A 537,114-nucleotide genomic window follows, 5' to 3' on the forward strand; every position below is an offset into this window, starting at 1 on the left:
ACTTCAGCCTCAGCTGTACTTTGTATTTAGTGCTGCTTGTTAGACTCTTGTTATACACTAAACAATTAATCAAGAAAATAATCAGCAGATGAATCGATAATTAAGTAAGCGGATCATTGTTGTGAAATAAACCCTGACAGGGTGATGCAGGTCTTGCATCGCCCTTAAGATGACCCGCTTGCTGTACATCATCCAGTTTATTACACGGCTACTAACTTAAGAAATCAATAATTTGACACAAAAATGGTCCCCCAGAGTCCGAGATCAGAACTGCGTCCATAGTAACGGTCTGTCATACATAGCAGCGGTCTGCTATAAAGAAATAACAGGCCGTAGAATGCCGTAATTGACCAATCAGAATCAAGTATTCAACAAAGCGGTGTAATAAAATATTGTTAGATGGAGCCCTAGCGCACGGGCTTGCAAAAATTGGAATATGGCCCCAGATTATTGCACCCCTCTTCTTTTTAAATATATTTAAATAGTTTCTACATGATCTGCGGTCTCTGCTATGTTCTGTTTATGCAACAATTACATGTTTGATTATGTATATTGAGTGTATGTTGACGTCAATACACCCACTACCCGATAGGCTCGAAACATTTCCTGTTTCAGTCCAATACTGATCAGGAGCTATAATCCAATGTATACTTCCTCCTTTTCCATTTATTGAATTTATTTGCTATTCTACACCTAGTCTAAATATGTGATGGGATTAGCACAAAACTACACTGCAGCCACGATTCACACACAGCCTCGTTCACCTACCCACAAAACACCATCGCTTGCAAATGTTCAACAAAGTTTTGAGGAACTTTTGGATTGCATCTACTCTCACCAACTCACATGCACATCTGGTGCGTACAGAAATACACAAAACACACCTGGCTTTGCAGTGAGCATACTGATACCAGAAAAAGAAAAATGTGGTGTCATTCTGGTGAACCTACGAAAACAAACAATCATGCATGGATCACAACAATGGAGCATGATATTCAGGAAAAGCCTGCACACAGTGTTGTAAATGTCATCCAAACACTATAATGCTGTGTGTGTGAGTACAAGATAAACCAGTTATAGACGTGCACCAACCCAGAAAACAGATTTATTCTGTGCACATTCACAAAAGGAGCAATATATACTGCCTTTACTGGTTTCATATCACATCCCATTAAATTTACACATGACACTTGGACAGAGGGTCACGAGGGATGTTAACCAATAAGTGTGTAGCATTAATGTATCATGACCTTCTCTACATTTCAGAGTATGTTAACCTACGCTTATGCAGTATGACGTGCAGAGTCAGAGCCCTGATGAAATATTCACTCAGGGCGTCCGACGGATCGAGTAGGTCCCCGCTGATTTAGAACATTGTCAGCTGGTTGATTTATGTGAATAAATGAATCCGGAAATACATCAGGGAGGTAATAAGGCATTTGGCCTCCTGTTCAGTGAGCAATCATTCACAGTCAGCAGAGTGGCAGAAATCACGGCTGCTGCTCCTCGCTGGTGGTCAAGGGTTACCATGGGGACAGAGGAGAGTGTCAGGAGCGAGGGGAGTCGACACCGTACCGGTTTGTGGTATTCTGATTGTCATTGCCATGAAGAGCGAGCTGCGGCCTCGGACGGATTATGAGACAACAGGCCTCTGGGCACAGACATGTAGAGGGGCCCGTCCTGTCAGTCTGTCAGTTTCCTCTCTTTGTGGTTGTTGTGTGTCTCTGTAGTTTTGTAGACACTGTGTAGTGGTTTTTGTTTTTGGTGCCTCTTTGTGGTCTTTTTTGTCTCTTTGTGGTTGTTTTGTGTCTCTTTGTCATTGTTTTGTGTCTCTGTGTGGTCATTTTGCATCTCATTGTAGTTGTTTTTCAGTTTTTTTTTGGAGTTTTGTTGGTTTTGCATCTCTTTGTGGTTGTTTTTTCCATCTCTTTGTAGTTATTTTCTGTCTCTTTGTCGTCATTTTGGATCTCTGTTATAATTTTCCATCTCTCTTGTGTCTCTTTGTAGTCATTTTTGTGTTTCTTTATAGTCACTGACAACAAAATGCTAATCATAAACAGAAGCTATCCAAGGGGTCAGGTGACCCCCAGGCCTCTGCCCAGTAGGCCTGTTGAGTAATCCATTCATGGCTGTGGCACTTTTTCAAATCAATGATTTAAGCTTCCGACGCATCAAAACTGTTCACTTGCCTCTCAAAGTGACAAATAGCCCACTGGCACTTTCTCACTTCTGTAAAGAGTCTGGATGCTCTGCTGCTCTGACAACACAATCCCTCACTGATAAAACCCTTCTCTGGCTATCATTTCCTCCACGATAACACCCACTGCACTTCACACCGCTGGCTTTATGAGACTTTCCGTTGTCTTGGGAGAACAGCTGATCTCATCCTTTTACATGGTGTGCTGCCACGACAGCAGATAACAATCCGGCTGCCGTGTGAAATGTGGGATAAATGTGGGGCTCGGCTCACACGGCGAACTTGTTCAGAAGAGTGGAGAGACAGAAAAGAAACTTGTAGTGATCAAGCCTGAATGGCACTCTCCGTCTGTATAATTGGTTGAAATGAGCGATGAGGACCACCTGCTGACTGTCATTCAGAGCTCCCCCAATGTCGCTCAGTGCAGCTGAGAAACAGACACAAAGAAGGAGCATGAGAATAACCATCAGGTCTCAAAATGTTAAACTCCTAGATGGAAATTAGACTTAAGTCTTAAGTGGTATTAAGAATAAACTTTGCTTTCAGTTTATCCAGCAATGTAAATACATTATGGAGCTTAATCCCCACAATAAAGATGTAAACTGGACATAAAGTTGGTAGCTATGCATAATATTGAAAACTTCAGTCTCTGTAATTAGTGTCTTGTGCAGCACTGCCAGTTTAAAGCTGCACTAATAAATATATATATATATATATTTCTTATTATCACACTGCAGTTCTTTTCAGCTCTACGGAGCGTTTTAGTGCCTTTCTGTTAATTTTTTTTTGCTTTTATGGCCCACAACTTTATTGTTTTGGTTCCCTCTCATCTCATAGTGTCATTTTCAGCTGCAGCAGGCAGCTTTTATCAGTGAAAAAGCTCTGATAAACTCACGATAAACTACCTGCTCAGCAGTTAGTGACTAGCTGGTGAACATATGCCGCATTTCCACTGCATAGTACGTCATGGCTCTAACTGGACTTGACTCACTCATTTTTGGTTAATCCATTAGCAAACATTGTGAATAGTACCTGGTACCACTTTGGTCAAGGTTCCAAGAGAGATGAGCCGATACTAAAACCAAAACACCGATTGGTCAGAGAGAATTGTCACTGGCGCGACACGGGACATCCTGCACAAACCCGCCAAGCTACCAAATAGCGGCCACAATTTTTTTATTTGCTCGACCCAGATTTTAAATAAAACTATCAGCCTGCAAAACTATTCCATACACTACGCCGTACAATTGACGTTCCTCTGTTTAGTTGCCGATGAAAGGATTCAGCGAGTGTCGCGTTGAAGATGATATCTAAAGCTAAAGAGACAAATACTTCCCTCAAGAGTTGGTGGAAACCTAAAACAGAACTAAAAGGAGAGTGAATATTGGACTTACATTTGCCAGGTGACCAGAAACACGAGTCCATGTGAATAATAATATAGTTTTCTCACACATTCGCCGCATCAACTATTAAGAAAAAGTGATTATGTGAATGTTTTGCCTACAGATTGTCCCACTGCGCCTAAGCTGCCAAAAAAAGCAATTAATCCTGCTTTAAGTTTATCTAACATAACAGTACAAGTGCATTTATGGAAATTAATTCCCACTATGACTTTGAAATAATAGAGTTTATACTATACTATGTTATGTTGATGTATTAAATCTAAGAGGTTATTTTCTTGACTCAGCATAGTTAAAAATAATGTCACGTGTGAGGTGGAAGGAGCAAACTAACCTGAACAGAATAGTTTCTTAAGAGAACGAATTAGCATATTTGTTCCTATAAGTATCCTACATTAATACTTTGCATGTGTGCATTCTGTAGATGATAGTCCAATCTATTGTGGATCTGTTAACATAAACCTTATGAGCTCTTACGTGCTCTAAAGGCACATATTGTTCACCTTCTCACACTCTTATTCACCTCCTTAACACACAGCTGTTAGATGCTTATTTATATTCTACCGGTAATTCATTGTGCTGTATCTCATCATTATTGCGATCACTTATGTTCCAATTTATCTTACAGTTGAAGGTCACAAGCTTGACAAATATATATCAAAATGAATAATCACTTGGAAATCTGGTTATCAAGACTTATTAGGAGCAATTTCACTCAACCTTCATTAAGAACAGCTTCAAAGGGGCCTAATTATCTACCAAGGGTAGATTTACTGAGCACGCTTTTATACGTTTTATATTTATACATCAGATACACATCACACAAGGAATGATTATTTTTGTAAGCTGCTGAACACCTCCACTGAGAGGGTTTCTGAGTAAAATACCAACAGCAGTTATCCAGGGAAAGGAGGAAAATCATTACTTCTATTTTTACTGGCTAATCTGGGGGATTGACTTTACAACCTTCTCCGCACCAGCTTGTGTCTACTGCCATCCACTTAAACCTTAAAATAAACATCTCGAGGTTACTGCTTGTTTAAGCTTTCACCTATTTCCCCCACAGGCATTAATAGACTTCCATCTTTCCCAACCCATTTTTATACTTTCCCAAGTATTTATGCAAAGCAGCGTCCACCTATTGATGACAGCAAATCCTCCAGCCTAGCTCTATATATGCGGTTAAGGTAACCCACAAGTGCGACAACAATCCTCATTGCTGTTCCCTAAATCTGTCACACTCTCTCCTCTCTGAGTCTGCCCCCCTGTCCCCCAAAGACATCCGCACGGTCTGGCAGTCAATTATATCTCCTCACCTTCAAAAAGCCTTCCTCCATCACTGCATGTGAGGCAGCAGAGACCTATATCTTTCCCTGATCTTTATCCTTTCCCAGCAGCGGGAAACAGTGGAGCTGTCAGCTCGAACCTTCAGTTAACCTCCCTGAAACCCACGAGAGACAACAACTGTCACATCTGCATGTTGAGAGCGGCGTGTTTTTTAATGTGACACACAACTTCATCATCGTACATGCTGGTTAGTCAGTGGGTTTGACAATGATATGAATTCAATCTACATGCGAAAGCTCATCCAACTGAAACATTAAAAATATTCATGGAGCACAAGAACACACGACAAATACTTGATGACAACAGATCAATAAAGTGTGAAATGACAAAAAGCCTCAAGGAAATCGTTTTAATGAATAACAAGAGAAAGTGGAATCTATTTTGGTCATTTGTACACCCCTCTAATAACTGGTCTATGCTGCTATGTCAATGAGTGCAGAGGATATTGGTCATCTGCTGACCTAATCAGACCACAACAGAAGGCGCACGAGGATTCAGTCATAGTCGATAGCACACCACCATCCATCCACACCTTCTCTGTTTATGTTAATTCCTCTCGACCTCCTATCCATCTCATTTCCCTCTTCAGCCACCTAACCCTGACTTCTCCTGGCTATCTACTCAGATCAATAGACAAGCCTAAGGGAGCAGTCCCAGCCTGGTGTGAAACCGGGACACAAACCCCAGGGACACACATCAAATGGTTGTCTTTACACGCTTTGTTGTCTTTTCATCCTCCTCTTTTAAATGTGCTTCTGAGACATGACACTAGTGACATATGGCGGGTCTCAAGATCCCTGCAGTAGTAAGACAGAGCTTTGATTGCGTCAGGCCAAGTCAGTCCAGTGATCCTTTAGAGGAAAAGCAGGATCAATCACTCTCCTATCATTCTGATTTATCAGTCTTAGTCCTGTCTGTCTGTCTGCCCACCTCTCTCCCTAAGTACCCGTCTCTTTAGGAGGTCCAGTTTATCGCTGGCCAGAGCTCCTCTCAGGGCGCCGAAGAAGGCATGATAGTGGGCTGTGTTGTGGATCATGAGCAGGACTCCAGCCAGCAGCTCATTGGTCACCAGCAGGTGGTGCAGGTACGCCCTCTGGTGGTTCTTACAACAGTAGCAGCCACACCCCTCCACCAGGGGCCTGAAGTCGTCCTGGTATCTAGATGGGAGTTCAAGGAAAGTTTAAGTTAGTACAGGCACTCTCAATGTAAATCAAGTGTTCTTGATTCTGCAAGCTTTGCTTCTCATGAAACCTGTTGGGGTTTTTATTATAGCTGCACACAAACCTCTTGTCTTTGAGATTGATCTCAAAGGATGTCATCTGCGTTTGATCATCAGGATTAAAATCTCCATTCTGTTGCGTCTCCCCTGCTGTGTCCCTTTCTTCATTCAGCTCCAACACTGCAAAGCATAATACATGCAACGCATTAATCCCAGCACACCACAAACTATTCCCACCATAACCTCCTCATTTAGCAGAAAATACATCCCTACGTACAGAAAGCCCGGCGGCGAAAATAAAATGGGAACACATACTGGAGCTTGACCCCTTTTTAAACACTGCTGTGTCCTATATTCTCTCTGCTATTATAATATAATTACTGGCTATGTTCTGACAACCAAAGTCTGTCTCCTACAGATGGGTGTTCTCTGCAAGGTGACTTCACTTCAATTTAATGAGAATGGAAAAGTAACCAGAGCTGATGAAGAGCCGTGTTTTATCAAGAGGGCTGTTGTTGTTCACAGGAGGGTACAATGCAGTTACAGACACAAGGGATGTAAAGAGGAAAGATGAAAACAACAGGGAGGAGGGGAAGAGAAAAAGGAAGAAAAGCGGTCCATAGCAATGCATATGATTAACGGCGGAGATTAAAAAGCAACAATAGAGCAAAATGGGTTTAGCGCAAACTGAAATGGGTGAAGCAGAGAGCAACAAAGTGGACAAACAAAGCATAAAAAGGAAATTAGCTTAAGGAGGGGGTGATAGGAGAATGAAAGGGACAAAATGAAGCTTGACCAAAGCTAACAAGATGTAAAGGAGGGAGAAGTAATTTGCGCGGAGGAGCAATTCTGCTTTACAAAGGCAGAGAGTGGTAAATACAGAAACAGGCTACTTAAAACAAACTGTGAAGCGGATAGCTGTAAACCTTAATTTTATGCATGCATACATCGTGGATGCTGCAGTTGATGTTTAGACATCTGAAAGGCTGCGGAGAAAACACACCCACAAATAAAATGTGTTCTTCATATTTCTTTTCGGTTTGAACAAACGAGCTAGCTTAATTAATCTTTAATTAAATACATTTAAATATGTCATTTTAAAAAAGGTGGATGGTCTGATAGATGGATAGATAGATAGATAGATAAACTTTATTGTCAGTCACAAAGCAACAGAAATTCTCCTTTGATAGGGCTCAACATCAAACAAGCAGTGCACAAAACACATTTACTGAGCCATGTCGGGAGTCGCTCTGACAAAGGTTTTTTGCAACCAGAAGTGACTCGAGAGGGTGGAGCTACGTACAACCAAACGCTGAATAAGACATTTTCAGGCGACCAAAATGTAAAAAAATTAACTTTCGTGAGCTGAAAACACACTGCGAAAGGGTTAAGTTGTAAGATGAATCACGCTTAAATCCCAGACCGAACAACGCCGTGGTTGCGACCTGTTAATCCCAAGGTAGCCACGCCCTAAAGTATAGCCTGCTTTATGGTCTATTTGACTCTAAACGGGACCATAATTTACTAAATGAACATCATGCTGTATTGAAGAAGACTTGAAACTAGCGACTGAGACCATAAACTCATGTTTACAATGTTTACTGAGGTAATAAATCAGGAGAGAAGTAGGCTCATTTTCTCATAGACTTCTATACAATCAGACTTCTTTTTGCAACCAGAGGAGTCGCCCCCTGCTGGCTGTTAGAAAGAACAAACATTTAAGACACTTCCGCATTGACTTCACTTTTCAGAACTGACGGTTTATATCACGGTAAAACGATTCTGGTCTTAACTCAATTTTGACCAAATATGCCCCTCAGTTACAGCGTTTTGGCTTTTTAGGGCAGAATAGCTGGAGGAAGTGCAGTAAAGGAAGAAAAGTAAGACTAGATGATGGAAACATAAAGTTCTAAAGACAAAGAGGAAAACTTCGAGAGGGGAGGGAGGGGGTGAAACAGCACATGGTCTGCCGTGTCAAAAAGGGTCTTAACTGGGAAGTTGCCCTTACGGGGTATTGTAATTGGCTGAGAAGGGAATTCAAATTTCTCCTCAGGTTTGACACCATCACCGCTCTCACCCCCACTGAACTCCATTACGCTCCCTGTGCAGAATCGATTAGTGCTGTCTGACACTAGATGCTGCCGGATACCGAACCTTACTCCGTCTGTCAGACGAGTTACACATAGCTTTTTAATGAAGCACAAAGTCGTCAGCCGGCCGAGTCGGTTCATTTCCCACGGCTCTTGTCATAACACTTCTTTAGCTTTTCACTTGGGACAGCAATCAGTACGATGGGCTCGCACTTAATTGTTACCTTACTGGAGCGCCTATGGGATGCACCATTGATTTCATTTCACCAGTTGAATTTCTTTCTACCCAATTACCTCAACTGACCTGGGGCTATAAAATACACACCAGGCACTACACACAAACAAAGAAACACATAACTTCAATAGCCATCAGATCCATCTCTGATTTTGATGTAAAATAAATCCCTCATCTGTAGGGAAACACGACTACCACATGCATACCACATGAAGTGCATGCCACACTTCTTTCCTATTCATTAAGTGAAAACCGGCTCAAACCGCCTCTTGTTCTCACCTAATTGAAATTAGATGAAGGGTTGTTCATTTACTGAAGACGCTGTTCAAGGTCTGTACACTGAACCATTACAGGCTGGTTAAAGATGGTGTAATTACAGAAAACTCTCTGTGCAGCCTCTACGCTGTGAGATGTATGGTCCTTTACATTTGTATAGGAACCGGGAACATCTGTAAGCTACTTCAACCCAACATCACAGCCTGCTCGGCTCATTATCGGGCATCTTTAATCCTGTCTGTACTAGGGCTGAACAATATGGGAAAATAATGGAATTGCAATTCTTTATGACCAATAATGCGATTGATATGTGATTTCTTTTCTTAACTTCCTTATCTTTGGTATTATTCACTATATAAAAGCAATAAATCATTCTATTGTGTGACCAATACAACACTGGGTTCAGTCAAACTGCTCTTTCATGTAGGCCAGGCCTACTTATTATGATAAATTGAGATTATATGATGCATGAATTGATAGCTTTAGCTATTAAATTGTAAAAATCACAGTAGAATATTGATAACTTCAAGTTCAGTGATCACGTCATATAATCATCATGGCTTCACTCAAATAAAATCTGAAAAAATAACAACGAAAAAGTGCAGAAGAACAGGCCTTGTGTGAACATTACTATATGAAAAATAAATATGAAAGTTGTTTTCTTCCACTCCCGTTCGCATATGTCTTGTGTAATGTAGGGCAGAGTTCTGGTAAGTTAGATTGTGTAGCATTTTTTTTTTTATTGCAGCTTGAATGATGATGAATGATTCGAAATTTGCATTCTATTAAATCGCGATGTCGGTTTGAATGCAAAATCATTCAGCCCTACTCTGTACCTTTAAAAACATCAAAGTGGTGCCCCTTCTGACATCCACACTTCTCTGTTCATGACATCTCTGCAAATTTACAACAAGAAATATGGCTTCATTGCTTTTTCCGCATCTCTTTTATGCACAGAAATGATGCTGAGTAAACTATCATGGTGAGAGAAATCATATTCTCCACCACAATCCCATTTCATTTATGTTTCACTCTAACCCAAATACACATCTAGCGAGAGAGAGAGACCCCCTACCCAAGCTCCCAAATTACATTGTGACATGTCAGTTTGCTCTAGGCATATATTGCAAGCTCTTGAATAAAACGCCAGTGTTTTAAATCTGTTTGGGGTAATTTCCTTCATCACACTTTAAAAAAGTCATTTTGTGGCTTTGGGCAAGGTTGTTTTACCCCGAAATGTCATTTGGATCGACAAAAGCAGACTTGTTCCCTCTTAAATTTGGAATTAAACCTCTGTGTGCTTTTCATTTAAATGCTAAATGTTTAATGTTTGCTAACGTCTAAAAACGCAGTGACGAGTTATATAAGTTACTGCCTGAGAAGAACAAGAAGGGCGTGCAGAGTATGAAACAATGCATTTGTAATGGGAAACCATAAAGCGGAGGTGGTTGATGTAACTTGAATGGGAATGTTAGAGCAGCTGAAAGTTAACAAGCTTCATCTGCTGATGTTTGATTCATGTTACAACATCAAAATGAAGCTTGAGTGAAGTACATGAGAAAGAGAATAAAAGTTAAATCATTAACAATAAAATAGGCTGTCACTAGATCAATATCTATCAGCGCACCGCAGCTGCCAATTAAGTTAGACTCTCTTTCATTACTTTGGTTAATCTTTGTCGGAGATATTGATTTACTCTCTAAATGATGAAAACAAAAAGTTGTTAAAAAGACCATTTCTATTCACCACACCTGCAGGGGGCGCTCTACCTGCGTGCTCCGGGTCCGGGGAGACGTCGAAGCTGAAGCAAAGAGCACAGCCGCGCTCCGTCACCTGGAAGGGGAAGAAACTCTCGAATAGGTCCACACCGGCCTCCACGCACGCCAGCACCTCATCAGGTCGTCCTACACCCTGCAGCAGTCTGAGAGTCACATACAAACAGCAGAACACAGTGAATTAAAAAATCCATAAATCATAAACATTAATGCATCTGCAACATATTACCCTCTAACAACATGTGCGCCCTTGTGTGTTTGGGCTCTTCATTGGCTTCCAGTTAGCTGGCTCCCTCTGACTCTCTGCCCTGCAGGCGTCAAGGTCAAGCCCAATTTAGCATTTGATAATGAGTAATGACTCCACTACACTTTCCAGTAGGAAGCAGCACCTCCTAACAGCCAGAACTACCAGCAGGGAAGGCGGTATCCCACCGCTCCTCTCCCTCAAACTCAGCGCCACTGCAAGAGCTCCTCCATCATTTAGGACAGTCTCCAGTGAAAAGCCTCTGAAAGGCTACAGGCTCATGTAGTTTGGAGAACCAGTAAGTGAAAGTCTAGTGAAAGTTTGGCCTTTAAAAAGAGATTGTTTGGTTGGAGACATTAGGGCTCTTTTTAACCATTAAAGACCCACATGGACACATTTTTGTCTGTTTTAGGGGGGGACTGGGCGTCTTTAGGGGGAGATAGCAGCTCAACAGTAGATGTCACAAGCTGGGAACCTAAAGATTAATTTGTTATGCCGATCAGCACTGTGTGTCAAGTTGTTCTAGTCATTAATCAGAAATAAACATTAATTAATTCATTAAAATAAAGTGTGAAAGTATATCAGGGTTTAGAACATTATGATGGAAGTATATGATGACCATTCCCATTCTCTATTATGTCCCATAAGTTGTTGCAGCAATTTTTGGGTTGATGCCATTTGTTACACAGATTTGGTGCAAAAAACTTTTTACCACTCGAGAATTGATAATAATGATCAATAATCCTTCCAAAATACCACATTAAGACACCAAGACCCTGAGGAACACCAAAGAAAAAGCCATGCCGTGATTTGGTATCAAAGACTTTTGACATTTGGAGATTTCCAAATTGCATTTTTCAGCAATTGTATGGCGAGCACTTCTGTTCTGGAAACTGCTCAGAAACCCCCTTCTTGTCAATTTACCTAGGAAAGTCATCCATCCTCTGAATGCTCTGGGTCTCTAGTTTGTGGCTGTAAAGTCTCATGAGGCTGTGATTATCCTAGAGGTCATCACAGGTCATTTTATACAGTGAGGTAAACATTTTTTAAAAATTCTCACTATGAAATAATGAAATGGCTACTATGGGGATTAACTTCATCACACATGAATACAACTGGGCTCATTGGATCCACAAGAGTCTCAGCTTTACAGTGATACCCAATTTATGCAATTCAAAGACTGTTTAGGGACCCCAGTATGTCGAAAGATTCAAACACACCATTTTTAGAATAGGCAAAAATAACTTAACTCTTAATCTAAGCTTATATTTAGGGCTATAACTAACACTCATTTTAATTAAATTAATGTGTCAATTATCTTAACAATTATGAGATTAGTTGTTTATATCAAATGTCAGACAAAAGGGAAGTGTCAACACAAGCTTCCGGAGCCCAAGGGGACGACTTCAAAATGACTTGTTTTGTCTGACAGTCCAAAACCCAAAGATATTACATTTGTAATGACTTAAAACAGAGAGAAGCAGCAAATCCTTACATCGAAGAAGCTGGAAAACAGAGAATGATTGGGAGTTTTTGCAGGAAAAATGACAAACGAGTAACTGAAGATCTTTTCAGCTATAATTCAGTTAAAAATGTAAAATGGAAGAAGGCAACCAACTCCACATATATGTCAGATTATTAGTAATTGGCAAAGCTAAACAATCTTTTTGTCAAAGTTTCTGTTTTAGCATTACATTCATGGGGGACACGGCAGAGCTGCTGGGTTTTCACATGTAATCAATCAAGCAGGATAATTAACTGAATGAGCGGGACCCACCAACTGGGCCCACTCAGTCTCTGAATCACACTACACTGCTGCAATGTTTTTTCTAAAAAGATAAGGAACCAAATTAATTAAAATTGTGTATCAGTTGCAAAGAATTAATGAATTTCAGAGTTGGTAACTGATTAACCGTTTTGCTCATTTGTAAAAAATAAAATAAAAGTATCTCATAGGGGAGGGAATCACCAGCGGCCCCATGATACGGTTATATCATGATACTTCGATTTTAAACATTTTAGTAGTATTGCAATTAGATATATTGCTACTTATATTGCAGTTCATTCAACTGCAAATTATGCAGTTTGTCAACATCTGTTTTATCTAATAAGAAACAGTTTTCACTCTGTTCATCTCAGAGTTTTCATTCACATATCTTGAGGTCAGAGGTCAAGGGACCCCTTTGAAAATGGCCACGACAGTTTTTCCTCAACAAAATTTAGCGTAACTTTGGAGTGTTATTTAACCTTCTTTCCAACAAGCATGGTTGGTACCAATCGACTCCTTAGATTTTCTAGTTTATTACGATACCAGTATCATCAACAACAAATCATTTAAGTTGGTTTTCAAGCAAAAAACTCCCAACATTCTCTGGTTTTAGCTTCTCCAACATGAGGGTTTGCTGCTTTTTCTGTTTAATATCATTGTAAATTGAACATATTAAGGCGCTGGGCAAAACACGACTTTTGGAGACGTCACTTTGGACATTTTCACCATGTTTTAGAACAACAATATAATCCAATATGAAAATAATCATTAGTTGCAGCCCTAAACTGGATACTTGAACAAGTAATCTATATCAAAACATCCCTTTAAATGGTCATGCACATTTTGTGCCAATCAACACATTCATCGATGAGTGAATGAAAATCATTAGTTGTAGTCCCTTTGGTGTTTTAATGTTTCTGTATGGATTTACTGTAGAGCATCTACAAGCTGTTCCTAAACTGGTGATTAACTACAAGGCATGCCTCTGTCTATTTAATGTCAAAATAACAAATAGCAGAGGGTACTGTTTGTCCACCCACCCTCTATGCCTCCTTTTGTTTGGTTACAGCTGATTTAATGTCTACAGTCACTTCTTTCCAATAAAACACTGGAGAAGAGTGTATGATTAATGGGGAAAAAATGTCCCCTTACAATTGTAATCAATAAACACAGTAACAAGCTGACCTGGGTTTGTCCTCAGGCAGCTCCTTGGTCACAGCAGTGATGAGCTGGGTCCTCAGGGTCTGGTCCATGGAGCCCGTCTGTAGGCCGTCCAGGCAGAAACCGGCAACTGGCCTCTTGGCTGTCTCCGTGGCAGAGCGCACCCTCTCTTCCAGGATGTCTCCTCCCTCCACCACCCCGAACACCTCCACCCCCTCCAGCTCCTGGCAGTGACAGACAGTTTGGTGATTAAACAGCTGACAGAAAGAGATCTCTGAAAGATAGAAAGAGCGAGAAATAGAAGGAGAAAGAGGAGAAATGTACACTGAAGCCTGACAGATATGCTTTTTCTACGTGGTGCATTAGGTATGCAGGCACAAAGTGAAGTTTTCCTCAAGTGCAAAAAAAAAAGAAATTAGTTTTATTCTTGCCAGAGCCCATCCAGGTTTTGATGACTCGACATGAATTTGTACATCACGAGGAGGAAAGACGATGGGGAGGTGGGGGAGCTCGGTAGCAATCAAGCAGCTCACTCAGTACAATGTTGATGTCAAGAATTACCTGCAGTACGCTGTCTGTTGTTTGGCTCTTTGTTCAACATCATTCTATAATTAAACATTTATTGTCCCGAGGAAAATTTGGTTTTCTAGCCAGGAAATAAAATAAACAGAAAACCCCACCTCAAAGAAGTACAGGCAGTGAAATGTACACATAATATAAAACACTTTTTTCAGGTTCCTGCAACGAAAAGCAATACAGTTTGAAAATACATTATCTCCTCCGAAGCATAACTGAGTTAAGGTGTCATGCGTATATCTATATACCATCTCCTGCACCTCTTGATGTGGATAAGCTTCACTCTGTTCTCTCTATCATGAAATGAGGTAGAGTTTCATTGCTTTTAAAAGAAGGAAGAGCAGTTGATTTCATTATTCATGCTTGATGCTGAGCCCCTACACACCTACTGATAATGTATTCCTCCTAATCTCGCAGCTGTACAGCGGCCCCCTGCGACAACAAAAACACCGAACATCAATCCTTGTCCCGTGTGCTTGTGCCGTGCATGACTGATTTACAAATGTAATAGAACAGCCGTGTGTGTTTTGACAGCTTTTTGTGTGTGTGTGTGTGTGTGTGTGTGTGTGTGTACCTGTGAGTTTTGATGAACCAGCAGACACTCATCCAAGTGAGCGAGAGTTCGATCAACCGACTTTCGAACCCTCTTGCGGGAGGTGTTGTTCTGCCACGTCTCCCCGTCGGCCATGCTCTGGTACCAGTCTGGCTGCACGGTCTTCTGGAGAGCCATGAACTTGGCCACGGTCAGCTCTATCCGCCCACCGCTGCCCCACACCGACACCGTCTAATAACAACCCACAGAAACGTAAAAAAAAAAAGACGCTTGAGATGAAACAAAAGCTTTGGTGACATAATACTCGCTTTAAATAGTTTGGCATTTCAGGAAAAGCATTTTATTTGTTTTCTTGCTAAGAGTTAGAGCCCGGACACATGCCACGTTTTTGGCGCCCTCAAATCCATTGTTGTCAAATTGCTGCTCCGTGACATAAATATAGTTCAACTTTTGGAACGTGCATGTTATGTGACGAGGAACAAGCTGGTAGATATCTTTCCTTTCTTCAGTGGTTTTCAAGTTTTCAATGTCACGGTCAAGTCACGATACCCCAGAATAATCAGGTTGGTGTTCGCATTCGATTTTTTTTCTCCATGACCACATGGCGACCCTCAGAAATCATGAGAACCATTGGCCTATGCTAAGAATGTATGCCTCAATGATACGGTTAGCTGGTTATGGTCACTTAACAACATCAGCCGCAACCTGCCTCCGTGTCCTTGAAAGTTGGCACCTGCCGTCCGGCAAACGCGCCTTGCGTTTTCCAGGCTGTTAAAGACGCGGCATGTGTCCTTGGCCTTAAATGAGAAGATCAATACCAATCTCACAGCAGCTGAGCTTTGCATAAAGACTGGAAATCAGAATCCTTTTTATTGCCAAGTAGGTTTTCACATACAAGGAATTTGCTTTGGTGTAAGAAATTTAGAGATATAATTACAATAAAAAATACTTAAAAATTAGATTTTAAATAAAAAAAATAAAAAATATATATATATATATTTAAAAATACTAAATTAGATTTTAAATTAAAAATGTAAAAAATATTTACAATGTTATGTTCCTATTGAAAAAGGAAAGAGCTAGGCAGGAATATGCACAAATATATTCTAAGGGATGTGCAAAGGTTCACAGTAGTAAGAATAAAAAGAATATGCAATGTACAGAGATAATAGTCCAAAAAGATGTGCGTTAATGTAACGTGCAGTGAAACTGGAGTACACAGCTAGCCTGGTAACCAAATCCACCTACCAGCAAAAAAGTGTGTTTTAATGAAGGGTTGTGTGTTATATGAGTATTTGTTGGGCGTAGTCTCCACTGGTCAAATTTCCCCACTTCGGGACTAATAAAGAAATATCTTATCTTATCTTATCTTATCTAACTGTAGGCATAAAAGGGAATATGTGGATCTATTCCTTTAAGCAGCAGCTTAACCTCACCTTGTTAGTGGTGTAACCTGTTGGGCAGCAGGTCGCCGGGTCGTGAAGCGAGCAGTACAACACAGTATCATGAAGACCTGCACAAAGCACAAAATCAATATGTATCACTCACAGGGAACAAAATCAGACAAAGGGTTAGAATCAGCAAAGACCGCGCAAGACGCGATGTGACGGGGTGAGACGCTTCATTACTGCACGTTAATGTGACGAGTCGGGAGAGAGGAATGAGGTGTGGGCTTATCAGCAAACCCAGCTGCAGCAGAAGATCAAAAAGGTGAGAAAACAAAAGGCTTAATAGCAGCAAATGCTGTTATTATTTCTAATTATTCAATCACTGCTCTTCCCTTCAGGGACTTAGAGACAGAACTGTAGTAATCCCCTGACTGTTTTACAACAAGTGACGCTACAGTGATTACATTTCTAATTTCCAATGTGGTTGCTTGAGGCAGAGAACCACAGCTACAGTTGTACAGCAAAGCTGAATGAGGTCACTCTTCTGGGGCATTTATAAATATTACTCAGAACGGCATCACTTTTTGGTCAGGCTCATGGAGCTAATCAGCTTTTCAATATTTAACTCAACATACTGTATATTTAGAAGCAATTTGTTCCAGTCTTTCCAATCTATCCGGTGGAAATAATGTTCACACACCCCAAGCTCTTCAGAGTTAATTTGTGCATCATGCATGCATGACATTTACATCAAATACACCAACTAGTCACAGCAGTACAGGATTTTGAGCCTGGCAGAGGTTCTTCTGATGTGGTTGCTATTTAAATTATGACAAATGCAGAGGGTTAATAACAATAACATCACAAGGTTGATTCAAAATAGTTCAACAAACACTCCCTTTCCTCCTCAACAGCCTCCTAATCTTTGACATAGAGATGATTTTACTTGTTGTTTTGACAATGTGAGAGACATATGTGTTTCTTCAGTCCAAGGACGGACAGGGTGTAAACACAGCACAGTTCAAAGGCCATGTTTTACAGCAGAGACATACTGACCGGTCTAGAGCTGCAACGATTAATCAATTAGTTGTCAACTATTAAATTAACCACCAACTACTTTGATGATTGATTAATCGGTTTGAGTAATTTAAAAAAAAAAAAAAAGTCTAAATTCTCTGATTCCAGCTCCTGAAATGTGAATATTTTCTGGTTTCTTTACTTGTCTATGACAGTAAACTGAATATTTATGAGTTGTAGACAAATCAAGACATTTGAGAACGTTATCTTGGGCTTTGGGAAACACTGACATTTTTCACCATTTTCTGACATTTTATAAACAAAACGACTAATCGATTAATCATGAAAATAATTGGCAGATTAATCGACAATGAAATGAATCGTTAATTGCAGCCCTAGACCATCATTAGTCCATTAAAGGGAAGGAAAATTTAAAAAAAAGATATTTAAACTCAACCTTTTTAAAGATGTGTAAATGTTCAGAAACACAATCATTTAAATTTAAGAATGTAATGTGTGTATCTGCTGATACAGATCCCAACCCAATGGTATTTTTCTCTCTTAAACACATAAAAAGATGTTGACAAAAACACTCCACAATGTCCAATCAGTAGCTGTTGTGGAGCTTTCAATTGTATCACACACACTTTACAGACTTCTCATCCATGTCGGCTTTAAAGTTGAGACTGAAGGAATAGAACAGTTACTGGGTGATTCATGTGGTGAGACTGTTTTTTCAAGTTTGAGAAGGAACTTCAAATATCAACATAAAAAGCTGTTCAAGGTACAGTGTGTAGGATTTGGTGGCATCTAGTGGTGTGGTTGCAGATTGCAACCAACCGAGTACCCCTCCACTCACTCCTCCCTTTCCAAGACTGCAGTAACATGAGCCGCCAAGTGCAAAACCGTGGTAACGCAGGTCGCCTCGCTCAAAGGTCATCCTTACCATAATAACACTACTTTAGGAGCAACGGAAGTCAGACAGTGGCTGCCGGTAACACAGTTTTACACTCTGCAGCAGTGCATTTCAGCCGTTTCACAAGCACGAAACATGGCGGAGCAGCATGGCAGACTCCGTGAAGAGGACTCGCTCCCTATGTAGATATGAAGGGCTCATTCTAAGCTAACAAAAACACAATGATTCTTAGTTTCAGGTGATTATACACTAATGAAAACATAGTTATGAATATCCATTTCTGCAAATAGAGCCACCAAATGTTACACACTGCTCCTTTAATAAACAATTTGTATAGTTTGTATGCTTTGCTTAAAATAGGATTTCGGCACCGACTGGCTACTGTTGGCATATGACATAATATGCTGCTACTATATTTTTTTCTAATATCTGATCCAATATAGAGTATCAGATCTGCACATTACTAACACCTGACCATGCTATTTTGCAGTTGACTGCCTTTACATACACATATTAAAGCAATTCCAACTATTTCATACAATACAAGAAAAGGTTTTAACGCTGCTGTTGAAGATGCCTGCTCAGTTTAGTGCCTTTACTTGTTGACTCAAACTCTACTGCACTAAATAAGTCTGAATACACTGGGTGTCATCATAATGTATGTCTAATAAATGCTTTTTCGATTTATCCTCTTCGCTCTTCTCCTGATAAGTGGTACTGAGGGGAGGAGTGAAGAAGAAAAATGTGATTGATTAAAAGTACCTGCAAACTTCCTGAATCCATCCTTAAACTCCTCCAACACTTCCTGGTGCTCTGCTCTTGAGAAAGGAAAAGAAGTTAGATTTCAGAAAGAGTTAAGTGTGTGTGATGATGATGATGATAAGATAAGATAAGATATTCCTTTATTAGTCCCTCAGTGGGGTAATTTGCAGTGTACAACAGCAAAGGGGATAGTGCAAAAAACAAGATGCATCAGCTAACACAGTAAAAAAGATCTAAACAAAGTGTAACAAAATATGAACCATTTAAATAGAATGAAGTATAAAATAGGAGCAGTATATACAGTATTGACAATAAACAGACTATTAACAAAATTGCACAAGTGGAAAATGATATTGCACAGTGAGAATGAATGAAATTCCACCTGAAAATATTGCACAGTATGAATTACACCTTAGTAGTAATAATGATAATGATATTGCACTCTGTCATTATACAGTATAGTGCAGTTATTGTCAGTATTTGGTGTGTAAGTGTAAGTGGTGTACTGGGAGCAGTGCTGGTTGTGGAGTCTGACAGCTGCAGATGATGATGTTAAGCTTACATATTGGACAGGGTGACCTGAGTGACAGAGGGCAGGTTGCTCAGGGTGTGCAGTGTGTCCTGGGTGAGATGTGGCACTGTGCCACAGTGTGTGTGCAGCACACAGCCAGGGACTTCCAGAGAGTGCTGTCCCATCCTGCCGAGCTCCTTCAAGACACCCAGCCGGCTTCTTCCCTGAACCACACGGGACAGCTCCAGCTTCATCCTGCTGCCAGCCATACGATACTACACTAACGCACACAACACCTACAGCACAACGAGTTTGAATGACAGTGATCCCAGTTAGCTAACAGTTAGCAAAACACACGTGAAAGTAACGTTAGCCACGTTGCTACACTAGCCCTAGCTGCTTAACGTGTTACAGGAACTACAAGTCGACCAAATATGACGTCATCAGAGTGCTCGGCGAGGAAAACGTCATTTTGGCCAAAAATAAAATAAAACTACAAATAGTACCGCTTCACTTTTCAGTGCCTTATACAAAATTTAAATAAGTAGAGTGACTGGATTTTTTTTTTTATTTTACTTTTGAGTATTATCGCATTTTTAATGGCTCATTTACAGGAAGTGAACACCGTTGCTATGGTTACCAAGAAGTACACCAAACATGACGTAATCATCGGTCGCAGCGGAAAACTACATTATAGCCAAAAAAGAAAAAAAAAAGAAAAACTACAAATAGCACCTCCCTTTTTAGTGCTTTATGCCAAATTTAAAATAAGTAAGAGTTAATGAATTTTTTTTTAATTTACTTTTAAGAATTATTGCATTTTTTTATGGCTCATTTACAGGAAGTGAACACCGTTGCTATGGTTACAAACAAAGTGTAATGGGAAACGTAGTCCTGAAATGCTTCGCTAACGCGACATTTAGCCTAGAAAAAATGACTCATTTACTACATTACCCAGAATCCTATGCGATCCAAATCGATGTCAGTTATGTTATAGTTCTTGGCGTTGTACGATGGGCTCTTTGTGGCGACTTCTGAACACTTTTTGTTGATAAATAGTTGTTTTTTGTGGCTGTTTGCAGAGGAAGACACTGCAATGATGGTTGGGATTATATTATAGTAGCTATCAGAGGTAAAGGTAACAGATTATGACATCCCCAGGTCACAATCCTCACCTGTTTAGGTGGAGGAGGCTCAGCAAGAGTACAACATCTGCAGACAAGGTAAATTTAATCTTTGGATTTATGTTAAATTGACATATATAGGGCTTCTTATTCTAATTAGAAGATAAATGAATTAAACTGTGGCTGCCTATTCTAGATAATAGCCTACATTCAAGCTCACCTCAGCACTTTCTCTTACATAAAATACACTTTTTATACCCTTTCCCTGCAGAGTTATCAAATCCCCTAGAGAGATAAAACATAATTGTAAAAAGGGTCCTATATTGGATTTATGAATGAAGGAGAAGCACATATGTATGAATTCATGGCTCATATCAGGGGATGGTTTAGAAATGTCATATAGATGGGTCCTTTCTCTGATGCTCAAATGCCTGCAGCCTCATATTTCTGCTGCCTGAGACAGAGATAGTAAAGCACCGACTTTTGGACGCCTGGGAAATGATTTTCTGAAGTAATCTGCTGATTTAAGGCAGTGGTTAAGCTTTCCTGTGAAATAATCCGCAGACATCAGGCACTGCCTCAGCCCTCAATTTGCATACTGTGCCCACATCTCAAGGTGTCTGTGAGCTTTGCTGGGCATTTTTAAGCAGGCAAAGGTGACCATGAGACCATCATTTTCATTGGGCCCTGTGGTATCTCTTGCAAACACTTATTTTTCTTTCAATGACAGATGCATGTGAAGAATGGTGATGTCGACCAGTGGAGAAAGGTGAGAAGAACTTATGTGCAATATGTGTATTTTGATAATGCATGTTTTTGTATCATTGCAAACTTTGTTTTTTGCGCTGTTTGTGGACAAAAAAAGCAATTTGAAGATGTCACCTTTGACTGATGGGCATAAACCAAGTAACTGAATAATCAATAATTAATTCATAATGAAAATAATCATTAGTGAGTCTATTTCTTTGTCCTCAGCGCGTGGAGGTGGCCTCTGAGTTTGCTGTATCTGAAGTCTTCTCCCACAAGAAACCTCGTTCAAGAACCAACAGCCAAGCTGTACCACTGCAAAGCTCTGACCAGTTAAGAGATCATGATGACGCTTACAGTGAAGGTAGGTCAGCACATAAAAAAAACTAATAGAGGTGTCTCCAGAGAAGTGTTACCTATATAATAGAGTTGAGCCTGTGCAGTATAGCTGCAGGCTGAACAATGATATTTGGGTGGTTTCTTGCAGCCCAGGCTCTCCTTGGGGATTGGCTGAACAGTAAGTTGCGGCTGGAGCTGGAAGTGGAGGAGGAAGATGACCTGATGTGCAGCGGAGACAGGAGAAGCACCACTGCACTGGCTAGTGCTCAGCCTGCCGCCCTCAACTACAGCAACTTTGATGGTACATGTAGTAAACAATTACCTATCCAACTAACTTGAAACACTTTATTTGAATTAATCAAGACCAGTTCAGGTTCCCTGCCATAATGGGAATGCTGAGGTTTACATTTGACTTCACAAGTCAAAATAAATAATGAGATTAATTAATTAAAGCTAGGGTTTGTAGTTAAATACTTGAAAGGTTGGTGCAGATCACATTTAAAGGAGTAGTTCACCACAAAGGAAGATTTAATCATTATCATGTAACCCTGACGACTACCAGCACACAGGGAATTAGACCCCGTAGGTCAGTCTCAGCCTTTTTCCACCTAAGGTGGAACTGAAACCAGCTGCTGTCTAAAGGGCAGCAAATCAATCTAAAAACTTACGGTCAGGAGTAATTTACATTACAAATGTTAATGAAATAAAACACATACAATCACTAGTACAATCCTTTTACTAACTCCTCAGTTGTGATATAATACTTCTTTTTCACTCTCACTTCTGCAAAGATCTGTACAACTGCCTGGTCGAGGAGGAGGAAAACAGTGCTGTTAACAGCTTCCTACAGGACCTGATGGAGCAAGAGGTGTTGGACTCTGGGGTGATGGAGGAACTGGCGCTGGATGTTGGGCAAACCAGGAAGAAGTTGAGAGATCCGATTGTCACCATGGAAGCAAGACATCTGCAGGTACAGTATGTGACCAAAGTGGTCTCAATTTCCTCAAGATAAGAGATGTGATGCTGTGGGTCGAGGAAACTGTCACTGTGAGTAGAATCAACTGGGAAGACGAGCAACCAGGTTGTGTTGTCACTCATACTAATTGCTACCGATTGCCACTGAAGGTGCGAGAGAACAGAGCCCTGCGGGAGGCTGAGAGGCAGAGGCAACAGGGAGAGAGGGATGCCCGACGGGGTACCAGAGAGGAGGCAAAGAGGAGGGAGCGAGAGGAGGAGACAAGAAAGAAGCAGCAGGCACGTAGACAGGAGGAGATGGTGCAACAGGAGATGGTGAGACTGCGACGGCAGATGGAGGAGAGGAGAGGCCTGGAACAGCTGGTTCGACAGAGGTACGGTATCCACAGCAACCAGATTGCATCACACATTGTGATATTGCCTGTATCACCTTCCTATGGTGGATTGAATGGATTAATGGTAACCTACTGAGAAGTAAGCCAGCTCCCTGACCAAAGCAACTAGTGCGTACCTGTGGAGGGCACATAAGCTCTGAGGCAGCATGATGAGACTGCTGTGCAATCTCTCACAAAGTCTGCCAGCCGAGGCTTTTCTTTATCGCAACTGTAAATATGTCCTAAGATAACTTTCATCATGAACGCCCTTTGTTAAAAGCAATAAATGGCTGTCACCATGCAGAAATAAAAATGCAGATGTAAATTTAGAAGGTTGAATGGTAAATTATTAGCTTTGTGCAAATGTATGTATATATTTATTATTGGAAATCAATTACCAACACAAAACAATGACAAATATTGTCCAGAAACCCTCACAGGTACTGCATTTAGCATAGAAAATATGCTCAAATTATTACATAACAAACTCAAGCCCAACAGGCAACAACAGCTGTCAGTGTGTCAGTGTGATGACTTGACTATGACTTGCCCCAAACTGCATGTGATTATCATAAAGTGGGCATGTCTGTAAAGGGGAGACTCGTGGGTACCCAGAGAACCCATTTTCATTCACATTATCTTGAGGTCAGAGGTCAAGGGACCCCTTTGAAAATGGCTATGCCAGGTTTCCTCGCCAAACTTTAGTGCAAGTTTGGAGCGTTATTTAATCTCATTTGCGACAAGCTAGTATGACATGGTTGGTACCAGTGGATTCCTCAGGTTTCCTAGTTTCATATGATGCCAGTATCTTCACTCTAGCTTTAAAACTACAACTACAATCTAAAAATCGCAAGTTGTGTTATTGCGTTAAAGAAATTAGTGGAGTTAAAATGAATTGTTTTAGGTTTGTATTTTACAGGGCATTAGTTTGTCATTAAGGTATTTCTATTGATAAATTATTATTTTTATTTGAACAGATGTTAGCAAAGAAAAATAACCAACTGGGTGTAGAATTATGGAAAACGTGAATATGTATTAGTTTTTTAGTATGTGTTTATACAAAAAAAAGTATTTATTTGGAACTTTAAACTGGTCTCATGGTCATCTTTATTTTGCAACTTTTGGGGATGACTGCTGTTCTTTATGGTGCCCTGGTCGACTGAGAAGTATATATGTGGTTATTCCACAGGGAAAGGGAAAGAGTGGAAGGGCAGAGGGCAACCAGAAGCCTCCAGTCAGCTCCACCACCTCCCACAAAACAGCAGCCGCAGGACACACACCAACTTTATACAGAACAGAAAATTCAATCCATGGTCCACATGGTTAATCTCAAGGTTAGTACCTGTAACTGTGGGTGTACTTGCAGATCGGTACAGCAAATGTATCGATGTAAGTCCTCTAACCCGTGGGCCTGCATATTTGCCTGCATTTTATGCGCATGTTTTAGTGTCTGCAGAAGCATTTCTCTGGATGGTATTCGGTGGTGTTGGACCGAAGGCTACGTTTAGGTAAAGCCAAGGCCCTCTGTGACTGGAAGCGGCAGCTGAGAGCGTGGCGAGCATGGCGGGCGGTAGCGTGGGCAGAACAGCAGAAGCGAGAGGTGACGAGAACAGAGGAGGATCTACGAGCTGAAAACAGGCAAGAACCTCAAAACGTTAAAGGGTATTATAACCCATCATTGTATAAATCCTGCCTTTTAATTACAACCTATTCAAAATTAGACTGTTAATTATGACAGTATTTCTAAAAGACACTCGCTGATCCCTGTTACCCTGACCAAGCAATAATTGAGGGGTAAAAATACATTCACATCTGTTCCCTCTTCCAGACAATGCCAGCTGGCTGTGGAGAGTGACCGGAGGCGGTTGCTACGGCGATGTCTGAATGAGTGGCAGCTATGGTGTCGGATGGAGAAGGAACAACGAGAGCTTTTGGCCCAGCAGCAGGAGACTCGGCGCAGGATGGCTGCCTTAATCAACGCTGCGTCAACAGGCAAAGTGAAGGCCACAGAAATCCAAACTTTTCAGCCAATTATGGCCCCACCTGAGGCAAATCCCCGAGCAAAGACCACAGAGAAGGTGAGGGGTGCACTCACAAATCAGCACTCTCATCATCAGCAACAATGCTCAGGAAATAATTGAAATATTTGTTGATGCTTCCTACTGAAAACTACCTGACAAATCACATTTTTGAGTGAAATCATGACTAAAACATCAGCCCTATCCTTGGCAAGTGATGCTAAAGGCTAAAATTACTGAGGCAATAAATAACTCAAATTGAATAAAAATTGTTTTCCAAGCCAAATCTTCTCTCTGCATGGGATGACCTGAACCTCTCGGTGAATCAGGGGAGAAAAACTTTTCCTCCTGAAATATTCACAACTCTGGAGATTGAGAGCAGGAAAGGAGCGGTGTAGATATAGGGGACGGGAAGGCATAGAGCAGATGGAAAGAGCAATAAGAGGTGTAGGATAGTGGAACAGAGCTCGAGGGAGGGAAGAAACAGAACAGGAGATGAAGTTGCTGGAGTTCATGGTGGAGGGGTCAATAAAGAGGCCAGGGCCCTGCTGCTTATATATCAGGATTCCTGGAACTCAGTAGAGATTAAATCGCACTGAGATACTGGATCTATGTTATCCCCTTAAGCTTTTTTGGGGGTATTTTTTCCACATATTATACCACCTTCATATCTGCTGTTTCCTTCTCTGTAGGAAGATCACCAGAGGTCAAACACTTCCGCCCCCGGCGCCTCTGCAGTACGTCAGAATAAGACTCCTGTGGGTGCTGTGGCCCAGCTCACTCAGCCATGGCAGGTGACCCGACGCCATGTAGCACCGACAGCCGCCGAGCTCCAGGAGGCACAGCACAAAGGTCAGGGCGGCGACTTTACCAGTTCAAAAAGAAACACAGTGTCGGGCAGCAGGTTTGAGAACAGACACGCCGTCCAGCAGCAGATCATCACGCAGCAGAGGAAGCTGCTGAAGGAGCAGCAGGAGCAGATCGCACACATGAAAGAGGAGCAGAGCATGACGGCGTTGGAGCTGGAAATTGAGAAAACCACACAGCTCACACAGCTCACACAGCTCATAAAGCCAGGAGGCTCCAGACCAAAGAGCCAAAACTCTGACCCAACAGAGCAGAGGTAGGCTCACTGCAAAATGTATGACACAAAAGCATCATATTTCACCACTCTCTCATTCATCACCCTTTATAAAGGTTTATAAGCTTTAACTAATGGCTTTATTAATGGTTAGTAAACCTTTTACTACTGCTTAATTGGTCAGTTGTAAACCACTAACAAGAACAACGTTTTACCAGTTAGGTAAAGGTTAGGTTAGATTACCAGTTTGAAGAAATCTCTGTGGCTGGAACTTAATAAATGTTTGGGAGTTTCTCACCTTCTGATAAGCCATCAATATAGCACAACATTAACATTATCTCTGTTGATCCAGTTCGTTAGCTTGCTTCCATGGCTGCAGAAGGCTGTGTTCGCATGCCAATTTGTTTCATATGTGGCAGCGGGGTGTCTAAATGGACAGTGGATGGGATCACACCCGCCAAAACTAAAACAGACGTCCCAGACCAAAATGGAAATTTCAATGGAGAACGTATTGGCTGTAGCATTGTTGTCGGAGAAGCCAGTATTTCAATTTAGCATATTTCCTTAATCTCTGATGACATATCATGGTCACTTTATGATTTTTTTTTTACAGTAAATATATTACATATTGGTCCTTTAAGGGTAATACACCAACAATTCTGCAGTTATACCTGTTAATATGTGATTATGGGTTTGCAAAGTAACCCATTAAAGGTGCAGTGTGTAGGATGCTGCGGCATCTAGCGGTGAAGCTGCAGATTGCAACCAACTGAAACTTCTACCATGTACCAAGCGTGTAGGAGAACTACAGTGGCCGATACAAAAACGCAAATGGTCCCATCTAGAGCCGTTTTGTATACAAAAAAAAGCCAAATAATGTAGTATCACATTACTTTTCATAGAATCTTTACTATCTGGTTAGAAGGTTAGAAAATAGAGTAGGAATATGAACAGAATATGGAGGTTTTATGCCTTTACTGGTGATTAAGATTGTTCAGTCCTGTGAATAAGTACACTACAGTATGTGTGTATATATTATTGGCCTGGCCTCCTATTCAATACTCTCACTGCAACCCCCTGGATAATTATATTGTAAGTAAGACTGTCTCCATACCTCCATGCCCCAAATGTACCGTTGGCTCTAAAATTCTCTTTAGATGAATGATCGCTTAGCTCGCTTCTCTTTCTACGGTGCAGACTAATGTTGGCGGCTCATTGTCTGTGTGCACCTCAGTGGTTAAACATGGGTTGAAAGGATTTTTATAGATATAATACCCTTTAAAACTACTATCTCAAATGTCTAGAATAGTACAGACACTTATTGTTATCAGGAGCAACACCGCGGTGAATCGGGGTAGAAGTCATTATCAGTTAATGACTTTCCTTATTACATACAAGTTACACAAGAGTAGATACAAAGAAACAGATCAGCTGCTGCAGGATTTTAAAGTTTAGAGAGAGCAGAGGATCAGGAGGTTGTGCAAAAGTCAATAGTTGTGTTAGGGAAAGTTAGGTTTCTTATAATTACGTATTTATATGATTGCAGACACTTTCCTAGACAACCTTGAACATTGTTTTCATAAGTAAAAGCAAAAAGTTCTGCCCTTCAGCTCAAACTGAAATTCATTTACAGATTCATGTACAGTCTGACGCATGTCGGATGAGTTTGCCTTAAGTCGATATCTGTCTGAATAAAATTTGCCCAGCAAGGATTAGGAAGATTTGAATGTGCAGACAGAGTTATGACGAGCTTTTGTTTCTGCGCTTTGAGCTGTGATTGTTACTGTTGCAGGGCACCGAGAGTTACCGGAGAACCTGACAGTCTCTGCGCACCTCCAAGGAAAGCTGTCACACGGCAGACATGCACCCATCCAATCATCACAGGTCAGTCTGCAAGGTCCTTCACTCAGAGAGCTTAAAAGCAGAGACCGACATACAATAACTCACATATACATATAGACACATATCAGAACGCTGTAACTCTTTTGTCAAGAAAATTGCATGACCCTGAATCACGCATATGGAGACGTAACATTTACATATATAAATGTCTGTCGTCCTCAACAGTTGCACTCATATTTTCCTTCCAGTTACGTGTTCAGAATATGAAGGGTGAATCATACATAAACATATATCCACTCCTGAGACTCTGTTGTACCACAGAGGAATACCGTGTGCTCAACTCAACCCTCTCCCTCTCTTTGAAGCCATGGAGGTCCGTGCACGTCAACGCGCAGCGCGAAGGAAGGAAGTCGAGGAACTCAAGATAAAGAAGGAAGAGGAAAAACTGGTAAGAGATTGACGAGTTGTTTTCTGGACAACCAAATTGTTTTGCAGGATGAGCAGCAAGTTGTAACTTAAACTTACAATCGTCATATACATACATACAGGTACATACATGAAATTTGACCTCTGCATTTAACCCAACCTAAGCATTTTAGGAGCAGTGGGCTGTACTTAAGCGCCCAGGGGGGAGCAACTAGGGGTTCAGTGTCTCGATCAGGGACACTACGACATGTCGTAATTATTTCAATTAATATTTAAAGAGGACCTATTATGCTTTTGAGATTTTTCCTTTTCCTTTACTGTGTTATATATTTTTTTTATAGTAAAAGATCTGCAGAGTTACAAAGCTCAAAGTCCATGCCAAAGGGCTATACTTTATAAGTATTGTATGTCAAAAAAGGTGATAGTATAGTATGATGAAAAAAGACATAAAAATGTCGAAGTATTGTATGTCAAAAAAAGTCAAAAAAATTCATAGTATAGTATGTTGTCAAGTATAATTTATCAAAAAATGTTTTAAAAAGTCTTAAGTCGAAAAAAGTAAAAAAAAAAAAATAGTATGGTATAGTAGCAGAGAAACACTGCTCCTGAACTGCCTGAAGTGCGACCTTTTCCTCCGTAGTAATACATTAGCATAATACCTCTTTAAAAAAAACTTTAATTTAACTTTTCAGGCTGAGATGAAAGCCGCGGAGGAGCAGAGGCAATGGGAGGAGGAGGAGGAGAAGCGCAAAGCAGCGGAAAGGAAGAGGGAGGAGAAAAGGCAGGAAAGAGAGGTGAGATTCATATTTCATGGACGTTCCCAAAAACATGAGTCAGAATACAGGAAGCTGAGCAACATGCAGCAGGACTGTGCTCTTGTGACATGCTGCAGAATATTAAAATGTCACTTCTTTCTGTCTGTGTGCAGAGGGAAGAGGAAAAGCAGAGGCAACTGAAAAGGCAACAGGAGCTCCTGAAGCTGGCCGATCAACACTACCACAGAAACTTGCTGCTACGGCGAGGCCTGGCGCCATGGAAATGCCTCATTCAGCTCAGACAAGCCAACATACAGGTGAATCACCTAGGAGGCTCTTGATTCTGGCCTTAACTTTGATTTTTTTTTAAATCCTATCTGAACTGGGAGCTGTGCAGGGAGCGCTTCAGGCTTTCCATTATCTCACATGCTCCTACAACAGAATTACAATAAGCAAAAGGACATTTTAACCTAGGAGGGTAAATCCAAGGCCAGGTACACGCCATGGATTGGAATAATAAAAAGCCTCCCTGGTTATAGAGTACATACAGTACTGCCTGTGCACCTGCTATCTGACTCGGAGGCGGTCGCTCAAAAGGCAATGTGTGTCTATGAAAGGCTTTTTATAATTCAACTCTTTACACTTGGCCGATGTTTTTTACAGCTCACGGACCATCAGTGGACATAAAGCATCCCAATTTTCTCACACTGAAAAGCTTTAGTTATTTTTCTCCATCTGGAGAAGATTATAAAGAATAATCTGTTTGAAATTTTAGAAATTCAAAGAGGATTATACAGATTTTGTGTTGTCTTGTCTGTCGCCTTAACTGAAGCTCAAACGTGTTCAAAACACAGCTTTTAACAAATGGCATAAATAACTTCTTAATAATGCCATAATGAGTGGAATATTTTGCTCTTCATCTATTTCTCCTTTTTTCTTGGCTCATTTATGTATTAATGTATTTATTATTCCTGTTGCTGGGAGGAATTTCCATTCCATTTTATTAGTATCTGTTCACTAGTACTGTATTTTTCCTAATTGTGAAGCTCTTTGATTTTCAGAAGTGCGATATAAAGCTTGATATAATTCTTTTTATTATTATAAAGTATCACAAACCACATGCTGAGTATCCACAGGGAACACATTTAATAAATTGAGCAATGGGCAAACTGCTGTGGTAAAAATACCACACTCAGCAGCTAAAATGAAATCCTAAGCCAAAGGCAAAGCTACAGGGACACACACACATAAAGCCCACACACACACTCAAAAAGGCAGAGGGAAAATATCCAAACAAAAGCATGTGACAACTTCATAGCTGCATTCCCTTGACATTATCATCATTTCATCTTCAAAATGCTCCCATCTTTGCTCGGCATGACACAAAAACTCTTGTGCATACAGTACATGTTTCGCAGCTAGATATAAACCCTCTTTGTTAAATGTGAGATGCGAATCAAAGACAGGCCCTTCATCATTTGATAGGGCTCCATTGTTTCAACCTGGCACGTATGATTGAGTTTGGATGCACTCATCAGCGTGCATCAACACTTTTCTTTTCAATCCCCGCCAGCTGGCCGAGCGTCATTACAATCTCTTCCTCCTGAGGCGGTGCACACTAGGCTGGCAGCAATCAGCAAGAGAGTCCCTGTCTGAGAAAGAAGCTTCTGTTGACCAACTGCACCAGCACTTTTTGCTTCGGAGGAGCTTAAGCTGCTGGAAAAGAGTGTGTATACACCCGCGCACACACACACAAACACATACTCAATCAGATCTGCAGTCTCCCCATCTTCTGCCAGAGACTAGAGCAAAATCTTTTCCTAATCTCGTCTTCTACCTGCACTCAATCATGTTTTCAGGTGTCCAGTCCTTAAAGGAAAACAGTTTTCTACTTCTTTTCTTGTTTAAGCCACCCTCCCCACTTCAACTTACTAACTTGCAGTTGTTTTGTTGTGGATTTTACTGCTAAAAATGCCCCCATCTCTGAGTGAGTGTTGTCTGTTTCAGCTAAAGGACTGGCGGATGATTCAAAGGGAGAGAGCTGAGCGTTTCTATCGCACTCGCACCCTGAGGAGGTTTCTGCTGGCGTTGCTGGACCATGTGACCCAGGAGAGGCTGGTGGCGTGGGACAGTCGGGAGCTGGCTCAGGAGCACAGTGACAGGTCTGCTACCCATGACTTTCCCATATGTTCACGGTGTGGATGCAGTGTACCAACAGGGTGTCTAATGAAATTTAGGAACTTGTTTAATTACAAGTGGAAATGTAATATCAGAGCATAGCCAAGAACAGGCAAACCTAACAGTGGCTCTAGATGGGGCCTTTCGCGTTTTTACTTCGGCCAGCGCATCTCTCCTACACATTTGGCACACCGGAGAATTTTCAGTTGGTTGCAATCTGCAACCTTGCCGCTAGTTGTCGCCGATCTTACACACTGTATCTTTAATTCATCAACAAACACTGCAGAATATGATAAAGGTTGCCCACTGGAACATGCGTCTTTGAGCAGAAGCAGTTGTTGAACATTTACCAATTAAATATGAGAGCTTTTGCGGTGCATTGTCTTTTCCACGGACACTGCCTATGCATTAGATCATAAACTAGACCATAAGTGTAGAGGATTTGGCGACGTAATACCCCTCCGCTCACTACTGCCATTCCAAGGCTGCGGTAACGTGAGCCGCCGAGTGCAAAACCGTGGTAACAGCGTTGGTCTCGCTCAGAGGCCATCCTTACCATAATAACTCTACTTTGATAACAACGGAAGACAGTCCGGTTTCACAAGCGTGTTGGAGAACTACGGTGGACTTCAGGTAACGTCAAAACGTGAAAGGTTCTCTCTAGAGCCAGTGTTTGTCCGTTCTGGGCTACTGTAGAAACATGGTGGAGCAACATGGTGGACTCGGTGAAGAGGACCTGCTCCCAATGTAGATATGAAGGGCTCATTCTAAGCTGACGAAAACACGATTCTTAGTTTCATGTGATTATACACTAATGAAAACATGTTTATGAATATTATATTCCATTTCTGTTAATAGATCCCCCGAAATGTTTCACACTGTTCCTTTAACTCCAGTGAAGTGCCTCAAATCTGCCATTAGCTGTAAATGTCTCTTCATATTATGATTAATGGTGTTATGGTGTTTTGCTGCTCAATTAGAAACTCTAATATGGCTAAACTAGTTGGCATAGCGTAGTGTTTATATAGCCTGACTGGTCTCTAGCACTGGGTAATTTAAAAGAATGTATTTTCCTCAATAATACTTTTTTTCCAGCCAATAGTTATGGAGACATTTTACCTTAAAACCACAAATAGCGCTAGAGGGTCATCAAAGTTATTAGGATTCATCCTCTTGGAACCATGAAAGTCAACCCCATAGTTCTCGAGATAGTTCAGTCTGAACCAAAGTGATGTACAGATGCCATCCCTAAAGCCACATCTCTAGCAAAAAAGTCAGTTTGAGAACTTTTCTAATTTGCATTTAAATAGATTTTGCAAGGTTGCTTCCCACAAATTATACATTTAAATCAGCAAACACATTTTGGTTTGAATTATGCTTAATAACAGCACTATTATGCGATCTTCTGTTCCCCATTGTGGACAATGTTAATGATTTCTGCAGCCCTGGTCTGACTTAATGATTTCACCGTCATCGACACAGAATGTGAGTGTTTATAAACTTCAGCTTCTCGGGTGAGGTCAGCTAAATGACCGCAGCCGGCAGGTGAATCCCCACCGGCTGCCCGGCTGCCACCGTCAATAAGCCCCCAGTGACACCATGTGAAAACTCATTAGGTGTTGTCAGCCCAGAGGTCCCTATAATTCAGTTTCTTATTGCTCACTTGCTCTGTTGCCGTCTGTCCCTCCATCTGCCTGCACTTCAGACGGGTGCTGCGGCGATGTTTGCTGGCCTGGAGGCAGCTTCCCTGTCTGCTGCGCAAGGAGAGAGTGAGGGAGGAGCGGCGGGAGAAGCTGGGACGGAGAGTGACGGAGGTTCTGCCTGATTTCTGCTCCCATCCACAGTAAAGCATCTGGGAGAAGCGGACATGGTGGGAGACAAACTGCACATCCACACAGAGGACACAAAAACATCTCCTGGAGAGGACACGCATCCAAACACAAAATTAATCTTTCTCACATTCATTTAATGAAAATAAATTACATTAATTTCATTCAAACACAAGCCAACTTTTGAAGGTGACATTAATGTGCATTGATTTATTTGCTTTGAATTCATTCAGGACTCAGTTTCAGCCAGCTTAAAGAGAATAAAAGCAATCTAATCATTCGTTTAATACAATGCTTAATACAATGACAAGACAGAACTTGAATTGCCTGAATATGTGGCTTGTGCCGAGATGTTTCATTCATCAGTGATAAATATCCGTGACGCATTTCAGAAGTCCAAGTGATGTCCCCTCCTTTGTGTTTGTGGAGGACAACGTGTGCATCCTTGAAAAGATGTTCAGCCCGTGTTTTGTGCAGGACTGTCCCTACGAGGACCAGAACTGATTACTCATGCTCACATTTTTCTTCTATTCCGACTCCCAGCAAGGCACTAGAATGTAGAGGAGACATAAAGACATTGTTCAAGTCCAGGGAAGACAGTCAGTGTGAAGGAAACTGTGATATTTTTGTTTGGCAGAGAGACTGACGAGAAGTGGACAGAAAGCGTGGATACAGCTGCATAGAGAAGACGCCAGTAGTGATTGACGTCAATGGCAGTGAATGTATCTATTGGGATTTACAGTTGTTATTGCTATGTGTCAAAGTCAGGGCAACTCAATAACTGCAGGGATAACAGTCCTGACAGCTCTCAGGTTGGCTGCAAGCAGCAGAAGAAGTGAAGTGAAAGGAGCCATGCTGCCATCCAGTGGACACAAGCAAGAACAGTAACCAGAAGCTCCAAAGTGTTAAAATCAGGGTTGGCAACAGTCTCTTACACCAGGTCTGTTGGGACGGGAGAGGGTGAATTCAGCTTTTCCCCCATGGTCATGAACTCGGCCCAGTTTCCACGGAAACCTCGAGAGTAGACGCCGGTGTCCACGACGAGTCCCCAGTAGGCGCTCCGAGCAGTTTTGTCCCGCAGGGCAGTGCGTGCCTCGCGCTCGGTCACGTTGTAGCTGACGTTGATGAGCTGCACCGCCAGCAGGTGGACCAGCCCGCAGGTCACGATGCTGCTGTACCACGCACAGGTGAAGCAAAGGGCAGCGCTGAAACACAGACAATGAGAAAATTACTGTATCTTTGGCATTTCTGTACTGCAATTTTCTTGTTACTTGTTTGCTGACGTGTACAATAACATCAATAAATCCGTGATACATGTATATTTACCAGTAATATTAGTATGAATTTATGGATCAGACTCTACTTGCTTGTATTAAAATAGTCCTATTATGCTTTTCCCCTTTCCTTTAGCGTGTTATAAGTTACCATGCCAAGGGAGTTAATGCTCCCCCACAGAAACACTGCTCCTGAACTGCCTGAAACACCTTGCTTGAAGTCACGCCTTTTCTTCTGTAACGTGGTGATGTCACCAAGTAACATATTTGCATAATACCTGCCTTTGGCACGCCCTCAAACAAAGCTAGTTAGAGCAGAGCTTGAGTGGAGTACAAAGAGTTTGGTTCACTCAAACTGAGTGTTTCAGACAGAGGGTGAAAAGAGGTGCTATAAAGCTTTTTTTAACATTAAAGCATGTAAGCATGTTCTAGTAGAAACCAAAATAAGCATAATAGGTCCTCTTTAAGACCCAATATAAATTTTACTTTATTTTTTTTTTATTTATTTTTTTCTCATCTTTACATTTATAGTTTCTACGTGTAGGATTTGAAAACATCAGATTTTCTGACTCAAACAACCTTCTGGTCTGGGAACAATAACAGTGAATGGGGTGAAAGCAAAGCATGGGCACACCAATTTTCACCAGGACTGTCTATTTTTGTGACAAACCTACACTGTATCACCAACAGTAACTTTAAGAGAATATAATGTACAAAGTGTACAAAGTGTACTCTCAGTACCTGTACTGGTTGTAGACCCCTGGGCAGTAGAGGAGAGCGATGAAGAGGTGTTGATTCGGGCAAACACTCTGCAGCACCAGGCTGATCCCGTACAGGGACGTCGACAGGAAGAGGACGAGCGTGAGCAGGAAGCTGCGGTGATTGGCCTGCCCGACACAGCTGTTTATCCTACCAGGGCACCGACAGAGGGGACGCACAAACACACAAGTACAAACACAGGCAACATGGTACTGAGACCCCAGGGTTACACTACACTACACACATGCAGGACCAAACATATAAGTTGGGAGCGGATGATAGCAAGTTCACTTGTAGCTGTAATTAATATGTGTGTGTGATGTTGACTCAACACAACATGCAAATATGGTTAATATAGACACAGGAGGTGTGAACAGGACAAACACTCATTCAGTCTGAGCTGAGCACGTATCCTGGAAAGAAAGTCACTTGTTTTGAAAAATTAAAAGGACTTTTTTTTAGATTTATTGAATAGTTTGTGTAGAAAAGACGAGCAGACGACAAACAAGACGACCTCAGTGTTTGAGACACGAGACAAAGTGGAAGAATCAGTGATGACAGGCCGAGTGAGAGACATTTTAATGGAACCCACCAGACACAGTGGTGGTCGAGTCGCAGCACGCAGACACCACAGATCCGACAATGTCCCGCCCTCGGGGGCCGCACCACCCTGCACACCGGACACCAGTTCCTTCGGCCGCTTTCCTTCAGCTCCACCCCCACATGCTCCGACGATCCCGCCCGGCTGGCTGCCGTCATCGTCACCTCCTGCCTCCCCCCGTTGACGGCAGGGTCTCTGTCTGCCAGAGGGCCGTGATACGTCACCGTGCTGTGGACGGCCTCTTGGTTTGGCCGCACAATGCCAGGCTCTCTCTTGGTGTGGACAAGGGCTACTAAGGTGAGTATGACCCCTACAGTGATCACCGCAAGCTGGATCAGGGCAACATCCCCGCGGGGAAGCACCTCAGTGATGAATAAAAAGTACATGTACCCCAGGGAGAAGAGGGCCAGGCTGAGGAAGAAGAGCGTTCGCCCCTTCTTGCGGTGGGTGAAATAGTAGTACCACAGCACCAGGCCGGGCAGAGCTATCAGAGACACCAAGCCGAGTAGGAAGTGGAGAGCAGCGAGGTGCAGCAGGACCGGGAGGAGAATAAGAGGAGGGATGATGGACAGTTCCACTTTACGGGCTCCGCCCCACAGCCAGGGCACACGAACCCGGTCTGTGAAGACTGCAGCCACACGAGACAGGGACTCAGGTTTCTGAGGCTCCCTCTTCAGAAATCTGAAAAAAAAAAAATCATTTTAACTTCAGGTTATCAATAACTCAAATATGAGGATTTCCTGTTTTCCGCTGTTTTATATCATTGTAAGTTGAACATGTACGGGTTTTGGGCTGTTGATTGGACAAAACAAGCAGTTTGAAGATGCCACTTTAGGCTTCGCGAAATTGTGATGGCCATATGTTCACTGTTTTCTGACAATTTATAGCCAATTAACCATTTCATTAAAAAAAAATAACCAATAGATCAATTAAAATAATCATTAGTTGCAGCCCCAGTCTCACCTGTCACAGGCGTCATCCAGGTCCTCACAGTCGCAGCAGCAGGCTCCCACATGGCTGCGCTCTCCGAGGCTGTTCACATACTCGCAGCAGCACAAGGTCCCCTCCTCCTCCGGCACTTTGTTGGCTCGCTTCTTCATGATGGACAGCCTTACAGCCTATCAGATTATTAAAAAAGTTTATTAGTACCATTATTAACATTTGTGTTATAGATAAAACGAGATGCAGAGACAAGAAAACTGGCAGAAAAGAGACAGGAAGTGAAACACAATAACTGTAAATACTCTAAAAGCCCACTTTGCACACAGCAGCTTACCAGTTATGTGCATGTGTTTCAGATGGTGGAGCAGCTTTAAACAGATTTCCACCACGCAACAGGCCCTGCTCATTTGACCCTACCCAGTCCACCTCCTGCCCTCACATCTGCCACACATCTGTCACGCTTTAATGATTTACAGGAACTGAACCACTGCAACCTGCTGGCTTGTTTAGATGGCAGAGATGACATGGTGTTTTATTATTATTATTCAGCAGCCTTTTATCAAACTAACATGATGAAAAGGACACCAAGCTCAGGAAAGGTCACCACCATCTAACTGCTGAGTCCTTCCAGGCAGCCTTGAAGCAAAGTAAGGGCCTAAGGGAAGACAGAAGGCTAAATGTACTGATTAATGGGTGTGTGGTAGCACCAACTGGCACATCTGCTCCCTGACCAAAAAAAACAACAAATAATGCTGCAAGGATTCATAGCATGACTGTGGTGCTCAGCAGTTTTATGTCCTGTTGTTACACTGAGGGATTTTTTGTCATATTCAGTGCTTTTGACTTTTTGCAATTGCCGCAGGACATTAAAAAAGCTTGTAGAATACGATGCAGGATGGCTGTAGCTCTTTATAAGATGTCTTTGTAGGTGAGATTAAAGGGGAACTTTGGTATTTTTCAACCTGGAAGAACGCTGTAACCGGCAGCGACAATGTAACGTCATGTTAGGTCCATTAAAAGTGCTTGTTTTTGCCACTGACACGCTCAAATTGTTATTAGACATGTCTGACAACATTATTGAAAGGACCCCACAGAGAAATAAAAAAAAAAATTTACGTTGTGCTTGATCCGGTCTGTTTGTTATTGTGTCCAAGTCCTGTTCAAGGAGAAGTCTCGTTGTGAAATCTGAATATCTGTGTACTCTGGCTCAAATAAATACAAGCGGCCATCGAATTCAAAGACCTCATCCACATTGTGGAAATCCTCTAAATATTCAGCCATGACATTGAAAATATTTTAGAAAACACTAAGCTATGCTCTCTGTACTACAATCAGAGCCTGTCATGGCAAAAACAAGCACTTTTAGTGGACGTACATGACGGTGCCAGCGTGCCCCAATAGCACCATGGTGCTGCCTGTGAGTGGCTCTCCCTCTACAGCGCTCTCCACCAATACTGGACAAATTTCAGGAATTGTTGTCCCTATTAGTCAGTTAGACACAAAACATGGGATAATAGGGTCCAAGTTGAAAAATACCAAAGTTACCCTTTAAAGGGACTGTTTGTAACTTCTTACACGTGTAAATCAATCCGGGTCGGTGTCCCATGCGCGCTCGTATGTGGCTACGCTGTTCAGACTCAGACTCCAACACAAACTACACGGAAGCACCAAAACCACAAAGTTATATCTAGTGAAGCCCGTCTGTTAAACAGTGTTGGCCGCAGTCGGATGACGCGGGGGAGACCGTAGCTTTGGTCTCCGGGACCGGAGTCTCTGCTCCTCTGCCTGCCTGCTTGCCTTCACTCACACAGCACGCTCGTTCTCGCCTCGCTCAGCTCGCACTCCGGCTGCGGTCGGGAGGCTGAAGCAGGAAAAGCCAACACTAGGATCAGCATTGATTCATGGAGAGACCTTCGTCTGGTCAGCTAACATTACTGCCAAGCAGGTGAAATATAGAGTGATATAGTGGTTTTAGCTGACGTGTGTCGTCCACACTGTGTTGAGCGATGCTCGTTCATGTCTATGTAGAGCGAGCACAAGCGCGAGGCCGACGCTGACCACAGGTGTCGCTGTTACAACCAAATTCTGATTCTTACAAACAGTCCCTTTAAGTCTAAGGTCTAACTCTACAAATTAAATCAATTTAGACAATATTTAGACACATTGTGTGGCTCAAAACTTGCTTGAACATCATCTGATAAAGGGATCAAGTTGAGGGAAAATATACTTTATTGTTTACTTTTTGCTTGCATAAGGTAGAAACTCCTCTTGGGTTTGCATGTGAAACAAATCTGCTATTAAAAAGGTTACATTAAAACACAACATATCACATCCAGATAAAACACATTTACATGAAAACACAAACAGATTAAATCAATATTTAGAAACACTGAGTGGCTCAAAACTTACTTGAACATCATATGATAAAGGGATGAAGTTGAGAGATGTGTTGTTAGTCATGTTTTGTGCAGAACAGCCTACAGTTTGTTTAATCTGACACTGAAATGTAAGAGTTGCTCATATTTAGTGAGTTATTGTCTGTTTAACGTCTCATGACAGCCGGTTAATCACCAACTACAGGTCACAGCTGATCCAGATTTTCACCTGTCATACCTGTCAACAACCCGCTGCGTCCAACACGAAGACAAAGACACACAACACGCGCTGAAACACAGCTTCAACATACCTGAACACTGAGCTGCTACATGCCGATGCTTCCGAGTAGCTGAGGATCGACTGAAACGGTTGTTTCCCCCAACTGGTGATAAACCAGTCTGGGTTCAAGTGTCCGGGGTTTGGTAGCAGGGGATCTTCTTCTTCTCACCGGGTTCGTCCCCCGCTTTGTCCGGGTTCGCTGGTGACGTCACGTGTAGTGATGTGTTGGTCGCGAACGAGTCGGTTCATTGAGCCGGCTCTTTTAAGTGAACGATAAGAGCCGGCTCTTTTAAGTGAACGATAAGAGCCGGCTCCCGTCTGAGAGCCGTTTTTCTTTTCTTTTTTCTTTACTTAATTCAAGGCCTCATACTGTCCGCTTGAATATACCTGTATTTACAGTCTGTCTGAAACGCTCCGTTTTAGTGCATTTCAATGGAATTGCGTTGCGAGGCAACAGCTTGGTTCCACGTTTACTTCCTGTCAGCTGATGTCATTTACATACACTGCAACAGGAAACAAACTGGGACACATTTAGAATGTTTATGTTTAAAACCGTGTGATGGTACGTGTCCACAGGCTCCGTGCTTTCCACGCTCCCCATTCATTGTCTATGCAAGCAGCCGCGCAATGCATTCCGGTAGCGTGGCGTCGCGATTCGAGAGACTAGGCGTGCAGGAAGCCCGCTCCTCATTTGCATAAAGTTGAAGTCCTGGCTACTTTATGCAAATCACGGGCGTCCGACGCGACTCGCCGCCTCTTGAAACTCCCGAAGATCTTTTAAAATAAATGTTGTCGATCCAAAATAAAGACATATTCAGCAACTGCATGGCTTATTTCTTGCCTCAAATGTTTTCAGAAACACATTTCGGTGAACTATTTTCGTGAAATAAGAGAAGAAAGTTTCCAAACGAGCCTCCATACTGGTTCCGGTTTGAAGCAGCAGCCAACAGCGGGAAAGCGTTCGTCCAATCAGGAGCCGAGTGCCTTGTTTCTAGGGACAGCCCACCAAGCGTCCAATGTTGGGAAGCGTCGCGTCGCCTCGCGATAAAAAACGCCCCTGTGGACACGTACCATAAGGATCTAAATATTGTATATTTGTGACCTCACAAATGGACAGAAATCCTAACGGCTTGTTTCAATCGCTCAATTTCTGAATATGGGCTGTGTGTATTTCCACATATATTGAGCGTTTTGATAGTTTAACAGTATTCCTAAAGCACTTAAACCTTTTTTATCATATAAAGGACATGAAAATTTCACTTTTTAAAATATGGGACTTTTAAGTAAAAGTAGTAACACCACAGCGTAAAAATTCTGTTACAAGTAACAAGTCCTGTATTCAAAATCTTACTTAAGTAAAGGTACAAAAGTAGTAGAATCAAAATATACTTAAACTATCAAAAGTAAAAGTACTCATTATGCAGAATGGCACATATCAGAATAATATATATTATATTATAATTATTGCTGCATTACTGTTTACATCATATTAATATTGCAGCTGGTTATGGTGTGGTAAATTTTAAATACTCTAGGCAGCTTAATCTACAATATTATATCATAATCTATTAATTGATTCAGATTATTAATACAAAATATTAATCTGTAAAGAAACTAAAGCTGTCAGATAAATGTAGAGCAGTAAAAGGTACAATATTTCCCTCTGAGATGTGGAGGAGTAGAAGTATACAATAGCATGTAATCCGAAATACTCAAGTAAAGTACCTCAAAATGTGTACTAGTACTTGAGAGTTAATGTACTTCCATCACTGATTACAAGTCGATATCAGTCATTTTAGTCTATAGCCTAAGTGAGTCGTAAATAGACTAAAATGACTTGATAAGACAGAACAAATGCATAATAATTTAAAAAGGTATTATGTTTTGTATGAATGATATTAATGTGTAAAGTAACTAAAACACTAAATGGAGTGGAAGTAGGATATAACATAATAAAGTACAAGTGCCTCAAAATTATATTATGTGAGTAAATGTACTTACTTTGCACCGCTGGATATTACGATAAAACTTTACTGAAGTCCTTATAGGGACAATACCATACAGTAGCCTATACAATAGGAGACAATGTAATCTCAATATAAACTAATCTTACTGCAGATATACTAATTGCCACTATCACATATCCTAAGGATACAATAGAAGCAATATATTATTTCCTCTAGGAGTAAATAAGGACAGACTACTGCTCAATAATTAACGACAGTCTCAATAGTCTTGTATTTCACCTGTGACAAAGGAGCAAAGACACATTTGGCTTTACCCCCATTTAGTTTCCCGCTTCTGTTTCCAGCAGCAGCGTACAGGACACAGTGTGCCGTTCCTACCAGCATCATCTATAACAACTAAAAACAAATCAGTAATCCTGATTCAACAGAATAAACTCTTGTACTCTTAAAGAAGAACAGTGTGGTTATTTCCCTTTGTTTTGAGGCAGTTCAGCTTTAAGAATAATTAACCGTTTTGGGTTGGCCGAACAAAACAAGACATTAAAATAAGTCAGCTGCTGTGATGGACATTTTCCACAATTTTATAGACATTGACAATATAGACAATAACAATTCATCAAGAAAATAATTGGCCAATTAATCACTCATGAAAATAATCATTTGCAGCTCTAACATATTGCATTTTAAAATGTTGGCAGAACAAGACATGATTTTATCAAGAAATCTTGTTTATTAAAATAGTTAATTGCAATATGGCTAAAAATGTACAAAACAGAAACCAGTTTTTAACAAGTGGTCGCTTGCAGCTGAACAAATGTATGCACACAGACAAGGATGATGGCAACACTGTAAACATCAAACAAGGCTCAATGCAATTGTAGTAGCGTGTCACCAACAATTCGTTAAAAAAAAATGACGATAGTGTTCATGTCAATTTGGAAATCACAGAACAAACTTAGTGCTGACAGAGTGAGAGCATAGTGCCGAGATAACCTGAGATAGTCTCACCGAACCTACACCTAGTATTTCAAGTTACACCAAATCATAGTTTTTTTACTTGGTTCAGCGTAAAAAACAGCAAAGCAAAAAGAAAGTACATAAAACTGATTTCACATGTACAAGTAAAAAAGGCACACCATCAGCAGTATCTTCTGTAGACATGATTTGGCTCATATACAGTATTACAAAATTCAAGATATTTTCCTATTTGCAATTTGTAAATGTTATGTTGCAACCACTCCTGCGGTTTACATATACAAAAAGTTGAATTATCATGATTACAAAAGAGAGGACAACCTTTCAAATGAGTCACTGATTCTACAATTTTTATTGGAAAAAAATAAAAAATCCCAAAAGATATCTAAAACACGGCCTCTACAAGGCACTTGTGCAAAAAATGATAAAATGTGCAAAAAATGTAAATAAAGAAAATAGCCGTTTTAAATAATATTGATTCACTTCCCTGGAATAAAACAAAAATAAAACTAGTTCACTTGATGTGGCTCATCAGAACATAGGAAGGCGTTTTCTGAAATCTAATGCCACTATTTAAAGGAAAGAGTGAAAAAGAAGCCAGCTAATGGATCCAACAATAGCACCCGACAGAAATCTAAACCCATTGCTTCATGTGCGGCCGACTCTGATGCAACTTTGTCCTCGCAGCAGTCAGTCCGCAGCTTTAAAAACATCCTGGCACCTGATGCCCCGCCACAGGCTTTGGGACGCGTAACCGCTGGCAACACATGGCATGTCAGGGGTCTGGGGACGTCTACATGGGGACGTCTACATGGCAACGTCACTGGATACCAGAGATTTCCTCAGAGGCAGTTCACTACTGTCGTCCTTTTATTCCCTCCACAGGGCCGGGGATAGGCACGCTGTAGTCGCCAGGTGATGGAGTATCACTGTGGTGCTGCCGTGCGATTGGCCAAAGCAAAGTTCTGCTGCAGCACCACCAGAGAGCTGCGGAGCTGTGAGGAGAAGAAGAAACTGACTCAGCAGCTACAACACCTGCTTTAGCTTTTTTTAAATGACAGCTGCATGTCTCTGCTTTCTAACTGAGTCTATGATGAACTGCACTATTTTGCACAAAGCAGTGCAGAATCTCCACAATCATGGCCACATTGGAGCTACAATCAGACTTTTTATTCATGTAGTGCAGCTATTTTCAACCACTGGTGGGCCTCAGAGCGCCACCTAGTGGGCCTTGGAGGTAAAATGGTTAGATTAACCTCTTCAAAGTCCGACGGTATGGTATCATATGAAACTAGAAAATCTAAGGAATAAATTGGTACCAACCATGTCATACTAGCTTGTCGGGAAGGAGGCTAAATAACACTCCAAAGTAAAGCTAAATTTTGGCAAGGAAAAACTGGCATGGCATTTTTCAAAGGGATACGTTGACCTCTGATCTCAAGATATGTGGATGAAAATGAGTGCTATGGGTACCCACGAGTCTCCCCTTTACAGACATACATGTCTCGGATGCAGTGACACAAAATGAAGCGGTTTTTGAAACGAAAAACTGATGTTGGAGACAACTCTGCACTAGTAAAAGCTCCATAGCCTGTGGTGAGGAAATATGACCCTGAATACTTTGGATTCATAATGGCAGACACTGATGGGTGAGGGTAAGCTGAATATTTATGGGGGTCATTACAGCGTACAGTGGCATAACACATATTTATAGCCCAGTTTGACATTTATGTGGGATGGTGGTCCTCGGAAAGTTTTAACCAGATACAAAAGGTTGAGAACCCCTGATGTAGTGTATTCCCAGCTTGTCCTACCTGTTCTAAAAGGTTGATGGAGTCCTGCAGCACAGTTTTTAGCAGCTGCGCATCCTCTATGGTCCGATACCCTGGTCCCTGTCTGGGCGCATATTCAGGGGCCAAGCTGCACAAACAACAGAAATTCCTCTTATGTGCAAAAATATGATATTATTCACATTTGCTACATAAAAAGGCAGCAGAAGACAAAAACAGTGGCAGTAACAAAGTGAAGGACGTGTAAGAAGAAGAGGGCTAAGAGCGAAAGAGCACAGATGCAAAACGATGTCACTTGCGTAACCACGGTTACTGAGGCAGATTTAACATTGTGAGTCATTAGAACAAGAGCTCTCTTGTAAGTGGGCTGCTTAAACGACACAGACAGAAAAAAGTGGAGGAAGAATAACCTCTTACCCCCTCTCCACCCACACCAAGACTTCTGCTTTCTGAGTGGCAACTACTAATATAGTTACCATCTATGACAGATGACTAATCAAGGGGGAAGATGCAAAGAAATATGCATACTGCAAAAGAACAAAAAGTTATCTGACCTGGCCTCACTCCTCTCCCTCAGCCGATGCTTTGTGCTCAGGTACATGCGGTTGGCGACGTCCTCCATGGCCCACAACTTGAAGAACAGACCCAGATTCATCACAGTCAGAATCAGCAAACTGAAAGAGACGGAAAGCACAGAGTTTAATCCACTGGATCCCACATCCCACATTGTTTCCCAGGTGTGTTTCCAGGTAGTTAACTTACATCACACTCATCCCAGCCACTAATGTCGTGGTGTTCCATCGGTGCATGCCGTTCATTTCCATGGGGCCTGAAAGAAGCAGAACAGATCAATGAATTATAGATTTACATGCTGGATGTGTGAAAAACAAAACCTGGGTTGCAGTCAATATGAGAAAGTTTTGCACAGGTTTGCAACATTTTTCTGGTTAGAAGATATTTCCTCCCAACGGCGTGCAACATTTTGCAACGGCCTGAGATATAAATATTGCACTTTTGTGGGCGTGTCAAAGGTGCAACCCAATAAGACCGTAACATAACTCCACTCATCTATATACTGTCGCAGTGGCTGTTGTCTGGCACACAGTTTGCACAATAAACATTTGCTTTCAAGGCTTTGTCACAGTTGCTGCTACCGCAGCAAGAAAATGTCAAAGTGCAGAGCAGCTGGATGTTTGACGTTGACACTTTTTGAAAGTGCTGAAGGCCTCACATGTTCATAGTTTACTTCAGTCAGATTAAGGAAATTTGTTCCAAGGTTTTAAATGTACGTGCTTGCTCATTCAAACACTTTTGGCATCACTAAAATACAAAAAAAAATATTTTTAGTAATCTCAACCAAGCAGCCTTAAAGGTATAGTTTGACATTTTAGTTCAAAATTCACATACGAAAGTTAAATGAGAACATCGATATACTCTTACAGTATTTGTTGATTAAATATAAAGCTGGAGCCAGGAGTCGATTAGCTTAGCTTAGCATAAAGACTGGAAGCAGGGGGAATAGTTAGCCTGGCCTACCAGCACCAGTTCACTAATGGTACATGATCCACAGCCTCTGTCCTTTCTACGCTTCCCATTCATTGTCTATGTAAGCAGCCGTGCAATGCATTCTGGTAGCGTGGCGGCGTGATTCAAGAGATGGGATGTCACGTTGGCAGCTCCTCATTTGCATAAAGTTGAGGTCCGGGCTACTTTATGCAAATCAGGGGCATCCAGCGCAACTCGCTGCCTCTGGAAAATCTCGAGAAACTTCTAAATTAAGCGTTGTCGATCCAAAATAAAGACAGATTCAGCACCTGCATGGCTTATTTCTTGCATAAAATATTTTCATAAACACATTTCGGTGAACTATTTCTGTAATATACGAGAAAAACGTTTCCAAACAAGCCGCCATGTTGGTTCCGGTTTGAAAGCTGGAGCAGCAGCCAACGAGGGAAAGCGTTCGTCCAATCAGGTGCACCATTTCTTGGCTGGGCACGGTGACTTTGAGCACATACAAACAAGTTACAACATGTTAATTAGTGACCTTTAGTGATGCTGGTAGCCAGGCTAACCATTTCCCCCTGCTACCAAGCTTTATGCTGAGCTAACTGTCTCCATCCATCCATCCATCCATAGTGGTATTGAGCCTCTCGACAAACCTATTCCTTTAAAGCCATTATATACAGTATAACGTCATGTACCCATGTTGCCATCTCTGTGCTGGTCAGGGTCTTGCCCGTACTGCTTGTTGGGCTTCATGTGCTCTGGCATAGTCCGGCTATAAGTCCGCCTCCTCCTCCGAAGCCCGCCCATCTTCCCAGAGTCTCCACCTCCTTGATTCAGCTCCGCTTCCTCCTCCAGCAGTTCTGCCTCTGTAAGGTGTCATCACAGGGCCACAAAGAGTCAAACATGGAGCAGAGTGAGAAGGGTTAAGACAATTTAGACACTGATTGATTGCAGCGGAAAAAAAATGTCTGCTTAAAAAGGAACAGTATGTAGCATTTAGGGGGATCTATTAGCAGAAATGGAATATAATGTTAATAAGTATGTTTTCTTTAGTGTATAATCACCTGTAAATAAGAATTGTTATGTTTTCGTTAGCTTAGAATGAGCCGTCGGTATCTACATAGGGAGTGGATCCCCTTCACTGAGCCGGCTGCCATGTTTCTACAGTAGCCCAGAACGGACAAACCAGACACTGGCTCTATAGAGGGCCATTCGCGTTTTAACGTTTTCGCTTTGGCAACTGTAATTCTACACGCTTATCACACAGGAGCAGTTTTAGTTGGTTGCAATCTGCAACCTCACCGATATATGCCGCCAAATCCTACAAACTGCACCTTTAACAAGTAACTAAAAAACCTTTTCAGAAAATTTACATAATTCAGGAAGGTTTTTCCTGCTCAAGCTCAGAGCACTTAAAATGTCTGAGGCAGGCTGGATTGCCAATTATACTCCTTTCCTCCCTCCTTGCAAATGCAGCTCTAAAATGATTAACCGCTGCACAGCCTGATTTGTGTTGGAGGAAACAGCTCATATCAGATCAGAGATAAAATAAACCACAAGCTAAGGAATGAAGACAGGGAAGTGTCCTCGTCTGCCTCCACACTGTGCGAACACAGCTCTCTACTCACCGAGCTGTCGGAAATTCTCTTCAATGCCGCTCCAGGAGTTTTTGGTGATGAAGGACTTGACCAGGCCCCATGGCTGCTTCTTGTATTTCACATCTGTATACACCCTGGCAGCACAACATAACGACATTTTTAAAAGGAAATCACTTACAAAATATTTTATAAACCAACATAATCGTAATATCTTACCTTAGTCGACACTTCCGCTTCGAGTTACTCATTATGTAGTACCGATTTTGAGTGTAGAAGTAATCGTGATAGGGAACGTCGTGAGTGTATACCTCCGAGTCCAGGAGGTAATACTGACCATCCCTGGATTCTTTGTACAACGTCTGAGAGATAATTGGAGTACAAATACATGTTTAGTCATCCAGTCATGCTACACACACACACACACACACACACACACACCATTCACATGGATGTAAACACACCTGGTACTCCGTAGCGGTGGAGAACTTGCCAATCAGAGGGTTGCTAATGGTTATTGTGTAGGTCAGAGTCCTCTTCATGTTTCCGGCGGCGTCTTTTTGCCAAGCAGTAGAGCTGGCGTCTGATAACACAAAAGGACAACTTGAATATTTATGCTTTTTTTTTTTTATTAACTAGAACTGGTGGATGAATTAGTTTCAGGAATGGCTGAAAATCATTTATCTAACAGGGATCATACAGATAATCATTGTTTAGATTTAAATTAAAATAGGTTTAAGACGTACTGGTTGTTTTCCTGATGTCCATGAACCTGCGGAGGAAGCTGGAGTCGCTGAAGAGCAGGTCAAACATCTTTTGTGCGCTAATGTGGAACACTTTGTTTAGATAAAGTCGACCTGCCGGCACCTGGGTCAAACCCACTCGCTCCTCCACTGATGAAGCAAAAAAAAGTTCAGAGAAAGAGGAAATTATGAAACCACAAAAATTCAAAACATGAGCTCAAGCTTCCTCCGGTGCCTCCACTTACTACCATCCTCGATGCTTTCTGAACCGCTCTGCTCGGACGCGTCGTTCTCGTTGGCGTTGAGGTCGAGAGAAAGTGAGGAGTGCTTGGAATCCCGGTCCGTGGCGAGGCGGAGCAGCGAGGGAACGGGGCTGCGCCGCGGAGTCGAGGGGCTGCGAGAGTCGTCCTGCAATGGCAAAAACAATGAGGTGTGAGAACATTTAGACATGCACGATCACGCAATAAAAGGAAAAAAAAAATGTAATACCACGTTGGGAAGGTTCAGTAAGCCGAGAGGAGACGGCGGGTCCTCCCCTTGAGGACTTGAGGTCTCTAAAGGCGAATGCTCCATCCCAGGGAGGCGAAGGGTCGGGGGGCGCTCCAGCCTCCCCTCCTCACCACCAGGCCTCGGTGACAGGCTGCAAACACAGACAGGTGGTGTCAAATTACAGCGCATTTTGATTGTGTGCAAGCAGGTTTTGAACGTGCATACCTGGTCTGCATGCTCGATTCTGCTGATATCTGTAAGTTCTCCATCTCTTCATGGCTCAGGCCCAGGTCATGCCCATAATGCTGTTTAACCATCTGCCACAACTCCAAGCAGGTCATAGGCTGAAAGAAAGAGAGGTCATGGAAACATCAACCACAAAAAGTTGTAATATTACGAGAATAAAGTCATAACTTTACGAGAAAAAAGTTTTAATATTACGAGAATAAAGTCATAACTTTATGAGAAAAAAGTTGTTATATTACGAGAATAAAGTCATAACTTTACGAGAAAAAAGTGGTAATATTACAAGAATAAAGTCATAACTTTAAGAGAAACAAAGTCAACTTTACGATAAAAAAAAGTTGTAATATTACGAGAATAATGTCATAACTTTACGAGAGAAAAAGTTGTAATATTGCAAGAATAAAATTATAACTATGAGAAAAAAGTTGTAATATTACGAGAATGAGTTCATAACTTTACGAGAGAAAAAAGTTGTAATATTACGAGAATAAAGTCATAACTTTACGAGAAAAAAGTTGTAATATTACAAGAATAAAGTCATAACTTTACGAGAAAAAAGTTCTAATATTACGAGAATAAAGTCATAACTTTTTTAACAGCTTGCTCCTGTTGATATCTCTCTCCTCTTGCACAATAAGGACTCTGCTTTGAAAGATATAAATCATAATATGAACAATAAACTTAATAGGTGAGTCAGGGTTCGAAGTATTGCAGGTAACCTGGAAACCTCCACACAGTATAATGTACAGTCTTATCTCCATGTTGTGACAAACACACCTTATTGTCTCTCTAGATATTAATCTGACATGTTTCTGTTGACAAGCAAGAGAAGCTCAATGTTACAAAATTGCAAAAACAAGATGCACTGTGCCATATGGCGTTTGTTTTATTGTAAACCTTTTTAATCCGACCTGATTTTTTTGTCATATGGAGACACATAAAGTGTTGTGGCTCATCTAAAACCGAGAGAAAGTTTAAGAACCACTCACACAGGCTTTTACTTACTTGTCAGAGGACATGTTCCCTGCAGCTGTGAGCTTCAACTGGCTGTCAAACAGAGTGATCTGTATAACCTGGACGCACATTCAGGAAGTCCTGGCTATGAGCGAGTCCAATGGGCGTAATGACGCGCACCGCCCAGATTTACACCGTGATAAAATGTAAATAAACACTATCTACCTGTGGGAATGTCCGGTCCACCTGTAGTTCAACACAAACTCCTCAGTTTCGATGTGCTTCCGTTAATAGTTTCAGCTGTGACACAATAAGCGGAGCGTCAAGTGGAGCGCTCTGTGCGGCTGCAGGCGGAATGTGAACCAGCAGCCTCTGACAGAGAGAGGTCAATGAACTCTAGATGTGATGTTTTTATATACAGGTGTTTGTGCTCCGGGGTCCCAGCGGGCTCATACCCCCGTGGGTAGGCTGCCATAGTGCCTGTCTATAATAACAGTCCTGCTGCATCGTTTCTCCTCTTAAAAACAAGATATTATAATGTGCACATATTGCCTGCACCAGGGGTATATAGGGCTCTCTAGCTCCTCTCCAGTGGCTCCCTGTGGATTTTTTAGAATGGAAATGAATAACTGTTTTTTGTTTACATTTTCATTTTTATTTCTCATTGTTGTAGGTCTATGGTAGGATGGAGGATTAGGGCCACATTCAGGAAAAAAATAAATCTGAGATTTCGAGAATAAAGTCATAATATTATATTATTTTCTTTTTTTCTCGTAAAGTTATGATTTTATTTTCGTAATATTACGACTTTTTCTTGTAATATTGTGACTTTTTTCTCGTAAAGATCTGACTTTTTTCTCTTAATATTGTGACTTTTTTTTCCGTTAAATTATGACTTTATTCTCGTAATATTGTGACTTTTTTCTCGTAAAGATCTGACTTTTTTCTCTTAATATTGTGACTTTTTTTTTTCGTTAAGTTATGACTTTATTCTCGTAATATTACAACTTTTTTCTCGTAATATTGTGACTTTTTTTCTCGTTAACTTATGACTTTATTCTCGTAATATTACAACTTTTTTCTCGTAATGTTGTGACTTTTTTTCTCGTTAAGTTATGACTTTATTCTCGTAATATTACGACTTATTCTCGTAATATTGCGACTTTATTCTCGTAAAGTTAGGACTTTATTCTCGTACTGTTGTGTCTTTAATCTCGTAATATTATGACTTTATTTTCGTAATATTGTGATTTTATTCTCGTAATATTACGACTTTATTCTCGCAGTATTACGACTTTTTTCTCGTAATATATTATGACTTTATTCTCGTAATATTGTGACTTTTTTCTCGTAATATTGTGACTTTTTTCTTGTAAAGTTATGACTTTATTCTCGTAATGTGGTGACTTAATTCTTGTAATGTTACTACTTTTTTCTCGTAATATTGAGACTTTATTCTCGTAATATTACGACTTTATTCTCGTAATATTACAACTTTATTCTCGTAATATTGCAACTTTTTTCTCGTAATATTATGACTTTATTCCGGTATTATTGTGACTTTTTTCTCGCAAAGTTATGACTTTATTCTCGTAATATTACAACTTTTTTCTCGTAATATTCTGACTTTTTCTCGTAAAGTTATGGCTTTATTCTCGTAATATTGTGACTTTTTTCTCGTAAAGTTATGACTTTATTCTCGTAATGTTACTACTTTTTTCTCGTAATACTACGACTTTATTCTCGTAATATTGCGACTTTTTTCTCATAATGTTATGACTTTTTTCTCGTAATATTATGACTTTATTCTCGCAATATTACGACTTTTTTTCCCTGTATGTGGCCCTTATACTCCGTAATACATTTGCACTTTGCATTAGACTTATATACTAAGACTATAAACTGTGTAAACTGTATAAGCTGTATAATGTTTTGCGGCTCAGGGCAGATTTTTTTTTTTTTTTTGCCTAAAATGGCTCTTTTGATAGTAAAGGTTGCTGACCCCTGGCCTATACTCTACATTAATTTTCATATTATCTATTAATTTAATATCTTCTACTCCTCCAAAAAAGGATGGCTAAACTGAGCGGGTGCTTTCATTTTTAACTATCCCTGACATACTGGAGGTAAATTATTCCAGCGTAACATCTCTGCCACTTCAGTGAAATGTCCATGTCTTAAAGGTCCCATATCGTGCTCATTTTCTGGATCATGTTTGTATTTTGGGTTTCTACTAGAACATATTTACATGCTTTAATGTTAAAAAAAAACACATTATTTTTCTCATACTGTCTGTCTGAATATGCCTGTATTCATGCTCTGTCTGAAACACTCATTTCAACAGAATGGCAACGGAATTGCGTTGCTAGGCAACAGCTTGGGTCCATGTGTACTTCCTGTCAGCTGATGTCATTCACATACACAGCATCAGGAAATAAACTGGGGCATATTTAGTATGTTTACGTTTCAAACTGTGAAATGGTCTAAATATTGTAGATTTGTGACATCACAAATGGACAGAAATCCAAACGGCTTGTTTCAAACACATAGTTTCTGAATATGGTCCGTGTGTATTTCTCCATGGATTGAGTGTTTTGATACTTTCACAGTATTTATATATCACTTTAACCTGCTTTATGATATAAAAGACATGAAAATCTCACTTTTTACAATATGGGACCTTTAACCTACTCTTCAACTGCTTTCGCCTCTACACATCAACTGACACTTTTAACTAATTTTTAAGAGTTGTAATCTTCAAGATGTTCATGAAATCAAACTATGGTTTAGAATAGTAGTTATGGTCACAACAGCAATAGCCATTATTACCTCTCAAAATCGTAGTTTTCAGTGTTGGTGGCGGGGTCCGCCATTCCCAGACTGGAAAGCAATACAATGGCCCATGGTGCTTAAAATTGCAACTACCTTATCGAAGGTTTTCAGCAATTACACTTCAACAGAAGCTTCAAATCCATTTAAGTGCTTAAAAGTCAACTCTGGCATAACATTTTTTTTTTTTTTTTTTTAAAGATATGTAAACCGGTTTACATTATTTGTGCCTGCCATCTTTAAACCAGCTTTTCAAGTTTATTGTTTATTATGAGTTTTTTTTTCTTTTACAGTGCAAAGAGCTGGGTGAACTCAAATAAAGGTGGCTGAGCTGTAGTGGGTTTACTTTTAACTATATTCCTGACATACTACAGGTAAATTATTCCAAATACACAGCACCTCAGTATGTGGAACAGTAAACAAAAGCTTGTGTCTGTTGGACTCCCGCGCAAACTGTGCTGTGTGCAGATCTTTACCCTACATGCATCAGCAGAGCAGCACTGATAACCTCAAAGGAAGACATATGACAGTATGATACCTACTCTGGACGGATTAGGTAAGTGCTGCAAAATGGGGTAAAGTCACAGAGCTGCTGGTGCTCTGATTGGGAGGCATTTAGTCACCGCAGTCAAGTTATTGCATAACAGCAAAGTCTGTTTGTGATACATGTGACTGGAGGTATGGAACAGTGACTATTGTTGACCTGCATGTGGTTACATGTGGTTACTCCCACATGGAATACGTACATTGTCTGTAGTAGGAGACTGTATAAGGTAAGAGCAGCTAAGTGGAGGAGAGTTGTACCTTGTCCAACAGTGTGTTTTGCCACATGCGGAAAACACTCTGGTAACTTTTCTCTCTTGCCGAGAAGGATGTGAAGAAGAACTGCAGGTGAAGATATAAAGAGATAATCATATGTTTATCAAATGTGAAATCAACAGTGCTCTCTTCTAACACAATATACCTTGTCTGTGCTTGTGCAGATCTGGATTGCATTGGGAATCAGACGAGCGGTTTTCTCTCTGGTCATAGCCATGATGTCTTTAAGAGTCAGTACAATCTAAAAAAAAAAGAAAAAGTGTAAGGTTACAGCAGTTCGTAAACACATGCTTAACAAAGAAAGAAAGAAAAAAACACCCTTGGGTACGTTGTCAGATAGATCCTCCTCCACTCTGGAGTTACATTGTGATGAAATGACTTTCAGTAACTCACAAGAAGAGGCGTGAACTTACTGTTCACCGCAGCATTGTTGCATTATCATACGGTAAACTGACGCAATCGTGCAATTACAGAGCATCTTCCTGGTTATTTTTTTACAGTTGTAGTGTGGTTGTTGTTCATCTGTTGCACATGCAAACTACAGTTTCTTGCGGTTTATTTTTGAGGAACTGACACAAAAATATATTTATGGTTTCAATTTTGTATCACTGATAACATTTAAAATGTCCATTTATCTATAGTTTTCACCTTTATGACAGCAACAAACCAACAGAAAGGGGCTCAGAACTGAAAGGTTTTGTTTTATTATAAATGTTTTAATCTAGTGTTTTATGGTGGGTTTTTCCTTTAAAATGATGCACACTCTTCATTTGATTCTAATACAGTTTTCTCCCGCTTTTAAAAAGACTAAACCATCATTATCCAAATGTACATTAAGGAGGAAGAATGCAAATGGTTAGCAATATATGAAAATATAATCTTGCACTATATTTTGTTGCCTTGTCCACACATTTGCGGTTACATTAACGTGAACACAGCGTGCTTCTAGACATCCTCCTCCACTAGACTCTTATTACCTTCGTACCACGAAACACATTGCTGTAGAAACAGAGCCAGTTCTCTGCGAGGTAGAGGCGTCCCTGAAGGAGGATGTCCCGCTGGAGGGCACACGGGTAGTCTGAGGAAAAAAAAGATAAATATATATATATGAAAAACATGGTGCCTTATCTCCAATGAATCACTAAAAGGCGCAGGTACAGAGTGTGATACTGTGTGATAACGTGTACCTGGTTAAAAAATTGGCCAGTGACTTTATCACTGATCATGTAATTGCATTAAACATTATATAATTGTACATTTCATCTTTTTTGCAAATTGTTGTCTCCCATGTTAAAGAGCTGCTCACCCTGCAGGGATGTCCTTCTAGTTTTGCGTTATTTGTTAGTCTAAGTACTTTCTCAGGCATTTCCACTTTGGCAAACAAAACAATTAAATTAAACAAGGACTATTTTGTATTTTTATTGCATCCAAATTGTTGCGCAAATTCAAAAAGTGTGCAAAATTCAATTGAAATACTGGATCTCAGTAAAGAATATCATCAATTTAAATAATAAAATCAATATCATCATTAGTATGAGAAGCAGTAACTCACCCACTATGAGTCTCTCTGACTCCGGCAGCTCTTTGAACAGCTTCTTAAATTCATCAAACCTCTGTTTGTAGTTGGGCAGAGGAGTCTGAGGTGCCGCGAGACACGGCCCCTGAGGGTCGGAGCCCTGGGGGAGCACATGTGAACGCCACTGATACTGAGACATCAATGAGGCACAACATATTTGTTCGGTCTTTATACACAAGTACAAATGATATGCTGTTTATAAAGGTTAAAAGGTTATAAAGCTTAACAGACAGACATAATAAGATTGAGAAACCAGTAAGAAGCATCTCCTGTGAGTTTGAGCAGATGGTAAACAGCATTATTAGCCTTTTGGGCTTTGCATCAGAGAGGCAACAGCAATCCCACTTGTGCGAGGTGTTACATGGTGTAATGAGTCTGACCCACTAGAGGACAGTCAAAGATTTTCCATGTCAAACTTTATTATAAATTCTACAACAACTGCATGATTTAAGTGAATTATATGAAGGAGACAAATGTCATATACAAGCAGCAGTATGTTAACTGGGTTAACAGTGTTGTGTAAGGAGTTTTTTTACCTCTTCCTCATCAGAGCTCCACCTGACATCCACCATAGATGTTGACTCATCTGTAATATAATCACTGCCCACTCCTGACCGGTTGGATCCCTGGTCCATCTGCTCTGCTGCTCTGCTCAAATGAATAAAGATGATGAAAAGTGTGATGTTACACACATCTCAATCTCTCCAGTGGTGTCATAAAAGGAGATTAAAATAACTTGTAGGTCTTTTGTGAGTTGAACTAGAATATGATCTGAAGCTAAAGGTCATGAAACAAGGATATGCAGCAGCAACATCACCACAGGGGAGTCATTATCACTGTCTGCAACAGAACTGGTTTAACTAGGAGGGAAGAAGTCTTGTCATGCCACTGAACTGAAACCTTTGAAAAGTTGAAAGTCTTCCTGCAGCCGTCAGACTCCACAACCAGCACTGCTCCCAGTAGACCACTTACACACCAAAAAACTGACAATAACCTGGTATTTTCAGGTGGAATTTCATTCATTCATACATTTCATTCTCACTATTCAATAATTTCCACTTGTGCAATTTTGGTAATAGTGTGTTAATTGTCAGTACTGTACATACTGCTCCTATTTTTATACTTCCTTCTTTTAAAATGGTTCATACTTTGTTACACTTTGTTTAGCTCTTTTTTTTTTACTGTGTTAGCTGATGCATCTTGTTTTTTGCATTATCCCCTTTGCTGTTGTACACTGCAAATTCCCCCACTGTGGGACTAATAAAGGAATATCTTATCTTATCTTATTTTGTGTTAATATTCCTAATAGGTCCTTCCTTCCTCCAGCTGTCAGACTCTACAACCAGCACTGCTCCCAGTAGACCACTTACACACCAAAACACTGACAATAACCTGATATTTTCAGGTGCAATTTCATTTAACACTTGTGCAATTTTGTTAATAGTCTGTTTATTGTCAATACTGTATATACTTCCTTCTATTTAAAATGGTTCATATTTTGTTAAACTTTGTTTAGCTCTTTTTTTTTTTACTGTGTTAGCTGATGCATCTTGTTTTTTTGCACTATCCCCTTTGCTGCTCTACACTGCAAATTCCCCCACTGTGGGACTTATAAAGGAATATCTTATCTTATGACTCTTTTGTTAAATGGAAAAGTCTCGTTAGAAGAATGGATTTATGTCTCAAAGTCAAGAAACTTGCACATAATGACAGCGACCTTATGCCACCATATCATACACTTCCAAACTCTCTCTCAGATTGTGTCAGCTGACAGGAACCATCACAACTATCCATGTCAAAGAGATAAAATGTGACTATCAGCTCTGTAAAGTCGTCAAAACGCGCAAAGCAAATACTTTTACGCACAGCACCACGAGGCGTGCTAAAACCTCCAACATGTCTCCACTTGATGGTTACCTAAACGGTTGTTGTCAGTCACATACCTGACTCGGAGTGGACCCAGGGTTTCTGTTGTCTCCAGGTGCAATCGAGTTAAAAAAAGAAGTCAAGAAAACGTCCCAAACAGCTGTGAAGCTCTGCTGATGCGTTGTTTGCCTTTGTTGCACGTGCATCTCACCTTTCCATGCATGGGAACATACCTGAAGGGAGTTGTCATGTCATCGGTGGCTCTCATTGGTCTTCAAACAACTAGTTAATGGCTCCAAAATGACATGTGCCTTTAATTCATTCAGGTGTTGATTCCACCTGTAGCAGCCAGGTACTCAGGTGAGCAAGCTACTGCAGTGTTTTATTTCATCAAGTTAAAGATTTTTAACATTTACACAATGTTTTTTTTAAATCCCAATAGTTCATTTCGACTTCTAATTGGAATCATTAAAATTAAGCTCTGTGCTTTTCAAAAAAAAATAATTAAAGTAGTTAGAATTATCTGTGAACAAAGCATCCCCAGGGGAGGGTGCATGAGAGAATGAGTGATATGCAGAGAGACCAGTTGAGCAGCTCTGACAGCATCATCAGAAACTAGCAGGTCAAACAGGCAAACAACACATTGTTCTTTTTTTTCCCCATGTTTTAATTCTTTGGGAGTCACATGAAAGTATTGGACAGCAGAGCGTCGACTCACATTCACACAGTAAAAGTACAAGACACAGCACGGCGTGAAACACAACCATAAAAACCAAAAACATAAAGAAAAAGGAACGACAAAAGCCTTCACGTCAAAATGCTGCTGGCAATAAATAGGCTGATCTTATTAAATTTATATTCAATAATCTTCTGTACAGATGGTCTATGAATTACAATACATCAACCGAACAATCAGGAAGAGCAACACGGATACATAAAAAGAAATCATGTAAACAGAGAAAGGAAGAGATTCCTCTTTCGTACACACATTTCACGCACACACGATCAACGACCATGCAGAGGATCCAGAGTGCGCCTATATGAGGCAACAAATAATAATGAATACAGTACATCTTTCTCTTTTTCCCTCCACATGAAATGGCACACACACATTCATACAATCACTCACAAAAAAAAAAAAAAGGAGCACAGGGGGAGCACGTGGGGTTTTTGGGGATACGAGGAATGTGATTCTGCAGTGGAGGGGTCAGAGATGAAAACTGGAGAGGGTCTTGAGAGGTGGAGGCCTACTCTTCCAGCGTGCGGAAGCTATTCTGCATGTCCTCCAATAGCTGAGCGTACTCGGCCTTGATCTTAACCTCGCCTTCCTTCACCGGGTCCTGTGCAACAAAGAAATACAGTCTTACATCGTGAACACAAAACAGCAGACTCTGTGCATGATCTGTGGTGCTTGAGCTATGGACGTCATCCTCATGGTGTCCTATAAGTGTCATTAAAAATACAATTATCATATTAAATACGCTGTCCCTTCCTCCTGGAACAATGTACAGACTTGAAACTGTCAGAGCTTTTGGTTAATTAAATGTATTCATGCATCTTAACTGGATATCATCTACACACTGTCTTTGCCTGTTTATGTTGTGTGCATTTATTGTTGTAACGATGTTTTCATGCCACCCTCTTGGCCAGTTTCTCTTGAAAAATGACAAAAGAAAACTAGATGGGAATATGCGGCGTTACTTTGTTTTTGTGTCCATGTGTGTCAGGTGAGGCCCAGTCTCAAGGCGGTTTTCTTTTGTGATGATTAATTGCCTGTTAATTTGTATTAATGGCAATCAAGTTAAAAAAAAAGAAAAGAAAACCCGATGGGTGGAGGTCATTGCATAAGATGTAGTTAAAACAATTCAACTTTCCAGTTCCTTATGTGATTGTCTCAACTCTGAAATGTGTCGCAGCAAACAATATGTCAACAAGCTGAAAATAAATCAGCACTAAGAGACTCTTCGTCTGATGTAAAGGCAGACTTCCTGCCGCACATTACAAACCAAGAATACTGTATGTTCATAAAGCATAAGTCAAATTTGGCAAACATTTAAAACAGTGGTTCTCCACCATTTACCTTGTGTCCTCTGCAGAATGCTTTAAATATAAATAATTTTCTACATTAGCTGGCACTGCTAAATATCAAACAACTCATGTATTTATTTATCTTTTAATTCCTTCCTTATTAATACCATCTAGTTATTTTGTTTTCAAAAACTGTATTATTGTCTTTTTTTATTTTTTATTTATTTAAGATGTTGTTACTAAAATTATTATGACTATTATTTCATCCTTTTTTTGGTTTGTTATGTATCATGTGAAGCTCTGTATGTCAACTTGTTTCTTAGTCTTTTCTTGGGTATTTCTCCTTTTTTATTGGTGCAAAAACAAAACAGCAGATGTACCAATAAAAATAAATAAATAATAAAAGAAATTACAGAGAATATTATTTTCCCTTTGATTTCTTTTGGTTATGAGTCTTATATCTTGAAAAATATTCCATACTTTTACAAGAAATAAAGCAAAAAGTCAAAAGTTTAAAAAAAATCTGATATGTTAGGGTAGGAAGAACAAATTCCTGCTTTTTTGCTATCCATGAAATTAAAATCACAAATGGCAGAGGAGACATATACAAGCTTTTGCAGGCATATACATACACACACCTTGAATTTCATTGAGCTGAGCCTGTAGAGGATTTCTCCCATGTGCTCCTTGATCATGGCCCAAGTGATCTTGTTGTCGCTCTGAGCCGTGGTCTCCACTGCGTGCCGCGCCATGTCGTAGAAAGAGATCGTGTTGGAGAGGATGCCCACTGTCTTGTAGAAGGGACAGAACCTGAGGAGATGGACACAGAGCAGTCAGACATTTTGGATCCAATACCTAACAGTCAAGTTTCACTTTTTCTCCAGGGGGAGATAGTCCTACATCTATTTGAACTCTGTGTGACTAAAAGTGAGCGAGCACATGCTGTGTTGTGTATGATGTTACCTGTCATAAGGAGTGTAACCGTTCTGCTGCAGGAAGTCATCTTTGAGCAGTTTGGCGACCTCCAGGGTGATTTTATCCGTTTCTGCCAGTGACGCCTGTTAAAAAGATAATTTAAATGGAAAAAAAAATGTGTTGGAGCGAGCAGATATGGGATAAATGTGTGATTTTTTTTTCGATGCGTGTCTGACTTTGAAGCTTCATACAGGAAAAGTAGAAAATCAGTTCAAAGTTCATCCAAAAATGAAACCGCTGCAGCCGACTTTCTCCTGAATTACCTTTCCGACGAGCTGCACGATCTCAGCCAGGTCCTCCTCCTCCTGCAGGATCTCCTTGGTCTTGGTACGCAGGGGCACAAACTCGGGGAAGTGCTTGTCGTAATACTCATCAAGAGCGCGACTGTATTTGCTGTAGCTGATCAGCCAGTTCACTGAAGGGAAGTGCTTCCTCTGAGCCAGCTTCTTATCCAGACCCCAGAACACCTGAGAGAGGAAATAACCCCAACATAATAAAGCAAAGACCGGAGCACCTTTAATCAACAAAGCTTGATTAGAATCTGAATTTGTTAATTTACCTGTACAATACCGAGGGTGGCTGAAGTGACAGGGTCAGAGAAGTCACCACCAGGAGGCGATACACTGAGAAAGGTTCAAACAGGGAACTTAGTTACAGTCCATACAACATGTGCAGAGTAATGTCTCCCTCTAGTGGGACAAAGCTGTACTCACGCTCCTACAATACTGACGCTGCCCTCCCTCTCAGGGTTACCCAGACACTTCACCCTTCCAGCACGCTCATAGAAGGAGGCGAGACGGGCGCCCAGGTAGGCAGGATAACCACTGTCTGTGGGCAGATACACAAAATACGGTTTGTTCAGAGGTCACTGGTGACATACAAAAGAGGTTAGAGAGTTGCACCACAAAACAAAGAAGCACTCCAACTACTGTAGAGGGGAATTTAAGGATTAGAAATGTTAACTAACACTGATGGTGCATTCAGCTCAAAGATTGTCTTCACATTTGTGCACCAGTTCACATACTTTTACGATTTAGAGGAAGGCAAAAAAGCATCATTGACCCTGATCATTAAATGAAGTTGTGATTTTAACCTCAGACACTAAGAATTGTGTGTTTCAATAAACACTTTATTGTACTGCAACTAAAGCCCAGATGGAAGTAGGGCTGCAAACAACACTTATTTCAATCATTAATTAATCCATACATTTCCTTTATTAATGGTTTAAGCTATAAATTGCAAAAACGTATGTAGGGCTGCCCCCTCTTAATCGACTAATCGGTCCTTTTGGTCTGATTTCTTTAGTTGATTAGTCATTTTTTATGCATTTTTCATGTTGAATGACTTATTTCCAAACTTATGAGCACATCTCTGGTAAACACAAGATTTTTTCTTTGTGGAGAAACTCAGTTTTACAGATTAAATTTTTCCAATTCAATTTATTTTTATATAGCGTCAAATCATAACAGAAGCTATCTCGAGACGCAGATCTGTCGATTAAATCAACAAATCTAATAGAAGAGTGTTAGTTGACTACGAATATCTTTAGTCGAGGACATCACAAGTAGGGCTGCATGATTTTGAAAAAATATCTAATTACAATCATTTTGACTGGTATTGCAGTTGTGATATGATTTGTGATGTTAGAGGGAATGATCATTTTTCCATCATTATTCTCATTTTCATTGAAAAACATATTAAAATGATTCTGGTGTGATTTTTGCAGGGATCTGTACCAAACAAAGATGTTTTCTAAAGTCTGTAGAATATGATGTGTAGGCCAGGACATCTCTGCAGCACAACAATATTTAATTTAAAATGGTATTTTGACACAAATTTTGCCTTTAACAAATATTGCATTTCCTGCGATTTGAAAATTGCAATAGGCCATACTGCAATTTCGATAAAACTTTGATTAATTATGCAGCCCTACTTCAAATGAGTTGTTTTGTATGACCAGCAGTCCAAAAAAAAAACAAATATACTCAGTTCACCATCAAAGAAGACAGAAAAAATGCAAATATTCACATTTAAGAACCTGGAACCATTGAATTTTTGGCATTTTTGCTGCATTTAAATTAGTCAATCAACTAACCATCTAATCGTTTAAACAGTAGTTGGAATGAATCTAATGCCTCCAGCTCTCATTATAATCTCTAGGAGACTCTAAACTTACCGGCAGGCATCTCCGCCAGACGGCCAGAAATCTCTCTGAGAGCTTCGGCCCAACGGGAGGTGGAGTCGGCCATCATGCTCACGTTGTATCCCATGTCTCTGAAGTACTCAGACAGCGTGATTCCTGCCAAAACAAACTGAGTTAGCATGCACCACTAATGTGTGTTAATCTACATGCAATCAGAGAGAGAGAGCGAATGAGACTTTTTATTTACCTGTGTAGATGGAGGCTTCTCTGGCAGCTACAGGCATGTTGGAGGTGTTGGCCACCAGGGCTGTTCTCTTCATGATGCTCTCCGTCTTCCCGTCCACTTCCATGGTCAGCTCAGGGAAGTCTCTCAGTACTTCTGACATCTCGTTACCACGCTCCCCGCAGCCTACGTAGACGATGACGTCACTGTTGGAGTACTTGGACAGGGACTGAGAGATGACGGTCTTTCCGCAGCCGAAGGCTCCTGGGATGGCTGTGGTTCCTCCCTGCACACATCTTCAGACACACAAGAGAGGAGAGTTCAGGGTGGGGAAACCATTTTCAATATGACTGTCTTAAAAGGGTTAAAAGTAGGATGTGAGACTTACGGGAAAAGGGCGTCCAGCACTCTCTGTCCGGTCAGCAGCGGGTGATTAGCTGGCAGCTTCTCTGTGACGGGTCGTATTTGTCTGACAGGCCACACCTGCACCATGGTGAACTTCTCCTTCACCCCCTCAAACTCCAGCTCCATCACCACATCCTGACACAGAAACACACACACCATCAACACAAAGCAACATCTAACAGTCCCAGCTGCGGCCGCAGGTGCGGTGAACTCACAGAGACGTCGTAGTTTCCAGGTGGAGCCACGTAGGTTACGGTGCCTCTGTTCCTGGGAGGCAGCATGATCTTGTGCTTGATGAGGGAGTTCTCGAACACCGTGCCGTAGATGTCTCCTCCTGTGATGTGACTGCCAACCTAACGGCGATTAAAAAAAAAATAAGTTAACATGAATAATTTAATAAACATGTCCAGCTGAAGGTTTGGAGTCGGAACAGACACTCACCCGCACGCTCTTGCCGGGAGTAAACTCCCACTTGATGTCTCGGTTGAGGGCTCCGATGTTTACACCTCTGGGGATGTAGATGCTCTGCGTGATGTCATTGATGTCCTTTAGTGGTCGCTGGATACCATCAAAGATGGACCCCATGATTCCTGGACCCAACTCAACAGAGAGAGGTTTCCCCGTCCGCAGCACAGGATCTCCAACAGACACACCGGCTGCATCGAAGCTCAGGAAAAATGCCGGACTATATCTATATATTAACTTTTACATAGGCAAGATATTACGATGCATCAGAGTGTAACAGTCTGGATGAATGAAGTAATGATGTACATTTCATTTTTCATTAAAAGGGCAGGAAGGTAAGTTCTATAAGATATGATTACCTTTTATTTGTTTTAGGGCTGAAACTAACGATTATTGTCATTGTCGATTAATCGGTCGATTGTGTTCTCGATTAGTTGTTTGGTTTATAAAATGTCAGAAAATGGTGAAAAATATCGATCAGTGTTTCCCAAAGCTCGAGATGACGTCCTCAAATGTCTCGTTTTGTCCACAGCTCAAAGATCATCAGTTTACTGTCTAAAGAAACCAGAAAATATTCACAAGAATGGAATCAGAGAATTTTGACTTTTTTTTCTTAAAATATTATTATAACTGATTAATCGATTATCAAAATAGTTGCTGATTAATTTAATAGTCAACTAATCGATTAATCGTTGCAGCTCTAATTTGTTTACCTCTTCCCAGTTTATTGGAAGGAAATTTGCTGACCATATCTTAGCATTATTTACGTCCACTTTTGCTTTCCCTTTCTTCTTCCTTCTCGCTTTAGAATGAAGACATTTGCTTAATTATGTACTTAGATTTTTTTTTTTAAATCTTTGTTGTATGGGTTAAAAAAAATTATCTGTTGGGTTTAATGTAGGTCTGTCGCAATATGATTTATGATATTATTATCGTGGCCAAAAGAATTCATGATAACGATATTATCGCGATATCTATAAAAATAAAAAAAATCTGTAAATAATGCTATCAGTCAAATTCATCTTTGACTTTGTTTATTGTGCGTTTTGTCTCTTTTTTGGGAAATTAATTACACTCAAAATACGAGTATAGGGAGGTGCAGAGAGAGTCTGTAACCATAACTGTATATATAAAATGATTTAAGAGGCGCTGGATTATTTACACAATATTATCATAAGTGTATTATTAACATGATATCAATATTTAATTTTTAAATATCACAGTTATTGTCAATACCTGTGTCACGATATACCCTAGTTTAAAGGTATATATTGTCTATTAAATTATTGTATTTTGTATTGTATGATTCTTATACAGCTATTAATAAATACTATATTTCAGAATATAGGTCAGAATTCTTTAAAAACAGGTATTCAGCAGCGTTGTATCACTTTTCTCTCTCTCTTTTGTCATTTTTGGCCTGACTGACTCAAACAGATGGCTTAAAAGCAGCCGTACAATGGATCAATATGAAAGCTGTGGCATCGAGTAAAGACAGAGAATGGACGGTCACATGGTCAAAAGGATACACGTCTCCTCGTAGACCTGGATGGTGGCCATGTCTCCCTCCAGCCTGATGATCTCTCCCACCAGCTCACTGTGGCCGACACGGACCAGCTCATACATGGCTGCTCCTGCCATGGCTGTAGCTGTCACCACTACGAAAACAAACAAGTGTATAAATGATCAGATTGAATATAGGTTAAACAAACAAACCCCAGGAAGCTAGAGAGCAGAAGCTGAACAAGTCTGTCCTCTTTTATTTCCTGTTTCAGCTCAAATACTGTCGTAGAGCGTGCAGCCTGCGTCTGTTTTTAAATGCTTCTGCAGTAATTCTGTTGTGCTATAAGTGCAAAGTGGAGAAAGAGTTTGATAGCGTTGATGTGTGTGTGGTAGCCAACCTGGTCCGGAGACTCCATGGACGTATCCAAACTCGCTCTCCCTCTCCTCATCCCTGATCTTGGGCAGCTTGGACATGTCCATCTTCACCGGTTTATTAGTCGAACTGGAAGGAGAGCAGAGAGGAGAGGGATAATGTGAGGGAGACATCAAGCAACAGAGAACTACAGGAAAAGGGAAAATGAGCCAGAGCAGGAGGGGCCATCCTCTCCTCAGCAATACCACAACATAACCTCTGCGTCTACATTTTAATTATTGAGATCTTTTATTAGCAGTCATAAAGCAGCTGTGGTTAGGAGCGCTTTGATAACTGCTGTTACAGTTCTTTTCATATCAGACCACACAGTGCTACCAATCTGTTTAAGCACTGAGCCAACTGGTTAATATGAAAGAATTAAATCTTTATATGGCCACACAGGATAATCACTCCCTTTTTCTGACTTTAAACACTGACGCCAACACAAACTAGGGATGCACAGATACGATTCTGGATCGGATATCGGTGACAATGGGACAGATCTATTCAATTTGTGTAAGATTTATTATTTTAATAATAAAGAACAATTAAATTAATTTATATCTATGTATTTATTGGTCACATTTTGTTAGTCAAAAAAGTCGTATGGGTGCATCCCTAACAAACATAAAACATTTTGTTAATACATATAATACATTTCTTCTTCTGCATCATTCCCGGCATGATGTTTTAACACAAAATCGCTTTTCACAACTGATTAATTTAGACCGTACCAAATTAATTTTCACATTATAAAAACGTAGAAACAATAGGAATTGTATTCAAAGGTATTATTGAAAGAATCCACATATTCAGAGGTAAATATTTGCGTGGCACCGTGCTGGTACCTTGGTAGTGCCACATCACACTGTAACTATGGAAACCGACAGGAAAATACGGCAACATCACTGCTCACGACTCTGCATATCTCAGCATTACGGTGCATAATCTAGGCCATCCTCATCTCTTTCTCCTCCTTGGCTGCTTCAGGTGCAGTAGTAGTCAGCATGACGCGTTAGGCGGCCAACATTAGAGGGAAATCCCACAGAGCAGCATGTTCCTCGGTTTTCCCTTCACATTCACATTGCACTTGTGTAAATGCTCTTTTTCCATACAGACTGACAGATGTCTCCCATCTGCATCTTTGCATCTTCTGTCTCCTCTTATTTATATTTCTGTCGTTTTCACATCATCATATCTGCTAGATACTACCGTGACTCACTTTGGCTGCATGCAGGAGTAACACAAATACAAGCTGTCATCAGTCGTGACACAAGCCCATCCCCTCAGCACTGCAGATGCTGTGCACACATTACAGAGCAGCTTCATCTGCAAAATACTGTGTGCATTCCACACACTGCAGATCACACTACTTAAATGTGGTGTTTCTCATCCACTATCTGTCAATTATATCACACATACAGTACTCAACATGCATGCCCTTTTCTTGTCCTTCCCACTCAGATCTTCCTGTTTACGCTACGCCGCTTCTTAACCCATCTGTGCAGGAACAAAGCAGCTCCACCAATGGGTCGATGCAGGAATTACAAGAATGACACCTTCACTCTGATCTTCCTGCACATCATTTATATGAAAAAAAGACCAAAAACAAACAAAATCCCAGTACTTTCAGTTGGTAATTATGTGTTTCTCATTTCAAAGACAAACTGAGCACACCGTAAACATGTACAGGTATACCTAAAAGTTTAAGAGCCTCCAAAATGCAGCATACAGTTGGAAGATAAGGCCTATTGTCCTGATGATGAATTCACATAATATCACATCTCTCTACCTGCTTGAATAGCTTGAATTCAACAAACTGCATGTACATGTTGAAAAAAAAGCCTTTTATGACAATAATATCACACAGTATTTGTCACAAGCCTTTTTACAAGCAGTTAAGGTTACATCCTCTTGTTATAATCCTGGCAGTTAACAACAGTCATCACACTTCTGTGTGATCATATGATCCTGGCACATGACTGACTGGCTGGTCTGGTCTGTATGAGTCTCTTTAAGGAAGTGGAAAACTAGCATGGTGAAAAACTGGGAAGTACAAGTTATGACTGTGTGTGTGGACACACTGGAGATATTCTCCCACCCCTGACTACAATCCTCCACAGAAAATGGGCATGGGGCATACTAAAGATGATTTACCCTGCTTTATTAAACTGCTGCTGACCTTTTGATGTTATGTTGGCTTAATTTGTGATGGATAGTAGGCTAAAGAAAGGTGGGAATGGTCAACTGTTGACAACGGATGTCAAATTAAAAGTGAAACAAAGCTTGTAAACTAGGCAGGGCCTAAAATTATTTTTTTTCCTCACATGCCACTGTGGCAGGTCACTGAACATTTTTTACGAGCCACACAATTTTTTAGTCTGCCACTTCTAAAATATATGTAGAACGCTTTAGAATCGTAAACACTAGGATTGTGTTTTGGCAAGAATCTGGCGATACTATAGCCTACATATCATGATACAGGGGTTACAATTCAATATATTGCGACTTTTTAAAAATCAAATTTTAGGAAAACTGTCATAGTATAAAGAACACACCGCTATATGCATACATCGATTCTCAAAAAACGTGTATTGCTTTCTAATTAATAGTTTACAAGCAAAGATTAACTCAGTCAATACTTTATTTTACTTACAAAGAGATGCATCCTCTGTTATAAAAGCAAATCCTACTATTCTGATTGCATAAAATGTGCCATGGTGGCAGGTGACCTAAAATTCTTACCTGCCACAGCCAACATTTACCCTGTATTTGGCAGCTGGCAGGTGCTAATTTCATTCCCTGAAACCAGGCAGAGACTAGTTTACTGTACCTGTTTTTTTTTTCTCTTATTGAGGGCTGAAAGCAGACTTTTAGTTTATCATTACTGGACATTTGGGCTAAAGGAAAAGTTAACAACACTGAGAAGAACATGCATAGGCTATGAAGGTATTGCTGCAGAAAATAAGCTCAGAAATGTCACATGTAGGTGACAAAAACATCCTGACACATTGATGTTAATTGCAAAAACTCCTTGAATGCAGGTATAGCTGCTGCTCGCATGAAATTAATTGTTTTAGTGGAGAAAAAAAAACATAACAATAGTACATATTTAATGGCCATTTATACTATGTAATATGATGAATTTTAAATGAATGCTATTCTAAAATAAAAATAAAAATAAAAAAGTAGTTACAGGTGCCACTTGCATAGGCGGTGACCTACAATTTCTTCAACTTCATAGTCAAAAACATATAATACAAATAAATAATAAATATTTTTCATAATAAGATATTCTCATATTTTGTGTATATACTTTTATTAATGCTCTTATAAATGGAGGATATTTTTTTACTTAGTTTATATAGGAAAAAATAGTAAAGACTTACTTTCATCATCCCTCTCTGGCCATTTTATTCTGCTTTCTAAATTGTATTTTACCCCCAGATGTTTCTTGTTTTTATGATCCCTCTGTTGATTGTATTTTATTCTTTGCTGATTTATTATTTTTGAATGCAGGTATAGCTGCTTGCATGAAACTAATTGTTTTAGTGGAGAGAAAAACCCATAAGATTAGTACATATTTAATGGCATAAAAATGACATAATATGCTTTGAAACTGGCCTCAATGCAGGATTTTCAGTTTGACAGCAAGCTTGCAAGGTGAGGCTAAAATCAGGCGGATAAATCATGAATTAACATGTCAAATAATTCCACTTTTTACTAGAAAACCTCGTCATCTAGCTCCGTATGTACTCAGTGTTATGGAAAGCAAGACTGGTCTCTTGGCCTGGATGACACATTGCTAGATCTACCATTTTGGCGCAACGTCAGCTACATTATTTCATAAACAACAATACAACACAAGCCAATGTCTGACTATAATATCATAGTTATATTAAAGATATGTAATAGTTACCTTTGTGGTAGTGAAGTGGTGGTTTACTGTCTTGCCTCGACACCGAGAGAGAGAGGAACGATGGGTGCTGCGGTGCGTGACAGCAGACTGAAGATCAGCTGACTTCATTCACTCTGCTGCTGTTGCTCCGTTTTACTGCTGGAGCCCTGCAACTGACGCCATTTTGGATCCGCCCACGGAGCCACTGCCGCAAAGAGTTTTACAACGTTGGTGATCGACTGCTCTAGATGGATATTCGTCTACAGCATGAGCAAGAGTACATTGTCCTATTTTTTTTCCTATATAAACTAAGTCAAAAATACCTCCATTTATAAGACCATCAATAAAAGTATATACACAAAAATATGAGATTATTTTATTATGAAATATATTTATTATTTATTAATATTATATTATATTATATTATATTATAAATAAAAAATATTTATACTATGTAATATGATGCATTTTAAATGAATGCTATTCTAAAATTAAAATAAAAATAATAAAGTAGTGACAGGAGCCACTTGCATAGAGTGATAGACATAGAGATATAGACTACATATATGTTTTTAAGACATGCATGCATACTTAATTTTACAGTACAGGAAGGAGTCTATCTCTTACGTGCTGAATATCTTTACAGCAACGTTTGAGCCAAAATGGAGGCGCTATCACACATCTCTGTGATTAATTATTTTCTCCATCTAAGTATCTCTTTCTTACAAATAAACATCACATAATATAAAATGTCTAAAATGTTAAAGAAAATAAATGTTACATGTCAAAGAATTGTGTTTATATCTATCTAAAGTGGTCTGGTAATGTATGTAAGGGCAGGGTTTATGATTTTAATTTTGTTTTTCGTGACAGTGTATCAAAAAGCATTTTAGCTTTTTTTTAATTTAATTTAGCAAAACAACAGAAACAGCTTAAAAAAAAATTAAAGTACTTATAATAAGCATAAATGTGAGGGTGATTTTGCCCTGAGGAAGCCTCACAGGCTGTGCCTCGCTCGCTATGATTGTCAGATCTTAATCCCAATCATGGCCCCAGCAAACTCTAACCTTCTCTTCTCAAATTTGACGACACCATATATTTTTATAGCACAAGAAATATGGTTATTAAAAGTATCTAACGTGGCTATTTTAAAAATGCTGTAATGTAACCAAACACTTTCAGTGCAACAACACATAATAGATGTAACTCACATTTTGCCTTTTATTTACTCCTCTACTTCATGTTTGTTTGTTTTTTTGTTTTTTTACATTTATCCTTTGATATTGCAATATATTGTTATTAATTGTTTTTATTTGTTTGTTTGTTTTTTATTGACACAACAAACATCAATTACTTCTTTATTATTTTCTTCCATTTACATGCATGTTTTTTTTAAATATCTATATATTGTAATTTTACTTATATACTATATGCTTCAACTATAAATTGTGTTACCTTCATCACAATGCTCAAATGTTTTTTTTGCCTAAAATGGCTCTTTTGATAGTAAAGGTTGCTGAACCCTGCTCTACAGCATGAGCAAGAGTACATTTTTACTATTTTTTTACTATATAAACTAAGTCCAAAATACCCTTCACTTATAAAACCATCAATAAAGGTATATAAACAAAAATATGAGAATATTTTATTATGAAAAATATAAATAGGACTGTAGATGTTGACTATGAAGTTGAAGAAATTGTAGGTCACCACCTATGCAAGTGGCTCCTGTCACTACTTTTTTTTATTTATTTTTTGGCATTTTGGCTCAAACGTTGCTGTAAAGATATTCAGCACGTAAGAGATAGACTCCTTCCTGTACTGTAAAATTAAGTATGCATGCATGTCTAAAAAATATATATGTAGTCTATATCTCTATGTCTATCACTCTATGCAAGTGGCTCCTGTCACTACTTTATTGTTTTTATTTTTATTTTAGAATAGCATTCATTTAAAATGCATAATATTACATAGTATAAATATTACTGCAAGTAAATTCCAAATACAATTATGCATACTTAAAACAAAAAAAATTGCAGTACGTTTGATAACAATTTTACAGCCTGGCTCTTCCAAAGGTGTTCTTTTATGTCATTAAATTTAATTATTTACAATTGAACATGGGAAGCTTTCACCTTAGATATTGCACAAAAAAAGCAAAGAAATGATAAAAAAAGCGAGCTTCAATCCCTGAATACAACGAAACACTTTCAGTAGATATCCTGAGAGACAAAACTCAGGGGTTCGGAAAACACACACCAAGCATGCGCAACAGTGTTACTGCGCATGCGCGGTGGAGGTCAGAGGTTGACAGTCTCCACACAGGCGTGGAAGGAGTGAGGCTAAGCTAAGCTAAGCTAACTGCTACCACCGCTAGCTAGCTACATGTGGAGGGTAAACCGGGAGGCATCCCCGACCCTAACTCTGTCCAGATTACTCCTTCACACCTTAAACAACTCCAAAGTTCAGCCTCGTCGAACATAAGGGATATTATCTGTTTACAATGAAAGGGTGAGTGTGAGCTTTTGAGTCATGAATAAGTAGCTTAGCCACGAGTAAAGTTTCTTCTTCTTCTACAAGGTGGAGGAGACGGAGCGAGGCTAGCTAGCTGAGCTAAGCTACTTTCATATTTCAGGTGTTTAGGAACAAAACAGCACTGCTAACAGAGACAGGTGTGTCACCTGTATTCTCTTTAACTTGAGGGTTGGTTTAAGGTAGATAACAACAAGCTAACTAGCTAGCTGCTAACTGTGAAGCTGAGTCAGTAAACCCACTTTAAGCTAACTAAGCTAAGCAAGACAGACTCTGGAGCAGCTCAGTGTAATAGATAGATAACTAGATAGATAGATGATAACTGTATTGATCCTGAGGGGAATTCAAGTTTCCAGCATCACAGTTCCATAGTGCAAAACATGTTAGTAAAAAAAGTTAGTAGTACAAAGTACAAAAAAAATATACCAGATATAAAAATACAAGGAGATGACTGTTAAAACTCAATATAGTGCAGGGTAACAGCTGTGATACAGGACTATTAAAAAAGTGAATATAGTGCAGAAGAGACTGTTAAAAAATGAGTATAGTGCATTATTATTATCTAGTGTCTTATTTATCCTAAAGATTGTGGGAGATTTTGACTAAGGGATGTTTTTTGCTACTGTTGATGTCCTGGTTTCCTTTTCAAATCAACTTTTTTAAAGGAATTTCCCTAAATTGAGAAATGTCATAAGTGATCTGGCTATAATCAGATGTTCTTACCTGTATTTCATGGGCACAGTTCTTCAAAAATGTGTGACATTACCTCCTTTTCAGTCTCTCATAAGTTATTATAATAATAATATAATAACTTATGATAGATAGATAGATAGATAGATAGTAACTTTATTGATCCCAAGGGAAATTCAAGTTTCCAGCATCACAGTTCCATAGTGCAAAAAATGATAATAAAAAGGCAGCAAAAAGGTTAGTAGTGCAAAGTACAAAGAAGTATACCACATATAAACATACAAGAAGATGACTGTTAAAAGTGAATATAGTGCAGGGCAACAGCTGTGATACACGACTATTAAAAAAAGTGAATATAGTGCAGAAGAGACTGTTAAAAATGAGTATAGTGCAGGGTAACTCCAGTAGCTTAGTCTATAAAAGTGCACTGTGTGCATTATTATCTGTCCTGCAATGTGTGTTAGCTGCTCAACAGCTCAACTGAACTGCAGCCAAGTCAGTTCACAAAGTTACTAAAGAAGTTAGTGAGCTTATGTTGGTAATATATAACGTTACACCAACTCTCAAGAGTGTGTTCCAGCTTGCTCAGTGTAACTTGACATGGGGGAGTATAACATATTAGCAGTGATGTTGTAACACTTTCCTTTTTTGGTCTTGATTCTCCAATAACATGAGGGCGATTTAACTATGTTAAAATGTTCAGATAGGATTACACAGACTTTACTGTTTGAAGTTTGGATGCATGCCGGTATATCTTGATCAACAACACACGTGACCAACAGCTGTGGATGTGTAGTCTCTCCTATAAATACCACAGTGAACCCCTCAACCACAAGCTGGTGAGTTGTGTTTGGGTCACTTAACTAAGATAACCAGGGAATGAAATTAGCACCTGCCATATAACAGGGTAAATGTTGGCTGTGGCAGGTATACATTTCAGGTCACCTGCCACCATGGCAGAAAAATATTATTTTCCAAAACAATTCCTAAATTAAAAATAGTCAGTGATTAAGGTTACATGATCCATATTTCTACTGTCTGTTACCGCTGACTCAGTGTTTACTAGGGGTGTAAGAAAATATAAAAAATATGGAGTATTACAATATTATGTTTTGTGATACTATATCGATTCTCAAAAACCCTGTATTGATATCTAAGTTAGTTAATTAGTTTACAAGCAAATATTAACTCAGTCAATACTTTATTTTATTTGCAATGAGAAATGCAAATGCAGATCCTACTATTCTGATAGCATAAAAAAGTTAGTTTAGTTTACTCAGATTTTATACATGTGGCAGTGTGTTTTTTATACTATGACCATTTTCCTAAATTAGATTTAAAAAAAATCAATATATTGCCTTGCTTACAGTACTGCAATATGTCACGATATATTGAATCGTAACCCCTGTATCATGATACGTATCATATCGCCAGATTATTGCTAATACACAGTCCTAGTGTTTACAATTCTGAAGCGTTCTACATCGATTTCAGAAGTGGCAGACAAAAAAATTGTGTGGCTAGTAGAAATGTTCAGTGACCTGCCACAGTGGCAGGTGAGGAAAAAACTTAATTTCAGACCCTGACTATAACACACATATTCCCAGGTTATGTTGACTATTGATTCTAGCAGGTGCCCTGTCCAGTTCTTAGTAAATATAAGGCAAGGATATCAAAATGATAAGTTGTGTATTAGGTATTTATGATTTGTTGAAAGAGCGATTTTAGGTGGATTGTGTCTGGCACCAGTGTGGCACCCCATTGTGCTGTGTGACATTTGTATGTCAGTGGCATAGCTTCCACCACATCTAATCATTTGATGTTACTTTGGAGATTAATTTCACCCAGAGGCTGCAGCTATACAAGTTTAAAAATTGACAAATATTCTGATGATTACTCATCTGAAGCTCGATATTGTTCAGAAAAAAAATTCTGTTGATTAACTAAAGTAATCGTTTCAGATTTAGCATTAATTATTAAGTAAATAAAACAATTGCATTCAAGTGGTTGGTTTAGAAAAAATATTTCCAGTACTCAACAGTTTTTAAGCTAGATCTCAAAGTTACCAATTGCATTTGAGTCAAATTATGCTGAATCGTCATTTGACCGTTTTGCTCTTGTTCCAGTAGCCGGATCGAGCTGGGGGATGTTACGCCCCACAACATTAAGCAGCTGAAACGCCTGAACCAGGTCATCTTCCCTGTCAGCTACAATGACAAGTTTTACAAAGATGTACTGGAAGTTGGAGAGCTTGCAAAGCTAGGTAAGAAACATCACTCACAATGTAACTTACTCCCAAATAACTTCAACATTTTTTTTAAAAAGCATGAAGCTCAAGCTTTTCTGGTAACAGTGAGATATTCGAACGGGGATTTCCAACATTTCCATGTCTTACATCTTCTTTGTCTTGCAGCATACTTCAATGACATTGCAGTGGGCGCTGTGTGCTGCAGAGTGGACCACTCTCAGAACCAGAAGAGACTGTACATCATGACGCTCGGTTGTCTAGCACCCTACCGTAGACTTGGAATTGGTAAGGAGCTCTGCATCTCTAGAAGACGCTGCAGCGCACCTTGTGATCTTGTGTTTTGTTTCTCCAACTTTGCCTTTGTTTATTTCTCCAGGTACAAAGATGCTGAATCATGTGCTAAACATCTGTGAGAAGGATGGCACTTTTGACAACATTTACCTGTGAGTGTCTAGAAGGTGTATGAGGAGTTACCGCATATTTTCAGTGTAGATTAATTAGATCTTTTTTACTGAAACAGATCAGCCGTAGCGTAAAGAAATCAATTAATTCCGTTGCTACTTGTTGATCAATTCTTCAAACTGTTCTACTACTAACTAAATTTCTCCTTTCCCTCTCCACAGTCATGTGCAGATCAGCAATGAGTCAGCCATTCACTTTTACCAGAAGTTTGGCTTTGAGATCATCGAAACAAAAAAGAATTACTACAAGAGGATAGAGCCCGCAGATGCCCATGTGTTGCAGAAGAGTCTGCGCAGCCCATGTGCACCGCCCACCGGAGAGCTTCAGAAGGCAGAGTAGGGGCACAGCGTTTGGAAAGAGCACAGATGTGCCCGCCTCCACAGAAACAGAACTGTGACAAATGCCCCAGGGTCGACACATTCAACACTTTCTTCAAAGGACGCTAAAAAGAGAAAACAAATTTAAAGTACAAAAAATGCTGCATTTATTTTGCAAAGGGGTCCCCTTTGATTTTTTTGCATATTTTATTGCTCCCCTTTCTTCATACAGATAATTGAAAATGACAAAAAGCTCAGTATTCAAAAGTGCTCCGATTGACAAAGTTGCCAACTTCAGACAGTTTTAGACTTGGTGAAGAGGGAGGGTGTGGTGTTTGAAAATCATACTGTATGTGTTTGAGTTGTTTTTATGCGGTTATAAATTTAATGGGGACATATCTATACTGTTGAGCAAAAGAAAAACAGTTGGTTTGAAGCTGTAAAAGTGTTTGAAAGACCATCACTGACAGACACAAGTCCCAGCTGGTTAGCTTTGAGTTGTTACGTGGAACAGTCACAACTCTATTCCCTCACCACCCAAACCTTGGGGCTTATGGGAAATGAGTCTGACCAGCTTCACGTCCAGAGGGGAAAAGCAGAAATGTATCCCCTCGGTTCGGGCGTAAAGAAGGCTGAACGGTTTTGAGATGGTGGGAGGACGTGTTCACCACTCATCATTTCTAAATAACTTTATTTTCCAGCCTGTTAATTTAATTCCCCTTCAACTGTTATTTTTTATTTTTTACAATGAAACGGCAAATGGTTCAGAGGTTCTCCTGGGTTTACTACTAAGAGTGAAAACATTAAAGAATGAGAGAAACATACTAAATAATGTATTGAATGTGTTTCTGAGACGGGTCGCTCCACATCTTCCTGTGAGGGATGTTTGAAAAACAACAGATTGTCTGGTTGGGATTGGATTTGGGCATTATTTTCAGCAGTATAATGAAGGTGTGTAAGGATGTGTGTCTCTAAACACATGGAAGTGTTTTGAGACATCTTACCTTAAACACCTTTGGCACCTTATGTAGCCACCTTTCAGAATTGGTCTTCTCAAACTACCTGCCTCAGTCAGCTTCTGTTGTTCTGATAAGTTTGGAAGTTCAGCTGATAGTTTGAAAAGTTTCGGTATGGTCTCTTGGAACAGTGTTTTAACCCAGAGGAAGCTCTGTCCCCTCTGCATGCAAAGGAGAGTTGTGTCCTCTCCACTTGTAGTATAAGCATGTTTTTTCCTTTCTTTGAAGAATTTTATCTTTTCTGGAGCTCTATATTGTAAGACTTTTTAAACGTCTAAATAAAGGAATTACTATTTGCAGTAAATGTGTTTGCTAATTGTCTTATTCTGTTTCATAAACATTGTGAATTATTGGCTAAATGCACAAAATTAAACTGTACAACACCTCTCTAGGGAAGGGGGGGACAAAGGAGGACAGTCTGCAGGACAGATAATAACGCATACAGTGCACTTCTGTACTATTTTATTAGTCATGTATCACAGCTGTTACCCTGCACTATATTCACTTTTAACAGTTTTTCTTCATCTCCTTGTATTTTTATATCTGGTATATTGTTTTGTACTTTGCATTACTAACTTTTTTACTGCCTTTTTACTAACATGTATTTGCACTATGGAACTGTGATGCTGTAAACTTGAATTTCCGCGGGATCAATGAAGTTACTATCTATCTATATAAATACATTTATTATTATATTATTATTATAATAACTTATGAGAGACTGAAAAGGAGGTAATGTCACACATTTTTGAAGAACTGTGACCATGAAATACAGGTAAGAACATCTGATTATAGCCAGATCACTTATGACATTTCTCAATTTAGGGAAAAGTTGATTTGAAAAGGAAACCAGGACATCAACAGTAGCACAAAACATCCCTTAGTCAAAATCTCCCACAATCTTTAGGATAAAGACACTAGATAATAATGCACTACTAACTTTTTTACTAACATATTTTTGCACTATGGAACTGTGATGCTGGAAATTTGAATTTCCCTCAGGATCAATAAAGTTACTATCTATCTATCTATCTAAAATTAATCTAAAAACATTAACAAATGCATACATACATGTCTTAGGTGCATTCTCTGTATACCGCGTCGTGATTGGCTAACACGTCCCACATCTCGAATGCCATTGGCTGTCAGCTCCCCTAGAGCCCGCCCCCTCTCCAGCACAATGTTAGGTGTATCCAGATTGTTTTGAGAAATGAGTTGAGTTTAATGCTTCTGCTAGCCAACTGTTAGCCTCCAAACCTCACAGATCTCTCAGCAGACAGCCTCCAAACATGCTGAGACTAGAGGTTAGTGGACACTATTATCCAATAACAGGCTTTTATCCTCAGGAACGAGAAGAAATCCGCCTTTAATTTGCTTAATAATGATGTCGGAGACGGTAAAGTGAGCTATCTGTTAGCCTGTGAGCTAACAGAGAGCTAGCTGAAGAGGTACTGTAATTGCCCAGGTTGCTAGTGTCTTGTTGGTTGAGTGATAATAATCTGCTTGCTGTCAACCAGGACTCACAACTATGTGTGCTGTTGGTTTAAAGATGCTGTAATGAAGCTGTAATATGCAGGTAGATGAGTTTAGGTCATCTGTAAAGCTTAGGTTAATCAACACCAGCTGGTTAGCATCTAGTTGTAGAAGCTCAGTGCAGCTTAACAAGGTCTTTTAAATCCAACATTACTGCTGGATTATTGCATTTTAATGCAGAAAGGACAAAAACAAAGAATCTCACAATGCAGGTAAATAATCCAGCTTGTTAGCATCTAGTTGTAGTAACATTAGAGGTTCAGTGTAGCTTGACAAGGTCTTTTAAATCCAATATTACTGCTGGATTATTGCATTTTAATGCAGAAAGGACAAAAACAAAGAATCTCACAATGCAGGTAAATAATCCAGCTTGTTAGCATCTAGTTGTAGTAACATTAGAGGTTCAGTGTAGCTTGACAAGGTCTTTTAAATCCAATATTACTGCTGGATTATTGCATTTTAATGCAGAAAGGACAAAAACAAAGAATCTCACAATGCAGGTAAATAATCCAGCTTGTTAGCATCTAGTTGTAGTAACATTAGAGGTTCAGTGTAGCTTGACAAGGTCTTTTAAATCCAATATTACTGCTGGATTATTGCATTTTAATGCAGAAAGGACAAAAACAAAGAATCTCACAATGCAGGTAAATAATCCAGCTTGTTAGCATCTAGTTGTAGTAACATTAGAGGATCAGTGTTGCTTAACAAGGTCTTTAAATCCAACATTACTGCTGGATTATTGCATTTTAATGCAGAAAGAAGAAAAACAAAGAATCTCACAATGCAGGTAAATAATCCAGCTTGTTTGCATCTAGTTGTAGAAGATCAGTGTATCTTAACAAGGTCTTTTGACTCATATCTACAACATTACTGCTGGATAATTGCATTTTAATGCAGAAAGAAGAAAAACAAAGAATCTCACAATGCAGGTAAAATAATCCAGCTTGTTAGCATCTAGTTGTAGTAACATTAGAGGATCAGTGTTGCTTAACAAGGTCTATTAAATCCAACATTACTGCTGGATTATTGCATCTTAATGCATTTTTCTTTGGTGTTATGCAGTTGTCTGGTGTCATCATGCTTGTTTAAAATGCATACTCTGTGTCCTGGTGTTTTTATGTGTTCATATCTACAACATTACTGCTGGGTAATTGCATCTCAATGCATTTTTCTATGGTGTTATACAGTTGCCTGGTGTTATCATGCTTATTTAACATGCATACTCTTGTGTGTTTTTATGTGTTCATTGCAGGACGGGCACAGAAGGGATTTAAGGTCCAGCTGTTAAATGGTACCTTATCATCAAACAGGCAACTGTTAGGACAAGAATGCCAGAGATGACTGAAACTCAGACACCTGGTCGTAGTCCCAAGTAAGGATGGTTTGACATAATCTGCTCTTTATTGTTGCTTTAACCAAATTATCAATCAGAGGCACTTAAATATGTGCATAGTTGTAATAAACAATATATTTTTTTTTGCAGAAAGAAGAAAAACAAAGAATCTCACAATGCAGGTAAAATAATATCTCCTATTATGCTTCTATTCAAACCTTGCTGCTTAGTAAATACATGCATTTATTGTAGAGTATTATTCACTATAAATGTGACTGGACATTAAAGTTGACTCTCTTCTCTATATATAGTTGAGAGACACAGAAAAGAGAAAATTAATGCTGGGATTAACCGCATTGGTAGTCTTCTGCCCTGTTCCCAGGCACTTAAACAGGTAAGCTGGCATTACTGTTTAGCCTAATCGGTAACATGTTATATGGTCAAATTAGTGTCTGTACAGTGTCTTATTTTTTTAATATTAAACCTTTATACCCTAATCTATAGAGTAAGAACATGATCTTGGACCAGGCTTTTCGCTACATCACTGAAATGAAGAAACGAAATGACACGTTGCTTCTGGAAGGAGGAGATAAAGTCCAAGGTAAAGTTTAACAATTGTACACCTCACACATCGTTTTTGCAGTAGTGCACACCTAGATTATCTCATAGTTTAATTATACTTACGTCCGACTAAGTACACTTGATTGATAATATGTGTGCTTGGTCTCTGTGCAGCGGAGGAGATCCGTCGGCTGCGGCGTCAGATGGAGGAACTGAGGAGGGAGAGTGCTCACTACATCGAGCTCCTCAAAGCCCATGATATTGACATTTTAGAAGACCCCACAATCCACTGGAAGGGGAAACAGCGTTGCGCCAAGGTGGCAAAAGTGAACCCCACTCACCAACTCCCAAAGGGGATCATTGTCTATTCTAATGGCAAAGTAAAGTGCCCGGCAGGGAAGGAGAAGAGCCCAGCAAAACAGCCTTCTGAAACATTAATTCTTCAGTCACCTTCTGAGGTCGGTGCCAGGTTGAGGGTTAATGGAACTCTGCTGCAAGTTAATACCTCTTCTTCCACCCCTGCACTTCTCCCTGTGTCCACCGCCATCCAGTCTACACCAGGCCTGAGAATGATAGAGCAGTGTTTGGTCGATATGCCGGCTGCAGCCCCCGCTCTGCCACCCTCTGTGTCTTACATCACCCTCCAGATCCCTGCATCCGCCACAGCTTTGGCCCAACAACCGCAGCCTGCCGCCCCAGCTCCGACCCTCACCATAGCAGCCACTTCAGCCTCACAGCTTCCCACTGAAAGCCCTGCTCAGCCTGTGGCCAATCTCACCACGCTTACACAGGCTATAGCCGCAACCAGAGCAGCAGCCTCAGAGGTTTGCTCTTGGGTCACACAGGACTCTGCCATGAGGACTATAAGTTACACTGCTATCCCAAACAGCCAAGCCCTTCTTAGGGCTGGGGCGGCAGGCAGCACACAGACTACCTGGACAACGCTGCAGATGGCGGGGAACACAGTGCAGCCAGTCTGCCAGAGTGTCCCCGCCCCAGAGGTCATCAACACCACCCATACTGTCCAGCAGGTGACCGTGTGTCCGATGGGCAACAAACCTACTGTTCAGCCCATTCAAATACAGATGCAACCACATGTGCCTGTACAGCAAGCACCCATTACAGCCCACATTCAAGCACAGCCCTTTCAGAGACCACCGCAGCTACGGACAGCAATCCTGAACCAGGCACAGCCTCAGCCTGTTCTAGCCACCCAAGCACAGTGTGCTGTTCTCTCCCAGTCGGCCATCGTACCCCAGACAGGTGTGGTTGCCCACCCTGCTGTCGTGCCGTCGCAACCCCAGCCTGCTGTACTTCAACCAGCGTCATTGATTCCACATCCTCCGACAGCCCTCATACCTCAGCCAGCCCTGGTGCCCCAGCCACAGGCCACTGTGCTGCCCCTCCTGCAGACCATGCAGGTGCTGCAGGTCAACCCGTCTGGAGCGACAGCCTCAGGTGTAACAGCACCACAGAACACTAACAACCCAAGTGTGGTCATTCTGCAGCAGGCCAGTTCTTGCCAAACCCAGTCAGTTGTACGGGAGGAAATAACCAATCAGACACCGTGTCAACATATTGTAATCATCCAGGCACCCAATCAGGTTGCACCTGCCCCTCAGAATCCTCAGGTTGGCATGGTGCCGGCTGCTGTGCCCACTGCAGTACCTGTTGTGTCCACTCAAATACCCACGACCAGCAGCTCAACATCTGCCACGTCCTTGCAGAGTGTTGGGGGAAAGCAACTGGTGCACATTCTCCCACGCCCTGTTCAGCCTCAAATTAACCATCAACTTCAGGTCACTCAGGCCTCCTCCTCCCCACCGGTTCCTACAACCCCACAGACTATCACTGTGAACGGCCAGGTGTTTGCCCTGCAGCCCATGAAGACTTCTGACAAATCCAGCTCCAAGGCTGGCCAGAGTACGCTCCAGCTGGTCCAGCCAACAACCACAGAGGAACCAACTACTAATGTGGCCCTCAACAGTTTAGGTGCACTCAGCAGTCTCAATCAGAGCATCTCTCAGGGCCTTCCACTTACCATTTCTAGCCAGAACAACAGTCAGCCTCCAGCTGCTCCATCATTAGTAGTCCAGCAGAAGCAGCCTCCTGCTCCAGCATCCGTCCCTGGAGCCGCACTTGCTCTACCTGTCCGGCAGCTACAGGTCCCTTGTTTGAACGCAGTCAAATCAGGGCCGCTGGTCAATGCCTCTAAGACTCCAGCAAAGAGGCTTCGTACAACTTTGAATGCAAAGAGGGCAACAGCTAAAAGGACTAAACCAGCCAAGAAAAAAGAGCTCAGTCAGGCACCGCCTGCTGTTGCTGTTTCAGCCAAGCCAGCGGTTGCTGCAGGAGAAAATCAGACAGTTCAGGTTTCAGTATCTCCAGTTTTACAGTCCTCCACTGTAAAAGTCACAGACATTTCCCCCACTTGTACCACAGCTGTCACAACTGCACATTGTAGTGAAGCTGTAGGGAATGTCACCTCCACACAAAACACTCAGATAATGATTGTGTGTAGTTCATCGAGTGAGTCAACTGTATTTAGTCAATCCCAACCACAGAGCAAAAACTCTGTCGGTGCAACTCAGACTGATGTCAGTCATACTAACACTAGTAGTATGGCACCTGCGGTTACACCTGTCAATGCCACATCGGCCAAGCCAGCTGTCAGTGCAGCTGTGGCCATTGAGAGTAAACCAGTTTCTGGCAACAACTCAACTGTAACCAAACTCCCAGCTCCAGAGGTTAAACAGCCAACCACTAGTTCAGCAACTAGCTCAACACAAAATAAGTCAGCTGCCACCACTACTGTTTCTAAACAGAGCAAATCTGTGGTCAGCTCTGCAGGTGCCACCGAGACGCTGTACACTTCCACCACTGTTTCTGCTGCATGCCTGACTCCAGTCTGCACCAGCAGTATCCCAACAACTGCACCAGTATCTTTAAATCCGCCTACCCAACCAACTTCAGTATGTCGTCCCCAGGTATCTAATACCCAAGATCCTCTGCCCTGCAATAAACCTCAGCCCGTCACTTTACCCTTGGTGTCCACAACCGTGGCGCTCTCATCACCTGCGGCGACTTTTTCTGCAGCCCACAGCTCCGTTACAGCCCCCACAACAAGCTCAGAGTTTAGGAAAAGGGTCACTACCAGTAGAGCGCCAACACAGCAGACTGACGTAAATATGCCCAACCCTTCCCCTTGCCATCCCGCAGAAGTCAAACCACCCCAACCCTCTAGAAGAGACAGGGAGGCTCAGGTAGAGAGACACTCCACGGCAGCAGAGAAAGACGGCTTAGTGGCAGCGACTTCTGGCAGAAAGGATTTTGCCCTATCTCAACAGGTGTACACCAACCTTGACGATCAAACTATAGAGCACCCTATGACATCTAGCAGGCAGACAGATTCTCCCATGTCTTCAGGGGCTGGGGGAGGCCGAGGGTTCTCTGTGGCATCCATGCTTCCACAGGGCCACACTATTAGTGCGTCATCTGGCTCCTTTGGAACATTTACATTCACCTCCGAGCAGGCCGAAATGCTGGCCTTGGCCATGCTAGAACAGGACAGTCCAGGGAGGCGGAGTGGAAGCTGCTCTGGGAACACTGCTCCGACAAACGCCACATGGGAGCCCCCAAAGAACCCAGCAGTGTCAAACAGTAAAGAAAGGGGCTCAACTGGACAGCAGGCCAAAGTGACTAAACCCATGGACACAGTAACGGTTAAACCTGCTGTCCAGGTATCGGTCAGAGGACAGGCTGGGGAGGGGCCCAGTGCAAGCAGACATCCACAAAACATCTCGTACTCCCAGTCCCAGTCTCTCCCCCAGGTCCAGTCTCAGAGCGGCACCGTGGCTAGCCTCAGCGTCAACAACCTGATCCGGCCCAGCTCCAGTCAGCAACCCTACCCCGGCTCTCCCAGTCTCGCCGGCCAACAGGGCTCGGTTCCCTCACCTGTAGGGACGTCAGCCCACATATCCCAACCGCCAAACAACGCCCTCTCGCCCTGCTCAGGTGCGGCCCAACTGAACGAGTACACCCCCTTAAAGACTGCGCTAATGAGGGCTCAAGCTGGAGTCGGCGTAGGCGAGCGACAAGCGAAGATCATCTCCAAGCGGCAGGCCCAGGAGGAGGTGATGCTAAACACCGGGAAGCGGCCCAAGCCTTGCCCTCCATCAGCCAGCCACATGGATGTGAAAGCGCCAGACCACAGCCAGATGATGGTGGGACAGCTGCCCCCCACGTCCTCGGCTGTCATGACGAGGATTAATTCAGAAAGCGGAGGCCCGCTCTTCTCCACGAACTCTTTCATGAGCCCGGTAGTTCGGCCCCCGGACGGCCACTGTCCTCCTCAAGGACCTCCTGATTTAAACCAGCCAGGTGTGCTCCATCTGCCCCAGGGTCATCCCCAGCACGCCGCAACCCAGCCTGGCCAGCACCTGGGAGGAAACCTTTACATGAAACAGCAGCAGCAAGAGCAACAGAGACACCATCTGTACCATCTGCAACACCACCTGACACAGCCTGACCCCGCACAGCGCCACTCGCTACACCAGAGGGCGCTTCAGCAGCAGCAAGAGCAGCAGCAGCAGCAGCAGCAGCAGCAGCAGCATGTGCAGAAGAAGCGGGGGCTTGTCAGAGGCAGTCAGACTGGTTCACCTGCTGGCCTGCAACAGAAGCAGCACCACCTGGAGAAGTCTGGAGTTCAGCAGCAGCAGCACTCGCATCAACAACAACAGACGCAGCATCAACAGCACACACAGCAGCAGCAGCAGCAGTCGCAGCAGCATCAACAACAGTCGCACCAACAATCACAGCAGCATCAACAGCCAACGCAACACCAACAGTCTCATCCCCAACAGCACCAACAGCAAACACATCAACAGCAGACACAGACGCAGCATCAACAACACCAACAGCAGCAGCAGCAGCAGCTACAGCAGCAGCAGCAGAGCTCCCACTCCAGACACCAGCAGCATCTACAGCAGCAGATCCAGCAGCAACAACAGCAGCAGCACTTTAGACACCAGGAGAAGAGCTGTGAAGCCCAGGCAGCAGGATCCAGGGCCCACCACAGCAGCCACCTGGCCCAGCAGGAGCACCTCAAGGTGGGTTTCACATGGTAGATGATATGACTCATTTAATAAGGCTGGAAACAAAGTACAGAGGCACCTGTGGTACTTAGGTTGATCTTGACTATGTATCTTTTTATTAGGGCTGTCAAAGTTAACGCAATAACGCGATTTAGCCAGGCCTCTATTCGATCTTTCTGAGGTTATAGCGGGCTCAGCTAAATTAGAAAAACTAAGGATTGGTACCAACCATGTCATACTAGTTTGTCGCCAAGGAGGCTAAATAACGCTCCAAACTTGCACTAAATTTTGGTGAGGAAAAACTGGCATGGACATTTTCAAAGGGGTCCCTTGACCTCTGACCTCAAGATATGTGAATGAAAATGGGTTCTATGGGTACCCACGAGTCTCCCCTTTACAGACATGCCCACTTTAGGATAATCACATGCAGGCAAGTCATAGTCAAGTCAGCACACTGACACACTGACAGCTGTTGTTGCCTGTTGGGCTGCAGTTTGCCATGTTATGATTTGAGCATATTTTTTACTGTGAGGGTCTCTGGACAATAATTGTCATTGTTTTGTGTTAATTGATTTCCAATAATAAATATATACATACATTTGCATAAAGCAAGCATATTTACCAACTTCAATGTTGATAAGAGTAACAAATACTTGACAAATCTCCCTTTAAGGTACATTTTGAACAGATACAAAAATTGCGATTAATTTGCGATTAATCACGATTAAATATTTTAATTGATTGACAACCCTACTTGTTATTTAACTGTATTACTATATTTTCAGTGCAAAAATTATTTGTTGATAAATTTGGTAATTGTACAAGTAATTGTGGAACCAACTAATCAACACAAAGTACTTAATTGATTTTCATTTACTATTTAAATCATATCAAACATTGTCTGTTCACAACTTAATTGCAATAACTGAGTGTGTATATATACCAAATACCAAATACTAGGAGCTTACAAGTGAATACTATTTAAAAACCACACAAATAATCACTTCCTCTGGTGTGACATTTCTGTCAGTGCAGTCAAATGGGTTAAAATAAGTTAAAACTGGTACGCTGGTATTTTTTGGGACTGGTTGGTAAATTAGAAAGACCTAGCAGTTGTAGAAAACCACCGCAGCAGACCACATTTACACTGCCACAGCAAAAAGCATCCTGAAAACAAAGACAGAAATGCTTGCCTAGGAGCTTTTTTTCTGTCCTGGGTCTTGCAGTAAAAAAGCCCCCATAGCTGCAGTTAAGACAGAGGAATAAGAATTCATGATAGTAAGCAATGTCAAGTGAAACGCAATCTATAAATGTCTGGGAACTGTCAGGAAGAAATGTTGATGATGATATTGAATAATTAATAACACATTTTAACTTTCTCTCCATCAGCCTGGTCAAGACCACAACGCTATGCAGAGGATGATGAGCACGAGGACTCTGGAGCAGCAGCTCATCCCTCCTCCCAGCAACCCCGTGTCCCGGTCGTCTGACTTGGCCTGCGCTCCATCACGGCAGGAGCGCCACCGCGTTTCCAGCTATTCCGCGGAGGCGCTCATCGGCAAAAGTTCCACCAGTGGCGAGCAGCAGCAGCAGCGCATGGGCCTCCACCTTCAGCCTGGCCGCGGTGCCGCACAGGAGCAGCCAGACCTCCGCGGTTACCTGGACACGTCGCGAGGGAAGGCCAACATCGCACACAACCCACAGAATCGCCTGCCCTCTGACCATCCGGGATCTGCTGATGTTCAGCGGGTCTCGGAGTGTCCGCCATTCAAGGCCATGGGAGGAGGAGTGCATCAGCTTGGTGGGTTTGATGCCCCTAAGTCAGTGGCGTCCTCCCAGAGGGGCCCTCAGGGGCAACAGCAAGGCGGGTTCAGGATGGGCGTTGGCCCTCCACCAGACGGCAGGAACCGCTACAGCGCAGCTCACCCCGGCTCACAGGGAGTACAAGTCGGCCTCCCACGGGAGCAGGAGGGCTGTCACCAGAGTTTCATGCAAAGCCTCCTTTCCCCCCACCTGCCCGAGCAGAGCAACCACCAGCGAGCAGTGCAGTGCTGTCCGCCGGTCAGCATGGAGTACAGCTGTGTGCCCGGAAGCTCTTCAGGAGACATTCAGGCCAAAGCCTCCAGCCCCAGCGTGCCCCAGACACAGAAGGCCCCGGCTATGCGGCTCGGAGAGGGCAACAAGGGCCACATTTCTCAGGTCAGCAGTAATATGCACGGAGGCCCAGGCGTGCGCACGGGTCTCCCCCACCCTCCGACCCCACACGGCAGCTCTGAGCCAGGCCGCTCCTCGGCGCCCTCCAGACCGCCCACCGCCGTCAGCCAGCACTCTCGCCACATCGCCCGAGACACGCAGCCCACCAAGCTGAGACCCGGTGACCGGCCTCGATCGGGCGCTCTGAGACAGAGCAACCCTTTCGAGCCCGAGGTCCACCTGCCTCTGCCCTCGGGAGGAGGGGTGCTGCTGGGCAGGCCGCAGTCCGGAGGAGAGGCGCGACGCAGCACTATCGTTCGCTTTATGGCAGATAGCGCTCAGGTTCCCGGTGACAACAACCTGGTTCCAGACCAACACCTAACACAAAACTTTGGTTTCCCCTTTATTCCAGAGGGAGGGATGAATCCTCCTCCCATCAATCCCAACTCCACATTCATCCCTCCAGTCAGCCAGCCCAACGCCTCCCGCACACCATCCCTCCTGCCTGTAGAGCCCCAGAACACTTTACCCTCCTTCTACCCCTCTTATTCTCCAGCTGCTCACCCCAGCGACGTCACCCTCCAGTACTTTCCCAACCAAATGTTTACCAGCCCGAGTGCAGACAAGGGCAGCGCTCCTCAACTCAATAACCGCTTCGGCTCCATCCTCTCCCCTCCTCGCAGTTTCGGCCAGGCCAGCTTCCCTTTACTTCCAGACATGCCCCCTATGCCCATCACCAACTCGTCTGGAATCACCCCTCACATATCCAACTTCAGCCTCACCTCGCTATTCCCCGAGATCGCAACAGGCATGCCCACCGACGGTTCTGCCATGCCAATGTCTCCCCTGCTGTCTCTCTCCAACACCTCGGCCGCCGACTCCGGCAAGCAGCCCAACCGTCCCGCCCACAACATCAGCCACATTCTGGGCCACGACGGCAGCTCGGCCGTGTGAGGAAAGAACCCTGCTGCATTTTTGATGAACTGGTGTTCTGAAGTGAAGAGTTTAATTTTCAATTTGTTATTCTTTTTAAATGTTCAGAAAGCGGTAATGAAGCACCCGATGAACGTTTTTTTTTCTAGGTTGAAATGACACCAATGTCTGTCTGATTGTTTACAAGTTCAGTTTCAATCTCAAATTTGTTCCCTTTGTCAAATATATCATTTGTAATATTTAAAAAAAACTTTTGAATTTAAGGTTGGTCCTTTAAAGCTATTTCGTTTGTTGGTTAAACCGACTGTTTTCGTAGTAAAACAAAATTTAGGTTTAGAACTTGAATTCATGGGTCATCAAGAAACCTGCACAGTTACCTACCAATGTAATTTACTAACTTATATATCAGGTTGAACTGTACAGAATCTGTTTGTTTTTTTTCCAAGAGCTATTTTGTAAATACCAATGTTTCATATCAGAATTGTTAGATTATGTATGTATTTGTAAATACAAAATTGATTAATAAAGTTTATAAGGAGACATTTGTATTTGCTGCCAACTGAAGAACTGTGTGCGTTTCTTTTTTCTCCACTAGATGGCACTTTAAACTCAGTCACTAACTTTTGCTTTTTGTCGCTCGGGGGGAAGAAACAGTGAAAATTAGTGGTGGCAGTGGTGACTTTATTCCAACAAGAGTGGATTTTAAACTAAGTTGCCACATCTGTAGACGGAAATTACACAGCAAATTATTTGTTTTCACTGTAAAACACAGCAAAGCATAGAAAAAACATCACAGTGTGCAGACTGTAGTTACCACACACAAATGTCCAAAGTATGAAAAGATGCACCAAACACTTGTCAATTTCATAAGCTTTTATTTACATGCAATAGTGCTCCAGCATGTGCAACCACAGAACGGCTACACCGATAAAGGGGGAGTGTAGATTCAGGATCTCCTTCATTTTGATCGCAGATGTCTCTGGCAAAGACTAATACTTAATGCACCGACCTGTGAGGGAGGAATAATACTGACACACCTGTCACAGCGCCCTCACCTGGCGGTCATTTTGGTAACCAGCAAATGAGTAAACACAGAAGTGGTTGCCGTATAAAGTTCAGCTTATCAATGACTGAGTTTAAGATAGGTTGTTTTCCAGAATCTCTCCCATTCAGTGACTTAAAAAAATAACAAAATCAAAAAAATAAATAACTATACAATATATAATCTCTTGTACACTACTGAAACAGAATGATTTATGTTGCATACACGTGTTAATAGTTTGTTAATGATGAGCAATGCATAATACATTTGTGTTATTGCTATACAAAATGACAGTATTTTTTGAACGTGTGATAAAGCGAGAGAACTAAAACAGCACCTCAGTGATAATTACAGCACCAGACTGGTTCCAATGGTCCCTTTGTGTGTTGTACATAAAGCTAAAGTACATTTAGGATGTGAGGAATGACGTGAGGAGTGAGGAGGGTCTAGACGGGAAGTGCTGAACTGAGAGGAATCCCTGACTTGATCTTCGTCACACAAGGAATAACGTCTCAAACTTACTTCCCTCCTCCAGGAAATGCAGACAGCAAGAGTCTTTTTTTCAATGTGAAAATAACCTTATATACAGTATAATCAGACACGTATGTACAAAAGCATAAATATATAAATATCTGTGATACAAAAATAAATATTTTCTCTTGTTTTTCTTCTATTTGTTCAACAGTCTGTTATGCATCTGTCGTGTTGGCCGTCCCCTCGTCCTCAAGGGACGCTTCGTTTGGGAGGATGTTCACTTCCTGTATTGTTATGTCTTGGGACTGCGGTGTTGTGGCTGCTGAGGACGATGTGGTGAAAATCCCTTCGTCTTCTAGAGAGAGAAGAGGAAAGGACGCTGGCTCTGCAGAGAGGAGGAGGAGGGGAAGAGAGCAGGTCAGACAAATGTAAAGCTGATTTTTGTTAACATTAACCAACATCTTTGGACGTATGCATTACATATAAGAAAAGCTACGTTCCAAATGTGTTAGTTAAGAAAAAGACGGACAACCAACTTATTTCAGTCAACAAATGAAAGAATCATACTGTATGTGATGCCATCCTCGACTTTATCTCCACAATGGAAGTCGTCATCGCCTCCCAGTTCCTGTGAACCGAGGTGCTGATGGGAAGAGTCGAGGAGCTGAAGAGTGGAGTCATCAGGAGGAAGACAGCAGCTCTGCTCATGATGATGATCTGGACCGCTAAGGAAGACAAGAAAAAACAATTTATATTGGAGCTGTAACCTATGAGTATTTTCTAAGAACACTGAACAATGACTAGCACATTTCCAAGGTGACATTTTCAAATATTCTATTTTTTTACACGGCATGGTTTTGGTGTGTTTTTACGCTTCAAGTCTGCCAAAACCTGGGTGACCTACACTTAATACTGTGCCTGAACGCATCTCACGATCTGTATTCTATGTACAATGATATGAAGATACATTTCAAAACATATTATATGAAAATTATATTTAAAAAAGCAGGAACCAGCACGTTTGGCCTTTTTGCCTAATAAATTAACTTAGATGCTTTATCTGTTATCAAAAATAAACACATTTTCTGCTGGTTATGGGATTAATTGACACATTTTGAATTCAGTCAGTCGAAATTTTAATAAAATCAAATATGAAAATCATTTGAATGCAGATCAACAGTTTTAAAAAGAAATATCTTGAGCATTGGTTTCCCATTAGTTGATTATTTGTCATTGTCCCTCCAGTACATTACAGTGCACACTGTATATATGAGTGTTATTATGTAAACGTACCTGGTGGAGTAGTGGTAAACAGGTAGGTGTCCATTTGATACCGTCTGTGGCAACAACGTGTCACACTCCATATCATAGTTCACCTCATCCTGCAGAACGCAAGAGCGTATAGATCATATATTCAACACATAACACGGACAGATTATTACAGTTTCTTACAATAGCTAACAAACGATTACCTATACTTAAGATCAAGATTCACTGTGCTGAGTGTCAAAGGTGTGTATTTCTATAGGCTATAGGCTATCTAAAAGTGAATGTCGTCTGCATATTCAACATGTTTTACAGTTGTTTTTACCTGATGCAGCCCTGGCAGGCAGTGTGTGGGGTGGTGAGGTTTGCCGTTGGGAGTGTATTCTCCGTTAACAGGGTAGATGCCATGTGGCGCCGTCATGTGGCCGTCCAGCGGGCAGTGGCCGACCAGGGCGAGTCCCTGGAGGGGAACCATGGTGTACTGGCACGACGACACCGGGGTGGCCACGGTGGGAAAACACATGTCGGCCGTTTGCTCTGAAATAAGCACAAAAAGAGAATTACACAGATGTAGAGGCGAATACTTTAATGACTGCAAAGAGGAACTGTGAGGAGGACTCACTCTGTTTGGCCCACGCCCTCCAGAGGCAGAACGGGATGAAGGCGACAATGATGAAGACGAAGGCTCCCAGGACAATACCGACTATGAGGTAGGGGAGGTCGGCGGGCCGAGGCACGAGTCCGCCGGATGGTCCCAGCACGAGGTCCGGAGTCTCTGATGGATCAGGACGCTGGTTATTAGGACGAGCTGAGGAGACAAAACGTTGAAGTTAAAAAAAGAAAGCTCAGACTTGCAAAGGAGCAACTACGTATAGATCGATCAGGTCCGTCGCGGTGGCATAAAAATGACCTCACCTTTCGTCTCAAGGATCACCACGTTCCCAAATTCGCTCTCTCCCTTCTCGTTGAAGCTCTGCATCTTGATGTCGTAGGCGGTCTCCGGCTGCAGGTCAGTGATTGAATGCCAGTATCTGTCTCCCTCCACCACATCCTTCTTATAGTCACTGTCATTATCGCTGTCTGTAGGCCGGTAGTAGATGTAGAAACCGTAGATGGGAGTGTTGTTTACGGGAGTGTACTGTCGGGGAGGGAAATAAATCATGTTGCAATCACAATGAACTCAAAATACACACTGCAAAACACTTATTTGTATCCCGATTAATAATAATAATAATAATAATAATAATAATAATAATAATAACAATAACAACTCACCGTCCATTTGAGAATGATGGTCGTCTCGTTGATGGCTTCGTTGTAGGTGATGTAGGGTCCATCAACAGGGCGTTCATGGGTTCTCCCACCCACCACGGTGTATGCCTTCGAAGGGGCACTGGGAGGACTGGAACCGATTACGTTCACCGCCACAACACGAAACTTGTAGGACGTTCCTACAGGGAGAGGGACAACCATAACTAATGTGTCTCTGGGGGCTTCAAGCTGCCTACAGTGAAGCTCTATATTGTGTTGACTAATGATGTTTGTCTTCACATCACTTCATGTTTTCCTTTTGTGCGACTCGGTTATGGTTTTGATTGATGGCAGCAATTACTGAAATGACTGCAACAACACTCATTACGCTGATGAATTTACAGGCCGTGGGAATGTAATTATGCAGGACATCATCACTGTAATTATATGGTACGACATCCTACTTCTCCCCCAACTCCACCAAGTCGGATTAAACTGAATAATAACAGCACTGTATAAAAAGAAGATGGCCAACCTTTCTCCAGGCCCGTGATCTCCACAGAGAGCCTCGACGGCGGGATGTTTTCCACCGCCGTCACCCAGTCCTCTCCGGCCTTCTTCACCTTCTTGTACTCCACCCGAAATGACTGGATGGGGAAGCCGCGGTTACCGCGAGGAATCCAAGTCACGTACGCCGACGTTTCCGTTGCCGTGGAGACTGTGGGCTTGTCAGGGGCTTCGGGAGCTGCAGAGGAGGAGGAAAGGAGTCAGACAGAGGACATAAACTTCAAGACAACTTTCTGTAATTATGACAGTGAAGGAAAAACAAGTTACATTCCAGCACTTACTGAGAGCTCATCCTTCAGAGACGGAAAGGAAAAAGAGATTGGAGAAGTTTCGATGTTAGTGAATAGAAGAATGGTTAGAAGTTCAGGGTCAATATCACGTTACAGTTATTTTAGTAGTTTAGTTAGATTAGTATCGTTAATAGGAGGTAGCGTTTGCAAAGGGATTGGAGGGATACTTACGAGAGAGGCTTGGCGAAGGAACAGCAGGAGTTTTCGGTGGGTCAATTTGCCCGGGACCTCTGCGACCTGAAGGCAGAAAAACATCAATTAGTATTTTGCAGATACTTGAGTTTAAATTAAGGAAGCCTTTTTCCCCCACAATCTGTAAATTATTATTTTCCAAATACAATAAATAGACAACACAATAACATTTGGTCAATACAACAGTGATAAAGCAAAGTAGCAAGAGGTACGCAAGACAGAAATAATACAAAACCAAGACAAAACAATTCATTAATAATAAAATAACAATAAAAAACAAAATAATAACAATAATAATAATACATAAAAAAATATAAATACTAAAATAAAATAATAATAATATAAAAAGGAATGATACATATAATAAATATATATATAAATATGTGTAATGATAATAATAACATAAAATACTAAAACAAAGTAATAGTCACAATTTAATGTTGCTAAAATGTCAGATCAATCATTATTATATTATTGATTATTATATAATTTAAGGATATCTGGGATATCCAGCTAAAATGTTCTCAAGGAGCCTTTCATTATGCACCCAATTCTTTCTAGTTTGACATAATTAAGGAGCTGCCTTTTGAGCCACGTAAACTGAATTCTCCTCTAAGGCAGAAATAACATTTTAATGAGTCCACAGCCAGCTATACGCTAAGCCTGCTAACTTGCTCTAAATGACAATGCTAATATGAGAGTGTTTTACCTTTGCCAGTTCTGAAGGTCATCATAGCAGGTTGCCCCAAACCGGCACAGTTTTTGGCGGCCATCTCCACCTCATACAGGCTGTCTGGCTGCAGTTTAGCCAGAGTCAGCTTGTGGAGGGCGCCTGAGATGCTGCTGGAGGTCCAATCTGCTAGAGGGACTCCAACCTGATAGAGAGACAGAGGCGTAAGCTACTGACAAAGAACGTGTACTAAAAGAAAATATAATTTGTATTCATGTATTTTAACTGAGAATGCAGTGAACTGTTTGCAGTACCTTTCTGTATTTGACCATGTACTCCAGTACGGGGGTTCCTCGCTCATGCCGTGGAATCCAGGTGAGCTCGTAGTAGTCGGCCTTGCCTGTGCGTGGCTGGCTGAGGATGATGGGGGCATCTGCAGGCAGGATCTGTCCTGGCAGCTCGGAGCAGTCAAGAGGCAACATGGCGCCTGCGGCCCCGGGCCTCACAGGCGGCTGCTCCCTCAGCACCTTATCTGGGCTTAGCGGCCGATAGATTGCGGGCAGCTTCCCCCTGGATGAAATCCCTAGAAAGCAAAAAAAACATGAAATCTAAAGACTGTAACATAAAAGAATCACATTTCTAACACGTTTCCAACTATCTGACTTACCGGTTGATACTGTGATGAGGCGAGCGGAGGCCTGCGAGCTGCCCACGCCGTTTTCAGCCATGCATTGGTACAGCCCGTCGTCCTGAGGGCCCACGTTGGAGATGCGCAGCATCTGGGAGGTCCGAGAGGACAGGCGGTGGCGAGGAGACGGGGCGAGGGGGCGGGCGTTGTGGAGCCACATCACCGAGGGAGTGGGTTTACCGCGGGCCTGGCAGGAGAAGCGCACCGTCTCTCCGTACACGACCTCCTGCTGCTGCAGCTCCACCGTCACCTGAGGGGGCTCTACAGGAGGCGAAAACACAGTTAAGAGGCTGGTTCAAAACTTTATAAGTAGCCTGAATGTTCATGTGTGCATAGGTGTGACTGTGCAGAGCGTCCAGAGCTGCAACTGAGGATTATTTTCATTAGAGCCGAGGCGATTAATCACAAGAAAACTACTATTATTCTATAAATTACAACTATTTTTAAACTTAAGCTCCAACTATGTCACGTGTATGAGCACATGTGCGTGATTGAAATCACAATCATGCACTGGTGTGTGCGAGTGTGCGTGTAGGGCTGTATGACAGAGGGTGTATAGAGCCAGGCAGGCGGGGCCAGGCCAGCCAGTTGATGGTTGGCTGCTTGTGAATCAGGAAAAGACAGAGCTCATTACAGCTACAGCAGCTCTCTGGCTTTAATTAGAGCCAGCTGCAGAGAGACAAGCCCACAACACACACACACATACACACACAACACACACAACACACACAACACACACGCACACACACGCACAGAAAATCACTGTAAAAACAGTCATCCATAACCTAGACACACTCAATCAAGTCCTGCTGCAGAATAGAGAGCTCTGTCTCCACAAACTCTTTCTTACACAACACCGCCCAGGCTTACATGCTACTCACACACACAGAGCCCTGTCCTCTCTGTCCGCCAAACAGGAGTCAGTCTAATTATTAAATCCATGACACAGACAAAACTCTACTCATAGGAATAAAATCATTGCAGAGTCAAATGAACAAACTCCACTCACTATGAGAAGCTGCATTTAAAGGATGAGTTAAAGGTATTTATAAAAGACAATTATATAAAAGCCAACACACAACACGCTAAAACAACTTTCCTTTACTCACCGAACACTTGCACGTCATAAAGCACCGTCGCAGAGTTGTCCGAGCCGATGCCGTTGTCCGCTCGGCAAATGTAAGTACCCGAGTCGGCCTCGCCCACCGCGTCGATCAGCAGGTTGCTGAGCAGGAAGCGAGTGTTGTTATGCGAACGCAGGTCCTGCCCGTCTTTTGCCCATATGACCTGCGGTGTGGGGATGCCGCTGGCCACACACTCCAACACAAGCCGCTGGCCTTTGGTCACCATGATGGAGCGGGACGCCGGCGGGTAAATGATGCGAGCTGCTTCTGAGGTGGAGCCTGGAGAAGATGACGACAGTCAGGGTGTGAACACTTAGTCAATATGATCTCAATACATCTCTATTTCTTTAAACTGCTGGTATGCATGTTGTGGCTGAAATTATATCCAGAATACAAAGGATTTAAATCACAATATGACATCTAAACACTTTAACTCTGTCTTTGAAGATGCAAAAGCATGATTTGCGCATGTCGCCATCTATGACTAAAAGTGTCCTGGCGAGATCGGATGATAAAAGTCACACATGTGCACCACATGTGTCTACAGTCACAGTTAAAAGCTCTCTAGTAATGTCCTTTCTGATGTGGTTATTCATTAAATGACCTGTTAACATTTCAGTACCCATGACTTCTTCTTGCACATCTTTAAATTGTGTTTTTATTAGAACCAGTGATGCTAATAAAACACTTATGTCTCAACATCAGAGTGTTGGTTGATGATGACTCACGGCGTATCCGCAGGCGGTCAGTGGACGTGGACGTTTTGACCTCCTGGGTGATGGGGTTGTAGGCGGCACACTTGTACGGCCCCTCATCGTCCTGCGTGGCGTTGGCTATCTGCAGGTTCCCTGACGGCATGATGAGGTAGTTTCCTGCAGAAAAACAAAACAAAACACATGTCGTGGTCAGCTTCTGTAGGGGCAGTTACTGCTTTTGATTTAAAGGTTTTATTGGTCTCTTGCTTGTTACAATATGTGCAGAGAAATGCAGGGTTGCATCTTGAGGCTGTGCTAAAAAAGGTTAGTGTGCAATAAAGAATAATAATTACAATAAGAGTAAAATAAATTAAAAGGTAAAATGATGATGAGGTATGATTATATAGTATTAAAATGCTAAAATGCATCTCGGTCCGGTGTTGTGCCATTTTTCCAGAAGGTAAAAATGTCCATATGTCACAATTGTAGGGCTGCAACTAACGATTATTTTCATTGTTGGTTATTTTCTCGATTAATCGTTTAGTTGTTTGGTCTAAAAAATGGTGAAAAATGTGTATCAGCGTTTCCTAAAGTCCAAGATGAGGACCTCAAATGTCTTGTTTTGTCCACAACTCAAAGATATTCAGTTTAATGTCATAGAGGAGGAAAGAAACCAGAAAACATTCACATTTAAGAAGCTGGAATCAGAGATTTTGACTTAAAAAAAAAAAAAATTACTCAAACTGATTGGTTGATTATCAAAATAGTTGACAAGGAATTTAATAGTTAACAACTAATCAATTAATCAATTCATATTTGCAGCGCTAGATAATTGTAAAGAAAACTAGGCAATAACATTTTTACATTTGAGTGCAAGTATGCAGGGCGATGAAAAGGATTCACAGAGGACAATATTCTGGACAAGCAATACACTTACAGAAATAATATGAGATCATGTTTAACATACTTATTTTCAAACTTAAAAGCAAAGAAAATACAAGAATATGACCAAGGCAAAGAGGAACCGCAGTAAAGTCCATATTGTGAAACACTCTGTAATATGAGTACTATGTGCCATTCCAGCGCATGCTTGCACCGTCAGCCGAGACCACACGGTGGCGCCCCAGAGTCTGACCGACAGCGGTCAATGTGGTATTCATTTCCTCGCTGATAAGCTGCAGATATCAGTACCTACAGCTCCCAGGCATCATCAGCATACCAGCCACAAACCACTGGAGCTTTTCTTCTCTTCCAGGCAACTTAGAAGTTAAATAGTTTGAAAAATAAACAACTGCATTCCCATGTTTCAACATTCTCCAGATAATAGCCTTATCACCGGTTTCATAATGGGCCAGATAGCAGAATTATAGCATTCCGGTAAATTATGAAGATAGTATGAGAATTAGGAGGGAAGTAGGGAGAGATTAAGGGAGATCCTAATGAATTGAAGCAGCTCAGTACCTTTGGATGTCTCCAGCCACTCCTGCTTGACGCTGTAGCGGACCTGAGCCTTGGGCTGGCTTTCGGGGAGGTGACACTCAATAACAGCCGTGTTGCCTTCGTCGACCTCGATGTCCTGCTGGTCATCGGGCTCGAAATCCCGCAGCTCTGAAAAACACACAGGCGAGGGAAAAGTCAGTGCCGTCACATCGCTGCAACACAGTTTCTTTCATCGACTTAACACACAGCGTAAATAACATCTAACTGCACATGTATACAGTCAGTCCTCAGCTTTAGAAGTAGAAAACCACAATATTCAGAGCAATAATAAACTCTATAATAACTGTGCTGTTTCCATATTGGGTGTCCCCATTGTATCATAACCACATTCCCACAATGTGCCGTCTCTTTGAAAGAAAAACCTCCATTTAGTCGTTTCTTTGACTTCGCTTGTGTTAACATGATCTGCTTTAAGTCACAGAGATTTTATATTTCTGGCTAATTTTTCTGTTTTACTCAATAATGTCACTTTGGATAAGCCGAAAAGTGGTGTCTGTAACATTCGAGTAGGTGTCATTAATCCTGTCAAACATTATACTGGGACTGGAGCCGGTTCAGATTCTGTGGGAAATGGGTGGAGTGGGATTACTGGGGGCCATGTGCTGCGACTGTGTCCCGCAGACTCACAGTCTGCACAGCGCAGACACTCATGTGACCTCTGACCTCCTAAACCCAACCCCCGCTTGAGCGGCCCGGAGGCCTGGCCTCGGGGTCAGAGGTGAGAGGTGTCCATCCTATAGAGTTTCAAAGAAAGATATCCAGCTTGGGTTTGGGAAGGAAGCAGGAAAACTCTGCTCTTAAGAAGCCGAAAAGAAAAAAAAGAAGAACCCTGAAAAATCTTAGCGGGGGGGAATCTGCCATTTTATGGATTTGAAGCTAAAATGAGAAAAAGAGGGAACAGCACAGGAGGGGAAAAAAACGAAGTAACAACTGGAGAAATTTGTAATGAAGGAGTCGAGCAGTGGAATGAAAGATAAATAAAACTTCTCCGGGAACGTAATTAAACGTCTACCAGCCTTTGTTGATTTATTCTTAACAAACACAGCCTCTCTCCATTCTTTCCAGAGGTGCTATAACTGGTGTGTTTTTCTTGGACCAGGCGCTCTCTCTGGCAAGAAGACCTGGTATACAGTCAGCTGATGAAACGACTCTAATTCAATAAGTAAAGTTTGGTTAAGGTCAGGTATCTACTGATAGGGACGTCGCTGTGATTTACTCAAAGCACTGAACAAACACCTTCACTGCAGGCCAATGATTTATTTACCATGCATGTTGGATCTGTCTGTGTCCGGGGGAGCTTTAAAGGAAGACACACACATGCACTAAAACACATCTCCGACTCTGTTTCAACTCTTATTCTGAAAGATGAGAATCCCAGCCAGGACATGTCAAGCTAAGCGGTGTGTGTGTGTGTGTGTGTGTGTGTGTGTGTGTGTGTGTGTGTGTGTTGGGGGGGAAAAGCCTTAAAGAGGGACCGTGTGGTGCTCCATTTGCTAAATCAATCAGGTGCTGTTTTTACAGCCATCTCCTCCCCTCCCCTCCTACCTCTCCCTCATATCTACCCATCCCACCTTCCTCCTCCTGCCTGCTTCTACCAAATTCCTCCAGTTACACCTTTTAACCCCCCCCCAGCCACAACTCTTAACGCCCTACATTCTTACAGATGCGAGCCCAAAAATCAAAACAGTGAGCTTAAAGACACTAAAGAGTTGGGTGATAATTCTAAGACAGGGCAGCTCTAGATAATTATCTGTACATTTATAATAATTGATTATAACCTCTTTTAAGCAAAAATGCAAAACATTGGCTCAGCTCTAGCTTTTCACTCATTAATGTTCATGCAAATATCTTTGTTTTTGGACTGTTAGTCAGAGAAAACAAGCAATTTGAGGCTGTCACCGTGGACCGGGAAACAAAGACATTCTCAGTATTTTCGATATTGAAATCAATCCTGAGTTTCAGCCCTTCCTCCTCCTGTCTGCTTCCACCAAATTCCTCCAGTTACACCTTTTAACCCCCCCGCCACAACTCTTAACGCCCCACATTCTTCACAGGAAGAACCCCGCATAGGTGCCTCTCAGGTGTGCATGTGAGCAATGCATATCCTCCGAGAGAGTGTGTCTGTGTGTGTGTGTGTGTGTGTGTGTGTCTGTGTGTGTGTGTGTGTGCATCCTGCAGGGATGGAGGATTGATGGGATTCATAAAGTGAAGCAGACCTCCCGCACCAGGGCTGCTTGGCAAGGCAGCCTTAAATATTTCTAGAGAGACAGTGCATTCATCATCTTTATGTGTAGCAGTAGGAGGCCTCCGTGTGTGCGTGTCTGAATTAAAACATGTTTGTGCAACGTGTTGTGCGTTCACGTTGTGCAGTTACATGTCTCTGTTTTCTGCAGCAGAAAGAAAAAAGGGGAGGGCGATTGTCTGCGCAAGAATTCAAGCGAGGAGCTTTTAACTTGTGCCAAAAGAGCCCAGATTCTCCAGAGTTGGATAGCGAGGAGGGTCTGGAATCAACCTATCCTGATCACAAAAAACATGTGCATACAACTAAAGAGAGCTCACATGGAGAAGCAGGCACGTACACACTCCCCGTGGAGCAATTCCTTAGGCGGTTTGGGGGTGGCCGAGGAGAGACCGTTATTAAATTAGAAAAAGGCTTTTTGGGGGGGAAGCAGGGCGAACAGTCTGACTCCACATGTGGTTATCTCAACACGATTTATCCGCTATTGGAGCCATCAATAACTTTTAACTGCCTTTGTGCGTGCTCTGAAGAAAAAAGGGGGTACAAATTAAAAAAAAACATGAGGTGACAAAAGAGGAGGGAAAGTGGAAGATAATGAAAGGAGGCAAGAGGAACGAAAGTGACAGGGTGAAGAGTGAAAAATGTGCAAAGGAAGAGAAATGTGTGTGTGTGTCGGGTTACGGAGGCCTTCAAGGAGACAGAGAATGTGACATCACGTCTCATCTTGTGCGAGGATCTTGTCTCGACTGGCCTAAAACACCTCCAGTTTCTCCAGCTGTGGCAGCCTCATACATCACATCATTACATGTAAAACAATACAGTTAACAGCTCACTTTTTTGCACCTAATGGTGTGTTCTAGTGAGGCATATCCTCTATCCACCCCCTTATTTCGCCCCCCCCAGCCCTCTACCCAATTACGGGGCCATAATTTTTGGCGAGCCCTGCTGTCGGGCCCTGTGGAGAGGAATGTGGTGTTGTGTGGAGCAGAGGGGCCGATGGAAGCAGGGGGGCCCCCAGGCTGGAGTCCTCCTGGTCCCCTCTTCCCCGCTCTGACCGGCCCCCGGCCCCTGGGTCCCCTTCATTCCTCGGGCTCGAGTTACACAGCTTCAGGCCCCCCTCTCAGTCCCATGATGCATATCAAATATAACACCAGCACACTAAAAACGTCAGCAGTGAGAATAACTCACTTTAACTCCATTAGATCAATATGACACTCCATCAAAGCAGCTGTTGTATTTAACTACACAGACTATCTGGAGGTATTATGGGTAATCAATGATGTGCCACAGCTTCCCACCATGATCAGAACTGTAGTTGGTAAGGATTAGACTCAGCAGTGGAAAACTACAAGGTTTACAGTGTTGTATTGGTGCAGATTTTAAGCAAACAAATACCGCCTCTTCACTGTTTTTGTTTTACTTGAAGCGAATGAAGTCAAAGGCGTTCTTTGGATGGATCTGACAAACCAAAAAGAGGCCTGTGTGTTTGTGTTTACTTGTTTCAGCTGTGTGTGCGTGGGTGGCTACTCACTGGCAGCGGTGACGTTAGCGGGCACACTGGCCAGGGCTCCTGCGCCGGTGCTGACCACACACTGGTATCGGCCCACAGTCAGGTTGGAGAGCGTGGGGATGAACAGGCTGTTGGGACCCAGCACGACGCCCAAATGTCCATCCACCAGCTCCTGGCCGTTGAGGCGCCAGCTGATGTTGGCGGTGGCGGGTCGGGCGCTGCAGCGCAGATTCACGCTGCCTCCCAGCTTCTGCACCACGGACATGGGCTCTTCAGTGAACAACAGCATCTCATCTGAGGAGAAAAATTATACAACAAAGTCAGAAGAAATCTAGAGACACTTTTTTTTTTACTTCATACGAGTTGCATGTAAAGACATTTCCCACTGATTACATGTGGCCAGCAATGTGACACCTTTTGTTTTGGAGTTTCTTTTGACATACAATTAGTTAAGGCTGCAACTAACAATTATTTTCATTGTCGACAGAGCCGGTTCTAGCCCTTTTGGTGCCCTTGGTGAAATTCAGATTCAGAGGCCCCTTCACCACCACGCCACTCTGGGGTTAGGGTTCAACCCCCCAGAACCCTAACTCTCAATCACAATGGTTTTAAGACAAAAATTAAGATTTTTATTTTCTATAATAACTGCATTTATTATAATATAAATAAACAATTGGTCCCTGATATTGTTGGTGTAAAAGTTTTCAGTTAGTTTCACTACAATTTATACTTTTACTAACAAAGGCAGCAAATTCTCACTTTTGACAACCTTGAACCATCAAAATGTTTTATTTTTTTTGCTTTTAAATAATCAATTATCAAAACAGTTGTTGATTAATTTTCTTTCGATCTACTAATGGATTAATCGTTGCCGCTCTACAGACAGTACTTCTTTTCTTTTTCAGTTCACCCATGGTGGCTGGTACGGCTCATGTAAACTACCCACTTCTTCAACTCATTTCAAATAAACTGCTGTTGCTGCTGCCAAGATACGTAAAAAACACCTCGCTCCCTGTGACTGAGCCAGAATATTTTGTCCCTGGCAAGACTTCTCCTGCACCAGGTGTTTGGAAAAAACAACTTAAAGGCATTCATAAAGCGAGCATACATCAACTCAGTAATGTGCATTTTTAAACAGCGACAGAAAGCAAAGAAATTTGGAAACTTTTAAAGTTTTATTTCTGCAGACTGATGTTTTTTTTTTTCACCATCTCAGTACGTCTACTCACCGGGTAGAGAGGCGCCGCTCTGCAGGCAGCACAGTAGTACTGCGCCCAGAGCGCACAACACTGGAGCCCTTCTCTTTTTCATCCACGGAGTCCAGTCTCGCTTTCCAGACATCTTCCATACACTACCCCCTGAAACACACACAGAGAGGAAGGTCAGAGGGTCATTTACAGACTTGGTACACTCAAAACAAACCACTTTCTTTTGATTGAAACAAACACACACAGACAGAACTGCACAGGAAACAAAGCTACCAAAACTTACATCATCCATCTAAACAGGCAATCTTGATTCATACATAAGCTGCTCTCTATCTTACTTGTATACACACCCGTACACAAACAGGCCAGCCATTAACAAAACACAAGCCAGGCGAGGCGGTGCACTCTGCGGTACCCTCAGCAGCCAAACTCCAGACACAAATAAAGTCTTTCTTTTCTGTCAGCCCCCATCTCAGCACTGACCCCGTCTCCTCTGCCTGCACCCGCACCCATCCAGCCTGCGCTCATCAAAGGGGCGCCCTCATTCTGCGGGCCGTAACCCGACCCCTCCACCTTCCCGCTCAGGTGTAACCGATACAGGTAGAGGGTCCAGGAGGAGGGAGAGGAGAGGGGAAGGGAAAACACACAGGGTGCATTCAGGAGTCGGGACAAAGAACAACTAATGAGAGGCAGGACGGGGAGGGGGGGACGGGAAATATATATCAGGGCAGCGAGGAGTGTGTGTGAGACCGAGGAGAGGAGGGTTGTTGCAGTATGTATTGGGAGGAAAGCGGCGAAGAAGATAATGGTCAGTCTATTAACAGTTAATGTAGAGAGGGGAGCTTTTCTCTCTCCCTTGTCGCTTACTGCCAAGTTTCCCAAATTCTTTCCTGTCAGGTTAAACTAACAACTTCCCGTCAGGATGAGGAGGGTGGTCCTGCAAAACTGAATCTCTCCTTCACCCTCCCTCTCTCTCTAAAATACATGCATGTCGCTGATCACACTCAAGGGCATAAACTGTCCTGCGACGACGTAGTAAAAATGGAAGCGCACAACTTTCTCATACATATTTGTCCCGATCTTATTATGGCAAGGGGATGATTAATGAAGCTCAAAGAGACTAGGGACTACACACACACACACACACACTAGGGGCCAAAGCAGGACAGTAAGAGAATGGAAACTCTTACAGTGCACCTTCATCATCTAATGGCAGCAGTGAAAATGTTTAGCTGCCTGGCACAGTCATTGAAAATGAGCAAAGCAGCAGGCTGATGGAAAAACTGCTGTTAACTACGCCAACTGCCACACTATAGTACCACACATTACTCTGCTACACTTTAATTGCAGAGTATGAATGTGCGTAAACTATTTTTGATTGTTAATTCTCACGACATGAACAGCTTTGAGAACGCCAGTCCAACTTGCACAATGTAGAACTGTAATGATTAGTTTATTAATCCTGCAAAAACAGATTTTTCTTTGGCCACTTTGGGCAGCAGAAACAATCTGTACACACAACACTGACATCAACTTGTTCGCAAACAGTTGCTTATTTAAACATCCAGCATATGTGGAGCAACATTAGCATTCATTTAGACCCGTGTTTCTGACCATCTGATGAATGCAAGTCCAATGTTCACTCTCTTTTAGCTCTGTTTTGGTCTCCACCAACTCCTGAGGGAAATATCTGTCTCTTTAGGGGCTAACTTGTTCATTATGTTCACCAACAGGTCGCAAGATTGTCTGTCTGCTGTTTGGTGCTGCGGGTAGCAGTAGCTCAGTCCATAGGCCAGCCATAGGGACTTGGCTTGGGAACTAGAGGGTCGCCGCTTCAAGTCGCCGCATGGACCACGTAGAAATTGTTCTCCTGGGCTCTGCCGGGGTGCCCTTGAGCCACAAACCCCCAAACAAACATCCTAATACTAGGATGGGTTAAATGCAGAAAGTATATTTCACTGTGTGCTGTGCTGTATGTACAATGTTCCTTGTGACAATAAAAGCTGATTTACATTTAAATAGATATCGTAGAGTTGTTTTTTAGACGTATTTTGCAGAAAAAAGCTGATGAGAGCCATGAGAGTGAATCCAAACGGTACAGTTGTGGGCTCAAAAATCAAAACAATGAGGAAACAACGCTAAAGACTTGGATGATAATTCTAGGGCTGTCCTCGACCAAAGAAATTCTTAGTCGACTAACACAAAGAATCACACAAAAGCACCACTTTAAATCTAGTGTTTAGAGATATAGAGATGTGCTCATATGTTTCTTGGAAATAGGTCATTCAGCATGAAAAAAAAACATTAAAACGACTAATTGACTAAAGAAATCTTAGTCCACGACTGATTAGTCGACTAAGAGGGGGCAGCCCTAGATAATAATCTGTATTTATACAATAATTGATTATAACCTATGTAAGCAAAAATGCCAAACATTGGCTCTAACTTCTCAAATGTGCTGCTTTTCACTCATTCATGTTCATGCAAATTAAATATCTTTGTTTCTGGGCTGTTAGTCAGACAAAACAAACAATTTGAGGATGTCACCCTGGACTGGGAAACTGACAGGCATTCTCAGTATTTTCAATATTGCAAATAATCCCGAGTTGCAGCCCTACATACATGTACAGTTTAATTCCCTCAGAGAGGCCCATCAGTCGTGGGCTCACTCGGTAAACAAACAGCGAGCTGCTGCTGAACCAGGAAGCAAAGCTGAAGGTCTGTGGCTTCAGTGGCCGGTCGCTGTATGGACACAACCCGAGACAGCTGCCCATAAAAAACACACATCTGTATGGAGCACCTGTCCCAACTGTGAGAGTCACTAACCGTAAACCACACCAGTCAATCTGCCACAGCAGGACACACCACTTCGCCAATGAGACCTCTTACCTGACTAATAAGAGTGAGACAAGAGGAGAGACAGAAACAGAGATGGAGCTTTGTTATAATAGCGGTATGAGAAGGCCCCCTCGTACATCATCACTCCCTAAAAACAGCCATACTCCTCGGAGCCTGTCTGATTCATTAGTCAGCTGGGTTTTGTGTTTGCTTAGCGGATACCCTGCCTTAAGATGAAAAGTTGACCTGACATCTACGTCCAACTTTTTCCATCCATCCTTCCCAGAGAAGTCACAGACAGCGAGAGAGAGAAGAGCCTCCTACGCATCAGCGAGACTGATAAAAACCAGAGCATGCGGCGCAGGCAGCTCTCCTAAATTAAGAAGCGAGGGAATGTGTGCGCGTTAATGTGTTCCTGTGACTGTTTTGTTACAGCCTCACCAGCGAGGAACAACGCTGCGAGGCCAACACTTTCTTTGTGGGAGCTGCAGCTTTGTGGAATTAAAACATACTTCAGTGACAGTGCAGTGAGGAGAACTGTGTGAACTGCTCAAATCTAGTGCTGAAGTATGATTACAGGGGAGGGAAGCTATTTGTGTAATCATGTTGAGGACACTTGACTACTGTGAGATCTGACTTACTTGAGACTTGACTCCTAAAATACCCAAAAGGAAAAACTGTCTTACATTTTGGCTACTTGCTAAATTCCTGGATGATTAAAAAGTACATAAGACAACAGCAGGAAGGGCTCCAGGACGGGCTCGAACCTCAATGATAACCAATCTAAAATGTGTCCATTGCTGCGAAAAGTTGGCGTTTAATGTCTGGTCCGATTCATGGTTGTGTTTATTTCTTTTTTAATCAGGTACTTACTTATTCATATCATAGTTCCTTGTACAGCTGCTTTGACATTTAACATGAGAGAAGTTTTGCTTTTGTTGTTGAATGACAAAGAGGGGTTTTGTAGAAAAACTTGCTTATATTCCTGAAGTAAGGTGTTGAAAAAAGTATAATTTTGTTATCAGTACTGAAACTCAAATATTGTATTGCACTAGTAAAAGAATTGCCACTAGCAACAGGTGGGCCTTGCATAGTTACATGTTACGTATTCATTTATTAGATAGATGCATTGAAAAAACACTATTACTTAGGGATATCAGTGCAGATGCTGACCTCATAGAGTGCTGCAGGGATGACGTATTTTTGTAGGCCAACCAGGAAGTAAGCATCGCACTGGGTTCCCTCGACAAAAAGCCAATGGGATTTTTCCATTGGGTTTTGGATTATTGCAGAACATACGCTCTGTGGCAAACAAACGTTTACGGTAATTACACGTTTTGTTCAGCAAGATAATCTTCACAAATGAACACCACTTTTAAATGATTTTTGTGGTGTCAATGCAATCGCCAGAAGTAAACAGCTAACATTAGGCTGTAGAGGCAGACGATCTCATTTACACACTTTTTTAGCAACTGCATTTTATAAGACACATAAAAGCTTAAAAATTCATGAGATATCTAAAGATGTTTTTCATGTCATAGAACAAAACTTTAAAATCTCTTAAGCTTGTGTTAACCACAGACCTTATTTTCAGGCATCTAACTAAAAACCCATTCAAAAAAAACATTGACTTCCAGACGAAGGAACCAGAAGTGCTAAAATGCTAACTAATTTCCGGGATTTAGGACTCATTCCTGCAGTACTCTATTAAGTGGATCGGATATTGGCCATGATGTCACGGATCCACATTAAATACAGTTTTATAAAAATTCAGTGTTTCTGCTATCAGTTACCTTGAGCTGCCACAGCAAACCCTTTATATCAGTATCAGTATCAGGAAAGAAAAAGTTGGATTGGTGCATCCCTACCATTAACATGAAATGTGAATCTTGACTTGTGTTTTGATTATGAAGACTTGTGACTTGCCCTCAAGGACTTCAGACTTGACTTGACCTAACCTGTGACTTGTCTTGGACCCAACTCAAAAGACTTAAAGGTGTATATATAATCACAGATAGGACGGCCAGCAGAGAGCTACAGGTTGCGGCGATGATGGTGTGCAGGCATGCATCATGAGCGTAGGTATGCGAGTGCCTTATATGTCATTGTGGGAGAGAGTCACTTGACAGAAGTTCATTGTGAGCGTGCTAAGTAAAGACACCGGGGCCCCTGTTCTCCCGGGCCACTGCCAGTCCCATTGTCCCTCTGCCTCCGTGGATAAATTCATTTTGACAACCCTGCTAATTGGATAAAACCAGACTGGAGCCACCTCCCTGAGCTCTCACATTCCATCTGCTTTCTGGCATGGAGAGGACACACAGGAGGGGCGGCGGTGGTGGAGGGGCAGCAGGGTAGTAACTCCTTCTGAGGAGCTGAGCTGTTGAATATTTATCACCTCCCCAAACTGCCCTCCCTCCTCCTCCCCCAGTTTTACGTCTTTTTACACCCCGTGCCCCCCCCTTCCTCCCTCCTCCCTCGAGGTTCTCCAAACACCACAAAGCCCCCCCTTTAGATAAACACATGCGGTGTCAAGTGTGAGGAGTGCCGGGGGTTCAACTGCTCCGCTCGGGCCCGCGGCCCACAATGCCATGCCGCATAGCTGCCATGCGGGAGGCCGGTTGCCCCTGGCGACGCTAACAGGCAGAACGCACCTTAATAGAGTGGAGAGTCATTGTAAAGCAGTGAGCCGGTGCACGGACAAAGACCCCGCGGACCCCTGGAGAAAGGGGAGACGCTACTCTGAAGGGCCCGGGGAAGAGCTGATGGGCCCTGCTCAATGACCAAAGAGAAGGAGGGGGGGGGGGGCTCAATGACCAAGAGGGTTGAGAGTAGTGTGTAGAGAGTTTGGGGAGGCCGGGAGGAAAGAGGGGGGGCCTTTATGGATTGATGTGAGCTGGGTGAAGGGGGTTTATGGAGGCAGTAGGGAGGGGGTGGAGAGGTTGACTGAGAAAGCAGAACGGCGACTCAAATTAATAGAGAGGATGTCAACTGGCGGGCGAGCAGGAGGAGAGAGCAGGGCCTCGTCAATGAGAGGGTGTGTTTGAGAGCGTCGCTGAATGTCCCAACATATTTTCCCCTCACTCTGTCAATGCGGTTGCTGGTCTCTCGGGTTGGCCCGGGTTAGAGCGTGGAGGAGTGGAGGAGGACGAGGAGATTGCTTAACAAACCAACAACACGCCCGGTTCACCATCAGACCATCACACAGGGAAAAGAGCAACAAGACAGCAACAAAGAAGATTTTTAAGTAATCATAGACGGGGCTGCGACTACATTATTGACGAATCCGTCGGTGATAAATCCGTTTATTCTACAAATGATCAGAAAATAGTGAATACAGTACACAAATGTACGCAATTGGTAATCAATATGTCATTGCTTGTTATCGAGTTTTACAAGATGAATGGAGGATAAAAAGTTGAAAAGATGGGAAGAAACTGATCTGTCAGGTGCGATTGTGTCAAAAATAATAAAAATACATAGAAATCATGTTGCTGGATGTGGCTATCTCTTCTTCAAAGTATCACCGATAATGCAAACTGAAGGGGAGATCTTCTCTGTTGTGCTTCACACGAACAAAAACTTGGCAGAGAGCAAACTTTAAATCTATTCCCATCTATCTGTCGGACACAAGAGAACCTTCTGGAGTCTTATCTTGGCATGGAAACTCTGCCCAACAGGTGGAGAGGGGGCCAGTCCAAATCCTCCACTCGAGACATCACTCGTTCTCATGCCATAAAATTACACATCAAAAGCATCCCTAACGAGGTTGAGAATTTACCCCCTCCTCTTCCTTCATAATACTCACACACACACACACACACACACACATATGCACACGCTTCACAAAGTATTAACGAGCTATATGCCCGTCCAAACCCCTCCTTCGCCTCCCCGAACCGACACTAACGAGCTACAGAGCGTCTCGAGGATTAACGAGAGGGATCTGGACAGGCCCGCGATGTAGAAGAGGGGGGCGTTCTAATCAATTAGGCACCGCCGCATTTGCATAATTTAGATAACGAAGCTGAATTAACCACGGAGAGCTAATTACTGCGCCGCGGCGAACACACCCACCCCGCATTCCTCTGTTGCCTGGTGTGGGATGCCAGCGTGCCCACCAGGGCCATGGGAACGGGATGGGATCATCAGCACTGCCGGGGGAGTGTGAGCCGGATGGACGGACCAAACAGTGATGTAGGCAGCGTCAGCCAATCAGATCGGAGGGAGGGAGGGAGGGAGGAATGAAACATAGATGGATAGGAAAGACACCAAGATGGATAGAGGAGAGGAAAGAAGGAAGGATGAAAGGAAAGACGGATGATCAGATGGAAGGAAATAAAGATAGATGAGAGGAAAGAAGGAAAGGTGGAAGGAAGGATGAATGATTAGATGGAATGAAAGAAGCAATGATAGATGAATGGATGAAGGAAGAAAAAGATGGATGAATGAATGGATTGAAGAAAAGAAGGAAGGATAGATGGATATAAGGAGGGAAAGAAAGGATGATAGATGATAGAGGGGGAGCAGACAAGGAGATAGATAGATAGATAGATAGATAGATAGATAGATAGATAGATAGATAGATAGATAGATAGATAGATAGATAGATAGATAGATAGATACTAGGGCTGCAACTATTTCCAATGTCAGAAAATGGTGAATGAAGTTCCTTGTTTCATCTCATCATGTTATTGTTGGTGTACATTGGTATGTCACACATTGGGCTGTACCACATTGTTGTTGTTTTTTTCTTGACAGCTAAAGTTGTGGTAAGGATGCACAGGCAGACTTTGATTAGCGGAGGAAGAGGAAGCTGAGACAGTTCCGGAGGACGCAGCGTGTTGTGAGTGATGATTTTGCTAGATTCAAGGAGGAGAAAGAGTATTTACAATCCCTCTGGAGACACAGGAGCTTTTTCAATCAGTGTTTCCTAAAGCCCAAGATGACGTCCTCAGATGTCTTGTTTTGTCCACAACTCAAATATATTCAGTTTACTGACATAGAGGAGGAAAGAAACCAGAAAATATTCAAATTTAAGAAGCTGGAATCAGAATTTTGACGTTTTTTCCTTAAAAACATTACTCAAACCGATTAATCGATTAATCAAAATAGTTGGTGATTAATCTAATAGTTGACAACTAATTGATTCATCTTTGCAGCTCCAATATAAGCCATAGCTAGCTAGTAGTGACATAAAAAACTTGAATAAGGCTGAACTAAAAACTTTGACCACACTAACTGTATTAAAGACACACTGTCATCATGATGAATAAATTCATCTTTATTTAATCAGGAAGAAATACCAAACATTCTCCGATTACAGCTTCTCAAATAAGACTGAATATCAAAACAAGATGTATTAAAAAAAATCACTATGCAAAAAATATACTGTATGTGTGTGTGTGTGTGTGTGTGTTCTTTAAGGACACACACATCTTTCTGAGAAGCTTTAAGCGAGCATCAAGAGTCTCAGTACACACATAATCATTCCCATACAGGACTGGGAAAACTAACTAATACCCAGGATTTCACAGTGCTCATCACACAAACACACACACACACACGCGCTCATTCAGCTACATATTTCATTTCGCCACAACCATTCTTTCCTTGCACACACACACAATTGATGACACATAAGCAAGCAATCACACAAACTCCTATTACATGGTAAAAGTATACTCACAGAGGCACATAAATATGCAGACCTCAGGAAGTTTTTCCAACAACCAAATGTCAACACGCAAAAAAACAGACTACCACTTCTCCCCGGCCCGAGAGATAAACTATATGCACGCCACGGCATTCGTGCATGCTAATATAGACTTTCATAGCTGTACATATCTGCAGCCTGCGCCCTGTGTGTTCCTGCATCGTAGGGAGGGAAGGAGGGAGGGAGGGAGGGGGGATGTGAGGGGGTGAAAGGGGCCCCAAACTCCTTTGGCAGCTCATGCATCAGAGTGAATGGAACCAATTATAAATCAAGAGCAATTTCTCCCCATTATTCAGCAGGAACCAGGAGGGGGAAAAAGAGAGAGAGAGACTGGCCCTACAACTCTCAGTGGGAGACGAAGGAAGGAAGAGAAAAGCAGAGCGAGTGAAATATTATATGAAAAACAGATATTAGGAAATTGAGATAAGGCAGAGAGAGAGAGAGAGAGACGGAAAGAGAGATGAGGGAATGGAGAAAGGCCGTAAAGTTATATGGAACGACTGAAGGGGAACGTTATAGGGAAAACAGATATGAGGGAGGAATTAGAAAATGGAGAAGAGGCAGGAAATTAAACAGAAAGCGAGGGTTGTGTGGGGCGTCAACTGTGTTGGAGATGGTGCAACCGACTTTGACTGCTTTTTGCGCCACGGTTATAAAGTGAAAGCTGCTGCTCTGAAAGAGGAGAAACAGCTGGAGGAGGTTTCAAAGAGAGTGTCAGAAGCTGGATTTGTGTGCATGGTATAGCAGAGCTACCACTTGTCCTGTCACTCAGAGCCACGGATGTGCATTATCCTACAGCTCTGAAATATAAAATAAAACCTCACACACACACACATTTGGACAAGAGAGAGAGAGAGAAAGAGAGAGAGGATCGCTGTCGATGGAAAATTCCACTTGCGATAACCTCAGGGGCCCAATAACTAACTAATCTGGTGCCCAGTGATTTATTCTGTTGAATCATGTCTTCTCCTGCCAGTTTGACATTCTTCAATGATGAGTTCTTTCTCTCTGGGGCAACACTTTAAATCTGATTATTGGTTAAAGCCCTGGAACAGACTCCTTTGACGTTTTTTTGGTGCCTTTATTGTTTCGTTCGCACATGCTCCAGACGGTTAATATTACAGCGTATAAAAAGGAGTCACATCTTGTCAGACCTTGAGCGAAGTCTAATAACCAAAATGACGCAAATTTTAAAAAAATGTGTGCAGTTGAGACAGAAAGAGGAAAAAGAGCGAGTCTTACACTGAACAGCCCCAGTCAGAGAGCAATCTCGTGCCTGTGTGTGAATGATCTATTAGAGCGTCTGGGTTGCTTTTGGCTCGTAATAACACCCCCTAATCTTTGTCCAAATATCTGCTTTGCACACACAGGGCTATTTGTCTACACACACACACTGAGTCTGGAGTTGATCAATGATCTAACAGCACTCACTCCAGACTCACAATGTGTGTGTTTGTGTGTAAGAGAGAGAGTGAGAGTATGGCTTGGGTAACTTCATTATCCAATCAAGAGCTTCTTAACGTTACCTTAAGTAGTGGAACAAATCAACTCAGCTGGTTTAAAGGCTTTGGGTAATCCCTGTTAGGCTGTTAAGACAACAAATGAGTATTTATGATACAGATGTAAACTGGACGGGCATCAATATGCAGTTTCCGATGATTTAAAACTTTAAAAAAGGATGTTCTGCTTTGGAAAAGTTGCACACCAATCTCTCCAGCTTTCTTTCTCCTATCTCTCGTCCAATCTATCTTCATCCCTGCCTCAATAATCTCACTCTGTTTGATCGTAGCCTGTTTAATTAGCCGCTCCAACTCTCTGTCAGGACTTTCTCCTTCACTATTCCCCTCACATTCCTCCTCCTCCTCCTCCTCCTCTCTCTCTGTCTGTGGTCCTGGCCGGCAGGGAGGATCAGGAGGAGAGAGGTATGCAACCCCAGGGGAGGGGCCTGGACCCCGGCCACCTGCCGGTCCAGGTGTCCCTCTCTGGTTATCCGATGTCTGACTGGACACAGAAACCCTCCCGGGGCCACGAGGCCCGAGCCTCCAGTCTGTCAGCGCCGGAGGACTAATGCACCGTATGTCAACAGGCCAATAACTTCCAGCTCTGGGAAATGAAGCAGCCTTATTTGGCGTTGAGTGTTCTTGCTAGTTTATGAAAATTACATCAACCCAGCTGAAATGATAAACGCTTTTCTTCTAATGCAGTAATCTCAAAACAACCTCGCAGGTGAGGCCGGCTGAGGACCACAATGACAAGCAATGCATTCCAGTGTAAAGAGATAATCCTGATTGGACAGGAACCATCACTCACACACACACACACACACACATGTGCAGCACAAGCCCTCAGTTTGGGCCTGCAGGCTGTTATGACTGCATGAGTGTACCCGCTGTCATAGAGATGAAAGCATGCCCTTAGGAAGGAGTTGTTTTTTTCTCCTTTGTCAATTAACGCCAATGTTACACCCTCTACAATAACAATGCTGCTTTCCAGCGCCACAGTCAGACCTCGGGAACTTTGGCTCACAAACACAGTGAGAGAACGAAGCAGCAACAGCAGTCCTGATGGAACCGCTGGCTGTTTGTAATCTCCAAATGCATCTTGAAATCCATCTCCATCTAAAGACTTTGATTCGCATCCAGATGTGAGAAACACAACAGGCGAGAGTCAAACAAGTTAAATCCTATCCTTGCACTCATATCTCACATCACAGTTCAATATGGCAGAGTAAATGTCGAAACCAAACTAAGATATGAGTGAGAGACTCTATTGCTATTGGCTGCACACCTAAATCCACACAGTAACTTTTCTTTACAAGCTGCAACACACGTGAAAACTCAGCTCCTATAGACTGCATGAAAAACTATCCACCAGCTTCTGGACAAATAGTGGAAAACTGGCAGCTTTTGTCTCCAGTGCTACATGTCTGTTTGGCAGGTAACCAAGATCAATCACATATAACTTCAAGTTTCATTGTAAAGGCCCAGCTGGTAACAGTAAGACAAAAAAAATGGCTCCTAAATTCTGACACATATCAGGCTCTGTATCCAAAAGACAATAACGTTAGTTTCCTGTCCTCTTTCGCCTAAAGGTATGCACGTTTCCAGTCCCAAAAATCAACAATGTGCAGTTTTTTTCTACTTCCGGGCAATAGCTTTGTTGTTTTGGCCTGAAACTGCAGCCTGAAAGCGTTTCATTCATCACAATGTCCAGTATAGAAGACACATGATATTATAATACTCCTATAGGGACTTGAAGTGTGCCTGTAGTATTCAATAACAGATTTGAGTGTACATCACTGAGGTAGGACTGTAACCGTTTGGTCTACAAAATGTCAGAAAATTGTGAAAAATGTCCATCTGGGTTCCTCTGTCTTTAAATGTCTTGTTTTATCAGCCCAAAACCCAAATATATTCACTTTAATATGATATAAAACAAAGAAAAGCAGGTACTCTCCATATTTGAGAGGCTGAAAACAGCATTTTCTGACATTTCTGCATGGAAAATTGCATTAACGATTAATCGATTATAAAAAAGGTTGGTGATTATTTGTTCTGTCGATGGACTAATCGGGTAGTCGACTTATCGTTGCAGCTCTAATTTCATCAATTAGTCTGCCGATATCTCCATTTCTCAGAGCCCAAGGGGACATCTTCACATTGCTTATTTGGTCCGAGCAATAGCCAAAAATCCAAAGATATTCAAGTTACAGTCAAAAAAGATAAAGAAAAGCATGAATCCTCACATTTGAGAAGCTAGAGGTTTAGCGAATATGCTAAAAAAATAACTTAAAAGGATTAATAGATTATCAAAATAGTTGCCGATTAACTTTCTGTTGCATTCGTGTATTAAAGGAAAATTACTGTACTTCCGGGCAGTCGTCATTTTGAGCATGAACTACACCCTGAAAGCTTTTCATTCACTATCCTCAATAAAAAACATTATGAAACTCCTTTAGGGATTTAAAGCGTGCCTGTTGTATTCAGTAATGAACTGGGTCTATTTTACTATAGTCTTTATTGTTTTATCCCCTAGTATGATTGCAGGATTTAAACTGGATTTATATCACAGTTTAAACTTACAATAGCTGCATGACGTTGAAATATTCTGTAATATTTGCATAATGTCTTGCAAGATTGATTATGAACTCCTATAATTGGGGTTTCCCAGGTTCCACATAAGTAATCAAAGGGGCCAAACAGTGTGAGAAACAGGCAGATAATCAGACTGGAAATCAATTAGTCCAACTTTGATCCACCGGTCTGCCAGAGATGATCAACAACAACAACGACAATCCCTGCTACCAAACAACAAGAGGCTCCTTTTTTTACTGAGACCAATTAATTCCCTCATAAGCTGTGCGCCTAATTGGAGGAGGCCAGGCCATTCGTTTCGACTTTTAATCCAAGTGACATTGATTCAGCGGGGAACAATCGGGCCCTCTTGTCTGATGCCATGTCTGTCACTGAGGGTTCCTCCATGTGAGGCAGCAGCGGAGGCTAAATGTAAGCCAAATAACAAAACGACACCTGGGGTTGGAAACTTGAGCCCCTGCGGCTGTTCCTGCAGGCCTTCCTCTATGTTGTCCGTGTATAACCCCCTTCCTCTGCCTCTCTACCAGAACCCCACGGTGACTGACACCCCGGGCCAAACACTCATTAGCAGCTCCTGGGATTAACACAAACATTTTCTCATTAAATCAAACCTGGATGAGAGGATGATATCAGTAGAGACTCTCAGGCATGGATGCTGCATTCCTGGCTGCACTGAGCAGCTGTCACTTTATAGGAGACTTTAAATTAGGTTATTCTGACACCAGGGTTTGGTTTAAGGGGGGAGATGCACTAAAGAAATGCACTCAGGTAGCTTTGTTATGGTTTTCTCAATGCCAACAATACCCAATTTGTGCATTAACAGGATGTATTTTCAAAATAAAGTTTTTCAGGGTGATAAATTTCAGTCTGTGGGGTGGATTTGTGGAATGGGTTAGGTGATGGGTTGAAGCAGAGCACAAATATGAATCACTTTAAAAAGCTATACAAAAAAGATGTTTTTGGGAGGTATATGGTTGAGGAATGGTTGTGATAAGGGTTGGTTTATATCTACTTTTTAACTCCGGATGGATATGTGGGTTGTAAATAAACTTGGGATGCTGTTCATATATTTAATTTGGGATGTAAATAAATCTGGGATAGTTTATATATTATATTATCATTCTATGATATATGAGTTATTAGGAGAAGTGAGAAAGGGAAATATAAGTTTTACTTCTACCTAATCCTTTTCGGACACTATTACTCTTGTTTTGTTTGTTATTATTTTGTATCTGTTTTTATTTATTTTGATGTTCGAAATAAAGTCTTTCATTCATTCATTCATAAATCTTTATAACATGCTGCTTTTCTGTGAACAATTCATGTATGTAGCTTTTGCCTCTGTTTCCCAGCATACCCCTACTACACTGCTGATGATGATATGGGGGTAAATCTGGCAGGGCTCTCCATGTCTGTTTTCTGTTACCCTATGGGAGCCACTATAGGCTGCGGCCTGCAAAAACGCAACACACATTTTTTACTAAAAAAAAACACAGCATGTCTAAAAAAAAAACAGCTATGAATTTCTGCAACGTGTCACACAAAGCTGAATCCACTCCACATACATGTATTGCACTTTAAAAGTCGGCGGATAATGAAGGAAAAGTTTGGGAAACTATGGACGCAAAGAGCTTCAACCAATCAACAACAGGCTAAGTCCGAAAGCAAAGTTAACGTTTCTTTATTAAAAGAAGCACTAAAACCGAGACAAAAAGCACACTTTCAACCAAATAAAGTATACGTGTGACACAGAAAGCTTGTAGCAACGTTTATGCGTAAAGATAAGCTAAAAAAACAAAAACAAATGTTGCTATTAAAAGTAGTCGCCAGCATGAAGTAGCTTAGTTCTAAATTCCAGAATTCTCTAGAAACAAAGTAACACATGAGTTGGTTTAAAGACGTTCCGTTCCGTTCAGCTGCAAACTCGCAACGAAAACTGCTACTTTTATGTTTAACAATGTAAAACATGTTGATACAAAGCGCAACACCGCAACAACATGGACCGCATGAAGGAGTAAAACTTACCCAAAACTGCTCTACTTGGTGCTCACGCGAGCAGATCTTCTCTTCGCGTCTCTTCTGTGTTGAGTTTTAGTCCCAGAATAAACGCAACAGTTCTTTTACTTCTCTTTCCCTCTCTAAAAGCCTCGCTGCTTTTGCTTTTTTTTGGTAATTTACTGCGATGCCACCGACATTTTCTTCGGCTCCCCAAGTTCTCACATTGAAAGGCTCGTTTTTGGATGACTGAGCTCTCAAACAATTCTCCCTTTTGCGACGCCTTTTCGGGTCCTCCCACTTCCCAAGCAGGAGGAGGGATCTGAACAATAGAGGACTGGCTCCCAAAAAAATCCCAGAGCTGTTTTACTGCACCACCGTTTCTCCTACACTACAGAGCTTTACACACAACACATGAGGACTTTACAGAGGGCTGTGCCTAAAACTAGAACCTGGATCACTATTATAAAGCACATATAGCATGTTTTAGAATAAAACAACTCATAGAAAGTTAATTTCTTAAGAACTACGGTGTCCTGGAAGAGAAAAGTGCGCCCCCTCCCCCTCCTCTTGCTCTGTTCCCCCTGATTTGGTATGCGTTAGTCCCCACAGAGTCTGTATTGACCCCCATCCATTGAGGCCTGCAGGCCCTCCAGTGCAGCTGTGCTGTGTTGTGTTGTTGTGAACTGGACAGGGCCCAGTCAGGACTGTGCAACACACACACACACACACACACACTCATAGCACAGTGCTCACACACACACACACGCACACACACACTCTCATAGCACAGTGATCACAGCTCGATCCCCCCCCCTGTGCACGCTCTCTGGAATTCTCTCCACTTCAATCAGCACACTTTGAATCGCCCGTTCCCGTCCAGTTCATTAATAGCTGGCTATTCCTGCAGATCACAGGGTTTTGATAGGGGGGAGTCTGACGGTGGCGTCTCGCCTCTGTGAACGCAGGAACTCCCACCATGATGTATGTACCTGAGGGGCTATAGGGTGACCAGGTGTCCCACTTTACGAGGGACTGCACAGCTCTTTTTGTCCCACGTCCCACATATTGAGTCGATATATATCACATTTTCATTGGCTTTAGTATTCAAAAGTCAAACAATTGCACTTTTAAAATCTGGCTTTTAACCAATGGCAATGAAGAAATGTCATCACGGGGCTGTGTTTGCTGTCAAACTGCGCATACGTGGTTCAAGTGCAGGTTAACATGTCACCGTCTTTGCTACGCTTTGCCCAACGGGGAAAATTGCACCGCAAAGTCGCAAACTATGCAGGTTTAGGCTAAATAGAATAGAAATGTTCATTATTTAAGTTAAATAGACATTATATCAAAAATGTAGACTACCACTTAGTCTTGGTAACGTGTCCCACATTGTCCCACACAAACATACTCTTTGTCCCACATTTGGTTTGTTGGGATCTGGTCACCCTAGTTATTGCAATCCAGCAGGGCTCCATCCCCTGCCAAAGTTGAGGCATTTTATGACACATGCTGCTCTTGTTCAGGTGTGGACATTTATTCAGCTTTTTCAATTAATTAAAAACCCCAGAATATCCACATCCCTTTGTACGTCATACCCAGCAGGAAGTTCCAGCTTCAAGATGTTTTCAAGGAGTCATTAATCGTGGGTGTTTTCCAGTGTTGTGCTGCCGTTTGCCAGCAAGCTCTGCCAATGTTTTGGTGTTGTTGCTACCGAGCGGAGCTCTGTTTGTAGGCTCCCTCACACACTAGCGCCACCCTGCACCGTGCTGCAGAGTAGAGAGGGGAAAAAACGGGGACTCCCAACCCCAAAAAAACCTCCATGGTGCCCCTCCCCCCTCCATCTCTCCACGCAGGGCTGGATGAATTAGCTCGGGACAAAAGGCTTTGTGGGGCGGCCATGAAAGGCCTATTAACCATACTGCATCCCCCAGAGGCCCTGCCCGCAGGACACCGCCTCCCAGAATGCCACTCTCTCAGCAGGCCGCAATCCCAGCATGCACCGCTTCCCTTCAGCGCTAACCCCTTGTCACCCCCGAGCCTCGCTATAGAGCCCCACACAGATTGTCATGTAGATGATTATAAATGTTGTTATGAAAGTAATGGAGAGCGAGAAGGAGAGACGGGGGGGTGTCAGCGCTGTGTGGCGTGATTTGTGCGTTTTTTTTTACCAACAAAGAAGAGTTAGATTGAGTGAGAGCGCGGGGTGAGTTTTGGGTGTTGGCTGTCAGGTGTGAACTCGTCCAGTGTGTCTCATCATTGTTCATCAGTGAGAGTGTGTGTAGAGTATGAGGTGATTTTTTCCTCAAGGGTTTCAACTGTGCGATGCTGCCTCCTCTACGACCTCCTCATTCCATTGTTTAGCTGGGCGCCATGACAACGACCCGCTCTCTCCGTCCCTCTCTGTATCCTGCTGACCTTAGCAGCTGTGTCATTTCCTCAGTGTGACAAAACCAGATTGAATCACACACACACACACTTGTGCTTTGTGGCGCATAGTAGTACTAAATCAGCACACTTTTGCTCTCATGTTCATAAAAGCGAAGACTGAAGAGGAATCTTGTACTCTATTGATTATTTTTGGACGTGTCGTTTAGCTACAGTTGCCAAGAAGAAATATTAAACAATATTTTCTGATTTTTATATGTACATTGAAAGGGTTATACATCACTGTAATCATTCATCCTGTCCATATTGGCCAAGAAGTGATCCCTTCCTAGTGAGACTTCAATGTAAAAATGCAGCTCCCTCATTCATTTCAATGGTGCCACTGCACATTGGTGTTACAAGTGTTACACGGTGTTCGGGCATACACCGATTATATTACTTGCCATACTTGGTTTTTTTTATAGAAATAAAACCCATTTAGGTTAGTTCATTTTCGTGTATCAGCGCCGTGTTATCAATACATAGTTGGACGACGGACGCAACAAACTGAAAGTGAAAGTGCAGGAGTCATATTTCACACACACGGGACGAGAGACAGTTGACAGACAAGGCGGTGGTGGAGGAAAGCACCTATTTGGCAATATTTCAGATTTAAACCCAATGCTATAAGGAGTTTATTAACCGGTGGGAAAATGTCCTCACCATGACATCCCTACAGTGGAGATGCTGATGCACCAAGGAGCTGAAACTGGCTCAACTTGCCACAACGCAACGTCATCCAGCAAGGTGCTGTGTTGGCCAATGAAATACGTGCAAGTGTTTTACCTGGCAATCGTCCCAACAGAGGATAAAATGATTGTCGCCATGACATAAAATCCTGTCTCATAGTGTGATATCTCACGGATCTGTTACTCAAACTGGACCTCCTGGATCGCATTGCATCGTCTTGCCATCGATGTAAGTGGGTATCCACCAAAGTTTCAGTCTTTTTTGTACAAAAGTCCATCTTGAAAAGTATTTCCCCGCCACTTAATTTGAATATCTCGGACTGCTGGAGTTTCTTATTAGCTTCAGCTGAGCTTGAAGGCCCTTATACACTGGATTCTGTGGTATGCGTCGAATGAGGGCCATGTTAAGAGCTTTAGAGACAAAAGACTAGAGCCAGATAAAGGTGTCGGTATGCTCAAAATGAAGCAGTTTGTACGACGCTGGAGGCACTCGAAGGTGGGGTGAAAAGCCAGGTGTCATACACAGAAGTGAGATGTGATAATTGTTAAATATGCGGATAATAACACACACTTTTGGACAATCTTTCCTCCAGGGTACAAAGGGACAAGCATCAGACAAGCATGCATATTGACACCTTAAATAAGCCAGATCAATACACGCTATATGCTGCTGCTGACATGAAATGATGCAGAATGGCCGACATGATCTTGTAAACCCCACTGTGAACGCCATTTAAATTACGTAAAAAAAAACAACAATGCCAGTGCTTATTGGCTAAAGCTTGTTTTGTTGTTTTGCTGCATTTCAGAACATGACAGCGGTGCAGGCAGATGATGCGGGTTGATGACGTGTCTCTACTTGCTATGTTTTTTTGCATCATACTACGTTTCACCGGGCCTTCACTGCATTCTCCCATACAATCTTACACAGATTGCGACCAAGACTTTATCAGACCTATCTCAAACAGCGTGACATAAACCTGCAAGATCGCTGCGACTGTGAAATTTATCCCCTATTTTTTACAGTGTACTAACGCTATGGTGTCCTCACCTCACAGCCAGTAAAGACTATAATGTATTAAGATAACACTGAAAGCAATCAAGACTCTTTTCTTTCAAGTGACAAACTGATTTTTTTTCAGTGAAAACAACAACAACCTAAATCTCTGTGGGAGTTTCAGGGTTCGTCTCCGCTGACTGGAGCAACGTGCTGCTGGTCGCTGCATAAACACCCTCAGTCATGGTTCAAATCATTACAATAACCCAGACATTCAAACAACAGGTGTTGCTACAGCAGCCCAGTGAAGGCCTTCCTCTCCACGACACATAACACCATTACAGTATCTGAATAAAGGATTCAATGAAGCATGATGGGCGGTTGAGTCAACAGCACAGTGGCAGGACTTCTACTTCCTGATGTTTTCTCAGGATATACACTTAAAAATAAACCCTCAAACGGCAGAGCACATGTCAGAGCTGTCCAACGAGGGATTCAAACCGGGAGTCGGCTGCTTTTTCCACAGCTTCCTCTTCTTTTATCTTTCTTTTCGGTGCTCCTAAATTAAAAAATAACTCACAGAAGGAGCTCATGGGAAACTGTCTTCATGAGAACTGAAGGATGGCGTTTTATGACCTCTGAACTGCAGCTTCATGTGCATGATTTATCTGAAATCCAGTGGAGGAGAAAGCACACAAATCCTTTACTTGAGAAAGAGTAAAAACATCGGTCCTGCATTCCAAATGGTACCAATTCATTTGAAATTGAAAAACTACCTTTAGTCATGTAAAAAAAGTGGAATTTACTCACTGATCTCAGATCATTGTAAGTGTTGAGCATCTGGAGCTACATAAGTTGTGTTTAATTTAAGCTATAAAAAGTAGAACTGTGAAAACTGTCAAGTCTGTAGATGATCCAGGATATTGCTTCTTTATAGAGACGTTGCACTTGAGATTCTCATATTGTCCCTGTCCTGTGAAAACATCTCCATAACATTAACTTTTCATGAGCTAAGAAAAGCAGCCCTGTTTTCAGCTTTGTAACACTTTTTAAATAATCAAAACAGTTAGTTTTGCACAAGAAAAAGAAGATTTTTCTCAACCCTAAGAGGAACGGTAAATTTGCTTTCTTGTTGAGAGTTAGATGAGAAGATTTATACCACTCTCATATCTGTATGGTAAATATGAGCTTTTAGCTTCACTTAGCATAGACTGGAAATTGGAGATACATCTGGCCTGGCTCTGTCCAAAGGTACTTTTGTACGGAATAAACAAAAAACATATAACATGTTCATTAGAGAGCTTTAGGAATGGTGGTAGGCAGATTTTATTTCCTTAGTTACCAAACTATTAGCAAGAAAGCGAATAAGCATTTTTCCCATAAATGTTGTCCATAGTTAATCGTGATTGATCACATATTTTTTATCTGTTCAAAATGTACATTAAAGGGATATTTGTCAAGTATTTAATGCTCTTATCAACATGGGAGTGGGCAAATATGCTTGCCTTATGCAAATATATGTATATATTTATTATTGGAAATCAATTAACAACACAAAACAATGACAAATATTGTCCAGAAACCCTCACAGGTACTGCATTTAACATAAATAAATATGCTCAAATCATAACATGGCAAACTGCAGCCCGACAGGCAACAACAGCTGTCAGTGTGTCAGTGGGCTGACTTGACTATGACCAAACTGCATGTGATTATCATAAAGTGGTTATGTCTGTAAAGGGGAGACTCGTGGGTACCCATAGATCCCATTATCATTCACATATCTTGAGGTTAGAGGTCAAGGGACCCCTGTGAAAATGGCCATGCCAGTTTTTCCTCGCCAAAATTTAGCGTAAGTTTGAAGCGTTTTTTAATCTCCTTCTCAACAAACTAGTATGACATGGTTGGTAGTTGGTTTTCAAGTTTCATATGATACCAGTATCTTCATTCTAGCTAACTCTAACCCATTATTATCGCATTAACTTTGACAACCCTAAATGATACGTTTATAAAAATGTTTTCACTTATAATTCTTACCTTTTTTGTGACCCCCTAAGTAAAATAAAGCATCGCACTACAATACTGAGTTTGTACTGGAAATGTACAATTAGTTCTTTAACGAAGAGATTCTTTAAAAAGGTTGTAAAACCTCTAATAATACATCACATTTTTAGTTTTGCACAAATCTCGATTGTGCAAAGTATACACGTTGGAAACTACAGCCATCAGATAAATGTAATGAAGTACAATAAAGAATATAATAAAGTACCCGCACGCTACTGTAATAAACATTCTTCACTATTTCGTAGCTTGCCTCAGTTTTACAGATACAGATAGACGTTGATAACTGTGCCTTTGGGCTTCACATCTAGACACACAACCAAAACTGTCAGTACGACTCGGGAGATTTATGGCATCTTTCTCTCTCAGATGTGCATACACACACTCAGACACACACACGAAGAGAGAGGATCTTGTACTTTAACTGTGCGTCGTTGCCTCGGGAGTTTTTCATATCCGGAGATTTTATTGTTCTTTTCCATTCTTACTGATGTAAAGCTTTCCGTGTGTGTGTGAGTGTGTTGGAGGGATATGGAGGGTAATTGGCTGTTATTGGTTCTCATTCCAGTGTGATTGTGCTGTTGAGACAGAGATCCAGCAGGCTCAGGTGGGGTCAGACCTCAGGCTGAGTTACTGTGTGTCATGATGTGGAATGTGCTGTGTGACTGCTCTGATTAGATGTTGTTTTTCTGCAGAGAGGCCGCCTCATATCTCCACTGAGACTCCGGGATGCAATTTACTGCAACTGTTTTCTATTGTGCAGCAGTGATGGCATCTGTTTGTTGACATTCATCTGATTTATTTTATTTACTGTGTTTACTTGTTTGTTCCAGATATTTTGCAACTTGATGTCTATCCAGTATGTCAACGCAGGTCATCGGCACAGCTTGAAGCTGAAATCTGTAACTTTCCGTTTCTCTTTGGATCCTTTTCTATCCGTTAGCTGTTTTCCACAGTGCAAAAAGCTTCTGATCCAATATTCATTCTCGTCTTTGAGCGATTTCCATCTGGCGTCTTTGCTACCTCACTAAGAAATCTGGTGCAGAAGACTCTGACGAAGCCTGACATTGATTTAAAACGTCATTATTAAAAAGGCCCGCTCTATGATGAAAACTACAAGAGATTCTTCAGATGCAAAAAAAGGGGGATCCATTTATTTCATATGCAAAATTAGTGAAAATGTGAATTAAAGGTGAACGTTTGCAATCATGCACAACTTACAGATTGGCTAGCAGACAATCAGGAGGACGGTGGTGTGAAGCAGAAGGTGTTTTCTATGAACTGATCAACTAGTTGGTTCTGGACCAAAAGCTGCTGCCTCACTTGGTCTGGTATTACCAGTAGCTGATGGTGGCTAGTGTTAAAGGGCGGGTCCATCTGCGTTCTGTTCTGTACGATCACTCAGCCATTGTAAAAAGCAGTGACGTAGGTTACCAAAGTAAGCTAATCAATGAGGTTATAATGTGAACGCTAGCACTAGCGGAGTCAAAGTTAGCTGTGCTAAGTTTGGAAATAACTGAAAGGGTTGGTTTGGATTTTTTGAAGTGCATGGGGTTGTGTGTATACTCCTGCGTTCTGCGAGGTAAAAATGATTGCTTTTGTGAATGTAGTCTGGCGGCTTTGAAGAGAGCTAAGCAACGGCTTCAGTTCCCCTTCCGAAAGGGCTGTCTGACGGCGAGGTAAACCGTCTGTGGATGAGAGCAGCAGAAAAATGTCGCTTAAAAAAATCTGTATCAGTTTATGTGTACGCTATTTTTAGAATATTTTCACTGCTTTACCTCACCATCGGAGAGCCCTTTCCAACAGGGAAGCTATCGCTCTCTTCAAAGCAAGCTACCAGACCAGACTCCATTCACGAAAACAGTAATTTTACCTTGCAGAACACGGGAGTTGCTGGTCTACCTCTGCATCGCTTGGTTAGTTTGGTTGTGTTATTGTGTGACTTTCGGATCTGAACTAATGTGGCGTCCACACAGCAGTACACGGCTTAGCTTCCGTGCTGGTACTCCTGTCTGCTTCTCCACCACCATCTAAGTTACTGTATTGTACTGTACTGCAACGTACATGAAACCTGCCTTGGCGGAGGTCTGCGCTCTCCGAGTGCACTTCTAGTTGTAACTTGTGGTCACTGTTGATATAAGTTGTTAAGGCTCAATTTAAAGGTATAGTTCACCATTTTGTGAAATATGCTTATTTGCATTAGATAAGAAGATTGATACCACTCATATTTGTATGTTAAATATGAAGGGTTAAACAGCTAGCCTGGCTCTGTCCAAATGATAAAAAAAGATAATTCCCTCCATAGAAAGTTTTTTTTTACATTTTGAGTGTTCAAATCTGGGCTTTTATTGGCTGCCTGACAAACACTGAATTTTGATTTTTTTATTAAAACAACAGAAAATATGCTAGAAAATCCTGGTTCCACATAAAAAGTTATATACATAAAAACAATAGAACCTTTCCGTGATCCATGTGTGTTTTTTCCATGAGTATAGAGAACATATCTTGAAGGCAAAACTCAGAGCATTGTTAGTTTAGAGATCTTGCAATTTTTCCAGTAATTGTTTGCCCTCAGCAAAAGCCTCAAACATAACTAGTATGTTGCAACATGGAAAAAATCCTCTTATTGACACAATCTGACAGCAGCACGCCAGCCTCACTCCATCTCATGCTGCCTTCTCCTCTTTCAGGTTTTTATCTGAAGCCATGTTATGACTCTGCTCTTTGTGGTATGAAGCTTAACTGGCCTGTAGTCGAAAAAGTTGTGACTTTATATCCCTATTGGAGCAAAGTGTGAGTTTTGACTGTTACTCTAACTGTGTCCAGATGCGGCAGACTGTCCTAATTGGACCTGGAGCCAGTTAAATCCAGGACCCGCTCAGCTCGGCTCAGCTCGCATAACTGCTTGGCCCTTACAGCGATTCACTTTTTAAACAACAAACATTAATATCTGTGCATGCAGTCTGCTGCGTAGCTACATCTGCATTCTTCTTGTCTTTGCTCTCGGGGGGAGTCAGATGAAGAACGACCCATCAGAGGAGGTGGACGGTACAAAAGGTTGGATAGTAAAGTTAAGTTATAGGCACAAGCTGGTGTTGCTGAAAGGGTCAAAAGGTTGAACGAAAGCCGAGGTCGAGGAGTGTAAGTTGTATATCAGAAGTCCGGGAGTGAACGCCAGGAGACGGAGCGGCGGAGGGGAGAGAAAACATTCAAAAAACCTGACGTGGCTTTAATGAAAAAAAAAAGATTTGACATTCCACCTTTTATCAAGCACCTGGTTTTATCATCCAAACCCTCCCTGCATATGGTTTTATTTGGATCTGTCTCTCCATCACTCCCTCATCCTTTCTTGGACTCCCCTTTCATAGTTTTCCCTCTTTTCCTCCCATCATCCATCTTGGCTTTCGCCTTCTCCTCCCTTATTTTGACTCGCTTTTTCACTCACCCCCCCCCTCCACCCTCTCCCTCCTATCATCTATCTACTCCCTCTTTCCATCTCTCCCTCTCTGACTTCCTGCTCTCCAGCCTGCCAGACGGTCATAATTAACGGGGAAAACGATAGTCCCCCTGGCCCTCGGGAGCCCTCTACACTCGCTGCCCTGGGAGAGAAAGTGTGTGTGTGTGTGTGTGTGCATACACAGATCCCTGTTTCCCCTGTACCTCCAGACTTAGCCTATGGTCCACACTCCACTCAATGACTCTTTATGTTCAGCGTCAGCAGCGAAGCATGATCTCACCCCCTCCAAAAAACACACCAAATGACTTACAGAGACTCCCAAACACAGGCCGCAAACACAGAACGGCCTACTATCCAAGAGCAACACACACACACACATACCCACACACACTATACAAGGCATCCACTGGCAGTAACTCTCATTATGACTAATTCTGTGGGGAAAGAAGGAGAAAGTAAAGGAGAAAAAATTCATGTCATAAAGCCGCCTTGGTTCTTTGGTTAAACATAAACTAGACTGTGTTGTTTCTCTGTCCTTACTCATTTATTGTGTCACATATGTTGGACATAAATAGTCATATAGATTAAAAAAAACAAAACAGAGTAACTCTACCAGTCCATATATGTGCATAACTGTGTGTCTTGTGTGCCCTCTTGCCTTGGCATGTCCCCCCTCATCACCCACCTCCTCCTCCTCCTCCTCCTCGCTGCAGTGCTGGGAGGCAGCTCCCAGATCAGAGGGCAGGGAGCTGATAAGGAGCTGAACTGATGCTATCTGTCAGTCACAGCCAGAGGGCGGGGCTCAGAGCCAGGAGGTCAGGACTCTCACGGTCCCTCGGCTCTCCCCTCCTTCCTTATCTAAACAAACAAGTCCTCGAGATGCTCTCACACACACACACACACACACACACACACACACACACATAGACTGAATATGAGCACAGCAGGGTGGACACAATAACATGAAGACCTTACAAAGGTACACAGTACAACGAAACCTCCAATTATATACTCAAAAATACCAGTAGGAGTGAATCAACGCCTTTGGCACTTGTTGATCAGGGTCACACCTGTTTAGAGCTGCAAACAATGAATATTTTGATTATAGATTCACTTGTCAATACTTTTTCAATTAATTGGCAAATAGTTTAGTCTACTAAATGTAAAGAAATAGTGGAAAATTCTATTTAGAAGGTCTTCCAGTTGCTTGTTTTGTCAGACTGAGTAAAAAAATTGTCTTTTGAAGTTCATATTTGCTATATCTTTATTTTTTTGTAATACAGAAGAGTAAAGCTCTGGTTATGCTTTCTGCATGGACGGTCACACGAACATGAGCTGACGTGGAATCGTGACGAGGAAACGTTGGGATCTTTAATACTCTGTGCGGGTTTCTCCTCACGTTAGTTCTTCATTTCCGCCACCCATCCACATAGTTAGAAACATTTGGATGTGCGAAAACCTGGTACACAGAACCCCTGCGGTGGGCCGTGCCTGATGGTGTGACGTCACTCCATGTGGACACAAATCACGCATAAATCACGCTTAATATGCACAAAGTGGTTTAGCTGTCTTTCTTAACTTTTGTCAAACCAACAGTCCAAAACCACCCAAATGTTTGGCCATCTTTGTTGCTGTTTAAAGAGTAACTTCATACATTTTTTTTGCACTTTTACTACTTTTACTTAACTGAAACATAAATAACCTAATAATAATTGCACTTGAATATGACATTTCAGTACTCTTTCCTACGCTAAATGTAGGCCCACACACGCATACTCAATTACACACATGCATCTCCACAATCTCTATTGTTTGTGCAACTAAGATTATGTTTTTAAATACTGTTTTCCCCCCCCAGCACCTGTTTCCCCTCTGTGATTGTGTATATGTACACTCGTCTCAGCGTTTTGCTCGCCCCTACATGTGTGCAGGTATATGTGCTGGCGGCGAGCGTGAGTGTGTCTCTATGTGGATGTGTGTCCAGCAGTGTAAATATTGTGTTGTGCTCTAGTAACAGCTCTTCCTCCGGCTCTGCAGTAGCAGCACGCTCGGCTGTTTATTTTCCTTCCTGACGGACGACTTCTTATCAAATAAGCAGACACTGCCTCCTAGCCCGCTGTCCAACCACACGCTCCCAGAGGATATCCCGCCCACTTTCCTCCGGGCTGTGGAGCCTCTGTTTGTTCATGGTGATTGACAGCTAAAGGAACCAGTCACACTACTCACAGATCCTGATTGACAACAAGTGCAATAATCTACAATATCTTCATCCCCTTTAATTCAATTATCCATGTGGATGTGCCTGATTTATAGTCTCCAGAGATGCCCTCACATTCAGAGCAGATGTGACACGGTGTTTCCTCTCTGTTGCCATGGCAGCCACCTCAGTTATGACAAAGAGATAAGGGGCCGATGGTGGCTCCCACAATGGAGGCTTTATGAGTCAACACATGAGTTAACGAGAGGTCCAGAGTGAAAGAATGAATGAATTTAAAATGTACTTCAGTCTTACACACAGTCACACAACCATCCATTCACTCCATGGGTACATTTCTTGTAGTTTTACTGCCTCTTGGTTTATTCTTTAACCTCTTGAACACTATTTTTTATCTATATTCTTGTTAAGCAACTTTATAAATCAGTAAATTATTTGTCCTAAGAGTGAAATAAGTGAAGTTCAAGGCTCATTTTTGACCTTGGAAACAGGAGTTGACAAAATCATCTCACCACAAGGTTCATTTTGTGACAGAAAATGTTCCATTGTATGTGACGGAGCAACAAATAAAAAAAAAGGGTGACAAATATTTTCACGACTGTAGCTGTTCTGGAGCATTCGATCACACCACATCTTCCAACCTGAGATCACGCAAAGAGTACACATCAAAGCATGTAATAGACCTGCCTGTCCACCAGAAGATAGCGTGTCAGTGTCACATTTTGCCTCGCCGCGGTGTGAATATTACACGCGTATATGAAGGTGCAGTACCAGCAGGGAGCAACAAAACCACTCACTTTGGTGTAGGAAAAAAACGTCATGGTTAGCCTTAAACTAATTACATAAACTAAGTGCAATATGCACGGAAAAATGTAACATAAGTACGGAAAACAGGTCACAAATATAACCTAGCTTACAAAACAAAACAGCGGTCTCGAACACCGGTCTCCCACCTGGTTGAAAGTCTAGTGTTTATTGGACCATAGCATATTTACGTGGATGCATTTACACTGCAGTTAGTGCAGACTTCATGGCGTAAAAATGACACGCTTAAAGCAAAAACGGCGTTTTTATTGCACGCTTTTGCCTTGCGCATTATCGTGTCATTCACACGCCTTTTCGTGCGACTGGGCTGGATCTTCATCAGCAGATAGAGTTTGGCCAGTTATCATGGAAATGTAGATGTTCAACTTTTTGGCAAACATGGACGAAAAGTCCTTTAAACATCTATTATTCAGTGACAACTGGTTGATGGAATTTGAAAGACGTCTGATAAAAGACACCAGGCTGGATTATGGGAAGTGTAGGATCCAGTGTTTTCAGAGCTTGACCCACACTACAGACCAAAAGTCAAGATATCTTGGCCTCTACTGCTTTGATTTGAACCTTTTTTATAAATTCCCCCCCAAATTTATGGAAGTGAAATACTGGAATAACCCTTTAAAAGCTTTAAAAATTTCTCTCAGAGTACTTCTGTATCACAAAAAGAGCCTTCTTGCCTGAATTTCTACTCTAGACTTTGCTGTGTACCACAATTTGATGTCACTTTACTGTAACACAGAACCACCCAAGTTGAATATCTTGGAAACTTACTTGGCCAAGAAAACTAATTCATTCTGTCTTTTTTCTATTATTTCATAATGTATGCTCTCAGGTGGAATACATCCTAACTAAAACCACCTGGCCATTACGAGCCCTCCTCGTCTCCATCACTCCTCCTCCTCCTCCCATCTGTGTGTGTGTGTGTGTGTGTGTGTGTGTGTGTGTCGGAGAGGAGAGGAGTGAGAAGCTGGACCATGCATGGTTGTGATTACATGTTTATGTCCATATTTGTAAGTCTGCTGGAAGGCGTCTGTGTGTATGTGTGTGTTTGTCTGCAGTGCTGATGACAAGAGTGTGTGTGTGTGTGTGTGTGTGTGTGTGAGAGAGAGTGAAAGTGTGTACACTGTGAGTTGTGAGAGTAAATAAACGCTGTGCAGCGGGGACTCACGTGGCGTTATTATCAGAGCTCAGAGAAAAGACAAACTGTTTTTTCACTCCGGTTTGATTCATCCCACCCTCTGCTGCCTCCTGCCTTTCTGTACGACCCACCGCAGTACAACACACACACGCACACACCACCTTACCCCCACCGCCCCAAATTCAACACATGGCTCCAATCAGGGGATTATTTTTAGCACTTTGTGTTTTCATGGAGGAATTCTAATCAGTTGTGTTGTGATTGTTCCGCACACTCTCAGTATGTGAATGAAGTTTTCAGCCTCGGCTCTGCAAACTGGCCCCGGCTAACACGAGCGTCACAGAGGCCAGTTTGGGAGCATTTTTGGCTTCTTTTGCAGACGCCTGCCGCTTGATTGCAATCGTATCCCGGCATCCTCGGGATCGGGGAATTCTTTAAAAGAAAAAAAAAACGGCCCAGATGCAACGAGAGAGCCAGCCTTCTGTGGAATCACTTACTTTGATGATCTCAGGAAAAAAAAAAAATCCACAAAATAAAGTTTGGTTTGGAAACCGCGGATCAAACACACACACACGCACACACACACTAGGGCTTGTACAGTATGCAAACTCACACACTCACAATTTGTGGTACACTGAGGCATTCTTTCTCCGTCGCACACATACGTACACACTAAGCTACACTCATTAATCTGGGCAGACTCAGGAAACCGCTCCAGTGAGCTGGCTAGAGGCCCTGGGAGGGGTGGAGGGGGTGGAGGGGGGAGAAGAAGAAGAAGAAGAAGAAGAAGAGGGGGGATCAAAGCGAGGACGAGAGCAGCAGACTCGCTGAAAAGAAACAGCAGAAGAGGGAAGAGAGGAGAAAAGAAAGTTTTCAGAGGGAAGAAAAGAGAAAGGAAAATTTCCTTTGCTCTTGAGTTCAGAGATTACAGGAAGACGATCTGAAACCCCTCGAATTAATGAACTGGGAGTGTGGAGTGTGTGTGACGGCGTGTGTGTGTGTGTGTGTGTGTCCATCCATACCTTTCAGGATGTGACAAGGGTGTGTGTGTGATTGTATGAAAGTCATGAATAAGTTGAGCGGAGAGAAAATAAAGTCAGTTTCTGCAAAGTTTCTGCACAAAAAGGAGAAACCGCGGAAAGAAAACACACACACATACTGTACACACATGCACACACAGAAATACACTCGTACTTGCACACGCTCACACACACACACACATGCTGTACACATATGCACACACTCTTACGTGCACACACACATGCTCACAAATGCACACACTCATACGTGCACACACACATGCATTTCTCTCCCAAAAAGCTCTGCAGGGAGGGTCGACAGTCCTTAAGAAAATATTCCCCAAAGCACTAATTAGAAAAACGATGGTGCTCGTTAATAGCCGCCCGGCCTCCACACACACACACACACACACACATTCCTCCTCCACCTAAACTCCACCCTCACCCCCCCAAAGTCTTGCAGAAGAAGAAGAAGAAGAAAAAACAAAAACAAAACAAAAAGATTCTGGCAGAGGGAGAAGAGAGCGTTCCACTGGCAGGCCTGGGTCAGGGCCCTATTTACCTACCGCAGCACTGCTCTCTTTCCTTTACAGCACCGAGCGCCTCCCCTCAGCGCCGAAACCTGACCCTCCGTCTCTCTCTCTCTAACACACACACACACACACACACACATGATGAACATGCATACATACACACAAACCAGCCAAGAAGAAGTGGCACATGGTATTGGTTAAAACGGTTCTTGGCTCCAAATGAAACCCAATCTCTCTCTCGTGGAGTTATTCCTCTCATTTTCTAAAAGCGTTCATTTCAGAAAATGCGAGAGAGGAGGAGTTATATTTTTTCCCCTTCTCAATCATTCCCCGCTTTCCTCCCGTCTTTCTCTCATCCTGATTAAGTTGCTCTGTAAAAAAAAAAAAAAAGAAAGAAAGAGGGAGAGTAAAACAGCCGGAGGATTTCTTGAGCCTTTATTATCTGGAGCCAGTTCAGGAAAACTGAGACAGAGGAACAATAGCTCAGACGTTTCTCACACAGATAGTGAAGTGGTTCAAAAGCTCGGAAACACAAACACACTTGAAAAACGCGGCAGCGAAGTTTCTTCACACAAGTCTCAATCAGAGCAGATGAGGTGGCAATTTCAGGGAATCAATTTGTTTTCTCTCTGCTCGCTTAGCTCTCTATCTGTTGCTGACATTTCCTCCCCGTACCATAGCCGAGCCCAACCGCCCATTACTACACCACACAGGCCCTTATTAAATGTATATATAGTCACGCTTCAGACCAGGAGACACTTTCTCACACAAAAGCCGAAGAGAGCGAACACGGGGTCGTACAACAAACTCCTCTTAAGAAAGAACACAGGGAGGGAAGCCGAAGCTTGACCAAGATCCAAAATGGCCTCAGCCTGTGTGGGTGGATGAATACAGTCGAATCCAACATGCCTGCGTCTTGTTTCACGGTGTCCTTCCTCCCCCTTTCCTCCCCCCTAAAATGTGTGCCTCTCTGTCACGCTCCTCTCCAGCCCTCATTAGAAACATCTCACTTAGGGTAACAGTGTTATTTCAGTGTTTGTAGCTCGTTATGGGAGTGTTTTTCCTGCGGCGTGGCCCTCGCAGCGAGTGTGTGTGAGGGAAAGGGATGAAGGGGGGGAGGTAGAAGAGGGTGGGCTTCTTAAACACGGGGTGAGAGCGTAGAACGTAAAGTGCGATTCCAGATGTGTTTTTTACTGCTCTGGCAGGGATGACAGGGCTGTAAAGAACCTCTCCGGAGTAGCCTGGAGGGAGAGAGAGAGAGAGAAAAGGGGGAGGAGGAGTTAAATGCTCGGCGGCTTAAGGCCCTCGGGGATGAAGTCAGAGAGGAGTTGGGGAACAGGAGAAGGGTTGGGGGACATGGTGGTGTTCAGGGGTTTGGGAGAAGTTAAGTACAGACGTTTTTAGGGCCTCAGGGAATGAAATTTAGGGAGGAGGACAGAGGGGGAGAAAGGGGGGGAGGGCAGAGACAGAATGAAATAGCTTTTCCTGGCATAAACGTTCCACTTTATTGGCTCAGGTGTGTCGGGCGGAGAGTCTGGGACTGTGAAACGGTGACTGGGGGATATTAGTGTGTGTCTTAGCAAAGAAGTGTGTGTATCCCTTGAGGACATGAGCGAAGAAAATGGAGAAGGACCAAGGAAAAGAGAGAGGAGAGAGAAACAAAATGAAGGAAGGAAAAGTAGAGAGCGGTAGACTTGAGTCAGGCTTAAAGTAATAGTTTGACACTTTTTTACTGAGAGTTAGATGAGAAGATTAATACCACTCTATGACATGTGTTTGTTAATTGTAAAGCTACAGTCAGTAGCCGGTAAGCTTGTCTTAGCATAAGTACTTGCACCAGGTGAAATAAGCTGGCATCGAACTCTGGTGCGGTTCAACCAACCAAATTCAGGCTGCCTGTGCAGACATTTGAGATGGACACAGGTAAACAACAGGTTAACATGTTTGCATGACATCTGAGCTGAATAGAACATACAGAACATGCTAAATAAAGTCCACAAAATCACAAAGTCTTGTTTATAACGTCATAAATTGGAGGAGAGGGAATCATGCGCAGTCGATCAGCGCTGATTCAAAGTGAAAAAACTTTGACAGCATTAAAATCGGTGATTCCCTGCAGAGAAGTGGCAGCTCTCCAGATGAAAAAGATGACTCTGCTTTTCGTACACACCCCTCAGCAACTTATCTATTTTTATTTTTGATTTGTGCACAATGAAACCGAACCACACTAAATAGAAAACAAACCAAAAGTATCAATTTAACTCTGATTTGGACTAACCAAACGGACTATGGCTTGTGAAATCGCCCTTAGAGGTGCTGGAAGGTGCATTTTGTCACATTTTTTTGGACGGAGCCAGGCTAGCCATTTTCCCCTGTCTCAAGTCACACATAGGAGAAGTTAGCCTTCGGGACTTTCTGCCAGAAAGGATCTTTTTTAACCCAAACCATGAACTTTTCCTAAACCAAGTAAGTTTTGTTGCCAAACCTAAGGAGATTTCTGGCAGAAAGGGCTAACTTCTCAATGCTGTATTGAAGAAGACTTGAAACTAGCGATTGAGACCATAAACTCACTGTTGTAGCCTCATATTTACCATACTGACCTGAGAGTGGTATCAGTCTTCTCGTCTAACTCTCAGCAAGAAAGCAAATAAGTTTATTCCCCAAAATGCTGAATTATTTAAGTAACGAAAGTGTAGATTTAAAACTAGACTATGTAACTTTAGCAGAACAGCAGCCGCTGTGGCCACAAGTGACAATTTTGTTTTTTATTTCTTATGAACTTTCACCTATAAGAGGAACATTGTGTTATTTCTTCTTTTAGAAGTAGTTACGCGGTCTCATATAGTTGAATAATCTCGCTTTAAAACTTGACCTGTGACTTGTGATAAAAAACAATCAAATCCCAAGTTTTGTCCAGAAATCTCAGAACAATAAAAGACACCAACAGGTACGTCTTATAGCCAAAACCTTGAATATTTATTCATTAGGACCCTGCATTGTAAAGACCATCTGTATTATTGGATATGATAACACTGCTGATTAACTGCTGATCTGGAACACAGCGACGTCGTCAAAAAGAAGTCAGTCAGGGCAGGAAACACAACAGTCAGATAACCAGATATACTGTATATGGAAGACAAGACAAAGGCAAACAGTGAGATTATGACCCACAATATCCAGCGTAACTGATTATTATCAGTCACAGTTTACAGACTTCCTGGATGAACTTTGACCTAATGTACTTGCTGTAGTTTTACCGTTAAATGAGGATTATTTTGGTGTTTACAACCGTCTGATCATCTGACCTTTCGTGTTTTTTTTGCAGACTTTGTTGTTGACTCAATGTTCTCAACAATTACTCATGGTGAGTGGCCTACAATCTTATCACAACCGAGAGAAACTGCGGCCAAAACTAGGCGACTAAAATAAGACCCAAGTTAAAGGGAACTGGAATTATCCTTTGACACAACTTTGAAAAGAAAAAAATCTAAAAGATATAAAAAAAAAACAGCTCTGGAGTATATCATGCATGAAATGTGTGTGGAAAATGGAGAAAAGCTGCAACTGAGAAAAAAAAAACATCATGAAGGGAGAGAAAGAAAACTATATCATGCAGAAGACATGATGTGTGTGTGTGTATGTGTGTGTGTGTGTGTGTGTGTGTGTGTGTGTGTGCGCACAGTGTGATCCGGCTCCGTGGGTCCTGCAGCTTGTTAGTCATGCTCGTTAATATGCGCCTGTTTTACGGGCTCTGTTCAAAGACTGACGTGGTGTTTCATCTCAACCTTACCTTCTCCACGCAGTCAGAGACGGAGGAGAGGAGGAAGAGGAAGAGGAGGAGGAAGAAGGGAGAATGGGGCCTATAGTGCGGAGGGGTTGTGGGATATTTTCACATGGTCGTGTGCCATATAGTAAACTGGCAAAAAGGCACGTTTCAAAAGCAAACAACACAAAAAGAAACTGAAGTCTTTAAAAGGTGAAGAGACAAAAGAAAAGCACTGGAAAGAAAGCATGAGGTAAGACAATGCTGTCATGAGAGGAGGAAGTCGGGAAAGAAGAAGGAGGCAGACACAAACTGGACAGAGAGGGAGAAGAAAATGCGTCTGCAAGTTTCATCAAGTTAAATAAAAGACTTTTAAAGATCCTTTTAATGCGTCATTTAATATCTCACTTCTCAATTTAAAAACAGAAATAGAAAGCAGATGTTGAACAGAAAATAGTCTTCATGACGTGCAGCAGGCGTGTCAAATGGTCACTCACTAGAAACTCATCCTGTGCAGCCAAATAAGAGCTGGATGATACAGAATAAACAGATACTGTCAGATAGTGTCTTATAAGATGATTTTAACAATCTTAAAACCACTTCATGGGGAATCAACTTTATATGAAAGGGTTAATCTGTCACACATTTTTAATGCAGTAGTTTGACATTTTTGGAAATATGTTTATTTGCTTTCTTGCCGAGAGTTTGATACTACTGAAGATGGATACCCTTAATATCTGTGCAGTAAGACATGTAGCTGGAGCCAGCAGCTGGTTAGCTTAGCTTAGCATAAAGACTGGAAACAGATGGAAACTGCTAGCCTGGTCCTACCATCACCTTCAAAGCTCACTAATTAACACATTCTATTTGCTTTGTTGAACCTGTACAAAGTGTAAATATGACTTTAATGACCAGCAGTGGCTTTAGGAAGGTAGCCTGTTGGTCCAGGCCAAGAAATAGTCTTGGACATAACCTCCCGTACCAATATGTCATTTTTAGACTTTGGTTTTCGTACAGCTTAAAGGGACTGTTTGTAAGAATCAGAAATTGGCTGTAACAGCGACACCTGTGGCCGTTAAGTCAACGGAAGTCAGCGTCCTGTTGCTCGCGCTTGCCCGTGTGCACGCGCTACCTGAATGTGAGCGAGCATCCGTCAAAACAGTGAGGCGACACACATCAGCTAAAACCCACAATATCACTCTATATTTCACCTGCTTGGCAGTAATGTTAGCTGACCACACGAAGGTCCCTCCATGAATCACTGCTGATCCTAGTGTTGGCTTTTCCTGCCTCAGCCTCCCGACACCGGCACCCGGTCGGAGACAATAACGTTTCTCGCTGCGGAGCCCCGCCACTTCACAAGACACGGTAAACCTCTGTTGATCTGGAGGAGCTGCAGCATTTATTTCTGCACAAACGTCCACTGTACATTCACTAGATATTCTCAGAGCTAAACTAACTCTTCTGCAGTGTGTAGTGTGCACACATGCACATGTAGAGGTGGAGCGAAATAGCGAGAACGCGAGCGGTGTGTGAGTGAAGGCAAGCAGGCAGAGGAGCAGAGTACAGCAGAGACTCCGGCCCTGGAGACCAAAGCTATGGTCTCCCCCGCGTCCTCCGACCGCGGCCAACACTTTTTTGCAAGACGGGCTTCACTAGATATAACTTTGCGGTTTTGGTGCTTCCGTGTAGTTTGTGTCGGAGTCTTGTCTGAACAGCGCAGCCAGATGCAAGCACGCATGAGACACCGACCCGGATTGATTTATACATGTAAGAAGTTGCAAACAGTCCCTTTAAAGGAACGAGACGTAACATGCTCATTTGTGAGTTTGATAGGTGCTAGTAGGCAGATTTAGTTACCTTTGGACAGAGCCAGGCTAGCTGTTTCCCCCTGCTTCCAGTCTTTATGCTAAGCTACGCTAACCAGCCCGCTGGCTGTGGCTTATTCAAGACCATTTATGGAATACATTATGTCCTATATTTGACGACTTTGATTATAACCTGCTTACGTTCTGAAAATGTAAGTGTAAAAGAGGCAGAAGTGGATGGAAGTGGAGGAGGAGGTGGCGGTAAAAACAGGCCACATCGCACCACATCGTACCCGACACATACTGTGTGCGTGTGACCGCTCACTCGCCCTCTCCTCTCCTCCCCTCCCTCTCTCCTTCGCCGTCCTCCACAGGCACGCCAGCACCTCCAGGTCCGGAGAGCAAGGCTTTCTGGGGGATCAGAAACAGATGTGCCTCTTGCCCCTCTTCTCTTAACTCGTACAAAAACACACACACGCTGTCTTGTACACACAAATGTACACACACGCTGGCGGCAATTCAGAACCGGCACCAGGTCCCAGCCGGAGTGACGAGGCAGCGTGACCCTGAGCTTGACCCCGGCCAGCAGCACCTCAGACAGGAAAGGGACGCAATTGGCTTCAGCTGTGACCCTCCGCCCCCTTCTCTCCCGCCCGGCCCCCCCTTCTCATTAAGACAAACTGTTTTTTAAGGCAAAGCAGCTTTCACTACCACTAAAGCCAACACCCTGGAGCACGGAGAGGGGCGGCGGCGGCGGCGGGGCAAGGGGAGGGGGGGGGGGATGGAGGGAAGGTAAAAGAACGAGAAACAAATAGAGCCGGAGCAACAGGGGTACAAAGGAGGTAATAAAAAAAAGAACAAAAGATCAAGGTGAAGGAAAAAGTAAGAGAGAAAAAGGGCAGAGTGTAAGAAAATCTAGACTAGAGCGGGAAAGTCAGGCATATCACTTGCAGCTGTTGCAGGCTCATGTTCCCAGAATCCATTGCAACTTCTTTTTTCTAATGAGAAAGGGCGGTGTCATGGTTACATTAATATCAAAACATCCAAAACAACAGCTTTGAATTGAAGAGAGCAGAGAGAGAAAGAGAGATGAAGTCACTTAATAGTAATGACAATAATTAAATGTGTGTAATTATAAACAGCAGTAAGACGCGTTTGTCTTGGAGACAGACTGCTGAGCGTACAAACAACATATTTGTTTGTTTAGGGATGTACAGCAAAGACATGTGGAAAGAATTGCACTTCTATAAAAGAAAAAAAAAAGACGCCACTTTTTATTTTTGCTTGCCTCTGCTTTTATCGTCCCTTCTAATCCATCAAACCCCTGAAACACCCACATTTCTCTTCCAATTTCTTCATAACAGCGAGCTCTGTCCAGACTCGGTGGAAACTGTGTGTATGCGTCTGTCTGTCAGGTTGCCTGTTCCAGGTCTGCAAAACTGCTGAAAACATTTGCATATTTCATGTTTGGCGACCTGCAACGGCCAAAAACTTAAAGTAAAGAAAACAAACTATACAGATCTATGTGTGTGTGAGTGTGTGAGTATGTGTGTGTGTGTGTGTGTGTAAGTGAGAGTGGCAGGGCATGCTGAGGTAGATTAATACCGCTGCTCAGAGGGGGGTTCCTCCATTCAGGGCTGACTGATGTGCGTCCCAAATTGATTTATGAAAACGGCCCTTAATCAATTATGTGTGGAGAAAGAGGGGGAGCGGTGGAAAGGAGAGAAGAAGAAAGAGAGGATCCGAGGGGGGTGGAGTGGGAAATAAAGAGGATAGAGAGGATGAAGCTGCGGAGGCGAATGTGTGTGAATGATGCTGCTCTGCGGAGGAATGCGTCTAATGGATGTCAGTTTATGCCACAGGTGTCCAACATGGTGGACGTGTGATGGTTTGTCAAGGAAACACAAAGCGCCGCAGCCCATCCTGATGTATGCAGCCAATTCTGTAGGGGCAACACACTGAGCGCGCCGCATCCATAACATCCATCAAAGAGTCTTGTGACATATAGATAGCTTTTATTTATCCAGACGGAGAGAGAGAGGGAGGGAGATGTTAGTAAAATGCACACAGTCTTAATAGCTGCTAGTAGAAGAATCTGTGCAGCAGTGTAATGTGTAGTTGTAGTAATAATGGCCCAGTTTTCAGGGGGGTGCAGCGGAGTAGAGTGAAGCTGCAGTTGTTTAAAAAGCCCTTCCCTTGCCTTGCCCATTGTGCCTGAGACAGGGGTGTGTGGGGGGGAAGTGGGGGGTCACGCTGAGAGCTCGTTTCTCCTGCCTGTCAGAACTCTATCTGGGATCCAGCCGGAACTAATCAACTCCAATAGGCCTCCCCGTTACCCAGGGTGCAATGGGCCACGGGCCGGGGGCTGGCCGGTGGGAAACAGAGAGGAGGAGAAGGGAGAGGAACCCCCCACACCTCCTCCCCTACTCCCTCACCTCACACACCACCACCACCACCTCCACCACCAGTACCACCACTATCCCTCCACAAACACTCCGTACTCCACCAGCCCGTGCAGCACACACACACACACACACACAACACTCCCACTGTTTCACACTGAAGCAATAATAAACACTTGCAATAATATTTTCACAGCAAGCAATAGCCTGCTTCAGATCAGAACCTCGCACAGCTGCGGAGTGCACGCCTCCTACGCACACGGGCACCGCTCACATGCACACTCGCACAGTTTCCTCGTCACGCACATGTCGCACCACGCTGAGTCTAAAAACTTGAGACATTTTAAAGGCACTTTTGCAGAATGAATCCACAAAATGGCTTCGCTACACATGACAACAAACTGCATCAAAACAAACTCACAGTATAAAAACTAAGATATGTTTATAATGTCCAAGTGGATCATGCGGTAAATAAACCACTGAGGTATCATAATCAGTCAATTTAATGTAGTTTATTTCAATGCCTCTTTGTGTTTGCAATTTCTATTTTAAAATTTGTGGAAATAGTGTACATCATCACTGACTGATGCTGTGATGTGATGCCACAAATACTATCTTTTATTTAAAATTTATATATATATACATTTTTATTTTTTGTGTTATTTGCAGAGTGGTTTTATTAAATTAATAATATATTATGAAAAAAAAGTTGGTTAAACAGTTCAACATGAAGTCCTCAAGACCCAAATATGAGCTATTGCAGTATATTAATATTGCCCTCTAGTGGCATGATAACCACACTGCAACATTTAAGGGAAATTAAAGAATACCTTTATAAATACATCTATAAACCTTTAAAAAAAAAACAAATACAGAGGTGTTGTTATTAGGATAGGTTATTTGGATTAATGGTCTTTGGCATAATTATTAAAAAAAAACTACTCAAGAAACACAAGTTCTACTGACTTTGAAACAAGATATATCCAAATATTTTAGTGAAAAATCTCATGATAGCTCAGAGAAAATTATGGTTAAAAACGCTAAAAAAACAGAAAATGAAGCAAGAATTATAAATGCTTTTCGCTTTCTAGAAATAAACTAGTTCCTGCTCAGGTCTCTGCGGAGTCTAGACTATCTGACAACGTCACTTTGGACACTATCAAAGGCAGTAGTATGAGCCAGTGTGAGAGTGTGTGCACAAGCTTTAGTGTGTGTGTTTTTCTGAGTGACTTCAGCCTCCTTCACTGAGGTGAAGTGGGGGCAGATTTAAATGAGTAAAGAAAACTACCGGGGGGGGGCAGCTACACCCCCACATCATTGTATGTGTGTGTGTGTGTGACTTTACTCCAGTCTCGTTGGGTGCACATTTTTTTTTATTCAAAACTGAAAAATTCCTAATTACCGATAATATCAATTGAGTTCTTTCCCTCCAGTATAAGTTGCATGTGTGAATATGTGTGTATGAGGAGTAAAGGAGGTGTGCTGAGGCCCAGATAAAGATGGTGGTGTTGGAGGGGGGAGCGTCACATGGGAACCGTCCCTAGGCTCTGTGGTGGAGGGTGGAGGGTTGAGGGGGGCATTGAGAGGCACTGGGGTGGGGTTAATCCCCATTCACCCCGTCCTTCACTCAGCCGGGCCGGGCACAATAAGCCCCGCCCGCCTCCCCCTGCGTCTCCGCGGCGACCTCTGACCCCACGTTTACGGCTGCTGTCCCCGGCCCCTTTATGCCTCCATCCTGTTATTATCTGCAATATTTACTCCTTTTGATTTCCCTGTTGGCCATTGTCGTGCCCACACAGCACTCCTGACCGACTGGAAAACTCAAGTGCTCTCCTTCCTCTACTCCAGCGTCACCCCCGAAACCTTAAAACCCTCAGCAAACACTACCTGAAGTGGAAATGAGTCCGCTTACGACCACTTATTTATGGCTTTTTGATTTAGGCCACAAGGAGCTGCACAGAGGGAGCAGCAGCCAATGAATGGGCCAAGTCACAGACGTCCTGTTACAGGGGCGACCTATGGTTAAGATGCATTACATGTAACCTCAACATCCTGGGTTAAATTCCAGCTGTTAAACACGTCTCTCCCTCTTTGTTTTCAGACTCTATCTTCACAATAAACTATCCAATAAAAGCGGAAAAGCTTTAAAAAGCTCACTCACTTTGAGGAGAAATACAGAGAAATACACACAGCCCGTATTCAGAAACTGAGCTTTTGAACCAAGCCGTCAGGATTTCTGTCCATTTGTGATGTCACTAATCTACAATATATTTATATAGACCATTTCACAGTTTTAAACGTAAACATTCTAAATGTGTCCCAGTTTATTTCCTGGTTGCAGTGTATGTGAATGACATAAGCTGACAGGAAGTAAACATGGACCCAAGCTGTTGCCTAGCAACGCAATTCTGTTGCAATTCCATTGAAATGTACTAAAACGGAGCGTTTCAGACAGAGGATAAATACAGGTATATTCAAGCAGACAGTTTGAGGAAAATAAAGTTGTTTTTTTAACATTAAAGCATGTAAACATGTTCTAGTAGAAACACAAAATACAAGTATGAACCTGAAAATGAGCATAATATGTCCCCTTTAAGTAAAGGCTCTGAATACTTCTTCCACCACTATGCTGGGGGCCATGAGTGTTGCTGCAATAAACCATCAACCAACACTGTTGTGTTGGCAACTTACAGACCATATGAAAAACTATGCTTAAGTTATGTTTAGAGAGATAATAATATCAACTAAATGTGTGGTTTAGCTAACTGATAATGTTACTGTGTTTGAAAGTACCACATTTACACTTAAGCTGTTTGAGCACTTGCCTTCACTGACGCTTCAGTTAGCTAACAATGTGGATTTCTTCAGTTTTCCTTGAGAACATTAGTTGTTCACAGTCTGGTCTATAGGTGATATGACCCAGAAGCTTCACTTGTTGTGACCATAGACTGTATAGAAAGATGAAGGACATGACAGCTCCCAAAAAGGAAGACAAAGGTCGCCCCCTGGTGGCTGATTGCAGTATAGGTCCAATATAGTCCAATACTGTGCAGATATTCTATCAGTTTCTTCATTTTAATCCAGTTATCCAGGTTGAGTAATGTATATAAATAAGAATATAATAATAAATATAATAAATAATATAAATATAACTATAAAATAAATATACATATTTTTATATATATATATATATATATATATATATAATGTAGCAAAAATAATATTAAAAATAAATGTAGCCTTTAATTAATTGATAAAATGTGACATAAATTGTCTGTTTTAATTTGCTTCTTTATTTATTTATCTTTCTATTAATTCTCTTATTTATTTACTCTACTGTTTACTTGTCCCTTTTATTTATTCATGCATTTATTTTAATACATTTTCTTATTTTTATGAATTTATTGTTTATTTTTATGAATTTTTATTTTATTTTATATGTAAATGTGTGTATTTATTTATTTATGTATTTATGCATGATTTCCACTTTGCATTTCACCCCTTATTTATTTCCCCAAATGTATTTATTTCTGTATTCTTTTCTTTATGCATTTCTGCCTCAATATGCAAATTAGAGGCTGCCACATATTTGACTACTATACTATACTATACTATACTTATAGCCTGATATATATTGTCAAAATGTGCATTGTGATTTCTTTCCCAACATTGACAAATTATAATAGTGATAATGTTTGTTATTAACTGTTACATGAAAGCAGCAATAATTGAATATATATATATAAATATATTCATGCAAATTGTCCAATCTCTGCTGCAATATTAATTGTGTTTTGTGACTTAGAGCTCAAATCTGAGAACAAAAGATTATGATTGGTGTTTGATGGAGGAGGAGTCATAAGGACATTGATGATGAAGAATTTATAGTGAAAGTTATATGGAGGTCTGCATACTTCCATACTGTACTCATCTGTACCCTGTAATAACACAATATAGGTATCCAGTAGTATAAAAAAGATCTGTTAGCCCCAGTAAAATATTATTTAAAAATAAATGTTATTTATTTTATAATATTTGGATGGTTTTGGTGCTTAGTATAGTAAAACAATATTTGACAAAGAAACGGATAGATTCATGCTTTAGTGTTCATATTTTAAAACAGTGTGTTTCACTTTTATAAAAGAAAATGGTTTGGGCTAAACTCTGATATGCTCTCTAGGCTTCCATGTTCAAATCCAAAACAGGTATTTTTCTTAAGAGTGAGGACAAAAAAACAGAAAGTTCATTTTAAAACACATTTAATTCAGTCATTTAAAATGCATAGATAAAATACTAAAAACATGTCCTTTAAATAATTACTCCTCTTGTCATCTCACATGAGACGACAAGGCAAACCACCCCTCTCTCTCTCTCCGTTTCTCCATCTGTTGTGCAAAAAGAAAAGATGTTATAGATCCAACAGTTTGGAGAAACCTGAGTGCTTCCAGGTAACCTATAGTTTGTGTGTACCTGTGTTTTGCCATCCCTCGTTTCGCCTCCAAGACTGTGAGAAGACACTTCACAACCATCAGATCTGCAGCACAGAAATATAATAATAATGTGTAAAGAAAATTGTTTTATAAGAAGTCTGTTAAACATCCATATCATCTAAAAGAGCGACTCACCGTCTGTCATCACCAGGCTGTGACAGGAGCTCCAGTGCAGGCAGCAGCATTGACTCCTCTGGACTTCCTCCTCCAGCTGAGAATGATATGATACATTATTTTTTTTACAGCGACAGGCCATTACACGGATGGACAGAGGCGTGTCAGGTTGAGCCACCATACCTGCTGAATGTGGGCTGAAGGCCGAAGGAGGGATGGGGGAACCAGAGGGAGAAACTTTGGCTCCAACACTTTGCTTCTGCTGCTCAATGAGCTCCAGCAGTCGACCCCTCGCCGCTGCACTCTGTCTGTTCAGCTCCAGGAGGCGCTGTTCCACACTGCTCACATGGAGGGTGTTGGGTGATGTTGCCTGAGCAAGAAGACGGAGAGAAACAAATCATTATCAGCTCAGATGACAGGGAGAATTCTTTGTTTCTGTGTTTCAAACTACATAATATAGAAAGGCTGAAAGACAAAAAATGATTACTGTGGATTTGGTTTAACAAAACACGAAGATAAATCTCTCCTCCCATTCACTTTTTAGCTTTAAGAAAACATTTTTTTTAACACATCTCAAAATATGAGAGAAAGCTTTACATTTCAGGTACATCAGGAAAATTAATTTTATGCTCTATGGCCCTTCAGATACATAAAGAGGATTGCTTCACATCTAAATTTCCACTAACTTTAGTTAGACTGTAATGGAACACTTGATGTAGACGTTCAAAAAGAGGAATTTAATTCTTAAAGGTGATATTGATAACATTGATAACATTCAGCCACTAAATGCCGCGTTCCCCCTCCCCCGTTCCATTGCATTTCACAACAAGTCGTTGCCAGGCACTTTCCACCAATCTCAGCCGTTTATCTGTTTTTTTTACACTAACTGATGACCCAGAGATACCACGTCCCGCGGGGAGAGCTATCTCCGGTCCTGAGGGGTATACGCTGAGGTATATTCTACGACCAACATGGTGAAGGGTATATGCTGAGGTATATTCCGGTCTCCTTATGAGACAAAATATAGTTTTCCTGTGGGGTTGAGTAGATATATTCCTGAAAGAATTTGCTAGAGTTACGAACTTTTTTAGATTTGCTAGATTTAGAGATACTCCCGTGTACTGAGGTATATTCCAGTCTCCTTAAGAGACAAAACATAGTTATAGAGAAACCCCTGTCTAGTAATACCTATCTTTTTCATTTTATTAATTTCATAATTTTTATCTTGCACTAGTTCTCTGTAACTTGCACTACGAATTTTATCCTGCACTATTTATATTTTACTATTTCTACTGTTCTAAAATGTTTTATTACTTTTATCATCATTTTGTTGACTCGATGCACTGCTCTTTCTGCTTGTTTTTTTATTGATTTTATGTAAAGCACTTTGAACTGCAACTCTTGTATGAAATGTGCTATATAAATCAAGTCTTACTTACTTACTTACGTCATACCAACGTTGTTTTACTATTGGCGCACAAGCCTTGTTAGAAGTGGGAACCAAATGTCAGATATCTTCCACAGAGATAAACAAAAAAATCATCTTGGACCCGCCAACGTTTTTTAAATGATTGATTCACAATCATAATTTTTTTCAGGAAAAGCCATACTTTTATTCGGCACCTTTCTAAAGGCTCTGTGGATGTATTATTTAAAAAAAACATTCGTCTACATAAAAATGTTATCAATAAGACCTTTAAAATCTTCAGAAAGGTGTGTGGAGGACACCTTGAGAGACTTAATCACACCTGATTAGTCAGCTGCTCTCCTTCAGCAGCCTGGACGTGCCTTCTCCCCGTGCTGCTGGAAACTGACGTCCTCCTCTCTCCGACACTTTGGGGTGTGACTCTCCCTGTGCTGCTGGACCTCGACCTCCTCTGCTCGTTGCCACTGTCAGGCGATCCTTCGACCTCTGACCCCAGGCCCCTAGCCTGGCTAAGTCGGGCCTTGATCAGCTCGTTCTGTCTGTTCAGCTGAGCGATCTCGGCCAGCATGGCCTCTGGAGAGAGCTCTGAGCTGAGGGGGTCGGAGGTCAGCGATAATGAGGAAGAGGAGGGTAGGCTGGTGAGAGGAAGGCTGGTGACGCTGCAGGATGAGCTGTAGGAGCGGACGTCCTCGCGGGAATGCAGGATGTCTACAGAAGGAAGCTCCTGGTGCAGCAGTACAGGATGGATCACTGAAGAAGAGGAGGAAAAAGCAAAATTAGGCTTCTTACAGCTGATTGAGTAAGATGGTATGAAGGCATACAGCTGTAATCAGATAACTCAAAAGACAGTGATACCAGGAATTTGTTGCCAGTTGTCTCTCTGTCGAGGGGGGGAGAGCAAGACGGCAGGAGAGACAGAGGCTTGTAGTTGTTCAGGATCTCGCTCAGCAACTGACTGACAAGCTGTTTACGACATGAGAACACCAATTATACACTATTTACAACGCAAATAGCCATGCACAGACAGACACACATAAACACAAGCTGTATGAACCTGCAGCTTTGACATCAGAGTCTCGGGGTGGGTCAACATGTTCCTCCAGTAGTCCAAGTCCCCCCATCACCAACACCACTGTGTCCAGCTTCTGCTCCAGCTCAGTTGTCCGCTGCTGCAACCCAGCCTGAGAGGAACCAAAAAGAACCAATTTAGGAGCACAGTTGGAATCGGGACAATAAAGTAGTGTCAGAACATGTGGTAAGCTCCGTCTCACCTGCAGGGCGGTGGCCTCTTCTCTCAAAGTCATCGTCTCAGCAGTGAGAGCATCTATCAGCCCACGGTGCTCTCTCAACTCGTCTTCCAGTCGTCTCCTCTCCCGAGCCTCTTCCTGAGCTTCCTCTTCCCTCTGAGGAATCATCATCACAATGTACAACCAGCTCGCGTTTAGGGTTCTCAAATGTGTGTAATTGTTGCATGGTAATGCAGATGTAGCAGAAGATTAAAGGGGTTAAAACACTGGTATGGTCTTTAACAACGGCTAGTCAAAGCCAATTACATTCCCATTATGTGTCCATGCATGTTGGATGTATGCGAGTGTCTAATGAAGACTTTATTGGATCAATTACAGTACCTGTTTGAGGAGGTGCACTAAACGTCCCAGAGTGGAGACCAAGGCGACAGAGAATCCAGTGAGGCCTTGAGTTCTGTGTTGTTTTGGACTCTGTGCTGAAGCTGGCACAGTGTCAGGACTCAGAGTATCCAAGTCTGCCTCCACCTGACCCAGCATGGCCTGCAGCAGGCCCAGACTGGACTGGTCCCCGCTGAGAGAGGCGACAGAGGAGCCATCCAGCTCTGAACTCTGAGAAACACATTTCCTGTTCCTGCTGGTGCGACTACTGATCCTGCCTGATAAATACATACAGAGAAACACAAAGAAGATACCACTAATTTCTTCTGTTTATTGCAGCGTTTAGCAGTTCATATGATGGCACATTGTCACAGAGTGACACATTATGAAGAAACAGATACCTTCCTGATATTACCTGACTGGTTGAGAGGCAGCTCAGGGTTCAGGACCTGAGAAACCAGGACTGACGGTTCCCCCTGGCCTTCCTCTGACTGGCTTTGTCTGGACCGAACACGCCTGACAACCACTGAGGCATTGAGAGCTGAAACAAGGTGAGATGAGTTTGAATTTGGAAAAGGATTTCACTGCATGAAATAAATACATTCTTACTTGTTCTCCTCATCTTTTCATCCTACCTGTTTGGGCCGGTGCTCTGCCTGATGTGCAGGGGGTTACAGGAACATTATCGCTGTCTGCCTGGTCAGAGTTGGGACGTTGGACTTTCCGTCGCTGTATCACTGTACTCCGAGAGTGTGCCTTCATTTTTCGTACATTGGCCCTGCAAAGAAAGGTATAACAAGCAATGTAGTGGTGTCAGTGTCATCTGAAACTTCAGTAGTAATCAGTAAATTATTTTAATCAGATTGCGTAATTTTTCGTAGGCATTATTACCTATGGATTACATGATATTCTGAACTCCCAGTAGGACAGGTATCTTCATCGCTGTGGTCTTCCTCTGAAGCTTCGAGTTCATTAAGAGCCTGGAAAGAACCATTTTACATATGCAAACATGTTAATACAGACCAAAATCTTTATGCAAGAAAGTAAAACTGGTGAAAACATTAAATAACAAACCACAAATGTATGACATTATCTTGGCACACCTGTTGGTCCATCATAGAATGGCTGAGCAGTGACAGCTGCGTTGGAGGATCTGGTCTTTGAAGCACAGGTAGCCTTGAGTCAGAGTCACAGTTTGGAGCCATCGTCACACTGGGGTGCCCTGCGGAAATACACAAACACTCTGTATACAACCCAAAAATCCTTAAAATCTCAGGAAGAAATAATAAAGACAAATACTAGTTTAGTAATTAACATCTAATCTTCTAGGAAAACCAGATATCTTAAAATGTGTTTGCGTACGTCTACAAGCAGGGAACAGTTGAACACGTGTTATCCATTTAGCACTGCATTCATGTACCTATAGCTACAACAAAAGAGTGAATGAGAAGATTTCTACCAGTCTGCCTGCGTGGAGCATCTCCAAACAAGTCTTTGACCACAGCCATGGCTCTGTCGGAGCGAGCCAGCACATCCTGCAGCAGCAGCTGGTCAGAGAACACCTGCAGCAGTAAAACACACCACCATCATCACCAGCAGCAAAAACCCTGTAAACTCAGCACCAGGGAGGTTTTTCAGTGGGATTTACATTTTAAATACATTGTTTGTGTATAACAAACAAAACTAGATTTGTTTTAAAAGAAACAAAAATTGAATTAGCAAAGAAGAAACTAACAGTAACATGGAAATCATCATCACACACACCTCCCTGATGATGCTGAGGCTGGCGTGGTCTAGAGGTGCAGGACTTCCAGGGTGTCTAAAACGACGCTGTAGGGCTTTCTCCCTCAGCTCCCACTGAGCCGCTGCCTTGTTGTGGGACTTGTGAATCTCGTGCCGATGGCTCTAAAACAGAAGTGGTCAATCAGACAAGCAAATATGGGCTGGAAATAATGGATTTAATTGTTTTAGTACTATCAGCTCACTAAAATGACGTTCAAGTGCTATTATAATGCATAGTATGAGATGAAACAGTATGAATTGCTTCTCACACAGTCAAACACCTTACCAGCTCTGCAGGTGACAGCTTGTGCACAGACAGGTCATTGACAGTGCTCTGAAACCAACAAGATAGGGCTGTAATTACTTAATTGTTTTCTAAATGTAGGAGGAGAGAGAGACGAGGAGGAGTGAGGAGGAGGAGGAGGAAGAGGAGGACGGGAGGAGGACAGGAGAAGAGAGAGAGAGAAGAGGAGCAGCAGTAAATATTGAGGCCTCTTCTCCTTCGGTGGTAACTGTAGGCTACTTCATCAAAACACCTACCTAAAAATGTACTAATACTGGCTTAAGAATGTATCCCAATAAAGTACAAGTACTTGACAAAAGTACATACTTTTCTAGTCAACAGGTGGAGCAGATGTCAGTACTCACCACCCAGTCTTTTTGGGGAGCTGCTGCCTTCTTGGGGCGAACAGGCCTTTTTCCTTTAGTGTGTTGTTGTGGACGCCCGACTCTCACAAACGACATCTGTTCACAGACAATATGAGTAGATTACTAATAGAGTAGTCCTATGGCTTCACAGTAGAAAGAATGTCTCTACACTGGCTCCCTGTCTCTCTCAGAGAATTGATTTCAAAATACTGCTGCTGGTTTACAAAGCACGAAATGGTTTAGGGGCCAAAATACATTTCTGCTCTTCTGCTATGTTATGAAGCATCCAGACCTCTCAGGACATCTGGATCAGGTCTGCTTAGTGTCACCAGAGTCACAACTAAACATGCAGAAGAAGCAGCGTTCAGTTTTTATGCACCAAACATCTGGAACAAGCTCCCAGAAACCTGCAGGACCAACTCCAACTCTGAGTTCTTTTAAATCAAAGCTTAAAACCTTCCTGTTTGCTGCTGCTGCCTTTTATTAAACCAGATAATGATCTTATACTGAACTAGAGCTTTTACTCTTGTGTGTTTTACTCTATTTTAGCTTCTATCCTAGCTTTTATTTTCTAATTTTCAATGTTTTTATAACTGTTTTAATTATGTCTTAATGTTCTTATTATTCTTGAATGTTTATGTAAAGCACTTTGATTGCCCTGTTGCTGAAATGTGCTATAAATAAAGCTGCCTTGCTTAAAGTTAGCTAGCTATCTGACAGCTTTTAGCTAAAGTCAGCTAAAATGTGACTTCATACAAAAGCTAGCCACATATTGAAATAACACTCACGTTTCACGTTACGAAGCCACGGTTAGTTACAAGAGAAGAGCGCTTCAGGTTGTCTATAACTTCTCCATCACAAGTTGAACAGCATCAAAGTCTCCTCTTCAGTTTGTTGTGTGGCAGTTTTTAAAACAGTTGCGCGTCACTTCCTGTGCTTGTTGCCACGGACACCGCTTCACCGTGGAGCATCATGGGAAATGAAGTACTGGAGGATCAGCAGGTTGAAGAGGAATCTGGTAAGTATCATGAATAAAAGTGTATAAATAGACCCTTTGGTGTTTTATTGTCAAGATAATAATATAATTGAATCATTATTACTGATGAACAGCGCTTTAAACATCAAAAATCTCCTCCTCAGTTTGTTGTGTGACAGTTTTTAAACAGTTGCTCGTCACCTCCTGTGCTTGTTGCCATGGACACCGCTTCACACTGGAGCATCATGGGAATTGAAGTACTGGAGGAGAGGAATCTGGAGAGGAATCTGGTAATTATCATCAATAAAAGTGTACATTATACAGTTAAATAGACCCTTTAGTTGTTTTATCGTCAATATTATAATATAATCATTCAAAACTAAGAAGTTTCATAAATGTTTCTTGTTTATTAACCTTATATTATTCCATGATTTATCCCTATCTGATTTATGGTAATATTGTTTGGGCAAATACATACCCCTCCAATCTTCATAAGCTTTATTCGTTGCAAGAACGATTTGTAAGATTGGCAACTTTGTCAAACTCTAAGGAGGCCTCTGTTCCATTGCATTTGTTCATTTCTAGTTTCTCTAGTGGTATTGCCAGATGTTCTTAAAGGAGCAAACATCTGGCTACACCACTAGATGGCATTGTCACCATGTAAATCCCTGTTGGTGTGCAGCAGAGGAGGGATGCTGCCCTGCAGGCTCAGAGCCAAGCTGACAGATCTCTCAGCTCCTTTTCACCAAGAGATAACTACATTAAACTCAACCTGGAAAAGTTTAACTGAACTTTGGGGCGGTAGCTTCTAGCAAATATCTGATGTAGAATGATGGGAGCAGCTGCGTCAAGCCCACAACAATATTCAACCGGAAATAAAGCAACTTGCAAAATAATAGCATGATGTAGTAAATATTTTATTAGTAGTTGATGTAGAAGTTAAGCTTGAGGAGGGCTTGTATTGACACTGACAAATGAAAGTGATTGACTGCAAATAGATTGATAATTGGTAGATAGTGTAGCCAATCAAATGTCTCTGAAGCAGATCTGAAAGGACAAAAGATAAAAAATGAATCAAGCTAAATTCTCTAAACGCTTGAGGTCTGGTCTGGAAAAAGATGGCATTTTTATTAATATATTTATTATATTTAAATTATTATATTATTATTATTATGATTTTTATCATTATTATCTAATTTTTAGATGTAAATAATTTGAATTATTTTTCATTATCGTCTATTTTTTATATAATAAATAATTTGAACTTTTTAAAAATGCATATATTTCATTTTTATATATATATAAATAATTTGAATTCTTTTTTAATTATCTTCTATTTTTTATATAACAAATAATACAAATTCTTTTTTTCAAATTATCTTCTAATCTGCAGGACACATAATAATGCACACAGTTCACTTTCATAGACTAAGCTACTGGAATTACCCTGCACTATATTCATTTTTAACAGTCTCTTCTGCACTATATATCTCTACTATTACTATATTAATAGTCGTGTATCACAGCTGTTACCCTGCACTATATTCAGTTTTAACAGTTTTTCTTCATCTCCTTGTATTTTTATATCTGGTATATTTCTTTGTACTTTGCACTACTAACTTTTTTACTGCCTTTTTACTAACATGTTTTGCACTATGGAACTGTGATGCTGGAAATTTGAATTTCCCTCAGGATCAATAAAGTTACTATCTATCTATCTATCTATCTATCTATCTATCTATCTATCTATATATATATCTATCTATCTATATATCTATCTAATTTCATAGTAGTGCATTTTATTCTGCTTTAGGCTTTTATTTTAAAGGTTTCACCCGGAAGTTGCATTTTACCCTTTGCATTATGACCACTAGTAGTTCCTTCCATAGGTCCCTACGGTTTATTACTTTAAGGATTAAGGAAGGAGGTTGTGTGTTTGCATCACGCCCCTCTCACTCTGGCGCACACTAGGACAGACTCTGCGCGCTTTGCTTCAATCAGGCTGCACAGATCCGGACCTGGTTGCACAACAATGCGGACCAAGCCACAAAAAAAAAGTTTGAAATCTTATCCTTTTTGCACACAGGTCTGTCGGTGAGGAGTCTCTGGAGTGAGTGACAGCGACATGGATCAGACTACAAGTGTTGGTTTCTCTGCATCCACTGTGGAAAGTCATTTGAAGAGTCATGGAGACATGAAGATCATTTAGTTTCTCCATACTGGATTAGTAGCAAGAACTCTGAAGGTTTACAGCTGGAGTATTAGTTAAGCTTCTGTTATTTTCAATAGCATCTAGTGTTTTGTTTTTTACAACTCTTGGATAATCACCCACAGTGTGGAGTCACTTTTGGAGACGTTTTTGGATCAGAATTACGCACTAGAGACGTTTTTTTGGATCCCAATTACGCACTAGAGACGTTTTTGGATCAGAATAACGCACTGGAAACGTTTTTGGATCAGAATTACGCACTTTTGGAGACGTTTTTGGATCACAATTACGCACTGGAGACGTTTTTGGATCAAAATTACGCACTAGAGACGTTTTTGGATCACAATTACGCACTGGAGACGTTTTTGGATGAGAATTACGCACGGGATTCCTCTAACAAATGACAGCTTTTAAGTGGTTTATTACTCCCTCACTTCATCCTCTCAGCTCCCTGCATCTCATAGATCCACCGTATCACTCCCCTCCTCACCAGGTTTAGACTTGGAGGAGTAAAAAGCCTCCTGGAGGATGTGGAGAGGAGGTTTCCAGATGTCCGCCACCGCGTTTGTGACTCTTCTCCTGGTTGTTATGGACGTGAAGGCCAGTGGAGAGTACTGCCACGGTTGGCACGACAACCAGGGTGCGTGGAAGGAAGGCTTCCAGTGTCCGGAGAAGATCGATGGAGTTGAATCGATCATCTGCTGCGGGAAGTGCGAGCTGCGCTACTGCTGCGGCAGCACCGAGGCGAGGCTGGACCAGGGCAGCTGCGATAACGACCGGCAGGCTCAGGATCCAGGCACAGCGAGCAAGGAGAACAAGGACTCAGCTGCAGGTATTAACCCAGAACTTCTACTGTTTCAGCAACTTATGATGTATGTTGATGTTCATCAATCAGTCTTCATTATAGATACTTAAAGAAAACATGTGCACCTACTGCAAAAGAGGGCAAAACAATGAAAAAAAGGATTAACATTGAAAATAAATGCATAAAAATATGTTAGTTTTATAGTAAAAACTCAATAATACTTGCACACATGTATGTTAATAATCATAATCAGTCTTCATTATAGATACTTAAAGAAAACATGTGAACCTATACTGCAAAATAGGGCAAAGACAATGAAAAAGGATTAACATACAAATAAATGCATAAAAATATGTTAGTTTTATAGTAAAAACTCAATAATACTTGCACAAATATAACCCTTATACACCAGTTTCCTTTGTGATTTATGTCAGAGAAAGACTGATACTAAAACTAATTGCCTAACCTTTGTTTTTTTTGGGGTTTTTTCCAAATTAATGTAATTAAAAGTGACTCATGAATGAATGCAATGCCCAAGGTGCATGCACAGGATGTCTTGAATTTGATATTGCAAATTGCAGACCCATTACAAGTTTCAGTTTCCCCTCATAAACCCAACAGTCCCACAGTGTCTCCCTGTTAAAAAGGCTCATCTGCTGCCTGTCCCCCCGGTTGGCAACGACAGCTGCACAGGAGACAGCAGCAGCAGCAGCAGCAGCAGACTCCTGCACTCACAAATGGTAAACTGTGTCGTGCTGCACTTATAAATAGCTGTGTTTGTTCTGGCCTGTAACAGTGCAAAGAGGGGCCGGGGGAGCTCAGATCACATTGTCCCCACGGGGATCAAGTTTGGACTTGACCGGATCTTGGACAGTGGCTCACCCGAAGGCGCTGACAGCTCTGCTCATAAAAAAGCACAAATCCTGTTATGTATCATTTCCTAGCAGACTCGTGGAGTCCCTCTCCTCCTGTAATCCCAGTCTCTCTGGTGTCTGTGGTGCTTTCAAGGGATCCACACTCAAACAACACACTCAAACTGCTTTTAAGAGAGGAATCATTACCAAAACTAAAGGCAAAATATAACCCAAATTATATGGTGGATTAGGTAACAATACAAACTGTTTCCCCTCATTCATCATTGCTTACATTCCCATAAATTAATCTACCATAAAGCCTCTTGAAGCTGCCTCATATCTTGAATAAAAGATCAACAAGTTGATAACTGCTCCAGGAAAATAGAGCAAATATTGGACATCAGAGAGAAAGGCAACACAGGCTTACTTCACGTTTCCCTGGAGGATATCGTGCCCTCTTTTGGACCTCCAGCTATAATCTGTCATTTGCTTGGACAATCATGCCTTATCGCTGCAGGAAGGGGTATATACATTTCATCCAGTGGCCTCCAGCCAACAGAACTTAAAGAAAAGCAGCTTTTCTCCTCACTCAGAAAAGAGGAAGTTCACTTTGGGCATTTCATTCATTTTTCATTCGCTTGCAGCCTATTAATCATCCGGGAAAGATACACACTGTAAACGTCAATGGATAACAGGCAGGAAATTATTAATGTGCTCGACATGAAGGAACATATGGTATTTAGGAACAGGAGAATGCCCGTGGGAGAGACGAGGGAGACGAGGGAGAGTCTAGCTGCAGAGATTGTGCCCAAAACAAGAGCTTAAGAGAGTCGGCTGCTGTTGCTGCGGCATGGCTGCCACAGCTCAACGGCAGCGACAGGTGTGGAGGAGTGACAGGGAACAATAGGAGGGTTTCAACCACCATGTGCACAAAATGGGAAAATATCCCCTTAGCAAGAGATGCAGAAATAAAGTGCTTTTTTAAAAGTTTTGCATTTGACAAAGCCAGAACAGTTTTCCAGATTTACAAGCTCAGCAGTGCAAAGTACATTTAGTCTACTTGAGTAGAGGTACTTGTACTTTACTTTCCATTTCCATGCTATTTTATACTTTTACTTCACCACAACTCAGAGGGAAATACCATTTTTTACTCAACAACATTTATCTGACAGCTGTAGTTACTAGTTACACATTAAGATTTTACATTAAAAGACATATTATAAAGTGCAATACATTACTAAATATTAAACCAGTAGTTCCAGTGTCTACTGTGAACCCTTTGTCGCGTTTCAGATGTCTATGAGTTGTTAGAAGTTCCCCAAAGAGAGATTTAAGAGGACCTATTATGCTCATTTTCAGGTGCATGCTTGTATTTGTATTAAAAGTATGTAAACATGTTCTAGTTACTAGAACATGTTTACATACTTTAATGTTCAAAAAGCGCTTTACTTTTCTCATACCGGCCGTGCCTCAGCACCTCTTTTCATCCTCTGTCTGAAACGCTCTGTTTGAGTCTGCTCTGATTGGTCAGCTGGCTCGCTGTTGTGATTGGTCAACCGAACCAAACTCTTCAGACTCCGCTCCAGCTCCACTCTAACTAGCTTTGTTTGAGGGTGTGCCAAACTAGCCGTTATGCAAATGTGTTACTTGGTGACATCACCATGTTGCAGAAGAAAAGGCGGGACTTCAAGCAAGGTGTTTCATGCAGTTCAGGAGCAGTGTTTCTGTGGCGAAGAGTAACTCCCTTTGGCGTGGACTTTGTAACTTTGCAGACCTTTTACATGCACAAAAAAACTATATAACACACTAAAGGAAAGGGGAAAAGCACAAAATCATAATAGGTCTTTTTTAAAAGTTTTGGTATTTTTACTTGCACAAGCATCTGAGAACTTCTTCCACCACTGCAGCCTATTTGCTGAACTTTAAGTGGTGTTTTTTTACCCCTTCCATCACTGATTTACAGTTTTGGAAAGCAGCTCTACAGTTGAAAGCAGGGATGAAGTAAAACAAGACGAACATTTCTGCAATTACTAATCCCCATCATCCATGCAGAAAAAGGGAGTGGAGGCTGAGATGTTCAGGTGGAGGCCATATAAGTGCAGGAAAACAGAAAGGCGCTATGGGATAATTCTGCTCTTGTAACTTATATATGTGTTGCCATAACACGAGTTCCTGTTAAAACCTGTTTACTGGAAGGTGTGTAGCTGTGAGGAGCACTAGCCTCTGAAGTCGACACCGCTTCTCGTCAAAGGGAAACGGGGTCGAGGTCCTAGTTGGTTTCATGTCACCGTGTCTCGGCCTCTTCTGCCGCTGGCCTGGGTCTTTTGTCACCTGGTCTTAACCGCCTCAGCCGATCAATGTCCCCTCAGCTCTTAACAGGTCTCATGCAGTAATCCCTTTAATACCCTGCCTACTTTTGATGAGCATTTTGAAAAAGTTTCTCAAGGCCGCGTGGATGCATTTCAAAGAGACAAAAGGAAACCGGAGCCGGCTGCCACCTCTCTCTCTTTGGCATACAGTTACACCTCATAACACATGGGCACATTCAGAGCGGAAAATAACTACACCCTGTGGGAACAATAAAACACAACCAATCACTTATACTGTAACATGCTCGTTATTGTGTTTGTAAGGTGTTTGTGCGAGCGAGCATGGGAATGAAGGAGAGGGGAAAACACCTCAGAAGTGACCTCATCTCGCCGGTCACCCCGTTTCTGCCAAAAAGAGTTCACTCGTTGAAATTAGAACAAAAAATTTAAGGAAAGTTATTGTTGATCGTGTTTCAAAGTTGTTGTTGGAGCCTCTCCCGCTCACTTAGCAAATTTACAGATGGAACTGAGATCTTAACATATAAAAATGTCAAGATTTGTTTAATAACGCCTCTGCTATATGACCCAGCGATTGGTGGAATAGTGAGAGTACTTTCTTACCAGTCTGATTTGCTGTTTTAAAGAAAAAGAAAAAAAAGGTCAGTGAGAAGAAATTGGCTTACTCCTTTTGATTTAAAGGCCTGAATGAGCTCCCATTCAGCTCCATTAAATCAGTCAACTTTTAATACCCTTCTTTAAGCAGAAGCCAAGTACTGTAGTTCAACTTGAGTAACTTAGTTTCAAAGGGTTGGTCATAAATAGCCGAGGAAAAAGAAGGGTCACAAATATCTGCTGGCAGCCGGGCTTAAGAATGTCACCCATGCAAACACACACACACACACACACACGCACACACACAGGTCTGCAGGGTCGAGGAGGCTGGGGACACAGCAGGGTGCTGAGGATTAAAACAGATCAAAACAAAGTTAATAACTGCTAATGAGAGCCCGGGGCTCCCTGGGGACTCGGTCCCAGTGCACCTCTCATTCTTCTAGCCGAGTCCAAACACTCCTCTCTGCTCATTCTTTTGTTTCACTGTCTCACCAAATCTCCACTCACATGTAGGAGCTTTGCTTGTGCAGGGAACCAAGACACGTGTGTGTGTGTGTGTGTGTGTGTGTGTGTGTGTGTGAGTGAGGCGGTACTGCTCTGAAGTCTAACTTAGAAGTTAATGTTTTGCCACAAAAGCTGTTTTTGAAAGTGTCTCTTCTTCTCTCTCTGCAGTTCCCATCTATGTGCCCTTCCTGATCGTGGGCTCGGTGTTTGTAGCGTTCATCCTGGTGGGCTCTGTGGTCGCCGTGTGCTGCTGCCGCTGCCTCCGGCCCAAGCAGGAGCTGTCGTCAGGAGGTGCGACAGGAGGAGGCGCCGGTGGCGGTCGCCTCCTTGAGACCATCCCTATGATGGCCAGCGTGGGGACCTCCAGGGGTTCCTCGTCCCGCCAGTCCAGCACGGCCACCTCGTCCAGCTCCTCCGCGCCGCCCGCCGCACCCCGCCAAGCTCCCCCTCAACTCATGCGGGCCCAGGCCTCCTGCTGCCTGCCCCCGGACGCCAGCGTCTTCGTCAACATGCCCACCAACTTCTCTGTGCTCAACTGCCAGCAGGCCACGCAAATCATGCCTCACCAGGGACAGTTTCTTCACCCGCAGTACATCGGCTACGCCCACCCTGCCACGACCTACCTGGACCCCACTCAGGGCGGGTACAGACCCCTCCAGTCACCCTGCCCTCCTCCAAATGTTGGGTGCAGTGTCTCCAATGACCAGAAATACCCCGCAGTGACTGTATGATGAACCCGCAGACCACTCTGCCACTTTGTTGAACCTGTGAGGACCGCGCCAGAGACCTTTAGGGGCCGCTGCCAGAGTGGAAAAAAAGAAAAGGCAGGGACTCACATGAAGGACTCATAAAGCCGTTGCTGGCTGCAGGGCCTGCCTTGCTATTGTGTGCGGTGTGCGTCTGTTTAGTGTGTCATATGATCTCTTGGCGAGTCGGAATGAGCTAAGCTCAACCTATGACGGACGCATAAACAATTTTCTGTCTTGATGCAAAGACGAAACTGCCTATAGGAGGGTTACACAGCCCAGATGGGCGATCATGCACAGCTCACTGCAGCTCAAATAAAGTCTGTGCGTGTGTTTGTGTTGCATGTGTGCGTATGCGAGAGTGAGAAAAAGATTTGTTGGCTTATTTGTGCTGGAGTGAGTGATGACTGGATGATTTATAGCAGTGAACTGTATGAAAAAAAAAAAAAAATTATGACCACATGCTGTGTTTATGCCATGTGCACATCTGCACTTGTGAATGGTTGTGAGTGGTTTATACAGTATGCGTTTGTTTGTGTTGAAAGCGTGAGGAGAGAAAGCATGTTTGTACTGTATGTGTGCGAGTCGGCACAGAGGAGGGATGTGGTTGCATGAGTTAACTGTGAGTGAACTGATGGGAAAGGCAGGTGGTGATCTCCCTGTAGACCATTTAAACTCTAATGAAGTGAACACAGGACATAGACTGTGACGCTCCACCCTACGATACAAACCCCCCTCCTGCCACCCAAAAAGAAAAAAACACAAAAAAACTGCCCTGAGCGGAAACACACTCACACCCACCAAAAAAAAAAGTAAATATTCAAGCAAGCCTGGCAGTTAATGTACCCGACAAGTGTGTGGCAGAGAAGGCAGCTCTTTGAAGATTGCCAAGTTAATTATACAGTGAAAACTGCCCCGTTCACTTCTCTCCTGTGAGATGTGTGTGTGTGTGTGTTTAACACTACCACAGTTCAGTGCGTTAGCAGAGGGCACGGGCAGCTCCAGGGCAGCTTTGACTCATTATTTCCCACTTAAGAACAGCACAGAAATGGTTGTTAATCTAAAAACAATGAGTCAAAGTTGCTTTTTTTTTTTTTCCCTGTTGTGCAGCTGGGTCACCGGTAACATGCAACTTGAGGAATGTGCTGCTCCACTGAGCGTGCAGCCCGAGATGTCCCAAAGAAACTGAAACTGGTATGTTTGTGTGTACCTCATCTGTACGCCGAGCACAATGTCTGTAATATGCGATAGGCAGCTTGTGTGTGTGACAAAATAAGAGCATCTGTAAAATGAAAATTGGTCCAATTTGATGCAGGAGTTTTTTCATATGAATTAAAAAAATAAATAAACAACTTTTAAACAGAAATCAGTGTCCAGTACATGTGTGTTTCAGTGTTTTATCACCTTCTACTGTCATAAACATATCAAGCTATGCTTTGTTGCCATTGCTCCTCTGCATAAGTGAGATTTACATGCTTGGAAACTTGGTAAGAAACAAATCTGAGGTGAATGGGTTTCACACAAACAACTGTCTCACATCTTAATCCCCTTGAAACACAAACACACTGATGGTTAAGCTATTAGAAACACTAATTACACACATTCACAGACAGCTCTACCACCCACAGTGGATAGACCCAATACCCGTCACATCACCCCGACTCACAGTAAACCGCAACAATGGGCAGTTTAAAAACTATGACGTGTGGTGTGGAGGTGTAGTCTTGGCAGAAACTACAGTAATGTGGAAAGCGGAGCGGGGCCGTTGAGGGAGTCACGGGGGAGGAGTTGAAAAGCATAAATGGCTCTTTGGCTCCTGCTCGGCTCGATGGATTCTCCATACTGGAGCAGCTGTAGTCGGTTTGGTCTGGGACACATCCAGGAAGGTGGGTGGGAAAGGCAGTTGGACTCCGTTGTCCAGGGGCTGGGGGGGTGTATTAATCCTCTAACGGCCTGTCTACACTGACTCTCTCCTGAGCTTCAAGAGGGAGCGTGGGACAGGTTTGATTCTGGTAATGTATGAAATCATCCATGCCTTTTGATCCATTTTAAGCACACAATGTAAACTCCTCCTACTACCCCGTAGCCACAGATTGAAAACACGAGTAGACAGTCAAGAGACGGAGACATTTAGTCAGGCCATGGATTGATTAGATTTAATGATTAGGACTCGGATGGACAACCCCTCCTCTCTCCCACCCTTTCACTCTTGCATTCCTGAACCAGAGTGTCCTCAACACAGAGCACACACACACACACTCACACACACAATGGACTCTACATTCAGACCAATCCCAGAGCCAGAATAACACAAGTGTCTCAATCAGATCCCTTCTGTTTGGATGCCTATTAGCGCTAGTTCAAGTAAAATATTCCCTCTAAGACGTGTGTCTCCACATATGAGTACAAAAACAGGCATTAATGAAAAGAGAAAAAAAATATATATAAACACAAACACTTTAATGATAATAAAAAAAAAAAAGAAAGAGTCCAGTTAAGAATGGAAATCCAAATAAACTGGAAGGAAGCTCTAATGCCGGGCTTCTGTGTCAGCTGACGATGCTCGGGAGGTGGCATCAGGAATCACAGGAGCGGTCAGAAACAACAGGAAACAAAGTGGGGTTTTAAAACTGGCCAAGACGAGGAGATGTGTGAGAGGAGGAGAGACGTGGAGGCTGCGGAGCGGCTAGGAGATGGAGAGATAGGAGGGAAGACATGAAGGAGAGATAAGCAAGAGGACGTCCCGGTGGGGTGGGCGGGGTGGGCGGGGTTGCAGCAGGGTGGTGGTCCAGTTTGGCGTGAGCGTTCTGCCTCAGTGGCATCTCTGTGGTGTTTGGCAGTGAGGCTTGGTGCTGCGATGGGACGGGGGGGGCCTGTAGCTGGGGTTCAGTGCTGCGGCGGTCCTCGCTCTTTGCTTTCCCTCCCTCCCTACTTCCCTTTTTTAAGGAATTCATCAGTGCGTGTGTGCGTGTGTTTATTTTGACGTCCCACTCCCCTCCCGCGTCGGCATGTGATGACAGACGAGCGAAACCCACCTCACGAGAGAGACGAGAGAGAACGTGGAAGCGAACGCACGCGGTGCCGACACACACATGCACACAAACACGGGAGCGCCGATGCGTGCAGACATACATGCACAGGCAGATACAGGCGCACGGGAATGCGCACATACACGCACACACACACACACACACACACACACAGATAAACACACAGTGGCATGAAGCAAACCCAGTCTGTGGGGTATACAGATATGAGCAGCAGTCTCTGAGTTTGACTCGTCATGTCTGTGCGTGAATATGATTGCTCATGCCTGTGCAGCTTGTTTGAGTTTGGAGAATGTTTTTTTTTTTCCTCATAAAGCCGGCCTGGTCCCTTCTCTCAAGTCAGTCCTCTATGCGCCAGCGACGGCCTCCACGCCCGACCGTGACCCCCCTCCCTCGGCGAGGGGTCAGGTCATAGTTCCAGTAAGGCCACAGCAGGGGTCGGTCACCCGGCGTGAGGGGGTGTCACGTTAAGTCTGTCTCCGCTGTCACCTTGATAACCATTGCTACGGTGAGCCGAAGCCTTGGTCAGGGGCGGGGCTAGAGGCTGGGGCGTTCGCGGGTGGTGTCGTAGGAGCGCACTACCTGGGATTGGGACACCACGCCGTGCTCCTCTTGAGAGAAGGCATAGCCATCTGCAGACAGAGACAAGAGGAGGGAGGACATGAATGTTGGGTTGTGATTGGAAAAACAGAAACACCTGTGTGATGTATTGCAGTGCAGTACGACAGCGCTGTACTCCAGTTTTTGTACTTAATGTGTTTGTGTGCAGACAAACCACTGCCTCAAAAATGACCATAAAGTTGAATCAAGTTTCACAAATGTGGTATTCATTATAGGACTGTTATATTGGATTGGCTAACTCAGTGTATGTTTTCCCAGCCAAATATTGTCGGAATACTGGGAATCGATTTACTCTCCTCATTTACTCTCTGCATTGTTTGCCAGATTTTCAAATGACACCCTTAATAAATACATAAGCAAATAAACAAATCAAACACACCAAACAAAATCGGACAGCCTCAAGTTTATATTGGCAGAATATGAAGCAAAATATGTGTTTTTAATAGGGCTATAGGGCTAATAATCGATACAAATATTTAATTGCGATTAATCGGATGATTGTCCATAGTTAATCGTGATTAATCACACATTTGTTATCTGCTCAAAATGTACCTTAAAGGGAGATTTGTCAAGTATTTAATACTCTTATCAACATGGGAGTGGGCAAATATGCTTGCTTTATGCCAATTTATGTATATATTTATTATTGGAAATCAATTAACAACACAAAACAATGACAAATATTGTCCAGAAACCCTCACAGGTACTGCATTTAGCATAAAAATATGCTCAATTCATAACATGGCAAACTCAAGCCCAACAGGCAACAACAGCTGTCAGTGTGCTGACTTGACTTTGACTTGCACCACACTGTATGCGATTATCATAAAGTGGGCATGTCTGTAAAGGGGAGACTCGTGGGTACCCATAGAACCCATTTTCATTCACATATGTTGAGGTCAGAGGTCAAGGGACCCCTTTGAATATGGCCATTACAGTTTCCTCGCCAAAATTTAGCACAAATTGAGATTCCAATGGATTCTTTAGGTTTTCTAGTTTCATATGATGCCAGTATCTTCACACTAGCTTTAAAACTGAGCCCGCTATGACCTAAAAATCACAAGTTGTGCTAATGCGTTAAAGAAATCAGTGCCGTTATTATGAAATTATAACGCGTTATTATCGCGTTAACTTTGACAGCCCTAGTTTTTAAGACTTTATTTCATGTAATGAGACTGAAACACAATTCTCTCTCATAAGGCCTGTAATGAAGCAGGACTTTGATAACGTTACAGTGTGTGTGTTTGGAAAGGACACTCACGTGACACAGTCTGCTGCACCGAGTTTGAGCGTCCCACGCTTGAAGGCGCTTTCCTAAAGACTCTTGTCAGCAGATGGGCCCGTTCGTTTAGACTGCAGAGAAAGGAAAGAGAGATCAGTTACTCCACAGTGACGGCACATAACCACTTAACAATCCGTAATTAAAAAGAGACTCTTCACTACTTGCACCACTGCACAACACCATCACTAGCTACTGGGAATGTACAGATTTCTCAATGCTTTTGTCATTTTTTTTGCTTTCAGTTATGAGCAGTGGCAGGTTTAGCTTCTTTTTGAGACATGTTGAAATATAATGTCTTAACTACCCACAGCTTTAAGGCAGCAGGATGATTAAAGACAGTCTTTCAACCTTCAACTGTCCTTGAGCAAAAGGATATAAGCCAAACGTACATATCTCCTTCACGGTTCAACAGAGAAACACACAGATCAACGAGCAAACAAAATCTAAGTGGATTTAAAACCAGAACGTTGGTACGAAGTGAATTGGATACTGACTGCTTCTGACATGCAATTTAGCTCCAACAGAAAGTCATAAACTTGCTGCAGGGTAACAGGACATCCACAGTAAACTATTCCTCGGCCCCCCCACTCCTCTCTCCTTCTCCCCCTTTCCAAGAAGAAGACTGGATCCTCTGTTCGTGGACCACACGCCGTCACGGCTCCTCTCCTCCTGTGACCAAAAATAACTAAGCCCTTTCCAGATATTGCACACAAATGCAGGCATGCACACAGATGCATGCACACACTTATTTAGTCCGATACCTCTCTCCACTCTCATCACCGGCATTACAGCCATTAAAGTCATTAGGCGGAGGCGCTGGATGGAAAATGCAAGGACACCACTCTCTGTGATTGCCACATCAAAAAGTCACTTTTTGCCAATTTCATTTGAAAGATTACATTTTTCTTCATGTTATCTGCCAATGGAGCATTAAATTCACACAAGAGGAGTTTCCCTGGCACTTGTGATGATCAACGGAGCAGCTATGGACTAGAGCCAGCCTTCCCAAGGTTTAGATTTGGATCAGGCAGTTAGGAAACTCTTAATACTGTATGTGACGGTTGGGAACCTTCACTAGAGTGTTTGTCAAAAAAAGAGAAAAAAAAAAAAAAACAGAGAGGCTCTGAAGTTTGCTCAATAAGTTTTTGGCCAAAAAAAATGAAAGTCTGTTAGATAGATGACCGCGCTGACTCAGTGATAAAAGACTACATGGTGGCTGGACAAATAAATGAAAGGCTCATGCATGAGTGCGCCTCAAGTTGTCCTTCTGTAATGTTTCTTTCTGGCTAACCTCTGATTCAAAAAGGCCCAAGGATGTGCTTCGTTTGAACTCCTCCCCGGAGACGCCCCTGTACTCTACCTTTCCACCCCCTTCCCATGCCTACCCCAGGACCTCCCCAGGAACTACAAACACAGATGTGCTCTTTTCCCTTTTGCTCCATTGCCTCTCAGCGCACTGCTACTTTACTTCTCTTATTCTAAACGGAGAAAGGACCCAGTCCTGTTTTTCTGGGTTTAAAGCAAGGTCAGTCCAGGACGGGGCCTTGCGTAGGGGTCAGGAGGAGCAGTTTAAGACATACCTCAGATGGCACCAAGCTGTTCTGAGAAAGCAGCTTGTCTTGGTGACTCACTCACATCTGACTCTTTATTACAGTTAGTCATATTAACCAGAATATTATACAACTCTTTGCAACCCTTACTTGCAAACAATGGTGGAAAAACTGCTATTAAAATAAAGGTATTAATATCACTGTGCAAAGATACTCTTTTACAAGTAATTCCTGCATTCAAAAATGTACTTAAAAGGGACCATATGTAAGTTTTTACACGTATATAGGTTTTTTATTGCCAATGTGTGAACAGGTTGTAACCTAACCTAAAAAATTAGACCTTCCGCGACTTCCTGAGTTCCTCCATCAACCTGTGGACTGTTTTTAATGTGAAGAATGCAGGTCTGTTTTTTCCAGGAAAAAACAATGGATGTGATGTCATACACAAACTCCATGGAAGCTCAAAAAACAAAGTTATATCTAGTGAAGCCCGTCTTGCAAAACAGGAATGTGACCGGCGTGGGGGGGGGGGGTAAAAACTAGGATCGACATCGGCCGGGCCTCTGATTCAAGGAGGGATCTTCGTTTGGTTTTGGGTATCAAAACAGACGCCGACCTGGCAAAATTCCTATTGGACAGGTGAGCTAACATTACTGCCAAGCATGTGAAATACATAGTGATACTGTGGTTTTAGCAGGCTTATGTTGCTAACGTTGATCAACATGATGCCGGTCAATCTCGCGTGTGTCGCCTCACTGTTTTGACCGATGCTCGCTCGGTTCTTCTTAGTGCGAGCACAAGCGCGAGCAACAGGACGCTGATGACGTTGACTTAATAGCCACAGGTGTTACTGCTAACAAGCAATTTCTGATTCTTACATCTATCCCTTTTAACTTAGAAAAGTAAAGGCACTCCTTACGCAGAATGGGAAATTCTTATATATATTGTATTATTTGATTGTTATTACTGACACATATACATATACAGCGCCTTTTACTGTTGTAACTGGTTGAGGTGGGGCTAATTTGAACTACTTGCTGTTGGGTAGTTGTTGTTTAGTATGTTTTGTATCTGAAATCTGAACCTGAAAGTTTAATAAAGCTGTCAAATAAATGTAGTGAAGTAAAAAAGAACAATGTTTCCCTCTGAAATGTTGTGAAATTGAAGTATAAAGCAGCATAAAAATGGAAATACTCAAGTAACGTACCCTAAGATTGTACTTTAGTAAATGTACTTTGTTACTTTCCACCACTGCTAGCAGTCAACCCTCAACAATCCTAAATTCATACTGTATCTATAACTTAGACAAATGTCCCCACAAGCTAAACAATACAGTTGTTTCTAACACAGCTCTAGTGACACCACACGACTAAATCACAGAGAGACAACTACAGATGAATTGAGAAGACACACCAGGTCTGTACAGCAGTTCAAATTGATCCACCTATGAAGCAATCCACAGATGGGAGGAATGAAAAAAATGGACATAAGGAGAGAAATGAAATTTAAAAATGATTCAAAGGGGAACGAGTGATTGAAAGATAAAACAGAGAGAGGTGTGACCTTAAGTTAATGGAAAACAAGCGAGGGTCACTCCAAAGTAGCTTGCAGTAGGTCACACAGGTCATTGGAGGTCACAGTTCACACAGCGGGACAGTGCAAACCCAGAAACTACCTCTGTGAGCACCATGTGACAGCTCTGGCTCTACGGGACCTCAGCCTTGGCTGCGGCCCTGTGGACGCTGCCACCGGGGAGTTGGAAATGCCATTTATTTTCACACATACAGAAACATACACTCCCTGGCCACTTTAATAGGTACACCTATACAATTTAATGCAACCCGATACAACAGCTCTGCCACATATTCTTCCTTTACGAAGCTCAGAATGACCAGTTTTTGTTCAAACCTTAGGAGATGATATTCAACAATATGTTTATTATTGAGGTTCGTAGTTGGTTGATACATATCATCTTTAAGATACGCTTTTATTTTGAAGTGGTTTTTGATATAAATGTAACTGATTAAATGTTAAATGGGCATATCATATACTGTCTCGTATCGATTGCAGGCCCCTGAATTGAATCAAATCAAAATCGTATCGTGGCAGATTTTGTGATATCGGCAAATATCGTATTGTTGTCCAAATAATTGATATAATACCTTGTGATGAAACTAGTGATTTACATCCCTAATAGTTTGTAAATGGATTGGGCAAAACATTAAAAACTCCTCTGAATATAATGCAGCCCAGTTCAACACCACTGCAAACTACAGCCTCAATAACAAACCTATGGTTAAATCAAATGAATACTTCTCTGACAGTGTCAATCAAAACTGAACATTATTATCTTTGTAAAGGTAGAGATTACGGCTGCACTGTTGTATTGAATCTACAGGTGTACCCAAAAAAGTGGCCTGTGAGAATATAACAGTTGTACAGTGAATCTGCACATGTACATAGAGTGTAAATATAAATAATAATGGATTGTTCTTGCATAAAATCATCATAAAAAAATCCTAAAACAAATGTAAAAGTAAAACAAATCAACAGAATGAACTGATTGATGGACAAATAAAACTCAATATGAATGTATGCAAGATCCCATGATGCTTTTTAGCATATTATATATACCTGCGGCCGCTGGCATCCCTTAGTACAGCTGCCCCTGGGTCTACGGCCCGAGCCTCCAACTCCTGCACCTCCTCTAGAAGAGACTTCCTCACAGAACGACGTGTGCTGCAAAGCAGAAATAAGCTCATCAGACCCATGAAGGAAAGTTTGAGTGTGTTTTACTTCGCAGACACATGTGATTCATAATATAAAATGTGCGTAAGTGTTGACATAGACTCAATGTGGGTTATGTAAACGCCTCGGCTAAGTTAAATAGTCTCTGTATGGATTTCCCATGTATTTATATTAAATGTGTTCTACTTACGAGGTCCAAGCGAAGTCTTTGAGTAAACACGCAGTAGGCACCAGGATCAGGCCCAACCAGAAGTGCCAGCACTGCATCACCTTGCCAGCCTGCAATGACAACACACAGGCTCCATTTATTTCGCTCGTATATTAATTCAAATTGAGTATTAAGTCATTTTTCTCTGCAACGAGCGCAGAGAAACACATGTGGAAAGGGCACAGAGGAGTGTGAGACAAAGCACATTGAAAGCCATTCACAGCAGTTGAATACCAGCAATGTTAGCCAAACATATTTAACAGCTTTCTCACACCAAGTATCTACACCACATTCCCACAACTTCAATACAGTTTTTCTATGATGCTAAAAGGTAAAAATGCTGGGGAGTAACCACAGATCCCCCCCTACTTGTCTCTGCAGTCCAGCTGCAAATAGCCTCATAGACCTTTGACCCTCATCCTCAGTCCGTCTCCAGGGATTAATCATGCATCTAACCACTGTCTCAATTTGTCCGTCTGTCTGTCTCTGTGCCTCTTACTCCTACACATCTCTTTCTCCTGTGGCTCCCTCCAATCTTACTCTTTCACAACTTTCTTTCATTATTAGTCTTTGTATCTTCTGCTGCCTGTCCTCGCCTGTTTCTGCAAATCCCTCAATTTTCCCCTTTATTACCCAATATCTCCTCCTCAAATTATCTGTAAGAGCTCTGTGGTGTTTCACAAGCTCCAAGTCTTTGTCTCTAGGTGATTCAGTCAACAGTCACAAACACTTTATGCGCCATAACATCCCTTAACTTCTACTACTTTATTGTCCATATCGTGTGTTTCCTGTGTCCTGTGTTTGGATCCAGAGATGTAGAGATAATTTGGTTCCCAGAGGGAGAGGAAACGGGGGAAAATGAATCGGACGACCATTAGGAAATACCCTCTGCAGCAGCTGGAAACACAACCAAGTCGTAGTTGATCCGACTGGACTCGCACATACTCTATATGTCTTTTCTGTGTGTGACAAACACCTACACACATTTTTACAGCACTGGACACACATTAGATCACATGGTCTTCATACACTCAGAGGATGGAGGGAACGCTAAATGATTTTCTCTGCTTTGTTATATCCATAGAAACAGACTGTTGGTCTCGACCGCTTTACAATCAACACAAATCACACATAGCTGGACACACATAGCACATTAACTCTCACATGCACTCCCGCAGTTATTCTGAGCAGAAAAATATACAGCTCTTTTCCATCCCCTGTCCCCCATGGACAGATGGAAATATAGATAGCGGGAGCAGGGGAAATAAGAGAGGTAATAGGGTAGTTAGGGGGGATGATGGAGGGTTGGGGGGGCGGTGGCTGAGTGTCTCTGACCATTCCCCAGTTAGACTGAGCAGCTGCACAGATATTCAACCGCATTCCTGATTTCTGACACAAATTGAATTAATGGGCTGAGGGGAGTTTAGACGGCCCTATTCCCTTCCCTTCCCCTCCCGAGACTCTCTACCCACTCAGTGGGGCACCTCACCTCACCCCCGCCTGATCCCCGAACTCTAAAATGAGTCTCTCAATCAAGGGGTCCCCGCGTACGCTCTCCTCACCCCCACTGGATCCGCATCACCACCAGCAGCAGCAGCCCACCCTCTTGAGTCAACACCTCTACAGAGGGCAGTAAAAAAACGGAGCTCGGGTGACACGCAGCAGGTGCAGGAAGCCTGGTGAGAGGGGCTGGCGAGGCATAAATCTCCCCGGGGGCTCCAGCAGTGCCGATGCAGAACACCCAAGAGGTGAGTCTCGTAGGCGCCATGTATTGGCAACCAAGAACAAGGGAGGGGCAGGTGATGGAGGTTGCAGGAAAGAGATGTAGAGGGAAGGGCTATTTTAACCCCCTGTTACTGAAATGAGTGACACGTGTTTATGGAGAGGGACTTGCCTGGCCCTGCATGTCGGGGGCGATGGGGATGGTGGGCCAGATGGCAGAGTAGACACCGAAGAAGACCATCCAGAGTAACATGCTTCCCCAAACCGCTAGGTGGGAAAACTAGAGAGAGAGAGACAGAAGACGGAGGAAGGCAAATAAAAAGAGGAGCCAATGGGATGGCGCGCAGCAGAGGATGGGGATTAAGAGACGGATAAGAAAGACAGCATGAGGTCAAATAGTTTACATACAGCTCATCCGAATATACACAACCTTTCCCTCACTCCTTCCCATATCTTCGTCCTACTCTCTGTGATCCGCTGAAACGGGACACTGTGTGAATTCCAGTGGGACCCTGCTTCATTACTGCCAGGCTGTTGTGTGGACAGCTGAACGGACAAAAGTGTCAGCGCCCTTCTGTCCATCCTGCCAATCTCTCTCTCTCTCTCCCTCTCTCCAACAGTAGAAAGGAGCCAAATCATGTCGCCTGAGCTACTGTTGTTCTAGTCTACATCCACCTCTGCTGACTTTGCTCCAAAAGATTTGAACCAAATACTCTGATTCTTGGTTTTGTTTAATTAATCTTTGATCAGATATTTCATTGTTTAAAACATAATTTTGTTAACTGTTTTACTGTATTTTACCGAGGCAAAGTTCATGTACACCAGTTCAAGTTTTGCCTGTACACACTGCAGTCATTTGATATTATTTGTTCACGTATGGCATATCAAGGTGCAAGGTTCTTCAATTCCACCAAAGCAGTAATTGGCAATGAAAATCTTTGGTATAAGGTTCCTTCAACTATGCTCATAACATATGTATATATAAAAGGGGAAATTTTACAAGTAAAGTAAAAGCAAAATGATAATCTCTGGCATAAAATAGTGCAGATAAAATATAGGGCTTAAATATACACATAAGTAAATATAAAATAGTAATGTAAATGTAAATTCGTAATTTTGTGGAAGACAGTATTTCAGATGGGAAAACTGAATGTAATGGACTGGATGTAGTATGTATATGAATGAGGAGAAGTAATATACTGTATGTACAAAGAGGTGTAAACAGGAATGTAGTATGTAATAATGAGAAGTACTAAAAATATATATACAGAGGTGTTAACAGGATTGTAGAATGTAATAATGAGGGGTACTAAAAATATATATACAGAGATGTAGACAGGAATGCAGTATGTAATAATAAAAATACTAAAAATATATATACAGAGGTGTAACAGTTTGTAAAACAATATGTAAAGTATATAAAGGTAAATAAAAGTGAAATGACAATGGTAAAGTGACGCATAGTGGCATATATCTAGTATCTAATGTATTTTGATAGTAAACAGCAGGAGTTTCATTCATGCTAACATTACTTGTGTGATTCCGGTGTCAGTGCTTTTAACCCAGACTGCCTGTTGGTGGTCTGGGACACAACACAGGTAATTTCTCATTAACTGCAAAAGCCATCTTAGTTACGTCTGTAACTCAGCGGATAATTTGTTTTGAGGTAAATCAACCTCCCAGTATGAAAACTTGAATAGCCCATATTTAAATTATTATGTCCTAAAAGTTGTAAAAGGCACTAAAAGCCGAATCCAGAGTTATTTTCCTTCCTCCGTTCATGTGAACGAGACCCAGACTGTGGCTGGACATATGGCTAGGAGGTGGAGTTAAAGGAAATGCTACTGCGCCTACTCTATGGGCCCAATAGATGCGGAAGACCGCCGGACGATCCGGGTACTTTGTCACTCGGCAGTCGAGCCATTTTGGCTCCATGCGCCAGTGAGCAAGTCTCATGAAGGAGGAATGAACGGGAGCCCGCCTCTAATGCTGTATCCAGTTCTCTTAATACATCCATGGATTGCATGCTTAAAGTTATCTAGCTAGAGATGGCAGTGTGTGGCGTGTAGTAACTACATTGTGGAAACATGAGGATGATATTTACCTTTAAAAAGTAATTCTACTGGTTTCCAGCAAGTTGCATGGATGTCAATACATAAGCTACCGTGACATTTTGGTGCCAGCATCCTTGATGTTTATAAGTGAGAAGCGTGTCCATAGAAAGTAGGGCCGGCAGTATGCCCTGAAAGTTATATGAAAAGTCTATACAGTTTGAACTTTTGACAGTAAACATATATGATAGATGAGTGTAAAAATGTATTTCTCATGACTTGAATAGAGAAGTCTTTGAAAGGAACGAGGACATCTGGGCTGCATGTTAACTATGTAAAATTCAATCTGTTTCGCTCTTATGTTTCTGTATTTACTCTTCTTCTAACAGATGGTAATCTCGCTGTTTTCTGCTCTGTTTTTCTCCTTTGCAAGTTTCATCTGTTAAAGCATATTAAAACAGTTTTTGCAGCTGCTTCCCAGTAAATGCCTTTGATTGCCTTGAATGGTTCGGAAGTCTTAATTTATTAACATTTGGACATTTTTAAGAGTTTTTTTTTTTTAAGTGGATAAGTTTGAAATATTGAACAGGAGCAATGGAAAGGAAATGCAGCCACAAGTGAGCTGGTCGGGTGGCGTAAGCAACTGCTGTTTAAGAAACCGCAAACCTCCACCACAAGATGAAGGTACACCACATCTTTTCCCATGTCTTTCCTGAATATGGAGCATTTAGACCGGGTTATATGAAATCCTCACAGAGTGGGCCTCCCCTCCTTTTTATTTATTAACGGTTGAGTAAAATACAGCACATGTGGTGTGGAGTTTTAGAGCGTTAATGTTCTTACCCTGGTCCAAGCGGTGGTCTCCATTCCAGCTTTCAGACATACTGTAACTACCACATACTACACACACACACACACACACACAAGGGGAGAGGGAGGGCAAATAAAAAAAAGCAGAAACAGGATTAGATCACTGGCGACTGTGGAGATAATAAACATTAATGTTATATAGTAAACTCAGCAATGTGTGTTAAAATGCTCCCTCACAGCCCTGTGTAGTCTACACACACACATAACACAACATATAAACACTGACATTCACATGGGACTGTAGGGAGTAAAATGATAGCGAGAGTGTGAGATGGAGGAGAAGTGAGTAGAGAGAAGAGATGGACGAGTGTGGAGGGGAGACAGGCTGGCTAGACGAAACTAGATTGACTGGAGACTCGTAACGGCTCTGAGGAAGCAGCACAGTGCTGGTGTGTACACAAATACTGAGCATGTGCAAAAAAAAAAGCCCAAATCTGCATGCCAAAAGACACAGAAATTAAAAACGGAATATACTCAAAAAGACGCATAAACACATAGAAAATACAAGTAAGATGCTTACTGTGTAGACCATATTTCCAACAAACAGGTAGTCATTTCCCTGACCGTCACTGAACGGAGAGTCTGTGGGGAAAACACACACACACACACACACACACACAAAGATGCCTCATGACAACGTGTTACCAGGTAGAATTATGAGAATGTAGGTGAGTTATTCGGGCATGTCACTTACCATGCTCTAACATTTTTAGTGGAAACCAAAAGAGAATAATTGAATGAATCAGTGCATTGATACAGGTACCCCAAAACACCTGAAAGACAGAAAGAGAGACAGAAAGAAAGAAAGAGAGAAAGAGGGGGAAACAAGTCAGTGAAGACTAATGCCAAAGCACATATATGCCCCCACACACATAAAAACAGCAATTCCTCACAGTAACACACAACTTCCACTGTGTTCTTGCCATCAAAAGTGCCCTCCTGTACTGTACACACACACACACTGACACACACTCCCACACATACAGTAGGTTGGGTTGCTAGTGTACCCTCTAAAATGAAAGACTTCCTTATTCTGGCCCTATGAATCTCATTAGAGGTTGCCGTGGAAACATCCCAGTCTCCTTGCCACTCTTGTTTACTCGCTGGCGTCCCAGACAAACAGCAGGCATCACTCGTCAATCCCACAGACGAGCCACAAGGCACGACAAGTCGAATGCAGAGCGCTTAGCTTATGCAGCACATGGTGTGTGTGTGTGTGTTTGTGTGTGTAGGTGCATGCAGACTGTAAATGTGTGTGTGCATGTACCTTGGTGTTGAAGCCCTCGGCATTCTGGGTGATTCGGTAGAGCTGTGGGAAACGCAGCATGTTCTGCTGGCTGCACGGCCGATCGAATATCCCCAGAGTGAACGGAGGCAGTGCAGTAAAGATCTGCGTCACACACAAGATACACATACAGCCATTAAATACATAATGACAGGGCAGCGTGTTTACATATACACATACACTTCAACTAGCTGGACAATCAGCGTTCACATCAGCAGCGGCATTAGAAGGAATTCCACAATGTTTTAAAAGTGGGGAGCCTGAAGGCAGCGGCAGTCAGACATATACTGTAAGTACACACAGCGGTCACCAAAACACATAGAAAAAAACTCTCACACACACATGCATACAAACGCTTCTGGCATTCAGAAAGAGCAGAGATAAGAAGACAATGTAGAGTGAGATTGATTGAGAGATAGGTAAAGAGCGAGAGTCGGCACTTAACGTGAACTTAGTAAAACAGGGAGGGGGTGAGACTGAGGGAGAGAAAGAGTGAGAAAGTTTGAGAGAGAGTGAGTGCGGTTACTCACCACGTTGTAGAGGCCTATACACCAGCGCTCAAAAAGGATCTGGCCAGAGAACCCGTTCACAAAGGCGAACCAGAGCTGCAGCACAAAGAGAGGGATGAGAGGGGATGAGAGGAACAATAGCGGAGGGTAAATCAGCCTTAGGGAGGTACTGATAGTGGAAACAGCAGAGAGAGATGGCCAAATGTGTGCCTCTGTTTACAAACTTATATGAACAAGACACGATAAAATAACTCCAGTGGAACATTTTGTACTTTATAGTGCCAGAGGAAACCTTAAATCCTGCACAGTGTCTGTCACTTTTACTCACTTTCGTTTTAGTCATGATGTTTCAGTTGATAGACCTTCATCAGGAAAGATTCAGGCATGTGGATGAAGGTCTATCACAGTTTAACTGGAGCAGAACTTATTTTAAAATCACTATATTGTACAAAATAGGAAGAGAGCAAATGTTCTTTTTTCTTCTTTTGTTTTTTAAATTTCCTCACGGGTGAATTTTTGTTGGTAAATTCAAGTCAAGGATCTAGAAAATAGTAAATGTGTCTGTTTTTAAATGTAGTGTTTCATCATTTTAGAAAGTTTTGGAAACTCATAACTGAATAACTGCACTATTTTGTAGTGTGTAATGGTTGTCTTAAGCTGTTTATGCTGTTTGTATTTATTGTGTTTTAATGCTTGTACCTGGTTAAACAAGGGAAACATGAAAAAAGGAATAAAACGAAATAAAAAGGCTAATAGAGAAATTGTTTTCAAATTGTTTTACCCTTCAGTTAACACCTTGAAGAAAATAAACCAATAATGACAGAGAGCAGTGGGGGTTCATGGGGATTGTGGTCATCATTTTTTAGAAACACATGAGCACAACAATACTGATGAAGTGAGAGGCAAAATAGATGGTGGTTGTTTACAATAATTACTCCAAAGCATAATGATTCATCTGGAATGTTGCATTGATTTTTAAATGTGACATATGCTAGTATAGTAGTTGCACTTCCTGTAGCCCCATTAAGTCTTCTGGCAAGAAGTTTTATAATGTATTCCTCATGCAGGTTGTAGCTGGCTCTGAAACCACTTTCTGATTTTATAGAAGTAAATTTACTGAAAACAGTGTCTATATATGACTCTCTGACCCAGGGGAAACCTTCATTAACGCCTTAACACACACACACACACACGCGCGCGCACACAAACACACACTCACAGAGCAGACGCAGGCTGATCTGAGGGTAGATAGAGAAAATGTTTGGGGCCGCTAGTGGGAGTTGTGGCATTCCTGGGGCGTACAGTGGAGCATACAGCCTAGAGGTGAGGTCAGATACGCAAAAACACACACTCAACCATCCCCCTTATTCTGTCTCCACTAAGTGGACGGAGACAGTCTCTAACCTTTGGCCTAGAGCGCCCTGCAGGGAGCCAATCATGTGAGATAATCATGGAAAGACACATACACAGATACACACACATACATGGGCACAGAGTGGTGGTGTGAGCGGGACAGTAGGCTCCCATGAGGACTTGCACCTGCTGGCATCCTTAATGTGGGACAGTGGGGTGGAGCACAGCTGACAAATACCCCTCATAACAGGCAGGCCAGGGCTGCGGTGTGCCCCTTCATCTCAATCACACACACACAAAGCCGTCGACCCTTGGACCCAAGGTCTCGTCACTGCTGATCTTAACACACGTTTTTTTTCTGTGCATGTGTGTGTATGTGTGCAAAAAGAGACAGAAAGCAGACACCAGAAGGGCACCTCGTCCATCACTGTCAGCCGTGTCGACAAACAGCTGCAGAACGTCTCTGTTAACGTTACTGTGTGTGTGTGTGTGTGTGTAAAACAGACAGGGTGTGGTGGTGAGGCTCCTACCTCTATAATGTACAGGACCACATTCTTATAGAAACAGTAGAGGATGCACTTGGTGACACGGTTGTAGCTCCACGCCCCATGGACCAATAGCAGCTTCTCTAGGTAGGAGAACTACCAAGAGAGGAGAGAGAGAGAGACTTGTTACTATAATTAGAAGAAAAAACAAAGAGTTAAAAAGAAAATTTGACATAGAAAGGGAACAGAGAGAATATTAAGAATGTGACTGGGAGGCAAAGAGGAGGTCCACTGATACAGATAAGTTGTGCAAGATGCCCAAAGGCTAAAAGATAAACAACTCAAACAGTGAAAGTGAGAGAATGCGTTTGTGTGAGATAGAAACAGAAAAGATAAGACTCCTCAGTAATTAGGAGAACCCCCCCGGTTCATTTTATCCCCTTCACGTTTTCATTGAGTTGTCATTATGGGTCACTTCGGATAATGGGAATTACGGTATATTTTACAATTAATCAATTATTTGTTTAGTTAGAAAATAGTGAAAAAATCACAATTTCCTGCAGCTTGTTTTGTCTGACCAATAGTGCAAAATCCTAAGATATTTAACTCACAAGAGAATGTTTGACATCCTTCATTAATAAATTACTTATAAATGATAAAACAACTATCAAAATTGTCAATTTATTTCCTGTCAATCAACAAATCAAATAATCAACGAATCTTCTCAGCACTAATGGGAGATATGAGCTGTCCTGTTTGACAATATATTTGTTTCAAAAACTTTGGGAATAAAGGATAATAATGCCTCGAGTAATTTAAAATTTAACATTAAATACATTTTAGCACTGAAAAATGACCATTTATTTAATAGTTTGTATAAAACTGCCCCTGAAAAGAAACTTTCCGACACCGCTACAGATGTTTTGATTTTCTTCTGGACTTCTTTATTTTACTGTAAGAATGTTAACACTTGCTATGAGCCGTTCGTTTGTCTTGATAACATGATCTACTTGAGTGACCCCGTAAGTAAATTCTCCTTTCGGTTGTCGCCCCTCCAGAGAGGTCAAAGGTCAGGATGAGCTGAAGAGTGAGCAGGGGTAAGGATTCAGTGTCTTGCCTTAAGACACTCGAGCAGGGTGGACAACCAAGCGTGAACCCATTATCTACGTTCATATAAAGCCTGTAACATATCTGTATGACCCTGACCGAGCATGAATGACTGTCTCCATGTTATGTCTGCATCCCACCTGCGCTATGGAGTAGTCAGAAGAGTTGGTGGCCTGCATTCCCTCGTTGCCACTGATCCCCACTCCGACGTGAGCCGTCTGAATCATGCCCACGTCGTTGGCGCCGTCGCCTATCGCCAGCGTGATGGCCTTCACGTGTTTCTTCACCATATCCACAATCTCAGACTTCTGCAGCGGAGAAACTCTGCGGAAACAATAAGAAGAAAAGAAGAATACTGTGAGAAAGAAAGAAAACAAGAAGTACATTTAGAAAACAACGATGCCAGCAATTAGGAAAGACGAATAAAGCCTGAAAAAATAAAGAGTGGGGAATAGATGAAAGGGAAAAAGAAAGATGGATGAGGCTGGCAGAAACACACACACACACACACACACACACACTGCAGGCCAGGGCTCTGTTAGCTGCTCTTCATCACGAATTAGGAAACAATGATTCACTGTTCTGCTAATAAGACTCTTGGTAGCCCCTGTTTGATGTATATATATATGTGTGTGTGCTTACAGCGGTGTGGGTTTATGCATGTCTACATACAGGGAGCTTCCAGCAGTACTCCACCCTCTTGACCTGTATCACTGATCCTCCTGTCCATAACCGGTTCTGTCTCTTCAGTGACAATGAAGGACCCAGGGAGGCTCGATTACAGACGTTTCCCTCGGGGGGCCACTGAGAGACGACAGTGAAGTGTTACGGTGCATTTACTTAAGTACTGTGAATATCCTTTTATATTTTATGGTACCATGTACCACCAACCGATGCCCTCTGTTGTATTGGTTTTCTGCTTGGCTTTACTAAAAAAGCTTTTGGAAGTGTTTTTTCCCACCAATCCCTAATTTCTTCCACCACCTGCCATGGAAAAAATTGTGAGGATTGGAGCTGATTGTATCACGTGGTCTTTCTTAGCAAAGGGAGTTTACCCAGTTGTCATGAAAATGATGTAATTCACATTTTTTTCCGAGCACTTTAAGAACTAAAGCCGCCCACACACATGATCGGCGGTAAAAATCGCTCTGCGCTGGCTGTGCCGTTGTTTTCCTTTGGAGAGAGCGGTGCCGGAAGCACTAACCTTGGCGTGGCGCACCGCTCAAAATTGCCACCAAAGTTCAAATTATTTCAACTTTGACCTCTGATACCGCTGACCTTTCAAAGTGCAGCCAATGAGATAACAGCTGCAACTGTTGTTGCCTAGAAACAGTGAATGGCATTTCTTGCGCGAATCACACCGTTCAATTTTTGAAGCAGTGACAGGAGAAGAGGCGTTTCTTTTTTGTCAAGCTACTAAGACATTTATATGATCCTGTTCTCACATGCATATGTGTACTATCCTTACTATTTGTATAGTTGAAAGTTCAGCTTTGAATCTTTTTTTAGAGAGATATAACAGGGAATTTGCCCTCATCTCTGATTTCAAAACATCAATGCTTTGTATGAGGAGGCGTTCCTACTGCCTGTCATTCACATGTCTATAACTTAAGTGAGTTCTTACTACCTGCAACCTGTACTGTGAAAACAATTACATCTACAAAAGGAGGAGACGTGGGAGAAAACTGATACTGGGACTGGGATTAAACTTGTATAACAAGACACGTTTTATTTCCCACAGTACGGGACTTGCAACTGTAGTGGCTTATGTGCAGATACAAACATATTACAGTACCTTAAAATGTGACATTTATTTGGCATAAATGCACATTTGGAGGTACAGTAGGCCAATTGCCTATTGGCTGCACTTCTAGAGATTAACTCAAATCCAGACATTAAATATTTACATTACATTTCCCTGATTATAGTAATTACCTGAGCCTCAGTGATGTATTAGGTGATAGTAATTTGAGTATCAACACTGGGCCATTGTGTGGACAATACTTCAAACTGTTCCTAGAAAGAGGAGGAGTCACTTTCCCATTGACTCTGTGTGTGTTAAGTACGGCTCTAACTCAGGCGTCTTCAATTCCCCACCGGGTTCGTCACTGCTCAGATAATGATACTACAAAATCAAATTATGTGCAGCTGCATGACCCATCACATGCAAACAGAATGCAGCATGATGCTTTGATAAAGACGACAAAATGAGATCATGAGCAGATGTATGACTCTTCACACACACACATACACACACACATCCGGCTGGAGCCCACAGGTCATAAAGACGGTCTATCTTCTATGAATATGTAGGAAGGATCATGTCCCGGTCAGACTGAAATCACAGAGCTGGGTGGTCTGCTTGGCATTCATACATAGGCGTGTGCAAAAACACACATTTACACACAAGCACAAACACACACACACACCACAGGGGAAAACCTCAGAGCGTCTTGGCCTCTGTAGACGTCGCAGAAGGATGGGATCAACCTCTGCTCTTTGTTTTCTCCAATTCTTCCGTCTGAAGTGTGTGTGAGTGCGTCTGCCTGTGCGTCTCTTGGCCTCTGACCACAAATCTCTCTTTATCTCTCTCTCTCTACCTTTCCTCTAAACACTGCTAACAGTGTCTGGGATTGTGTAAAGTGGCGTTGGGAGAGATGAAAGGCTCCCAGTGCTCTTCGCAGTGGAACTGAGCAGAAAATAAGCAGCCGCTAAGCCCTCCTGTAAACAAACGCGCAGTGAAGTCAGGAAGCCATGCGTACGAGTACGCACGCACGCACGCACGCACACATTCCCAAACTGTGAAACATCACACATATACAGTAGGTGAGATACTTGAGGGTCTTAAAAGTCAAAGCTACAGCTCATTACGTTCAGGCACCTTATTAACATGTAATGTGCCACAATCACAACATGAAGCACCTACAGCGGTGGTTCCCAACATGCAGGTCGGGACCTCCCACGGAATCTTGAAACTTTTCTCTAATATTTGTTTTTCAAATTTCTCGAGCTGTGGATCATTTTATCTCATCAGGCCTCTAATCAAACAAATTAAAGAGTCTGAGCAACAAAATGTTTGGGAACCACTGACCTACAGTGCAAAATAAAAATGTCTACCAGAGTCAATGTTTTTTCATAATTTCATACTTTGATAAATATGAACTTTTTTTTCTACAAATCCCTTTATGGAGCCAAATTTTTCAAATGTTAAATATTGTCTAAACACAAGCAGCTGTACAAGAACTAACTGCTCATATAAAGGCCCTGACACACCAAGCCAGTTTGGGGTCGTTGGCCAGCGTCTGTCGGCCTAGTTTTTGCGGTGTGTCCCATATAGTCGGCTCCAGTCTGCCCGTGTCTGAGGTTTTTCTGGCCGATTCAGCTTGTTGAATCTTACGCAGGCGCAGATCGTACTGTTCTTGCTAACTGGCCATCAGCTGTAGTCTTTACGGTGTGTTCAAATGCAACTTGTCAACCAAGACAAAGGCGGAGTGAGGCGACGCAACAGTCGGCCTTCATTGCTGCTAGTTCTTTGATGTCGGGTTGGTGTGTCTGGGCCTTTAAACGCAATCTAAAATCCCAAAAGACGTTTTGCTCAATGGGTAAATCTTGGGATGCATTCAACAAAGTAATGCTAGTGCTCCTGAAGAAAAAAGGGTTAAAAACTTTGAAAATCCTATAAACATGCAAAAGAGCAAACCTCACATACCACTACGCTCCTCTACACTTAAGTACCTGAAGTTTGGCTCTTTTGCACACGTCTAAAACTGGCAACATTTTGATTTATAACAAGAACTAACTATGAATCAGACATTTGATGTTCGATACCCAGCCCTAAGCAGAGTAGCCAGAGATATATGGAGTGGAGGGAGGGAGTGATGTGCACATAGAGAGCAGGATGGAGTGAAGGATCGAGGAAAAGGAAGCTGCAGGCTGTTTGCAAGGCCTGTGAGACCTGAGTCCGGATATGGCCTGGATATGCAAGGGAGAGTCAATTACTTCCCTCCTGGCTGCACACACATGCACACACACACAAAAGACGAGTGGAAACTCTTTTGTTAAACATCACAGCTGGTGCCCAGTGGAACATGACCAAAAAAGGGAAAGAGCAGTAAACATCGTATGAACAGAGTGCACTTTGTATGAATAGAAATGTATAACGGCAATGTCTGTGTCTGTGTGTGTGTCTGTGTGTGTGTGTGTGTGTGTGTGTGCGTGTGTTGGTGCCCATTCCTGGGGTGCCACCAGTGAGTCACGGCTTTGACATTTCCATGCAGCGTAGAGTATTACATTACTCCTGCTGTGCAGCGGGACCGGCTTTTATCATCATTTGCTGACCGTGTGCAACCGACAACCTTTACAAACCCGCACGCAGGTATACAGGCCTGCACATGCACACGCACGCTGATACTCTCTCTCTTTATCATGCACACAGCAGAGTGCGAATTAATCTGTATATGCTGGGATTCAATGGATCCTTTTCTGAAGCGTTTGTGTGCATTTTTTCTTTATAGGTGCTTCCAGTTGCTGATTGGCTTACTTTTGTCATTACAGCTCACACCCTCATCTTTACCTGAGGAAGACTATTTTGTGATCAAAACATTGTCATGTCAGTAGAATAAAAGACACCCCGGTAGAGAACAGTGTCGTCTTTTTTAAGTGTTTTAAGCAAAGAAAGTTAGATATCAAACCCCAGTTGGGTACAGGAGCGCGACAAAAAACAGCTAACAAATAAGGGTTTCCCTAACAAAGACATTGTAATTTGAAACGTTGCAATAAAAGATACTTTGGAGAGCATGCGGACAACCTCTTCTTTTTCTTTGTGCATAGAGGTTTTCCCAGAACAGTACAATGACCCTGTGTATCTCTTAATTATTTTCTAATAAAGGGTACTTGACCTATTGACAGATTAAAATTCCAGACTTTGTCTAGACTTCTTGCAGACTTCCTTGTTTCAGTTTTTTGGTCACAAGATGTAAACTTTGTCCATACTGTCATTTTTAATGCGGTTTGTGTGTTTTTGTAGGACTTTTAAATTTCATGCTCCTTTTATTTACAAAAATGTGGTACATAAATTCCATTATAGACAACCGAGACAAATTGTTCCTTTTTTTCATTGTTAATTACTTCATCAACTGAACTGATGACTAATTTTGATTCAGATCTTGCAACCATTTTCAAAGAAGATTTAAGCACAGACAAGGTAAAGCACTGAAGTTTCAATATTTTTGTCCAAACATTTCCAGGCTTCCCAGACCTATGCAGATATTTTGGAATAAAGCAAAGTTTGCTTATGTATGTGCATGTGATTGTGTCTGTGTGTATGTGTGTGATGAATGTATCTTCCCTACCGGCAGCAGATGACGGCCTTGCAGGACAACGCCAAGTCAAGGAAGGCCTGGCGGAGCTCGAAGGACAGTGCATATTTCAGCGTCTGACCATCAATGATCAGCGCCAGCTCATTCTCCTTCCCCAGAGAGTCTCCCAGGGACGAACAGTGAGCTGTCAGAGTGGCACGAGTAGCCTGCAAGGAGACAAAGACACAGAGAGTAGGGTTTGGGTATTTCTTAAATCTTTAAAAGGAAGATTGACAAGATATTCCCCCAAAACTAAGCTTCAGAGACCAGTTAGACAGTTTCACGCATCATCAACATACTTTTACTGATGTTTATCTCAAACATCTCTTCTACAGTTGGTTCAAATGAGCAACGTACACACAAACAAATCAGTGCTCATAGGATGTATCCGGAAATACTGTTGGTTTAGTGAAACCTTAACTTCCAACCCTGAACCTCACCACTAATTACCAACAATCTAGTATCCTAATCTGCACCCTAACCAGCACCCAAACCAATCATAACTCTAAATCTCACCCTGAAAGGAACTATTTTTTTGGTGCGATCTGACAGCGGCCCTTTCATTTTGCAGGTTTTATGTTTTTGTGGCGATGTTGTGGCCTCATAAAGTGGTGAAAATACAAATCACACACATCAAAACACACAGACAATCTGTTGAAAGGTCAAAAACACTGGCAGTAAATGGAAGACACATGCTCTGGTTGCACAGGCTGCTTTCATCTGGGGAAAGAATTTGCTTGTGTGTACACTAAACAATTAAGAATGCCAACATGAAGTTCACAGTTGTTATAGACATCACCACAACACGCTGATGCTACAAGGTCCTGGGGGCAAGTTGAACCATGACATCAACTCTGCAATCTTTACTTCACAAAGCAACAACACGCCACAGTGGGAGGAAATATGCAACAGACACACAACTAGAGGAAAAAGGGGAAAAAAGATAAATGAGCCGGTCTAATGGCGTGGCGGGGGTAAAATGCATCATTCATGTCTAAAAGCAAAGTGGAAGTGTATAAATGCCAGCTTTCCTGCAGGGCAGTAGTTTGGGGGCAGTTTTGATGGAGCTCTTGATAATAGAGGAACAGGGATTAATAGAGAAAATAAACATCCCACGGAGTTGTAATGAATTCCATGTGGAGGAGAAGGCACGCTACAAGCTACCAGTCAGGCCCACACACACACACACACACACACACACACACACACCTGAATTCTTCATTTCCATTGACTGAAATTATGATTTCCATGGGATGTTACGGAGCATTAAAATGGTTTAATATGTATCATATTTGCCTTGTGTGGTCCACCTGTGCCTTTTAAATGTGAAACAGAAGTTCTGTTGACTATCCAATAAGAAATAAAAAAGGAACAACTTTTAGCTTTCAATTATGAATTGTCATTAAAACATGTAAGAAAAGTGCAAAAATACGGTTGACAGGAATTAACGGTTCCAGCTCTGACTTAAAGATTCTAAGAGAACTTTTTATTAAGGAGATCATCAGGTGAATTCAGGTTAAAAGACTCTTCGAATCACTCCGCAGATGTTTTATCCATCAAGTGTTCTCCAATACCGTAGCAAATATTCCACTAACTGTCTATCCTGGGACCGTTTTGTACATGTGGAATTCAGCTTATACACATAATAAACAAGGAATGACGCAAAATGAAACGCCCCATAACAGGAACTGTTTGTGGAAACACGGGCAATCTAACTAAACACATGGCAATCAGATACCAACTCTAGACACAAAACATTTGAAAAATTTGGCGCCGTTAAGAATCTACACGGTCTCTCACAGCGGGTTGTTGGCGGCCATCAGACCTGAGAGAGTGCAGTGACCCGCAGAGAGATGACCCCTCTGTCCACCGGTCAGCATGTGCAAGAGACAACACAGCAAGCACACACACACACACACTCATATACATGCAACACAATCATAAGAACAATGCGGCCTCTCTTCTTCTTGCCAAATAGCGATGCACACAAGTGTCCCTCCTCCTCACAAAAAAATTCCCTGCTCTTGTTTTCTCAGCCTGAGGCTGTGTGTTTTTCTTTGTACGCCGGAATTCCTGTTTGCATTCACCTTTTTCCCCCAAACAGGGGAAAGGAAAACAAAAACATAATGAAAGGATTAAAGGAGATTACAGGTTGTCAGAGTCCTGAAACTCAAAGTGTCTATGTGTGTGTGTGTGATGTGCATGTGTTTTTATAGAGGAGTAAAACATGTGTCTGTTTGCATGTAAGTGCATAGGGGTTGTGTGTGTGTGTGTACATGTCGTGCATGTGTGAGAGAATCTGACAAAACCTCTTTTTCCCTGCTTGTCCTCACCTCATCACAGAGGAATGGACACAAAAAAAGCCTCAGCAGCATAATACAAAGTAAACAGCGCGCAAGTGAAAAATGATTGTATAAAAACACTGAACATGACACATATTTGGAGCGGTGGGTGTTGATGCTTCAAGTCTTGCACAACTTTCTGCATGGGGGCTTGATTGATGGGAGCGCTTTCCAACATGATATGAGCGAGTGTGTGAGGGGGACAGCTTCAAATGAAATTCACAATAGTTGGAAGCCATGTCATCATAAAAGGCACTAAGAGAGAGGATCACACACATGGGTTAATCCTCAAGTGAATGCAAACAGTTCACCAGCCTAGCAGTGAGTTGCTAATACAGCACAGCAACTTGTCACAGCAGGTCCAGTCAAAGCTTTAGCGGCGGCTAAGATAACCCGGGATAATAACCAGGCTAAATCTGCAGGGAGCTATAGAGGATTAAAAAGGTAACTAAGGTACAAACCAAGCCCAGAGGAGCAGCGCCGGGCTGTGAAGCGAATTTTCTTTATGGCCAAATGGCGGTACTACATTTTCCGTGTCCGTCACGTGATGCCATTGGGCCCAAAAATACTTTTTCCCATAGACTTACTTTGGGAAAGAGACATCTGTAGCTCAGCAGATAATTTTTTTTTAGGTAAATCAACTAACCAGTATGAACACTTGAATAGCCCTTATTTAAATCATGAGGTCCTAAAAGTTGTAAAATGCAGTAATAGCCGAATTCAGAGTTATTTCCCTTCCGGCGTTCATGTGAATGAGCCGGAGACCGCGGCTGGACCGAGGGTTGGGAGGCGGAGTTAAAGGAAACACTAGTGCGCCTGCTCTATGGGCCCAATGTATGCGGAAGATCGCTGGATGATCCGGGTTCTTTGTCCCTCGGCAGTCGAGCCATTTTGGCTTTAGGCGCCACTGGGCAACTTTCATAGGAATGAACGAAAGCCCACCTTCGACGCTGTAGCCACTTCTCTTTATACATCCATGGTTCAAACACTAGTTAGATCTTAAAGCTAACAGGCAACCATTTACTAAAGCGCAGCAAGTCCAGACCTAACTGTATCCTCCTGAGAAAGAACGGCGTCTTAACATGAAAAGAAACAGCTCACAAAAAGGTCCGCTATGATCTGTTAACACTTTCTCAAAGAGAACAAACATGAGACCAAAGAGAAATCCATTACGATGTAACTTTCCTCTTTCTCACGCTAAATTACCCGCTATTTCTGGAGGCCTTAGTGGAGAAATTCTTTGATTGCACCAGAGGCAATACGACAGATCTCATTAGCAGGGAGTTTTATGCTCCAAACTAAATGTTTACTTTTCATGTGCATCTGAGCTCAAAGAGGGCGGAAACACACACACACACACACACTTTGTAAACCATGTTCACAGGCCCTTCTGCGTGGAATTTTATCAGGTTTATATTTGGATCACAAAATGGGAAGGGCATGGAGGCAGTTTGAGATATCACAGGTCACCTTCTCTCATTGCATACTTTACCATAAAACACTCACACGCACACACACATACATCTATATATATATATAATATATATAAATGCACACAGTGAGGATGGGGAAAGCCAAATGTTGATCCATTCCAGGCCACCCTCTCCACTCAAACAGCGCTCAATCGCCAGTGCCATCATGACAAATGTACATAGGCAGAGTATAAAATATACAAAGAATGCACTAAGCAAGATAAATGGGAAAAGGTACAAAGAAAAGGAGAATGATGAAGGACACGGAGTGTGAACTAGACTCGGGGAAAAGGAAGAGAGAGCGAGAGAGAGCTGCGGAGTGAAAAAGAAGGCGGAGAAAGACATGCTCATATCTGAAGTGCAGATTCTGTCACCACCACTGAGATTTAATTTGCCGTTTAATTATCTGACTGTGCATCTGTGCAAACACCCACATCCTCTGCTGCCTGAGCCAGAAACACACAGACACTGCTAACTGAAAAAGAAATAGACACAGACACACATGTGGACTTTAACAGTGGGAGGCCTGATGTCTAAAACACTATTATAAATTGAAAAATGCCAGAACAATAGAGCATGTAAGTTGAGGCGCTACAAAATGTGAGTGTGCGAGTGTGTATAAAGATGATTAATGAGCAGAAGAGTGATGCTGTTTGTTTAAGAGTTGTACTGCGGGCAGCGTGACGGGGAGCGGGGGATTGTGGGAAAGCTGGATGTAATGTATATTCAGAACTATCAGGCCGATCAGGGTGATCTTGTGCCACTGCATCTTGGGTAAACAGAGTGTTTGTGTGTGTGAAGGAGACTTTACATTCGTATGCTTGTGTGTCCTTCAGTATTGACTAAACAGAAGGAGACAAGGCAAAGATTTGTGTCAGTCTGTGTGTGGCATGTGATCTGAAGGTGACAGATGGCGCTTGTCACAGCTTCAGCGGTCGCAAAACCGTTTACCCAGGAGGCATTGCTCACTGGGTTTGTTTTGATGAGGAGGAGCACCAAAAGGAGATCGCGTTACCACTCACTCATCGCCCCCACATGGTTCGGCCCCCCCTTTTCTTGCTCTGTCCAGATTGTCTGTCTCATACTTGAAGTACAATAAACACTCCCTCTGCTTTATTCACAAACACACTCCAGCGTTTCCACTAAGATAAACACACACATTTTGTCGCTTGTTCGTGCTCTTCCTCTGACTCTCCCTCTAACACACACACAGTCATTTTTCTTGTGTAGTCGCTTCCTGTGCATGGAGAGAGTGCTGACAGATGTGGAGGTAGTAGTGTGAAGGAGACATGGAGCGGAGAATGGGCTTGGTGGGGAAGCGGGAGATTGCATCTGCCGCCAAGACTGGCAAATGCAAGATCCACTGCAGCACATATCAGCCTTCACACTGATAACAGCAGAAAGAGGGTGCGATACAGAGAGAGTGAAAAGTTGGGACAAATTTTTTTTTTTTAAACGGGGGCAAGAGGTTGACCTCGAGGTGAGATTTTGATAAGCAGCTTCTGTTTTCGCTCACACTTTCAAACAGGCCCACAAGCATTAAGAAGCTGAGCCAGCGCGGGTTATTTTAAGTGTGAGATAAGAGAGACAGTGTTGCTTTCATCCACACCGACCACCAGAGCTCTCTGAAGTTGCCCTGATTGACAGGCGTGACTGTGACACTGCGTGCACAGTCACACACAAGCATGCTACATTCATACATGAGAGAGTTTCTTCTCTTACATCCATATGTCCAAATATAAATCTAGATTTGCGAATCGAGTTATTAATGTGATGTTTTTGAGGGAGAGGATATTGGATATCTGATCTGACAAATTGTCTGTGGGGCGCCATTGCTGTATTTTGCGTATAAAGGGATAAGATTCAGCATTAATTATTCCCATTTTTTATTGGGTTTTGTTGCAGCTGTTTGTATGTATGCCTAGATGTCCTACAAAGCGCACCAGGCTCTGAAGCATAGATCTTGAACTTGTCACATGAAAAATTCCACTCATGACCCATGGTTTATGTTTCATGTCAACCAGCTGTCTCTCTCAACTTTCCTGCCTCTGTGTGCCATATAGAAATGTGTTAGTGCAACTTTATTTTACAAAAGAACTCCCTTGAGTGATTGTAACCCTGAGCTGGTACAAATTCAAATACTTGCTCAAGGACGCATCAGCAGGGTGGACGTTTGCCATTTCTGTGTTTTGAGGCCAGGCTTTCCAGCTGAAAGATGGACTCCCTACTGCGCCAAGTTGTTTTGAGTTGCAGCTAAATGGAGTGTACTGAACGGAAAGCCTTCGTCTGCGTTTGGCATGAGGAAATTTTAAAACCGCATCACACAAAATCATATTGAGAATAATTCAGTGAGCGTGAAATCAAGTGAGTCATGTCATTATCAGAGAGACAGCTTTTATGTGACTTTTTCCTTAGTTCTAGTTGCCATTCACTTTCATTCAACTCCAGATGAAATGGTGGAATTTCTAGAGATTTTAGCTTGATCAGTTCAGCCACTTTGCTCACCATTCCCACCACTCTTTTTTTGTTTATACTGGATTCTTTTAGACATCAGCACCTCTCGGCAATAGCCTAAATCCTTCATTGCTAGCGTACATCTTGCCTCAGAATTTTTTTCCGCATGAAAATATTTCTAAGGGATTAGAAAGGTTTCTTTTCTGACGTGTAGATGCAAAAAATACGTGTTGACTTCATGATAACGAAAATCTCGTCTTGTGCTATTTGATCTACCTACATCTAGATGTAATCTCTGTAGAAGTGTTTCCCTAGGAAGACATAACATAACATTCCCTTTAGATGCAGTTAAAGCTCATAGACAAGAATTTCAAATATGTATAAGCAATAGCAGCAGGGCAAGACAATGAAAGAAACAACTTGTATTATGTTATCACTAGGGCTGTCAAAGTTAACGCGATAACACAAAATCGTTTTAACACCACTAATTTCTTTAACTCATTAAGGCAATCATTCTTTTGGAGATTGTAGTGTGCTCAGTTTTAAAGCTTGAGTGAAGATACTGGCATCATATGAAACTAGAAAACCTATGGAATCCACTGGTACCAACATCATACATGTCACATGTTATAAAGGTCATACTAGCTTGTCGCGAAGGAGGCTTAATAAGGCTCCAAACTTGTGCTAAATTTTGGCAAGGAAAAACTGTCATGGTTTTCAAAGGGGTCCCTTGACCTGAAAATAAAATGAAAATGTTGTTGCTTGTTGGGCTTGAGTTTGCCATGTTACAATTATTTTTTTATGCTAAATGCAGTACCTGTGAGGGTTTCTGGACAATAATTGTCATTCTTTTGTGTTGTTAATTGATTTCCAATAATAAATATATACATACATTTGCATAATGTCTCATCCTCCAACCCAGACTACAGTACATTGACCAGACAGCAATCCGACTTTGAACTGTTCACTGGAACAGTACAGTATGTGATAAAACATATAAGAGGCTGCTAACAAAATCTTCCAAACCATATTAACAATGATCCACTTACAGTGCTAACTGTATTAGCTTTCACCCTCTGCTAATTGCATAGGCAATTCTCAAGCTAAAGTACCTGTATTACCCTGACATTAAATGTTCACCCTGTCCAGCTCAGTTAACTCAGCGTGGAAAGTGGCCTTGCACGCTGTCTGGCTCGTGACCAGCCAGACACCACTTTGATGCGTGTGAATGTAAAATCACCACTATTTCCTTCACTAGAAGGTGGCATAATACAGGAAAGCTTCATAATTATAGGTGTGAATTTGTGCAATTCAATTTTAAATAATGACCAACGTTAAAGTCCTTTCACACAGGATTCCAATTGGATGAAATATCAACCACATAGAGGTCTCTAATTCCATGTTGATCATGTTACAGACAAATAAAATCCCTCTTTGGGCCCACAAACAAGCGCTCACACATAAACACCCATACACAAATACACACAAGTACACACACAGTTCCGACACTTAAAGTTTATGGAGGCATAATCTCCCCGGTCGCACATATAAACAAACTCCGTAAAAGTGAACACCCTGTGATTGTGTGTGTGTGTGTGTGTGTGTGTTTGAGTGTAAGCACTCATGTGGGAGTCAGGGAGAGCATGTGTGTGTGTGAAAGAGAGACAGACACAGAGACACATGACAGTAATCAAGCCATTTAGGTTAAGCAGTCACACATGAAACCTGAACGCAAAGAACACATAACAGGGGCATAAATCTAATTTAGACCTCAGATCTCACTCTAAATAGCAACAGGAACATACGTACATGTGTACATGTGAACACATACACAGTCTGTGCTGGCTTTTAGCTACAAATAGGTTAGATAAAGAGACACAAACAGTGTGAGAATACTGTGTGGTTGTTGAAAGCCGGGTACTGTGTTTGAATGTTGTGAAAGAGACATAGAGAGAAGGAAAGAAGTGATAGTTCACTACTTCTCTTTTCATCCCTTTCTCCAAAGGGACACCAGAGACTTTAATTACCTGCACCTGTGAGCACACAAAGAGCCCCACCCACCAATCTGGCTGTGGACCACACCCTAGTTCCCACGGTAACCTGCTTAAGACCCCCCCCAATCCCTCCTACACACACAGTCCCAATACTGTACAAAGTGTACACAGACGTGAATCAAGCAGGTCGGCAGGAGGAAGATAAGGGTCTACTCACATCCAGAGAGTCCTCATTGACGATGATGAGGGACATGCCGTGCGTCACCAGACGACAGGAGTAACCTGAGAAACAGAAACAGACAGTGGAAGGTCGAGAGTGGGGGATGGGAGAGAGATTAGATTTACGCAAACCCAAAACACAGGTGAAAAACTGGTCTCATGTACAACTGGATTTGCAAAATCCTGCTCCACTCTTTCACACAGACGCTATCTGACTCCATTCCCCTCCATCAGCCTCCGGCCATCATCATATCTCTATTGTGGTCTGTTATACAGTACATAGTTCAATTACATCATGCACCAATTAAACACAGCAAAACCACTCACTCACAATTACTCTGAATGCTGGTGTAGACAGCAGTTCGACCACAAAAGGTGTGTAAAAAAGTAAGAGACAATTTGCACAGTACAGTCTCAAATGGTGTCCAAACTTTTACACTAAATTTAGTTTTTATGTGTTGTCTTTCTGGACATCTGCCACAAACTTCCTCCACAACTGCCACAAGAAACCAAAAGCACTAATGTCATTGCTGTGCAACTTTAAGTTCCTTCCACCCTGCATACATTGGACACTAGAACATTTCACTGACAGACTGGGGACATGTCTGGCATTTCACCTCACACATAATGCCCCCTATTCTTCTAGCCATGATTTAATAAACTCCACACAATACATAGTAGTTTCCTACTCTGCTGCAAATCAGGCTGCAATGACAAAGGGACTTCCTCACCATCGCTGGATTTGCCTACATCCCTGGCACATACTCCACTAGAAGCACCCTCACAGCTGCTTGTGGCAGAACTGTCCTTCCTGTGACTTATTGAAGGGTGCATTCATAAGCCAACATTCAGTCCGTTTTAATCAGACTCTGATGCAGTTCAACCCCTGGTGCAGTTTGTATGGCCAGTTGTGAACGCAGTAATCGTACTCTGGTGTGGACCAAGTTTCCAAGCGTACCAAAATGCAGGCTGCCTGCGCGGGGATTTGTTGAGATGGACACAGGTAAATGACAGGTTAACATGAATGGGAGAGGACATACAGAATATGCTGAATAAAGTCCACGAAAATAGCGTCTATTAAGTCATTCAAGATGAAGTGAAGGAGAAGGGATTCGTGCACACAGCATCAATGCCGAGTCAAAGTGAAAAAACTCTGACAGCAATATTTCAAAAACCATGATTCCCTGCGTACACGTGGCAGCTCTCAAGACGAAAAAGATAAATTTGCTCCTTCGTACACGCCCCTCAGCAAATACATTTTTTATTTGGTCCGCTTTAATTTCTGCACTCTGAAACCAAATCAGACTAAATAGAAAATGAACCAAAAGTATCTATTTCACTCTGATTCGGACTAGCCAAACGGACTATGGTTTGAGAAAGCACCCTTAAAAATCACATTTTGGCCATAGTGTTAATTCCAATTGCCTTCCTCTCACTCTCACCTATGTTGATGGCAGTCTCCTGCTTGTCTCCAGTGAGGACCCAGATCTTGATGTCGGCCCTCATCAGAGTGGCGATGGTCTCTGGCACGCCAGCCTGCAGACGGTCCTCTATGGCTGTGGCGCCCAACAGTAGTAAGTTCTGTTGGTGGACAGATAAAGAGACAGAAATAAGACAGTGAGAACAAAATATGGCACAAAAGAGGAAAGTAGGTTAGAATAAATGATATTTGGGCAATTCAGCCAAACATCCCCCCTCTGTATGTGAGGCCTCTTTCTCTCCAGAGAGCATCATCCATATCTAGTTAGAGGCTGAGAACGATGCCAGCAAGTTCACTTCAGTTGGTACAGCAGCTCGTTTTAGACCTCTGTACCAACTCTGTGTCTTCGTGCCAAAAAGTAACCCATTACCTTTCCCCCCCTTGCTTTAATTTGTTCAGCATTTAAATGCATGTGTACCCTCATTAGACACACTCGGACGCTCACACAAACACTCGCACAGACACACAAGTTAACACTACTGTGTTGTTGACTCCAGTTTTATGGGGCTTTTGGCAGGCTGGTGAAGGTAATTGCCCTTGTGGTCTCCCAGTCTGAGCTCCCCTCCTCCTCCTGCTTCCTCTTTTTTTCCTTTTCACTTACTTTTCTCACCTAGACTCTCTACTCTAAATCCTTGGTTTTCTCACCTATTAGTTCAACTCTCTTCTGAATATCCTCTCATCTGAAATCTCTATCATTTTGTTCACTTATTCCCCATTCAGTGCCATCTTTCTAATCAACCAATACAACATTTCCTTTTAGAAAGGAGCAGGATCTGTCTTTACATTCTGCTAAAAGAAAAACACACACTTCTTAAAAAGGGAAACTTGATGGTGTATTGCAATTAACGGACATGATGAGTAATGAAGGAGCATTGCGTTTATTGCAGTGTGAGAGTCAATGGAGCCACTCTGCCACCTGCTGGCAAACATGAAGTGTGTGTTCGTGTGTGTGATTATGCATCAGGAAAAATTTGATGACATGAAGACTTTTCAGGACTCTGCTTTGATTTCAAGAAATCTCACATAAGGTTGGAAACCAACAATAGATATTACTACAAATAAAGAGATGGTGCGTTTACCTTTTCCAGTAGTTCAAAACACTCCTCTAGTTTCTGAGCACGGTCTTTGATCACAGTGCTGACACGATTGTATTCCTTGAGCCACTCCTGGTAGGCATCTTCCTCCAGGTCAACGTAGGCAAAACACAGAGTCCTCAGTCCTGGACAGATGGAAGGAGGATAACGATCAGTGTGATCATGGAGAACAGATTATGTTTCTAACTGGGAGTGAGTGGTTGGAACGCTGAGAAGCAGATAAAGTAGAATGGAGAAAACTCAGGAAAGATGGTTCTGAGGTGGGACCAAGTAATGTCAAGTCTTGACACTTAGACCCTCGGATCAGTCCCATGACAAGGCCAACTGGAGAACATCTTGCGATGGGATCACACCAGCCGCAACGCCAGATCGGGCCAGGGGCATAAAGTGGGGGGGTCAATGGCCCCTTCCCTATTTCCTAACCTCCTACTTCTGGCTCCCATGCTCGGACCAATGATCAGTAAGGAAGTCAACACAAAGATAAATGGATGTCCAGTTAAACAAACAAGTATCTTTTCCTTCTTACCTTCAGTAGCAAACTGTTCCAGATGAGCAATAGTTAAATCATTGTACTGGGACGCCTCAGTCAGACGCTCAAAAATGACATTATCCTGCAAAACAACAAAATGAGCATCAATGAAAAGTGTTCAAAGACATTTGGAGTTGTGAATTACAGCTTTAATGAGATAAACATACAGCTCCTTTGCAGTACAGCCGTAGCTTCCCGTGGGGAGTTCTGACCACCACAGACATGCGTTTGCGGTTACTGTGAAGGAAGCAGTGGGTTTAGTTTCAAAACACACTACAGTCTTATATTATTATTTACTGACTGAGAAGAACATTTATGGGAGTATTACCTGGAAAACTCCAGCACATTCAGAAGCTCATAGCTCATCTCTTTTCCTCTCTGAAATAAACATCAAAATGTCAGCTCCTAACTTCGCAAAAAGCACCTCTTACTGCGGTAAAAAACCCACAGATACACACTTACAGCTTCGATTATGACTGAATGCGGGGTTCTCGCGGTGAAGACAAAGCCGAGCCCTTTGGCCCCTTTGACCAGCGCTCCTTCATCTGGCGAAGAGGCCTGGTAAATTAGCTGGTTTTCCTCTTTCTCCGGGACCACCGTGTGGCACACTGCCATCATTGTCAGGAACTCACAGATCTGAGGTGATGTAGGCTGAACACATACATACATACAAACACAGTGGACATAGTTTTTAACAGCATCCTGTAGTCATTTTTAGGCAGAATAGGTTTGCTTCAAATAAAGAAATATGAGAAAAGCTTCAGAGACACCTACATGGTTCTCGATGTTTTCGACAAGAGTTGGGTCGTCAAACTCTGTAGAGTTATTGCTGCTGGACGGCAGATTGCTGTGAGATGAGAAAAATTATTTTTGACATTCAAATAGCATTGCAGGCTAAAATATGTGATTTTTTGTCAACTTGTTCTTCTGATTAAAGCATACACAGTACATTTATTTCTCAAAACATGCAGAGCCTAAAACGAAGAAAAGAATATCAGAAAGGGGAAGATAGATGAGAAGGTCAGAGGAGAAGGTCACTAACCTGAAGTCCTCCATTGATCGATCACATTCAAGATCAGGGAAGTGGCTGCAGTGATGAATGAGGTTGAATTGGAAAAGGAATTAATCAGTTGATGAGTTGGTTAGTTCATTTGATCAAGCATGCAAGAGTTCAATCAACTAAATTTATTAACAGCTCATTCTTTATTACAAGTTAGTCTGAAACATGAAGAGATTAAAAGGTTACTCAGCGCTAAAGTGCTAAGAGGCAAGAATGAATTTACAAAAAAAAAAAAAGAAGACTGACCCATATGTGATTCCCGCAATGGTACACTTCTTGAAGTGCATGACGTTACAGGTCAGAGTTCCTGTCTTGTCGGAAAAGAGATACTTCACCTGGAAAAGACAAGAGGTAATGAAAGGAAACACAGCACATTTTAACAGGCGCATATTGATTGAGTGTGCATGTAATGGTAACTTTTGGCGTTCCTACTTTCCAATCCTAAAGCCACTGATTATAAGGAGGGGGAAGAACTGACCTGGCCCAGCTCCTCATTAAGATTGGACGTCCGAGCCACGGCCGGTGTGTCTGTCTCTGCGTAGTACATCTCCATGTCCTGAGGGGAAAACAAAACAGGACTATTTGACTACTTGCAGTAAGTTCATTTGAAAACATGCATTATAAAACACACATGGACCATACCCAGTTGATGAAGAGGGCCTGTGTGAACTTGACCACCTCCAGAGTGACCAGCAGGCTGATGGGGATCAGGTTGTTGTACAGGATGATGAACGTCAGCAGGTTATATGCAAAGTTAGTGGAGATGTCACCTGCACAAACACACGATATTCACTTATTTACTGACCCTTAAATTGTGTATTAATCCCAATTCATTACTGTTAGGAGTTACAGGTTGTGTAATGTGTTATCTGTGTGTGTGTATTCTCACCAGCTCGGGACAGGTACCAGCAGGAATCTTCAGTATGTACTTTGTTCCAGATGGCAGCGCCCACAGAGCTGATCAGGGCCATGACCAGCAGGATGCCAAACAAGACCAGGATCTGCATGTTGGTCACCCGCTCCACATTAGAGCGCTTCAGTGGTGCCTTGGTGGAGTTCTGGCAGGTGGACAGGTCAATGAATACAACACAAAGACACTTGCATCAAGATGGTGCTGGATGAGGGCACAGTTTCATTGAGTTGCAATGGTTTCTCTGGGGAGAGGGCCACTCGCTGCAGCCTTTAAAACACTTTTCACTAATTTAATTTGTCACACATAATTACAAAATCATTTTTGGCAGAAGAATGTGTCCAAACACTTGGACTTGGATGTGCCCCCAGTTGTGAATGTATCACTCAGTTAAATGCTCTAAATTATTCATATGAAGTTCACAAGGAAGGAAGATTCTAATTATTAAAAACTATCAAAGGAAACTTGTTTTGAAACTAAGATTTACTGAATTCAGACAAGACACTGTTTACCTGCATCAGTTTGGAGTCATGGCCAGTGTAGACAATAATTCCCACAACCCACTGTGTGTTTCTCAGCTGGGCGCCGCGCAGCAACACCTGGTCTGGACCCAGGGGAGCTGGACTGAGGAGAACAAGGGAGGCAATCAGCAACAAAACATGATAAATGCATGCCGATTTAGGGTGACCTACATTTTTTTGGTTATTTGTGAGTAAAATTCAGCAGTGTTTTTTGCCGTCCATACTATCGGTGTAGCACTTCTCAAGCTTTACTTTTTTTGCCTCAAATTTTTTATTTATACAATCTTTTGTACATTTGAATTCATGAAGAATGAAAATTATTTTGACAGGCTTAACTTTCCAAGTTGACTTTTAAATTGTATCTCTTTTGTGCTGGATGAGGCTATAAAATCTATGATAAGTTTTATCCTACTGTCTTGGCAGTCTGTTTTATACAAATATACTATTTGAATACTATTGGCTTACAAGTTAAAAACAACAATAATAAAATTTAGCATATAACACTGGCAATACAGTTGCTAATGTAAATTAATAACTGGTGTATGGGTGTGTGTGTGTGTGTGTGTGTGTGTGTGTCTCACTTCAGGTTCTCCAGCCGCAGTGTGCCAGTGAAGTCATACAGGTGCCTGTTGGGGCCTTCGCACTCCAAACGACCAGACAGTGCAACCAAATCCTCCAAGCTCTGAAAAGCAGCCGTGAGCGAGAGACCCTGGAAAAAAAAGAAAACATGACAAGTCAAGTTTACCGAGTACATTACGGAAAAAGCAAGGTTCATACAACAAAACAGGTCAAACTCGGATAAGAACAGGAGATATAAAGAGAACAAGAACTACATTAAACATGACCAAATCATATGTGTGACCCAAGTGCAAATGTAAGGATAGTGAGGAAATAAGGTTTCATTTGATACAGAGTCCTGAAAGCCAATGACAACATTTTGCAACATCTTTTTTTAATTTGTTCATTTGCATTAGATGTTTCTAAAACAACACATACTACCTACAAACTTAGATGAGTGGAGAAGCTCCTCTCTGACCATGTGCAGAATCCAATGCACTGAGAAATCTGACAAACTGAGAGATTTGCCCCGGTGTCATACCTGTCTGATCTTCAGGTTGGTTTCTCCATCCAGGTTGGAGGTCTCAGTGTAACACATGGCCTGCGGCTCGCTGTGGAGAAGAGGCATCAGAACATTGTAGTGCTTAAAATGATTAATCCATCAATCAACAGGAAATCAGTCAATGACAATAATCGATTAAAGAATTATCTTTTTAATAATAACGTTATTATTATTGCACTTCTCAAATATGAATATTTGCCTCCTTTTACATGATTTCATACAATTTTTAATTTTAGCTTTCAACTGTTGATCAATTTTAAGACAGTACTTTAGGTTCCTGCAATTTAAGATTGGAATTAATCATCACATTTTATATAGTAAATGATTAATCAAAAGACTCGTCAACAGATTGATTGATAATGAAAATAATCATGAGTTGCAGCCCTAAAAAGTAGTATAACACACAAACAATTAGAACACATATTAACAGACAAATGCATAATGTGTGCTCACACACAAACACGCACAATCATACACACTTAAGTCTGACCTGGAGGACAGAATAACCATGTCAGCTGGAAGGTGCTGTCCATTGGTCACCTTCACTATGTCTCCTACTGCCACCTTGTGGCCAGGACGCAGCAGTGCGACAGCGTGAGAGATAAAAAAGGTGGGGAGAAAGAAAAAGAGGGGTGTTAAGGAAGAGAGAAAGGGGGAATAGGAGGGGTAAGGGAGGGAGACAGACCGAGGAAACAAGAGGCAGGTTAATTAGTGACCAACCGAGAGGCAGCCAATAGACAGAGGAAGACTTGAGATAAAGTGACAGTTAGCACAGCGGTGCATAGCTTTAACTCTTGATTTGGCTGCAACAGAGGCAGACCACAATAAGACACAAAGATTACAAGCATGTAGATAACAGAAAAGAGAAGAGAAAGCCATTCAGTATTAGCCTTACAAATCTGTAGCTTTTAAAAAAAAAAAAAAAAATGGGAAAACTTCTTATGACACAGAGTTCTCTCAATGAAAGGGAGAATTTCAGGGAAACTACTTGTCACCACCTCTCGTTAATATGAACATTATTGAGTTAGCAGGGCAGCTGGAACAAATTCCTTCACCTTTTCTGACCCTGAATAACAAGGGGCTACATTCCTGCTCTACACCACATAACAAGGACTCAAGTTTGATTTGATTTGACCTGCTGGAGCAAGACTGTACGCAGCTGGACTCAAGTTAATGACTACATTCAAGATTGCACTGGAAGAAAACGCTTTGTGTGATACAGACATAAGGTTCACTGGTTCAGATGAACTGCAAAAAAACGAATTATTCAACTAACAAGACTTTGTGGAATATTGGATAAATCACCCACTAACTCACTTGTTATCTGGCCCTAAAACATCAATACCAATTGAACGAGTATCTTTTTACTGTCAGGGATCAGAGACAGATCCTGACCAAACCCAGACTCAGTGACTACAGTCTAGCCATAAGAAGTATAACACGAGACATCCTGGAAACCAAAAGACGAGAAGATATGGAATAATTTCACAACAGGTGAGATTGAGACAGGTAAGTAGCTCCTTTGAGACAATTTAATAATAAAATAAGCCAATAAATCTGATAGTTAATCCCCAATTTTACATTTTTATTTTATTGCTGTTCCTGCTTTTGCAGTATTTTTTGACTAATTGCATTATCTTATACCTACATTATTATGTGAATGTTTTTGCTTTAGCTGATTTAGTTTTATTTGCTAATTTACCTAGTTTTTTTTTTCTATTTTTAGAAGAAATGTAGCTTCTTACAGTATTATTTTAAGCCATTCATGCCAATAAAACTGAATTGTAAAACCGAGTGAGGTAGAGAGAAAGGCAAAGCATAGGAGTGATGAGTGAGAGAGCAGCAAAGATGAGGTCTGTGATGATAGTGATACCTGTTTCCAGATGATCGTCTGCCAGGCTCCGCTCCGCAGCACTGAGAGACAAGGACAACACAGCCATCAGTCAGCCTATAGAGCGACACTCATACAGTATTCATAGCGACTAAACTTTTTGTCTGGGGCCTGCACTATAGTGAGTGACAGACAACAGCCATTCACTCAGCCATGAAAGGAAAACAAAACCCACACAAATAGACGCAAGCACACTCATGGAAAAGCGCACAGACGGTTGATGCACGTTGACAAGCACAGACACGCAGACGGTACCTGATGTCTTCTTATTGTTTACGGTGTTGTCTGCTTTGTGTCTATTCTGTAAAGACACAGATTAAGACGTATTAGCTTTTAAGATACTTTTAAGGTGTAACTTCTGCCCATATAGCAGGTGGTGCTGTGGTACTCACATAGTCCTCTATGATCTCTTTGATCCCGGCCACAGTGAGGATGAAGATAAGGGGGACCAGTGTGGTGTAGCGACCGGTTGGTGATACATCAGGGATTTGCTGATAAGAGTCAAAAGAGGCAACACTCAGAAATCATTGCTGACAGTGAGTGTTGAGTAGCTTAAAGCACCCATAATGGACCACCACAGTGATGGCACAGAAAACAATAAACAAGGCAGTGGAGTATAATGTGTGAACTGTATAATGACTCCTTGATGGGTGGGCAGAGCCATGTGAGCACAATGGAAGGCTGTGCAACTTTTCATGAGGCTAACACAGAGTAAAAAAAGTGCCCGTCTTCTCCTACCATCCATGGGGAAAACAATATTGTCAACCAATCAGGAAGCGACTACAGAGTGGGATTAGTGATTATCTTCTATGATCAAATTTCTTCCTTCAGTTTAGAAACAGTGTAAAAGTTGCCATAGGACTTCACATGTTGTGAGGAAAATGATTAATATAAACAACATGCAATATTAAATTTAGCAAATGATTAAATTAGTAATATGATCTAATAAATATGTATTGATTAGGGCTGTCTAAGTTAACGCGATAACGCATTGACACAAATTATTTTTAACGCCACTAATTCCTTTAACGCATTAACGCAACTTGTGGTTTTTAGGTTGTATTGGGGCTCAGTTTTAAAACTAGAGTGAAGATACTGGCATCATATGAAACTAGAAAACCAAAGGAAACCAACCATGTCATACTAGCTTGTCGTGAAGGAGGCTAAATAAAGTTGCGCTAAATTTAGGCGAGAAAAACTGGCATGGCTATTTTCAAAGGGGTCCCCTGACGTCTGACCTCAAGATATGTGAATGAAAATGGGTTCTATGGGTACCCGTGAGTCTCGCAGTACCTGTGAGGGTTTCTGGACAATATTTGTCATTGTTTTGTGTTGTTAATTGATATACAATAATAAATATATACAGACATTTGCATAAAGCAACCATATTTGCTTTATCCAATTTGCGATTTATCGTGATTAACTATGGACAATCACCCTAATCAATCAATCAACCCTAATATTGATAGATTTATTCTGACACAAGCCTATGATTTGACACATTTGTGTATATTTATCTATTATTCTGTTCCTTCTGGCTTTCAGAGGAAATGTACCAAATCTTAGAAAACAACTCTCAATAATCCATAACTCAAAAATAGCGGGGCCTGTGGGAATCCTGGAATGTTTTAAAGCAGACATTTCAGGATGTGTCATCTAAAACCTGTGTGGGCCACTAAATCAAACCAAACCCAAACAGCACACGGAGCCAACGGTGCTGATCACCATTGTTAGCGTTTTGTGTGTGGGATTTACCTGCATGAGTGCGATGAACAGGAAGAAGGCGTTGGCAGCCCGCCTGATCTGCTCATACAGGAACCGCGGCAGGAAGGTGAGAACCCCATACTTGGTGGTACTGCAGAAGAAGACAAGGAGAAAGGAGACTTTATACGTTGTTTACATTCAGACAGATGGAGGCTGAGAGCCAGATAGTCCATTAGCTAAAGTCGGAATTCATGCATAAATTGTGTGCTAATGATTTTTTTCACCTGACACGGTTAAACAGCAATACCTTAAAAGGTTGAATAACAGACTCTGTTTGTGTTTTAATATTGCAGCACTTGAAAATCTATTAGAAACACTCAATTGTGCTCAGAGAGACTAAACAGAGCCATTACGGGGTGCACACACATCACACCTATATATAGGCCGATACTTTAAATCCAGCAAACTAAATTTAGACCCAGAACCCCATAAAATAGGTGCAAGAAACCTTGGCAACCTCACCTTGTCTGTCAATCAACTGCATTGATCAGACAACAGTATTGATTAGCCTTGTTATAGCCAGGAGCTACCGTAAGAGCTTTTAGAGAAGTTAAAAATAAAAAAAGTCAACCTTCAAGTCAAGGCCTGCCTTGTTTTTCGTTTTTTTCCTGTGTGGCCTGAGTGAAAAGTAAGAGATTCTGCAATGGCATTCGTTTAATGGATAGTGTGTGTTTGTGTGCGTGAGGGCATTGAGTGCACGCACTGAATGGGAAAACACACCCCTCCATCACAGTTCACGATCTCCTAGGAGATGAACCCGTAACCGCTTTTTCCGTCTGCCTCACTCACACAGACACAAAACTACAAAGAGCAGGACATTACACACAAAACAGAGTAGCAACAGCTGTTAGTCTGTCACACACACACACTCAGTGGCCTGACCCTGATGCTCTGGATACCTCAGAGTTAGTGATACTACACCTATGATCCAGCAGATAAAGCTGCTTTAATCTAATCAAAGGCAAGTGATATCGGACTCCACACACACACACACACTTTTCAACTGGGCCAGGCAAAAAATAAAAAGGAGGAAAAAAGGCTAAAACATTGGGCTGTGTTATTTTTCATACTATAGATGTCCAACATGCTGGTGTGGTTAACAGCTGTTAGCTGCAGGGTAGATGCTCTCCTGCTGCTGTGTGGCTTTGTCATGTTTTTTTTTTCATAAACAAAAAGGTCAGTGTTCTTCATATATTATAGGCCAAAAGACAACACAGGGCTGAAGTCAGAGAGGAGTCATCCCTCAAAACACAATCAGGTACATTTGTTGAAAATACAAATGTTTGTAAAATAATTGTCAGTTTTAATTTCTGCCACAAGTTTGATTTAATTGTATAAGTGTCAATAGCATGAATGTGTGACTTAGTTAAACATTATTAACTTACATTATTTCATGTCTTTTCCTAAGAATAATCGAGCAGGTTACTTTGCTGCTGTTGTGCACAGGAGTGCAGCACTAATGGCCAGTTTGGATAAACAACTGCATACAATGAAATATGGATGTGGAGGACCTTGGGAATGGAGAGGAGGTGAGTTGAGTGTACAGATAAAAGCTACAAGGCTTTAATCTAAGAAAAATCAATAAGGCTATTGAACCTTTCAAACATAAACTAAAGAGTTACAGGAACACAGGGACATCAGAGGGCAACCCTCTGGAGCTGGAGTGCTCTTGACTCTCCAATCAGCATGCAGCGAGGGGCAGAGCACCACATGTGATCCAATCAGATGAGCCAGGGAGCTCTCGACTTAATCTTATTCGTAGAGTTGAAACAGGCTCTTTTAAAAGTGAATTAAATCTCCTGGCAGTAATGGCAGACCACTGAATGTCAACTGACTAATGACAAGCCTTCAACTCACAGAACATGAGCCCAGTGCTCCCTGTGGCGCCAGGCACAGTTAGTACATACAAATAGGAATAATAAAAGATAAAGTCCAGGGACAAATTAAATTGGCTTCTGTCTAATTCAAACTCTAATACAGTTTGCCTGACTGCGACTATTTATGACCACAACCGAGCCCATAGAATATGCAGACGACAGCTGGGATGATGCTTATGAAAACAGACTTGCAGTACGTGATATTTGGCCCTGCTCATGACCCTACCTATGACATATAACTACACACAAGAAGGAAATTCACTCAGATGTTCACTGTTGTATAGTGTTGCTTGTAAGTGTAGTAACTTTACTTTCATTGGCAGCCTTACATATTTATTAGGACATATTGATTAAGCAACACGGCCATGTTAAATTGTCAAGCCAAGCACTTTTTCCACTGAGATTCAGATCAGCCTCGTACGTCAGGGGCCGCTGCAGAGTTGCAACTTAATAGGTGAGTTATTAAACAGCCTTATCAATAGAGTTTCTCCTGTAAAAGTGTAGTAATTGTAAAACGAAAATGAAAACTAAACCTAAAAAAAACGTTTTATTTTAAGTTACTGTGATTTAAGGCAAAACTAAAAATTGGAAATGTTTCAGAGAGGAAAAAGCAAATTCTCAGAAGTCCAAAGTCTACTTGTCGCACGTGGCATGCCGGGAAGAAGAAAAAAACATACAAGCACATAGGCTGTCCTTCAACCTGACAACATGGGTGTAAAGCCCCTCTGAGCAAATATCCACACAATGCTGGAGTGTCCTTTAGCAAAGACACATGATCTCTTCAATCTGACCCTGCACTCTGACCTCAGGCAGGCAAACAACCTGTATTAAAGTGAATACAGTCAAGATGAGCCTCTGAATAAAACTCAAAATAAACAAAAGATATTGGATATGATGACCAGAGATTTCCATATGTCCAGTGATATGTAGCCTATACGTTGCAATGGCTGATTAAAACTTCTGGGAAACAATTTAAAACATTAAATTAGTTTTGATCTACTCTTTACTGGCTATAGGCTACTATTTGACTTCCAGTATACACCATAAAAATCAGTGCACACACAGCATGCATCATAGCAAAACGTGCAGTATAGGTAAAAAAGCCCAGAGTGACACCTACCTGACATGGTTGTCGCAGAACTTGGTAATCTGTGGCCGGTTGAGCAGCACCGTCCGCGCGGTGGCGTCTACGGGATCCGCCTGGGAAGTAGTCCCGGACATCTCATCATCTGCCTTGCGGTAACCGCCGGACGAGCAAGCAGGTCCTGCACCGTTGGATTGATGGGAGAGAGGCGAGGCTGAGTGAGTGGTGAGGCAAGTAAGACAGAGATAGAGGTAGAGAGAAAGAGAGAGAGAGATAGAGAGAGAGAGACAGAGACATAGACGGGAGACGGTTTACGGTTCAAAAGCGAAGGCGACCAATTAGTACTAGAGGCTACTGTATGCTGATGTATGCTGAAGCCGGCGGGGTCGATTCAATGACGTTTTATAACACCCCTCCCTTGTCTTTCAGTATTATTATGCAGGTACCGTCAATGCAACACACGCGACAACCCACGGGACCCCCCGCAGTATAATGGATGTGCTGAGGGATGCACAATGGCGAACAAACACACCCGAGTTTTGTCTGTTTTATCAGCACTTGTCTATATGTAACACAAGAGAGAAGACCTGGTGTACATTGCTGTCATTAACAGGCACAAATTAGCATTAAAAAAAAAAGTGACAGAAGAGGATGCAACACGCTTCTTCTCCTGCAGACTCTCTGCAGACTCCCTGCCTGGCTTTGTCGTCTCCAACCATTTTAACGCGTCGTGATCTCCGGGAGCGGGACATTTTTGCAACCTCGAGTGACGGGATAACATGTGCACTTCTGCAGCAGCGGGGACATTGTGGGGATAGTGAGAGAGCAATGCAAACAGGTCTGCCGTTTACTCAGCTGGTACAACAACGAACAGGCGAACCTGGGCGAGGACAGATGCAGCAGCAGCAGCAGCACGCCTCCCGTGTGTCCTCTCTCCTCCTTCGGCCTTGCTGAAGAGGAAACTCCCGGTGAAAGATACTGGCCCGCCGAGCTCCGCAGCCGTGTCATCTGGCCCACCTGCACGCCTCGGGAAAGTCTTTATATCGGGGAGCGATTTGAACGATCTCCTCTCCCTCCGATTTTGATGCTGAGCGGCTCACAACTGCCAAGCGCAGACAACAGAAGGAACCCATATGGAGCTCCTTCAGTGCTGCAAAGCCGGGGCTCTCCACTTTTAAAGGGCCAGAAGCCTGATATCGCTTGTGGTTAGGCAAGCTGGCTCAAATGACTTCCCTGAGGCAGGAACCATCCATCAGGAGATCACTTCACGTCACTTTCCCTCCACTGCGAACACCAGTGGTCACTCACTACAGGTTTCTCTCCACGTCTTTCTCATTCGTTTGCATAGATGCAGATAGTGTGTGTTACCCTGCATCTCCAGTAATTACATAAGAATATTATCTATAGTGCATTCATCTGGAAAGCCACAGGTAAGCCAATCCTGTCTTTATTCTGATATTATTCCCACAAGCCATCATAATGATGAGCTGTATGATGGGATTATTGTAATTCTTTGTTCGGTTGTATCATTTCTTGGGATCTGTACATTGTGTGTGTGTGCGTCTTTGCTGTGAGGCTGTAAGTTAAAACAACAGCAGCCTGATTGCATAAATAAATTAGAAACGAATAAACACTGCCAGGGTTTGGGAGATTGAATTTCCACAGTCCTGAAACTCTATTTCTGCAGCACTACAATCCTTCAATAGACGGGTCATTCTCTCCCCCTCATCAATAACCAAAATATCATTATATTCCACTCAGGCTTGTTGTTCTAGGTGAGGAATTGTAAGACGACCCACACAAAAGTCCGTCAGGCTTATCTGCGCTATTATCGCTGTTGACACATCAGACTTCCACTTTTTCATTGAAAGAGACATTAAGTTGAGTGTGTTTACAGGAAACGGCTACGATAATTACATTTTCTTGAGTGCAACTTTCAGTTTTTTATCGTAATATACTTAATTGCCATTCTACCATTGCAAAAGAAACCTGCTTGAGATTTTAAGAGCTCAAACACCGTTAAAAACTCCAACCTTAGTATAGTGCTTTACCACACCAGCCAACAGTGTCTGCACAAGGCAGAGAGCAAGGGTCAAAGTCTGTCCAAGCAAAATGGTAATAATCAGCCTATCCCTCATCTCTGTATCTCTGACTAGGCTGTTACCTCTGGACCTAACAGAGCTATAAGTCACAATCAGAGTTCAGCACTACACACTGCAAATGGCACTGAGGTCAATCAAGATAGCGAGTGATAGTGAGGAAATGAGTAAGGATGATACAAGGCTAAAGGTAGTGAAGGGCGATGCACATTGTTACCTTTATAATGTCATTTTCTCTTTCACAAAACAATTCTCTTTCCTTTTCATACCGTTCTCTCTTTATGCCTTGTTGCTTATTTCTGTTCTTGCAGAGCTACTTAATGTACTACTCAACACAGACCTGTACTCCTCCTCGCCCCCTTACCTTCACCTTTTAACCCGTCAAGACTCTACCTTTCCAAGCAGATCAATAACGGCTTTCTCAGCAGCCCACTTCAGCTCTGATTCATTTCTGAGGGGATCAATGTCTCAGTTACTCATCTCTGATGGAGTAGAGGCGTAGTCACCTCCGTAACTCATTACTGATGCAGCACGGATGAGTCAGCAGCAAACCCCAGCAGAGCACAGCCAGGTCAATTACACATGAAGCACCCAGGCTAGCCGGACAGGTATCCATAGGTCTGATAACCTGCACCCAGAACAGGTAAGACTAGACTGATCCGCCCTCAACAAACACTCGGATCTCATACCCTGCCAGCAAGATACTACAGCTACCCATTTGGTTGGCGAAGCTTAAATAAGACGTGTCCCCTTTCTTTAAAACAATCCTGTGCATTAATTAGTCAAACTTCCGTCCATTATGCAGTGAAGCTTAATAGCCCCTTTACTATCTCTCTAACGTGAATACCTGGAAGCCTAATAAACCAAACACATTTTACACAGTGGGCAGATGAAATCAGTAAGCATAACAGGGGTAGTGCAGTCTGAAAATGCAGACATTTAAATCCACCATGCGTGTCATTTGAAGAAGATGTCACTAATTCACAAGCTTCATAATATCTTAATATGGAGTATTAACTTTGTGTTTTGGACTGAACCCAAGCTGCTCTGGCTTTGGGCCAAAGTTTCACTGTTAAAATGCAGGCTAGGCTACTGAATAATGGATGGAGACAGGCTGCATAATTCATCTACATTTTCCAGTATGGCAGAGCATATTTCACCAGACGCTCTTCATTGGTGCTGTGCCCCCGTCTTCACTCAAGAAACGTCTCCCATGTCACCCACTATCACAGTGCCTCCCTCGGTGGCTGTGTCAATTAGCGTTGACTGCCAGAATTGTGTTTTTAAATGACACAAATGCGTCTCTTGGAGATGCTTACATGTTTAATTCAATCATGTTTAACAGAAATGCACTACACATCCTCCAAACACCCAGCCCAGAGCTGAAATGAGCCAGAAAAGAAATAGCTACTAATCATAACAGCAGTTATGGTAGAATAGTTACAATTATCCCCAGCTGTTGAAGCACTCCAACCCCCACAAGCCACACTGATACCGACAGATACTTTAGCTGTTTCCACATTTTTATTATCTGAAAAACTGTCAAAACATTTTAAATGCAATTGCACTTGTGCAGCTGAATGTGCGTGGCAAATCAGAGTATATTGCACCTACTTTGCATATTTTATCCTAGCATGTTTTGTTTTCCTCCACTTGGCAACGTGGACGCAAAGTTTTTGGAGTCATTGTCCCATAACTAATCTCTGTAAACAGATATTGCTAAGCAACGGGACAAGATTTTGGTATCGGAAGCGTTGTGGTTTCTGTTTGTAGTCCATTTGTAGTCTGAATAGTTTTGACCAATCACGTTTGAGCGGTCTTTGGTTGCATGCAGGTAAACAGTCCGTGTGGAGAGCAAAAATGCAATCTCGGAACCCATCGACTATCTTCTGACCACGCTTTCAATTTTTATTAGCTAAAAAATAAACTGTTAACCGAGTGTAAACTGGCTACTTGTGAAGCACTCTGGTCATAGACATCGTCTCTCAACTCCATACTTGAGTTTCAAGTTGCTAATCAGACTGTAAACACTGACCGGTGCACGAAAGAGGAAGTCTTGGCCTGGATACCCATTATCCAGATAGCTGCTGGCTAACACCAGAACCCAAGACATACTGGCTGTTGCCTCCAGAGGCTAAATCGTCAGCAGGCCGAAATTGCCGCGTAACAGCAAGGTCTTGCTGTGACAGCCAGAGGCCCCGTCAAAGTGCTCTTGAGCTAAACACTGAACCACAACCACCACACTTTAAATCACTTCAATTCAATTAAACAAAAACATATTAAAATATCTTCCCCCACATGCTTCTGTCTAGCCCATAACCCTGCTGTGTGGTCAGAAAAGCATTACCAACAGAGCATCGTCTGCCTGGGCGAGCCTTACGTCCCATGGCTGTCCTGGTGTCCTGGGTGAACCGCAGGCCCTATTTGCAGGTCCTGGTTGACCTAGCCTCAAGCATCCCCAGTGGGTCCATTTGCCACCGTAACGGAGTAGGAAAGTAAGGCAACAAAGCCTCTTATGAGCCAAGTGAACGCGCATGATAATCCCCTCTGTGTCTGCTCTGCAACTTCACCTGCTGCTAATCCATAACCTGATAATCCTACAGGTGAGACTGCAGCACACACACAAATACACATAATGTATGCATATGCACATACAGACACACACTGACTGTTTTATGGGTCACACACAGGTGAACATACATCTCTTAATGCCAGAAAACATGTAAGGCTGCATGCAGCTTCTCCCCTGCCCCCTCTCTAAATCCAGCTCAGGCACTTATGTGTCATACACACATGCAGCAGTGTTCATGTACATGCTCTATTCAGGCATGCCATGTCCACACATGCATGTGTTGTGTTCTACAGCATGCATATGTGTTCATATTAAAAGTTTTGCACAAGGACCCCGGTGCATATCGATCTGTCTTCATCAGCATGGTCTGACATGAGTGGCCAACCCGCTATCTACAAGCACATGCAGTGAAAGGGTTAATTCCTGTTCAGCATTCATCACTCCAGGCCCTGAGGAGCTACAGATTATTCAGGGTCCGCAGCAGTAATAGCTTGTCTTAACCTTTTCAGACAACAACCAGAAACACTCTAGTAACTAGGCATTGTAGCTCTTGAGGGCCGGGGGTTGAGAGACACCTGCTCCTAGCTGTTGCGCATGGCCACATGCACCGTGGGACTCCGGACACAAATGGGGCGTCATCCAGTCTAATTCGAGCAAACTCACTTTTGTCAAACCTGTCTGTGAGGCGGGCACGCATGGTAGCGCTGGCACCCTCGCCTGGGTCCTGCAGTTCAGAGGTCTCCTGCCTAATGGTGGTCAACACTAACTGCTCTGTGGGCGCCAGAGAGGCCGCGGCAGGAGAAAACAACACACACAAGACAGCAAGTCAATATACACATTCCGCACACAACACATCCATGTGTCAATAACTGAACTATAAATGTGTTTTTTGTGTGTGCCCGTCGATGGAGGCATTACTAGTGGGATGAGATTCATGCCTGCATATGAAAGATGTAGACCTGAAGAGTGGCACATAGAAATGGACTTGACCAAAACCTTGTAGCTTGAGCAGGAGTGCCCCCCTGTGTCCAACTTATGCAAATACATCATTGCTGCAATTTATTAGGCCTCTCTCTATCTCCCAAATGGCATCTTCTGTAGCTTGGCAGCCATGACGACCAGTCATTATCTTTCCAAAACAGATGTATTGTTGACAGTTGGCTGAGCTGCATGATTCGCATAAAAGACAATCTGCAAAAACTGTAAGACAAATTCATTACAGTTTGCTTAGCTTCATATTGTGAAATAATGCTAAAATACTTTTTTCTACAGTATAATGTGCTTTCTCAACCAATGTGTGAAGTGTTTTATGAGTTTTTGAGTACTCATGTATCAAAAGTGCAATTAGAAACATGACACTCAAATGTTGGTCAGAGTTTTTATCACCCACTATTTATGGTCTACTTAAATATAAACAAATACTATTATTATTCTGTGTGTGAATGTGTTTGAGAGTGTGTGAATAAATGTGACAGATTGGTAGCTGCAGACGTCATCACCAGGGATATGGCAGCTCGCTAATTGGAGCAAAGAATCAAGAGGTCAGCCACCAAGAGATTACAGTAAAGGCAGCAATGTGAATCCAGGAGGGAACATATGTACATACCGACCGACATACTACTGCTATGCTTTAAATATGGCAGTGGTAAACACTTTAATACAACTTTAAGATGACAGAACCAAAAAAAGGTCTCCACTATAGTTAGTGAAAGTCCCACATTAATTGTTCCGATACAAACAAGAAGAAAACTAGTGAATGTCATAACTGAATCTCTGCCGCACGGCTAGGTCAATATCGCATGATGACAGACATGTAAAACAAACAACTGACAACAGTGGTGTGACTCCTTTGTTAGGCCATCATATATTCTATTTATACAAAAAATCAAAATGACTCAAAGAGAGAGTTATGTACTTTTTTGTCTGTCAAAAATGTATGCTTCTACCTTTTGAAACTGGTGCTGAACGCCTTTAACCTTTGACCTGTCTTCTGGTTAAAAAAAATGTGCTGTCACAGTGTCAAAAGATCCAGTGGTGTATTCTTTTAACGACAAATAAATATCTGGGAAACTCTGGCCTGAAGACAGTGTGGCCCAGTTGGCGCTCATCTCTGCTCATAATTTGCCCTGCTTTCTATTTCTGGAAGCTGCATGAGGCATGCAGCCACACACATCATATACACACAAACACACACAACAGCAAAGCAGCCTGACAATATGCCCGTCACTATTAAAAGCCACTGGATGAGCCAAACACATGCTCCTCTCTTCCAGGACAATCCAATCCGGTGTCTGTTTGCCATGTGTGGAATCATCAGATGCAGCTTTGTGTTTAAACATCCCCATCCTCTCTCCAACTCCTACTCTGAGGAGAATATGCATATTTCTCCCCAAAAAGTGAGCCCTCACTATACAATTTGTCATGGGGGATTTATTTAAATTGACGGCTTGGTTCGCACAGCATCTCGCAGACACAGGCCCTATGTGCGCAACAGCCCGAAACACCTCTCTCCAACACATGACTGTGTCAAATGCTGTCAGGTAAACACAGGCTCTGGATGTGGATGGCCTTCAGGTCAGGTGCGATTCATCCCCCAGCATCTCTTTAGACAGTCACGTGGATTTGTTAAGTCGGCGAGGTAATAGGCTGTTCTTGGACTGATCTGTAGGAGCTTGGGTTTTTGACGTTTGAAATGCAACATAATTTATAATCTTTCTAATATTTAAATATGGAATAATCTAGGCGAATAAATCCATCAGAAAATACGATGGATAGGATGCAATGCAGGAGGTCTAGATAAAAGAAGCTGTTGCAACAAAATTATATAATACCATAATGATGCCATGGGAAAAAAACAGTACATTCCTTTAAGAGAGATAAGGTCACACAACAGACTCACATTCATCCTATCAGGAATAAATATATTGTTTGTGATGTCAATGCACAGCACGGATCACTTAACTTATCTATATAAAATTACCAATTTATGTAAAGGGCATAAATGACAGCTTGGTTTGCACAGCAGGCACCTGCAGTCTGCTTGCCCTTGCATCACCAACCTGTGCCAAAAAAAAATGAGCTTGACTGGAAGATAAACACCGGTAGGCTTACAGCAAGTCACCCCACATGCATGCCGCAGTCCCGGACAACACCGATCCGCGTTATTATGCCAAGCACATAACAAGATACGCACATATATACAGGCCGCTATATCCTCTGGAATTTTAGGCCTGTTATCAAGCGATTTTACAGTAAGATGTCACGAATTAAGCGGTGGGTGGAAGCTCAATCGAGCGAAGATTAAATAATGTTTGTTTTTTAGCTTACCTCCCTCGCTGTGTATCTTCTTGGGTCTCCGGTTGAAATACATCTTGCTGGTGGTGAACGAGTGTCAGTGAGGCTGGGACGAGGAGGCCGGAGCGGTGGCATGCTCATGGCTCACCGACCGAGCAGAGGAAAGCTGCTCCGGGCCCAGGCTGCTGCTGCTGCGGCCGCTGCTGCTGCTGCTGATCGGGGGTCATTATTTCTCGGTTGGACCGCGGAGGTAATGTTGTACAGTGCAGCTTACAGCACAGCGTTGATTCAGACGGAATAAAGAAGGTGCAACTTCCGGTGCCTGCTTTCAAAATAAATTACAATAAAGACAAGTGGAATGTGATCAATCTTCAGTGTAATTAATTAATATGTGATTTTTTTTTGTACCTGTCAAGATCCGTTTCGCAGTTTAATCATGTCATGATACAACTGTAGATAGGATTAGGTTTAGCCACATTAGCTAGATTCATTTTTAACAGTCTCTTCTGCACTATATTCACTTTTTTAATAGTCGTGTATCACAGCTGTTACCCTGCACTATATTCATTTTTAACAGTATCTTCTGCACTATATTCACTTTTTTAATAGTCCTGTATCACAGCTGCTACCCTGCACTATATTCAGTTTTAACAGTCTCTTCTGCACTATATTCACTTTTTTAATAGTCCTGTATCACAGCTGTTATCCCTGCACTATATTCAGTTTATATTGTGATATTACTACTTTAAATGTTAAAAAAATCTGAGTACATATTCCTCTAATGATGGCTGGATCACCTCAACACTTATGTTGTCATTTCAAAGTACACCAATTAAACTGATTTACATAGGAATATGCACCATGTGGGGCTGTTGGTTTCATGCATAAAAAGCCAAAATGACAATATGTACCACGATAAATGTGTTTTGGTCATATTTTACATATTGTTCATATGTTGCATTACTCCTTTTAATTCATCATAACTGGTTATCATCTACACAGTCTATGGTTATTATACCTGCACTATATTCATTTTTAACAGTCTCTTCTGCACTATATTCACTTTTTTAATAGTCCTGTATCACAGCTGTTACCCTGCACTATATTCACTTTTAACTGTTTTCTTCATCTCCTTGTATTTTTATATCTGGTATATTTTTTTTGTACTTTGTACTTTGTACTACTAACGTTTTTACCGCCATTTTACTAACATGTTTTGCACTATGGAACTGTGATGCTGGAAACTTGAATTTCCCTCAGGATCAATAAAGTTACTATCTATCTATCTATCTATCTATTACAGTTACAGGCTACTTTATTAAAACAAGACGGCTATTTTCTAGTAAAATCTGGTGACACAGTTTACTTATTTGAACATTTAATATTTTAACGCAACATTTACAACTGAACATGTTAGAGTAAACTGGTGCCACAGTTTACTGCAGATCTGAAGACATACACAAGCATCTAAATTGCCTTTGTGTCACATTTTAACAATTTTTTTTTCTTTTTCAAATAGCCCACATTACTCTTTTTGTGACACAATACGATTTATATTTTAAAGCAAAAGAAGCGTTTAAAAATACCGCATATCAAGAAGTATCTCCTTATGATCATCACACATCTTTGTATTTGTAGGATATCATGGAAGTTATACATTTAATTAGTTTAATACTATTTACTCCTTTTGATGTGTTCTATTTTGAGACACTGTTTTGTTCTTGGTCACATTAAACTAGAGCTGAATTAATCAGAAACAGAAAAATAATTAGCAACTATTTTGATATAAAAAATGCCAAACATTTCCTTGTTCCAGCCTATTAATTGTGAAGTTTTGTTGCTTTACTGTTGTTGTTCATTGCTATTGTTTTATACTATTGTAAATTAAATATCTTTTGGGTTTGTGGGACAAAAAAAGAAGAGGTTTAGGAAATTGTAAAGAGCATTTTTCAATATTCTCTGATTTTATAAACTAAATGATTCATTGATCAATTGAAAATATAAGTGGCAGATTAAAACAATTGCTAGTTTCAGCCCTGCATTTAATACGTGAGTATAATTTAAATGCTTATAAGGAATTATCTGTAAACATTTATTTTGAAGGACAACTGTCACACTTCCGCTTCTGTCCTGTGCGGGCTTTATCACTGTCACTTGTGCGCGTTCAGGTGAGCTGAGCCACGGGGGCGCGCATCGTATGATGAGATGAGTGCGCAAATTATCAATTATTATTTTATCAATATTTTGATATATATATATATATCAATATTTTGATATATACACATATATATATTTTGATATATATATTAATATATATATAGATATATATACATTTATATATATATTTTGATATATACACATATATATATATTTTGATATATATATATATTTTTTTTTTTTATATAATATATATATATATATATATATTATATTAAAAAAAAGCTTAATTTCCTATTGCAGTTTTTATGAAATACGGAAATATGTCTCCAACAGAAAATACAGTGTTGCAGTTGCTAAGCAACATCATTCGCTGGGTAATGTTAGCATTGGCTAGTTAGCAACCATAAGCTACTGGTCGGACTGTGTTGTCTATTTAACTGGGTTTTGTTTAGAAATTCAACTTGTGAGAAGTATAATGGGTTATTTCTTCTATTTCTAAAGTTTGCATTACATATAACTTCTAACGTTAACTGAGCGTCAAAGTAGCTAATGTATTAGCTAGCTAGCTAGTTAGCTAATATCGTTACGTTACTATGGTTACACATTCTGAGTATTTAGCTAACACTCACCCAAACAGCGAGTTTTACGACGATATAAAGTCATCAAAACGTGCGTATAAACGTTTAAAATGACTTTTGTAGCATAATCCACTTGTCTTTTTGTTAAAAGTACATATTTTCGCCACAATAAGGCTGAATATAAACAGCGTGTTGGTGGCTAGAGCGGTTAGTCGTTGGTTAGCCGTTGACATTGTCGCTCAAAACTACACGCGCACAGTGCAATCTATTTAAATCAATGGCGTGCACGCGCACAGAAACAGTATATATACCCATATAGACCAGATTTCCAGGCATAACAAAGCTGCATTTTATTCCAATGTTAAAGGAGCAGAGAAGAAAACCCATGTCTTCATTTTATTACATAGTAACATATTTATCTTAACTGTTTTACTCTCATCACATTGTAACATAATACATATTTCAAAAAGTTGATTTCCATCTTATTAAATAGGAACAGAATAAATATTCACTTCTGAACTCAGTGGCCACAATCCTCTCCAAAAGTCTCCTCTGGTGGACATAAGCTGAACAGAAGACTTCTCTGAGAACCAGGTTTACTGGGACCTTTTCCTTCAGCACCCACACAAATCTCACATGCACACACAATTAAACCATACAAACTTTACCCCACTCTCACACACTATACTGCATCATTCCTGCAGTTTTATTAGTGACATGTTAACTGCAGAGATGTAGTAGCTCCTGTGTACTGATGTTGTTGATGTACAAAGTGATCCACACCGACTAGGTGGTTCCGCTAAATAATTCACCTGTGCTACACTAGAAATGCCAACATCTGTGCATGTAATGTAAAGACAAACCATAAAGAGCGTACAGGAATATCATATTACGAACACTGCCTCATTCAAGTGTTGCACTGGAACTGAACTAGACTGCAACCATTGCACTGTGACATACCAGAATTAGAAAGAGATGCGTTGTTAACAGATTCTCAGAAAATTTAGTTTTGGAGCCACAGCTGCAGCAGATGCTCCAAACATCAACAATTTTCACCCATCTCATGAAGAAGGATTTTTGAGTTAGCTGGACAACTGTAAAAACTATAAAAAAAAAATTGTATTCTGTAATTCCATGCTCCAGTTTTTTTGCTCAGCAGATGCATCAGGCTAACTACTGAATGCAACTTCATGACACAGGTCCTAAGGGTGTCTGTCAGATATCAGGATCCGCAACAGCAACAGGAACCAAGAGGAAACATTGATTTCAGGGTAAACAAGACTTTGCTTTTAAGTGGAGATGATAATCAGGCATTACAATGTAAACAATGAACAACACAACAAACAATACTGTCTTTTCCTCTCCGTATTGCACAACTCATACTAAATTACATCTCTGAATTCCTGATTATCACATGCCTTCTGCATTTCATTTGAATTGTGCTGCTCATGTAATGATTTCAAAGTGGCTGATTTTAGCGGATGAATTCTGTATTGCAATCATATGGAAATGTATGTATGTGGAAAGAGCTTAAACAAATTACTAGACATACAGAATAAAACTTATTTCAAAATTAAATACATAGCTCATACACTTCCAAAAAAATCATACATTTCTTATCCAACTGTAAAGGGACACTTTAAAATGGATGTCGAAGCTTTAAAATGGTGAATGTTAAAAAAAAAAAAATTGAAAGTTTCCTGTTTCCATTTTAAACAGATGGCATGTGAGGAGCGGCTTGCTTCAAAAACCCTTAAATACAAGCAGTGGTGAGTTATTTACAGCTTATACTGAATAAATCAAATCTAGAAGTGATTTGTGTAGACCAGTTGTGACAAAGAGACGTCACATGTATCAGACATTAAAGAGTTAAAGTGAGACTAGTCAGCAGCGGCTACAGGAGCTCCTTAAGCATTAATGCCATCCATTGACATGGGCCTCTTAAGCTTTGTGACAGAGACCAGTGAAACAGGTCATAGGAAGAAGAAAAGAAAACAATAAGTTGCTGAAAACAAATAGTCTAAAAAAATAAAGTTTTGTTAATTCTCTGCATTTATAGTATCTTTTTTCCGCACTTTTGGTTCAACCTTCTTCAACTTCAACACAATGGATATTTTCAAAGAAATTAAACCATGAAAGCGCTATGTACATGCAAAGCCCACTTGGGTCTGCTCAGTTCAGCCAGCCAGGAACTTGATAGTTGTGTTTGTGAGCAAATAGGTCAGTCATGATGCACTGCGAGTATGGGCTGCCTGCAGATGGGGCAGGTGTTGTTTTCAGAGAGCCAGCGGTCGATGCAGTGGATGTGAAACTCATGGGAGCAGGGCAGGCGCCGCAGCTTGTTGCCCTGGGCATACTCATTGATGCAAACGCTGCACGCACGACCCATCTCCCCCTCCAGGCTGGCCTGACCATAGGTACGCGTGGATAGATTGTCAATCTGCTCTTTGGTCAGGCCCCTAGGGTGCTCGTCATCCTCCTCGTCGTTGAGCAAGAAGAAGTGTGCCAGCCGCAGGATGGGGAGAGTACCATTTTCTACCAGGTTGTTGGTGTCTCTGCTGGTGGCTCGTCCCTCTGTGGTGCTCACTACCCCTCCTCCGAGCCTGGGCTGCCCACCCTGCTCCTCCTCACTTCCCACCAGCCCCACCCTCTCCTGATCTACCCCACCCGTACCAACCTGGCCAGCTTCCGTCTCATGTGTATGTATATGTAGACGACTGGCTGGACTGGTGCTACTATTTGTAACACTAGCATCTGTGTTGCTAGGTGCGACAGTTTCAGAATCAGCCTCTGTCTCCATTAGGGAGCTCAGCTCCCCAAATCCGGTCATGATCTGGCGCAAGATGGAACGCAGGGCGGTGGAGTTGGGCTCCCCCAGGCCTGTCTCGCTGATGCGCCTCAGTGGAATCCGGATAGTGCTCACATAGGTGCGGATCCCAGCTCGCTCAGAGCGGGAGATGGTGCGTCTAAATCCACCACTGTCGCTTTCAAATGTGACAGTATTCTCAGCTACCCGGGCACGAGAACGCGTTCTGCTGGCGATGCTGTCCCGATCGCGGTTTTCACCAGGTCGAATCCTTCTCACCTGCAGATCCAACATGATGGTTGGGTGCCGCCGCACCGCTGCACTTCCTGCTCCTACTACATGCGATTCACTTTCACGTTCTCCTGTTTCTACAGCTGGCTCTGTTAGAGCTGCAGGTTCTGCCACAGCCTCCCCGGTCTCCATGGGAACAGAGCTTGTGCCACTGCCTGGCTCAACAGTGTGGACGCTAGAGCTGCTGACACCACTGCTTGATGGTGGAGTGGTACTGGCGACAGGTATTCTGTGCAAGGGGGAACGGCTGCGCCTTGACAAGCGGGATGAAACCCCACCCGCCGCTGCAGCCCTGCGTGCACGGCCACGTGATCGAGTCCTACTGCCACGCGATTCGTGTCCCACTACTGGGGCCTGAGATCCAGACTGCGGTGACACACGGGGACAGTCTATAGAAGCAGACATATCATCACTGCCCTGCTCTACTTCTGCATTCAGGGCTTGATGTTGCGAAGGTGTCGTTTGATCAAGAGGAGGGCTGGGAACAGTAGGAGGTGGTGCTAAAGAGTGCAAAGTGGCACTTCTCCTCTGAGCAGCAGCCGGGGCGGCCACTGGTGCAAGAAGTGCAGGGGGGCTCATAGAAAGAGTGGTAGTGCTGCTGCGTGTACGGCGCGTCTGCATCCTCCTACTGAGGGCTGGGCGGGGGGTGGGGTACGGGACTGGCCTTGGTGTGGTTGAAGGGCGAGGGTTGGAGAAAGAGGAAGCCGTGCGTATAGAGGGCGAAGTTATGTTTGGGGCAGTCACTGGCAGCTCTGCAGTGTCCACAGTATCATTATGCTCCCCCGGCTCTGGCTGATCATGGTTAATGTTGATCTCCAGGCTAAAGCGGAACTCTCCACTGTTAGGGTTGGTCCGGCTGACGGCACGCCATGTTTGGTTGCCACTCTGGCCACTGCGAGTAGCATTACCAGTACGTCTAAAAGTGTTCAGCCACTCCAGTAATGAGTCACCATTAGAAGTTTCTGCTCCGGGCTCTGTGCCCCCTGTAAACAAAACAAATATGGACTGTAAACTAACAATTAAAAAAATCTATTCTATTGTACATGTAAATACTGTAATTTGCTGGTGTCCATTTACAACACTGAAAGTTTTAGCCAGTCTGTTTCATATCTTACTCAAAGCCTGCACTTTCACTGTATTTACTGCCATGCTAAACCAGACTCACAGTTGAACAATTTGTGTTGTAACCTTTTGTAAACCTTGACCAAGATTATACTTAACTAAAGTAAAAGATTCATCAATATTTGTCCTAAATAGTGTATGAAAAATGTTTCAGGAGGACTCAGTTTCACAGAATCTATGATGAAATCATTTGTTTGGCTTCTTTGTTAATTAATAGTGACTTAACTCAAGCCATATTACATCAAGACTAGTGAAAGCCAGATTTGGAAAGATCAAATAAAGAATTTCTCCCTACCTGCTCCTCGTCTCCCTCCAGGCCCTCTCTCCTCTCCCTCGCCACTACTGCCCTGCTGCTCTCCAGAATCAGCAGTCTGCGAGCGCTGCTCAGTACGGGGCTGAGATGACATGCGCTCTTTTGCTCCATCAAGACGCTGCCGAAGCTCCTCAGCAGTCACCTCCCCTGTGAAACATATGAACATGCAGGGCGTTATGTGCCATCAACAGCAGTGGGTCAAGAAGAACTAACATTAACATAACAATGAATGTCCCTCCTCACCAGGGGTGCCAAGCAGGTTGCTGTCTCTCATTAGGCGGTACTCCTCTTCACTCAATTCATTAATGAAGTGATAGTATGCCTCCTCCCGACGAAGACGCTCTGCCTGCCTCCGCCGTTCGTCTCCCCCACCAGGAGGGTCCATCACCGAGAGAAGTGCTGGCAGACAGATGAGTGAGGGTGTCAGTCAGGGGTGGGATGTTATTTGAAGCTACCCACTATAGCTTTACATTTAGCATTTATAAAATAAATGCTAAATGTATAAAATAAATATGGACCAGAGGGGTCCATCACCGTGAGAAGTGCTGGCAGACAGATGAGAGAGGGTGTCGGTCAGGGGTGGGATGTTATTTGAAGCTACCCACTATAGCTTTACATTTAGCATTAATAAAATAAATGCTAAATTATAAAATAAATGCTAAATGTATAACATAAATATGGACCAGGAGGGTCCATCACCGTGAGAAGTGCTGGCAGACAGATGAGTGAGGGTGTCAGTCAGGGGGTGGGATGTTATTTGAAGCTACCCACTAAAGCTTTACATTTAGCATTTATAAAATAAATGCTGAATTATAAAATAAATGCTACAGTCACATGTTGAGCCTCTGCAACTCCTACTGTCCAAGTGCTCAATATGTGATTACAATATGTTGCTCAAGCTAATGGCTATTTGATTCTCTTTTGGAAAGATAAAAAACAACTCTCTTACTTCTGGTTGTATTAGATACTAGAGAAAAAAAATTGAATGCAAGTTAAAAGTTGTTTGATTACATTAAGCCTTACAATGACTAATCTCTAGCCAAGGACGACAGTTGAGACCCAGGGGTGGGATGTTATTTGAAGCTACCCACTATAGCTTTACATTTAACATTAATAAAATAAATGCTAAATTATAAAATAAATGCTACAGTCACATGTTGAGCCTCTGCAACTCCTACTGTTCCAAGTGCTAAATATGTGATGTTGCTCAAGCTAATGGCTATTTGATTGTCTTTTGGAGAGATAAAAACATCTTACTGTGGTTGTATTAGATACTAGAGCAAAAAAATGAAATGCAAGTTAGAGTTGTTCAATTACCTTAGCCTTACAATGACTAATCTCTAGCCAAGGACGACAGTTAAAGACAACGCCATCCATTTTCTATCCAGACTCCACCAGCAGCAAGAGACTGAGTAAAAAGACTACAGTAATCTTAATCTAACGTTGCTAAGCCCGAAGACTAGCATCTAATTTAGTGGATGAATGCTCAACTAATTTACTGTAACGCTAAGCCAATACAAGATCCTAATAACAACGTAGTGAGCTAATGTTAGCCAAGTTAAACCAGGAGCTAGGGAAGGCCATGTTGAAGGGAATAAAGCAACAAAACTGGCGTTGTCATCCTGGTTAGCCAACCAATCAGAGGCCTAGTTTAAATGACGGACAGGCCGAGCGTCCAATCAGCGCTCGACAAAGGCGGGCCACTATAAAACTAGTCTCCTCCATGTAAACGCAGGGCAAAGACAAAGAATCTTTGTCAGCTTTTATGACATAAATATATCATAAACATGTTAATGCTTACCTATGACTAACTGAGTTTACGCCCAACACGTAAACACTCAGTTTTGTGGCCCTTTCTCTGAAGCGAAGTGTCATTTCTAATGCGCACTTTTAGTTGCTAAGCGAGCACCTAGCTAATTAGCAGCTAGCTCATAGCAACGTAGTGCTAGCTGAGGTTAGCCGACATGCTAGCGAGCTGAGAGGCTGAATAACTCCTCAGATATTAATGTGACAAACTGTTTGTGAAGCAGTTAATGTACACAGAGGTTAACACTCAACCCTAGCATGGTTTTATAAGAGATGACAATGACATTAAAAAGATTTTACTACCTGACAAAGCAGCTGTAATATGGACGGTTTGCTTTGCTCTCTGCCTTCTTCTCTCTCAAGATGGGACCAGTGGTGTGCTTCACTAGAGTGTCCGACAAGAAACAACTCCCCCCCCCCCCCCGGCTGGATTAGTTCCCCTAATAACATAACATCATCTGCAAAACTCAATATATGTTGGACAAAAAATGGATACACTGATTTTTTTTTTAATCTGTGTAACTCTGAAATGGTAACATCCAATCACAACACTAATCGTGTTAAATGGAACATATGGCTTCAGAATCATCTACACAGTGAAGGGAACAAAGTGGTCCAACAATCGCACACTAATGTTTTTAACTCAGATCACAGTGAGTGAGAAAAGAAAAACATTCTTGTTAAATGTTTATCTGCTGTACTAAACTGAAATATTAGTATATAGTATTCAAGTTGCATTCAACAGAAGTAACAGATGTCACATCTTTTGAACTTGGTCCACAATATATTTTTTATTCTGGATGTGACAACAAAAACATGACTAAAACTTGGATTTTTAAATATGTGAATAGGAAAAAGGAAATAAAAGCTTGAATTAAAAGACTGTCCTACTAAAAAGAATTGTAATTTCGTATTGCAACAAAACCTTGCAGACATTAAATCTTTTCTGCATTTCATTTGTGGTGTCACATTTGTACACAAAAGAGAAATGGTGCTTGTTAGTATTAAGGCAAAGCATAAAACTCTGCTAAGGGAGGTTTACGGTGGTGTAGGAACAGGTCAAACGTGTGAATTCAAACGCACTACGGTCGTTGCTGTAAGAATGGCAGTGATGTAGTGATGAGTGCAACAAAATTACTATTCCCTTTGCGAAATTATACTACATTTTCTTTCTTTAATTTCCACACACAATATCAGCTGACATTACAAAATATGACACATGAATTTCCTCAATGCTTAGCAGGTGCAAATTAACTTGCCTCTTCTTATAAGTTGCCTATTTCTAATTAGTATCATACTTTTAGAATTAATGTATTTATTATGTTATGCGGAGCGAAATATAGTCTTCTTATACGCTTTAGGCAAGGCAAGGCAAGGCAGCTTTATTTGTATAGCACATTTCAACAACAGGGCAATTCAAAGTGCTTTACAGAAACATTCAAGAACATTGCGACAAAATGCAAAAGAACATTAAGAAATAATTAAAACAGTTATAAAAACATAAAAACATTAAAACATTAAAGATTAGAAAATAAAAACAAGCTAAAAATAAAAGCTAGGATAGAAGCTAAAATTGCATAAAACTCAAAAGAGTAAAAGTTATAGTGCAGTGTCAGAATAAAAGGCACCCGCAAACAGGAAAGTTTTAAGCTTTGTTTTAAAAAAGTGAGAGTTGGAGCGGTCCTGCAGGTTTCTGGGAGCTTGTTCCAGATATTTGGTGCATAAAAACTGAATGCTGCTTCTGCATGTTTATTTCTGACTCTGGGGACACTAAGCAGACCTGATCCAGATGACCTGAGAAGTCTGGATGGTTCATAACACAGCAGAAGATCAGAAATGTATTTTGGCCCTAAGCCATTTAGTGCTTTGTAAACCAGCAGCAGTTTTTTGAAATCAATTCTCTGAGAGACAGGGAGCCAGTGTAGAGACTTCATCCAAACTTAATCCAAAACAAATGGATTAATATAGCTATACTGGGGTAAAAGACATGCAGATTTCTCTTTATGCGCTTGTATTACAGCACTGAAATTCAAGATTCAAGATTCAAGATTCAAGAGATTTATTTGCCATTTGCACCTAAGTACATTGGAATTCTGAGCAGTTTACACCGAGTCAGCTTTAAGAAAAGAAAAAAGGTAGAAAAGGCACAAGGTAATTACAGTACAAAATAAGTAGCACATTCAACTCAACACAATAAATAAATAAATAAATTATCAAAATATAAAACGCCCTCAGTGTAGTCAATAAATAAACTAAACTACCCTCTGCATAGGAACGATACCCCCCAGAATACAAATATACAGTATATATATATGCTCCATGACCATGTCAAAATAACTTTGGTTTTGTTGGTGCAAATAAGCAGTATGATAACAAAAGAATAGATAAAAACGTTAGAATAAAATAAGAATAAACAACTTTAAATTCTATCAATATACAATATAAGCTATAAACAAAATTAAACATGATAGAAACAGATAGTGCAAATATTACAGCACCGAAATATGCCATAATATGGCAAAAAAACAACGGCTGTTATGATTGAATATACTTAAACATCATCTCTAATTATTATATGGAAATCCTTACTAATTAGAGATGATGTATAAGTATATTCAATCATAACAGCCATATGTTGAAATAAATGTATATCTATTTTTTTGCCATATTATGGAATATATCAGTGCTGTATTACAAGCGCATTAAGAGAAATCTGCATGTCTTTTACCTCAGTATAGCTGTTTTAATCCATTTGTTTTGAATTAAAGCGTATAAGAAGACTATATTGCTTGATGGGGCAAAGAAATGCACTAGAATAATATTTCAATATAGTGTAATTTAAATATAATTAAATTAAATGGGATAAGATAGAATAAAATGGATTGAAAGTGGCTAAAGTTGGGGCATGTGTAAAATCATCAGTTTTGTACTATCTGTTTATATCATGTTTATTTTTGTTTATAGCTTATATTGTCTATGGTAGAATTTAAATTTTTTTATTCTTATTTTATTCTAACGTTTTTATCTATTCTTTTGTTATTATACTGCTTATTTGCACCAACAAAACCAAAGTTCCTAGTGTCTAACCCATTTTTTCTTTAGGTCTCTTTCTCTGCTGCAGGGCTGTCTGTCTGTCTTCACGACGTTTTTACGACAGTGCCGTGCGCCAACCCGTCCGTCGTTACGGAGTTGAAGTGCGTCTCTCTGGGAGCAGATATACCGGCTGGGGAGAGAAACGCAGCAGCAACAACAGAAAGGAAAAACATCTCGGGCTCGTTTCCCACCTGGACTACCTCCGAGCACCGAGCATCTCTCTCAGTAACAAACAATTCAAGCAGAAAACTCGATGTGGAAGCTGGGCTGAAGAGAGAAAAGGGCCACGCTGGAGGTGGACGGCGACTAGCTGAATCTACCAAACCGAGCAGCTCGTTGGAGTAGCTTTAGTAGCTTTAGTTGCCTCCCAAAGCGACGCTTTAATAAAGGAAGGAGCAGGACACATTGAGAAGAAAATGGACTATGATTTTAAAGTGAAGCTGACCGGAGAAAGAGAGCGAGTCGAGGACCTGTTTGAGTACGAAGGATGCAAAGTGGGAAGAGGCACCTACGGTCATGTTTACAAGGCGAAGAGAAAAGATGGGTGAGTTGATGATCAGCACCAGCAAGGCCTCTATAAGCCAGTGAATCACTTCACCAGCCTCCTCTCTCTCTCACTGTAGTACATGCTAATTACTCTGTTTCTCCTCTGCAAGGCTGGCTGCAGATGAGGCATGCTGTTAGAGATTTATGTAGAGAAATAAAGGAGAAATTAGTGCAAAATGTACCTGCACTGCCAGGATGCTGATGAAGCTTCACTAACATATGGTTCACCATTGTGATCCTGGCTTCCCTTTTTGTGACACTTCTAAAGCATCTATTTTTTTTCCTGTGTTGTTGCTCAACAGTATTTTTATTTAGTAAAAAGTAAGAGCCTTTTGTAGGTGATGTTGGTGAATGTTATGCAGCAGGCAGGGAATGAAATTAGCACCTGCCACCTGCCAAATAGCAGAGTAAATGTTGGCTGTGACAGGTAGAAAATTCAGTTTGAGATTTATGTAGAGAAATAAAGGAGAAATTAGTGCAAATTTTACCAGGATGCAGATGAAGCTTCACCATTGTGATCCCTTTTTGTGACACTTCTAAAGCATCTATTTTTTTTCCTGTGTTGTTGCTCAACAGTATTTTTATTTAGTAAAAAGTAAAAGCCTTTTGCAGGTGATATTGGTGAATGCATGCAGCAGGTGCATGAGCAGGCACTTGGTAATGGTGTCAAGGGGGGGGTTGCTTTTATCATACTCAAGGTAAATGTCTTTACACCAACTTATAAGGCTTTGTGTGAATGATTAAAATTGTTAATTTGTAGAGGAATCTGGCGTAAGAGCTGATTTTTGGCTATTTTTAATATAGTCCTGTGTATGATAAAGTCTGTTCTCTAACATGCCTATATTTTCGTTGATTTCATGCTCTTTTGTTATCCTTATTACTCTTAACCTCAGCCCACATGCATTCCCTTTTTTGTGGCGTTAAAACACTTCTAAAGCATCTATTTTTTTTCCTGTGTTGTTGCTCAACAGTATTTTATTTAGTAAAAGCACACAATTTACCTGCACTGTCAGGATGCTGGTGAAGCTTCACTAACATATGCTTCACCATTGTGATCCCTTTTTGTGACACTTCTAAAGCATCTATTTTTCTTCCTGTGTTGTTGCTCAACAGTATTTTTATTTAGTAAAAAGTAAGAGCCTTTTGCAGGTGATGTTGGTGAATGTATGCAGTAGGCAGGGAATGAAATTGGCACCTGCCACCTGCCAAATACAGGCTAAATGTTGGCTGTGGCAGGTAAAAAATTCAGGTCAGCAAGGCCTCTATAAGCCAGTCTCACCAGCCTCCTCTCTCTCTCTCTCTCGCCCTAATACATGTTAATTACTCTGTTTCTCCTCTTCAAGGCTGGCTGCAGATGAGGCATGCGGGTAGAGATTTATGTAGAGAAATAAAGGAGAAATTAGTGCATTTACCTGCACTGTCAGGATGCTGATGAAGCTTCACTAACATATGGTTCACCAGTGTGATCCTGGCTTCCCTTTTTGTGACACTTCTAGAGCCTTTTGCAGGTGATGTGGTAAAAATGCATGCAGCAGGTGCATGAGCAGGCACTTGGTAATGGTGTCAGGGGGGGCGGGGGGCGAGGGGGGGGGGGTTGCTTTTATCATACTCAAGGTAAATATCTTTACACCAACTTATATGAATTGTGCCATCACCCAGAAGGCTGCTTAAAATTGTTAATTTGTAAAGGAATCTGGCATAAGAGCTGATTTTTGGCTATTTTTAATTTAGTCCTGTGTATGATCAAATCTGTTCTCTAACATGCCTACATTTTTATTGATTTCATGCTCTTTTTTTGTCTGTATTAATCCTAACCTAAGCCCACATTCATTCCCTTTTTGGTGGCTTTTTTGCCATGTCACGAAATAAGGGGAGGGAGACATGCAACAAAGGTCCCTGGCTGGACCCGAACTTTGTTTACTCTGTGGTTCATAGTCAGCACCTTAAACCCGAAGGACACTAGGGCGCCATCCACCTTCATTTCTAATCCTTTTATTTATTCCCCTTCTCCCTACTGTTTCTAATCCATGAAACTGTGTCTGGACCTGGGGAGTAGCTTGAGCTACCAGACCCCATACTAGGACATACTGGCAGCCAGAACCACACAAAAGATCCTTAAAGTGTTTAAAGAAGTTAGTGTTCACTTTAGGAGGCTCCTGTTTATGAGCTAATTTGTGCTGCAGCAGTTGGACGAGGCCTGAGGAAGCACAAAGCAAGAGTTTATGAGATGATTTAGGCCAGGGGGTAGGGAGGGGTTATAACCAATTCGTTCAAGTGCGAGCCAGTCCCTGTGCTCTGTTCTGTTTGTCCCTCGCCAGCTGCCAGACAGGGCCTACTTCCTCTCCCCATGTATTGTTTTGAGCCACAGAGGTGAGCTTGATTACACAAATCTGGAGGTAATGCAACTCGGCCTCTTCTCGGTGCCCCTGTGCCAGCTGCCAAGTGACCCCCCTTTATGTTTCTGTGCAGACAGCTATCAGGGGGCTCGCAGTCTGGTCTGGTGTGGTGTTGATGTTGCTCTGCCTCTCTCTGTTTTTAGGAAGGATGATAAGGACTACGCCCTCAAGCAGATTGAAGGCACTGGCATCTCCATGTCAGCCTGCAGAGAGATTGCAGTAAGAGCTACCTGGCTTACTTTGTCCCTTTTTGTTTGGTCTCTGTTCAACACCCTCATGACAGTCCTAGGTGGCTTATGTAATAACTGAATCACCTTCACGGAGTAACTTTTGTAAAGTACGCAACAGACATCAAACACAAGAGCTAGAGAGAATCACATAAGAAGAACATGTATATTAATGTAATGCATACAAAAGGGTAGAGATTAATATAAATTATGCTCTCAAACTTCATATGCTTCAAAAAATGAGTCCTTTGTATTGTATTGCATTCAGTTGTACAGGTGATATTGTGTTTGTATTATTTATGGTAATCAGTACAGTAATTTTCCCACTTTTAGCCTTTTAATAGCAGCGTTAACTAGTGCAAATTGGCTATTTGTCATCCGTGATTTCTGCCGTCAGTCCTCTGAGTGTGTTTGTGTATTGCAGCTGCTGCGGGAGCTGAAGCACCCCAACGTCATCTCACTGCAGAAGGTTTTCCTGTCACACGCAGACCGCAAAGTATGGCTGCTCTTCGACTACGCCGAACATGATCTCTGGGTAAAACGCACGCACACGCAACACACACTGGAGCTGCATGCCATGACCTATCAAACATACTGGAATATTGTCCTGTGAATATGCCAATATGAGCGGGGAATGCATGTTAGGGGTGTAAGAAAATATTGAAATTATCGAGTATCGTGATATTATGTTTTGCGATACTTTATCGATTCTCAAAAACATTATCAATTTTTAATTAATAGTTTACATGCAAAGATTAACTCAGTCAATACTTTTGCAAAGAGATGTGCCCTCTTAGTGCATGTTCCCTCTCAAAGTAGTGCTATGATGTTAGATGTTACAGGGACAGTGATAAATGCAAATGCAGATCCCACTGTTCTGATTGCATAAAAAAGTTTAATTTACTCTCATTTTATGTGGTGGTGTGTTCTTTATACTATGACAGTTTTCCTGAAATTAAATTAAAAAAATTACAATATATCACCTTCCTTACAGTATCACAAAATATTGAATCGTAACCCCGGTATCATGATACGTATCGTATCGCCAGATTAATGTAATTCATTTTGACCCATTTCTTTATTAGTTTAGACCAACGCACATGCACATACTGCAGGTTCCCACCCATTTATATGAGTTTATGTGGGTTATATATTTTTATGCCTCGTGCTGTTTTTTAAAATGAGGGACAAAGGCACAGATGCATAATTACTCACAATACTGATGCCTATATATACTCACATTCACCATCAGCCAGTTGTAAGGAAGGAAACTCAAAATGGTGCTAATTATGCATTGCTAAATCTCATTAAAACACACACACACACCAAGAAGTATTCAACATTTGGTAGTCACCCTCATTACACTTGGCAGGCTATCAGAACTGAGTTAAAATGCCATTTTCTGCCACAAAGCTGCAACACTCACATTCCCCTCCCAAGGAAGTGGAAACACACGCCACAAGCATCAGCCTTACTCATCTTGCCTGTAGCGTAAACTTACATTTGTGACCATATAAATGTGGCAAAAGCACAAAAAAGTATGGATTGTAGTCTATGTTCGCACACACACACCACAATTTACTATTATCTTGTCTTTCCGTAGCACATTATTAAATTCCACAGAGCGTCCAAGGCCAACAAGAAGCCACTTCAGCTGCCGAGAGGGATGGTCAAGTCTCTGCTCTACCAGATCCTGGATGGCATCCATTACCTCCACGCTAACTGGGTCCTCCACAGAGACCTTGTAAGAGGATTGGGGAGGAGAGGAGAGGAGAGGAGGGGGAGAGAGAAAATATTTTGGTAGAAGGGAAAACAAGGCAGCAGTTGACGAGAGATTGGAAGATTGTTATTGGCCAAAGGCATGTGAAGCTGCGTCAGTGTTGAGTTGTGGCTCATAACTTACTAGTTTCACATGCTGTAAATGTTTTTAGTGTGTAAATGAATAATGATTGTTAACAGGTTTAAGTCGACAAAGATTAGCATGCATTTTTCATATACACTTTTTCTACAATAGTCTATGTTATAGTTGCATTAGTGGACGGTTATTACATTAGCAGTTATTGTGTTCTGAAGGAAACTTACAAGCTTTGTTTCTAGTTTTGCATTTGGTTCTGTAAAATAAGAATTCAAAATAGTCTCAATTTAGTCTCAGGGTTTTAACAGATTTTACTTGTTTGACTGGGAGGCCAAATTATCTGCCATTTACATCCACTGATATGGAAATGGTTTCTCCAGTGGGATGCAGTGTGTATATTATGTCCACTAGAGGGCAGCAACATCGAGTTTTCATTACACACCGCATGCAGTAACCCACAGAGGATCTACAAGTCTTGAAATGACTGAAAAAGCATTGAATTCAGAAAATTAAATTGATTTAAAAAAGGCTTAAATATAATTTACAAAAGCCTATTTTCTCATGCCTGCTGTAGGCACAGTTTGTTTTATATAAAATGTTATAAAATGGTAAAAAAATGTCAATCAGTGTTTCCTAAAGTCCAAGATGATGTCCTCAAATGTCTTGTTTTGTCCACAACTCAAAGATATTCAGTTTGCTGTCATAGAGGAGTAAAGAAACCAGAAAATATTCACATTTAAGAAGCTGGTATCAGAGAATTTTAACTTTTTTTCTTTAAAAAAAATCACTCAAACCGATTAATCGATTATTTAAATAGTTGGCGATTAATTTAATAGTTGAAAACTAATTGATTAATTGTTTCACCTCTACTTGTAAACTAAAAGTGGTATTGTTATGACAATAGATTTTGTGTGCAGGAGGTTCAGCCAGCACCATCAGACCTGTAATAATTACTGCCACTAATGCTAAATACAGTAGCTACTAGGACGCTCATTGTCTCATAATAGCAAGTGTTTATTTTAGTAAAAATGTAAATGATTAATCATTTTTACTTGTTAATTTATCCAGCTTGCATTATATTGTAAAGAATTGTTATTATATACTGCTGGAAAGTACTGAGAATGTGATATAATTCTAGGCCTGATGTTCCCTACTGGTTACCCATCATACTTTGACTGGTATGACTGTGAAACGGGTATCAAATCACATTCTATGTGGTCTTAAAAAGTCTTGTGAACCCTGCAGAAATCATGGCCTCAACAACTGGGCCAAACAAAGCTGATTTAATCGCAGTGGTTTTGCTGTAATTTTGTCAAATGTTTGGATTGTGGAAGCATTTCAAAATCTGTCTCTTTTCCTCAGAAACCAGCTAACATTCTAGTGATGGGGGAAGGGCCGGAGAGGGGTAGAGTAAAGATTGGTATGTATAATATCTCCTTTTTAAATGTTCACAGTTATTGTTTAAGTTTGCCATTACGTTACTGACTGTGATGTCTATTCTGCAGCGGACATGGGGTTTGCCCGTCTCTTCAATTCACCGCTGAAGCCTTTAGCCGATCTCGACCCTGTGGTGGTCACCTTCTGGTACAGAGCACCTGAACTACTGCTGGGGGCTCGGCACTACACCAAAGCCATCGGTGAGAGCTGTGCATCACCATCTGTCTGTGCCACTTCCCACGTGTGTGATCAGCCAGTTCTTCTGACTTTAATGTGTGCTCTGCTTTTCCCCTTCAGACATCTGGGCGATTGGCTGCATCTTTGCGGAGCTGCTGACGTCTGAGCCCATATTCCACTGTCGCCAGGAGGACATCAAGACCAGTAACCCTTACCACCACGACCAACTGGACCGCATCTTTAACGTCATGGGCTTCCCTGCTGGTGAGAATCCACTGCCACCAGACTCAGAAAAATACTTAAATCATTCAATTTGTACAGTTTTTTTAATGGTATCTCCAAATTGCTTTGAAAGGGGATGTATTGCTTGTGACATCTATCTATCTATCCATTTATCCATCGATCTATCTATCATCTTTATCTTATCTCCGTTCTTCTTATGGCATTTTTTTCTCTCCAATTCTTGGGAATGTGCCAGAGTATTTGCACATGGCACAACACCTGCCCTTATATAGTGTTTTGGGGAATTATCATTATCTATGCTAATAATAAACAATCGGTCACACGCCTCCAATTTACGATCAAGTGGGATTCATCGTTCAGCACACCTGGGTAAGAGCAGATTTGGATGTTTAGGAAGGTTTGGTGCATCTGGAGTTGACTTCTCTTAACAGAAAATTAAGACAAAATATAAGAGAATATTACTGCATGAGGCCCAATGTGCCTCTATTAATGCTGTTCAGTTGCTATTATACCAAAGTGTCACAGTGTGCTGCGTTGCCTTTTCAATGGAAAAATGCCGTGGAAGGATAAGCATTTTTTCCGTTCCTAGCAGAGGCAGATTATTTGCCCGGTCTTTTCAAGCTCCTTTTTTCTCTCCAGGCGGTACTGTGGTCTGTTGGCTCTGAACACCAATCCACTGACACGATAGATGAAGCCAAGTCGCAAACATAGAAACTTTTACTTGCAGGGCTACATTTGGGCCTATATTTTCCAGTTCACTTAAGATGCTTCTGATCTTCTTTTTTTTTTCCTTCTACCATCTCTTCTGCTCTAGTTGTGTAACTCACCAGTCTGTCTGATGGATTTTTGTTTTGATTCTGCAAGACAATCAACCCTTGAAGCAAATGTAAATTGTATAAAAACTTTGCAGAAGTCATTTTCAGTTATGTTAAAAAAAAAAAAAACAGATCTTAAAGTGTAAGTCAAAACCAAAGCTCAATGTTATGTAACAAGAGGTTGTTGTGGGGAAATCATGCTTAAAAGACTGTAATCCAGACCCTACAACCCAAATAATCTGTTCTTGAAGGGGAGGGAGGTGAGACGTGGTGTAATCCTGCCTTTCCCTCATTTGACAGATAAAGACTGGGAGGACATCAAAAAGATGCCAGAACACTCCACGCTGATGAAAGACTTTAGAAGGAACACGTGAGTACCGCTGTCCTAGTTTTCTGAAAGATCAGAAACAAAGTTAAAGCGAAAAACAAAGTGCTATGTCTGCTGGCAAAAAATACATTTTTTGAGTGTTGTACACAATTCTTACTTAACCGTGTAATAACTCTGCATCTTCATGTTCGGGGTAATTGCACTGAAGGCGTGATATTAATATAATGCACTCCTTCTCCATCCCAGATACACAAACTGCAGCCTTATAAAGTACATGGAGAAACACAAAGTCAAACCAGACAGCAAAGCATTCCACTTGGTGAGTTAAAATGCCTCAGGAATAGGGCAACTGCATGTGATTTGCATAACTTAGACATTATAGCGCAATTATAATAGAAGCTATAGTTTTGTTCTCAGTGACAAATGAAGCATGCTTTGTCATTATGCCACTTCTATTAATGGTCTCTTGTTTGAGGCTAACATTGTGTGAAATTCATTAAAGCTGCAGAAGCTGTTGACCATGGACCCCATCCGTAGAATCACATCCGAGCAGGCCATGCAGGACCCCTACTTTCTGGAGGAGCCGCTGCCCACCTCTGAGTGAGTCACACACACACACACACACACATACCCATACCTACAGTTAATTTATCTTGTGCTACTCCTGGGCTACCGCGTTGAGCAGGTCCCTTGGCTTATTAGCTCCGAGTCAGGGGAATAAATGTCTAAAGTTGACAAGCCTCTTTGTGTTTTTTCCTCCAGTGTGTTTGCAGGCTGCCAGATTCCCTACCCCAAGAGGGAGTTCCTGACAGAGGAGGAGCCGGAGGACAAGGCAGACAAAGTAAGAAATGTGCGAAATTCTGTCTCACTACAGTCATACAGAAATGTAATTGCAAAGAGGTAGTAAATGTACACATACAGTCGATGTACACGTGTTCTTTTTGTTTTTTGCTATTAGAAAAACCAGCAGCAGCAACAGGGAAACAACCACACAAACGGGGCGGGGCACACTGGTAACCCTGACAACAGCCATGCCCAGGGCCCGCCTCTGAAGAAAGTGCGAGTTGTCCCGCCCACCACTACCTCAGGTGGCCTCATCATGACCTCAGACTACCAGGTAGGGTCTCTCCTCCCTCCCACAGTTGACTTTTTTGATGAAAATATAGCTCTCTCATGTTAGCTTGGCATGTCTGTGCCCAGAAGTCGGACCAAGTCATTGTTTTGCAAGTCCCAAGTCAAGACTGACAAGTCACAAGTCCCAAACTTTGAGTTTCGAGTCCTGAACAAGTCATAATGCACTCACCAAACTGAGTAACTGGCGCAACTTGATTGGTTCAAGCAAAGAGGATCCGGGGAATAAAGTGTAAGATAATCAAATGCAAGTCACAATAATATTCACCAAAAATAAAGAGTCTAGAGTTCAATAAAAAAAAAAAAAATTTCGGCGATTCAGCAATAATCAACCAAAGATAGAAATTCAGTTTGTTCAGATCCTCTTCGTAAAAAAAAAAATCAATAAAGGTTCTCTCAAAAAGTAAATAAACCCAACATCTCTGAAGCTGTCGGAGTTACCTCCGCTACCGGGCAGTTGATCGTCTTCGTGCACACACTTTTTAAATAACATACTTTTTAATCTTTGGGCTTCGGCAAAGGTATCAAGTATTTTCAAGTCAAAAGGCTCAAGTCCAAGTGAAGTCACAAATCACTGGTGTTAAAGTCCAAGTCGAGTCGCAAGTCCTTCTTTTATTTTTTGTCAAGTCTAAAGTCATTAAATTTGTGAGTCTGACTCGAGTCCACACCTCTGTCTGTGGCTAATGTCACAGCCTCCAAATTAACCTGTAAATCTTTAAACCAAGCCATCACAAAAAAAAAGTTGAGGCTGAACGGAAGTGTAGTTGATAATATTGTGGTTTTCTTCCTCCCTGCAGCGCTCCAATCCACATGCTGCCTACCAGAACCCTGGACCAAGCACATCACTGCCCCAAAGCAGCATGGGATACTCCTCTACCTCCCAACAGCCGCCCCAGTACTCTCACCAGACCCACCGCTACTGAGACACCCCTCCCACACAATCGTTCATACACTTATACTTACACACACACATATATATGCATATATATACGTATATATATGCATACACAGCCCTCACCATGCCCACGTGAACGAATGTACTGAGGGATGTGGGGATTTCCAAGGCAACAAACTAGCCACACCCCGCCCAACAGAGGGCACTTTCTCTGCAGCAGTCTACACTTCTTCAAGATAACACAACCCCAGTATTAGAGACACCGCTTTAGAGCAAAAACCTGATGGGTGAAACACGAGGCGGGTGGATGAGAAAAATGGATACTGTGGTCGAACCAGCCAGGAGAAGATGGCTTGGTTTGGGGGGGGACACGTGTTAATCTGCTGTGATGTCATCTCCTCCCCTCTTCTTCTCTACCTGTCTCCACACCCCCACCTACCCCAGCCAGTTACCCTCTTCCCGTTGAAGCTTGGATGAGACTGAAAGCTGCTATGTGACTGCCAGCGGTGACAGATTCCCTGTCCGACTGTCCTCCTGTCTGTCTCTGTCTGTCTGTTTATCCGTTTGTTTTGTGCCCTGCGAGGGCCTCAGCTGGGGACTGAACTGAGCTGCTGTGAAGCATGCTGGGAGGATGTGGAGCCCCCCCACAGCTGTGGTGTTGAGGGTTTTTATTCAGAAAGGACAACAAAAAAAGATGACAAAAAAAAAGATTTTAGTAGTTTCTAATTTAATTTGTTTTCATGGTTTTGTTTTCATGGCGAGTGTGGCAAAGCAGCTTGCGCAGGCTGCTGTGGGTAAGCCTTACAACATGATGACAAAACCAACCAATCGCATGGAGGATGGCAGACGGAACATGCATTGTACTGTATTGTATTGAAATATTTTACATGAAGCAAGTATCCTGACAATAAAAGTGAAAACATTGATATTGTTAATTGTGTGTATGTGCAAGCAGCTGATGACCGATGTAAACTGATTGTTCCCTTTTGCACATTTAACGACATCTTTTTTCTTTTCTTTTGCCATTTCTACTTCACAACTATTTCTCAAGAATTCAGATAAATCGCTTTAGCTGACAGGAAATGTGTATAAACTTGCTGGATGAATATTTAAAGGTGACATCAATCTTTGCACTTTTAACAAAACCCGGTATCACCCAAAGCTCACTACATTTTTCTATTTTTTTTAGACCTTGTAGTCCTTTACTTATGACTCTTTGACGTATGTTATTTTAAGACGGCTGCAAGAAACGATAATTTTTTATTACTGATTAATCTGACAATTTCTTGGTGAATAGATTATAATTTTGTCATTAAAACATGAAAATATTGTGGGGAAAAAAAGGCCATTACGATGTCCGATCAACAGTCGAAAACTTACAAATATTGAAATTACAATCAGAATCAAATCAGAATCTGAAACAAGAAAATGTTTATACATTTATAATATATTGTCAAAATTGTTGCAGATTAATTTTCTGTTGATTTATTAATTGTTTCAGCACTGATATTTATGAAATCTGCAAGATTTCTGTCACATGCACCGAATATAAAGTCCAAAGTATGCCAAGATAGTCAGTCTAAACTGCCCCACTTTGTAACATGGTCACATACTGTACACATGTGTGCTTTGGCATTCATACCTAAATCAATTATATATGTTAAACTGACAGCTGTATAACAAATGCAGGCTGTGGCTTCCCCCCTTGTCCAGGAATAGAAGTGCATTTTCAATAATGAAAGTCCCTTTCCCTTTCTAATGGACTAAACCAAGTCTACTCTCTGCTCCCTTTCCCTGCTTTGATGACTGTCATCTCCCTCAGACTGTTTTTTGTCTACAAACACACCTGGTAGAGTAAAGCACAGATCTAAGTATAGCCAGTCCTCTTATTGAACCTCTTCCTGCAGGATGCTGGCCTATTTCAGTGTGTTATACAATACTATATCCCAGCTCATTTCTCAGCATCACTGCCTCAAGCATGCTTCTAAGTCTAACCCCCTAAAAAATCTCTCTAGCTCACAATTGTTCTGCTATTACTCGTTATCTAAATAGGTCTCCAAGATTCAAGATTCACTTTATTGTCATTTCACTGAGTATTTGCATACACAGAAGGAAACAAAATATTGTTTCTCCCAGCTCCCGTCAGTGCATTAAAAAGGATAGAATAAATAAGTATTAAAATTAACATACCTAAAATATAACAATAAAAAAATAAAATAAGTAAATGTTTCAGACACAATTTCACACAAATTGCAGTCATACACCCAATTTGCAGTCATGTTTTAGCAGCAGAGAAGAGTGCATTTATGTCCATAGTAAAGTTTCAAGATTCAAGATTCAAAATGTTTATTGTCACGCCGGTTATACAGGTACAATCGTGTGAAATGCTTTTTGCTGGTAAGCTCCATTAAAATAATAAGATATACTACATTTACATTACAATTGCATTTACATTACAATTATAAAAGGAAATACTTTGTACAAGGACATATTAAGAACATATACAGGCATATTAAGAACATATACATTAAGAACATATACAGTATATACAGTATGAGATATATGTTACTGCTCCAAAATTGTCTTCATGTCTATATAAAAATCCCCACAGGGTCCCAAGTTGAATTTAAAGCCCTAATAATTTGGACAAGGAATGGGGAATTAAAAAAAAAGCTCTTCAGCAACGCCCAACCGAAGCCCCGCCCCCTCCATTCTCAACACCGCTCTAGAGCTGGGGAGTCTTCCCTGTCACTCATTCCGTTCGACAGATCTTATTGGTTGACGCGAACGCCCGTCATGTGTTAAATCCCCTTATTCGTGATCTGATTGGTTCATGTGGCTAAGGGGGCGTGTCCACGTCCTCAAAGGATTGTTCCCCGGAGTGTCCAGACGGGCGCAGGATGGAAGAGCTAATAGGAGTATCTAACGGGACATGCGGACGGGCTGATTTCTTCTAATATTTCAAGCTGCTGGTGAGGGTCTTATGGTACTTTATTACAACTAACGACAGCTTTTATCTAAATGGTGAAATGTGTGTGGTTATTTCTGTTGAGTGTAGTCTCATTATGTCCAAACTAAGTGGTCGACCACTGGACATTAAGCTAGCTGGTGCTGACCCTCATAATAAACCGTGGACGAAACCCCACTATAAATATTGCATATTTGGGGTAACTTTAGATTTTTTAACCAAATATTGGATATTGGTTGACAACCAATGTGTTAATCAGTTAGTTAGGCACCTAGGCAGAATTCGGCTAGGTTAAATGTAGAATTAAAATTAGCAGAAATTCACTGGAACCGAGGTAGGATGAACAGAAGCGGTCAGTATGTGCTGACCCTAATAATAAATGGACGTTCCGTGGCCGAACCCCACTATAAATAATGCATATTTTGGGTAACTTTATATATTTTTTGACCAAATATTTGATATTCGTTGTCAACCAATGTGTTAATCAGTTTGTTAAGAACCTAGACAGAAATCGGCTGGTTAAAATGTAGGATTAAAACAGGCAGAAATTCACGGGACCACTTCTGGTCAGTATGTGCTGACCCTCATAATAAACTGCCGAACCCCACTATAAATATTGCATATTTTAGGTAACTTTATATATTTTTTGACCAGATATTTGATATCGGTTGTCAACCAATGTGTTAATCAGTTTGTTAGGCACCTAGGCAGAATTCGGCTGGTTAAAATGCAGGATTAAAAAAGGCAGAAATTCACTGGAACCGAGGTAGGATGAACAGAAGTGGTCATTTGGTGCTGACCCTCATAATAAACGGACATTCCTTGGCCGAACCCCACCATAAATATTGCATATTTTAGGTAACTTTAGATTTTTTCAACCAAATATTTGATATTCGTTGTCAACCAATGTGTTAATCATTTTGTTAGGAACCTAGACAGAAATCGGCTGGTTAAAATGTAGGATTAAAACAGGCAGAAATTCACGGGACCACTTCTGGTCAGTATGTGCTGACCCTCATAATAAACTGCCGAACCCCACTATAAATATTGCATATTTTAGGTAACTTTATAGATTTTTTGACCAGATATTTGATATTGGTTGTCAACCAATGTGTTAATCAGTTTGTTAGGCACCTAGGCAGAATTCGGCTGGTTAAAATGCAGGATTAAAAAAGGCAGAAATTCACTGGAACCGAGGTAGGATGAACAGAAGTGGTCATTTGGTGCTGACCCTCATAATAAACGGACATTCCGTGGCCGAACCCCACCATAAATATTGCATATTTTAGGTAACTTTAGATTTTTTCAACCAGATATTTGATATTGATTGTCAACCAATGTGTTAATCAGTTTGTTAGGAAACTAGGCAGAAATCGGCTGGTTAAAATGTAGGATTAAAACCGGCAGAAATTCACTGGAACCACTTCTGGTCAGTATGTGCTGACCCTCATAATAAACGACCGAAACCCCACCATAAATATTGCATATTTTGGGTAACTTTATAGATTTTTTGACCAGATATTTGATATTGGTTGTCAACCAATGTGTTAATCAGGTTGTTAGGAACCTAGACAGAATTCGGCTGGTTAAAATGTAGGATTAAAACCTGCAGAAATTCATGGGAACCGAGGTAGAATGAACAGATGTGGGTCAGTCCATCAGTAACGGGAAGCGACGGTGCGGAACAGTGATTGATCGAGGTTGCTATTAGTACATGCATGTGTGTGTGTGTGTGTGTGTGTGTGTGTGTGTGTGTGTGAGCCTGTGGGGAGGACAGAAAGGGAGTGAGTGTGTGTGGATGAATTGGGCATTTTAAAGCATGAGACATCAAGATTATACAGTAAGATTAGTGATAAGAAACCCTCTGTTCAAGGCTGGTGTAAAGTCATATTTGAGATGGTCCCTTTGGGATATCTTACAAATATTCTACATGCCAAAGTAGATCAGTTACACAGTATTTTGCAGCCCTATCTGAATTATATTGGACCTGATCTCCTCCATTATCTCACAAGGAGTCTCTTGAACATGAACTCATATATCCTGTGACTTCCCTGCACTATGGATTATTTCCCATGACCTTCTATATACATTTTTTGATCTGAGCTGTACCAGTGTTTGTTTGTTTGTTGTTGTTGTTTTGTTGTTTTTTTATTCTTATTCTTATTGTGTTTGTGAAAATAAGAAAACCCAATAAACATATATATTATATATTATACATTATAATAACTTTTGCATGACATTCACGTGATAATATTTAGTGTTAGTCAACCTGAAATCCCAAATAAAGTGTAGATTAATGAAATATAAATGGTGGCAACTTCGTTTATAAATATTATAATGACATTTTTACCTTATATTCATAGCAAATATATCAGCAATATCTAGCTGCAACTATTCACTATTAAGCAATACATTTTACAACATTTTAGATTGATTGATTATTGAGTAATCTAATTATATAGAATGGCAAAATTAACACAAAACAAATGCAAAACTCAAATTGAGAAATGATTATACTCCCAACAGCTGAAATAACTTAATTTATTCCATTTTATGTCATCAGGTGAAAAGCAAACAATATTTGCAACTGTCAAGTTGAAAACCACCATTTACTGTTTTTAATAGTTGATTGATTATTATTACATTTTTAATCAATTAGCATACAAAATTAATCAGATGTTTAGCCCATTGTATCACCATTAGGATTATGAAAACTTGGGCTCATGTTTGCATTAAAAAGTCAGGTATTTGACTACTGCACGGGTTATAGTTGAATACATTGAACATTTTCAGATATTATTATACATCATTATATGGCAAAAGTATGCAAAATCACATATTAAAATGAAATGATGTTCAAAACAACCAACCAAACTCTTCTTAGATATAAAAATTTTGTTTCATTTTAGTTTGCTCTGAATCATTAACATGGATATACATTTGTATAATGACAGGTTAATAAGATTATATCATAATGTGACAATTTTGCTAAAAGTCAATAAAAGATATTATTGAATTATCGCCCAGCCCTAAAAGAGATTCTGTCTTTTTTAGCTGCAAAACAGAAGGTTAAAGTAATGGCCAAGCTCCCTGGCCTACTGTACACAGTGAGGATTCACTATTCAGTAGGTACCTTTTACCCAGAGTGTCTGGATGTTTCACCACGGCTGCCCCTGAGTGATATTGGGACGGGGAGGCGTTCCTGGAACAGGCGCAGTGTCACCACAGAAATTATTTCACGTCATATTTAGGGCAGTGTGACCTGACGTAATCCAGGCTGCATTATTCATAACATCAGAGCAAGCAAAACAGCCTGCAACACAAGAAGCTGTACTCGGCTCATAAATTGGTAATGACTTCCCTTTAATGGAGATCTCACATCTGTAGTAAATGTATCTTCTATCTCTGAGTGTGTTGGTGTAGAGATGTGGGCATCTTGCAGGAGTCACAGGGGAAGTGAATGCAGCCTGAAAGTCACCTCTCTCAGGATCAAAGACATTTTTTGCAGCGGATGAGACTGTTAACACGCTGCTAATGGGACATTTTTAGAGGCTACCTGCTGTGTTTGTACGTTTGTATGCCTGAATGCCTAACTGTGTATGTTGGGTTGTAATGAATTAAGCATCCAAACACATGACAAAAAGGAAGCGTGAGAAACACTAAAGCATGAGAGTGAGAATCGGTGTTTGAAAGCATAACATTCCTCTCTGGTGTCTCCGTTCAGGCTTTACTCTCCCTTCTGTGTCCCAGAGTGAGTGGAGGAGCGCTTCATTGCAAGAGTACAGGGGGCCTTAAAGAAGGTCGAAGAGGAGGAGGAGGAGGAGGGGGAGGAGGATGCATGGGAGAGCTAGAGCTGTTGCCGTGTGAACGGAGCTCTATTGTCCCGGGAACCTTTCAGTGGCTTCCCCGAGGTCCCTGTTCGTACCCCTCCCCCCACCCGATACACCCTTTCTCCCTCACACACACACACACAAACACACACACACTTACTCTGCTCACCTCTTAATGTTACACACACAACCTTGTCTCACACACTGTCTCATTCACTGTCTCAATCCTGTCACACACTCGTATCCCACTTTCTCCCATACACGCTTCTTCTTTGCCTCTACTTTCCCCTCATTTCTCACAAGCAGACAAGGCCGTCCCTCCTCCTTCCTCCTCCTCCTCCTCTTGCTCGCCCCCCAGTCGCTCATTATTTCGCCTCATTGATGTGATTGTCATGCCAGCCAGACAGTAAAAGCAAAAACATGCAATCTTCTCATTTGCATCACCTCCCTCCTTTCCTAATGCCACAAGAAGAAGAAGCACAGTGTTTCCAAAATGTGTATGCAGACTGCTAAATCCTGCTAAAAGAGCTCTTTTGCTCCAAAATCAGACCTTATTGACTGAATTCAGAGTCCTTTGTGGAAGCACATGGTGTAATTTTACCCTTTTGTTTTCTCTTATTGGCATGAGGCTGTTGGGGTTTGCAGGGGGTCGCTGGCTGAGAAAACGAGGCCAGATGAGGACTCGGCTGGTGGGAATTGGCCTCAGTGAACAGAAGTGTCTCTTTTCTGTCTTGGACAGCTGAAATGACACGATCTGTAATTACAGTAGTTTCCTGCTGAGAGACTGATAGCACAGCACTGCTTTGTTGGTGATTTGTTGTGTTGATGATGTAACCTCGCCTTTTTATTTGGTCTCTTATGAGACAAAGACGAAAAGATAAACATTTTAAGCCACTTAGAAGGCTTATATTTTGTAGTTGAGGTGGATTAAGAAGGATTTTAAGACTTACTTCCCATCAAATCTAATTTCTTGTGAACACAAATTAATACCTGCAAGGTCTAACAAACATGAGTGGTATTTCTAGTACCTGTTAGCTATTATTAGCTTTCTGTCACACTGCCACAGCTCCTGTGTTCCTCCAACCTGCTTTTCAGAGAACTGATTGTTTTTTCTTGGCGTCGCTGCACAGGGAAATAGTCTGGAACTGCAATTAGCAGTGAATCGTTTGATCAGCGAATCTAAAAATTGTGTGAGCATGTTTCCATCTGCCTCCCCGTCCGTCCTCTTGGTCGCTTCTTGAGCCGTGGCTGCATTGTTCTGGCCGAGTGTTTGGACAGGAAGGAGAGATGTGACACAGGGAGGACCAGGAAACAGGACTCAGGTTGAGGCCGCAAAAACAGGAAGCCGGAAGAAGCTCAGATAAGATGGCTGCTCTGATGCACCCTGACACTTCGCCTGCTTTGAGTAATTGTTTGTAGTCCTTTGAACTACAGCGAGTAAAGACCCAATGAGGGTTTCATCTAGACAGTCAAGTCGCTACAGAAAAAGGCAAATGTCTGTAAGTTTTCTGGAAAACGTTGTGAAGCTGTAGGTATCTGCAGGTGTTTTTGTCATTTATCTATATTCCCATTTGACTTTCCTGCTTTTTTGGTGTTTGCCTGGCCGTATCCATGAATCTCTGTTTGTGTCAGGATTCCAGCTGGGCCACTGACAAGCCGGCCTGGGATTAGCTGGCATGCTGTATCTTCCTATCCCTAATGCTTTAATCTCTCTGCTGCTCGCCAAAGTCTTCTGGCTTTGGGACACTGTTGGGCATCACTATCAGTTCTCTCTTTGTTTTTACATACAACGCACTGTATATATACAGAGGGTGGACAGAAAACTAGAAACACCTCACAATAAATAACTACAACAAAAGCAGCAGCAACGCAAACTACACCCACAAACATGTAATTCATTTACACAGAGGATTTCGATTTCAAATAGGGAAATAATGTTTATTGCATTTATGGTTACTGTCATTCACTTCAGTGTGAACTAGAACTGGGTGATGCTGACAAATCAAGTGTCAGTATTTTGACTAAGTATGCTGGAACGATAACTGTTTTCAGTATGAATATTGGTGCTTTTATACGAAATTTACTGTGAGTGTGTGACCTTGATGTGACCAAGCAGCCAACAGCTGTTATTTATTTAAAACAGTCAATCCTTTTAGAAAATGGGATGTTTTAACTGTATTTAAGCCTTTAAGAACAAGAAAAGATTACATTGACACTATTGCTGAAATGATTAGTCAATTAATCGTTTGACAGAAGATTAATTGATGACTATTTTAATAACTGCGAGTGTTGACACCTTTAAAAAACAGCAAAAGATTTACTTAGACACTTAGACAAACTGTTGGTGTTGTAAATGTGTTTTAACAGCTGTTTTTTTTTTTTTTTTTTACTGTTTTATGGTTTATTGTTCTTAATTTTTATTCTTCTAATGCACTTTGTGAACTGTGTTCTATGAAAAGTGCTATACTAAACTTATAGCTCTTTTATTGTTTAAGTATTTTTCAAGCAAAAATGACAAAAATTCACTGGTTCCAGCTTTTTAAATAGGCTGTTTGCTGCTCTAAAAAGGAAGATTGAATATATTTGAGTTTTGGTCGGAGTAAACAAGCAATTTCAATATTCATTCAACGATTCATCAGATTGAGAAAATAATCAGGGTATTAATTGATAATGAAAAAACATAGTTGCAGCTTTAATTTAAACTATATGATTGTATTATGATAATCAAAATAACACACAACATCTAGCCTCTTATCACAACGTCTGTTATATATGTTTCTCCTAGCTCTGTGGCAGATGTGTACAGCGGTGTTTGTCCACAGTCAGTGGGGGATGGCTGTTTCGCTCATCATGGACAGCAGACCGGATGCAGTTGGTTAGCATCTGCATGCTTGTTTCTCCATTACAGTCAGGGCACCGGTGTCTAAAACAGTGTGTGTGCTTGTTCCCCATGTCTCCCTTGCAGTTTGTGACGGCGCGAGGCCTTCGCCATGCCGCTGGTGAAGAGGAACATCGAGCCCCGTCACCTCTGCCGAGGGGAGCTCCCCGGGGGCATCGGCAGCGAGCTGGAGTGTGTGATGAACAACACGCTCTCTGCCATCATCCGTCAGCTCAGCAGCCTGAGTAAGACACACACTCGCATAGACAAACACATGCACGCAACGTGGTCTTTGCACAAAGATAACAGCTGTTAAAAAAGCGTCAAATAGAGGCTTTTGTGTAACATTAAAAACAGAAACTACAGCATCCTCAGGCTGTGACCCCACTAACTGAAGCGTGACGACTGTCTGCACTGTGTGTGTAGCCTCTTTGTAGCAGGATGAGATCACATGGTGTCACCGGTAATCCTGATGCTGTGATTGATTTGGGCGTTGTCATGGTTACACGGCCTGGGGTCACTGGGCTAGCCGCAGACTTACAGCGGTTTCACGCTGGAGCTTGGAGGGTTGAAATGTAATCCTTGATAGCTCTGCAAAACTTATCTGGACAGCTGTGTGCAGATAGACTGTGTGTGTGTGTGTGTGTGTGTGTTTCATTGTGCTCGTATGACTGGATGGTTGTGTGTTAACTGTGTTTGTGCTTTATATTGATTGTTATGCTCACTGTAAATGCATTAGACAGAGTTATTACCTCACCAAGGACATCGATCTCCCCATCCATCCTCCATCCTCATGTCCTTGTTTCATAAGCCGTTAACAGTGTGTTATGTGTTGTCAGCTACCCTTCACCCATTCATCCTCAGCTGCTGCCATTTCCCCTCTCTCATACTGACTTGAGAGTTGATTCTGAGCTTCAACATACATTTAAACCAGTTCCTTTTTGCTCTACATTTTGGCCCAGTCATATCCACTCTGTCTCTTATTGTGTCAAGTTCCTGCGTTGGGAGTGGACCGTTCAACAGCAGCTGTGGAGGTTATATATAAATGCACATGCAGGCTTGTATGTCTACATACATACATCAGTGTGCATGTCTGCTTGCACATGTATGTTTGTAAGTGAGCCATAAGGATCCTGCGGAGAGGTCAGAGTTGACCAGGCTCAGCATGCCGGATATGTGATTCTTCCTTCCTCTAAATATTTTTCCTGCAGCCCATCCTGTCAGCAGGAGGGACAGAAAAAGCCCTTAGCGTGTGCTTGGTTGCTGGCCATCCCACCTTTTTACACACAGTGTTCTATAATTAAACTAGTAGTAAATCACTCTGGCAGAGTTTTAACCTGTTGACATCAAGGAGAGACGTTTTTTTTTTTTACAGTCTTTCCTTTTCAGTACTGCTCAGCTTAGCAATATTTCCTTTTACACTCATTAGCTCTGGGCTAAGACCCCCAGTGTCTAGAGTTTATAGTTCCATAAACCCCGGGTTGCTTTTAACTTGGTTTACTTCCTCCCTTGGCCATTACTAAACCCCATTCCAGAGCAGGGTCGTCTCTACTTTTCAGGGTTATTCCCCAAAATACAGGGCACAATTGAGAATTGGGGTTAGAACCAAAGCAACAGAAAACTGTATTTTCAATCAAATGTCAAAAATTGCTGTGATCCATTCTGAAGATGTTAACCTCTGCTTTACAAACTGAATCTTCAGCCCCCCCATTCACACCATGTATTATAAGAACGGCAACCAGTGCTACAGGAATGAGTCCTAAAACCTGGAAATGAGTTAGCATTTTAGAACTTCCGGTTCCCTCGTCTGGAAGTCAATGGGTTTTTTGAATGGGCTTTTGGTTAGATGCCTGAAATAAGGTCTGAGGTTAACACAAGCTGAAGAGATTTTAACGTTTTGTTCTAAAATATAAAATATGTCAATATATACCCCACTTGTGAATTTAAAATTGGCTAACAAGTGGCTAAATGAGACTACTAAACGCCATCACGCCGACTTATCCGCTGCTACAGCCTCGTTGTGTATACTATCACTATTTGTGAAGATTATCTTGCTGAACAAAACGTGTAAGTATCATAAACGTTTGTTTGCCACAGAGCTTATTTTCTGCAATAATCCAAAAACCAATGGAAAAATCCTATTGGCTTTTGTTTTTGTCAAGGGAACCGGGTTGGCCTACAAAAATCTGTCATCCCTGCACCACTCACAATGTCAGGACCTAGGCTTATTGAAAGAGGCTGGGACACGGAGCGTGAGCTATGGGGTATGACACATGCACAGTGTAACTGGAGCCGGGTTGTGCGTTGCTATTGGCTCAATTTCGGCAAGTGCAGAACCAGATTTTACTGCGCATGTGTTGTACCCCCAATGATATGACGCGATGATGACACGTGACATCTGTCGGGACAGGGACCAGGACTGACTTGAGCACATACAGGACCTAGCCTGTCGCTTCTGTGAGTCTGTATGTCTGAACATCTGGAGGGTAGACATGTGTTAATAGATATTGTTCATTGTGTTAGTGTAAACAAGTTTAGGAGTGTGAAATGTACCAAATATTCTATTTCAAGTCACTAAACACCAAAAAAGGTTATTTTCTTCCCCTGGTAACATTTGTACAGATGGTTTAAGGCTTTGAACTGGCGACCTTGAGGTGATGAGTCTCTAGCAATAACAAGACAGCGATGAATAACTTTTAAAAAACAAGTGTAGCAGGATTTCTGTAGTCAGTGCAGTTTAATTTATTAATGAGGAATGCTGCTATATGGAGCTGTATGAGATGCCATTTCCTGCACAGACTCTCGAGATCCTGACCTCACATTGTGTCACATTACCGTTGTATTGATTGGACTTCAGTCTCTGTGGGGATTTGCTTGGCTCCAGATAATGATTACAAGTCTCCTTCTTTCTCTCAAATTTCCCGTCTTTCTGCTGTTCTTTTCCAGGTAAACATGCAGAGGATATATTCGGCGAGCTGTTCAAAGAGGCCAACACCTTCTATCTGCGTGCCAACTCTCTCCAGGACCGCATTGACCGGCTTGCCGTCAAGGTCACGCAGCTGGACTCCACCGTAGAAGAAGGTGGGTCAGAGGGGGAAAAGCGCAGGAAATCAAATCACACGTTGTCCCAAGTATTGTCAGTCATTTGACCACTTTTTATGTTTCTCAGTTTCCCTACAAGACATCAACATGAGGAAAGCCTTCAAGAGCTCCACCACTCAGGACCAGCAGGTGGTGTCCAAGAGCAGCACGCCCAATCCTGTCAAAGAGATATACAATACAAGTGACAAACCTCCGCCACTCAACATCCTCTCATCTTACAGGTTGGTGTTGTTGATGCGTACGCACTAACCAAACACCCTCCCTCTTACACTCTCGCAGCATAATCATAGGCATATTTTCTGAAATCAAGAGCTTTTTTTGCTTTTCCCCTGCATGTGTGGTCTTCAAACATGGACAAAATAATGTTAAAGTGAAATTATATCACAATCTTTAACAGTATGCGCAAACAAAGCATGTGTTTGTGACGTTTTACATTGTGAAATATTGGGTCAGGTCTATTAAAGGTACAGTGTGTAGGATTTGGCGGCATCTAGTGGTGTGGTTGCAGATTACAACCAACTGAGTACCCCTCCGCTCACTCCTCCCTTTCCAAGACTGCGGTAACGTGAGCCACAGAGTGCAAAACTGTGGTAACGCTGTTCCTTACCATAATAACACTATTTTAGGAGCAACGATAGTCAGACGTCGGCTGGCGGCAGCGGCAGATTAAGTGATTTTTGGGGTCCCAGGTGAATGATGTCTGGCATTACTTTTCACCCTTTTTCTAACGGGGAATGTTGGTATTGGCAGTGGTAGAAGAAGTAGGCTACTCAAAAGTTTATTTCTGAAGTAAAACTATTACCTATTAATAGTAAAACGTTTAATATCGCACAGTAAAAGTCCTGCATTCAAATGTTTACTTCAAGTACAGAGTAAAAGAGAGGCATTATCAGCACGATGTACTTAAATTTACTTAACGTCTGTTCAATGCATGTGGTGGAGAACTTTCAATTCTAATATGATGCTGGATAGTTTAATGAATAATAATGCATCGTATTTGAATTGTTATATTTTGTGAGTCAAATCTGAATCTGAAATGTAAGCAGTAACATTTCTCTGTCAGGAAATTGTAGCACTAATTTTTTCCTGTGAAGCAGAAGTACACAGTAAGTAGCATACAGTTGAGTTGCTTATTTTTAAGGGCTTTAGGGCCTTTTGTATTTTATTTCAGGGTATAATGAGTTAAAATAGTAACATTCAGTCACTCATCTAAACATCATAATACATCTATATCTGTTTGGGGCCCTTTTAGTTGAGGGCCTACTTTGGTAAAGTCTGCCCGGACTCCATGAAGAGGACCCGCTCCCTATGTAGATAAGAAGGGCTCATTCTAAGCTAATGAAAACACAACAATTCTTAGTTTCATGTGATTATACACTTATGAAAGCATAGTTATGAATATTTTATTCCATTTCTGCTAATAGATCCCCAAAAATGTTACACACTGTTCCTTTAAGTGGCTTAAATCTCAAGTTTTAAACCATGTGTTCTACTTTATAACTTTGATAGTGATACTTAAAGTCATCCACTGTTCTCGATTTGATTTTGGCTCCTTGTTTCTGACCTACATTCACTGTGAAACAGCAGATTTTGGTGCTATTTCCTACTGCTGCATTTATCCGCTGTGCTTTCCATTACTTTGGGTGCATTACATATTTAGCATGGCTGTCTCCAGTGGGAATCTAACTACTAACCCCTGACTACATAGCACACTTTTCTCTCTCTTTCTCCAGTCTTTATGTCTCTCTGCCTTTTCACTCTTTCATCCTGTCATTTCCAGTTAAGCTCATAATTGCCCCCATGTTCTCCCATCAGCCTCCTCCACTTCTGCAATATTCATAGCTTCACATGTTTTAGACTCAACTCAGTCTTCCCACAGAGAGACAAAAAATCTTGTCTATCGTGTCATTCTGCCTAAACAAAGACAGTGTATTGACTTTACTTCATACACGTTTCTATACAAAGACATTTGTGCACCTGTATAATTCTTGGTGTCTGTTTCCGTAGGGATGACCACAAGGAAGCACTTAAGTTTTACACCGATCCCTCCTACTTCTTCGACTTGTGGAAGGAAAAGATGCTACAGGACACCGAGGATAAGAGGAAAGAGAAGAGGAAGCAGAAGGTACAATTCGGCCTTTGATCTTTCCATTAATAGTTTGATTTTAACCAAAATAAAATAGCCTAAGTGCTCTCCTTCTGTCTCTTTCTCTCAGGAGCAGAGGCGTTGTGTGGATGGAACGTTACAGAGGGAGGTGAAGAAGGTCCGAAAGGCGAGGAACCGTCGGCAGGAGTGGAACATGATGGCTCTGGATAAAGAGCTCAGGCCGGACCATCGACATACCATACACCGAGACAGAGGGGCTTCCTCTGAGGGCTCCATGTCACCAGAGAACAGGTAGCTCAGTTAATTCTAAGAAGCATTATATATTTGCATAATTTCACCGCAGTAAGAAAAACTGACAGTTTGAAAAAAAGGTGCATTATCATTTGTACATTTTAATTTCACCTCTTCTGTCTCTATCAGGGGTCACGGTCCTGATCCGCACCACTTCCCCAACATGATGAACCACGCTGGCCACGCCCACACCTACTCCGGCCCGCCGCCCAGCGTCCTGGCCGCCCAGATGGCGGCAGGGCACGCCCCTCGTGGAGGAGGTGAACATGATGTCCGAGGCAGGACCATGATGGCCTATCAGGGGGGGACGCTGGGCCGTGTTCACCACCACCAGGTCCCGCTGCCTCCTCCACCCTCTGAGGCTATGAACGGGGGCTCCATGTCCCTACCACCAATGGACTACAGGTAAAACATACAAGACAGAGTCAATGGGACACTTTTCTAACAGGCTCTTAATGTTGTATTTCTCATATCTTATTCATATTTATATTCTATGTTTCTTTGTTGACAAGTTTAGGTGTTTTTTTTTATTTAACAATACATACCAACAAGTTGATTATTTGTCTTTATATGTGCCCAGAGTTTATTTTGTGTTCGAGCTAATGTTGCCACCTAGTGGTCAGTGTCCTTATGTTTCACTCTCAAACCCTGATGACTGTACTTGTGATAGCAAAGCAAAGTACAGACTGCTATAAGTTGTATTAACTCTCTACTGATTCTCCTTCGTCTCCTCTCTCCTGCAGTATGGATGGCTACGCCAACACTGGTCCTCCTCCTCCCCCTCCAGCCCCTCTCATCCCTTCTGCCCAAACTGCCTTCGCCTCACCTCCCGGAGGTCCGATGCCACTCGGGCCGATGGCCGGCGCCGGTGGCTTCGCTCTGCCTCCACCACCTATGGGTGGAGCCCAGGCAGCTCCGCCTCCCCCCGGTCCTCCACCTCCTCCCCTCGCAGCCGGTGCCTCCCACTTTACATCCCGCAAGATGTCTTCCTCTGCACCTGCTGAGACCTCAGCGGTCACTGACGCCCGCAGCGATCTGCTGGCTGCTATACGTATGGGTATGAGCTGTACTGTGTGCATGTGTGTGCCTGCATTTTTATTAACCTTCAAGAGAAGAACTAGTTGTTTAAAACAACCTACAATAGAAATAACTTATACAGTGTCTATAAAAGGTATTCACCCCATTAGAAATGTTCATGTTTTAGTGTTTTACATTTTATCAAAGGGGAATTAATGTGGCTTTGTTGACTATGATCAACAGAAAAGGACGCTTTAAATGCACAATGAGTAGGATTTGTCGGTTGAGTTTTGTAAACACAACATTCCAGTTGGCCTCTCCTCCCAGGCTCAACGAGGGTTATGGTGCTCGCAAACGGGTGAAAGCCAACCCCTGGATCACTCTCATTTTGGAACGAGCTTTGTCCACTTGCCTTGCTATATTCGCGTTTTTTCGGCGTCGTGTTCACCATTTTCGTAGCTTCCTCTTGGATGCGTGCTCACAATCTGGCCCCTGGTTGCTACGTTTTTATAGAGGTTGATGCTCAGAAACGTCCTGAACACAGCAAATGAAGTGATGATTCAGAGGGATTATTTTTGTACGAGTCTATACATCGTATTTTAGGAAAATCCTACTCATTGTGCCTTTAATGTCAAAGTGAAAACAGATCTCTACAATGTGATCTACATTAAGGGGGTGAATACTTTTTATAGGCATGGTATTAAAAAGAAAAACATTCTCAGTCAAAGGGTCTGAATATAGGTTTATTGCTTGATATTTAATTGTTGTTAAATCAAGCAACATAATTGTGAATCCATTGTAAATAAAGTAACACTGGGAAACATAGAGTGAGAAATAGCTTTAGCAAACGCGTGTGACCTACATTTTATTAGGACTTGTCTCGATATGACAGGAAATGGCCTAGATCTTGAGCACTATAATTAAATGGCTCAAGTGAACATTTAAAAATGTGTCTTGGCGTGTTCCACCAAAGACCAAAAACCTTTATATGTAAAGAAACATGTTGACTTTTTAGTACCATCACTGCATTCCTCCTGTATCTTTGGTATCTCAAACACATATGGATCGGACAGGTTTAAAACAAGTCCAATTTAAAACTGTTATGTAAGCCGCAAATGTTGAGGTACATACTAAAGAAGGAGTTTTCAATTGAAATTCAAAGAAAATGTCCTCATGCAAAGGTCCAGAACATCATAATGTCTATAACTTGTGTTATGATTCAGTGCGGATTTGAGTGTTTGCTCAAAAGATTCCTGCTGTGCCGGTTAAAATAGAAACGCTCTGTCAAAATGTAATAACTCTCAATAATGTATTAGTTATCCTTTTACCATTCTGCCTCCCTTTATTAGAGGTGTAGTGGTGGAGGACAGGGGATGTTCAGGGGTAGATAAAAAGTGCATTACATTATCTGAAAGCTGAAAATAACATATTTGTAATGCATGCAAAAAGGTCCATTGTTTTGCCCCAAACTGTATGTGATTATCATAAAGTGGGCATGTCTGTAAATGGGAGACTCGTGGGTACCCATAGAACCCATTTTCATTCACATATCTTGAAGTCAGAGGTCAAGAGACCCCTTTGAAAATGGCCATGATGGTTTTTCCTTGCCAAAATTTAGCTCAAGTTTGGAGCGTTATTTAGCGTTCTTTGCAGTATCTTCAATCTGAGACCGCTACAACCTCTGAAAGACAGAATAGTGGGCAGATTTTAGTGTTGTCTTTCAGTGACCTCTCTACTGAAGTGAAAATAACTGGATTGTACTCTCCCATTGCATTGCAAAACTTCATGTATTCAAACTTTGGTAGGACAAAGTAGACCGAGAAAGCAGCTTTGCAACGCAACGTTTATGCGGAAGTTCACAGACATCTCTCACTTAACTTATATCCATTACTTAGTTATATCTCATCAACTCTACTTGTAAGGTATTTACAATATATTCACAATTACCATACTTGATATTAAACAAAAATGCTAGAATAGTGTGTTTTTGATACTCAACTTTGTCAGAAATGCCTGTTTTTGCCTGTGATGAAGGAAATAACACTTAAATTAAGTTACTTTTGATGATCTTTACACTGCTCTGTCAGTTAAAACACGTCCCATGTTTCCGTGCAGGCATCCAGTTGAAGAAGGTGCAGGAGCAGCAGGAGCAGCAGGCCAAGAGGGAGCCTGTCGGAAACGACGTGGCCACCATCCTGTCGCGGCGCATCGCTGTGGAGTACTCCGACTCCGAGGATGACTCCGAGTTGGAGGAGAACGATTGGTCGGATTAACACACACACACACACACACAAATACCACTGAAGATACACAATCAGTCGATTTCACACTCGCTTGAACGAATGCCCACTGTACCACACTCACGGGTTGTCACACTTTGTTGCTGAAAACACACACACACACACACACTCCTACACACAATCACATGCTGTAGGTTGATATAAGCTGAATGGTCCAAAAACTGGAACTGTGGGGGTGTATTCAAGATGCATAAACACTGTAAAGACACTAGTAACATACTACTTACTGAAACATTAACACGTAGCTTGACAAATATATTTCAACGCATTGTGAATACACCCCAGTGGATGTTTCTCTACCTGTTATAACACTATAGACGCCCTGTGAAGGTGCTTATTTCATGTATAGTCGAAGCTTGAGAGCGTTAGAAGAATTAGAAACTTTTTCCTCTTGAGCTAACCAATGTACTTGTCTTTTTTTAATGTTTTTACTGAAACACTTGCTGTAGATCATGAGGCGAAGTTTTTAACATGTCAATAACTGGAAGTGAAGGAGTGAAGGAGTAATGAAGTCTGAGGGAGTGAATGGGGGAGAGCATTGTGGTAAAGATGGACGAGAGGGCGATATGTAATAAGTCTTATTGATCATAAACATGATAATTGATTGAGCCATCTGCGTCTGCAATCGATCACTGCTGTGTGGGAGGGCGAGGGAGGGATGGGAGGGTGGTGGGGGTCATGTATATGCTAGTATGAGCTCTGTAACCTGTGACCCAGAGAAAAATAAAAATGATGAATGAAGGATCGCGGCTGGGCTCGCCCCGTCTCTTGACTGTTCGTTCCACTGTCGTCATAGAGACGACACATACCTGGCTCCGAGACTTCAGTTTCCATGGTAACAGTATAGCTAAGAAGGGTGTTGCCAGGGAAACAGACTAGTGTGAGAAAGTGGGGGCACGGAGCCAGGGCGAGGATGAACAAATTAGTCGAGGCAGGAGTTTTTATGCACAGCACATGTTTGGTTTTTAATACAAAATTAACAAGATCCTCTCAATTGAGTGAGCTAACCAAAGCAATAAAAAGTACAACTAACACCTTGGAAAAATAGACACCACGTTCACACAAATGTTTCTTTTTTTTTTTTTTAACAATATCTCAGTTAAGTTAGTGCATGTTGATTATCCTTATACGTTTCATTTTGCAGATACTTAATTTGTTGTGCCGTTTTCATCCCACAAAATAAAGTGCATTTCACATTGAAAACTACGCATACGTCTACACAAGATGCTGTTAACTGTGGCGTCCTCCCATCTCCAACCCTCCCCCCCCACCCACAAAACACACACACACATTCACAGGCCCTTGAGTGTTTTGATATTTAGCTCTAGATTAGTAACCATCAGTAATCCTCCCGCTGGCTACACATTTTCTCAAAAACCCCAGTTGCTTTGTGTACTATTACACCGTGAAACAATTCAATAGATGAACAGGTGTGTGTATACAGAGAAGTATTACATCCAACATCACAGTCTTTTGCTATTCTTGGATACAAAGCCCTTGTTCACACCTGCTCAATCGTGAAAATCTCAACAACAAGAGAAAAACATTCACCAATCAGAGAAAGTCGTGTTTTCTCAAGCATCCCCCCCCCATCTGTGTAGCCAGTCAGTTATCCTTTAAACTGGTGCATATTGAAGCCTAACAAGAAATTCTACATTAACATCCGAGGTGGAGACGCGTCATTCAAAAGAAATGGTGCAACCCAATTCATCCCGTAGTTTGACTGGCTTTGGTAGCACCATGCACGGTGGTATAAAGCCCCTCCTCTCCAGCATGCCGTATTTACAGAAACAAATGAGTCCAGAGGAGGGGGGTATCAGTTAAACAATGTGATTATTACTACATTCAGAAAAAAAGGCTTTACAGCGCCGTTTATATCGAACAACATCAGAAAATCTGAAAGAATTCAGGCCAGACTAAAGTGGAAAAAAATAGAACTTTTCAATGAATATAACAAAATAGACTTTTTTTTCTCCAAAGGTAAAGGAATAAGAGTTTGTGATGGGTGGTGATGTGCCAGCCTGATCTGTTGGTGCTCATCGGAATAACGACAGGATTCAGTCTGACACTGTGCACAAGTTCACGTTCCAATGCTCGGAAAATACTATTCCTCTGCTTTCCTTACTCATCCCCCCTTTTATTTAACCCTTTGCATCTGATCGGAGGCCAGAAAGATGACGTTTGGGAGCTCTTCAAATGCCTCTTATCAGGGGACGCAGCAAGGAAGGAAAGAAGAAGAAGAAGCATTATCTTTGTATTTGGAAGTGACCATTTTTAGCTCATAGAATCATTCAGAGGTCACTTAGCGGACGCCTGCCTCAACCAGACTGGATTGATTTAAATATTAGTGATATAGAGGAGACAGAAAACACACAGCAGGACTAGGATCCCAGTTCGTTCAGAGTCCCTTTCACTTTGGCTTGAAGAGCTGGAGCTTCCACGTCCTCCTAGTCCCATCTCTCTCGTCAAAAAAGCTCTACAAACACGGAACGAGGCCACTTCTCTCAGAATTGACAGGAAGACTGGCAGCATTTATCCTCCTCTAAGGTCAGGGGGGGTCAACAGGACCTGTTTTACCCCCACCCCCATCACAAGGAGACAGATTATGGTCTGCTGAGCTGCTGGATCACACACACACACACACACACCCAGAGGCCATGCAACTCATACCGTACGCACGAAAACACCCAGATCACACACTGACACTTGAGGTTACGACACTCAGGACAGTTCATATGCTCACAAAAGGCAGAGGCAACAACAACAACAAAATCAATCTCATCCTGGTGTGACAGAGAATCAAAGCCCGATTTTGGGTTTTGGAAGAAAATAAATCATTGCGGAGGAATGAGGCAGTGGTGTCACCGTGACAAATGAGCCCAGGAGTGATTATCCCCCCACCTATTTGAAGATGAAGCATCACTTGTAGCCCACTGAGCCCATTCACTACAACACATCCCCACCCGAGCGGCCGTTATGGTGCTTCACGCTGCAGGAAGAAGGAAGTCGCGGTGGGACGTGGATGTTATTGCTGTCTGAGTATTGCTTCACATCTAAAAAAATTATAATAACTACCATTCAGAGGCTAGTTATTGCTGACAAGATATGAGGAATTAGCGTGCATGCTTTGTCGGGTTTGCAAACTCATTTTGAAATAATGGAGATCTAACTCAGAGCAGCTGGTAGGTGGTTGTGATTTGGGCTTTCCGTTGAATCACACTTAGCCTCTAAACTTCTCCGCACTAATACAGCAAATATATCTTTAAAAAATTCCACATTTTTCCAAAAAAGGGTGCAACTCTTGTGACCATCAAGTGATGATTGTAGCTCATTCAATGTGATACTCTGTGAGGTACACTGTGTACATAAACAAAACTATCAGGGTCATGATGACATCAGGGTACCATGACACATGGCCTGCAGTGGCCAGCGTGACCTACCACACTGAACTCGCACTGAGGGGAAAACAGGGCATCTGTGCTTGCTGCATGCAAATTACACCGAAGTCTAGCATGCAGATCAGATATGCGGTTGGTGTTAAGCCCATAAAAATATTAAATAAATGGAAATACATTCAGATTTCGCAGATTTCCACACAAAAATCATATCATTTTGGGGCTTTTCTCTACAGGTTTGTAGTGATCTGACCGTAGGCATGTTAATTTAATATCCTAATTAGGGATAATCCATTTGATATTTGTTAAAAAATTCAAATTATCATTCAAATTTGTGGGGTTTTCTCTATTAATTAATATTAACATTATATAACAATCTCCAGACATTCAAAAAGTCATAAGCAATCTCCATTCATAAAGTGAGAGAGGAGGGATTTAAGGTGGTTACATAATCCCATATTGGGTTTGGTGCTAAAAATTGGAGGAGGGTTTAATGATGGGGTCTCCTGGGGCTTTGTCTTGAGCCTCCCAGACGAACTAAGACACAGTCACGCACAATCCAGAGAGAAAAGAAGAAGACTGATAACATTTGGAGCGGCCAGGAGGAGAAGATGAAGAAACACAGGGCTTGGTTTCTTCCTCGGCGTCTGTGGAGGACGCAGGGCGCGGATCAGAGAGCTCCGGGTCTATTTTTAGCTCTCCGCGGCTGTTTAGCTTTCGACGCACGTTCAGAGTGCAGCAGCAGAGCGCCGGGATGCTGCTCCAGACGAGCTTTATGTGGAAATGCCTGTGTATATTGAGCCGCTCTCATCTCTCTCTCCTCTCCTCTACTCTCCTCTCCTCTCCTCACACACACATTAATCTGCTGTGCGCTTTTACGCACGGACGCACAGGGGCGCAATCTAATACTCCCTCCCTATTTGAAGAAAAAAAACAAGCACGTGTCAACCCAAAGCTCCAGTGCTGTTAAGGAGATGCACATTGTGTATAACATGTGATGCACTCTCTGCGGAACAGAGGAAGGGCGTGGCATGGGGTTGGACAGGAGGGATGCTGGGATGCTGCCTGAGCAGTGGCCACCTATAACTGGGGAAGACAGTGAGACACTTTACCCTATGGTGAGTGTAACAAAAAAAAGAAACGCCTTCCCTCCAGGTGGGCTGTGGATCACTAACAAAACTGCCTCCGCCAGTAGCATCTCCAGCCAGAGCTGAAGCCACAGGCCTCTGCCACGACCCCTGACCTCCCCTGCTGCTGCTCTCTTGGACACCAGTCACATCCGGCGAGGAGCAGAGCTGACTCAGGGCGCCTCTCTCTTCCCACCTGGGTCTGTTCGGGTCAGACGTCACTAGGGGTCCGTGCACGCTGGGCCACGCTGGCGGGCACGCAACCGCAGCACACCAGCCACAGCGCCTTCTGGATCTCCTGGTTCCTGAAGGCATAGATGACCGGGTTGATGACGGAGTTGTAGGTGGCGGGCACCAGCGTGGCGTAGGTGTAGAGCGGAGGGTAGGTGTAGTCGGCGATGAGGGAGTAAACGGTGAACGGCATCCAGCAGGCGGCGAAGGTGCCCAGGATGATGGCCAGCGTGGACACGCCCTTCCGCGTTGTGACGTAGTGGGGCGAGGCGGCAAGAAAGTGGTGCTGGAGGGCGATCTGGTGAGCGTGGCGCATCACGATCTTGCAGATCTGGACGTAGAGTTGCAGCATGAGGCCGAAGAGCAGCAGGAAGGAGACGGAGAGCACAGCGATGTTGTTCTTCGTGAGTGGCCGCACCACGCTGCACGTGGATTCCTCCGCCAGGCAGTTGACCCCGGTGACCGGCAGCAGGCCCAGACACAGGGAGAGGCCCCACAGCAGCACAAGCATGGTGTAGGTGAAGGCCGCTGTCCGCTCCGAGTTGTAGGTGAGGGCGTAGTACAGCGACAGGTAGCGGTCAATGGTGATGGCCAGCAGGCTGAAGACGGAGGCGGAGAAGGAGGCCACCACCAGGCCCACGGTCAGCAACTGGGCCGCGTCGGATTGAAGCAAGTAGGCACAGGTGAAGTGAAGCACGAGGCCGAGGCCGGCCAGCAGGTCGGCCAGCGCCAGGCTGCCGATCAGCAGGAACATGGGAGCTCGGAGCGCCGGATTCTGCCAGATCACCAGCACCACCAGGGCGTTCTCGCAGGCGATCAGAGTCCCCGACGAGCACAGCACAATGTCCCAGGGGTTTACCAGCAGGGGCAGCTGGCTGGGCGGGAGGGAGTCCGACGGAAACATCCCCAGGCCGGTGCTGTTGTCCATCGGTCCCCCGCCTCCACTGGCCCATGCTGTGGGGTCAGGGGTCAGCCAGCTGGGGGTGACCGCTGGCTCTTCACTCATTGTAGCCCCCGTCTGAAAGTGACACAAACAAACACACTGTTATCTTTTTGGCTTTACAGTTTCACGCTCTGAGGAGAAAAACAGTGTGTGAGTGAGGGCAGTGGGGGGGCTGTTTCCCTCCTGCCTTTCGGCCAACCTCCGTGCACGCCACTGGGCTTGTGTTGTTTTTAAAACATCATTCCACAACACAAACTAGTCCAGATTATATTCGTAGCCTGTGGTACTGTATGTAGTCCTTATAGGGTCACGGGGGTGCTGGAGCTGATCCAAGCTGACATTGGGCGAAGGCGGGGTCACCAGACTATCACAGGGCTGACACATAGAGACAGACAATCATTCACACTCACATTCACACCTACCTATGGGACATTTAGAGTCAGCAATTAACCTGAGTGTCTTTGGACTGTGGGAGGAAAACCGGAGAACCCGGAGAAAACCCACGCTAACACGGGGGAGAACATGCAAACTCCACACAAAAGGGCCCCAAGCCGGGTTCAAACCTGCGACCCCTCTTGCTGTGAGGCTGAATGCACATTGTGCAAAACCATGAGCTCAAAACTATAGTCTCTTTCATTCTGCTTCTCCATCTTTTTAATGATTAAAACGCTGTAGAGCAATATAGAAATGTACATTTAAGCCGGTCCAGACAGTTAACAGGTCATGTATTATCCTCTGGGGGATTAAACACAGTGACTTTTTAGGTTATTATAAGAGAGGAGGCCTATATGGTATACTACAGGTGAAGAGCTTTATTTATTCATAAGTCGAGAAGGGAAATGAAAGAGGATGATAAAAAAGCAAAGCAGATATTGCAGCAGATTTAAAGCCACATTTCCTAAGATACATATATCGATAACCGGTAACAAATCACGCAGAAGATACCCAGTCTGCACCCGTCATGGAAACATCCATCCTCTATATATACCGCCATACATGCATCTCACAGTGGTGGCCATATGGTGCTGCTGCTTTACCCTCTCTGCACCTTGCATCAGAGCTGCTCCACGTCAGCAGAAGGATGCTAGAGAGGGAAAAAAAAAACAGGCTGCTTTTTTTCTTTCATGCATGTCAAAGGGGGATGCTCAATAATCCCGTTTGGCAGCCTATCTACTTACCTTGACTCTGTGAGGTGACACTTCCACCGTCTAGATGGAAAAACAAAGACAGCCTTGTATTTCCATGTTATTGATAAGGATGGTGCAGCAGCGCCGGCGGACTGAGACGCAGCCCGGGGAGGAAGAAGAGGAGGAGGAGGAGGAGGAGGAGGGGATGCTGGTCCTCTCTGAAAGCTGGGGATGATGGAAGAAGAAGAAGAAAAGAGCGCGGAGTGGCTCTGCCGTTAACGGCGTTTAGCCGTGGACTGCGGCTGTGCAGAGAGCAGCGAGGAAGAGGAGGAGGTGTGGTGGAGGAGGAGGAGGAGGAGGAGGGGGTCGATGATGAAGGAGGAGTCCCAAATGAGCCAGACCACCAAAGACCGGTTGAACTCCTTTAAAGAGCTGAATGTCTGCTCCAGTGTCTCAAGGACAAACACAGGTGTGTGTGTGTCCAGGTAGAAAGCTATTTTCACAATAAAGCTTATTTCAGCTCACCTGAACAAACTGTGCTTCTGAGCTGCCTGACTCTCAGATGAAGATGCTGCATTCAGATCCTCTCTTTCCTCCTGCGACGCCCTGCTATTCTGGTCCTGTCTGTGCTATTAACAGCAACCCTGATGTGTGTCACCATCTTCCCTCCTCCTCCCTCCCTCCATCCTCTTCCTCCTCCCTGTCCTCCATCTTCTCTGCCTCATCCCCCCTTCCCTGCCACACGGATGCTGATGAGGAGCTGATTTGGGTGACTAGTTGATGAGGCATTATGTCTGCTTGTGTGCGTGGGCTGTTCTTTTTTTTCCAAAGCACCTGCCTTTTGAATGGATTTAAAAATAGCTCCTGTTGCAGTGGGAGAGCTGTGCTGCCATGTACCACCTCTAGGGGGCGATGCATAGCTCTTATGAGTCATCAGTGCGCACCTGTAGGACACAGAAAACAGAGAGCACACCCATGCCTCAATCTTAACTGGCTTTATTTCTTTTTCTTTAAAACAGAAAATGATCGCTTTACAACAGGCCTTTTTTTCAAGCAAACCCTCACATTAAAACTTGCCAACACCTACAAAACGGTATCAAAAGTGCACCATAGTGTTAATACATCTTTCTCAAGGTCTAACAATTTCCAATGATAATATTATCTTCTTGTAATATTTATACAAATACCATTCTGTACACTGTAGAAATACACAACCCAGCGTGCCCCCCACACCGTCCTCCTTTTCTGATCAAACACGTGATCCGCTCTCGGTAAATCCCAGTGCAGAATAACAGTGTGTGTGTGTGGGGGGGGTGAAGACACCGGGTCGATGTTACATCATATGAATTATTAAATACCCATTCAACCCCGCACCCAAAGAAAAACCTAACGACCAACCGATATCTGTACAACCCTCATTCAGCGTCTTTTGAAAAACAATCTTGACAGTTTTTTCATTCATTATCGTCTCATTGTTCCGGCGGCAGCAGCGGCGTCCGGCCAGAGTGAAGGGGATGAGGAGGGAGGAAGGACATGGAGGAAGGACATGGAGGGACATGGAGGGACAGCTGGTAAGTAAGGGGAGGGGTGTGTGGGGGGTGGGGAGGACTTCCACGGCTGAGCTGCAGCGCTGAGCGCGTAAAAAGCACAAGTATGATGAACTACAGCTGTTCGGGCAGGTGTGACACCATGCGGGCTGCTGTGGTGCGTTTATGGTCCGCTGCTCCCCGTAAAGAAGGAACAGAGCATTTCTCCGTGTTTCTGTGGTGAAACGCTCTGCTCCACGTTTAGTCCCTGGACTGGTAAAAGAGGATGTAGCCTGACTCAGAGTTCTTGGAGATTTCAGAAGTGAGACCGTAGAATTCTTCTATGGCCTGTGCATCAATTTTCTGCGAGAACAGAAAGACGACAAACAGCAGGGTTAGAACAAAAAATAAAAAATGTGACCGTGAAATCAAATGTATACACAGATTAACTCACTTACCTCTACAATATCATCATCAAACAGCAACCAGAAGTCATGACTTTTCACAATGGCAATGTAGTGACCCCTGTTTGGACCACTGAAAAGAAACAGAACAGTGTATTAGAGTAAACATTAACCTCCATTATCACATTACCCGGAATTTAAAGGCCCACCCACACAGGTGTTTCCACTTATTTTGCCTGATTAGACTGTAAGTGTGTAAACACTGTGATTGACTGACATCTCTGACCTTCCTTTTAAGTGGAAACACCTGTGTGGGTGTTTAATGAAACACAGATCTGTGCAGCTGTGAATAAAAACATTTTACATGGTGAGCATGGAATGATTAAATCAGACTGGACTGAGGCTGGTCTAGTGTTGGACTCACTGAATCAGACAGAGGTAACACTGGAGCTGGGTAAGGCTGGCAAAAGCTGTGATTAATATGCACTGAAAAGGTCATTAGTAATGTACAAGCATGAGACAAAACAATGCACCAATACAAACAATTAAAAATAATTAAACAAAACTCTAGGGTTTTCCTCGACCAAATAAAATCTTATTCGATTAACTAAATTAGTTGATTTAATCGACAGATCTGTCAAACTGAGTTTCTCCCCAAAGAATCACACAAAAGCACCACTTTAAATCTTGTGTTTACCAGAGATGTGCTCATAAGTTTCTTAGAAATAAGTCATTCAGCATGATTGAAAGCTTAAAAAACGACTTATCGAAATCTTCGTCGACTAAGACCAAAAGGACAGATTAGTCGGCAAATCGACTGAGAGGGGGCAGCCCAACAAATCTATGTATTGAGTATTAAATTAGCATATTTTATGACAATGCTGGCCCAGTAAAACAGGATCTTTGCATTGCTTACCTTCACTATGAGGTTAATCCCCCACACTTCAATAGGAATCTGCAATTCTACTCTTGTAAAACTGAGCTGCATACACAATAGTGGTTAAAAATTGTGAACTTCTGTATAAAACCTGAGCTTCACTCATAACTGCAACGTCTTAATCTGTGCTTTATATGAAATGTTATCATCAGCTCTCTTTAGTAGATTGAATAAAATCATATTGTACAGTATACAGTAGACACAAACAGGAAAAAAGGGGAGAAAAAAGGAATGACAAGCAAGAAATTAGTCGTCACTATAGCCCTTAAAGAAAAATAATTCAACACAAAGCAACAAAGTGAAATAAGCAATATGCTACTAATGCAGTGGTTTGCTTTTGAGATTAAAAAATACACTTTAAAGCTGACCGTCTGTTAAAATCTGTGTGAATACAGTATTCTGAAAAGTATAATATCCATATACATAGTATTACGGTCTATACTATACTGTCTTATGCCATGTTGCAAGGATATCTTGTGTTAATTTCACTCAGTTGAAGCTGCCTTCAATTAATTATTTAAGCACTATCATGACGTTATGATAACCGAAATCCCAGATGATATGTGGCCTAAAATCATGACATCAATTTCACGACGCATCTCTGAAAATAACCCGGCTAAAGGGAGCCGAAATGGGAGTAGAGCTCGAAGGGAGAAGAGAAGATTCAGACAGATAACTTGCATCTGGAGGATTCACTTGTTCAACTCTTATATAAGTTTAAGATACTTTCTTTAAAAGGGCTGGAGTCTGTTTCAGTGTGCGCTGTGTGAAAAGCAGGGAAACACCTTGTATAATCACAGACAGACAAACTCCCACTCGCACTGGGTCAAACCCGGCGCTAAAAACAGTACAGCACAGCTGAACAGTGGAGGATGTGGGTCTGTGTTTCCTCCTGCTAGATGTCATTTAGATTCTAATGCATTTTATTATTAGAACAATGGTTTGTCTGCCTGTCTCTGGTCGCTGTGGAGACGGTTATAAAAAGGTGTTGTATTCTGGCTGTGCGATCACCTACACACCTCCCACAATGCACCACCACGGCGACCAGGTCGTAGAGCCTCTCGGGATTGGTGGCGTCCCCGGAGGTGTTGAAGAGGCGGAGCTCCAGGGGGAAGACGACGCGATAGGACAGCTTGGTGTAGCGCTGCAGCTGCTCCATGTACTTAAAGCGCTTCAGGTGCAAAGCCAAGATCATCGGCAGCTTCTTAACACGCATCCTACGTCACAGATATCACAGAGTCAGACACAATATCTAAATATCCAACCGCACACCTAAAAAAGAACACATTAAGAATCAAGCTGTATACTGACCTCTTGTGTGCCTCCTGCTTGCTTCTACATTCTTCACAGTAGTATTTGTACTCACTGCACAGTGTCTCTGTGTTACTGAAACCTCTGAGAGGAGCCACAAAGACAGAATTAGTCAATGTACAATCTACAAAATGAATGACTGAATTTCAAAATACTGCATTCTCCTCATGTAGTCTGGTGAAGGACACAACACAGAGTCTATTTTTCATTACACTCATTAATAATCCAGCAGCCTCAAAGAAACATCACCTGGGAAAAGCACTTTATGCAGTCTTCTTTGAAACAAAATCTTTACCACAGATTGTAACTAGGGGTGTAACGATACATCATTATGAATCATTATATAGATTCAATGATCAATGATGCAATATCATCGATGCAATGTGAAAACATCGATGTATATCGTCATCTTTAAGATGCGCCTTTATTTTAAAATTCCCATTGCACGTCTGTCACCATTTCCGTCCAAGCGCACCTCCTTCCTAAACGTTCAAACATCCTTTAAACATGAAACATGTGGCACTTAATAATGAACAAAAGGAGGTCTATTTTTATTCTTTTTATTAAGAAAAAAAAAGGGTTTAAATTTTCATTTAAATGTGTGGAAGAGCCCAGTAATCAAATTGTCAAATCATGTTTTAGTTGCTTTTTGAGATGATATAAATCTAACGGATTGTGTTAAATGGGCATCATCTCATATCGATCACAGGCCTCTGAATTGAACTGAATCAAAATCGAATCGTTACAGACTTTGTGATATCAGCAAATATTGTATCGATGTCCAAATAATTGATATAATATCGTATCGTGATGAAACTTGTGATTTACACCCCTAATTGCAACCTCTAAAAAATGTCTCCTGAAATAAGTAAAAGCCTCAATGCCAATCAACAGTGACTAGCTCCGTAATGCTAGTAAACATTTGTCCTTTTTGGTATTATTTAAAAAGAGTGGCTACAACATTTTTGGAACTAAATTCTTAACCAGGGCTGCATTTTCATTATAGATTAATATAATTAAGATTATTTTCTTCTTGAATCAATTGTTTGGTCTTTTAAAACATCTAAAAATAGTGAAACATATCCATCACAATGTCCTGGAGCCCAAGGTGACATCTTGAAATAGCTGTCCATCTCTAAATAGCATCTTGAAATGTATCTAACCAACGGTCCAAAACCCAAAGAAATCTGGTTTATTATGTTAGACGAAGAAAGGAAGCACTTTTGAGAGGCTGGAACCATGAAATGTTTCGCATTTCTGCTTGAAAACCAATTTTCCTTAATTATCATAATAGTTGCCGATTAATTTTCTGTCAGTCAGTTACTAATCCTGCTTCAACATGCTGTTTACCTGAGGCAGTGTGTGATGGAGGTATTCTGTTCTACATCCACAGAAAGGTCCAGAAAGTCCTCATCTTTGCTGCTTATCTGAAGAGAAAAGGGACATCAAAATAAGTTAAAAGCAACTAAACTCAAATACCAGACAAATGTGTCATTGTATGCAGTTCTATTGTATTTTCCTAAAATATTGTTTGCACTTACACTGACAGAAACTAAAGCACAAACAACCTGAGCTTCTCTCTGACCTTGAGCCAAGAAGCTTCACCCGTGTAATGTTTACTACTCCCTGAAATCAGCAGCAGGACTGTTTGATGTGAATGAAACATGTTCAAACAAGACTCTGGTAGAAGATGTTTGGTGTAAAGCCACTTAAGCTTCCCCCCCTCCTATGAAAACAGCAGCGAGGCGTCTTACCGTTTCACAGGTGAGGCAGCGTGTCTCATTGGTCAGAGTGCCTTGGAAGATCTCGTGGACCCAGGTGGAAGCGGGCGTGGCGTTGCTGTTGTTGTTCTGAGAGTCCAAAGTGCCGTTGGCAAGGCGGCCGTTGGTCTTGTCCTGCTTTCTCTCCTCCTGAAGCAGATCCGCGATGGTGTTGAGCAGGTAGTTTAGGAACTCGTGAGCATCCTGCTGCATGTAATTGTCAAACAGCTCTGAGGAAGAAAGAGCAAGAGAGAGACTTTAGAGATCCAATTCTGCTTTTTCGGTATTCTGTAAGGAATTTTAAAGCATTTTTTTAAGTGATGATTTGAGTGATTCTGCTATAGCTTCTTGTGATCACACCAATCTCCCAGTTTCCTCTCACCATTCTCTTTGCGAAGCCGTGTGATGAACTTCTTGGGTGGTATGACGCCCACTTTCCTCTTCTGGTTGGCGATACTGTGAAATAGGTCGGCCAGGCAGGTGAGCAGGTTCTCCTTCCGCCGAGGCTGACTGCGGTAGGCCAAGATCTTCTCCCGAAACGGTCGGCAGAAGTACAGAGCCTGCAGCACCGAGTTGCAATAGCAGGTGTTTCCAAACTAAAAAATTCACATATGAAATGCAGTCGAATCAGTTCAGAGTACCAGTCAGGTGGATTGTATACAAAACACAGACATCATTCACTTACATTGACCAGGCCAAAGTAGTGCTCATTGACCGGAAACTGCTCAGATCCAATCTCTTTCTCCAGAGCAGAGGCATTGGCGCCCTGTAAAATGCACAGAAAGAAAAAACTTTTATAAAAGAAGACATATCTTGAGTTCAGATATTATCTTAAACAAAACGATGACAAAAACACACCAACTGAATCAGTTAGTAATGCCAAATTAGATTGGCATTTTCAAGGTTATTCGTTGCAGATAAACAAAAAAAACTAATGGGTGCTTAAAAACTCCAACACTAAGCATTTTCCCCATGTCACCTCCACTCTGCCTTTTTATGCCATTATAGCAAGAATACATTACTTAAGCAGCTGATCGATAGTCCAGTGTTGGTCATGTATGGTTGTGGAAGATGTGTATGAATGTGAAATTTATATATGTTTGGAAAATTTGAATTTTATTAGTGTAACACAAATATGATGTTGTATATAGTATGTATGTGATAAATGTAATGTACTTGATTTTAGGAACCCCAGGAAGACTAGCTGGTGCCATTGGTATCAGCTAATGGGGATCCTTTTTAAATAAATAAATAGCTAAAAGCATGCATCATTTTTAACTGACAGTAAAGCTGGGATGTCTCTGGACAAACACACATCAACTGAATCAGTAAGTAATGCCAAATTAGATTGGCATGTTCAAGGTTATTTGTTGCAGATAAACAAAAAACTAATGGTTGCTTAAAAACTCCAAGACTAAGCATTTTTATTCCATTATCACCTCCGCTCTGCCCTTTTATGCCATTATAGCGAAAAGCATCATCTTTAACTGACAGTAAAGTTGGGATGTCCTTGGCCAGAGCTTACACTCAACCGAAAAAAAAGGTTTTAAATGTAAAGCTCAGCTAAAAATGACTAAATTGCATGTGTCAGAATAGAAAATATGCATGATGCAATAAGTAGATAGCAACAAACTGCAGAGTGGACATGAAACCTGGAGGGCTGGACCACAACTGCGCAGCTAATGTTAAATCATGTCGTCATTTACTTTTTTATTTAACCTTTATTTAACCAGATTAGTCCCATTGAGATTAAGAACCTCTTTTCCAAGGGAGACCTGGCCAAGATGGTCAGCAGCAAGAACACAAAGATGCAGACACAGACACAAATAGAGATAAAATACAATTCACAAACACTAAAAGCACTAAAATTTGCATTAAAAGAGAACTATCTAAAGACAAATGGGGGGAGACCAAAATGAACTTTTGTGGGAGTCAGCTGAACAACAAGGGAAGCTAAAACCATTGGCATGCCTGAAAGTCTGCTTCTAAAGCCATCATTTTAGATTTAAAAATATTTAATGATACCAGCTCCTTGATTTTTAGGTCATTTTGGAGCAAATTCCAGGCTGAGGGTGCAGAATATGCAAAAGCCCTTTCACCAATTTTTGGGACAGTAAAGTTGGGATGTCCAGTGCTTACACTCATCCAAAAAAAAGGATTTTAAATGTAAAGCTCAGCTAAAATGACAAAATTGCATGTGTCGGAGTAGAATAATATTCATGATGCAATGATGTAGGTGGACATGAAACCTGGAGAGCTAAATGGTTGTGGAAGATGTGTATGAATGTGAAATGTATATATGTTTGGAAAATTTGAATGTTATTAGTGTAACACAAATATGATGTTGTATATATGCATGTATGTGATAAATGTAATGTACTTGATTTCAGACCCCAGGAAGACTACTAACCATTGGTATCAGCTAATGGAGATCCTTTTTAAATAAATAAATAGCTGAAAGCATGCACCATCTTTAACTGACAGTAAACTTGAGATGTCTCTGGACAAAAACACACCAACTGAATCAGTAAGTAATGCCAAATTAGACTGGCATTTTCAAGGTTATTTGTTGCAGATAAACAAAAACTAATGGTTGCTTAAAAACTCCATGACAAAGCATTTTTATTCCATTATCACCTCCACTCTGCCCTTTTATGCCATTATAGCTAAAAGCATCATCTTTAACTGATAGTAAAGTTGTGATGTCCCTGGCCTCTGCTTCCAAAAAAAAGGGTTTTAAATGTAAAGCTCGGCTAAAAATGACTAAATTGCATGCATCAGAATAGAAAATATGCATGATGCAATATTGTAGATAGCAACAAACTGCAGAGTGGACATGAAACCTGGAGAGCGGCTCCACAACTGCGCAGCTGATGTTAAATCATGTCGTCATTGCCTGCGTTATTAATGTCTGCTAGTAAAAGGCCAACACTTCAGGTTTTTTTCCTCCACAGTTTTCTTTACACCATGCTGCAGATTAATCAGTGTGAAGACATCCATTATCCAGCTGTGGTCCAGTTGTTGGTCGTGACGTAACACTGCTGTTAGCTCTAACGCTAGTTAGCTTGTTAGCTTGTTAGCTGTGTGAATCACAGAATTAACCGCTTTTCTTTATAACCACACGGTTTAAAAGCGGATCGCAGCGGAGCAACTGTTTCCCTAACACCTTGTAGTGTGAGTAATGTTAGTATGAGACTGCGCTGGACTCACCATGGTACAAAAAGAGGCAAATTTGGAGACAGTCATTAGGATTTCCATCCAGCTAGCGCCATCTTCAACCACCGCCGTCGCGCGCTGACAAGACTGGGCTGGTTCACCCTCGTGAGGCGATAACTGCTGAGAGCTCGCGACGGAACGGAAAGGTCCAACGGGTCCAAGAAAAACGAGAGCGTTCACTGCCGGGTGTTTCCGGGTTCGTTTTAATCACGCTCGGTAAAGCGGATAAAAGCTTCGTTTTGGGGTTAAAAGTGTCATATTAGGACGCTTTTAACCTTCTGAGGACATCTTAGTAGTCGGAAAGAATTTATATGATGTTAAAATCTTTGATGACGTAACTGTAGGCTACATATCGTCAAAAAATTAAAGGTTTGCCCTGCTGAAGTTTTGCGCATGCGTATTATCATGAATAGCTGTAAATGATATCGCACTTAGTTTAAAGCTGATCCAGTTGAAAGAATAAAATATCTGTTTTTTTCACAATATAATAATTGTATTTTAGCAGCCGCAGTCATATGTTTTCCCCTTCTTGCCATTTACATTAACTGTAAACACTAAAATCACGTTTGTACGAGTATTATATTATTGTACATTTTTATTCTTATTCTTATTTTATTCTAACGTTTTATTTAATTCTTGTTATTATACTATTTGTCTTGCACCAACAAAGCCAAAGAAAATTCCTCGTGTATGCCCCTTACACCTGGCAATAAACACCTTTCTGATTCTGATTCTGATTCTGATTCTGATTAGGGCCACATTGAGGGGAAAAAAAATCTGAGATTTCGTGAATAAAGTCTTAATATTACAAGAAAAAAATCGTAAAATGTTGAGAATAAAGTCGTAACTTTACGAGAAAAAAATCTTAAAATTACGCGAAAAATGACGTAAAATGACGAGAATGAAGTCATAACTTTACGAGAAAAAAGTCGTAAAATTACGAGAAAACAGTCGTAAAATTACGAGAAAGAAGTCGTAGAATTACGAGAATAAAGTCGTAACTTTACGAAAAAAAAGTCGTAATATTACAAGAATAAAGTCGTAACTTTACAAGGAAAAAAGTCATAATATAAGAAAAAAGTCGTAAAAAACGAGAATAAAATCATAACTTTACAAGAAAAAAAGTCGAAATATTACGAGAATGAAGTCATAATATTACGGGGAAAAAGTCGTATAATTACATTATTATTATTTATTATTTCCTTATTTGTGAAACCTAAACTAAAGTATAACATCACAAGATGCTCCACGTTCCTCATTATCACACTATTTCCCCTCTAAAATAACACGTAAAAGCTATGACTTTATTCTCGTAATATTACGAATTTTTTCTCTTAAAAGCTATGACTTTATTTTCATAATTTTACAACTTTTTTTCTCGTAAATTATCATTTAGTTCAGGCACTATCGCGGCCTGCCTCTGTTGTATCAGCGTCACATCTCATTTGGCTCAGGCGATATCTCGGCCTGCCTCTATCTGTATTTCACAAGGCGGAGTTTGGGGTCCTTCCATCTCTCTTTCCGCCGTACCCGCCATCTTGTAGAGACCGGCGGTAAGATCCTCTCCGTCTTAAATGCTATTTTCTTACTTTATTATCATATAATTCAAACACTATTACATCCATAAATGCACCACAGGTTTTCCTCTTACATCTCAGTGGGTTATTATAGTTTAAAAAGCGTTATATTGAGTGATATTCTCGGTTTAAAGTGAGCAGGAGCAGCAGCGTGGCTCTCTCCATGTGGGCCTGCGGAGCGTTTAGCAGCAGCAGCTTCTGTAGCACCGTGTTGGACCCGCTGTGATGCAGACACAAACACGGCGTTTGTCCTGGATATTAGGACGTTTTAACTAGACTGTAAAGCTGTGGATGCTGTGCTGCTTAACGTGACATCAGTGGTACCTGTGCTTGACATGTAGCTCGTTACTACCCTTTACATTAGCATATTGTCTCTTATTCAGACGGTGTAATCAGCAGCTTAGTAGTGTTAAATAACCTATTGATCAGAAATAATCACCATTATGTGCGTGTGATAGGGATGTACTTGACAATTGTTGTTGTCATTCACTTGGATCAGCTGTTTAAACACACTTTAACCTGTGTGGCAGCTAACTTGGTTGTTATATGGTGCCTTATGATAGTTTCCATTAGTGTGTGGTGCACTGAGGTGGAAACAATGTAGATTTTTACAATGATTATATATTGACATGTCATTTTCCATCTGTTTCCATATGTTTACAATGGCATAAAATCTTCATGCGCTATCATTTGCAGTATTTGTGTTGTTTACAACTTACATCGCACTTGAGTTGTAGGCTATATAGATATTTTATTTATTATTTTATTAAGTCATAAATGTCATTCGTGCTATTTATATAATATTTATGTAAACACCATTTTTTTTCACTACTCATGTACATAACAGTCCTGTCTATATTATTTACCTTTATTTGTCCAGCTTTGTTATCCTTGCTGTTAGTTCTATTTCTCTGCAAGTACATCAAGAAAAATCTGTCAAATTCATTGTATGTGCACACGTACTTGGATCTTCAAGCTCCATCATCATGACTAACTGAAGTGTATTTCCTCTCAGTAATCAGGCATCATGACGAACACCAGAGGCAAGAGGAGGGGTACCCGGTACATGTTCAGCAGGCCATTCCGCAAGCATGGTGAGTACACATTTAAAGGGTAGCATTTTATATCAGACCACACTTTGAGTGTATTTTTTAGTAATTGTGTATTAGGAAATGTGGCTTTTAGAGCCGCTTCTCAAATCTGTGCAAAATAACATGAATTAATTGGTTTGCGTTCACTTCACAGGCCCCATTCCCCTGTCCACGTACATGCGCATCTACAGGAAAGGAGACATCGTTGACATCAAGGTAGGGCACAGCAGATGTGTTGACGAGTATTCTTGTTTGGGTGATCAGTTGGCAAATTCAGGCCTTTTGTGTAAACAGAACTGAGTCACCTACTGGTAAACACTAGGGACGTCATGGTACCAGAAAGCTAGTAGTCGATACCAATACCAGTGAATTTTCACTGTTATCAATACCAATTCGATACCACGGTAAAAAAAACAATAAATCCCATGTAATTCAACACGCACTCCTTTTATTATAACATTTGAACGTAACAAAACAGAGGCATGTAGCCTTTAAGTAATAAAAAATAAAAAGAAACGTCTATTAACATTGCAGAACAGAACAGTGGCATGTAGTTTAAGTATTTAAAACAAACAATATCGTCTGGATGTCTGTCTTTGAGGTAATTTGCTAAATTGGAAGCATTTCCTCCTTTGGAAAGAAAAGTATGACGGCTCCGTTACTGCACCGCGTACTGTTTTTTGCGAATCTATTATTACTCCTTGTAAATCCGCCTCGAATGCAAAGTACTTCCATACCCGACTCTTGCTATTTGTTTTCTCAACGAGTTGAGGCGGAGGTAGCGGTAGCGCTGCAGCAGCTGCCATCTTTCACGTCTCGTGTTGTTTTTTTCCGTGCTGTTACGGCGTTCTTCTTCCTTCATTTCGCGGCAGATGAGAACACTTGTAAGCGTATACCCCCCATTAGATCCAGAAGAATCGCATCTCCAGTACCTCCGCTCCGGTACCAAATGACCATTACAGGCATCGTTCGGTACCAAAGAAAACGAGTACCGTCACATTTTTAGAATTTTGGTACTGAAGTATCTGTTCTCGTGACATCCCTAGTAAACACGCATACATAGAATAACATAACTCCACTCCAAAAAGACAACAATAATTACTTTAAAATTTGAAACACATTGCTTCCATGTTGTGGCGACTGATGGTAACAAGGTGACTTAGTTGTTGCTGAATAATACCTTGTTAACATGTGATATCTTTTCAGGGCACAGGTACCATTCAGAAAGGAATGCCTCACAAGTGCTACCATGGCAAAACAGGACGTGTCTACAACGTAACCCAACATGCTGTCGGCATTATTGTCAACAAGCAGGTCAAGTAAGTAGGAAGTGCATTTATTCTTAATGTTTACTTGTATATCTTCGAGCTGGCACACACCAAAGGATCTAAAACTTCAAACTAATAATCAATTATTTAAAGACGTTCCATTCTGGTAGTGCATACAGGATGGTAAAGAGGATCACAGACTGTGATTCGTTGACTAGTTCTCAGTTGTTATCCAGATACCAGTGGTGTCATCATCGTGAACCTGACGAGGGTTGCGCGGGCCAATCTGGTGTTTGCTTCTGTCTCAGGCCAGTTTAAGACGGATCACAAGAGTCTTTTTTTATCGAAGTCACATTTAATAAAAAGGTGGAGTGCACGTTCTTAACCATCCTTCAGATCCTCATTGTTATCTTGACATTTTTATTCTGTTACTTGTAAGTCCTGGCTTTAGTCTTTGGTGTGTACTTGCTCATACACTTCATCTAGAAGGAGAGATGTGACCCCCATCTTCACTTTGCCACCAGGATTGTTCATGTCCTCAGTGGTCATTCACATGGGGAAAAGTATTTCATCCTTAAGCACCCCAGTCTAACTCCTGTTTGACCCGGGGCTGTGTTGAGGAGACAGCAGAGAAAAGTGCAAATATTGAAACAGCGTTACTTTTAATTTTGAGCAAAAGATACCGGTCAAGTTGTTTTGATTTTATGTGTATAGATATGAGCTCATTTATGTGTTTGTTTCTCACAGGGGCAGAATCCTGGCCAAGAGGATTAACGTGCGTATTGAGCATGTGAAGCACTCAAAGAGCAGGGACAGCTTCCTGCAGCGTGTCAAGGAGAACGAGGCCAAGAAGATGGAGGCCAAGCAGAAGGGCAGCTGGGTGGAGCTGAAGCGACAGGTAGGAAATGATGCAGAATTACTTTGTTTAGTGTACATCAAATTGAAACAATTTTGAATTAAAATTTTAAATTCATTTTTAAATGGGATAGCAAAAGTCCCAATGGTATTTTGTGTTAATTAATCTTAGTAATCTAGAAATTTTAAGTTGTAACTGTATTTGCAACTGAAGCGGTCTGCTTGTTTTTGTAATATTTAACACATTTCTCTGTCAGTTTTCTTTGGAGTTTCTGTTGATATCATCTAAAACCACCCTTTTTCTTGTCTCTTCAGCCTGCTTCTCCCCGTGACGCTCACTTCGTCAGCACCAAGAAAAACGTGCCAGTGCTGCTGGAGCCCATCCCCTACGAGTTCATGGCATAAAAGTGCTCACCAAAATAAAAATATTTGTACACACGCCGCTCGTCATGTTGTCATCTGTTCACACATGTGAATTATGTTAATAGGTTGGTGTCATGATGTGCCGTCACTCAGTGATGATTCTCCTCCTTTGATTGATGATGAAATCAATTGCACTTTACATTTCACCGACGATCTGAGAGTGATTGGCACACATGTCACAAGCATTTTACATCCTCACACTTACACTTGTCCAATCCACAAGGTTTATCCCATCTGTCAACTGGCAACCTGGGCACCAATTAAATACCTCACAAATGGGTGTTTTCACTGAATTTCCTGATTAGGTCTTGCTGTTTTAGTGTGTATAGACAATGGATCTATTAAAGCAGAGCAACTTGAATCTTTATCAAGCCTTTTGATGCAAATGTTTTTACTTTGAAGATGTTTTGACATGATACATGAAAAGTTAGTTTAAGTAATAAACAGTTTCAGGGTCCAGATACTGTGCATGCTCACTTGCTGACATGTCATACTGGGACACTTGAATAGAACCGAGCCATCGTTAATGTGATCGGTAACACCTTTGCTTTTCCCTCTGAGTCCTACTAAGCCCTCACAGGTGTTCTCACTTAAACTTGCCGATTTTTAGTCCTCACTGTGGGTTTTTATTTCATTTTAAATTAAACTGGTTTTGAAAAGATGACAGACCTATTCAGTGTTTTTAGAGACATACAATTTCCCTTCAAATAAATATAATACAGTATATTTTGTATTATACATAAGGCTCACTGTGGGTATGTACAGGCCATGATCTCCTGTTCCTTCTGTTAAAATAAGACAACTTGCACCTTTATTGTTCAAGTGGGAATGATGCTTCAATCTGAGTAGAGCTCTGATCAGATGTAATTGAGAACACCTGTGTGGTTGTACGTGTCATTTGAAGTTGCCCAGTTAAGCTAATATAAGACAGTCATGATGGTGTCCACAGTTTCAGAGGGTAACTTGCAGTTAAACCTCTTCACCCCCTGACAGTGCAGAAGTCATTACAAACTCGTGCTGTTTAGCAAAACATTGCTGAAACCCACAGAGCTCTATACTGAACTCTATTGGAGATTCTGAAGTTTCTAAAGATGACGCACATCAGCCTGAATTATGGGGAAATGTATCAAATGATGCACAAGACAAATATAATATTATTGGTTATTGCAGCCATATAAAAACCCTCAGTATCACCATATATCACATAACCCTTAAACTAAGATTTGAAGCAAGCAGATACAGAAAATGTTTATGATGCTGTCTGACAGTAGAAGAAAAGGGCTTTTTTTTTCAACCATAAAACTACTTAAAGGGGAAATAAAATGGAACTGGGTACTAAGGAGTTAATTGTATATGGACTGGAGGCATCAGTATGCCACTGGATTGGTGGCTGTGAGTACCTCAAGCCAAGTTGAACATATCAGCCAAAGGAGATACTGTATGACAAATCATTCAGTCCCTTTCTTATAGTGGATGCCACAGGTAGAGTTTCTGCGGTACTAGAACAGTAGGTGGCAGTGGTCACCAGGATATGTGTCAAGCTTAGAATAAACATCAGGCTCCTTGCTGAATGAAAGCAACCTTACTGTAAAAAACTGAATTGGGATGTTATTAATGGAGTTAATGAGTGTCAAAATTGTGCTTTATTGGATTGTGAACCATATTTTGTCATACACTGTCAATAGCCCTCTAACACCAAAATATTCACTGCTGCTCTTATAGATTATCATTTTTAGTCTTATTAATGCACACATTTTTAAATATGTACATATCATCTGTCACTGTCAGTATAAATCCTAGAGACTACATACAGTATATAATCATCTTCACATCTGTACATAATCATCCAGTCCCTGTATATCCATTCAGTATTTATTTCTTTGCAGTATTTGTATTGTTTACAACTTACAGAATACTTGAGTTATAGGCTATATAGACGTTTTATTTCTTATTTTATTGTTAGTCATTGGTGCTTTTTATATAATATAATAATATTAAACACCATTTTTTCACTACTTGTCTTACATAACAGTCCCATCTATATTATTTACCTTTATTTGTCCAGCTTTCTTATCCTTGCTGGTATTTCTATTTCTCTGCAAGTACATCAACAAAAAACAGTCAAATTCCTTGTATGTGCACACGTACCTGGGAAAATAAAGACGGATATGTTATACATACGACTTGTCACAACTTTGGTTGACATATGTTTGGATTTTGGGCAAATCATGATATAGCCAGGGAGAATGGCACTTTTAATAAATTATCTGTGTCATCAGCTGCAATACACATTGCCTTTGTTAACCTTTTTTGTTGTCTTTTGTGAATGAGCGGGTAGAAGTTATAGTGGTTCATCTTTTAAGGTGACAAAATGGTGAAATTCTTCCCTTCTTCAAGAACATCTTTATATGTTTTTTTTTTTTTTTGTATTTTCCTCTGGATAAAACTAAAATCCATATGAGTCATACCCGTGTGTGTGTGTGTTTGTGTGTGAACTGCCTGTCACGGTGTGTGTGTATGGAGCACTTGATGTGTGCTGTTTAATCAGTGGAGGCTGAATGGCTGGCTGGTTATGTGACAAATAGGTTATCTCATCGCACCTCAGTACTTTACCCAATATTTACACGAATTAGGACGAGTTTACAGAGATAGGGAGCAGCTGACAGGATCAAGTGTGTGTGTGTGTGTGTGCGCGTGAGACCCGGAGGGAGAAGGCCAACAGTGAATCACTATATGAAGGATTATATTTAATTTCTGTGGATGCATTACTTGAATTTCTCGGAGTACAGGAGATATAGAAGAGATATAAGTCTATTCAAAAAGAGGAAAGACACTAATCCTGTCCTGGACAATGGTGTTGAGATAAACCTTTGTTCACCCTCATAACCCTGCAGGCCATGAGGTCAGGGAGCTCAGACACGGGTCTTATCAGGACAGAGTAATAAGTATCCAACAACCTGAGGAGAACCAGGAAAAAAACAGATGGAAAAATGAAATGCAATCAATCAATGAGCGGGTTGGCAGCCAAAGCCCTTGGTATTGATCTGGATTTAGCTCGTAGTATTTAGATAAGGCGAATGGTGCCTCTATGTTTTTGTAAATTCCCACAGCTTTTAGCAAGGAGCACTTAAATAGTGGATTGAAAATCATTCATCATGTATATACTGCTTCAATTTCTATTTTTTTTTTTCAATTTTAATGAATCGATACTGTTTTAGATTTCTCCTTATAGCATGATATGATGTCAACCCTGCCTATACATCTACAGTAAGTCCTTTGTGTGTGTTCTCACAGATACACCAGAGTGTCATGTGTGTGTGGCACTGACTCATGGGAGTTACTGATTGAAGGAAGACAAAGTAAACAGAGAAGGAGAGAGAGGGAGAGAAAGCAAGCGAGAGGGAGGAGGGCACAAAGACGAGGATGGTGGATAAAAGCCGTGGAGCACTATGAACTCCTTAATCACACATGTTTGACACACACAGATTGAGTCTGTCAGCTCAGCCAGCAGCCGTATCGACCCGCGGTGTTACATATTAACCACACACACACACACACACACACACACATAGTAGATAATTGGATATGGACACCGCTGATGCAAGAGGAGTTGTGTGTGGAAATGTTGCACGATATGAAATTTCACAATTGATCAGCCTCACCTGATCACACTTAATTTAAAGGGCGGGTTCACCCAAATTACAAAATGTTTTCTTACACTTGTTTCTAGTGTTCTCGAGCCACATGGATATTTTTGGGTCCAAAATAATTCACAATAACAATATTATCGTGGTATCTCTAGAAAATTTGAAAAAATATAAGTAATGCTATCAGTTAAATTAATCTTTCACTTTGTTTGTTGTGCATTTTTTCTATTTGTTGGCAAACGAATTACATTCAAAATACGAGTGTAGGGAGTTGGAGAAAGAGTCTGTAACCATAACTGTAAATATAAGTTTAAAGTTTAGTTTATTTGTAGAGCACATTTAAAAACAACAGAAGTCGACCAAAGTGCTGTACATTGGCAAAAGAACAATACTATATAAAAGAATCAATAAAACATAATAAAAACACAAGAGGGGAAAACTTAAATACAACCAGAAGTCAACCAAAGAAAACAGAACAGGAGGGTACAGTTCAAGGAATTAAGGTAGGTATTGAGTTGGGTTTTAAAAGAATATTTAAAATAATTTAATTATTATTTAATAATTTAAATTACACAAAATGTGTATTATTTACATGATATCACGGCTATTGTCAATTCCTCGATATCGTGACACTCCTATTTGGAGCTGCTGAAGAAATAGTCCCTATAACTGTTGGCAATGTGTTCTGAGGAATATGTAGAATAAAAGGGACTCTTAGTTTTTTGCTGTTTAAAAAAAACATTTGTCAAAAACTCTCTGTCTGGTCCTTTATTTGAGTCACAGTAAAAATATCAAAGTTTTTAATCTTGCATTCAAAATCATACTTAAGCGTAAGTACAAAAGTTTTGTCAGAAAAATGAGCTTGAAATATCAAAAATAAAAGTACATGTTATGCAGAATGGACCAAGTGTTCAAATATTATATGTATGATAATTAACATATATTATATTATATATATATAATAACGATTGTAAAGCCTCTTGAGGTAAATTTGTGATGTGTGATATTATATAAATATAGTTGATTTTACCAGATTTGAGTTGATTATTATTCTTATTGATGCATTCATGTGTCACTTTTTTATTTTAGTGGCAGGTTGAGGTTGAGCTAATTTGGAAAAATAGGAGTCTATAACATTCATCATCATATTTTATAAGCTCATCATACATTTGTACAAAAATCTTAATTTTTAAAAGTAATCATACTGTCATTAAAATGTATTTAATATTTAATTTAAAAGATAAATATAGTAGAGTAAATAATAAAATATTCCCTCTGAAATTAAGTGGACTTGAGGTAACATAAAATTAAATACTGAAGTAAAAATTCCACTATATGAAATTGTTTTGTATTGGGGTGAAGCCTTTAAACAAAAAAAATTAAACTCTGTTCTCCTTACCCCCCTCCCTCTCCAAAACCTCACCATCCCTCATACTCTCCTCCTCTTTGAAGAAAAGAGGCCCTCAGTGGTCTTGAGCGTAATATTTGTGACTGTGATGAAAGCGAGGGTGTGACTGTGTGTCCACATCATGTGTGTGTGTGTGTGTTTGGGAAAGGCCTGGAGCTTTGACAAAAGCTCAAGGAAATCCCACTGCAGGCCAAACAGAGTGTATCTCTGTTACGCTGATAGGTGAGGTGATAGAGCTTGTGTGGTTATCAGAGACTGGGGGAGGCATGGTCATATATGTGGATATTGGGCCAGCTGTATTGATCCTGGCCCTGACAGCAGAGGTGGGGGGGGGGCCGGATGAGAAGAGCAGGAGGCTGATAATGGTGTCAACTGACCCAGGCGTGCTCACCTGAAGCGTGGGAGGGCACCGAGGTAACGCCCAACAGGCTCTCAATAGGTCTTATTCACAAAAAGTCAGTCAAAGGTTTCACTATGAGAGCATGGCATGTGCTCAGAGGGTGATTGCTAATGTTTGGACAAGCAGATAGTGTTCTTGGATTGTCTCTGTCTTTTTTTATAACGCCTTAAAATGCTGTCTTTTTGTTATCTAAAGCAAGTCTACATAAGTTTTGAAAGAAAAAATAACCCTTACAAATGAAAAGTTAAATTCATAAACAAACGCACTCTTGCTCAATTCAATACACTCAGGGGGTTTGTTGTTACAGGCTTACTTAGGGTAGTGGCTAGAAGGGAGCCCGCAAACTGGGGAAACTCTTGCGAGATTGTTAAAGTATTGACCTCAAATAGCCTAGTTAAGGTTAGGCATTGACCTTGAGGTTAGGATAGGTTGTCAGGCAGCGAATCCAGAGTTTTTGCAAATTTTTGCAGATCTCAGGTCAGATTTCGCAATTTGCAGGCTCCCTTCTAGACACGACCCTGTATTAGCAGATATTACTAACTGTTTGTTTTGTTGACTTTATGACTCTTCTGTAGTTGTGCTATTGTTACCCAGAATGTTAACCAGTAATAAAGTTACATTGTCTCGCCTTAAGCAGTTTGGTATAATCTTTAATATTTGAATTTCTGCTTTAATTAAATGGCAGTTTTAGCATTTACATTGACTTAAAGGTCCAGTGTTTTGGATTTAGGGGGATATAATCACCTGAATTATGTTTTTGTGAGCTCAGAATGAGCCCTTCAGCCCTTCTACACAGAGTCCGCCATGTTGCACAACCATGTTTCTACAGTAGCCCAGAACGGACAAACCAAACACTGGCTCAAGAGAGGGCCTTTCATGTTTTTAAGTTACCTGAAGGCCACCGTAGACAAACTCGGAAAGGGTGTGGTGAGCGGAGTTGGTTGCAATCTGCAACCTCACCACAAGATGCCACTAATCCTACACACTGATCCTTTAAAGCAGTACCCCGCCACCCAAACTGGGAACCATTTGACAAAAATGGGGGGAAAGAGCATAGGGGAATGACATGCAGCAAATAGTCCTGCCAGCTGGGAATCAAACCTACGACTTGCCATTCAGGGCATTTGTGCCTATGTGGTATGCGCCCTAACCACTTGGCACATCAGGTTGCTCAACTATGTAACTTTTAAAAGAAGAAATAAATTGTCTTCTTCTCCATAAATAATGCTCTGCACTGGGGTAATAATAATAATATTCATTAATATTAATACTATTAATATAGTATTATATTATTATTATTATATTTATTATTATTATTTATTATTATTATTATTATTATTATTATTATATTATACTATATAATACTATTAATTAATAGTAATAATAATAATGCACTGGGGTTCCAAGTAAGGCTGTAGCAGCAAATCAGTGTATTGAATTGAGCGATCGTGGGTCTCTTTGCTGATGAATTATATGAATTATATTTTCAAAGAATGTGTCATTTCTTCTTTCTATAGTCCCATAGCGTAGCTCTAAAGGCTGAGAAAGGTTGATTTAGTTCAGGTTTATGGGTCACAAAGGATCTCAGTGAAGACTACTTTCTGACAACAATAAATCACACCTATCAGAAAACAATATTGGAGGGTTGATAAGATTAAGATTACGGCAGTAAATTCGGTGTGTGTGTGATTAATGGAGACAGACAGTCGCCTCTCTCCCTGCTTGCGCACCACGCACACACACAGCAGATCGGCAGATAGGAAGGCATACTGCAAGGAGCCTGGGTGACATTTTTAAAGCCTGAATCAATCAATGTGGAGGAAAGAGTCATGGACGTTTATAATGTTTGAGTATCACTGTTAAACTCAGGGGCCTAAATCATTTTCTAGCATCTTACATGTTGCATCACCTGTGCTACAGTCCTGCACAGCTGAGTAACTGCTGAACAAGAGGTTTTATAAATGTGTGTAAAAAAAGCATATCCATTTGTTGTAGTAAAAATGCTTAAATGTTAAATCTCTTGCATACTTTTCCACCTTCAGTGAGGTAGGACACCCCTCTTTTCCTGCTCTAATTGGTACATCCCAATAAGATAAATTGAGCACAGGTGAGCTGCTGGTTGCAGGTCAGTAAGTGTCGTGCCCCTTTATTACTAGTTTTGTCTGTAACCACAACACCACATCTGACATTGAAATTAAATTAAATTAAAGATGGGGGAGAGGTTGCAAAGTCAAAAAAGCTTTGTTTGCTCTTTTTTTGATTGTAAAGCTACGTTCAGTAAGTCATGGAAGCTAGAGGCTCATCTTTGCAAACACACAGGATTGGTAAGTGAACTGCTAAGACGCCACAAACCGAACAAATGACATGAGAGAAAGTGGACACATCATTACATAATAGTCGATATTGTGTTTGTTTGTTGGGATTATGTTTCCCTAACCTCAGAAACCGTTCTCCTGTGAGAACTGTGACAAGAGCTTTTGCACTCGTTACCAACTCACCAGACATGAGCTCAATCACAGTGGGGAAAAACCACACAAGTAAGCCTCTATATTCCCTATTTGAAATAACTAGGAGTAGTAAAATGTGACCTTTGGTGTGAACTGTTACCCGCTCTGGTCTCCAGGTGTCTGGCTGATGGATGCTCTGAGGCCTTTGTCACAAACACCAGCATGAAGAACCACATGGCTCGAGTTCACCAGCACCAGGAGAAGCGATATAAAGTGCAATAATCTTACAGTTTGCCTTTTCTTTTCTTACTTTGCCACAAGTAGGTGTTTACTGTGATGATGTACTGGCTTGCTTTTGTTCTCTTTCAGTGCGACCATCAGGGCTGTGGGAAGGATTTCAACAAGAGGAACCGACTGAAAGCACATACGTGTGAGCACCAACAGATTCTGCCATTTCAGTGAGTGACTATCTGATGCAAGAATAACTGTAATGTGTATCTGTCCTTGGCCATCTTCAAATCTTATTTATCTTTTGATTTAGTTGTACTTTCAGTGGTTGCACAAGAGAATTCCCTTCTCATGGAAAACTGAAGCATCATGAGAAACTGCATCAAGGTTGGTTGATAACTAGAAGGAATTGTATTTCCTTTTTAATTTGTGTGTTTAACAAATCTCTCTGCTTCCAGGTTACCCCTGTGAGAATGAAGCGTGTCCTTTTCAGGGAAAGACGTGGACCGAATATCTGAAGCACAGAAAAGAACATAAAGGTATGAATGTAATGCTGGGAACACTGTTTTAGTTGCATCCTATATCCTGCTACTCATGAGCTGTTTGAGTCACAAAGCAACTGTATTTTAAAGACTTCTCTTGTTCTCAGTCAAGGTGCCGTGTGGAGAGTGCAAAAAGCTGTTTAACAACGCCTGGTTCTTGCAGCAGCATGAGCTGCGTGTCCACTCCGGGGGGGAGAAGAGGAAGCTGTCGTGCCCCAGGAGAGGGTGTGCTAAAAAGTTCACTCGTCGCTTCAACTTGGAGAGTCACGTACTGGGAGACCATGAGGGCAAGAAGCCCTTTTGCTGTGTGTTTGCTGGCTGTGGGAAGAGCTTTGCCATGAAGGTAAATCTGCATTTCAATTTAATATTAAATGTTTGGTCCAAATCACAAACTACTTTCTTAAACTAGTGGTATCCAGTCACGCTGATAGTTTGGCTTTTACTTGACTTAATATGCACATTTGACATGTTGCTACAACCCCAACACAACAAGAGGTGAATGGAATTTAGTTGGTGGTGGTCAGAGTGGTGAAAAAAGTGTTTTTTTTTTCTTCTAAAAATATCATCATTTCTTTGCAGTGATGAAATCTAGACCTTACTGTATTAATTAGTTTCTCTTGAACTATTTTCTACAGAGGAAATGGTTACCAGTGTCACAGAAAAATGTTTTTGTCAAGATGCACTGCTTATTGAAATGTATTTTTCAGTGTTTTGAGCAGCACAAACTCAATTGCAGTTACCTTCATTACTTGTGTAGTGGCAGATATTTAAAAAAACAAAAAACTGAGCACATTAAAAACTGAAACTATATACATGGCTAGACCCACTACATGTGAGATGTTTTTTGAGATTTCTGGGTGATCTGTTGTTAAATGAAATCAAACAGTGTAGTTGGTAACTGGTCTCTCTGTTAATCAGGAAAGCCTGTGGCGACATGCAGTGGTGCATGACCCAGCAAAGAAAAAGCCGACGGTAATGTGTCCTTGTCAACTTTTTTTTTTTCTATAGTAAATATGACTTTTCTCCCCTCCATCTTGTCCTTATGTATTTTTTTTATATATATATATTTATATTTTTTTTGTTCCCCTTCCAGAAACTGCATCCTAAAAAGAACCAGCCCTGGCATCTGGCACAGAAGGTCAATCTGGCAGCTGCAGCCAATCAAGCGGAGACCAACAAGCTTACTGCGAAGCTGCGCAACACAACTTTAAAGGATAACAAATCTTGAGGCTGCATTATATTAAAAAAAAAAATGGCTTGTAAATGTTCATTAATGGTGAAGCAAATCACAATGTTTCTGTTGATATCCTTTGTTTATGCAAATAAGAAAATAAAGCCTCATTAATACAGCACTATACTCGCAATCTTTCTCGTTCCTGATAAACTGACCATTCCCACTAGCAAAGTGGGAAAATCATGCCGTAGAGCCGTCAATCCTTTGAAGGAAATGTTTATTAAACAAACAGAACACACATTCACACACATGTATAAAACTCCAGCTGATGGGACAGCTGGTTGTCATGGTGATGAGGCCTAAGGGCAGTTGAGCCCCCAGGGTGCGGCAGGTTTCTAATAAGGCCTGAGGCTTATTCAGCTGGATACAGCGCTGGTGTTGCAGAACATCTTCATTTTTAAAGTGATTACAGGTCATTATCCTAGATGACAAAGAGGATCACAGGCTACTTTATTAATTTTAATATTCTATCTCTACCTGCAACGATGCATCCACCTGAATACAGCCCTGGTTTCTACAACTGCCTGGTGAGGTGAACACGGCACACAGATCGCCTGTTAACAGTTGCAGTACCATTCCTCCCTGCGGGAGTGATGACAACATGACCATATGAACACAGCAGTGTGTTTGTGAGTGCAGTCTGTCGAGTGACGTGGCACGATCTGGATCAGTTCCCACCTGGTCAGGACAGGCTTGGTCCTGCTGGGTCTACTACAGTTCTGAATGCTTTTGGTCCTGGATTAAGCCCGGTATGGAGCGATGTACAGTAGCGTGTACCAGTTCACTTTGGCCAAGGTCGTTCCCGATATAGAACATTCTGGGTGGACTCGGTGTGGTGCGCAGCCTGCTCCTGATCTATACCAGGCTGCCGGGCCAGGAGACCACGGTGAGCGCCACCCGGCTGCGCTGCTCCTTCAGCATGGGCACCAGCGCGGAGTGGCTCATTCCCGCTGTCGACAGGCCGTTGACCGCCACGATCATGTCACCGCACCTAGGGCAACACCAAGAGACAGGTCAATATGGATTATAAACAGGACATGACAGCCATTCAAACAGCTCTACATTATGAAGACATTTGAGATGACAAACAATTGGTGTGGCAGGAAGCTTGAAAATACAGTTAAAGGATGAGGCTGTTTCTTTATCTGTTATTGTCAACAATTAATTAGAACTTGAGCTGAAATTATTAGTCAATTAATCGATCGATAATAAATTTATTGGCAACAAATCTGAGAATTGTTTAGGTACATTTTTAAGCAAAAATATCAAAAATGCATTGGTTCCAGCTAGGGGTGTCACAATATATTTAAAAATGAAATATTGATACACATATAATAATGTTGTGTAAATAATCCAGCGCCTCTTAAATCATTTTATATACAGTTATGATTACAGACTCGCTCTCCACCTCCTTACACTCGTATTTTGAGTATAATTAATTTGCCAAAAAAGAGACAAAATGCACAGAGCGGAGCGTTCACACTAATCAAACGAACTGGACTTTGGGGTCAAGTGTACTCGGATCTGGGCTCTGGGCCCGGGTCCCTGATGTGAAAGCCTCCTAAATGTTCCACCTCTACTTTTGAAAGGCAGAACAGGGTTTACCTAGCTTGTTTTTAACCTACAATAGCATAGCATTATGTTATGAAATATTCATATAATATGTGTACAAAGATGGGGTTTATTGGTAGCTGTTTGCAAAATTACAATAGATAAGATACTGATGACAGAGCAGAAAGGCCACGTCTATGAAGTTCAGTGGACCTTATTCAATAAGAGAGAAATATAAGAGTACAGTAAATATTTATATTTTCACGATTGATACACAAATGCAAGACCTTTAACTCAAATTCTCAAATAAACAGGTCTTCTGTCTTGAATTTTAATGATCATAATGTTGTTTAATATTAAAAGGTATACTTTTAAAATAAATAGTTAAGACAGAAAAAGACAGCGAACATAAAATGTTCCGTAGGCGTGGCCTATCATCACGCCACTCTTATCAACCACCAACTGGAGGTCACGGTTTATCTACCTGCCAATTCACCACCAGAAGCCACAGACAGTCACGTGACCAATAACTTATCACTCACTTGAGGCGGCCGTCGTAGTACGCAGGTGTGCCGAGGACGATGGTCTTGATAAAGAACGCCTGGTTGCCGTGACTTTCCTCGTATCCCCCGACGATGCTGAAGCCCCAGCTGCCCGGATGGCTCCTTCGCAGGACAATCTCATGACTACTGTGCAGGTAGCTGCAAGAAGACAGCAGAGTGAACAGGTAGTAGAGCCGGCTTTATCCTTCAAGGAGCAAAGATGCTGCTTCATCTCTAAAAAGAATTGTCTATTATGACTCTTAAAATCTATTAAAAGTAGAGGAAGATATCTACAAGTGGGGTAATTTCACCTCTTACAATTTGCAAATAATTATAAAATGACATCTAACCAGACATTCAAACAACCAATAAGCCCAGTCCAAAGCCTGAACATTTGAGTAATTAACATGGACAAACAATATCATACACTGATATATCAAAGAACATGTTACATTTATTATCATGACGGTAAATGTGACAATTTATTTTGATAATATATTTCAGTTCATACCGCCCAGACCCCAAGAAGAAGTGAAAAAGAGAGGAAGTACTCTCACCTGGGTAAGCCCAGCCACATGACCCATGAGGGGGACCAGTTGGCATCAAAGTCACTGTCATGCGTGTGAGGCAGCAGCTCGTCGTGGTCGGGCTCCTCCACCATGCTGACCTCCAGCACCCTCAGCTGGACCGAGGGCGAGGCGGCGCTGGCCTTCAGGGTGCCCACAGCCTCGCTGTGGCTCAGGTACGTCAAGTCCTGCCCGTTAATGCTCAGCAGGACGTCACCTGAAGGAGAAAGGAAGAAGATGCTGTAGTTTTCTGATGTAATGTTTTTGACCTGAATTGGCCCTGAGGGGGCGCTCACCTCGTTTGATTCGCCCGTCCCTCGACAAGCAGCCGTGTGGTTGGACGCTGGTCACGAAGATCGGCAGCTCTCCGCTCTTGCTGCCCCGCCCTCCTGCGACAGTCATGCCCAGAGACTCGAGGGGCTCCTTCTTCACAGTGATGTGTTTTTCTTTACAGGACACACACTGGGAAAGGTCCTGGGTAGAATCACACAGAGGCAACACATACACAAACACAGGTTCAGTCACCACAACAGAAAATGTGAACTTACTCTTTGTACATCATTGTTTTCAGTTTTTTACTCATTTGCACCAAAAATATATGTGTATGTTTATATTCTGAACTTAACCTGTTATTCCATATATAAAATAAATAGATAGTATGACAATAAACTATTTGACTTTAAACCCCCCTCCCCCTGAAAATAATGAGTCCTGATCACCCTATATCATTAGCTACGTTCCTCTGATCTACAGATGAATGTTAAAGAGGACCTATTATGCTCATTTTCAGGTGCATACTGTATTTTGGGTTTCTACTAGAACTTTTTTACATGCTTTAATGTTAAAAAAAATGCTTTATTTTTCTCATACCAGCTGTGCTGCAGCACCTCTTTTCACCCTCTGTCTGAAACGCTCTGTTTGAGCTCCGCCCCCTCCCGAAAAGCCCAGTCTGCTCTGATTGGTCAGTTAGCCCACTCTGTTGTGATTGATCAACCGATCCAAACTCTTCAGACTCTGCTCCAGCTGTGCTCTAACTAATTTTGTTTGAGGGCGTGCCAAACTAGCCGTCAGGCAGGTATTATGCAAATATATTACTTGGTGACATCACTACGTTACGGAAGAAAAGGCCCACGTGAAAAAACTCCCTTTGGCGTGGACTTTGGGCTTTGTAACTTTGCAGACCTTTTACATGCACAAAAAACTATACAACACACTAAAGGAAAGGGAAAAAGCACAAAAGCATAATAGGTCCTCTTTAAATTGCAACACTTGCATGTTGAGGTTACAAAGTCAAAATAACCCCAAACACACACACATAGATATATAACACATCTGCTCACTCTGTGAGTGCTGGTGCGGGAAAGGTGTATGGGCACGGGGCTTGGAGTGCAGCTGTGGTTAGGCAGGAAGTGATCAAGGCAGTAGAGGTCTCTGGTGGAGCTTGATTTTGGCGGTGGAGGAGGAGTTGGTTTGGTGGGTCGACCAATCAGCAGGTGGACTCGCTCTCCGCTCGCCTTTGAAGACAGAGTTAGTGTTTCAGGAACTTTGTTTCTCACTCATATTTCCTTATTTACCAAGAGAAATCAAATGCATCCTCACCTGTATGATCTGTGCAGCCTGCTCCGGGGTGCCGTGGCGTAGGTCCTGCTCGTTGACTGCCAACACGCGGTCGTTACTCCGCAGTCTGCCGTCCTTCGCTGCCAGGCCTCCCTCCAACAGATCCAACACAAACACTCCAGACTCATCCGTTCGCCGCACCAGCTTGATGCCGAGCTGCTCCGTTGAGTCCCGCTTGTGCAGGGTGATTCTCAGGGTGGCGGGGCTGGACGGGGCGCCCTCGGGGGTGGAGCAGGGGGCGTGGGGCACAGCCGGGGTGGAGGAGGAAGAGGAGGGAGGCGCCCTGGAGGCACAACGACGCTCCCTAAGCACAGTAAGCTGCAAAGTGGTGCAGGGGCGTGCCAATGTGGAGCGGGCAAAACTGTGGGGGACGTTACTGATGTCCACATTGTTCACCTTGGGAGAAAGAAAAGTCAAAGGAAATTTATGTTTAAATCTGCATTAATTGATTTTTTTGGTCATTGACATTCATTTGGAGTCTTCTGTTTCTGGCTATCTGACAAATGTAAATCCAACATTCACTCTCAGATTAGCTCTATTTTGGTCTCCACCAACTCATGAGGAAAATATTTGGCTCTTTAGCGGCAATATTTTTCAAGGTATAGGAAAGAAAAAGGTAGTAAATTACTAATATAATATACAATACTATATAGATACTACTGTAGTTCAAGTTAATCATTGAAAGCATGTAAACATTCTCTAGTAGAAACATAACATATATAATTAAGTACCTGAAAATGAGCATAATATGGGACATTTAAGCTCTGGCCAGAAGAATGCTTTGGAAGCCCCATTCTTGTATGAAAATGGGGTAAGGTGTTCGGTTTTACCTGCAGTATCTGATCCCCGGCCAGCAGCCTCCCGTCTCGTGCAATGACCCCGTCTCTGTACACTTCCTGAATCACGATGTTGATGAGCGGCGTCTCGTTTCCCCCCACCACGCTGATGCCCAGCTCGACATACGGGTTCGCCCGGTGCACCTCTATGGCAGTTATCTCTCCTTCAGGAAGCGAGGGCAGCTTCACGCAGCCTTTATGGACACACAAATCACATTACAGCGCTGCATTTCAGAATCTAATATCCACATCTCCCTAATGTTGCCTGAATGTGATTATCCTGTCATCTAGTCTGAGATTACAGCTCTTACAAGACGCTGCAGTGTCTCAGATCTCTATAGCATTCAGCCCTTTAGGAAGATGTTCAGTAAAGTGGAGGAAGCGATGTCATACCCTCTTCAGCAGAGAGAGGCGGAGACTCGGGGCAGTCCCAGCCAGATGAGGTGGAGCTGACAGAGCGGAGGAGGTGGATGCAGGGATTACTGAGGGGCCGCTTCACCCTGGGGACCACACACTCCAACCCTACCACACCTAAAGACAGAAGAGATGGATGCCAGAGTGTTTGTCTCAATCCAAACTGTATTAACGTCATTGAGTAAATCTAAAAAAGGCCAGCAGATCTACTCACTTTCTTCCTCCGTGCTCTCCTCAAAGGCGGGGTTGTCGAGGCCGGCGTCGTCTGTCCACACGGGCCCGTTGCCGCTGGTTTCATTGGGTCCGGATGGCGGAGAGGGTGTGCGGTCCCTCAGGTCTGTCGTTGGGGAGCGGGGCGACCTGGGAGGGCTGGTCACCATCGCTCGCTCGTCCCCGCTGTCGCACCGCGGGCCGTCCACGTTGGTCTGCTGACACCTCGTCCCGGGACACCTTTCACCAAGCAACAGGCGTCAGTTTGTTAGTCCATCTGACGTGTAAAGAAAATCAGGTTTCAGCATCAGTTAATTTAATGTGACGCCACTGATCCCATCAGGGAGAGACTCTTTATGTGTGTCCTCTCCTTAGAGAAGGTCAGAGGGCAAGGTCACGTGTAGCTGGGAGGGATTCAGTGGACAAAGTGAAGAAGTGATGTTGGAGACCCACTGATCTGTCACTGATTAGAGAGAAAATACCAAAGAACATTGCCGCATGTCTCGATTCTTTTCTATTCATTTGATGAACTAAAGATTATACAAGTATATCAGGGAATATTTGTAGATGCATGTTACCATGTGTATATTGTAGGGGTGGGGGAAATATCGATACAGCAAAGTATCGCGATATTTTGTGTGGTGTTATTGTATCGATACATGGACGATTGGTACCATGTAATTTTAGCTTGTCGGAAAGATGCTGAATATCGCTCCAAGGTTATGCAAAATTTTGGCGAGGAAAAACTGGCATGGCCATTTGCAAGATATGTGAATGAAAGATCAAACAGAGTGAAAAAACTTTTCATATTATTAGATGAAACACACGTTGACAAACTGCATAATTTGCAATAGAAAAAGGAAATAAATCACAGTATATCTTATCGCAACACTCAGCTTATTGCAAAATGTTTAAAATCGCAATAATATCGTATCGTGATAATATCGTATGGTGGGACCTCTGGTAATTCCAACCCCTAGTATATTGTGAAAATTGTGTATATCTGTATGCATTCCACATTAGACACGTTTATACATGTGCAGGCTGTGAAAACACAATTTCTATCAATTATTTACTTTATAAACAAGTAATTGAAACGACAAAATAGTGAAAAATGTCCATCACAATTTCTCAAACTCCACAAGTTTCTAAAACCTAAGGATAATCAAATAGATATAGCAAATACTCACATTTGAGACTGGTATAAGTTATAAGTTAAGCATATTTGCTCTATAAATGATTGGATAATGACATATAGGTCAGTCGCAAAAACGTTCAGCCACTCCGGGACGTTCTTTCCTTGAAAACAAACACAACAACTCTGGTGGAGACGGATGCATCAACTCTGTCCCACAAATAGAAAGTCTTCGCTGAGAGGCAATTAAAAATAAACACAGACAGACTCAAGGGATCAATGTGGTCTCACCCTTAATTGACTCTGAAGTATTTACTGTAAGTGGCGGCTACGAGCCGGTTGAATTATTTAAATGCTTAATTTCCTCCTCCTAAGATAAACAGGACCACGGAAAACAGATATTGCGGTCCCATGATACTTTGCTCTTTAAAACAATCACAACCGGTGTTGTAATGCCATTTGGCCTAATATAATTTCACCGTTTCTACCTTTGACCATTTCCATCAAGACCAAGAAGAAACAGTTTTGAGAGGAAACCAATAAGTAAAACTCGAATAGGTTGAGGTAGAGGCTTTAATTCGAGTACCTTGGTTCAGGAACAGTGAAAGTACTTCACACGTACACACCATCAGTAATAAGATCAACCAGACCACCTTGACCACGGTGGAACACTGTGGCCTGGCACTCTCGTCTTTTAATCTAATGTCAAGTGACCGATCCCTCTCTTGGCTCATGTTACTATCTTAGACCTAAGTCTGCAGGAGAAGCGTAGCGGCGAGCCCACGTGGGCCAAAGGTTTAATCTTTACTAAAGAATGTCACGTTAGCCCTCACAGTGACCTTGTTTGATCTCTCTCAAACTATCTTTCCTCTTGTCTTCTCGACACCGACGTGATGTGCTCAGCCTTCGCTGAGATGTTCCCTTCTGCTGATATGATTGATTTTTACAGGCCTGGACAAGGAGACTGTTGACAATAAAGTTTAAATGGGCTGCAGCTATGAAATGACACTATCAAAACTTTTCTTAAAGCGTGACTATGGGACTTTTGAAAGGTGAAATAAAACATTTTTCTTCTCACGAATGAAAAGTTGAATTTATAAGGATTAAAAACACAGCCTCGCTTTAATGCACCCGGGGATTTTGCTGACATAACTTGGTCTGGTGTGACCAGTGGCTTATAGCGGCCAATGTAAACTTTAGCTAAATTTAGACAGATATTGCTGTGTAACCCATGCTATTAACGGAGTAACTTTACTGCCTTTAAATGACTCTTCTCTACTCCTGCTACTGTTACACTATGTTTCACTAGACCCCATGGTCTGAAAAGTTAAGCCAATGTGGAAGTGTATAGAAGTCTATGAAAAATGAGCCTACTTCTCACTTGATTTATTACCTCAGTAAACATTGTAAACATGAGTTTATGGTCTCAATCGCTAGTTTCAAGTCTTCTTCAATACAGCATGATGTTCATTTAGTAAATTATGGTCCTATTTAGAGTCAAATAGACCATAAAGCAGGGTATGCTTTAGGGCGTGGCTACCTTGTGATTGACAGGTCGCTACCATGGCGTTGTCCGGTCTGGGAGTTGTCCGTGTTTTTGTCTTACAACTTTAACCCTTTCACGGTGTGTTTTCAGGTCATGAAAGTTAATTGTAACATTTTGGTCGACTAAAAATGTCTTATTCATCGTTCGGTTGTACTTAGCTCCACCCTCTCGTGTCACTTCTTCTTCTTTTCTTCTTTTTACACACTATGTTTACCATTTACTGTTTTCCTGTAATTATCACTCAGCAAAAGTTAGTCTAGCTTTAAAGATATGAAGTATAGGTCGAGTCTAGAAAGTAACATGGAAATTGAGAAACTCTCGTGAGATGGTTAAGGTCAGCCGTATGTACCAAGGCTGAGTCCTTACTGCAGCGGCCCGGAGTTTGAATATTATCCCCTCTCTCTCCCCCTTTCATAACTATCACTGTCACTATCGAATAAAGACAAAAAGACCCAAAAATTACCTTTAAAAAAATTTTTTTTAGGATAGGTCGTCGGGCAGCAAGTCTCTCAAGAGTATTCCTCAAGTTTTCGCAATTTGCAGGATACCATCTAGACACGATCCAAAGCATGTGTCAGGGATCTCCGGTAAAAACAGTTGACTCAGAAAAGCTTTAACACCTTGTTAGTGATAGCTTGTTAGTGTGAGCTTGTTAAGGAAAATCTCGTTGACTTAGGTGTTAGGTGGATATACAGTCAATAAGCAAGCGTCTAAACACCGATGCAATGCTCCTTAGCAACAGACAGAAATATTGAAGTATATAGAGGTTTGCTCCCCAAATCAATAACGCTGATTATGATATAACTATAGTTTTTACACATTCACAGCCTGTTCTCGCCAAAAGATTTGCACCAAGCAAAGTAAACTCGCTATATGCTGCATATATTCTCCAAGTACTGCTACATTTATTTTGAAATGCTCTCTTTACACTACTTCCATCCATATAAGAGCAACAACAGCATAACATGGGTTCCCTATGGCAACTCTGATGCAAATACACACACCGTCTTGGAACAGAGAAAACAGGAGAGAGAGAGAGAGAGAGAGAGCAAGAAAGAAATTTAATAGAAAGACACACAGAAGGACAGGTAGAGGAAACCAGTGAGAAAAAGGTGCCATCCCAAGTCAAGCCGTGTTTGACTCACCACAGGCCAGGGTTGCCTTTGGCTGTCTCACAGAAGAAATGGTTGAACAGATCTCTGGTGTTGAAGTTGCTCAGCATGATTGCAGAATGAGAACATGGAGCTCCTGGTCAGCCAACCCATGACTGCGGTAGGGAACCACTTTAATCCCTCCATCACATGACCTACCGCCCAATAATCCCCTCAGGGTCTCACAGCACCTGGTCCAATCGGGCCAAAAGCCAAAGTGTGAAACCCTTGAGGTTAAAGGATGCTGGGTAAGTCTAACCGCTCTGGACTAAGAGGTATGATATCTCTAAAAGTTCCTGCCATAAATGAATCACTCGTGAGGTTGGAGAGGTTTTGAATGCAACTTTTAAAAGTTGTAGAAAGTTAACTAAAGTTGTCTTCATTATAAGTTACTTTCTGCATTAATAGACGAATCGTTCGGTCTAGAATATGTCAAAAAATTGAGAAAAAAGTGCCCAAAGTGATGTCTTCAAATTGCTTGTTTCCTCTGACCAACCATCAAAACCCAAAAGTATTGAGTTTACTACCATAGAAGACTTAGAAAACCAGCAAATCACTCACTCATGAGAACCTAGAACCAATGAATTGTTGGTACTATAATGAGTAATCATTATAGAAACTGCTGCTGATTCATTGTCTGTCGATCCACTAATCGATTAACTGACTAATCCTTTCACCTAGAAAGGTCACACACTAGTAACTAGTGTCATGTTAATAGTCTGATTGATTCCAATATAGCTACATTACCTGTACCAGGCTGGTGAAATCATGATTGTCATGCATGCATACTGTCTGATCTGTGTTAGTGTTTGCACACAGCTCTCATGAAATCATGAATCTACGATGAAAGCTTTAATACCTGTGCTTGAGGTGTGCCTCCAGGTCACATCGCGGCATGTTGAGGGAGCAGACTGGGGCCAGAGGACAGGACACGGACAGCTTGTCCAGCAGCTTGTGCACCAGTATGCTGGACCTGCGGCACGCCTGCAGCTGCAGCCGCGTCCTGTCCAGCGGGCAGAAGTCCCTCTCCTGGAGGAAGCTTCGCAGGCAACGGGCGCAGAAGGTGTGTCCGCACGGCGTGTCCAGCGGCTGCACCAGCGGCTGCAGGCAGATGTGGCACACCAGGTCGTCGTCCACTTCCAGGCGGTAGTTGAAAAGGTGGTTCTCCCAGCTGCGGTGGATCTGGCCGCACTCGGGACACAGAGACTCCAGGACTGGCTCCACCGGACCCACCTCGCAGCCCGGGCTGCCCATCTCTGCTCCGTCGGCACAACTCAGCTTTGGCACAAATGACTCCAGTGGGGCTGCAGTGTTGGGAAAGGGGCACGCGCACTCCTATCCCATAAGCGTCACAGGATGAAGAAGCTGCAGAGAGGACAGATGCCCCCCAGTGGCTGATGGCACATCACCCTGCAGGTCAGAGGTCAAAGAAAGAGGGTTAAACAGCTGTTACGAAAAAACAACAAGTGTCTGATTATGTGCATTTATTCATGTGGCAAATGCTTTGTGCACGTGAGCCCACGTGTCTGCATGAGAGTGGCACTGTGTGTGTGTGTGTGTGTGTGTGTGTGTGTGTGTGTGTGTGTGTGTCAGTGAGTGTGCTGAGATTATGTATTGCTGCTCCTGTCCACTAATCTGGCAGTATAATCTCTCTTTTGCTCTCGCCTGCTGCAATCTTCCAATTCCACAGAGAGGGAATTATCTGGGATTGAGGCAGAGAGAGGACACAGATCAGAGGAAGTGGGATTGGGAAAGCAACAGAGGACGGGGGAGTGGGGGGGAAATAGTGCCAGCCAGGGGGTAAGAGAAGAGAGCGAGGAAGAAGAGAAGAAGATAAGAAGAGGGAGGCGAACGAGATTAATGGGATGTAAAAATCTGAAACGGGAAAATAAGACAGAAGAGAGGATGTGAAAGGAAGTCCATGAAAGAGATACACAAAAAAGGAAAACAATTCTTTACACATTCCCCACAGTGAACTTGATGTTTCTGGTTCAGGGCCGTGTTACAGTAGATGCACTCAGTCTCCTCTGTGCAACAGAAAGAGAACATGCCTAAAGCAAAGTCTTGAAATATAGCACTCCGCCGAGGAGAGTGCGTCCCCAGAGCTAATGCACTGTGTGCGCTGATCATTTCCACAGTGTTTCACATCCAAAGCCATTCAGACCTTCAGACGCTCTATTAGCCGAGCTCCCCCCACCGCCCCCCCGTGGGTCTGATGCAATCGGTGGACAGCAGAGGGCGTGCCTCAGCTCGCAGCGGGCCAGCCAAGCCACAGTGACTACCTGCCTCTGTTCCAGCTGGGGGTCTGCTCTTGTCTCCATGACGACCTGGAGCCTGTTCTGTTCAGTGGGGCTTGACATTCAGAGTGTAGCCGGAGAAGGATGCGGAGGAGACACACACACACACACACACACACAACAGATGCATCCCTCTCAGCTCAGCAGGATGCTCCTCCCTGGTACAGCCTTGTCAGACAATGATGAGATGGTTTGTTTTTTAGCTTTTTCTCGTCTCCGTGGCTACCCATCTCTGTGACAACCTGTCTCCTTGGCTACCGGACCGGTAGTTACTTAGTTCTCCTTTAAGTATACGTGCTCCTGTCTGTGTGTGACTGGCTGCTTCTGTCTCTATCCCGCAGCTGGACATGAATTAATCATGAGGACACAAGGCTTCTCTGTTCCTATAACAAAGCTGTGACATCACCACATCACACACACAGACTTGTAGACATGCAAGTATAAAAGTCTACACAAGCAAGTGTGCATCAAGAGCTTTACCAGGATCCTGCAAATAGTCTTTATCAATAAGTAAAAGTATTCAACTGTGGCAGCAGTTTTAGAGCCGCGGCCTTCAAAAGCACTTAAATCTATTTTAAACATAGCTGGACTCTGTAGCAACAGATTCTTTTACACACTAGCAAATGCTTGTGAAATATCTCTCTTTTTAATCCCACTGTGAGTGAGTGTGTGTGTGTGTGTGTGTGTGAGAGTCCAAGGCCATGCTGTTATTGTCATTGCAACTATACTGTTATATATTAATAAATAACAGTCCTGGAACCTGCACCTGTCTTTGCTGATTTTTCATTTTTCAGAGATGACAATCTAATCTTATAACAACAGGGCAGGCCATGAACAAGCTCGCCTGCAGGAATGACATTTGTCAGATAAGATGAGATGATGTTTTAGGCCACAGATTTAAAATCTCAGGTCCTATCAGGCTTACCCTACATTTTCATAAACCCTCCCATCATCTCATCGTCTCTTATCTTAAAATAAAATCTACAAAAAGGCTGATAGCCACTTGCAAGAACAGGCCTGCTGCTGCTGCTGCTCTGTTTGCAATAGGATGCTTTTTTTCACAACAGTCAGACATGCAATGATAACAACAAAAACTGACACTGATTTAATTGATATTTTGCATCATTTTTTTCCACTGTCACAGTCCTAATTTACCCAATGCACCAACTGAAGTGTCATGATCTATATGCAAACACACATTTGATTAGAGAAGAGCATTTTTTTTGTAATCATAGCCCCCCATCTGTCTGCCTCCATCCCTCCACAAGCTAGGACAGATGAAGCGACAATGGCAATATCAATGCACAGCCAGCCACACACTGACACCGCTCCTGCAGACACTGGATACAATCAGATAGATGTGATATTACCTAGTCCGGCTGCTCCTCCACGCCGTGCACTCCGGCCCCAGAAAGGGGCACGATTTGTTAGCCACGGGACCTCAATCACGCATTCACCGCAACGGCCCGTTCCGCAAACCCGCACGAAAACGCCCCCGTGCCTTTGGCGGCGCTGGCCCCGCCCACTGCTGTCTGTCAACCGGGCTGGGAGGGGCCTGCCAGGGTTGTCAATCCAGAGAGAGTCAGAGGGGTGACCAAACAAGCCTGCTCAATATAATAAGATAAAATGAAAATAAATAAAATAAATAAAATAAAATGAAATGAAATGAAATGAAATGAAATGAAATAAAATAAAATAAAATAAAATAAAATAAAATAAAATAAAATAAAATAATAAAATAAAATAAAATAAAATAAAATGAAATGAAATGAAATGAAATGAAATGAAATGAAATAAAATAAAATAAAATAAAATAAAATAAAATAATAAAATAAAATAAAATAAAATAAAATAAAATGAAATGAAATGAAATGAAATGAAATGAAATGAAATGAAATAAAATTAAATAAAATTAAATAAAATTAAATAATATAAAATTAAATAAAATAAATGTTTTTTTTGGACCCACACTCATCTCTTAAAGATTACTGTGATATAAAATTTGGAGTTTAATAAAGTATTCTACAAAAAAAGAAGCCTGCTCAATAAAATAAAATAAAATAAAATAAAATAAAATAAAATAAATAAATTAAATAAATAAAATTAAATAAAATTAAATTAAAATTTTGGACCTCTTAAAGATTACTGTAATGTAAAATTAGGAGTTTTAATAAAGTTGCAATATTCTACATGTTTCAGTGCAAATGAAATGTTTATGTCTGCAGGCATAAATACTTTTCAAACTGTATTAAGAAATCACATGTACAAATGTATATGCCGGCTTAATCACTCTGAGACTGACATAATCTTGCGGTTGTCCAACATCAGATTTAGCACTACACGGTACAAATCACAGCTGTGGAGGCACTGGTATAGTTCATATATGTAAGGCATTGATGTATGTATATATTTATGTTAATATTTATATTTTTAATATCTTTTAATCATGACTTTTTATAGTGCTTCCTGTATTGTAATGTATTATATGTAATGTATTGTTGTTGTTTTTTTTCTTTTCTTCTTATGTGGACCTTGAGTCTGCAATAAAGTTTGAATTTAATTGAATTGAATATGGGTTACAAATGTCGAGTTATCACCATTTTTTAAGTTACATATCTTACTATGTTGCATTTTTTTATACATTTAATATTGCTGATAATGTTTTTTTGTAATGTTGATGCTGTTTCAAGATGAATGGTTATATTGCACTGCCATAAACAATATGTATTGTATTTTATCACACTGATTCAATGTATTATCTCACACTGATGAACTTTTATGTATTGTGCTAATTTATGTAGTGTATTTGTTGTCATGTGGTTGTTTTTTGTAAAAAAAAATATGACAAAACTCAAACTAAAATAGCAAGGTATTAATCAGCATTTAAAGCATTTTTAGCCTATATTCGATTGATACAATAATACAGAAAGTCATACAGAAATATAAATGAATTACTGATATAATTATCCTTATCAAAATATAAATTTGTTAGGAATCCAGGATACCAATTCATTACTTATAATATAACTTAATCACAACACCAATTCATTACTTATAATATAACTTAATCACAATACCAATTCATTACTTATATTATAACTTAATCACAACACCAATTCATTACTTATAATATAACTTAATCACAACACCAATTAATTACTTATAATATAACTTAATCATAATACCAATTCATTACTTATAATATAACTTAATCACAATACCAATTCATTACTTATAATATAACTTAATCATAATACCAATTCATTACTTATAATATAACTTAATCACAATACCAATTCATTACTTATAATATAACTTAATCACAACACCAATTCATTACTTATAATATAACTTAATCACAACACCAATTCATTACTTATAATATAACTTAATCACAATACCAATTCATTACTTATAATATAACTTAATCACAATACCAATTCATTACTTATAATATAACTTAATCACAATACCAATTCATTACTTATAATATAACTTAATCACAATACCAATTCATTACTTATAATATAACTTAATCACAATACCAATTCATTACTTATAATATAACTTAATCACAATACCAATTCATTACTTATAATATAACTTAATCACAATACCAATTCATTACTTATAATATAACTTAATCACAACACCAATTAATTACTTATAATATAACTTAATCACAATACCAATTAATTACTTATGATATAACTTAATCACAACACCAATTCATTACTTATAATATAACTTTATCACAATACCAATTCATTACTTATAATATAACTTAATCACAACACCAATTAATTACTTATAATATAACTTAATCACAATACCAATTAATTACTTATGATATAACTTAATCACAACACCAATTCATTACTTATAATATAACTTAATCATAATACCAATTCATTACTTATAATATAACTTAATCACAACACCAATTCATTACTTATAATATAACTTAATCACAATACCAATTCATTACTTATAATATAACTTAATCACAATACCAATTCATTACTTATAATATAACTTAATCACAATACCAATTCATTACTTATAATATAACTTAATCACAATACCAATTCATTACTTATAATATAACTTAATCACAATACCAATTCATTACTTATAATATAACTTAATCACAATACCAATTCATTACTTATAATATAACTTAATCACAATACCAATTCATTACTTATAATATAACTTAATCACAATACCAATTCATTACTTATAATATAACTTAATCACAATACCAATTCATTACTTATAATATAACTTAATCACAATACCAATTCATTACTTATAATATAACTTAATCACAACACCAATTAATTACTTATAATATAACTTAATCACAATACCAATTAATTACTTATGATATAACTTAATCACAACACCAATTCATTACTTATAATATAACTTTATCACAATACCAATTCATTACTTATAATATAACTTAATCACAACACCAATTAATTACTTATAATATAACTTAATCACAATACCAATTAATTACTTATGATATAACTTAATCACAACACCAATTCATTACTTATAATATAACTTAATCATAATACCAATTCATTACTTATAATATAACTTAATCACAACACCAATTCATTACTTATAATATAACTTAATCACAATACCAATTCATTACTTATAATATAACTTAATCACAATACCAATTCATTACTTATAATATAACTTAATCACAATACCAATTCATTACTTATAATATAACTTAATCACAATACCAATTCATTACTTATAATATAACTTAATCACAATACCAATTCATTACTTATAATATAACTTAATCACAACACCAATTCATTACTTATAATATAACTTAATCACAATACCAATTAATTACTTATAATATAACTTAATCACAATACCAATTCATTACTTATAATATAACTTAATCACAATACCAATTCATTACTTATTATATAACTTAATCACAATACCAATTCATTACTTATAATATAACTTAATCACAATACCAATTCATTACTTATAATATAACTTAATCACAATACCAATTCATTACTTATAATATAACTTAATCACAACTCCAATTCATTACTTATAATATAACTTAATCACAACTCCAATTCATTACTTATAATATAACTTAATCACAACACCAATTCATTACTTATAATATAACTTAATCACAATACCAATTCATTACTTATAATATAACTTAATCATAATACCAATTAATTACTTATAATATAACTTAATCACAATACCAATTCATTACTTATAATATAACTTAATCACAATACCAATTCATTACTTATAATATAACTTAATCACAATACCAATTCATTACTTATAATATAACTTAATCACAATACCAATTCATTACTTATAATATAACTTAATCACAATACCAATTCATTACTTATAATATAACTTAATCACAATACCAATTCATTACTTATAATATAACTTAATCACAATACGAATTCATTACTTATAATATAACTTAATCACAATACCAATTCATTACTTATAATATAACTTAATCACAATACCAATTCATTACTTATAATATAACTTAATCACAATACCAATTCATTACTTATAATATAACTTAATCACAACACCAATTAATTACTTATAATATAACTTAATCACAATACCAATTAATTACTTATGATATAACTTAATCACAACACCAATTCATTACTTATAATATAACTTTATCACAATACCAATTCATTACTTATAATATAACTTAATCACAACACCAATTAATTACTTATAATATAACTTAATCACAATACCAATTCATTACTTATAATATAACTTAATCACAACACCAATTCATTACTTATAATATAACTTAATCACAATACCAATTCATTACTTATAATATAACTTAATCACAATACCAATTCATTACTTATAATATAACTTAATCACAATACCAATTCATTACTTATAATATAACTTAATCACAACACCAATTCATTACTTATAATATAACTTAATCACAATACCAATTAATTACTTATAATATAACTTAATCACAATACCAATTCATTACTTATAATATAACTTAATCACAATACCAATTAATTACTTATAATATAACTTAATCACAATACCAATTAATTACTTATAATATAACTTAATCACAACACCAATTCATTACTTATAATATAACTTAATCACAATACCAATTCATTACTTATAATATAACTTAATCACAATACCAATTCATTGCTTATAATATAACTTAATCACAATACCAATTAATTACTTATAATATAACTTAATCACAATACCAATTCATTGCTTATAATATAACTTAATCACAATACCAATTAATTACGTATAATATAACTTAATCACAATTCCAATTAATTACTTATAATATAACTTAATCACAATACCAATTCATTACTTATAATATAACTTAATCACAACACCAATTCATTACTTATAATATAACTTAATCACAATTCCAATTAATTACTTATAATATAACTTAATCACAATACCAATTCATTACTTATAATATAACTTAATCACAATACCAATTCATTACTTCTTCCACAACTGTTTGTCATTTGTTTGATTTAAACTGTACAAATTGACAAAAAAAATCTATCTAAAACAGCAAGGTATTAATCATCATTTAAAGCATTTTCAGCCTATATTTGATTGATAAAATAATTTAGCAAGTTACTTGTCAAGATTTTGTGTCACAAAAAGACTTGTTAGATTTCTATCAGGCATCATTAAGGACAGCTAAAATCCCAGGGTCCTTTGGCTGAAGGACCCCGCTGAGAAGTAAACAAAAGATGCATGCTAGCGTTAATTAACATAAAGTCATCGATTTTAGTCGAATTAACTTTGTGTCAACGTGTAATTTATTACCACGCGATGGCAGAAGATAATGAACTGGAGAAGTATGTAACTATTGTGTTGTTGTGTTGTTTTGTTGTCCATGTGTGTGGACATGGAGGGGTATTTCTGGTTGACAGCTGTTGTATTTAACTGAGTTTGTAAGACGAGTGTGTTGTTGTGGTTGTAAGGAAACCCTTCAGCTACCATGAGCTACCATGAGCTGTGTGGTTAAAGGTCGGCTAAATGAGTGAGTCTCCTCTGCTTGATACTCTGCTGATTCAGCAGCTCCTCGGGGGTCAAACCAGGACAGACTGTCCCTCATTCAAATGACTCACTTTCTCCTCTGCATCACTCTCTCACTTAATTAAATTATTCTCCCTTTGGCTCCCCCTCTGTGCTATGTTTGTCCTCAACTTCTGCCCATTTCCTCTCCTTCACATGACTCATTTGTGTCTGTGTTTATCTCTGTGTTAGGAGGGCAGTGGAGGAGCTCCTGAAGGAGACAGACAGAGCTCGGGTGAGAGCAGAGACTATGGGCCCTGCAGGATGGTGAGCACTGTGTTTGACATGCCATCTGTATATCAGCCTGCACACATTTAGTCATTTGTGCACATTTCACTGCTACTTATCTGCTTAGCTGTTCTTGCACAGGGGGCATTTTTTGCTCTTTGAGAATGAATGAATGAATAATTGATTTTCGTGTCTGGTTATTTATATAACCCATCCCTCATGTGATTATTCAGACACATTAACTAACAACAGATCAAACATTTTAAGAAGAAGAAGAAAGGTACTTTATTGATCTTTACAGATATTATTTTACATATTACATAGTAGGGGGGCTGCCCCTGACAGGCGTCCCGAGCAGTTGGGGTTTGGTGCCTTGCTCAAGGGCACCTCTGCAGTGCCCAAGAGGCAAACTGGCAACTCTCCAGCTACCAGTTCACACTCAGTACTTGGTCCATGCTGACTGAGCTTCTGCCGCCCCAATTTTGGCATGTTAACCCGCCATCATCTAACAGCACAATACACCAGCATCATCCAGACATAATCGTGAACATGAACCTCCCACAGATAATGCTAAAGGATATATCCCACAATGGAAATACAACAAATAAACAGTCACAGATATACAATCACAGCCCCTTAAGCACAAGACACATACACAACACACACATACTGAACATGAACTTTTTAAAATAATATTTGTCGTAATTCATGTGTCAACTATTTGTGTTGCGTTTAGGGATTTAGTGTGTGCACAATTTGTCTTGTTTCTATGCTATATCTTCAACTAGTTTGTTTGTTTATGCCTTCAATAGCTAGTGTGGTACACTGTACCTACTCTTCCCGGGATCCACATAAATGTGTTTATTAGGGGTGCAGCCCTAGTGTTCATAATACTACAATGAAAATGGTGCCTACTCACAGTAAGACTCAACAATACTGATGATAAGCACTCAGACAAAAACTACATTAAAACTCCAATAATAACAAAAGATAGCTCCTCCACATAATATGATATTATATCTTTTAGAAAACAGCATATTTATTTACAGTATTGTTCCAGCTGAGTGAAATTAACAAAATTATAGACAGTTTGCTAATAATGTTTAGTCAAAATTTTATCGTGTGTAATTGTTGGCCACCCCTCAAAATGTCTTCATAATGATACTGATAAATGTTGAGATATTTGATTTTGCCAGAATACACAGCTAAATGCATTGGTTACTTACCCCAGTTATTCATTTTGTCTCTGTGAATGTGTGATTTAAAATAATCAAACAAAGTTGAATGGATTGCTATTGTTTAGTTAAGTTGTATTTATTCAGGCAGTCTTCTTGTGATCAATGACATGCATACAACATCAAAACAAGACAATTCAGTCCCACCAAGCAGTCAACACACACACACACGCACACACACACACACACACACACACACATATTTTTTTTAAAAATATCAACAAGTAGAAATTTAGTAAAAGAAGTAGAAGTAGTAGAAGTCCCTCTGAGGAATGCGTGTCTCTTACTTCATTTAGTGTTGCAGTTCTTTCCAATGATACAGTGTTTAGTACTGGAAACCAGTCTTGTTCCTGTTCAGAGTTGGTATGAGCGAGATCATAGCCAGGATTCAACAGGATCATATTTTTTTTTATTCAGTTTAGTTTCTCAACATGAAATAACACAAAGACATGTCTAATTCAAAGCCTTAAATGAAATATAATTCTAGTGGGCATATACTGTATATATGAATCAGTTATGTAGTAGTCAACTTATAATATACTTAATAATGGAAGTAGTCTGTGAAATACCCATCATGTGCTATTTCTTTTTTAATCATGCAATGTAACTCCTGAGGACATGACCTCAGTGTCATCAGTGGTAGCTACAGCCCTGAGTATGAAGAACTTTTAAATGTTTGTGAGCTGGTTATTAGCTTTGAACTCAACTAAGGATGTTAAATATCTGTGTATCTTAGTCAGCATGAAAAGACATTGTGCCTTTTAGAAGCCAGTGATGACCATCCATGGGTCTCAGAGAAAAGTGCAACAGCTGTCAGAGTTTAAAAGTTTGTCTGTTCACTCCTCCGTCAGGTTGAAGTGTCCCCTGCGTAGCACCAACAAGCGCTTCCTCCTCAACACCCTGCGCTCCACCGGCCTTCAGCGGCGCTCCAGTGAGCCCAGAGACGGAAACTCCGCCACGAGAGGGCGCCTGAGGAGCGAGTCCCCGGACAGGAGCCGCGACCGCAGCAGAACGCCTCCCAGAGATCACAGGAGCAAAGGAGGCCACACAGACCATAAACACCATCACAGGGACAGCTGCAATAACAAAGATAAGAAGAAGGATAGAGACAAAGAGAGGAGGTACAGGCACAAAGACAACAGAGACCGACAGAGACATGGGAGGGATGGACAGGACAGAGACAAAGACAGACTTCATGAATAAAGACTTGGGTCCAGGGGAGGAACTCTGATTTTACAGAGGCCACTCCCTGAGGTGGACACTCCTGAAACTGATCTCTGACCAGTTGACACACCTCACAGAACTGCTAGCAGACTGAAATACCTGTCTTGTTCACTTGTCTGAGAAGACATTACTTTAATTTTGTATTCCTGCTGATGGAGTTTGTTCGTAGTTTACTAACTTTTTAAATTAACAACCATTTTGTAGTTGTTGAGGTTTATTTGATTCCACAAAATTTCTCATAAAGATTAAGTTATTTTTTCCCCTGATTTTCCACTTAAATTGGAGTGAATAAATCAAGTGGCCGTTATAGTCCAGGAGCTTTTTTTTAGCCAACGTTTTCTTGCCCTCCCCTCTCACATGACTCATGGTTTGGTGTAAATCTGTTTCACCTACAGTAGAGGAGGTTTGATTTCAATTATAATGTCATTACCATTATTCAACAGTCATAATGTTTACATAAGCCATGCTGCTGTCGCCACTGGGTAAGCACTTTTTATCGCGTGTCCAACTTTTTGGACATGTATACACCGGCTATCAGAAACGGTTTTGTTTGTCAAAGGAGAAAAAAAAATCTTGTTTTCCTGGCACTCCTACATGGCGAACAAGTTGTCTCCAGTGATGGATTAGTAGTAATTTAATAAGGCTGTAATAACAACAATAATACTTTAAACTATATACTATAATAATAACAATCTAGTGATTAAGTGTGGTATTTCTAGGTGTTTAGTGGGGTCACCAGGATTTCAGGACAACAGATGGACATGTGCTCAAGCGTTGAAAGGGTTGCTGTTTATATCTTTCCCATCCATTTGGCCTGTCTCCATGTGTGTAAGCTTACAGTCTTTTATTGTTCCACACCCACAGTGTTTTATAAGCGTGGCATTCTCTTTGGTCCTGATTACTCATAGATGTATTATATCTAAAAGATGCATTACTCCTCGCTTAAGCCATTACGCCAAACTCTGTGTCTGAAATGTGTTTAACGCCCCTCATGCTTCATAAATCCCGTTGTCCGTCTCCACTGCAGTGGAGAATAGCTCGGGGGTTAACTGTTTCCTTCCTCTTTGAAACAGTGATCAAATATAAACACCATTAAGCCGTGGTGCAGGGGGTGATTTGTATAGAATTGGTTTACTTGAACTTTATTGCGTCGCTGAGTGCCCCATTAAGATACCGTGGAAAGTGCTATAATTGCTTTTGAAGAACTCAGTGCAAATAGACTATTGATGCACACTATCAATGTAAAAGCCCCGTCGTCCTGTAGGCCTACAGTTTACATGAAAAATAGGTAAATCACTCTGAGGCTCAAAATGTTGCATAAACGCCCAGGTGAGCTTGTGGCTCCATGTGCACGTGGGTCAATGGCGGATTAAGGTGGTCAGGGGCCCCAATGCTAGTCTTTTAATGGGGCAACCTCACCTTTACTCATCATGCTTTAACTTTACCAGAAAAAGTAATTTTGTGACATGTATAAAAGCGTGCTAGGAATATTACACGGCCCACACGTACACACTCGGAGAGCACCGGCATGTACACACACACATTGAGACAGCCTTTAATCTCAGCCTTGAGTCAATTTAGGGATTTTCTCTAGTAGATCTTGGTCATGGTGTTCTTTCAGCCGTTGTGCTTTTTGTTTTTGTGCTCCGTGATCATATTTTCTTTCTGACATTTTGCCACTAGTCTGTCCAGTAGTGACGTATTATTTGAAAACCAAATTGACCTTATGAACCTGGTCACATCATGGGGCCAGGTTCATGAGGTCAGCATCAGCTGCTTAATTTCTTAATGTTTCTTATGGGCCAATAGGGGTAAAGTTTAAAAATAATCTGGCCAATCTGGGTCCCTTGCAAACATGAGCTGCCGCCTAGGCCAGCCTGTGCGTTAATCCACCCCAGACGCCGGTTAATTGAGTTCTGTTGCTCACTCCAACCTTAATTGGTTAACCACAAGAGCTGCTGTTTAATGGGGCGAACACACACACACATGCTGAAGGCTAATGGCCAGCAAACATGGCGAGAGTGCTGCGGCTCTGTGTTTGCCATCTCCGAGGGCCCTTCGTGCAGGGACCGTGCGGGGCCCACGCCTGCTAAATGGTGTTAAATGATGCATTTACAGAAGTGTAATGGGTACATTTTTAAAAGTCAGAAAGGTGTAGACAAATGAAGAAAAGGTGGTGGAAACAGACTGTGGTGTTTGAACTTTTCCCCCGAGTTTCCAAGACAACTCCAGGTCTCTTATCTGGCAGGTCAACCAATGTTTGCGCCCATACATATCGATTTATCAGCCCGCAGAGTGCAGGCCAGAAGAGATATATATCCATATAAAGTGTCGATGCCACATTGTTTGAGGACAATCCTGCATGTCCTACAAAGAGAATCGTGTTTCTCTCGTGCGCTCTAGACCATTAAAGGACCTCTTAAACCATTTTTCTGGAGGCAGGGTCTCAACAGATTCACCTGTCTGTTGCTGCTGCTGGTGGAGGCAAATACAGGTGTGTGCCAGGTAAACGTTGCGGTATTTACAGAGTGCCATTGATTTACGCGCTGTTCAATTTACTGAAAAAATCCCACAAGCTGCAGAATATCCTGGAAACTGTGCGGTCTATAGGTCTGCAAACAGTGAAACCAATGGCCTCGGTGCTGCAGAGTCACATGGTGGCAGAGTGACACACCTGTGTTGGAGCCGGGAGGGCCTCACAGTTGCGCCAGAGAGCAGAAGGTCCACGCCGAGGCAGGGCAGGGCGCAGGTATATACTCGTACATGTGCGGGTCCTCGGAGGAAGCCATGAATCGGGAAGATCATTATTACCCTTCTCAGGTTTTTAAGGACTCCTGTGCCTACCAGAGAGCTCAGGGGGAGGACTACAGCCACAGTCCGCCGCCCTGCCTCTACATGAGCAGGCAGGTCCACTCCGTCTACACGCCGTCGACCATGGGAGCCTTGGAGCAGGCCGGCCTACCTGACATTGCCCCCGCTTACAGTCTACCTGTGGATCCAGGTGTGCCGCAGCTGCACCACCACCACACTCAGGGGCTCCAGCAGCAGCAGCAGCCTCTCCAGCCCGCTGCAGGCTATGGAGACACGGGGGAGCAGCAGAGCAGATATCACCTCCCTTTCCCCTGGATGAAAACCACTAAATCTCACTCACACACCTGGAAGGGACAGTGGACAGGTAATTATTAATCCAGCTATAAATATCATGTGTTTAAGATCATAATAATAAAGTCAATCACTGAATGGAGTTTATATCAAATCAGCAAAGTTGTAATCACTCCTCAGCTTATATTTCAATGTTTACAGCACTACTCTGTAGTCATAGCACTAACAAAGTGTGACTCTTTCTGAAGCCCTTAGTGACATCATGCTCCCAACAATATGATCCTGGGTGTTTCAGTTTACCTTGTCAGTCAATTTGTAAAAGGCCCGGAAGGTCAGCGCCTGCTTTTATCAGGTCTTATCGTCACAAAAATGTGGGTTTTTTGTCTATACAAAACATATTCACAACTCACCGTATCTTAAACCATCAATAGGCTGTATAGGTTATATACTATAGAGTATAATAGGCCGTTATAGCACCCACGTCTACCACAATCGGTTTTGATATGACATGAAAAAAAAAAAACTTTTAAATGAACAGTGAATTGTTTGACTTTCACAAAATCTTACAATTAAATTACTGAGTCATTTAATTTATATTTTGATTAAACATAACTTTAATTATAGTCCTACCACCAAATTAAAGAATGTTCTGTGTATTTCTTCAGCTAAAATATACATAAGAAGTTTCTACGACTTTTCTCATATCAGAGAAAAGTTTCAGATCATTGAATATTTTATTTATTTTTTACTTCTTTTACTGATTTGATATTAAGTAATATTATATATATTTTTTTAATCATTGATTCATATACTCCGTGTACTACAAAGTCATCTCCTGTGACATTGTGGCCTACTCTTGGTTTATTTTGAGCACAAATTTGTTGTGATTGTTAATTATAGTGTAGCTTATTGAAGATATGTCAATGACTTTAATAAGTATTTTTTTAAATAACATAATTCAAGTAAATTTAACTTTTTGAAACGGACAAGATGACACAAAGAGGGCTTTCATTCTATAGAGACGGTAAAATGGCACTTTTTTTATGTGACATGCTAATGGAAAAATGGTTGAATTATACCTGTCTAACCTACCTATAATTATTTATATAGATCTATCTATATATATATATATATATATATATATATATATATATCTTACTGATCAGTAGTCTCAATTTACTTTCAATTTGAATCAATAAAAAAAGACATTTCTAGAGGAGAAATATATGATTTCATTGTCACATATGCAATTGTAACATTGTCCCGTCCTGATACAGCATTAGTACACTGGAAACTGCAGAATAGCTGAAATAGTTTATTGAGGTTATTTAGGTTTGTACAGGCAAAATAAAATGAATAAAGTGCACCATTTTAAAGCATAGTGAGGCATGACTACAAAATGTAGGCTAAGCTTACCTATATATTTATGTATACATATTTAATGTTTCTGGAATGAATATTTTTTTGGCATAACTGTCTTGAATTTGATATGTAATATGCTTTGGTGAAACGTATAGATCATCTGTAAGATACAGGTAATTCCTGAGCTGAGTCGATTCATCTAAGCGGTGGTCGTCATCAGGTGAACACCGGAAAATTAGGAATTTTGTGGCTTTATAGCCAGTAAAAAGTTTCTTGTTTCACTCTCAACATTGTGTGAAAGTCTCAGTGACTAAACCACATTAAAAGGATCTCAGATATCACAGACTAATCTATAAATATTTGTAATATCTGATCACTGGTATACTTAAATATGGTCGTGTACACAGCTGGGAAATATTATTTTTTGTCCACAGTAAGAGAAAATAACCTTTACACAACCATTCTTTAAAAACCTTAATCTCCAGATTAATTTACCACAATATCTTGAAAAAAAAAACAGTTTTAGCGTGTCCACATATCACCTGTTGCCTCCAAATGTCAACTCGGACTAAGGAATCAGGCTTATTTTTGGGTAAATCTCAAGTAATTGTTAATTCCTTGTAACTTTACAAGTGAATGAATGTTTATTTTACTATCAAAAGACAAATATGCACTGTGATTTCTGTAGGTGCCTGCTGGAGAGGTTGAAATCTAACCCATGCACTTCTAATAAGCCCTATAGGTATAGTGACTTAGTCATTTCCAGTAAAACATAATATCCTCCCTTTATGATAATTAATAAAATTAATTTACAATGACCAATGGCCTATACCATTTTTATTCTTGTTAAAATAGTTACGCTATTATTGAAAGAAAGAAGAAAAACGTCAATATAACAGGTTATTAGTGACTATAGTGGTAGTTGTATAGTTCAGTAGATATTCCCTGATCCAATTCCAATATATAACCTTATAATAACTTTCTATTTCTATTTTGAAGTTTTAAGAATAGCTTTGCTAAAGCATCACCTGTTAATTCCAGCTTGTTATAGGCTGCATTATTGTGCACTTGACACTGAAACGGAGACCTATTCATATTTAAATCTGCACACATTTTGATGCTTAAACTTCCAATTAATTTTACCAATGACTGGTGATTTATTCTATATTGTTATTGAACTGTTGCTCGGAGGGATCTTTGTCTCTTTTTGCCTTTTCAATTGCCAGTCTGGTTGAATAATTTTGCAGTGTTTTGTTCTCCATGTACACAAAATTACTTTTTGTGCAAACCCTTCATACAAAATAACTGTATAATAATTATAAAGAGGACTTTCTACAACCTAAATGCATGAAAGCCCTCTCAGAAATATAGAGTAGTCCTCTCAGCCCTCTGACTGTCAAACGTTTGAACGGCAGTGTAAGTCATTTATCAAAGGCATTTGAAGGTTTATTATTAGTTTTGTTGGGTCTTAATCTCAAACAATGTCATTGTAAATTAATTTTATTAATTATCATAAAAGGAGGATATTATGTTTTACTGGAAATGACTACAGTCTCTATACCTATAGGGCTTACTAGAAGTGCATGGGTTAGATTTCGATCTCTCCAGCAGGCACCTACAGAAACCACAGTGCATATTTGTCTTTTGATAGTAAAATAAACATTTATTCACTTGTAATGTTACAAGGAATTAACAATTACTTGAGATTTATCCAAAAATAAGCCTGATTCCTTAGTCCGAGTTGACATTTGGAAGCAACAGGTGATATGGGGACATGCTAAAGCTGTTTTTTTTCCCAAGATTTTGTGGTAAATTAATCTGGAGATTAAGATTTTTTAAAATGGTTGTGTATAGGTTATTTTCTCTTACTGTGGAGCTGTTGCTCAGAGGGATCTTTGTCTCTTTTCACCCTTTCAATTGCCAGTCTGGTTGAACCATAATACAGACATTTGGTGTCTGTATTTTATTCATGTTAAAATAGTTATTATTGAACGAAAGAAGAAAACATGTCAATGTAACCGGTGACTCCACACAGCAGTGTCTCATCTGTGAGGACACTAAAATCTCTGTTTGTCTCCAGGACAATACATGATGGCAGAATCAGAGGAAAACAAACGAACGAGGACGGCCTACACGCGCGCCCAGCTGCTGGAGCTCGAGAAGGAGTTCCTGTTCAACAGGTACATCTCGAGGCCTCGGCGCGTGGAGCTGGCACTGACCCTCAACCTCACCGAGCGCCACATCAAGATCTGGTTCCAGAACCGGCGCATGAAGTGGAAGAAGGAGGAGGACCGGAAGAGGGTGAGAGGGACCGACCCGGACCAGGACTCCTCTATCACCTCAGGGGACCATGAGGGGGAGGTCGCCGGAGGGGTCACCTCCACGAACGGACCTCACGCACCCTCCCCTCCCGTTTCCCCGCTGCACGGGCACACCCTCCCTGCACCGGGGGCCAGAGAGCCCGCATAGAGCCGCAGCAGACTCTCAAGACTGCATGTAAACTCATATTGCAGGGACCTTTTTTTTCTCAATGGAAACCCAGATAGAAACTTTAAATCCACATTTTAAGGCAGTCCCATTTGAGAGGATTTCCTAAGTTATGGCATTTAAAGAAAGTGCTCATTTACCCCCTTGGACTTTCGCAAGGATCACCTCAGCCCTCCTTACATGGATTTCATTTAATTTACTGGACTGAAGGGACATTTCTTCATCCCGTGCATGCTTTGAGGGAGTTTTTTGGGCATGCTGAGAATTCCAAATCATGCAAGGACCGCCTATTTGTCCCACTTTTAAAGGCAGCAACATGGATTATGTTGCACAAAACTGTTTTTGTCATATTTTACAGTAAGTGCATTGTTTTCCACCTCAGACATGTGAGTAGTGTACAATCATGTTTATGAATGTATATGCGTAATATGACTGTATTTTCTCAAGGATCACCGCAGCCCTCCTTACATGGATTTCATTTAATTTACTGGACTGAAGGGACATTTCTTCATCCCGTGCATGCTTTGAGGGAGTTTTTTGGGCATGCTGAGACATCCAAATCATGCAAGGACCACATACATTTCTCCCTCTTTTAGAGGCAGCAACATGGATTCTGTTGCACAAACTGTTTTTGTCATATTTTACAGTGAGTGTTTTCCACCTCAGACATGTGAGTAGTGTACAATCAAGTTCATGAATGTGTATATATATATATGCGTAATATGACTGTATTTATAGGCTATATCATGTAAATTGTTAAATTAGAATTATATTTTATTGTTTTGAATAATTCATTATGATGCATTAATAACACACATTTGGAATAAAGCAATACTCAATAGTACTTTTTACTCCACTACTTTTGTCTTACAACTTTGGTTACTTTTCAAATTACAATCTTTCATACCCTTCCTGTCCAGTGAAAAAACCCTATCATCTCCAGATATTTGTTTTCTGGAAGACTAAACTAATTGTGGGAATGCTGATTCAGCATTCCCAGTATTGTTCTTCTAAGGTTTATTCAACTTCTTCAACTATTTCTTCCGTACGTTTTTTGCTGTTTAACTAGTCCTGCATACTTTCAGCTACAGAAACCATTTAACTATCAAAATATTCAGCTCTTTAAGGACATTAGTGCTATGACTTTTCTTGTTTCAACTATTTATACTTTTTAAAATATTAAGCTTTTTCCACAATTTTTTTACAATGTAACTCAATGGAGAACATCTTCACATTGTCTTAAACCTACTATATTTTACAGTGAGTTTTTTCACCTCAGACATGTGAGTAGTGTACAATCAAGTTTATGAATGTATATATGCGTAATATGACTGTATTTATAGGCTATATATTATGTAAATTGTTAAATTAGAATAATATTTTAATTGTTGGAATAATTCATTATGATGCATTAATCACACACATTCGGAATAAAGCAAATATCACAGGAACAAATAGCAGCCTTTACTGGTTAAAGGTCCCATATTGTAAAAAAGTGAGATTTTCCTGTTTTTTTTATTATAAAGCAGGCTTAAGTCGTAAATACTGTGAAAGTATTGAAACGCTCAATCCACAGGGAAATACACACAGCCCGTATTCAGAAACTCTACATTTGAAACAAGCTGTCAGGATTTCTGTCCATTCGTGATGTCACGAATATACAATATTTAGACCATTTCACTGTTTTAAACGTAACATACTAAATGTGTCTCAGTTTATTTCTGGTTGCAGGGTAATGTGAATGACATCAGCTGACAGGAAATACACATTGCCTAGCAACGCAATTCTGTTGCAATTCCGTCAAACGGAGCGTTTCAGACAGAGGGTTAATACAGGCATATTCAGGCCAAAAGTATGAGGAAAATAAAGTTTTTTTTTTAATATTACAGCATGTAAACATGTTCTAGAAGAAACACAAAATACAAATATGTACCTGAAAATGAGCATAATATGGGACCTTTAAACTGGCACATGCAGGAGAAGAAATCCAATATTTAAACTCCAGTAATTTTGGTTCATAACTTGTTCGGAGCATCAGGGAGCACGAGACCTTGAAGACGCAGGTGACATATCTTCTTCACCTCCTGGATGCCGCGCGCCCTCTCCACCTGGCGCTCGTTCCTGCAGCGCTCGGAGAGCTGCAGTAAGATGTTGGCCTTGTCGTTCATCCGCGCGCAGATGACGAACGGAAAGCCGAAGCGCTCCTTGTAGTCCTCGTTGAGCCGAGCCATGCGAGCTGCTTCAGAGGAGTCCAGCAGGTCCATCCCGGCTCCAGACTGCTCCTCCTGGGACTCCCGGGTCAGTGTTCCGGTCTGCAGGTCTCTGCCTGCCAGGTCCGGGTGGCACCTGAGAATCCCCTCTTTACCTGCACACAAACAGGTATCTCATCAGTGACATTACAGGTGGAGTAAACCCAGTGACGGCCAGCCAATAGAGGGCAGTCACACACAAAAAAACATTACTACTAAAACTAAAAAACTACTACTACTACTACTACTACTACTAATAATAATAAAAATTATACAAATTGTCAATATTTGTGTGTTTTAAATATGGAATGCACCCAGTAATATGTGTAATTTGATTGTAATGTGATTATATTTTGTATTAATAATCTGAATCTGTAAAGTAACTAAAGTTGTCAGATAAATGTAGTGGAGTAGAAAGTGTAATATTTCCCTCTGAGATGTAGTTGAGTAGAAGTAGAAAGTAGCAGAACATGAAAATACTCAAGTAAAGTAGAAGTACCTCAAAATTGTATTTAAGTGCTTAGTTACATTCCACCACTGAGTACATTTTATACTGTTGTGTTTATCAAAGCATTATTTACTCCTCCTGTTGGAATAAAATAATTGTTAATTATTTAACTGAAAAGTAGTAATGTGTTTTTGATACCTTCACTTTTTTTGAATTAAATCAAACCGGGATGTTTGCAGAAATTGATTGGATGTGGCACAGCCCTACCTAGACAAATATCCACCAGCCACCACTGAGTAAATCACATTTCATGGACAAACAGAACAAGTTACCTCACCTGACTCTGGGAGAGCATCGATGAATTGGCAGATTTCAGCCTCCAAAGCAGTCAAGCTCACAAAGGGTCGCCTCGACCACACGGCAGCTGTTATAATAGGACATTTCTCCACCACGTTGCCCAAAATATTCACAAACTCCTCGTAAGGAAGAGCATTTACTGTGGCGATGTCCATGTTCCTGTGCTGTGCATGGGGACTCTCTGTTTACTGACCTTCAGACAAGACAAAGGTCAACGCACTGTTGGACACACACAGACCACTGCGCACCACAGCCAGTGTGGTTAATATTTCATCATTTCATGTTGAAAAGTTTGCTGAAGAGTTTAAAGGCAATATGTTTCTCCAACGACTAGTGCCCAGAGACAGAAACCGGAAGTTTATATCACACAGACAACTTCAAATGCCCTAAAGCAGGGGTAAGCAACCTGTGGCTCTTTAGCTCCTCTCCAGTGGCTCCCTGTGGACTTATAAAAAATTAGTGGAAATGAATAACTGTTTTTTTGTTTACATTTTCATTTTTATTTATCATTGTTGTAGGTCTATGGTATGACAGAGTATTAGGGCCACATTGAGGAAAACAAATAAATCTGAGATTTCGAGAATAAAGTCATATTATTAAGAGAATAAAGTCATAATATTAGGAGAATAAAGTCATAATATTACAGGAATAAAGTTATAATATTACGAGAATAAAGTCAGAAGTTTACAAGAAAAAAAATTATAGTATTATGAGAATAAAGGCATAATACCATAAAGTAGTAATTTTCCGTGTTATTTTCTTTTTTTCTCGTAAATTTCTGACTTTTTTCTCGTAATATTACGACTTTTTCTTTCTCGTAAAGTTATGCCTTTATTATCATAATATTCAAAAAAAATTCTCGTAATATTATGACTTTATTCTGTAAATCTCAGATGTTTTTTCCCTCAATGTGGCCCTAATACTCCGTAGTACATTTGCTCTTTGGCTCTCACTGCATTGGACTTATATACTATATACTTAGACTATAAACTGTGTTACCTTATTCACAATGATCAAATGTTTTGCAGCTCCAGACAGATTACAGATTATTATTCCAATGAAGGAAATGGTTTTCCAATTCACAAAAAGGAACATGTATAAACAGGTACAGGCTGTTATTCAAGGCAGTGACGCCCCTATAGGGAGGAGAACACCTATAAAACATTCATAACACTGAACAATCAGTAAGGCAGACTATACTTGTGATAACCTATCAAACTTATGAGCAACTTCATTTAACAGAGGAAACAATACTGCTAAATACATTATACATATACATAAGTGTTCTTTTATAAATATATTCATAAATGTTCTCACCGTTTTGCAACAGCAGCCTCTCCCAGGTAAACCGACGTAAACCAAAGAGTATAGAAACAAAAGAGATAAATCTCCAGTGTGTTTTTGACAGGTGTGTGTTGTATAAAGAAGATAACCTTGATGGTGAAACTACGCCCCCTGCTGTCCGAAGTCAATACCTACAACACCAATTTTATTTACAGGGGTTTTATTTCCTACAGTAGTGAAATGTAACTAAGTACAAATTCAAGGTACTTGTACTTTACTTGAGTATTTCAATTTTCTGCTACTTTATACTTCTACTCCATTACATCTCAGAGGCAAATATTGTACTTTTTACTCCACTATATTTATTGAATAACTTAAGTTAATTTTCAGATTCCGATTATTAATACAAATATTATCAACAAATAAATTATGATGTATTAAATTTTATAATAATGCAAAAAAAGCATGAGTACTTTTACTTTTGATACTTTAATACATTTTGCTGATAATATTTGCATATTTTTGCTTAGGTGTGGTTTTGAGTACAGGACTGGATTAGTTCCTTCCAACACAAAATATCTGAATACTTCTTCTACACTGATTTCCTGTACATATATATATTGTATATATTTATACTTTTATAATTATTTTCTGTAATATTTGCTCTTTTCTTGTGAAATTCTGAATAGTTAGTCTATTATTATTTAGTCTAAAACAATCTGAGAAACAAAAAATCACTGTTTTGTTGACAGATCAGACAGCTGACCTACACGTTTTTTTGTTTAATATGTTAAGTACATTTTATTGCAGGTATAATGATTAAAAAAACAATAATAAAACAAATCCACTGAAATATTTCAAATAGGCAAGCTTGTTTTGAAATATATATATAAATGTGTACAAAAATAATTGCTATTACCATCACATTTCACTGCATAATAATATATATATATGATGTGTATATGATAAACCAAACCTAAAACCAAAAGTTGATCAGTTGCTACAGTATGTAGGCCTAATGTAGAAAACAAGTTACAACTCCATATCTCACATGTCTATTGTCCTGAGAATATTTAGGATTATTTTATGAAACCTTTCATTTTTAGCTGCACGATAGAAAGTAGAAAACAAAAATACTGTATTTACATTCAGACCACATTTTCATAGTGAGAATATAATTGACTGAAATCCCACATACATCATTAAAATCTTGTTTTGTTATTATAAAAGAGAATATAAAGCAGATGCATTTTACTGTCACTCTATGAGAAAAACTTTAAACCATTTCAAAAAAATATATATATAGATGAAATGGTTTGAACATTTGTTGATCACTCCGTATCAGACGGCTTCTCAAGCTTCTCCTCAGCTGCCACAGTGTCTGAGTCGGACACTTCTGCTTTGCTTTCTTCGGTTGCGTGGGTTCGACAGTAGTCATTTACTGACTGTGTCTTGTTCTGCTTTGTCAAGGCGGAAATGTCCAAAACGGCCGGTGCGTTCTGATAGTCGCTGGGTGTCAGGTCGAGCATGTTATGGTAGAGCTGAAAGAGGAAGGATATAATTTACATGTTTGTCCAGCCGTGGAGGTTAATAGACTATTTCTAACAACAAAATGTTGCTCTGCAGATCTATACCTTCTCCTCTCTGTCTGTCAGCTGATCACACATGAAGGACAGCAGTTTGGAGAACGATGGCCGGTCGCAGGGATCCAGAGCCCAACACTGGCACATCATCCCGTACCTGGAGAACAAAGTTATTGAGAAAGGAAATGAAATAGTTTGCAATAGTTCCCGTATCTGGATTCTCAGTTACCAGTGATATCGAGAAGTCAAAGGTCGCTGCACTGCTGTGTTTGTTTTTTGAAGACAGTGGTGGAAGAATACTCAGATCCTTTACTTAAGTGAAAGTACCAATACAACAATTTAAAATACTCCATTAGAAGTAAAAGTTCTGCATTCAAAATAAGTAAAAGTACAGAAGTATTATCAGCAAAATGTACTTAAAGCATCAAAAGTACGGTTAAATGGCCCATTTCATAGTGTTATATATAGATTAGATTAGTGTATAATTGTTAATTCTGTATTAATGTGTAGTGTAAGAGGAATTTTACTGTTGTAGCTGGACGAGGTGGAGCTGGTTTAACTATTTTATATACAGTTCAATCTCTGACAGTAGAAATACCACAATGTTCTAAAGTGCTGGCTACAATTGGATCCAAACAAATCTTTCTTAAAACAAGTGTAAAGATCTGTTAGTGCAGTTAGTTCAACCAACTTAGTCGATTAATTCAACTAATCAGTCGTTTTGGTCTGAGTCGACTAACATTTCTTTAGTTTTTTAGTCGTTTTCTATGCTTTTTTTCATGCTGAATGACTTATTTCCAAGAAACTTATGAGCACAATTCTGGTAAACACAAGATTTAAAGTTGCGCTTTTTTGTGATTCTTCAGTTTTACAGATCTGTCGATTAAATCAACTAATCGGTAAGTCGACAAAATTGTATGAGTGTTGGTCGACAAAGAATTATTTTGGTCGAGGACAGCCCTAGTTCAACCTGTTTTTAATTCATATGAATCTGTCTACACAAAGAACTTTATCTCTTCTTACCGCACTGGTGGATTTTTTTGTATTAAAGTAACTAGTAATTAAAGTACTAAAATAACTAGTGAAGTAAAAAGGACAATACTCCCTTCTGAAATGTAGTGAAGTAGAAGCATAAAGTAGCAGAAAATAGTAACAGAAACACTCAAGTAAAGTACAAGTACCTCAAAATACACTTAGTTACTTTCCACCACTGCTTGCAGATGTTGCCACAAAAAATCTATATCAGCATGTATATTTATTATGCCGTCTCATACAGTTTTTAATGCTACTCTTCATTGTGATTATTGTGGTTAAAATATCAACTTCATCATGACAGTGTACAGAGGTGATTCTGAAACTGCTCAGTGTCTTAAATATAGAGAAACATAATGGTTGTATACAGACAGAGGACACGTACACAGACTCGTTGGCGTAGTATGGACACTCCATCTTAAATCCTCTCTCAATCATTGAGTAGAACGTGTGATCCACCTTCATGCCCGGGTACGGAGTAACACCTGAGAGTTACACACACACAGAGTTAGCAATAGGAACTGATTATATGCTCGTCTTTTAAATGTATTGCTCATGGAGAGTGATGGTTACCAAGTGAGAAGATCTCCCAGAGCAGAATGCCGTAAGCCCAGACGTCACTCTTCATGGTGTAGATCCCCTGAAAGGTGCTCTCAGGTGCCATCCACTTGACTGGCAAACGCACCTGCAACACCCACATAATGTGTGAGAAGTGATAAAAAAAAAAAGGTACAGAACTTAGCAACCAATGAATGCTGTAAAATATAACCCTCATACATTTCCTCTCACGACATAGTTGGAGTCGTTGTCGATGTCCCGGGCCAGTCCGAAGTCACCAATTTTCACCAGTCTGCCCTTTGTCACCAACACGTTTCGAGCTGCCAGGTCTCGATGGATACACTGCAGACAGACAGGACCGATCATCAGGAGGTTTACTTCAATCACTCAACAACACATAATCCACAAAGCATGTGGCTGCAGTTTGACATTCGAACATTTTGTTTTCTTGGTTGACAACAATTTTACATTTATGTTTTATAATGTCCATAAAGTTTGGCTAAAACATACCAGCAGTTGGAGATACAATAGGTATAGGTAGGTAGGTATAGGTAGGTGTCTGTGTCAAGAGTGTGGGCTTTACAGATTTAAATGCAAAGAGTTTCGACCTTCGTTTCTTACATTTTTGGAGGAGAGGAACTCCATCCCTTTGGCCACTTGGAAGGCAAAGCTGAGCAGGTCATCAAAGGTCAGTGATTGCAGGTCCTCTGTCTGATCGTGTGGATCTTCATACATTGCTGGGTCTGCAGATAAACTGGGATCGGTTAGGATGACCACGGCTTAGAGGGACCTGTTAGTCTCTGCTCGGACAACTGAAGTTGTTAATATGTCAGTCTATCTCTTTGACAACATGCATGTTCACCTTCAAAGCTGTCCATATCACCGGAGTTGATGGTGAGGAGGCCGATCTCCTCCTGCCCTCTCGCGGTAGAGCTGTGCATGGGCATGTAATTGTCCACTGCTGTGTCCAGCTCACTGAGGAAACACAAAAGTGTTCAGAGTCATTTTACAAATATGCCTGCACTTATATAGAATCTTGTCTTTATGTTTGATCTCCCCTTTGTTGCCCTCATTTCTCTTCCCACCCCTTGTTTCCCCATTGTTCCCACCCAGAGATCTTCCTCGGCTGCAGGTTGTGGTAAAGGTTGCTGAAACGGTCCTTGTTGAAGGCGTCGGTCACAGACTTGTGGTAGAGCTCTCTGTTTGTCTTCAGGTAGTTCAGTAGATCTCCATAACAGCAGTACTGGAAAATCAAGTATATGGGTCCTATATGGGGAAAACAAATAATTAAAGGGGTTAAGATGATCTGAAATCATGGCACTATAGATGTATCCCATCTGATAAAAGCCACACGCTTTTATCAGTTGGGTGTGTAATTAGCAGTGGTACCTGTCTCTGTGCACGCCCCAAGCAGGTTAACAACGTTGGCATGGTGACCGATGTGAGTCAGCATCTTGAGCTCCGACATCAGAGCCTCCTTCTCCACCGTCTGGTGTTTCTCTGCAGCGTCAAAAATGTCACATCAGCTGCTGAAATGACCTCCGTAACATTTTGCATTTTGCTCACAGAATAAATATTTGAAACACTGACCTTTAAGCATCTTGACGGCCACCTGCTGTGAGACTCCAGGCTTCTTAATGCCATAAGCTGTAGCCTGGACCACCATGCCAAAAGCCCCCGAGCCCAGTTCTTGACCTGAGGAGGACACGGAAACATTCAGCACACATAGCGACCTTACAGGCAAGTGTAACTTTATTGCCACATAGTAATGAGACTTCCAAACATAACATAAAAAAATCTGAAAATGATGGACATTACAGTACTCATGACTGTACTTCAGTACAGTTTTGAGGTATTTGTATTTTTCCATTTCATGCTACTTCTATTCTACGTTCTCCTTGTCGTTTTTCAGATGTCTATGAGTTGTTATTAGTTCCACTAAAGACTGATTTCCCTTTTAAACCTCTAAGATGGTTGAATTTAAATATTTGATTTGATGTTTATTATTATTGTGTCATGTATAAATAATATGCCCAGCCCAAGCGGGCTTACAAGACACCATTATTTAGAAAATAAAGAAAAGAAAATGGCAGAAACCAGAGTAGCAACATAAATTATAAATAATACTAAACAAATAAACCATCCTGGCGTGAGAAACAAAAGTAGCCAATTTATAATCAATAAAATTAAATAGCCATTCCATTCTGTCATCATCAGTGCACCAAAACATTTCTGGATTTTCAATTTCATTTAAAATAGATAAGCAACTAAATAACTGTTCGAGGCACAAAGAGGTAAAACGCTCCAAAAATTAACAAAAATGCAAAGATTAGAAAAAAACGTCTGAAAAATGAATCCAAATTTATGTAGCAGAATTTTCTTTTTTCTTTTTTCCTCTCCCATCAATCATCTTACAACCCCTCTGATTTATTTTGTGACCCTTTGAAGGGGCCCAGCCCCCAGGTTGGGAACCGCAGGAGTAAACTAGTACTTTTAGTTTTAATACGTAAATTTAGCTGATAATACATTTGTACTAAATAGGATTTAAAATACAGGTTTTTAAATTTACAATTTTTTTTACATTACTTGTAATGAAGTATTTGTGGTATCATGTGTAATGCTTGGTATACTGTAGTTCATACCCAGTTCCAGGTTCTCCCTGGGAAACTCCCATTTCAGGTCGTACCCAAAATCCTTGAAGTTTATGTAGATGTAATCGTTGTCATTGGGTCCAACCATCTGGATTATCTGAAGCTGTGGCTGATACTGGGGTTTCTATTGGAAACACAAAGGGGTTGGCACCATGTTCTTGTGTGTGTGTGTTTGTCTACTTGTCAATGTGTAATACGTACCTTCTTTTTGACAAAGTACATGAGCACCACAATAACTACTGCCAAAGCCAGGAGCAGAAGCATACTGCCCGCTCTCAGCACCATCAAGCTGCCGTCATCAGTATTCTGAGCACCTAAAAACAGGGATGAAGGACACTTTCTCATGACAGTCATAAAAAAATGTAGGATTTTGATGTGAAATCAATCTTGCTACCTTTGGAGGCCTCGGGGGTGGTGTGTAGTGGGTAGCATATTGAGTCTCTGGAGTGCCAGGAGCCAACTGAGTTTGTCAGGTGAAACCTTAAACGGTGTCCATCCACTAGATTTCTGCTCAGAGAGCTCTTGATTGTCTTCTCACACAAGACATCAGAGTCTGTTTGAAAGGCATCTGGGATCTCCTTCCAGGAAGACTCTGTTTCACAGCTGCTGTGAGACCAAAGAGCAGGAAACTTGAGCAAATCTGAGTGTGAGTGTGCAACAGGGCTACAATGCTTTGACAATCAGCATACCTGTCATTGGACAAAGAACAAGACATCCAGGTATAATTTGCAGGCACAAGGCTCGCAGTCTCAAAGGTGACGGTATTGGTGTTGTTGATCCTGAATTTGAACTTTGGTGTGTCTGAAACAAAGTCAGTGGACAATAAGCTTTGCACCATTTAAAATTGTTACGTTTTAAAAGTGATATAATTGTGCAGAAGTTAATACCAGACGTTTACCAGACGCACACAATACATCTCTCTTACCTACAACACACACTGATATAGTCCTTATTTCTTTTTGTCCTCCAGCCTCCAAGTGTAATTTATAATCTCCTGATTTGAGTACATCACATAGCTTCACAGTCCTGAGAAGACAACATTCATATGAAAACATCCAAATCTCGTACTACTTTAATAAAGAATCTCATATCATCAGCGTAGAAATGTACATGAACATTAATAGACAGCTATGCATCGTTTTTAGGAGTTCAGCTCAAGAAACATTGCTTCATGCATCTACCTGTGTTTTGTTACCCAGTTGTCTCTGATGCATTTAGTCATATTTTTATCAGGAGCTTCCCAGGAACAGTGCTGGAGCACAGGGTGGTAGGAAACACTGGCTTGCAAACAGGAGCGGTTCTGAGCTGGTACGATCTTGCTCTTATCCAGCTGGACAGAGATGAAACCCTCAGCTGAGGCAACACAAGAATGAATAAAAGGTATGAAATGAGACTAAACATTAGAAAGAACAGTTGAAATGACTACACATACAGAAAGAAAGAATAAAGTGAAATTTGTTCTACTAACCTTGGACATGAATGTGAACAGACTTTTTGTTGTTTTGAGTCCTGCAGGTATATGTGCCACTGTGGTTCACACTAACTGAGTCGATGAACAGGTAGGCCATCTGATTTTTTTTATGCGAGTCTCTTATACTGCAGATCTGGGAAAAAGATATAGTTATATAGTTGTTAGTTAGTGGTATTAGTATAGTTGTTATGATTTGAAAGATTAATGTAGTAGTTTGTGCTTTATCTCTTAGACTTTTAGAAGTATTACAATGTAAGTTTTAAGACATCCATAAAAAGAGAGAATTAAAATTTGTTCACATGAAAATCAGAAGAAAATCTCAATGGTGTCGGTGGGAATAACTGTACCTCCCCCTTGACTGTAGAAGGGCATGCAAATGTTGTGGGGTCCATTGTTTTGTTGCCATTCTCCCACACAAGTGACGGCCTCCCATACGCTTGTATGCGGCAGCGAAGAAGTAAAGACTCACCAGGGCTCACGGTCACATTAGAAACCTCATCATTTCTCAAGGAGTCACTATCTGGGTCTGAAACACACAGCAGGGCCTCAAGTCAATCACTTATTTTAATTGTACCTGAATAATTGTTTGCTATGATTAATTAACCTCAATTATTTTTTATTGAAGAACAAAACACTTTAACTTGCACACTTTGCTAACGGTAGTATGTTGTTGCACACTTGCTAGTGGGTTATTCTATGTTTATAATTTAGATTTTTTTTAGGCCAGTTGTAGTAGTCAGGTTTATTTATAGTGTATTGTCATATAGTGATATATTTCTTTAGTGTTGACATGTACATTTTATATACTGTTCCTGTGCATTGCTTGGATAGCCTGCTGCTGTAACACAATAACTTCCCAATTTGGGATCAATAAAGTACATCTATCTATCTATCTATCTATCTATTAGAGATAGTCCCAGCATGACTTTTTAAGATGGTTGAAATGAAAACTGAGCAAATTAGCTTCCGTCTGTGATCATTTATTATGGATGAATCATTTATAGGATGCATTTAATTAATTTGTTGAAATATTTAATTACCGTAGTCATAGACTTGGGAGCATTCTTGTCCTTCAGCGTTGGTGGCACAGCACATCACTCCACCATCAGCATATTCACTACTGGATATTGTGCTACCTGCCCTTTCACTGTTTGCATGAACATCTTTCCCAACTTTTTTTCTGTTCAAAAGGAGGATTATTCAGAAAATCGTACTATTTTAAGATGTTTTTTTTAATAAGGTTAGTGTCAGACATTGTTATCAGTTAAACATCTTACCGAGACCATTCAAGGGTGGGCTTTGGGCAGCCCTCAGAGGTGCACGTGAAAAGAGGGGAACGCCCTTTGACATTTACTTTGTCGAGCGTCAGCTTTGGTTTTGTGGGACGTTCTAGAAAACACAAACACATTTTTTTTTACATTTTAACAACATCAAACAGTCAGACTAGTAGAGAGGTGATGAGATATGAGAGAGCTGCTACTCACTCATCACTACCAGCAGAGACACATTCATGGAGGACCTGGTCCCGTCGCTAGTTTCACAGCTCAGCGTGTATTCCCCTGAATCTGCCTCAGAAAGTGGTGGCAGGATGATAGAGTGACTTCCATTTCTGGTGAGGTTTAAGAAGACGCCTCAGTTTAATCATAGGGGAAACACCTAAATACACACACACACACACACACACACACATAGACATTCACTTACGCTGTCAACATTGGGTCTGCTCCTCTGATCCAGTGGCAAACAGGGTATTCAGAGAAGTGCTCCAGGGAGATGATGAGTTTCTTACCAACGCACACTTCTACGCTGACAGAACCAGATGCATTCAGATAGTCGGCTGGCTCAAAACATGCCACCTGGAAGACAAAACTCACCATTAGATTATCCTGCATTAAGTAGCCTTCGGTGTGGTCCCTTAAAAAATAGAAATTTATTCAAGTGTGCTATTAGTATAATATAGTTGCAGTACAAAATACAACTTAGATGTAAAGTAGTTGTGTACTCAAAGTTGACTGTTCTTACACTTAAAAGTATACTTTTATGAACTAAAAAGTGGGCCAATTTAGTCCCAAGAAGTATTGAATTAGTTCACTGATATTAGTATACTAACCACAAAGTATACTTCAGGGAAATATACTTGAACTTTACTTAAGTATACTTCATAAAATAAACTTGAAGTATACTACTTTTTCGTAACAAGATTTTGTATTACTGTTGCAAACACATAAACAAAAAAGGCTGACGTTTATACCAGTAATGTGAGGCGCATAAGGCTATTTGATGTCTGTGGACCAGGTATACCAAGCTAAATGTAGTCATGCTTTACATGTCAAAGATAATAACTTGTCTTGTGTCTGCTTTTACAGGTGTCATCTTATATCTCAAGGTTATACATAAACGGACAGACTTCAAACTGATGAGCAGAAATAAAACGAGTAAATTTAGTCAAGTTTGTGCTGTTTCCCTCTCTGATGTTTCACAACCTCTTATTTGCTCGGCCGTTTAGTTTTTCTGTTTCCAAGTGAATCCATATCATGTACTCTAAAAGACAAAACATCTTTATTTTGTCTGTTAATATGGTTGCATGTATGGCTGTATGGCTCATGACAATAATGTATCCGCTGGTCAAACGCACTTTAAAAAGCAAACATTAAATAACATTATGATCTGTAAAACCTGCTGTCTAAATGTACAATATGTCCAAATTCACATTCCCTGTACATTCACAGGAGCTTACCAAGGAATAACAGTCTCCCTTAGCTCAATAATGACTGAAATATACAGTTGACTAGTACATATATGTACTAGAGTGGCACACAGTGGCATCTTTTTACCTGAGGACTTGGCACACAGGGCTGATTCTGTGCATCAGAGCAGTGAAGCTTGACAGCACACAGCAGAAAGACAGCTAAGACAGAAAAAAAATAACTTTATTCTAAATGTTTGTAAATGTTTTCTGAACAGCCTGAGGCAATTTAAAAAAGATGAAGGTATTTTCAAGAAACAGACATGAGAAATGCAATGATAAAAACAAGGAATAAACAATAATGTCATATAGATAAGTTAATTTCCTAGTTTCTGTCCTTTCAGTGGTTTATTACACTGTTTACACTGTATAGAATAAATATATTTTATACTGGACTCTGTATTCTTCTAAATAATTTTTAAAACCTCATTTCACTCATTTGGTTATTACAGGGACATACATACCATGGTTTTATAGTTGTGATATTACTTTATTCCAACAGAGCTTACTTTTTATGATGGATAAAGTGTCAGGTTATGATCTAAAAGGTTCCTCATACTACTGTACTGTTGAACTACAGCTGAATGTCGACATTGAACCAAAATGTTTTATAATTAAACATTTTATTCTGAGATATACTAGTTATTTAATCTGAAAAAAAATGCAATATGAAAGATATCCTAAAAATATTTTTGAAAATATTATTAAAAAACATTTATATTTATTTAATTCATAAACATCCTTAAATTCTGGGCATTTTTTTTTATAATTCACTTTGTCAACACTGCCAATAACAGAGACCTGAAGTGGTCTGACTCACCCGCAATCATATTTCTCTGCCTCCGCATTGATGCTTTCTCTCTATCAATGTGTCACATAACTCATCACAGGTCAGACAGCGAAACTTACTGTAGAAAACGTGTGCGAGTCCTTTTAAACAGAGGAAGTTTCACTGGAAGCCACGCCTGCATGGCTGCAAGAGCGCGAAACAGACGCAAGATAATCATCAATCAATGCGCAAGAAACTGATGATGTCATAATGAAATATGATGGAGTGGGATAAGGAAGTATACAGTAGGAGTGAGCTGTTTTTTAACCTTTTTGAGGACTTGCTTCAAAATATTTGTGATGATGGGAGCAAAAATACCATACAAATACAATTATGCACATTTAAGTCGTTTTAAAGTCGTAATTAAAGTCCTTTTGGAAAAACAAATAAGATTATAAGAAAATATGAAGTAGGAATTACTGTTTTTATCCTTTTCAGTAAAATATATGGGGTGGGATAAGAAAATATACAGTAGGAGTGAGCTGTTTTTTCTTTTTTTTTTCCTTTTGAGTTAAATTAGCTTAAAAATATTTGTGATGATGGGAGCAAGAATACCATACAAATATAATAATGCACATTGAAGTCGTTACAAAGTCGTATTTATAGTCTGTTTGGAGAAACAATATAAAATTATTTAATATTTCTTGCAGTATATTATGTCGCTTCTCAAATATATATATATATATATATATATATATATATATATATATATATATATGTGTGTTAATATGTTTTATTGATTTTCAAAGATTTTATCCCACGAAAATAACAGATACAAAACATGTATAAGTCAAACAAAATAGATATTCATCAGATCTGTTTACAAAGTTAAGTCAAAATTCCCTTCCCTATCCCCCTCGCTACCCACCCATCCATCCACCCATCCACCCATCCATAGGATCACAGGTTACAGAATACATTTAGGTGCATGAAGGAAAGATATACAATAAACAAAAGGCAGGGGGGAAACAAATATTTTATTTTATCTTTAAAATAATAAAAAATATATATTATTATATATTATATTATATATTTTATTATGTTATATTATATTTATTTTATTATTACTTATTATTATTTTTTGCCATTCCCTTAGTTTTGTCCTAATATTGTTTTTGTTATACATTTTTTCTGTGCAAACTGTACTGTAAGTTTCTATAAATTCAGTTATTAAATGTAGCAGTGGCAATAATTTAAGACACTGATTAAAAAACGAAAAGTGTGATTTTTAAAATATGATTCCAAATAAAATTATTTTACATTTTCTTACAGTATATTATTTCGCTTCTCAAATATTTTAATTGTTTTTTTTTAAATAATAATAATAAAAAATACTTCTCCTGTCTATTATATTTTTGCCATTCCCTTGGTTTTTTCCTAATATTGTTTTGTCACGCATTTTTTTCTGTGCAGACTGTACTGTATGTTTCTCATACACACACATACTTACATTATTGGTTTTGCATTCACAATATCAAGGTGCTGCAAACTCAATTTTGCAGCACATTTGCAGCAGGTAAACTCTGCCAAACGTTACCCACAATGCACCGCGATGCTAGCAGCTCCCTAGCAGAGCAGCCTGCAAAACAACAACAACAGGCTACTCTGTGAGGAAAGCTGCTGCTGCTGCATGAGTAAAACATACTTAAAATGTTTGTGATGGAATATGAAGGGAGCAAGAATACCATACAAATACAATAATGCACATTGAAGTCGTTACAAAGTCGTATTTATAGTCCGTTTGGAGAAACAATATAAGAACTGTACTGTTTTGATCCTTTTCAGTAAAATATGCTTAAACATATTTGTGATGTATGCAAGTAGGAGAAGACACTGATTAAAACGAAAAGTGTGATTTTTAAAATATGTATCCAAATAAAATTATTTTACATTTCTTGCAGTATTTTCAATTCAATTCAATTCAAACAAAGAAAAAAAGAAAACAACAACAATACATTACATATAATACATTACAATACAGGAAGCACTATAAAAAGTCATGATTAAAAGATATTAAAAATATTAATATTAATATAAATATATACATACATCAATGCCTTACATATAAATAACTATACCAGTGCCTCCACAGCTGTGATTGGTACCATGTAGCCTACATATTATTTTGCTTGATTGATTTTTAAAATAATAATAAAAAATACTTCTCGTCTATTATTTTTTTGCCATTCCCTTGGTTTTGTCCTAATATTGTTTTGTCATGCATTTTTTTCTGTGCAGACTGTACTGTAAGTTTCTAGATAAAGATAATGTTATTTTTTCATCATTTTGAGTAAAATATATTTAAAATATTTATGATGGAATATCATATATTATATATATATATATATATATATATATATAAATAATATATAATATTGCAGTATATTATTTGGCTTCTCAAATATTTTAATTGATTTTTAAAATAATAATAAAAAAATTCTTACTCCTCCTGTCTATTTTTTTTTTAATACTGTTTTGTCATGCATTTTTTTCTGTGCACTGTACTGTAAGTTTCTATACATTCAGTTATTAACAAACTGAAGAGCATTAATCCTGCAAAACTTTTGCTCACACACACATACCTACATTATTGCATTCACACTATCAAGGTGCTGCAAACTCAAATTTTGCAGCACATTTGCAGCAGGTAAAAACTCTGCCAAACGTTACCCAGAATCCCCCTCGATGCTAGCAGCTCGCTAGCAGAGCAGCCTGCAAAAAAAAACAACAACAGGCTACTCTGCGAGGAAGGAAAGCTGCAGCAGCTGCATGGATAGCAACCACAACAACTACCACCAGCACCAGCAGGATTTCATGCATGCAAAGATATTATTCTCTTAAACCCTTTAATGCATCTTAGCCTTATAATGTGAGTAGTGTTTTTTAAGTTGCTGAAGTGATATTATTATTATAAGAGGCTGGTGAACTTGTGTTTGCAAGTAGCTCCTCTGCAGTCTCCCTCTATGTGTGAGTGTCTTCCGGCAGCAGCGGTGGCGGCAGCGGCAGCAGCTCCAGCAGCAGCAGCGGCAGCAGCAGTGGTGGTGGTGGCGGTGCCATGAACAGTGGACTCCCAGCTCCAGCTGCTCCGCTTGGGGGTGCTGGGATAATAATACCCAATGTCAAGGTGAAGTTCTGCCGATATTACGCGAAGGACAAGACGTGCTTTTATGGAGAAGAGTGTCAGTTCCTGCATGAGGATCCGTCCATGGCAATGCTGCACGGTGGAGGTGGAGGTGTTGGAGGTGGTGGAGGTAGTCCAGTCCAGTTGTCTATGAATCCAGGAGGTGGTGGTGTTGGAGGGACTCCTGCAGGGTATTCCCTCGGTGGAGGTGTCCCCCCTTCTGCGGCTGTCTGCCCTGGAGCCTCGGGAACCAGTGTGTCCAAGAAGAGCAGTGAAACATGTGGGCCTGCAGAGCTGCTAACCAGTGAGTAGCAAACAAGGCCTCACACACTTCAAATGAGGCCTCCAAACACAACAACGTGGGTCACATTTAACCCGCTAAAAGCCTTTCATCATGCAGCTAGCAAACATTGTGCTGTTCATCTGCGTTGTGAACATCTTCAGGTAGTTATTAGTGATGTTTTTGTGGCACAACGTGGTAACATTATAGCCATGCTTGTTTGGAGGCCTGTGACAGCTGTGAGTGGGCAGAAATCTAGCTTAGCTTAGCTATTAGCATTAAATTAACCCTCTTTAACTCACTTTAATGGGGTTGGTTGTGCTTTCAGATAGCTTTTATCAACTTAAGTACTTGTGTTGATATTTTTTACTCCAGTTAAATGTAGTTAAGTGATCTGTAGTGTTGTTTGTTAAGATGTAGATGAATGTTTGCTAACGTTAGCTTAGCAATGCTAGCATTGGGTTAGCATTGTGTTGTGGTGTTTTCCCAATGTAAACAAACAAGCAAGTAATTAAAACTCACATGCAACTCAGAAGTTAACTAATGAAACAAGGTTTTGTTAAAAAAAAAGTGTTTTATTAAATGATACTGTGGTAGACTATAGTAGTGTCTCACTCTGTAGTTTACATGCATTTAAATTGTCTTTGTGAATGTATATGAATTTATTATTAAATTAAATTATTTTTAATATATAAAAAAAAGTTTAATGTTTGCTAACATTAGCCTAGCTGCTCACAGGGCATTGGTTTAGTGTTGTGGTGTTTTCCCAATGTAAACAAACATGCAAGTAACTAAAACTCACATGCAACTCAAAAACTAACTACTGAAACAAGTAATTGTAAAAAAAAGAAAGTGTGTTATTAAATGATACTGTGGTAGACTTTATTAGTGGCTCACTCTGTTGTTGTAGTAGTTGTTTACATGCATTTAAATTGGCTCTGTGAATGTATGTGAATTTATTATTAAATTAAATTAAATTAATTTAAATTATTTTTAAAATATTAAAAAAATTTCATAGCCATGCTAGCTGTTCACAAGGCATTGGTTTAGTGTTGTGGTGTTTTCCCAATGTAAACAAACATGCATGTAACTAAAACTCACATGCAACTCAAAAACTAACTACTGGAAAAAAGTGTTATTAAATTACACTGTGGTAGACTTTATTAGTGTCTCACTGTTGTTGTAGTAGTTGTGTTTACATGCATTTATATGCATGTGAATTTATTATTAAATTAAATTAAATTATTTTTAAAATATTAAAAAAGTTTCATGTTCACAGGGCATTGGTTTAGAGTTGTGGTGTTTTCTCAATGTAAACAAACATGCATGTAACTAAAACTCACATGCAACTCAAAAGCCCTCTTTAACTTGGAACCACTGAAACAAGTAATTGCTAAAAAAAAAAAAAGTGTGTTATTAAATGATACTGTGGTAGACTTTAGTAGTGGCTCACTCTGTAGTTGTAGTAGTTGTTTACATGCATTTAAATTGGCTCTGTGAATGTATATGAATTTATTATTAAATTAAATTAAATTAAATTATTTTTAATATATAAAAAAAAGTTTAATTTTTGCTAACATTAGCCTAGCTGCTCACAGGGCATTGGTTTAGTGTTGTGGTGTTTTCCCAATGTAAACAAACATGCAAGTGACTAAAACTCACATGCAACTCAAAAACTAACTACTGAAAAAAAGTGTTATTAAATTATACTGTGGTAGACTTTATTAGTGGCTCACTCTGTTGTTGTGTTTACATGCATTTACATGCATGTGAATGTATGTGAATTTATTATTAAATTAAATTATTTTTAAAATATTAAAAAAGTTTCATAGCCATGCTAGCTGTTCACAGGGCATTGGTTTAGAGTTGTGTTTTCTCAATGTAAACAAACATGCATGTAACTAAAACTCACATGCAACTCAAAAGCCCTCTTTAACTTGGAACCACTGAAACAAGTAATTGCTAAAAAAAAAAGTGTTATTAAATGATACCGTGGTAGACTTTAGTAGTGGCTCACTCTGTAGTTGTAGTAGTTGTTTATATGCATTTAAATTGGCTCTGTGAATGTATGTGAATTTATTTTTAAATTAAATGATTTTAAAAATAAGTTTTTTAAAATATATATATTTTTTCATTTATTGCAGAATATTATTAAATAATAATAAAAAAGTACCGACTTCTCCTGTCTATTTTATTATTATATTAATTATTTATTATTATTATGTCTATTATTTTTTTGCCATTCCCTTGGTTTTGTCCTAATATTGTTTTGTCATGCATTTCTTTCTGTGCAGACTGTACTGTAAGTTTCTATAAATTCAGTTATTAAATGTAGCAGTGGCAATAATTTAACCCATTTTTTTTTACGTCTGAAAGCTGTAATGATGTTTGTTAAGATGTAGTTTAAGTTTAATGTTTGCTAACATTAGCCTAGCCATACTAGCTGCTCACAGGGCATTGGTTTAGCATTGTGTGGTGTGGTGTTTTCCCAATGTAAACAAACAGACTTTAGTAGTGGCTCACTCTGTAGTTGTAGTAGTTGTTTACATGCATTTTAAATTGGCTCTGTGAATGTGGCTTTGCAAACATGTAGTAATAGTGCTGACATTTAACATGCATACTCTACTTTTAAACAGAATTATCTATCAATCTTGCTGCAGTCAGTGTTTGCTAAACTTTGGTTTCTGTCATCCACAGTCCCAGGGATGGAGGGAGCGACCCTGACCGATGCCAATCTCACCAATTCTTACTTCAGCAGCAGCTTTATTGGGGTCAATGGGTTTGGAAGCCCTGCAGAGTCTAAATATTCAATGATGCAGGTATAAAAAGGGAAGCTGTAGATATATATAATCAGTGTGAACATACAGTGTAACTAAAAAATGCTTTGAAATTTTGATGTCACTGTGGTCGCATTGCTGTTGCTTCCGTAAAGTGAAGAACTACATTAGGTATTGAAATGTTTTGCATGTAGTTATTTATTATATAGTTAGTTTAAAATGTTTTATTTGAATTCACACATTTCATCATAACACAATCATATATGTTGCTTATTGATAAACATATATGCACATAAGAGTTAAGGCTGCACAATGTTTTGTTTTTTTTTATCTTCATCGCAATGTCAACTTTATCATGAAAGACTGCGATATTGCACTCAGGGATTTTTTTGAGTTAGTTGAAAGAGAGTATCTGTAGAAGACTGCACTTTAAAATGTATTTATCATTCCTTTTTTATTGGTGCCTTTTGTGTTCAGTTCAATGGTCAATTTCTTTAAAGGATGTTAGAAATAATATCCTTTTATTTTGATTCAACAAGTAGGGCTGTCAAGCAATTCAAATATTTAATCTGGATTAATCCATTATTGTCCATAGATCAAGATTTATCGCACATTTTTTATCTGTTCAAAATTTACCTTAAAGGGAGATTTGTCAACTATTTGATACTCTTATCAACATGGGAGTGGGCAAATATGCTTGCTTTATGCAAATTTATGTATATATTTATTACAGGAAATCAATTAATAACACAAAACAATGACAAAAATTGTCCAGAAACCCTCACAGGTACTGCATTTAGCATAAAAAAAAAAAGCTCAAATCATAACATGGCAAACTCAACAGGCAACGACAGCTGTCCGTGTGCTGACTTGACTATGACTTGCCCGAACTGCATGTGATTATCATGAAGTGGGCATGTCTGTAAAGGGGAGACTCGTGGGTACCCATAGAACCCATTTTCTTTCCCATATATTGAGGTCAGAGGTCAAAGGACCCCTTTGAAAATGGCCATGCCAGTTTTTCCGCGCCAAAATTTAGCGTAAATTTGGAGCATGATTTAACCTCCTTCCCAACAAGCTAGCATGCCATGGTTTTCTAGTTTCATATGATGCCAGTATCTTCACTTTAGCTTTAAAACCCACTAGCCCACTACAACCCAAAAACCGCAAGTTGCGTCAAAGAAATTAGTGGTGTTAAAACCAATTTGCGTTAACGCGTTATCGCTTAAATTTAACAGCCCTATCAACAAGAAATTTGTTTTGAAAGCAGCAGAAAGGCAGAACTGAGTACACTTTAATATCTATTTTTTTATTGCAAGTAATATAGTTATCGCAAATTTGCGATATTCAACAACGTTCTCACATATTTTCCACATATCGTGCAGCCCTAATTAGTCTTCTGTAACACTTCTGTTCTTAATGCTGTTCTCTTTAGCGAATGACTACCAGCAGCAGTTCTCCCAGTCTCCTCAACGATGGTGCCAAGAACTTCAGCCACAGCACTCATGGTAAGACTCCTACAGTGCTCTGTGGAGTGTTCAGTACTCATCCATTGAATATTGAAAGGACCTCTACTCAACTCTTACACTCTTTGGTCTCCACAGATCCAGTGAGCTCCCCGACATCCTCACTGTTCAGTGATTTTGGTGCTCTTAGCATTTCCCAAAGGAGAAAGGTGAGCACACAAGTATCCCGTCCAACGACGGTGAAGTTATTTTAAAGTGCTTTTAAACTTCAGTACTCTACTGTTAACTAGGATAAATTTAACAGGAGTGGTAGATTTATTGTAACTCTTGCATGTTTTTTTATTGTGCCACCAGGCTCCTAACCCGACAGCAAGTGAGTTCATCCCTAAGGGAGCTCCACGTATGGCCACCATGCCTCAGTCCCCTGTCCAGGCCTTCCCCTCACCTCTCTTCCCACATCCTGGCCTCAGCAGCTCCACAGCTGCTGCTCTGGCTCCTGGTGAGGGTTTTTTTGGAGCATCACCAACAGAGAAATCACCTTGTTATATCTGCTTTGCTCTACTTTCTACTTGACTCAGTTTTGTTTTCCATCTTTAGCTCTGAAATTGTATAGTTCAGCAAGTTTGGGAATTCCCTCTTGTGTACAGCACCACATGTGCTACCGTTGAAACGCAGACTCTCTTTGTCTCCAATTTTTTAGGCATGTCTCTGTCTGCGGGATCTTCTCCTCTCCACTCCCCAAAAATTACACCGCACACCTCACCTGCTCCTCGTCGGCGCAGTCACACCCCGAACCCTGCCAACTACATGGTGCCCACCACTGCAGTGGACCCGGGTCCCCACATGATCCAGAAAGAGACTGTTGGGGGGACCACCTACTTCTACACAGACAACACCCCGGCACCAATGGCTGGGATGGTATGTGCTGCACAATGCGTCCTACTCTGTATTTTAGTTAGGAAATACTTGCAGACTACAGCTGGCAATACACTAGAATACTTTTAAACTCCTAACCAAACATACAAAGATGCATCACATGACGACATTTGTAGAAATGGAGTGTAAACAAGGAAACTGCATTTAAAACTTGATTCTTTTACATGAGGTTCTTTTGAGAGGCAAGAGCATCGACTCCTATATTCCTGCACATGACCCTACACTCCACTCTATCTGTGAGCTGCCCTTTTTTCGTGCAGAAACGCCACAATCTTAAAAAACACACTTATTACGCCCAACTAGGGGTTATAATTTGGCTTCAGAAGGCATTTTGTTACCTGCTTAACACTTCTTCAAAATCCTGTTAAGAGTTTCGTTCCATAACATTCATTTGCGTAGCTATGAGCTTATAGTTGGGGAAACAATTTACATGCATGATCACACTGGTTTTCATTTCTCAATAAATAGGAAGCTGTTTTTCTGGTTTCATTGCAGGTGTTTCCTACATACCATATCTATCCCCCCACTGCGCCCCATGTGGCTTACATGCAGCCGAAAGCTAACGCCCCGTCCTTCTTCATGGCTGATGAACTCCGACAGGTATTTTCCCACTCGTCCACCTTCCTTTTTCACTAAATATTCCCCTTGACTTCTTCTCTGGAGGTAATGTCTGATGTGATGCCCTCTTATTTGTCCTCCAGGAGTTGATAAACAGACATCTGATAACCATGGCCCAGATTGACCACTCAGAGAACACAGGTACAGGGTCTACTCTGTTGTCACAACAAAGGGTTATTGATTCAATAATTACCCTTGCAAAAAAAAAAAAAAAAACATTTTTGCAGTTCACAAAAAGTGTGCTTTGTATTGAACAAAAGACAATGTTGATGTCAAGTAAACAAACCTGCATTACTTGCTTGAACAAATGTGGAGTTGATTTCCTCATGTTGGTGTGGAAGGGTGTTGAAATATGTTTTTGTTGTTGTATATGTTCTTCCAGTTTTTTTGTCTGTGTCAGTTGCTAGGCACGCAACATTGGGCTCAAATTGTGAATTTTGTGAAAAATTACATCATGGTATATACAGTATGTGTAAAAACAAATCATATAGCAAATGTATGATCTAGTGCTGATTTAAATTTGGTCAAAACAAGTAGTTGTTCATATGGGCTGTGAGACATAGAGCCTATTTAAAGTTGTTGGTTTTTGATTGCGTGTTCGTGCATGTTATTTTTTTTTCCCCTTCTGAAACTACGTCTGGCTTTGGCAGATGTACCGTCTGAGGTGGACAGCTACCACAGCCTCTTCCCCCTCGAGGCCCTCCCTCCACCAAACCGCATGCAGAAGACCAGCAACTTCAGCTACATCACCTCCTGCTACAAGGCGGTCAACAGCAAGGACGACCTGCCTTACTGCCTGAGGAGGATACACGGTAATAAATATGTCCTCCAAAGAAGCATATCACAGATGTCGCACAACTTAAATAGCCAATGTAACAAATGATGTCATTGTGTATTAACTCTTAATGTAACTATTTAATAAGTAAAAAAACAGCTGTCAGAGATATTTATTTGCTTCCAAAACATACCAAAACATGTCAGAAATATAATTTTTAAAGGATGTTTTAGTGATTCTAGCAAAGTAATCTTTCTTTAATGATCCCTTTCCATCCAAATTGATGGGTATTTTCAGAAAATATAGCTGGAGCAACTAAAACTGCATTGGAAATAAGTACATTTATTTGCAAAATTGGAATAATAGCACATTTGTTTTGATAAAAGATTAGATAAGCCCACACCTTTCCTACTATTAGGAATAAATCAACATTAGCTTATCCCCTACAGGGAAAATAATGCATTGCTGTTGTGCAGAAAAAAAAGCTAACTTCATTAGAGCTGTTATTTGTCATTTTGACGATGAGCAGGGCAAGGTATGTGAGATTATTATTTCCATTAGATTAAACATGATTTGCATGTGTTGTGGGACACTGCTGTTATCATATCGAAAGGTGTCACAGGATGTTGTGATAGTGAAAGATATATTTCTATTTCTAATTGCCTACTATGTGTGTTGTGTATTTTTAAAATGTTTACAGGTTTCCGCCTTGTTAACACCAAGTGCATGATGCTGGTGGACATGTGGAAGAAAATTCAGCACTCAAACTCTGTGACACTGAGGGAGGTCTTCACCACAAAGGCCTTTGGAGACCACTGTGAGTGTGTATTGTGTGAAATAATTGTTTATGTACAGGACTTGTGTGTGAATTTAATTCCATTGTGTCTCCTGGACATTTATGACCCAGGCCTAAAGTTGACCTGCTCCACATTGTATGAATTGTTTTACATTTACCATTCTTGGTATTTAACCAAAATGCTAAAATATAAGGTGTATTGGTTTACTTGTTGCTGGAGTGCTGCATTCAAGCTCTATTTAATGGATATTTGTCACCAAAGTTTTGCTTTCTTGTCTCTCAAAAGTTAGTGAGAGCGATAAAGTACCCAGAAAATATTAAGCATTGTGATATTATGTTTTTTTTTTATAATATATTGATTCTCAAAAACACACTCTGTTGATTTTTAATTAGTAGTTCACATGCAAAGATAAACTCAAGTCAATACTTTATTTTATTTGTAAAGATATGTGCCCTCTAAAAGTAGTGCTATGATGTTGGATGTTGATGACATGGATTGTGATAAATGCAAATACAGATCCCACTGTTCTGATTGCATAAAAAGTAAACTTTTTTCACTCAGATTTTATGCATATGCCGGTGTGTTCTTTATACGATGACGGTTTTCCTTAAATTAGAATTAAAATATCGTAATATATTGAATCGTAACCCCTGTATCATGATAAGCATCGTATCACCAGATTCTTGCCAATACACAGCCCCAGTTAACTGATAGAAACTAGATTTTGTACTTAATTCTCCCATTTGATTGTCTCATGATGGGAAAGACAAACACGTTAGGGAGTACAGTGCATCACAAAGTGCCAAGAATTGGATGAATATAAGTATGTATAGATGTTAGCTCTGACTCTTGCTTGTTTGTCTCTTTTTGACCTAGCGTTGGTGTTCTCCTATGACTTCCACGCGGGTGCAGAAACCATGTTCAGCAGACACTTCAATGACCCAGCAGCAGACTCGTACTTTACCAAGAGGAAGTGGGGTGAGTTGGTCCTCCACCCTAACAATGAAATAAACCCAGCATCACCTCAGGCCCCCGTCCGCACCCTTCTGCTTCACACATTTTGAGTTTGTTTGCTAATAAGGTCATCAGCCTAGGTCTATTTGGGTGTGTGTGTTTACAGGTTTGCAGTGGCTACGGATGTGCTCACATCCGGCGTTTGAAGGCTTTAGACTGTAAACGTAAAACCACTCGGTTTACTTACTGTAACAGAAAGACACATTTCCCACGAAGTTTAAAAGGTCTAAAACTACTCTTGTGGATGTCTTGAGGCTTCAAGTGTTTGGAGTCTGAAGTGTCCTAGTTTGACAGTTAGAACGCATGTGTCTGTGCGAGAGAGACGTGGGGACTTGGAGGAAACTGTGGCTGAAACTGATCCTAGGGCAGGTGCTGTCAGGCCTACCTATAGGAATGCAGACAGAGGAAGCAAAACCATTCAGACCCTGGGCTTTGTCTAGTCTGTAGCAAACACTGATAACAAAACATACTGTATGAGTTGTATAGAATTGCATAAGGGAACATACTATACCTCAAAAGCACTGTGTCCTATAGTGCAAATTCATTTCTTTCTGGAATGGCCTTTAGGGAAACAAACATTTTGGCCATCTCAGCGTTCTCAGTGTGAATTTTGGTGTTTGTTAATGGGCAGAAATATGTGTCACTAGAAACTGAACTTGAATCATTTATATTTGAATTGCTCACCCTGAATAACCACATTGAAACACTGAATTTGAATCACATCATTTGAATTTGTATTGTTTAGCTTGAATAATTGCATTGAAAAACTGAATCATCCCCCGACATATGACCGCTACAGTAGCTTGGAAAATAGTGACATGAGGCACTGAATTTGATGAATTTACTCTTTATCAAACCACAAATGAGACAAGAGTTGGTGAGCTAGAGCACCCCGTAGTCCCTCAACTTCACTCCCCGCCGCTGGAGACTACTTCGCCGTGAGGAGAGTGGACGGCAGCTTTGGAGTAAGACCTTCAGTTAAGCCCACAACTCCCAGCCGGATCAGCAAATTCTGTGTTGCTGCCGTTACACAGTTTAGATCCAGCCCGCTGGCCACCAGTCTGCTATGATCCCCGGCGCTGGGGTTTGAACTGGCTGCTACAGCCGCTTACTGAATGTCCGTCTCTAGAGCTGCAGCCCGCTCTCCTCCCAGTCTCCAGCGGTGGGGAGTGAGGTAACAAGGGGCCGCGGGGAGCTCTAACTTGCTAATTCTTCTCATTTGTGGTCTGATAAGTGGTAAATTCATCCAATATTCAAGCTAAATAATACAGATTCAAATTATATGATTCAGTTTCTAGTGACACATATTTCTGCCCATATTTGTTGTGCAGTACACACCCTGACACTCGCCACTAGGGATGTCCCGAGAACCGTTACTGCGGTACCAAGTCGATGCCAAAATTCTAAAAACATGACGCTACTCGTTTTCTACAGTACCGATGGTACCGTACGATGCCTGCACGGTCCGAAATTAACACCCGGCAAGCGCCAAATGAGGCTGCTTCTGCCCTCTGCTATCTGCGGGAGATTAACACACACACACAACAGCGCCATGCAGCAGCGAGATGCACAGATCCTCTATGTTCGAGAAGAGGATTCACATATGGGGGAAAAAACTGAACTGAACTGAACAAACTGAATTTCTATCTTTTGTTGATTATTGCTAAATCTCTGAAAAGTGGTGTGTTTTTTTATTGAACTCTGGTCTCTTCATTTCCGGTGAATGTTATTGGGACTTGCATTTGATTATCTTACAATCAACTCCCCAGATCCAGTTAGTTTGAACCAACAGCATCAAATCAAGTGTCAGGAGAAAACCATGAAGAGCTTACGTTACGTTACTGAGCACCAGTTGGATCCAGTTACTCTGCTGTTAAAATGACGTTACATTTGGTGAAGAGCACATATGGATTGTTTAGGACTCGAGAACTGAGTTGGGACTTGACTTGAGACTTGGTCCCACCTCTGGTAGCTTATACCCAGTGAAATGTCACCATGTCAGTGAATTTAAACTACTGCTTGCAATCTGAGAATATACAGTATATAGACACATGTACACCATTACAGGGTTTTTTTTTTTTTTTTACCGTGGTATCGAGAATCGTGGAAATTCACTGGTATTGGTATCGACTACTAGATTTCTGGTACAGTGACATCCGTACTCGCCACATGTCGCCTGAGTAATATTACCCAGCAAGAGACTGAGCTGATAGTAAACATGATTTCTGGGAACAGTGAGCTGTATTTCCTCTAATTCTTTTGCTCATACTAGAATTTTAAACTATTAAGTGAATCGACAAAAAAAAATTAGTTAATAATCCATTAATTGTTTGTCAATTTTTAAGCAATGTCATACAGTCCTGAGATCCAGATTGTCAATTCTGAGGATTTCAGTTTAATACGTTGGTCTGTCTACGTTGGACGTCACCTTGGGGTTTTGATGGGTATTTTTCTGAAATTCTAGAAAATGATCAGCAGATTAAGTTAGTTATGATTTAGGTAAGAATAATTAGGTCAGATTGGCTGAAAATGACGCCTCTTACTGACATCACAACTGCGAGAGACAGTTTATCCTGAAGATAAGCTTGCCAAGGAAGTTGCTGACAGTTTGAGGTTTAGTTCATGAGCAATGTCTTAACCATTCAGGCTGCGTCTGTGTGATAAGCATGTCTCTGTGTGCAGGACAACATGAACCTCCCCCGCCACGGCAGCATGCAGGTCTGCTCCCCGAGTCGCTGATCTGGGCTTACATTGTCCAGCTCAGCTCGGCTCTGCGCACCATCCACACTGCCGGCCTGGCCTGCCGTGTCATGGACCCCAGCAAGATTCTTATTACTGGCAAGACCAGGTACACTCCAACGTAAATACTTCATCATTCAGCATGGGTTGATAAATGTTGTTGATTAGAGCCTGTCACTCATAGCCATAAATGGAGGTGTACGGAACAGTGTGAATTTCAATTTCCAGCTCAGAAGGTGTTGCTATGTTAACTGTAAAGTCATTAAAAGCGGAAGAGTATTTTCAGTTGATGCTTCCTTTTTTTCACAGCCATGTGGCTCTGCACAGTCAATACACTCAGACATGCAGATAAACTGTTGATGATAATGGTTTCTTGTCTCTGCAGGTTACGGGTAAACTGCGTTGGGGTGTTTGATGTCTTAACATTTGACAGCAGTCAGACCAATCATCTTGCCCTGATGCCACAGTACCAGGTACTATCTATCATGTGGTTTGCGGTCAATTTCACATGAATACACATTACAGAAGTGCTAATGGAGAGACACATATCTAATCTACTTAACTTCAGCATGTGTGGTTAAAGCACTTTTCAAAATGGGACTTTATTATCATTTATATTTATATTTCTGCAATGTGTGTTTGTTTTTGTTGTGTAGCAAGCAGACCTAGTGTCGCTGGGCAAGGTGGTGCTGGCGTTGGCATGTAACTCCCTGGCTGGTATTCAAAGGGAGAACCTGCAGAAGGCCATGGAGCTGGTTTCTATCAACTACTCTTCAGACCTCAAGAACCTCATTCTGTAAGAAAGGGCTGGGGTGCAGCAGCATGTGTTTATCTATTTCAGACACTGCCTGTACAATTTAGCATAGACCTATAGAATTATCCTGATTTTAAAGTTGGACTAAAAGGTTCATGGCCTTGTATATGTAGCTAACAGGAAAGGTTTGTTAACATCCCCACATCCACATGATGAAACACCACAAGCAACTTGCTTCATTTTCCTCAAAACCACAAGACGTAGTCCCATGTTTGCATGGCAGTCATGCTGTAACTTTGTCACAAATTATCCCCAGTTCCCATCACGTCAGCCCAGGATTTGATGTTTTGATAAACATGTAAGATGCGGTATCACCAGTTTTACAACTAATATTGCCATAAATCAACAGCATAAACCCTCAAATTAAAATTATAATCATGAGTTTTAAAGAATACTCTGGCTTAGGATACAAATATTATAGTATTCAATATATTTTCGGACACTTTTAGTGTCAACAGCAGTCAGATAGACTGTCTATGTAAATGCCAGCTGTAACAACATCAGACAAAGCTGGAATCTGGTTGGCCAGTAACATCTGCTCTTTGAAATGCAGTAGGCATATCTGCTAAGTTCAGGCTTTACTCCAACACTGCTGTTGACATATGTTTGAAAGTATTTTAGGTGTCAAACTTAGTCTATAGTCGGTCCATTAAAATTACTCTGAAACTGCCAATTGAAAATACAACCTGTAGGGTTTTACAAAGTTTACATTATCACCTTTTGTACATAAGTAGAGCAGAATGTGAATACTCATAAAAAGGCTGTTTTAAGACTTGAATGTTGGCATCATTATAATTATCACTATCACTTTTGGGCTTCGACGCTTCGGTGAGAAGTATTGGAAGCTTCTCGGTGCGGCGCAGCAGACTGACATGTTCTTCTGTCTGTCTGTCTGTCATCTGCCCCGCTGAATAATGAATAATGGGAGATTATGCCTTATTTCATGGGCTATTTGGGATTTATACTTTATTATTGCGTACTTGTATAAAAAAAAAACCCAAACAAAGCATTTTTTTTTACTAATTTGGTTTAATATAATTAGGTTGATTACATGGCAATGGTAGAAGCTTAAAAGCATTCGGGTCAGCCCTAATTGTCACTGACCAACTTGTGGAAGAGGTGGTATTGAGCCTTTCTATCTCACCTGAAGGCAAACTGACATTTTTGTGACCGTGCAGGTATCTGCTGACTGAACAGTCTCGCCTGCGCAGTGTCAATGACATCATGCCGATGATTGGAGCACGATTCTACACACAACTGGATGCATCGCAGATGAGGAATGATGTCATTGAGGAGGACCTGGCCAAGGTATGTGAAGGGCACTGCATGTTTGTTCAGGAATACTTTAAAAAAAACATATAAATTGAGAGTTTGTGTCTCACAAGGCACAGAGCAGAAAGCATGCACGAACATGCACGATTCAGTCGTGCAAGGCTGATATTCGTGGTGGCCGGAAATAGGTCATTGGTTTAGTGAGCAAAGAAGGAAGTTGTTTGCACACAGGATGTTGTATGGTATATTGTAGGCTTTGCAGTCTCATCTTGAATTTAGTCTCCCCGTGTTGGAGTGTGAATATGTGAAACAACCCTCTTTCTTCTCGTTCATGTCTCAACTTCCCCAATTTTGTTTGGTGGATGTGCAGCTCCTAACCGCATATGATTTCTGTTTCTGCCTTTGTTGGATGTCCAGCAGGTCTCACAATATGTGAGCAACATAAGTTCAGAGAACAACAACAAGGAAATACCCGGCTGTAGTAATAAAACTGGGATACAAAAATGTGGTAGATTTTCTGGCCAAACCTGCCTGTGATCTGCTGATATCTGTGCTGGTGGCAAGAGAGTAAGCATTTCCGGTCTATCAGGCCATCTCTGCATAATGTGTATCTGAACACAGGGAATAGAAGCAGTGTTGTTTATTTGCCTGGTGAGCCTTTTTGTTGACAAAACGTTGAAATCAGGAAACACTATTTTTTTAAAGACAAATCTGCATAAAGACCAAAAAGAACACATTATGTTTGTGTCATCCCTTAACAGTCCTGAGTTTAACTGGACCGTAGGGTCGGGTGGCGTAGGGTTTCATAAACATTATAGGGCTGACATGATGGCTGCATCATTGCAACACCAAGCAATGATGTTGTTGTATCAAGCTGCGGTCTGCCATTGGCATTGTTTCCATTTTTAAGGTTGTTATTCATTCTCAAGTTATGGTTTTCACTTTTTCAAACAAATACATTTGAGCAAGAATAATAAAAGACCTGCACCACATGCAAAGCTGTCATTGTTGTGCACATTTAAAAAATACATACACATGTGGACAAAATTGTTGGTACCCTTCCGTTAAAGAAAGAAAAACCCACAATGGTCACTGAAATAACTTGAAACTGACAAAAGTAATAATAAATAAAAATTTACTGAAAATTAACTAATGAAAATCAGATATTGTTTTTGAATTGTGGTTCAGCAGAATCATTTTAAAAAACAAACTAATGAAACTGGCCTGGACAAAAATATTGTGTTTTGCGCTCATTGTAATAACACAATTTATCACGAAGCTCTACTCTGAAATGTAAATGGATTAAATAAATTCAGGTGCAAGTAATTTCAAGGTAGGAGAGTTGCTGTGTGATTAAAAATACCTTATGTGCATTTAGTTTCTCCTTACTAAAATATTCAACTGTTTTGCAATGCAACAAACTCCAAGGGTTGGAGCCAATATGGAAGTGACTTAAGATGCAGTTGTAACGGCTCCAAAAAGACACCCATCTGTACTGAAAAGCAAGGTGATCTTAAATAGTTGTTAGAAGTCCAATATTGGTAAACTTGTCTCCACACAACAAGTAAGTCTAGAGCAATTTGTGTTGGAGGACACCAACATGATCGGTTGATTTGGTTTTCAATAATTTTCACTTTGTCCAACAGTGCAGAAAACGTTTGACAGGGTGAGACAGGCAGAGAGGAGGAGGAGGAGGAGAAAGGAGAGGCAGGAGTAAATTATATCTGCAGAGGTGAAAGGTGAGCCACAACTTGTTGACAGTAATCTGATGTGGAGTCAAAAACAGCATCTGTACAGTAGGTGCTCATATTTTACAATATTAAAGCAGCTAGACCTTTAAACACTCAAATAAGTTAGCTGTCGACTGTCTAGATTAGTTCACAGTTGGTTTTGATGTTTAGGAGCTTCATCAGTGATGTGGAAGTTGGTGTCTCGGATTTCCCGTAATTGATAATCTGAGAGAGAGTCAGAGAATCAAGAGACGGCACACAAAAATAGATGTATTTATAAGAAAATGCAGCTTCTTCTGTTTGACTTTCAGTAAGGAGGAAGTGTCTTCTGGAACCTGTGAGAAAACAGGGTCCGGCACCATGTATGGACAGAAAGTCGAGCGACAGAGGTTTCAGTTTCTGACACTGTTCCCCTCAGGGAGTGGTCTTGTTATTTGAAAGGGGTCCATTTATTGGAAGAATTGTCACATATGCCTCTGCCTTTCACATTAGAAATGTTCGTCCATTCTTCATTCATTAACATTAAAAACGTTCGTCCTTTCTTCATTCATTGAAGGTGCATTGTGAAAGATCAGGCCAGAATTTTAGTTTAAAACATTCAAAAGATGAACTAACATTATCAACAGAATATGAAGAGGTTACAGTGTTGACGTTTAGTCAGAGACGATTATTTATTGTGTTGCAGAGATATCTATTGAAATGAGCTTGCTAGCCAGCTAGCACTGGTCCGTCTTGTCTTGTAATACCACTTGTACCTCGAGCGGCGATGGTGAGTCACCGTAGCGTCCAGTCTGCCCTCAGTCCAACGTGATAGGACGAAGAATTATAGCTGCCCTGAGGGCTTGTCAGTCACGTTGCAGGTACAGGGTCTGTGTACATTTTGGTAGTTTGTTTATTGGATTAGATCGAAAGTGTAAAAAATGAGAAAAAGACTCATATTTTTGTTTTGTCCTTTTGTTAGTGGTTAGCTGTAGCGACTAGCTTTCAGACAACGCAAACCCCAGAGTAGGGAGTCTCAGCAGGCTGCGGCCAATGACAGCACTGGGTCTAACCTGTGTAACGGCAGCATAAGAAAGTTTGCTGATCCTGCGGGGAGTCGGGGCAATCCCCCAGGATCAAACCCCCGGGATCATACTCCCGGGATCATACTCCCGGGATCATACTCCCGGGATCATACTCCCGGGATCAGACTCCCAGCGCTGGGGTTTGCACTGGCTGAATTCGAGTTGCTGCAGCTCCAATAACTAAAAGTCCATCTCCCAGAGCTGCCACACGTACAGCCGTACAGCCTGTACGATTATAAGAAACAGTGTGACAGTCTGAGTCTTTCAGAGTTTCAGCAGTTTGGTCGAATTTTGCGTATTCCTGCCCTGCTGTCAGATAGATGTTTTTTTAAATTTAGATTGTATAAACCCAGTATTGGAGGTGGAATTCTGACCTATATTTGTTTGGAGCATTTGACCATATCTTACACATTACACCTTTAATCCCTTTATTTCCTCATGAATGTATTAATTGATTTGCTTGTTTGCGTATTTATGTATTTATATGTATCCTTCAACCTGCACTTCTCAGCATACAACATAGTGTTGCTTTCTCTTAACAACTGTAGTAGTGGAAAATCTAAATCACAATGGCCCCAAAGTGCTAAAATGAGCATGTATCAAAATCTAAATTGAATTTTGTTGGCTCCCGCTGCAGAGTATATTCGTCACTTGGGGCCAAATTCAGTTTGTTACTAATTTCAATTTTCAGTCTGTTAAGAAAGTGATATTCTTTTAACTTTAAAATCATGTTTTAAGTCTGATTCACCTTCACTAAATTTCACCAGTATCCCCTATGTGCAACTACTCAAAAAACTTCAGGGATGCGGAAGGTTCATTCTTCTGTTAATGTTTTGAATTGCTGGAGCACTCTGGTAGGCGAACGGTTACAGCACATGCCACATCACTGCAACGTCGGTCCCATTCTAGCTGGGTACATGTGTTGCATGTCATACCCTTTCTCTCTCCCCTTGTTTCCTGCCTACCGCTTCACTGCTGACTGTCCAAGAAACGCAAAAATGTAAAAATATATATATTAAAAAAAGGTTGGTGAATATAAATCATTTATTTGCAGGAGGTGCAAAACGGCCGTCTCTTCCGCCTGTTGGCCAAACTGGGCACCATCAACGAGCGGCCAGAGTAAGTAGCACTTGTATAAAGATCCACTCGTATGTGTGATTTGTGGTTCTGTTACTACTCTGTGACCTTGTGTCGTGTGATTCAGGTTTCAGAAGGACCCAACGTGGTCGGAGACGGGCGATCGCTACCTGCTGAAGCTTTTCCGGGATCATCTGTTTCACCAGGTGACAGAAGCTGGGACGCCCTGGATCGACCTCAGCCACATTGTCTCCTGCCTCAACAAAGTCAGTGAGCTTTCTTGTCTCCCTTTTTATGCAGACATTTGATAAGTTGTACATTGTAATAAACTATTTTTCAATGTGTATAAATTAGTCAAACTTGCAAAGTGATCTATTTTCATAACATTTGTTTATTCTTCATATGCCCTGATTAAAAACAAATGCACGCGATTGCCAACCGATTGCAGAACAGAGAGTAAAAATAGGTCTATAACTGGCCTACTTATCTCGGGGACACTTTGGTATTTGGTTAGCAGGTGGTCATGGACCAAAGCGGTGGTAATTTTAATCTCTCAGCGCTTTTAACTAGTTTGTTAGGTCAAACAAAAATATAGTTAAATACTGTGTGTTAAACGGCAGCATTTTCAAAACCAACAGAAACCAACATCCTAAAGCAACCCTAAAAAAATAAAGCATATTGACGAGAACTTAACTTTGTTGTAGATTTATCACAAGTTGTTGGTTTTTCTTTTCTCACTTCTGTTTTCACTGTTTAGGTCTGAAGCTGGTTAAAGTTATCTCTACACTCACTAATAAATCTATCATGCTTATCTCAGATTTATAAGACCATCTGGATATAAAGTAGTTACTTGCTTAAAATTAGGGCTCCGACTAACAATTATTTTTCATCATTGATTAATCTGCTGATTATTTTGTTGATTAATCATCTAAGAATGTCAGACAATACTGAAAAATCACAATTTCCTAAAGCCCATTGTGATGTCCAAAATTCCCAAATTAGTTTACTTTCCCATAAGATAAAGAGAATTAGATGTTAAATGACGTTAATTGATTCAATCAAAATAGTTACAGATGGATTTTTTTTGACGTTTGACTAATCGGTTAATCAACTAATGGCTGAAGCTGTACTTAAAATATTAAAATATTTTGTCAATATGTCACTTTACTCCCAAAATATGAGTGTATTTGACTGTATCTTCCTGTGTTGACACAGCTGGACGCGGGCGTTCCTGAGAAGATCAGCCTGGTGTCACGGGACGAGAAAAGCGTCCTGGTTGTGACCTACTCGGACCTGAAGCGCTGCTTCGACAGTACCTTCCAGGAGCTGCAGGCTGCAGCCTCCGGCTCTCTGTAGCGCCCTCTTCGGGCCCGGGATGGGACTGGCCGTACCTGGAGCACACTATTGCACTACAGCAGAGGACCAGGCTCATGGAGATGACATCAGCATGGCGAAGGCAGCGGGGCAGGGCTTCGTGAACCTCAGTCACATACACTGACCGTGTCCACCAGGAAGGCTTTTTTCTAAAGTGTATTTTTTTTAGTTTTCCTAAACCCCGCAGCTGAAAATCGTAAAAACAAACAGAAAAAAAACTTAAAGGACAAATACGGAAGCTGTGATGAACGAATATGACATTTTTTTAGATTTGGGGAACAAAACAAGAAACAAAGGTTTTCAACTTTTTTCCGGCTTTTATTGTTTCTTTCTACAGTTGGGGTTTATTTTTCTGAGGAGGATGCACTAAGATTTTAATTTTTTTGTTATTTTTTGTTATTTTTATCAACATGTGTGAGTGGCCTACAGGGTGTACAGAGAGCTAAAGTCACACACGGACATAAATACCAGAGCAGACTAAGAGTTAAAACAAACAACACAAAAAAAATCCAGCTTTCTATTGACTGCGTCTCTCTTCCGGCTGGAGACCACACCCCTTCATTCTGACGCACTAGGAGACGGGACACACCACTCGAGGCTTTCATTTGGGCGGGATGGCACCTGTTTCATGAAATGGGCCAGCCCACCTTTGCCTTTGTTGTTGGTTCCCCCTCAGAAAGGACAGACCACTTGGGTGGGTGAGAAGGTTTCTTAAAACTGGAAAACAATTGATGGATTTCTGTTCTGGAGATAGTGGAACATCAGGCTCATACGTGTGGGTGGGTGGGCTATCATGGACTGGGATTTGGGATTTCAGGGGTAAAATGTGGTTTTTGTTGGCACTGAGGAAGGGGTGTCGTCTCCTGATGCCGCCTACCAAGTGTTTGTCACATATGCAGCAACCACCTTTTGGTTAATGGACGCTATCGTGACATAAACTGCTCAAGGATGGGTCGTTTTGGTTTTGGCTGTCCAGCACTTGGTTGTAGCCCGTTGGTGGGGCTTCTGTTGAGGTGGAGCCACAGCTGCCTCTTTGTGGAATGTCCTTATTTTGTCCCCCGCCTGTCCTCCTGCCCCCAACGTCCCCTTTCTCGATCTCTCTCTTACTCTCCCCTCTTCTTCCTGCTTTTATCCCGATCTTCACTTCCCCTCAGGCCCCTCTACATTTGAGAAAAAGTGACACTTTTTGTGAATTTTCTAGCTGGTTTTTTCCTCTTTGCTCAGATATTGTGCAGGAATGCATGATGGGGAACTGGGAGGGCAATTTATTTTTGCCTCAATTCAACTTTATTATTCTGTGGACCAATTCCAGCAGGGGTTTAGGGAAACGGGGAAGGGATGGAGGGGTGAAGGAGAGAACAGGGGCACCAACCGTTTAGTTTTATTTGACTTTTAAAGATCATGAAATACAAATGTGCTGGAGACAAAGCGGCTCAGATGGCTTGGATTTCTCTCAGGATGACTAACAGCTGGAGGGGCCCAATGATTGAATGTGTTTGGCTGTCATTGGCCGCCCCCTGTCCAGTCAGATGGATGAGCTACAGTGGAGTGGGTGGCACGTCTTCATGTGGAGGGTTTTAGGACGTTAGTGGCACTGTGGAGATCATGCCGTGAGGAATTTCTTGTTGCCCTTAAGTACGGCTCATATTCTGTTGATGATTTGAATCAAATTGACTGAATGAATTTGGTGCAAACTTGCTTCACCCTGATAAATGGATCCATCCACGCTCTAACCACTGTTGATTTGTCTGCCTTATTCTAGTTCTCAGTAGCTTTTGATCAGTGTGACTGTAGAAAACACAGGGTCTCATGTACGAAGCACAGTGTCAGATAAGAGACAAATCAAGGTGAAATGCATAAACAAGAACAGCGTCATAGCTTTTACGTCAACTTTTCAAAGTTGTCATGGAAGTGGATGGTCTGTACTTGGGGGTAACAAACCTGCAGGGAGCTGGTTGTGTTAGATCATGTACAACTTCCTCTGTTTTAGTGAAATGAACGGAAAAAAACATACTTGGTGAATGTGGTGCTTTAGAAAACCCTCAAAAACACACACACACACACACACACACACACACGCCCCCCAACTCGGTCCACACAATGTCAGTGCTCATATCACCCTCTTCCACATCATAACACACACTCCAGTTAATATTAGTGATGACCTTCTTCCCCCCCCTATCAACACACCTACAATCACCATCTTAGTATGTTTTATGCCCCTCTTGTGTTCATTGTCTCAAATTTTGCAATATTTGTGTGTACAGCAGTATTTTAATAAAGAATACCAAAACTGATACATGCAGGATCTAGTCTTGTTTTGCAACATAAAAATGTCAACATATAAGTTTACTAAATTAATTATAATTACATTCTTCAATGATTAAGGGTATAATATGCAACATTTTCCTAAAAAATAATGTATTGACTCATACAATAATAATCCCTCTCAATCATCACTTATGAGCCACTAGAAGTGTCTACCTACAGAGACCCAGCCCTCTGCCTGTATTTTCTGTTATCTTCTTATTTTGCGGTTTTGGACTCTACCAGACATCAAATACTGCCTCTTTGTCACGCCCCTCAGGGTTTGATACCGAGACACAAGTCCTCCTTTAGCTCTGTCAGATACAAAGCGGCCGTATTTGACGGATGTGAACGAGTTGTTAGTCATCGCTGGGTGTTTTTATGTGCTTGAGTTTTTCCCCCTGCTCTGCGTCTCTCTACTTTGCCGTGTGCAGGTTGGCTGCTGTGTGCGGCTATCGGCGTGTCAGTTTGACCGAGCAGAGAGGACACGATGAAGCCTTCCCTGCGATTGCATTCATTCAAAATCCAGCAACGTGGCACCTTCACGCAGGGTGGTGCGGAGGTATGGATGTGTTTATTTGTGCTTGAAACAATCAGAAAATAACGTTTTATTCCTCTGATTCACTGCTTTGTTCTCACCAACGCCGCTCCCTCTCTTCATTCACTCTACATGTACTCTTGCTCGACCATCGATGCTCTCTTGGCTTCATGGAGTGGCCAACTACGAAAGCTTTGAGTTTACAAACACCAACCGACAAATGTAACATATTATACCTTTTAATATAGAATTAAATACACAGTACACTTTGTTGCTAGTTTATTAGTTATGCAATGCATTATAATATAGCAGCTCTGCAATTAATCCATGCCAATGTTTTTGTTGAAACAGTTTGTAATTTTGCAGTCTCTAGTTTCTATTACTGAGAGGTGTTTCTCATATCAACACCTTTCTAAATCAGTTTTACAACATTCATAAACTGGCAACTGTGTATATCAACATTCACAGTGAGATACAGACTCATCCATGAAACGATTACAGCATTAAAATAAATACAGATAGATGCATCCTTTCCAACATACTATAATTCAGTGGATGATAACTTTTTTCCAGCATATAGTAACTGTGTAGGAGGAACCATTATTTCATACAGCAGTGTTCCTCTTCACAAAGCTCAGCACATTAGGTACCAATACAAAAAGCTCTAATAGTTGTAGGTCAGTAAATACATTCTGCATAACTGCATATGATGAAGTACTACCAGGTAATACTTAGCTGCTCTTGGAAGGGGTTATGTGTGGTAAATGTAAGATACTTGGTATCACTGTAGAGGCTTTGTTGTACAACAGCATATGTTTTTGTGAACTTAAAAAAAGCAAAGGGATGTTTTGTGAAGGAATTATCTCTTAAGTTTGGTTGAATGAGGAAAAGGAGGACTGACGTATATCATACATGCAGATATGAGGTAGAGGATGCAAACAGCAAAGTTGAAAAGCAGAATAAAGTATAGTTGACTAAAAATGATGAGCAGGAAAATAAAGACCCTGTGTAAAGTTGTCTAAGAACAGATGCTAGAGGGAGGGGTAGAGAAAAGCTGAGTTGTAGTCCGGAGGAGGAGATCCACCCTCGTCAGACTCCCAATCACATGGCGAGATAGACGGCTTGTCGTCACAGAGACCTGTGATGTCATTGCACAGGAAAGACACCTGCTTGTCTTCGCACTTAGTGGAGGCAAAAAACCTAAAAAACATACACAATTAAGAGTTATTATCTTGTTTATTATGCATTAAGCTAAAATGCTATTATATTTTGTTATAATTTCATATCACATGTACATTGTCAATCACTTTTTTACAAAGTAGTTTGAACTACTTTTTCTAAATAGCTTTAGTTAACCAAACTAGATTTCTCCCTAGGGGGGCTTTGCTGTAGTTCAACTTCTTCCAGTGTGACGTAATTGGTAGCTTGCAAAGCTATGCTTTCAAAGTAGCTTCCCCAACACTGCATGGCAACTAGTGGCACCTCGCGAGTATCGAGGGAAATTATTTTTTTATGACTTTTTTCCGACATACTTTTCTATGACTTTATGATTTTTTTCCAACATACTATATGATAAGTTTTTTTGACCTACTGTACTATGACTTACTATACTATGTCTTTTTAATCACTTTTTTTCAAAATACTATACTAAAACCATTTTCAACATACTATGCCATTTTATGACTTTTTCGACATACTATACTATGACTTTTAAAAAATGTTCTCGACATACTATGGTATGACCTTTTTCGACATACTATGGCTATGACTTTTTCTCTAAATTTTTTTTCTGATATTCAACATGCCATATATATGACTTTTTTCAGATTTTCTACATGACTTTTTAAAAAAATGATTTTCGCTATGACTTTTTTTTGTAATTTTCGGCATACCATGACTCTTTGTTTTCATGATTTTCGACATTACTTTTTTTCATGATTCTCGACATCCTGCGCCATTACTTTTTTTTCATGATTTTCGACATGACTTTTTTTTTCATGATTTTCGCCATGCTGTGCGACATGACTTTTTTTTTAATGATTTTCGACAGGACTTTTTTCATGATTTTTCATGATTTTCGAGATTTTGACAAGTCATGATCAATGACTTGTTTTATGATTTTCGACATAACTTTTTTTTATTCATAATATTCGACATTACTTTTTTTTTTCCTTGATTTTCGACATTACTTTTTTTCAAAATTCTCGACATGCTGCTCCATTACTTTTTTTAATGATTTTCTACATTACTTTTTTTGCATGATTTTCGACATGCCGCGCGACATGACTTTTATTCTTTAATGATTTTCGACATGACTTTTTTTTTATGATTTTAGACATGACTTTTTTTTCATGATTTCTCATGATTTTAGAGATTTCGACAAAAGTCATGATAAATTTTTTTTTTTTAAATTTTTCGACATGAATTTTATTCTTTTATGATTTTCGACATGACTTTTTTTCTACTATGACTTTTTTTCATGAAATTTGTCAATATACTATACTATGACTTTTTTGGTGAAATTTTTCAACATGCTATACTATGACTTTTTCGGTGAAATTTTTCGACATACTCTACTATAACCTTTTTTGGTGAAAGTTTTCGACATACTATGCTACGACTTTTTTTTCATGAAATTTTTCGACATACTATACTATGATTTTTTTCACGAAATTTTTCGAAAAAATAAAGTCACAGTATAGTATGTTAAAAAAATGAAAAAAAGTCATAGTGTAGTATGTCGAAAAAAAGTCATATAGTATGTCGACAAAAAGTCATACAATTTTATGTTGAAAAAAGTCAAAGTATAGTATGTTGAAAAAATGAAAAAAGTCATAGTACAGTATGTCGGAAAAAAGTCAAAGTATAGTATGTTGAAAAAATGAAAGTCATAGTACAGTATGTCGAGAAAAAGTCATACTATATTATGTCGAAAAAATTAAAAAAGTCATACTATATTATGTCGAAAAAATTAAAAAAGTCAAAGTATAGTATGTTGAAAAAATAAGTCATAGTATAGTATGTCGAAAAAAAGTCATATAGTATGTCGAGAAAAAGAAAAAAGTCAAAGTATAGTATGTTGAAAAAATTAAAAAAGTCATAGTACAGTATGTCGAAAAAAGGCAAAAAAGCCATAGTATAGTGTGTAAAAAAAGAAGTAATAGCATAGTATGTCAAAAAAGGCAAAAGAAAAGTCATAGTATAGTATGTCGAAGAACATCAAAAAAGTCATGGTATGGTATGTGGAGAAAAAAAAGCAAAAAAGTCATAATGTAGTATGTTGAAAAGAAAGTCAAAGTATAGTATGTCAAAAAAGGCAAAAAAAAGGATGCAAGTCAAGTGTTTAGATGTCAGAGATGAGAGGTCACCACCTGCTGAATTTCCTGTTCTTGGTGTCGTTATTCCACGTCAGACGTCTTAGCTCCTCGGATGGTAGAACCATGCCGCTGTCACTCTGCTCATCCTAAAACAGAGAGGATGCAAACATGCAGCTTATTGGGTTTTTCGTTTTTTTTAATCTTTTTTTCATCTGTTTCCACTGAAATGATTAAATTCCGACAAAGTGAGGATGCATTCTCATCCCCTCTATATATGTGTGTGTGTTAGTGTGTGTGTGCATGCATGCAAGCAGAAGTGAAGGTGTCTTACCTCAGGGCTGTCTGGCTCCTCGCAGGACAGTTCCTCAAACGTCTGAAGTGTGGCCATACCCCTCATGTAACTGGATAGATTGGATTCAGAAAGAAAACATTGAAAGTTGGAAATTTCTTTACTTTCTCAACCTGTTTCGTGTTGTTTCTGAAGTTTCATCACTTTCACATTCGCACCGGTCTTGTTCAATTCTTTCCCTTTTCTTGTATATATATGATACTACAGCACTTCTCCAACATACTTGATTACTCATACACGTAGCATCTTAAGTCAAGGTGCACTGGCTCAGACTTACATGCTGTATATTAAATCACATAATGTTTTTATTTTCTCTCTCATGTTTCCTTACCTCAGGTTTGTGACTGCAAGTGGGTTTTCTTTAAAGGTTTCAATGCGACCAGTGTCTCCAGTTATGAAAGATCCCAGAGGAATATAATCCTTCCCATCCTGTTAAAGAAAGGGAACAAATATTTGTAAGACATTTTGTATTCTTTTCATGTAGCTTATCCATATGTTGAGACACATTCTGTTGGACAAGAAATAAATCATAAGCCTGAAGGAGTAAGATCTATAAAAAAGGCTGACCTGCTGAACCCTCGCTTGCAGCAGTTCTCCCAGGGTCTCCACCAGGTGAGTGAAGGTGGGTCGATCTGAGGGACTGGCCTCCCAGCATGCCAGCATCGTGCTGTAACTGCACACACAAACATACAGGTGTAGTGTTTAATTTTCAAACAAAGCACTAACAGAATCACTGCCTGGGTCACATCAGGAAACGTGACATGAAGATTTAAATGACGCTCTTCCTCCTTGGTTTCCCTATTGGACCTCTATTTACTATGTCCTTGCCTCCCCTACTGATTTCGATAGGTAACAGTGTTGTAAAGGTATCCACCCACATCTCAGGTGTGCTATATTCAGGTGCTCGCATCCTTGTTCCCCCCTTCAGTCTGTGGCAGAACTCTTCATCTATGTGAAGACCAGGGTACGGGGAAGCTCCTGTTGGACAAACACACATCAATATGTGAACACACCCAACCAAATAATGAATAAACATCTTCCAAACACAGTCTTAAAAATGTAAGATCATAAGGTATCAGATCATACGAGTTGAATGGCTTTTATATTGCATTGCGTTTCTGTTATTTTGTCCACCACCTGTGTATGTTTAGAAACCAAACCGTGGTGAGAGGGCTCTTACCCAAAGAGAAGATCTCCCACAGCAGAATGCCGTAGGACCACACGTCACTCTGCGTGGTGAACACCTTGTCAAAGATAGACTCTGGAGACATCCACTTCAGAGGGAGGCGAGCCTGTCAGCCAATCAGATCACAGGAGCAGAGTTACAAAAGACCACTCGTGTGGGAACATTTCAAGTTTGGCAGGTTGAAAACTCATTAGGTGACAGATCCTTTTGAGGAAAAATATTACTTGATGTTCGTTGCTTAACATTTCCAAAACAGAAGCAACAAGTTAATGATGGGAGCAACAGTTACAGAATGCAGACTCCTCCAAGTTTCATTAAAACTAGACTTGCGATGTGGGTTAATGCATCAGTAATGGCCTTTTAACAACATTATACATAGTTGTCCAACCACATGAATAACTAAAAAATTTTTTTATTTACAGTGGGATTTATTAAAAAGAGTAAAACACCTCTTTTACCTGTGGTGAGTATCTTTTAGGAAAGTAGCTGCAAAGCAGTTTATTTTCTAAATGTACTCAGTGCCGCACGTAAAAAATGCAAACAAAAAAAAACTATTCACACCCTATTCATAGCTGTTTTGTATGACTAACAATATGAATTATTTATGACATTACTGATCTTATGAATTCTAAAATATGAAATACTATAAAAAATAAACTGATTGATGGTTTTAAATATGCAGTGTGTAGGCTTTGGCGGCATCTAGTGGTGTGGTTGCAGATTACAACCAACTAAATACCCCTCCACTCACTCCTCCCTTTCCAAGACTGCGGTAACGTAACGCCACCGCGGTTTCGCACTCTGCAGCTTTCAAATTTTGCTTTCAGTTTTGTGTTTTCTTGGGATGTCATCTGTCATTTTGTTTTAAAATTACTGTTAGTGTAATACCTTCAGACAGTGGATTTTGGAACCTGTACTCACATCTCCCTTGCGGACGTAGTCGGGGTCTTTGTAGATGTCTCTGGCCAGGCCGAAGTCACAGATCTTGACCACTTTATTGTCAGAAAGCAAAATGTTCCTGGCTGCCAGGTCTCGGTGAATACACTGATGCAGAAACACAGAAAACACAAATAATGACATCTATGAAACGCGTGTGTACATCCACCCACCCACCAACCTAACCACACCAAGTATCAGACCTTGCGAGAGGCCAGAAACTCCATTCCTCGCGCCACCTGGAAGCTGAAGGAGATGAGATCCTCCAGGAATAAAGGAGAGTTGGAGGCAGATTTGGGATCTAGAGGAAGAAAAAGAGGAGGTACAGGGATGTAATCAAGCAGTTTGATTGTGCACAAACAGAAGAAAATGTTCACTATGCTCCTGTCTTACCTGGGTGACTCTCTCTCTCGTCTCTCTCATCAATCTCGGACACGCTGCCGACACAATCAGGCTGTCCATCCTTTCCTCCGGACGGCTGAGATGGGGAGGAATCAGTTATTATCAAATATTGCATGTCAGAGTGACAATTATGACACAATTGAGATTATGTGTCTTCTGACATTTGTTAAGAGGTATTGGTTGGTTGCAGAGAGGATTTCATAAATATGTTTTGCACAGTGAAAATGACCTTTGAGGCCACAGTTTGTAGTGACGTCTAAACCTGTAAAAAAAAATTAAGGAAGTAGACCTCCTGCTTGAGAACTGATAGCATCTTTGAACCTCAAACAGATTGCAGAAGTGAGTTTTTTGAGCGTATGATTTTGTAATTGTGTGCAGCACAAAGGGGCTATTTTGTTTTTTCTCAAGTGCAAAGAGAAGTGTGGGTCACACAGATAGGTGTGAACTCTGTCTGCACGCCTTGGATGTCCTGTTTTCGGCGTGAAATGCAGCTATCATGACACCATATTTCGTAGACTCACTGTGTTGTGCACAAACACCTCTCTCTTGCCCTTCAGGAAGATGGAGAGATTTCCATAGCGACAGTATTCGACAATGACCATCAGTGGTCCTGCAAACACATATAGTTATGACAAGCGTGAGGGCACAAACACATTTAAATACTCATATCACACCAAAAAATGCATGAAATTGAACTTCTGCATGTATTAATATGGCATAACTAGAGCACACATGCATGGGGGAAAAACACACACACACACCTCCCAGTTTGGTGCAGGCTCCTAGTAGGTTGACTACATTCAGATGATGTCCAATGTGGTTGAGGATCTTCAGTTCAGTCATCAGAGCTTTGTGTTCGCTGGCTGTAGCTCCCTCTGGTGGACAAAGGGCAGAAAAGAGTGGCATAAATGTTGTCACAGAATTTTATTTTCTCAGAATACCAGGGACCTGATCTTGTACCTTTGAGCATCTTAACAGCCACCGTGCTGCAGCTGTTGGCGTTGTCTATGCCGAACGCAGCTGCCTGAATCACCTTACCAAAGGCTCCACGGCCCAGAGGTTTCCCTGAGAGAGAGAGAGAGAGAGAAAGAATGTGAGTGAGGCTGACAGGAGGAAAGGGAGTTTTTGTGTCTAATTGAGCTGCTTTATTAATTACTATTATTATCCCTCCTGGACGTGAGATGCTGATAAGAGAAGACTTTAGACCCCATCAACAGTCCATCTAACTGAATCCCACCCTAGTGAGCTGATTAGTTCCAGTCAACACAGTTCACACACCCCCTGCTGGAGTTGATTAGCTCACCACAGACAACACAGACACAAAGTCTGATTAATGGAATGAGAGTCACTCCCAATAATACTCTGATAAGACCTCTGAGAAAGTCCTTCTATCTGGTATGTGAATTAGATACCTTCCCTCTCTCCCATCGTTAGCATTACATTCCCAAAATCCTTCAAGTCTCATATCACAAGTCAGTCATGTTAAAAACATCCATTTTTTATAGTCATAACGTAAAGGACTGCACCTAATTTGAGCCGCTCCCGAGGGAACTCCCATTGGTTGGGGTCGTATTGGAGTCTCTCACACTGCTCCTCTATTGGCCCTTCTCCTCTGTTCAGAATGATCGACAGGTACTCTGGTTTGGTGTTTGAGCTGTTGGACTTTGGAGAAAGAAGAGTGTATGTTGCGTAAAAACAGAAAACCCATACCAGTATTATACTAACACTGTTAGTTTTGTAGTATTTTGTAGATAGTTGTGAGCAGGGAGTGTTTTAAAAATGCATCAAGGTGCTTATGGGAGACTCTAACAGCTGCGATCTGAAATCTTGGTACCAAAAAGAATTGTATTTATGAGTTTATCTGATGCCCACAGTTGCAACATCTATTTGAAACTGTCTAGTTGTACCTATTCCTGACTGAATGTAGACAAACACTACATATACCAACACCCCAGACTCTAAACTGTATCACAGCAATGTTTTGGGCAGGAAAATAGTAATTCTGTATGACGTGCCACTTTCCATTAATATTTATTATACCTATTTATTTTTTTCTTATTGATACAGTATATGTTTCAAGTTAAGTAGCCTACATGTAACAATAATATGACAATAATGTCTAATCTAATCTGTTCAGCATCCATCTAATTTCAAATTGTTTTATAGTTTATAGATGTGTATCATGCAGTGATTGAACGTAACTAAGTACATTTACTAAAATACTGTACTTAAGTACAATTTTGAGGTACTTGTACTTAAATTGAGTACTTCCATTTTATACTACTTTATACTTCTGCTCCACTACATTTATTTGATAACTTTAGTCACTTTCCAAATTAATAGCGCAAAATATAAATCAACTAAATTATGATGTATTATTATTGATTAAACTACCCAGCAGCATATTAGGTAATTAGCCCCACCTTTACCAGCTGCAACATTAAAGTGATTTACACATTAATGCATGAATCATTATAATCTGATAATATTTTATTATTAATATATTATTATATTATTCTGAAATGGGACAGTCTGCATAATGAGTACTTTTACTTTTGGTACTTTAAGTATATTTATATGCTACTACTTTTAAACCTTTACCGTAAGATTCTGAATGCAAGACTTTTACTTGTAACAGAGTATTTTTACACTATAGTACGGTTACTTTTACATAAAAGGTCTTCCACCACTGTGGAAAGGACAAAGAAGGCCTGGAAGATAGAGAATAAATCTAAAAACTTGTAGGATACTTGGACGAGTTGTCTGCAATAATGTGAAGTATGCAATTTGTACTTGGTACTGTGGCTAAAACATGCAAAGCCACAGGTTCTCTAAACTGTACCTGCCTAGAAAAAACCTTGGCAACCACACATATTGCAGCTTTGTAACGTAATGATAACTCTGGTGAAAATATTTGAGAAGGAGGAGGAAAAAGGAAGAACTGAGATGTTGGTGCTGCATGGAAATATTGCACATCCCACCAGTCATAATCAGGAAGGAGGCATTATATAGTGAAAACTAAGGATAAGAATACCTACAAAAGTACACAGAAAACCATGAATATACATCAAATATTTGTTTATCGTACCACCAAAAACAACTTTATCTTGTTTCTTCTCACCTGTCTCAGTTTGCGTATGAAGAGCGTCAGAAAAAGCCAGAAGAGAGTGGCCACCACACAGGTACAGGTGAGTGCAGGAATCTCCAGAAACGAGGCTTCTGTGGCACCTGCACACACACACACAGACCACAAATACACATCAGTGCTTTATCAGCTTTAACTTTGCATTAGATTTAATTTACTTATTATACACAAGCAGGCCTGGAGTGATTATTACCTTTATGAAGCTGAAAGAACTTCTATTGTTTATTTCAGTTAATTTCAAAATTGAGATAATCAGAGACAGAAATTGCAGACAAATCAGGGATACTAGGTGCCTTTAATTTTTCTCTACCCTTCCAAATGGGGGCACTGTGTTTTCACTGTCACTGAAACTCTATCATCTCTCCTCCTCATTCAATCCTGATTTCATTTCTTTTTTTTATTTTTTTTAACGTGAAGGAGTTGAAGCACTCAGTGCAGCGCAGTGCGGAGCCGCTCTGAGATGCCGGCCGGGCCCTTCTGGAGGAAATAAAAATGGGAGACAGCTTCCTTCCTGACTGATCAGAACACAACAACACACAGCCACTCCTCTCTGCAGACCCGGACTGGGAAATGCGTCTACCACTTCTGCCAGGGGACGATGCTCAGACTGAGGGGTAGCAGAACCACACGGGGCCTGTCTATTCCACCACCACCGGACATATGACTCAGTGTGTGTGTATGTGAATGAGGAGAACTGAACAAAGGAGTGTGTACCACACTGGGATAATGTTAAGACGTTCTTTGATCAATGTTTACTCAGGAATTGATAAACCGACATATCACATCCCATTAATAGAATTGACACACCACGCCTCCGTGTATAAATACTACATCCATACGTACTGTACTATGTGTCTGTACATCCAGACATCTATTTACAGAACTGGAAACAATAGACATTCAGACAAACCCATATATGGAAGAGTCCTATCTTTGAGAGGAAGTAAACACAGACAATCAAAGGTAGAGATGCTTGAAAAATACTACTATTTGACAGATGCTTACCGTTAACCCATATGTAGGCAGAGCTCTCTGCAGATCCCCTCTCATTGGTGGCCTGGCACGTATAAAGGCCCTGGTCCTCCCCTGTGATCCGATCAATATGAAGGGTCCCATCTTCTGGTGATATCACAATACCTGAAGATGGTGGCACAAACTCTTAGACACCTGAATACAGCTACAGTTCACATGTTTATGGTATTGTTTTTTTGTACCTGATCCCCGAGACAGAGCGCGTTCATCCTTGTACCATGTGATGGTTGGGGGTGGGACGCCTTCAGAGGGACAGCTAAGGATCACTGAGCTGCTGACGTTGACAGTACAATCGGTCAGATTGCTAAGCAGCACCGGAGGCTCCAGAACTGAAAGGAGAAACACACACCATGAAAAATATGTGTGCCGAAGTATAAGTGTGTGGCTGCGTCCAAAATCACATACTATGAACTGCATACTCAATATATGTACTATCGTTCATCATACTTTTGTGTGAATTTTCGGACGCACTTAGCAGTAATTGACATTGTCACTTCTTGAGAGCCTCCTTGCCAGTTGGAAACGTGTAACCATGGTAACCCGTGCCAACCTCATGTGACCAAAACGACAATTTGTGAGAATCAAAGTCTGAATTAATTTAATATATATATATATATATGTTACGCCTAGCAAAGTCAAATCTCATACTTAAAGATAAATTGAAGCTTTATTGATGTTACAGAGCTGTCCATCAACGTCCGTTATGAACGTTGTCATCACTACTGCATTGCGTTGTGGCATATTTATGCCGCTGTGGTGTCCAGCATTTGCATATTGTAATATTTCACCGGAAATAGTATGCAATTCACATACTATTGGTTTCATACTAAGGTTTTGGACATACTAAAAAATCTCACATACTGTTTAGCGTACTAAATAGCATGTTAGTGTGGAATTTTGGACCATTGTTTGTGCAACTTTTGTCAAATTACCAGTAGTTTAATGTAACTAAGTACATTAATACAAGTATAACATTACTTGAGTATTTCCATTTTATGCCATGTTATACTTCAAATCCACTACATTTCAGAGGGAAATAATGTAATATTTACATTACATTTATCTGACATTTTTCTTTGTAGATTAAGAATTAATTAAATAAAAATGTATAATCAGCTTAAAAATACATTTTATCAAACTACACAACAGTATATAAAAGTAATTAAAATCATTTCCACTTTGACCGACTAAAATTCAGTTTAATGCATATATAATAGTACTATAATTCTGCATAATGAGTACTTTACGTCATACTTTTTAAAGCTGCAATAACTGATTACGGTTGTAGATATTTATAGACTAAAACAGATTTGTGATGAAGTGAAAGCAGTGCTATTTTTTCCCACCGTTTTCTGGACCAGTGCCACTTTTGGACAATAATCGTGCACTGGTACTGTAGTGACACATTTTTCCAGAGTGGCCTTGGCTTCAACCTGTGAGTCAGCTGACGTTCGGCTTCTCTTGGGCCCCTTACTCACCCTGAAATACCCTGTAATACAAACCCATTTCTAAAAAGCAACAACAATGCAGTATTTCATCATCTGGACATTATGAGTGCACACAATGAGTGGAGTGTGTTTCTTTTGTTTCCTTCTCATGCACTACACTTACACTACAATACTCACACACTATAATTAGACCAGATCGCTCCCTGACTCTCTTTAACCCCATGTTTTAATTTTTTCCTCCATTCTCCCTCTTTTTGGCTCCCCAACTTCTCTTTCTCTGGTCACCCTGTCTCTCCAGTAATTCCCTTGTGGGGATCCCAGGGGAGGAAGTTGACGTGTTGAGCCTTGATTGTATAGAGAACAGCAGTAAAAGACATGAAGAAAAGTCACTTAACCAAGGCGACTGATTGTTGTTTCCCCTATCTTCCTCTTGGACAACAATTGATGATTGTCCGCGGGGGCTGGGGCCTGACAGTGTCTGATTGGCTGATTGTTCCTCCGGCCCTGTATGGGGGCCTGTAAATGTGGCATTGTGGGAAGTGCCATTGTATACTCTTCCTCCAGACAAGAGCTCATTCCCACGTGAAAGAGGTGCAGAGCTGGAGCGCAAGAGCAAAGGCAGGGTGGGGCCCCAGGAAGCCGAGGGGACCCAATTCCCAAGCAGCCAAACTCTGTGAGAGAGTGTGGGTGTTTGTTTGTTTGTATGTATGTAAGTATGTATGTGCAACATATGTGCACGGAAAACATGGGGAGGCTGGGAGTTTTAAATAGAGAGAGAGAGAGCGACTTAAATCTGTGTTTGAAATTTAGTTATTAAGACTCAGAATTAGGAATCAAGAACACAATTTTTCAGCTAGAAACTCAAGGCCCTAACAACTTACTTGGGGCCCTGAGACAATAAATATGAATCTCTGGTATGTTCGAGGGCCCTTGTTCTGCTCTTGGCCCCTGAATAATTCAGCCCATGAGGACAGTTTCCAGTTCTTGCATACCATGATTGGTATGGAAGCAAAGAAAGGCTAAAATTATTTGAAACTTATAAGCAACACAATAGTTAAACCAATACCTAGTGAAAATTAATACTTGAAGTTGACATTTAAATAGCACTGAATAGCATAATATAACACTGACATATTCTACTTTGAAGTCAGATAGAAAATAAAAAATATGTATTTTAAGTTACTCAAATTTTATAAATTGTGAAAACTGTATTTGTGAAATTCAGATGCCAAAATTTCAAGATGAAAAATTCAAACTTGAAAATCCAGGCTACCAAGAGCGATCAGACTATAAAAAAATTGTATTTAAAAATAAAAAAGGAGAAATCAGACTTCTGTCCTAACCGGTTACATTCTGCCTGTCACATGATCTGAGAAAAGAAAAAGTTCAGATGAGTGACTGGAAACCTCTGGACACTCTGAATTTGAGAAAAAATACAAGTTTTTGAGACTGGAAACTGAAATTGTGAAGAATACAAACCATAAATTCAATAAAAGAATTAAATATTAATTAAATTAAACACTTCATTTGTACTTCAGTGGTGTTTAAATTTCAACATTAAGTATTCAGTAGTGGTTAAATGTTAGTTATATATTCACTTGCTTATAATATTCAAATGCTTATGGCCCTTCTTGGTTTCCATAAATTGCGTCTTTTGATTTATTTTTTCATTGTTATTTATTGTTAAATTTCTATTTTGTTACTAAATGCTTTTATTGTGAAGCACTTGTAACTTTTATTTTGAAAAGTGCTATATAAAGAAATCTTTACATACTTAATCATTTATTTTTTGTAGCACAATCTAAAAAAAAACAGAAACAGAAAAAAGCAAACATTGTCTGCAGACAATCAAAAAATGCCTTAAATAAATGAGATGATCTATTATTGTTTATAAAAGTAACAAAGTAAAATTCTTAATTTCTTAAAGTAAGTGCCCCCAAATATGCACAGTGTTGACTACAGGCTTATAGATGTTGAGGAGGAAGATCATAAAGTTGCGACTACTCACTTGTGACCACCACCTGTGTTTCCAGGTGTGTCTCCTGTCCGGTGATCAGGTGGCGGGCGGAGCATCTGTAGGCTCCAGAGTCTCCAGCTGTTAGGTTGCTTAGCAACAGGACCAGACAATTGGAAAACTCCCCCTGCTGACTACTCAGTGCAGGGCTGCGGGATTGGGCCTCCTTTGTGTCATTCACTCTTTGCCATGACAACGCTGTGTACAGGTACTTATTGACAACACAGGTGAGATGGAGGTCTCCGCCCTCTCTGGGTTCCTCCCTCCGGCTCACACTGAAGCCTCCTGGGACGTCTGAGGGAAGCAGAAGTGAAGAGGGAACATGAACAACATATAAACCTTCACTGATCTCCTGTTTGATGATTACGCCCTCTCAGTTTCTCGACAAGTGCATGTGGATCCTGTCTGGTGCCTGAAACCAGGAGAGCTGATTCAACCGATCCTCCATTTTTCTAATCTTTGACGACAATGTTGAATGGCTATTGTGGGTAAAAGCAGCTAGTGGAATACAGTGAAAAGGCTTTTTATTTACTTTAGCCATTTGAAACTTCCCGTGGAAACGGCTCGAGAGCTTCCTGATGGCAGATAGTGTTTATCTTTCCCGAACACCCCAAGGCCTCCCGAAATAAAGCGGACCTGCCAGTCCAAGGAAGTGCGCTGCACGGGGAAGTGGAACGATAAGAGCCCCAGGTTCCTGTTTCGCTCTTGCTCACACATTCAGCGCAGCCGTATGCAGAGCCACACACTCGTACACACAAATAAACACTAAAAAACCCTTACCTGTACGCCGAGTAACAAATGGCACACAAAACAGTATGTGCCCGCTGCACGTACGCTACTTTGTTCTGCCAAGGATTTCAACCTACATTAATGTGTGTGTTACTTCTTCCGTGACACATAAACATTTTTAAACATGTAAAATATCTATTTGACTTTTTGTATCTGGTACTCTGTACAATATTTAACATTTTCCATGAAAAAAAGTTCCAATTTGTAACCATCAGGTTTTTTCCACTGCAGTGACATTGCTGCAGTGTCTCTTTTGCATGTTTCTGATATTGCATCACCTCTCTCTCACTAATGGCGAAATAACCTTGACACAGCAGCAACATCTCCATATACAGTATTCTCCTGCAACCTGAAAACTTCAACATCCCTGCCCATCTCCTGTTCTCACCTTCCCTTTTGCTCCTCCTTTTCACTCAGCATTTTACTTTTTGCTTCTTCCACTTCAAAATAACATTCATCTACTGCATGTGCTCGGTGTCCGTTTCAGCAATGTGTTCAATCAAATAAATACTGTCAAAGTCTAACTGAGCAAAAAAGGCAATAAAATATATGTCATCTGTGCATGACTGTGTGTAGGAGTGGTGCATATGTTTGCAGTTGTGACAGCAAATCACAAGATGAATGATGATTATGTCGTAATAATTGACGTCATATTTACAGACCAGTCAGTTTTCCACCCTGTCAGTACTGCAGGGTCACTTGGGTTTTATATCCGATTGCGTTACTTCAATATGACTGGGGCGGTTATACACGTGGTCTTTACAGAAAACATCCTATCGAAGTGATTGAGGTTGGAAAAAGATAATTAATTGCATCATTTTTTATTGAGTAAAACCTTAAAACAGGTAATTCTGACCAAACAGAATAGAGAAATTAAAGGTGCAGTGTGTAGGATTTGGCGGCATCTACCGGTGAGGTTGCAGATTGCAACAAGTAGAAACTTCTCCCATGTGCCAAGCGTGTAGGAGAACTACGGTGGCCAAAACAAAAACGTGAAAACGAAGCGAATGGCCTTATCTAGAGCCAGTGTTTGGGTTGTCCGTTCTGCTCCCTAAACGGCTCATTCTAAGATAACCAAAACACAATAACTCTTAGTTTCAGGTGATTATACACTAAAGAAAACATACATATTAATATTATATTCCATTTCTGGTAATATATCTTTACTCATTACTTTGGACTTCATGACGTCAAAACTGAAAGCAGATAACAGAAAGAAGACAGAAACTAGATAAAATAAGATTTTTGGGAAGTGAAAGAGTGGAGGGGAAGCTTTGAAAAAAAAAAATTAGTTGCATATCTGAGGAGATGATTCCTCACCTGTGACGTAGAAGTGGAAGTCTAGCTCGTCTGTTCCTGCAGAGTTGGAGGCAACGCAGCGATACAGTCCAGACACAAAGGCCTCTGCCACAGTCAGGACCCCCACGGTCTATGGAGTGCACAAACATCCGCATGAACAAACCGGCATTTAGCACGCTATGAAAAACAGCCACACACACACACACACATGCACACATTTAAGGCTCATTACCTCTGCCACTGATGGCAGGAATCCTATTTTCCACGGGGCCACTGAGCAGACAATAGGGGTCTCTGAGCCAGACCTCCTGCCCACTTCCAACCCAGTGGGCAGCTCAACATGCAAGCTGTCGATAAGTATTAATAAAAGTGTGTGTCTGTGAATATGTGAGTGTGTGTGTCTGTGTGGAGGAAGTGAGCAAAAGAAGGGCAGTAAAGGTACATGATTGAACGAACCGGAACCAACATGATGGCTCGTTTGGAAACTTTTTTCTCTTATATTATGTAAATAGTTCACCAAAATGTGTTTCTGAAAACATTTTATGCAAGAAATAAGCCATGAAGTTGCTAAATCTGTCTTTATTCTGGATCAACAACATTTAGTTTAAAAGTTTCTAGGGAGTTTCAAGAGACGTTGAGTCGCAGTCGGACGCCCCTGATTTGCATAAAGTAGCCGAGACCTCAACTTTGTGCAAATGAGGAGCGGGCGACGCGACGGTCCGTTTCTCGAATCGCGTCGCCACGCTACCAGAATGCATTGCACAGCCCGCTTACATAGACAATGAATGGGAAGCGTGGAAAGGCCGGAGCCTGTGGACATGTACCATATGAGCAGAGACGATACTGTGAGTGAAACTGCAATATTATCTTACTATTAATAACTTTTTAGCAAATGAATCTACACAGTGAAGTTTCCTGATTTATTTTATTATGAGAGTTGTAACATATGATCCAACTTCTATTCAGATTGGTGCGTCTGGTCAATTTCCATCAAAGAATTAAATATTTGTTCAGTACAAACTGTAGTTATTGTACCTTTCAGCTCATCCATACCAGGGTGCTTTTAACCTCACGGTGTGTATTTCTGTTTCACACCTACCTTTTTCTTCCCCTGAAGCACTTCCTGTCTGTGCGTAACACTCAGGATGTGGTTGCTTGTGGACGTGGCGGGGACTCTCGCCGTCACAGGGCTCCATGGCGAGGAGGACGTTGGACACACACACCTTGAAGGAGGAGGAAGAGGAGGAGAAGAAGGAGGCGGAGGGAGGATAAGGACAGAGACTCAGCTGTGTTGACACAAGTCATTTTAGGCTACCTCCAGGTGTGTGTCAGTGTTTTTCTCAGCTGTGCTCGGCAGGAGGAAGACCAGAACATCAGGAAAACGCCTTGATCATCGCTGCTTGTTAGTCATCATCACCAAACCCTTTTTTATCACCAGCATCACGTCCTCTCACCCTGCCCTGCAAGGCTGACAATAGTGGATCTTTGGAGCACTATGTAATGCTGGATTGTTCATCCATGGAGGATGCAGAGGTGGTATTGTAATCCCGTGGATCAACTTCCTTCCATTCTTAACAAATCATCCCACATTTCCAGGACAAGAGTTCCTGTCCCTCTCAGTGACTCTCACAAGTCTAAATCCATAGATTACACACTAGTAGAGCTGTGGGAACTGGAGCCTATGCAGGCTGCTTTGTGGTTTATTTATACACATCTCCTTAGGATGAAAAACTCTGAAATCATAAAGGAGCTGGGGAGGGGCCTAAAACACACAATGCTTGATCAATTAGTTTCAAGGTTGAGGGAAAAGGTGTATATTTCATCTACTTCTCCATGTCTCATAGTTCTGTATAAGTAATGCTGAACTGTTTGTCCATATCGAATATGATGATGAATGTAACGTAATGAAAATCTACAACAAGGAACAAGTAAAGGTGCTTTCTATTTTTTCTAATGAGCACCACAAGTGGTACATGCCTTTAATGCAAGAAGCATTAGTTACAAAATTCATTTTTTGTTGTGATATAGTGTATAAAATAAAAATCTGTCAGTGAACTAAAGCCTTCATTGATTCATTCTTATTAACAGACACCAAAAACATTTCTATTTTTAGTATATTTTACATAGTGACCCGCGGGTCCTTTGACCTATGACCTCAAGATATGTGAATGAAAATGGGTACCCACGAGTCTCCCCTTTACAGGCATGCTTACTTCACACATGCAGTTTTGAATGCAGTACAAATGTGTTATTTCCGCCTATTTTAAAATGGTGTATTTGAATATTTCTTCATACTGGGGTCCCTAAACAGTCTTGAATTACATAAATTGGGTATCACTGTAAAGCTGAGACTCTTGTGGATCCAATGAGCCCAATTGTATTCATGTGTGATGAGGTTAGTCCCCATAGCGGCCATTTCATTGTAGTGAGATCATTTTTTTAAACTTGCCCTCACTGTATAAAATGACCTGTGGTGACCTCTAGGATAATCACAGCCTCATGAAACTTTACAGCCACAAACTAGAGACCTAGAGCATTCAGAGGATGGATGGCTTTCCTAGGTAGATTGACAATAAGGGGGTTTCTGAGCAGTTTCCAGAGCTGAAGTGCTCACCATTTAATTGCCGAAATGCTCTAAATGACAAAAGTTTTTTAAACCAAATCACGGCATGATCTTTTTCTATGGTGTTCCTCAAGGTCTTGGTATCTTAATATGGTATTTTGGAGGGATTATTGATACTTTTTATCTATTCTCGATCGGTAAAAAATTTGAAATTTTGCACCAAAACTGTGTAACAAATACTATCAACCCAAAAACTGCTGCAACAACTAATGAGAGATGATTGATCATGGGGATGACCATCATATACTTCCATCATAATGTTCTAAACCCTTATACACTTTTACAATTTATTTTAATTACTTCTTTAATTCATGTTTATCCTGATTTATTACTAGAACAACTTGACACACAGTGCTGAGCTGTGATCTTAAATTATCTTCAGGTTCCTGCAGCTTTCAGATGGTGTACACCACTTCTATGTGACATCTACTGCTGACCTGCTAAGACCCCCTGTACCCCCTAAAAACAAGACAAAAACTGGTCATTGATCCACAGATTCTATCCAGTGAAACATTTCTTACAAAAGTTAAAGAGTGACATATAGATGTAAATTGTTCCTTCTGCAGAATCACATCCTGAAACTTGCTCTCATTTATTCTGGTCCTGTAAATTTACATGTGAATTGTGGAAAGATGTCAATAATTTTTATACTTGTTAACATTTTCTCAGATTTTGCACTGTACTATAGAAATATTATATTTTGGTTAATATGATTACAGTGACAAAGACAGTAATGCATTTTTTCTTATTAATTAAATTTTAATTCTCGCTAAGTTCCACATTCACAAGTGTAAATTTACCCAAAAAACAGCCTAATTTCTTTGTATTTATGAAAGAAATGGATCTATTTCCGTCAACAATTTCTTCCTCACAAAACGAAAAAGAAACATAAACAAAGAGCTGTGCCAAACATAAAAGGACAACAGAAATGAAACAAAACCAACATAAAAAAAGCAAAAAAAACACACAATAAAAAAAAAATAAAAATAAATAATAATAAAAAAAGCAAGAGTATGATAATAATTTCACTTAAAAACTTTAAAGATATTGCATACATCCACAAGTGTAAATTTACCACAAAAAAAAAGCCTAACTTCATTGTATTTATGAAAGAAACAGAATTATATCCGTCAACAATTTCTTCCTCACAAAACAAAAAAGCAATGAAAACGATGAATGTGTGCAATATCTTTAAAGTTTTTAAGTGAAATTATTGGTCTTTTTTCTTCTTATTATTTATTTATTTTTATTGTGTTTTTTTCTTTTTAAACACACAATTCCTGTTGTCCTTTTATGTTTGTTACAGCTCTTTGTTTATGTTTTCACTATGCTTTTTCTGTATGTAAATGTTTTTAAGCACTAGGTTAGCTGTTAAACTAACAGCGCTGTAAGTGAAGTGCTGACAGAGCTAACAGTGTTTACCGGAGGAGGAACCGGAGGCTGGGTGCAACTCTTCCGTGAGAAGCCGTCGATCGGGACGGCTACATCAGCTGTAACCTCAGTATGAGAGCAAAGCAGCGGTCAGAACTCACAGGACGCGCGGCCGGCCCGCAAGTTGCTTTAATTACGAATTCCGAAGACCCGCCCTCCTCGGCCTCTGATTGGCTAGTACTCACTGCCTTCGCTGGTCTGATTGGATGGATTTAAGCATGAGGATTGCAATTGGTTAAGGTTAGGGTAGGAATATCATGGTAAGCCAATCAGAGGCTGAGTAGGGCGGGACATGCCAACATGTGATTTTATTCTCCAAGTAGCCTACATATATACAAGGAATTTGTTTTATTTGAAGACAAAAAATTTGACCATTATAATTAATGTTTTACTAACTTTAGCCAAATTCTTTACTCATGAGGCAAAATTATTGTCAAAAACGGACAATAACCTGATATTTTCAGGTGGAATCTCATTCATTCTCACTGTGCAATATCATTTTCCACTTGTGCAATTTTGTTACAGTTTTTCTCAATTGTTTACACACAAATATTGGTACTTGACACACAATGACCACAACATGTAACTCATGCACCAACCCCCTGAACCAATTCTGCTAAACTACAAGCACAATTCCTGCTTTACACTCAAATTGCAGTTCTAAAACACACTTTTTTCAAAACACTACACACAATTCTCTGCATTTGGCACAATTTTCATGAAGAAAATCTCGTTTTCAAAAGGAACACACTGTCAATCAAAATTCTAAAGTCAATTGCCCCACTATGCACACTGACTCATCACATGGGCAAACACCTGTCACACAGTGTAACAATTAGCAATCAGTTGATGCTTTTCATGGCTGGATTCGACATGCTAAGCGATATTTCCCCCGCTGCTTGGCCAGGGAAAACATTGCTTGTGATGTGGATGAGGTGCTGTGGCCAGACCGAAACAGAAGAGAGGATGCAGCATAGTTTTTTTTTACTGTAACTGTATACAGTAAATTCCTCTGTTGTTTTGTATGTAGACCACTGTATGTGCAACTTTGTGTTGGTTGGGATGTACACTGTGTACATTGTTTTTGTGGGGAAAATAAAATATATTTGTTACCGTGTATTTGTGTGTTCTGAGTATAAAAACAATATTCTAAAATATTTTACAACACACTTATGTATGTACTGTCTGTAGTAAGTGTAACACTGAACAAAAAAAAGGCCTAAGTCATTATGATGAATGGAGAAGAAGTGTTTTCCATTCATCATAGTGTTTTACATTGAGCACATCAGTGTTCAACTGGTTCTTATAAATGTCTATTCATATGATGGTTTGTGTGTGTCATTTGAAAACAAAATACCATTTTGAGAAGAAATAACATTGTTTTGAATGTAAAGTTTCATTTTGCAGGAGAATTGAGGGGTTTTGCCCATTGTGTGTGTGTTTTTTGATTTGTGTGTAGAATTCTGAGAGTATGAGGCATGCTTTCAGAAAATGTGTGTAAACAATCGAGAAAAACTGTAATAGTCTGTTTATTGTCAATACTGTATATACTGCTCCTATTTTTATATTTCCTTCCTTTTAAATGGTTCATATTTTGTTACACTTTGTTTTAGCTCTTTTTTACTGTGTTAGCTGATGCATCTTGTTTTTTGCACTATCCCCTTTGCTGTTGTACACTGCAAATTTCCCCACTGCTGGACTAATAAAGGAATATCTTATCTTATCTTATCTTAAAGACCCAATCCATCTTCATGTGCTATTATAATGAAACTCAACTCTGAAATGAATGAAATCAAAATATGCCACATATCTCTTTATATTACTCGAAAATGATCTGACCCCTCAAAAAGAGGGGATATGTTTTTTTTGCACACCGAAAATGCAGTCTGAAAGAATTTGTATCCCCCTATAACCTTTGCAAAGAAAGGAGAAACGTCTCCATCATCACCAAGGTTATAAGGCATGATCTGATGCAAAATAATACTTTATATAGAGTGGTGCAGGGATGACGTATTTTTGTAGGCCAACCAGGAAGTTAGCATCACCCTGGTTCCCTCCACAAAAATCCAATAGTATTTTTCCATTTGATTTGGGATTATTGCAGAGAGTAAGTTCTGTGGCAAACAAACGTTTATGATACTTAGACCTCATTTCAAGCATCTAACAAAAAAAACCCATTCATAAAATCCAGTGACTTCAAGACGAGGGAACCGGAAGTGCTAAAATACTAACTCATTCCTGCGTTTTATGACTCATTCCTGCAGCACCCTATTAGGGCATCATTTGTGTGTTATAGAGAAGGGATACATTTTATCGCAGACCAAAAATGCATCCTGAAATAATATGTATGCCCATATAACTTTTCCTAAGAAAGTAGTAACTTCTATATATTCACTATGGTTATTAGGCATGATCAAAATAAAATACTTGATGGTAGGGCATCATGTTTTTTGGCAGACTGAAAATGCTATCTACCTACCTACCTACCAACCTACCTATCTATCTATCTGGCAGTATAATGTAAACAGACCTCGTAATCAAAAGAATGCAGCTTCATTATTTAGACATTAACCATCATCCTCATTGTAAACTGTCATTTCCACTCTGTCCACTGATCCTCAGCGTGTTTATTGGATGTGTCACAGCCCCTCTCTACTCCGTCTCTGTCTGTATCCTTTTCTGTCTGTCCTCCTGAGCTCCTCCCTGAGGTCGGTTCCTCTCCGCTCCCTGATTGCTCTTCCTCTTGGCATCTAGTGTGCGATTGCACAAATGACCCACCCTGTGCATGACACCACGGGCCTGACACACACATGCTCAAATACACGCACGCATGCACACACACACACCTCCGCCCACCACACAGGCACAGATTACACCACCAAACACTCCCACGCTTTCCAGGGAAAGCTTTCTCACTCAAAGTTATACACAGAAATATGATTAGTTAGATGGATGTGTGGACATAAATGTGGTTAGAAACAGAAAAAGCATACAGTCACACCACAGCCACATTCACTCAGTGTGTGCCTGCGAACAGGGTGGGCAGAAGCCGCCTGGAAATATGAATGAGTTGTGTATCAGTGGGGGTCATCTCCTGCCTTTTCTTCCTGTCTCGTTTCACCGCCTAAAATATACATTTCTACCGCCGTCTCTGTCCGTTCCTGTCTCAACCCCCAAAAATAACCACAGTGCCGTATAAACCAATACACAAATATAAGCAAAGTTTAATGCAAAAAACACAAACAACTGATATAACACTTCAATACAGATTCATACAAAGTTGGCAAATATTGTCATTCGTCATATGTAAGTTAGTTGTATAAAATTATTAAATATTAGATTCATATATTACTCATAGAACATCTGTATACAAGGAATGAATCACATTGGGAGACACCCGTAGAATGGAACATACACACATACACTGACGTACACTCTTACACTTGCTTTACACACACACACACAGAAATGGACTTTACTAAAACACTTATGGCACTCATACATTTAGATTTGAATTGACTTTCAATACAAAGACAACGGGGCTGTTATACTGACATTTGACACACAAGACATTTTGACATGGGATGACACTGGACGACACAGGATGACACAATACGACAGAGGGCATAGTCTCTGGTCTGTGGAGACTTCCTACATGGTAGGCGTCTGCTGACAGTCAGTCTTTTAATATAGAGAACTGTAGGCATCCCATAGTGAACAACACAAAGCTCGTCCTCTCTCTCCTGTTTTGCCCGTCCAAGGTGAGCACATTTTGACCTTCTTCCAGTGGCTAAAAATCGGAACAGAAACTCACAGCTTTTGCGGATGTCAGAATCAGATTAGGGCTTGGGACAGGCACGGTTCATGCACCCATTATAGTACCACTCTAGGACACAAAAAACAAGCAAAGCAGCTCCAGAAATGTGGCTGGTGGATGAATGGAATTGCACTTCTTCTGGCTCAAAATGTCTGTGAAATGTAAAAAGCATAACACTACAGGATGGCTGGGTGCGAGGGGAGGACTTAAATTTGGAAAATGAAGGAAATAAATAAATAATCAGTAAAGCAGGCGTCCTTATATCCTTAGTGATGTGGCTTATTTTCCTCCTGTGTCTCCTGGTCTTCACTGCTCAGCAGTGTTCCAAGTCACTTTCCTCACTTTCCACACCAGTTAAGCAAGCACAGTATCATCACATGGGATCACTGGGAATGTCACTGAGGGGCGGCTGTAGAGAAGCACTGATGAGTGGTGGTGGTGGTGGGGATGAGCTCCAGGGTGGGAGGCGATGGGGAGTTGTTCTTGATGGTTTGGGGTGGAGGGCAGAGCTGGTGAGGAAAGGGGTTGGAGAGGTATGTGTGGGGGGCAGCGGAGTTGGGGGAAGAGGTGTGTGGGAGAGGGGGCTCTCAAGAATAGATCAAGCTCTTGAGGAAGCGGACTGTGCCACGTTTGAAGACGAAGGGACAATCACGCTGCTGGGAAGCGTCTCGCGTCGGAGAGGAAGCCAAACAACGAGAGGAAAAGCGCTCTGATTTTCGCACAGGAAGCCCAGTGCGCCTCCTGCCCGGGCCAGATAAGAGCACTGCGGTTCCCAGGGCCAGACCCAGGAGTGGGCCCAGGACCCAGGCGCGAGGCCCCCCATCAGCCTGGCCCAGCCTGGTCCAATGTCCCTGGGCCTCCTCCAGTGCGGCGTCAGGCTCGTGGTGCAGCCGGGCTGCAAAGAACAAGGACCTGGTGAGGATCCAGCCAAAAACTAACTAAAGAAACACACTCAATGCAGACACTGAAGCAGAACCAGAACAGAGCTTTACAAAAGGACCAAAGGTGAAGAGGCCAAATGTAATCTGCTGAAAGATCACTGTGCAATTATACTTTAGTTCCTTTATGGTAATAAGCTGCAGCTTCAGTGAAATCTCTATACTGTACTGTTTTATTGTGAGCAACTGCTTTTTTGTTGCATGTATGTTTTGTAGAAATTGTTTGTGAAATTTCTAGACAGAAATTTGACTTACAACCAATTCAGAATCAATTTATAATTAAGCACTGATTCACCTAATTGATCATAAAATAATTTTGGCAAATGTCCTTCATGTGCAGATTGCATGTGACTCTCATCATGATGAAACAAGATCAAATCTGCTCTCATCCATACTGTGCGTCTACACTATAATACAATAATGAGGTACAACAGAAGCAAAATTTCAATATTTACCTGAAAATCTAAATATCTTTTCTGAATATGCGGACAGATTTTCTAGGTACATATTTGCAGGATAAAGAGTCTATATCACTCTACATAGATTCAGTCTAACAATCAGATACTTTAGCATCACTGGCTGGTCTAAAAGATGGTCATGTACATTGTGTAGATTACATTTGGCGTTTGGCAGAGACGGACGGATGAAACCACACTGGAGGCACCTCGGCGTGGCGCCATGCGAGAGTGCCGGTGTTAAGGGGTCAAGTACACTGATGATGTCAGTGGGAATAGAGCATGGGCGGCTGCTGCTGCGGTGCTCTCAGGTAATACTTAACCTTTCTGACTTGTTCATAAGCAACACAATAAGTGTCTGACCTCCAAGAACGACTCAATCAATGTTTCTGCCAAGTGCCTGCTTGAGCGCTCGTGTGTGTTGACTGTCCCTTAGCATCACTGGGTTGGGCCATTTCTCATGAGAACTTTATATATAGTGTGTGTGTGTCAGATATAAGAAAAGGCATCACAGGATGCGGTGTGCAATCACAATAATAAACAGGCCTCTTACCCTGCGTCCTGGACAGGAAATTCATTAAATCATAGCGTTTGATTTGGAAACCAACAAATCGTGACTGAGAGCACGGAACTGGCTTCTATTGAAGTGTGTTTTTTTTTCGCTGTCCTTTCAAGTCTGAGATACACTGTGTACTGTGTCTGTGAATGTACCAGGCACACACACACACACACACACACACACACACACACACACACACTCTGACACACACATGCTATGCATTTGTATACACTTAAACAAACATATGAAAAAGGAAACATGGACAGTAAGAGAACAAACATATGGAGAAAGAGTTGCACAAGCAAACATATAAACACAGACATGATGAGACACACACACACACATATGTGGGCGCACACACACACACACACATTTTCACACATTTCCCGCACATGAAAGGCCCCCAAAGGCATCTGTTCTGGTTACAAGACGGAAATGCTGTCTGAACACATGCTGAAATAGACAAAACATGTCTCGTTTTTCACAATCATACACACACACACACTGCAAAATAACATAAAACAAACAAGACATCATTTTTTGCGCTGCATGTGGTTGTGCAACATTACAGCATTGATATTATTTTTAGCCTTTGCTGCCAAAATCTGTACAAAATATACAAAGTTTCAACTGATGGCAACTAAAAACAGCAGCAATGTGTCATGGACAACGTGTCAACGCGTTCTCATTCCAACTCGTCACATACTGGCGCTTTGTTAGAGCCCTCGGCGGCACATTTTGGTTGCAGTAAATACATGCTTAAAGTTGTGAATTAAACAAAAACACTTGTTTAGGATTAGGCACAAAAACCAATTAGTTAGGTTTAGGAAAAACAACATAATTGGGCTTAAAAACTACTACGTTTGTACAGTGAATGTTGTGACACGAACAAACAGCTGATTGTAACGTGAAAGTGAAACTTAACGCACGGGACATGAACAGCGGTCTCCTGGATGAAAGCTTTGTGTTTGTTGAACCCATCCACCTCCCCTCCCTCCCGCCCGGTGAGTCTCTTACACTCTTTAACTACATCACTACAGCCCTGTGCCTGAGTGTTTACAGTTGCTGCGGATGGGTTTACATTGTAGTTAATGGAAAAGGGTGCCTTGTGGCGGCGGCCGTAACAATGCGTCGGTATTTGATGCCCTGGGAATGAGAACGGGCTGAATGTATTGAGTTAATTCAAATTAAAAAAGTTAAATAGTGCTTTTTAGTAAAGGAAGTTTTTATACTATTCAATAGTGAAACTAACTTACTCCAGCTGGTGCAATTTCTTAAACTTAAATTAAACTTAAAATTTCAGATGGTTTACTGCTTATTCTGGAGTTTTTAATGTGCACAATGCGCTGCGTTTAGTCTTCTGGGCTACTTACAGGCCTTTGGACGGGCAGGGATGCCAGAGCCACTGGATGTGCGGAGGAGGGACTCCGTGGGATGTGCAGTGAAGCGCTTGTCTGCTCCCCCGTGGCGCCGAGCCCGGGTCCTGCAACGACACCGCTTTCTCCCCTATCTGAGGACTCACTGTCAGACAAGAAGCACACACAAACACAAACGTTTAAGGGAAATCTAAGACAGAGCTAAAGGGGGTTGGGGGGTGGGGGAAGAATTTAATCTCTCACCATTGACCACAAGTGTGAGCGTGAGATTCTGGTAGAGTCCGTGTTCCTGGTTTCGTACCAGGACAGAGTACTTCCCAGCATCCTCCTCTGCCACATCCCGGATCACCAGGGAGCTCCCATCCATGTGGTATCTGGAGCATTGCTCTGCTGCCACCATGCCATCCTTCAACCTGGAGGAAACACAAGAGCAAAGTTTCAGGGATTGTGTCACTGTCAGTCAGTATAAACCAAAGTTTATCAATGGGAAGTCTAAAATTACAGAATCACTTGAGCAACATTTGGTTGCTAAAACAAACATTGCAAGGCCTTTCAACGGAAATGGTGTTGAGAAAGTGAGCCAGAGATTAAAATAGTTATACTTTATTTAGACATTAAGAAAGGGAGTAAAAAAAAAGACCCTAAAGACAAAAAAAAACAAGGCAGTTAGGTGCGACTTCATGGATCAAGGTGATCTCTTACCAGATGACTTCAGGAGCAGGGAACGCTCGTAGTTTGGGAGAGATTCGGTAAGATTTCTGTCCTGCCTGTACCTTCATCACAGATCCATGTCTGGGCTTCAGGCGAATAAACGGACGGTCTAAAATTGAAGACGCACATGCACATATTTGGGTAAGATTAAGAAAACAAATGGAAAGTTTTGTAACATTTATGCACCACAGATCAGTTGATATTCTCAGAATGAAACTCGCTGTAGTTCTAATAATATCTATGAGTAATCTGTCCATGTGTCAGCGGTTGAATCATCTAGATGTCAGGGCGTTTCAAAGGAATTCAGACACTCACCATAGACTGTAACAGAGACTTTCTGCTGTTTGGTGTTTTCCCCGCTGGTCACGCGGCATGTGTAGAGGCCTCGGTCTGACCGCTGGAGCTTCGGGATGGTCAGAATATTGTAGAACAACATATGTGTTCGGTGCTTCAGGAGCCTCTTATAAGTGGAGCCGGTGTTGTTATTCTGGAGGTGGAGAGAGAGGAAGAGCCAACAATTAACACTGAAGGCCCACCTGTGTGTCCTTCAAATTTTATTTTGAAAAGCTGTGAACCCAAGCACTGGTACTTCCTTTAACACACAGTGCAGCATGTTACCTCTTGACTGAATTTCGTTTGCCTTTTTAAGTATTTCTATTTTCTGTTAAAGCATAATTTGTAAAGGATCATAGTAGAATTGAGGTAGTTGTTTGTGAGTTGTATTTATGATAAATATTGGGATAATTAGAGATTATGTAGAAGGGGTAATATCATATAGGTTTATACTTCTTCCTGCTCTTTTCAGACATGTAATATTTATTTACGTTATATTGTTTATAAGAATTTGTATATTAAGAATTTGCTATATGTTTACTGTTGTTTTTTTTGGTTTTTTTGGTATTGGTACTTCAGTTAGGATTTCATCCATTGCAACGTAAAATGTTGTCAGCTAGCATCGGAAAATTTAAGTGAAGGGATTGATAGTGAATGGAGACAACGAGAGTATTCCTGCTTTCTTAAAATTGTGCACTTTTTGAGGATTATTTCAGATTCCATTTTTAAAGGAGAGATCTTTTACTTTTGCTCAAATAAACTTTTAAAGAAGCACTTATATATCTACTTTTAATTATCATCACTAGTCTGTCTACTTGAGTAGAAACTGCAAATTAACAGAATTACACACTCCTGCTTAGTCTCTGCCAAAGGTCATTTATCTCCACAGACTTTAGTGCAGGTCTGACCTTTCCAGGGTAGTCCCAGCTGATGTTGACTCTGGTGTTCAACTCTCCAGTGGCGGTGCAGTTTATGACCAGTCTCTCTCCCTTCAGGGCCTGTACAGCTCCGCTGGTGTTCAGATACACCTCCATGATGTTACTCACTGTGACAAGAAAGAAACAAATATAGAAGATGTACATACAGTATACTGTATGTATAGGAATAAGAGTGGATTGGGTGTTTTGCATAGAAGCCAATGAGACACACATACATGTTTATGTGTGATTTGTATCTAAAAGGAATTTATGCACTGCTGACCTGGTCTGTGTACAAAGTATATACGTGACTTGTGTGCGACGCCGTCAGTGATTGTCTGGCAGAAGAAGAGGCCGATGTAATAGAAGGTGGGAGTTCGGATGGTGTAGCCTTGCTTGCTACTCCACACAATGTTCCTCTGGTCTGGACTCAGGCTGTGGTTGGGGTACTGTGGGAGGAGGGAGGAGAAGACAACATCTGTTAAATGTGTCACAACCATGAGAACAGCGGCCACGTCACATTTTCAATGAAATCTCATGTACAAATGGAGAAATTAGTGAAGAACAGAGTCACGGCTACAGAAGAACACCATCACATTGATATTTAAACCATAAAACATCGCAAATAAAGAAGGAACATGGTCCTATGTGATGTGCAACACCCTGTTAAAACTGCGATAATACACAGGTGGACACTGGTCTTTGTTATTTGCATTTGATTTGCTGTCAGAAAGTAAATAAAGTCCAAGTAAAGTCTCAAAACGTCATTACTGGGACGTTAGCTAGTCTAATGCTATGTTCACATTGAGTGACAAAGCAACAAAACGGCCAAGCGCGGCCAGCTGCATTGTCGGCGAGTCGCTGTTGAAGTGTTGTTCATACACTCGTTGATGTAGTTATGTTGTTAAATAACACTAAGAACTGGCTGACATATGATTGGTCGATGCTTCCCTGCGTCTTTGGAGCGTTGAAAAAAAGTTGAGGCCAGCTCAACTTTGATTTGTAGCGCGTCACGCAGCAACAAGTGTCGGACGTCAGTTTGTAAAGCTTCATGTCACCGGCTTCCATTGAAAACACTGTTGCTTTGTTGCTCGTAGTCTGAACACAGAATTACTCAAGCTCAAGCAGCGTTGAGGTCAAGACCACCTAAACCGAGACCAAGTCATGACCAAGACCAGAGTGTAACGAGACCCAGACTGCATGACACACTTATGATAAAATGTGGAAGATGCAAACCACTGACATTCCTCAAAATGATTTGAAAGATCCACATTCCCATAAAACAGAAAACAAATTAAGATTCCTCTCCATTCACCTCTTTTATTGCCATATATACTGTATATGTGTGTATGTATAAGTGTACTATGAGAAATGTCTTGATAAAATAATCAAAAGGCATTGCAGAGGTGAATTTTATGTGTGGGAATATTCCTTTGTTTTCTATGAGCAATCACAGTAATTATGTAAATCACATGCAATTTAGTGATTTCCCCGCTGTTGTGGTCTTGGCTGGTCTTGAAATAAAATCCTGAGTCCTCTTTGTTTGAGACCGAGACAAGACCGAGTACAAATGCGGTCGATTCCGAGACGAGACGGAGACCTTCAAAAAGTGGTCTCGAGTACAAGACCGATCTCTAGTACTACAACACTGAGCTCAAGTCTACAGTCCTGATACCAGGACCCTAAAACTGAAGCAACTAAATAGAATACTGCCACTATTAGTCTTATTATTCACACCTTTTTTTATTTTACAACACTGTTCTTGGACCCAGACAAAATAGGTTAGAGCTCAAATCCTGCTCCTCCATGGCTCCAGTTGGGTTTGGGCATTTGTTTTCTCTCTAAATGCTAAAATAGTCGCCGGTCCCTTACAAAAACCTCTAGAAGATGCTAATTATAGTGTCAAATTTAAGAAGCCCCAGATGATGCTGCCTGTATTCTCACAGTGTTGGTTTCATAATAGTTGGCTACCTTGACATGGACACTTGTGTAACTGCGCAACCTTGTTGTTTTCTTGGAGGCAGCCTCAAGGAAATGTTTACTAGAGTTTCTACAACACAGTGGAAGCCTCCCACCCACTCTCAAGGGAACAGGTGGACCCCCCCACCACTACCACACATACACACACACACACACACTTCCCCCCACTCCTGCCCCCCCCAGTGTGAACTGGCTGATATCCCCCCTCCCAGAGTGAGGCGACCCTCTCAGACGCCACTGAGCTCCTCCTCCTCCTCCTCTCAGTCTGGTAAAGTAGATGCTTCCCTCTCTTCCCAAACTCACTGACGCCACCTCTGACCGCCCTCAGTGCCCTCTCTGCCCCTCTTACCCCCCATCCTCCAAACCTACATGAAGGTGGAGAAACAGGAGGAGTGAAGGAGTCATAAGAGTCAGGATACGAGCAGCGTGACTCCAGTCTATGTCCTGGCATCCTGTTACTACAGGATATAGACATTTTGACTGGGACCCCAGGTCGACCCCGTCATCCCGGACCTCCTGGTCACTTTCACAGTGAAATCGACAGAGCAGAGGCTCCTGGGTATTGTTCCCACTGAGAAGGGTCATATTAGAGATTCAAGCAAAGAGCAGAATCCCTCCAGGAAAAAAAACACTCCAGATGCTGTGACAGTGAGTGGACTTGTGGTTCGGCCAGAGGAGGGAGATGAAGGAAGAGGAGGAGAGCTATTTTTAGGAGAATTACCTTTGAGCTTCCAGGCAATTTGGGAGGAGAAGGAAGCACGACGCTAAACATGTGCGCGCGCGTGTTGATGTCCTGCCATGTCCGTTCTAGGATCTGATTCATATTTTTGGAGACGAGTTGGACATGTCATGCATGCTCTGGTTTGTCCTAATGATGCTCTTGCACTTCCTGGATCCCAAATCCTAACATTTCCTAGACAGTTCCATTTCTTTGTAGCTTTCCTCTTGCTTTGGTCCAGACTGAAATATCGCAACAACTATTGGATGGATTGCCATGAAATTTTGTTTAGACATTTATGTTCCCAGAGGATGAATTAAACTGACTTTGATTATCCCCTGACTCTTCCTCTAGCACCACGACGAGGCTCACATTTGAGGTTATGAGTGAAATGTCTCAACAACTATTGGATGGATTGACGTGAAATTTAGTTCAGACATTCATGTTCCTCTCAGGATGAATTATAATAATAATTTGGTGCTCCTCAGACTTTTCATCTAGCTACAAACTGGGGATGAGGAGTTTGAAAGAGGCAGAGAGGGTCTAACAAAGATGTTTTTCAGTTGTAAGATGGGAAGCGTAGGACCTAGGATTTTTTAACTTTGAACCATACTTTGGGCTAAAAGTCAGGAAATTTCGATAATAACGCGTTAACACAAATTTGCCACTAATTTCTTTAATGCATTAACGCAACTTGTGATTTTTACGTTGTCATGGGCTCAGTTTTAGAGCTAGAGTGAAGATACTGGTATCATATGAAACTAAAAAACCTAAGGAATCCAAAACTGTAATACAGCATTTTTTCCCAAGAATGCCCACTTTTTAATACTGCAAATATATAAATTAGGGCTGTCAAAGTTAACGCAAATTTGTTTTAACGCCACTACTTTTTTTTAACACATTAACGCAATAAATCTTTCAGAGGTTGTAGCGGGCTCAGTTTTTAAGTTAGAGTGACGATACTGGCCATACAGAAAACCCAAGGAATCCATTGGTACCAACCATGTCATACTAGCTGGTCGTGAAGGAGGGTAAATAACGCTCCAAACTTACACTAAATTTTGGCGAGGAAAAACTGGCATGGTAATTTTTAAAGGGGTCCCTTGACCTCTTACCTCAAGATATGTGAATGAAAATGGGTTCTATGGGTACCCAGGAGTCTCCCCTTTACAGATATGCCCACGTTATGATAATCACATGCAGTTTGGGGCAAGTCATAGTCAAGTCAGCACACTGACACACTGACAGCTGTTGTTGCCTGTTGGGCTGCAGTTGGCCATGCTATGATTTCAGTATATTTTTTATGTTAAATGCAGTACCTGTGAGGGTTTCTGGACAATATTTGTCATTGTTTTGTGTTGTTAGGGAGTGTATGGGAGTGTTTTCCCGCTCCCATGTTGATAAGAGTTTTAAATACTTGACAAATCTCCCTTTAAGGTACATTTTTAACACATAAAAAAATGTGCATGAAAATGTGTGTGATAAATTTGCAAATAATCGTGATTAGGTATGGACAATCATGTGATTAATCGTGAATACATTTTTGAACCGATTGACAGCCCTATTTATTACACTTATTTTTTCTTGTTTCTTTACATACAAAAACAATGTAGTTCAGAGTCTTCTGTATGTTTTACAACTACTCTATTGATGTTATAAGCTTCCTACAGTGACGCACAAGCACAAGCCGTTATATTAATGATCAGCATTCATGATTAAAGAGCATTTATTGTACTTTGATCTGTCGGGGTCAACAGTAGCTACCCTCTGCTTCCTCCTCCAGCCAAACCAGCTGTTTAAAGCATCAGTTGGGGGAAGTTGGCAGCCAGGATTCCCACTACAAGAGGTGGAGGGTGAGATGTGGGAAGTGCTGGCCAGGGGCCAAAGGGGCACTCCAGACCCCATGTCCTGTTTCCAGAGTGTGGAAACGGTGCCAACAGGACGCCGTGGGCGCCGCTTGATCGGAAAAGGTCAGTGAAGAAAGGGGCATCTTTGACTGGAAGGTTTTCTTGCAGATTTAAGCAGACAGACATATTTTTGTTTCATTCACAGGCAAATAACATCTATACAGTAACATGCACTCATGCAAAAACATACAGATAGCAAGCACTCAATGCTCCTCTCAGCACTTAGTAACACTGCCCCCTCACTCAGCACTCAAGCACCAACACTCACAACCATATCCGCACACACTTTCACACATATCCGCAGACGGACACAAACAAACGGACACACACGCCATGGCGTAATGGCTGCCAAGATAAGAACAATGTGGCGAATGATCTGGAGAGGGGGAAACAACGGGACGGTGCATTGTGTGCATATGTGAGCCCTGATGGAAAAAACTGGGATAAGTGATGATGTGCAGAGAATGTGAGTGGTGTGTGATTGAGCAGAGGAGGACATGAGTGTGTAGATACACTCACTACATGTAGAGATCATGATGCAGAGCAGATCTCTGCACCCAGACATGATTTAAAAAGACATCCAACTCGTCATTAATATTCCTTGCACTGACCTTGACCAGTGTGGTGGTGATGTTAGGGTGGGTGACCCGGCAGGGGATGACCAGCGGCTGCTTCTCCTTCATGTACAACACATCTGGGCTCATACCCGGATGGTCCACAAATGGCTGCTGGCTGTCTGAAACCCAAACACTGCGGTCAGGGACACATATGGTACTGATAATAAGCATGTCAAAGCATTGTATCAATGAAGACTCTTTCTTTCTTACAATATCACATAAAGGAGAGTATACAACCATGTCTAAACGGTCAGTTCACAGAAATGACAAGACAAGACTCGGTCAAAACCGAGTGTATGGCTAGACCGTGTACGATCACTCTGTCATGTCTATAATGTTAAATCCAGAGGTACATGTCCACCAGGTCCAGCGAGGACACTAGGAGACACGCTGCTCCACTCAACTGGCCGTTCAAGCGGTGACGTATCCTATCGTAGATCGCACCTGATTGGTCCCTGGTTTTCTGCTCGCCGTTTCAAACAGGAAACAACATGACGGCCTGCTCGTAAACCTTCTGTTATTACGTCTAAACAATCCACCAAAATCTACTTCTGAAAACATTTTAAGCGAGAAATAGACTATGCCACTGCTGAATCTCGGTTCATTTTAGAATTATATCCTCTAGTTTGACAGCTTGGTCCAAGTTTCATGAGCCAGACGCGTCACGCTGGACGGGCTCATTTGCATAAAGGACTGTTCGCCGCCTTTTAATTTTGACGGAGCAACGGCTAGTGAAGAAACTCCAACACTTGGCCGACCAATCGCGTAACTTCATCACTCAGTCAGTCACTCAGTGACAGACTTTTGCATTTGTAGGGCCGGCTCTTTGCGGTCCAGTTAAAAATGCCCATTACAGCTTCTCAGAGCAATGTCTTGTTTTGTGCAACCAAAATTAAAACCCAAAGATATAAAATTTGCGGCGATATAAAAGAAAGAAAATCAGAAAATCCTAAGATGCTAAAACCAGTGATTTTTCTTTTTTGCTCTATTCATCTCTGATATTTCTGAATCCATACTAGGAGGTGAATGAAATTAGGTTTAAGATGTTCACAGCATTGAAAACTGACATTTTTAAAAAAACATCTCTTTCCAGAAACCATGTTCTGGATAATTACCCCGGATAATCCACAGACGTCACAGCCAACAGTTTTCACAGGAAATATTTCTTCGGTAGAAAATAGTTCCATTGAAACTTTTCTCAAGGACACAGTTTCAAGAAAGAGATGCTGCTGCTGTATTTCCTTATTAATGCTGTGAGCAAATAACTTCCATTCACCCCCATTGTGCTGGGGTGGAGGCAGAAATCTCAGAGACAAATATCTGGACTCCTAAGATCAACACAAGCATGGTTAGATAACACTGTTGGTTTCAGAAGAGTGTGTGTCTTTTTTGCATCTTCACTATGAAGAGCACACCTTATCTTTGTTTTTAAAATTCCTTTCAGGCTACACACAGGTCCAATAACCTTCACCAATACGATAGACCAGCCTTTACATAGCCTGAGAGGAGAAAGCCAGGGCAAAGAAAGCACTCGCCACACCACTCGCTAAGAAAATCAACCTGAAACCATAAAAGTGAGGCAGACAAAAATAAGATTTTGAAAAGATCCCCAGTGTAAATTACTTCCTTGGGGGAGTGAGAAAATATGTTTTTCCACCATTTTCTATGAACTGACCCTTTAATTTCACAGAAAGGAAAGAAAACAACACACAAACAAACAAACACACTTCCAAATATCAATCTCAGCAACAAACAAAAACAAACAGACACACACTCCTAAACATGCTCCGTCCTCCACACCCATTCATTGAATACCCATTCAGCGAATGGCTGCCTGTAGTCAACAATAAACACACACAGATTGTTTAGAAGCAATCAAACGGCCTCTCTGAGCTTTCTCCTCCCAGCTCGACTACTGTAACGGCTCTGTGCCATTGAAAAGTGTGGGTGTTGCTCACTGTATTGTTTGTTACCGTAGGGTGTTATTCAAGGAAAGCAAATCTCTGAACATTCGAACAAAAGTACCCAAAGGACTAGCGGACGGAGGGCTTCCTTCTCTTGCTTTGATTCCTAATAGAGGACTCGGGGAGGGAGGCAATGTCTGAGCAGAGCCGCAGGCCAAGTCTGACGCTTAATGGACATGGTGACCTGAGCGATTGATGGCCCCCGAGGGTCCTGTTGGCCAAACAGTAGCGTGCCCTGTGACCCTGGCCTCGGGCCCAGCTCCATGCCCGGCGCGGCCCGGCCCAAACAGCGTCATACCTCCAGGACAGGGAGGAGCCGGCTGGGTAGACATCGTGCCTCCTCTGCCCCTTGATACCACCGAGCTCCTGGCCTTCATCTTATCCTTCTCAGCTCCTCACACACACACACACACTTCCAAACACACCTCGTAGAGACACAGCGACATCCCCTCCCAGCACACCCCCTTCAAGTCCTTCCCCTCCTCCCCCAAGCACAGGATGCTTTGAGCGAGGCTGAGCCGAGCAGATAAGGCTGATGCCCTGGGAAACTCTGCCCGGGCCTGAGCCTTTCAGCAGCTGGGCTATTCCTGGCCTCGAGGTAGCACGTAAACGAAAGTAAAAAAGGATTTATATATAGACGACATGGAGGTAAGGCCCGCGCTGAGAGAAGAGAGGCAAAGGGAGGAGGGGGGTGAAACTGTGCCAGAGTCATCTAGAAGGATGTGTTGTTGGGACAAATAGTGTTTAGATATAATTGGCTCTCTGGCATTGGTCTGTATTTAGCACCCACCGCATCCTGTTTAAACCTGGGATATAAACAATAAGCATGAGGAGGTGAAGAAGTCTCAATGAGAGCATGCTAGAAAAGAAGTGTCAGTTGTACTCTGTGTCTTACCTGTGACATATACATAGATGGAGGTCTGTTTTTGGGTTCGATGTCGGTATCTGCAGCGGAACAGGCCGGTGTGCTGGGCCCGGCTGCTGCTCACCGTCACACGGCTGCAGTACTGCTGGCTCGTCCTCCCACAGCGAGACTCCTCCACCTGCACCTCATCTCTGGCCACACCTGATGGGAACGCCCACGTCAGCTCCCAGCGACCCCTAATGTCAGCAGGTACAAGGGGAGGAAAGTTTGCTTAGAAGACACTTAGCAATCTTTCCATGTGAAGTCACACTCAGCTAATGAAGATGCTATAAAGAGGTTTTATTAAAACTCAAATCCCTCATGTTTTAGTTTCTTCTTTTCATTCTGTGATGGTTTTTGTGTTGAGTGTGAGAAATGAGAATATATATAAAACATATTAAACTGATTATGGTGTGATATTTGCAGGGATCTGTACCAAACAAAGATGATTTTCTTAAGTCTGTATATGATGTGTCGGCCAGGACATCTCTGCAGAATGACAATATTTCATTTAAAATGATATTTTGACACACAACATTTAACAAATATTGCTCCTCCTGCAATTTGATAATTGCAGTCGACCATGTTGCGATTTCAATTAAATTCAGATTACTTGTGGAGCCATAGTTTGGTGGTGTGTTTGCTTTGATTCACAGGTATTAATCCCGGTGACTGCCATGCATCACCGTTGCCCAAATTAAGGTTTTTCTGGCCTGGATCCATCTACCTGAAACTCACCTGCAGCTGAGCAGTACTGTCTGGTTGGTGTCAAGGATCAGCTGCTTGGTTTTCACATCCAGAATCGGGACGTTGTACTTCCCCTTTTGATCTGCGGAGGCAGGAGAGAGGATGAGAATCAGAAGACATGAAATGGAAGCAGCATCCCATCACTGATAAAATGCATCACAAAGGCATCACAAAATTGTATCACGTGTAGCCTAATAGTAATTATATGGTGATAAGGGTTTATTTACAGACATATGAACCTCTCCAGAGAGGTCAGAGGTCAAGGTCAGCTTGTGAGACTTCATTATATTCTTTAGGGACATCTGGGCAGGATGTTTACTTTCTGGAATAGGGGCTCCTGGGACTCCATTTAAGCTGAATGTCTCATTTATTAATAAACTAATTTGGCAAAATAGATTAAATTCTAATCATATGATTGGGAAAGTCCAAGTCTGACCCAGATCTACACACTTTCTGAGGAAATCCTGGAAGGCAAACCACTTTACAACCAATAACTATTTTTGGACAGTTCCTGTATGCTCTGTCCATTACAAACCGGACTAAACCGGACTCTTGACTGATTGCAGAACCGGTCTTGGTGAGTCCCGGCCTCCACAGCACGTACTCCATCCAGGCCACGGTATCTGTGACCCTCCGCACATCTCCTCGCTCAGGCCACTTGACAACTTGTGTGGAAATGCGTAAGCAGTGTCCCTCTTGTTTATCAAATAAAGGCATTTCTCCACTCCATCGCCGAGGTTTATTAATGAGAGATAAAGACGACTGTCTGTCCGCCCTTCCTTCCTCTCAACAACAGCGGAAACATCATTCAGGGAAGTCCGTCCTTCACTGTGACTGCTCCTCACAGAGTGTGCAACACACAGCTCAAAACACAACTCTCTCACTGTAGCTAAATCACTTGTACAGCAGCGAGTTAGTTTATCACTAAAGTCCATTATTACCATTCATTGTCAGCATCATTGTTCCCAGTGGATGCCCCATTGAGCAGAACCAGCATTACTCACACTGCTAGCACTTCCTTTACTATTTCCTTGGATTTCACAGTGAGTGAGTAGGCAACACACACATGGCAGGGTGAGGGAAGACAGAGAGGAAGTTAGAGCCAACAAGCTGTGAAGTGTCTAAAAAAACACCATTTCAAAAGAATCCAGTAAATTTTTTCCTGCTACTTTAACTATTAATGAAATAGAAAACTCTGGGTTTTGTTTCTACATGTCACATTTCCAAAAAAGTAAAACGCCCACTACTGGGAAATATAACGTCAACTGACTTATCAGGAATTTTGGAGGAAACACTTGAGGATATAAAGACTTTTTTTAGGTGGAGAAACAATTACTACTATTCATACAAAAGTGATTTAACACTGAATGAATGTGCACCTCAAGAACTTTTCATACTGAAATAACTATTTAATCTCAAGAGCTTTAAGAGGAAGGAAATTATTTCCAGATAATGTTCTGCAGTTTGAAGGGATCAAGGCAACAAGTGAGCCAAAAAGTTACTGTAATAATAATCAAATCGGCTATATTTATGTATTAGGTCATATTAAGGCGTGGACTTTCTATTGACATTTCTTTTTTTTCTAAAGAATCCAAGATCTTCTATCAGATTTCATGATCACCTTTATTAAACCTAATAAGGTTGATTACAATATCTTAACAAAATGACAATGGGATGGGTACAAACGAAGATGGGTTTATGTTAATGTATGTGAAATGTGTATGAATGTAGGATGATTTATGCATGTTGTACTGTAAGACTCTCCTGGCATTCTCAATATCCAATAATTATCACGATAATATATTTATTGCACTAATATTGGAGTTAAGTTATTTGTTAATTAACTGATTAGTGCATTACCTGGAAAAAAACATATAAAAAAATATATATATATAAAGTTAGTGTTCCCTAAAATGTAATTACACTCAGGCCTTGCAGTTGTGCCCTATAAGCTGATTTGGTAAATCAGCAGGAGACAATTAGTGATCATTGATTAGTTTAGTTTAAAAAAAATAGACAGAAAGCATTTAACTTTTTTTTTTTTAAATGCTAGTTAACTAATATAAAGGCACAGATTGTGTTAACCGACACAGATCATCTGTTTTTACCATGTAACACATATTAGGCTATATATATAAAGTTCTTAACCTGTTAATTCATAATACAATATTTCATTTTGCAGGGAAAAAAACAACAATATTCACTTTCAGCATCACCAACTTCCCCCTCTCTTTTAGCCACATGAGACTCAATAACACCAGAGATCCACATAAGAGCAGGCTGTTTTTAGCAATAAGCACAGATTAACCCTGGTTCCTGCCTGGTGGATATATATATATTGTCCTTCAGCTGGTCATGACCCCTTATTCTTTTTAAATCACAACTTTCGCTAGAAAAGCAATTACTAAGAAATGGCTTGAACCAGATTAGCCCATCATTGGAGAACTGGTATGATGTAATTTATGAAATATTTGTAATGGAAAGAATTACTTTCTCAATGAGGGTTCAAGAAACTAAGTTTGAGGAAATTTGGAAGGAGTGGAAAAAGTATATTTCCCCAAAACGCCCTTTTTTTGTTTAATTTTTCTTTTTTCTAAATATAATTTGTTTTATTACTATGATTTATTTTATCTGATTTCACATGAAAAGCAACCCATGTTCTATTTGTGTGTTCTATAATTTCATTGTAAAAAGTGGAAAAGTTGGCTCACTTCATATTTATATCTAACTAAGTATGTTTATGTAAATGTCTGAGTAAAACCAAATAAAGGAAAAAAAAAAATCACAACTTTCATTAGACAACCTCATCAGCCTCAGGAAAACAACGCCCTGCGTGTGTCCATTCAACCTGGGCCAAGTGCACAAGGAGCCGGATCACAGAGGTCCACAGAGGTCCAAGTTATCCAAACAGGCTCCAAACAGGCAGGATGGAGCTTATCTCCCTCACTGCATTCACTGCTATAACAAGAGGTTTACAACCTGAACAGCCTCAGACACATAATGGACCAATAAATGAGCCACTGCACCACGATAAAGAGGCACATCTGTGCATCTTTTGTCTTCTTACAAAGTAAAATGTTCTGCCTTGGTCATGGAAATAACTGTTGTTTAGAGAGCGTCAAAGATGCCTCATGACCCCAAAGGACCCTCTGGTTTATTATGGGGAATAATACCCATAATAGAAGTCGTGCGTAAAATGGGTTTATATTAAAGTATGTGAAATGTGTATTAATGTAGGATGATTTATGCATGTTGTACACTTTCCTTTTCAACCCTTAAAGGACCCTCTGGTTTATTATGGGAAATAATATCCATAATAAAAGTCGTGCGTAAAATGGGTTTATGTTAAAGTATGTGAAATGTGTATGAATTTAGGATGATTTATACATGTTGTACTGTAAGACTCTCCTGGCATTCTCAATATTCAATTATTATCACGATAATGTATGTATTGTACTAATATTGGAGTGTGTACTTTTATGCATGTTGTACTCTTTCATTTTCAACCTTTAAAAGGACCCTCTGGTTTATTATAGGGAATAATATCCATAATAGAAGTCGTGCGTAAAATACAGTCGTGCGTAAAATGGGTAAAGTTTATGTTAAAGTGTGTGAAAAGTGTATGAATTTAGGATGATTTATGCATGTTGTACTTTCATGCATGTTGTACACTTTCCTTTTCAACCTTTAAAATTAAACTAACAAATAAGAACGAAATAATAACGTTAAATAGCTAAATAAGTTGTCACAGCAGGTGCTCTCTGTGCGCTATATTGCATCAGCAAAAAGTAAACTTTGTTACTCACCTTTTGCAAGAACACCATACAATCCACATAGCAGGCACACGAGGATAAAATTCATCATCTCTGGAACGACTCCGATGCAGCGAGTTGGTTTCAAATATTAAATATGAAACAAGTTTTTATTCCTGCTGGTGTTGTTTCCTCCTCTCCAGAGTGGACTCAACAGTGCGCAGCAGCACTTGGCTGATGGTCAGTGAATGGAGATGGTTGGTTTCCTGAGGAGAGCTGCAGGAGATCACGCTACAGGACACCAACGCTTGAACTCCAGTGCAACTTTTTCCCATCGTTTTGGATAGTGGCGTGGATTTATACAGTTCCCACAGTGCAGCAGCCACCGGATAGAGGACTTCCGTGACGTCCATTGACACACCCAACAGCAGTTTCTCCCCAGTGGTGAAGCAATCGAGCAGTGAGGGGTTAATAAAAGTAAATGGTTCCAAAATAGCCTTTTCTTTTTGACACACTTTTAAACACACTGTTAAGAATTTCTCAGTAAAACAGTAAAGAAACTGGCAGAAGGGTTGCCTTTATGTTACTGTAAAAGTTTTAACCTTTTTGTTTATTAATTTCACAGTATTTTACAGTTAATTTACTGTTTAAAGATACATTATATAGCTGTTTTCACCTTTCTTTTACATTATCTTACTGCACTCCATATTTAAAACACACAAATATTGACAATTTGTATAATTTTTATTATTATTATTATTATTATTATTAGTACACTGTTAAGAATTTCCCAGTAAAATAACAGTAAAGAACTGGCAGCAGGGTTGCCTTTATGTTACTGTAAAATTAACATTATTATACTGTTGCTGACATTTACAGCTTTGTACTGTTAATGAAAAATACAGTTTGAACTGGTTTTTTTTTATTAATTTCACAGTATTTTACAGTTAATTCACTGTTTAAAGATACATTATATAGCTGTTTCTTTCACCTTTCTTTTACATTATCTTACTGATTTGTTTTAATGCACTATTTAGGTTGTATTTTTTACATACATTTTAATAAACATTATTTTTTTGCCTAAATGAATAGACTTAGCAGGTTACAGACATAGTCACACTAAATACAATTAAAGGCACTTGTTAGGAAAAAGGCTATAATAGACTTGTTGACACTTTTCCCAAAATGTCTGTCTATAGCTGGCTACAAGCACAGAATGCAAACCATAACAACATGTGAGTGAAGAACAATAAAGCTAATTCACTGATTTTACAATCATGTACAATGGACAAGCCTCACATGAGCAGATCAGGTCCCAGAATTTAAAAAAAATACTGCATGAAACTTTTACTGATGATACTTTAGACAGTTGATCAGCAGGAAAGTGATGTTTTTTAAGAATGCATTATAGTTCAGTTAAAAAAACGGCCTATGAGTGTCATTTAACAGGTTTTCTTTTGTATTAACAGTAAAGCACTGTTTTTAGCAATAACAGGTTAATACTGTTGAAATCCTGCTGTAAATTAACAGCAATTGTTTACACTTATTTATACATGAAACGACTATTTCCCATTTAATAATCTGCAAGTTATCAAATTACGCACCACTGATGAGCACAGGGCAGCTCTGAGGTTAAATCATGTGTGTACTCTCTAGTCTAATGGGACACGGGATGATCATCACGTAGGCACCCTAATGAACGGGTGGTGTCCTCAATAACAACTTGACAGTGGTGTTTCTCACATTTTAAACTGCTGATCTTTTTCCCAAATAGAAAATAAACAGGTGTTCTGCTTGTAAGAGCATGCCACACATTGCGCAACTAGAACAAACACTGATCTCACCACTTAGACAGGTGACCTCAGTTTTAAGGTGACTTCTTGCTCACGCCATAATAGAAAATAATGTCACATATATATAAAAGTAGTAAGAACTCCGAAATATTGGTCTGTACAGGTGACTCATTTTGTACTCTTTTCAGTCAAAAGCACCAATTACAGCTGAAGCTGTAGAGATTTACCAGCCCAAAGTTTAAATGAGGACAAAGTTAAAAAGCCAAAAGACATTAGAAAAAAATAAAACAATATAAATGTCATAATAAAAATGCAGCAATAAGTCCATACTAGGGATGCACCGATACCAAAACCAGATCAGATATCGGGCCGATACCGACTTTAATACCCGGATCGGTGACAATGGGGCTGATCTATTCAATTCAATTTTATATTCATATACTTTATACATTGTATACTGGAATTTAATTCCTGTTTTAAGTTTTGACCAATTTGTTGCTGTATTAAAAAGGTTCACATTTCAATTGTAATTCCAAGTTGCTGGTGTGCGATTTATCATTTTAATAATAAATACTAATTCAGTAAATGATTATCTATGCATTTATTTGTTAGGAAAGCAATGTTGAAGTCCAGCCTGATGTTGCCTTACACATAAAAGAATGATCCCAGTCTCTTCCACACAGAGAGGCATACAGCTTATTAATTAAAGACTGGTATCAGATCAGTACTCGGTATCCGCTGATTTGACCTGCTGTGTTGGAAATAGTGTCTTTAATGTAAGAGCATATAATCTGATATCATTAAACAATGATGCATGTTTTTTTAATCCTTTGGGTGTAAGGTGCATCATTCCCTCAGGACATAAAACAAAACAATAGTGCAGATTGGCCACTGGGTGGTGATATGATCTGAATGAGAAGAGGACAGCAGGAGAAATGAGAACATGCAAGTGTGTCTGCATAGAAAAGATTGGGTTCTCTCCTGCATAGTCTTATTGGTTCCTTACGCCAGCATCATCTGCATCATGATTTTAAGGGGAACATGAAATACGAAGGAGGCACCATAAAGATAAATTAAATCAAACTGAAATGCAAAATATATTATCACCTCCTATTCAGGGATTATCCACTACAGTTACAGAATATACTGAACATAAGGCTATGACTCCGATAAACTCATGATATACAAATGCACATACATACACATACAGTACAATAACAGTCGGTCATGAACACACATATACAGTACATGGACGAATGTAGATGAGGGCAAAAATATACAGTTACATAACGTATGTGGTGGGGAGAGAACTCTTTCCACGTTCAATAAATGTGATTTTCTTGGCAACACCTGACCTGGTCACTATCTCTGAAGTGACCAATGTAGCTGTGACAGGAAACAGAGGGAGGGTAGGAAAACAAGAAGTAATTGGCTACATTTACATGCACAGGGTAACTTGGCTTGTTGTCGTACTTTGGCGTGACCTTTCCATCTGATTGAAGAGTCGTAAGCCTACTATTGCTCTGTTCAAATTGTAGAGCATCCTTCGCTAAGCCCCTCCCCCCTTGGTTACTGTTGCTATGCCTGTCAAGCTTTCGCAAATACAACAGTCCCCTCTAAACTTTGAGGATATCTGCTGTCGGACACACAGGTTTCATACACACTACTGAAAGCTTGACAGCACTCCTGTGCCTTGTTACGGTTGCTAACGTAGGATTGGACAGTGGCCGTTCTCAGGAGGGGCTTAGTGATTGACCCACAGTTCAGGCTACATGTGTGCAGTCTATGGTGCAGACAGTGAAAAGAAAATCAAAAGCTAATGGAGTGTTTTATGTTAAAGGATTCTGTAAAATAGTTGGGTATCTTATAATCTGTATTCCAACCAAATTCTTACATTTATGTGTAGCGACCCAAAACCACATTAATTAAATAACCAGGTTAAGTATTGAAGTTTTTGTGCATGTCAACATAGCCACTGTCAGTGTTTGGAGATTGTTAAGGAGGCTGGTTGGCGTGGAGCAGGAGTGATGCCCCTGCTGGCCCGTTGCCATGGACACGCTCCCAAAAACTGACTGAATGTGTCGTCATGCAGTCATGACAACCGTCTGAAGATGGACTCCAGGTCTGAGACCTTCACCCTGTGTGTTAAGTCTGTCTTTTTTTTGTATTTCATGTCAGTGTGGTGTTGGGTCACACCTGTCCTTTAGTCTGCTGATGGATCCAGTCAGTGAACTTGACCACCTGTGTGTAGACGCCGGGACGGTTCTGCCTCGCACAGCCCTCGCCCCAGCTCACGATCCCCGCCAGGAACCACCGCCTGCCTCGCTCCAGACACACCAACGGACCTCCTGAGTCACCCTGAGGGCACACACACATGCACAGTCACATTCAGATGAAACAACATGAACATAAAAGAACAGAAAAACATTTCCAGAGCAGCTGAAGTGACTTTTCATAACAGAAAGTTCAAGACAGGCAGAAATAGAAATCCAGTGACACAAAGGATGTGAGCTATTCAATTCAATTCAATTAGGCAAGCCATTTTTCCAATAAAACTCATACTTCTGCAAAGACACACCAACAGTGATGCACAAACTCACCTGGCAGGCGTCCACCCCTCCCTGCAGGTTCCCAGCGCACAGCATCCTGGCAGTGACGGCCTCATCATATAGCTTGTTACAAGCGTTCCTGTTGATGATCTTCACTGAGGCCTCTTGTAAGCGAGAGGCCAGTTCACCTATAAATATAACAAACACAAAATGGAAACACCTTCTGGTATTATGAACATATTTCCATGCCGTGATGCTTGTCTATGCTTGCCCCAGATCTAAGTTTGTTTCAAAACATCAGCAAACATACTTTTTGTAAACTTCATCTCTTACCGTCCTCCATGAGGACGCCCCAGCCTGTGACGTAGCAGCTGGTCCCTGTTGTGAAGGCATGTGAGGACGCGGGGACGCACACGGGCTGCACCAAGTCGTTGAAGAAGACCGGAGCGCTGAGCTCGAGAAGGGCGATGTCGTAGTCGGAGGTGAACTGGTCGTACTTCGGGTGGAGGAGGATCCGGCGGATCGGCCTGGTGGCTGCGCCGTTGTTCCCCGTAGTCATCGCACGCATTCCCATGTGGGCCCGCCATGCACGGGCATCTGAGTATCTGCAGACACAACATGCATGAACACAGCACACACGTGAATTCTGATTATCATAATGAGGCGTCTTTCTTACTTAATGGCGTCTGAGTCCTGGAAGCAGTGAGCTGCAGAGATGAGCCAGCGGCTGGCGACCAGCGTGGCTCCACAGACGTGGCCGTAGCGATCCATCTGGAGGCTGACCTGCCACGGCCATGACCCCGCCGCAGCGTCAGAGCCACCCACTATCTTAGTGCGCTTCCTAGGCCGGGTGCCACAGCCTGGGACACACAGAGACACAGGAGGGGACAAAATCATGAAAATTAGAAGACTTTCATTCAGTTTTTAGTCACAATTACAATTACAACTTACCACAGCGCAGTTCATCAGAGCCGTCAAAGCAGTCTTTGACTCCGTCACACTCGGGGTTAACCTTACTCACACACTTTCCATTGGCACATTTGTATGAGGATGAGGAGCAGCCTTTGAGATCTAAAGAGAATGAAAGACAGCGTGAAACAAAGGCACTTAAAATAGAGAGAAAAGTAATAAAATACACTTGAATGGATCGGTCAGTGTAGCCTGTGATGTGTGATGTCATGAATACTCACACGCTCTGGTACAGTTGAGCTCATCGCTGCGGTCTTTGCAGTCAATAACACCATCACACACTGAAGACTTTGGCAAACAGACCTTATTGGGACAAGTGTGGTAACATTTACCTCCTGAAAACAAACACATGAGCTTTAATCATCAAAAAACGAACACATGTGTTACGACGGGGACAGTCTACGCACCGCAGGCGCCCTCTTCACTGCTGTCTGCACAGTTGCTCTGGCTCACACACTGGCTGCCTTGGGGCTTACACTGGCCATTCCCACACAGCACCTCACCTGGCCTGCAGGATGCTACATGGTTTACACATTATGTGCAAAACATGCACATAGAAACACACAAACACATACAAATCTGAGTCAGGTTTTTCAGATTTAGGTGTACATGGGTCAAGTGTTCGGCCCTTTTGCATCTACAATAGTGTCTTCAGTTCAACAGACTTACAGCATTTAGCCTCGTCCCGTCCATCTGAGCAGTCTCTCACTCCATCACACACCTTCCTCAGAGGGATACAGCGTCCATCTCCACAGCGAAACTGGCGAGGACAGGCTGGAGATAGACAGGGACGAGACTTGAATGTACTCTCTGGAATTACAGTCCTTCCTTTGGCGTAGACGTGGATATGTGACCCCAAGTAGACCCCAAAACCCTGTTCCTTCATGACTGATATACTGTATCAGTGACCCCTTTACACCTAGCATTAAAATGCATCTCGTATCCAGATTGTATCTAGATATGATTTAATCTGATTACATTTACACCTGGTATTAATATGTGTCTCCAGTGTCCACATTGAGATCCGATTGCTCTGTCTAAAAGGGCTGAGACGAAGCCTCCGGAAGCTGCACTATGCACGGGCTTGCAGCCAGGAACTGGCCGATCGGATCACAATACGTCCTCAATGCGTTTTGGGTGCATTTACACCTGTGCTTCCATGTGGTCAAGCACTATCCGACTGCAATCTGATCACCCAAAACACATTGTAATGCCAGTTGTAAAGAGGGTCAGTAAGCCTCTCTGTCTGAGTAACATGCAGTGAGAGAGGGCTAGTTATTTGAAAGCATCAGATTTTACTTACTGCCCTCTGGAGAGAAGACTCGGTAGAGCAAGGAGAAGCCGTTGTGAGTGAGAGATTCGTCCGAATGGAAGTGAAGGGAGAGAGGAGAGGAGTAGACTCGCTTTTTGCTGCCGTCTGACACTGGATTACAAAGTCTAGATGCAGAGGAGCGCAAAAGTAATGAGTTTTACTTTTAACTCAGCCACAAAAAACATGGAATATCTTAAACAATGATGAGACAAAACACACTTACACTAAGTGAAGTGAATATTTGACTGATGTGGATGAAATGCTAACCCTAAGTTGCTTATGGGCCACACAGTTCAGCTTCACAACTCACTTGACCCCTCCGATGTCCAGCCAGTCTTTCTCACAGCCGTCTGATGACGAGGAATCCTGAATGTCCATCGTCACGATCGTCATGGAGATCAGGTATCCTGGCAACGGCGCCTGATAAGGTAACCAAAGACGACTAAAGAAAGCGTTCACATACTGGAATGTGGACGGGCCAAATGACAAAGGGATGATTCACTCTTTCGCTCTCTTTACATTCCACTTTCTCTTCCTTATTCCACTGTTTCCACACTCACAAGCGTGTATGCAAACACTCACCCGTATTGTCCAGGTGCAGTCTATATTAGGAGGGTAATAGGAAGGGTAGTAGGGGGAGGAAATAGAGCCATTCCAGGAGGAAATCGACCCTCCACAACCTGCAGGGGGAGATGGTGACACAGTGATGTGCACCAAGGCAGCTTTGCTCTACATATGCTAATCATTCCAGCACAAACATGAACATATGTATATATGCGTATGCTTTTGTCTGCTTGTGAGAGCGCTCAAACCTGCTTTTGGGATGGCTTGGAAGTAAGCTTTGAATATCGCTCCATCCCTCTGTCTGTTGAAGGAGAAGGTAACCAACATCACATTCCCAGAGGAGGTCAGCTTCATGACCGGGGACGAACCCGAAATAGGCAGCCCACACCACCTGAGACGGGTTAATGCATCCAAGATATGTGTATATACAATATATAAATGATACATATTACAGAGATGAGATCAGTGCAGTACCAGAGAAAAACACATCTTTACCTGGCGATGATCTTGTTCTGTAATGGAAGCAAGAAGTCGTAGGCCGAGAGCTTGTGGGCGGTGCAGCTTCCTGGCGTGGCGCCATGCAGGGTGAGAATGACCAGTCGGACCACATGACCTGACGGCACGCGGAGACGCCACTGGTAGTACGGCTTCTTGGGACTCACGAGGCTCAGGGTGCGGTTGTTGCCATATTTGGCATAGAGGTCAAAGGACATCGCTGGACAGAGGAGGTGAAAAGTGGAAATATTTAGAAGATGAATTATGTCAAGTGCACTTTTTCCTGCCTTGTCATGCAGGCCTTGAAAGCAGCATTAATGGCAACCATAAAAGTATACTTTTTCTCAAATTTGTAACTCCCTATTAGAAACCAGATCTTTGTGATATAAAGTCAGACATATGCTCTCCTCACCTTGGAAGCCGAGCTGCCACTTCCCACTCTGGATGCTGTTTGGATTCTTACTCTTGTCTGATTTTCCGTCTGAGTCAAAGTCATCAGGGTCCAAACCTGCATACACACACAGCAGATGTCAATTTCAGTACCACTCTGGAATAATACACGTATACAAAACCATAATTAATACTTAATTAGAGCAACAACTAAAAATTATTTTCATTGTCGAATATTTTCTCAATTAATCGATTAGTTGTTTTGTCTATAAAATGTCAGAAAATTGTGAAAATGGTCATGATCAGTGTTTCCTAAAGGCCAAGATGATGTCCTTGAATGTCTCATTTCGTCCACAACTCAAATATATTCAGTTTACTGTCATAGAGGAATAAAGAAACCAAAAAATATTCACATTTAAGAAGCTGGAATCAGAGAATTTTTGACTTTTTTTGACACTTAATCAATTATCAAAATGGTTCATGATTAATTTAATACTTGACAACTAATCGATTAATCGTTGCAGCTCTTTACATAATAATAAAATTAAATGAAAAGTAATAAAATACGGGTAAAATATTTATAAAGAATTCACAAAGGGTAATTAGTTGTTTCTAAATAGAGTGATACTATTTGAAATGTAATGGTGTGTTAAGCATTTGTGAAGTTTAATATATGCATGTTACTGTTTTTAACCTATTTATTAGTAGTTATTGCATAGTGTTAAGCTAATTTCTGCATATTGCTGAAACTAAAGAGGCCAAAAACTACATGTGTGCCTACAATATGTGTGTGGTTAATGTGCATGCACTGTGCAGTGGGAGCCTCTACCCAGCAGGTGGAGCATGTCGTCATCCTGCTCCATGTAGTAGCGCTGCTCGTTGCGGCTGTACCGCAGCACCTTGTTGCTGCCAGGGAGCCTGCGCTGCAGCCTCTCTGGGCCGGAACTCCGGATTGCCACGGCAACGTTGTCCGGGGCGGAGAATTTACTCCAGTAGAAGACGTTGAGCCCTTCTGCTCCTTCACTGTCACACAAAGGGGTTCACAATGATGCCATTCTGCAGAGGAGCTGAAGATGTTGTTGACATGCATGCACATGTCAGTAGATGTTTTGTTAGTGCATCATACCTGAAGGCAGTAATTCCTGAGTGCAGGTAGTAAGAGCTCCACGGCGAGGACTCGTAGAGCTCTGAGAACTGTTTTTACAAAACACAAAAAGGACAAAAAAATGAGGGTTACAGTACACTACAGTACTGTAGGTGTGACATCACAGCGGAGCAAGTGAGGTCACTTTTCTTGTGTAAGCAACACATGAACACACCTGAGCCTGAGTTCAACAAAAGCATTGTTCTTGTGTGTGTGTGAGTGTATGTATGTTGTCTTTGAGCAGCACAGAGCTCCATTGTGTCTCTACCTGCTGGCCGTGTAGAGTTAGGACCCTGGGTGGTATGGGCTCCTAGCCTTCAGTTCACCTGTTCTTTAATGAACAGGTGGCTGCACAGATACTATGACCACTTAACAAGTCTGCTAACTCACCCTCACAGCTGATTAAAGGAGCATTACACTGTGTCCGTGTAGATTTTGGGGGATTTACACCTATCAATTCGCCATTTCTCTACTTGCTCAGCAAGAATGTTCAGCCGTGCGTCTGACCTTTTGCTCCCAAATCCCAAATTCCCCCTCTCATATCTCTGTCATCCCAGCCTGCCCTACTGCCCCGTCTCTCTCTCTCAACCCCAGCGTCAAACCCGAGGTTCACCTCCTCTCTGTAGTGTGCGGCACACAGAGTGGCTGATTGTGTGAAAGCCACACAGACAATGTTTTTATTGAAGGCCTGCTCTTCCTCTCACTCTCGCTGCCTGGGCCTAGCTGGGCTCACAAATGCCGGGCTTGTCCTCAGCCCTGAAAGGGCCCTGTCCCTGGGGGTCTCGGGAACTTGCGCACACACACACACTGTGCCCAGCTCCTGTTTCAGCTTTACATTTAGCACCACCAGAGAGAGACAGAGAGGAGAGAGAGAGAGTGGGGGACAAAGCTGATAAAGAGAAAAGCAAATGCAAAGACGGACAACAAGAGAGGAGAACGGGAAGTAGAAAGAGGCCAGCAGTGTTTTGAAAGTGCCACATTAAAGAGACTAGTAGTCTTCTGTAGTGATCCATATCAGAGTTACAGCAGTAAGATCAGCTCAGAGCGGGAAGGTCAAGCAGCCCTCTAAAGTGTCATTCAGAGGGGGAGGCAGTGACGGACAAGTCCATCGTTCCACTTACATAATGGTTCAAAGCCTGAGCCCGCAGGCGGAACTGAGGGGAGGTGGAGTCGGCCAGCTCCGAGGAGAAGCTCTGGTTTGGGAACTCCACGCTGCCACCGAGGAAGAACACTGAGGAGGGCGGAGCTGGAGAGGAAGCAGGTAGAGATTGGAGAGACAGGTGTGTGACTGCGGGTTTAAGTCACAATAAACACATTTTAAGGACAGGTCTGTACTCACATGTTAGGAAGTGGAAAGTCAGTGCAATGGCAGCGGCGAAGGGAAAGAAAGGCAGAAGACCTAACATCCATCTCCTCCAGGAGGAGCTGAGGACTGGAGCTCGCCCCCCCTCCACCTCCTCCACCTCCTGCTCCTCAGGCTTCGTGGGGGGGCTCCATGACTGGGTGGGCTCCTTCAACTCCACCCATCCCTTCCAGAGACAAGGACTCAAATATCATACCAGCTTTTATGCTCAAGTTGCATCTAATTGTTTGCATTTTATTCTTAAGTGACCGCAGCAATAAAGAGGATGGCAGCCTATGTGCCAGAATCAATGAGACATAGATGAAATGGCTGAGCAGACAGTGATTTAGTGAGAGTAACGGTGAGCATCTCTGAGCTGAAAGGATCTCCTAAAACATTTAAGGAGTTGGCAGGATTCCCCGGGGGAGCAGACAAAGCGTGGCTAGACGAGTCTAAGTTCCCACGGCCTGGCTCTGCTGACACCCTGCACTCAATCATAGTGGCTCAGCCCAAAACATGGACATTCATGAGGCGATCAGGCTTTTGCTGTCAGAGCTCCTAAACTCTGGAGTGCACTTCCTATAGAGATACGATCATCTAACTCTGTATCCACTTTTAAAAAACTTTTGAAAACACATTTTCTTAGGATAGCATTCCTATAAGTAGAAGACTGGGTATAAATATATGTATGTACACATCCGTTTCTGGACGCGTGTGTACATTTATACACATTTATGTATATATACTGTATATTTGTTTTATGAACTTTTCCTACCATTTTACCACTTCTATTATTATTGATATGTTCTGTGATGTTCTGTTTTAGCAGTTACCATATATTTTACTTTATTTATCTGCCTTTACTGTCTGATATTCTGTTTTAACAGTTACCATATATTTTACTTTATTTATCTGCTTTTATTGTCTGATCTGTTTTAACAATTACCATATCTTTTACTTTATTTATCTGCTTTTATTGTCTGATCTGTTTTAACAGTTATCATATCTTTTACTTTATTTATCTGCTTTTATTGTCTAATATTCTGTTTTAACAGTTACCATATATTTTACTTTATTTATCTGCTTTTATTGTCTGATCTGTTTTAACAGTTATCATATCTTTTACTTTATTTATCTGCTTTTATTGTCTAATATTCTGTTTTAACAGTTACCATATATTTTACTTTATTTATCTGCTTTTATTGTCTGATCTGTTTTAACAGTTATCATATCTTTTACTTTATTTATCTGCTTTTATTGTCTGATCTGTTTTAACAGTTACCATATATTTTACTTTATTTATCTGATCTGTTTTAACAATTACCATATCTTTTACTTTATATATCTGCTTTTATTGTCTTGTGAAGCACTTTGTAACATCTGTTTTGAGACGTGCTATATAAATAAATGTATTATTATTATTATTATTATTATGAGAAAGTCACCCACACAGCCCTAGAGATGGAGTTTGCAATTAAGATGAGGCATGATAGGTTGTGATTATTATGCATCATTCTGCTGCATTAAAGTTAAATAAACACTCATTACGCGGTAGAAAAATAGTTTGGCACGTTTTGGCACAATCTGTCTTTTACGCACGACGAAAAGAGCGCAGTGATGGCGTCTTACCTGTGCAGCAAGGTGTGCATGCCCGGAGACGCAGTACACTTCGCAAGTTTTGCTTTTGGGCAGAGTCCTCATAGCACTGTCCCGTTTAGCTCCGGAGAGGCGATATGCAACAATACCTGCGGCATAGAAACGATGGAGAGAGAGAGGGAGAGAGGAAACCCCCGCTGTCGCTTCCTTTGAGGAGAAAAAAAAAGCGCAGAAATCCGACCATTCACCGCATCTCCGTTTACCTGAACGGGGCGGCAGCAGGTGTCACACAGGAGCCCCAGAATGCACTGCGGGGGACAATGAGAGCACTATGAGAGAGAGTACAATCCGCACAACCATCCGTGCGACAGATATTGTGGGCAAACGTAAAGATAGGAGGCACAAAAGGGGTGCTTGAGGGGAAACGTGTGCGAGGTATTATAATTGGATGCTGCACACAGAACAGGACAGAAACCTGCAATTACACATTTTGGCACCACATGTGTCCACTGTGAGGGTGTAACAGGACATATAATGGATTTATAGTCCCAGGTTTGGAAAGGAGGAATGCAGCAAAGATACCTGCTGAGAAATCTTTCATTGTTTGATTTGAGGGTGTCTTCCTTTAGTCACACTATTCATAGCACCTTGTAAAATCGGTAAAAGTCAAACCCTTGAATAAACAAGACAGTACACGGTATCGGATGATGCTTTTATTATGTGAGCGGTTTAGAATATTTAAACGTGCTGGCACTGGATGAATCAGAGTTTCATCATGTCAGCTGATATGGCTGTAGATCCAAGAGGTGAACTTGTTGACCCTGGTGTAGACCCCTGGCAGGTTTGGTCTGCCACAGCCCGCCCCCCAGCTGACGATGCCAATCAGGAACCAGCGACCCCCGCCCGGTGCCTGACAGGACAGGGGACCCCCTGAATCCCCCTGAGACACAAAGACAGCAGTTGATGGAGAAAGAACACCAAATATTAATGCTTTACATCCATCAAGGCCTATGATCTCAGCCGACTGTTCCTACATATCACTCTTTTAATTACTTAGCTATAGTTTCTCCTCTGTGTTATTTATTAGTATGATTTTTGTAAAGCGTCCTTGGGTTTCTGAAAGGCGCTATATAAGTCCATTTATTATTATTATTATTATTATATTATTACTAGTATAAATTAAATTACAGGTGGGTGATTCAGTCAGATGGGAGCTCACCCTGCAGGCGTCCCTCTCTCCAGAGGGGACCCCGGCACACAGCATGCGTGAAGAGACGGGTCCGTAGCTCTTCTTACAGTCGGTCTGGCTCAGTAGGGACACCTCTGCTTTCTGCAGCACCGAGGGCAGCACTTTGTCTGCAGGGGGCAACATGTGGACATAGATCATGCAACTGATAGATACAAATATTTACACATTTTGGAGGACATAAGCAGCAGCAGCAGCAGATCATAAAGAGTGCAGGAGTTGATTAAGATGCTCTCTTAGATCCCAGGTGGAGCTGGAACAAAGTAGCACAGGAGCAAATGTATATATAACATTCAGTTTATAACTTACTGCATTATTACCATCAAGGATCATATCATAGTTATATATTAAAGTATAAAAGTCACTGGTGCAGCTCACCGTCCTCAGAGCGGTACCCCCACCCGGTCACCAAGCAGCGGTGGCGCTCGGTGACAGTGTGGGAGGAGGGCGGCAGGCACACAGGCTGGACCAGCGGGCTGAGGGAGGGAGGCCAGGGCTTCTTCAGCTGCAGCAGGGCGATGTCATAGTCGAACGTGTACGCGTTATAATACTCGTGCACCACGATCCGCTGGATCTCCGCCACGTGTTTGGCACTGCCCTGTGTCAGCATGCCGAGGTGGGCGCTCCAGTGACGTGGGTCAGCCAGCCTGGTGCAGTTAGAGGTCAGGGGTCAACGAAGGAGGACATTTTGTAGATTATACTGTCTGTGCGTTCCAACTTGTGTCCACAGAAAGACATGTGTTGGGTGTTTGCAAGTCAAATCTGTGGTTATATACGGTAGCCATTACAGTGATCATACAACAATAACAGGATGTTGTTAATCAGCAATGCGAGGGGACTGACCTTTCCTTACTGAAGCAGTGTGCTGCTGAGACGAGCCAATCAGAGGAGAGGACAGAAGCGCCGCAGTACAGGTTACCAGAGAAGTGGAGGCTGACCTGCCAGGGCCACTCGCCCTCCACAGAGTTATCTCCACCCACGATACGCTCCGATCCTGTAGACGAACCCACCTTCTTCCCCAAGGAGGGACGACCACAGTCTGAGGAGCACACAGGGATGGACTCTGTGGTTATACTGGTTATATTATACTGGTTTAGGAGCACAGAACACAGTAAACGTGCAGTATATTACGTCATACTGTAGTTAAAATTCAAGACGTTGTTGCCTCTAACAAAAGAGTATCCCTCAGTGAGAGATATAAAGCATTGCATGTTATTATTATTATTATTATTATTATGTGCAGTTTATAAATTTACTAAGGATTTATATCTGCACAGTGTCCCTGTATCAGTGTGAGTTCATAGTATGAGTGTGTGTTTTCTACGCTGAGTCATCACCATGACAGACAGGTCTGCTGCCGCCTTATTAAAAAGTAGAGCTTTGACGTGTGTGTGCACATACACGCGTGCATGTACAGTATTGTCCCGTATCAGTGAGTGATCAAAGACAAGCCTGTTCCCATCACCTTGAGACCCCATCAGCTAACAGAGCGAGCCATTACAGCTGGGTCACCTCAGTGCTGCAGGTCAGCAGGTTTGGAGCGCGCTGCCCAGTGGATAATACAATAACAACAACTTTCTCATGAAGCCACATGAAGGAGCTGGCAGAGAACTGGCAGTGTAGCTTAAGTATAAACTCTATGTATCAATTGCTTCATTAAGAGCAAACAATTCAGGTGGGACATAACCAAATGTGCATGATCGAGGCTTAGTTGATATATCACTGAACTGGTTTCATTGTACTTTTGCCTGTTGGGCTAGTCGGTATGCTGGGGAACTTAACTGTACATATTATATATTTTCACATTCACATTGTTGTAATGGTTTATGGTGTCTATTTGCTAGTTTTTGTTTTGTTTCTCTCTTGTTCTTTTGCACTGGAACTGAGCTACCATGCTGTACCAAAACAATTACCACCAACACTGTTGTGTGGCAATAATACCTAATCTATCGAATCCAATTTTAGTGAACAACTTTAAGACATGTTCCTTACAGACAGCGTCCAACAATTATGATGGTAATAAGGAAAACAATTAAGGAGATAATTATTATTATTAGTACTAATAATAATTATAATAATAAGATAAGTGATAATTAAGTGAAATAAGTGGTGGAAATGGCATTTTAATAGCATCTTGCCTCCACAATTCAACATATACAGTAGTATTTGGTTGGATGGTTCAAACTGCAGGGAAGAACAGTTCAAAGTTTATCATAATGTTTTAGATTTGTTATACATAATTTCAAGCTATTCAAAATTTGTAAAAAATTGAAAATTAATCTTTAAGAGTAAAGTGTCTTACAAAGGATAAATGGTTTTACACCATTGCATCATACTACATGTTGGCACTGGAGTCCCTTAAAGGATGAAGAAGTTGCCAGATTCATTACAAGAAAAAGGGGTGGACGTAAGATTATTAAAACTCTGTAGTGATATTATTGATTTGTTTTCTTTTTTATGTGCAACTGCAGCACATGGAGCAGGTGCTGCAGAGCGCTCACCACAGTCAGCCTCATCACTGTGGTCCTGACAGTCATGAACGCCGTCGCACTTTGCGTTCTTCTTCAGGAAGCAGGAGCCACTGTCGCATTGATACCTGATTGCAGAGCAGGTTGTTTCTGACAAAAGTAGAGAACAAATTTCAATTAGTAGTGATTAAAAGGGGTGAAAGGGCACACATATTAATTGTAAAAAATTCATACCCTGAGTGCAGTTGATCTCATCTATTCCATTGGTGCAGTCCGTCTCTCCGTTACATACAAACAAAGGATGCAGAGGACTGTTGCCACCACAGTTCTTTGTCGGCCTCGCTGTGAAGAAGTGCAACATTTTTCCAATGCATTACTGATTCCAAATATAATTAAACAGTGTCATGTGTTACCAGTACCTCACAGTGCTATTTGTTCTTTTAAGCAACCAGTAGTATGTAACTTGTAAGACAACTTACAGCAGAAGACCTCGTCACTCTCATCCTGGCAGTCGTCTAGGCCGTCACAGCGTCGACTCTTCTCCACACACAGTCCTGTGGCGCACAGGAAGTGGCTCTCTGGACAGGCTGGTGCACAAGAGTGGGGAAAGAGAGGTTATAATAGGCTAATTAAGTGTATAAACAAAAGTTGATTTTGCTGCTTTATTTCTACTCTAGTGACCGACTAAAAGACACCACGAGATGCGTCTATGGTCGTTCAAAACGTGAATGACACAAAAGCTACATTGACACAAGTAAATCTACTTTAATACTTTCATATTCTTTAAAACAGGTCCACAGTATCCAATGTCTATTTTTCCAATGTTTTGTCTCTGTAAAGTAGTTTATAATGTTTAGAATCTACATCAAAATCAAAGTCATTAACTCACATCCACACTGAAGTACAATGAAACACCCATGATCTGTCACTGTTGTAATGAGTCATGCTGTGGGCCCGGCGGTGCTTACGCTGGCTGATATTGTAGCTGCTGTAAGACGCCTGAAAGGGCTGAACAGAGTTACGTGAGCTGCAGCGAAACTCCACCTCTGGGCTGTGGTCGGCGATCCGAAACACCGTGTGGTGTCCCACGTAGCTGCCACAGAAACTGGGGAGGGAAAGCAGCCACCGACAAACCATCACAGGATGTTGTTGTGGGATGAATAAAAGTAAATGCATAACTGAATGCAATGTAAAATAACTCCTAAATAATATATCCACAGACATTGTCTATGGTTGTAAATATTCCTTTAAACCTAAATGCATGCAGCTGTACCCACATACATGATTTCATTGACTCTCCACCAGCCGTGTTCACAGCCCTTCATCATGCCCTTTCGTTTCAGCACATAGTTCTGAAAGCGCAGAGCTACTCCTAAAGCACTGTTAGGGGTCTAGAATAAAACACAAACAGAATATACAATCAAACACTATTTCACAGTTAAGAAAAACTCAGCCACAGTTTTAAAAGTCACGTGTGTGTGTGTGTGTGTGCACTGTACCTCAAACTTCCAGGTGCAGAAGCACTGTGGAGGCAGAAGGCTGGGGTGGAAGGGGCTGTAGATTTGACCAGTGATGTGGGGCTGTAAGTGGGTCTCAATTTGAGACATACACTCTGAGAGAGAGAGAGAGAGAGAGAGAGACAGACTTAAGGGTTATACTTTCACCCCATAACAACACTGTTGCATCCCAAAGTGGTCTCAAGGTAAATCTCAGGGGTCAGAAGATGATAAAGGAAACAGGAGAGTCAAAAACATTTTCTTATACCCAAAATTATGTTACTTTTTTCTATCGTAGGTAGTTTTATCCCACCAGGCCTCCAAAAATTACTCATTAAAACATTTGAGAAGCGAATAATCACTTTAAAATAAAAAGTAACAAGGTAAATTTGTCCTACTTTTTTCAGCAACGGCCTCAAAGTGTCCTCTGAAGCTCTTGGTGCCACTGGTCATTCTGAAGGACAGCAGCATGACGTTGGAAGTAGACACCAGGGAGAAGGAGCTGGACACTGGCTCACACAGCCTGCAGCACAGAGATGCACTTTAGTATACACAAGGTTTATGTTTTAGAGAAAATACAGTGACACTGCAGCTGTAATTTGTGGAAAAACAGAAGGTAACATGCCCGTCTAAAAACATAAGGAGAGATACCAGCTGTGGAAGCTATGGACTCACCTGTGCAGAATGCGCCCTCTCATGGGCAGCAGAGCGTCGTACACGGTCAGGGCATCACTCACACAGTCACTGGGCTCAATGAGGAACGATGTGACGGTCAGACGGATCAGAGAGCCGGGGACGGCGGTGAGTTTTACATGGCAATTCACGCCACCCCATGACGAGAACACGTTCAAAGGTACGCTCGCCCCAGGAAGGTTGGCATACAGCTTATCTACACACAGTGAGCCTGGGAGGAGAGGAGAAAAACCTTCATGGACACACACTATGACATACAGCAACTTTTATATAACTCAAGTATTATCACCTACTTGCTCCATTTGATGAATACTCTGATCGTTGAACAGCTGCAGGAAGACACAATAGTCAAGTCAAGTTATAGAGCAAATTACGAACAACAAATGTTGACCAAAGATTAAATAAAACACATGAATGATCAAGTAAAAACACATAGATAAAAGAGAATATAGGTAAATTAAGAAAAGCATAGAGTATATTGATAAAATCATGACACAACAGTAGTGCACAAACAACAAAATAAAATAAAAAACAGTGTGGTCAGCATGTTTTCGTGATGGTAATTGATAGGCTAACAAAAAGAGATGATCAATAAATGATCAAACTCTACATTGATGCACACATTTAGGATATAAACGCACTGTTGATGAGGATGGAGTCTATATCCACAGGGAGATCCAGCAGGTAGCCCACAGAGGACCGGTTCTTCATACTGGTGTGGACTGAGTCTCTGAAAATGGCTCCCACACACTCCTCACACACTGCTGGGCTCTTCAGTCGAGGGACCACAAACACCATCCAGAAATGAACCAGCACGCCGCCCTTGTTGTTGTTACTGGGTGAGGAAAACACATTAAAACCTTTAAAAACAGGGTCGTACATAAGTGCTGATGCTTGAAACTGGAATCAAAAGCACAAAGTGAATCATGATGATGATGACTAAAAGGCCCGCTGTACCTGAGGTCTGAAATGACAGCTTGCTTGTAGAGACTGGCCACTGGGGACACCAAGTACACATTGCTCACCTGCGAGACACCAGCAATTATCAGTAAGACTCATGTTCAGCACTAACCATCATGGAAATACTAGGGTTAAAGCAATACATACCACGTGTTGTATTTTGTTTGCCATGGATACAAACTCATGGGACTCTGCCTGGCGGTACTCGGGGATAAACTCCACGTTGGCAACGCGAAACATCCCGGCAAAATACGCTCCACTGTTGCTTTCCCTGCGAACTGAGGAACTCAGGTCAAAACTTTGCATTATATAATACAGTTTAAAAATAATGTATTGTAATTATGCACTGGAAAGATATTGAGACTTACATATGAAGACCCACAGCAGCGACCACATGATGACCACCACCACAAACACCACCGCTGTGATGATGATGGCGAGATGCGGGATGTTCAGCAGATAGGCCAACAGCCTCTGGAGTCCCTTGGGCTTCCGTCTGGTCTTCCTGTACATCCTGCAGAGTTTCCGCAGAGTGTAGTCAACCGTGGCCAACTCCACAGACACATCTGCAATCTGCAGCCAGGGAGAAGAGGGGGACACATTCACAATCTAAGTGCCCATCATGGTAGCAGTACATTTGACTTTGCCCTTTGGAGTTGTCACTTCAATCTGTGTGGATTCTAATAGAGATGTGGTTAATGATGCTGACATGATATCTCTTGATAATGTAGATCCCTCACCGAGTTTGTTAGAGGCCTCAGGACAAAAGGGAACAAGAGAGCCCTCTTTGAGGACCATAAGTAGGTTAAATTACTGGAGAAACATCGATAGGGCATAACCTTGCTTCTGCCATTCTTCTCCTATCACTGTACCTTATCCAGGTCAGCTAGTTTAGATTACAGTAGGCTGAACAATATGCTAATCAATCCAGAATGCACAGAGACATGGATGTGCAAGTGTTTAACTAGTAAAAAGTCACATCATGCACTGGAAAACATCATAAAGTTACAACAAAACCATCACATTTAGCTGTTGATCTGCCAACAATGTGTCTACTGGTGACGGCGCTTCATTACTGGTCACTTTAGCCTGTGAAGAACGCCTGACAGCAACTTCAGATGCAGCGCTCGGCTCTCATTGAGTTACCCAATGCACATATATTATTCATTCAGTGTCATCCCATACTGTGCAAGCGGCACTTAATCCATCACAGGTTAGCAGGATATAGATTCCCACGGGAAAAAGAAAAAAAAAGTTTAATTTATTTTACACATTCAATCAAGCAACATGACAATAGATGTGTTAAAGGCTTTGATGTCCACTCAAATCTCCAGGGTTTAATCTGGAAAAACAGCTATATTGCAAATTAAAATGTGAGAAAAGGATTTAAAATAGTGCTTTTAGAAAAATAACTACATTAAAGGATATATTATACTTACACTGGCAGCGTCTGGTTGAGATGCATCATCATAATCCCTGCTTGTCTTCTCGTTCGCCTCGCGCTCTGTGCCCATGACACAGGCATCCCTTCAAGCCTCTATCATCTAATTCCTGATTTCCACTTTTTAAGATCCATTCTCGTGTCCTTCAGAATAAAAACTGCCTCGTAAAAACAACAGCAGCACTCACAGAAACGGTGTAGAGCCAAACAGCGCACACTGTTTGGATGCACAGACGCCAGGTGTGTGAAACCAGATCCTGGTGATTGAGAAACAAGGAGCTCGCTGATGGCAACGTACCTCCTCCAGTCCTATGGCTAATGTTTCATTCATTAACTGCTATCGTTGCCTTCTATCAAATTCACGTGAACTAATATTTAAACAGCCGAAGTCTACGGTGTTTGCTCAGCAGTAAAAATAAACTAATTATCTTAAAGCGACAACATTCTCGTTAGGTATGTTTGTACAAGAGTTTTATTTACAGTGTTAACAAGGTAGGTGACTGTGTCAGTTAATTTATCCTCTGGCTGTTTTGAGCTCAGAGTTGACAGACTCGCAGCAAAAAAAGGGTCCAGCCTCTGTGAAATAAACTAAAACCATGTTTGTCAACGTAAAAGCAGAACATACATTGTTGTCATAATTAACATAAAAAAATCTTTCAGTTGGAATTAATAAAACAAAAGGGGATGGGAGTCTCTTGAGTGAGCAGCATTTAGTCAGTATTTTAACACTTTTTGTCATGCCTCTTCCAAATTGTAGGCACTGAACTTCATGGTGCAACAAAAACAAACACAAAGAGAAAGACACAAGAGGCACAAAAACCAAACTTGACAGTACATTCACAGGCAGAAAAAAATACAGGAAAAAATAAAGTGTTCTTTGAGTCTTCAGGACGTTTTGGGAGGCAAAAAAGGCTGAGGGAGCAAAGCCTCATTTCCTGAAAAAGGCGTTGCGGGTGATGCTGTATAACAGGTGGTAAGGCTTTCGTTTGGGGGGCTCGGCCAGTGAAAAGACCTGCTGCTGAGGCACGCTGGTTGGAATGGTGACGTGACGCTGGTGAAGTGGGTGAAGGTTTTGGTGGTGTGGTGGGACAGAGCCAGAGTAACCAGCGTCTAAAAGGTGAACGTGCAAAACAAAAACATAAAAATGCCATATGAAAATCAATATTTAGATCAAATGGAAATGAGTGGCTAAACGGCACGAAGCAAAATATTTCCTTACTTTTGCTCTTCTTCTGTTTGGCTCTTCTGGCATTAACAATGGCCTGTTTTCTTTGTTCTTCACTGATCTCCATTCCTGCCAACAAACACACCTTCAGTTAGAAATATTTCCAACCACCCCCCTTCTTCCAACAATCATTCTACCCTGTTCACCTTTTATTTGACATCTACCCACAGTAGCAGCTTTGCGTCATGAATGCGAGGAATGCAGCAGGACTCACCCATCTCTTGGTCTTCCTTGACTCTGTGTCTCTCCTTGGCGAAGGCCTGTAACCACCTCTGCTTGTCCTGGGCCTTCCTGCAGCACAGCATACACACAAACTCCAGAGTGGAGGCGTTGCGCAGGCGCAGAGCATTCCTCAGGGTCAGGCCCAGGTCTAGGTCCCGCCCGTCGGGCATGTCCAACACCTCGGTCTCGTCCATATCCAGCCGTCCGCGGTAGTGGAGCAGGTCTCTGCGCAGGACGTCTTTTTTACAGAAAACCAGCTGGTGGTCAAACAGGAAGAAGCTGCGCTGTTGCATTTTGCCCTGTCGGAGGACTCGAGTCATCTCACCAGAGTGGATCAGGTCTGAGCTGCGCTCCAGCACGTCAGGCCCCTGGAACAACATGTTTACATAGATACAAAGTCAGAAGATTTAAACTCTATATTTAATATTCTTCACAGATGATTGGTAAAACATATAGGCTACTTTTAATAAACCCTCTGAGACCCACAAGATCGCCAGCAACCCCAACCGACTTTATGGCTCAACCATGTCTTGTTGGCTTGTCGCGAAAGAGGCTAAATAACGCTCCAAACTTATGCTAAATTTAGGCGAGGAGATATGTGAATAAAAACGGTTTCTATGGGTACCCATGAGTCTCCCCTTTATGGACATGCCCACTTTATGATAATCACATGCAGTTGTTTTTACACAGTACAAATGTGTTATTTTCGTCTATTCTAAAAAATGGTGTTTGAATATTTCTTCATACAGGGGACCCTAAACAGTCTTAGAATTACAGAAACTGGGTATCACTCTAAAGCTGAAACTCTTGTGGATAGTGAAACCATTTTTTGAAACTTGACCTCACTGTATAAAATGACCTGTGGTGACCTCTAGGATAATCACAGCCTCATGAAACTTTACAGCCACAAACTGGAGACCTAGAGCATTCAGAGGATGGATGGCTTTCCTAGGTATATCGACAATAAGAGGGTTTTTGAGCAGTTTCCAGAGCAAAAGAGCTCACCATCCAATCACCGAAAAATGCAATTCTTGCAGAAATCTCAAAATGTCAAAGTTTTTTTGATACCAAATCACGGCATGGCAATTTCTATGGTGTTCCAACGTGGTATTTTAGAGGGATGTTTTTTTTACCATTTGTATTAATACTTGAGTGGTATAAAAAAGTTAAATTTAGCACCAAATCTGGGTAACAAATAGTATCAACCCAAAACTACAACTAAACTACATCAACTTGACACAGTGTTGAGATGCATCTCAAATAATCTACAGGTTCCCAGCTTTCAGATGATGTACACCACTTCTATGTGACTTTTACTGTTGACCTGCTATCTCCCCCTAAAGACTCCCTGTCCCCCCTCTAAAAAAAAGACAAAAAGTGGTTCTCTTAAGGTAAATAACCAGAGTACAAATTGGAAGAATATTGATTAGTCATCATCACCTCCCAGTGGAGAATCGCCACCTGCCAGTGAGCGATGGTGTCGATACTCTCCAGCCGTCTCTTCCTCTCATTTATCAGACTGGCCACGTTCTTCATAGCCTCATACGCTTTGCTCACTCCGCTGTAGTCACTGCAATAAATCAGCAAAGGAACAATGAGCATAGGGTGCACCTTACACATAAAAATAATAGAAAGGACATTTACATTTACAGTAAACAACTGCTTCAATCTCAGTCATGGAAAAGTAAGTAATCATAAATTCTTCATTTAACGGTGAATAAATGAATGAACCACTAACGATTATTGCATTGGTTAATGTTAACTGATTCTAGGCTATATACATACTGTAAGTATCATTGCCACTTGCTTACAGCTTTCATTGTACTGCTAACGTGAAGTAATGCTACACAGACAACAGCTTCATCCAGTCAAGGTATCTTTATTATGTGATTAACTGGCATAACAAGTAGTTGCTGTAGAGTTCATTCTTCAACCATAGCAACAAGCATTGTTGGGTCCTGAAGTGACCAACAGTGTCAACACTGATAATGCAGGGTGGTTGAAAATAATATTGTATGCTGGAGTGCAGTAATCGTTGCATGCTTTCACCAGAGAGTTTAAATAAATAGATGCGGAAAATGTACAAGTACAAGTAGTGAAAGACTAGTATAAATAGTGAAGTTCTGAATTTCCAGAGGAGTACCTGTGGTCTTTGGGGGTGTATTTAAGCAGTTCTCCCAGCTGCAGGGGGTATTTACAGATCTTCTGGACGGGTGTGAGCAAGAAACCTGCAATTGAAATGTCGATCATCTGCTGGAGGAGCCGGCAGGCCTCAAAGAAATGCTTATATTTGCCCGACTTCATGAGGCGCTGCAGCTCAGCAGAGGCTGCTGGATGAGTGTTACAGTAGTCTGAGTAGATAGAGAAGCCCTCTCCCTGAGGAAAAAACAGAAACATTCAATGAATAATGAGGGAATAAATGAGTTTCACAGTGATTAAGTGAGGTTTTGTGTGTGGCTGCTACCTGCAAGAGAAAACAGGAGCCTATTTCACTGAGATGCGGTTGGTCTTTGTTGTACTTCTTCTCCAGGTCTTTGAGGAACTGCCTCTGAAACTTGTAGATGTCCTCTATGTTGCTGAAGATGGTCTTCAACTGCAGCTCAGTGAACATGTCCGGGACTTTACGACACTGACGGATGTAACCCTGAAAGTTACACAAAACCAGTATGCTGACTACATATGGAAACAGTTCAAACACTGGCCAACAGGAGGTGCTGGATGGTTAAGTCACAAAATACAAATGTAGCTTATTCTAAATATTTTATGACAAAAAGTGAACATTTATTAGAATGTAGGATGCTTAAGAGCTGTGAATCATGTCTAGATTAAATAAAGGACAAGTATAACAGAAGCAGCAGCCCTAGATGTTAATGTTGAGGCCCGTACCTCACAGATGTCTTTTAGGTGCTTGATGTAGATGCGTTCAGTATTCATGATTTCCTGAACCACATTGGTTCTCATCTGCTCCTTGTGCTGAGTGCTGGGTGTGTCCCTGGGAGTTGAATCTTCTTCCTGGTCTGCCACACATTCTGTACTTGAGTCCTCCTGGTTCACTCGCACCTGAAACATCCACAAATTCCCAGCTCATAAGCGACACAAACATTATTGAAAAAAGGGGGAGAACAATAACTACTTAAACTACAAAAAGCTCCACATCACTATGGTAACAACAAGTTTAACCAGCTCTTGTTCGGCAACATTGATTCAGCTTCAAGCAATTACACAGCAGACGGCCATCTGCCAATCAAATAACCTCACCATGGCTACCACAGCCTGCCTAATTAAGACTCAACTGTCAATCAGCGCTGGTCGCCACAGAAACCGCCTGAACCTCTGAGTTTAGAACCCGTCCACACACACTGTTAAGAGGGCTGGTGAGGCTTGTTTGGCGCTAAGCCAGTTTGTGAGTCTTTTCTGTGCTGCTGGAGAGCAAACATGCGTTAGACACGTAGGTCAGGAAGTCCACTTACCCTCACAAAGCTGGAAGGGAACCAGGCCTCCTTGTCAGCACCCCTGCCCCACCACCAGTCCTTATGTGAGGCTTCCAGGACCCGGATAACATCTCCGGCCTTGAAGGCCAGCTCCTGCTCCTCCATGGTCACATGGTCCCAGAGTGCCTCAGCATACACCGTGTGGCCCGAGCTAATCCACTGAGAAGAACACACACAGATAAGATAAAGACACAATTACATGCAGGCTAAGCCCGTGTCTAACATGTACGATTATGTCTAGACATGTGGACACTGCAGAGGTTGTCTGTTCTGCTGAACTGCGGCCAAACATCTTGAAAACACACACACACACACTTGAAAACAATTTTAGATGGCAGTTCTCGAGGCACGAATACAACAAGATAAATCTTCCATCATAAATTCAAAACACATCTTTGGAGAAGAGTGTTGCAACATGACAAGTTTCCCTCATTAGACCTACCTCGTTGAGCACAGAGAGCTCCACCCCTGGCTGGAGGTAGGGCGTGTTATCAGTGAGCTCATCAAAGCTGCCCTCCTCCTCCTCCTCGCTCACGCTGTCATCAAGTGTTGCAGCAGACACACCCTCTGCAACACATATAGGAGGTTAAAAAAAAAAATGTATGGAGCTGAAAACATTCTGACAGGTTTTAAATAATTCAGAAAACAAGCCGCAGATGCAGGCACACCCACACCTGGCTCCACACCAACATTTTCCTCCAACATACTGATTGCCAATCCCAGACTCAGCTTTCCCGCAGACTAAAATTTGTTGATCAACAACAACCCCGGCTCTCACCGCTGAGCATTCTGTGGAGCTTACGCCGTCCAACACGGTCCAGTCCGATGGGGGTGCTCTGGGAGAGGGCGGAGGGGCGAAACCTGGCAGACACTGCTCTGTAGGGGGGAACCTGGTGGGAGGGGATGGGCGGCCGCGACAGGGCCTGCACAGAAAAGACAAGAAGAAACATCCTGGGATTTAGGAAGAGCTCACGTTCTCAGGCTTTCACCATCCACCTGATGACTACATTGCCACATAGAAATAGAGCCTGTGACTTCCTGACAGAGAACATTCATAAACGAGACCATGATCAATTATTTTTGACTTGTCTTTTCCTTTTTTGTATTTTAAGCCTTCATTAGAGTAGGGCTGCCCGCTCTTAGTTCATTAATCGACTAATAGGTAGTTTTGGGCTTAGTTGAGTAAGATTTTTTCAGTCAATAAGTCGTTGTTTTATGCTTTTTTCATGCTGAATGGCTTATTTCCAAGAAATTTATGAGTACATCTCTGATAAACACAAGATTTAAAGTTGTGCTTTTGTGTGATCCTTTGTGGAGAAACTCTGTTTTACAGATCTGTCGATTAAATCAACTAATCAATTAGTCGCCAAAATCATATGTTAGTCCACTAAGAATTTCTTTGGTCAAGGACAGCCCTAACATTACAGACAGTAGAAAGAGAGAACACAACAAAAAGTACTGAGCTAAAAGGATGCCTTGTCTTTTGTATTTTTTTTTGTACAGTTTAAATAATGCTCATTATTCTCTTTCTTTTTGTCATAGCAGGAAACACAAATTGAATGTAGATTTAAAAGCTGAGTGAAAATCTGTTTTAACTGATCTGCTCCCTTTTAGATATCTAGGTATTTTTCAGTGAAAATCTGTAAAACAAAAACAATGAGCCACTCACATGGTTAGCATTGGCAGGAAAATTATTGTTTTCTTACCTAACATTGTGGAGGATAAACAGTATTTTTAACTAATTGTTGGAGTTGAGTTTAAACATGCTTCTAACCATGCATTCCTTATTTTAATTCCTTCATTGCCAACTAAATCAGCCTGAGGCCAAACTTGATTCAACACTTGACTGATTGAAACCAAGTATCCGACCACATTTCCAGTTTATATACAGTAGATGGGAATTCATTTAAGACTTTTCACTTTTTTAAAAACGGCGTGTTTCTCGTAGGATTAAACTGTAAGTGTAAATGCTTACAGAAGGAAGACGGTCATCTTTCTCCTCAGCATCAGGAGAGAACAGATCCACAACTCCTATCACTGAGATCGGACGCTGCCTCATGCCTTGAACTTCTCTGTTCATGCTGCAGTTCTCGGGGCTCTCTCCATTCCCACACGCGTCATTACCGCTGCAGTCTTTATGCATTGATGTATATGCTGTCCTTTCTTCAGCATGCAGCTCTGCCACTTCCTCTGGAATGGAGTGCTTCCTGGAAGCGAGCTGCCCGTAGTCAGAGATGGGTCGAGGTTTCGGGCGCCCACTCCTTCGTCTGGGCTTGACGGAGGATGTTTCCGTGGATGCATCTGTGGGCGATGTGGGTGACTCCGAGGAGGATGTTGGAGAGATAGGAGGGTTGCTGCTGGTTGTTAGAGAGACTTCTTCTGTATGGAGAAGTGCTTCTGGCCCTTGTTGGTCTGATGTCACCTAGGGATCAAAAAGAAAAAGTTCAAAACTCAATAAGGACGATGATATTGATTTTCCCCTGTTCAATGATCCGCAATGCACTGAGATGCAGAACATCATGTCTGCTGGGAAGAACATCTGTTAATCAGAAACAGAGCAAAATGGTACTGCAAGTCATAAAAGTTCCAACTAGAAGCAACTGTCTTGGTTTGATCTCGATGCAGAAACCACAGGAATCAGTATGAAACTATTTCAATTAACTTTATCTGGATTCTCGTGAGAAACTTTATTATCATGTGAAAGTATTCATGTTCACACAGCTCCACATATTGAACACAATGAACCCCTACGCTTATCAAGTTCAAACAAGAACTGCAACAGAAAAATTCCACAAATATTCCACAATTAAATGTTATCATTCTGTATGCAGGTATTGTATACTTAACGCTCAAATATTGGCTAATGGTTACTCGTTTGGAAATTGTTGTTCTAAGTCTGTTAGTCAGCCAGCGATATCAAACCTCACCTCTTGGTTTTCTCGATCTGGGTCCGGTCCCCGGCATATACACTGGAAAGGCACACAGTGGACTAGCACCATTGTGAAACACACACAAACACAGACTGGCCCGTGTGTCCCTAACTTTTTTTTTTTGAGGCCAGTAAAAGCCACTTGATTTCTAAAGTAAACAAATCAGATTTTTCCGGTTCATCTTGAAAGGCTAAATCCTACTCAAAAGCACATGTCACGATAACGGTGTGTTTATGATCCTGTCTACCTGCTGGTGCTGCTAGCCGTCCAAGGCCCAGTGTCAATGGTGCTGGACTTTGATCCACTGGGCTTCAGCTATAGGGAAAGGGGGAGACGTGAGGCGGGGGCTGTACTCCCTCATAGCTGTCTCCCCTCCCACAGCAACAGGACTATGGAGCTGTTTTGCGCAAGGGCCTACTAATCATAAACAAAGCCTAATCATTAACTCTGCTCCTTCAGTGTGCCTGGTAGCACAGAACAGCTGGCTTCAGCATGTGACCCTGCTGCGGCAGAAGTCAGTATATCAAATACTACTGACAGGAAAAAGGACAGTGAAGAACGATTTATGCCAACGTCATTATTTATTTGACACCAAAGGGGACTTTGGACACACACACAGCTCTCTTTTTTTTAGCATACGAGCACAATACTGACAAGCATCACGTACGCTGACGGGAACTTATCGCAGTGGGTTAGAATCATGCCAGCTTCAAAGATCACTTCATAAAATCACTTCTTAGAGGTGTGACGCTTTGCTTCCTAAGACAAGGGTCAATGCCATTCAACTGGAAGATTGGCATCCATTAAAGATCACGCTGTTCTAGAGTATAAGGAAAATCTTTCCTCTGTCGTTCATCACTTCCTTCCTCTTTGAATCTTAACTGTAATCTAATGATTTCCAATCCCCCGTGTTTCTGAGTCAATGATAAAGGTGCTGCTAATGTGTGATAGTGCTAAACATTTTGCAGCTTTGTTCTCTTTCAGCTGCAGCACATTTTATCCATCTGTAGGCAGTGAAAAGCCTTGTAATCAAAGAGACCAGTTGCATAAAGGTAACACTAGCTTGATGTCACCATTATTGTTTAACACGCGTCCTGTGTTGTATCAGAACATCTACATCTCCTGTGCTAATAATAAGGGAGAAACAGGTGGTATGGCAAGCCATTTTAACAAGACACAAGTTTAAGACACTTGCACTTTTTAAGGATTTAAAGATAACTTAAATTTAGTTTTGACTAGTACAATGAATGTTGTAGATATCTTAAAAATACAATTTCTACTAGTAAGAATGTTTTTGTGGATATCTTTTATTACCATTGTGACTAGTGAGAATACAATTTTGACTAGGAGAAATGCTATTATGAATATCCATCCATCAACTATCTGTAACCACTTATCCCATTCGGGGTCGCGGGGGGCTGGAGCCGATCCCAGCTGACATTGGGCGAAGGCGGTGTACGCCCTGGACAGGTCGCCAGACTATCACAGGGCTGACACATAGAGACAGACAACCATTCACACTCACATTCACACCTACGAGCGCTATTATGGAAGTGTAATTATCAAATTATCAAAAATGTAATTACAGTGTAGTTCGATTAAATATTAAAATGGCTTGCCATACAGGTGCAGCAATACTGACTGCTAACAGATACATTACTATGTACAGTATGTATCAAGAGAATTGAATTTTGTCACATCAGACCCCTGGTATCTTTACACATGATTTTCCTCCCTTACCTCATTTGGTTGCACGTTGACTTCAGTCTGTTCTTGTTGTTGTGAAGGCTCTTTCTGGCTGAGAGGAGATGAATCTGATGTCTGTTTATAACCACTTGTTGTGGCCTCAGTCAGTGATTCATAATGAGCAGAGACACCAGGTGAAGTCTGCTCTGCTCCCTCTGGGACCTCCACAGAAATCTGGCTGATGAGGATAGCATCATATTCAGGCTGTAGATGAACCAGAGGAGTGCGTTCGACAGAAATGACCCTGGCTCTGACGGGCGACGGCCGGCGCTGTCGCTCACTGGTTGCTAGGCAAGGCACACGGCGGGAGTAGTCGTCATGGAGACGGGTCAGGGGTGACAAGGGAGAATGAGAGGTTGGGCTCGGGGAAGGACTTCGCCTGCGTCTGACAGTCAGGTCAGTCATGCTGCCTACTAGCTTCAGCATCGGCCCCTTGGTCATCGCAGGGCTCTTCCTGTGGCTAACAGCGTGTCCCCGGAGGTCCACTGAGGAGGCGCTGGCTGTCCTCTGGATGTTTGGAGTCCCGTTTGACGGTTTAGTCCTCTGGGGGAACTCCTGAAGCGAAGGACGTCCTTGAGATGGGGCTTTGCGTCTGAAAGGTGCTTTAAATATATGAAGATTTTCTGCACTTTTGCTCAGTCTGCTCAGCACCTTCACATTTGTGTTCTCATTCATGTTCTTTGTTTGGACATTGACCTCGGATGTCTGTTCTGGTTTCGGACTGTCCATAGCTTCATTTGTGCTGCTTCTTGCTAGTCTCCTGTTCCCTGTGTCGAGTATAGAGATGCGTCCTGCTCCGTACGCTCTCCTGATACTCCTTGAGAAGCGTGTGTTGCGCGTGAGACCGTCTCCTTCGCCATTTTCCTCATCATCGCAGTCCTCAATATCTGATCCACAGCTGCTCATCACAGCCAACTTTTGGCCTGCAAAACTTCCGTTAGACACACTGTATCCTTCTGCAAACTTTAAAGGATTTGCTGCATCATTTAGACCAGGGTCAGTGTTGACCACACCTGTGCCACCATTAGCCAATTCCTGAATTGATAGGACATGTTCTCCGTCGAAGTTGACCGCCCCTCTACTCTGTATACCCTGGAGCACAGAAGAGCGGAGCTTTTTGAAGGAGTCCACAACACCCAGTCCTGAGAGTCCTGACCAGGACTGGGGGACGCTGTTGCTGTCGTTGCTGTGGGTTGAGGCGGAACTGTCACTGGTTGGACTGTCAGTGGCTGGACTGTGAGCGGGGACAGGGCCCTTCCTCGAGTTAGAAAAAAGCCTCATAATTCTTGAGGGCTTCCCCTCAGGTTGACCTATAACCGGGTTGGACCAGGCGGAGGAGTTGATGCCATTCAATCTGCTTTCTTCAGAACCTGCAGGCTGTACTTGGGCGCCACACCCAGACAGCAGACACGGGACTGCACTTCTGTCAGCATGACCATGGAACGGGTATATATCACTGAGGGGACGGCTTCGGATCAGCGGGTCAGCTTTAGAGTTGTGGAGGCCCGGGAGAGAGTCTTCGCTTGTGGACAAGACCCTGTCCTGTTGTTCTGCCTGCAAAACCAAACAGAGATTCATTTTAGAAATCTTTGCGTGTTGCATCATAGAAGAATTAATGATCCTCTTCAAAGGTTACTATGTGGAAATTGAATTTGCTGCTCAGATAAAGGCAGATAAGACAACTCCAGATAACTAGAGAGAGAAATATGTAGAAAAGCTGTGCAATTAATTCCTGAGAAGAACATTGGCATGTAAAAGACATGCAGTATGCTTAAAAGGATGGGAGCATGAGAATGAACTATTGTGGTTTAAAGTACAATGCCTTCTGTGTTTGTATGTGACAGAAGAGGGACAGAGAGAATAAAGGTTAGAGACACAGATAAACAGAAAGACAAACATCCCTCAGTGTGCACAGGATCCAGAGGACTAAAACATCTTTCACTGAGAACACTACATGCATTTGTCCTTGGTGCTGTATTTCAATGTCCAAGGAGAGAGGAGGCCCAGGTCGGGGTGGTGTTGTGCTAAGTTCAGCTTTATGTGAGTGTGTGTGTGTGTGTGTGTGTGTGTGTGTGAGATTCAGAGCAGTGGTAAATGCTGCTGAGCCTTTGAAGTGGGGCTTTGTGAGCGTGACTAAGCAATGAAATTTGCTAATCCATTGTGATTAATGCAATAAATTGCCCAGTTTTCTCCAGATTACGTAGATGATGAAGGGCTGACGGTGAGGGGGAGGGTTGTGTGGTCTTCAAATCAGTGAAGAATAGTTCAACTCTTTATCCTAATACACAGAGAGTCCTCAATGTTTTGCTATATATGATTCAAACTAATAAGCCTTTTTCACAGCGTACAGTTAGCTTGTCATAGAAGGAAAAGCACAGGTGTTGGTGCTTATACGTAACACCAGCAACGGCTCTGTTCTTCAAGTGTGCCAGTAAACCATGACAGTGTGAGACTGAGTCAGCGCGCACAATACCAGGACGCCGAAACTGAAGCAGCTAAATGGAATTCAGGCATCATTCATCTGCTCGTCTCGCTGTGACGAGTCAAAATGTCTTGTGTGAAAAAGGCCTTATGTCTATTTTTAGAAGTCACACTTTCTCCAGGTTTCTTTCATGACTGAATACCAGCTTTGACTGGTGTTCAAAAGGCCGCAAAATGACACATCATAGTACTTCTACAACTACTAACTGACTTACAAATGATCTAAAATAAAAATAAGATAACAAAATTTTAACTATAAAAATGACCAAGCTATAGACTACAGTATATTGACCATAATGGCAATATAGTATATTGAATGTAAAATGTATCATCCCATATACTTTTCCAGACCTACAAAGATCAAGAGAGGTGAGGATATGGGTTTTTCAGTGGCCGACGCCAATATTTGGAGAGCAGGACGGCTGATGGCGGATATATAATGCCGATATCATGTTTTTCCTGTTTCTGCATCTGATTAAATACAACAATTTAATAAATTTAACAAAGTTGCTGAACTTAAATGAACATTTATTTAATACAGTTATCGTCTGCATTGTCTGTTTGCTTAAGAAGATCTGCACTCTGTCTGCAGAGCACTCATTTTAAATAAAAAAATGTATCAACTAAATAAATGTCTATATGTAATCAAAAAACTAAACTTTATTTTTTTTTTTAAAAGAGTTTTAGTGCACTTAACAGCATTTTTCAGCAGATAGCAGCATCTCTTTGTTTTGAGAGAGAACGGAAAATTGTAAACTTACATAAATAAAAAATAAATAAATAATGTTGGTTAGGTGGCCTTCTCTGGTGTACCACACTGAGCAGGCTGCCTGTAGATGTGCAGATGATGCATTTCTTGTTTGATTATTTATTTATTTATTTATTATTTTGTTAATTATCTCAAAATGGCATTAATCAAACCGATTAATATTGATTAATCAGTCTGTCATACAGATTAAGATGATATGTAGTTGTAATATTAATATCATGGTGTGAGACCAGACATCATCTCAGAATTTGCTTATTATAATAATATAATATAGCAAACATGTTTACTTTTCATATTCTTGAAGGTTTAATTACAGTTAAATGGAACAATTTTATGGATTATCATTATATTCACATCCCCATATACGCTTAAGACATTACAACTATATTACAGTGTGTTAGAAACCGTTAATTCATTGTTTGTATACTGCTTATAAATGCTAAATGGAGGGTGTTAAAATAAAATGACATTGCTGATTGTTCACATTTCTTGCAGGAAATCTCTTAACAATACAAATAGTCACCTCCAATATATTGACATTATTATTCAGGTATGTGATTTTGTCAGCATCATTCAGTCCTAACACAAACTGAAGGCACATTTTTTAGTTTGAAGGCAGTGTTGCTCCCACTGTCTGTTATGTACACATGCGGGGAGTTGCAGGGATCCTGGAACGCTCCCATGCCTCCCGTCGTCATGCGTGTTCAGCAGCAGATGGGCTTTCTCAGTCAAAGTCTCTGTGGAATCTGCTGTCACTTCAACCAGCCCGCTCCATCACACTGAACACTTATGTAAACGCAGAGCCACCGCTGCCAAGCACCGCTGCTGACAGACAGTAAACACCCCTCGTGAACAATGTGCTGCTTTCAACCCTATGCTGAATTGTCTTCTTGTGCTTTCTCCTCCTCAGCCACTGCAGAATCACGTTGAGTAGCAACTGGAAAAATAGATGGGATCAATAATTCCAACTATTTTCCAAGCAGAAAGATAGGAGATGGGAAAGGAATTTCTACCGCTTTAGTGGCTTGTTTTTGTTTTGAATACTTGCGTCCTGCTATCAGCCTCCAACTGCGCTATCCTTCAACACCTTTCTGCCTTCTCCCCTAAACCTGGCGCCAACTGTCACAGGCCAGTTGGCGTCTACTGATACTTGGCAGTGCTTTTAATCAGAACCAAGCTGACGCAGGTGGTGACTTTCACAAAAAGAACACAGGCTTCAACTTATATGCAATATGTTTTACACAGCAATAAATGCACAGTATGTTAGTTTCTGTTAGAGCTGCAATGATTAATTGATTAGTTATCAACTACTAAATTAATGGCCAACTATTTTGATAATCCATTAATCTGTTTGAGTAATTTTTAAAGAAAAAAAAAGTCAAAATTCTTGGATTCCAGCTTCTTAAATGTGAATACTTTCTGGTTTCTTTACTCCTCTATGACAATAAACTGAAGATCTTTGAGTTGTGGACAAAAAAAGACATTTTAAGATGTCATCTTGGGCTTTGGGAAACACTGATCGACATTTTCCACCTATTCTGACATGTTATGGACCAAACAACTAATCGATTAATTGAAAAAATAATCGACAGATTATAATGAAAATAATCGTTGCAGCATTAGTTTCTGTTTCTGTCTAACTATGCCCATTAAAACTCGTGACAGCTTTATGAGCCTTGTTGTATTCTAGTCTAGACGGAATGCATCAACCAATGACAATGTCAGCTTTGATGTGCATGGTAGACAAACTTGTTTCATTGTTCAAATGGCAGGTTGGTTGGCAATCCATGACTACCGATTTTACAAAACAAATTCAACACCGACAACTGCAGCTTCCTTAATCATGAAAAGCTGTTTATACCCTGAGAGATGAAATATAAGGGTATACTGTATGGCTTTTTACTCAAGGTACTGTATGTTTATACTGTCAACAACACAGTACAGGAATATGTTGTATGGAAAGACATAATGAAAACATATTTCATTTTGTTCATTTATCTCCAAAGTCAAGATAAAAACTTTAAATTTTAAGTTCTGGCAACTTTTCCTTTCCTCCATATTTTCTGAAATGACAAGAAAATAAAAGCATCAACTACGCCCATGTCTACAGCTATGCATATTGCAACATCCAGCCAAATATTACTTATGTGAATGTTAAAATCACGCCCTACTGTCTGTGAATGCAAGTCACTTTCACTATGAACTTTCCTATATCATCTTTGCTCTGCCTGCGTACCAGGATCCCTGCTGCTCTCCGGCTTCCTCCTGCTAGGCCATGGATGGGAGCGGCACACTGGGGCCCTGGTCCAGAGTTAATTAAGAGCTCAGGGAGGAGTACCCCCCCACACACACATGGCAGCCAGCTGGAGCCAGCCTCAGATTAGACTCCTAGAGACAAGGATGAACACTCACCCAGATACATAAACATGTATACAAGGGCTGAAAGCATGCGCTCCAAAAACACATGCACAATTAGTTAGAGCATCCTTTCTCATAGTGCACGGCCCATGTGCACGTGCACGTGCACTCACATGCACACATGCACTGAGCTGAGCGGGGAGGAAGGCATTTAAATCATTGACTCCCTTCCTGTTTGGCTAGAAAACCCAGGCGGTTATGTAAGGACTTATAATGATAAGTGACCTCCTACCCATAGTTCACCTCTGCAGAGAGGTATGTCCTGCCTGAGGCTAGGATAAATCTAATTAGGCCAAAATGAACTGAGCATTAAATTGAAAAACCACCAGACAGAGAGTAGCAAAAGAAAGTAAGCTTTTCTGTCATTTTCCGTTCTCTGGCTTAACTCTGAGACAGACACAACCACCCTGGAGCAACACCCGCCATTCCTCTGTAAGCTGTCATTTACTGGTTGTCTATTTGTCTCCAAGAATGAAAGCTGTGAAGAAGACATACCTAAAGGATGTCAGGAAACACGTGATAATGTTTTAAAGAACAGATTGGCTGATTAGCTAAAGCAGTGTGTATAGGGTAACTAGGAGTCTATGAAACTTAATCTGCACATATGTTCAGTACTAAAGGAAAAGTTCACTGTACTTTGTCCTTCAAGTGAATGAGTTCACAATCATGGTTGTACAAGCGCCTGGCAAGATTAAGAAACACTTGACAATATTCAGTATTAAATACTTGAATCCATATTAAAGTCGTTTTAGTCTTGATGCTTGTTATCTGACCTTACAGACTATTTCCTAGCAAAGATTAAAAACTCTAAAGGAAATCTACTGCACGAATGTATGTTTGTGTGTGTGTATAGCCTTTTCCTTTTCCATACCAGTAATAATCTGATTAGTGGAGCTTTACCAGTCTGTGTTCAGGACTGGTTTCATCTACACATGATAGCCTAATCAGGGCGACAACTAGGCTATTCAGCGCTGACTGAGAGTGACACCCAAAGCTTGTAAACAGCCCACCAGGGTTTGACTGCAGGGGGCAACTTGGCCTGTGTGCACTCGACATTTTAAGGGTGAAAATTAAGACATAAGAGTTTCCTCTTTTGTAGTCACGTGAATCATGATTATGAAATAGACAACATGTCCCATCTGGATCAGGTGAGCACATCGGTTCAGTTTCCTGGTAAAGTCTCATATTTGTCCATGACCTAGTTCCTCATTTTTTTGATCTGGCAGATAGAAGGAGGTTGGGAGACGCCACGCCCCTTTCTATAAGAGCGTGGGAAGTACAGGTAAAACAAGGGAGTGTCACCACTCTCACACGGGCAGCCACTTACTCACCTGATCTGCGGTAGACTGTCATAAAGACAGACAGAAATCTAACACTGCACGGTGCACAAGGCTTAGAGAGGACAAAACCACCACTGAGCCACATTGTCAACAGTCAACAGTGTAACCTGACAGCGATGCAACAATGACCAAAAGGCTGCTCCATCAACATTCAAAAACCATGAAAACTGAAAGTGTCTCAAGAGCACAAATCCACTAATATTATATGGGGATCTGAGACAATCTTAAACACTGGTTCCCATCGGTTTCTGAGTTTCAGGTCGTTAATGAACACAGCATTTCCCTGGCACAAATGTCCTTTATGACTGAGTCACAGCACTGAATATGTCTGGTTGAAGTTACTTCGTTACTCTATGGACTAAAGAAGGAAAAAAACAAGGAAACTAGGGCTACACCGATCCGACTTTTTCAGTCCTGATACCGATAGCAACACCTGGGCTTTGAGTATTGGCCAATACTGAGTACTGATTCGATACCAGTGTTTAATTAATCAGCTGTATGCCTCGCTGTGTGGAAGTGACTGGGATCAGTCCTTTATGTGTAAGGCAACATCAGGCTTGACTTAAACATTGCTTTCCTAACTTTGTAATACTAAATGTGACAAATAAATACATAGATATACATTTACGGAATTGTAGAATTGTAGCAGCAACTTGGTAAAAAATCTTCAAAATTAACAGGACTTACAGTTCAAGTGGAAACCTTGTTCATGCAGGAACAAATTGGTCAAAACTTAAACAGCAATTATTATTATTATCCGATCCGGAATATCCAAATATATGTGAAACTAATGCAGAATAAGTTCATAAACTATAGACACAAAGCTCTATTTTGTGCCTCATGAGGCAGAATTACAACCGTGTATGAGATAGAAAGTAGCCTGGTGTAAAATTATATGGTTACTACTGTTGTAAAATTTATTGATTTGATATCCTCTATAAAGCAGAGAGGACTGTGACCTGTGAATATTTGAACACTGAATGTTCTAGACACCACACCTCTGGTATAAAATGCCATCAAGGCAGCCATAAAAACCATAATAATTGTGAGTAGTGGTGGCTGCAGACTCTTACATGTGTAGTGCTATAAGAATGAAGCAGAATCTGAAAACAAGGAGCTATGGAAAGGGATTAGTAGTTTTCTAAGCCCACAAAGAACTCGGGCTGCTTATTTATTTCTGCATTAATTAACTTTCTTTGGCCATAAAGCTCTTTGTAGTAGGTGCCCCCCTCCAGCCCCCACCAACCCCTCCTTCACCAACTCCCTGCACAGCCTGGCATCTCCCACATCACTATAACAACCACGGCTGTAATGCACTACAATAACCCCCTCTGGTCCCATTTTCAAACACAAGAGGAGGAAAATCTCAACTGTAACGTGATAACACGAATAGTATAAATTAGTATTTAGTTTTTAAATCTAAAATGAAGGCTTTAGAAGCAGACTCTATGGCATGCCAATGTTTTTAGCTTCCCTTGTTGTACAGCTGACTCACAGAAAAGTTCCTTTTTGTCCCCCCCATTTGTCTTTAGATAGTTCTCTTTCAATGCAAATTTGAGTGCTTTTAGTGTTTGTGAATTGTATTCTATATCTCTATTTGTAGTCTGTGTCTGCAACTTTGTGTTCTTGCTGCTGACCATCTTGGCCAGGTCTCCCTTGGAAAAAGAGGTTCTTAATCTCAATGGGACTAACCTGGTTAAATAAAGGTTAAATAAAAAATATTGGAGGTACTAATATACTGAAAGATAAGTGCTCTAACAAACATATTAAGAACACACTCAGTTATCTTTCTGTCCCTTCATCTAGATGGTTTTGGTACTCCTTATTTGAGGAAATACAGTGGGAGAAAGCTTGGAAAATTTGTGATAAATACTATTTAAATATTATAATTTAAATAAAGGTTAAATAAAATAAATAAAAATAAAAAAATAAATAATTTAAAGGAAGTTAAACAACACTTGTTTTGCTCACCCTGCTCATAGTGGCTGATGTTGTCCTCTTGACCTTCTTTTCTCACATCAACAGAGCAGCTGTTTTGGGTTGTTTATCCATAGTGAAGTAGCCTCTGAGATCCAGCTGCCTCACAGTCCTCGTTGTCTCGCAAAAACATGTCCAAAACCACGACAAGTGCGCTGGCCCTGCTGACTCCTAACTAGTTACTCCTGCGACATAGTGCGCTGGCTCTGCTAACAACTAACTAGTCACCCCTGCGACATAGTGCGCTGGCCCTGCTAACTGCTAACTAGTTACCCCGGCAACATAGTGAGCTAGCTGACGAGCTAACTGATAAAAACTCCTTCTAAACGATAAAGTTGCGCAATCTTTTCGGTGTAATTTCGCTTTCGCCGACCGGGGTGAACCAGGTAGTCAAAGTGAGCACACCTAAAGGATACTGAGTCACACGATATCGTCGGAAGTTGTTGAAGAAGACGCTCATAATGACTCCAGTTCAAAGAGGTGTTTCTTGAAGCTGCTGGCTGAGCATCATTAATGCACTTGTTGCAGTGTCTCCAAGGGGCGGGGCTTAGAGAGGTTACCACGGAAGGTTACTGGCTGACCACAAAGTGACCACTCGAGTGATAGCCAATCAGAAGTAAGAAGATGACCACAAAGCCACGCCCACAGTGGAATTGCTCTTTCATTGAAGAAAAAAAAACAGGACAGGAGAGAATGCTGCTCCTCAACTATTACTACTACTACTACTACTCACTGTTTTCTATCACACATGGGTTTAATAATGGACTACTGACAGCTGGCCAATTACTTAATACAAATTGTTATTTATCATATAAATAAGGGGTTAAATACTAAGGGAAAATCATGCATAAATAAATAAATAAACAAACATAAATAAATACATACAAACATTTTAAAACAAATAATAAATAAATAAAAAATAAATACGTAAATAAATATAAGTGGAAATTAAATAGAAAAGTAAATAAATAATGGAATTAATACAAAGGTAGATAAACAAATAAGCAAATTATAACAGAAATACAAATTTATGTCACATTTTATCAATTAATTAATGACTACATTTATTTTCTATTTTATGTTTGCTACTTCTAATGGTATATATATTAATTTTCAAAAAGGGAAAAAGTCCAGAGTGCTCGGAAGTTCAAATCAGTGTGATGAAGGTGCTCTTTGGTGGGGTACACAAAAGTTCAAATATATATTTATTTATTGAGTCATTTATTTATTTATTTTTAATTTTGGCAAGTTCGGTCCTCCATAATTTCTTATTATTATTATCATATTATATTATCTTATAAAGAATTTCTGCAATTCAAAATGCATGTAAACCCAAAAGAGTATGCTATTGTTCTGATGCTATACCAAAAAGTGTCCTTATACTTCTACGAAACCCTGGTACTGTTGATTAACCTTTTAATTCAGAAGATTGTGTGGAAAATATTGGAGGTACTAATATACTGAAAGATAGGTGCTTTAACAAACATATTAGGAACTCACTCAGTTATGTTTTTCCTTCCCTTCAACTAGATGTTTTTGGTTTTCCTTATTTGAGGAAATACAGTGGGAGAAAGCTTGGAAAATTTGTGATAAGTACTGTATCAGTAACAAACTTAGGACGTTTCTCTCAAGTTATTACATTGACAATAAAACTTGTGTTAGAAAGATTCAAGCTGGATATTGATTATAAGTGGGATTTCTGTGGACTTGAAAAAAAGAGTATTTCCGCATATATTCTTTCACAAGAATGTTCTGGATTGATGTATCCAACTTTCTACAAAAGAAACTTAAGACAAATGTTGAAATAAATATGTTTGATGTAATGCTATATTTTAGTCAAGATAAGATTGGAAATAACATGCAAAATGGTCAGGAACCAAGCCAACTTTCCTGCATTTTATTAATGATTTCAAACAATATAGCACCATCACACCCAATGTTAAAAACAAAAAAAGCCATTAAGACTTTTAAATTATTAAATGAATATGATATGATGTATATAACATTTGTTTTTCAATTGTCTATTTATGTGTTTGTACCTCTGTTAGTGAGCATGTGCTCAATAAAGAAAGCATTTCAAAGAAGAAGAATGCAGCTCATCAGTTCCTGAGGCTCTGTGAGGACAATAAGACTGGACCTTCCAGTTGGTGTTGCACATGGTATTGCACCGACTTCCTCCTGTTATGTCATTGTATCATGCCAAAACAATTAATGTGTTGTGTATTTCTGTTGTGCATGCCCATCCCCAAATACCAGAGAAGTGCGTGTGTTAAAGAAAAACACAAAGCAGCTGAAATAACTTTAGCTTGTGACAAAAAAATGACACCAGATTAGATTCAGATTATTTTTTAGCAATACAACAGCATCAAAGTCCTGCATTTAAAATTTGACTAAAGTCAAAGTATGTAAATAAATTGTCCCCGTGAGTGATGTATTAATGTTTATATTATTTTACTGGGTTATTATCATTGATGCACAAAGGTGTAAGAGTTTGGAGCTGTTTTGAACTACTTTATATTCCTGGGTAGTTAATCTGTAACAATAAATTGTATTTTAAAGTTTAGAGGCAGGTTGATTTCTATCCTTTGAAAGCATTTACCAGCAATTCTAAAGAAATTATGTCTAATTTAAGTTCCAAAGATTAAGAATCCAGAGAAGGTGGTGTCATCATCTTCATCAGCAAATAGCCCATTGAACAGCTCTCCTCCAGCCACCTGCAGCCACACCTTGTCCCCCACGTCCAGGTTCAGCACGACGCCCCCTGATGCCTGATCCTCGCCGCTCTGGTAGTTATCTGTGGTGTGGATGATCTTCACACCGTTCTTCACCAGAGCCACCTTCACGTTTCTGGAGTAGACGGTGATGTGGTAGGTGAAGAAGTAGGCTCCTGCCGCGGAGCATGTGAATCTTCCTGTTACTGGATCGTAGTGATTCTGTTCATTGTAAAAGATCTTGTCGAACCTTATCGGTATATTAACAATTGGGAGTTTACTTTGTGCTGTGAGTCCCACAGAGAAGGCACTTTTAGAGATAACAGGTGCATCTCCCTTCTCACCTCTATCACCCTTCTCTCCTCGAACCCCCCTGTCACCACGATAACCTATACTGCCTTTGTTACCTGGAACACCAAGTTCCCCCTTAGACCCTGACCTGCCAGGGGGTCCAAATGGTCCCTGAATGCCTCTGTCACCTCGAAGGCCAGTTTCCCCCTTCGGACCCTCTGGTCCAAGAGGCCCCAAATCACCTTTAAGTCCTTTGGGTCCAGGTAGTCCGAGCTCTCCCTTGTTTCCTTTCAGACCAAGGGGCCCGTGGGGTCCCTGGGGCCCCATTTTCCCAGGAAACCCCCGTTCTCCATTTTCTCCCCTTTTTCCTTTGAGCCCTAACGGGCCAATTGTACCTGTAAACGACAAGCACACAATAAACCTCCTTATCCTTTTATGCTCAGTGTTTACTATTCAATACATTAAAGCCACATAAGGTACAACAAATATATTAATAAATTGCGTGTGCATATAAAGTATAAACGCCTAATAAAAACAGATTCGTATTTCAACACTTTACAGATCGGTTTATTTATCAGCGGTGCAGTTAGTTCTGAAGATACATACCATGATCCCCTTTGTCTCCCATGCGACCATCAGTGCCTGCTGATCCAATACGGCCAACTTCACCTTTTAATGGATGATTCATAAATTATTGTTATTATATATTGTGAAATTGAAGCTTAAGACATGTAGGAAAAGATGCTTGTTTTCTTCTAAACTTACCTTGATCACCTTTGTCACCCCTGAGTCCGTCTCGGCCGTCTCTTCCAGGTGTACCATTGTGTCCAGGGTCCCCTGGTATTCCAGGGTGTCCACAAACACAGCCTTTGTTTTGGGTTTCTTGCTGTGTAACACACCTGCCCACCAATGGAAGGAGCAAGAGAGTGACTTTAAAAATCATCTGCAACATTGTACCCGATGCACCTGTCTAACAAAACTAATATCCTGTAAGTATGCGAAAAACGTTTAGACTAAAAGAAGTTAAAGCACAGTTTGCCTCATAACCATATGCCCTACTCACATGCGAACACGCAGCAAATGATCAAATTGTCTGGAGCACAGTGGGACAAAACACAACCAAGACACCAACCAAAGAAAATATAAGCTGGACAAGAACATTGGACAAGAGTGACCTCAGTCCTCCAAGCCATTTCATTGGTCCGGCTGTGTTTGTGGTTGACTTATTGAGTCTGTCAGTTACACATCACTTGAATCCTTTTAGCTGCTTCTCCACTGTAGTTGAGGCTAATAATAAGCACAGAGTGTATTTCAGGGCCAGTCATGCAAAAGGCCACATAGTTTCACATGTACTGCCTAAGCAAACAGGATATTCAACTTAAGCAAATGATAACATGCTGTCTGAAAGGCAGAATATCTTATTTTTAATTGAGCAATAACAAGATGGCATTAAGAGTGGACGCCTTAGAATAATATTAGCAGTTGTTTTTGTACAAGATTTAAAGGACAGCATTGTAATGGGCTTTGTTTAGATGCTAATAACAAGCTAAAATGTTAATTCATGCATGCTCTTCTCTTATGTGCTTTTTAAAATGTCAACAGTCAGGAACAATTGACCCCATAAACTAGATCACTGACATAAAATGTGACCTTTTGTGGTTCAAAGACCCTAGACAAAGGTTCCTGCTTATCTTAATGATAGTGGCCTTCAGATGTTATCTAGATGCTAGACATGTTTAGAGTGGACGTTATGTCACAGTTTCCATAGGAAGGTAAAAGCTATACAAAAGAAATGGACAGCCACAACTATTCCCAAAGAACAGCACAATACGGGGTTTTAGAAACATTTTATAGCAGTTTTTGCGACTCTTCTGTTTTTGCTAAACTCTCCACACGGGAAATATCAGCTATTAAACAATATTACTGGACTAGAGGTTTAATATCTTACTCGAGGTCACTCGAGACAAAGGTTTTCTGGCATACAGGCTTGGATCAGGACTATTTGGTAGAGGAGCCGTCAACCTAATCATTATGTTGTGGCGCTGCCCCTTTATTAGATTGTGCAGGAGAGACAGGAGGGATGGGCGCAAGGGAGGAGCTGTAACATAAAACCAAGATAAGAAAAAAAAAAACACCCTCACTTCCCAGTTGTCAAGATACCCAGCTGGTGTGTTACACAGATATATGACACAAACATATGTTCACATACTTTATTTTTTCAATACTTCTTCTCACAAGCCTCCAGATATAAATATATTTAAAAAATATAAACATGACAATACATAAAAGTGCACATTCAAGCAATGTCTTTACCTGTACATGTTGGATGCTGCACATTTACTTGCACGGACACAACATGGACAAAAGATGTGGTCTAACAAACAAATAACAAGGGCATGACTCAGAATGAATGAAACTCATTTATAGGACGATATATCAGGAGCCAGTCTCTGTAGTCCATAACCAGGCACAACAGGAGGTTGATTTGGTTACAGAGGATTCTGCAACAAGTCTTCAGACGAGATAGCAGAGACATCGTCGGTCATTGAGTTCAATTAAGGCTAAATAAGTACACAGTAACAGATCATCCTAAAACAATGACCAATGATAAATAAATGTATACATAAATACAAATAAATAGCATACAGCATGTTGTAACAGTGGCTTACAGTATTTCAGATTTAAAATGTGAATAATACTGATGGCTTCTTTTGTGGAGAGATTTTAATCTTAAATTCTCTGCGAGACTAAATTGATATTAAATGACTTTGAGCTTCACATTAAGTAATCATTTGGACATGGAAAGTAAACAAAGCTATAGAGGGAACAGTGCATGGCGAAAGGGAAGAGAGGAACAGGAAGAGCTACAGCATTTGACATCATTTCTTAAGATAAAACACTGGTCGGGAAAGCAGCAATTCCAGGAAAATTGAGGTTAACATGGCAGGTGCTCGAAAGGATATGGAGGTTTTGTGGTATTAGTAGAAAATAAGGTCTGGAAGCTGGGGGCAGGTTAGTTAGTGAGTGAGTGGTCTACATGATCTGACGGTGCATACCGTAGCCCGTCATACCAGCCTGGGACGCCCCGCGGTTGCTGCCCATCTGCAGTCCGATCAAACTCTGACCCTGGCGGAGCTGCTCCTGGCTGAACTCTCGCCGATACCCCTGGGCTTTCCTATACATGAACAACAGTTACAAGGTGAGGTACAGGATACATGAAGCATCAGTTGTGAAAATGTGAAGCTCCTCTGTCACAGTGAGGTTTCTCTTTACCTGTGGAACCAGTCTCGGTCACCTCTGTAATGACCGTCGTCCTTAGTTACCGCCACACTCCCGAGAGCCATTAGAGTTCTTTGCACCGCTGCCATGTCCTTTCCTAAAGCCACAACAAAAGCATCATTATGCTATGATGTGTATTATCAACATGAATGATTATATATCACTCCAGCAGTAGGTGGGATGTAAGTAAGAGGTATTTAAATCACCTTCCCAGAGGTCCACAGTTTGAAATATGTCCGTTGTTGTGACTCCGTAAGCTTCAGCTGCCTGCAGAAACTGAGAGATCTTCTCCATTTGCTTGAAGGCCATCTGCGTCTCTGGTATCTTCTTGATGGGCTCCTTCCCCCTCGGATAAAGGCTGTTGATAAGCCTGCAGAGGATCTGGGACAGAGGAGGTCACAAATCTGACTCGATCATATTAAACCGACACACTGACCATACCAAAAATGACAGGTGAGGTTTTTAGTTCTCCCTAACACTCTTGTTTTTCATGCTTAAATGACATAATTGCTCTTAGCAAGACGTTTTATATAATCGGAAGTATAGCCCCCCCCTCCCACCTCCAATATATAGCCGCTGGGTTTAAGAGGTAATGTTTCATTTGAAGCTGGAAAAGATCTGTTAATAAATTATAAAAATATGTCAATTATTCCTAGACTACTATAATAATGTCTACACTACAAGAAATATAACTGCCAGTACCTGATAACCATAACTGCATAGAATTGTTCTAGAATCTCCATTTTATTTATTTATAAAGAAATTGTTTAAAAAAATAAAAATAATATTAATTTAATTTATTTTACCATGTGAGTTTTTTTTCCTTTTTTATTTATATTCTTTACAATATTTGTTACAACTATTATTATTATTATTATTATTATTATTATTGATACTTTTATTTATTTTTTGTTGTGTTGGCCAATCTCCCAGGGGTATGAGGTGGGTGGGATGCAGATGTTGGGATACTGTATAATGTACATGTAAAACCCGATAAAAACATTTGAATATATTTAAATACCATAATTAATATTTTGTTAGCGTTGAGGGGGTTATGCTGTTGTGATTGCCGCATGCATTTGGATTCAGTTGTGAAAGCTAAAACCATTTATAATAGTGAGAGTCATTTCAGTCATTGAAAATGCAACATGGTTCGTGGCTGCATTGCGTTATTGAGTAACACGCTGGTGCAGAAATGAATGACTCTGCCTTTGTCTGAATGATTTTCTAACATTAGAGTCAGCTGGAGTGTCCAGTAAGAAGACACTGCAGCATTGTGCAGGCTGCATTTTATAATTGGTTGTTAATTAAGTCTTATAGTACTAAGGATTTTCAGGAGTTTTCCATTAAAGTTTCCCAGAATGATTCAACACAAAAATCTACATTTGCAAAGCTATTACAAAACACAGTCCTCTAATTAGTTGGATAATGATAATGGTCTATTATTCCAGTTACAGACCAGTATTGTTTACTGAGGCTTTCACAAACGGCTGGGCACATTTATCTGGTTGCTTATTTGACTTCAGGGTCTCTTTAAATCTGACAGAGCTCTATTATGTTGTGGCTTAAATAATTCAACAGTAACTTCTATTTTAAGTACACTCACTGTTCCATCCAACAGCCACTTCTGGAAGTTCTCCCTGCCCGTCTGCGGCTTCTCCAGGTTGGCTCCACACTGTGCAACCATCCAGTCCACCAACCGCTGCTCCAGGTCTGTGTCGTACTTCTGCTCAATCTTCTCCTGCACCTCTCGGCTGAGTCCATAGCTGGGCCCCCTGTTCGCCATGGCAGGTCTCGAAAAACACTCAAGTATATGTAGTGTATAGTAGACCTGAAGAAAACACATGGTACACATAAGGATGATATTGCATTACTCAGTTGCAAAAATATTCTGACAAAAAACATCATAATGTTGCTATAATATACCTGTTGTAGGCTATTATATCAGTGAATATTTGTGACTACTTTCTGATTAAATGGCTGCAGGGTAACTACAATTCTTTTTAGAGTTATTTTTGTTTTGTTTACTACAATAAAAATGGCATTAGAGCACCATCATAAACCATCTAAATTTAGAAGAAAAGCCAGGTTTGAGTCTGTCCCTTTACAGCTCAGCAGTCCACCATAGACGCATCTCTGGAGGCTGTAGCAGTGAAGGGTGTGGCCCATCATAAGGATGCTGTCCCACACAGGGACAAGCCCTCCTCTCGTTGCTATGGTAACAATCAAGCCAGTTTCCGGCACGCTGAGTGCAAGTGATGCGCTGCATGAGATGATGTTCTCGAGGATGACCTCCAGTAGTCATCATGACGACAATTAAATCATCAAATGCATTTTTGGGAAAAAGTTGGCCTTCTCACAAAAACATGCAGTCATGCAACGCACAACAGTTCTATATTTAGCCTGCACTACAGTTTAATTAAATGACGTCAGCCCTCACGTGCCGCATATAAAGATTTGTGTAAACTCTTCAGTTTTCAATGAATCTGTTGTTTTTTGCACATTTTTTGTCAGTTAAATCCAAAAAAATGCAAAAGAAAGTCCCATCATGTATATCTAATGTCACGATACCACACTGCTGCGCATCCTGCAGCTTGTTAAAACAAACCCAAAGGCAAACTGCGCAAAGCTGCACGCACACTATAGCTGCACGCACACTATAGCTGCGACACTGGATTTGGCTGCGTAAACATATCCAACATGCCATGCACGCAAAGCACACTTACTGAGGAGGAGGAGAGGATGTGTCAGATGTGTCTGAGTCCTGGTGTTAATCCGTCTGAGCTGGGCAGGGCTGAGTGAGGATGATGTTGCTGCTGCTGCTGCTGCTCAACTGCTGAAGCATCCATGAAGATCAGCACAGGCGCGTCAGGCCGGACCGGATCTCCTCTGTCCGGGAGGGGCGGGTCACTCCTTTCATATGCCAACTAACCAAGGAGGGGTCCCCCAGAGACTCTCTACACAGACTGCGACGTGATACCGCTTCACTGGTCACTGTATAGTGCATGGTCAGCTTTAGGATGCATGAAGTGACCCTCAGCAAACCAAAGTACACTGAAACTTGGAGAGCTGGTCTCACTGAACATCTTTAAAGTGCTTCTAAAAGATTTGGAAACAGGCACATCTGGCTATAGATGTTTTGAATGTTGAATGTTTTTTTGATACCTGATGATTTTGGAATTTGCTCTTTGTCTTCGTTTTCCATTTTTTCTGTGTAACTGTGGTGCTGGCTATCTTGGCCAGGACACTCTTGGAAAAGAGATTTTTAATCTCAATGAATTTTTACTCCTGGTTAAATAGAGGTTAAATAAAAATAAAAAATAAAACATGATGGTGCCAAATTCATTTAATTAGCTCTATAAACTCAACATCCTCTTTTTACCTCACCATAACTGGTAGAGTGACTTGCTCAACGGCACCTGAGCAGAGTGGATGTTTGCTTATGTTATCTTGTTATAATAGCCGCTTTAACTGGTTAGTCTTCATCCTAACTTTATTTAAGTTTGTTTGCCTTCTACACAAAGCAAACACTAAAGATGTATTGTTTTGTTACAGCATCTGTCTTTTAGTTTCAGTGATGAGAGTCATTTTCTTTCGCTTACTGAATTAAGAGGTTTTTGTTATGGTGGGTAAATGTTGGGAATATGGGAAATGCTGTTTGCAGATTTCTGTGGCTCAATATGGAAAGTATGCTGCGTTATTTTACGAAGCGAGACAACAACACTACTACTTACAAAGCATTTTCCTGGTAAATAAAGATCTGTGGTGGAAAAATATGCTTTAGCAAAGGGAGTCCATAGTAAAACATCGCCATATGCTGTCTCTTCCGCTTGAATTACAACTGTCGTGCTGTATGCTCCCATTAATGATGTTTGATTTTAATTTTTGACACAAAAAATGACTGACTACATAGCTCAACCCTGAGTTAAAAGGTCACCGCTGCAGTTAAGTGGACCCGAGACAGTTAAGTGGTTGGTATCGCACCATTGAGCATATAGCAGCTAGTCGCCAATTACATGTTAATAATCAACAGTCCAGCGGCTCCATTCAGCGGGCCTCTCTCTGGCTAAAGGCCATCAGGTACGGGGAGTCATGTAACAGAATGTTCTGCTAACAAAAATAAACCCCACAAGGCTGCAGCCAACAATCCTTGATGGCAAATTGCGTTTCTGTTCAACGTTTCGCGGTTTACTCCATCGGGATTCTTGTAAAAGAAATATCCTAATTTTGAAATACCCTTTTTATCTGTTTAGCAATCATGGTGATTTGAGTTAGGGTCTGATTTTTACACTTTTTTATAACTTTCAAGTGTGCATTTCAATATCAACAGCACTGTATTTGAATGAATAAAGTTGTCAGTTGATTATGTTGTGTTGGTCGTGGTAACAGACTGAGACCTGCACTCTAGTGTGCAGAGGTTTTATTGGCCAAAACGGGTGAAAAGTGATTAAAAAAGGCACAGGAAAACTATGCGTCTAAGTAAAGAGGGAGAAACAGTCAAACAGGAAGAACGGCGACAGCGGACCTAATAAAGGTCAACATAACACTCCATATAATAATCTGGAACATACAAATGCAACCTGAAGAAATAAGGGAACAGCTAGCAGGGAGGCTCCCGTTCATTATAGTTTGCACTGTAACGGCATGTTGAAATGACAAACGAAGTACGGGGGGGGGAGATAACAGATGGGTAAAAGGTCATATTTGGCGGACAAACATGCCGTTGTTTGGTAAATTTCTTGAGGGTTGACTTCCCGGTAAACACAGTCCTTCTCTCCTTATTTCCGCAACCTCTCAAGCTCACTCCCCCGTCCCCTTACTCAGACCAGAGTGGTCAGCTTGTCTATGAGATCATCGATGGTGTAGACCATGAGCTTGATGTCGTCACGCTCAGACATGCGGTGCTGGCCGTGTCGCCGAAGGATGACATCCACATCAGGGCTGAGGACGCGCTCTGCGACCTGCATGGAGATGTGCCAGGGGACGTCCTCGTCTTTGAGCCCGTGGATGAGACGTACGGGACAGGTGATGGGGATGGGACTCTGGAGCACACAGTGGTTTTCTGCCTCTTTCAGAAAGTCCATGCTAAACTTGTAAAAGCCTTGCTCTGAGTGTTTGGTGGGCACTGTCCACTCCCCCTTCTCCTCAAACTCCTTGCGTGTCTGCGCATTCAAACATGGACAACTCAGTAATACATTGAAATGAAAATGTCTGCAAACAGAATGACCAAAAGATTTGATATATGTGATAATATTATATATTCCTACCTCCAGAGGAAGAGAGTTGAACAATGTGACGATGTGATCAGCGGCAGTGGAGATGCCAACCAGTGCTGCAGTCTTCTCTGGTCTTGCAATGGCTGCCAGCAGCATGAACCAACCGCCTATACTGGAACCCACCATTATCTACAAATAAACACCATAAATAGACTGTGAATCAATTGACCAAATGATAAATACAGCACAAAAAACCTTATTAAAAACACTCCATAAAGACACCAGACTCATGCAGTGGAAGACTAACGATACCACAAATGTTGTAACACAGCGCCATCTTCTGGTGACATAGAGGAACATACAAGGAATACTACAGATGGAGGTTAAAATGATTTTATTAACTCCAATTCTATTATTGATTTGAGGACGTCATCTTGGGCTTTGAGAAACACTGATCAACATTTTGTCACTATTTTCCAACATTGTATAGACCAAACAACTAACAGATTAGTCAACAAAATAAATCTACAGATTAATCGACAATGAAAACAATCGTTAGTTGCAGCCCGGGTTCTCTAATAAATCCCTTTTTGGTAATTTGTTGAGTGCAGGATGAGGTTTTAAAGGCAGGTTTTATAGTGTTAATTGTATCGCTTGATGATGAACATATAATACAAAATAAAGAACCCATTTTGCTTATTCTTACTTCACTTGGATGTGTGAGCTTCACTGTGCAGAATGATACATCATGTGCAGAGTTTGATACTAGAAGTCTGTTTTTGCATTAATCTGCTGAAGTTTCTCTGTTTCTCTGAGTTTAACACGTTGACGCACCAGCAGGGTTTTATGTCATCGCAACTAGTTTGGAGCCAATCGTCGTCCAGTATGCAACTTATGCAAGTGTGATATGGAAACTTGAAGCTACTAATATACAGACGCTGAGAATAGACTTCTTGTATCCAGCAGTTAAACGCTTGAACAGTATTTGTATTTGTGTTATTCATAGAATCTGGATTTATTTGTTAGGGGGAATGAGTTGAGAGGTGTAATTTCAAGAGTTTTTTTAGAGTATTTTTATATGTCTTAAATTAATATCAATAATTATTAACTACAGAGTTTAACATTAAACATTTATATTGTATTTGCAAAACACAATTTTTAACTTTGGTTTATCATTTCACAGACTGCCTGTGTCTCAGTATCATAACATTTTTACTGGTTGATTTTAAGAGATGCACTTGTATCACTGTGAGAGGAAGCACCACGTGGCTGTAGGCTATTAAAAACATCATGTTCTTGTAATTTAATGCATACATGTTGAACATCTATAACAACTGAAATCAATGTTTTGCGACTCTTATACATTTTTCCCTTCTTGTCTAGCTTGCCTCACATGAAAAGCCAGGACGGTGCTCGTTCCTAAGAGCATAAATTCTGACATTAAAGTTGTTCTAAATGGGAGCCGACTCTCAATTCCCGTCCCTGTCGAGCAAAGTTTTCATAACTTCATTGATTACCAACCACCAGTACAGTCACTTGTAAAGGGACACAATCCTTGTAAATATTTACCTGAGGCCCCTCTACTAACTCATCCAACACGTAAAGGACGTCTTTTTTCCAGGTACCAATAGTTCCTTCTGATTGCACCCCCTCTGAGGCCCCATGTCCTGTGTAGTCAAACCTGGGGAAACAGAAATAGAACGGCCCATGGCCATGAGTATGAGAAGGGAAAACAAAGGCAAGCTATGAGAGGCCAATGACAAGGTTCATTTAGATTTTTTTGAAGACATTATGAGTACAGTAAATCAGTTATATACTACACTGAACATGGGATGAGCCCTTTGAGAATTCAGTATGATGTCTTTTATATCCAATCACCTCAGGAATGGAGGCTTTAATGAACTGGTTGGGGGTATTTTTTTTAAATACTGAAATGATTCACTGAAAATTAAGAAGAGTTAAACAATAATTTTGATTTACATGAGTAATCTGACGTGTTACCAGCTGTTGCATCATTTACATGCAATCCTTTGGCTTTTCAATTTTGAATGTTATTGAACTGAGTCTGTCTGTTGAAATAAAACATCTCAGTGAAAAAGATTACCACTTGTTATACTCTTAGTTACATTCAAAAGGCACATGGCACTAGACATTTTGTGCAAGCAAAATCAACTCATAACCAAATCTACTGAAATGTATTGTGTATAAAGCCTACTTTGTTATCTTGGGGCATCATGCTACTTAGAAACAAAACAAGACTGCATTTAAAACAAGCACAATTTAATTTATACTAAGACTCGTGACATTTTAAGCCATGTTTTCTGCTTTTTTCTTTGTTTCACAGTGCCACTAAATGTATGGTGACCATGCATTTTCAGCAGCTGTCCCACATAAATTGAAGTCCCTTTTTGATTAATTTGACTTAAAAAACTATTTGACTTATTTGCTTCTTGTGCTTCTCCTGCTGTTCTTTGATCAAGGCTGTAGGAGTGTAACTTTGGGTGTGTGTGGTGGATGCATGCATGTTTTCCAGTTCATGTATTTTATTTTTGCTCCTTGCAAATCTGTAACGCACTATGGATCATCTGCATTCAGTTTAAAGAGCTATATGAATCGAGTTTATTTGCGGAGTGCAAAAGTTTTATTGTTTTGTAGGAATTAAAGGTGTTTCTCAGTTTTTAAAGATCGAAACAAAGACTATGGACATCCAGGACCAACACTGTAGGAATTAGGAGTGTATAAAAAATATTGATACACATGAGTATCGGGATATTATGTTTTGCGATACTGTATCGATTCTCCAAAATGCTGTATCAATTTTTAATCAAACTCTTAAATATCCAACGGCGAACCCAGCCGCTATTCTGTATTTCTGAGGTTGTAGTGGGCTCAGTTTTAGAGCTAGAGTGAAGGTACCATATGAATGGCATAATATGAAACTAGAAAACCAAAGAAACTCATTGCCACCAACCATGTCAAACTTGCAACAGAAGAAGGCTAAATAAAGCTGCAAAATTTTGGTGAGGTACAAATGTGTTATTTTCGCCTATTCTAAAAATTGTGTATTTGAATATTTCTGCATACTTGGGTCCCTAAAAAGTCTTAGAATTGCATAAATTGGGTATAACTGGAAAGCTGAGACTCTTGTGGATCCAATTATTTTACTACTATATAGGCTATACTATACTTTTTCTTAGACAGCTTTCCTAAAATTAGATTTGTAAAAAAAATCTCAATATATCGCCTTGCTTACAGTATCACAATATATTGAATCGTACCAACAACTCGTAACATAAAGCTATCATAAGGACAGTGCAATATGTTTAGACAGTGCAATATGTTAAATAGGGACAGTGCAATATGTTGCATCTGTGTAATATTGGGCTATTGTGTGGGCAATATGGGCAAGACGGTAGACGGTGCAGTACACTACCTGGGTGCAATACCTGCCATAGTGTGTGTGATAGTATGTGTCATTATGTACGTGGACTGTGTATGTGTTGAAACATGTTTGTGTGGAATCGTTTATTATTGTTGTTGATGCTGTTTTAATTAAGTGTTTGTAACTGCAGTTGGACGGAGTCCAGGAAAAATCCCAACGGGTAAGATAAGATAAAATATACTTTTATTGTCCCCGCTGGGATTTTTCCTGGACTCCGTCCAACTGCAGTTACAAACACTAAATTAAAACAGCATCAACAACAATAATGTATCATGATACATATCGTATCGCCAACACACTATCCCAGTATGAATGAGGTATGTCTATTTGATCTGATCTACCGTAATGTGTATTTAGTGTGAGATTGTGACCATGGCATGGTTTTAGTAATCTTGGAGATGATTATTCATGCTTTTATTTCTTCTCGTTTAGATTATTGTAACGCCCTTTTTACCTGTATAAATCAATCTTCTTTGAATCGCCTTCAAACTGTCCAAAATGCAGCTGCTCGGCTTTTAACTAGACATAACAGTAGATCTCATATCCCCCCTATTTTATACTCTTTGCACTGGCTTCCAATCAAATTCTGTATCCATTTTAAAATGCTGGTGCTAACCTTTAGAGCCTTGCATGGTCAAACACCTCAGTATATCACTGACCTCCTCCTGCCGTAAACACCAAATCGGGCTCTTAGGTCTTCTGATCAAAAACTTCTGGCAGTCCCTCGAACCCACTATAACACAGAGGTGACTGTGCCTTTCAAGCTGCAAGCACACCCAACTTATGGAATGCCATCCCCCCATCGCTGCGATCCCTAGAGTCCTGTGACATTTTTATAAGCAGCCGGAAACGTTTTTATTTAGACAGGCTTTTGTTAATTTGTCTGTTGCTGAAATGTGCTATACAAATAAAGCTGCCTTGCCTTGCCTTGTCTATTGTCTGTGCAATGAGCAAGACGGTAGACGTGCAGTGCACTCCCTGGGTGCAACACCTGCTATGGTGTGTGATAGTATGTGCCATTATGTACGTGGACTGTGTATGTGTTGAAACATGTTTCTGTGGAACTGTTTCCCTGTCTTGTGTGGAATTGTTTATTATTGTTGTTGATGCTGTTTTAATTTAGTGTTAATTTAGTCCAAAAATTTCCTCACAGGGACAATAAAAGTATATTTTATCTTCTCTTACCCCTGTATCATGATACATATCGTATCGCCAGATTCTTGCCAATACACTACCCCAGTATGAATGTCTATTTGATCTGATCTACCATAATCTGTATTTAGTGTGAGATAATGACCAGGTCTTATGCAGCCTCTTCAGTGGTGTGTGTTTTGGATGACTTACCTAAGGTATGAGTGTCCTAGTGACTTACAGAACTCCTCCAGTGCCTCAGCTTTCTGCCCATTCATGTTGGAGCCATATCCAGGTAGGAAGAGCACACCTGGGCTTTTCCCCTTCACTCTCCTGTAGGCCAGCTTGGGAAGGTCTGGTCGTGAAGCATACTGGACTGAGGACTTGTGTCTCCTGGCTCCTGTAGTTGACAAAATGCAACATTATTGCCATGTGCGAAACATCTTATGTAATTGATTCACAGTGGCCTATATGGTAAAATAGATACATTAGAAAAAACAATGTTGCTAAATGTCACATGTTCCATTTTATAAGATAAGGCTTCTCTTGATGTATACTAGTTGACACAATGCAACATATTATGTAAATGATTCAAAGTATGGTAAAATAGATACATTAGAAAAACAATGTTGCTAAATACAATGTCACATGTTCCATTTTATAAGATAAGGCTTCTCTTGGTGCAGACTAGGAAACAGCACATGGAGAAACAGCGTGGTCATTTGTGTGATATCAACCAAAAGATACCAATGATTTACGCACAGTAACATAATGAGGCTAATTAATGTCGCATTAAATACTACGAGAATCAACGTAGACGACGCACAAGCCTTCACAATGTGCCCTACATTTTAAAGACGACGCAGTCTGTGTGAGCCACACCCCCTAACTCTACCTTTAAATGCCCTTATATGAGACTCAAACCGTGTGAGATTGTTTGTGTAGAAAGCGAGAGACTTGAACAAACCTTCCAGACGCTGAGAAGACAAAGCTGTGAGCCCTCCATTACTTAAAATCTGTGAAAGTCCTCTGCGGCAGGACCTCAGCGCCACGGCTGCCATACTGCTCCGAGGAACCACTGACGGAAGTATCGCGAGAGTTGCAGCAACAATGACTTCTCGTTTACTCAGAGGCATTGTAGTCCATTACATTACATTATACCAGGGGTCAGTGACCTGCAGGCTCCAGAGACACATGCTCAGGCTCTTTAGCTCCTCTCCAGTGACTCCCTGTGGATTTATAAAAAGAAATTAGTGGAAATTAATAACTGTTTTTTTGTTTTTGCATTTTCATTTTTATTTATCATTGTTGTAGGTTTATGGTACGACGGAGTATTAGATCCACATTGAGGAAAAAAAAATAATTTGAGATTTCGAGAATAAAGTCATAATATTACGAGAATAAATTCATAGGTTTACAAGAAAAAAAGGTCGTAATATTATGAGAATAAAGTCAAAGGTTTACGAGAAAAAAAAGTCGTAATATTATGAGTATAAAGTCAAAGGTTTACAAAAAAAAGTCGTAATATTATGGGAATAAAGTCATAATATTATAAAGTAGTAATTTTACGTGTTATTTTCTTTTTTTCTCGTAAAGTTATGACTTTATTCTTGTAATATTATGACTTTTTTCTCTTTTTTTTATTTAATGTATATATCATATCTCATAGGTTAAAATGTTTTAATTACATTTTTTTTTTTTAGATATGTAGAACAATATCTCCCTCTGAAATGTAGTGGAATATAAGTAGAGTTAATGTGATATTATTAGATTGTTAATAATGATGCATTAAGGGTCATTTTAATGTTGTAGTTGGTTGAGGTGGGGCTAATTTTATGTACTTTATATACTGTTGAGTAATTTAATCTATATACGTTATATTTCATAGGTTAATATGCTTTAATTATTTATTTTTTAAATATGTAGTACAATATATCCCTCTGAAAAGTTGCGGAAAATACCTCAAAATTATACTTCAGTACAGTACAGTATTATTCATGCATTTTTATTTTGTATTATTTATATTTTATTTGATCCACATGGGAATTCAGGCGCCCATTTGACATATAGTAGCTAAGCTAAAGGTGACTATTATATTTTAATATCAGATAGTTCGTCGGTATAAAGGCTTTAGGTCGCTGTGAATAGAGGATATAATACTATAAGTAGCACAGGGGAAACTTGTTGTTGTGTGTTGGTGACTGTGTCATGTGAAGTGTCAGTTAGTGTACTATTGGGTAATTTAATGTATATATCATATCTTATAGGTTAAAATGTTTTAATTACATTTTTTTTAAATATGTAGTACAATATATCCCTCTGAAATGTATTAGAAAGTTGCAGAAAATACCTCAAAATTATACTCCAGTACAGTAGTTTTTTTTTGTTTTATATACTTTATTTTTTCAAGGTTGTTTTCATATATGCAATTTACAGTTCGTAATTAGTTTATAAACCAATTTTTTTAAGTAGTTGAGTTTATAGACAAACTCATTAAGTACACTAGAGAAAACAATTTCAACATTCAAAATTGAAATAAAATTAAGAAAATAAATAATAATAATAATAATAATAATAATAATAATAAAGATAATAAAAAGAAAATATAATTAAAAATAAATAAATAAAAAAACACACACAAAAAACAGTACAGTATTTTACATGCATTTTTATTTTGTATTATTTATATTTTATTTGATTCACATGGGAATTCAGGCGTTCATTTGACATATAGTGGCTAAGCTAAAAAGAGACATCCCCCATGCAAAGGTGATTATTATGTAGTACAATCTATCCCTCTGAAATGTAGTGGAGTATAAGTACAATTAATGTTATGTTATTATTAGATTGATAATAATGATGCATTAATGTATGAAGGTAATTTTAATATGTAGTTGGTTGAGGTGGGGCTAATTTTATTTAAGGCAAGGCAAGGCAAGGCAAGGCAAGGCAGCTTTATTTGTATAGCACATTTCAGCAACAGGGCAATTCAAAGTGCTTTACATAAACATTCAAGAACATTGCGACAAAGTGCAAAAGAACATTAAGACATAATTAAAACAGTTAGAAAAACATAAAAACATTAAAGATTAGAAAATAAAAACAAGCTAAAAATAAAAGCTAGGATAGATGCTAAAATAGAATATAACACACAACAGTAGAAGCTCTAGTGCAGTATAAGATCATAATCTGGTTTAATAAATAATATAAATATAAATAAATATATATAATATATATAATATAAATATATAAATAATATAAAATATATGTACTTCATATATTATTGGGTAATTTAATCTATACAATACATTATATTTTATAGTTTTTTTTTAAATATGTAGTACAATATATCCCTCTGAAATGTATTAGAAAGTTGCATAAAATACCTAAAAAAATTATACTTCAGTACAGTAAAGTATTTTTCATGCATTTTTATTTTGTATTATTCATATTTTATTAGCAGTACAATATATCCCTCTGAAATGTATTAGAAAGTTGCATAAAATACCTAAAAAAATTATACTTCAGTACAGTAAAGTATTTTTCATGCATTTTTATTTTGTATTATTCATATTTTATTTGCAGTACAATATATCCCTCTGAAATGTATTAGAAAGTTGCAGAAAATAACTCAAAATTATAATTCAGTACAGTATTTTTCATGCATTTTTATTTTGTATTATTCATATTTTATTTGCAGTACAATATATCCCTCTGAAATGTATTAGAAAGTTGCAGAAAATAACTCAAAATTATAATTCAGTACAGTTCAGTACAATATTTTTCATGCATTTTAATTTTGTATTATTTATATTTTATTTACAGTACAATATATCCCTCTGAAATGTATTAGAAAGTTGCATAAAATACCTAAAACAATTATACTTCAGTACAGTACAGTATTTTTCATGCATTTTTATTTTGTATTATTTATATTTTATTTACAGTACAATATATCCCTCTGAAATGTATTAGAAAGTTGCATAAAATACCTAAAACAATTATACTTCAGTACAGAACAGTATTTTTCATGCATTTTTATTTTGTATTATTCATATTTTATTTGCAGTACAATATATCCCTCTGAAATGTACTAGAAAGTTGCAGAAAATAACTCAAAATTATAATTCAGTACAGTATTTTTCATGCATTTTTATTTTGTATTATTTCTATTTTATTTACAGTACAATATATCCCTCTGAAATGTATTAGAAAGTTGCAGAAAATAACTCAAAATTATAATTCAGTACAGTTCAGTACAGTATTTTTCATGCATTTTTATTTTGTATTATTTATATTTTATTTGCAGTACAATATATCCCTCTGAAATGTATTAGAAAGTTGCATAAAATAACTCAAAATTATAATTCAGTACAGTATTTTTCATGCATTTTTCATTTTGTATTATTTATATTTTATTTAATCCACATGGGAATTCAGGCGTCCATTTGACACAAAAAGAGACTCCCCCCCATGCAGAGGTGACTGTTATTTTATTATATCATATATCTGGTCTGTATAAAGGCTTTAGGTGGCTTTGAACAGATCATATAATAGAGGATATAACATACTGTAAGTATCAGGGTAACTTGTTGTTGTGTGTCGGTGACTGTGTCATGTGAAGTGTCAGTCAGTGTAACATGACTCAGAGCGTCACAGGCGGAAGGTCACGGAGCAGCAGAACGGAACGGAAGCGGGAGTAGAGAGCCTGTCCGCCATTGTGGAAAATGGTAAGAGATATATTCCAGTAAAGACACCACCTCCACCACCACCAGGACCAGGCAGCTTCACACATTGACTGCTGCTTAAAACACCACCACCAACACCACCCGTGTGTACACATTAACTGACGCTTTATCTCTCCACACACAGACACAGAGTCTCCGTTTGTAAGAAGAAGAAGAAGAAGAAGAAGAAGCGGATCGTCGAGAGAGAGAGAGAGAGAGAGGAGGAAGACACGGCCGCCTTGTAGCCGCTACAGAGTGATTGGACGACCCGAGAGACGAGCCAGGAAAGCACCGGAGAGAAAAGAGAGAGAGAGGAAAGCAAAGAGAGAGAAGAAGCCGTGGACAGTCTGCACAAACACAAACACAGCCCTCAGTTTCGGTTCCTGGAGGATGTCTGCGACCACAGTCGATCAGGTTCGTGTATTGACAGATATTAACGGTTTGCAGTGCAGCAGCAGCGACACCAAACTTTGCCGAGTTTGATGTGCTTTTTTAGCCACGCCAGGCTATAATAAAAAGTCTCTGATAGATGTGGTAGCTGTTAGCTGTAATGTAGGCCGACTCTAGCCGGTTGCCAATGCGGCACCGTTTAGTTACTGAGACATCCGGTCAATAATAAACGCGAAGCAACCTGTGAAATGTTAACATCCGGGCTTCATGCTTTTTTTAGCCTGAGGTTACTACAAATCGACAAATCGTTTATTCATATAGGATACAGCCTGTTCTCTCTATATCTCTCTGTGTGTGTGTGTGTGTGTGTGTGTTTCCTGTCGTGATCTGACAACATCTCTCTCTCCTGTGCTGCTCATTTATTTCAGAGACCTAAAGGACAAGGAAATAAAGGTAAGGTGATTAAATGGTGCACATAAAGCAAATTTTTTAAATTCAGTGTGGCGGTGCAATCTCTTTTTTTTAAAATTTAAAATCTTCTTATATACAGTTTAAAGGGGCTGTTTGTAACTTTCAGAAATGCTTGTTAACAGCGACACCTGTGGCCGTTATGTCAACGAAAGTCAGCGTTGCATGCTCTAAATCAGGGGTGCACACACTTTTTCAGCATGCGAGCTACTTATAAAATGATCAAGTCAAAATGATCTACCTACTATAAAAATGCAAAACATATATTTATTCATAAATATATTGAGTATTCTTTATATGTACAATATATGTTGGTGTACCTTGCATAACTGCATGAACCCATATTGTACAATATAACTCTGTACATTGTGTCATTACCTTACTCTGATGACTTGCACTGAATGGAATCAGCCAGGGATGCATAGTCCGGACAATAGCTGCTGATAGCCAGCCTCAAGCACACTTCCAAATGATCATCAGTCAAGGTGGAACGGTATTTGGACTTAATAATCTTCATGTGGGAAAAGGCTGACTCGCATAAATAAGTGGAGCCGAATAATGCAGTCAAGGAGGTAGCACATTTCCTCATGTTGAGGTACTTTTCCTCTGTGAGTAAGTTCCAGAACTGTCCATGAGCCCTGGACTTAAGCTGAATGTCAGCTTGTAGTGTCAAAATATCATCCTCCACTCCAGATGAGTTCAGGTGAAACAGTGTTGCAATTTGTTGGCTGACGTCTATTTTTAAAAAAAAAAAAAAAATTAAATTTTTTTTTTTTTTTTTAATGCCATGCGATCTACCCACACTACCTTTGCGATCGACCGGTAGATCGCGATCGACGTATTGGGCACCCCTGCTCTAAATAGACATGAACGAGCATCGTGTGAGTGAAGGCAAGCAGGCAGGCAGAGGAGCAGAGTACAGCAGAGACTCCGGCCCTGGAGACCAAAGCTGAGGTCTCCCCCCGCGTACTACGACCGCCGCCAACACTGTTTTGCTAGACGGGCTTCACTAGATTTAACTTTGCGGTTTTGGTGCTTCCGTGTAGTTTGTGTTGGAGTCTGAGGCTGAACAGCGTAGCCAAACGCGAGCACGCATGTGCGAGCGCGCGCATGGGAAACCGACCCGGTAGATTTATACGTCTAAAAAGTTACAAACAGTCCCTTTGAAATGAGCTAACTATGCTATCAGGATACTTAAGAGTGTGTTCCAATCCGCGTACTTCCGTACTTAACACTTACTATTTTGAGTGCATAAGTGCGTTCACACTGTGAAGTATGGCAAAAATGCAGTGCACTCGAAGTACCCGGATGTTGTACTCAAAACTAGGGATGTCACGGTACCAGAAATCTAGTAGTCGATACCAATACCAGTGAATTTCCACGATTCTCGATACCAAATTCAATACCACGGTAAAAAAAAACACAACAACAACAATAAATCCCATTTAATTCAACAACATTTGGACATTACAAAAAACAGAGGCATGTAGCCTTTAAGTAATAAATAAAATAATTGACCCATTTTGTTCATTTTGGCGTATCAGCGGCATGCTATCAATCGATAGCCAGACGACAGACACTACAAACTGACCGTGAACGCATCTGGTCCGTCAGCTCGGAGTAGCAGGAGTAGGAAGCAGGAATAAGCAGCAATATTTCACATTTAATCCCAGTGCTATAAGGGAACCATAATGTTAATGAGGTTATCGCCGTGAGGTGGATAGAGCTGTCACAGAGCAGCGGCGCCAGGTAGACCCCCGCAGCGGAGCCCCGAAGCAAAAGCGCTACCGGAGAGGCCAGACACACCGCCACCCAATGGTACAAATCAGAGTCAGCGCTCTACACATGTTGACCGTCATCTTTTCTTGTAAAATGTCCGGTGTAATCGGTAACACCGGTGTTGTCACAAGTTTATTAACTGGTGGGAACATTTTCCTCACTGTCACATCCCTACCAATGACCATTACAGGCATCGTACGGTACCTTCGGTACTGTAGAATAAGAGTACCGTCACTTTTAGAATTTTGGCCTTGACTTTGTACCGAAGTGTCGGTTCTTGTGACATCCCTACTGAAAACGGTCAAATCGTTGAGTGTGGAACGCTGGACACTTTTCACACTCAATTGTCGCCATCTTGGCTACGTATAGCGGAAGGGGCGGGACCACGACCACTATTCAAACATAGGAAAATGGCGGCAGATGATGCAGGAGCTTTTGCGGTGCTGAACAACGTACCTTATAGATATCTATGGGCTACGTAGATATCAGAATAAAACAATACGTAAACATACCGGTGCATTTTCAGCCGACAGGAGGACACATCGTAGGCGTAGGTGACGACATTGGAAACGTAATTTCCACTTTGCTTTCGTTTTCTGTGTATTCTTGATCAACAAAGCAGGCAGATATTTTGGCGGGTAGTTGACGAGTAAAACCTGAAGGAAGCAGCAATGCAACACAAAGGATGCCAGCTGCCGCAAAACCCTGAAGAAGAAGATATTTTGGCGAGTAGCGAGCTGCAGTGAAATGTTTCGTTCGTCATTTCCAGTAAGTGCGCCGCAGAGTATTCGATTTGAGACGACCCTACCCCGTTGAAATTCACGCACTACTCAAGTAAGTACAGAGTGCACACAGTGCACTACATTGAAGTGTACTTCATGAAGTATGTGGATTGGAACACACTGTCTGTGATTGTGCTTTGAAACTGTAGTCTAAACATGTAGCTTATTAATGTCCCCATTGTTGACTGTCCCCTATTTGTTTTGATAATGTTACTTACCACACTGAGATCTTGTCCTGTTTTACATATGACCGATACGTACCCATGACGGAAGCATAATGAGATGATATCTTGAGCTGGAAATATTTGTGACTCACATACAGTACAGTCAAATGATGGTTTAATGTCCTCTCTTTCCATCCTTAGTGCAAAACGGATCAATGCATCAAAAGGATGGTGTGAATGATGATGATTTTGAGCCTTATCTAAGCGGCCAGACAAATCAGGTAATGTCCTACAGTAAACTTTAAAATGTCACCTAGTACTTGTGGCCAGTATTTAGCCTATAATCTCATGTTATGGACAAATTAGTTTCATATTTTAGGTGTCAGCCACAAAACACATTAATACAGTCACTCCAGTTTCATTATTTTATTATTATTCTTTATTCGGATCTCCATTAACTTCCACAGAGTGATCGCTAATCTTCCTGGGGTCCACACCAAAACTAGGACTGCACCGATCCGACTTTTTCAGTCCAGATACCGATAGGGATACCTGGGCTTTGGGTATCGACCGATACAGAGTACCGATCCGATACCTGTCTTTAATTAATAAGATGTGTGCCTCACTGTGTGGAGGTCACTGGGATCATTCTTTTATGTGTAAGGCAACATCAGGCTTGACTTAAACATCACTTTCCTAACTTTGTAAAACAAAATGTAACAAATAAATGCATAGATATGTTTACTGAATTGTTATTTATTATTAAAATAATAAATCTTACACCAGCAACTTGGTAAAAAAAAATCTTCAAAATGAATAGAAATTATTTACATTAATTACAATTCAAGTGTAAATCGTTTTAATGCAGCAACAAATTGGTCATAACTTAAACAGAAATTAAAATTACAGTCTAATAATGTATATAGGCTAGTATGTAAACATAGAACTGAATTGAATAGAATGATCCCATTGTCATCGATTCCCGATCCAGCTATTTGAGTCAGTATCGGCCCGATATCCGATCCGGTATCGGTGCATCCCTAACAAAAACAATAACAACAAAAACAATTTAAAATCAAACTGTCAGTAAAACAAGAAAAGACAAAACAAGCCCAAGCTCACATTGTGAGCATGTTGTTTGTTTCTTAAGATGACATATGCTCCTTTAACTCCCAATCTATATTCACTGTCTGTAATATGATATCATGTTTAATTATTTGCTGATTTGTTAATTGCATTGTCATCATGTATAGTACATTAACCGTCTGTCTCCCTATTCCCCACAGAGTAACAACTATCCACCAATGTCTGACCCCTACATGCCCAGCTACTATGCTCCATCCATTGGTTTCCCTTACTCACTGGGAGAGGCCGCTTGGTCCACAGCAGGAGACCCTCCTATGCCCTACCTTACCACCTATGGACAGATGAGCAATGGCGAGCCGCACTTCATCCCTGACGGTGTGTTCAGCCAGCCGGGTGCCCTGGGGAACACCCCTCCCTTCCTGGGCCAGCACGGCTTCAATTTCTTCCCTGGTAATGCAGACTTTTCTACCTGGGGTACCAGTGTCTCTCAGGGTCAGACCACGCAGACCTCGGTCTACAGTAACAGCTATGGGTACGCCCCCAGCTCCCTGGGTCGGGCCATCACGGACGGACAGGCGGGCTTTGGAAGCGACACCCAGCTTAGTAAAGTCCCGGTACTGAACAGCATCGAGCAAGGTATGACGGGCTTAAAACTGGGTACGGACATGGTGGCAGCTGTCACTAAAACCGTGGGCTCCCCCCTAGTAGGCACGGCAGGTATGAGCAGCATGGCAGCCAATAGCCTCCCCCCGTCTGTCAGCTCATCCGCACCCAAACCTGCCTCCTGGGCAGCCATTGCCAAGAAGCCGGCCAAGCCACAGCCCAAGGTCAAACCCAAAGCCAACATGGGGATGGGGGGAGGCGCCATCCCCCCACCCCCCATAAAGCACAATATGAACATTGGTACTTGGGATGATAAGGGCTCTCTGAACAAGCCCCCGTTAGCTCAGACTATGATGCCCCCGCAGCCTATGGTGCAGCAGCCTCTCCTAGCTCAGCCCCAGCCCCTTCTGCAGAACCCGTTGCCCCCTCAACACCAACACCAACACCAACACCAACACCAACACCAACACCAGCCCCAACACCAACACCAACACCAACAACAACAACACCAACACCAACACCACCAACACCAGCCCCAACACCAACACCAACACCAACACCAACACCAGACCTACCATCTCCATTCTCTCCAGTCCCCCCAACACCCCCAGCCTATGCCCCCTGGCCCTCAGCACCTGCACCTCTCCTCTCAGCCTGGCCCCCCACAGCCCCTTCATCAGCATCAGCAACAACCCCAGCAGCCTGGTCCACCCCCCAACCGCTGGGTGGCTCCCAGGAACCGGGGCGAGGGCTTCGGTCTGGGTGGGGGAGTCCCACTGAGTGCCTCCCCTTGCTCTGGCGAAGTGCATCCCGTGCTGGAGAAACTCCGCGCCCTCAACAACTACAACCCCAAAGACTTTGACTGGAACTTGAAAAACGGACGTGTTTTCATCATCAAGAGCTATTCCGAAGACGACATCCACCGCTCAATCAAGTACTCTATCTGGTGCAGCACAGAACACGGCAACAAGCGTCTGGACGGCGCCTACCGCTCACTGGGCAACAAGGGGCCCCTGTACCTGTTGTTCAGCGTCAACGGCAGCGGGCACTTCTGCGGCGTGGCTGAGATGCGCTCACCGGTGGACTACAATGCCTATGCAGGCGTCTGGTCTCAGGACAAGTGGAAGGGCAAGTTTGAGGTGAAGTGGGCATTCATCAAAGACGTGCCCAACAACCAGCTGCGACACATCCGGCTGGAGAACAATGACAACAAGCCAGTGACCAACTCCAGGGACACTCAGGAAGTACCTCTGGAGAAGGCCAAACAAGTGCTTAAAATTATCGCCACTTACAAGCATACCACCTCAATCTTTGATGACTTTGCACATTACGAGAAACGTCAGGAAGAGGAGGAGGCTCTGAGGAAGGTGAGATAAACATACATATAAATAGCCCTGTAAATAGCTTGTTTGTATGCTGTTCAGTTTAGTTATTTTAAATGGAGGTAACTTTCCCTGAGTCACTGCTACAGGCTGCAGACTGTAATCAGCTGATCTTGTTCCACCTGCTCTTAGCCAGAGGTTGTAACATCCTGTGGCTGAATGAACAGTGTGGTGTAAATGGAAGTTCCCAGAGGCCTGTCAGCAGATTGACATGCCACCATTACTCACAGGCAGGTTCAGGAAACCCTGATTCCTCATCGGCCATCTTGTGCCTCTGAGATGTGTGATGATATGCCCAAGTGGAGTGAGATGCATAGAGGTTTCCCGAAATAGCCCGCATTCCTGGCATTCCTTCTCTCAGACAAAGGCAGACGTAGGCTCTGATCTCCCTTTGAACGCCGAGCCTCTCTGCCCTCCACAGGCTCCTCATGCTTTACTAGTCTTTAACAACATAAGCCCCTCGGCCTGCAAACTGGCTGCAACGTGCCTCCGAGTTGGTACAGTTTGCCTCAGATGTTCTAAACGGTTGATTTTAAAAGAAATGTTTCCCATGATAAAAATGCATTATTTCATTTGTTCTGAAAGGCTCACACGGTGCGCCCTCCGAGGGGGAAACTAAAATATGTTGCCGTGGTAATAACAGTGGTGTACCAAAAATGTTAGTCTAAGTGGTAAAAACTCGGTGGGATGCTGCTGCTGTGGAAAAACAGCATCCAAGGAGAGAATAACATGTTATCACCGCTACCGTTCTGCTGCATCCATTCTTAGATTCACCAGTATGCTAATCTAATTGCGTTTTAGAAAACCCCCCGTGACCCGCTCCCTCTTTTCCTCCCACTCCCCCCCCCCACTGCTGGTGCTCCATTGATGCTGTATTGACTCCTCTCTGCTGACCTTGTTAATATGCGCCGGGTTACTTTCTCATAAATATTTCAAGTCAATGTTTTCAGCCTTCTGAAAACAACCTGTCAGTAGAAAGCCTGTTTCATCCTGCGTTGTGCAGGCGTTGCGCCGCGCTGCTTTTGTAGCCCTGACCTCCTACATGACAGCATCGGCCCAGCCGAGGCCTCGCCCTCCTTCGCCTGACAAGGTTAATTGTTCTCTATTGTTTGGCCTGTCCTTCCCGAACTTTGAGAGGTGTCAAACCAGCGCAGCCACCTGCTCTATTAACACCTTCCCAAAGTGTTTTTTAAAAGATAACTTTGGATCTAAATGTTGTTGCAGGATTTTATTAGCATAACTAATTTGGCGATTAGAGGTTAGCTCCTTCCTTACTGGAGTTACAGTAATAAGGAAGCTCATGCTGTGTTGTGAATACCAGTTTGCTCTCCCCAGAGCCACAGCCCAGTGTGAGCGACCATTCTGGGGATAGAGTTACACTGGTCTCACAGGGCTTTTCCCAGACCAGTGACATGGACACCCACTCCTCAAAGAGGACACTGTATTTCTCTTTTATTGTAATCCACACACCCTTGAATATTTGATATTTGAGTTGTGTTGTAATTACTTATGTTTTGTTGAGTTTATCCGCAAGACCGATGTCGTGCCTAGTACTGTTTCCTGTTGACATTTGTTTCTCCCTAACTACCGCGGGGTCGCTATCATTTTAACAGGAGGCAACACTATTCGACCGGGGAACAGACTTCAGCATAACACCGGCATAACCACAAGCATAGCGTAACGGCTGCAGTGTAAACGCATCCGAACATTTTTAGTTAGTACACACCTGAGGCCTACTAAACTTCTTTTCTCACTTATTTTAACACTAAACAGAGAAAGTAAAGGCATCCTTACTTCAATGATTGATTAGTTTTTCTGCCAGTAAAATGTAAAACTCAGTATATCAACAGTGAGAACTAAGACTAAAAATAAGATATGTGGTTGTCATCTTAGAGGTTGTTTTCGTCTAAGGAGCCTGTTTGTGATGTCTTTAATCAAGTTATGTTCAAGACAATATGCAAAACATCATTTGGTTTTAGGAACCTGTTCTTTCCATAGATAACAGGAAGTTAGACTGCACAAAATGGACACACAAAACATGACATGACATAAAAATTTCATTTGGTTTTAGGCTTCTGAAGAGACAACTGTTCTCAAAGAGTCCGAATTGATGGAATAATTTTTATTTTTAAGTTCACTTTCAGCAGCAGCACACTACACTGCAACTATTTCCTACAATTAATATCTTCCATGTATAATTCAAAGATCAAATTTCAATGTACTCAAAATAGAAACATTCAATAAATCCTAAGTAATTAATGAGATTTGCCGAGTGGTACAAGTGCAGATGCACACGATACAGGCGTTCATTCGATAAATCTATTCTAAGAAGTTAGATCAATATCGATCGCCTTCATAAATGGCTTTTGATCATCTCTGACACAGCAGTATCTCTTACTATATAATACCTTCAGGACCTCAAATATCAAGTGTCACATCTTCTAAGGATGTCACATTTTGTCAGTGGTCCCAGACTTCCTTGCTGATTTATTCCCAATTTCACCTCAGACATTAAATAGATCTGTATCTGACAGCATAGAACTATCTATTAGCAGACGCCTAAGAAGTGTCATCAACTTGGATTTTCCTTCAACATTTGACATTTATCCCGTCAGTGAAAGACTAAGGGAGCAGCTCTGATGTTGCACTTTTAGCTGCTGTTTGTTTGTGTCCCTTGTTTGCTCTTGTTCTGATACCATCCACTGATTATCTCTTTCTGTTTTTTTTCTCCCTCTCTCACCAGGAGCGCAATAGAAATAAACAGTAACCTTCAAGCAAGCTCTCTCCGCTAGAACTGCAACACTAATGACGTAGGACCTTAAATAATAAAATTTGCCTAACCACAAGGAGGAAAGGCTTTCACAAATCTTTCCGCTGAAGACGACAATGTATCTGAACACTTGAACATGATAATAGATGGACTCATCTGTATCCGTTGACTGGTGCATCAAACCCCGTGTTCCTGTCTCACGAGAAAAAGAACGTAACCCACTTTGAAAACTGTCTTTAAAGCACTTTCAGTCCTCCTACCATTACCCTTAACTCTCTAACTCTGTGTTCTTCTTCTTTGATTTTGTTTGTGAGCAACTAACTGACTAACCGTAAAGTAGTCAGAAGATTTCACCAGGCTTATTTGTAATTTTTTTAATGCCTCAAATGTTTGGGATATTGGCGAGCTTCATCAGCTCCTGAGGAGAATTAAAGATGTATGAATTAATCTTTTACTTGAATCTGTATTCAGCCGTCTGATCCTCCTCAGACTGAGGTTTGGATGATTGACAGGTGGGATGAAATAATTGGGAAACAGCCACAATCATGCCAATCATAGGATGTATCCTCCCCCTTTACCTGTTCCCTTCCTTTCTGCATCTGTTTCTGTGTACCAAAAGATTACAATTATGCAGCAGGCTGGTGAAGCACCGGCCAGTGCACATCTTTGTTTTTTTTTCTTTCTTGTGATTCTGTCATTCTGAAGTGCATTTGTCTGAGGAGAAACCTGCTGAACTAGCGGTGGCCTCCTTGGGTCCTGTGGGTGACTGTCTTTGCTCTGATGTTGATGTACTCTACCGTACCTCAGGCTCAATCAGACTGTCTGTCCTCAACAACTCTTAAGCACTTTTGGGAGAATCCCCACATCTGCCCCATCTGGCTCGGCTCGACTGGGATTCCCCCAAAACGGCAAGACATCAACTGCAAGGATGTGACAGTTTTCTCCTCTAGGTAACTCACTAGCTAAATAAAAATTATCCATGTTTAGCGCTAAACCGTGCTTTTGTGTTTTTACTCATTTGCCTCACACCACAGTATCACACACACAACTATTCTCCTGCAGCACAGGCAGATCCTCCCTCTTCTATTTGCATACTTCCCTCTAAATAAGCGAGTGTGTATACAGTAGCAGCTCCATTTCCACACCTGCTTTGCATTGCAGCATATAACTGGCAATGAGTGTGAAGTGTGTTGGTGCCTGTTTGACCATAAAGTTAAAATATCAAAGGTGTACAATAAATAGACTTGAAGAGGACACCACAACAACATGCTTGCTATGTGGGAGGCAACACTCCCAGCCTAAAGTGGGTTATTTACCGTCACCAGGCTGCAACTGCAGGGTTAACAACCAATATTGGTACATATAACAAGGGCATGGTCATACAGGCAGTACGGGAAAGTTACTAAGTAAATTTAAGCAAGTACTGTACTAAAGCACAATTTTGAAGTTATATAAATATTTCCTTTTTATGCCACTTTATACTTCTTCTCCACTCAATTTTAGCAGGAAATATTGTTCTTTTTACTCCACATTTATGTAATAGTTACTTCCCTGGTTAGGATTTCACATAAAAAAACACAAATACAAACACAATAATCATATAAAACAAACACATTGTTACAGATAAAACCAGTTGTTTCCAGCAGTTTTTGAGCCCATAAGTCCCCCTCCAAACCTCTCAGATGGTTCCATTTAAATAACTTCAAATTATCCGATATTTCACAAAAACACAGATTAAAGATATGTCTAAACTAGAGACCATATTGCGATGGGATCACACTAGCCATGATGACAAATTGGGTCAAGGTTGCCAAGTGGGAGACCCTTCCCCACTTCCTAGCCCCCTACTTCCGGCGCCCTTGCTCGGACCACAACCCTTCATTTTGATTTCAACTACACATCTGTAAAGAGTTGTGACTGCGTCTTGCACAGTTGCGACGCTGTCAAGGCTGGTAACAAGATGAAAACAGATATGCAGACCTTTTTATTCTTTCCTCTTCCATTAATCATCCCAAGACCCCTCAGATTTATCTTGTGACCCTTTGGAGGGGCCTGACCCCCAAGGTTGGGAACCACTGGACTAAATCAACTAACTGTATATAAAGTAGTTAAAACTAGCTCCACCTCAACCAGCTGCTACAGTAAAATGCTACTTACATGTTGATGCATCAATATTAATCTACTGTAATAATGTCAAATATAATAAATCAGCCATAGCGGCCATTCTGCATAATGTGTACATTTACTTTTGGTACTTTAAGTACATTTAGCTGGTAATACTTCTGCACTTAAATGGGATTTTGAATGCAGGACTTTTTACTCCTTTTATTTGTACTTAGTAAAGGATGTGAGTACTTCTTCCACCACTGCATGCAGGGTACCTTTCCTGTCCACAGTAAACCTTTGAAGTGAGTTAAGAGACAAGAGCACTGGGCTGTGGATGACAGGAATAAGCTTGTCTGGTCTGATGAATCTCAGTGTCAACTACATAAACATGATGGTAGACTCAGGGTGTACTGTAGAAAGTGAGGTACAGGAGAACATACTGTAGGCTATTCATATACTGTAGGTGCAGCTCTTATCAGGGACAAAAGTGGTCCTACATGCTACTTAACAAGGATTTATACTTCTTTGAGTGTTCATTACCCATGTTTTCACATATAAGATAGGCAGAAAAGTTCCAAAACAGACAACTGAAATGATTATTTTACACACAGAATCAGTCTATTATTATCTTGAAATATAATGTGATGATAGAATATGTGGAATTTTCCTGTTTGCAATTTTTAATCACATATGAGGTTGTCAGTTTAGTTACCAGGGCAGGTAAAGGTACAGTCTGTAATCATAGACAGACTTTGAGGTAATAGAATACATAATGAATTAATTAAATAAATAAAATTATTAAAATTAATTTTCATTGTGGGTTTTACAGACTGTTTACATAATCAAATAGTCAATTTCCGGATAATCACGTCATGCTATTATGTACATTAAGCTTGTGGACATCATTTATAACATGTATACTGTCCATGTTGTATCATGTTTTTCTTAAAGGTCCTAAATGCGAGATTAGGAGCATTTCTATTGCCTCTGCATGGCTCTCAACGTGGCGACGGCTAACCCAGCAGCTCGTAGCTAACGGCGCTGACAGTGAAAACAAAGGCAACACTGCTGACAGCGCTAACAGTGTTAATCTGAGTGGGAACAGGAGGGTGGGTGCTACGCTTCAGTGACGGCGTTATCAGCTGTGACATGCACTAAAAGTACGCACGGCAGGCCCGGCTATGTAAACAAAGCATGGAGAAGCTCGGAATAATAGTTGTTTAATAGTCCAATAGTTGTTTGCTGCTATATTAATGCTCTGGATATTATATAGAGCACCTTTAATTCACAGGAAAATAAATTGACATTACAGTACTTCCAAATGCTGCTGTACAATGACTGATTAAATCATGTCTCTTGCTTTTCATATTCTCTCTACATATTTATTTCACCCTGAAATGACTAACTTTCCTTCCACTGTCTGTCCAGCAGAGTGCGCCATCATATCACGGTTCTTTTCAAAAACGTCCTCAGCTCTCAAGACGCACTACAAAGCCTTTCCTGTAAGCAGCAAAGCCCTCTTTCTTCTCAAGCCCTCCAACTCCTACAGACACAATTATACCAGGATGAGAAGTACTTGTTGTGCTTCCACAGCTTTTTTGGAGCAATTAATGCCAGCTCGCCAAGCTGTGCAGTGAGAGGTGGAGAAGAGAGGGAGAAAAGAGGATGTGAGCGGGGAGTGAGAAAAAAATCCCTCTTTGTGTTTGTCAAGGAGGAAGAAAAGAGCTGTAATTATAACATTGGAGGCTTTGGATTGCAACCTCTCTCCTCTTTCTGTGTGTTAATTTGTGCATCCATCAGGTTTTCGCAGGCGGCCTTTTGAAAAGACCACACTTTTCCTGCCTCCATTTGTCTGCGAACACAAAACTAAGCAGGGAACTCGCTATTTATTCGCCTCACAACGCCCTCACTATTACTAGCTGCGTGTGATGGTGCCGAGATGAACAAATTCTCAAATATGCAAAACACTGATTTAATTAGAGACCTCTAATGTGATGCTGATTTTACTTTGTTCATGGAATTGATGAAAAGTGCAGTATGATAACATTTATTTTGGCTGTTTCATGAATAGTGAACACTGAAATCAACAGGAAAAACAAATGTACTGCAAGCCCACTCCCTTCTTTCATTCGACTTCAATGGCTTGTCGTGTTGTTTTTACCACTTCGGGATCAAACTAACTAATTAATGACTTTAATGTTAGCAGCATTTAATTTGCCCCCATCCACAGTGGTCAAAGCTGTTCCAAGAAAGTGTCAAGCAAACTCTTCTTCTTCTTTTTTCAAACCATCAAAATGTCCTTCTGCAGAGGGATTCGGTTGAGTGAAGATGAGAGAGAAGGAGCATCCTCTGCTTAGTGAGCTGAAATGCCTTTGAAGTTTCAGTCACACTGAAGACTCATCAACACATGGCTCAAGGCAAGGTTAGGGCAAGTCTCAGGGTTGGCACTTCTTCCATGTTTTGAAGGTTTTCACACTCTGGGCTATAGCGCATCACTCAATAAGTCCTCGCAGAACATTAGTCCTATTGATGACTATGTTAACTGACATGATCAGAGGAGCCGGAAATTATTTTGAATAAGTGTGTCTGCTGATTAGCATTGTTTGTATGTTGTGGGAAAGCACATGTAGCTTAAAGTTGCCAGTGAGAGGTGAAAAATATAAGAGCATCAACAATGATTAATGTAATAGGACTCACACAAGCTACATTGAAGTTTTAAGGTGTTACTCAGCAAGACAGGTGAAGTAATCAGCAGTTTTATTTTCCATTTGAAAAATGGGTTTTGACTGACAGCAATGTCTAAGTTTTCTTCCTGCCCTTTTTCCAAGGTGTCTCTGTTGCCATGGTTATATCATTATCTGTGAACCGAAAGTAGAGGCTGAGCATTTCGCCGAACACAATGATATGATGTAGATCCAAGCTGGAAAGACTTGATTGTTCTGCATACAATGAAAGCGAAATGAAAGATTTGCAATCTAATATTTTTTATTTTATTATAATTCTGTTAATGCAGGTGTTGAATAGGGCAAATAATTATCACATAAATTACATTTTGATTTGAACAGATCTACCTGGTTTTATTTAATATTACGTTACATATATTTATGTTATAATTGTGTCTGTATTTGCAGCAAAGAATAAAGGTTCAAAGAGCAGTTATGCTGCCTATCTTGGTGTTAGAGCTGTTATTGTCTCTGATGCCCACAGGGAGGCGCCATCCATAAAAGGGAAACAGACTTAAACCTACTTCTACTAGGCCCAACAGACCCTCAGCTATGGGAGTTAATGATTTGAACAGTAAAGAAAAAGATAAAAATTAAGCAGCAAAGTATTATTGCACTTCCATAAAGTCTGGGAACTCAGAAGAGACACATAAAAAACAGAATTATCAAATGCAAAACAGCAGAGGCAAAGATATCCTGACTTTTAGTCCCTAGTATGCTCAAGCTCCAAAATTGCGGAATCCTATTTCCCATGATGCAACAAAATAGTGTCTTTTGCCCCCACTGCTTTCAAAATGCCTTCTTTCAAACTCCACACCTAAAGTTTATCATGTGTTTTTTCTTTCAAAAATGTTAAAGGAACAGTGTGTATAATTTTGGGGGATCTATAAGCAGAAAAGGAATTATAATATCCATAACTATGTTTCCATTAGTGTATGTACCTGAAACTAAGAATCGTTGTGTTTTAATTAGCTTAGAATGAGCCCTTCATATCTACATAGGTAGCGAGTCCTTTTCACGGAGTCCGCCATGTTTTTACAGTAGCCCAGAACAGACAAACCAAACACTGGCTCTAGAGAGAGCCTTTCACGATTTTACGTTACCTGAAGGCCACTGTAGTTCTCCAACACGCTTGTGAAATCGTGGTAACGTGAGCCGCAGAGCACAAAACCGTTGAACCGTGGTGCCGCCGTCTGACTTCCGTTGCTCCTAAAGTAGTGTTATTATGGTAAGGATGGCCTTTGAGCAAGGTGAACGGCGTTACCACGGTTTTGCACTCGGTGGCTCATGTTACCACAGTCTTGGAAAGGGAGGAGTGAGCGGAGGGGTACTAATTTGGTTGCAATCTGCAACCACACCAAATGTCGCCAAATCTTACAAACTGTCCCTTTAAGTCTCCAAACTGAGCCGAGGTAACTGTGATGACATTATGTGTAAAATCAGTGGAGTGCCCCTTTAAAGGGGAACTACTCCCATTTTCAAAATTCATACATGTTATTCCTATGGTCTAGGACAGTCCAAAAAATATTTGTAAACATGAACAACTCCCTCCAAAATCCAAAAACTAGAGTGATAAAACTCAAATTTGTGATGCCATAGGGTATAAAGTGTGGAGCTGCTCCATAGACAATGAATTGGGAGAGATGTTATAGATCATACTGAGAGCACCCAGAAAAATGCTCTTAGTATATGGGTACATTTTCTGTTTCACAAGCGAGGACACTACAATAGAATAAATCTCAGTGGGGTATAAAAAGAAAACAAACATTCTGTAGGTCCATAAAATCAGTCCCCCTTTCATTATCTATGGAGCGGGGCCAGACTTTATACTTGTTGACATCACAAGTTTGAGACTTTCTGGCTTTGAGAGAGAGTAGCTCATGTTCACAAATATTGATTGCACTTTAATAGGATATGGAAATAACATACTGGAATTCTTAATTTAGGTGTTGTTGCCCTATAAGAAAAGTACAAACTGAGCTCATGTAGCAAGATCCTAATATATTTTCTTTCTCCAAAGCAAGTTTGTTTATGTGAACGTCTGTGCACTGCACAGCCTGCAACATAATGTATACAGTATGTACCTGTGGGACAAATTCCAGATTTTGGAGATACTTTAAATGTAAAACGCACAAATTATACATGGGTGACTATTATTTAAATTACTCAACTAGAAGCATGGATGAAACTGACAACAATTACAATTTTAACCGGTACTGTAAATACAAGGCAACTCGCTTCCTAAGTTCTTTATATTCAAGTGATTTATGAGGCTAGTTGGAATAACTAATGCAGTGTATTAGTCAGCAATCTGTAAGAGCACTCTTCACAACTCTGTTTGTTGGACAAATGAAATGTTTATGTAATGCATAAAGGCAGTGTTCAAAGCAACAGGGAATAATTCAAGGCCTAGGGGTCATTAATCTGTTCAAATGTTTCCTGGCAACACGAGGCAGCTATCAAATCAACACCACAACGTTGATGCAGCTCCTTGGGTAAGAATGTGTACCACTAATATAAGTGCGATGGGTCTTAGTGTAAAGAGGAGTGCCTGCAATATCCGGCTGCTGTTAAGATACTTGCATTTCCTGCTGTCCTTCAAATGTACACACAAGAGACACGAGAAAAGGCAGCTTCATCAATCCTCTTTTATGATGCTTTAGAGAGAGTGAGTGGATGTGGCTAATGGGGAAAAAAATAAAAAACAGAAAAGGCACAAACAAAAGGACTTGGTGTAGATTCCAAAGGTCTCTTATCTAAGATCATCTGAGCATATCTGGGCCATCGTTTACATTTCACAGTTCTGCCCTGAGGTTTCAGGTTGTTGCCAGTCCACTCTTTATGAAGAAGTGAAAGCAGTATGGAGGGAGAGAAAGAATGAGTAAAAGAAAGAGGAGGGCTGCTGCTGTGTTTTTTATTCACTAATTTCTATCTGTATGTGTTTTATGCTGCACCCAGCACGGGGCCTCATAAATATGAATCTTTAATCTATGGAGCAGATGAGTAAAATGAACTGAAGGAATAAGTAGAGCCTCGGCACCACATTTATACTTCATAACTGGACCGCAACCTCTCTTGTGCCGCGGAGATGATGAGCGGTAGACACACTAGCTGTGGTCAGGCTGCTTATTGAATTCAAAGGTTGGAATATGTCCTGTGCTGGGACGGTGTGTTCGAGCCAAGGTTTTGCATCGCGGGGGGTAACGCCGCCGAATGGAAAGGTCTGAAATGTAATGCATTTGAAATGAAATGAAAAGGTGCAGAGGGAAGAAATATGACGTGCTGGGTGCTGAGGCCTGGAGTCACCACTATACACTCAGCTGTATATAAATGTATGTGTGTGTGAGAGAGAGAGAGATGTGTGCATGGCTTTGTGCGAGTACATGTTGAGTGTGTAATGTGATGCAGGCTGCTTTTGCTCCTGTGACTTCCTCTTCCACCCTCCTGCTCAGGCCTGATGGAGATTAAGGGCCATTAAAGGCTCTCTGCTGCATGTGCAGTTTCTATTGATCACATCGACTCAACCCGCTGTAGCCAATGATCCGATTACAAGTGTTGTACCCCCGTCCTTATCCCCTCCCCCTCCGTCTTCTCTCCTCCTTGCCCCTCCCTTGTCTTCTTCCTCTCGCCCACCCTTTGTGGCTCACGGTGCTCTGTGGAGGTTGCTCTGCCTCTGCTGATGTCAGCACTGGGGCATGCCCAGAAGGCCCCGAGACCCCCCAGGCAAGCCTCCGAAATATCTGCTTGCGTGTCTGTCTGCGGCCTCGCTGTCCGCTCACGCATCTCACCCATTCCTCGCTTCTGTGCTCTCACCATCTCCAGTCATCTCCAAACACAGCAGGGTATATGATGAACTTTGTTTCTACACGAGAGAGACGGATCGGCCGTGCCTCTCTGAGCTAAATGAGTTGAGACAGTCTGAGAGGCATCAGCTCAAATCCACCGACCCCCACCTCTCCCAACGTCATCCCCTACCCATTGCCTGCATGGTCAAACGGCCCTGGGGGAGCTTTCTGTGAGACCTCTGTGGTTATTAGCATTGACAGAGGCTCACGGAAATCTTCTTAGTTGCTACTGTACAGGAAGTGTCCCTCTCTGCTGCTAATTCAGGGGGATTCCCACAGAACTGGCAACCTATTCCCTCTCAGAACCTCCTTATCTTAAAGCCGTCTGGTCAGTTTTTACCACGCTAGAGATGGCGATGTCTTTCTGTCTGTTGGTCCCCTCCTTTTGTCCAGACTATTGGATGGATTGCCATGAAATTTTATACAGACATTCACGGCCCCCAGACAATGAATCTGACTTTGGTGATCCCCTGACTTTTCCTCCAGTGCCACTATGAGCGAGGTGGACATTTTTGGTTTTGAGTGAAGTATCTTTAAGTCTATTGGATGGATTGCCATGACATTTGGTACAGACATTGTATAAAGATTTTGGTAATCCCCTAACTTATTCTCCAGTGCCACCAGCTGGTTGCCATTTTTGGTTCAAAGCCATGAAATTTGGTACAGACAATCACATTCCCTACAAGACGAATTGTCATAATTTTGAAGAACCCTTAACTTTTCATCCAGTGCCATCATCAGATGAAAATTTCAATGTGACCAATACTTTAGTTTATGATCAACCCTGCAAAACGAATTAGACTAAAAGACATTCCCATCAGCCTCAGCATGTGAACCTGGTAAACTTCACATTTTAAACATCAGCCTGTTAACATTTAGTTAAAAACACTGCTGTGCTTAATGTTGATAAATCCAAAATTCAGAGCATATCTATTGCCTCCACACGGCCCATAACATGGTGATGGCCGAGCTGGCGGCTCGCAGCTAACGGTGCAACTGGAGAGAGAAGAGAAGAGAAGCTCAGATTACAACACTGAAGGAGAGCGATTTCCTTCTCTGCTCTGGTAGACATTACTCCTCTATAACTTTACATAGCAAATAGTTATTTGCTGCTATATTAATGCTCTGAATATCAAATTGAGAACCTTTAAGAGCTTCAAAGAACCGGCAACCTATTCCATCTAGGTCGTTTTTAGCCACGCTAGCAGCATCCTATAGGTATGGATGGCAATGTCCGCCTGTCTGTCGTGTTTAGTGCTAATTAACAAATGTTAGAATGAAATGGAATATAATATTCATAAGTATCTTTTCTTTAGTGTATAATCACCTGAAAATAAGAATCGGAGTGGCCATGTTTCTACAGTAACCCAGAACAGACAAACCAAACATTGACTCCTACACACTGCACCTTTAAAAGCACCGCTGTGCTAAAGAGCATCAAAGAGCAGCTAGTATGGCTGTAGTAGACTCTTTAGTTTTGTTGCCATACTGCCATTCAAAACTGATTTGGCACAGAATTATATGCAAGAAAAAGTTTACATCAAACCTACTTTCAGTGCAGAGCGGCAGCTGTGTGAGTGTCTTGAATTGTTTTACATGATGGTCATCAAGTCACTTGGCCTGTTGAGATTATTTGACTGACTGACATGTCCTTTTTAACTCGACTGAAAGCTCTCTAAATACCTCAAGGACAAGTTTGATTCCATGTTAAATACTTTACATATTTTTTTTTTGTTAAAGTAAAATCATATGTGGTGACAGAACTGGGTCTGGTAGCAGTCGTAGCTATGTGATAGAAGTTGTTCTCTGTCCTGGTTCTATCAATCAGCTGCACCAGTGAGGGATTCACAGGACCCCAAACAACCAGGAAACAATACAGAGAGAATAACTGAAACTACATCAATTCACCACAGGATGAATCACTCACTACAAAGGCAAACATGTTGGATCTCTCTTATAAGGCATATTATACATTTCATAATGTAGCAAGGGATCTATATTCAAGATATTTTTCAGCTATTCTCATTAAACATTTGGATGCTTTGCTTTGATATACAGTCGAATCCTCGGGGCCAGATCAGGGCCAGAGCTGGAACATGAATAAAAAGAAAGGTCCATTATACTCATAACCAACAGGGCCTTGAGAATAGGACCACATGGGTTGGTGGGAGGCTTGTAAACAGCTTTACTCCCTGGATGAAAGGCTCACTGTGATGTGTGTCCAAGGAGAGAACATGAGAGCCCAACATTATAATGTGAGTCAGACCCCTGAGAGCATAAAAAAGTTTGGCGATAACACAATTAAAAGCAGATTTTCATCTATTTACACACCCCTATCAGCGGAGTCATCCTCCGTCTTCAAAATGCACGGAGATTACCATAAAGAAACCTAAGCGGCGTGCGTATATCTGGGCTTTGATATTGTGCACAGGCCGGGCAAAGGCACTGACCTTCGCCGCTACCGCAATTACATCATAGGGCAGCTCCCGCTCTCATGCATATTAATGCAGGTTCTGGAGGCATCACCCGCACCTTTGATTCCCTGGGATCTGAGCTCGCCAATGCATGACAAGTGTATCTGGACACAAAGTGTATGTAATGGTTTTCTGCTTCAGGAGAGATATAGGCCACGAGTGAGACCAGATCAAAGGTGCGCACACGTTTCTCTGCAGGGGGATGAGAGGGATGCTGCGAGAAAACGTGTGTGAAAATGAGCTGGCGCGTGCAGTCAGACAGTCTCAAATGTATCAGACTATCATACAGAAGCATGTAACTAATAGCCTAACAAAAAGTTACAGCCAAAGGTTAATCACAATCCTCTTTTGTCTCATTTTGTAGTGCTATTATTGTCCTAATGAGGCCACTATCATTTTAACACAATTTTATTTTGGAGCAGATATATTAAGACTGAAAGACACATGATGTTGCTAATTGCAAGAGTGTCCTGGGTGTATCCCAGAGTTTCCTCTGCGTTCAGTGAGACACAGTCTCCAGAATGTAAAATTAAAACAACACCAGTGATTTCTTCACCCTGCAGTCTGCGCCGTTACCACAACTGAGGCTAAAACAGGCATTAATAAGGAACCCTAACTAAAAAATCCCTATAGACTAGCACTGGAAAGGATCACAGAGGAGATCCTGGCTGTATTTTCCATGTCATATTGTAACATGGTGCTGGTGCAGAGACTCTTAATGCCACTAGAGGGCCTCGTTGTTATAACATAAAGCTCAGCGTTGGTCGGTTCCATTTTCTAGCAGCCACACACTGATTTGACTCCTGAGCGGAGACAATGCTGATTCAATGCCTCTAAATTCAGTGAAATAAATGTAACACACACTATTCACATTTTACAGATTTAACTTGAATTATATTACATTTTCATAATCTAATATTTCAACATATAAGACATAAATGTCACTAGATAATTCCTGCAGTACCAACAAACAATTGCAGGAATTATTTTCACTCTGAGTTAAACGGATTTGCACAATTCCTATTTTTGCTAAGTGTTATTTAAAATCAGATTTAACATGATGGAACAGTGGAGTGCACTATCTGAAGACTGGCTGAATTAATAAATGACTCTTAACATGTATGAAGCCAAATTGCTCTATTTGCCATCATGCCATAAAAAGGCCTGAAGCAGCGTTAACTTCTCAGAGCTGTGAAAGAGCTTTGCTCACCAGGGAGCCAATAGGGGACTAACCATCACATGAATTGGCTCCATTTGCTGCTGCTGCACTGATCGTGTCATGCCTAAGCATAAAAAAAAAAAACACAAATCTGTGCAAATAGAAAAACATTTATTTAATTTTAGGGGCATTTATGAGTGGATAAAATAAGTGAAATGTAGCAGAGGGCGAATGGATCTGAATTGAGCTTAAATTGAATGACAAAGTGAATGTATTAGTTACATCTGATCATTGCAGCAGCATTCTCCCATATTAAGTCCCCATAATGAGTAAATTAGTGGGTCTCCATCTGTGGCGTTGCAAACTTACAGTCACACATGCTGACTGCATTCACAGACTCCTGCTGGGTGTGTTGGTGGAGAATAAACATACACAGATTATTTCAGCAGCTATAGACACAATGCACAAAAGGGTGCATTATAGCCTGCATATACACTGTAATTCACACACTCGCTGCTGAGAAAACGTTGGCACAGAGAAAGGCTTAATTTACAGCGTGAAGTCAAAAACGGACAGGTCTCTCTAGCAGTGCTATTGATCTGACTGCTAACCCCCACACCGCCACCCTCACCTCCCCCCCTCTCCACCCGGCCCTCCCTCCCTCTGTGGTTACATTTCTTCCTGTGTCATGGAGTGCATTGTAACATATATCTCTGTTTCATTGCACATTCATCATTGATTTACCGTGCTAAGAAACAGAACACACCAGCTTATATTTGGCGTTAAGTGAGCTTGTTTCTCAAAATCTCTCTGGGCTCGGAGAAGATACTCTTGAGAAGCCGACAAACAAAAACAGACTAAAAAACAAACGTCTCAATTGACTTACTATAGCCTAGATACAACTCAGTGCTCTGCAGCCAAGAATTCAGAGCGTATACTAACTAAAAAAAAAAATACTAGTGCGTTATCTTTTATATGTAAAACGATCAGGGCGCAAAATATGGAGCTCAAATAATTAAAAGCAAATGTACAACAAAGTGTTTTAATTCTAAGATGAAGAAACAGATTGTTAAACATACATTTGAATGAATATGCAGGCTGCCTAAAGGAGGCTGCGAGTAATTGCAGAAAAATTGCAACCCATAATTATGGTCTCAGTCATTAACACTTTATCTGGGTGGAATAAAGCAATCCATATAACAATTTAAATTCAAACTCCCTTCGCAGAAATAAAAAAGCGTCTTTATGCCTCCCTGACTGTGGATACACATACATAAGAATAGATAGAGGGATGTAAATATGCAAACACACATATGCAGAAAAAACACACACATTTTCACATGCATACACACACACACACACACAGGCATTTACATATCATCTGCAGCCATCTGCTCTAAATGATAGGTAATTAACTCAGGCCTGCCTTTGTCTCTGTGGCTGGTCGGCTGACATATAGGAGCTCTTCAGGAGAATATACGTGAATCAAGGACTTCAAAAGAACGAGAGGACGAGGGAGTGAGTGAGAGGAAGGACGAGGAGGAGGAGGACTGGCTGATGTTTGTGAATGATGCTGCATAAACCCAGAGAGGCAGCGCAGAGAACCATTACAATGATGATGGGAAAGAGAAAAAAAAAAACTGGAGATGATGGAAAGAGGACATGCTGGGTCAGAGCGAATGTACACACACAGTATAATGTGTGTGTGTACGTGTGTTAAACCTGCCGTGCAGCTCACCTACAGTTTTCCGATCAAGGTCAAGCGGTATTAAACAGAGAAGCTTTGCACTGTGTAGGTTGGAATAGAGAAACGCTGCAGCTAATGTTGGCGCCACCTCTTCTATTCAAATAAATAATGTGCTCTGGATGCTATTTTAGAGGTTTTACTTCACACACTGAATCTCACGTTGTGTTATAAGAATTCAGGGACTGAGCATATTTTTATATAAGCTGGAAATTAGTGAAAAAAAACATTAAAATATAAGTGAAAATGGTTGAAAATATATCAAGAATTCATAAAAAATAAAAAATAAAAACCAAAATGAGTAATAATAATAAAACATTTTCATCAGATTGTTCTTTTCCAGCACTGTCTGCTCCTCCCAGTCACCCTGGTACCCAGGTCTGTCTCTATTACAGCAGCACAGGACTATAATTAGCCAGGTATCTCCTGCAGTAATGATGAGTGGGAGAGAAGCCTTGCATCTACCTGCTAAGGGCTGGAGACGCTATGGGCTCTGGAGCCAGAGCAGCCAGACAGCAGCAGCAGCAGCAGCAGCGGTAGAGGAGCCCCGTTTCTCATCAAATGGGATAATTAGAGTGTATGGAGATGTGATTCCAGGTAAGAGGTGACAGGGAGCACGGGAGAGGACGTTTGTCTACACGCTCACCTCCTTTTCTCAAATGGTAAATGGACTGGGGGCTGCTGTCGGAGGCTGAGCGAGACAAGGGCGGCGGCGGGAGAACAAGATATCACAAGGCTCCGGTGTAGATCAAAAAAATAGACAAGAGGAGAGACAAAAAATTATAGTATAGAAAGATTTAAAGATGGTAAAGAAGAGGGCTGCACAGTGAGGGCTCAATACAGCTCAATACACTTACATCTTTGGTGTATAGGGTGTGATGCAGTGTGGAGACTGACAGATGACCTGATGCAGTAATTCCCTAGTGGTGCTTCACTTTGAAAGAGACAGGGACACACACACACACACACACACACACACACACACACACATATAGAGAGAAAGACATGATCAAGATGATGATGATGATGATGTTTAAGGTGATGATGGCGGCGCCTCCTCTATCTAAACCCCACATCTGCAGTCAGCAAAGCCTCTAACCGCAGTGTCCCTCCCCAGACGCCCGCCCGACACGTCTGCACCGGTCAGCGGGATACAAACACACTAATGCACCATTCCAGCAAACAAACAAACAAGTGTTGCCATAGTAATTGCAGTGATTAGGAGATAAGTGCCGTGGAGAAAACAAGGCGTTGAGAAGGAAAGCCCCCTGTGTGACCTTTCGCCGTGGCTGCAGAAGCAGCGCCGCAGTCAGATTCCAGGCACGTATGACTAGCGCCACATAGATCCACAGCACAGGTCAGGGCGGCATGAAATATGAAGACACTAAAGCTGCTGCAGGTCTTCACCACAGAAAGCACCTTGAGCTTGGCTTTCAAAAGATAACTGTGAAACTGTGATATTTTCACCATAATAATGGTCACAGGCCAAATGTTTTCAAGAATCTCAGTAGAGGGTGGTTCACAACTTTACACACGGGTGCTACCAACCTCCCCAAAAACTATTCTCCATAAATCATGTCTGTTCTTTACAGAGATTCTTGGCTGGTATTTTTCACACAACTCCCACAATCCTCTCCTTGTATACTGTACAAATGAATTCACACAACGTCTGCTGGGTAAATATACTGTACGTCTTGTTTTAATGTTGTACTGTTATTGTCTAACATTGATGCAGCAATATGCAGTATGTACAGCATGTTAATCTAAATGTGTTTGCCATTTACCTTGCTTATAATGTAATGGATAATATGTTATAAGCTAGGTGTGCTACTTAGTTAGTATTGTTTTAATTAGCTAAATAACATTAACTACTTTGCATAAAGGAAATTAAGGCAGCTAATAAAACAATTCTAGAAAAATAAAAAGAGCGTACATCCACAAATTAGAGTTGACACTAAAAATAATGCAAAATTGTTATGGCTTTTTAATTCTAATGCATTTAAGACTGGAGAATAATGTAAATTGGACAATTTAATTGGTATTAATTCTAATTTCCCCATTATCATATATACAGTACAAGCTTTATTAGTGATTTATGAATTTTGCTGTAAACATGAAGGTCTAAAATTCAGATTTTTTTTAAATATTTAAATTGGTTTTCTTTATTTTTAAACTATTTTTTGCAGCATTCTGGATCTGGCTTGTTTTCATTGGGTTTTTGTAGGGTGTAAGAAAATATAAAAAAATATTGAGTATCGTGATATTACATTTTGTGATACTATAACTCAATATTTTATTTAATTTGCTAAGAGATGTATCCTCTCAGTGTATGTGTCCTCTCAAAGTAGTGATAGGATGTTGGATGTTACTGTGATAAATGCAAATGCAGATCCCATTGTTCTGATTGCATAAAAAAGCCAACTTTTTGTAATTTTTATTTTTAAAAAATACTCTTTTTTACTCAGATTTTATGCAGATGGTGGCGTGTTCTTTTTCAACAGTTTTCCTAAAATTTGATTTGAAAAATTGCAATATATTGCAATATATTTAATCGTATCTCCTGTGTCATGATACGTATCGTATTGCCATATTCTTGCCAATACACAGCCTTAGTATCTTGTAAGATGTGGGCTGGGTATAGTTTTATGCATGACAAAAAATAATAAAAACGTCATTCATTTATTCATGTAACAGCACTGTGGTGATGTAAAGTATTATTGTTCAGAGAATGAAAAGTATGAAATTACTGATGATGTTTTAATACACATCAGAATAAATTCTGTGACATTTGCAATTGTTTAGAAACTCATCCTTTAAAAGGTAAGAAAAGTTTTTTAACAGATCAACTAAAACACACACGTAGACAGGTCAGAGTTATGATTTGATCAAAGCTTCGTTCTAACTAAACCAGCTAAACTCCGCATCCTCGTAATCAAAGTTCATTTGACACGACGTGCTCTCTGATCTGATGCAAACTGATGTTCAACAACAATCTAATTCGGGTTCAAAAGGCGGTGCGTTGATCCTGAATTTAATGCTTACAGAGAAGACAGAGAAAGAAAAAAAGGAGGTAAAATGTTTATGCTTGTTCTGTTTTTCACAGCAATGTCACGGCCGGTAAAACTGGCTTAGTCACACGTATAGAGCTGAAGGTGTTAGAGGAAAATCAATGCTTGGATTGCAGTGTAAGGTCCTCTGGGTGATGTAAACACAGTTTGCTATACATTCTGCCTCGGGAATGTTGCAAAAAGCCTCCAAAGTGGGAAATATGGGCATTAAGTGCGTGAACACGAGCACACAGACGCAAGCACATGCATGCAACATACCATTTTTTTCATTATAGTTTTCATAGTTGTAGAAGATGGAGAACATCACTGTTGGTGCGATTGGTTCAAAAGATGTCTCATGTTTGAGCCCACGTGTTTGAGCCCCCTCCTCCACCCCCATCCCCATCCCACTCTCACACACACACACCCTCCCCGCTCCCGTGCAGCTCCCCAAACTCTCAGGCTATGAAATGTACATCACACCTCCGATCTGAGGGAATCTCACCCCAAATCCTTCCTTTGAATTATTGAAGAGGACCAAGCCGGCTTGACTCTGATTATCCTCCCATCAATATGCCTCGCCTCTCCTCCTATAACATCAAATGCCTCCGACGATCGATCCGGCCAATCAGAGGAGCCGCTGCAGCTAGAAAATGCAGAGCGTATTGTTCTGCATTGTTTACACTGACACCGCTTGGCGTGTGCAATAGGTGTGTTTATGCTTGGGACAGGCGTGATTGCTGATTGACTTGAGATGCTCCTGTGTGTTTTTGCTGTCTGGTACGTGTCACAGATAATTCCACCTGTTTGTTTTGCTCAGGACAATCAGATGTTTCATGAAGCCCAAGGATGTTTGAGGAGCAGTGTTTTGAAGCGTTTCTCTGCATTGGAACATACTGTGCTTTGCTTACATTGATGTTTCTTACAGTGTGAGACAAAGAGAAAATGCAAGTAAGAGTGCTAAAATCATTTTACGTTTTATAAAACGGGTAAAGTTTGAGCTGTATGGCGTAGACATTTGTCGACTGCCAGCACAAAAACCAGAGAAAGCTGAGTCGAGCACTAACGCAAGTCGGTTCATTTCACTCCCAGAAAGCACTTTTTTTCTCCGAGACCGCTGGCGCGAGTGACTTGTAGCGATTTTCTTTTTCAATTACACGCTGAAAGGTAAATCAACACCTCACAATCTTTTTTACTATGAGCAGAATGAACACAAACATATGTCCGTAACCCTACAATTATACAAATGCACACACACACTCTCCCTCTCGCAGGCCCATATAATGATTGCAGGAGGCGCTGCTCTATTATTTGTCAAATGGAACGGTTGATGTGTGATTGTTGTCTGTCTCTGGTAAAAGCTGCTGGTTCCTCCTTAAGATGCTGTCAGGCTAGTGCGCCTTTTCTCCTGAACACACAAGTTCTGCACCCAATCTGTGCTGATAATCGCGCTATTACACAGATTATCTAGAATGGGCCTCACACCAAAAAGCAAACACTGGTATATTCTTCCTCCTACGACACTGTACACATCCATTATGCATGTAGACTACTTCTACTTAAAGGTACAGATTGTTCCTTTAAGATGCGTCTCAGAAGTTGCCAACAATGTCACACTGGACCAAACACTTGTTATCATATCCAAATACACATTCAAATTCCTCCACTAAAGGCTCCACTGATGTGCTGTTGCACTCTGCAGTGGGATGGATGTATCAGCCGGGGCCAGATGATGGCACTCTTCTCTCTGTACCCGGCTGCCGGGTGCCCCCGCCGCGTGCTCCGACTGCATGATGCAGCTGGCCTCATTTTAATGATTTAAATCACTTGAGGTCCACCGCCACACATTTTAGAGGCTTGACTGAATTTATCCTCGTTGATAGAGATCAGTGCCCTCAGCCCTGGACGTTGCCAGACTACAGTAGAGGGGAGAGACCTCTCCGACTGACACGATTGGATACAGCTCTCCGCTCTGATTTTACTTTTGATCCCCGCCGCTCTGACTCTGGCCCTGGGGACAGATGAGTGGAATGGAGCGGTGGAGATAGAGCCGAATGCCACGCACTCCCTCTTCTATCTCGCTGGTCAGCCTTTTATACAGATGCAGGTCTAGAATGGGCACTGTTAAAATGCAGACTCGCCTAATCTTATATTAATCACCAGCATTTTTATGCTCTGCATAACAGGGGCACTTGAAGTTACTTTCTGCAATCAAACAAACAGCTTTTTTTTTTGCAGATTTTGATGCACTGGCAACCTTTAAAATATAGATTCTGCCTATTTTAATTGCCAGTACAAAGGCACATACTTGACAAGTATGAGCAGGGGTTAATTCTTACGAAGACAGAAATAACCACAATGCAATGTTGCGAGCAGCTGCCCAACTTTTTGAGTCACAGTCAGAAAAAAAAAGCTGGTTTTCTGTTTCTACAGTTAAGGTAGGTAGAAACATACACACGGTTGTTAAGTGCCCCTGTTCTGCAGCAGGGCAGCGAGGTGGAGGGGGAGGACTAGATGATACAAGTGTAACCTCTATAGAGGAGGTGCAGGAGCCTACATAATGTAAACACACATATATGATCCAACACACCCACGTACACAAACTCAACCCTATGCAGCGACCAACAGGTCATCATTGAAATAACGCTATTAGCCTTTGCACCCTACTCATTACTGAAAACACACACAAGCAGATGTAAGCACACACACAAGCGTACATGTGCGACCAGTCACAGCGCTGCGAATCCAATGATTTTTCCCAGAGGCCCCCTCCACGTGATCGGAGCCCCGAATGCAGTATTGATTAGCAGGATGACAATATGTGTGATTGTGTGTCTGTAATGATGCGTTTGCGAACCGCAGGGGGCACAGCGAGGCTATAGCAGCATGGCGGCAGAGGGCATCGTGGTGCGCCAAGGTCAATTGAAGGACGTCGGCGAGTGCTGCAGAATTAGAGCTGGGAGCCCGAGCCTGCCTGAGCGAGGGCCGTGCTGCAGAGGGAGAGCAGAAAATAGCACAGCTGAGGGAGACAGAGCGACAGGGAGAGACAGAGCACATAAATAACACGGCTGAGATTTCACTATTCAGTCACCTTTACTTCACAGGTAGCACACTGTGACGAGTAACCGCGAGTCTGTGTTGCCTGAAAGCTTTTCGCCAGATGAGGGATTTGGAGCACGTTCTGATAACAGAGAGGAGTTTATATAACAAGCTTTCCATGAATTGCAGAGCGTTATTACACTCGGTTACGTTCAGTTGTCACATCAATGTTGACTTGAGGCAACTATTAACTTTGAAAGTCATAACATGACGCATGCTGCACAGTGTGTGCGTGTGTGTACGTGTGTATGTCTCAATGATGCGTGTATTTTATAATTTTTTTTAAACAAGTTTACACTTACAAATGTTAATTAATAATACTTATACGTATTGTAAGCTAAATGTACTTAAAGTATCAAAAATACTTATCATGCTCAATGACCACTTTCAGAATATTATAATATATCAACCCAATCTCACAGGAAGTCGCATAAATAGCACGATATTACAAGAACATTCCACATGTCATGAGGACGCATTTTTGTATTTTAGTGTGTCATTTTTACGCCACGTAACAAAACTACGGTAACGTCCGCAGTTAGGTTTAGGCAACAAAACCACTCACGTAGGTTTAGGAAAAAAATCATGGTTGGGCTTAAAATAAGTATGTAAACTAAATAAAATACGGAAAACACGCCACAAAGGTCACTAAAAAACACGTGACAAACGCCACTAACATAACTGATAAAACAAAACACCGGTCTCCTGGTTGAAAGTCCTGTGTTTTTGTTGGACCCGTCCGCCCACTGCTCCTAAAAATACTTAGGATGGGTTAAATGCAGAGGTCAAATTTCATGTATGTACCTGTATGTACTATGACAAATAAAGGTTTCTTCTTTCTTCTTCTTCCCTCCTGCTCATCATAAGTGGCCTTTCTCGCTTTTTATTCTACGTCACTAGCTCTGAGCGTAGCATATTTACACAGAGCGCTTGCATTGCAGTCAGTACAGACTACATGGCGTACAAAGGACACGCCAAAAGCAAGAACAACGTTCATATTGCACGTTAAATGCCTTGCACATTATTGTGTCATTCATACGCTTTTCGGGCAAACAGGCTGAATATATGTCTATTATATTATCGCATCATAATTATTGATGTTTTAATGCTACTTTTTAATGTTGTAGCTGGTGGAGGTGGAGCCAATCTTAACTAATTTATGTGCAACTCACCAGTTTAAACTATAGCAATTCTTCATATTTAATACGCCAATCATATATTTTGTATGTACAATTTGTCACAAAAATGCAGTGGAGTAAAAAATACATTATTTCTCCTGGAAATGGAGTAGAAGAATGAAAAAGCAGAAAATGGAAATACTCAAGTCAAGTACCTAAAAAACGTACTGCAGCACAGACCTTGAGTTAAAGTACTTTCCACCACTGGTCACTTGTGTGGTAGATTAAAAATGATGCTAAATCATCCTTAAATTTGACAAGTTGCCAAGCTCAAAATATTCTGACATATGGTTCATTTCACTAATTTAATGCAACATTAAAATAAATACTCATCTGCCAGCATGTGCGGATAAATCAGTAACCTGTATGGTCACACGTTATTATACTGTACATGGTTTCTCCAACTTTCTCACTCCTTTCCAATCTCTTTTTTTTTACAGTGTCATCTATCATGGGAAATTTGACCCATATTGTGTAATTAAACGATCAATAGCTGTGTAATAGCGAGGGAATGTGTCCAGGAGGTCCAGACTCCAGCCACCGTGACTGATTGAGACCTGTTGCCTTTAGATGTGTGGATCTGAGTCCCGTCCTCTGCGGACACAAGAATCATTGGACACAAAGTCCAGTGCAGGAAACTGCTCCTCGCCTGGGAGTCACATGGTGCGATTACTTTCACAGAAAGTTGAGGAACACGAGCAATTATTGTGTAGAATGTGAGATATATTTTCAATTTGACCATTTAAGTGACTTTTTGCTATTTCAATGAAAACTGCTGTAATTGGAAACATAGCTCGCTCTATTATGGTTTAATTACTTTAGAAGATATTAAGGCTTGGTGACACAGGCATCAAAACTAAAAGAGGGATATCTTTCTATGTACATAAAAGCTTCTATCAAATAATGTTTATAGAATTTATAATGCTCTTATTTACAATTTGTAGAAAGGTAAACATTATATATATTTTTACTTATTATTAGATTAGTGATATATTCTCAGAATTGAGCTGTTTTGAAATGAAGTATACATTACATCCAGTAAAGTTTACATCCTCCCTACTGCTGGAATAATCCTCCACGGGTTCCTGGACAGGTGCGTGGGTGTTACAGTGGATACTGAACAAGGCTGTGGCCGACACAACGGGAAACTGCGATGGAGCTGTTAAAAGCCAATTGCGGGGTAGTTGAAAATGCCAACAGCCATTTCTTATCTCACATCACAACAATTACAACTGCCTGGGAGGTAAAACCTAATGAATCAAACCTGGACTCGTGGGTTTCCATAGAAACATGTATAATCATGGCAATTAGACCATTGTGAACAATCTATTCTGTCCAAATTAAGCAAATACGTATAGAGGCCTAAACGCGTTCTGTGGAGAAAATGTAGAAACAATGGTGTTCTTGACATTAAAAGCAAAGCCACTTCCGGCATAATGACATATATAATGTAAAGATAAAGCGCTTTCCATTGCTCATGATCCTAAAGAAGGAAGGAAGAATACAGTAGGGGGGGTAATTATAGTAAACACTCCTCACCTTTTGCATGTCTATACCATGATGCCTGATATATATATATGAGTCTTATTCTTCTTTGTTCTGCATGAAACTCTAATTTAGCCTTTTATTTTACAGTAACTAGGGACATTTACATAAGTACTGTACTAATTTTGAGATACCTGTGCTATATTTGTGTTTAAACTGTCTGCCACTTCATTCTTTACACAAATACTTAAAGGTGCAGTGTGTAGGATCTGGCGGCATATAGCGGTGATGTTGCAGATTGCAACCAACTGATACTTCTCTTTTGTGCCAAATGTGTAGGAGAACTACGGTGGCGGTGTTTGGTTTGTGTGTTCTTGACTACTGTAGAAACATGGCGGCCGGCTCTAGGAAGAGGGTCCACTCCCTATGTAGATAAAAGCGGCTCATTCTAAGGTAACGAAAACAATGATTCTTATTATCAGGTGATTATACACTAAAGAAAACATACTTATCAATATTATATTCCATTGTTGCTAATAGATAACATTAAACGTTACACACTGTTCCTTTAAAATAATCTTATAAAATACAGTGTTTTGCTAAAGATTGAACCAGTTGTTTTCCAACATTTTTGGCTTGTCATTTAAAAAACAGTTTTAGGCCCAAAAAGATAAACATATCACACAAAACTGTGGGTCATTTGTGATTTTTTCCTGTGAATGTCACCATAGATACTCAGTTTGTAATTCTGCAAATGCAAGGGCTTTCATCAATGGGCTACAGGCTCAATCACCATTGTGTTACCTCATTTGGCGATAGATAGTAACTTAACATTTATGTAAATGAAAATCTTAGAGATTATTACTTTAAGTACATTTTGCTGATAATACTTCTGTACTTTTATCTTTGAATGCGGGACGTTTACTTGGGAGCATTTCTACATTGTTGTATTCATGCTTTTACTTATGTAATCTGAGTACTTTTCCCGGTTATGGGGGTGACATTTTAAATATATATATATTTTTTTTCTTGCAGTGGACAATAAGGTCAATGGTGTTTGAATAATTCAAGTAACAGACAATACGCCCTCATTTTAAAATCCCTGCAAAGCACAAACTGTATGTACGAACGACCGTTAGCATAAAGATTTATGCAGCTACTCTGAAAGCCAAGCTTTCAAACAAAATGTCAAAGGTCAGCGGTATAGCGTCAAGGAGAGGCGTCGCCTGTCACACTCGCTCCGTACACCCTGACCCCGGGGGTCAGACACCATCCACAGCAGGTCACTGGGTTCTTGGTCACATGGTCACAGAGGTCTGCGGCGTGAGCTACAACCGCTGCATGACAGGAAAACACGGCCAGTGTGTAAAGATTAACCTCTGACTTAACATCCCGTCAGATGTTCCACTTGAGCACAGTCTAAGAATTACAGTAACCGTGATATACGGCGGCACGCAAGACATGCAAGGACTTTGTTATAATCAATGCGGGTCACTCTGTTTTTGATCTACTGCGACACAATTTGAGAGTCGTTGATGTTAAAGCCTCTTTTTAAAATTCCTCGTGCACAGATATCACACTCCCCTTCACTCTCACCGCTAATAATATTGATTCCCCTTCATCATACATCTTCAATGTAAATTGTCCACTGCGACTTTTCCATTGATTTAGCTCCGGATGATGAGGGAAATGTTAGCATGGTAACATTGAAGCCATTGATTTGTGAAGTGATAGATAAAAAGCATTTATCATTTTGGAGTAGCTGTGATAATTAATTGATATTGATTGAAGCGGGCTCACTGTGAATGCTGATACTAAGCAAGCGGCTGAGAGGCAGGAGAGAAATGACGATCCAACATTCATGCTGCTCTCATGTACAGAGTGTCCTCAGAAGTCTAATACTCCCCTCCACGGCATTCAAGGAGTGAAGGATAGATATGCAGATATCTTGTGTAATTGAAGGCTATTATCATAATGCACTCTACCTTGTGTATTATTCATATTCAAATGGACAGATTTGAGCTGAAAATATTTCACAACCCTCCGCCTTGATTGCAGATTGAGAGTTAGAGAATGGCCACCACTGATTTAAATTACGCATGTGAAGAGGTAGGATGAGAGCTTGTCTTCTATCTCCATCTAGAAGTTCATGCAATTCAAACATCAAATTATCAAGTTCAATATTTGATGTTTCCACTATTGCTGTCAAGAGGAGGATATGAAATCCACTTGTGCTTTGTTAGAATATGGAGATTCTGGTACGCGCCAACTTGTATTATCAAAGGAAGCACGGCGCTAACAGGAGAGTCATTTCGATGATGAGAAGGAACGACCATTAGCTTCATTTGAGTTGAGAGAATAATGTAGCTCTCGGAGCAGGAAGTCTTCTCTTTGAGCGCAGGACATGTCGTGCTCCACATGTACAGTGTGTGCTCCACCTAGCTGGTTCAGAGGAGAAACCTTTTCTCACCTATTGAGCCTCTTCCCGTTGAGAGAAAGACCTCTCGGCTGAGACGGCTCCAAATCAATCTGCTCAATTCTCCAAACATTTTGTCATACAGAGGTTACCGACGGCGTGGATTAAAGAAGCTCTACCCTTTAATTTCTCCATGATTGTCACTTCCTTTCAAGCCCCCCAGAGCCTTCTCAGATCACTAAATCATTTCCTTGACTCTCTGGAGCCAAAGGTGGCTACACAGAGGGCACCTCGGCTTTGTGATCCGCAGGAGGCCGAGCATACCTCTTGGTTATATTTATTTCTCTGGGAAATATCAAGAAGCCTGAACCTTGCTCTCGCTGTCCCTCGGTGCGCTGCAATCACACTCAGCAAAGCACCCTGTAATTACAGGCACCATCTCCTATTCATCAGTGGACAGAATGGAAATGCCTGCGAGTATGATGGACTTCTGTATCCTGGTAGATAGCGTGATTGTACTGCAAGTAGTGTGCTGATTTCTTTTCCAATTAAATACCAATAAAAGGTCTGTCAAAGAAAAAAACATGTCTGTCCTGCTTTTGGACCGAACGAGGCTAGCTGTTTCCCCGTTTTCAATCCATTTGCTTCGCTAAGCTAACCTTCAGCAAAGCTAAAATTCAGCTAAGCTAACAGACAGATATGAGAGTTGTATAAATCTTCTTATCTAACTCTCAGCAGAAAAGATAATATACATATTAGTAGCAAAATTATTCCTTAGAAAAATGCTCTGTTCAAAACCACTCACTTAGGTTTAGGCAAAAAAAACAACACTTAGTTGGGTTTAGGAGAAACGTCATGGTTGGTCTTAAAATAAGTACGTAAGTAAAATATGTACGGAAACAACGTAACATAAGTAAGGAAAACACGTCACAAACATGACTGAAAACACGTCACAAATGTCACACAAAAACACAAAGGGCCTCCTATTTGAAAGTCCTATATTTGTTGGACCCATCCATCTCCCCTCCTGCCCGCCATCAGCAGTCTTTCTCACTTTTTATTCTACATCACTAGCTCTGAGCGTAGCATATTTATGTGAATGCATTTACAATGCAGTCAGTACAGACTGGCGTACAAATGACACGCCTAAAGCAAGAACAGCATTCTTAATGCATGCTTTTGCCTTTCGCATTATTGTGTCATTCACACGCCTTTTCATACGAACGGGTTGATATTTTTACACAGTTCAACTCAGACCTGGTGTAGACCTGATTATAAGTCTCGAAGGAAAGAAATGGAAAGGCACATACAGGGTTACCAGACCCAGGGTAGGAAACTAATATTTGATAGGGGCTTTGGGACATGTTGTGGATCCAATAGTAGCATTTACGCTACTAGAAATATGGAATGTTATAGGTGGTTTGCACATGACTCAAAGTTTAAGCCAGGGGTGTACGATTCAATATTCGAAGAATGGGCACAAAAAGGCACAATGGCAAAATGTACGGTTTTCTAAAATGGCTAATGTATGAGTTTACAAGCATTAAAGGCAAAGTCTGCTCACGAAAAGATAAAAGTTGCAACCAGATAAAACTTCAAATAATGTGATTGGAGTGATTGTGGATGCATATACACACAGAAGGGGCCTCGGGTCATCTCTGCTTTCTACCAAGCTTTGGGGGTAATCATCGGTCTACATAAAAGCAAAATGGGAAGCAGAATTAAAGATTCAAATAACAGAGGAATAATGGTATCAAATGTACATCCACAAACTCACTAGTATGGAGGGAATTCATGGAGGCTGACCACTCGGCTATAAGACTATACTGGGAAATTGTTAATGCAACAAAAACATTTTGGGATATGAAATCCCAGATACTGCTCTGTGATGTATCTTGGGACTACATTTTTACTGGCAGCAAGTAAGACAGCTGTCCCCAGACATTGGCTTAAACACTCCAAAACTGGAACAGTAGCTGGAAATTGTCCAAGACATATTGTTATGGAAAAGTTTAAATAACTTTTGAGAGTCAAAGAGAAGAAAAATGGAACATTTATATGAGACATGACACCAACTACATGAATGCCTAACTAAAATATATTTATATGCATACTGAAATATTTCCAGACAACCAATCATTGTAACTTTTCATTTGGTTTGTGTATATTATTATATTATTTTTTTGTTGATGTTGTTGTGCTGTTCTGTTTATATCGCTGTGAAAACTCAATAAAAACTTAGAAAAAAATAGAAAAGTCACTCGATTAAGGCCGATGATACAAGAGGGAATGAAAGCAGCCTCACAACGTGACATTCTCTATTTTCAAAAACAGACTCATGGTTTTTAAAGATGAGATTTAACGGGTTTGAATAAATACTGCAGCTCTGCTATGATAACAAGAGAGAAAGAGCTGCTCATGCAGTTTAGATGTACAAGCAGTTTAGAGAATTAAGGATGGGTGGACAGCTGAAATGTAGGCAGACGTCAATAGAAAAACTCATGTAAAACCCAGAATATCAAAGAGAGCGAAGGAGCTCAAGATAGAGACAAAGGAGCGAGGGAGAGAAAATTAAAGAGTGAGAATGGAGAGAGAGAAAAAAAACCATAAAGCGTCGCTGAGATTCCTCCACATGCTTTTCTCTGATTTGCTGAAATTCATAATCCTCTCTCTTCTTTCCCACACCCAAGATCCTTTCCCAGCATCCATAATTCTAAGCGCCGAGCCAATCCCCCTGTTCATTTTAAAACTCCATTGTTTCTTATCGCACTGAAAGTGGTTGCTGCACAGATGTGATGTGCTTCTTTTTACACACCAGCAGCAGCAACAACAGCAGCAACTGATAAACACCTCCGTTTGCTTCTTCGCTGTTTTTCATCTTTCACCGCGCTTTCCCTGCTTTGATTTGAGCTTCATGCAGTGACCAAAATATACAAAACGAGCAGCGTAACACACAACACACGGCGTAGCGGGCTCTTTCTCCGCGGCTAAATATACACTGTTACACTCATCTCGTGTTAGGTTTTTAATGGCTCCGGCGCACTCATGTTGCAAAAGTCTCTCCAGGCCAGATTCTTTCTCTTCCCCTCTCCTCTTCGGCCCTTATCCCTCTCGCCTCGGGGCACTCGCAGGCCTGCCGAAAGAAATCACCCCCGCATCACTGGAGACATGCAGACACCCCCCCTCGCTGCTAAAATAAACTGCTCACCTTCCCCCTGTATTGTTCGCCCATCAGTCTCGCTTTCAGGTGAACGAGCTGCTTCTCCTGTGCTCCCGAGCTTCCCCTGTGTGTTATTTAAAATCAAATGAAATGGTGGATCATACTTGAGTCGAGCATCGCGCTAAAACAACTGAAAGGTGAAAGCTAAAAGCTGCAGGGTCACGTCATGCACCTTGCGATAGTGTGCCTCCTTTTCCCCCTTATGTAGCAACACATTTGGCACCCATGGACCTGGAGGGATGAGGGGAGCATGACGTGGTCACAGACAAGTACAAGTGGATTCGTTGCAGCGGTTTTGTCCCCGTTGGCGTCCTGGAGCAGAGCTCCTCCATTACACGAAGCTCCATGCAGCTGTTCCAAAATGGCTGCCTCTGCGTTTCCGTTTGTGTGGTGTCAGAGGACTGAGCAAGGGAGGAAATATGTGCTGCTGCGAATGCATACAGATTAGGATTAGAGCGTGAGCTGCAGCGTTGGGGCCTTTGTCATTAACAGGCAGTTTTAATCAGGGTCTGTCCCAGGGCTCCGCTGTTCGCCTCAGGAGCCCTGCAATCCTCAGAGAGCAGGAGAAGCAGAGATAGAGGGAGAGGGGGAAAAGAGAGAGGAAACAGGGAGGAGAGGAAGAGAGAAAAAAGAAAAAGAAGACCCCATAGTATCATTGGGAGTAGGGTGGGGGAGGTAGCGTGCAGAGCAAGGAGTGCTGGATGTGTTTTTGCATCTACATGCTGTGTATATCGTGTAGTAGGCGAGATGGCTGCTGGATGTGCTAACGCTCTCTCTATGTGCTATTGATTTTGCCCCGGCCTGGTGTCTGTGTATTATTTAAATGTTAAGATGTCGGTGTTGGTAATCACCGGCTCCATTAAAAGGCGGGCGGCACGGCTACAGCCACAGACCTGCAGAGAGCCCAGGCAGTCGGATGAATTATTAAGGAGAGGATGAGGTGGTGGGACATTTCCACCGTCGCCCTCGCGAATGTCATCCCACTCAGCCGGGAGACACGCAGGCACAGGCTGGCTTGACAAAAATCGACAGTGACTTCCTCCTCCCCCCACCCGGAACCGGTTTGATCCTGATTGCAGACACTGCAGCTGGCAATTTCCAGAATAATCTGCAGCTCCAGCCCTGCCTGCCCTGCCCCCCACGGATCCGCCAGCTCTTCCTACCCCCACCCTGCCTTGTGCCCCGGCATCCTCCGCGGCCCTCCAGCAGCATCGATAATATGGACAGGAGGAGAGGCCTTTGATTTGCTGAATCAGAGGATCCCATCTCAACACCACTGTGTGTGTGAACATGTAGATGAGAGAGAGGGAACACATGCAATCTAATGGGTGCCTGTAAAGTCAATAAAGCTACAACATTTTTTCACTAGTGATATTCTCCCAGAAACCTGAATAGTAGGTAGTGGTTGAGATAGGAACCTTCAAAATGTGTGCCATATTTTATTATCTGTACCCCCCTGTACAGTGTATGTTTTATTATATTGTTTATGATTTGTGTTATCAGAAACAATCACAGCGTCTTCAACACCCTTTGCTCGTTTTTATGACATTCATCTGGAATAACGTCAGCGACACTGATTGGGATGTCACTGACAGCCATGTGTACGCGGGACTTTGATGGAAATTGAATTATAAGAGAAAATGCTTCACTGTGCGACTGAAATTGAGAATAAAATGAAAAACAGCCTACAATTTTGGGATGTCAGTTAGACGGTGTTTTCTGTCATTCATCAAAGGCCCTCCACCACCCCTCATTACGATGCATTATTTTATATGGCGCGCGGGGCAAAGGATCGATTGTGAACGCTGGTAAAATTCTAGCCGCCTTAATAGATAGGCTTTGTCACTCACTGCTGGTAAGTGGAAACCGAGGGAGCGGAGCTGTCCTCCCACATAGGCTGCTTAAAACTGAAATAATTGTCCTATCAGAGGGCTTTTCCTCTCTCAGTCAACTTTATTAATACAGCACTGCATCACAAAAACATGACGCCTTGCTAAGATCTAACTAATCGACAGATATTTAACATCATTCAGGGTGTTGGCTTCGTTTGCAACATGAAATCTGTTTAACCCATTTGTGCATGCAACAGAATTTTTTAATTTCCGTTGGTGGAAGTGTTCTCTGGGCTTGCCTAAAGCACAAATGTGAAGACATTTTACAAATTGGTCAAACTGTTTGGCTGAAAAGTGAGTTTTTCTTATACTATATCCAGTCTTTGGCCACATGGGACTGATGTTTTTACAACAGACTCCATTATATTTTAGGAAAAAACAGTAGTCCCTTGTGCCAAAAGACTAGATATAGTATGATAATAAAATGGCACAATCAAGTATTTGGTATCTATGAACTCATAACAAGTTGAATATCAAAGATATGCACACATATGCTGTGTAAAAGAAAAAAATATTTCATATAGAAAAAATGTAATAAACACAATGTTAGCATTTTTCCTCATATTTAAAAAATCCTGACTTTGACTATTAATAAAAGTGTAATTTTTCCAAGTGATCTACTGTTAGATACTTGCCCAAAGTATGTCCATACCAAATATCAAGACTTTTGATTAAACAAAAATGTCTGCGATTTTGCTTTCTAGGAGTAAAATCTGAATTTAATTAATACTGTTTACCAGAAGTGACTTAATTAAAATGTTGTAGGAAATGTGGCACAGAGAACGTTTGGCATGCGAGTACATTTTAATTTACTTACTTTTTATATAATGAAAGAGTAAGTAAAAATAACAATGTGCGATCTCAGTATAATTTCCTCAAACATACAAGCCCAGATCAAATATAGTCAAAGTGATTTAAAGTGAAAGATTTAATATACCTCTACTGTATGTTGGTGTTTGAATGCAGAAGCCAAATTCACCCTCCATCATTCAGTTATTTTGCAAACTAGCCATTTTATTTGTGCAGCTAATGACATTACGGTCTTAATAATGGAGTGAGAGTATGGAACAATGTCCACCCCGCATGGCCAGAATTTATACAATATCTTCATATGCACCTCTGACACAGTGACACAACGCATCAGTGTTGGGGCGATTAGAACGAGTCACTGTTTCCCCCAGAAATGGAGAGAGTAATTTTCTTCTCTATTTGAGATACTAGGTCTCAGCACAGATAGACATAATAAGATGTAAATTGGCTGAGGGGCTGATATAAGGGAGGGGGGGCCTCACTTGGAGTAACATGAACAGCAATTAACCATGGGAGAGACGAGAGTGCATTGTCTCCATGGATGTGAGCTCGAGCTGCTCCGCCACAACGACCACAACATTTTCATCAAAACACCCCAAAATACATGATCAGGGCAAGTCCAGACTGTGACCACTGGGGCTTTTTTCTGTCCATTTTAGTGCTGGTGATATTTTATAATTGAAATACATTTGAAAATATTGTATTTCAAAACGTGCATCTCCAGCATACACTATAAACGAGGCTTTTAAATAGATACTGATATACTATTTTGCTTGCATTAGCAACAGTCTCAGAAAACAGAACTGTTCTGTAGACGGCTAAAATAACAGTTTGTCTAGCAAATGACAAGACGCACATGCATATGTTACTATGTATATACAGAGTATGCCATTTGAGAATTGACAAGTTCAGGGCTCCACATTCACAACTTAAAGCCGATGATGTTTACAAATAGGTTGCAGACTTAAAGTAACAGAAGGCAGAATATTTTTGGTATCATTGGGCAAAAATTCCATAATAACCTTTCAGCATATTGTAATTCAAGTGTTCTGAGAGAAAACTAGACTTCTGCACCTCCTCATGGCTCTGTTGTCAGGCTTTAAAAAATCCTGTGATGAGAGACTTTGGCCAATCACAGAGTCACCTCAGAGAGTACCTATTGGCTGTTCATTCAACGGAGGCAGCTGTCAATCACTCACAAACTCCAATCAAACGGTCAAACTAGGCAGCGCCGATCAAATATGAATCCATATTCTGTTACTGTAATGCGTAAGTACCTGAAAGTTTGCTCCGGCGGATAGGCGGTGCTTGGTATTTCCTCAATTTATCTCAACAAGGCTGCTGGGTCACAAACTTTCTCATTTTACAGCCAAACAGTACACTACAAGATGTTTCTGAAAACATTTGAGGCGAGAGATAGACATTACAGTAACAGAATATTGATTCATATTTGATCAGCGCTGCCTAGTTTGACCGTTTGATCGGAGTTCGCGAGTGATTGACAGCTGCTCAGAGACGGCAAGGCTCCAGCTTGGCTCTTATTGGTTGTTTCCCTTCGGTCTGTGAAATCTTGCAGATGTCATTAGGAGCACCGGAGGACACTGCGTCATTTATTACTGTCCGGATATGGTGACTGTTCTATAAAAATAACTTTTTTTTAATCATATTTGCTCCAACCTGCCTCCTACAGCTTTAACAGGACTTGGCTCTTTGCTAAACGCTAAGACCACAGAGAAAGAAAGGAGGAAAAAGTGGCAAAAGGAAGAAGTTATGCGAGTGTGTATACATGCGTGAATGAGTTGGTATGTTTACTTTCCTGCTCTTGTTCAGGGGGTAATTGGCGGCAGTCTATTCCCTATTATCGCTGTAAGAGAACTGTGTGCTTAGAGGGATCCAGACAGAGATCGAGGGTAACATTTCATCCTTATAAACACCACAAGTGTAAAAGCATTGGTCTGTGTTCAGGAGGGGCGGGGGGCAAAAGAAAATTGACAGCGATTAAAAACATTCTCCTCTAATAGATTGAGTAAGTGAAGTTGCCTCTAACTTACGTAACGTCTCCAGTGGATTGGAGCTGCACTGAGGCCATGTGAGTGGGGGAATTCAATGAGCGAGTCGTGTCTAGAGTGCAGTGTCTCTTTAATCCTGGAGGCTGAGAGCAACGGCACAGCGGGACCACCGTGCCAGTCAATACAACACCAACACCTTTCAGGATGGCAAGCGATGAGGGTCATACGCAACACACAGCCCAATGTACACTTCCATTTGGTTTTATTGTGGTTTTGTTTTGAATTTGAAGTCAGGAATTTGGGGAAATTCAATGGAGTTTTAAAGAGACAGCTATATATATAATAAAAGCATAAAAAACAACTAATCGGGTGAATAAAAATCTTAGTTTACCGAGACCGAAAAGACAGATTAGTCGACTTATCGACTGTTAGTTTCACAGTCGGAGACACCACATGGCGATTCCTATTCTTTTCACTAACACATCTAAGCCATTTCCACTGCAAACCTTCTACATAAATCCGGCGACCACACATAATAGTCTCATGTTTAGTAATGGGGCTAGGCGGACCTAACCTGACCCGCCAGATGGTTTGTTACACAGAATCATCTTAGAAGCCGTCATTGGAAACTGTTTGGAAAAGGGTGGGCACTTTCAAAAAAATACTTGGCAGGTGATTGGATGAACCATCTGTCAATCAAACTCTTGCCGAAGCCACTAGAGAGAAGAGCAAAACCATCTTTTCCATCGAGAAAAGACTTCAGTGCCGTTCTTTTGATCTTCTTTCAGTGAATATAATATAACTGATGCTACTGCAGCATCTATGCTAACCTCTACAAGAGCCACTACAGTCGCCTCTCAGTGTCATCGTGTCACACACACCTAAGCCACGCCCGTATAGCTACCAGTAGCTCCTCACAGGACGCTGATTGATCCGTGCTCTAGCTTGCCGGACACGAACGCATTACTTGAAGCCTGGCAAGATGGATTTTCATATGTGATCCTGCAATTCTCGCGTGATCTCGTGACATCACGAAAATCCAGCTGCCGTGCAAGGTAAAGGCGGACCTCTGCAACGTTGCTCCTATCACAAAGTAAATGAAAGATCTCAAATTGTGGAATACACAATAATTAAAGCACGATTTGGCCAGATAATGTACGATACATCTGTCTAGTGCTGCAGCGGTGTTATCAGGGACGCTGAATTTGAATAGTTCTTCAGTTTAAGTGGTCAAGAGGCTGAGAGGCCAGTGAAAGTTCGTTCACTTCACAGTCAGATGAGATATACAAGAGAAACCTCCATATCAAGCTGAAAATCTGTTCAGCTACATCTACAGGTAACAATTTACAAGATAATTCACAACCTCCTCTTGTCTCCAGATCAAGGCTCCTTGGCTTTTCTCATTCTGCCAGATCTCAATTTCACATTTCTGATTGTTTGTTTTCACTGCGTTGCATCTCAGATACATGGAAATATTGACATGGGATGAAGGAAGGAAGGTTCGGTAATGAATAAATGGCATCAAAAAGCTGTGGACTTGGAGCTTTCTTTTGGGCCTGCAGAGTTTTTCTTTTTATTCATATCATGCACAGAACCTGTCCAAAGTTCAAGTTCAGTTGTTTGATGTTGGCTGCTTCTGTGTCCCTGGTGTGTGTGTGTGCATTTGTGTGTGTCTGAGAGAGACGACAGACAGCCAGAGAAGGAGGGAGTGCGTGTGTGTGTGTGTGTGTGTGCCTGTGGCTGTGTCTCTGATGTGACAGTATGTGTGTACACTAGCTATGTAATTTAGTCCTTGTAAATTTATAATTTGGTTAGCCCAACTGCTCTCAGACACTGTTGGAATGCTGCCAACCTCATGCTGAGAGTGTGTGTGTGTGTGTGTGTTCATTGCTGTTTCTGCCGCTCTAAGCTCACTCGTAGCCTCCTCTTCCTCATCCTCCTGGCTTCTCACATCAATACACCACAACCTTCAAGCCCAAGGTTGCAGCTAACCGCTCCCCTCTTCCTGCAACATGACAGCATCATACGAGTCCTTCCTGCAACTCGGCAGAGTGACGATGGCGCTTATAGACCACCATCTGTATCTATGGGCTCTACAGTAATGTAATTGCGGCTCTCGGAGTATCTGCACAGGGCTGTGGTGGTGGCGCTGTAACCTAGATGGATGGAGAGCGGCTCGCAGCGCTCTGCTAAGGTAATCAGCTGGAGTGCTGGCACGGGCAGAACAACACCTGCTGCTGAGGGGAGTAGCCGGCGCTAATTGCGGGAGAGTGATGGGGGCCTAGACGCTGCAGACGCCACCGACAGTTCAGCCTAATGCAATTAGCCGCCATGTTCTCCTCCAGCGAAATTGCATTACGGTTTTTTACATTTAATTTAGCCCGCGCAAAATGAAACGGTATCAGAGAAGAGAGATAATGAGAGCAAACTGATATTGAAATCTGCACTGTGTTGGGAGGCTATTAATGAGACAATGAAACACTGTGGCTGACAACATGGTATACTGTGGTAAAACACTTTAATGGTGTCATTAGGAAGATCTGGCTTTGGGTTATTGCTCCAAGCCTACAAGGTGGCAGTGAAAGCTAATATTTCCTCCTATCCTCTGCTCCTCTTAGTCGTTTTTCCAATATTGATTGAGTATTGATCAACTGGTTTTCTTTTCTACATCTTATTGATGGCTAGACCCATCTGTTGGAGTGCATGTTTATGAGGGTTTCCTATTGATCTTCCTAAATGGCCTCTTCCTCTTGTCTTACTGAATGTACTTCCAATCGACAAACTTATACAATAAATGCTAATATTTCTATTATAAATATTCATTGATGATCTGGAGTTTTTCTTCGTATTTATTCACACATCAAAGAGAATTTTTATGGTTTGCTGCTGCGTGGTTGCGGAGGTGATTGCGGGGTCTTAGCCCTATTAGCACAAGCTTTTTTTTTTTTTTTCAGGCTCCGTTCATCTATAGCTCAGCTAAAGTAAAAAGCAGTGCAGAGAGACAAGCTGCTGCTGCAGTGTGACTTTGCTCCTCTCCCATGCTTTGATTCATTATTCAGCACCCGAGAAGTCGTCCTGCAATCCCACAGCAGCAGCGCGGAGAAACACGCATATAGACACGCAGGGGAGATAAGACGAGCACACACACACAGAAAATACATGCAAACGCACAAATCTTCTGTATGTGAAAGGTAGAAATTCATATAAATGTGAATAAAAAGAATGCTTTTACTGTGAATTTAAAACATAAACACTTAAATATAAAGATCCCAGAAGTGTGCATACACACACACACACACACACACACACACACTGCCCCCTTCTGCCAGCACTACCGGCCTGCACGCTGTATGGAAATGTTTCTCCTAATGACTCCGTAATGACAGCGACTTATGTCCTTACCATAGTTGATTTGTTTCCTGGGTTTTAAGAGTAGATTATTTCCATGGTACAGACTTAGCGTAAGCCGTTCACAAACCACAAGCACTGCACTTCAGCCCCGGTTTGGGATTTTAGCCAGGTCTAATCAGATTAAAGCACTGTTCCCCCCATCCAACCCCCCTCCTCCCGCTCTTCTCCTTTTTGAAACAACATGCCACACTGCTCTCTCAGTCCTGCTACATGAGCCTGAAGAAGCGGGCCAAAAACAAATTGCTTTTAGTGGCGGTTGACAAGTAGTTGTGTAGAGAAAATAAAAGGTTGTTTGGAGCAGATTAATTCTCCTTCACGGGAGAACCCGGCTGCCGTGTGCATTCTTCTCTCAGTGACGGGGAGAAGATAGCTTCGACGGGAGGAGCTCATTGTTACGGACTTAGCAAGGCCGGAGGACACTTTGTGAAAGAGATACAAGCTAAATAAACCAAATCTAATATACAGTAATGGCATGTCGCTGTGGTTAATTCAGACTGACTCAACTTCATCCCACAAAAGACAACCGTGTTAGACAAAATAGCCAAGTGTAGATTCAAAAATCACCTCAAACCTGTTCCCCCGGTGAACACAGTCCAACTAATAACCACGCTTGATGTTCTCATCCCATCTCATATCTCGCTCCCTGTTCTGCAAACCCTGTTGAGCAAATATAATTTCTGTTCTCATTAGTTTCACAGTCATATTACAAATAGAGGCGAAACAGCTGTGGAAATATATTTCTAGTGGATAATGACACACCCCGCCTCTGGACGTGAGTGGTTTTGTTCTTGCCCGTGTTTTTTTCAGGAGAGAGGAGCCCTGACTTCTAACCTGTGAAGGGTGCTCGCTGGCTTGACCTGGATCCTTCAGCATGAATTAAGTGAACAATGGAAGAGCCGCCTGAATGATGGCTCCACGCGCCTTTGTGCCTCTGTTACAAACCACTCCTAAAAAGGGGCGGCCTAGATGACACACTCTCTAGAAATCGATCACATTTACTCAGCCCCTGGGCCTTCCAAAAGCTGGATTTAGAGCGAAAAAGAAAAAAGAGGTAAAATGGCAAAAAAAGGAGAATGAAATGAAATCCCCTTTGCATTTAAAAACAGAATGGAACAAAAGTGAATAAGGGCGGGTGAAGAGAAATGCCTCGGTCCAGGTCTACTTTGCAGACTCTGACGCGCACTCATGCGTCAAATTTCATCAGCAGTAGCCCTATTGATTTTTAACCCTGGAAATATAAGACCAGGGAAGTCGGCCACAGAGATATCCATGGATGTTTGGCTTGGTTATCTGCGCCTCTCCCTCGTCTCTGCCTCCTTTCCCGAGAGCGTGAGCAAACCAATGCTCTCTCAATTGTCTGACAATACTCGGCTAACACCGCGGCTGAGCTTTATAGACATGATACTAGATTGAAAAGACAGACCTTGAATCCAGCGCTGGGAAAATTCAATATTTCTATTGTATCCTGATTCCAGTACAATCAAACACAAAGCCAGCAAAGTCTACACTGACTTCGCTGTTTAAACTGGTGGTTTAACTTACATTCAAAAGCTTTTCATGGCAAACCTGATCGATGCTCTAGAAAAGTTTAACAAATAAAAGAGTGAAGAAGCCTCATACATCTGTCAGGAGCTCCCTCTAAGTGGAGACTAAATGGTGGTGCAAGCATACTGTGCACAAACTCGCTGCGTTTTCCAGGCTGACAGTCAGTGTGCCCCGGCGCTCAAAAGCTTCAAGGCCCAATCTCTTTGACAGGCCCATCTCCTGCTAATGGGTCACATAGCCATTGAAGTGCAGGGGGGGGGGGCAAGAATGGCAGATCAGTTGCTCTGCAGGTTGGATTGTCTCACAGTTTGGTTTCTTACTGTGCCTGAGCCTCGGCGTTGTGCAAGCTGAGAGCTGGAGGCGGCGAGGTCTGTTCGCCATGCCACTAAAGAGGACAGAGGAGCAGGACAGAGCTCTTTAGTCTCCCAACACAAAGCGCGAGTCAGTGCTCTGAAAGGGACTGGGACACACGGAAGCCAGTTAGAGCCCCTTTTTCTGTTTGGCCTGCAGCTTTTCAGAAGCCTGGATTAAAGAAAGGAGTGTCGCTGCTCGATGGGAGTCGCTGCCTTGTTTTTAACGCTTACTCGAAAGAAATTAAAACCCGAGTGACCTTAAAGCACAGTGTGGGTTTATACGGGGTCAAGGTTAAGCAAGGGTGTCCAGTTATACTGCTCGACTTCCAGACACGAGCCAGTCCATCTGCTTGAGGTCAGACCTCGCTTTCCATCACAAACACAGAAGATGACACGTCAAGGGGCGTCTGAGCAATCACCCCCCATCCAAATAAAGGGAAGTGATTTCATAATGGCGCCCTATCAGACCTCCACGCGTCAGGGTTATCTGTATGACAAAGCAACTTTCCGATTCCATGCATTTTCATGAGTGGACCAGGAGAGGTGGATGAAAGAGAAGGGTAGCGGTTGGTGACCTCGAGGTCAGGGGGTAGAGGGCTCCAGCTGGTCACACTACCTCCTCATTGACTGATTCCACATCCAGCCTATTGTTGTTGGCGCGTGTCCATTGTTCTGCAGAAGCATTAAAATGCATAGATTCCTGTCAGCCATTTCACTGCTAGTTGACCTTATTAGTTGAGGTGGATACATAAAACATGAAGTTTAGGATCGTTAGATATACGCGATTCACTTAAAGGGATGATAGTCGTCGCTGAGCATGGCCGCCATATCTAAAGGGATGCTCAGTATTCATAGTGCTATCAATAAAACATACAGTTTATCGTTATGCTGTGTGATAGCAAACAAATCCTCGGTGTAGGTGAGGAGATGTATTCAAACAATAAAGCCGAGGTATAAACGCCTCTGGAAATTCCTCGTGCTCCATGGGATCTCCAGGCAGCCTATTGTAGGTGCTCGCCACCCTGCCCCCACTCTCTTCGCTATTTTTCTTCTCTGCACGCTCCTCGCAGAGCACACACAGAGATGCTGCAGCGAAGCGGGAGGAAGAGAGGAAGAAAAAAAAGGAGAGAAGAGGTGCTGATACTCTGTAATTGAGGGGCAACCCTGTCACAGTTGACCTGCAGGAGACCGGGGATAAAGCGTATTCCATTTTCTCTCCGCTATCCTGGGACTGACAGCCCGCAGAGCCCCGGGTCTGACAGACCTAACCGAGGGCTGTCACCCTCTGCCCACCTCTCTCGCAGCGTATAACACCCATTTCTATCTTGTGTTCTCACTCACACATACTGTGCACACACACAACTACTATTGGCTTCTACCTGCAGATCAAAATTTACACTACACTCACAAATACACAGTGCACTTTTGGGATATATAATCACAAGATGAAAGGCATGTTCACGACGCCCTGTGTGTTATACTGACTTCAATATCTATTTTAAATATCTAATATCGAGGCCTTTTACTATATCAGGGCACTAGAAGGTTGTGACTGAAATGACAGCGCTGCCTATTTTAGAGACACTCTAATGCTTCCGCAGTAAAAACAAAAAGTACCAGCGCTCAACAGCAGAAGCGCATCTCCCAAAAACGGGTCTGATGCGGCGACGGATAAAGGGAGTATATTTAGCCCCCCAGTCCCTGCCCTTTGTGTCTTCCTGATTTGTTCTAATGTGGGAGCCTAATCCAGCAAAAGCAGATTATACATGTATTAAATTCCTTAAAATTGCAGTATTTTTAATACCACATTTGCAGGGGGAAATGCAATGGAAGCAGCTTACAAAACATAAACCTCCCAAACTGTGTCTCACCGCAATGCCGCAATAAAAGGGGCTGAGACATGCGAGCGAAATGAAGCATGTACATGATGTGTTCAAAAAAAAGACATTGTTACACTGATTTCTTTGTAAGTAAGAAGAAAATGCTCCCCCGCCCGCCATGCAGAAAAAAAAGTTAGTGATCGCAAAAGACTGCTGACATGAGATGTACGCGTGTGTGTGTGCGATTGATTGTGCACTGTGACCTAAATAGTCGGCACCAAAAAAAACAAAAAGGTTTTTCCGACTTTACTTGTGTTACTTTACTGAATCAATATAATATCACTTTGCCATTTCCACAGTCTTTTTCTGCTCGCAGATTCCTCCGTCTCGTAAAAACCCTCAAGTGGATTCGCTCCAAATGAGAACATGGAAGTGGGCAGAAAGAACAATTCAGCTGAGTTTCTGCCTTAAAGGCTTCCTGTGTGTGTAGTCTAAATCACTTTTTGCATTAATGGTTTTTCAAGAAAAAGAACATTTTCAATGACCTACTAAATCAAACACGTAAAAGACAGAAAATTGCAAATAATTTAAATGGAATCTACATGAAGAAATCCAGAGAGAGGTAGTGGATATAAACAGCAGAAATGAACACACACTCAAAACAAAAGCTTCCACATAATAATACACTATGTAGAGTGTGTGCCTCTGTACACCTGACCCAGAGAGTGTCCTCTCAATGACAACATGGCTGCCCCACAAGCTGTAGCCCGGCCGCCATAATGACACAATGTACCCATCTGCCCTTCAAACCAACCCGGCAGCATGAGGCTGACCTGCGTGTGCGTGTGTGTGTGTGTGTGTGCGTGTGTGTGTGTGTGTGTCCCATCTGCCCTTTCAGCCAGGCAAGCAGCATGAAGCTGACCTCTGACCCCTAGGATTATGGTCCCACCACGTGCCAGTGAGCAGGGTGATGAGATTGACCTATGTGGGCTGCTGTATGTGTGTGTGTGTGTGTGTGTGTGTGTATGACCGATATCTGACAGCACAAGATCCACCTACCAACACACACACACACACACGTGCAAATGAAATCACTTCTGGATCTATAAATCAATGCCTCTCCATTCTAACGAGTACGCTGTTAAATTTGTTGGTATGAAGAGTGAAAAGCTTTCAATCATTCAGTCTACATGTTCAACAGTGTGTGTGTGAGTGTGTTTGTGTGAGTGTAGATACGTTAATACAAGCACCTCTCCAGTGAGTGATCTAATGCGGGGTCTGAGGACAGCCAGCCATCCTGAGCTCTGACACAACCAATCATCGCAAAGCCAGCGTGATCGCCTTGGCAACCCCTGTCACCACATAGTTTATCCGGAGCGTCCTCCAATCGGGGAGCACCACGGCCTTCGCCGAGCTCCTCCCACAGGGGGGTTGGGGGAGGTGGTGGCAGCCGTTGGTGCAGAGCCTGCTGCTGCATGAGCGGATGCTCTAATCTGGATCCAGTGAGGATCACTAATCCCAGATTATGGCTCTCTGGGATTAAGACATGCTGATGCACAGGTTTGCACTCACCTCCAATCCCCGGACCTCTCAATCTGGCTCTGAACCTCAAACCTCACCCAGAGAAGTCTATTAAAGCTGCGGCAACAGTGATGGCACCTGGAATGAGACGTCTTGTTCGAGGTGTTGGCATGTTTGGTCAGAATGATTCAGAGCACACCTGCTGTCTGTCTTTAGACGCTTCTTAGCTATTTGATGTTATAGTACAAGTGTACAGAGTGATTTGTGGAGTGTTGATGCTCTGAATTGTCCGTACATTGAAGGCAGCGGGTTAGCGGAAATGAAAGTTTCTCTCTGTCGCTGCTATCTGACTGAGCACAAGTGACGGGGTACATCAGGGATGGAGGTAAACAAAGCAAAGCAGACACTCCACCTCTACGGGATAGCAAATCACCACGCCGATACCTACTACATGTCATACAGAATAAAAGCCGGGACAGCACAGGAAACAGCTCAGGCGAGGCGAACACAAAACTTCATGAAAATGTTTTTGCCACTCATAAGAAATTCAATCTCTACTGACAGCACTTCTCAAAAGTGATACCAAAAATGCTTTTGTGAACGATACAAAGCAGAAACTTTGTGCTAGCGGTTCATACATCCGTATGTGGCACAATTCCCTCAGCCAGCAGAGTTTGATTTATAAGCGACAGTCTTCGGGATTTAAACCCCTACGACACGAGTTTATCATGACACCAAATTATTTCTGCACATAGGAGAGAGAGAGGTGGGAGACAAAGAGAGGAGGGGGAAAGAAAAATGGTGGCAGGGGGAAGAAATAACTGCTCAAATATTGTTCATTACAATAATTCATATATCACAGGGTGACGTGTAAATTAGAACCTCGGAGTCGACGCGCACAAATAATTAAGTTGAAATATTAATGATGAAATGTCCTCACAAGTGTGCGGCTCATGATCAATTTGGGGTTAATGAGTCGTTTATCTCCGTCCAATCCCCGCTCTTCCTCCTGCCACTGCCGTGCTGCAGGGGCAACACACACGACGGGATCCTCCATATAGCGTGGATAAATGTGCAAATGATCCCCTAAACAAAATCAATTTATCCTGCACGCTGTGTTTTTTCATGGTTGAGGAAAAACGGGAGACGGCGGATGTGGAAAGGAAGCCAAGTGCTAGTGCAGGTAAAGAGTGATGTAAGGGAGCCAAAATAGTGTCAAAAAAAGTCAGCGATGTGCAACAGAACGTCTGCAGGTGCCATTCTGTGCAAAAACTACAAGAGGTGATTTCACTGAATAGCTCCTCTGCTCTGTTTGAAGTTATCGGTGAAATTGCCAGGTGACGACTGAAAACCTGCAGACTGTGAGCCGTTCACGGTGCGCGGTTCCCCAAGTTCTTTACCGATTTTCAGGAGGTTTTGGGCCCACTGGCTCCGTCCAAACTGGTGCGACTAAAGAGAACAGAAAAATATTAGCTGTTTTGTTTCTAGTGGCTCATCCATCGCCATGCTGACTCAGTGACTGCACTGTGCTCGCCCGGGGCTGTATGACACATTTTATTGTTTGTGTGTGTGACATGAAGCCTGTTCACACTGGACAGCAGTCGCATCTCTTCGTCTTTCTTTCTTTATTTCTCGTTAGGGACCTTCCTTCTGTTTCTGAAGCTGATTAGTCCTGACCTGAGCAACCTAGTGCTGCTATATCCAATCAGCCTAATCACTCAAACTCTTTCCTTCCCCCCACCTTCTTTACGCTAATGGGCTTTCCCTGCTCTGGTGACTTAGCACTTAAGAGCTGGGGGGGTCACTACTTCAGGAAAAACCCTGTTAAAACTTCTTAACAGCGCCGACGCTGCCCTTCAGTTTGCAAGCAGCTTGGGTACTTATGGAAGAAATAACCAGTGCCATCCGTAGTTACCCTTATTTACTCATATGAGCGGTGGATAACCCAGTTGCCAGCATGCCTTTGTATGAATTTGCATCACCTCCCAAAGGGCAAGCAAATTAATGAATATTCACACTTAATCTATAGCCCACGGCAGCAGCCATGCATTATTCATGAGTTGTTGCTGTTTTTGTGGTAGCACGCACACGTCTCCGTTTTGTCATCGCAAATCATAATTTCATTTTCTCCTCACTTCATTTTCTGCCATGTGCAAGTGAAGGGCCGCAGTTGTTAAAAAGGCACGCAGCAAATCACCGCGTGGAATGAGTCTGACTAATGTCTTTAGCACCCCACAGTTTTTAATCTAACGACTAATATGGAGCGCCGTCTTTAACAGGGAGATTCATGCATCTCAATGCTCACAACAACGTTCCTAATCTCAGATTCTGCCTCTGGTTCTCTCTGGGCTTTCTCGTCAGCGAGGACTCGGGCTGTCACTAAGCTGCAGAAGGCTCAGAGCAGCAGCGGTAAAGACATCAGTGAGACAGGTGCCATCTTGAATCATGGCAGTCTGTCGACATGCAAACTAGACTTGGACTCCTGATATGGTATGTCTGTATGCGCCAAACCCCTTATGTTTACCATGTCATTCACACACACACATACATCCCCGAAAACAGACAAGGCGTCTGAGACCGGATCAGCCATTACTACGGAATAACTCGGCAGCAAAAATGAGAATAGGGAAACAGCGTTCACACTCCATTGTCCAAGAGGACCTCTAAAAGGTTTCTGTATGAAGGAAGGAGAGAGTGAGGTGACAGTTTAAAAGCCTTCCTTGACACTCAGCGAAATGGGCCTATACCGTCTTCCACACAATTGCACCGGCAAGTCAAATTGCATTAGTGATGCACAATGTTTTCACGGGGGAAAAAAAAAAAAAATCACAATGGAGCTGAAATATGGTGCATTGTATTGAGGGTGTTCCTCTTTTATAGGGAAATACTGCAGGACTTTGACATCATCTTTCCCAACTAAATAACTTCGACACTACGGCTGCTGGCAAAAAAATAAACTTGACTGAAAATTATTCCACCAATTAAATATAAATATGCCGAAAAGCACAGTCTGATCATTTTAGAGCCTTTTCTTCCTTTAGCGGAGTGTCAAAATATTCTTTCAACAATCAGTCAAATCTAATCTTCTTGGTAAAACATACACCAACTCTTCAAGACTTCAAGACTTACCTCTTTGTTCTTGAAATACATTTTCTGACAGTCAGATTGTTATAAAAAGAAGCTTTTTCCAAAAAGTAGCATGCTCAGGCAAAGGAGAAATAATTGCACTACTTTTTGGAAAAACATGAATATTCAAAACTCCCCTGAATTTACTGTGAGAAAAATAATTAGAAGTTTATTAGCATTTGTTTATTTGTCCATGCATAAAACCTCTTAATGAGAATGTATTAACAAGCTCTTCACTCTGGGGAGGTAAATTCTCAGCGTTGAGAATGCCTCCTCCCATCTTTGGAAAATGCTACGTTACAAAAAAAACAGGAAATTTATCATCCCATGAACAGCTAAATTAACCGCACACGTCTAATGTAGTATGACATGTCCTCAGCCAACCTCAACTAGTGGGATTTGCTCTCCATGCATTGAAACGTAAAGAGGAGGAAAATACCAACTCGGGGTAATTATAACGCATACAGTGACTTGACATTTAGGGCACAGTGTAGAGAGGGGAGATAGTTGGCCTTATCAGAAGCTATAATGAAAGGTCAATGGCCTCCTCAGTGTTTACCTCCAATCATGTGGTCTGAAGAAGCTTCTTCAGTCTCTATTGAAAGAGCAGCAGTCTGTTTGGGAGATAACGCAGCATTGTTGGCCGCAGGTAAAACAAAACACTGACGGCGTTTCATTTTTCCTGACAGTTTAGTCGCTATAAAGGAATTTGGTTCGATTTGAGTGTTTATTATAATAGAAGAAAAAGCTCATAAGAAACTGTATTGTTGATTTCCTAATAAGCTAAAATGACGAGAAAAAGGGGAAACAGTACAGTGACACGCCCACAGTAGTGACGATCAGCACTCATTAATGCAAACACAGCATGTTAATATATATTGTACCATTGCTGCACCTGTTTTTTCATCTTATGCCGGTGCTGCTTATGTGCAAACTGAGTAAAGTCTCTCTCTCTCTCTGTATCTTTTTGGTTGGGTCTCAGTCAGTGGAAGGAAAAAGCTGCATTGATAAATAGGTCAGAGAGCTTTTCCACCCCCCAATGGTTTCAGGCCCAGCTTGGCAAATTGAACATAATTAAGGCCCAAGGCAAAGGTTGCACTTTCCTTGAAATAGCGGGAGGAGTGGTGCAGGAGGTAGCTTGCTACAGGAGGAGACACGCTGCCATGCATGTTCAGTACAGCATGCCTGGGCACAGAGGATCCACAGAGCCGCAGCCGTAAGAGGAGGAGGAGGAGGAGGAGGAGGAGGAGGGTTAGAGAGAGAGAGAGAGAGAGAGAGAGAGAGAGGATGGCAGCCATTACAGAGACAGGAAAACTCTCTGTACATGTCTCTCTCCATCACACACACTCCTTCTCTCTGACTCTCTGTTTCTGGTTGGTTGTTTTCTCATATAATGTTAGCTGTGTCGTCTTTCTATGACATACATGCACACATCAAAGGAATAGTTCGACATTTTGGGAGATTTGGTTTCTTGTTGAGAGTTAGATGAGAAGATCGATATCACTCTCGTGTGTGCGTTGTGTTGGCTTAGCTTAGCATAAAGACTGGAAACGGAGGCTCTGTCCATGTGTGGGACTCATGAGTGTATTATAAAATCTAGATGCTTGGTCCTGCTCTTGACCGATGGCCTTCACACTGTGATGACATCATGCACATAGAAGCATCTTTTTTGGGCTCTGGGAAAGTTTTAGAAATACAAAACTTCATGGGTTAAAAATCATAACGGCGGTCTACAGGAACAATGCTTTTTTGACTAGAGACGCCGCCTCGAACTATCTTAATACATCCATGGCTGGACTATATCTTGGCCGGGCTAAGTGACTTCCTGGAGTCTCTGCTGGTTGCCTGGCAACCTCATGGTGATGAGAAGACTCCAGAAAGTCATTGTTTGCGTCCGAAATTCCAAACTAACATGCTATTTAGTACGCTAAAACAATATGTGACATTTTTTAGAAGCCTATGTCCGAAACCTTAGTATGAAACCAATAGTACGCAAATTGCATACTATTTCCGGTGAAATATTACAGGATACAACGCTGGACACTACGGCGGCATGAATATCCCACATTGCAATGTGGTAGTGACGAAAACGTTCATAACAGACGTTCACGGAAAGCTCTGTAACATCAATAACGCTTCAATTTAAGTGTAAGTATAAGATTTCCCTTTGCTAGGCGTAATATACTGTATATCTAAAACTAATTCAGACTTTGATTCTCACAAACGTTTTGGTCACGAGGTTGGCACGGGTTGGTGCATGGTTACGCGTCTCCAACTGGCATGGAGGCTCTCAGAAGTGACGACATAAATTTCTGCCCAGTGTGTCCGAAAAGATACAAACTACTGTTTATTCACACAAAAGTATGTTGAACGATAGTACACATATAGGTTATGTAGCGCATAGTATGTGATTTCGGACGAAGCCTATTTCTTGGCCGGGATCAGTGATTTCCTGGATTCCTTGCTGGTTGCCTGTCAACCTCATGGTGACGACAAGACACCAGGAAGTCAAAGCAAAGAATGTATATTGCCCAGAAGTGAAAGTCAATTGTTCGTTCCATTGCAACATCAGCGCCCAGCAACAAAGCTACACTTCTGCCATTTTAGACTGAAAGCGACTACCAGATGCCGTGTAAAACGACCGCCTAAAGAGTGCCGTACTATTGTCATATTCTCCCGAAATTGCCTGTGTTGAACGATAAAATGTTATAAATATTATAGGCATTTTCCGTCCAAAATGGCGGCAACACAGGAGTTTCTTCTCTTGCTTCTATACTCTTTGGTCATAGCTCCAGGCCAAGAAATAGTCCAACACATAACCAGCAGTAAAACCACAATGTGTTGTTTCAGTTTCTGTATGGATTTACATATGAGATATAATGTGCTGATTAGTGAGATTTAAAGGTGCTTTTAACCTTTGCGTAGAGCCAGGCTAACCGTTTCCCCCCGTCTCCAGTGTTTGTGCTAAGCTAAACTAACATGCTGCTAGCTGTGGCTTCATATTTATTATACAGACATGGGAACAATATTGATTTTCTCATTTAACTGTCTGCAGGAAACACGAATAAGCGTGTTTCCAAAAATGTTGAACTATTCCTTTAATAGATCACCATATTTTGAAGGATGTTTTCCTCACTGCCTCGTTCTACCTCAGCTGTGTATTCACACTGCTATCCTCACTAGTCCGGAGGTGCTGTTAGTGAGCTGCGATGCCAAGGACCATTAGTGTCCCAGCATCCTCTGCTCTGGGGGCTTCACCTTGGCAGGGAGGAGACAGCGAGTTAAGGACGAGGAGGTGCAGGACCGGGTGCAGGTAAGGTAAGTATCCAGCTCCACTGTCAGGCCGTACTGGTGAAAGCAGATTACAGCGGGTTGGCAGTGTATTCAGGGTCAGCCTCCTCTCCCACCACAGAACATACCATCTCTATTAATGAGAGCTGATGGAGGGCGAGGACTCCCCGCAGGACATCTACATGGCATTATCTTCAGCTACCACCACCACCACCACCACCACCATCACCTCCTCACATTAGCTTTCTCATTAGCTTTGCCATTATCTTCCCCATTAGCAGAGGGTCCTTGATAACTGCTTCGATGCTTTCCACATGATGGCATGAAAGGACTTACACACAAGAAGTTACTTCTTTACACTAATACTAAATTAATTGATGGATTAAATTAAAAAGAAATGTGTTTGTGAAGCACAGCAGTTAGGAATACTCTAAGCAAATGTTGTGAAAGTAAAAGACTATAATTCAGGGCAAACAGCTGCTGTAGTATGCATTAGTAGATTTTTAACATTAAATATTGGTAGAGCTTCTTCAATAGCCTTGCAGAGAGCTCTGACAAGTCTGTAATAAAACTCCACAATGTGCTTTTTGTTGTATGCAATCACTGTCAAAACACATATTCATGAACAAATTAAAAGACCTTGTACTTTAAGCAGAGTATTCTTGACTTGATTTAAATTATTCACATATAGCCTTTTCCCAAAAAGAGCATTATGAATTATGTCAGTAACTAAAAGGGCAAACTTACAACATCTCTCACGCTCAATGCAAAATGTCATATTTCATACAAAAAGGAGACTATAATGTATTCAACTATATTTGTGGAATACGTTAAAAAAAAGTAATGTTTGGTAATGCTTTGAATTAGACAATATTTAATGTCAATTTTATACAGTAGAAGAAGATTTTTGTTATTTTCTTTCAAATACTTTCACAAAAATCCACATATATCTGCAGAAATTGTATATGTGACATTCAACCCACATTGCTTCTTCCTGCTTATTTCTTAGATGGATGTGCAGCAGCATCTCGCCAGGCACTCTGCCCATCACAGACACCCAGTGTGACCGGACGCCATATGGCGAAAGATTTACCATGGCGACGACACGGCCAGGAGGCTCTAACTCAAACCTCCATCAGAATGTCAAGGAATGTCAGATAGAGAGACGGGAGAAGACAAGGAGGAGGAGGAGGAGGAGGAGGAGGAGGAGGAAGAAGAGGAGGAGGAGAGGAGATACAGTAGCATTGTTCCCCGAGCGCAGCAGGCTCAGCTGGCCTAAACAGTCCCAGTCCCCTCAGCCTCGTAAGACTAATGGCGGAAAATCACAACCTGGGGGGTTTGATCCTCTAAAGGGCCTCTGAGACCTGATTAATATGCAGCTTTTTTTGTGTGAAACACAGACATAAATACATGCTCTGAAATGTGTGTCGCGTGCGCTCGGGTTTACACACAAGCTTACGAACAAAAGCATTCAGAGCACACGCTGGTAAGCATGTAGATATGATATCAGACAGCTCGCTGAACGCCGTGCAGGGAGGCACAAAAGACGTGCATGCATATGCTGCAGTCGCTACCATGAGTCCCTTTGCAAAGGACGTAAAAAGCTATAAAAAATATTCAGCCGATTGCTCCCTGACTACACGGTTGAAGCAGGAAAACCAGACATCTCCCTGCCCTGCGTGGTATATGTGAATGTGCTGTGCAGGCATTTTCGCCATCTCTGTTCTCTATGTATGGCTTCCCCTCCCCCCACCCTCTCCATCATACTGTATCCTCCTCACCCACACAGCAGGCTCCCCTCCCCCACCCCGGCTCTCGCCTCCCCCTGGGAGGATGGAGCAACCAGAGAGAAATTAATTGAAATCTAAACCCCGATGCAGGATTAACTAAGTAGGTGAATTCCAGTTGTCACATAATCAGGGCTAGTGTACTATTTGACTTTCATCAAATGGGGCTGACTGAAACAGCGACCAGGGATAATGACAGGAAAAAAAAGAGGAGCCAGCTGCTGTGTCCCCCCCTCCCTCCCTACCTCCTCTCTTTCTCTCTCCATCCCATCCCTTCCCCCCTCTCCTCAGCATCTCTCTATCCACCCCTGCCTCCTAACCTCACACGTATATTTAGGATCTTTCCTACGGCCGACGAGCCATCGGTATGTGCACGGGAGATCTCAGCAGGGGTATAATCACAAAATGTTGCTGTCAGATTTTGTGACCTCCTTCTCTCCTCATACACACTTCTGATACAGATCACCAACGGTAACCAACATCTATCTCTCGTTTTCACTGCCATGCTTCTGTACCACTGATGGAAATATTTCACCACACGTATATGGCAAATCATGAAGACACATCTTTCTCATTACACACGTTATGTAAAGTAACCGTGGTATTAACTGCAATGTCGTTTAGTGCTGCTGAATTGTCCCCTTTCCCCAACTACCGTACAGTAAACGCACCGTGGTATTTGGTTTTCTTTGAGACAACGGAGGATGAAATGTTGAAGTAAAGTGGGTCAAACAGCACGCCGCTCTGATGAAGCATGACTTGCCGCAAAAGAAAAAAAAAGAACGAGAGCACGTCAGAAGATTTTTCTTTCGCTTTGAGAGGATGATGTAGATAGGGCAACGCGATGCCCAAGACTCGCTGGCTGCGCTATCAAGCAAAAGGCACTTGATCTATTTTGAACACTGAAAATATCCTCAGTTCAATCTTACACTGCATCATATGATGATAATTTTTGATCAGATGTTGATGCAAAAACAATAAACAACGGATTTTATTTAGCATAAACTCCAAAGGAGACATGCGGGAAAAGGTGACACCTTATTTAGCACTCATAGGCAGTATATATAAACATTGAAGAAACAATTTATAATGCATTCTAATGTAGTTGTCAACAACCATAACTCCTTCTGTGGTCACCCATAAGTGGAGGCTGCTGCATAAACAAAGCAGATAATGACTGACAATATAGTAACACACAGTTGTACTAATATAAAATATGTCTTCATAGGAGAAGTTATAATTGTTGACAAATAATTTACATTAATAAACACTTAAAATGTCCTATAAACCATTTATTAAATGATTGTATACTGCTTATAAATCCTATATAGGGGACGTAGTGTGACTAAGTATGACCAGGGAAAACATAAAGAAGGTTGTTGCTTTTGCAGAGCAGATAATTTAAAATGCTACTATTAAAATGATTACTGCATCTCCTCCCTCCTCCCTCCTTTATTTCTAAATATCAATATAACACAAATGGAGAGAACATATTGCCATTTTTCAAGGTATTTTGTGTGTGTTTAAATTGGTGCCACAGTTGGAATGCAATGCTGCTGCTACGAGCAATAAAACCATTACATTTCTTTAGGATTTCACGCTGCTTACAAATCAATATTTTAGCAAGTTGTGTGTGTGTGTGTGTTTGTGTGTGTTCGTGTGTGTGTGTGAGAGAGAGAGGGAGATTGTCTAGGTGTGGATAGCAGTGGGTGTGGGTAGCGTCAGTACAGCAGAGCAAGCTGCCAGCTATCCAGTTGATAATATAGCTTGGGCTTATGCCCAGTGAGGTTGACCTCAGCCTGTTGGCTCGCAATGTCATTTACCACCTGCCACACACACACACACACACACACACACACACACTCACAGTACTGTCCTATCTCTACCTTCAGCTTTACCACACGACACATACATATACACGGACATATCCCTCGGTGGTGGGAGTGCTTGTGCATGCTAGAGGGTACATGTGTGATGGAGTAATATGTGTTCCACAAGTGTCTATGTGTGTGTGTGTCATGATAGAGAATAATAATCAAGAAAAGAGTGTAGGGGTGGGAAACACAAGAGGCCCCACGATATGTTATTATCACGATACTTAAGTCACGATACGATTTTAAACATTTTGCGATATGCTGAGTATTGCGATAAGATATATTGCGATTTATTACTTTTTTTTCAACTGCAAATTATGCAGTTTCTCAACATCTGTTTTTATCTAATAAGATACAGTTTTAACTGTGTTCATCTCACTTCAATATTTTTTATTGCATCAAAATTGGGGTCAGTCAAGCAGACAGCCTGTCCGACATTGTCATAAAAACATAAACGTTGCATCAACCACCTCACAAACTGAACTGTTTGTATTAGAGTCTACATTGTATTTGCAATATTAATAGCTTATTTAATAAATAGGGCTGTCAAAGTTAACGTGATAATTACGTGTTAACGTCAATTTGTTTTAACGCCACTGATTTCTTTAACGCATTAACGCAACTTGCGATTGATAGGTTGTAGCGGGCTCAGTTTTAAAGCGAGAGTGAAGATACTGGTATCATATGAAACTAGAAAACCTAAGGAATCCATTGATACCAGCCATGTCATACTAGCTTGTCAAGAAGGCTAAATAACGCTTCAAATTTACGCTAATTTTTGATAAGAAAACCTGTCATGGCCATTTTCTAAGGGGTCTCTTGACCTCTGACCTCAAGATATGTGAATGAAAATGGGTTCTCTGGGTACCCACGAGTCTCCTCTTTACAGACATGCCCACTTTATGATAATCACATGCAGTTTGGTGCAAGTCATAGTCAAGTCAGCACACTGACACACTGACAGCTGTTGTTGCCTGTTGGGCTGCAGTTTGCCATGTTATGATTTGAGCATATTTTTTTTATGCTAAATGCAGTACCTGTGAGGGTTTCTGGACAATATCTGTCATTGTTTTATGTAGTTAATTGATTTCCAGTAATAAATATATACATGCATTTGCATTAAGCAAGCATAGGCTATTTGCCCACTCTCATATTGATAAAAGTATTAAATACTTAAATACAAATCTCCCGTTACGGTACATTTTAAATATTTAAATCAATTGACAGCCCTAATAAAAAAAGATTGATACCTGACGTTCGTGTATCGATAAAATATTGCAGCGCACAATATTGCGATACTATGCTGTATCAATTTTTTCCCCACCCCTAAAAGAGTGTGTGAAATAGTTTTGGACTGAAGTTAGGCTCATGAGAAAATAATTGTCTTATGTTTCTGAGAACAGAGGGCATAAAACACAAAAACAGACATACGCACACGAGATTCAGACACTTCCACAGAGCTGTGGGGTGAAGATGTACTGAGCAGCGTACCTGGACAGATGGCAGGCAGTCATCCCGTTGGACCTGCCATCAGAGCGCAGCCCGAGAGGAAGAACACAACAGGCGTGGTTTCATCTGCTCTACTCTAACACACACACACATAACCAAAATCTGTTTCTAAAATAAAAGCACACCATATGGACCCTGACAAAAGCATGTGTGTGCATTCTTGTCTGTGTTAAGTCACTGAATAAATACAATGGAAACCACTAAAGAGTACATGTTTGTATAAATATGTCATGTGAACATTGGCTGCACAGCACCGCGTTACAGCCTGTAAAATAAACCACTTCAGATTGTGTAATGGGTACTCGAAATATGAAATATGTGAAAACATTTCTACATTTCACTACAGCAGGGAAGCGCTGCAGCATTGTTTTATTTAGTGTCACAGATAAATCATGGTACAAATCCAGGGGATAGGTTTATGCTCGAACTCTCGACACCTGGATTCATATCATCCGATCTAATTACGATTGATTTTTTATTCAGTCGAATGTTTTACTGTAGGACAGACAAGAGGCTGTGGTCGCTGCACGAATGCTGCGGTGTGCGTCTCCGCCTGGTAGAAACCGTGCTCTCCATTACAGGGAGGAGCGATGGATAGAGTGGCTAACAGACTACCAAAACCCACTACTCCAGCCTAAATCACATTTCAAAGCATAGAGGAGTCTATTACGGGGAATTAGAAAGGCCTCGGATCTCAACAAGCCTATCATTCAATTTTATTGAGTCTTCTCTTCTTCAGGAGCTCTTGGTGTATTGTGTGTACTTGTCAATAACAATTCGTCTGCATGTGTTGTGTTGACAAAAAGCAAGGAGCGTGTATGTGCGGCTCGGCGCGTAAATGCACACACACACACACTGGTTAGACGTGTCTCCTTGATCCTGCCCTTGGGAACAATAGGAGAAAAAATTTATGAAATAGTTTTAGGTTCTCGGTGCAGTTTTGCTATGCATTGAAGATTTTCTAAACCATAAACGTGAAGCATTTCTTTACCATGTGTGGTGTTCCTTTTTTTAATACGCTGTTTTAAAGATATAAAATGATGACAGCAACAAAGATAGGAAACCTGACATTCACCAGTTAGAGAGGCAGAAAGCTAGAAGGCGAACCGCACAAGGAAACGTTGATGTGTGGTGGGAGATATGAGCCTCTGATGTCAGTATTATCTACCCCGTATGAAGTCAAGTGAATTGGATGTGTACTTTCTGTCAATTATTGCTGCTTTCATTTGCCACATGTAATATAAAAGCAGAAATAGCGGTGACAGAGATTTCCTTACATCTGACGTGCAAATAGTCTGCACTTTAAATGCAAACAAAAACATCCTTTTCTCCACAGGCTTCACTCTGAGGGTATATAGGCAAAGGCACCTTCATGCTGGCAGCTATACTCATCCCTAAACCTCTTCCCATCCAATTCTTCGAGATTCAAACATACCTAGACCCCCTCCAAACATCCATCCATCCCCTCATTCTCACTCCCGCTGTCTGTCTGCGCCCGCACAGAGCCACCGCTCACGTTCCATGTGCATCGTGTCAGATAATTTTGTGGCGGCGAATCAATAATGCAGCCGTAAATTTCATTTAAATAAACATTAGTGGCCTACTTAATTAATGAAACCTCATCTGCAATTTGTCAGTGTCAGGAGTGCTAACCCCTTTGATGTTGGTATGAATATTCCTTTTCAGAAAATGAGGCGCTTGCACGATTAGAGCTTATTGTGGCGTTGGCCTCTTCCTGCCTTTCTGCGCTGCTGCTGCCTGGATTTGAGAGGACACACAGCATCACCAGATTAAAATCATTTACTTTGCAGAGAGGACAATGAGAGGCCGTAAAATGAATGTGAGGAAACATCATGAAAAATAGCGGGGGGAATATCTAATGAATCTAATCTACATACAAGCAACCTGATCAAATGCTTGAGCAATTTCAGCGGCCATATATCAAACGGTGCACGACATTAACATCGAATCAATATCTGAGAGGTCCACACCCATAAGCAATAACGCTGAGCGTTAATAACCAGCAGGGATATGAGAGATAAATAACAGGGAGAAACATAAAACAACACACTCTCACACTGTGAGATGAGTATCTGACCTGTCCTTGTCAGTGTGCAGAGAACAGCTGCTCATGACCCAATTTCACATGGATACATAATTCAGTGGCGAGCTATAAGACTTCCACGCCACTATAAAAAATATTCATCAAAACAAGTTAGCAAATCTATTTCAACAGATTCTCTTAGTTTCGATCCCTCTTTTCCACATTACAACTGCTTCATTAGTTGGGAGAACTGCTCGTAAAGGCTTCTCTGACCCAAATAAGTCAAGTTGCATCGCCCAAGTTGATAAGTTTAAAAGATTCAAGATGATATAAAAAAGACTTGACTCATTAACCAGGAAATCAGACTGACAGCAGCAGGAGAGCACCTTGACAGTCAAAATGTGTTTGGAAGTGATATTTCACCTGCAACACATCAATCAAAACGGAGAAGAAGAAATTGGACATGGTAACATGTATATAATATATTAAAAGAAAAGATAGTTGAAATATTTCCTACCATACATCACCTGCATCTCCTTTTTTCCTTTTCCACTTTTAAATAAACCAAAACACAGAATATGCTGCCGTTAGCTGTGGTTCTATTATTGCTAAAACTAAATAAACTGCAATTAAATGTTGACCCTGAACAGCAAACCATAATAGACTGTTGGGAGGACAATATGACTCAAATACAAATGCATATTGACCTTTGTTAAAAATACCCAAAGCACTTGATTCAATGTTTTTCAGCACATTTTTCACAGCTCGCATGTGATATTTATGAGGCAACAGGAAGTGTGTGTTCTCCGCCACAACAAAGAAAGCTTCATTGTGATAAAGAGAAATATTGCGCTAAATAAACATATGAACTGGGATCACATCAGTTGAAACACCAACAAACTGTTCCACGGAAGCAAGCAGTTCATTCATTTTTCAGCGAAACCAGGTTAGAGTACGGAGCCAAAAACTGATTAAAGCTCAAGGTATGAAGGAGACAGAATAAGGAAAGTGGAAATCACCCCCCATCCCTTATTTGGGACACCTGAAATAGGCCAGAGGCTGATTTCCTCCTATCAGAGGAGCCCTGGGAAGCCGGAGAGACTGGAGGGAGAAGAGGAGAGGGAGGAGGTGGAGGGACGATGGCGGCGGTGGGGGGATTCAGCGGGGCCTTAAGTGTGCTATCATAGGCGTCTCTTGTGCCTGCCTGCTTTATTTGCAGTAGTCAGGTTAATGAGTCCACCAGCCCACTTGATGTTGAGAGGCCTGCCACAAAGAGTTGCCTCATTAGAGCTAGCCTGGCACGCTGCTCTGAGACAAAGGGACATTCACGCTACTGAATGCCTTTACGCTCCTCAATGCTGCCAGCCTGCGAGGGCCAACGCCATGGCATAGCCCCCTGCACACGTCCTGGCGCCCGGCCAGCCACGCCGCGACCCTCAGCCCGGCTGGCTGGCTGGCTGGCTGGCTGGACGAGCAGGCTGCTGAGTGTTGCTGTGAAGGAAGGCTTCACCAGCCACAGCCTGCTGTGTGTTAGTGTGTGTGTGTTTAAAGGAGAACGGGGAATGTGCAAAAGCCGCGGCGGGAAGCCAGCTGACATGCTACATTATCGATGACTGCGATTGGTTCTCCGGCTCTCAGGGTGTGTGTGTGTGTGTGACCGAGCTCTTCGCCTGCTTTCCTCCTCGCTTTATCTTTGCATTCCCTCGCTGTGGATTCAGCTCAACACTCAAACAACTCACAGTTGACAAATCTGGAAAAACTCTTTAATACACTAGTAAAACCATAGAAATTGCTATAAATTCTTGTTCACAATAAATAACAAGAACTATAAACTCAACATTAAAATATCTCATAATGTATATTTAATAGAAATGATCACTTTTGAATGCATCCTTCACAATCCTCTGTTTCAAAGCTTAGTCACTGATCATAAATCCACCACACAGCACGAGATAATACATCACACTTTTACAAAATACTGTGCAAGGACTTAGACATACAACCATAAGGGGAGCATGAACAAACACCCATATTTCATGATTGATGCACTGGCAAAGATCCAGTTCACCACTTCCGTGCAGGAATAAAAAATCTATTTCTCTCAAGGCTCGGGGGTCAGGAGTTAAATATTTTCTGCATAGGCAATCCGCTCTTTCCGCCACACTATTTATAGCGCAGGCAGAAAACAGCTGAGCTGACTGCAGTGATGTCACTTGCGCTGATGGAATGCTTTGTTCCACAGCGTGTGCGCATGCCACCTGGGTCTGTGCGAAGCTGCGAGGGGGAAGCTCGATGTGGGAGCCAAGATGGCTGACAGTTGCCCCATTTTTCAAGTGTAAAAAAAACATCACTATCTCCTTGAGCCAGGCTGGCCCCAAATACAGCACATAACCTTATAGAAGCATCCATTCCTCTGTCACGCCTCTGTGTGTTAATGTCATGAAAGGTATCAGCATTTGTGGCTGCCATTTAGAGCCGAGCGCTCATGCCAAAGTAGGGTAACATCAGGGTAACCGCACACTGAATAGGAGAAACTAACACGCAGGATCTTAAAGCATTTCACTGTTTGTCACTCCGTGCATAACGTGCATACGGCTGAGGCGTTGAAGAAGTACTATACCCATATATATTTTTAGTAAGCCTTTGGGCTTCTTTCAGTGTCCCTAAAAGAGCATGGTTGCCTGGCAACCGTTATTGTTGCCATGGAGATTCATGTGTTGGCAGCTGCTGCAATCAGCATTAACTCAAGGCACATATTCTCATTCCGATAGTCAGGCGATGGGGAAGGCAACTAGGACACACAGTCAGAGAGGGATAGTAATCAGTGTGAAACATATGCTCATCCATTACTCGCTGCATTAATACAATTATATCAAAATAAATTTATGGCCGTGCTTTGGTGCAATGATCACATTGCAGGCAGAGGCATAAAACTCCACCTCATAACGGATCCCCACTTTCATTTAATAAATGGCAGCAGGCTGTAACACAATGGAAAACAATGCCATTTTGCCTTTGACATAAACACATTTGTTAAAAAATGTCTCTATTTAGAGTCACACTACTATAAATGTGTCTTTTTCTTTAAAAAGCATCAAGGTGAAAAGCTGTATACAGCCTGCTTTAGTAACGGTTAATAACAATAAGACAGCACCGCTGTGAAATGTATAAGCAGCGCTTACAAATATTGTTTACATAGCCTATTAAATTATTTCACGAGGAGCCTTATTGCACAGTGAACTGTGCACCATCTGAGAGACAGTACGGGTTATGCTATGTGATAAATTTCAGACTAAACTCAATATTTTCAGCAGCTCTCTGCCAGCTGCTGCGGTTTCATTTCAACCTGTTGGGGGATAAGCGATATTTACCGCTTTCCCTCCTTCATATGGGTACTACGCGTCCATGCCCACTGGAACAATTGCAGCCCTGTTGAGAGTAGACACGCGCAGAGATCATAATAGCAGTTATTTCCTCTCTGGGTTTTTTTTTTTCCGGGGCCCGGCTCTCTCCGTCATTTCACTGTTGACATCACAGAGCTATGTGGGGATAAAGAGGCAGAGGAAAAACAATAACAGACCCATTGACCCCCATTTCACAAACCTTGGGGGTATGGGAGAAATCCACTTACAAGCCTGCTACAGACCTGCTGATTGGGCCTCAATAGGCTTTGTATTAGGGAACAGTGGAAGTGCAGCGGAAGGTCCCGACTGCTGCCATTTCTGAGCAGGGTTGTTCTGCGACTGATAGTGCAGATTTACATCTAACCTCCTGCGCACCTCGGAGGAGACGACAACGCTGAACTGTATCTCGAATCGGAGAGACAATTGGATAAGCGTGCAATGCAGTTATTGAGCTATACATTAATCCACAGCGTGGCTTGTAGAATCAGTGATCTGATCGTATCACTCCTGCTGCATCTGTTTTAAAAAATAACTGTGGCTGAGCAACGCGAGGCGGCGGCGGAGCTGGAAAACAAGCTATTAGAGCAAAATGATTTTCAGAAGCATGAGCACCTGTCTCCAAAATAAATTGTTTAATTCAATTACTGCTTTATGTTCACACATGGAGGATGAGTATTCACTACATTTAAAGATATGTTAGTACACATCTCGCAACAAATCAAGAATAAGCATCTTAAATTCATATTAAAGGGGTTTTCCTTTCAGCACACCAACCTTTACATCATCTACCTCACTAAAAAAAGAAAACCTCAGGTTAATGATTCAGTAAATTCCCCCTCTCTTACAGCTTTAATTGCCCCCACACAAGAGAAACATGGCTTTGGGAGTCAGACGTGATGATCTCCCGGCATAAGCATTAGAATGGAGGCTAGCCTTGCTTTCTCTGGATGCTGCTGGTTGACATTTAACATCACAGAGAGAGGGGAGGTGGAGAGCCAGGTGCCCTACATGCACATTTGACCCCCTGCTAATGTCAGAGGGGGAAGGTCCCACACACTCATCCTCGCTTCACTCACACAAAACACCACAAGGGCGCATACATAGTACAAAGTATCCGTCGCAGTGATTACAGACAGGATTCAGCTTCCTGTTTTATACGTTTATGTAACGGGAGGTGCGATCCTTCCAAGATATCACAATTCTAGATAACATGCATCATTTTTAATGGGCTTGAATTCAGGTTACGGTTTTTAGTGGAAAATATATGGTTGATATTGTATGATAGTAGGAAAAATAAGGCTTCAACTGATCATAAAGACTTATTAATTTACCTAAACTAAGTCAAAGCACAAGTCGCCTACACAAAATTTCATCTCTCTTTTTACAATATATTATTCTCTGAAATTACAGGTATTTAAATGAGTATATTTAACAGAAATTAATGTATTTTCTACTGAGAGGAAAGCTCCATATCTGTAAGAGAAGATGCACACTTTGGAGGACACTCCAAACAGCCAGCAGGCCTGTAACCCAGTGCAGATGACCTGGTTCTGCTTGCACGCAACCATGAAAAAACAACTGCTGTTTGGTGTTTGATGTTAGCTCGGGGAGCGTACTGTCCCTGCTCGAGCTAAGCAGGCACACGTTACCGTCAGGAAATGTTTGAAAAAAAAGAAAAAAAAGAGAGAGAAGAAAGAAAAAAATTGCAATGAGGTCATGTCCTGAAACACAGCAGGATCTACGGGCTTATTCTCTAATTCAGGAGTCTACTCATTGCAGGTCAGGACTGCTGGCATATATATAACATCATAACACAAACAATCAGTTTTTTAGATTACACAAGAAGTCATTTTGATAATAAACGTCTAAAAACTGATGAAATGTAAGATGTATATTTATGGGGAAAGAGGCAAAAACATGGTTTAATAAAATAAGAGTTCATACTTGCACAAACAACTAATGACCTATTGAGTTATTGATATTATAGTGTCTGCACGGTTACCATAACAACCACTCATATGCTTTGTTATACTGTATAGGAAAATTGTGTTTACTCTTCGGAGCAATGTTGAGTTTTTATTCATACATTTTTTACAAACTGATGTACGTTTGAAATTGATTTGTGTCCCCAAAAGCAATTTTCACACAGTGACATAAAAATGAATACAAATAAAAACAAATGTATTGTATTTGTTAATGAGTTTAATTATTTTTTAAAGAATAAATATCAATATAAATGTTCAGCAGGATGTATAGGTAATACATGCAAAAGGTTCTAATGGTCAAGATGAAAATTATATTTGAACATAACATAACTGCAAGAAATTGTCGTTATTTAAGCGACATGTTCACCAAATATTCCACTATTAAATATTCCAAATATTTCTACTCAAACTATGGAAATACACAGTATGCCCCCTCTTTCTTATGTGGTACTGCAGGTACATTTACCTGTCTGTGTTGCTTACGTAACAATAGACTGTTGATTTCAGCCAGGAAACTAAAAAAAATACTTTTTTCCAACTTCCTAACATGTTATTCAGGATTGTAGTGACTACTTCTCACCAAACTGACTAGTGATTTGAGTTTAGGAAAATTAAATAACTAAAAAATACATTAGAATTTGTTAAAACAATTTCAATCTGTCAGCAACTCAAACCTCAGTTCAGAACAACTTTAAAATCAAATTATGACTAAACATTAATTGTAGGAAAAAAATCTACTAATTATAGGACGACTTCATACAGCTATGTTACAATTCGAAGTATTTACCAATGACTGATGTGTAAAAAAACACACAAAAAAAACAGGAAAAATCAACATATCAAACCAGCTTTGATGCACATTTTATGGAGAATATTATAGTACAAAGAGCAACATCGTTTAGGCTGTGTGAGGCTGGGGGGGAGGCCTGATGCATGATGCAAAATGTGAGGAGGGCTGATGGTTATTAAAGCATCTCGTTGCTAAAACTGATGCAACTACAACGTTCACTGCTGCAGAGCACCGAGCCTGCAGCTGCCTGGACACACATACATTTTCGTTTCGATTTGGTTTCCAATTCGTTCCACTGCATCCAAAAAACAACACTAACAGCGATGTTTATTGAGCTTTAAATGCCTACAAGTACGTTCAAATTAAATGTTATTTTGTGCGGTGCTAAATGTTATTTGATCTGGAGTAAAATGAAGCTCTTATTTATTTTAGTAAATTCTCAATCAGGTACGTTTCATGTGCTGCAGAGGGAGGCCTGTTTTAGTTGTTTTTTTTGGTCCACAAATAACTGAATAGCTTCGGTGCAAAATGCACATAGAGACAAATGCATTTCGATGTCGCCTCATTTCGAGTTTTGCACGAGTTCACGTGTGCAGAAAGCTGTGCAGAAAGCTGTGCGTATAAAGGGCGTTTCGATCCTGCAGCCTCCTGCGCGTTTTGGATGTAAACGAATAGGATGCACTGTGATAACGCGACAGCACTGACTACATTATTTTACGCAGTTTCGTCAGATCGGTTCGGTTCGTTTGTCCTTTTGAGTCCTCAGGTGTGCCGAACAATGTGCGACAGAAAAAAAAATCCCCATTCCAGAGACAGATGCATATCCAAACAGGAGAGTGAGACAGATGGACAGTTTAACAACAACAAGTCCAAATCCAGTCTTACTTGGCTGTGTGTTTCCATCCAAAATGCAGCACAAACTTCTTCCCTCTGCAACTTTTACAAACTTCTGTCCAAATGATGGAATTTGCATCTGCAGTCTTTCTTTTCTCACTTCTTCTTCTTTTCCCTCCCTTCAACCCCCACCCTTCTTTAAACAGGGGGCCCCCCTTCTTGATTAATAAATGTTTATGTGTTTTGAAGTGTGGGACAAAAGGGGGCTGACCTGTGACCCCTAGGAGCCCCGACCTTGCTCGGGTTCATTGTGAGGCTCTGGGAAAGGGGCTTTGGGACGGAGACCCCGGGCCACTGACCCACACACACATCCCAGAGCCCTGCCATTCATGTGTGCACCGCTGCATGTCGCCCCGCAGCTCCCATTGTTTCAGCAGGAACAATAGCATCACCCCCCCCCCTCCCACCTACCATCCTTCTCTCTGCCAGAGAGAAAGCAGCTTTCAAACTTCCCTCTCTATATGTAGCCTGATGCAAACCCCAGCAGACTCTCCCCCCTCTAACCCCTTCAAATAACTAAAGAATCAAAAATGTTGACAAAACTGTTAGTGGTAGTTCACCCATGTTGCATCACACACCGAGGGTTTGCATCATGGCACTTTCTTTGCAGCCGTCAAAGGCCAACACTGTAACAGAGTGAAACAATACAACAGTAACAGAGTGAAACTGTGAAAGAGGGAGAATGGAGAATGGATGGATGTGCAGAGGATGAGATGACAGAAGGAGAGAGAAGCTCGAAGAAAACAGGGCCGTGAATAACACCTACAGGCTATTTCTAATGCTGGAATCAGATAGATATTAATAGGTTGGAGGTAAGTAGGCATTAGCTGGGCCTTGCATGTGTGTGTGTGTTCCGCCTTGGCTACAGGGTTAGTGAGGTTACTCCAGTGACATCATACATGGGGCCCTGGTTTCGATTGGATCTTTGCCTGGGAGTCAATCACGGCAGGAAGTGAAAGGGGGGGATACAAGCGAGCAGTGCAGGACTGCTGCCACTTGCTCCTATCAATGGCTGCATCAATGTTGAACGCCCAACCAAGAAACTACACAGCATCTCTGTGCTTTTTGCATGTTCAAATCTATAGAAGAGAAATGCTAGAAAAGGGTGCAAACAGAAATACAAAGTGAAATGATTCCTTTCTACCTTTAACAGCAAAACATGGAGATATTATTTGCATTATATGCCTATATATGTATACTATAGATATTACCTCTAGTGTTGATATGTATATTTATTGCTCCTGTGCATTGCCGGATAACCTGCTGCTGGAACACAAGAATTTCCCAATTTGGGATCTATAAAGTATCCATCTACCTATCTATCTATTACCAAACAAAACACATTTTTTTCTTATTCTTGCTGTAAAACACCCCTCAGTTTATCACACAACTGGACTAACATAGCATATAGAAATTGAGTTGCAATCCTGCGGCCTGCATGCGTGAAACTGTAACGCACTAATGGACCTCTCAAGACAAACGGCATTAAACATGATTAATTGTGGCCGCGACACACACACACACACACACACACACACACACACACACACACACACACACACTCCTATAATGTAGAGCTTCACTCCATCATACAATAGTTATTAATGCTGCACATATAAAAAACTACAACAACAGAGTGTTACACTGCACCACTGAAAAAAAAAAGAGTTTACAACATGCATGGAAATAAAAAAATCAAATAAAAAATAATATAATATAAAACACTATAGAGGATTCTCTCCAGAGCGCGCATATTTGAGCGTGTCAGTGTGAGCGCGCATTTGTAGGGCTATGTATAAAAAGTGTGCGCGTGTGCATGTGAGGAGAGAGAGAGAGAGAGAAAAAAAAAAGAGAGAGAGAGATTTTATTGTAATGCACAGATCGACCTGCCCTCTTTTGAAAAAAAAGGCGAGAAAGCGCAGCCATGCTTTGCAGAGGCTCCAGCATCGCTCCTCTCATTGGTAGTAGCAGCTCCTCCTCGACTATAACGGACTCTTTGCTTGTCCGCAGCCTCGTTATACACCGACAGGGAACCGGGAATACATACAAGCGATCTGCCTCTCCGTGATGTAAAGATCTGTGTTATAGTGCTATAGAAATGAAGTGAGGAGAAAAAGCAGCAGCAGCAGAGCGCGGATCCATATTATAGCAGAGCGCAGTGTTGATGGATCCACCATATGGCACATCATGGTGAGTATCTGATGCTTTATGATCAATTATTAATGAGATCAATGTGTATTTTTGCTTCAAATGTTAGTAGAATATGTATTTCAATAGATTTTGGATGTGCAGAGAGATTCTGCTCGCTTCACCCATCATGCACGTTGCACTTGCCATTGTTATTTATTGCAGGCTTTGTGGGAATGAACCACTTTAGGAACAAAAAAGATAGAAAAACATAACGCAGGGTGCACAGATGGGTTTTATGTCGACGGTTGCATAATCGGTAAGAAGGGTATATAAAGAGGATGAGTGGGTTTTTTTTCGGAGCCACCTCGTTTGTTCATTGCGCGGTTGCTTTAAAGGACAATAGGGGTCGTGTTCCTGTCGGTGGACACATAGATACACACACAGAGAGACCTGAAATATGGTGATGATGAAGCTCCAAAACGACGGCACATAAAGAGATAAGAGGGTTTTCAGAGGATGGATGGATGAGAGGGACGTTTCCGTCTAAAATGGCGTTTCCCTTTGTTTCTGCATCCCTCTCCTCCTCTCTGTTATAGCGAGTAATGCATTGCGATTACCATATCTACCAGCCTGCTGCGTCTCTTCGCTTCCACTCTACACGCAAAGGGATGTGTGCTGTTTAATGGTAAAACAAGGGGCTGTCATGATGGAGAACTGAAGTGCAGTATGAATGTATGCTGAGCTCAGAGGGCTCAGATATAGGAGAGCAGGTGACTCCTAGAATTAGGATCAGACAGACTTCAGCAGTTTTTTTTAGCAGAACATATATTGAAATCAATATCAGCTATCTGTCTGCAGCACTGCAGATTATATACTGGATTGCATTGGATTTCCTATATCTGTGTCAGACCCCCATATACAATATGAATTTATCCTTTAATGCTCATCTCCAAGCATATAGCACACTTTTCCATCATCATGACAAGATGCAATATTGGCTCACTTTGTGCCATATAGTTTAAATCAGGACTAAAAAAAAAAAATCAGCTCATCACATCCGAGCAAAAATAGAGTATTTGTTAAAGTGCACTCGCATCAAACAGCTCAGGATGACACGAGCATCCCTCCCTCATCCCTCTGTGTGTGTGTGTGTGTAAAGGAGTGCATGTGCGCATGCCCGTGCATGAGTGTACGTACACGCGTGTTCTCATTTTTTTTTTTTTTTTTTTCTGAATAGTGCAATGTTGCATAACCGTTCACAGCCACCAATGCCAGATTTAGGGCTTCACAATTTTGCGGGGCCATTGTTGGCATTTCCTCTTACTGGCCCCGTACACACACACACACACTACACACACACAAACACACACACACTACACTAACACCAACCAACCAACTGCACTATTAACACATTTTGGGTGATAAACGTTATAATACTCCAAATAGGAAGTCGTCAATTTGCCTCCTAGTTTCAAGGACACAGGGTAGTCATGAGGAGGACGCTGGGTAATATAGAGGAACATCTGTTTGCCCGGTGACGTCAACACCCCCCCCTCCTCTTCCTCCACCTCCCCACCCTCCTCCTCCTCTTCCTCACCCCCCCCCCCCCCCTCCTCCTCATCCCAATCCTCTTGTGCTGAAGGCAGATGCCTCATTTGTTTGGCTGGAGCACCATTAATCCCAAAGTCAGAGGAAAGGACCGGACGGAGAGAGATCAGTCCCATTTAGTCCATGTCGGTGCATTCGGTGTCCCGGTCAGTTTGCGCGCACAGAGGACGCACAATGAGCACCGGTGTGTTCAGGACATCCGCAGTTTACCGAGAGGCTCTTCAGCTGACCCGTTTGCGGCAGTTTTTAACCTGCAAGTCGAGTCTGCAGGCTCCTGTGTGTGTGTGTGTGCGTGCTGCGTTATGTGACTATAGGAAAATCAATATCTTGGACATTGGACTTTTCTCTGTTTTATGGACATCTACTCTACTGCTCTCTTTTTTTTTTTAACATGTCAATGTGGAATATGAGATTTTTGTCATATGAAGTTCATGACGCATTTTGTGTTTTCTTTTTTTTCTCTAGGTGCATTATGGGATAATGGAGGACTTTTTTTTTGGAGGACAGTTTTTTGGACAAATCAGTCGACGAGGACGCATCAAACGGAGTCCCTTTTTTCTCTCCTGCAAAAAGCAACCTGGGACGTAGCAGCATTTAAGTCATTCCTGTAACCATTACCTCTTGTCACTCCAATTGAATGTTTTTTTTACATAATAAGGTAGGCCTGCACAGCAACCAGGAGAGGATTTGATCTCTTTGGATTTGGGATTTTTTTTCCATTTTTGGCATCCAGATAGTCACACAACACAGGCCTCAAATGCTGCAAAATTATATTTGATTATATTTGTAATAACAGGTTTTACGCAAAGGTTCGAGGTGTCCGTTTTCCCACAGCTGGACACACACATGCATGCAAACACACACACACACACACACACAGACGAACGGGTTGTGTCTCTCCGTGTTCACAGCGGACCTTGATTTAATGTCTTACAATTAAGGCACGCGGTGAATGCCAAGAGATGATCCTTCTTTTCTCCGGATGTCTGCAGATCCAACAAACGCATCATGACTAATTAAATGCTTTATTGGTGTCGCTTCCACAGTGAATGTGCTTCTTCTGTAACGCATTATACTCATGTACTGTCTCCTTCTCCTTCCAACAATAAAGTCAATACACACAACCACTTTAAAGCTCTGTTTTTCTTTTATGTGAACATGCATGTGATGGCTCCTGTATGTGTGTGTGTGTCGGTGGGAGCTGTCCATCCATCCATCCACACTCACACACACACGCACACAGACAAACACACTCACACACACACACAGGCTTGCAGAGAGCGCTGTCCACCTTCTGTGGTGCTGAAATCTGCGCACCACCGATCAGCCTTTTGTTTCACTCGCCTGTCTGTGCAGAAGTGGAAATGGCTCCACTGTTTTAGTGTAGTATAGGAATGCAGACATATAAACTGCACACACACACACACACACACCTACACAGCAGAACAAATCCTAATGTAGGCATATAGTCATTACATCCTGCAGGTTTTCTTAAATCAAAAAGGAAAGGAATGTGCAGACAGCGTGACATTGGTGTAACTGCTTTCTACAATAACGACCACTCAGATTAAATGTGATGTCGCTTATTTGGAGAGAACTGTAGAGCAGATCTGCAGTGGAAACAAGTGAACATCTTTTTCTAGAGACACATTTTTCTCCCACAAAAAAATACTCCTTAAAATGGTAATTTTGGCAGTGAAACAGGTCCAGTTTCTCACCTAAAAAGGCCTTGCATGACAAGGATATTATGATTTATTTGATCTGCATATTCATTTCCATACGCACGGTACCAGTATGGGATGTAAATGAGGAGGTGGGCTGCAGATACAGACTGAAATGTCTGATTAAATTGATATTAAGAGGTTTGGAAAGTCCAAAAAAATCATTTTTGACAGAACCGATGAATACAGTGCAGTATAGCTGGAGAAGTGATGAAATCACATCCTCCTATGTTAGTGTGTCGCCTAGTGGCGTTCAGGGGTGCAGCACTCTGTTATATATTAAACCATGATAGAGGATAATATTTCTTCCAGAGTTGAGAAAATCTTGACAAAGAAAATGTGATAAGATGGAGCTTCACACCGTCTAAGCAACATCTTACATTTAAAAAAAAATATATTGCATTTGTTAATGTTGTCACTGAAGACACATGCTCCATTTTGCACACTGTGACAGCAGCAGACAATAATCAGATCTTGATTAATGCACATCATCGCCGAGAATGGCAGAAGGAGTGATGGATGGAGGAAGGGCCTGGTAGGGAGGGAGAGGGGGGGTTTATCCAATCATTTCACCAACTCATTAATGTTTATTTCCTTTAATCCTTCAAATAAGCAATGAGTGGTGAAAACAGTCAACGCTACAACGAACAGAGCAAGAGGGAGGGGATGCGAGAGTTCATCTATATTTGAAAAATAATTAAATGAAATGAGATTTACTGCCAGTTAGAGTCCTAAATAGAAGCTACAAAAAAAAGTAGAGCCAAAGAGCATTAATCTACACCACTACAGTCTTTAACATGACATGGTTGAGTGAAGGAGGGACACTGATACACCATCACAACTATTTAAGAAGTCAGCTGCAACATTTACCTGGTCGGGGGGGTTAACATGAAATGAAACTGGCACTACAGAATAAATAGAGCAGCCTACATGTCATGTCATAAATATGGCTCACTGGTGGGTCTTGATGTAGAGCACCCCGCATGACAAAAATTGAAATTTCATATCAGGTCTCTACAGCCCGAGAGTCTGGCTCCCACTGATAACCAAAATCTTCAAAGTTGAATGAAATCCATAAAGCATGTTCATCAGGCTCCTGCTTCACCCTTTAGCTCCTCCAGCATGAGCAACATTACAGGTCATTGTCTGCCCTCTTGTGGTGAAGATTGGAAACATAATTTGGATGTACAAGAGAATCATTTTAAAATGGCAAAGTTTGAATGAATTCCACTGTGATTAATTAAAATCAGTCCGACTAAGGAAAACCTGCAAAATGGACAGCAAACGTCTAATGAATTTCACATTTACAATGCATTTAGTGCTTTAGCTACCTTTAAATATGTTGTGCATCCACACGCTACAACATCTGGTGCATCAAAAGTGGAACAAATATCTGAAACTACTGTTTTTACTTTGGTGCAAATATGGTGCAGTATCCATCCTGTTGTCTGTTTGATAGTTTCTTTAATGGTTGGAACACTTCCTGTCGTGCTCCTGTGTCTAAACTCCTCTTTTGTCCCAATCTAAATTGATGCTTGTTCTCTTTCCTAACAGTTTTTGCCTTCAGTGGTCTCTTCATTACCAAAGTGCTGACAGACTGCGGCTGTAATGGCTGTGGCAGCGTCCTGGCCCATCTTGTCTCATTAGCCAGACCTGATTGGCCATGAAGGTGTTCTCTTGCCGTCTCAGGATAAAGCGGCTGTCTCTGCCACTCGTTAGATCATAACTCCTCAAGTATTCTGCCCTGATGGCCTCTCGTGGAGCCTCAGCAGAGAGACCGAACATATACGCTAATTGAAATATGCTGGGAAAAGGGGTAAAACATTGACCTTGAACGTGTTCAGCACGTACTGGTCGACTGTGTTTGGGAAGCAGCTGCAAAGAACTTCTTTGAGCCCCAACACGGTGAAAATATAACAGCACGTCAGCATGAAAACACGTTTCTTTGCTTTTTTTGGATTTTAAATAAAGTAAAACAGCCCATTATAGGTCACAGTTTAATTGTCAGTGTGTAACATTCTTTCAGAAAACTTATGATTCAACATTTAATCCGCAAATATGCATGTCGAGATTAGTGGATGGGCTCAATTTAACAGCTGATATGCTTTCATGAGTTATTTCCTCCACTATATTGAGGAGGTTTAAGTATCAGTTATTTGCCTGTCAAAATATTATTATTACACTGAACGCCAAAAGGTAAGTGGATAGCATTAATGTGAAAACAAGTGGTGGAAAGCACCTGTCGTGACAGAGGATGGATACTAGACATTGTGAGAAATCACTGTATGTGGGAGTTGGGATTTAATTAGAAACTCATTTTTTTTTATGATAACTGATGATTTTTTACAAGAAAGGACTTGTCTGTCTTTAGGGAGCTGACTTAAAATCACAGCTAGTACATCAACAATGTTTCTTATTGAACCATTTTGTATCTGACCACATTTCGTCTCAGTTAAGTGAACACTTGCTAAGATGTTCTTTCAACTGTTTTAGAAGTCATTAACTCTTGATTAAAGGTTGTAGAAAAGCTAACGCAAGCTGAAATTGACAAACACATCTACAATCAGTGACTCATTTCTGTAGCTTTTTACCTTGAAATCTCTCTAATTCACCTTCTCTCTGACTAATTTATCTGTATCTTCATGTTATCACAGGACCATACTTGGATTCTGAACAAACTCTGGTAAACTTTTGTCATCTTTAGTGTGACATACTGAAGGAGGCAGAGCAGACTTTTCCACAAAGCTCCATTCTAACTAAACAACATGTAGCTGCCAAGGTACATCTCAGAAATCCACATCGTATTCACTGTGGTTTCTACTCGCAGGGGTCAAATGTAATCACTACCTTTAATATGGGCAGCCCACATGCCATGGTGACTAGCCATGGTAACTTGGAAGTGGAGGGACATTTTTGCCCTCAGTGCTTTGCAGCTGGTATCTTCAAATGGTATCTAGGGGAGCGTAATTACTGAAATGGCTTTTTGTGTAAGAGGTGAAGAAGAATGTGTTCACACAGTTGGTCCTATTGAATCTTAGTGAGCTGCGGGGTTCCCCGGGCTACAGCGAACTTAACAGATACCTGTGTATGACTTCTTTGGAATGGAAAGAAGCTCAGGTGTAAACTGTGGAGCTGTCGGTGTGTTCAGCACCACGGACAGCTCCCACTGCAGTGCATGCTGTGCACTCTCATGAGCAAAATGAATCACCAAAACTTATATAATTCCCTTAAAAGGAGAGTTCAGACTTATTTTTTAAAAAGACGGGTCAAAATGAAGGACAAAAATGTCCATATGCAACACAAGTGACTTTCATTAGACCCTCCTTTCCTGCAAATTCCCCTGTCTTCTGAGGGTGGGGAAAACATTGCTACAACATAGTATCGCGATATTTTGCGTGGCAATATCATATAGATACATTGACATCAAGAATCTTTTATTATATAAACTATTAATATTGCCAACACAATGTAGACTCTAATACAAACCGTTCAGTTTGTCAGTTGCATGATGTAACATTTATGTTTTTATGACAGTGTTGTCCCATTGTGCTGCAATAAAAATGACTGAAGTGAGATGAACTGAGTGAAAACTGTATCTTATTAGATATAACAGATGTTGACAAACTGCATTAATTACAGTTTAAAAAAAGGTAATAAATCGCAATATATATTATCACAATAGTCAGTATATCACAAAATGTTTAAAATCGCAATAAGATTGTATTGTGATTTAAGTATCATGGTAATATCGGATTGTGGGGCCTCTGGTGATTCCCACCCCTTACTGTATGTCCTCCAATCTTCATGCCCCCAGTTTGTAACACAAGCTCTCTGTTATAAATCTGATCTTTCAAACACGACCCAAGATGCCACCAATCACCAGATTAGAAGACACTGTACTACTGTTTTCACAGGCTGAGCAGTAGGCCTACCCCCCCTCGCAACGAGTAAATAGATCTTCACATGTAAAATGGGTGCAGTGCTCCTTTAAGCAGCTTCAAAGTTAGAGAAAACATTTGTCCACACTGCATCAACATGATGTATATTCTGCATCTGCTTGTTCCAACACTCTGGTGAACATCTATCATTCTTATATTAAAGCTGCAGTGGGTAGAAATGGAGCCAATATGATTAATCCTGACAGTAGTGCATGAGACAGGTAATCATGTGCCTCTGTGTCCTCCATTGTCCTCCAGTGCTGCTAATGGCATCTGCAAGATTTCACAGACCGGAGGAAAACAACTAATCAGAGCTGAGCTGGTACCTGCCATCTCTGAGCGGCTGTCAATCACTCACGAACTCCGATCAAACGGTCAAACTAGGCAGCGCTGATCAAA

At 41.2% G+C, this 537,114-nt stretch overlaps 33 protein-coding genes and 2 long non-coding RNA genes across 76 annotated transcripts in view; 14 read left to right on the forward strand and 21 right to left on the reverse strand.

The window, feature by feature from the left end:
• Positions 1 to 5,077: 5,077 nt before the first annotated feature.
• qtrt2 (queuine tRNA-ribosyltransferase accessory subunit 2) lies at positions 5,078 to 19,880 on the reverse strand. Of its 2 annotated transcripts, none has more exons than XM_037757544.1 (8): positions 19,487 to 19,880; positions 18,925 to 18,980; positions 16,278 to 16,354; positions 14,863 to 15,072; positions 13,737 to 13,936; positions 10,534 to 10,685; positions 6,229 to 6,343; positions 5,078 to 6,101 (listed from the first exon to the last, which is right to left on the reverse strand). In XM_037757544.1, the coding sequence occupies exons 1-8, from the start codon at positions 19,702 to 19,704 to the stop codon at positions 5,849 to 5,851; spliced, it is 1,281 nt and encodes a 426-aa protein (XP_037613472.1). In that variant the 5' UTR covers positions 19,705 to 19,880; the 3' UTR covers positions 5,078 to 5,848. The 2 variants fall into 2 exon arrangements, with proteins under 2 accessions (XP_037613472.1, XP_037613471.1); XM_037757543.1 differs by having other exon boundaries at positions 10,516 to 10,685.
• A 513-nt stretch (positions 19,881 to 20,393) lies between these two features.
• Positions 20,394 to 33,298, forward strand: ccdc191 (coiled-coil domain containing 191). Its single transcript, XM_037757534.1, has 17 exons — positions 20,394 to 20,658; positions 21,290 to 21,328; positions 21,535 to 21,670; positions 21,794 to 21,946; positions 22,437 to 22,615; positions 22,771 to 22,994; positions 24,184 to 24,328; positions 24,442 to 24,632; positions 24,823 to 25,072; positions 25,705 to 26,135; positions 27,886 to 27,977; positions 28,301 to 28,383; positions 29,054 to 29,155; positions 29,290 to 29,433; positions 30,690 to 30,842; positions 31,124 to 31,278; positions 33,000 to 33,298. Exons 1-17 carry the CDS (start codon positions 20,584 to 20,586, stop codon positions 33,139 to 33,141), a joined length of 2,694 nt encoding a protein of 897 aa, XP_037613462.1. The 5' UTR covers positions 20,394 to 20,583; the 3' UTR covers positions 33,142 to 33,298.
• A 15-nt stretch (positions 33,299 to 33,313) lies between these two features.
• Positions 33,314 to 39,651, reverse strand: zdhhc23b (zinc finger DHHC-type palmitoyltransferase 23b). The gene is made up of 6 exons (XM_037757542.1): positions 39,386 to 39,651; positions 36,721 to 36,875; positions 35,749 to 36,438; positions 35,139 to 35,306; positions 34,059 to 34,328; positions 33,314 to 33,673 (listed from the first exon to the last, which is right to left on the reverse strand). Exons 2-6 carry the CDS (start codon positions 36,855 to 36,857, stop codon positions 33,628 to 33,630), a joined length of 1,311 nt encoding a protein of 436 aa, XP_037613470.1. The 5' UTR covers positions 36,858 to 36,875; positions 39,386 to 39,651; the 3' UTR covers positions 33,314 to 33,627.
• Positions 39,652 to 41,871: 2,220 nt separating this feature from the next.
• Positions 41,872 to 57,016, reverse strand: gramd1c (GRAM domain containing 1c). Of its 5 annotated transcripts, none has more exons than XM_037757536.1 (19): positions 56,921 to 56,992; positions 56,787 to 56,818; positions 55,380 to 55,491; positions 54,820 to 54,943; positions 54,245 to 54,345; positions 53,413 to 53,508; positions 53,253 to 53,333; positions 48,645 to 48,763; positions 48,420 to 48,570; positions 48,176 to 48,338; positions 47,934 to 48,080; positions 47,652 to 47,770; positions 47,407 to 47,549; positions 47,221 to 47,324; positions 46,288 to 46,458; positions 44,849 to 44,915; positions 44,641 to 44,760; positions 44,111 to 44,216; positions 41,872 to 43,291 (listed from the first exon to the last, which is right to left on the reverse strand). In XM_037757536.1, the coding sequence occupies exons 1-19, from the start codon at positions 56,975 to 56,977 to the stop codon at positions 43,223 to 43,225; spliced, it is 2,082 nt and encodes a 693-aa protein (XP_037613464.1). In that variant the 5' UTR covers positions 56,978 to 56,992; the 3' UTR covers positions 41,872 to 43,222. The 5 variants fall into 5 exon arrangements, with proteins under 5 accessions (XP_037613464.1, XP_037613463.1, XP_037613466.1 ...); XM_037757535.1 differs by having other exon boundaries at positions 54,820 to 54,973; XM_037757538.1 differs by lacking the exon at positions 56,787 to 56,818 and having other exon boundaries at positions 56,943 to 57,016.
• Positions 57,017 to 57,355: 339 nt separating this feature from the next.
• Positions 57,356 to 68,962, reverse strand: atp6v1ab (ATPase H+ transporting V1 subunit Ab). Its single transcript, XM_037757540.1, has 14 exons — positions 68,783 to 68,962; positions 64,850 to 64,953; positions 64,478 to 64,606; positions 62,925 to 63,139; positions 62,699 to 62,836; positions 62,467 to 62,618; positions 62,103 to 62,374; positions 61,889 to 62,011; positions 60,426 to 60,540; positions 60,272 to 60,335; positions 59,976 to 60,179; positions 59,701 to 59,795; positions 59,376 to 59,547; positions 57,356 to 58,049 (listed from the first exon to the last, which is right to left on the reverse strand). Exons 2-14 carry the CDS (start codon positions 64,929 to 64,931, stop codon positions 57,957 to 57,959), a joined length of 1,854 nt encoding a protein of 617 aa, XP_037613468.1. The 5' UTR covers positions 64,932 to 64,953; positions 68,783 to 68,962; the 3' UTR covers positions 57,356 to 57,956.
• Positions 68,963 to 71,043: 2,081 nt separating this feature from the next.
• On the forward strand, positions 71,044 to 76,330 carry naa50 (N-alpha-acetyltransferase 50, NatE catalytic subunit). Of its 2 annotated transcripts, none has more exons than XM_037756701.1 (5): positions 71,044 to 71,272; positions 74,113 to 74,246; positions 74,397 to 74,516; positions 74,608 to 74,674; positions 74,855 to 76,330. In XM_037756701.1, the coding sequence occupies exons 1-5, from the start codon at positions 71,265 to 71,267 to the stop codon at positions 75,030 to 75,032; spliced, it is 507 nt and encodes a 168-aa protein (XP_037612629.1). In that variant the 5' UTR covers positions 71,044 to 71,264; the 3' UTR covers positions 75,033 to 76,330. The 2 variants fall into 2 exon arrangements, with proteins under 2 accessions (XP_037612629.1, XP_037612628.1); XM_037756700.1 differs by having other exon boundaries at positions 71,045 to 71,272; positions 74,110 to 74,246.
• Positions 76,331 to 77,202: 872 nt separating this feature from the next.
• Positions 77,203 to 88,236, forward strand: LOC119480453 (basic helix-loop-helix domain-containing protein USF3). 3 transcript variants are annotated; one of them, XM_037756697.1, is made up of 7 exons: positions 77,203 to 77,330; positions 78,812 to 78,931; positions 79,043 to 79,074; positions 79,204 to 79,286; positions 79,397 to 79,493; positions 79,628 to 84,561; positions 85,936 to 88,236. In XM_037756697.1, exons 2-7 carry the CDS (start codon positions 78,888 to 78,890, stop codon positions 87,691 to 87,693), a joined length of 6,948 nt encoding a protein of 2,315 aa, XP_037612625.1. In that variant the 5' UTR covers positions 77,203 to 77,330; positions 78,812 to 78,887; the 3' UTR covers positions 87,694 to 88,236. The 3 variants fall into 3 exon arrangements, with proteins under 3 accessions (XP_037612625.1, XP_037612626.1, XP_037612627.1); XM_037756698.1 differs by lacking the exon at positions 77,203 to 77,330 and adding an exon at positions 77,343 to 77,474; XM_037756699.1 differs by lacking the exons at positions 77,203 to 77,330; positions 78,812 to 78,931; positions 79,043 to 79,074 and adding an exon at positions 78,293 to 78,346.
• A 294-nt stretch (positions 88,237 to 88,530) lies between these two features.
• boc (BOC cell adhesion associated, oncogene regulated) lies at positions 88,531 to 118,092 on the reverse strand. 2 transcript variants are annotated; one of them, XM_037757180.1, is made up of 18 exons: positions 117,059 to 118,092; positions 102,410 to 102,538; positions 101,202 to 101,474; positions 97,393 to 97,539; positions 95,965 to 96,108; positions 95,222 to 95,515; positions 94,092 to 94,373; positions 93,739 to 94,007; positions 93,464 to 93,629; positions 92,734 to 92,799; positions 92,241 to 92,450; positions 91,730 to 91,905; positions 91,370 to 91,592; positions 91,077 to 91,262; positions 90,780 to 90,991; positions 90,482 to 90,570; positions 89,756 to 89,913; positions 88,531 to 89,573 (listed from the first exon to the last, which is right to left on the reverse strand). In XM_037757180.1, the coding sequence occupies exons 2-18, from the start codon at positions 102,519 to 102,521 to the stop codon at positions 89,404 to 89,406; spliced, it is 3,177 nt and encodes a 1,058-aa protein (XP_037613108.1). In that variant the 5' UTR covers positions 102,522 to 102,538; positions 117,059 to 118,092; the 3' UTR covers positions 88,531 to 89,403. The 2 variants fall into 2 exon arrangements, with proteins under 2 accessions (XP_037613108.1, XP_037613107.1); XM_037757179.1 differs by lacking the exon at positions 117,059 to 118,092 and adding an exon at positions 110,913 to 110,983.
• Positions 118,093 to 144,601: 26,509 nt separating this feature from the next.
• spice1 (spindle and centriole associated protein 1) lies at positions 144,602 to 151,405 on the reverse strand. Its single transcript, XM_037757062.1, has 18 exons — positions 151,233 to 151,405; positions 150,445 to 150,540; positions 150,083 to 150,130; positions 149,779 to 149,919; positions 149,474 to 149,576; positions 149,118 to 149,236; positions 148,906 to 148,994; positions 148,650 to 148,792; positions 148,430 to 148,555; positions 148,018 to 148,292; positions 147,661 to 147,792; positions 147,444 to 147,570; positions 147,245 to 147,352; positions 146,712 to 147,139; positions 145,147 to 145,333; positions 144,985 to 145,060; positions 144,830 to 144,893; positions 144,602 to 144,744 (listed from the first exon to the last, which is right to left on the reverse strand). Exons 2-18 carry the CDS (start codon positions 150,538 to 150,540, stop codon positions 144,688 to 144,690), a joined length of 2,319 nt encoding a protein of 772 aa, XP_037612990.1. The 5' UTR covers positions 151,233 to 151,405; the 3' UTR covers positions 144,602 to 144,687.
• LOC119480613 (protein shisa-2) lies at positions 151,402 to 160,825 on the forward strand. 2 transcript variants are annotated; one of them, XM_037757069.1, is made up of 5 exons: positions 151,402 to 151,462; positions 151,585 to 151,710; positions 153,507 to 153,530; positions 154,123 to 154,461; positions 158,882 to 160,825. In XM_037757069.1, exons 4-5 carry the CDS (start codon positions 154,158 to 154,160, stop codon positions 159,442 to 159,444), a joined length of 867 nt encoding a protein of 288 aa, XP_037612997.1. In that variant the 5' UTR covers positions 151,402 to 151,462; positions 151,585 to 151,710; positions 153,507 to 153,530; positions 154,123 to 154,157; the 3' UTR covers positions 159,445 to 160,825. The 2 variants fall into 2 exon arrangements, with proteins under 2 accessions (XP_037612997.1, XP_037612996.1); XM_037757068.1 differs by lacking the exons at positions 151,402 to 151,462; positions 151,585 to 151,710 and having other exon boundaries at positions 153,275 to 154,461.
• A 768-nt stretch (positions 160,826 to 161,593) lies between these two features.
• atp8a2 (ATPase phospholipid transporting 8A2) lies at positions 161,594 to 216,372 on the reverse strand. Of its 12 annotated transcripts, none has more exons than XM_037757053.1 (39): positions 216,220 to 216,372; positions 213,839 to 213,880; positions 213,464 to 213,752; positions 210,800 to 210,907; positions 205,502 to 205,646; positions 202,496 to 202,595; positions 201,133 to 201,231; positions 200,996 to 201,041; positions 200,723 to 200,763; positions 199,340 to 199,413; positions 198,829 to 198,898; positions 198,311 to 198,438; positions 197,721 to 197,832; positions 197,188 to 197,356; positions 196,941 to 197,068; positions 196,777 to 196,854; positions 196,545 to 196,633; positions 196,281 to 196,325; positions 196,013 to 196,085; positions 195,701 to 195,889; positions 195,567 to 195,616; positions 195,406 to 195,475; positions 195,236 to 195,320; positions 194,695 to 194,834; positions 193,578 to 193,716; positions 192,134 to 192,198; positions 183,649 to 183,821; positions 178,438 to 178,621; positions 177,236 to 177,346; positions 175,374 to 175,448; positions 174,826 to 174,948; positions 174,253 to 174,331; positions 174,079 to 174,140; positions 173,532 to 173,588; positions 170,810 to 170,917; positions 168,898 to 168,986; positions 168,594 to 168,698; positions 164,389 to 164,480; positions 161,594 to 163,138 (listed from the first exon to the last, which is right to left on the reverse strand). In XM_037757053.1, exons 3-39 carry the CDS (start codon positions 213,504 to 213,506, stop codon positions 163,044 to 163,046), a joined length of 3,639 nt encoding a protein of 1,212 aa, XP_037612981.1. In that variant the 5' UTR covers positions 213,507 to 213,752; positions 213,839 to 213,880; positions 216,220 to 216,372; the 3' UTR covers positions 161,594 to 163,043. The 12 variants fall into 12 exon arrangements, with proteins under 12 accessions (XP_037612981.1, XP_037612977.1, XP_037612978.1 ...); XM_037757049.1 differs by having other exon boundaries at positions 205,502 to 205,679; XM_037757050.1 differs by having other exon boundaries at positions 205,502 to 205,679; positions 213,464 to 213,755.
• A 179-nt stretch (positions 216,373 to 216,551) lies between these two features.
• On the reverse strand, positions 216,552 to 222,957 carry rnf6 (ring finger protein (C3H2C3 type) 6). Of its 2 annotated transcripts, none has more exons than XM_037757063.1 (4): positions 222,810 to 222,957; positions 220,944 to 221,099; positions 220,683 to 220,847; positions 216,552 to 220,248 (listed from the first exon to the last, which is right to left on the reverse strand). In XM_037757063.1, the coding sequence occupies exons 2-4, from the start codon at positions 221,083 to 221,085 to the stop codon at positions 218,390 to 218,392; spliced, it is 2,166 nt and encodes a 721-aa protein (XP_037612991.1). In that variant the 5' UTR covers positions 221,086 to 221,099; positions 222,810 to 222,957; the 3' UTR covers positions 216,552 to 218,389. The 2 variants fall into 2 exon arrangements, with proteins under 2 accessions (XP_037612991.1, XP_037612992.1); XM_037757064.1 differs by lacking the exon at positions 222,810 to 222,957 and adding an exon at positions 222,018 to 222,769.
• Positions 222,958 to 225,642: 2,685 nt separating this feature from the next.
• On the forward strand, positions 225,643 to 236,575 carry cdk8 (cyclin-dependent kinase 8). Of its 3 annotated transcripts, none has more exons than XM_037757065.1 (13): positions 225,643 to 226,143; positions 228,685 to 228,760; positions 229,193 to 229,303; positions 230,372 to 230,512; positions 231,986 to 232,043; positions 232,129 to 232,260; positions 232,358 to 232,501; positions 233,596 to 233,665; positions 233,870 to 233,942; positions 234,126 to 234,223; positions 234,386 to 234,473; positions 234,582 to 234,740; positions 235,552 to 236,575. In XM_037757065.1, exons 1-13 carry the CDS (start codon positions 226,016 to 226,018, stop codon positions 235,675 to 235,677), a joined length of 1,404 nt encoding a protein of 467 aa, XP_037612993.1. In that variant the 5' UTR covers positions 225,643 to 226,015; the 3' UTR covers positions 235,678 to 236,575. The 3 variants fall into 3 exon arrangements, with proteins under 3 accessions (XP_037612993.1, XP_037612994.1, XP_037612995.1); XM_037757066.1 differs by having other exon boundaries at positions 225,644 to 226,143; positions 234,386 to 234,464; XM_037757067.1 differs by lacking the exon at positions 225,643 to 226,143 and adding an exon at positions 227,739 to 227,759.
• A 1,950-nt stretch (positions 236,576 to 238,525) lies between these two features.
• Positions 238,526 to 254,887, forward strand: wasf3b (WASP family member 3b). 2 transcript variants are annotated; one of them, XM_037756519.1, is made up of 9 exons: positions 238,526 to 238,621; positions 245,413 to 245,570; positions 248,272 to 248,406; positions 248,495 to 248,648; positions 250,435 to 250,552; positions 250,644 to 250,825; positions 250,955 to 251,230; positions 251,569 to 251,882; positions 253,958 to 254,115. In XM_037756519.1, the coding sequence occupies exons 2-9, from the start codon at positions 245,438 to 245,440 to the stop codon at positions 254,113 to 254,115; spliced, it is 1,470 nt and encodes a 489-aa protein (XP_037612447.1). In that variant the 5' UTR covers positions 238,526 to 238,621; positions 245,413 to 245,437. The 2 variants fall into 2 exon arrangements, with proteins under 2 accessions (XP_037612447.1, XP_037612448.1); XM_037756520.1 differs by lacking the exon at positions 238,526 to 238,621 and having other exon boundaries at positions 245,438 to 245,570; positions 253,958 to 254,887.
• A 193-nt stretch (positions 254,888 to 255,080) lies between these two features.
• gpr12 (G protein-coupled receptor 12) lies at positions 255,081 to 261,239 on the reverse strand. 2 transcript variants are annotated; one of them, XM_037756521.1, is made up of 3 exons: positions 261,017 to 261,239; positions 260,876 to 260,922; positions 255,081 to 259,913 (listed from the first exon to the last, which is right to left on the reverse strand). In XM_037756521.1, exons 2-3 carry the CDS (start codon positions 260,891 to 260,893, stop codon positions 258,876 to 258,878), a joined length of 1,056 nt encoding a protein of 351 aa, XP_037612449.1. In that variant the 5' UTR covers positions 260,894 to 260,922; positions 261,017 to 261,239; the 3' UTR covers positions 255,081 to 258,875. The 2 variants fall into 2 exon arrangements, with proteins under 2 accessions (XP_037612449.1, XP_037612450.1); XM_037756522.1 differs by lacking the exon at positions 260,876 to 260,922.
• Positions 261,240 to 261,945: 706 nt separating this feature from the next.
• Positions 261,946 to 270,466, reverse strand: usp12a (ubiquitin specific peptidase 12a). The gene is made up of 9 exons (XM_037756523.1): positions 270,114 to 270,466; positions 267,589 to 267,669; positions 267,286 to 267,499; positions 266,898 to 267,133; positions 266,494 to 266,570; positions 265,144 to 265,227; positions 264,852 to 265,049; positions 262,950 to 263,028; positions 261,946 to 262,854 (listed from the first exon to the last, which is right to left on the reverse strand). The coding sequence occupies exons 1-9, from the start codon at positions 270,159 to 270,161 to the stop codon at positions 262,753 to 262,755; spliced, it is 1,119 nt and encodes a 372-aa protein (XP_037612451.1). The 5' UTR covers positions 270,162 to 270,466; the 3' UTR covers positions 261,946 to 262,752.
• Positions 270,467 to 271,533: 1,067 nt separating this feature from the next.
• Positions 271,534 to 275,349, forward strand: rpl21 (ribosomal protein L21). Its single transcript, XM_037756524.1, has 6 exons — positions 271,534 to 271,672; positions 272,712 to 272,790; positions 272,942 to 273,003; positions 273,994 to 274,106; positions 274,803 to 274,953; positions 275,226 to 275,349. The coding sequence occupies exons 2-6, from the start codon at positions 272,724 to 272,726 to the stop codon at positions 275,313 to 275,315; spliced, it is 483 nt and encodes a 160-aa protein (XP_037612452.1). The 5' UTR covers positions 271,534 to 271,672; positions 272,712 to 272,723; the 3' UTR covers positions 275,316 to 275,349.
• Positions 275,350 to 282,887: 7,538 nt separating this feature from the next.
• On the forward strand, positions 282,888 to 285,360 carry gtf3ab (general transcription factor IIIA, b). Its single transcript, XM_037757345.1, has 9 exons — positions 282,888 to 283,112; positions 283,231 to 283,325; positions 283,412 to 283,508; positions 283,605 to 283,693; positions 283,777 to 283,850; positions 283,922 to 284,002; positions 284,113 to 284,348; positions 284,924 to 284,977; positions 285,099 to 285,360. Exons 1-9 carry the CDS (start codon positions 282,999 to 283,001, stop codon positions 285,231 to 285,233), a joined length of 975 nt encoding a protein of 324 aa, XP_037613273.1. The 5' UTR covers positions 282,888 to 282,998; the 3' UTR covers positions 285,234 to 285,360.
• On the reverse strand, positions 285,202 to 298,631 carry lnx2a (ligand of numb-protein X 2a). Of its 2 annotated transcripts, XM_037757343.1 has the most exons (11): positions 298,475 to 298,631; positions 295,667 to 296,217; positions 290,980 to 291,215; positions 290,745 to 290,882; positions 290,346 to 290,545; positions 289,498 to 289,911; positions 289,239 to 289,412; positions 288,195 to 288,372; positions 287,890 to 288,115; positions 287,333 to 287,491; positions 285,202 to 286,230 (listed from the first exon to the last, which is right to left on the reverse strand). In XM_037757343.1, exons 2-11 carry the CDS (start codon positions 296,059 to 296,061, stop codon positions 286,095 to 286,097), a joined length of 2,256 nt encoding a protein of 751 aa, XP_037613271.1. In that variant the 5' UTR covers positions 296,062 to 296,217; positions 298,475 to 298,631; the 3' UTR covers positions 285,202 to 286,094. The 2 variants fall into 2 exon arrangements, with proteins under 2 accessions (XP_037613271.1, XP_037613272.1); XM_037757344.1 differs by lacking the exons at positions 295,667 to 296,217; positions 298,475 to 298,631 and adding an exon at positions 294,802 to 295,062.
• A 5,260-nt stretch (positions 298,632 to 303,891) lies between these two features.
• On the forward strand, positions 303,892 to 307,264 carry si:ch211-140b10.6 (protein POLR1D-like). Its single transcript, XM_037757568.1, has 3 exons — positions 303,892 to 304,048; positions 304,461 to 304,535; positions 306,583 to 307,264. Exons 1-3 carry the CDS (start codon positions 303,945 to 303,947, stop codon positions 306,932 to 306,934), a joined length of 531 nt encoding a protein of 176 aa, XP_037613496.1. The 5' UTR covers positions 303,892 to 303,944; the 3' UTR covers positions 306,935 to 307,264.
• A 145-nt stretch (positions 307,265 to 307,409) lies between these two features.
• On the forward strand, positions 307,410 to 314,841 carry pdx1 (pancreatic and duodenal homeobox 1). The gene is made up of 2 exons (XM_037757567.1): positions 307,410 to 310,130; positions 313,500 to 314,841. The coding sequence occupies exons 1-2, from the start codon at positions 309,719 to 309,721 to the stop codon at positions 313,886 to 313,888; spliced, it is 801 nt and encodes a 266-aa protein (XP_037613495.1). The 5' UTR covers positions 307,410 to 309,718; the 3' UTR covers positions 313,889 to 314,841.
• Positions 314,842 to 315,761: 920 nt separating this feature from the next.
• urad (ureidoimidazoline (2-oxo-4-hydroxy-4-carboxy-5-) decarboxylase) lies at positions 315,762 to 318,324 on the reverse strand. Of its 2 annotated transcripts, XM_037756404.1 has the most exons (3): positions 318,278 to 318,324; positions 316,941 to 317,153; positions 315,762 to 316,271 (listed from the first exon to the last, which is right to left on the reverse strand). In XM_037756404.1, the coding sequence occupies exons 2-3, from the start codon at positions 317,113 to 317,115 to the stop codon at positions 315,922 to 315,924; spliced, it is 525 nt and encodes a 174-aa protein (XP_037612332.1). In that variant the 5' UTR covers positions 317,116 to 317,153; positions 318,278 to 318,324; the 3' UTR covers positions 315,762 to 315,921. The 2 variants fall into 2 exon arrangements, with proteins under 2 accessions (XP_037612332.1, XP_037612333.1); XM_037756405.1 differs by lacking the exon at positions 318,278 to 318,324 and having other exon boundaries at positions 316,941 to 317,409.
• Positions 318,325 to 319,005: 681 nt separating this feature from the next.
• On the reverse strand, positions 319,006 to 329,212 carry flt3 (fms related receptor tyrosine kinase 3). 2 transcript variants are annotated; one of them, XM_037757561.1, is made up of 24 exons: positions 329,106 to 329,212; positions 328,374 to 328,447; positions 327,244 to 327,395; positions 327,024 to 327,148; positions 326,817 to 326,928; positions 326,580 to 326,719; positions 325,887 to 326,065; positions 325,537 to 325,672; positions 325,250 to 325,421; positions 324,994 to 325,094; positions 324,758 to 324,869; positions 324,463 to 324,671; positions 324,270 to 324,382; positions 324,060 to 324,192; positions 323,008 to 323,112; positions 322,807 to 322,917; positions 322,527 to 322,683; positions 322,280 to 322,392; positions 322,039 to 322,160; positions 321,637 to 321,759; positions 321,433 to 321,544; positions 321,245 to 321,344; positions 319,879 to 319,984; positions 319,006 to 319,785 (listed from the first exon to the last, which is right to left on the reverse strand). In XM_037757561.1, the coding sequence occupies exons 1-24, from the start codon at positions 329,131 to 329,133 to the stop codon at positions 319,576 to 319,578; spliced, it is 3,045 nt and encodes a 1,014-aa protein (XP_037613489.1). In that variant the 5' UTR covers positions 329,134 to 329,212; the 3' UTR covers positions 319,006 to 319,575. The 2 variants fall into 2 exon arrangements, with proteins under 2 accessions (XP_037613489.1, XP_037613488.1); XM_037757560.1 differs by having other exon boundaries at positions 319,007 to 319,785; positions 324,463 to 324,674.
• Positions 329,213 to 331,626: 2,414 nt separating this feature from the next.
• pan3 (poly(A) specific ribonuclease subunit PAN3) lies at positions 331,627 to 353,265 on the forward strand. Of its 6 annotated transcripts, none has more exons than XR_005204852.1 (19): positions 331,627 to 331,983; positions 332,100 to 332,539; positions 335,213 to 335,334; positions 336,728 to 336,800; positions 336,897 to 336,967; positions 337,113 to 337,257; positions 337,459 to 337,676; positions 338,190 to 338,294; positions 338,396 to 338,453; positions 338,963 to 339,124; positions 339,788 to 339,904; positions 340,761 to 340,862; positions 343,581 to 343,758; positions 344,023 to 344,110; positions 344,294 to 344,433; positions 345,630 to 345,759; positions 347,370 to 347,462; positions 349,572 to 349,636; positions 349,722 to 349,793. XR_005204852.1 is itself a non-coding variant. In XM_037756229.1 (19 exons), exons 2-19 carry the CDS (start codon positions 332,170 to 332,172, stop codon positions 350,948 to 350,950), a joined length of 2,424 nt encoding a protein of 807 aa, XP_037612157.1. In that variant the 5' UTR covers positions 331,641 to 331,987; positions 332,103 to 332,169; the 3' UTR covers positions 350,951 to 353,265. The 6 variants fall into 6 exon arrangements, 5 of the variants coding, with proteins under 5 accessions (XP_037612157.1, XP_037612153.1, XP_037612154.1 ...); XM_037756229.1 differs by lacking the exon at positions 347,370 to 347,462 and adding an exon at positions 350,810 to 353,265 and having other exon boundaries at positions 331,641 to 331,987; positions 332,103 to 332,539; positions 349,722 to 349,860; XM_037756225.1 differs by lacking the exon at positions 347,370 to 347,462 and adding an exon at positions 350,810 to 353,265 and having other exon boundaries at positions 331,641 to 331,983; positions 349,722 to 349,860.
• Positions 353,266 to 353,427: 162 nt separating this feature from the next.
• flt1 (fms related receptor tyrosine kinase 1) lies at positions 353,428 to 395,827 on the reverse strand. Its single transcript, XM_037756223.1, has 30 exons — positions 395,534 to 395,827; positions 391,719 to 391,809; positions 390,972 to 391,177; positions 388,107 to 388,231; positions 383,174 to 383,339; positions 382,882 to 383,018; positions 381,956 to 382,127; positions 381,632 to 381,749; positions 381,173 to 381,342; positions 380,927 to 381,074; positions 370,830 to 370,953; positions 369,752 to 369,860; positions 367,637 to 367,936; positions 364,363 to 364,509; positions 364,154 to 364,285; positions 363,125 to 363,231; positions 361,530 to 361,665; positions 360,964 to 361,068; positions 360,765 to 360,878; positions 360,525 to 360,613; positions 359,995 to 360,079; positions 359,805 to 359,902; positions 359,587 to 359,709; positions 358,660 to 358,771; positions 358,358 to 358,457; positions 358,047 to 358,152; positions 357,811 to 357,908; positions 357,462 to 357,531; positions 357,185 to 357,276; positions 353,428 to 355,013 (listed from the first exon to the last, which is right to left on the reverse strand). The coding sequence occupies exons 1-30, from the start codon at positions 395,589 to 395,591 to the stop codon at positions 354,845 to 354,847; spliced, it is 3,807 nt and encodes a 1,268-aa protein (XP_037612151.1). The 5' UTR covers positions 395,592 to 395,827; the 3' UTR covers positions 353,428 to 354,844.
• A 1,092-nt stretch (positions 395,828 to 396,919) lies between these two features.
• Positions 396,920 to 407,860, reverse strand: LOC119480444 (suppressor of tumorigenicity 14 protein homolog). 2 transcript variants are annotated; one of them, XM_037756651.1, is made up of 20 exons: positions 407,667 to 407,860; positions 406,035 to 406,224; positions 405,817 to 405,941; positions 404,678 to 404,745; positions 404,381 to 404,574; positions 403,574 to 403,669; positions 403,162 to 403,381; positions 402,915 to 403,057; positions 402,685 to 402,782; positions 402,413 to 402,522; positions 402,094 to 402,227; positions 401,460 to 401,564; positions 401,198 to 401,308; positions 401,012 to 401,125; positions 400,773 to 400,892; positions 400,498 to 400,681; positions 400,155 to 400,426; positions 399,873 to 400,009; positions 399,469 to 399,630; positions 396,920 to 398,658 (listed from the first exon to the last, which is right to left on the reverse strand). In XM_037756651.1, exons 1-20 carry the CDS (start codon positions 407,736 to 407,738, stop codon positions 398,635 to 398,637), a joined length of 2,679 nt encoding a protein of 892 aa, XP_037612579.1. In that variant the 5' UTR covers positions 407,739 to 407,860; the 3' UTR covers positions 396,920 to 398,634. The 2 variants fall into 2 exon arrangements, with proteins under 2 accessions (XP_037612579.1, XP_037612578.1); XM_037756650.1 differs by lacking the exons at positions 396,920 to 398,658; positions 399,469 to 399,630 and having other exon boundaries at positions 399,894 to 400,009; positions 400,132 to 400,426; positions 407,667 to 407,838.
• Positions 407,861 to 408,336: 476 nt separating this feature from the next.
• On the reverse strand, positions 408,337 to 416,261 carry tmprss7 (transmembrane serine protease 7). Its single transcript, XM_037756649.1, has 17 exons — positions 414,865 to 416,261; positions 414,644 to 414,774; positions 414,494 to 414,561; positions 414,178 to 414,371; positions 413,830 to 413,865; positions 413,519 to 413,747; positions 413,242 to 413,366; positions 412,847 to 412,959; positions 412,629 to 412,738; positions 412,316 to 412,452; positions 411,827 to 411,934; positions 411,582 to 411,689; positions 411,381 to 411,497; positions 409,723 to 409,918; positions 409,258 to 409,526; positions 408,853 to 408,989; positions 408,337 to 408,573 (listed from the first exon to the last, which is right to left on the reverse strand). Exons 1-17 carry the CDS (start codon positions 415,007 to 415,009, stop codon positions 408,412 to 408,414), a joined length of 2,385 nt encoding a protein of 794 aa, XP_037612577.1. The 5' UTR covers positions 415,010 to 416,261; the 3' UTR covers positions 408,337 to 408,411.
• Positions 416,262 to 416,391: 130 nt separating this feature from the next.
• spata13 (spermatogenesis associated 13) lies at positions 416,392 to 435,056 on the reverse strand. 3 transcript variants are annotated; one of them, XM_037756645.1, is made up of 13 exons: positions 434,531 to 435,056; positions 425,546 to 427,105; positions 422,851 to 423,297; positions 421,654 to 421,798; positions 421,318 to 421,442; positions 420,855 to 421,034; positions 420,271 to 420,444; positions 419,849 to 420,028; positions 419,528 to 419,760; positions 418,825 to 418,954; positions 417,377 to 417,752; positions 417,157 to 417,231; positions 416,392 to 417,047 (listed from the first exon to the last, which is right to left on the reverse strand). In XM_037756645.1, the coding sequence occupies exons 1-13, from the start codon at positions 434,537 to 434,539 to the stop codon at positions 416,866 to 416,868; spliced, it is 3,816 nt and encodes a 1,271-aa protein (XP_037612573.1). In that variant the 5' UTR covers positions 434,540 to 435,056; the 3' UTR covers positions 416,392 to 416,865. The 3 variants fall into 3 exon arrangements, with proteins under 3 accessions (XP_037612573.1, XP_037612574.1, XP_037612575.1); XM_037756646.1 differs by lacking the exons at positions 425,546 to 427,105; positions 434,531 to 435,056 and adding an exon at positions 423,803 to 424,035; XM_037756647.1 differs by lacking the exons at positions 421,654 to 421,798; positions 422,851 to 423,297; positions 425,546 to 427,105; positions 434,531 to 435,056 and adding an exon at positions 421,550 to 421,595.
• A 1,362-nt stretch (positions 435,057 to 436,418) lies between these two features.
• Positions 436,419 to 438,680, reverse strand: c1qtnf9 (C1q and TNF related 9). The gene is made up of 5 exons (XM_037756652.1): positions 438,602 to 438,680; positions 438,304 to 438,437; positions 438,145 to 438,207; positions 437,071 to 437,933; positions 436,419 to 436,864 (listed from the first exon to the last, which is right to left on the reverse strand). Coding segments are annotated over exons 1-4 (969 nt in total). The 5' UTR covers positions 438,604 to 438,680; the 3' UTR covers positions 436,419 to 436,864; positions 437,071 to 437,163.
• Positions 438,681 to 439,734: 1,054 nt separating this feature from the next.
• Positions 439,735 to 443,863, reverse strand: tagln3b (transgelin 3b). 3 transcript variants are annotated; one of them, XM_037756653.1, is made up of 5 exons: positions 443,544 to 443,863; positions 442,424 to 442,648; positions 441,024 to 441,198; positions 440,812 to 440,914; positions 440,572 to 440,713 (listed from the first exon to the last, which is right to left on the reverse strand). In XM_037756653.1, exons 2-5 carry the CDS (start codon positions 442,601 to 442,603, stop codon positions 440,572 to 440,574), a joined length of 600 nt encoding a protein of 199 aa, XP_037612581.1. In that variant the 5' UTR covers positions 442,604 to 442,648; positions 443,544 to 443,863. The 3 variants fall into 3 exon arrangements, with proteins under 3 accessions (XP_037612582.1, XP_037612581.1, XP_037612583.1); XM_037756655.1 differs by lacking the exon at positions 443,544 to 443,863 and adding an exon at positions 442,744 to 442,998; XM_037756654.1 differs by lacking the exon at positions 443,544 to 443,863 and having other exon boundaries at positions 439,735 to 440,713; positions 442,424 to 442,603.
• Positions 443,864 to 445,220: 1,357 nt separating this feature from the next.
• On the reverse strand, positions 445,221 to 451,732 carry abhd10b (abhydrolase domain containing 10, depalmitoylase b). Its single transcript, XM_037756396.1, has 5 exons — positions 451,574 to 451,732; positions 450,820 to 451,006; positions 447,603 to 447,714; positions 446,085 to 446,222; positions 445,221 to 445,979 (listed from the first exon to the last, which is right to left on the reverse strand). The coding sequence occupies exons 1-5, from the start codon at positions 451,665 to 451,667 to the stop codon at positions 445,638 to 445,640; spliced, it is 873 nt and encodes a 290-aa protein (XP_037612324.1). The 5' UTR covers positions 451,668 to 451,732; the 3' UTR covers positions 445,221 to 445,637.
• Positions 451,733 to 455,194: 3,462 nt separating this feature from the next.
• On the forward strand, positions 455,195 to 465,751 carry ythdf3 (YTH N(6)-methyladenosine RNA binding protein 3). 2 transcript variants are annotated; one of them, XM_037756394.1, is made up of 6 exons: positions 455,195 to 455,336; positions 455,479 to 455,747; positions 456,152 to 456,176; positions 459,118 to 459,197; positions 460,203 to 461,972; positions 464,731 to 465,751. In XM_037756394.1, exons 2-6 carry the CDS (start codon positions 455,724 to 455,726, stop codon positions 464,752 to 464,754), a joined length of 1,923 nt encoding a protein of 640 aa, XP_037612322.1. In that variant the 5' UTR covers positions 455,195 to 455,336; positions 455,479 to 455,723; the 3' UTR covers positions 464,755 to 465,751. The 2 variants fall into 2 exon arrangements, with proteins under 2 accessions (XP_037612322.1, XP_037612323.1); XM_037756395.1 differs by lacking the exons at positions 455,195 to 455,336; positions 455,479 to 455,747; positions 456,152 to 456,176 and adding an exon at positions 458,191 to 458,738.
• Positions 465,752 to 481,553: 15,802 nt separating this feature from the next.
• LOC119480276 overlaps positions 481,554 to 537,114 on the reverse strand; it is a 117,857-nt gene continuing 62,296 nt past the window's right edge. Inside the window, exon 7 of one of the 2 annotated variants that reach the window (XM_037756402.1) lies at positions 481,554 to 484,845. In XM_037756402.1, the coding sequence (XP_037612330.1) occupies positions 484,806 to 484,845 (40 nt within the window). In that variant the 3' untranslated portion in view covers positions 481,554 to 484,805. Of the gene's footprint in view, positions 484,846 to 532,041; positions 533,310 to 537,114 lie in introns of those variants that run through there. The other variant, XM_037756398.1, reaches the window with a different exon arrangement.
• LOC119480277 lies at positions 511,673 to 516,255 on the forward strand. Its single transcript, XR_005204864.1, has 3 exons — positions 511,673 to 511,888; positions 512,924 to 513,058; positions 514,041 to 516,255. It is a non-coding gene; the product is annotated as an uncharacterized LOC119480277 (long non-coding RNA).
• LOC119480278 lies at positions 529,221 to 532,180 on the forward strand. The gene is made up of 2 exons (XR_005204865.1): positions 529,221 to 529,508; positions 531,522 to 532,180. It is a non-coding gene; the product is annotated as an uncharacterized LOC119480278 (long non-coding RNA).

This window comes from Sebastes umbrosus, chromosome 21 (genome assembly GCF_015220745.1).
Source record: "Sebastes umbrosus isolate fSebUmb1 chromosome 21, fSebUmb1.pri, whole genome shotgun sequence".
Classification (NCBI taxonomy): domain Eukaryota; kingdom Metazoa; phylum Chordata; class Actinopteri; order Perciformes; family Sebastidae; genus Sebastes; species Sebastes umbrosus.

Excerpts from the sequence above, each read along its gene's own strand:
- LOC119480453 (XM_037756697.1), top strand. The coding sequence starts at position 78,888 with ATGCCAGAGATGACTGAAACTCAGACACCTGGTCGTAGTCCCAA. Across the intron at positions 79,287-79,396 it reads GTTCCCAGGCACTTAAACAG|AGTAAGAACATGATCTTGGA; the intron begins GTAAGCTGGCAT and ends CCTAATCTATAG. Across the intron at positions 84,562-85,935 it reads CCCAGCAGGAGCACCTCAAG|CCTGGTCAAGACCACAACGC; the intron begins GTGGGTTTCACA and ends TCTCTCCATCAG.
- si:ch211-140b10.6 (XM_037757568.1), top strand. The coding sequence starts at position 303,945 with ATGCTAGCGTTAATTAACATAAAGTCATCGATTTTAGTCGAATTAACT. Across the intron at positions 304,049-304,460 it reads GAAGATAATGAACTGGAGAA|GAGGGCAGTGGAGGAGCTCC; the intron begins GTATGTAACTAT and ends TCTCTGTGTTAG. Across the intron at positions 304,536-306,582 it reads ACTATGGGCCCTGCAGGATG|GTTGAAGTGTCCCCTGCGTA; the intron begins GTGAGCACTGTG and ends CTCCTCCGTCAG.
- gtf3ab (XM_037757345.1), top strand. The coding sequence starts at position 282,999 with ATGGGGGAGAGGTTGCAAAGTCAAAAAAGCTTTGTTTGCTCTTTTTTT. Across the intron at positions 283,113-283,230 it reads TTTGCAAACACACAGGATTG|AAACCGTTCTCCTGTGAGAA; the intron begins GTAAGTGAACTG and ends CCCTAACCTCAG. Across the intron at positions 284,003-284,112 it reads GCACAGAAAAGAACATAAAG|TCAAGGTGCCGTGTGGAGAG; the intron begins GTATGAATGTAA and ends TCTTGTTCTCAG.
- cdk8 (XM_037757065.1), top strand. The coding sequence starts at position 226,016 with ATGGACTATGATTTTAAAGTGAAGCTGACCGGAGAAAGAGAGCGAGTC. Across the intron at positions 234,224-234,385 it reads GAGCCGCTGCCCACCTCTGA|TGTGTTTGCAGGCTGCCAGA; the intron begins GTGAGTCACACA and ends TTTTTCCTCCAG. Across the intron at positions 234,474-234,581 it reads AGGCAGACAAAGTAAGAAAT|AAAAACCAGCAGCAGCAACA; the intron begins GTGCGAAATTCT and ends TTTTGCTATTAG.
- ythdf3 (XM_037756394.1), top strand. The coding sequence starts at position 455,724 with ATGTCTGCGACCACAGTCGATCAG. Across the intron at positions 459,198-460,202 it reads TAAGCGGCCAGACAAATCAG|AGTAACAACTATCCACCAAT; the intron begins GTAATGTCCTAC and ends TATTCCCCACAG. Across the intron at positions 461,973-464,730 it reads AGGAGGAGGCTCTGAGGAAG|GAGCGCAATAGAAATAAACA; the intron begins GTGAGATAAACA and ends CTCTCTCACCAG.
- lnx2a (XM_037757343.1), bottom strand. The coding sequence starts at position 296,061 with ATGGGCAGCCCGGGCTGCGAGGTGGGTCCGGTGGAGCCAGTCCTGGAG. Across the intron at positions 289,413-289,497 it reads AGGCTGCACAGATCATACAG|GCGAGCGGAGAGCGAGTCCA; the intron begins GTGAGGATGCAT and ends CTGTCTTCAAAG. Across the intron at positions 286,231-287,332 it reads TACTACGACGGCCGCCTCAA|GTGCGGTGACATGATCGTGG; the intron begins GTGAGTGATAAG and ends GTGTTGCCCTAG.
- atp6v1ab (XM_037757540.1), bottom strand. The coding sequence starts at position 64,931 with ATGGACATGTCCAAGCTGCCCAAGATCAGGGATGAGGAGAGGGAGAGC. Across the intron at positions 59,796-59,975 it reads TCGTGCAGCTCGTCGGAAAG|GCGTCACTGGCAGAAACGGA; the intron begins GTAATTCAGGAG and ends TCTTTTTAACAG. Across the intron at positions 58,050-59,375 it reads TCAGCTCAATGAAATTCAAG|GACCCGGTGAAGGAAGGCGA; the intron begins GTGTGTGTATGT and ends TTTGTTGCACAG.
- spata13 (XM_037756645.1), bottom strand. Across the intron at positions 423,298-425,545 it reads TCAACGTGCAACCAAATGAG|GTGACATCAGACCAACAAGG; the intron begins GTAAGGGAGGAA and ends TTTGATCCCTAG. Across the intron at positions 420,445-420,854 it reads TCCCTTCCAGCTTTGTGAGG|GTGCGAGTGAACCAGGAGGA; the intron begins GTAAGTGGACTT and ends TGGATGTTTCAG.
- atp8a2 (XM_037757052.1), bottom strand. The coding sequence starts at position 213,506 with ATGTATTTCAACCGGAGACCCAAGAAGATACACAGCGAGGGAG. Across the intron at positions 195,617-195,700 it reads ATTCAGTCATAATCGAAGCT|AGAGGAAAAGAGATGAGCTA; the intron begins GTAAGTGTGTAT and ends TGTTTATTTCAG. Across the intron at positions 168,987-170,809 it reads CCCCCGACATGCAGGGCCAG|GCTGGCAAGGTGATGCAGTG; the intron begins GCAAGTCCCTCT and ends TTGTCATTGCAG.
- wasf3b (XM_037756519.1), top strand. The coding sequence starts at position 245,438 with ATGCCGCTGGTGAAGAGGAACATCGAGCCCCGTCACCTCTGCCGAGGG. Across the intron at positions 248,649-250,434 it reads AACATCCTCTCATCTTACAG|GGATGACCACAAGGAAGCAC; the intron begins GTTGGTGTTGTT and ends CTGTTTCCGTAG. Across the intron at positions 251,231-251,568 it reads CTACCACCAATGGACTACAG|TATGGATGGCTACGCCAACA; the intron begins GTAAAACATACA and ends TCTCTCCTGCAG.
- tmprss7 (XM_037756649.1), bottom strand. The coding sequence starts at position 415,009 with ATGTACAGGAAGACCAGACGGAAGCCCAAGGGACTCCAGAGGCTGTTG. Across the intron at positions 414,372-414,493 it reads GCTGTCATTTCAGACCTCAG|TAACAACAACAAGGGCGGCG; the intron begins GTACAGCGGGCC and ends TTCCTCACCCAG. Across the intron at positions 411,498-411,581 it reads TGAGATCAACTGCACTCAGG|AAACAACCTGCTCTGCAATC; the intron begins GTATGAATTTTT and ends TACTTTTGTCAG.
- naa50 (XM_037756700.1), top strand. Across the intron at positions 74,247-74,396 it reads TGGAGAGCTTGCAAAGCTAG|CATACTTCAATGACATTGCA; the intron begins GTAAGAAACATC and ends TTTGTCTTGCAG. Across the intron at positions 74,675-74,854 it reads ACTTTTGACAACATTTACCT|TCATGTGCAGATCAGCAATG; the intron begins GTGAGTGTCTAG and ends CCCTCTCCACAG.
- LOC119480444 (XM_037756651.1), bottom strand. The coding sequence starts at position 407,738 with ATGAGGACTCTGCCCAAAAGCAAAACTTGCGAAGTGTACTGCGTCTCC. Across the intron at positions 404,575-404,677 it reads TCAGGAATTACTGCCTTCAG|TGAAGGAGCAGAAGGGCTCA; the intron begins GTATGATGCACT and ends TTTGTGTGACAG. Across the intron at positions 400,682-400,772 it reads CTCTGATGAACTGCGCTGTG|GCTGTGGCACCCGGCCTAGG; the intron begins GTAAGTTGTAAT and ends TGTGTGTCCCAG.
- spice1 (XM_037757062.1), bottom strand. The coding sequence starts at position 150,540 with ATGTCGTTTGTGAGAGTCGGGCGTCCACAACAACACACTAAAGGAAAA. Across the intron at positions 147,353-147,443 it reads CTCTGATGTCAAAGCTGCAG|CTTGTCAGTCAGTTGCTGAG; the intron begins GTTCATACAGCT and ends TGTCGTAAACAG. Across the intron at positions 144,894-144,984 it reads CAGCCTGGTGATGACAGACG|ATCTGATGGTTGTGAAGTGT; the intron begins GTGAGTCGCTCT and ends TCTGTGCTGCAG.
- flt3 (XM_037757560.1), bottom strand. The coding sequence starts at position 329,133 with ATGCGGAGGCAGAGAAATATGATTGCGG. Across the intron at positions 327,396-328,373 it reads CCTGTGTGCCAAGTCCTCAG|GTGGCATGTTTTGAGCCAGC; the intron begins GTAAAAAGATGC and ends TTTGTCTTCCAG. Across the intron at positions 322,161-322,279 it reads TGATATGGACAGCTTTGAAG|ACCCAGCAATGTATGAAGAT; the intron begins GTGAACATGCAT and ends GTTTATCTGCAG.
- gramd1c (XM_037757535.1), bottom strand. The coding sequence starts at position 56,977 with ATGAGAGCCACCGATGACATGACAACTCCCTTCAGGTATGTTCCCATG. Across the intron at positions 54,974-55,379 it reads GGAGCTCTGATGAGGAAGAG|TATCAGTGGCGTTCACATGT; the intron begins GTAAAAAAACTC and ends TTGATGTCTCAG. Across the intron at positions 54,346-54,819 it reads GTCAGAGAGACTCATAGTGG|ACTACCCGTGTGCCCTCCAG; the intron begins GTGAGTTACTGC and ends TTTTTTCCTCAG.
- abhd10b (XM_037756396.1), bottom strand. The coding sequence starts at position 451,667 with ATGGCAGCCGTGGCGCTGAGGTCCTGCCGCAGAGGACTTTCACAGATT. Across the intron at positions 447,715-450,819 it reads CTAGGACACTCATACCTTAG|GTTTGACTACACAGGACATG; the intron begins GTAAGTCATCCA and ends CTGTTTCCCCAG. Across the intron at positions 446,223-447,602 it reads AGTTAGTAGAGGGGCCTCAG|ATAATGGTGGGTTCCAGTAT; the intron begins GTAAATATTTAC and ends GTTTATTTGTAG.
- ccdc191 (XM_037757534.1), top strand. The coding sequence starts at position 20,584 with ATGACATCCCCAGGTCACAATCCTCACCTGTTTAGGTGGAGGAGGCTC. Across the intron at positions 22,616-22,770 it reads TGGAAGCAAGACATCTGCAG|GTGCGAGAGAACAGAGCCCT; the intron begins GTACAGTATGTG and ends TTGCCACTGAAG. Across the intron at positions 26,136-27,885 it reads TCTGACCCAACAGAGCAGAG|GGCACCGAGAGTTACCGGAG; the intron begins GTAGGCTCACTG and ends TTACTGTTGCAG.
- tagln3b (XM_037756654.1), bottom strand. The coding sequence starts at position 442,603 with ATGGCGAACAGGGGGCCCAGCTATGGACTCAGCCGAGAGGTGCAGGAG. Across the intron at positions 440,915-441,023 it reads AACTGTGGACCTCTGGGAAG|GAAAGGACATGGCAGCGGTG; the intron begins GTGATTTAAATA and ends TTGTGGCTTTAG. Across the intron at positions 440,714-440,811 it reads GACCGAGACTGGTTCCACAG|GAAAGCCCAGGGGTATCGGC; the intron begins GTAAAGAGAAAC and ends GTTCATGTATAG.
- zdhhc23b (XM_037757542.1), bottom strand. The coding sequence starts at position 36,857 with ATGAAGAAGCGAGCCAACAAAGTGCCGGAGGAGGAGGGGACCTTGTGC. Across the intron at positions 35,307-35,748 it reads CTCGACCACCACTGTGTCTG|GATAAACAGCTGTGTCGGGC; the intron begins GTGGGTTCCATT and ends GTGCCCTGGTAG. Across the intron at positions 33,674-34,058 it reads CCCGTCCCAACAGACCTGGT|TGCCTTGCTGGGAGTCGGAA; the intron begins GTAAGAGACTGT and ends TCTACATTCTAG.
- c1qtnf9 (XM_037756652.1), bottom strand. Across the intron at positions 438,208-438,303 it reads GGGTGACAAAGGTGATCAAG|GTGAAGTTGGCCGTATTGGA; the intron begins GTAAGTTTAGAA and ends ATCCATTAAAAG. Across the intron at positions 437,934-438,144 it reads GGGAGACAAAGGGGATCATG|GTACAATTGGCCCGTTAGGG; the intron begins GTATGTATCTTC and ends TGTCGTTTACAG.
- urad (XM_037756404.1), bottom strand. The coding sequence starts at position 317,115 with ATGGACATCGCCACAGTAAATGCTCTTCCTTACGAGGAGTTTGTGAAT. Across the intron at positions 316,272-316,940 it reads CGATGCTCTCCCAGAGTCAG|GTAAAGAGGGGATTCTCAGG; the intron begins GTGAGGTAACTT and ends GTTTGTGTGCAG.
- pdx1 (XM_037757567.1), top strand. The coding sequence starts at position 309,719 with ATGTGCGGGTCCTCGGAGGAAGCCATGAATCGGGAAGATCATTATTAC. Across the intron at positions 310,131-313,499 it reads CTGGAAGGGACAGTGGACAG|GACAATACATGATGGCAGAA; the intron begins GTAATTATTAAT and ends GTTTGTCTCCAG.
- pan3 (XM_037756225.1), top strand. The coding sequence starts at position 331,964 with ATGCATCTTAGCCTTATAAT. Across the intron at positions 339,905-340,760 it reads AAAGGCCTTTGGAGACCACT|CGTTGGTGTTCTCCTATGAC; the intron begins GTGAGTGTGTAT and ends TTTTTGACCTAG. Across the intron at positions 345,760-349,571 it reads TTGAGGAGGACCTGGCCAAG|GAGGTGCAAAACGGCCGTCT; the intron begins GTATGTGAAGGG and ends ATTTATTTGCAG.
- rnf6 (XM_037757063.1), bottom strand. The coding sequence starts at position 221,085 with ATGGACCCTCCTGGTGGGGGAGACGAACGGCGGAGGCAGGCAGAGCGT. Across the intron at positions 220,848-220,943 it reads CAACCTGCTTGGCACCCCTG|GGGAGGTGACTGCTGAGGAG; the intron begins GTGAGGAGGGAC and ends TATGTTTCACAG. Across the intron at positions 220,249-220,682 it reads TGGAGGGAGACGAGGAGCAG|GGGGCACAGAGCCCGGAGCA; the intron begins GTAGGGAGAAAT and ends TTTTGTTTACAG.
- rpl21 (XM_037756524.1), top strand. The coding sequence starts at position 272,724 with ATGACGAACACCAGAGGCAAGAGGAGGGGTACCCGGTACATGTTCAGC. Across the intron at positions 274,107-274,802 it reads ATTGTCAACAAGCAGGTCAA|GGGCAGAATCCTGGCCAAGA; the intron begins GTAAGTAGGAAG and ends TGTTTCTCACAG. Across the intron at positions 274,954-275,225 it reads GGGTGGAGCTGAAGCGACAG|CCTGCTTCTCCCCGTGACGC; the intron begins GTAGGAAATGAT and ends TTGTCTCTTCAG.
- usp12a (XM_037756523.1), bottom strand. The coding sequence starts at position 270,161 with ATGGAAATCCTAATGACTGTCTCCAAATTTGCCTCTTTTTGTACCATG. Across the intron at positions 266,571-266,897 it reads GCTGCCTCACCTGTGAAACG|ATAAGCAGCAAAGATGAGGA; the intron begins GTAAGACGCCTC and ends TTTTCTCTTCAG. Across the intron at positions 265,050-265,143 it reads AAGCAGGAGGCACACAAGAG|GATGCGTGTTAAGAAGCTGC; the intron begins GTCAGTATACAG and ends TCTGTGACGTAG.
- LOC119480613 (XM_037757069.1), top strand. The coding sequence starts at position 154,158 with ATGTGGAGAGGAGGTTTCCAGATGTCCGCCACCGCGTTTGTGACTCTT. Across the intron at positions 154,462-158,881 it reads GAACAAGGACTCAGCTGCAG|TTCCCATCTATGTGCCCTTC; the intron begins GTATTAACCCAG and ends CTCTCTCTGCAG.
- flt1 (XM_037756223.1), bottom strand. The coding sequence starts at position 395,591 with ATGATGAATTTTATCCTCGTGTGCCTGCTATGTGGATTGTATGGTGTT. Across the intron at positions 382,128-382,881 it reads GCTGGGACTACCCTGGAAAG|AATAACAACACCGGCTCCAC; the intron begins GTCAGACCTGCA and ends CTCCACCTCCAG. Across the intron at positions 355,014-357,184 it reads AAGAACAGGAAATTCAGCAG|GTTTTTTGCCTCCACTAAGT; the intron begins GTGGTGACCTCT and ends TATGTTTTTTAG.
- qtrt2 (XM_037757543.1), bottom strand. The coding sequence starts at position 19,704 with ATGGCTGGCAGCAGGATGAAGCTGGAGCTGTCCCGTGTGGTTCAGGGA. Across the intron at positions 10,686-13,736 it reads CTGCCTGAGGACAAACCCAG|ACTGCTGCAGGGTGTAGGAC; the intron begins GTCAGCTTGTTA and ends TGTGACTCTCAG. Across the intron at positions 6,102-6,228 it reads ATCAATCTCAAAGACAAGAG|ATACCAGGACGACTTCAGGC; the intron begins GTTTGTGTGCAG and ends ACTCCCATCTAG.
- boc (XM_037757179.1), bottom strand. Across the intron at positions 101,475-102,409 it reads GAGCGGCGCCTCTCTACCCG|ATGAGATGCTGTTGTTCACT; the intron begins GTGAGTAGACGT and ends TTTTCTCCTCAG. Across the intron at positions 90,571-90,779 it reads GCCTGCCAGGGCTGCATCAG|GATGAGGTGAACTATGATAT; the intron begins GTAAAAACAACT and ends TGCGTTCTGCAG.